Consider the following 564,693-nt stretch of genomic DNA (forward strand, 5'->3'; position numbering starts at 1 on the left):
TGGTGCACCTCCAAGCTTGGGTGACCTGTCCTGAGTTGATTGGTCAGCTGAACCTGCAGCAATGGTTGCTATGCTCAGAGCCCCTCCCAGGACTGTTGCTATGCTCTACATTCCACTGTTACCATAAAGCACATCCAGAGCCCGCCAGCTAACTTCTGATTGGTTCCTTGCCAAGTAGAGGATATCTGGCTTCCCAGTGACTGGGACAAGGTCGAGCAAGGTCAGAAGCTCAGCACAGGTCTCTGAGTCAGAGGCCTACATCTTGCTGGGTCTTTTCTGCAGCCTGTCATGGCTGCCAAAGCAGGGGGCTGGGTGAGGGTCTGGTCCCTTCAACAAAAGGAAGCAGTTAATTGGGACTTGCTTACACTTTCAGAGGTAAAGCCTGTGATCATCATGGCAGGGAACATAGGCAAGATGAAGAGAGACAGACAGACAGACAGAGAGGAAGAGAGAGAGGTTGAAACCTGAAAGCCCACCCCCCAGTGACACACTTCCTCCAGCAAGTCACACCTCCCAGTCCTTCCCAAAACAATCCCATCAACTGGGGACCAGTCTATGGAGGAGGCCGTTTTCATTCAAACCTACCTCTCTCTTGCTTTCATTTTTCAAGATGGGGTTTCTCTGTGTGCTGTCCTGGACCTCGCTCTATAGACCAGGCTGGCCTCAACTCACAGAGATCTGATTCCTGAGTGCTGGGATCAAAGGTGTGCACCACCCAGCTAGGAATGCCATTCTCATATTTTCTGAGACCAAAAAAAAAAAAAGAAAAAAGAAAGAAAGAAAGAAAAAAAAAAAGAAAAGAAAGAAAGAAAGGAAAGAAAAAGAAGCAAGCCCCAAATCATGAGGTTTAGTACTTTAAACCACAATTACACCTGAAGAATGCATGGGGTTGGCTTTGAGCTACAGTGCCCCCTGCTGCAAATAATTACTTTAAGTTATTACCCTAGTTCTCATAAGATGTGAGTTAGAGATGAGCAGCATGGTTAATGCAGGTCGCTAAAGGTGGAGACAGGCTAGGGCATTAGGAGACAGGAGGATAAATCAAATGACTGCTTATTGTTTTTTCCTGTTTTGCCCGATTCATCTCAAGCGCCTGTTTCAGAATCTTCTAGTTCTGTCATCAGAAACAGTGACTTGACTCAGTGCAAAAGACCCAGCCTGGGCTGTTCCCTTGTCTCGAGCCATTTCCTGAGCTAAGAGGTCAGGGGAAGTTGGGAGGGGGCTGGGAGCAAAAAATGAGAACAGAGAGCAAACTCCTGGAAGGTGTCCTCTGACCTGAGAATGTACATGCATGTATAAACAAATAAATGAGCCCACTTACTTACCCACACATGCCACAGCACATGTGTGCAGGGCAGAGGACTTTTGGAAGTCTATTGCCTCTTTCCACTGTAGGATCCAGACATTGGCCTCAGGCTGTCAAGCTTGCACACAAGTGCTTTTACCCACTAAGCTTTCTCACATAGACCTTTCTCCCTGTTACTTTAGCAACCTGGAAGCTTTTACCTTCCCTTGGCCAGATCCCAGCCACCTGCCCCCCAAAGTTAATCTGCTCCTCCTGTTCTGCTTTCTGGAGACTCCTACTAGGGATATGCTCTACTGATGATAGACAAGAGACAATGTTTCTTTGCTTGTCTGTTTGCAAGACAAGGTCTCACTGTGTAGCCCTGACTGTATGTAGAGGAGGCTGGTCTCAAACTCCCAGAGATCTGTCTCTGCCTCCTGAGTGCTGGATTTAAAGGTGTACGCTACCTCGCCCATCATGACTAAAGACTTTTGTACCATTTGGTAGTTATGAAGGCATTGTTTAATAATTGTTCTTTAGTCTCAGCACACACACACACAATTTTTTGGGGGAGTTTGAGACAGGGTTTCTTTGTACATCCCTAGCTGTCCTGGAACTGGCTTTGTAGCCCAGGCTGGCCTGTAACTCACAGAGATCTGCCTCTCTATGCCTCCTAAGTACTGGTATTAAAGGCATGCACCACCACTGCCACACTGGCTTGTATCTGGCTTATTTTTTTTTTTTTTTTTTTGCATGGCTTTCTACCATATAGATAGATGATCTATGGATGGAGTAATAATGAGCAAACATGAATATCTTTTAAATTTTTTCATTTTGAAACAAAGTCTCACTATGTAGTTTAGGCTTGCTTCCAATTGACTTTATTTCCCACAGTGGCCTTCAACTCTCAATTTTCCTGTTTTGCCTTCTGAGCACTGAGATTTCATGCATGAGCTACCACTCACAGCAAAGGCCGTCCACACTGGACAGAACACTGGACTAACAGCCAGAAAGTTCTACAGCCACATTCTACACTCAACCTTCATAATACTTAGCCAGGCATCCTCCAACTCTGCCTCAGCTGAGTGAGGGGCAGGAGATGCTCAATAGCCTGGCTGGAACCTTCCCCATCCAGGCTGTCCTTTCTGTCTTTCATCTCTCTTTCTTCTTTCTTTTATTTATTTATTTTTTTTTTTAAGATTTACTTATTTTAGCCAGGCGGTGGTGGCACACGCCTTTAATCCCAGCACTCGGGAGGCAGAAGCAGGTGGATCTCTGTGAGTTCAAGTCCAGCCTGTTCTACAAGAACTAGTCAGGACAGCCTCCAAAGCCACAGAGAAACCTCATCTTGAAAAACCAAAACAAAAAAAAGAAAAGAAAAGAAAGAAAGAAAGAAAAATGACTTGTTTTATGTAAACGAGTGTTCTGTCTGCATATACACCTGCACACCAGAAGAGGGCAATGATATAGGTGCTGGGAATTGAACTCAGGACCTCTGGAAGAGCAGCCAGTGCTCAACCTCTGGGCCATTTCTCTAGCTTGCTTTCTTTCTTTCTTTCTTTCTTTCTTTCTTTCTTTCTTTCGTTCTTTTGGTCTTTCGTTCTTTCGTTCTTTCTTCCTTCCTTCCTTCCTTTCTCTTTTTCTTTAAGATAGGATCTCACTATGTAGTTCTGGCTGGCCTGGAACTTGCTACACAAAGGCCAAGCTAGCCTCAAACTTACTAACATCAGTTTACCTTTGCTTCCCAAATGCTGGGATTAGAGGAATGTGCTACCCGCTTGCAGCTTCATTCTTTCTTCATATTTTAAAAGACAGGGCCTCATTCTTAGCCCAAACTAGCACAAAACTCACCGTGCAGCCCAGCTTAGCCTGGCCGCAACTCAGGGCCATACTCCTGCCTCAGCTTCTCGAGGGTCTGTGGCACTAAGTCTGGTTCCAAGGTTCTAGAATTCTGCTCACCCTTCTCTTTCTTCTCAATTCAGAGCTGTCTCCGTGTACCTTCCATGAACAGATCAGCCCCAGAGGAGTCCCTCGTAGGTGAAGACCCAGCGCCCCAAGGCCACACTCAATGCTGTCTGTCTGCAGTTGAATCCAGAGAGCAGCTGGAGGAAGAGGAGGATGAAGAGGAGGAAGGGAAGAAAGGAAAACAGGAAGACAATGATGGCTTCTACACCTCACCCCTTAGAAGATCTGGGGCTTTCAGAGCCCATAGCAACACCAGTGATTCCTTCAAAAGGCACAGTTGGGGGCCTGGGAAGGAGTTTCAGGACCCAGTGAGCAGGTGAGTCCCCAGGGGACCTCCTGAGCCTCCCTTCAGCATTTCCAAACCTTGGAGAAAGCATTTAGAAAAGCACATTTGGTGTCTTCACACACACACACACACACACACACACACACACCCTGCCCCCACAGCCCGTGATCTCTCTGAAGAGACAACTATCTCTAAGGAGTTCAAAGCTCTCCTGGAGAATCACGGCCTGGCTTGTGATGAGCCCTGGGTAGCACAGACACTGCTTTCTAGAACAGGACTCTTCACGTGGTCCTTATCCTTCCCACCCATAACACAGGCAGGTGGAGTGGTAGTGGGAGGGAGTACTGAGTGGGTTGGTCCCCTTTGAGTTTCATAGTCCCATACAATGGTGTCAAAAAACTTGGAGATCATATTACCCAGCCTCTTTTTTTTTTTATAGACAGGAAATAGGTCCAGAGAACGTCAGGGGATTTCTTGAGGGACATTGGTAGTGTTTCCCCAGGCTTCTGCCACCTGCTGGTTCCAGGCTGAGGCTGACCCATGTCCTGGATGCAGCTGTAGCCAAAAACAGCTGTAGTTTTATGTTCGTTAGATTGTCCGTTGTTTTTTGTTTTATTTTTGAGACAGGGTTTCTGGTAGTTCAGTCTGGCCTCAAATTCCTGATTCTCCCAACCCCCTCTCAAGTGTTGAGATGACAGGCTTAGGCCACCATGCCTGGCTGGGAACAGCTGCCTATGCTCAGAGATCTGCACATGCTTAGCAGGCTTGGGGAGAGGGACCCTTGTCTTCCCTATCTCCTGAAAAATCCCTAACCACTTCCCCAAAATAGAGGAAGTAAAAAAAGAGAAGATGGGGGAGGGGGTTAGCCATGTGAGTCCAGTGTGAGCGGTCATCTCCAGGGCCAGCTACCACCAAGGCACAGTCTCTTGACTTGGGTATGGTCTCCTTAGACAAGCCCTTAGCTCTAGTGAGCGGTTCAGCATTCTTCAGCTCTTGGGTATGGACACAGGGGGCTTTGTTGATTGAGGGAGATGCTCCCTGCAACTTTGTCCCAGCACTGATTTTGTGAGAACTCGGTGAACAGCAATGCCTTCCCACAGGCCTGGCTGAAGGCAGAGTGCCTTGAGTACCTTTTGTGATGCCTGCCTCCGTGGTTTCTCTGGATGTCTAAAGTGTCACCCATCCTTCATGAACACAGGTTAATTCTGTGCCTCAGGTGCAGAGCGAAGGAGTGTTGGCTTTACCATAGCTGAGTAAGAGGAGAGGTTGGCACCAGAAACCAAACAAGAATTTAGCTTTCCTTTCTGGAGGGCACTTTGCACCAGCAGGGGCCGCTCTTGTCTGAAGTCAACTGTGCCAGCACCAAGCTTAGTTTGAGTTTGAGCTGTGCCTGTGCTAACAGGAAGGGCTGGGCTGGGGGCAAACAACAGGGCTGGGCTGAGGAACTGTTCGTTCCTGGTGCCCATCACTGACTACTGGCTACAAGGGCAGTGGTGGCAATGTGTGTTTCAGGAGGAGACTGCACTCATCGGGATGCCCAGATTCCCAGGAAGACCCTTTTCTGCAGAGCCACGAGGAACTGGACACCTTTCTGGGAGCACAGCCGCAGCCGCAGCACCAGCCGCAGGGTGGCCAATCTTCCCACCCGGTATGACTGATAGACCTCAGCCAGGCCACTGCCTGGCACCCCCCACTGTCCCCACCCCCCACCCCCACCCCGCTCCCCTGCCAGCAACCACTCTGTGCTTTTTCTGTTCCATCAGCTGCTGAGTCTCCCTTGCCCGGACCTGGCTCTGGCTCCATCTGGGCCCATCTGAATCTATCTTCTGTGACCCTCTGTCTGCTTCCCTGAGCCTGTGTGCGATGAACCCCGAAGCTCTTTCTGTAACACTGTTTCTTCTTTTCCGTGGCCGTCTCTCTGTATTGATATGGGTATCTGTCCCCTCCTCTTACTCGTAAGACCTCTGTCCCTTTGGTGGCTATGACTACTTCTTTCTGTGTGCCCCATATTTCCCAGAGTTGGAACTGAACTTATTATTTGTGGGAAAAAACTCAGCATCTGGTACCCTGAAAGACACAGCAGCTCTCAAATGAGATTTTAACAGGGGTAGCGATTGAGAAAGGATACAGAGCCTAGCACAGGTGATGCTGGGGCCACTGGGTTTAATCCCAGCAACAGAGGAAGGGTGGAAAGGAAGGAGAGAGGAAGGGAGGGAGGATGAGGGAAGGAGAGAGGATGCAGCAATTGCTCAGCTTTCTGGATGAGGGAATACATCTGGGGAGTGGTGTTCCAGGACTTAAGGATATAGGCTTGGGAGGAACCCCTGGCTGTGGTATCCTGCACGCCAGAGAGTCTCAATTGGCTGAAGATCCCTCCTGTGCTCCTTCCCCCGCTGCCCAGGAGCTCTAACCTGACCCTCACTGTTAGAATGTGTACTGGTGAAAGAAAGGGCTGGCTGGAGGAAGACCATGGCCAGCCTTTCAGGCCAGTAGCAGACCCCATCTTATTCAGCTCCTGTTTTTGCTCACCCACACCTCTGAAAGTTTCCTCCCGACTCCCCCATTTTAAGAGAGAGAGATTATAAAGAGCAGGCTCTCACTCCCAGACCTTCCTCACTGAGCAGCTGATGCACTTACCTCATCTTCCCTCAAATCAGAAATAAAACTGCCTTATAGTTGCAGTTATTAGAAGAATGGCATTAGGCTTCCTGACCCAGAGGCTGGCACAGGAAGTGAGTTCAGTAAGAAAGGCATTAAGCTTCCTGACTCACAGACTGGAACAGGAGATGAGTTCTCCTCTTGAGTCTCTGTTTTTTGTTCAGTCCTTCTTTCCTCTCTTCTCATCATACTCACTCCCCTCTTGGTATTGTGATTTCTCCTCTCTGGCTCTCTCCTGGTGTTTCCCGTATGTGTTACATTCCTCTTCTCCTCTTCACCTAATCTTTAAGGCCTCCCCTTAATAGTCTCCTTGCCTCAGGGTTTGAGGTTCTTGGTTTTCTTTCTTGTGGCATTACTCCAAAGCCTGTGGACTAAAAATCTGATTCTCAGGGGCTAGGTAGGGGCTGCAGACACACATTTCATTCCAAAATCTCATTCCAAAATTGATTTTTTCACACTGTAAAGAGATTTATGGTGTGTGTGTGTGTGTTCATGTGCATACATGTGTGCAGGTGCACATGCCTGTACATGCAGTACCTGGTTGGTTACTGGGATGCTGGAGTCTCAGTTCTGGGCCACTCACTGTCATGACTGTTCAGCCACCTCTGTTGCTCTAAACTTCTAGGCTGTAGCTTTGTCCTCTGCTCTTCAGCTGGCTACAGTCACTAATATGCTCTTGTATTTTCCTTTGCTTTTGGTTTTATCTCATTCTTTTATGTGAACTAGATCTACTTATATAGCCCAGGCTAGCCCCCTTAGTCCTCCTGCCTCTGCCCTTCCTAGCTCTGGGATCACGGACACACACCACACCCAGCTTTTCTGTTTTGTTTTTGTGTTTTGAGATTATGTAGCCTTAGCTGGTTTGGAACTTGGCAAGTAGATCAGGCTCACCTCCAACTTGTGACGATTTTCCTGACTCTTAAGTGCAAGGATTACAGGCATGAACCACTACCCCCAACTCTGGCTTTGTTTTTTAAAAATAAAATATTTACAAGATTTATAAGTACAAAAACCAAAACAAACCAAATACTTCCCATCCCAGGACATCATCAATACCTTCATCCCTATTGATTGTTGACATGTACTTCCTTTCCTCCTTTCCTTTCTTTTTTCCTTTTTCCTTTTTTTTTTTTTAAACAGGGTCTCTCTGTGTAGCTTTAAAGCCTGTCCTGGAACTCCTGGAACTCACTCTGTAGTACAGGCTGTTCTCAAACTCACAGAGATCTGCCTGCTTCTGCCTCTTGAGTGCTGGGATTTAAGGCATGTGCCACCACCTTCCAGGTCTTTTGTCTTGTTCTTTTTTTTTTTTTTTTAATGTATTTATTGAGACCAGACTAGTCTATAAAGGCCTTCCAGAATTCCTAGGATATCTCTGCCTTCCAGGTGCTGGGAGCTCCCTGTGTGCCACCAGGATCAGACTAACTTTTTTCTTTCTTTCTTTCTTTTTAAACATTCATTTGCTTTATGTGCCTGGACAAGCACACACATGCCACTGTATCTATGTGGAAGTCAGAGGACAGCTTTTAGGTGCTGGCTCTCTCCATCCATTACACAGGCTTAAAAAAGAAAGAAAGAAAAAAGATAATTGTTTCCTTCATTGTACTGAAGCTTTTTAAACTTCATAGAATTACATTTATCAATTCTCGTTTAATTTTCTGTCCTTTGAAGTCCTTTACAGAAAGAAAATCCTCTGCCCAGGGCTGAGGGTGTGGCTTAGCTGTTGTCTTGGATTGATCCCTTGACTTTATAAATTAGATTTGTGGCTAGAAAGATGGCTCAGAGGTTAACAGTACTTACTATTCTTGCAGAGGACCAGTATCATCTGGTTTACACCATTTCTAATCCAGCCCCAGGTGATGTAATGCCCTCTTGTGGTCTCTTTGGGAACATGCACACATGTGGAACACATTATATACACTCAGGCATACACACGTACACATAAAACAAAAAACAACAACTGAAAACAAACAAACTAGATGTTTGAGATTCCTGGCTAGGATGGAGGCAGGGTTATCAGAAGATCAAGGTAGTCCTTGGCTACATTGCAGAAGACCCTGTTTATAAACAAAAAGAAAACAGAAAAAGGTTTTTCCTGTGCCTGTGTCTTGAAATGTATCCCTGTGTTTTCTTGCATCAGTTTCAAAGTTCCAGGTTTTACTTTAAAGTCTTTCACACATTTGAATTAATCTTAGTGTAGGGTGGGAGGAACTGTTATGTGGCCCTTTACACAGAGGCCCTCCAAAGATTTCAGTGTTGGTATTTCTGAGGGAGGCCATGCTCTCGTCTTACACTGTATCGACTGTGTTCTTTGGACACTCTGACACGGACCCTTTTTTGGTTATTTTGTGTTGGATGCTTTATATCAATTTGGACTCTTTTTGCTTTTTAAAAAAACAGAACTTTACTTTTTAAAAATTATTTATAGTTGGTTGTGGTGGCACAAACCTTTGATCTCAGCACTTGGGAGATAAAGGCAGACAGATTTCTGTGTTTGAGGTTAGACTGGTCTAAATGGTGAGTTCTAGGTCAGCCAGAGCTACACAATGAAATCCTATATCAAAACAGAAACCAACCTCAGTGTCAGAAATGGCACTATAAGTCTGTAATTTCACACTGGAGGGGTTGAGGCGACAGAATTGTAAATTATTATTATTTTTATTATTATTACATTTTTTTTTTTTTTTTTTTGGAGACAGGGTTTCTCTGTATAGTCCTGGTTCCTGGCTGTCCTGGAACTCACTCTGTAGACCAGGCTGGCCTTGAACTCACAGAGATCCACCTGCCTCCGCCTCCCTAGTGCTGGGATTTAAGGTGTGAATCACCACCTTCTGGCTCCAGAGTCATGAATTTAAGGCCATTCTGAACTACATAGTAAAACCCAGTCTCAAACCAAACAAGAAAGCACACACACACACACACACACACAAAGAAAAAAGGGCAGGAGGTGACTTAGTAAGTAGACTCCTTATGACCTGAGCTTAATATCTAAGACACATTGTGAAAGGAAAGAACTGACTCCTGCAAGTTGTCAGTTGCCTTCTGTCCTCTACAAGTGCTCTCTCTCTCTCTCTCTCTCTCCCTCTCTCTCTCACTCACACACACACACAAATCTAATTTAAAATTTGAAAAAAGAGCCAGGTGTTGGTGGCACATGCATATAGTCCCAACACTTGGGAGGCAGAGGCAGGCAGAACTCTGTGAGTTCCAGACCAGCCTGGTCTACAGAGTGAGTTCCAGTACAGGCTCCAAAGCAATACAGAGAAACCCTGTCTTGAAAAACAAACAAAACAAAATTTGAAAAAAGAGATGTTTATATATATATATATATATATATATATATATATATATATATATATCTCACATTGTGTCCCATAAATATGTTCCACAATTCTGCATTGATTTAAAAAACCAAAAAACTACACCCCAATTTTAGAATGAGATATAGTAGCAAGGCCAACTGTAATCGCAACACTCAGAAGGTAGAGGATTGGCACAGCCTTTAATTCCAGATCTCAGGAGTCAAGAGGCAGGTGGATCTCTATGAATTTGAGGTCAACTTGGTCTACATAGCAAGTTCCAGAACAACCAGGACTCCACAGAGAAGCCCTGTCTCGAAAAGACAAGTTTGAGCTCATCCTCAGCTACATAGTGATCTCAGCAGGCTGAGCTACCTAAGACAATTTCTCAATAGTAAGTTTAAAAGAAAGAGGCTCAGCAGATAGAAACTCTCACTGTGCAAAACTCAACCTAAGTTTTACCCTTAGATCTAATGATGGAAGGAGAAAACCAAGCCCTGAAAGTTGTCAGCTGACCTCCACACCTCCTGCTGTTACACACACACACACACACACACACACACACACACACACACCAGAAACACAAAATAACAATGAGAAAATATACAGGCTTGTGTTATCTGTTCAGGTTAATGGGCTAGCCTCAGCAATAATATCCCAACTATTTCCAGTGAAGTAGCCCAGATGTGGGTCATGTAGAATGTTGGGAGGCTGGGTGGAAGGGCTTAACTGTGGGGAAGGGAGACACATTCCAGGAGGGTGGACGGAGCATGGCCTGAAGCGTGGCCGTTGTGTAAGGACTATGCACAATTTCTCAGGGTCAGAGTTCCCGCCATCTCTCTGCTGCCTCTTTCATTCACTCTACTGGCATGCTGTCCAAAGCTGTGTCCATGAGTGGCATCAATTTCCTCTTGGACTGCTCAGATCCAGAAGGTAAGTGAAAATGGAGCTCAAAGAAATGATGGCCCTTTCTCTCACCAGTGTCAACAGCAGTCCCAGAGTTAGCTGTCTTGAATCTCAATGACCCAAATGATATGCAGGTCATACACTCTTGGGGTTCTGAAAATCCCTTCAAGTGAGGGGTCTTTCTTACTCAGGACATCAGTGTCTCTGAGGCTGTCCTGCCAGTGAATGGGAACACAAGATAGAAGGGGTCTTTCAGGCTCCCCTATCCCTAGAGACGGAGGCCAGTTACTTCAAGTGCATCTTTGTCCTGAAGATGGCACATGTGGGGGGCTAGCAAGATGGCTCACTGGGTAAAGGTGCTTGCCACTAAGTCTAACAACTTGGGTTCGATCCCTGGGACCCACATGGTGGAAGGAGAAACTCTCCTGATCTCCACACGCCTGCCCCTCCCCCCACATGCACACACATAACTGAACCAAGATGGAGTATGGGGAGCTCAATGCAGAACTTCAGCCCTCTCTGTTTACCAGAGCAGGAATGAACCATCAGTTCCAGCTAGTTCTTCACTTTAGCTGGTTCTCAAGTCATTCAGCTGTGCTCTCCTCAGACCCCGCCCTCTGTCCCTGCTCCCCAGGGCCGCCCTCAGGAATGGCGTCACATGCACCTGCAGCCTGGGAACCTGATCCAGGTGGAGGGGGTTGGGAAGGCAGCCTTAGGTGCCTTTGTCTGGCTTTTACTGGACACTTCTCTCTTTTCCTTGTGTTTTAGCAGGTAACTCATTCCGGTCCTCTGCCACAGACCTCAGGAAATGGTGAGTTTGGGAGATTCTGAGCCCATCAAAGGCCTACTGTAGGAGTGATGGGTGTGGCCCATGGATTTTGTAGCCCCAAAATTCCCAGCTTCTTCAAACACCGTCCTCCAGAGTGCTTCCGAGGAGAGGCCTGCAAACAGCCATCTCCCCTAGCTGCATAGAACCTGCTTTCTTCCTGTTGTGTCCTAGCCCTAAGGGATGGAAGAAGAACGAGGGAGAGAAAAGGAGTAGAAGCCAAACCCTACGGAAGCTGCTGAGTAGTAGAGAGAGAGAGATTTGCTTGTTGTTGTGAGTAACAAAAAGGAGAGTAGGCCATTCTGCTGCTGCGGGATGGACAGTGATCGTTTGTATGAGGTTTGGATGGCAGATAACTGCCCATGAAAAGCGTCTCAGGGGCATCTAGCTGAAGGCTGTGGAATTCCCAGCAAAGGGACAGGGCCTGAAATGGAACTTAGAAACGGAGACCGATGCTGGACATTTCAATAACTATGCAAATAAGCATGCAAAATCAGCACCTGTTTATCTGGCTTGTGTGTCTGTGAGAGCTGCACATGGGCCCTTTAAGAGTCGGGGCTCTGATTTGTGATCCTGAAATTCTCTAGCTGACACAACCTCCTGGCTCCAGTAGGGATTAGCTCATGGGATGGGCTGATGAAATCCCAGGAAATTCGGTTCTTATTGGCTTTAGGCCCAGGGGCTTTTTCCAAACAGCAGAGGGTCTACACAGGGCTCTTGTTTGGAGAGGGGAAAATGCCCCCTGGAGGGCCGTCTCTCCAACCACATCTGATGGAGAACAGTTTGAGAGGGACTAGACCCTCCCATCTCCAGCTGGAGAGGAAAGGGGTGGCTGCCTTTATCTGGGAGGAGTCTGGAGTTTCCTCATAAATAGAGGGGTAAGGAAAACTTGAACACCCAGACCCAGAAGAGCAAGGAGGTGGGGATTGGGGATGTTTCCAGTCTCCTATCTCAATGGCATGGTCACCTGCCATCCCTGTGTTCTATTTTCCCCCCCAGCTCCCTCTCCTCACCTCTTCCCTGTCTTTTTACAGTGGTAGTCAGCTGGAAGGGGACTCAGGGACCTGGGCAGGCTCCTCCCTGCGACGGACCTTCAGTTTCTTCTTGGGCATGACCGGCAAGGCCAAGGTAGGCATCAGCCCTGGGGGTGGGGGTGGGGAAGCAGGCGGTACAGATCTGCTATCCTCCCTACTTCTCTTTCTCTGTGTCTTAGCAGGCCACCCCTTCCCAACTCTCCTGATGGAGACTCAGGGCCAGGGTTCTCTCTCTCTCTTTTTTTTTTCTTCTTTTTTGATTTTTCCAGACAGGGTTTCTCTGTGGTTTTAGAGGCTGTCCTGGAACTAGCTCTTGTAGACCAGGCTGGTCTCGAACTCACAGAGATGCACCTGCCTCTGCCTCCTGAGTGCTGGGACTAAAGGCATATGTCACCACCACCCGGCTCAGGGTTCTCATTTTAAGAGAACACATGCTGTACTTTCAAATCTCTGAGTGTCCCAGTAAATCAGCTTTTCTCTGTTTCTGTCCTCTTCTGCTTAGCAGACAGCTGCTGCAGACAACTGGAAGAGAAAAAGGGCCAGGAGCTGAGGAATGGCCTGGGCTCCCTGACTTTGGGCCACCCATGGCTAGGAGGTGGGCAGCAGAGATTTTACCCATTGGACATAAGAATGATAATTACAGCAACGCCTTTCACTTATTCATAGAGGGTTAGAGTTTCCAAAGTGTGTTTATACTCATAATTTTATGGGTGGATACAGCAACTGAAGGGGTTGAAGTAAGACCACAGGCAGAGTGGGAGCTAGGGAGGTATGTGATTATGTAGCACGTTTGTGGCCACGTGCCTTGGGATGCCAGGAAGTGGAGGTGTCCTGCTCTTTCCTTTGTCATTGTCATTATCCCTAGACTCTGGTGAAGCAGGGAGCTTTGGCTGCAACCTGAATTTTCCATTTGTTTCTTTTTAAACTTCTTGTTTTGAAACAAGGTCTTACTCTGTAGCTCAGACTCCCCTGGAATTCACTGTGTAGCCCAGGTAGCCTCAATTGTGGCTTCTGTCCTGTCTCGGCCTCCAGAGTGCTGAGATTTTAGATTCCAGGCATGAGACAGCACACACGTGGCCTTTTGTTTGCATTCTGGCCTTACATTCTGTAGTTGATGATGACCTTGAACTCTAGATCCTCCCATGTCTGTCTCAAGTGCTGGGACTTTAGGTGTGTACCACCACACCTAGCTGTGATGCTTGCTTTCTTCCTCCCTTTCTCCCTCCCTTCTCTCCCTCTCCACCTTTTTCTTCTCTGGCAATTACTCCCCAACTCTACAGCCTGGTTGGCCTTCATTATCTTGTCTGAAGCCTTCTGGGTGCTGGCTTCACAGGCTTCACTTACTGGGGCACAACAAATCACTCCCCTTTTACACTAGCATGCTTGTGTTTTCCAACCTGAGGTTGCCTGTGATCACTAAGACACCTGGAGGAGACATCCTATTCAGCTGGCAGGACCATGGGTTACCCAAGTCAGGTTGTTGCCACAGCAGTCAAGTGCAAAGCAGGGTTCTTTTGGGGGACAGACTCTGAGGGCAGAATTTCTTGATTTCATCCTGTGGGCAGGGAAGGTAGGGATGGAAACAGGCCCATTGCTGGGACCTTTCCAGAGAGGGAGTTGAGGGTGATGTAGACATGATATGGCATATCACAATCTTTTAAAATATAATTTATTTACTTTTATTTTATGAGCATTCATGTTTTGCCTGCATGTGTGTCTGTGTGAAGTTGTCAGATCTTGGAGTTACAGAAAGTTGTTAGCTGTCATGTGAGTGCTGGGAATTGAACCCAGGTCCTCTGGAAGAGCAGTCAGTGCCTTTAACCACTGAGCCATCTCTCCAGTTCTTGACATATCACAATTAAAAAACCCCTGGACATGGGGAAGGCAGGCAGAGTCAAGAATCAGATTGTAGAGAACAAAGGAAGTCCTTAGGATCTGAATCCCACCCCCTACCCCCCCAGGACACAGGCTCTGGTCAGGCTGTCTCACAGCATTTGCTCACCCTTGGCCTAGCAGCCTGTTAGGAGACAGAGTAACCTGAAGAAGGGGAACCTGGGTCTGGACTCTGCAGCATGGACAGGGAACAAGAAGAGACAGCATAGGTCAGTATGCTGCTCTGCTTGTTGGCCCATCTTTATCAGTCTTCTCTGCATCTTCCTCTTTGAAACTCCATCCACCTTCTCTACACCCTCATTGAATGTGCTACCTACATCATGCTAGCCCTTGCTCCCTCGTTTCCAGTTTGGGTACCACTGCTGTATACTGCTAGGGATGGAGAGGAGGAGGTAGCCTATTCCTCCCCACTTGACTGGCATCTCATGGGTGGCCAAACACTTTTCTAGAGCTTATTTTCTAGAGCTTCTTAGAACACTCTGGCAGAGATTAGTGATTGTGATACATTAATCACCATTTCACAGACAAAGATAGCCCAGAGGCTGGGTTACTTAGGATCCCTCAGCTTGCTTGAGGCATAGCACTGGTTAAGAGGCCTCTGCCTCTCTCACTAAACCCAAGAACCTTCCCCCACCAGCTCTTGCTGGGAAGCCACTGTGGCCATGTATATCTTATTCCTCCCTAAATCTAAGACCCAAAGTAATCAGAAGAAAGGCTGATTTTTGGACTGCATGCACTTGGGTCTAGGCAGCCAGAGGCACTGTTGGCCTCTCTCTCTAATGGCCCTTTGGAAATCAGACCCTTCCTTCCTAGCTGTCAATGGGAATGGTACCTTTTTTTTTCCCCCCCTCTCTCTCTCCAAGTTAAACGAGCCAATGAGAGCATTGGTTACTTTTGGATTCTGGCAGAGGTTTTTGGTTTTATATACATACAAATAACTTCTGAAAGATGTCACTGGATAGGATTACATGGGGGCTGGGATGAAAGGGTTTGGGAAAGGGGGGGCATCCAGAAGGAAGGAAATCATTCATTGTTCCAGAGGATACAGCAAACAGAAACTGAATCAGGCCAAAGACACAAGCTCATTAAGTACGGATGGCTTTAGAGGCTTGGTTTTCAGAGTGTAGAGCTGAGAAGCAGTGACAGCAGGTGGGGTGGAGAGCAGGCTGAAGCTGGAGAAAAACACAGGCCTTGGGGGAAAATGAGGTCCTAGTCCAACAGAGGACTCTGAGCCCCCAGAGGTAAAGCCAGGCAGCTAGGAATCTGACCTCTAGCTAGCTGTTTTTAAAGTTAGTACATTTATCAGCTATGGCTGGTCACTTAAGGGAGTAGTCTGGTACGCAGGAGCTCCTCAGGCCTTCCTAGGTTTCTTTTAGAGGAACCAGAATTGGCCTGGGGAAGTCCTTCCTGCTTCATGTAGCTAGCCTGTTCTGTGCATAGTTTCCCCCCCCCCCCCAGCCTTTACTATATAAGGATTCCAAGCAGGAGAATGGGTGCAGAAGACGAGGGAGTTGCTAGGCAGGGGATAGGTCAGAGTCAGAGTTGTGCAGGGGTGAGGAGCCCAACCAGCGAGGCCAGCGGTTGAGGCTGTGGAGCCCAAAATAGAGACAGAGGCTAAAACTGGCACCGCAGAGTAATGAGTTGGGCTGGAAACCTGCAGCCCAGCATCATCCTATCGGGCTACTGAGAAGCCCAGGAAGCTAGCTAGTGGCCTTGAGCAGGGTTTCACCCCATCCCCCATTCCCATCCCACCACACCACACTCCACCCTGTCCTTCATTCCCATGCCATCACACACTTTTTGGGACTAGATTAGGCAGGACCCTGACATTTTTACAACATTTTGTCCCAGGAGGCTCTGGGTTTTACAGAGCAGTGTCAGGACCTTGAATGGTGGACATGGAACAGACTGGAGAAAGAATTTCCCCTGTGGCAGGAAACTCAGGTTGACTCAAAGGGTCCAGAGAGATGAAAACCCACCCACACTCTTCAGCATGCTCCAAATACTTCCTGAGAAGGGCAGGTTGTGTCTAGTCTTCTGGGTCTAGTTGAATTTGCAGTCTAGAGAGCCGGTGTCAGGGCACAAGCAAGGATTTCCTTAGCTAGCCTCAGGAAAGGTGGAGACTTCTCACTTCACAGTCAAAGTAGTTAGTTGGCAGAGGTGGCATTGGGATGGATGGCCAGAGTGTGGTCCACAAGGTCCAGAGATGTGAGAAGCTTGTTGGGGTGGGCGTGGGGGGGAGACCCTCTGCTGTGGATTCCTTGGTAATGAGTCCTCTTCACTCTTGAGGGAGTGAAATCTACTGATCAAGCTTCTACTTCCCTTTTGATTTCCCCCCTCCCTCTTGCCATACCAGTCCTAACTGTAAAAGAGGTCTGCGTAGTTAAGTCTATTTGATGGGCCTTTATGGTTAGTTCCTCAGCGGCCAAAGACATAGATGGTAGAATCCTCCAACCTGAGGGTCTTTAGAGTGAAGTCATCCAGAATGGGTGCCAGTGGGGGTTTTTTGTTTGTTTGTTTGATTTGGGAAAGGCGAGCTAAGAGGCAGTCGCTGAGGTCAGAGCGTGTCTAAACACTAAAGGGAAAAGGCAAGAGGGCGCCTGTAACCTGTTCATGGACTCCTGTCCTCTAGGCTGAAGCAACGCTAACCCCTGCGTCCCGTCCGGTGCGCGGGTACCCCGCCCTGCCTCTGCTCCGCCTCCCCCCTTCCTGAGCCTGGGCGAGGGAGGAGACTAGGGTTTGAGGAACTGGCGCTGGGTGCCGGGGCTAGGGGACTCAGACTTCCTGTCCCCAAGGCCGACGCGTGCGGCCGGACCCCTCCCCCGCTGGAGCTGGACGCTCGGGTCCGCCGCGTCCGACCGCGGCTCACTCTGGATTATGTCTCGGATCGAATCCCTCACGCGCGCGCGGATCGACCGGAGCAAGGAGCTGGCGACCAAGGTGGGCTGGCTCCGCGACCGAGCGCCCTGCCGACCTCCCGGCCTCCGCCGCCGCTCCCCAGGTCCCCCCGCCCGCTCTGGGGAGCCGGAGTCCGCGCGCTGCGGCCGGACGGGGTGGGTGGGGCTGCGAGCGCATGGGGAGGGGGCTGGAGGACCTCGACGTGACCCGCGTCTCCAGTACCCGCGCAGCTTCTGTGCGGGGATCTAGGAGAGCGGAGCTGGGTCACCAGTGGTTCGGAGGGACCGAGTGTTTTGCGTTGCTTGGAAGAAAGTTGCTCTGGTAAGGGACCGAGCGGGAAAGGGGGCCGTGCGTGTCGGGCTCTTAGGGGCGACGTTTTTGGGTACCCTTTTCCGCGCCCCAGTTCCGCCTGGTTGTTCGCGGCGGTGCCCCCCCCCCCAGCGCTGGCTCGGTCGTTTCCCCCTTTGTCCCCACCATCGGGGTGGAGGGGGCGGGAGGGGGGTGGTTTCCCAGCTCCCTCCCCCACCTTCCCGCCCCTCCAAGACAAAAGTCAGCTCCTCCTCTTCTTGCCGATGGACTTTCCAGCTGTGATTCAGTTCTTGCCTGGGGTGGGCGAGTGGCTGGGGTCAGGACAGCAAACGACAGTCTGTTTCCCTCCCGCCAGGCCAGGCCGACTCTCAGGTGAAGGCAGTTTGTCTTTGTGTAGCTGGGATGCCTTCCCCTTCCTGAGCGTCGAGGTGCCTGGAACCCAGAGTAGTTCCCACCCTGGTTCTCCAGGCACCTTGGCTGACCCACTCCCCAGTCCCCTCAGCCGTATTTTGATTATCGCCTCGGATCGGGGGTCCTTCACCTGTCATGTGGAATCTGGGTGTGTTTAATTTTCACCACACATTGCATCACGACCTCTCCGCCACGCTTTTACAAGTGCCCTTTATTCCTGTCTTTGTATTCAGATCCACTCCCAAATGCCATGACTTTCCATACCTCAGTCTCCAGGAGTGGTGAAATCGAGGACTTGTAGGCGAATGTGAAGCTGGGAGGGACCTGGTGCAGGCAGTTGGGGCCTCCCTGTTCCTCAGGGCACCCACATTAGGTTTCAGAAGGGAAGGTCAGGAAGGGCTTAATCTTAATCCCTGTCCTCACTAGGAGCGCAGTGGCCCTCCTAGCCAGCCAAGCCTATCATTTTGAGGCCAGGGAGCTATTTTGGGGATGGAAACCCCTCTCCTTCCTGGTTGCAGGTTTTAGTGACTTGTCTTAGTGCTGAACTGGGAGGCGGTTTGTGGGTTGGAGAACCCAGGGGAAGCGTAGTTTGAGGGTTCTTTCAGGGTTCTGGGATGGGTCTGCTAACCGGAAGGGCAGCTATCAGGTCTCTGAGTTGCTCCAGGGTAAGATGACTGAAGTGTGAATGGTGGGGTGGCAGACAGGCTCTTAACAACCCCAGCCACCAGGCCAGGCCCCAGCTCCCAAAGTCTGTTTATTTTTTCAACCGTTTGAGCGAGACCCTGGAGTAGAGCCAAAGGTTGGGGGGGGGCGCTTTTTGAAAGCACGGAAATTTGGTTCCACCCTAAAAAGGAAAGCCATGGGGGAGCTTGGGGGGACAGACCTGTGAGGCTGTATGAAGACATTCTTCCGGGGCCTTTCCCTAGGCCAGACACCTGGTATCTCATTCCCTGTTTCTCTCTTTCTTCTTTCTTCCATAACACGGTAACTGGAAATCTAGAAGCCTGGTATTTTAATCCTATGACTAGCCATGGAGGGATTGGGGAATCTGACTGGGATAGGGACAGTGAGTGGTTCTGAGAGGGCAGGGAGACCATGAGGAGGAGGGAGGTTGTCAGTTTAAGCTGGTCGGAAGGGGAGGGACACCTCCGGAAAGCTGTGGTTACTGAAGTGGAGGAGTTGGCTCTCAGCCAACAAACCCTGGATCTCCCCCCTCCCCCTCCCCAAGCGCACCAGCTGTCTCCTTTCTTTTTATACTTCGGTGGGAAGTAGAGGGGCCCACTGGAAATGAGATTATTTGAGGAACATGGTCTTCCCTGCTACCTATGAAGGGGATGGATCAGGGCAGAGATCTGCCCTCCCCCGTCTGTCTTTTCTTAACTCTTAGGACATCTTCACAGAAGGAAGAATTTAAGCGCAGCCTGCCCCCTTTTTCTCCCGTAGGCATAGGATTTATCCATATACCATCCACACTTCCTTTTTCTCTTCATTGTTTCTGTTCTTCCAGGCTGTCTCCTCTTCTCCACCCCCTCAGTTCCCTCTGCCCTACTTCCTACCTCTTCAAGCCTTAAAGCTGCTCTTTCCGTCTTTAGACCCAAGACCCATCATCTCCCCTCCCGATTTTTTTGAGTCCTAACCCCTAATGGTCTTGGCCCTCAGAACAAAGCAGGGGCCAGAGATCAGAGCTCCAGGGATGGCTTTGGAGGCGGGAGCATCATGGGTTTTCCTGAACCCTGCGTATGATGGGGAGAAAGGACTGTCTTTGTTCTGGATGCCATAGAGGTGGCTGGCTTTGTGTGCAGGACCAGGGGGGCAGGGCTGGGGGAACTCAGGAGGAAAACTACGATAGTTTGGGGGACGTGAGGAGTTGGGGCTCCTCTGGGAAGCTGGGGTTGGGGGCCATTCAAAAAGATTCTAGGACTAGTGGGTGTCCAGGAAGGCACTAGGGCAGAAAAAGAAGCTAAGCCGGGCATAAGGAGGTGAATCCTTGGACAGGTCACCTGGGGACTGCAGGATGGTTGAAAAGTACCTAGGGAAACACCCAGGGACACCAGAGAAGGTGCAGGAAGGGTCTGTTTCTGTCCCACTGGCACTGGAACTATGACCTTGAATCGGAGAGGGGACGGATCAGATTGTGATTCCCATGTTTGTGTTACCTGTGTTTGGGGGTGTGTCTCTCTGTCAGAGATGCTCAGGGGTGCTCTTTGAAAATTAGTGCTTACTGTGCTCTGTGGACATAAGGAAGCAGTTCCCATTTTAAAGTCCAGCCTCTGTTTTGATGTAAGATGTGGGCACTGAGTGGATTGGTCATGGTTTCTGGAACTGGTTGAGGAATGGCTGAGAAGCACTGGCTAGACCCTTCTGGGTTTGTTTGTGTCTCCTTGGGGAGGTGGGGGTAGGGCTGCAGGCAGTAGCTACCCCCTTCCAACTCAGCTGGCCTGCCCTGTGCCAGGAGGGCAGGGAGTCTGGCAAAGCTATTGTTCGCCTGTACAAATGCCCGTCTGTCTGCGTCTGGCCTGACAGGTGTGACTGTGTGGAGCAGGCTGGGGTCTAGGGTACCTGCGCCTTGGGGTCTCTAGCTGGGTTTTATTACCTATGGCTTTTGTGCCCCTTGTCTGCTTCCCCGGTATGCTGCCCAGTTCCCCGTCCAGCGCTTTACCACCCCTCATTAAGCAGGGTGTTTTAAGTGCCTTTGTGTGCTCCCAGTGATATCTCTCTCCTTTGTTTCTGGCTTCAGCTTTAGTGTCTGCATTTGGCCACCTCCTCTCAGCTCCAGTCTTCCATTTCCTTCCCTGGAGCGTCTGAAGGAGCAGGGCCTCGTGCAGACCATCCAGAGTCCTCCTCCTGGGCTCAACTAGGAATCTTCTCTCTGCACTCCCCAGTCTCACAGATTTTTCCCTTGTGGAATTGAAATCAAGTTTGCAAGTACAGCACTGCTGAATAACAGCCTTTCCCTTCAGAACCAGTGACCCTGCGTCTCCACTGACCAGGGCAGAGCCACAGGCTATTAGTCCTGTTGGACTCCTCCAAGGGCCCTCTGGCTGTGGAGTCTTGAGGAAGAGGCAGCTGCTGGAGTTGCTGGACTGAGGGGATTGTGAATGTTACGCAATTGTCGCAGAGGCCTTGGAATGGAGAGGAGACCTGTGAGAACACACGTTAGGTACCTGCTGTACTTGAGGCTCTGTGCTAGGTGTGGGCCTTAAGGATGAAGGTTGGCCTTGAACTCCTGATCTTTCTGCCTCAACCTCCCACGTGCTGGAATTATAGGAGTATGCCACAACACCCATCTCTGTTAGCTTCTATGTTCAGTTAATCCAACATGTAGCATGTGCCTGGATCCTGTTAGTGAGCAGGGAAGACCTTCCAGATCTATGGAGAAGAGCAGATCAGGCAGAGCTGGGCAGCGGAGGGTTGGGTCCAGCAGAAAGGGCTCTGAGCACTGAGGTGTGTGTTTGGACTGGGGGAATGGCAGGTCTTTCTTGCCCCCGTGGTGCTGGGATTGAACCCAATTTTCATGTCTACTAGACCTTTAAACCTGGAGCAACATCCCCTGTCTATCCGCCTACCTCAGCGTTCCAAGTAGCTGGTCTTCCAGATGTGTGTACCACCCCTAGTTGTGATAGGCCCTTTCCTGGTGGACAGGCAGGCATGAAGGAGATGAAGGGCTGTTCTGCTTGCTGTGTGTTAAATGGAAGAGAGTGACTCAAGCTAGCCAATTTTTTCTCCCCTGGTAAGCAGTTCCCATGTCATTCCATTCTCCACAGCTTGTGCCTCAGGGCGGGCTCACTACAGCCATCCCTTGGACAATAGTGCTAGGCGGTGCCAGGGCAGCTTGCTGCTGGGCAGTGCCCGTGCTGGGATGTGCTGTTGCTGCTGCTGCCCGCTGCTTGCCCACCTAGAACAGGGACCACTTGGAGAGAGGGTGAGTGTTGGCAGGTGGAAGGCGGGGACCAGAGCTACTGGGGTTTGTATGGGCAGTGATGCCAAGGAGGAAAAGGGCTATTAGAGTTCTGGTCCCTTCTCCCTTGGCCACTCCCAGCAGAATTGTCCAAGCAGGTAGTACAGAGAACCATGTGGAAAGAACCTATCATAGCTTTAGAACGTATCTCTAAGCACACACTTCTGTTTGGGAGTGGCCCTTGCCTTGTTCTGTGTACTGCTATTCTCATGTTTGCTTGCATGTTTGTTTTTAATTGAATTTTCGTACATGGTCATACTTTAGATCAGTGTCCTAGAGTAGGCTGGGAGGGCAGAGAGGTGGGGAGAGAGTATATGGCAGTGGGAAGAGATGTTTAGACTTGATCTTTGAAGTTCCACAAGGTGAATTTGAGGTGACTTTGATCTAAAAACAATCCAATTAAAGAGCTACACTTTGCCACAAGTCAGCTGAAGAGGAGACCAATGAGACACTTTCCTAGTGTCAGGCAGGTAGAGAAAGCTTAAGTGTCTGAGACCAGAGTCTCAGGGATGGGTGCCCCTTAGGAGAGGAGGAGTCAGCTGCAGGGAAGCATTTCAGGTGGTGCATTAGGGGAGAAGTAGTTGTGAGACAGATAGAAAGAAGGCTGAGGTGGAGGTATGGAGGAAGAGTGGCTGAGCCAAAGATGGAGGACAAGGAGGGAAGTCACAGGCAGGGTAAGGAGAGAAGCCCTGGCCTGGTGGGTCCAGTACTTCCATGGCTGGAGGGTGGCCTTCAGTTCAAGGCCAGCCAGGGCTATATAGTGAGACCCTAACTCAAAAAACTATGGAGTGGGGGGGGGGAGGAAAAATGAATGGTGTAGGTGGGGAGGAAGATGAGGAGGAACAATAAGGGAATGACCTCCAAACCACTGGGCTGTGTCACCCTCGGGTCACCCTCATTGAGGGCCAAGACAGAAGGATCTTGGTCCAGGACACCTCAAGACCTAGGGCACCATGGTCCATTGCTCTCTGGCCTCTGCACTGTTGACCCAGCATCTTCACACTTCCCCTTTCCCCCATCCTCCCCCACTCTGACTGCCAGTGTGGTCAGCGGGGTAGGCAGGACTGGCCCTCCTGCCCAGGCTGAATGTTTTTTTCACCGAATTGATTCTCTGTCCTAGGGTTCCAGCCAGTGTCCTCAGTGCTCAGTGTCAGCCACCTGCACGGTGTCCTTACCGCTAACATCTTTAGTTAAATTAATCAACTCATTAATTTAGGCACCAGGTCTCACTATAAAGCCCGGACTGGCTTGGAATTTGCTATGTTTGCCTCAAACTCAGAGATACACCTGCCTCTGCTCCTGAGTGCCGGGCTTAAAGCCACGCCCCACTGTGCCAGCTGGCCTGCCCTTTCTCATTTATTGGGTATGTGCCATGATTTGAATGTGGGTGTCAGTTCAGTTCTTCCACTGTGTGGGGCCTGGCCGGGGTGGGGGGGGGGTTGACCTGGGTCATCAAGTCCGGCAGCAGGTGCCTTTGCTTTTGTGTGCCCTCTCCTAACCTGTTTGTTTGTTTGTTTGTTTTGCTGGTGGTGTTTTGAGATTGGGCCTCATCATCCATATCACTATATAGCAAAAGATGCCCTTGAACTCCCAAACTTCCGGCCTCCATATTCTAAGTGCTGTGTGTGTGTGTGTGTGTGTGTGTGTGTGTGTGTGTGTGTGTGTGTGTTTGAGACAGTTATTCTATAGCCCAGACTTGCTGCAATCTTCCTGTGTCCTGAATGCAGGAATTCATGGGCATGAGCTACCACAGCCAGGGTTGTCTTTTCACCTTTGTGTGGGTCTTGGAAAAGTCAGGAGCTTGGGGAGGAACAGAAGGAAGTCAGGGACTCTTGCAGAAGCTGGAGGAAGTGGGAGAAAGCTTAAAGGCAAAGGCATGCCTCGGGGACAAGAAGTGACACAACGGTGCTGGTGCTGTAATCCCAGCCTTGAGCAGTGGAGGCCAGAATATCCGGAGTTCAAGGGTATTCTTGGTTACTTGAGCCCCCCAAACGCCCCCCCCCCACTGCCAGAGAAGGATCTTTTGGGCTTTAGACTGAGTATAAGTAGAGGTTTGGGGTCCTGACCTCTGAGTTGGGGGTGGCTGAAGACGCATTCTGTCCCCCCAGCCAATCTAATAAGGGGATCTCCTGCTTCCCCATCCCTGCTCCCCCATGACTGCTTTGAAGACAGCAGCTCCAACACCCGTTGTCATGGTTATGAGAGGAGCTAACTCCCATAGATTGGAAAGCGCTGGTGAGCTGGCACCCTCTGCTTCGCCGGTCCTCCCCTCCTCTCTGCGCATCTTCCCCCAGCACAGAGAAAGCTGTACAGCAGCCGGGGGCGAGCAGAGCTAAGCCGGGGAGGTGGAGTAAGGACGCAGAGATCTAGAACTAGCGAGATGAGTGGCAACAGGAGGCAGCCCAGTCGCCGGGGTCAGGTAGGTCAGAGGCCTAGGAACCTCAGGGACTGACTGCCCCAGGGCCTGGTCATGCCCGGACAGCCATCTCTGACACCCGCGCTTGACGGGTTATGCTCTAGCAATTGGTGTCATTCCACCAGGCATTTCGGCTTTTTTCTCTGGAAGCCAGATACTTAGGCATTTTCTAGCCTCACTTCTATCTCTCAACCTTTCCACAGGCCCGAGAAAAAGAGAAGATGAAGGAAGCCAAGGATGCTCGCTATACCAACGGCCACCTCTTTACCACCATCTCAGTCTCGGGCATGACTATGTGCTATGCCTGCAATAAGAGCATCACAGCCAAGGAGGCCCTCATCTGCCCAAGTAAGTCGTTTGGCCCCAAAGGTCATTCAGACTCGGTCACCATCATCGCTAGTCCTTCCATCAGTCCTTTCCATTATGAATCCTTAAAAGGGACTCTACTTTGGGCTCCAGCTGGGCTCAACTCCCATGCCCAGGTGATTTGTTCCTTGCTGTCTTTCCTCACACTGGGTGGTGGCTACTGGAACATGGCATAAGCCGGTCTCTTGGGTATGGGTTGACAGAGGCTGGGATTGCTGTTTCCAGCTGTCGCTTGCTGGGTATCCCCCTTGCCCTCTGAACAGCTGTTAACAGCTAAGGGAACTGCCGGGAGAAGGAGCAGGAGCGTGTTTGAACCGGGGTGGGAGGGAGCTGCCAGCTTTGCAGCTGCCTCTATCCATCGCACTGGACATTTTAGACTTCGGGATCCCTTTGCCCCTGCCTTTCTGTTGCATGTGGGTGGAATCTGAAATCTGTGCTGATTCAAGGACAAGATGGAATTAGGCCTTATCTCTTTCTTTATCCTTGATAAAGAAATGCAGCAGAGACCTGTGTGATGGAGGGAAGGACTCAAAATTCCTAATTTTTCCCATATCCAGCCTTTTTCCTGTCCCATGGTCCTATAATGAAGAAACATAAAGGAGGAATTGCTGCCTCCTTAGGGTACCAGTGCAGAGGGCTGCAGCTCTGTCCCCCCCCCCCCAACTCCCATGCCTCCCTCTGAGTAGAATGGGAATGTTGTAGCCTGACACTGACCAGAACAACCAGGCTCTAGCCTCCACATCCCTTTATGACTTTGGGAAGGATCCTCAGAAAGATCTAATGGGGGGCCCTACCTCCCTACTTCTTTTCCACTTGATCTAGAGCTAAAAGGACAAGGAGGTAACCCTGATCTAGATCCCTCTAGAGACCTGACAAAATACTCAATCCGGAAGCTGTTGCCAGGGGAACTGGGGAGGTGGGTAGCACTATTTTGAGAGCAGGTGGAAAGCGGAGGTTTGATCCAGAGACACTAGGTGTTGGGAGTAGCAGAAGGGAGCTCCAGGGGGTGGGCACTGCACAGCCCTGCGTCTGTCGTCCCTTTCTGCCCCACCCTGTGCCTTGTATTTGTGGAAGTGAGTGTGGTGCTGGGCATTGTCTGCAGTGCTAGCTGAGTTTCCTGTGGTGTTTGGGGTGTGTGTGTGGGGGGGGGGGAAGCTGAGGAGCTGAAGGCATGTCAGGAAGGGGACAGCCATGGTCCTGAGCCTAGGCTCTGCTATGCCTTTTTCCTTTCCTACTTCATGGAGAGGTGGGGTGGGGGATGGGCAGAGGCAGATGGAGTGTGGGAGCTGTAGTTTGTTTGCCTTAGTGGGGGACAGAACTTCCCAAGCCGAGAAGGTAGAGAGCAGCCTGGATGGAGTTGATGCAGAAGACTGCTACACTAGGAAAGGGAAGGGGCACTGGGTCCAGACTTTGAAGCTACGAACAGAAGCTGCTGGCATATATGTGAAAGAGTATGGCGTGTGTGTGTGTGTGTGTGTGTGTGTGTGTTGTTTTGTTTGTTTTTTGAGACAGGGTTTCTCTGTATAGCCCTGACTGTCTTGGAGCTTGATTTATAGATCAGGCTGGTCTCAAACTCACTAAGATCCGCCTGCCCCTGCCTGCCCCCTGCCTCCTGAGTTCTGGGATTAAAGGTGTTCGCTGCCACCACCTGGCAAGAGCATTGTTTTGGATTCGGGCACATCTAAGTTTAATTTCTGGCTGTCCACCAGCTGGGTGACCTGGGCTAGCAAATCATATCCAGACCAAGCTCCCCCCCTGTGAAGTGTGAGGGGTTGATGAAATGAGTGGGGAGCTTTCCACGGGGCTTAAGGGGCGTTCTGGCTGTCTCTGCCACTGTCTGGTCTTGGGAGCCCCCATGCCCATCTGCTAGTGTCATCTCCTTCGGCTCTTCTCGAGCAGCAGACACCCTCCTTCCCTTCCCCGGGTCCCCTCAGGCCGTAGGATTGTCCAGCCTTCTGGGCTGTCCACCTCAGACCCCCTCACTCGCATTCCTGCTCGAAGGATGAGGGTGGCAGGGAGGGATTGGCATGTGATAATGACCAACAATTCTGGGAAGCTGGGAGAGTGTGCAGAATGTATGGCCTAGGAAGTTGGGTGTTGACATGTGGGTGTGTCCCCTCCTGTGCCACCCAGCCCTCCCTTCACCCTCTCTACCCCACCCTCCCAGCCTGCAATGTGACTATCCACAACCGCTGTAAAGACACCCTGGCCAACTGTACCAAGGTCAAGCAGAAGGTGAGAGGGCAGGGTGGGCAGAGGGCTGGGGGAGAGGGCAGTGAGTGCGGTGCCTGTCTGCCTGTCCAGTCATTCCTACCCTATGTCCCTCTCCTTGCCACGGGGCGGCCCAGACCTGCCACCTTAGGCCACAGGCCTACTGTAAACATAGCTCTGCCATGCTAGTTCACCTGCCTGGATGCCCTTAACCAGTGTTAGCTTTCCCCCAAGAGGGCAGCTGCTAGGCCCTGGCTTGTCCTGGGTGTGTGTGTGGGTCGTCTTTGGGTGACAGCTGTTCTTGGTGTCTCTTTTGCTCTGTGTCTCACAGCAACAGAAAGCTGCTCTACTGAAGAACAATACTGCCTTGCAGTCTGTTTCTCTTCGAAGTAAGAGTGAGTAATGGGAAGTCCCCATGAGCCACAGGACCACTACGCTCCTGAGCTTATGGGCTCTGCTGCCCCCATGAGGTCATACCCAGACACAGACGGCTCCTTTTAAATAGCCGTGTCTTAGGGGAGTGGCACAGGGATGGATGGTCCTTATGGGCTTATCAAGACAGACAAATCCAAGTAGGGATGAGGGACAAGGATGACTGGTTACTTGAGCCTTGCAGCATCCTGTTATGATTGCCACTTATCTACACTTCATTTGGGAATTATTTGTGGCAAATGTCAAGTGTAAGTTCAGAAGACGCATGGTGTCCAAGTTCCTTCTCACCAGCTTGGGTCACCCCAGGCCGGCCTTACCTTTCTGGCCTTCAGTTTGCTCATAAGCTTGTCTAGGGTTGAAGAACATATAAGAAAAGGCTCTTAATTCATGCTGATGGGTTGCACAGTGGACGGTGGTATTCTCTTGATTGGTTTTGCCAACTTTCTCTGACTCTAAAGAGTGGAGGACAGACCAGACAGTTCACCTTAGTTCCACTTGAGGGGCCTGGGAGACCAAAGGGCTGAGAATTCAGTTTTTTCCTGCTTGGCCTCCTTTCTTATAGCAACTACCAGAGAGCGGCCGACCTCTGCCATCTACCCTTCTGATAGCTTCCGGCAGTCCCTCCTAGGTTCTCGGCGTGGCCGCTCCTCTTTGTCTTTGGCCAAGAGTGTTTCCACCACCAACATTGCTGGGTGAGCTTCTGTTTGGGGAAGAGGGGGCGTGGCAGGAGAGAATACAAAGCCCACGAGAGCAGTACTCCTGTTCCTGAATTCAGAACTGGAGCCAGATATGTGAAAGATAAGTTTAAACACAGAGTAGCTCTCCTTAGGGGCTCAACCTCGGGTACTGACCTGGGAAGGGCCCTCCTGCCCGAGTGGGGGTGATGCAGATGGCCTCCGCTTCCTTCAGACATTTCAATGATGAGTCTCCCCTGGGGCTGCGTCGGATCCTCTCCCAGTCCACAGACTCCCTCAACATGCGGAACCGAACCCTGTCCGTGGAGTCCCTTATTGATGAAGGTGAGCAGACCCAGCATGGAGGAAAGGAGTGTTGGCATGTGTGGTGTGGGAAGCCTGTGAACGGGAGTGGGGGAGGACCCAGGGCCTGGAGAGGAGAGCTGCCTTCTGATGCCACCTGCACTGATGCCCAGGTGCAGAGGTGATCTTCAATGAGCTGATGAGCGACTTTGAGATGGATGAGAAGGACTTTGCAGCAGACTCGTGGAGCCTCGCCGTGGACAGCAGCTTCCTGCAGCAGCATAGGAAGGAGGTGATGAAGCAGCAAGATGTCATCTACGGTAAGCCAGGGGCACTCTGGTCTTCCCTTGTTTTACCAGACCCAGCTTACCTGCATCTTCCTTCTGCCACCCGGCTGTCTGGATGCCTTCTTCCTCTCCTTGGCCTCCATGTCCCTGGCTGGCATCAGGTTGGCCCTGTGCATCTACTTGGTGCTGTTGGGCTTTTTTAAATCTTACGTTTCTTAGAGAACAGTCTCACTATGTTGGCCAGCCTGGCCTCAAACTCTGAGTCCTGCCCCAGCCTCCTGAGTTCTGGGATTGCAGGAACACACCACTACACCCAGCTCCCAAGGCCCCATCTAGATCTCTTCCTCACTCGGTCCTCTGCCCCTCCAGTGCCCAGCACTGTGCTCAGAACTGGAAAACCTACACACCTAACACACATGACTCTTGCCCTCAAATAGTCTACAGCTTGAAATGGCAAGGCATAGAGATAAATACGAACTCAAAAATGGTCTTAAGATGACAGTAATGCAAGTATTAACTTGGAAGAGACTCCAGGACATCATGAATCGTGTCTGAGGTAGAGTACAGGGAATGTCCCTTTGTCTCATAGAGCTGATCCAGACAGAGCTGCACCATGTGAGAACACTGAAGATCATGACCCGCCTCTTTCGTACTGGGATGCTGGAAGAGTTGCAGCTGGAGCCTGGAGTAGTCCAGGGCCTGTTCCCCTGTGTGGATGAGCTTAGTGACATTCATACACGCTTCCTCAGTCAGCTGTTGGAGAGACGGCGCCAGGCCTTATGTCCAGGCAGCACCCGGAACTTTGTCATCCATCGTTTGGGTGACTTGCTCATCAGCCAGGTAGGAAAAGCCAGGACTCCTGGATGATTTGTAGAAGGAGTTAGGACACGAATGAGCATTTCTTGTTTTGAGACAGGGTCTTACGTACCTCTGGCTGTCTGGGAACTCACTATGTAGACCAGGCTGGCCTCTAACTCACAGACACCACCTGCCTTTACTTTCTAAGTGCTGGGATTAAAGATGCACACTACCATACATGGCTTTTTCATTAAGAAAAATTGTGTGGTTTGTGTGTATGTGTGTGAGAGAGAGAGCATGCATGCACACGTCATGTATGTGTGTGCCTGAACAGGATCACACGTGAACATATGGGGGTCAGAGAACAATTCTGGGAGTGGGTTCTTTCCCACCATCTTGTTGGCTAAAGAGTGATCAATTCACCAGATGTCACTAGCGCACGCCTTTAGTCCCAGCACTCGAGAGGCAGAGGCAGGCAGATGGCTGTGAGTTCAAGGCCAGCCTGGTCTACAGAGCAAGTTCCAGGACAACCTCCAAAGTTACACAGAAACCCTGTCTCAAAAAAAAAAAAAAAAACCCAAGAGTGATCAATTCTAACTTTCAACCAAACTGTGGTATCAAGAAGGGAAGCTGGGGAGAACTGAAGAGGACGAAGCTGTCCAGCAGGAAGCCAGAGGTGTGCTGAGGGGTGAGGTGTGGCTCTGCAGGAAGTGCTGACCTGGACTTGCTGTCCTAACTTCTAGTTCTCAGGTTCCAATGCAGAGCAGATGCGCAAGACCTACTCAGAGTTCTGCAGCCGCCACACCAAGGCCTTAAAGCTCTATAAGGAGCTGTATGCTCGAGACAAACGCTTCCAGCAGTTCATCCGGGTAAGCAAGCATCTCCAGCCTCCTCATGGCCCTGTCTCAAGGTAGCATATGCCCTCTGTACATGCATAGAGGGCAGGCACTCTGAACGCACTTGTGTACCCTGTGTGCTCTTAGATCTCTTTGGTTTTTTTTCGAGACGAGGTCTCATTATATAGCCCTTACTGTTGTGGAACTATGTAAGCCACACTGGCCTCAAACTGCCTCTGCCTTCTATGCACAGTACCCAACTCACTCTTAGATCTTGTCAACAGCCACCTCTTACTGTTCAAGATGATATTGGTCACGTTTTCATGTCCTTACTGATTTTGTCATCACAGACCTGTGACATTCTCTTTCCTGTTTCCCAGAAGCTGCCTACCCAGGCCAACATGGGGCCGATGCCAGGGTGAGCCAGCTTCGGAGCTTGGGCTTCCCAGTCTTTCTGTCCCCTTAGTCTTTCATCTTCCCTTATAGAAAGTGACGCGCTCAGCTGTGTTGAAGCGACATGGGGTTCAGGAATGCATTCTGCTGGTGACTCAGCGCATCACCAAATATCCAGTCCTCATCAACCGGATCCTGCAACATTCCCATGGTGAGGAAGAAAGCACGGAGGGCAGGGAAGCAGCAGGGCTGGGGGGTTGGATGGCACCAGTTAAGCCTTCTCTTATGCTGGTGTCGCCAGGGATTGAGGAAGAGTGCCAAGACCTGACGACAGCGCTAGGGCTAGTGAAGGAGTTGCTGTCCAATGTGGACCAGGATGTGCACGAACTGGAGAAAGGGGCCCGCCTGCAGGAGATCTACAACCGAATGGACCCGCGGGCTCAGACCCCCGTGCCTGGCAAGGGCCCCTTCGGCCGAGAGGAGCTTCTGCGACGAAAACTTATCCACGATGGCTGCCTGCTCTGGAAGACAGCCGCAGGTCGCTTTAAAGGTCAGTGGCCCCCTTGGCAGACTTGATAAGTAGTTAGATAATCTGAATGGAATTTGCAGCCACCGTTTGGAACTATTTTTATAGCCTTCCAGCAAGGGTGAGATTCAGAAGGAGAGAGGTGAGCTATTGCTGCATTTGATAGCATGGGCCAGCAGGGACTTCATTGGAATGCGTTCATTTCTGTGGTCTGTGAATGGCCAGAGAACCACCTGTCTTAACCAAAGGGACATAGAGACACAGATCAAAAGGAGGTTCCTCCAGCCACAGTCCCAACTCCTTGGACATTAGAAATACATCTGGGAGACCCAGAGTGGTGGGAACTGAACCCTGTGAAGGACTGGGAGGTTGGGAAAGTGAGAGCAAACCTCAGGACCACACGTGTTGAGGGATTGGGGTGCTCTTCCACAGACTTGCTTATTAGCAATTATCTGCACTGGTAAAGTCCTTGCACCTAAATCAGGACATGAAAATAGCACCTCTAAAATTTGGTTTAGAGGTGAAGGATGGGGGTTACCCAAAGCCAGAGCCATATGAAATTCCACCTGTGCTGTGAGATGTCTGCTCCTAGGGCCTGGATACTGTCAGTCTTTTACCAGGCTTTTTCCTCCATCCATTTCTCTCCTTCCCATCCCTCCCACACAGCAGCTAAGAATATAAAGCATTGAGGGTTAAAAATAGCAAGGCTGGAGAGCTCTATTTCTGAGCGATTAGCAAAAGCGCTCCCCTTCTGTGTCCACAGTTTAGTGAAATCCCCACAGGCAAAGGGTGACTGTGTGTTCTTGACTATGGCATTCAGGTCTTTATAAAATTGTTCTTTGGTTCCTTCCTTCCCCCGAGTGCAGGGCCCATCGGATCTGAGGGCCTGGGGGTGGGGCAGGAAGAAGAAAATGAAGCAGGGCTTGCTGGGGTTAGAGGTGAGATTAGTCAAAGGTGATGGAATGGACTTTTCTCCTGCTTTACTGGAAGGAAACTAACTTTGTCCCTCCCCTGTGCAAAAGTAAGAAGTGGGACTATGTCAGTTCATTAGAATACCTAAAAAAAAAAAAAAAAAAAAAAAAAAAAAAAGCCTAGGGAGATGGTTCAGTGGTTAAGAGCAGTAGCTGCTCTTCCAGAGGACCTGGGTTCAATTCCCTGCTCCCACACGGTAGCTGGCAACTGTTCATAACTTGAGTTCCAGGAGATCTGACAACTTTATACAGACATACATGCAGGCTAAATAAATAAATAAGTTTAGCCAGGTGGTGGTTGTGGTGCTTGCCTTTAATTAATCTACAGAGCAAGTTCCAGAAAAGCCAGGACTACAAAGAGAAACTGTCTCGAAAAGAAAAAAAAAAAAAAGAAAAAAAAAATTGAATAAGCGCCTGGAGAGATGGCATAGGGGTTAGAAGCACTGGCTGGGCTGGACAGATGGCTCAGTGGTTAGCACTTGCTGTTTTGCAGAGAATCTTGGTTGCGTTCTCTGCACTAGTGTGACAGCTCCCAAGTTGCAACTATGCAACTCCAGTTCCTGGTGTGTGTGTTGGGGGAGATTTAATGTCTTCTTCTGACATTTAACGGCATTGCATGCACGTGGTGCACATACACATAATGCAGGCAAAATATTTACACATATAAAATAAATGTAAAGAATCAGATCTGGGTGGTATAGATTTTTGTTGGTGATGGTTTTATTTTATTTTTTTTTTCTTGTTTTCTATTTATTTTTTTAGACAGCATCTTTGCTTTGTAGACACTGGTGGGCCTAGAATGCCCTATGAAAGCCAGGCTGACCTCAAACTTTTAGAGATTTACCTGCCTCTGCCTTTTGAGTGCTGGGATCACCACATCTGGCCAAAACTGGCTAATTAAAAAAACAAAACAGCAACAACTCGGAACCAATTGAGGCAAAAGTTTCTTTGTGTCCCCTGCTAGTTCAAGAGGCTATTTTGTCTGGTAGCACACATATCTCTGTCTTCTCCATTGCCATGTTGTAAGAATGAGGAGGTCAGCTGGACACCTTTAGACCCAGCACTTTGGAGGCAGAGGCAGGCAGATCTCTGAGTTTGAGGCCAGCCTGGTCTACAGAGTGAGTTCCAGGGCAGTCAGGGCTACCTTGTCTTAAACAAACAAACAGAAGAATGAGGTCAGAGATCAGGAAAGGTGAAGGAAACCAGGTGGATGAGGCTGGGAAACACCTTCTAATAAGGTGGACCTGGTTCTTAGGGAGAAGGCAAACAGTTGCTTTGAGCCTTTAGTGCTGACCATTTTCTAACTTTGTATCTTGGCCAGATGTGTTGATGTTGCTGATGACAGATGTGCTAGTGTTTCTCCAGGAAAAGGACCAGAAGTACATCTTTCCTGCCCTGGTGAGCCTTTCTTCTGTTCACTTATCCATTGCTCTTATTACCAGGCCCCAGAAAGACTTATGCCAAATACTTGTTGTAGCAGTTAATTCCATATAATAAACGTTAAGATTAGCTACCAAGTGTTACTGCTATGCACAGGCATGCTTATCCTGTGAGGAAAGCCCATCGTTAGAATTATTTTATAGATGATGAAGATAAAGCTTGAAGCCAGGTACAGTGGTACAGGCCTTTAATGGCAGCACTTGGGAGTTAGAGGCAGGAGGATCGGGAATTCGAAGTCACCCTCAGATATATGGTGAGTTCAGGTCTAGCCTAGACTATATGAGACCCTGTCTCAAATAAACAAACAAACAAATAAATAAATAAATGGACTATCATGGAATGAATGGTAGAGGAAACCTTTAATCCCAGTGCTTGGTAGGCAGAGGCAGAGGCCTAACATGGTCTGTATAGCAAGTTCTGAGCTAGTGACAGGTCATAAAATGAGACCCTGTCTCAAAAAACAACAACAACTACAATAAAAGCAAAGCAGGCAGAAGTCAATAATCCCAGTACTGGAAAAGCAGAGGCATGAGGATTGCGATTTTGAGGCTATCCTGAGCTACATAGTGAGTTCAACAAAAGTTTAGGTTACATACTGAGCCCAGGAGATAGATAGATAGAGAGAGAGAGAGAGAGAGAGAGAGAGAGAGAGAGAGAGAGAGAGAGAAACTTTCAAGGGCACTTCTACGTCTTGGCTGGTAGTGATGCCTGAGTTCTTGTGTATACAGCATCATCTTCAATCCTTTTGGTATTCTAGGACTGGAAACCAAGATGTTAAGGGTTAGGATTCCTAGTCTTAATTCTTCCTTTTCCCTGATAGGACAAGCCTTCAGTGGTATCCTTACAAAATCTGATCGTGAGGGACATTGCCAACCAGGCGAAAGGGATGTTTTTGATCAGTGCTGGCCCGCCTGAGATGTATGAGGTGCACACAGCGTCCCGAGATGACCGTAGTACCTGGATCCGTGTCATTCAGCAGAGCGTGCGCGTGTGAGTGTGTGCCTGCTGCCTGTGTGTACATATGGCCTCGGGGTCCCATGGCCTTGGTCCTAGGCAGAAGCCATCCTGAGAGGCAGGGGCATAGATAGAGAAAAACAAGGTGGGCCAAGACAGAAAGATACAGAAACTTACAGTTTATGCTCAGACAACCCTGCTACCCCTCCAAAGTATACTGAACTGATGGGTTACGCAGAGCTCTTGCATGGTGGCACGCCTGTGTTGCACTAACAGCGCAATAGAAAGACGACTCTTACCTGGTACATTTTTCCTTTATCTCCTAAAAATGAAAGCATAGCATAATTAAAGCATTGATACTAATGAGTTGAGTACGGTTCATCCATAAACAGTAGATGCAAGAAGTAAATCAGTTGTGCTAAAGCAGTAACTCCTTAGGACAGCCATTCGATTTGAAGTCGTCAGACAAGGGTCTAGATGCTAAGGGGGAAAAATAGATGCTCAGGCAAAAAAGTGTTGAAAATAGTCTGATATGGCATGGACACCTATGACACCTATAACCCCAATACATGGGAAGTGGAGGAGAAGAACTCAGAGTTAGAAGCCAACCTTTGGTGCATAAGGAGTTCAGGACCAGCTTGGGCTGAGGTCTTAAAAAACTCCAATTAGTGATGTGGCTCAACTGGAGTGTTGCCTAGCATTCTGGAAGCCCTGAGTTCTGTCCCCAGCACCACATAAATCAGGTGTGGGGACCCAGCGGAGTATCAGAGGCTGAAAACACTAACGACAACAAAGGAACGGACTGAAGGGGTTCTTAGAGACTGTACTGTACCGACAGTCTCAGAGTTGGAGGCTGAATGCAGGATCTTGTGTGTGTTAGACCCCGAGCAGCATCCTCAGCAGGCTTTTTATAACCCTCACAAGCCTAGAGGTCGTGTGTAGTGAGAGGTGGGGAAAATTGGTGTAAAGAGTGGACAAAGCCACGGTTTGAGAGGAGTCATCTCTCTAGAAGGGGGTCCGGTAGAATGTGTGCAAAGGAGGGGACACTGGTTGCTAGTGTCTCCCACAAACTCAACCTACCTGTTACCCTGCAGATGCCCATCTAGGGAGGACTTCCCTCTGATTGAGACGGAGGATGAGGCCTACCTTCGGAGGATCAAAAGTAAGTTCCCTCCAGGGAGTGCATTGATTTACGGTGTATCCATACAAAATACTATGCAATTCTGGAAAAAATGAAAGAGGTGGATGAGGCATCTCAGAGGTTAAAAGCATTGGCGTCTCTTTTGGAGGATCCAGGTTTGGTTCTCAGTGCCTTGGTGACTTACAATTGTCTGTTACTCATGTTCCGAGGACCTAATGGCTTTTGGCCACCTTGGTCACGTGTGTGGTGCATATATATATGTATATGTATACACCCACGCACAAAGGCAAAACTCTTGTATATATAAAGTAAAAGTAAATAAATCGGGGGAAAAAAGAAAGCTTCATGTGGATTGATAGACGCCTATGTAAGGTTTAGAGCCTACTCAAGGTTACAAAAAATTGTATAAGATTAGTGCAAATAGATATTTGTGTGTCTTTATATATGTATATTATGTTCTAAGGGCATATAATGCCCCCTTCTGGCCTCTGAGGGCACTGCATGTACATGGTGCAGGCAAGACACTTATATGCATAAAAATAAAGGTTAATACCAGGTTTAGTGGTACAAACCTTTAATGCCAGCACTTGGGTGGCAAAGTCGGGTGGACCTCTGAGTTCGAAGCTGGACTGGTCTACAAATCCAGTTCCAAGGTAGCCACAGCTGTTACAGAGAAACCCTGTCTCAAAAAAAAAAAAAAAAAAAAAAAAAAAAAAATAGTTAAATTTTTGTTTTTGTTTTAATGGGAGCAGGGCATGGTTGTATGCATTTGTGATCCCAGCATTTGGAAGGTAGTCCTCGGGTCTTTAGTTACATTTATATTGCTGTGAGTGGCCAAGGCAACTCAAAGAAGCATTTCTTTTGGGATCACAGTTCCAGAAGGTTAGGATTCATAGCAGTGGGAACAGCAGGTGGCAGACAGGACAGCTGGAGCAGCTGAGGGTTTGAGTCTTTTGAAACTCCAGCAAGGTTCTTCCTCCAGCAAGGTTCCACCCCGTAGATCTCCTCAAACAGCCACCGACTGGGGACTAAGTCCAAATTCCTGAGCCTATGGGGAACATCTCATTCAAACCATCACATTAGTCATCAACTGTATGGAGTTGGAGGCCAGCTGTAGCTCCACGAGGCCTTCCTTGTCTCATACTTTTAGCTGTGAGCCTAGCCTTTAACGGCTGAGCCATCTCTCCAGCCCCTTCCTTGTCTCAAAAAAAAAAAAAAAAAAAAAAAAGACTCTAAAGACCAGGAGTCTAACAACAGTTGGCGTGTCTAACTGCTAGTCACTCTGGGCAGCACACTGGCTGAATGAGCAGGGAGCCAGGTGCCCAAATGAACATGGAGAGCATGGGATGGGCAGCCTGAACCCCAGGCTGGCCTTGATGAGTTCACAGAGATCCACCTGCCTCTGCCTCCCGAATGCCGGGGTTAAAGGTGTGCGCCACCACTGCCCCACTATTCAGACTTTTATAAGCAAAAGTAAGAATGATTTACACCACACACAAGGCTGTTTGTTTTGGGGGATCCTCCAAGCCCAAGATTAAGTGCCTCTGTGCCTATGCTGACGCTGTCCCCTGGGCGGGCCCTCCTTCGGCTCTTTGGGTCCTCGGGCCTTCCCTCCCACACTGACCTGTTCCTGTCCTGACAGTGGAGTTGCAGCAGAAGGACCGGGCGCTAGTGGAGCTGCTGCAGGAGAAGGTTGGGCTGTTTGCTGAGATGACGCACTTCCAGGCAGAAGAAGATGGCGTCAGTGGGATGCCCCTGCCTGCCCTGCCCAGGGGCCTTTTCCGTTCTGAGTCCCTTGAGTCCCCTCGAGGCGAGCGGCTCTTGCGAGATGCCATCCGTGAAGGTGAGGGCTTTTCTACTGAAGGCTCAAGACTGTTGACTCAGCCTCACATAATGAGGCCCCAGACCAGGGCCATGTCAACGCCACAACTCACAAAGGCCCACGAGGGTTCGTCCTGGTCCCATTCCTGGGACGAGATCTGACTTTGCTGTGGACGTGTCTCCCTCTGGCAGGCTCTGCTGCCCCTTGGACATCTTTGATGTCCCTTGGATGCCACATGGCTGACTGAAACCCCACTCCCCAAGTGTGGACCCTAAATACTTGAGTGGTGAGTGTGTGTCTGGTGATTCCCACTCAGTTTTGTCTCCTGTCCATACCTCCTTCTTTCCCTTCAGTGGAAGGACTGAAAGACTTGCTGGTGGGGCCTGGTGCCGACCTGCTTTTGACACCCCGAGAACCAGCTTTACCTTTGGAATCTGACAGCGGTAACACCAGTCCTGGGGTCACTGCCAGTGAGTGCGGGGCATGAAAGCCATGTGGGAGTGGCTAAAGAAGGGTGAGGGGTTACAGGTCCCTGAGGAAGTAAGTATACACTGCTCCTCCTCCTCCCTTCTGCAACAGATGGAGAGGCCAGAACCTTCAATGGCTCCATCGAGCTCTGTAGAGCAGACTCAGATTCCAGCCAAAAGGTGGGTTCTTGGGAGAGGCAGGGGGTGGGTAGAGGAAGGGCACAGTGGAAAGCTGCCAGGGGCAGCCCCCAGGTCTGTCTGTGCCTACTGACTCCCCATCCTTGTCCATTTCTGCAGGATCGGAATGGAAATCAGTTGCGGTCACCCCAGGAGGTGAGATGGGAATTCTGTGGTAGATAAAGGAAAGTTCTCTCTAGCTGAGAAAGCCTAGTCCAGTTTGGGTGATTTAGGGGAGCATCTGTACTCAAAGTATGTCTCTAGACATTATTGTTTCCACACCCTCTTGACAACGTCTGGGCACTTTACCCTGAGCTTGGGCACTGCTGCATCCATCCCTTTCTCTGTCCTCAGGAGGCGTTGCAGCGATTGGTCAATCTCTATGGACTTTTACATGGCCTGCAGGTCAGTGAGCAAGGACTGGAATGGGGGAGACTGGGGGGGGGCAAACAGCCAGAGGTGTCCACATATGTGACAGTCATCCTCACAGGCCTAAATACTCCCTCAAGCCAAGCTCTCTGGGTCCTGGGATTGAGAGGGAGGTAGGTGGAAATTGCTTCTGAAACACCTTTTGGCCTCATCCCATCCTCAGGCTGCTGTGGCCCAGCAGGACACTTTGATGGAAGCCAGATTCCCTGAGGGTCCTGAGAGGTGGGAAAAGCTATCCCGAGCCAACTCTCGGGATGGTGAAGCTGGCCGGGCCGCAGTTGCTCCTGTGGCGCCTGAGAAGCAAGCCACAGAGCTGGCATTGCTGCAGCGGCAACACACGCTGCTTCAGGAAGAGCTGCGGCGCTGTCGTCGGCTGGGTGAAGAGCGGGCCACCGAAGCTGGCAGCCTGGAGGCCCGGCTCCGAGAGAGTGAGCAAGCCCGGGCACTGCTGGAGCGGGAGGCTGAAGAGGCCCGCCGGCAGCTGGCAGCCTTGGGCCAAAATGAGCCACTTCCTGCGGAGGCTCCCTGGGCTCGCAGGCCTCTGGACCCTCGGCGCCGCAGCCTTCCGGCGGGCGATGCTCTATACTTGAGCTTCAATCCCCCTCAGGTAAGGCTGCCTGGAGTTAGTTCTGGAGTGAAGATAAGAACCTGCAGAACCTGAAGGACACTTGGTTGTGGGGCATTTAACCGCAAGTGACAGCAGACAGCAGATTTGAGTGACAATACTAGTTGGGCTGTGGGTAAAATGTGTCAGTTGGTAAAATGCTTGCCATGTAAACATGAGAACCTGAGTTCGATCCCTCCATCAAAGCCTGATGGTACATGCTCACAATCCTAGTGACTAGGAGGCAGAGACAGGTTCTTCCTCTCACTTTCTGTCTAACAAGCCTAGCCTATTTGATGAGTTAGTTCCAAGCCAATAGTAGACCTGTCCCATAAAACAAGGTGAATGACTCTTTTGTTTCTTTGTCAAGACAGAGTTTCTCTGTATTGTTTGGAGCCTGTCCTGGAACTAGCTCTGTAGACCAGGCTAGCCTTGAACTCAGAGAGATCCACCTGCCTCTGCCTCCCGAGTACTGGAACTAAAGGCATGTGCCACCAATGCTCGGCTAGGTGGATGACTTTTAAGGTAGACTTCTGGCTTCCTTATACACGAGTGCACATACATACAGACAAAAACATACTAGTTACTGAAAAGAAATTTAAGGCAAGTTTAGTGGCAGAGTCCTCTGCCAATCTCCAGCACTTCCAACAAATACACTCTATCCTCCCAAGATCTCTGCTAGTAGACTCTGTGGGGCACTGTAGGCATTATTATACCTGGAGTCTGTGCATATGAAGGCTGAGGCTAGAGAACCAACTTGACCCAGTGGATATAGAAATGAGTGTTGAAGGTAAACAATATGGTCATATCACCGAGAGGATTACCAGTTGGTAGTACATCTACTGTCGGGGTCGGGGTGGGGGCGGGGGTCATTGGTGGCCCTCAGGGGTGAGGTAGGTGTGTTGGGGCCAGAGGCCCAGTGCCCTCGCCCGCCAGAGTCTGCAGTCTTCACGCTGCTCATCTGATTTGTGCTTTTGCTTTCCATAGCCCAGTCGAGGCCATGACCGCCTGGATTTGCCTGTGACTGTTCGTTCCCTTCACCGACCCTTTGAAGATCGAGAGCGGCAGGAGCTTGGTAGCCCTGAGGATCGGCAGCAGGACAGCAGTGACCCTGACACGGGCAGTGAGGAGGAAGGCAGTAGCCGATTGTCTCCACCCCACAGTCCACGAGGTAAGACCCTTGTGGGGTTGTGGGGTCTGGGTCCAAGCCCTTTTACATGACTTCTGAGGTTCAGTTGTTCTGGGCCAGCCTGGGAAAGCTTCCCGCTCTGTGTGATGACAAGTGGGTAGTAGAAGTTTCTTGTTGTTGTTTGGTTGTTGGGTTTGGGTATTTTTGTTTTGTTTTTTTTTTTTTTTGATATGCATTGGTGTTTTGCCTGCATGTATATCTGTTTGAGGGTGTCAGATCCCCTGGAACTGGAGTTACTGGTTGTGAGCTATCATGTAGGTGCTGGGAATTGAACCCAGATCATCTGGAAGAGCAGCCAGTGCTTTCAACCCCTGAGCCATCTCTCCAGCCCTTGTTTTTTGTTTTTAGAGAATGGGTCTCTTTGTGTAGCTCTGGATGTTCTGGAGCTCCCTCTGTAGACCAACCAGGCTGGCCTCAGATTCAGAGACCCACCTGCCTCTGCCTCCCAAGTGCTGATTGATCAAAGGCATGGGCCACCACTGCCCAGGGTAGTAGAACTCCTGAGTTGGTTGGTGACTTCCAGACTTTACAAGTAGAAATGCATTTTAAAGTAAAGAAATCCATTTAAAGACCACCACATCCTAATGGTAAGGAAACACAAAGCAATCAAATGTCTCTTAGAGTTTCATGTTATAATGGTGACTTTTCTACCTGAGGGGTCATCCTGCCATGGTGTTCAGAGACCCCCCCCCACTCCACCCCATGTCTGCAGGGGCATTTGTATGAGTGTGTGCTACTCCTCTTGGGAGATCCTGCTCACTCATCGCCTCTCCCCTGTCTGTCACCCTCCAGACTTCACCCGAATGCAGGACATCCCGGAAGAGACAGAAAGCCGAGATGGGGAGCCTACGGCTTCAGAGAGCTAAGGGGACCCCACCCCCTGCCTGCTGCCCCACTGAGGAACATAAGTTAAAGGGGGCAAACCTTGGGGACTGCATTCTGCCAATAATGAGGGAATATTTGAAAGAGCTGCTGATTGTCCTTGCCAGCTCCTGAGATCCTTGGATACCTGGGGCCATATGGGACTGGGGATTTAGAGGCCACAGCGCCCCTGGTGGCATCCAAGAGCTACACCACAGATGCCAATTTTTCATGCCTTCTTCCCTCTACTTAGGAAAAAATTATTTATTTATTGTTTATTGGTTATGGGGCGGGGGGCTGAGATTTAAAGGACCAGGGACATGGGAACCAAGCCATAGGGACCAGAGGGCCTTTCCTTAGCACCACTGGGATTATGTTCAGGCTTAGCCACATAGCTGCTGGCTCTAGCCTAACACCCACTCTAGTGACACCCATTTGTGGCCATAGAACCTACTGGCCCTTTAAGGAGGGCTGTGGGTAGGACCGTGTCCCTTCCCCCACTCTCCTTAACTGCCTCCTGCTGTTCCTTCTTCTCTTCATCCTCTATGGAAACCTGGCTCCTTGGAGTTGATGGAGTAGGAGCTAGGGTGGCCATGATGTATTGGGATGGGGGAGGAAAAATTCCACAGGGACCAGAATGTTTTGTTTTTGTTTTCTTTTCTTTTTTGTACCAAAGCCAACTGCACGTGTTTTATATTTTTAAAAGAAGATTGTAGGCACTTCTAGCTCCATGTCTTTGAACTTGAGGAATTGGGGAGACAGTGACTTCTTTCCCCTACAGTCAGGGGGCTCCTATTTGGAATCCTTCCTCAGCCATTTGAAAGAAACTCCAAGGTGGGTTGGGAAACCTCTGCGAACACTCACCTCATCTCCCACCATGGCAACTATGGTTGAAATGTAAGCAAGAATGTTGGGAGGGGAGTTCAATGCAACCCTAATACCCACCAGCAATAGCCATTTGTCTGCCAGTTTAATTGTTTAAAAAAAAAAAAAAAAAAAGACAGAGACAGTAATAGCAAAGAAAGAAAGAAAAAGCTCTGGCAGGGAGAAATTAAAAAACCTGAAGCTCATGAGGTGCTGTCTCCATGGCCCGTTCTGGGAATGGCGGTGCCTGCAGCCAGGCGGTGAGCATGGTTCCTATAAAGGGGCTGTCACTACCTCACTGAAGAGGGCACTAAAAAACGAAGCTGCCCAAACCCTTGTGGAAAATCTCAAAATTACAAAGATGAAAATGAAGCAGGGCTCTGGCTCCAGTGGCTGTTAGCAACTCCGGTATTAGAAACTCATTTGCATCTGATTTGTATGCTATGCTTGGGTTTCACATCTGGCTCTTGCCACCCATCTAGTCCCTTCCCCCTTCCTGCCCCCCCCCCCCCCATTCCTGCATTGTCGGAGCTGGGCTGTGTTCTCTGAGGAGCAGCCTGTTCCCTGTTCACGCTGCCTCGCAGAAAGGCACTAACTGGTTTCAGTTCAGTTTTGGTTCATCGAACTTCCTGCTTCTTGGCCCGACACATAGGCCCTGAGGCAGGGTGAGGAGAAGGGTCTCAGGACCCTAACTGAAAAAGAGAATTGAAATTGGATGGGCACAGGCTCTGACGAGCTGCCAGCACCTGCCCCCTGTCAGCCTCTGACCCTTCTGAGGCACTTTCTATCCAATCACAGGATTCTTGGGCTCTAGGATTGTTTTATATGTTTATTTATTCACTTTATTATTGTTTTTGAGACAAGGTCTTGCAATGAAGCCCAGGCTGGCCTTGGACACTGGTCATTGCCTCAGCCTCCCAATGTTGGAATTATAGGCATGAGCCAGTATGCCTAGCCTCTGTTGTGGGTACAGAAAAGTTTCCAGGCCAAGAAGCCAGCCCTCACGCCCTCTACTTGGTCCTCTACCTTACAAACAGCAGCATATAGTTTCAAATATCCTGATGGATCAGTAACCCCGTTTCAGATAGAGGAGACTGTGGTAGAGTTTGGAGAAAAGAAATACAGCCTCCAAATATTCCCCAGAGGAGCCAGGATAAAAACCTCGGATCTGGACACTGATTTCCAGAGTATGAGTTTGGAGAAAGATGGGTTGCTTCTGCTGCCTTATTACTATAATTCCACCCCATCATCAGCCCAGAGCCAGTCCCGCTTTCCTGCCATCACCCCTCCCCTCCCCTGACCTTTCCCTCCCTATAACCCCCGTTGCCGAACCTGAAGTCATAAGTGTTGCTGCCCTTTCAAACCTCTGTGGCAGTGTGCTCTGGGAGCCAAGGTTCAGCTCCTTGCCTAAACCATACTGCTTCCTCAGAGGAGGCTCCAGGCCTGGGTGCTCAGCTCTCCATCGCCACACCCTTCTTTCCTCCACCCTGCTCCATCAAAAGTAGGGCTACTCACAGTCACTTGAGTTGGCTTTGTCAATATTTGCCCCTGGGGTTCTGTAAAGCAGATGCCCCCAGAGAAGACAATATCCGGCCCCAGCCTGGCCATTAGAGGCGCTGCTGGAGCAGGCGGAAGAATGCACAGGTAGGGAGGATATCCCACCTTCCTGGATGGCTAGGAATAGGCCTGGCGTTTTGGAGCCAGTTTAAACATCATCAAAAAGAGGAAATTAAACATCAAGAGGCTAATCAAATCTTGTTCCCATCCTTTAATATGTTGTGAGTTGGGCTCCTGGGCAACTGGGTGGAACAGTCGGTGGCACCTGGAGGTATTGTGGCTTCCCCTCCGCAGGGCACTGCCATTCAGGGATTTTGAGTGGCTAATCATATCCTGGTTACAAAGCATCCCCAGAGCCTGATCCTGGAAGGAGGGGATAGAATAGGAGCTCTATCCATCTGCTGCCTCCCCTTCATTCCGGAAGCAGGCCCCAGCAATCTCCTTCCTGACAGACATCTTAGTTCATTATGGATTTAAGATGGAAGATAGAAACCAAAGGGGACCCTCTGTTCAGGACTTGCAAAGGGGGCGTTGAAGGACTGACCCTTTGGTTAGTGCCCATCTCTTTCCAGAGCTTAATGTTGGTTTCATCCTTGGTTGCATTTCACCTGGGTTTTTGAGACCAAGTATGTCACTGAAGCTAAAGCTTGCTGATTTGGCTAGAGTGGCCAGTGAGTCTCAGGGATCCTCCCGTCTTCCTGCCCGGCACCACTGTATCCAGGGCTTTTGTTTTGTTTTGCTTTTCAAGGGTTTCTCTGTAACAGTCCTGGCTGTCTTAGAAATCGCTCTGTAAACCAGGCTGGCCTTGAACTCTCTGATATCTGCCTGCCTCTGCCTCCTGAATGCTGGGATTAAAGGTGTGCACCACCAGCACCTGACCTTCCAGGGTTTTTAATATGGGGTGCTAGAGCTTGATCTCAAGTCAGGAACTTGGCACATTTCCTCCACATACTGTACCCACAGCTATCTCCCTGTATTTGTTTTTGTTATTGTTTCTAATTTTAGGAAGAAGTAGTGTGTGTGCTGACATGCATGTCAGTACATGTGTGGAGATTAGAGAACAACTTGTCATACTTAGGTCTCTCCGTCCACCTTAATGTGCATTTGGCAGTCCAACCCAGGTTGCCTGGCTTGTGTATCATGTGTTTTCCCTGTTGTGCCATCTTGCTGGTCCTTTAAAAATTATTTTATCATGTCTGTCTGTCTATGATGTGCTTTGTGTATGTATGCATGACCAGATTTTTTTTTTTTTTTTTTTTTTTTTTTTTTTTGAGACAGGGTTTCTGTGTAACAGCTCCATCTGTCTTGGAACTCGCTCTGTAGACTAGGCTGGCCTCAGACTCATAGAGATCTGCCAGCCTCTGCCTCCCGAGTGCTGGGATTTTAAAGGCGTGTGCCACCACCTCGCAACCAGATCTTTTTTCTGTGAGATTTTCATTATACTCCATATACCAGGACATGTAAAATAATAGACAATACCTCTAGGGCTCCCTTGTACCTGTCTGTCAGCTGTCCTTATTACCTCCTTTCCAAGGTGTAAATAATAGTAACCCTGCCTCTGGCATTGTTGAATCCTCAATGGCCTTAAATTTTTTAGACAGTGTCTAACCCAAGCTGGTCCTGGACTCTTTATGTAGTTTAGAAAGTTCTTGTATTTAAGAGATTCCATCAACTGAGATACATTCCAGGCTCTAGAAAACTGAGCATAGCAGCACCCATCTATAATCAAGGCCAGCCTTGGCTACATATTGAGTTGGAGGCCAATCTGAGCGTGCTTTCTCTCTCTCTCTCTCTCTCTCTCTCTCTCTCTCTCTCTCTCTCACACACACACACACACACACACACACACACACATATACACACACACAGTTAAATTGAATAGATGGCTCAATACAGTACTTGGTATGTAGCCATGAGGACCTGAGTATGGTTCCACTTATCAGCCAGGTACAGAAGCACCTGAACGTCACAGGTCAGCTAATCAAGCCATTAAGTCAGCTCCAAGGTCGGGGGGGGGGGGCGGGGGGAGAGAGACCCTTTCTCAGAAGTAAGATGGAGCTAGCCTGGAGAGCTAGCTTGGCAGTCGAGAGAGCTTGCTAATCGATTATTCTACAGGACCTGCATCTGGTGTCCAGTATGCTGTGCTGAACAGTTTACAGCCATCCTTCAGAGGAGCTAGTGTCTGGCTACTCACCCCACACACATATACATAACTTTTTCAAATAAAAGTATTTTGACAGCTGGGTTGGGTGGCACATGCCTTTCATCTCAACCCTTGGGAGACAGTTGAATCGGCCTGGTCTACAGAGTTGAGTTGTAAAACGAAAGCTTGTGGAGGGTTGAGAAAATGTTTCAGCTGAGGCTGGAGAGAGCTGAGGTTAAGAGCACTGGCTGATCTTTCACGTGATCCAGGTTCAATTCCCAGCACTCACATGACCTCCCCCCACGCCTGTCTGAAACTCCAGTTCCAGGGGATTTGACACCCTCACATAGACATATATGAAGGCAAAACACCAATACACATAAGCTAAAAATAAATTATATATTAAACAAAACTAAAAGCAACAAACTAATATTCACCAATATACATAAACACTAATACAGACTGAATACACACATACACAAAACCATAAAGAAAAGTGCTGAACAGGTAGAGGTCCTTGCTACCAATCTTGATAATCTAAATTCAATCCTTGAATCTCAGATGGTGGAAGGAGAGAACAAACTCTAAGCTGTCCTCTGTCTCCACATGCAGGTAGCATGTCTCCTAGCACAAACTAGTATACTTTTTATAAGAGCAAGATGTGGTGGCACCTGCCCATAATCCCAGTTCTTGGGAGCCAGAAATAGGTGATTCTCTGATCTACACAATGAGTTCCAGGTCAGCCAGGGCTATGTAGTACAACCCTATCTCAAAACAAAACAAAAAAGCAGATAAATTGAAGAAGAGACCTTGTCTGCCTCTGGTATTCACGTATGCAAGTGTGAATACACACAAGAGTGAAGAAAAAGTAAAGAAGGCAAGAATAAGCTACAAAGCTAAATGTGTTTGCACATGCCTATAATTCCAGCATTTGGATCAAGATTAAAGAGTTCAAAGCTACCCTCAGCTACATAGTTTGAGGCTAGCCTGAGTCACATGAGACCCTGTCTTCAATTTAAAAAGAAGAAAACCTATGCATAGGTAATTTGTCTGGCACTCTGCTAACCCTCTGCTAAACCTCAGATGTGTGTGGTGAATAACTAGCCTTTGGTTTCTGATTCTTGGGCCTTTTACCTCTGTCATCCCCACCCATTTCCTTCGATTGTAATTGTGTCCTTCAATGCTTGATTGAATTCGCTATTCTCGCCAGGCTGAACATCCAGTACCTCCTGACAGGCACTGGAGATCCCAGCAAGCCCTACCCTGGCATCTGCCTGCATCATTTCTATGGATACCCTGAGATGATAAACAGCCAAGTGGCCAGAGAAGGCATTCTTGGTTTTGGTACCAAAGAGGCATAATGGATGCCTTTTTTGAAGTCAGTGGGCAGGAAGAACGGATTTCTGACCTGTTAGTCTAGACCCCATAAGGGACATTATCCTGTGCTACTGGATGAAAGGTCAAGATAGTCTGTGGATGAACCAGAGGTTTATTCTCAGTTTCTTTTTACTATCTCTAGAGACAAGCTTTGCCATTCCCACCTTCTGCTTGGGTCCCAGCTTCTAGGTCCTGCCACACCCAGAGTTGATGGCTAAAGATCAGACTTTTCCTGGGGACCCTGCAGCCTGGCAGAGAGAACACCGTCTCCCCAGAATCTGTGGGTTCTGCCCGCGGTAGGTCTCAGGAAAGGGGGTGTCCAGGTTGCATCCTTCATCCAGGTGTCCCTTTGTGTTTGTGCATGTCTTAGAAGGACCACTCTGCTGGGTGCTGGCTGCCCATCTTCCGTCTCCCTCCTCGAGGGCCACTTGTTCCACACAGGCCTTGCTCTGGGGCCACAGCCTTGACCAAAGGTCCCTGAGGGAGCTGACCAGAACCTGCCGAGGCTTGCGCTGGAGGAGACAGTAGAGCACAGGGTTGAGGCAGCTGTTGCTGTGTGCCAAGCAGGTGGTGATGGGAAAGACGTAAGTGTGGATGGTATAGAAAGTGTTGTCCCAGGGCACCAGGTCAAACTTTACCAGAATACCCCAGAGAGTGACTACATGGTTGGGAAACCAGCAGAGGACGAAGGAAGCCACCAGGATACGGATAGAGCGGGCTACCGCTCTGCTGCCCTGCCACTGTCGAGGCCTACATCGCTGCTGACGCTGTAGAAAGGCCAGCAACAGCAGGTAGCTGGTGGTGATGATGCCCAAGGGCACAACGAAGGCCAGGATTACCCTCTGTAGCTGGTATGCCCCCAGCCAGTATCTGCTGGGAAAACGCAGAAGGCAGAGGTGCACACCCCACAACTCACCCTCAGCCCCAAAGATTGCTGTGGGTACAGTCATCAGGGCAGCTGCTGCCCACACTGCCAAGGTGACCACACGGGCCCAGAAGACAGAAAGGTGACTGCCTGGTCCCACAGCCATTGCCACCACCCAGTATCTGGCAACACTCAGTGCTGTGATTAGGAAGATGCTAGCATAGATGCTGAGGACAGTGGTCGTCAGGACTATCTTGCAGAGGGCACTTCCAAAAGGCCAGTGGAAGTCCAGTGCTGACTCGGTTGCCCAGAAAGGGAGAGTGAGGGCCAGTCCCAGGTCTGCCAGAGCCAGGCTGAAGACAAAGGTGTCAGAAGGTGGGCCAGGTGCACGCTGAGCACAGTTACCTAGCACCCACAGCACAGCTAAATTTCCCAGCAGGCCGGTGATACCTACAAGTCCGTAGGCCAGTGCAACCATGATCCTCAGAGCAAGGAACTGGGCAGGCATTGCAGCACCGTCAGTACTCAGCACGCTGTCTCCAGAGCCATTGACCCCGAAGAGGGTGGGCAGAGAGGCAGAAGAATTGGATGTGGCCATCACAAGGCATTGGAAGTTGCTGGAGCAGAGCAGAAGGGCCAGCAAGTGCCTGCCTGTCTGCTGGACTGGCAGGCGCCACAGCAGTCTTAGCAGGAGAGCGGAGAGGACCTGGAATCTGGGTGTTGGTCTGGAGCTTTAAGTTGCAGGAGCCCCTGCCTGTGCTCACACCTAAGAGGGAGGGGTGTGGGTAGAACAGCCTACCTCTTCCCTGTTGGACAACGGTCCTGGGTGGCGCAGTACAAGGGAGGGATGTGTCCATACTGCAAACATGTGCATAACAGAGAGGAAAGGAGAGAAACCGGAGATGTCTGGAACGACAGAACCAAACCAGAAGTCCCTGTGAGCAGAGTGCAGAGAGCCCTCTGCTAAAAGGAGAGCTCTTGGAACAGGCTCGGGAAGGAATGTGAAGTTAAATCACAATGGAAGTCAGAGAATGACAGGAACAGACGTGTCTGATGTCCCACAGCTGCTGTGTCCTTTTGAGCGGCTTGCATTAACTTCAGGCTGAAAGTATCAAAGCTCAGTCCAGAGAGATAGTTCTCCATAGGTAAAGGGGCCTTCTGCCAAGCCTGATGACTTCCGTCTCCAGCATCCACACAGGGGAAGGCTAGAACTGACACAAACTTCCCACTGATCTCCAGTCATGCTGTAGTATCTCTCTCTTTCTCTCTTCTCCCCCCTCCCTCTCCTCTCCTTTCCTCTGTCTGTCTCTCTCTCTCTCAATCTCTCTCTCTCTGTACCCCTACCCAGAATGTTAAAAAGAAAATATACAAAAAAAAAAAAAAAAAAAAAAAAAAAAATCAGTGGGGTTGCCAAATGCCTGTGGTCACTGCTATCTGCAAGGCAACTGGATCACTGGAGCCCAACACTTGAAGGCCAACCTTGGCAATAACAAGACATAGTCTCAAAACACTAAATAAATAGGGCCATGGAGAGGGTTCAGTGGGTAAAGACCCTTGTAGTGCAAGGCTGCTGAGCTGAGTTTAGTCCCTGAAACCTACATAAAGGTAGAAGGAGAGAGCAGGCACCAGAGTTCTCTCTTGACCTTTATAGATGCACAGTGGTATGCATTCTTAACACCACCAAATTTAAAACACAAGATTAAATGATTTAAAGACCGGGTTTGATGGTGCTGACTCCCTCAGCTTGGCCTACATAACAAGTTCCAGACCTGCCAAGGTCACATGTTGAGACCCTGTCTCAAAAAACAAAACAAACAAAAACAAACAGGTTTTGGGCTTGATAAAGGAGCCTGCTTGCCAAGTCTGACATCTTGAATTGGGTCCCCAGGATCCACATGGTAGAAGGAGAGAATAGACTCTGGAAGTTGTCCTCTGACTTTTGGGAGCATTCAGTAGCACATTGCACATCCATGTCTATGTATGCAAGTAAATACCATTTATACATTTTTTAAACTGGGGCTAGAGATGCTTCAATTATTACAAGTATTTATTGCTCTTGAAGATGACCGGAGTTTGGTTCCCAGAACCCATATAGCAGCTCACAACTATCTGTAACTTCCAGTTCCACAGAATATGACTCCTCTTTTAGTCTTTTGGGCACTAGGCTTGTATGTGGGGCATATACATACAAACATACATACATACATACAAGTACTCATACATATAAAGTAAAAGCAAATCCTTACAAAAGTTAAATTAGAGGAAAATATCCCATTGCTCTGGTGTGATGAGCTAAGGTGAGTCAGTACCTTGTATGCCTTTGCGTGGACTATCAAAGGTGAAGTTCAGAGTGTTTGTAGTAGAAGGAAGGACAATGAGCAGCTATTGTCATCACACCCAGGGAACACAGCCAACTAAAATTAAGAATTCATTGCAGTGCCATGTGACCTTGGTGCAAACAAGGGGAGGGAAAGGAAAAGGAGGAAGTCACAGCTTCCTGTGTACCGTTTCTGGGTACACCAGCACTGTGTGGCTGGAGGTGGATGGATCTGTGCATGCTTTCAGCTCTCCTACTGTATCATTCCGCAGTCCTGGCGACCTGTACCACCCCCACTACCCCTTCATCTTTTTCCGTGGAGTCAGAGCGTAGTCCTAAACACATTCCTTGTCCCAAGCCCCACTGTGGAGCTCTGGACCCCAAGACAAGCGTTTACCACACCTCATCCTGTCTTCTCCCCATGAGCTCAGTCCCAAATGCAAAAATGCCTCAGTAGGTCACCCCTTCCCCTGCCCACATCTCTATTCATTGCAGCAGCTGTGATGGAGAGAGCAGGGAATGGGGAGGTATGAGTGAAATGTTTTTTCAAGAATTCTGACAACAACTCAGCACCTTTCTGCTGGCCCAGATAGTAGTAGCATCTGATACTCCATTCTCTTGGTGTGCTGGGGGAGGCGAGGGGCCTTCCTGAGAGTCCTGAACCCACATGAGAACCCCAGAGGTGAGCAAGAAGAAGGTGAGACAAGAATGGCAGAAAGGTAGTGCTCAGCCCCAAGCCAGGAGAACCCAAGGGCTACCTGCTGACATCATAGACTGAGTCTGCCTCAGGCCAATTACTCATCTCTGGAGGCCATGCTTTTCTGTCAGAATTATGTTGTCAGTCTAGCAGTTCAGGTGGCCTAGATGCTGGTATAGCAACTCAGCAACAGAGTGCTCCCTTGCTTGGTGGATTCCTCCAATCCAATCCCATCACTTGCACCCAGGACCAAAACCAAAACTGTGGAGCTTAGGCTGGGGAGGGACTTCACTGAAGAGATACCACGCAAGCATGAGCGTCTCTGTTCAGTTCCCAGGAGCCTATGCGGCGTTGGGCTCAGGAGAGAGCACCTATCACCCCAGGATTTCCCAGGCAAGATGGGAGGCTACATTGACCACTTTTCTGTAGCTGTGGTTAAATGTCATGGCCAAGGCGTTCTTTTAAGGGTAGTTTCTTTTGGTTTATGTTTCCAGAGGGTTAGAGTCTGTCATGGGTGGGAAGCATGGTGGCAGGCATGGCGCCAGGAATGTGAAACAGAACAGTGGTGGGACGAGACTATAAACACTGAGCCTGTCCCCCAGTGACATTTTTCTGACAAGGCTTCACCTCCCAAAGGTTCCACAACCTCCCCAAACAGTTCCATTAACTGAGGTCCCGGTGCTTAAATATCGGAGCCTGTAGACATTCAAACCTCTACAGAGGTGGTCCTGGGAAATTCATGAGCCAGCAGCTATGGATAAACAACAAAAAGACCATGTCAAGGCAGAGAGTCAAGACCAACACCTGGCATTCTCAGGTGAACTCTGAGATGGTAAGTATAAATGCACACACACATCACACATCATACACACATTTTAAAAATAGATTTAAATGTAATTTTGGTATATTGAATTTATTTTCTCTTGATTACAGAGGAGATTAATGAATGGGGTGTGGCTGTAAAGATGGCTCAACAGTTAAAAGTGCTTGCTGTGTCAGGCATTGGTGGCACACACCTTCAGTCCCAGCACTCAAGAGGCAGAGGCAGGCTGAGAGGTCCTATTTCTAAGAGGTCCTGTTTCTTTCTAGTCTAAAGTCTTTTTCTTTGATCAACACCATCAATACCCCCTTGTGGTTATGGTTATGTTTTTCTTTTTATTTTGTTCTCTCATCCATTTATTCACTATCTCAGCATTCCCTTAATACATACTACTATGCTAGATGTTGTGGAGATGCAAAATATGACCTTACTGGAAATTATAAACATCTTGAGATGGAAGAAAACTACCAAAGTGGCTGACTCCATTTCTCATTTCATAGAAAAGGCTACTGGGGAGTGATGGTGGACTCTTGAATCAAGATAAATGCTTTTTGACTCCTAGAATGTCCTCTTTCTGGGCCAACCAGATGGCTCATTGTATAAAAGGATTTGCCTTACAAACCGAAAACTTTAGTTTGATCCCTAGAACCCAAGCTAAAAACAAACAAGAACTCCTAGATGCAGTGGTAAACATCTGTAATGCCGGACTGCTACAGCAGAAACGAGAGAGTGGAAGCAAGACGGCTCAGCCATGAGTGCTTGGTGTTCTTGCACAAGACTGTGACCCCAGGTCCAGGGCACCCAGGGCTGCCTTGTGACCTCCACAGGCACCCGAATCCGTGTGCTCAGACCCACAAACCCACATACACATCAATTTTGGTTTTTCAAGGCAGATTTCTCTGTGTAACAGCCCTGGCTGTTCTGTCAATTTGTGGACCAGGCTGGCCTCAAATCCCGAGATACACGTGCCTCTGCCTCTGAGTGCTGAGATTAAAATCCTGTGCTACTAATTATATTTATTTTTTGTTTGTTCTACTGGCTGTCTCACTATGGAACTCACTATGTAGGCCAGGCTGACAGACCTGCCTGCCTCTGCCTCCCAAGTACTGGGATACTGGGGTTAAGGGTGTGTCCTCCAATGCCCAGCCCAGCATATAGCTTTTTTTCTATTTTCTCTTTCTTTCTTTCTTTCTTTCTTTCTTTCTTTCTTTCTTTTTCTTTCTTTCTTTCTTTTTGGTTTTGGTTGTTGTTGCTGCTGCTGTTTTTGGGACAGGGTTTCTCTTATATTTTTTGGTTGTGAGCCTAGCCTTTAATGGCTGAGCTATCTTTCCAGCCGGACAGGATTTCTCTGTAGTCCTGGCTGTCCTGGAACTCACTCCGTAGACCAGACTGGCCTTGGACTCAGAGATCCACCTGACTCTGCCCCCCCCCAATGCTGGGATTAAAGGTGTAAGCCACCACCTTCCAGCTCCAGCACATAATTTTTTTGTTGTTGTTTTTTTGTTTGTTTGTTTTTCCGAGACAGGGTTTCTCTGTGGCTTTGGAGTCTGTCCTCAAACTAGCTCTTGTAGACCAGGCTTGTCTCGAACTCACAGAGAACTGCCTGCTTCTGCCTCCTGAGTGCTGGGATTAAAGGTGTGTGCCACCACTGCCCAGCTCCAGCACATAATTTTTAAAAAGAAAGAAAAAAAGCCCCTTTCTCAAGAAGCTGGAAGTAAAGAAGTAGCTCCTGGAAGTTGTACCTGCTCGCGACATGCACACTCATGGGCACACAGCAAACACACAAATAATAATAATATAAAGAGCTGAGGGTTGGAGAGATGGCTTCTCACTTAAGAGCACCTGCTGTTCTTACAGAACACCCAGGTTAGGCATCCACATCTTGCCTCACAACCTTTTCCAATTCCATTTTTAGGTAATCTACTATCCTCTTCTGGCCTCTGAAAGCACTAGGCACATATGTAGTGCACATCCATATGTGCACACAAAATATCCATACACCTAAGATAAATGAATCTTTTAGATAAAATAACAGCTGGGCATGATGGCACACATCTTTAATGTCAGCACTCTGGAGGCAAAGGCAGGCCAATCTCTGTGAGTGTGAGGTCAACATGGTCTACATAGTGAATTCTGGGCCAGCCAGGATTGCCTAGTGAGATCCTGCCTCAAAACACCCCAAAATGTAAAAAAAATCTCTTTAATTTTTTTTGTTTATGTGTATGGGTATTTTACCTGCATGTATGGCTGTGTACCGAATGCATGCCTGGTGCTTACAGAGCCCAGAAGAGGATGTCATATTTCCTGGGACTGGGATTACAAGTGGTTGTAACCTTTATGTGGTTATTGGAAATTGAACCTAGGCCCTCTGGAAGCACAGCCAATGCTCTTAAACACTGAGTCATCTCTCCAGGACAAGAAGATAGTCTTCTCCCATTGCATCATGAAAGACCTTAAGTATCACTCATCCCTTCCTCCTTTCTAAGAGCCAGAAGCACCAGTCCTTGCCCTTGGAAATCCCCAGAGTTACAAATGTCCCAGAGTTACCAGGACAGCCAGAGAGACATTGATAACTTCTCTAAAAATGGGTTCTTCATTTACAGTTGCTGAAGAATGAGAAACCAGAGTCAATAAAAATGCTTTTGTTAGCCCTGTCTTCATATCACCTTATGGCACAATAATTTACCAGCATAATTAACTCTCTTGGTTATAGTTAGTGAGCTGGTTCCAGTAGTCTATGTTCCCAGCCTTATATGAGAAGCTCTCCCCACAAGTCCATCTGAATATGCACCCTGTCCCTTCAGTCACGCCTCTCCTGTTGTCCTTCAAAGACGGAATTCCTAGAGATCTGCCAAGAACACTGGAAGGACTGAGCTAGCCTCTTCAAGAACCAAGACAAGGGAACCATACCTGCATTTGTCATTGAAGGCAAAGATTAGACCCTTGGGGAACAATAAATGGTAGGAGTAGGAATCCTAGGCTACCTCAGTTCCATAATTTCACATCGACCCAGTCAACCACGTCTCAGGGTTTCTGTTGCTGTGATGAAGCATCGTGCATTGGTAACTTGGGAAGTTTGCCTATACTTCCACATCCCAGTCTGTCACTGAAGGATGTCAGGGAAGGAATCAAGGCAGAGCCTGAAGCAGAGACTGTAAAGAACACTTTATTGGATCTCTCCTCCTGACATGCCTTGCTCAGCTTGGACTGCTTCCTTTTCGTTTCCTTCCTTCCTTTTTTTTTTTTTTTTTTTAAAGACAGAATTTCTCTATGTAGCTTTGGTTGTCCTGGAACTCACAGCAATCCTCCTGCCACTGCCTCATGAGTGCTGGGATTGAAGTTGTGGACCACCACCCAACTCAACCTGCTTTCTTATAGATCACCTGCTTAGATATGGCACTACCTACAGTGAGCTGGCTCCTCCCACATCTGTCATCAATCAAGAAAATGCCCTTTAAAAAAGAGAAAAAGAAAGAAGGGAAGATGCCCTATACATTTGCGTACAGGGCAATTCTATGGAGACTTTTTCTCAAGGTTCCTTCTTTCCATGCGAGAGAGATGGCTCAGTGGTTAAGAGCACTGACTGCTCTTCAAGAGGACCTGGGCTCAATTCCCAGCATTCCCATGGCAGCTCACAACTGTCTGTAACTCCAGTTCTGGGGCATCGGACACCTTCACACCAATGCATATAAAATAAAGTTAAATAAGTTATCTAATGCTGGGCATTGGTGGCGCATGCGTTTAGTCTCAGTACTCGGGAGGCAAAGGCAGGTGGATCTCTGTGAGTTCGAGGCCAGCCTGGTCTACAGAGCTAGTTCAAGGAGGATAGGCTCCAAAGCAATACAGAGAAACCCTGCCTCAATAAACAAAAATAAATTATCTAAAAAAAAATTCTTCTTCCCAATTGACTATAGCCTGTGTCAAGTTGACATAAAAAGTAGCTAGTAAAAGCCACTATTGTTAAGGTTTTCTGGAAAAGATTCAGGTTACCTATACTCATGGCATGGTAGCTCTAATGCAAAGAGACACGTGTGTTCTCTCCCTCACTCTCCTCTCTTCTGCTTACTAAATTTTGGAATGCTTTCAGATTTATAGAAAAATTGTAAAGGTATGTTCAATACACTTAAAAACTACAAAGCTCAGAGATTGGAGAGATGGCTCCTACAGAGGACCTGGGTTTGATTCCTAGCACCCACCTCAGGTGACTCACAACCACCTGCATACTGGCTGGTTTGGTGTGTCAACTCAGCACAGTTAGTGTCATCAAAGGAAGGGGCCTCAGTTGAGAGAATGCCTCCTTGAGATCCAGCTGTAAGGTGTTTTCTCATTTAGTGATCATTGAGAGAAGGCCCAACCTATGGTGGGTGGTGCCATCCCTGGGCGGGTGGTTCTGGTTGTAGAAGGTGGGCTGAGAGAGTCAGGAAAGCAAGCTAGTAAACAGTGGGTCCCCTCCATGGCCAAAGCATCAGCTCTTCCTTCTGGGATCCTGCCCTGTTTGAGTTCCTGTCCTGACTTCCTTCATTGAACAGCAATGCTGAAGTGTAAGCCTAACAAACCCTTTCCTCTAACTTGCTCTTTGGTCATGGTGTTTCATCAAAACAATAGAAACCCAAACTAAGACAGCCTGTATCTTCAGTTCCAGGCGATCTGATGCCCTCTGGCCTCTGAAGGCACTTGCATATAAGTAGTGTACAAAAACTCACTCGGGCATGCATATATAGAGAGCAAACAACAAAAATCCTGCTGGAAAGCAGGGCTGAGTGTGCTGAAAGCTGAGGATCAGGAAATGGAAAGAAAGAGGATCTGAGTTCAAGTTTTTGGTTTTCTTTTGTTGTTTTTGTTTTTGTCAGTGTGGGTTAAAAAAATATTGATTCAGGTGTTATGGCACATGTCTTTTTTCTTTTTTTTTTTTTTTCATGTTTGTTGTCCTGAGTCAGGGTCAAGTCACAGGGTACAGCTCTGACTGGCCAGGAACTCCCTATGTTGATCAGGTAGGTCTACAATTGATAGAGTTTTATGTAAAAGTTCACCAAGAAGAAGAAAGACAGGAAGCACTGGCAAGAAAATATAGTATAACAAGCCTTTTCTTCATAAGAAGTACCATATTCCAGCTCCTTGAGCTAGAAATGTGTTATACAGATCGTGTCCCTCTGTCCTTACTGTGCCAGGGTTAGAGTGGGCTTAGATCTAGAATGTGTTTATTTCTCAGAGGAGGATGTTGGCAACCGTAGTAGGTGTGGACCTAATCCCAATGCTTAGGAAGTGGAGGCAGGAGGATCAGAAGTTTGAGAACAGCTTGGTTACATAAGATCTAGTTACAAAGCAACCACAGCAGCACCAACAAACCACTGAATTACTAGAAACTGGGCATGGTGGTACATGACTTGACTCTTAGATCTTGGAGAGACGTGGCAGGAGGATCACAAGTTCAAAGTCAATTTAAGACAGGTACCTGACATGTGAAGTTGGTGTTCTTGTTTAGCTGTTGGTGAGAATTTATGGGTGTAGTTCCTGACATTCTTAGGGTATACTAACTCACAGCAAACTTCCTGATCCTCCTGCTTTTAGGACCTTTCTGTCCTCTCTTTGGCAATGTTACCACTGTCTTAGATGTGTCCAGTCTGGGCTTCACAAGTCTTCATTTTGATTGATTGTGGTTATTCTGTTATGGGCTTTATCTATTCCTTTCTTTTTTTCTTTCAAGACAGGGTTTTTCTGTGTAGCCTTGGCTGTTCTGGAACTTACTTTGTAGACCAGGCTGGCCTCAAACTCAGAGATCCTCTGGCCTCTGCCTCCATAGTGTTGGATTTAAAGGCATGTGCCACCATGCCCAGCCAACTTTGTCTATTGCAAAGATATTTCCTTGATGTGGAGTGAGGATAACACTTAATTCTGGGTACAATGATAAACGTTTAATTGTTAGGAATTATGCTGTATTTTTAAAAAAGATTTATTTATTATGTATATGCTGTTGTGTCTGTATGGATGCCTGGATGCCAGAAGAGGGCATCAGATCTCATTATAGATGGTTGCAAACTGTCACTGCTAGGAATTGAACTCAATACCTCTGGAAGAACAGCCAGTGCTCTTAACCTTGGAGTCATTTCTCCTGCCTAAACTGTGCTATTTTAACAAAGTAGTTGTAGGTTCATGTATAATTGTTCTTTCTTATCAGGACTGCCAGCCCACAAATGACAACACAGAGATTTATTAATTATGAGTGAGTGGCTATTAGCTTAGGCTTGCCCCGTTAGCTCTTTTCGTTTCTTTGTTTTTCAAGACAGGGTTTCTCTGTGTAGCCCTGGCTGTCCTAGAACTTGCTCTGTAGACCAGGCTGGCCTTGAACTTAAAGAGATGCACCTTCTTCTGCCTCCCAAGCACTGGATCAAAGGTGTGTGCCACCACTGCCTGGTTGTCCCATCAGCTCTTATAACTTAAATTAACCAGTTTAAATTAGTCAATGTTCGTCTTTGTGGCTCTGTTACTTTTATACTATAGAGCCCATCCTGTTTCCTCTGTGTCTGGCTGGTTGCTCCACTTTTTTTGTCCCCAGAGTTCTCTGCACAGAAGTCCCACATATACTTCCTGCCTAGCGATTGGCCATTCAGCATTTTTTGTTTTTGTTTTTGTTTATTAGACAGTGTTTCTCTGTAGCTTTGAAGCCTGTTCTGGAACTTGATCTGTAGACCAGGCTGGCCTTGAACTCACAGAGATCCCCCGGCCTCTGCCTCTGCCTCCCTAGTGCTGGGATAAAAGGAGTATGCCACTACCGCCCAGCTTGGCCATTCAGCTTATTACAACAATCACAGCAATCCATCTTCACACAGTACACTAATATCCAACAATATTCAAGTCGTTTCATATAGTACCAGCAGGACCTGGTATAAAAAAAGAAGAAAAAGAAAAGAGAATTAAAAAAAGAAAAAGAGAGCAGAGGTGGCAGTGATGGTTCATGCTTTTGAGAGGCGGGCGGATCTCTGTGACTTTGAGGCCAGCCTGGTCTACAGAGGGAACTCCAGGACAGCCAGGGCTACACAGAGAAACCCTGTCGAAAGAAAAAGAAAAAGAGAAAAAGAAATGACTATAGAGTCAAAGCTGTCTTGATACATTTTAGACAAACACAACTATTTAAGTCTGATGTTCTCTGGCAACTTCATTTCCCTCAGGACTTCTTATTTACTTTTTTTGTGATGTTGGCAACTTTGGGGTAACTCTGCTTCACATTGTCTTGTCCTGCAATTCTTTCCTATATCAAAGACAGACACTGTTGTCTGGAGTCCTGGACCTAAAATTTTAAGGGACTGCCTCGCGTTACTCAGGCTACTATAGATGATACCACAGAGCTGTGCCTTCATCCTTACCACATTGGGTATTTTACTTATTATATGCCAAAAGAAAGAAAGAAAGAAAGAAAGGCTATTATTTAGATTTCACTATTATTAGTGAATTTTATTCTACTAATTATCTGAACGTAAGCGTAAGCAAGCATCTCTGTAAGGTAGCATGCCGGTTCCCCCTCCCCATCAGAAGTATACTTGCATAAATGTTGAGGATCCGCTGTTTTCCAGATTCAACTCAAACTTCTTAGCATTCAAAGCTTTTCACTATGTTGAAAAGCCAGCCAAGCACAAACACACAGCCCTCACAAAAGGGAATTTCATAACCTGTGATTATTAATCTGCGCCGTGGCAGTGACAGCTCTTTTAACTATTTTGTTTAGCGCCTCTTTCTATATTTACTTATGTGCTGGGAGTTTGTCCTCCACCTTCCACTTTGTGGGCTCCAGGGATCGTCAAGTTTGTCCGCTGGTGCCTTTACCCACAGTCTAGCCTTTGCCTCAGTTTTTTAAATGCCCCACCACGCCGAGCAGTTTTTCTTCCAGCTTTTGCTTGTTTCATAACTCCAAGCGCCCTCGTTTTTGTCAAGATCAATGTTATGCTCATGGCCACTAACACCACCACAACAGAAGGTCCTGCAGCGGGTTGGAGTTTCATAACCCCAAGATAAAGAAAAGAGAAAGAAAAGGCAATTGTGCAAACGACCTTTGGAAAGAAACCTTTCCTTTTTAACAAACAGCTAACTGAATCGTGAGGTGGGCTGTGTCGCGGGACTCCACGTGAGCAAACTGAATTTGGAGAACATCGTTTTCATTTTCTCACATAAATGTCGTGCCCATAATAAAGATGGATTCTCCGAGCGCCGACCTCGCTTTTATCAAACGTAGCAGCCATTCTTCTTGAGGGCAAAGGAGCAAGGCGGAAAAGTCGCCGGCTCACTTGTCTCGGAAACTCCAGACGCTTTAAGCTCCCCGACAGTCCAATCGGAATCAAGATTTCTCACCGGAACCGCCCTACCGCACGGCCGGAAGAGACCGTGCGTCAGAGCGTTGGGGCGGAAGCGGCGGGAGGGCGGTGGTGGGTAGTTGGCGGGTGGTTGACTAGAGCCGGCCGCCATGTCCGCAGGGAGCGCGACACATCCTGCAGCTGGCGGGTAAGGGCTTCGCGGGCCAGGTGGGGTAGCGAGCACGGGCCGGGGAGAGGGAGGCCGGGGAGGCTGCGTGTGGGTGGGCTGGCCCCGAAGTAGGACGCGTCCGTACGCTCAGGCCGGGTTCTGGAGAGAATGTTGAGCAGGCCTCGGGCGCCTGGAAAAAGGCCGGCCAAGGTGCGAGGGAGACGGGAACTCGGTGTTTTAGAAGGGCGAGCCAAGGAGAAGGCAGACGCAAAGAGCCTGCCGGGGCGGCTTTGAGTGACTGGAAAAGAATTGTTTTGGAAAGGGGCTGAAAGGAGTAGGAATATGGGGGATTGTAACTGAATTTTTGATCGGGAATTCTGTAGTGAACATGGAACATGACAGGCAAAATGGAATAGTCTGTACTAAGAGAACAATACAAAGGAAGCCTTTAGGCCCCAGTATTTTCCTTTTCCTACCTGTAGGCGCCGCAGCAAATGGGACCAACCGGCTCCAGCCCCGCTACTTTTCTTGCCGCCAGCGGCCCCAGGTGGGGAAGTCAGCAGCAGCGGGGGAAGCCCTGGGAGTGCCACTACGGCTGCTCCTTCAGGAGCTTTGGATGCTGCTGCTGCAGTGGCCGCCAAGATCAATGCGATGCTCATGGCCAAAGGGAAGCTGAAACCATCTCAGAATGCCGCCGAGAAGGTATCCCGAGTGGAAGACGCTTTGCTGTTTGTAGTTTTGTCGCTTTTCAGTTTCATAATCATTCAGGCTAATGAAGGTGAAGACGGAGAGTGAAGACCACCTTTCAGATCAGCCGGATGATATCTTGTTAAACTGTTGTTGTAAGGGAGAGGGTTTTTGTTCTTTGTTTGAGACAGGGTTTCTGTATATGTAGACAAGGCTGGCCTGCTAGCAGAGATCCTCCTGTTTCTGTCTCTCAAGTGCTGGTGATGACAGGTGTGCTCACATGGTGAGGTCGGACAATTTTAGTTGGTGTTGATACATTTATGAAGGAACTAGTTTTGTGCTTATAAAATTGACTCAATTCTTCCTTCCTTCCTTCTTTTTTTCTTTCCCTTTTATATTTATTTATTTATTTTGGGTTTTTTGAGACAGGGTTTCTCCGTATTGCTTTGGAGACTGTCCTGGAACTAGCTCTGTAGAAAGGCTAGCCTCGGACTCCCGAGTGCTGTGACTAAAGGCGTGCACCCCAATGCCAGGCTTTGACTCAATTTTTATAGTAATTTAAAGCAATATGTTCCTGATACATGAAGTTCAGGTAAATCAAGTGAATGTTTTTAGAAGTATTTATTTTGTATATGTGTCTTGGTGTGGCATTTGGTTTTGTATGTGAGGGATCTTGGGATTGAACTAAAGTCATCAAGCTTGGGAGTGAGCACCTATACCCTCTGAGCATCTTGCTAGCCCCCAGGTGAATGTGTGTAGTGCATCATGTGACACACGTCAGGAGGACATGCAGGTGCACAGAGGTAACCTTGGTTCCAGCTTGTTGAGTCAGGGTCTCTATTCGCTGCTGAGTGTGTCAGGCTAGCTGTCACTTGAGCTCCAGGGATTCTTCTTTCTCTGCCTCCTGTCTTGCTGTAGGGGCACTGAGATGACTGACACAAGCTTCCATATCTGGCTTGGTTCATGTGTTCTGGGAATTAAAGAGTTTTCATGCCTGGTCCTCATGAGTGGTCATCACTCAAGAGCTAACATAACTTTTAGAAATGTTATATTTGAAGCAGGGCAGTGATGCATACATCTTTAATTGTAGCAGAGGCAGACAAATCTCAAGGCCAGCCTGATTTACAGTGATTTCCAGGACAGCCAGGGCTACACTAAGAAACTCTGTCTTGAAAAACAAACAACAAAAATTATCTTTAATTAGATCTAAAATATGTATTTTAATGACTAAATATGAGCTAAAAATGGAGAAATAATTTCTATTTCAACTGTTTTGTTCTTAAATTAAGAGCATTAGTTGGTTATTTTATATTTCCAGAGTAATTAAATCTTCAAAGTGAAGCTTTACTTTGCCATAAAGTACAAAATAACATATAAATCCTAAAAAAAAAAGAGTTGCAACATTATAGCTTCCTAGTGGTTGAAAGAGTTATATGTATTGTATGTTCTTTCTACTGTTTTACTCCATAAATAGCAGATTGACCTCTGACTTTTAATTCACCTTCTTGTTTGTCTAGTTTCTTTTTTTTCCCTCTTTTTTGATTTTTTTTTTTTCGAGACAGGGTTTCTCTGTAGCTTTGGAGCCTGTCCTGGAACTCATTCTGGCTGGCCTTGAACTCACAGAGATCTGCCTGCCTCTGACACCCAGTGCTGTGTGCCACAGATGCCCAGCCTGTCTAGTTTCTTAAATACCATAAAAATATATGAGGTGGCTGTAGTGTGCTTGGTAGAGTGCTTACATAGAACAGAAGAGGCCTTGGGTTTAGTCCCTTGGACACAGTGGTCCATCCATAGCTACATGTCACATTTCAGGTCATTTGGGTTTCATGTGATCCTGGGCTGTATAACAAGACCTTGTCTAAAAAACAAAGAGCCAAAAAATAAAACAAAACAAAAAGAACAAAAAAAAAAAAAAAAAAAAAAAAACAAAGGCCTAAATTACACAGTATTCTGATCATGATTTTTTAATTTTTGCTTTATTTCAAGACAGGGTTTCTCTTTATAGGAACTCTGTAGACCTGGCTAGCCTGCCTCAGCTTCTGGAGTGCTGGGACTAAAGGTGTGAGCCACCATGTTTGGCTGCAGTCAGTTCTCTTAACTGCCTGGCAACCCTATCTCTAGCCCTAGTATGCACTTGTGCCATAGTTATGAGGAGGTCACAGGAATGCTTTGTGGAGGGGAGTGTGTTCTCTACTTTATTCTTTTTTTTTCCCCCTGAACTTGGGCTGGTGGATCATGCATGACAAATGCCTTTATCTGCTGAGCTGTCTTGCCAGCTACGATGCCTTAAATGGCCTATGATGCCATTTAAGTGAGATTTTATTTTTATTTTTTGACATCATTTGTGAAAAATAATCAGATTAAAACATTTTTGTTAGGTAAAAGGAAAAACTAGAAAGTAGGTGGGACTTGAGATAACTAAATCAGACAACTAAATCATAAAAAGTTTTAATTCAACCAGGTGGTGGCACACATCGTTAATTAATACCAGTACTTGGGATGTAGATGCAGGCCTGGTCTACAGAGAAAGTTCCAGGATAGTCAGAGCTGTTACATAGGGAAACCCTGTCTCAAAAAACCAAAACAAAACCCCTCTTAATTCTTTTTTTTTTTTTTTTTTTTCTATTTTGTAGCTTCAGGCCCCTGGCAAAGGCCTAACTAGCAATAAAAGCAAAGATGACCTGGTGGTGGCTGAAGTAGAAATCAATGATGTACCCCTCACGTGTAGGAACTTGCTGACCCGAGGGCAGACTCAAGATGAGGTGTGTGGGGCGTAGAACTCTTTGAGAGGGTGGCAAGGGATTCAGAAAGATATTTCTGGACACAAGTATTCATGGGGAGGTTTGGAACATAATCAGCATTGGGTTGAACTGAAGAGGGTAATGATGAAACAGACATGCATGACTTCCCTGTGTGGGTTTGATGCAGTCACAATTTCAGATACAGGACAATTTGTATTTGGTGAGATGAATGGGAGAAATAGTCCTGCTGTCTTCGGTAGAAATACCTTAATACTATATTAGTTTTATTTTTAATTTCATAATTATATGTATTTGTGGTGTTTTAGCACTTGTCTATCATCATTTTTAATAATAAAATGCTTCTACTTTTAGATCAGTCGGCTTAGTGGGGCAGCTGTGTCAACTCGAGGAAGGTTCATGACGACTGAGGAGAAGGCCAAAGTGGGACCTGGGTGTGTATCTTGTGGTTTGAGGAAAGACGAGATGTCCATTTCATGATTTCTTTTCTTAGGGAGTCTGTTTTGCTAGTAGTTTGAAGAACGCTGCTGTTGGATTTCATTTCATACTTTTTTATGAGAGAAAACGTGAAAGAATATTATAACGATTAATGCTTAAACATTTTCTCTGGGCTGGGGAGTATCCTTTTTCCTTTTTTTTTTTTTTTTTTTTTTCTTGAGGCAGGGTTTCTCTGTGTAGCACTGACTATCCCAGAACTCATTCTGTAGTCCAGGCTGGTCTTGGAACTCAGAGAAATCCTCCTGTCTCTGCCCATTGAGCACTGGGATTAAAAGTGTGCACCATCACCACCTGGCTTTTACTTTTTTGGACAGGCTTATTTTTCAACTCTGAATCATTTCACTAGCTCCTCATTAGCTAGCTTCCTATTCTTTCCTCTTTTATGTGTGTAGGTGCACAAGTCCTTGTAAGGAACCAGGTTATCTTTCTCTATCTTATATTTTGAGGCAGCCTGGCACTGAAACTAAGGGTTAACATTTGACTAGGTTGGCTGGCCAGCAAGCTCCTATTATGTGCCTGTTTTCATCTTCCAACTCTACAGGCACAGGCACTAATGACGAGCATTTTTGTGGTTGCCAGGAATTTGAATTTAGGCATTCTTGCTTTTACATCAAGCACTCTTTACCTGCTGGGCTGCCCATTTTTCTAGCCTCTTAGAATTTTTTTTTTTTTTTAAATGGGAATCACTTTGTAGTCCATTTGGCCTCAAACTGATGGTGATCTTTTTACCTCAGCTTGAGTGCTAGGATTATAGTTACAAGCGACTGCACCTGGTTATTATTTTGTATTTCTAATTTATGTATGCGCCTACTTGTCTGTCTGTGCCATGTGCATGCAAGTCCCCATAGGGACCAGACAGGAGGGTCAGATTCTCTGGAACCAGACTTAATAGGGAGTTGTGAGCAGTCTGATAGTGCTGGGACTGAGTGTGGGTCCTCTGAAAGAGCAGCAGTGCTCTTAACTAGTGAATCATCTTTGTAGTGTCTTACTTTTTTTTTTTTTTTTTTTTGCATTGATTTTGTTTTTCAAGACAAGCTAGAACTTGATTTGTAGACCAGGCTAATCTTGATCTTTGGGATCTGCCTGCCTCTGCCTTCCACGTTCTGGGGCTAAAGTTGTGCATCATCATGTCTAGCTCAGTTTCTTTTTATTTTAAGACGTTTTGCTGAGTTGCTGAGGCCGATGTCAAACTTGTAGTCCTCCTGTCTCTTAGAGTACCTGGGGTTAGAGGTATGTATAACCAGACCCAGTACCAATTTGAGCAATGAGAATAGCTGTAGTCTGGTGCTTGAGAGGTGGAGACAGGAGGATTGCCATGAGTTTGAGGCCAGTCTGGGGTACATATGGAGATCCTGCCTCAAGAAACAAATAGCAATAAAATTCAAGAATAAATTTCTAAAACTGGGTTTTTTTTTTTGTTTTGTTTGGTGGGTTTGGTAAGGGTCACTGCTCAGTCTGGGTTTGATAATCATGAACTGTGTGCCCTGTTTTATTCAGTTCTGAGGGCTTCAAGTGTGCAAGGCCAGTGCTTTACTATCTGAGCTCTACTCCTAGTTTCTGAATGTTTGTAGAAATAACTTAACAGCAGGTCCTTTTAAGTGCCACAAATTAGAACTGATGACCCAGAACTGGAGAGATGGCTCAGAGGTTAAGAGCACTGACTGTTCTTCCAGAGGTTCTGAGTTCAATTCCCAGGAACCACATGGTGGCACACAACCATCTATAGTGAGATCTGGTGCCCTCTTCTGGTGTGCAGGCAAATATGCAAACAGAACACTGTATATGTAATAAAAATAAGTAAATAAAAAAAAAAAAAGTAACCCATTTAACTCCAGGTTTTGACCAGTTCAGGATCAGCCTTTATGTGTGGGGGCCCACGGACAACCTCGGTTATTGATCTTCTGAAGCTGTGTTTTTCTTTTGTGTATGTTTTATGTACAGTAGGAGCTGAGAATCAAACTCGGGTCCTCAAGAGCTGGAACTGGCCTGGGACCATCAAGCAGGCCAGGCTGGCTGACTAGTGAGCCCCAGGGTTTCTCCTTTCTTAGTTCCTCAGTACTAGAACTGCATGCCTGGCTTTTTAAAAAAGGGTTTTAAGGAATCAAACTCAGGTCTTTCCTCTTACTAAATGATCTGTCTCCTCAGCTCAGCTCAGCGATCAATCTTATATATTTCTTTTTATAGGGATCGTCCATTGTACCTTCATGTTCAGGGGCAGACACGGGAGTTAGTAGACAGTAAGTAATTTTTGGCTTATGTGTGACTTCTATATACAAAACTTGGAAATTTGAAACTATGACAAAAATCAATGTACAGTTCTTGATAACTGCTCTTTAACTGCTGTTTATGAATTTTATCAGTGGTATATGAGGCTTTATAGATGAGATTTGCAAATTTATGCAGTCTGAAAATGGAATTGAGTTTTATATAATTGAACAGTGGCCTGTGTTTATCTGCTAATCAGTTCATTCTTTGTTATGGTTAGCTTCTGAGCTGTATTTCTAGCCCCTTTGTGTAGTATCTTACTGTCTATTATTTTCCCTAGGAGCTGTAAACCGAATCAAAGAAATAATCACCAATGGAGTGGTGAAGGCTGCCACAGGGACAAGTCCAACTTTTAATGGTGCAACAGTCACTGTCTATCACCAACCAGCTCCCATTGCTCAGCTGTCTCCTGCTATTAACCAGAAGCCTGCCTTCCAGTCAGGAGTAGGTTTTGGCAAGGGGTGATTTGTTCTATAAAAATGTGTATACAAAGTAATACATAGTAAGAAAAACAATGTTGAAGTTCCAACCTGAGAATTACCTGCTTTTTTATGTTTGCTTATATGTATTTTTTGAGGCAGGGTCTTCTGGTTATCTGGGTTCTGCATGTAAGCTAGGATGCTGTTGGTATTTTATAATGTTTTGGACTATCTAATGCCATCTAAATAAATGTCTTCAGATTGATAAGGTTTAAAAGGAGGATTGGTGGTCAAAGGCTATACAGACCGCGTATTGTAAAGATAGTGTTTAAGTTTGCATTTGTAAACTGATGGAGGACCAAGAAGGCTGAGTCTGATGAAGCAAGACTTTGCTGATACACTCCTCCTAGACAAAAGGGTGGAGAGAGCAGCCCTTATCAGAGAAAACTGCAGGGCTCACTGTACTACCCAACATTTTCTAGCACTGTCTTGGCTACTTTTTGAAATTCAACATCTATTGAGAAGTGGGTATGCTTACTCAACACTGTATTCTGTGGTGTGTGTTTGTGTGTGTGTGTGTGTGTGTGTGTGTGTGTGTGTGTGTGTGTGTGTATGTGTGTGTATGTGACTCATATCTTGCTGACTAGAGTAATTTATTTTGTGGGTGAGGTTGTTAGTTAGATAGGTACATTAATATAAAGGAAAGTAGGTCTTTGTGGTGCTGGTTTGGTCAAGCAGGGCTTTGAATATGCTAGGTAATACTTTTCCCCTAAGCTATACAATAGTTCCAAAAGTTCTTCTCATGTACCCCAGAATAGCTCAGTGACTTTGACTTCAGATCTCCTGCTTCTTCCTGAGTGCTAGGATAGGTGCCACCATACTTTTTTTTTTTTTTTTTTTTTAATGCAGTACTGGGGGGGGTCGAGCTCAGGGCTTCATGCTTGCTGTGCTGCCATCCTGCTAGCTGATACAGTCCCAGCCCCATAAATTTTAAGTCTAAGAGCCGGGTGTGTTGGCACACATCTTTAATCCCAACTTGGGAGGCGGAGGCAGGCGGATCTACTGAGTTAATTCCAGGACTTCACAGAGAAAACCTGTATTGAAAAACAAAAACTAAACCAAAGATAGGGTTTAGGAGTCTCTACCTATACTTGAACTCACTTTGTAGCAAAGAATGACAAGAAACTTTTGATCCCTTGCTTCCACTTCTCACGTCACAAATTACCACCACATGCCACCACATCCTATTTATGTTGTGCTAGGCAGGCATTCTACCAAGTAAGCTACATTCTTAGACACCAGAGCCTCCTTGAAACCTGGGCATATGGCAAAGGCTCTTTCTAGTTAGTATCCTCTTGCTATGAGAAACAATGACCAAAAGCAACTTGAAAGAGTCAATCTCAGCTTTCAGGTTATATTTAGTCATGGATAGGCACCAAAAGAGAAAGTCAGGCAGGAACTTGAAGCAGAAACCCATGGAGGAATGCTGCTTACTGGCTGGCTTGCTTACCTTCCTCCATTCTTTCCCTCATTGCCTCCCTCCTTCCCTGCATCTTCCTTCCTTTCTTTTATAGCTAAAAAGTGTTTCTGGGATGGTTCCCACGCATTTTGATTTCAGTGCTGCTTCCTCCTAGAGGAGCACCTTCTGTCAGCTTCCTTCTCCTTCTGTGGGTTGACAGGAGAGTGAAGCAGCCAACACACAACGCTACTGTTCATGCATGGCGTCCTGGGCATTTCACATCATAAAGTAGGAATTGCAGCTCTGACTCAGGCATGCTTCTCCTGTTTCCTCTTCTGGAGAGGGATGAGGGAGAGAGACCCTTTGTGAGAGGCATGTTCTCAGTTCACCAGCTGAAAGCTCAGACCCACCCCTCCCCTACCCCCCCAGGGCCTTAGTACGTGGCTCTGGCTATCCTTGAACTCACTCTGTAGACCAAGCTGGTCTTGAATTTACAGAGATTACCTGACTCTGCCTCTCCCAGTGTTATGATTAAAAACATGTGTCATGATGCTGGACTCAGCTATTATTTAACACAGCCTAGGGTTGGGCTTTTCAGCATCAATTAACAATCAAACCTCACAGATGTGCCCATAAGCAGTCTGACAGAGGTAATTTTTTTGTTTGTTTCTTTTTCTTTTTTTTTTTTTTTTTTTTGAGACAGGGTTTCACTGTATAGCTTTGGAGTCTGTCCTGGAATTGGAACTTGCTCTGTAGACCAGGCTGGCCTCGGAACTCACAGAGATCCACCTGCCTCTGCCTCCTGAGTGCTGGATTAAAGGCGTGTGTCACCACTGCCAGCTATAGAGTAAATTCTTAAATTGAGGTTCCTTCTTCTGAAGTATGTCAAATTAACTGTAGCAGGCACAAGACTACCCTTGACCAACTTGGCATAAACAACATACCACTGGTAAACCTCTTTAGGACGCTGAGGCAAGAGGGATGAAATTATGAGGCCATCCTAGGCTACACAGGGCATTTCTGGGCAATTGAGCTGTAGCAACATGTCTCCAAAAGGAAATCTTGGAGATTATGATAAAAAATTTTAGAGGATCCGTGTGAAAGTGATCCTAAGTATATACAGGTATACTACTTTGTATAAAAGTTTTTCTCTACAAGCGTATTTCATTATTGTTTATGTATATTAATCAGAGTATTCTGTTCTCTTACAGATGCATTATGTTCAAGATAAATTATTTGTCGGATTAGAACATGCTGTGCCCACTTTTAATGTTAAGGAGAAAGTAGAAGGTCCAGGCTGTTCCTATTTGCAACACATTCAGATTGAAACAGGTGCCAAAGTCTTCCTACGAGGCAAAGGTTCAGGCTGCATTGAGCCAGCATCAGGCCGAGAAGCTTTTGAACCCATGTATATTTATATAAGGTATGGATAAGAGCTGAGGACATACAAATCTCTCTCAATATAGTCTGGAATAAGTAGTTCATAGGGAACAAGAGAAAGTAGACTTAATAATGTGAAATTCTGGTGTGGTGGTGAAAGTCTGTAATCATTGTGTTCTGATTTGGGAATAGGAGTTCCCAAGAGTTCCAAGGTCATCGTTGCAAATGTGATGTTTTTGAGGCTTACTAGGTCCCTTGATACTCCCTCAAAAAAGCAAAACAAAAAATTAAAACCTGAGGGACTGCAGTGGGGCACCCTGCTCCTCGCTCCTTCTGAGTGTAGTGCAAGCACACTCTGGGCCCATGCACACATGCAGGCACACATATGGGCTTACAGGCTCTGCACGCACACAAGGCATGCTTGCATGCATGCACATACGCCCTGAACCCCACGGGACATGGCGGGATCGGTGTGTGTGATCCAGCCCTGTGTGCATGAAGGGGTGTTCGCATGTGCCTGCGTGCGTGCCCAGACAGCTTGAGTGCTTGTGTGGGTGCCTTCGGTTCCAGTCCCTGTGAAAACGTTCATTTTAAAAAAAAAAAAAACCCTAAAACCCAAAACCAACATGAAGAATTAATAAGCTTAGAATGATAACCTTCTTGAATTCTTGAATTATTGGAGCTGGGAAGATGGTTCCCAGTTATGAGCACTTGCTGCTCTTCCAGAGGATATGGGATTTGTTTCAGCCTCTGGTCTCTATAGACATCTGTATATCAACATAGCTGCTGGTTTTTTGGGTTTTTTTCCCCCCTGTCTTTTTTTGAGAGTGGGCTTCTCTGAGTAACATGCCTGCCTCTCCTCAGTGCTAGGATTATAGGTATTGGCCACCACTGCCAACATACCTGCATATAATTAAAACTAAATATTTTAAGAATTTAGAAAAGCATTGGTTGATTTAGCAGTTAAGAACACTTGCTGTTCTAGAAGACATGGATTTGATTCCCAGCATCTAAATGGTGGCTCACAACAGTCTGACTCCAGTCCCAAGGGATCCAACACCCTCCCTCTTGGCTTCCATACATTTAATATAAAGATCTTTATAGAAAAAGCAATGATGTATAAATTTAAAAATAAAGAAAATTAAAGTTGTAAAAATTGAATTAGAAGAGTTGATGTGGGTCAGGTGGTAGTGGTATACACCTTTAATTCCATTACTGGGGAGGTAGAAGCAGGTACATTTTTGTGAGTTTGAGGCCAGCTTGGTCTACAGAGTGAGTTCCAGAACAGCTAGTACTACACAGAGAAACCCTGTCTCAAAAATAGAACAAAAAAAGGTTAGTTGTGGTTTTAACATTCAAGTCTTTAGGTTCTTGTATTCTGTGACTATAAAATAAAGTTTGGTGGTGGTCCAGGGCTTCTTAGGCAAGCACTCTGCTGCTGTACCTCTCAGACCAAACCTATAATTGTTTTATACCTTTATTGATGTTTCTATGCTATTTTTTGGGAATAGGGCTGGGTGGTAGTTTTGAGACAGGATCTCTCTTCATAGCCCTGGCTGACCTAGGTTGGTCTTGAATTCATGGAGCTCCACCTGCCTCTGCTTCCAGAGTTCTGGGATTACACGAGTGCATCACCATACCTAGCTTAAGCTATTTTATGTAGGATGAGGTTTTTTTCTCTTTTTGAGGGACTCAAATGACTCCCAGATGACTTACACATGGAGGCTTATTTGTTATGAATGTCCTATCTTAGCTTGACTTGTTGCTAACCAGCTTTTCTTTAATTATACTGTCTACCTTTTGCCTGTGGCCTTTTCCTGTTCTCTTCTGTAAATCTTACTATTTATTTATTTATTTTTGAGACAGTGTTTCTTTGTATTACTTTGGAGCATGTTCTGAAATTAGCTCTGTAGGTAGACCAGGCTGGCCTCAAACTCACAGAGATCCACCTGCCTCTGCCTCCTGAGTGCTGGGACTAAAGGTGTGCGCCACCAACACCTGGCCCCCTATTGTCTCTTTATGTCAAAAGGAACTATTATCTGAGACAGGACACTATAAAATACATGTAGCAATGTTTATTATTATTATTATTTTAGTTATAACTTAAAAGACTTATGTTGCTACCCGGGTGTGGTAGTGTATTCGTTTAATACTAGCACTTGGGATGCAGAGGCCAGCCTGATTTACTTGGTTCCAGGAGAGCCAGAGCTACATAGTGAGACCACCAACCACCACCAACAACAACAAAAAAACAAAACAAAACACAAAAAAGGCCTTATGTTTGTGGTCCTATTAAATGACTTCAGAGGCTAGATGTGAGCTAAAGGAATATACTAAAGTGTGTAACAACAGCATAAAAAGAGAAAATAAGACTTTTATTTTGCCCTTTTTATTTTGTCGTTTATTGTTTATTTGTAGTCATCCCAAACCTGAAGGCCTGGCTGCTGCCAAGAAGCTCTGTGAGAATCTCTTACAAACAGTAAGTTTGTGTGTACGGCTGGGAATTGAAATCAAGGTTCAATGTACTATGTATACAGTTATGGACTCTAGCACTAAACTATAACCATCCCCTCTTGGACATGGTCTTTAAAAAGTAAATTAAGATATGTTATAGTTGGGTTAGAGAGATGGCTCAGAGGTTAAGAGCACTGACTGCTCTTTCAGAGGTCCTGAGTTCAAATCCCAGTAACATGGTGGCTCACAACCATCTGTAATGAGATCTAGTATCCTTTTCTGGTATGGAGGCATACATGCTGGCAGAACACAGCATACACAATAAATTAATAAATTAATTAAAAAATATGTATTACAGTTGCATTAAATTGTAATTAAGTTAAAACTTACCTGTGAGCTGGATCGTGGTAGCACCTGCCTTTAACACCAGGACTCTGGAGGCAGAGGCAGGGGCAGAGGCAGGTGGGTCTCTGAGTTTGAGACCAGGGTTGTTACATAGAGAAAACTTGTCTTGGAAAAGAAACAAAAAAACCACCCTTAACTGTAATGAGTATTCTGGAGCACATGATGTGAGAGGAAATCTACATTACATTCAATGACGCTGACTGTAACTTGCTAATTTTATGTCAGCTTCATAATAGGTGGAGTCACCAAAGAGGACAAAACCTTAATTGAGGCTTGTCTCTATAAGATAGGGCTGTAGGACATTTTTTGTAATTATTGATTGATGGGGATGGCCCAGGCCATTGTGGGTGGAGCCATCCTGGGGCTGTTGGTCTTGGGTTCTATAAGAAATCAGGCTGAGCAAACCATGAGGAGAAAATCAGCACCCCTTCATGGCCTCTGTATCAGCTCCTGCCTCTAGGTTCCTGTTCTGTTTGAGTTACTGCCCTATATTCCTTTGGTGAACAATGATATGGAAATCTAAGCCAAATAAACTTTTCCTCCCCAAGTTGCTTTTTGGTCATGGTGTTTCATCACAACAATAGAAATCCATAACTAAGACACTGACCATGGCAGTAATTTAACATGGAATGTTAGACTAGTGTTTTTCATTATACTAACTATGTAGGTAATGAGCACACAGGTAAGTATAGTAACAATGATTTTACTAGTCTCTGACTGTTGAGGACATGTATTTAAGTTAGCCAGGTGTGTTGGTACAAGTTTCTCATCCTAGTACTCAGGAAGTACAGGCAGAAAGATTGGTGTACTCAAGGACAATCTGGTCTACATAGCAAGTTCCAAGCCATCCAGGGTTATATAGTGAGACCCTGTCTCAGACATAATAAAATAAAACACCAACAAAACAAAGTACTGGTAGATATCGTTGCTAAATCATATGACTAGGTTAGTTGTGTGTATACTTAAATTTCTTTCAACATCTCTTGCATTCCAAACAAACTCTTAGTGAAAACATGAAGGGGCTGGATAGATGGCTTTGAGGTTGAGTACATTTATGCTTTTGAAAAGGACACAGGTCCCATGCCCAGCAATCACATGGTGCCTCAAAAGCATCAGTAGTCGTGAACATGGTACACATATACGCAGGCAAAGCAACTTGTACACATAAAAGAAATCTTAAAAAAACAAAACAAAACAAAAAAACCATAACACAAAAACTGATGGTTGCTTCAAAAGACTATCAAACTTATGAAATGACTATGTTTGCAATAACTATACCCTATTACATCAGAATTTTATGTACACTGGTGTGCTCTAGATATTCATTCTAGATCTTTCACATTAGCTATTTACAACACTGAAGCACCAGATGTTTCAGTCTCTGCCTCTTTCTGAACCTGTTTACCAGCTTCCCTAGACTATCTTACCTGTCACTTGTTCCCTGCCAGTGCTCGGCTAATACATAGGTGAATGTGGCCATCCCTGATTTTTATTTTTATTTTTTAATCTGAGTACTGGGTCATCTAAACTCTGTCCCCAGTGTTTGCATAGCAAGCTTTCTCACCCATAGAGCTGTCTCTCCAGTGTCGAATTCTTTTTACTCTATAAACAAATAGCACACAACACACAGAGAGAGACAGACAGACAAACAGACAGATGACATTAGTTGTGCAAATTCAAAAAACCAGTTGGGGGAAAAAATACTTAATTCTTTTTCTTGTTTGTTTTTTGTTTTTCGAGACAGGGTTTCTCTGTGTATAGCCCTGGTTATCCTGGAACTCATTCTGTAGAATAGGCTGGCCTTGAACTCACAGAGATCCACCTGCCTCTGATTCCTGAGTGCTGGGATTAAAGGTGATTGCCACCACTGGCCATCCTTAATTCTTATTTATCTGGAAGTTGTATGAAGGCATATTTCCTGGTGAAAAAGTGATAAGTGAATATTTTATTTTTGAGATAGGGTCTCACTATCCCTGCCTGGCTTTAAGTCTATGTAGACCAGGCTAGACCTGAACTCAGAGATTCTACTCCCTCTGTCTGCAGAGTGCTGGATTAAAGGCATGCACTACCACACCTGGAAATAAATGAATTCCCATTTATGTTATTAACTGGGGATTTTTTTTAAATTTCTCTAATTCTGTGGCTTTCTGGATGACTTTCTGCCCCAGAATTGAGTAGTTTGGGTGTGTAGGATCGTGCTTCCTGCTGATATACAGAACTTATTATTCCCCTTAATTCACATTTAAATCAGAGCATGGGGAAATAGTTTAATTATTGATTGCTTGTGTTTTGTTATATAATCATTCCCTTATAAATGTGACATCACTTGACTGGCCTTCATTAACTTCTTTTTCCCCACTTTTACAGGTTCATGCTGAATATTCTAGATTTGTGAATCAAATTAATACTGCTGTACCTTTACCAGGTGTGTATGACTTAAGTGTTAAAATATTGTGGTAATGATATTTACGGTTGAGTGTGATTCTTGAGGCTAGACTAGTTGTGCCAGAGCACTTCAACTTAGGGTAATTTAGGAAGCCATTGATGCCGCAGTGTTTATCCTCCTAAGTGTTGTTTAATAATCAGGTAAAATGTTTCATTCTGCTACAGCTGATTAAACACTTTTTTTCTTCCCCCCTCAGGCTATACACAACCCTCTGCTATAAGTAGTATCCCTCCTCAACCACCATATTATCCATCCAATGGCTATCAGTCTGGTTACCCTGTTGTTCCCCCTCCTCAGCAGCCAGTTCAGCCTCCCTATGGAGTACCAAGCATAGTGCCACCACCTGTCTCATTGGCACCTGGAGTCTTGCCAGCACTACCTACTGGAGTCCCACCTGTGCCAACACAATATCCGATAACACAAGTGCAACCTCCAGCTAGCACTGGACAGGTAGGATGGCAGCATATGCAATGTGCTGTTGTTGAACTTAGGAAAAAACAGGAGGGGAGGTGCTTTCTAGAAACCAGTCCTAGTTTATATTTTGCCCTATTGTCTTTTGTGCCTCTGTACCAACTTACTGAGGACCTTGGGATGATACATGTGTGTGCCATCTTTCGTTTTCATGGTTTTTAATAAGCTTCACAAGTCTTGCCCCCAGATAGCTGTTTCAAGTGGGGATCATTGGCAGGTTTCTATAAACCTGGTAAATTTTAGATTGCGGGGACTGTATAAACTGTCACAGATATTCTTGTTGCTGTATAAAAGCTGTAGAAAAATACCTATTAATTAAATTCTTTAATTTTGTATTAGTGGCAGGTCAGAGTTAACTCCTTGTGGTTGGCTTATGATCTAAAATTCTCAAGATCAAGAGTACTTGGGAGGCAGAGGCAGGTGTATCTCTTGGAAATCCAGGACTGTTTGGAGAAACCCTGTACCAAAAAAAAAGGTTAAATCCAGGTTTTGTGGCATATGCCTATTATTTCAGTGTTGGTTGAAGCAGGTCAATCTCGGGGCCCTTTGGCCAACTTAGCTTACTTGAGGAGTTTCAGGTTAGCAAGAGACTGTATCAAAAAAAAAAACAAAACAAAACAAAACAAAACAAAACAGTCAGGTGGAGGCTTGAGAGCTTCCTCAGTGGTTAGGACCCACATTAGGCAACTCACCTATAATTCCAGTTCCAGGGGGTTTTCAGCTTCTGCTACCTTGTGTGTGTATGTGGCTTGAGAGATGAGTTTGTGTGTCAGTGCAGGTGCCTGTAGAGGCTATTTGAGGGTCTTACTGTGACTTGCTCTGTAGGCCAGGCTGGTCTTAGTCTCAGAGCTCCACCTGCTTCTGCCTCTGAGTGCTGGATTAAAGGTATGCACCAACATCCACAGCTGTAGAGTGTACAGTTTGTAGAGAAAGCACTCTGGAATTGTTAAACAAGGGAGAGGTGTGCATGTTGCCTGACTTACTCCATCCAGGAGGCTGTGAATGATACCTGGTTTCTTAATTCACCCCAAATCCTGGGCAATCTTCTGAGTCAGTAGAACCCATTGTATGCTTGTTACAAGTCCTTTTCCCTAGGCTCTTATCCTGAACATGGTTTCTCTGTCAATAGAACCCAAAGCTTTGTTGTCACCTAGAAACTTTTCATTGTGTTTAAATGTGTTACATGCAAGTTAATGGTCAGTGACCTACAAGTAATCACATTTTTCAGTGTGCACAGACCTCTCCTTATGTTCTTGCTAAGTAGAAATTAATTTGTTTAGTAGTGTGAGTAAGCTTTATTATAAAGCAAGTAACTAAAAATAGCTAGTTTATTAAAATCAGATATACTTAATAGATGGTTCTCAAAATCTTCAGAAAAATGCATCAATGACCTTTAAAGTGTTTAATGATTCATACAAAGCTTAATGTAGCTTTATCAGATTAACAGCAGCATTAGCAAAATAAATTCTATCTTTATTGCTAAAACTTCCTCTTTAAACTTTATATTCTTGTACAAAGTAAGAAATTTAATAATAAAAATGTAAATAAACTTAAGGTGAGTTTAAAAAATATGAGTAGATTAAAATTCATGATTTTTCAAAAAGTTTTTTTTTTGTTGTTTTTTGAGACAGAGTTTTTCTGTGTATCTCTGACTGTGCTGGCCCTCGCTAGATCAGGCTAGCCTGGAACTCACAGAGATCCTCCTGACTCTGCCTCCCAAGTGCCAGGATTAAAGGTGTGTGCCACCACGGTTCAGCTCAAAATATCTCTTATAAATAAATAATAACCTAAAAAATGCAAACATAATTACATGATTCTCTTGGAGTCCAAAAGGGGTTAAACCAAAAATGCATTCAATAGAAATTAGATTTGAAAGTTTCCTTCTAAAATCATATTTTTGGTATAGCCTAAAAATCTTGTACAATAGACTGTCTAATAAATATGTGTAAAAATTGAAGCCTTCCAACAAATTCCTCAGTGAAACTTTTAGGCTTCAATGTTATTGAAATTTTTATTTCATTTATAGTATTAGCTAGGTATGTACTTTAATACTTATAGTAAAACTCCATTGTTTTCTCCTTCAGGAATTTCTGATTATTTCTCAGATACTTTTTTTTTTCCTGAGACATGTTTTCTCTATGTAGTTTTAGAGCCTTTCCTGAGTCAACAGTACCCACCTTTATGAAAACGTATGTACTTGCAGAGTTTCCGTGAAAACATGTCTTAAGCTCTGTTGTATTTATGGGATTGAGTTAATTGTTATCAGGAAACTCTGAAACTGTGCTGTGCTTGAATATGGCTAAAATATATCTGCTAATTATGTCAACCTGGACCAAATTTCATTCTTTGTCAGCCAGACTTTTTCCCTCCTGACTGTAATGCTTGCAGGGATCCCCACAATACTCACATTTCACTTTAAAGAATAATGCTTTTTCTGCTGCACAAAAGCATTTCCCCTAAAGGAAGCATACCCTAACATATGTGTTAGATGGTAACATCTGGAGACTAATCAGTGGAAAGGCCCTGATGTTCTTTAACATCAGGGAGAGGTGGTATTTTTCCAGAAAATGAAGTCTAAGAGAACTCCCATTTAAGTCCATCCAACCAAGACAGTATCCCAGAGTTCCATAGACAATTGAAATGTCCTAAGATAGATGAAAACCACATCCAGAGGAATTGCCCTGAGAGAAAGAGGAAGCTGATGATTTGGGGAGATATCATGACTAACTTAGCAAGCTAAGATTTTGGGGAAATATCAAGGATACAATACTACTGACCCAAAAACGATGCTGTTATTTTTACTCACTGTATTGCATGATAACTCAGCTTGCCAATGCAGAATCCAAATGCCTTTTGTCAGGGATGTCAGAACACTGTCCAAGAGTGGAGGCATGTGAAGAGTCTTGTGACCTCAGTTTCTTCAAAAACAGAATTGTTATTAGATTATGCTTTCTTGACCCCTCCAGGTTTATTTGATAAGAATGAGTTTATCTCAGATTATTCTTTACAACTTGCTATTGTTATTTGTTTATATTCCTCTATGTGCAGCTTGCCCTTGTGATTGTACACTTTACTAATGTGACTCCTTCTAACCCTCAGCATTTGTATAATGCTCTAAATAGAGATAGCTATTGCATGAGATTTTAGTCCACCTCATTTCTAGGCTCCATTCTTTCAGATCCCATTGCTTTTAGAGCGGTAATCAAGTGGCACCCAGAAGAGGGCCCTGAAGTCAGCTATGAGATAAGAGAGTTGTACTCTAAGAAGTAGGTGAGAATAGTGAGGCAGAAACAGAGAAGGAAGCCTTTTCCTTATGTTAAGCTTGTGCATCATTTTTTAAAGAAAGGAGGAGCACAAGTATGAAAATCACAATTATTAGGTTGCTTGCAAATTGTTTATGATTATATTCTTGCTTTCCAGAAGAAGGAACATTAGATGAAGTATGGGACAGAGTCCAAAAGAACATTAAAAAAAAAGGGAAAAGTTCCTGTTTAATTCTGGGTCACTTGAACATTAATTCTGACTTACCAAAATGCTTACAAAAGATAAGGAGGTTGTTAATTAAGAGGAAAAAATGGCTAATTTCTTGAATTACTAAACTGGATGATCAAACCTTAAATTTTTGTTTTTGTTTTTGTTTTTGTTTTTAAAGGCAAAAAAGATTGATTTTTCCCTGTTCAGGCATAATCAAAAGTAAAAACAGCACCTCTGATAGCTATGCCCGTAACAACTCCTTGAGCTCCCTTTTTTCTTTGCTTTTTGAGGCAAGGTTTCTCTTTGTAGCCCTGGCTATCTTGGAACTCACTCTGTAGAGGAGGCTGGCCTCAGACTCACCGAGATAGGCCTGCACCTGCCTCCTAGGGGCTGGGATTAAAGGCTGCCCACAGTCTGGCTCCCTCAGCTCTCTTACTGAAGCCTCCTTTAGATAGGTATCCTCCATTGCCTGAATATGACCTTGAAGCATGTGGTGAGGTATTTGATAATCTAATTTTAAATTCACTCTACTTAATGAGTATTTGGGAGAACCTGTGAAACGCTAAATTTATAACCTCGCCAAGCTAGGGCACAGAAATCATTGTGTTGCACTTGGGATTTCCTATGCGCTAAACAATCTATTTAAAACTATAGAAGGAAAGTTGGCATTGCATAGTCCTCATGTATTATCCTGACAGACAAAAATTATTACATGGATTTGATCTTTACTGTATTATATTACCCTTAACTAACAATCAGTTTTTTAAGAGCGATACGGATTTTCAAGTTTGATTTGCAGATTACTAAGGAAGGATGGAAGAATAGGAAATCATTATCCAGCTGATAAGCTATGCAATTTTATTATGGGAACTGAATTTGTGATTACAAAAATTATCCAACCTTCCTCCCTTTCCACAGGCAGATATTTTTATTGATAGTTCATCTTAGGCTATAGGAGGGATTCATTGTCCAAATACTTATTGATCTATTAATACTTTTTGCTCAGCTCAACAGGAACTAGCTGTTTTGGTTCATGTATTATGGTTATTTCATAAACCCTAAAATATCTTTTCATGTATTGTTCATGTTGTAGTATTATTGCCAGCAGTAGACTTATACTTGTTGTATATTCTGTCCTTCTTGGTTTTATTGCAAAAAGAAATAAGCAAGCTGATACATTAACTTGCTCTATTTTTTCTTCTACAGAAGAAAATTGGGAAGGGGGTGTGCATGTGTCATTGCAGATGGTTCCACGGAAACATAGATTCCTCTTCTGCTCCTTTGGCCTTGGCCATTAAAGACAAAGTAGAGGACAAGGAGGCAATAGAAGTGACCAGAAAAATAGCAGGTCCCCAAGTAAAGGGCAAAAGGAGAGATCAACCATATCAGAAGTTACTGGGGCCACGTTAAGGCCTTATGCACCAAGGGAGAACTTGTTTTGTGAAATGCACAGAGCCCTTGGTCACCTGACAATCTTTTTCTGATGATGCTAGTATTTTGTATATCTGCTGTGAGTGCTTCTGAGCACCTGTGCTGATCTAATGTTTCTCATCCTCCTTTGCTTTGACTTGCAGATTAGATGAATTCAGGTCCTATTATTTTCACTAATGAATCTGTGTTTTGAGACTGTAATAGACTCATTCATCCATCTAAAGAAAGGACTGCCTTTAATTTTTACATGGTATTTGAATCACTTCCTATTTTCATAGAATATAATAACATATGTATTCCTATTAAAAGCAAAGATGGGCTTATTTTCTACAAATACCAGAACTACTAATCATATGGTCTGTTTTTTTTTTTTTTTTAAAGATATTCTCTAGATTTTTCTGGTCAGTATAATAATGTAAACAATAACTAAGCATAGGTTAGATTCCTTCATTTATCATAACAGTACTTCCACTGTTCTAATAATATTCAATATGCTTGCTTACAGTATACTCAGCATCAAATGTCAGATTTATCTACATTTGAAAACCACTCTGGATTTCATGCTACTAGAAAATAAAAAGTGTTGGGCATTGGTGGCATAAACCTTTAATCCCAGCACTTGGGAGCAGAGGCAGGTAGATCTAGGTGAGTTCTAGGCCAGCCTGATCTGTAGAGTGAGTTCTAGAACACCCAGAATTGTTAACACAGAGAAACCCTATCTTAAAAAGCAAAAATTAAAATCAAATGATTAGGGAGTACTTGGTAGGCAGTAGCAGATGGATCTTCAGGTTCAGAATCCATCCTCATCTACAGAGTGAGTTTGAGGACAGCTAAGGCAACACAGAAGAACCCTGTCTCAGGAAAAAAAAAAAAAAATAGAGTGGGAGGTGGTGGCACATGGCCTTTAATCCTAGAACTTGGGAGGCATAGACGGGCAGATCTCTGAGTTTGAGGCCAGCCTAAACTTCAAAGTGAGTTCCAGGACAGCCAGGGCTGTTATATAGAGAAACTCTGTTGCAAAAACAAAACAAAACAAAACAAAACAACAGCAGCCCCCCCCAAAGAATCCTAAATGGGGGGAGATGTTGGAAGACCTTTTTATGAATGAAGTTGTGTGAAGGATTTCTTAGTGCTTGTTAGAACACTCCGAAGGGACCAAGATGGGTCTTATAACCTTAGCTTCTTCAGAAACATGTAATTGTTCTGGATTGTGCTTTCATTCTCCTCCCAGGCATAATGGATAGGAGTGAGTTTACTCCAGACTGTTTATTTTGGGGGGTTTATTTATTTGTCATGTCCACAGTGCTCTATCTGCATGCATGCCTACGCGACAGAAGAGGGCACCAGATCTTGTTACAGATGGTTGTGAGCCACCATGTGGTGGTGGGAATTGAACTCAGGACCCCTGGAAGAGCAGTCATTGCTCTTAACCTCTGAGGCATCTCTCCAGCCCCAGATTATTTATTTCAACTGGCTATTATTTGTTTATGTGCCTCCATGGAAAAGCATTTTACCACATGAGGCTTGTCTGTCATGTGTAACTTGCCCAACATAGGCTACCTGCCCTTGTGATTGTACACTTTACTCACGTAATTCCTCTTAATTCTCAGTATAAATTGTCTAGGGCTCTGAATTAAGTTGACTATTCCATGAGATTTAGTCTGCTTCATCAGATTCATTCCCCCAAGTCCCACTGCCCCTAGAGCACTAAAGCAAGGGGTGGGTGACAGGATAAAGGAAAAACCTGTAATAGGAAACATGAAATATTGTTTTGTCATTCTAAGCATTTTCTTTATCCTTTAGGATAAAAGATATACCAATATTTGATCACTTAAATGGGCAATATTTTGTTGGACTATGTAATCAGTCCAAACAAAATAATAAAGATTTTTAGCACAATTAAGTACTCTTTTAAAAGTTCTGATAATGGGTTCGGTGGGGGTGGCACATACCTAATCTTAGCACTTGGGAGGCAGAAGCAGGTGAATCTCAGAGGCAGCCAGCTTTAAAGAGTGAGTTCTAGGACAGCCAGAGCTGTTACACAGAGAAACTGTCTTGTTCTGATAATAGGAACAATAGTTGCATAAAGATGATGTGTTGCTTATCACAATTGATAGTATTGTTCCTAGAATAATGCTATCTGTTTTTAGTGGTTTAGAAAATTACCTCTGTACAGGGAAGGATTCGCAAAGAAATCCTGTCTCCAAAAAAACAAAGAAAAACCAGAAAGGAAAAAAATAATAACCTTTGACTTCATTGGATGCATGGAAATCAAGAAAATCTTTGTCCCATCTATTCCTGTATTCTTAAAAAGATAAAAAGAAATTTATATGATATGGGAGTCATTCCTAAGCACTGTGCACAAGTAACAGGGGAAGAATAGAATCCTCCAGCTCTGTAGTTTGATTCTCACACAGATGGTTTCCATGCTCAGTGTGATACTTGTACTCAGTTACCTTTTATTATGTCTTGATGAGTTTGCCCCATCTCATTAAATGTTACTCCAGGAGATAGACCATATTGTTACTGTTCTGTTTTTCATGTGATAGATGGACAAACGGTGGTTATGAAAAGTTAAGTAATGATTTTGGGGATATGACAATGAGGTAAAATCTTACACACAGACCTATGATAACATTAGAGTGCAATTTATCAGCTATAAGTAGTTCAGTCATAGAGTAAGTATTTGGCCTTGGTTCTAATCCCCTGCACTGTCAATAACATAGAGTTTTAGGAAAAGATTAGATGTCTAATTTATCTGTATGTGTTAACTACAATCCTCAGTGGTAAGGGAAAGACTAAATTGGATCATGGGATTAATGGTGGATCCTTCCATGTGGGCTCCTCATAGTGGACCCTTGCCAAAAGAAACTGCAGTCTTAAACTGCAGTAGATAGATACCTGTGGGCTATGAGGACTGAAGAAGAGCTTTAGTGATGGTTAGGTAGCTGACCCAGCAGTTACAATTTTTACTGGGCAGTTATAAGGGCATCAGTTTTGATTCTAGCATTTGGGCATTTCTGCACATACCTCTAACCCCAGGAGTCAGGAAGATCCTTTGACTTCTATCTAGGCCAGAAAGTCATTTTCAGGTTCAAAGAGAGACCCTGCTTCAAAGTTGGATAGCAAGAGCAACTGGATGCCCCCTCTGGCCTCCATTTGTGTACACATGTGCATATAGGCCACACAAACACAAAATTTAAGGAGACTATAAACTAAATTCTGATTATAATCACTAATCAATACTATTTTACAATTTTGATAGGGTATTTATATAGCCTTGATAGCCTTGGCTGTCTTGGAACTGGTCTGCTCTATAGATCAGATTCAAATATACCTGCCTGAAATAGATCTGCCTGAAATTGAAGTGCATGGTCAAGCCCAGCAGCGATTTTCCTTTTTTCTTTTTTTTCACTCTTTTGTGATTATTTTATGTGTATGAGTGCTTGCATGTTATGTTTGTGTATATATATGTGCATTTTGTGTGCGTGGTGCCTGGAGATGTTAGAACAGGGCTTTGGATCACCTGGAACTGGAGTTACAGACAGTTGTGAGTTACCATGTGGGTGATGGGAACTGAACCAAGGTCCTCAACAATAGCAGCAACTGTACTTAACTGCTAATCCATTTTTCTAGCTCCAGGCTGTTTTTATTTTTTATGTCCAAGGCATCCAAAGTTCCTCAGCTTTGCGTTAAAGCTTTTTATACTTGAGATGTAAAATGGCATAGTGGATAAAGCTGTGTGATCTTGGAGTATAATTTACTGCACAAAGACTCTGGATTTGCCTATATAAAGGGGCACGTAGAATCTCAAAAGGATGTCAAGAGTAGGTGAATGTATGTGTTTCTAAGTAATGGAAGTTTTCTTTGAGGAGGCATGCTTGTTTTTCTTGCTTTGGAACTGTTAGCAAGTAGTGTACTGTACATTCTCCCAGTATACCAAATACATGAAAGGTTCAGCCTGAGAATCAGCATTCATTCACATGGGTAGTCAGTTCTGATTCCTGAAGATTTCTGCCTGTTCAGATCTATTCTCAACATTATTTACTCAGCCAGCATCTCATACTTTATTCCTCCTTGGTTTCTTTGTTCCTAGAGTCCAATAAGTGCTCCTTTTATTCCTGCTGCTCCTGTCAAAACTGCCTTACCTGCTGGCCCCCAGCCCCAGCCCCCACTCCCAGCTCAACCCCAATCACAGAAGAGGCGATTCACAGAGGAGCTGCCGGATGAACGGGAATCTGGACTGCTTGGATACCAGGTTAAATAAATACCCAGTCTCCCTGTCTTTTATCTTACCTCCTGTATTCTCCCTTTAAGTAAGAATTTGCATCCATATCAACTGTCTTATGGGATAGGAGTTTTGCTTCTGGAATCAAATTAGGTTAGGATTTTATTCTTGAGGGATTAATTTAAAGCAAGAGTGATTCTCCTTTGTCAGTTTTTTGTTTTTGAGGAACTCTTGTGTGACCTTCAGTCAGGAGTTGTGTTAAAATTTCATGCTTTTTCTTTTTTAAGACAACATTCTTGAAAGCCACTCAACCAAAAGTCTTCAAATTTATGATTTTTATTTTTTTCTCCTTGAGACAGGGTGTCTCTGTGTAACAGCTCTGGCTGTCCTGGAACTTGCTTTGTAGACCAGGCTGGCCTTGAATTCACAGAGATAACGGCTTCCTCTGCCTCCTGAGTGTTGAGGTTTAAGGCATGTGCCACCAGTGCCCTAGCATGTTTGCAACTTTGTATGGAGGTCAGGGGACTACTTGGGAGAAGTCAGTTTTCAATGGCTTTCCTGTGGCTTTCAATGTGCTGTTCTCTTTGCCCCCTTTTTAAAAAGAGGGGGGGAGGAGGCTAGAGAGATGGCCCAGTGGTTAAGAGCACTGGCTGTTATTCCTGAGGTCCTGAGTTCAGTTCCCAGAAACTACATATTGGCTCATAACTATCTGTAATGAGTTCTGGCCTTCAAGGATACATAATAAATAAATAAGATGTTTAAAAAGGGGAGCAATTTCTCTCAGCTCTACCCTGTTCCCCCACACTAGGAAAAAACTGTCAAAAATGGAGTGATAACACATTATGAACATAGTCATTGACAAGATGATTTAGATGAGGTATAGTTCAATGGTAGTGTGTGTGTAGTGCATGCACAAGTCCCTGGGTTTAATCCCCAGCACGAGGAAAGTTGAGAATAGTTTTGTTGCTATTTCATAAGAAGAGGAACCTTTTATGTTTTTATCACAGTCCTCAGGGCATCTTTGGACCAAATCTCTTTCAGTTAATGTCACAAGGTGCTCAGAAGCCATTTGGATTTAGAGCAGTTGGTTAAACAATGAATTACACCTTCACTGTGAGACTAAATTCTACAGAAGCAAGAACCCCTACTTTAGTAGTTACTCTCCCAGATCCCAAAGAACATGCAATGCCATGTAATTAATGGCAGTTATCAGAAAGTCGAGGCACTTGACAGTTACATTAAGGAGCTAAAGACAATGCAGCAGTTGTAGATTTGCTAATGCTACTGTATTTTTCTGCTCATAGCATGGACCCATTCATATGACTAATTTAGGTACAGGCTTCTCCAGTCAGAATGAGATAGAAGGCGCAGGATCGAAGCCGGCAAGTTCCTCAGGCAAAGAGCGAGAGAGGGACAGGTAAGTTCATTGGAATTAATTGAAAACTGGATAATGTGATAACCCGTTTCATTTCCCTAACATTAGGTAGTAACAGAAATGTTAATACAATCAAGCCATTTTTACTACTTTAGAATGATAGTCTGGTACAATGGTGCATGCCTGTAATCTCACCATTTAGTGGGTAAAGGCAAGAGAAATTTGAGACATCCTGAGTTACATGAGACGCTGTCTAAAAAATAAAAATAAAAAAGGGTGGGAGATGTAGAGATGGCTCAGGGGTTAAGAGCACAGGTGACTCACTGAGATGATCTGGGTTTGGTTCCCTCCTGTTAGCTTATAACCATTTGTAACTTTAGTCACAGGTGATCCACCACCCTTTCGGGCCTCTGTAGGAACTGTAGGAACATGTAGGCTACATAGCCATTCACAGAAAAATAAAGTACAATTTAAAGAGAAAAGAGTACCATATTAATGGAGATATTTAGATCAATGTGTAATTTAGGCTTTAATGCTTCTAATCTCCTTTCCTATTTGTGATATAGCTTTCATAAAGGGTACTGAGGAGACATATAGATCAGTGGGACAGCCTTTGACTGCTTAGGAGGGAACTGAATTTTTCCAAGAATTTTGCTTTGGTGCACACCTTTAATTCCAGCGTTCAGGAGGCACAGGCAGGCAGATAGATCTCTGTGAGTTGAAGGTCAGCCTGATCCACACAGCTAGGTCCAGGACAGCTAGGGCTACACAGAGAAACCCTGTCTCATAAAACAAAAAAGGAAAAAAAAAAAAAAAAAAAAAGAATTGTAACTATTTATGACATGGTCTCCTTTTGTAGCTAGGCTTGATGATAGTTTGAAAAGGGTGAGGGTAACGGCAAATGGTTATGGTAGAGTTACAGGGTTATCAACTGTCTTTGGTCATTCATATCAACATTGTTATTTTAACTAGGTGATTTAAAAAATTGAATCTCTCTAAAAGAAATGTCATGCTTTTAACAGGCAGTTGATGCCTCCACCAGCCTTTCCAGTGACTGGAATAAAAACAGAGTCTGATGAAAGGAATGGGTCTGGGGCCTTGACCGGAAGCCATGGTAAGTAAAATGTAGCTGGGGGAATGGGAGTGACTAAGTAGGGTGATCATAAGCTTTTAGTTTTCTAACATGATGGTAATTCAGATTTAATTTTATATCTATAATCTACTGGCTAATAATACTTTAATTTATAAGGACAGTATATAGAGTTGATTGCTTTTTATTTCATACATATCATGAATGGCATTAAAATCCTATGAAATACAATGATTGTTGCTCATGTTGTCTGTTGAGGTCATCTGATACAGATGTAGGAAAAGTTAATTTGCCTTTGGCCGGGAGCTGAGCCCATCATCTAGCGGCATCCCGGAACTCTTCATCCTGTGCATGGGATCATTTTTGTTCCTTGCCTCTAGTTGATACAAATGAGCAGAATAAAAAAATAGTTTTTTTTTTTTTCTTTTCTTCTTTTCTTTTAGCTCTTTAAGAGGTGAAATGTTAGTCCTTAGAGACTCACTTGCTAACTTTCCTTTTTTTTCTTTCTTTTTTTTTTTCTTTTTCTTTTTTCTTTCTCTGTTTTCTTACATGGTTCTGATGGATTCTCATTTGCTGATGCTGGCTGTTTTTCGTGTGATCATCAACGTTTTGGGGTGACCATTGACCCTGTGACTACAAAATGGTGTCCAACTAACCACTTACAATTAACATCTTTTTTTTTAATTAACGAATTTATGGTATTTTTTTCTTGGTGGGGAATGGGGTTGGGTTATTCTCTCTTCTAGATTATCCAGCCAAGAAGATGAAAACGGCCGAGAAGGGACTTGGCTTAGTAGCTTACGCGGCAGACTCCTCTGATGAAGAGGAGGAACATGGAGGCCATAAAAATGCAAGTAGCTTTCCACAGGGCTGGAGTTTGGGGTATCAGTACCCTTCATCACAGCCAAGAGCCAAGCAGCAGATGCCGTTCTGGATGGCCCCATAAGAAATAGTGGGCAGACCTTTGATGCTCGGTGACTCTTCTTAGCAATAATGCATGCACTTGATTAAACAAGACTCTGGGACCTATTCTGGGGGCCATCTTGGACCTTGGAGACGTTAGGGACGCAGTGTCCTCTGTCATAAAGGGATGCCATTTTTAAAACCCTGTTTCTGCAGTGGCATAACATCCGTTAAAATTCACTTAGAATCACAAATTTGCGTCAAGCTTTTAACAGTTGGTGAAATGTCTTTGTCCAGAGACACATCAGGACTATGTCATTGCCACTTACGTTTGACCTGGTCTAGCCTTTTCCAAATGAATAGCTTCAACTCTGTTGTAAAGAAAGTTTTATTTGTATTTTACTACTATTGGGTCAATTTTGATAATAACTAGTTACAAACAAAGCCTTACTATTTATTAGTGGGAAATGGTTTTAAGACCCTTCCTTCAAGTACTTACATTTAATTCTAAGAGCTCCTTATCCCTCTTTCCATTTGGATTCTTTCTGTTTGGAAAATGCTGTTGTAGTAATTTAAAATGGTCAGATACAACTGGATCCTGAGTGGGAAAATGAAGTTATTTTTGCATTGTTTCTTAATTGGGATGATCCAAAGCTGGCACTCGTCGGCACACACTTGTTTCAGGTAGCCGTTGCTATTGTTACTGCCCTCCTAAGCTCCTTGTTTTCAGCTGGGTCAAAGAAAACGTGATTAAAAGCTGGTCAGAGCTGGTCATCACAGAAATGAAAGTTTCTGTCTCTCTGAACTGGTTGCAGCAAAAACAGAGACTTGATGACACTGACGGGGTGGTGGACTCTGATTGGGATTGCAACTAGTCCTTTTTTCTTGGCATTGCAGGTTTGCCAAAAGAACTTTTTTGTATTAAATATTGATGTGTGGAAGTGAAGGAACTGTCGGCTGAGCCAGAAGTGGGTTAAATTGGTGGCAAAGGGATTGGCTGATGGCTGAGCCAGGAGTGTTTGAGACACTGTCATTTTTGCACATTTTGGATACTTTGGAGGCTGGCTTTGTACAAACTTACTCTCTGGTTTCCTCTATGTTGTAAATAATTAGACCATGATTTCATTATAAATAAATGTATAAATATTATGCTTGTCATTTCTTTTTCTTCTGCAGCTCATTCATACACTAATATCAATAAATTTTTAAGTTATTTATTTTATGTGCATTGTTTTGCCTGCAAGTATGTTTGTGTGGGGGTATTAGATCCTCTGGAGCTAGTTATAGATAATTGTAAGCTGCCATCTGGTTGCTGGGAATTGAACTCCGGATCCTCTGGAAGGGCAGCTAATGCTCTTAAACTTTGAGCCATCTCTCAACTCCTCAATAAACTTTATTCATAGCATAATGCAATTACGTCTCTACCCAACAAAAAGTTAACGTTCCAATATTTGCATATGCTCCTTGGGTTTATATCTCTGCAGAGTATATCCTTAAAGTCAAAATGAAAGATTAAAAGATTATTATGTGTCATGTTTTATTTTTCCTTCAATGATTCATTTTTATTACTTATTTTTCAGACAGGGTCTCACTTGCCTCTTCTGGCCAAGGATAGCCGCATCTTTGTGGTACATCTAAACTCACAAATACGTCTATATAGAAATAAACATCTTAAAACAAAAATTAATGAATACATTTTAAGGGCATGATGTATGTAGCTGTCAGAGGCCAGCTTTCAGGAATTAGTTCTGTCTTTCCACTATATTTCCAGTGATCAAACTTGGCTGTTTAGGCTTTCATGGCAAGTACTTACAGCTGTATCTGAGGTGCCCTGCTGGCCTTGTGTTTTGGAGGCTGGGTCTGTAACATAGGTCTCACTATGCAGCCTCACCCTTTTTTTCAGAGTGCTGGGATTAAAGATGGCCACACACTTGGCCTTCCACTAGGTTTTTGATGTATTGTGATACTGTGTAGCTCAGCATAATTACAGCTACTGCCCAGTCAAGACATTTGAATTTTTTTGGGTGGGGGTGGGGGGACAGGGTTTCTGTGTAGCCCTGGTCTGTCCTGGAACTTACGCTGTAGAACAAGCTGGCCTTGAACTCAAGAGATCCACTTGCTTCTCCTGAGTGCTGGGATTAAAAGTATTTTCCACCACCTTTAACTTGTTTTGTTTGTTTGTTTTATTTATCTATTTTATGTGCTTTGGTGTTTTGCATGCACGAATATCTGTGGGAAGGTGTCAGATCACTTGGAGATGGTTTATAGGCAGTTGTGAGCTGCTGTGTGGGTGCTGGGAATTGAACTGTCTCTAGGACAGACAGTGCCCTTTCTTAAATCACTGAGCCATCTCTCCAGCCCATTTTATTTTCTGTTTTGTGCTTTTGGCAATAGAATCCATGCTAGGTAAAGTTCTGCCACTGAGATACATCCCAGCCCCTCCCCATCTTTGGAGACTGGGTCTCATTGTTTAGCACTAGCTGCTCTGGAACTCCAGTGTGTAGACCAGATAGACCTTGAGATAGCCTTCTGCCTCTGTCTCTTCAGAGTTTTGGTTTTCTAGACATATGCCTCCATATCTTGGTAGCTAGCTCTTTTTTTCTTTAAGTTATTTTTTTTTTTTTTTTTTTTAGATTTATTTTTATTATGTATATAGAGACTGCAGGCCAGAAGAGGGCACCAGAACGCATTGCAGATGGCTGTGAGCCACCATGTGGTTGCTGGGAATTGAACTCAGGACCTCTGGAAGAGCAGTCACTGCTCTTAACCCCTAAGCCATCTCTCCAGCCCTCTTTAAGTTATTTTTAAGCCTGCACGTGGTGGTAAAAATCCCTGAGTTCAAGTCTAGTCTGGTCTACCTACATAATTCCAAGACAGCCAGAGCTATGTAGAGAAACCCTATCTTAAACAAACTTTTTTGTTTTGTTTGGTTTTTGGTTTTTTTTTTTGTTTGTTTGTTTGTTTGTTTTTGTTTTTTGAGACAGGATTTCTCTGTGTAGCTTTGGAAGCTGTCCTGGAACTCACAGAGATCCTCCTGCCTCTGCCTGCCTAGTGCTGGGACTAAAGGCATGTACCACTGATGCTGGGCTGAGACAGTATTTCTGTTACTATTCTATTGCTGTGAAGAGACACCATGACCAAGGCAAGTCTTTTTTAAGGCATTCAACTGGTGCTTGCTTCCAGTGTTAGTCCCTGATCATCATGGCTGGAAGCAGACAGTCATGGTCCTGGAGCAGTAGCTGAAAGTTACTCATCCTTCCCAAATGATCCCACTAACAGGGGACCAAGCATTCAAACATGAGCCTAGGGGGGGCATTCTCATTTAAACTACCAGCACAGGGTCTCAACGAATTTCTGAGACTGACCATGAACCTTCCTCTGGTTTTCTAGTTGCTTGGAGGATAGCTGTTTGATATCACATCCAGTTCTTGAAAAGTTGCAGCAGAGTGTGAGGGTGCATATTCCATAACTGAGATGCTGGAGGCTGGGGGATTTTGAATTTGAGGCCAACATGTGTTGTAATTTTTAAAAAGCAGCTTTTTAAAAAAATTGCTTTAAAAGTTGCTTTTAAAAAGCAACAATTCAAGTGGAGGGTTTTTTGTTTTTAATTAGGGGGAAAGGATCTGAATAAGGGGAGGGGGGAGACTGGCCTCTGGGGGCAGGAGCAGAGGGAAAGAGGATAAAGGAATAGAGAGGGAGAGAGAGAAAGAGGGTGATGGGCAGGGCCCTTTTAAAAGGGAACGTGGTAAATAGGCACAGGTGATTCTCTTAGTGGCAGCAACTGAGGTGTATACTGTCAGAACTCCAGAGGCAGGCCATTACAGATGCCTAAATACTACTAATGGCCTGGGATACATGAGACTGAGTGAGATTCCCCAAAACAAGATATAGTAGTTGCACTTGGAGCAGGATTGCTGCTATGGTTTTGAGGTCTGCCTGGGCTGTAAAGTAGGACCCTTCCTTAATGGCCCCTTCTGCTCCCTCCTGATTGCCCCTGGTATACCAAGAAACTGGTGAGGAACTGGAGGCTGGCTTAATCAGCACACCTACACCCTGTTTCAGCAGAAAAGGGAAGTGGAGATCGCAAACAATGCAGGAAAAGTTTCACTATATGTGATGTGCAGAGTGAATGAAAATAATGCCCATTTATTGCTGGTTTTTTATTTATGAGGCTGGTTCTCACTATGTAGCCTTTACTGACCTAGAACTCTTAATTAAGAGACTTGCTATTATTCATTTTCATTTTTCGAGGCAGGGTTTCTCTGTGTAGCACTCTGGGTTTTGGAGTTCAATTTGTAACCCAGATTGACCTTGAACTCAGAGATTCACCTGCTTCTGCCTACTGAGTGCTGGGATTAAGAGTGTAATCCACCACATCTGATTGACCTGCTTTTTTTTTTTTAATGTGTATATTTTGCCTGCATGTGCACCGCCTGGTGCCTTCAAGAGGACAGAAGAGGTTGATGGATCTCTGAAACATGTTATGGATGGTTGTGAGCCATCCTGTGAGTGCTAGAAACTGAGTCCAGATCCTATATAAAAGCAACGAGTGCTTTAACTACTGATAATCTCTCCAAAGATGTTTTTAAACAGCCCAGGTAATGTGGAACTTAGTATGTATCCAAGAATGACCTTTGAACTGCTTGCTGCCAACAACTCTCATTCTGGATTTATAGACATGTGCCATCATATCTGGCTGTATCTGTCTTAAACATTTTTCAAACACAGAACTCCCAACTATTTTAACTGGGTGCTAAGAACATCTGGTCTTGGTTCCAGGAGCCTTAGATGTGACAGCGTTTTTTGGGGGGGACCAAAAAAAAAAAAAAAAAAAAGCACCGCTAGTAGCAATTACTTATACTTACTCTAAATGAAATCCTGTATTTTGGTAAGATTGAGGGGATGTGTGTTTCGATGTATACCTGGTAACAGATTTTTTTTCCCCCATTAGTAGCAAATAGCCCTAAGTTATTCACTTTAAAGATTTCAGTTTCGGTTAGTGGAACACCCATTTATGTACGTGGAAGCCTAGAGAACAGTACGTGACCAGAGGGCTTTGCGAGTCAGAACTAGGCGTGGGGCGGAGCAAAATGTCTGTCGCCTGTGGGGGCGGGGCTCCAAGGTCCCGCCCCTACCACCGGCGCCATCTTCCTGGACCCGGGCGGGGCACTGGGCTGTGCGAAGCCGCTCGGGAAGGAACGCCGGCTGTAACCTGGATTTGACTGCTTCAGAGGTACAGGCACAGGTGGGCAGGGACCGGGAAGGGGGGACGGCGGGGTGCAAGTGGAGGTGGCAGCCGGGAGAAGACCTGGAGGTGCCAAGCAGCCCACAGCATTCATCCGGCTCCTTTCTAGTGGAACGCTGCCTCAATCTGAAGAGAAATCCAAGTTCTCTTTATTTTTCTGGAGAAAGTAAGTTTGGAAATCTATGATGTGTTTTAGGACTGAGACTAACGGGAGAGGGAGAAGATGTGGGTTTCTTGGTGTTCCGCAATGAGTAGGGTAGGCCGCAGTGTTTGGGGAGGCGCGGACTCTTAGTCTGTGGCCCACGTCTCCATCCTGGATTGAATGTTTTGTGCCTTCTCTAGGAGGCCTTTCCCAGGGGCCCAGGACCACTCAAGAGGACGATGGATTCTGGAGCTCGCCCAGTTGGTAGCAGCTGTAGCAGCCCTGCAGCGCTATCACGAGAATACAAACTAGTGATGCTGGGTGCTGGTGGCGTTGGGAAGAGTGGTAGGTAACATTTTCCATTTGACAGAAAAGTTGGAAAAGCACCTAAGAGACCAATACCCAGACCAGATGGGTTACTGGCTCTTGTGCAAAGTTGCAAGATAAAATAGTTACTGGTCACTGTCATGAGTTCTATTTCTTGTTTTGAAGCCATGACAATGCAGTTCATCAGTCACCGATTCCCAGAAGATCATGACCCCACCATTGGTAAGTCAGATCCTCACTTATATTTCCAGGTACATCCTGTGAAAGTGTCTTAATAGATTTAAAGTTTAAAAAAACAGTATGTATCTTGAAATTTTTTTTGTATATGTAATTCATACTTCTTCGTATGTACATATGCGATCTCTTTGGCCTTTGGGTTAAGTTGAGCATTAATTGACAAATGGCCTTTTTTTTTTTATGGACATATTCTATGTTGTTATATTAAAGGAAAGCTTAAAGACTATTCGACGAAACCTTTCGTCTGACATGAGACTAACCCTATTAGTATGAGTCAGCTGGTTTGAACTTCCACAAAAGGAAGCAGAAAAACAAGTAGAGCCAGCCTGCTGAACTCTTAGAACCGAACTTCCACTCAAAGCTCTTCATTTATTTCCTTATCCCTGCAGCTCATTCTATAGCAACATCTCCAGTGCTCCGTAATCTTTGGCTGTCAGATGTTGGTAGAGTGCCAATAGAGTAAATCACTCTTTCTTTCCTTTTTTCTCTTTTTCGTTTTACACTGGGGATTGACCTGAGATTTCAAGCCAAGCGAGCCAGGCAAGGCTTTACCAAGCTGAATCCCTAGATTTGTTTTTTCTTTTGCCTTAGTCTGGGGCTGCAAGCATGAGCTACCAGTTCTATAGTGTATGGGCTGTATTGTTGTTGTTGATGTTGTTAGTTGCTATCTTCTGTTGACTAAAAAAGTTCCTCACTCCCAAATCATAAGGAAGCAGTTTTTGGTCTTGGCTTTTTGTTTTCACTTTTCTGAAATGGAGTTTCTCTGTCTTGGTTGTCCTGGAACTAGCTCTGTAGACCAGGCTGACCTTGAACTCAGAGATTAGCCTAGCTCTGCTGAAATTAAAAGTGTGTGCCACCACCCAGCAGCAGTTTTGATCCTGAATGATTATATAAAAGGAAAGTAGGGGTGAGGAGGGAACAAAAACTCTCCATTAGCTGGGAGTGATGGCACACATCTGTAATCCCAGCACTTGAGAAGCAGAAGCAAGAGGAATGTGAATTTATTACCAGTCTGGGTTACATAAAGAGTTATAGGCTGGCCAAGAATACTACTGAGATCCTCTGTCAAAATAAAAACAAGACTGCCATTCTGTGGCTGTGGTCATTTTATTTATCTTATGCTTTTGTAGGTTTGGGGGAAATGGGAACACGTCTTTTTCGTGAGCTGTTTGGGAGTTATTTTTTTTTTCTGTGCTAGGGATCAACCCTAGAGCTTCACACAGGCTAAGTACGTGCTGTGCCACTGAGTTCCATCTGAGCTCTGCTATATCAGCTTGAGAACATTGTTTCAGAGATTCAAGCTGTGGTGTGGGAACTCTGAATAAAGTCAGTTCAGTGGTTAGGATCATTTACTTAGTTCCAAGCAGTAGCTCTAGGCCACCCATTGGTGGCCCCCAGTGCAGAGCCCAAATTCAGAGTTGTCTCAGCTCTAGTAATGCTTCAGTAGAAGGACATTGCTTGTGCTAGGTTGCCGGGTGGGGTCAGTGTCTGCCCTCTGCCCTGCAAGAGGAGTGTTTGCCACCCCTGCCCTCCTGCACTGCAGGTTCCCCAGTGTGGGAAGACTGGTTGACAGTCTACCACACCCACCTAGTTATTGTGCCCTTGTTTATAGTGAGAACTAGCCACACCTAGAGATTGGCTGGGAAATATCACATGGTCACCTAAGTTGGGCTGGGACCAGATTCTGAACTGGGCTTCAAGGGTGTAGTGGCCGTGTCCTAACTTCACTCCTTGGCAGGAGTAAAAATGTTCCTACACCTTCTTTATTCTATTCTCCTATACAGGTTTTTAGAGCTATCAAAATAGGCAGAATTTTCTTTGGTCATAACCATGGTGCTGTCTGTTTTCTTGTGCTGTGTTAACAATCCTGACCAATTGCTCAGAGCTCATCTCCTTTTGTTCACAGGTACCACTGACAGTCTTTTATTTTAACATGGTGCAGTATAGTGAAATTCACCATCTGGCATATGGTTTGAGATGTGAGCTGCACAAACTAGTAACAAACGGGGTTGGATCCATGGATTTGCTACTGAAGAGGGCCATGTGACTCTGGGACTTAATGTAGTGGAAGAGAGTTAGGGCTGTGAGGCTGAGGAGCATGTACCTTCTGATAACTCTTGAAGAAAAAGGGAATCTGACACCCCAGGTCTCCTTCATTGAAAACAAAAATGTACTTCTACCACCGCCTTAGCATCAGTGGGAAGGTACTTGCCCCCGAAGCCTGGTGACCTGAATTTCTGCACAACCCATGTAAAGGTGGAGAGACCTGACTCCACAAAGACAAAGACAGTCTTTTAGATCTCTACACATACACACACAGAGTCATGTACATACAGAATAATATAAGTCATCTTTAAATAAGATAAAAACCAAAAGAATTCCAGAAGCAATTCCTTATTTCTGTTTGTATTTAATTTTTGTGACATGGGATACTCTTTTTATTTGTTGTGCTTTAGGATCGAATCCAGAACCTTGAGCATACTAGACAAGCATATCACTATCATGCTGCATCCCCAGCTCTCTTGTTTTTAATGTAAATCTCATACTTTTTCTCCTCCAAGAAGTATTGTGGGTTGAATTCAAGGCTTTATATATATTCTGAAAATACTCTACTGCAGATCTGTACCCACTGCCTTATGAACGGCTTTTTAAAATAAATTTATTTTTATTTTATGATTATGGGTGTTTGCCTGTATGTATGTCTGTGCATCACAGTGTGCCTGGTGCCAGCAGAACTGCATTGGATCCCATGGAATGGAATAAATAGAAAGTTGTGAGTTCTTATGTGGGTGCTGTGAGCTAAACCCAGGTCATCTGCAGGAGCCATAAGTCAGTACATTTTTTACCCTATTCTGCTGCACTCTGTCAGTATTGTATGATCCAGCACCTGTGCCTTGAGCACTGTGAGTATATGTGTATACTTATATATAAGCACACACATATATATGACTGAAGTTAAAATCTGATGGTGGGGACAGTAAAGGCACCAGTAACCAAATGTGACCTGAGTTTGATCCCAGTAACTCACATGGTTCCTGTAAGTCCTCTCACCTGCCTCGCCGTGCTGTTTCATGGGATGGTGAGTTTGCTGAGCAGGTGCTTACTGCCAAGCCTGATAACTTAAGTTCCATGTTTGAGCATCACATGGTGGAAAGAGAGAACCAACTCTTGAAAGTTGTCCTCTGAACTCCACATGTACTATGCGGCATGTGTGTGCCCATATATACACAGAACCAATTAAATAATGTAATTTCAAAATGTTACGAGGAAATATCTGGGAATGTATGTGGCTGTTTTGTTGTTGATGTTGGTTTTGCTTTGTTTTTGAGACAGGGTTTCTCTGTGTAGCCCTGGCTGTCCTGGACCTCACTCTGTAGACCAGGCTGTCTTCTTTCTCCCAGATATTGGGATCAAAGCTCTGTACCACTATGTGTGGCAGTTGATTCCAAGTAATGAAAATATTGAATGAGCTTTTTTTCTCTTTCCCTTTTCTGTATATTCCAAGATTAGTATAGAAATCTACATAAAAGAAGGTAAGTGTGATGGTGTGCATTTGTAGTTCCAGTGTGTGAAAGTCTGAGGCAGTAGTATCTTTTGGAACAGGAGTTTAAGGTCAGCTGGACAAGATGGAGACCTCATTTCTTTATGTTTTGGTAGTGGGCACTATTTAGGGTAGGAGGTGAGTCAGGATCTCATGTAGGTCAGGCTGGCTTTGATTCACTATGTACTTGAGGATGACTTTGAACTCTTGATTCTGCGCCTTCACTTTCTAAGTCCTAGGATCATAGGCATATACAACTCTACCTAACTTCCAACTCTGGTGTGGAACATGCCTGAAATCTTACCTGCTGAGGAAGTACAAGGACTAGATTGCACAGTTTATTTAAGGTCCTGTCTCAAAAATAAAATTTATCTGGGCTGGTGGCTGCAGGCCTAGAATGTTTCCTGGGCTGCTGAGGCAGGAGGGTCTACCTGTTCTACAGACTGAGTTTAAGACTAGCCTAATCAACTTAATGAGATCTCTCAAAACTAAAAAGAGCTGCCATAATGGTTCATACCACATGTAATCTCAGCACTAGGAGGCTAAGGCAAGAGGATTACCACAAGTTAAAGACTAGACAAAGAGCTGTGTAGTGAGATCCATACTCCTTACAGAGCTGCCTATGTCTCTCAATGGTAGAGCACTTGTCTGTCAGAGGCCTTAGGCTCTTCCCTCAGTGCTTTAAAACAGAAACAGTATTAGAAGGCAGAGGCAGGCAGACTTCTCTGAAGTCCAGGCCAGCCTGGGCTATGTATCAAGGTGGCCAGCCAGGGCTGTATAATGAGACCTTATCTCAAAAACAAACAAATAATAAAAAGAAGTAATAAAATAAAATTAAAATTTATTTAAAGGGCTAAGGATAGCTCACGCTTGTATTGAATGCTGCTGACCTTAAGTTTAATCCCCAGTATTACAACACTAATATGCAGAAAAGATCTTGGTTTTGTAATTAAGGGATTGTGACATAGTTGTGAAGGATGCTTTACTGAATATAGTACACTGGCTGTTCTTGCAGGGTCCCAGATTTGATTTCCAACATCAATATAGCAGCTTATAACTATAACTCCAGTTTCAGGGGATCTGATGCCATCTTCTGACTTCTGTGGACATCAGACACACACATAGTACACTTCCAGTCAAAACACTCATATGCATAAAATAAAAATAAGTCTTTAAGCAAAAAAATATCCAAGAATAGGGATTCCAACCTTTAAAACCCGCACTCTGGGCGGAGGTATAAAATGCTGTGTACATTGGGCCAAATTTGAGTCCCTAGCACTGGGGTTTAATCTAGCTCATCACCAATTAACTGCAGTTTTAAAAAGACATTCAGTATTTTAGGATTATCCTTTTTATGTTTTTTAAGTTATTTTTTTCTAAGACAATCTTACCTGTTCTAGTTGGCCTCAAACTCACAGAGATTTGCCTACTCTGCACCTTGCCTGACCTGCCAGTGGTGGGATTAAGCATGTGTGCTACTATACCTGGTTTCCCTTCTTTTGCTGTAAAATGAGAAGAATAATCCTTCCTGTGTTGATTATTATGACTATTAAGCGATTCAGTGTATACAATTTACTTAGCCTAGTGTCTTGAATGTACTTTAATAAGTGATAGTTGGGACTAAAAGCACACACCACTATGCCTGGCAGTTAAAGTATTTCTTTAATGTGTGTGTGAGATATGTTCACAGACACATATGCCATAGCACATGTGTGAAACCTGGGTTAGAACCCTAGAACCCACATAAAAATAGGAAAGGACAAAACCCACAAAATTTCCCATTGACTTTCACACGTGCCGTGTGTGGCGTATATGTCCACGTACATACCGTGTACACACTAAAGAAATATTTTTACCCAATTAAATGTGTTATTTCATAAGACCTTTGGTTGTGCTATCTCTTCACAGCAACAGTGCAGTGACTAAGGCAAACCTTTTCTTTCTTTTGCTTTCATTTCTTTTTTTAATATTTATTTAATATGTATGAGTGTTTTGCCTGCATGTATGTCTGTATACCATGCATGTACCTGGTGCCTACATTGGTTCCCTACAGAGGAGGACATTGGTTCCTCTGGAACTGAAGTTACAGATAGTTGTAAGCAACCATCTAGGGGCTAGGAATTGAGCCCAGGTCTCCTGCAGGAGCAGCCAGTGCTGTTAACTTTAGAGCCATCTCTCCAGCCCCTCATTGCTTTCTGAATTTTGTTTTGTTTTTTTACAGTCCAGGTTCTTTATTTCTTTTTGTACATTGGGCCATGAATTCATATGGGAAGGGCTCTAGCGGCTCAGGCTCCCTCCCGTTTGTCCTCACAAAGTGTGCTTCTCTGGGTGGCGCAGGCTGGCGCTTGAGCTGAACCCAGGTGCCCTTCTCCTTGGCTTCCTTTTTCTTCTGGTCGTTCTCCTTCACCTGCTTCAGGAAGCTGTCCCTGCTCTTAGAGTGCTTGATGTGCTCAATCTGCCCATTGAGAATCTTACCCTTAACTTGCTTGTTTACAATGATGCCCACGGCATGCTGGGTGACATTTTGACTCTTCCTGTCTTGCCATGGTAACACTTGTGCGGCATTCCTTTTTGAACAGTGCCCATTCCCTTGATGTCTACAATGTCACCCTCCTTGTAGATTCGCATGTACGTGGCCAAAGGAGCAACCCCATGCTTCCTGAAGGCCTAGGGAACATGTAGGAGTGCCCCTCCTCTTCCCCTTGGTGTTTGTCATTTTGGCGAGTTACTGCGAGATGGCTGCCTCGGCCCTTGTTTTTGTTTTTTAAAGACAGCATCTCCCTATGTAGCCCCAGATAACCTAGAACTCATTATGTAGACAAAGTCAGCTTTGAACTCAAGGAGATCCTACTGCCTCTGCTTCTCAAATGCTCAGAATTAACTTTTAGGTTTTGATTTATACCTGTGAATAAGATAGCTGACCATGCCAGGTAGTGGTGGTTCATGGTTTTAATCCCAGCACTTGGGAGGCAGAGTTGAACAGGTCTCTGTGAGTTCAAGGCCAGTCTGGTTTATAGTGCTAATTCTAGGATAGTGAAAGCTACACAAAGAAATTCTATCTTAATAAACAAAACAAAAAGATGTATGAGCACTCATGAACCAAAAAAATAAAGGAAAAAAAGTAATATTATTGGATACCCTAGTCTATATATTTTGATGAATTTATAGCATTCTTAGAAAATTGAGCACATAGAAACAACTTAGGGAACTAATGAGATGGCTCAGCAGGTAAAAGCACTTGCTCTACTAGCTACCTGATTTCCATTCCTAGAATGCATATAAAAGGTACAAGCAAAAGCTGACTTCATGAAGTTGACTCTTGACCTCCATATGTGCATGCATGCACAGTGCACACATATACACATCACTAATAGTAACATTTTCGAAAGAACTTAGTGAGCTGGGGAGATGGCTCAGAGGTTAGAGTACTTGCTGCGTAAGCTAGAAGCAGAGTTCATTTCAGATCCCCAGAACCCAGGTAACTGGCTTACATGTAATTCCAGCCTCCAGAGTCAAAGATAGAGTCTTCAAGGAGCAAGCTGCTTAGTGAGACCCAATCCTAACTCTGGGTCCCCACACATGTGTGCACCCCACACAAACAAGCATTCATACATATTTATATGTGCATTCTACACACACACACACACACACACACACACACACACACACGAAAACAAATGTAAAAAGAAATTAGATGAAACTTGGGAATATAGCTTTATGGTAGAACACTCACCCAATATTTGAACCCCTAAATTCGAGGTCTGGCTCTACCAAAATAAATCAGCATATAGATAAAATTGGATGGGACCACCTCTTTTAGAGGTCAAGTTTTCAATTCTTCTTCCCACATGTGTGTTCTTCCCTTCTGTAGAAGATGCTTATAAGATCCGGATCCGCATTGATGATGAGCCTGCCAATCTGGACATTCTGGATACAGCTGGACAGGTACTAGATCCCAGAACTGTGTGAGTAAAGAGTGTGTCCTCTAGGAAGGGAGCAGGCTTCTGCGGACAGTATCACTAGTTTGTCTTTCTTAATTTTCCACGCTCTGCCTCAGGATAGCAGGTAATTGACATGCTGTTTCTTTGTAAAGTAGCCAGTGTGTGCATAGCTCTAAGTGCAGCAGTGTGTTATAGACCCTTCATTTCCCTCTAGGCAGAGTTCACAGCCATGCGGGATCAGTATATGAGGGCAGGAGAAGGATTTATTATCTGTTACTCGATCACGGATCGTCGAAGTTTCCATGAAGTTCGAGAGTTTAAACAACTTATTTACCGCGTGCGACGCACTGATGACACACCAGTGGTTCTTGTGGGAAACAAGTCTGACTTGAAGCAGCTGAGACAGGTAAGAAGAAAGACCTGTAAGATTGTGGGTAGTCATTTGTTTCTTGAAGACTGCTTTCTCTCAAAGTAGAAAATGAAAATTAGCCTCTCTCTAACTTTGGAAATGTCACTCTAGCTATTAATTTCCTGTTATTATAATCTGGATCTTTTAGGAATTAATGCACAGGATTTTAGACACATAATAAGCTACCTGTGTCATTTACCTGTGACCTAAGCATTTAATAGGCTAGGCAGGAGGCCAGCCTAGGCTATATAGACCCAGGCTCAGTCAGTCAACTAACAAACATATGGCAATAGAATACTCATTAAGCAAAGAATCATGAGCTGTTAATTTCCTAAATCTCCAAAATGATGTTTGGATGTGGTTAGTGGTAGTGCCTAACATACAAGGGACCTGGGTTCAATCTCCAGTACCAGAAAATAAAAAATCTAAAAATCAATAAAAGCTAAGACCAACAAGAAAGAGGTCTCAGGTAGTAAAGGTGCTCGCCTGCCCAGTGGCCTAAATTCAATCCCTAAAATGCACATAAAGGTCAAAAAAAGAGAACCAATTCCACAGAGTTGTCTGTTGATTTTCACACATGTGCTGGGGCATTCAGGCCTCACACACACATTGTACACACACACACAATAAATAAGTACTTTAAAAATAATGAAACTAGTTAAAACTTCAGGGTTGGAGAGTTAACTGAACAGTTAAGAAGAATACAGCTGTTGTTGCAGAGAATTCATGTTCCATTCCCAGCACCCACATGGTTTTCCCAGTTCCAGGGATCTGATGCCTCTGGCCTCCAAGGGCACCTGGCATGTACATGGAACACAGACATACATGTAGGCAAACACCCATACACATAAAATAATCCAAAATATAAATAAGGCCGGGTGGTGGTGGCAGTGCATGCCTTTAATACCAGCACTTGGGAGGCAGAATCAGGAGTTCTACACAGTGAGTTGCCAGACACAGAAAAAAACAAAAGCAAACAGACAAAAAAGCAAAAATATAAAGAAAACTCATTATCAATAGCTGCATTTACTTGTTATTTGTTCAAAAAAATTACTTTGTAAGGGCTGGGGACTCAGTTCAATCTGATATGCTTGTAAGGCCAGACCTTACAAGGCGTAAGTTCAGTTTGTGTTTTGTTGTTCTTTAGGTTTTTTTGAGACAGGGTTTCTATCCCTAACAGTGCATGGAGCCAGGCATAGTGGCACATAGCTATAATTCAAGTACTCCAGAGGTAGATAGACGACTTAGAAGTTCTAAGGATGCTTGACTGGCCTGGAATACAAGATGCTGTCTTTTTAGAAAAAAAAAAAAATCTGGAAAATGCTCTGGAGATAGAATCATGTAATTTGGAGTCATGTGCCCTCCTCGCCACTTTGTGGCAGAGGCTGCGTTCTCCGCTGGCACCTCTGCAGCGGGGAAGCTCTGTCCTTCCCAGGAAGCCGTTTTCTCTTGACAGTTGTCACTGCCGCCTGCTGTACACTGTCTATTCTCATGTTTGTGCCTTTGAAGGTCTCCAAGGAAGAGGGATTGTCTCTGGCACGAGAATTCAGCTGTCCCTTTTTTGAGACTTCTGCTGCATACCGTTACTACATTGATGATGTTTTCCATGCTCTTGTACGGGAGATACGTAAGAAAGAAAAGGAGCTAGTGTTGGCCATGGAGAAAAAGTCTAAACCCAAAAGCAGTGTGTGGAAGAGGCTGAAGTCACCATTCAGGAAGAAGAAGGACTCTGTAACTTGAGGGAAGTGTGAAGGGTCTGCTGTGAACTGTGGTGCTGCTCGAGGCGGTCCAGTAATCTGCAATGATGAGCATGCTGTTTGCTCTCTCTCCCGCTATTCTAAATGTCACTGGTGAGGGGGACATGTCCACTAGGAGTTTTCAATGATTCACTATTTAAAGCCCTGTCTTAGTTGCCTCTGATTTATTAATCCATCAGAGCACTGTCTACTCCTTAATTGTCACATTAGAATTTGGTCTGCCATTGTTTTGGTTATGTTGATGTAATTAATTTGTGTAAAGTGTTTATACCCAGGAGAATATGTATTCCGTGTGCACTTGACTAAGTTTACAAAGGAACTTTGTGCTGTGTACTCCCCACCACCCTTCAACTTGAGCTTCCTGGTACTGTCTCACAGAGGGTCTCTGCCTTGTTTTCCACACTGTACATCTTGGAGACAGAATGAAAATTGAATAGGGAAACTAATGCTAAAGGGATTGGTGCTAAAGGTGGGTAGGTGACTGTGGAATGGACTCCAGTTGTAGATTGTGGAGTGATGAGGTTTTGAGAGATACTGCTGTATGTCCACACAAGAAGACATGGCTGGAAACATACAGGGTCAGAGCACTGTTGCCTTGATGAGTCTGACAAATGCACATTTGACCCAAAGGCACTGAGGTGGTGAAAGGGACAGCAGTGGGGACAGAGTGGCGGTGTCTGTGCCGCCCTTCCCTCCCCTTTCAGTGGCTTGTCTTTCTACCTTTGAAGGCTGGCACTTGGAGAACTGCTTTTGGGTCTGGGACCATCACAAGATCACTTGATTCTTATTTAAATCCTTTGTTTGGGCTAGCCACGGTTGTTCACTGCTGTAATCCTAGTATCTTAAAGCTAAAGCAGGGGGACTGCTGGGAGGCTAGCCTGTGCCACAGAAGGAAAGCCTGTCTCAGAAAAACAAAACCAAAGCTAATTAAATAAATTCTTTCTTAGGACAGCTACACCACAAGCCTTGTCCAGGTTTCTTTCCCCTTTAAAGAACTGGGCCTGCCCAGATGGTTTTTAGGCCCTTCTTTAGACTGATGGTATTGTCCAAACGGAAGAGGCATCAAGAGTCTGGGTAAAATTGTTAGGGTTTGCCTTGACCTTATCAGTCATTAGACTCGGGGCTTGAAGGTCTGTGGTGTTTCTGTTTGATGAGCCATCTTGGAGCTTTAATATTCACGTATGTACAGTGGCTTCATCATCTGAAGATTTTCTCAGAATCGTCAAAGCTCAGCCTTGAGAATAACCACTTTGCCTCCCATATGTATATGGTTGAGCTACTACTAGTCTTGGAAGGAGCAGTTTTAACAGTTAGTGGTGAGCTCTCTGTCTGGGGGGTCAGGATTATTGTGCTGTCCAGGTGTGCTGTGTGGGGTCCATTCAGAAGAGTCATCATCCCTGTATGGAGTGTTCACTCTAGGCTCAGGTGACACCTCTTCATCTGCCACTGAGCTCCCTGCTTCCCACTGTCAAAAGAATGGCAGATGATCCAGATTGCATGAGGTGTCATTGCTAGGACTTCTAAAATTTTGGGTAGTTGTCATTTGAAAATCTTGGTAACTTTTGCTACAATTCAAAATGTGTTTTTAATATTCAAGGCATCAAAAAAATGAAAGACCCAAATCCAAGTCTATTCAAGTCATAGCATTTCAGAGAAACAACAGAATAAGAGATGAAATACAACACCAATTTCTTTTAACAGTATCTCACCTGGATAAGGACTTTCAGCTTCAGTACCTTCTCCACTTATTACTGATGATCTGTGGGATTGTCATCAGTGTCAAGCAAGGAACTGACAGCTACAACGATTCAAGATTGTCAAGGCAATAGGAAACACTGCCAGAAAGGAAGGCCTGCAAGACAGAGAGGTTATGTTCTGTACAAAGAAAGCAGCAGCGAGTGTTTTTAAGGCTGTCCCTGTCAGACATTGGATCCTGAACTGGTCCCTTGATTCCCATTGAGCATGTAATTATGGTGCTAGATAGCTGCAAGAGCACAGTGGTGTGAGCTCCTCACCTCCTCAGCTAACTCACAAGCTTTGGGTCATCAGTATTGTCCAGCCTGAAGGCATGAAAATCAAGTATTCTCTGGAACTTTGGAGAGAAGATTCAGGGGTAAGTTGAAAGGCAATGAAACTGTATTGAAACAAAGTTAGTAATTACAAGCCTCAGAAACTAGTGTCTAGAATTAGCTGTTTATGATCAGTAGGGAGACATGTTTTAACTTTGATATATTAGAAAAGTGTTGCATGTTACCTGGGACATTCTTCACTGGTGCACTTGTATATGAAGGCAGTTTATGCAGCACAATATAAGATTTTTAAACATGTGTTGGGTTTTTGTTTCTCTCTCTCTCTCTTTTTTTTTTTTTTTTTTTTTGCCTATAAGTGAGTAGAAATGTTTGGAATCTTTAAAAGAAAAAAGTACTTTTTTAAAAAAGCTTATTACTAACATGGTGAGTGCATTCCAATTTTTTTATAATTTATTTGTGTGTGTGAGCACATGTGACATGGTATATGTGTGAATGTCAGAGAACGCCTCATAGAAGTCGCTTTTCCCCTTTCATCCTTTTGTGGGTCCCAGAGATTAAATTCAGGTTTGCAGCAAGCACCTTTCCCACTGAACCATCTTGATGACCCCTTTCTGCTTTTTAAAGTGTCACCTTGGCAGGTAAGGATCTGAGTGCTTGAACTCTATCTCAGTGCTCAGCTACAGGGAGCCAGACCTTCTAGCTGGTGTGACAGGGTCTTCCACTGAGACGTGAGAGATGCCATCCAGGCAATAGCCAGGTTATAGGGTTATAGGGGTCTGTTTGCCACCCTTTGTTCTGAGCAGTCAGTTTTCTAGTGCTTGGAGAGGGTCTTCCAAATCTTTTTCAGCAGCTGGGGCAGCTAGAATCGTACAGGGCAGTTCGTCCTACAGACTCCGTTGGACACCTCTGAAAAACAACAGCATCATGGGAAGTTACTAACAAGCTCACATTAATGGAGGATGATAAGCTACTTTTTACCCCCAAGATCCTGAGCTGGAACAGCTAGTTCAGGCCACCATTGACAAATCCTATGAGGCCCTCACGAGGGCCCTTCCAGGCCAGAGAATTCAGATCCTATTTACTTGTTCCTTACTTGCTCTAACCAAGAACCTGGCTCCAGCCAAAACATCTTCCACCTTTCCCCTATAACAGTGCCACAGTCTGGTGAGATGGTTCAGTGGGTAAGAACGGGTGAAGGTAAGCCAAGCCCTCTAACCTGAGTGTGATTCCATGGTTCACCAGGAAGTTGTCCTCCTGTGTCATGTGCCCCTCTTCCACAAAGTAAAAAAAATAATGTCAAAACAACAAAACCACCAGCCATTTTGGTCTGGGAAGATTCTCAGTAGGCCAAGACCCTTGCCAGCAGGCCTGAGGGTGAAAGTTTTATCCCTGGGACCACACGATTGAAAGAACCTATTACCACAAGTTGTCCTCTGACTTCCACATGTGCACTATGTCCGTGATGCGCACACACATGCAAATTTAAAATTTTAATTTAAAAAATTAAAGTATCTTAGGGAGAAATTCAATGATAGGGCTCAGGTGTAGCTCAGTGGTAGAGGGAGTTACCTAGCACATACCTGTTCAACCAGCATGTCTTCCCTCCTCCCAAAAAACATCACATTTCATGTTCCCAAAAATATTGATTCAAAAAACTGAAAATCCCTACCAGGTACAGAACATTCAAGTGCTAACAAGTCTCCAGAGATGGACCCCCTTTATTCAAATGATTACATCTCTAAGGAGAAAGGGAAAATGGGTACACACAACCTGTAATCCTAGCATTCCAGAGGCTGAGACAGAAAGATTGTAGATTCAGGGTCAGCCTAAGGAGCATAATGACACCCTGTGTTAAAAAAGGAAACCGTGAGCTGTAGTAGTGCACATCTTTAATCCTAGTACTCTGGAGGCAGAGGTAGTGGATCTCTGAGTTGGAGGCAGGCCTGGTCTACATAGTGAGACCTGGTCTCAAACAAAAGAAAAAAGTTAAGGATGGAGAAAGCCAGGTGTGATAATGCACAGGTGCCATCCCAGCATTTGGGAGGTAGAGGCAGGAGGATCAGAAGTTCAAGGTGTCTACCCTACATAGAGTTCCAGAAAGACAGCATTCAAATTGAATTTTTATTTAAGTTTGGTAAATACCCTACTCACAATTTGTACTGTTAAAACTTTTTCAATCTCAGCCAGGTGATGGTGGTGCACACCTTTAATCCCAGCACTTGGGAGGCAGAAGCAGGCAGATCGATGTGAGTTTGAAGCCAGACTGGTCTATAAAGAGAGTTCCAGGACAGCTAGGGCTGTTCTGATACACAGAGAAACCCTACCTTGAAAAACAAAAAATACAAAAACCTTTCCCAATTTCAATCTTTTTAAGTTTTATTTTTATTGTATGTGTATATTTGTGTGCTTGTTAGTTTATGTGCACCACACTTATGCCTGGTGTCTAAGGAGGCCAAAGGGCATCAGCTTCTTGGAACTGGGAGTGCAGGCAATTATGAGTCACCTTGGTGTAGATGCTGGGAACTGAACCTGGGTCCTCTGGAAGAGCAGGGCAGTAAACACTCTTCACCAGTGAACTATCTGTCTCTCTAGCCCCTCCAATCTCAATCTTACAAAGAATGACACATGTGCTGGAGAGATGGCTCAGTGGTGAGGAGTACTTACCACTGTTCCAGAGGACCTGAGTTAGTTCCCAGCATCCAAATCAGACAGTATACAACTACCTGTCACACCAGCTCCAACAATGCCTCAGGCCCGTGGGCACTGCTGTGCTGGACCTCGAGCCCTAGTCCTGCACTTGAAGGCATATGCCCTACATGCAGACACACCCCACACACGAAATTAAAATTAGTAAAATCTTTAAAAAGAACGATACATGGGAATCTTACTTATTTTGGGACAGGGTCTTACCGTGGCCCTAGCTCAGCTGGTACTTGTGATGTTTCCCAGGTTGGCTTCTGACTCACAGCAGTCCCCTTGTCCTCACAGGTGGGCACCACTACTCCCAGCCATATGTGATTTTTAACTTTCAGGAGTCCTTGTCAACTTTTGCAATCACTGTGCTTTAAAAGGTTCAAGACTGACAACGTTGGATTTGTATTAATGTTAGAGATGCTCACCTTGAAGTTAGGAATTTCATCAGCTTAGCTGGAGCTAAAATTTAGGTGGCATAACCATAGGAGAATCATTCAAATGTTTGCTCTTTGAGGAAAGATTATTAATCCTGTCCTCCAGATCCCTGAATGCTCTCACTGTACAAACTAATTTTCTTTTCTCCCTACTAAGAATTATTAAATAGGGGGCTGGAGAGATGATTCAGAAGTTAAGAGCACTGGCTGCTTGCTCTTCCAGAGGACCTGAGTTCAATTCCCAGCACTGACATGGTGGCTCACAACCATCTGTAATGAGATCTGATGCCCTCTTCTGGCAGTCAGGCATACAGCCGGGCAGAACATTACATATATACTTAATAAATAAGCCTATAAAAAAAAAGAAAAAAGAGTTATGAAACAGGTGTCATTTGAATCAGCATCCCAAATTATCGAGCATGCCTGTATACTCAGCACTTCAAAGAACATTTCCACTGTGAAATGTGAGTGACGGCTGCTCCTCTTGGTGAACTGTCTGCCATGTGACTCCTTGGGGTCAGATGGTACCATCTATGTGAAGAAAACAATTGCTGCTAGAGCACTTCTCAGCAGAAGGGACATTTTCTTTCCCCTTGGGACAGCTGACTTGAGTTGACTTGCTTCTTGCTCTACTAGGAACATGGGGGTCAGGTTAAGGCCTGGAGGAGGAACTGGCAAAGCCTTTGTAGCTCTTAGCAACAGTGTAATGAATGACTTAAATCAGTCTCTCAAGCTTTACAGTCCTCTGTTTCCTTCACCTTCTTATCTGAAGCTGCTGATGAGTTGGGGAGGTGTGCTCAGTTGATAGAGCAGCTGCCTGCTGAGCCATTCTGAGCAAGGCAGTGAGTGCTGGTGACCTGCTGAGTGGGGTTAGGGACAGAAAATCAGAAGCTCAAGATCATTGGCTATTTAGTGATGTTGAGGCCGGCCTGAGCAGTATTAGACTGTCAATTAATTAAGGCATGGCAATACACAAGTCTGTAATCTGAATACCTAGAATCACAAGTTCAAGGCCAGCCTGGACAACTTAGTTAAAGAGTAGGGGCCTAGCTAAATAGAAAACACTTGCCTAGCATACACAGTACTGAAGCCCCAGCACTGCAAAATAAAGAAGTGAATAACAACTTAAGAATGATGGATGCCCTGACAGCTCAAGCAGGGAAGCAGGAGGGCTGGGAGCAAGCCAGGAAAAGTGTTTGTTGTAGTTTCCTTTTTTCAAGACAGGGTTTTTCTGTGTATGCTTGGCTGTCCTGGAACTATCTCTCTCTCTCTCTCTCTCTCTCTCTCTCTCTCTCTCCCTCCCTCCCTCCCTCCCTCCCTCCCTCCCTCCCTCCCTCCCTTCCAGGCTGGGCTTGAACTTTGCCTCTGTCTTCTGAGCAGTGGGTTTAAAGACATGTATGACTGCTACCACCACCACCACCCAGCAAAACAAACAAATCAAACCTTTTTTTTGGAACTAGCTTTATTCATTCATTCATTCGTTTGTTTGTTTGTATTTTATGTGCATTGGTGTTTTGCCTTAGGTTTCAGGTTCCCTGGAACTGGAAATACAGACAGTTAAACTGCTATGTGGTTGCTGGGAATTGAACTTGGGTTCATCTGGAAGAGAAGTCAGTGCTCTTAACCACTGAGCCATCTCTCAAACCCTGAAAAAAGAAATCTTAATATGAGGGAAACCGCCAAATAGAGTGAGACAGAAAGGTCTTAAATGTTTGGGACATTCTGAAATTGCTGATCAAGTTTTCAAGGAGCTGGCTTGGAGACAATTTCTGGGAGTTTAGTTTTGTCTAGAAATTGCTCTTTAAAAAGATCAGTGTGTGCATTCCTCCACACACATGATCGGATCATGAAGTCACCCAGTCTTCTGAACAAAAGCTGCTGGGGTGGGGACACAATTCATTTCCTGCCCTTACTGCTAGAGATCAGTACAGCACGCACTGAGCCAGAATCCGTTTAGTTAGCTCCCTCACACCTCCCACCAGATCTGTTCCCTCTGCCCTCGCTGGGGTGGTGTGTATAGAGGAGGGGACAGAGGCAAGGACACAGTAAGCAAGTGCTCCAGCCCAGTGTCCTCTTACCTGCATCTTTGCTGACTGGAAGACGTCACACCTACCTACTCCAGAGTGTCAAGGGCCTGGGAAGATAGCTCCGCGGGTAGCATATTTTCTGCACAAACATGAAGAGCTGCATTTGTTTTCTAAAACCCACATTTACAAAGGCCTGGGTGTGGTAACTCACAATTGATGCTGGTGTTAATGAACTCTAGGACATCACTGGCTAACTGTCCAGAGCTGACTTGGTGAGCCCTGGGCCAGTAAGAGACCCTGCCTGAAAACACAAGGTGGGTGGGTAGATGAGTCGGATGATATGAAGGCTGACTCCTTGCACACACAATTGTGTACACACAGGAAGAAGCACCTTGGGGTCTCGGCCAGACTTTCTGGCTATTTTTACTTTCACTTTGCTAGAGAGTATGTGGGGGGCTGAAGAGATGGCTCAGCCGTTAAAGGCTAGGCTCACAACCAAAAACATAAGAGTATGTGGGTCACTGCAGCTGATATATTTCCTGCCCACCAATCACCATTACCACAAAACCCCAAACAACTCTAGACCCGGTTTTGCATGGTTGTGGTGCTAAGATTCAGATCTGAATACTTCATACAAAATTCTTGCCACTGTGTCACACTCTCAGCTCACAGTGTTCCCTCCTTCAGTATTGGGAATCAAAGCCAGGGCCTCACAAATGCTGGGCTTGCCGTCTACTGCTGAGTCGCACACCTGGCCCTGGAGCAAACTTCTTTTAAAACAGAATGAGGAGAAAACAGGAAGGCTTTTTTGTGTTTGATTTGAACCAGCTTCCAGGACTATCTGTGTCTGTGTCTTCCTGCCTGTGTTTAGCTCCTGCTGGGCAGGGGGGCAGGAGGATGCTGGAGAGATGGCTCAGTGGCTAAGAGCAATGGCTGCTCTCCCAGAGGACCCTGGGTTCAATTCCCAGCACCCACATAGCACTCAACTGTGTGTAACTCCAGTTCCAGGGGACCCGACACTCTCACACAGACACACATGCAAGCAAAATACCAATGTACATAAAATACAAATTATAAAAAAATAACCAAGCACATGGCTCTTGGAGCTTTGCTTCTGTGCTGTGGGGAACACTAATTCAGAAGTGCAAAATCTGACAAGAGATTTGGTCCATTGAGAGAGAAGCGGGGGGGGGGGGGGAGAAAGGGTGAGAGAGAGGGAGACTGGTGTCAGGCACTCAGTGGTCACTAAATGCCAGGCTGTAAAAATGTCCAAGAGGACACTTGGATGGGAGTGAATATAAGTCATGAAAATACTCAATGTCTGCTACTTGCGGTTGCCTGGGGAAATTCTTGAGAACACTAGCATGAAAATTCTGAGTGTAATCTGATTTGCATTAGTTCCCATTATATTTTTAAAGTTACACTTATTTATTCATTTATTTTGGGTGTGTGTATGTCATGACATACATGTAGAGACCAGGAGACAACATGTGGGAGTCAGCTTTCTCCTTCCACCACGTAGGCTCTAGGTATTGAGCTCAGTCTTCAGCTTGGTGGCAGGGACCTCTACCCACTGAGCCCTCTCTCTGGTCTCTCTAATGTTTGTATCTTACCCTTAAATCTTCACCAAAAGTGATGGTTGAAAAAAAAAAAAAAGAACTGGCTGGGCAGTGGTAGCACACACCTTTAATCCCACACTCAGGATGTAGAGGCAGGCGGCCAGCCTGGTCTACAGAGTTTCTGGACATCCAGAGCTGTTACAGAGAAACCCTGTCTGGAAAAAAAGAAGATGAGGAGGAGGAAGAGGAGAAATAATAAAATAATAATAATACAGGAACTGAGTCTTCCAGATAGCTCGGTGGTAAAAAGGTACTTTTTGCTACCCCTGACAACTTGAGTGGGTTTCTACCACATGGTGGGAGGAAGCAGCTCCCTGGGGCTGAAGAGATTCATTGTCAGTTAAGAGCACTGACTGCTCTTCCAGAGAACCCAAACTCAATTTCTAGGGCTCAAATTAAGTTTCCAGCATCCACATCCTGCTTCACAACCCTCTGTAAGTTCAGTTCCAGGGGATCCAGTGCCCTCTTCTGGCCTCCTCAGGCACTGCACATACACAGTATTCAATGCATGCAGACAAAATACCTATATGCATAATAGAAGAACCAACTTTCAAAACTTGTCCATTGACTTCCTCATGTGCACACTGGCATGTATGTATGTGTGCATATATACACACATAATGGTAACTGGAATTGGGTGAGGTTTCTGCAGGCTCTGCTGCAGATGTGAGCTTGGATCAGTATGTTAACCTTGTGGACTAGTTTTCTCATCTGGTGCACACAGACATTTTACCTGTGTATGTACTCAAAATAGTATCTATTAATATTCAGTCCATGTTAGCCAATTATGGTTTTTCTGTTTGTTTGTTTTGAGGCAGGGTTTCTCTGTGGCTGTGGAGGCTGTCCTGTAACTCTGTAAATCAGGCTGGTCTCAAACTCACAGAGATCCACCTGCCTCTGCCTCCCAAGTGCTGGGACTAAAAGCATGTGCCACTATTACCCGGCTATTTTCTGTCATTATTAAAAAGAGATGCCAGCCATTGGGCAGAAACCAGTAACCTGGAACTCAGTGAGGACAGAAGATCAAAGCTGAGGCTGAGGCCGGCTTGGCTGCATGAGACTCTATCTCCAAAAGAAAGAAGCAAGTGGGGGGATGTGCACATGAATGACGCTGCTGCTAGGGAAGCATTCGAAGAGGACTCTAAGCAGTAGCTGTTTGCCTCTGTAAATCACAAGCTCCAGAAAGTCAATGAGACCAATTGTGAGGAACTGACAAGAAGAACGCCTTAGAGGAGGAAATAGAGGCCCGGGAGGAAACAGTTGTCTCCCATGATCACACATGACCACTCACATACATTGTTCCTTTCCAGCACTTCTGTGTCCTTCTCCAAGGACCCAACTTCTTTCCCAAGAATCCATACTTGGACATCCAATTCCAAAGTAGTCCTTGGGCCACAGTGACCCACACTGTCTTGTCAGTGATTCAGAAATCTGTATGACAGATGTTGGACCAGCTCAAGACTATAGAGGAAAGTTGATAGATACCTGGAAGAGACTGCTGTGACCTTGGTTTCTTCCTGGGAGAAATCATGATGCAGTCTTGCATCATGATGCAGTTGGTTGTTGGTTTCTGTGAGATGGGTCTCATTCTCATTCTGTAGCCCAGGCTGAGAGCTCACAGCATCCCCTGCCTTTGTCTCCCAAGTGTATGTTTGTGCATCATGAGCATACCTGATGCCCATAGAGGACAGAATAGGATGTTGGATGCCATGAAACTAGGTTCTGGATGGTTAAGAACCACCATGTGGAAGCTGGGAGTTGAACCCAGGTCCTGTGCAAGAGCAACACGTGCTCTAAATCACTGGGCCACCTCTTTAACTCAACACCCAGTCCTTAAAAAACAACAAAACTCACCTGGGCATGGTGACACACACCTTCAATTCCAGCAGTGGCAGGAGGATTTCTTCGAGTTCAACGCCACCGTGTTCTACACAGTTAGTTTCAGAACAGCCAGAGCTACATAGAAGACTCTATCTCAAAAGAAAAAAATCAAAACAAACGGGGGTGGATTTTGTTCAGCTGCAGGATTCATGAAGCTAAGATGGGAGGATTGCTGTGAGTTATACACCAGCCTGGAACGCGGAGTAAGACCTGTCTTAAAAGGAGAGAGACAGGCAGAGACAGAGACATTATTTGAGTGACTTTGAAAGGACAGGTGCTTCTGCTGATCTGCTTTCTCTTTCTTCATGGAGACAATGTTCATGCAGTATGTTAGGACAGTGAATCATTCTGATGAAAACCCCATAGTCAGGAAGTGGAGGCTGGAAGATCGAGTGTGAAGCCAGCCTGGTGTAAAATTCAAACAAAGCAAGGAAAGAGAGTCGTTTCAAGCTACAGACTTGGGAAGGCAGAAGGAAGGCAGAAGAGCCCACAGCCCATCACAGTATTATAGTAATAGAGTATTACATGGGTTTTCTCCTGTTTCTATAGAGAACCTCGGACTTTGTAAGCATGCATTTATTAGTGTGATCTTTCGTTAATCCTTAACTTCTGCCTACCATCTCCAAATAGGTCTCTTGCTATCAATGGCTCATATACCCAGTGACTGTAATTTAGTAGGTAATGGTTGGGGCCAGAGACAGGAGTAGTCAGGAGTTCCCAGCATTGTCAAAGAAAGGAAAAATCAACGAGAGAACAGAACTGACCATCAACAGTGCCCATAATGTCTTTTGTTTTTCTAGTTGTTTTTGTTTGAAGCTAGGGGACAATTTCTTTAACAGTTTAAGAGAAGCTGGGCACACACCTTTAATTCCAGAACTTGGAGACAGGGTTTGAGGCCAGCCTGGTATACAGATTTCCACAACAAAACAAAAAAAGAGTTTAAGAGGAAATCAACAGGGCAAGAAAACTGCAAGCCATGCAGCTGGGAGGAGGCAGGCTCCGCTCTGAGCAGCCAAGCGAGGGAGAGAAGTGGAGCTCGGAGAATGCGAAAGCTCCGGACACCAGGGAAGGCAGGCCTAGGCTTTGGAAAAGAGAAGTTGAAAAGTTAGTGTTCTGAAGTAGTATTTCATGTTGGAATAAATATCTCCAATTAAAGGCGCACACTAATTATCGTTGCTAAAACCTACCATCTCCGAGGCTGGAGAGATGGCTCAGAAGTTAAGGGTGCTTGTTGCTACTGCAGGGGACCCAGGTGGACATCTGTAACTCCAGTTCTAGGAGGAACTGAGAGCCTTCCTCTCCTGACCTCTGTGAGAACTGCAATACATACATGTGGGCAAACACTTCTACACATAAAACAAATAAATCCAAAACAAAACAAACAAAAAAACTGTGCCCTGGTAGTTGAGGCTTTATAAGTCATGCCTATTTTATATGCCTGTGCACCTAGAGTTGCCTAACAGTTTCTCAGAGGAAAGCAGTCATGAGGGGAAGATGCATCATGCTGGCCTAGAACACCCTTGGGTGCCCGAGTGCCGTCAACAGTCGCAGCCACCCAGCTTTAAGAAAACCAGACTACCGCCACTGTGCCTATTTAATGTGAATCAGTCTTTATTCTGCACGTGTGTGTCGCATTAACAAGTTCAACATACAAGATAGCATGACATATTGCAGGTCAGCGTCACAGCACTATGCAATTTCACACAGTTCATGTTAGCTTTTTCCGTTTTTGTTTTTCTTTTTAATTTGACACTTTTATTTTGAGTTTTATTTTTACAAGAGAAGACACAAGGTAAAGAAAGACGACCTGTTTGTGGAGAGGGATTGTGGTGAGGGCAATGTCACTGTCATGACCAATATTGAAAGTCTTCCGTATCCCTCTCCTACATAGATCACCCTGGTCCCACACAGCAGTACTCTGCTCGATAGCACAGCATGGACCACAAACGCTGTGTCTCGGCTGTACTCTGCTGAGACTGTGATGGAAGAGCTCGCAAGGGAACTTCTGACATTGTGAATAGCTCTCCTAGTCCTAGAGGAGTCAAGAAATCTACATAGGACTGGCTGCTGAGAAATCGGGAGTGACCTTTCCCTAACCTATTCCTAACCACAAGTGCCTTGTGCAAAAGCTAGGATGTGACTCTCTTGTCTTCCAACTGATAGGAAGAGGCCTTCAGCCTTTGTCCCCATCAGTGAGCTCTGCAAAGAGCAGGTGTGAAAGCCAAAGTCAGCTAAGCAGCTTCAGGACACGCTGGATCAGGCCTGAGGTAGGAGGAGGAATCCTGCACTGTCTTTTTTTCTGGCAAAAACACCAAAACAGCCTGGAGACTGTGAAAGTACCAGCTCCCTCCCCGCTCCACCTCCCCCTCCCTCCAGTAGATCCAGAGGATGCAAGGGATTGAGCTGCAGGGGGATGGGGAAGGGAGCAGTGGGGTGAGGCTGTTTCCCCCACCTCTCAGGAGGAGCTGCAGAGGCACACACAGCAGGACAGAGACCAGACTCCACCTGTCACTCAGCACGGCTTTCAGGCAAGGAGTCAGAGCTGCTGAGTGACTTCTGATCTTTACACATTAAGGCGACGAAGAGGAACCATTTCGATTTTTTCCCTACCGGGGCTTGGAATGCTCCTGCCAGGTTTTCATTAACTATGTCAAAATGCCTTTTTAGAAAACAAAAAGTATTTTCTTCTACGTATGATACAATATTTACATTCCATGGGTTAAAGGACAGAGACTAGTGGTGTGATCCCAGCTGATGGGGAGACAGCAAATCAGACCATGGGATGTAAAGGTTGATAAGGGCAAGAACAGAGTGGGTTTCCCTGCCAAACAGGACTGCAGGGAAAAAAATAGAACAAAACACACACACCACACACACACACACACACACACACAGGAAAAAAAAAAAAGAGAAAAGAAAGGATGGGTGGGCAGGGGGGGCAGAGTGGATTTGAATCTTAAGCACTAAGGGAACACCAAAGGCAGTGTCACCACCCTCTCCATGGAAACTCAGCTTGTCCACTCCTTCTCAGAAGCAAGCTAGGAAGCGATGGTCCTGTAGGGAAGTGGGCACTTCATTACAGATAATCTTTCAGGCCCTGATCAAGCTATTTCTTATTTGACTGAGGTCCTCTTCAGGCTGTCAAAAATAGGCACTGCCCAGGCAAGCTCACCTCTCATTGGTCTCCATGCCGGGCCCTGGATCTGCATTGTCCTGCCTGGGGCAGAAAGATGATGGAAGTTTGGTTTCCCAACCTTCACCCTGCGAGACCCACTTCTCCAGCCTTGCATTTGCTGCTGAGGAGAGTGGGGCTCTGAAGGCATCCATACCTGTTACTTCATACTCAGCCCTACTCAGCTTTCTTAAGAGCCATTACTGTAAACCTCAGGGAGAAAGAGTCATTTCTGAGGCCTGTTTCCCTATGAAACAGAAAGCAACTTCCATCAGCATCTACATCCTGAGGAGATGCCAGAGCTTCTGTGTGGGTATTTTATCTCCTTCCCTTGTCCCCTGACCTGCAAGTACCATTTGGGATCAGCTGGTGTTCAACGGTACTTCCCTCTGGCTAAAGCTGGTCTCCAAAGCTTCCAGAGAAGTCAGCGAGTCCTAAGTCGGGTTCCACCTTCCAAGCCTGCCATGCTCATTACAGCTATCACTAGTCACTAACTGCCTATTGCCCCTTTATGGCAGGTGGTTAACAGCAGACACCCTATTCTCAATTACTCTTTCTCCTGCAAACCCCACTTGTTTCTTTGCTCACTAGAGACCTCTGGATGTGGAACTCAGCCAAAGTGCAGAGACCTGAGAGGTGATAGAAAAAAGGATGGAATGATGGGAACACGGGGTTTTACAAGAGTAGACTTTTCTTCTGCAATGATGGGGAACTGGGTTACCAGAGAAGCCCAATAAAAAGAGGCCAATTTCAGGGGATCAGCAAATACAGTTCGGCACAAAACACAATTTTCATGGATTAAAATCTGCAACTTGGTATCGATTAGGCTAATTTCTTGTTTGTATTAGACATGCAAGTATAAGGTTACATTGTTATATATAGACTGTGGGGTCCTTCCTTCTCCCCCCCCCTCATTTTAAAAACAAAAGATCGTCTAGTGCCTTGCAAAGAAGAAAACAATCCTCCTGCTAAGAACCGATCCGCAGCTGTGTGGAATATGATGTTCTTTGTGTGGTTTGTTTTGTAAGAAATTTTCTTCTACAACTAAAATGAGGTTTTGAGTCAGCTTCTCTGTCATCTCTCCCCGCCATGTGCCTCCCCAGCCTGGCCCCAGGGTCGGAGGCGAGAAAGTATTAGTACTCGCTCAGACTGTGCCACTTGGCTATGGGCTTGCGGGGACTCTCACAGACCTCTCTCCAGTGTTCCGCACCACTGGCCGTGACACTGTGTGCCCCCAGGATCAGCCTCCCCACCACCTCATTCTTAGTAGTGCGATCGAAGTCAATGACAAGGAACTCAATGCTAATATCAGGCAGGAGGTCAGTGGGGATGTCATAGATGAAGGACTCATTGAAGACTGGGTTCAAAGTGCACTTCTTTACGTGGGTTTTCTTCTTGGCGATACGTTTCCTGCCGTAGTAGACGTTCACCTTGACATAAGGATCTGGAGCCCCCAAAGAAAGAAAAAGAGAGACAGGCCCATGACACAGTCCTCTGATATGTGTGGTAGGTTTGTGTTTAGAACCTAAGTAGTGGTTCTCAACCTGTGGGTCTCAACCCCTTTCGTGTCCTCTATAAGGTATTTACTTAACAATTCATGACAGTAGCAAAGCTACAGTTATGAAGTAGCAACAGAAGAGTTTTATGGCTGGAGAATCACCATAACAAGAGGAGCTGTACTGAGGGGTCACAGCATTAGGAAGGTTGAGAAACACTGGTTTAGATGGAAGAGACTCTTGTCCTCCCTCATCTTTGCTGACCATCAGGCCTTCAGTGGTTACACCATAAATGCACACAGACCACCCATGAGTCTGGCTGCCTAGATGGGGTCTGGGGAAACCGATCCGGGTTTGGAGCAGACCAAGTACAGGTCTGAAGAAATCAGGAAGTGTTGTCGAGGGCATGGGGACGAATAGATATCAGCAGTCCCTTGCACATGTTTCATCTCGCACATGAGCTCCGGTACGACTTAGAATGTCCCTATTGGCTCACCCAAAGCGCCACAGTGACTGGGTAATGTACTGGCCTAGTCATGGTGAGCACAAGTAGACACAAGACTAGGTGGGCTGTGAAAGAGAGCGGGGTCGGGACATGGTGGAGTCAGGGGAGGGTGATAGTGGGGTGGTTCAGACAGAGACAGATTGAAGTAAATAGCTGCTACCTGAGAGACCGGTGATGTCCATCTTCGGCAAGTGTCTGGCTTTGAGGACCACCACTGTCATTCTCTGTGCCACAGGCTGGTATGACAGAGATACCTGGAGCTCCCCTCGGCTAATGCACTTCTGTAAGGGAAAGACCTGAGGTGAGACTGCTGGCCAGGGAGTGGGGGCTACTGGACCCACAGAGGAGCGGGGCGGGGCGGGGAGAAGGGCCTGCAGCTGGGCTTGCTCAGGGGCAAGGAAAGGGTGTGTGTTCAGGTCAGGTACAGAAACAGGAAAGTCAGCCCGAGCTCTTAAAGCTACACTGGCTGGTCTAAATGCTGACTCCTGTGTCCTTCTCTTCCTTTTGGTCGTTCTGGGAATTGCATGTAGGGCCTCCTGCATACTAGGCTAGTATTCTACCACTAGCTGGGCCTTAGTCTCAGCATTGCAGAGGCCAATAATGCATGAGTTCGAGGCCAGCCTTGTCAGCCAGGGCTGCATAGCGAAATTCTGTCTCAAAAAAAAAAAAAAAAAGAAAGAAAGGTATTGGCTAGGTGATAACGTCACACAACTTAATCTCCTAGCATTTGGGAAGGTTGAGAACTACTGTTCTAAGTAGGATACTGTTCTAAGTAGTGTACACTTAGCAATCCCCAGAACTCTGGGGAGGCCTTTGCCTTCTTGGCAAGCTACAGCCCCCACTGAGCCTTTAGCTTTTGGATGGACGCATAGGAGGAAGTATACTCGTGTTTCCACGGTTTTTCTCTGCTTGGCTGAAGCTCCACTTTGTTCTTGTTTTACTATAAGGATCAGCGTTTGACTGCATTTATAAGTACCCATGCCTAATCAAGACCAGCTGTTTTCCTTGCCCACCAGCGTGGTTCTGGGTTATTTCCTTTTGTGAATATTCAGAAAGTGATGAGAAAATCTAATTTCTCTTCCTCTATTAGCCTAACCACACAGAAAGCAATGCCTCTGGGAAATACCTTCCAAAACACCAAAAAAAAAAAAAAAAAAAAAAAAAAAAAGAGAGCACTTGTTGTTGCAGATGAAGGAGTTTGACTCCCAGCACTCACATGATGGCTCACAGCCGTCCATAACCCCAGTTCCAGGGAACCTGACATCCTCTTCCACTTCTGACTTCCACGGGCCCCAGGCACACACATGATGCCCGCACAGGCAAAACACTCAAACACAAATGTTTTTAAAATGATTATTAAAAATCATTAAACAAGGAACTAGAGAGTTGACTGGGAGGTCAATGGTCAATTCTCAGTACCCACGAGGAGATTTGTTGTGGAATATTACTTTAACTATGTAAAGTTAAGTTACATTTGTTTCTGCTGCATTTGTTTAACTATGTAAACATGTGTTGCTGTTTCACCTTGCCTGCCTAAGGCACCGGACTGATCTAACAGAAAGCTGACCTTCCAACAGCAAGGGAAGAGAGGCACGGGTGGGGCTGGCGGGCAGAAAGAGTGAATAGAAGAGAACAAAGGAGAAGAGGGACATGCCCAGGGCCAGAAGCCAGGGAGCTGCCAGACAGACAGACACAGAGTAGGACATACAGGATGAAAGAAAAGTAAAAAACTCCGAGGAAGTAGAAACGTAGATGAAGAGAAGCAGGTTAAATTATAAGAGCTCTTGGGACAAGCATAAGACCAAGCATTCATAACTAATAGTAAGTCTCTATGTCATGACTTGGGAACTGGTTGGTGGCCCCAAAGAAATCCTGCTATATTTGTTATTCCAAAGTGGGGTTCAAATTTCTACATAGGGCCTGAGAAAGCTGGAAAAAAAAGATACAGCTCCTTTAAGAGGCTTTGCTTGAGTAGCCAGCACATGAAGTAGAAACAGCATGCGAAGTAAAAAGGCCTGCTACAGGGCAGGCACCAGCTTCCTAGAGCTGGGGTAGCCAGGTGGTGGCGGTGCACACCTTTAATCCCAGCACTCAGGAGGCAGACGCAGGCCGAGCTCTGTGAGTTGGAGGCCAGCCTAGTCTACAAAGTTAGTTCCAAGAGAGCCAGGGCTGTTACACAGAAAAAGCCTGTCTCAAAAAAAAAAAAAAAAAAAAAAAAAAAAAAAAAAAAAGGACCAGTCCAGATTTTTTGGGAAAACAAACAAACAAAAAAACAGGTTACAGTGTATTTAAAAAATGTGCATAGGCTTAAGAAAGACAAGAAAATGGGTATAGACAGTCATAGGAAAAATAATTTAAAAGCAAAGTCTTTTTTTGAAAAAAAGATTTATTTATTTATCTATTTTATGTGTGTGGGTGCTTTGTCTACATGCATGCCTACACACCAGAAAAGGTGATCGGATCCCATTACAGACAGCTATGAGCCACCATGTGGGTGCTGGGAATTGAACTCAGGACCTCTGGAAGAACAGCCAGCACTCTTAACCTGCAAGCCATCTCTCCTGCCCCAGCAAAGTCTTTAAAGAGAGAGTAAAGTGATATAAAGGAAAAAATCCATGTAAAGATGGGAAATACACAGGGATTCTGTATAGTGTTGTGTTGACTGAATTGTTTGATAGCTGATGAGCAAACTGACAGCCGCTGAGACACAGTGGATTGTAAAAGGGACTGCTGAATTACACCAGCCTAGAAATGTTAGGGATGTCTTAATCTTAAAATGGAATTCAGAAAATGTATTGTTTCCACAAGAAACAAAAGACTATGCCTTCAAGGTTAATAGAGATACATTTTGAAAATCTTGGCAATAGACATAATAAACCAAGAAGGGCTGGAGAGATGGCTCAGAGGTTAAAAGCACTGGCTGTTCCTCCAGAGGTCCTGAGTTCAATTCCTGGTAACTACATGGTGACTCACAACCATCTATAATGAGATCTCACTCATACCCTCTTCTGGCATACAGGCAGACATGGAGACAGAGCATTCATACATTAGAAACAAAACAAAACAAACAAAAATTTAAAAAAAGAAAAAGGAACCAAGAATATCTACAAAACAGGTGGCATATATGCTGATCATGGGAACAGTTCTGAGCCTGGACAAATGTTTCAACTAGTCTTCCCAGAACTTGACCATTATCTCAATTTTCTCAGGGTTCCCTAAAGAGCAATGCTGTGGAATAAGATGTGTTACATTCATTTATGCTGTGGAACATTTGTTTAATGACGCAAAGATGTGTTGCATTCTCTTATTTTGCATTTGTTAACACTGTGAAGCTGTGTTACTTTGCTTGCCTAAAACATCTGATTGGTCTAATAAAGAGCTGAATGGCCAATAGCAAGACAGGAGAAAGGATAGGCAGGGTTGGCAGGCAGAGAGAGTAAATAGGAGGAGAAATCTGGGAAGAGAAGATTGAAGAGCAAGAAAATGAGGAGAACATCAGGGGCCAGCCACCCAGCTACACAGCAAGCCATGCAGTAAGAAAAAAGAAAAGATATACAGAAATAGAAAAAGCTAAAAGTCCAGAGGCAAAAGGTAGATGGGCTAATTTAAGGAAAGCTGACCAGCTGGGTGGTGGTGGAGCACACTTTTAATCCTAGACATGGGAGGCAGAGGCAGAGGCAGGTAGATCTCTGTGAGTTCAAGGCCAGCCTGGTCTACACATCAAGTTCCAGGATGGGCTCCAAACTAGAGAAACCCTGTCTTGGAAAAACAAACAAATAACCCCACCCCTCAAAAAAAAAGGAAGAAGAAAGAAAAAGAAAAGGTGGCTAGAAACAAGCCAAGATAAGGCTAGGCATTTATAAGAAAGAATAAGACTCCATATATGTATTTATTTGAGAGCTGGATGTGGGCCCCCAAAGAACAAAGAGGCAAAGAATAAAAGAGTTAACAAAAACAACAACAACAACAAATCCCAACATTTTGCCCTTACAATGTGGGTCCATATTTCTATGTAGAGCCTTACGAAGCTTAAAAAACAAAAACAAAAAACAAAACAAAACAAACAAACAAACAAAAAAAAACAGCTCCTTTAAAACACTCTACAGACGCTGGGTGTGGGTGGTCTACAAAGCGAGTTCCAGGGCAGCCATGTTGGTTACACAGAGAAACCTGTGTCACAAGACAAAAAAAAAAATAATAATAATAATAATAAAATACAAAAAGAAAGAACAGAAACTGCTGACAGCAGAGCACGTAAACAACCCTTTTCAAGTTAAACAGAAAAAAAAAAAAAAAAGCTAAGTAAATAAAAACATGGGCCACAGTGCAAGGCACTGGCATTCCATATCTGGGGAGCTGAATAGAGGTCCTGGTCAAATGCACTTTGGACTGGGCCCAGAACTTTAGGTTTGGCTCTCACAAACCAAGAAGTAGGCAGAGTTAGCCCATATAGCCACACAGAGGACCCAGCTGCAGCTTAGCAGTTTAAAGTTTGCTCACAGGGTCAAAAAAAGGATAAAAGACGTGGTAAAAGAGGTCCAGATGGAAAAAACCTCTTAACAATCCAGTGTGTTTTACAATGTGTGTAGGCTTAAGAAAGAAAGAAAAGGGTTTGGACAGTCATAGAAAGAAAGAGTTTAAAAATAATAAATTTGTTTTGTTTTGTTTTGAGACAAGGTCTCTCTGTGGGTTTGGAGGCTGCCCTGGAACTAGCTCTTGTAGGCCAGGCTGCTCTTGAACTCACAGAGATCCACCTGCTTCTGCCTCCCAAGTGCTGGGATTAAAGGCATGTGCCACCAATGCCCAGATAAAAATAATAAAGTTTTAAAAGAGGAGTAAATTGATTTTTTAAAAAAAGAAGGAAGAAGCCAGGTAAGGATGGAAAATATATAAGGAGTCTGGATTCTATATAGTATTGTTGATTTTGAATTTTTTGAATGCTGATAAGCAAACAACAGCTGCTAAGGATTGAAAAAGGGGCTGAGGAAATAAACCAGCCTATATATTTAAGAATGATTCAACTTTAAAATGGAAGTAATAGAAGTCAAAAATGCTTTAGAGAAGAGGTTTTGCTTTTGTTTCCATAGAAAACAAGAGCTGTGGGTTCCTTCCAGGTTGATATGGAACAGGTTTAATAAAGGGAGACCTCCTGAAACTTGACAGGTGATATATATCAACAGACGTTACCACTGGTCTTCCTAGGACTTGGCCATTATCTTATTTTTTCTCAGGGACCCCTAAAGATGCCTTTTTCCACAGACAACAAACAGAAAACAGTCCAGAAAACACAACACCCACATTCTCAAGAGGTGGGCAGGTGGTCTTTGGTAATTTGATGGGTTATGAATGTTTATTGTCATTTAGGGGAATATATATATTAATACAAATTTAAAGTTATTTTTGATACACTGTATATATGTTTCTATTCTTGTTTAAGGTATTGTACCTATGCAGTTCATTTAAAAACGTAAGGTAAAGCTGGGCAGTGGTTTCAAACACCTTTAATCCCAGCACTCAGGGAGGCAAAGGCAAGAGTATCTCTGTGAATTCGAGGCCACCCTGGTTTACAGAGTGAATTCCAGGACAACCCTGTCAAAAAAAAAAAAACAAGGTAAAATTATAGATTTTAAAGCTGCTATTGTTATAAACTATTGAGGGTAATCAAGAAACACAGGTTAGTAGTTAGTCATTTATAACAAATTTGTAAATATGTTAGGCATGCTTTCAAGATCATACAGAAAAATATTTTAGAAAGATAAATGGTTTTCAAACACTTCAAGGACCTATAGAATATGGCATTTTAAAATGTTTTGGTAACACAGAGTTTTTCATGACAATGAAATACATCTGCTCCTGGCAGCAACAATCTACTCCAAAGAAGATAACGGGCATCTTTATGAAAGTGAATTTGCTTTCATTGTGGCAAAGCTAGCCATTTGGGCAAGAAACTGCTCTTGCCTGGACTGCCTGGCAATATGCTGTACAAACTAGATATTCAGGACACACAGGAAAAGACTGTTGAACTTTGCCAAGACAAACAGGGCAAGTCCTTCAAAATTCCTGCTTCACTGAAAAGTCTGCCAGATATTCTTGGCAGAAGATGGATGCCCCCAAATTGCAGACAAACTTTGGGTGACTGTCCAGGCAGCCAGATGTCTTTGTCATTTCTAGAGTTTTGGAAGTTGCTTGAAATGCACTTCCTGTTTACTCAGGTAACATTATATCCTTCTGGGGATCTTTGATGGAGTTAAAGAATAGATAGTTATAATGATAGAAAGTAAATTAGGCATAAAGCTTTGGAATCACTAAGGTAAGATAGGTTATGGAACATTTTCTCTCAATTTGATAAATACAAGTGGACTGGATATTGTAAATGTAATTCTTTTTTTTTTTAAAGATTTATTTATTTATTACATATACAATGTTCTGCCTACAGGCCAGGAGAGGACATCAGATCTCATTATGGATGGATGTGAGCCATTGCTCAGCTGTAAATGTAATTCTGACTTGATAACTGTTCTTATTGTTAAGACCCTTCCTTTTTATGTAGACCAGAAGGGGAGGGGAGGGAAAGGCTCACAAATGTCTGTAGCTCCAGTTCCAGGGGATCTGATGTCATCTTCTGGCCTCCGAGAACACTGCATAATGTGGCACATAAATGTAGGCAAACATTTACATCCAAAGGAAAAATGAATAACTTTTTTTGCTTTTGTTTTTCTAGACATGGTTTCTCTGTGGTTTTGGAGCCTGTCCTGGAACTAGCCCTTGTAGACCAGGCTGGCCTCAAACTCACAGACATCTGCCTGCCTCTGCTGGGATTAAAGGTGTACGCCACTACTGTAATAAGTAACTCTTAAATGAGGGTAGGATGAGTTTTTGGTCACACTATGTAGTTCATGGTTCATTAGGTCGTACTTAGTACTACGTAGTTCATGGTTCATTAGGTCATACTTAGTATGGAGGAAAAAACCTCAATGCTTCACTCCTGGATGGACAGATCCAAAAGGAATTTTGGCTGTGAGTGGTAGCCCACACCTCTAATTTCAGCCCTTGGGAAGCAGAAGCAGAAAAACTGGAGTTTGAGTTCAGCCTGGGCTACACAGGAAGGTTCTGTCTCAAAAGCAAACACACACACACACCCCCCAAAACAAAATTGGAGGCTGTGTGGTGGTGATTCCCCATAACCCCTGTACTTGGGATAAAGTAGGAGAACTGACAGTTGCATAAAATCATCCTCCAATGGGCTGGAGAGATGGTGTGGTAGTTAAGTGCATGCACTGTTCTTCTAGAGGACCTGAGTTTGGGTCCCAGGATCCATGTCAGGTGGCTCATGGTCACCTGTAACTCCGATTCCGGGGGAACTGATGCCCTCTTCTGGTCGCCTTAGGCACTCACAAAGTGTCATACATACATAGATAAATGTATAAAAACAACATTGCTGGACAGTGGTGGCAAACACCTTTAATCCCAGCAGTTGGGAGGCAGAGGCGGGGGGGATCTCTGTGAGTTTGAGGCCAGCCTGGTCTGCAGAGAGTTCTAGGACAGTAAAGACTATACAGAGAAACCTTGTCCTGAAAACCAAATTAGCCCTTTTCCCCTGCCACTGCTGAATTGTGCAGAGGCTGAGGTTCGGGTGTGTACAAGATTCGCCCTCACCCGTAATCCACCGTCATGGCCAAGGAAGGCTTTGCTGCTGGAGATATAATGGACATCAATACAGCACTTTCAAGAGGTGCTGAAGACCGCCCTCATCCACGATGGCCTAGCACGTGGCATACGCAAAGCTCCAAAGCCCTAGACCAGTGCCAAGCCCATCTCTGAGTGCTTGCATCCAAATGTATGTCAAGTTGGTGGAGGCACCGTGTGCTAACACCCGATCAACCTCATTAAGGTTGATGACAACAAGAAACTAGGGGAATGGGTGGGTCTCTGTAAAATTGATCGAGAGGGGAAGCCACGGAAAGTGGTTGGCTGCAGCTGTGTAGTGGTTAAGGACTATGGCAAAGAATCTTAGGCCAAGGATGTCATCATAGAGTACTTCAAATGCTGGAAATGAATAAATAAAAATTTTGGTTCATTAAAAAAAAAAAAAAAAGAAAGAAAAGAAAACCAAATCAATCAACCAAACAAAACATTTTCCTCACACGACTAAGCACAATCCCAGCACTCAGGAGGCAGAGGCAGGAGGATCTCTGTGAGTTCCAGGACAGCCAGGACTATGTAGAGAGACACTGTCAAAAAAAGAAAAAAAATCAAAGGAAGTAAAACTTTTTTGGGGATGGAGAGATGGCTCCGCATTCAAAGTCACTTGCTGTTCTTGCAGAGGATCTAGTTTCTATTCCTGACATTCACATGGCAGCTCACAACTGCTTATAACTTCATTTCCAGGGGATCCAGTGCCCGCTTTTATTTCCCACATCCATCCATCCAGGCACACACACTCATACACATAAAATAAATACTTAAAAAAGAGTAGATATTGCTTTTGTAGAGCTGAGTTTGATATTGTGCACCTGTGTCAGGTGGATCACAACCATACATACTTGCATACCCACACACAGGTACACACACATACACGTAATTAAAAATGCTTTCCTTGTGTGTACAAGCCTTTTGATCTTGCCCTTGGTGGGCTAATGACAATCAACATGGTTGAGGAATGGTTGTTTCTGCTGGAGTCACCATCTTGATTAATCATCCTTGCCATATGATGGAACTAAAGGACTTTTAGGGCTTGAATTGTGGAGAAAGTGTAGGGTGGGGTAATAGGATCACATACCAAGGCTGGGCATGTAGCTCATTTGGTAGAGTGCTTGCTTAGCATTCATGAAGCCCTGCATTTGATCTCTGGCATTATATAAAAGTGAACATGGAGCTGGGCTTTGGTGGCGTATGCCTTTAATCCCAGCACTTGTGAGTTCAAGACCAGCCTGGTATACAAGAGCTAGTTCCAGGACAGCATCCAAAGCCACAGAGAAACCCTGCCTAGAAAAAAACAAAAACAAAAAAACCAAACCAAACCAAACAAAAACCCCTGGACATGGTAGAGCACACCTGTAATCCCAGCACTCGAGAGGAAGAAACAGGAGGATACAAACTTCAAGGTCAAAGTTGATCCTTCCCTAGGATCTAGCAGTATCATAGTTCTTATGATGCATCAAGGAAACTTTGCAACAGACAGAGACCACCACAGACAATTATAAGTAATGAAAATGAGGAGGTCTGGAGTCCAGTCCCAACTGATAAAGGTTCAACACAACTCCTAAGGCTTTCTTCTGGAAGAAAGGACAGAAAAACTGTCAGGGCCAGAGGCTATGGAAGTCAGCTGTGAGGTCCCATCTCCTAGAACTGCCAGAGAAGCTACTCCTGCAAAGTCTTACCAACATAACTGCCCAAACGTGGGCTGAACAAGTCTCACACCTACAATCCCACTGCTTAACAGGAGTTGTTACGTCAGGAGTTCGTGGTCTTCCTGTGTTACATAAGAGCCTATCTCAAAACTCCAAACACTGGACTGAAGAGACAGACAACTCAGTGGAAAAAAAAAAAAAAAAGACCACTTGCTAGTTTGGTTTCCAGCACCCCCATGTTGGCTCACAACCTCTATGTTTCCAGTTCCAGGGAATCCAAGGCTCTCTTTGGCCTCCCAGGGCACCAGACACATGTGCGGTATGCATAAACACATGCAGGCAAAACACCAGTACACATTAACAGAAACAATCTAAAAAGGATACTTACTAACACACACACACACACACACACACACACACACACACACACACCAAAACAAAACACCAAAAACAAACAAAAAACCAAATAGGATTATGTCTTAGAGCCAGGTGTAGCTGCACATGCCTGTAACTCAGCCATTACAAAGTCTAAAGAGGAAGATGGCAAATTTGAACCTAGATCTGGTAGCTTGGGGGAGACCCTCTCAAACCAAAACCAAAACCAAAAGCCCTGAAATGTATAGCATATGTTTTCTAGGTACTTGTTTAAAGCTGTTCCCCAGGTACTAAGTTCTTTTGGAGTCACCTGAAATCAAAATCCCTGTGCCCCATCCCTAGTTCTTGGGAAAATAGACTTCTAGTTTTCTCCCCTAAATCATTCCTCAGACACTCCCTCTTCTCCTGACCTCCTCCATCACCTCTGGCTCTTTTCCTCTGGCAGAATGCCCACCCCATTCAGCAGCCTGCAGTGACAAGGCTACCTAATGCCATTCCACTCTGCAGGGATGGCCAGATTCGTGCTGCCCCCTAGGTCCCCTCCTCCTTTCTTTCTATCCAATTCTCAATTCAAGCATCCCTGTCAATGGCTCTTTTGAGCCACTGAGGGCTGGGAGCAAGGCTGTTTCCCAGTCTCTGGACCTAGTGAGGCAAAGACCCCGTTGTGGAATGAGTAAACATAAGCTGTGGAGGAAAGGTTTTAGCCGTGTCTGATGGAGGGTCTCTGCAGTGGCACAGGGGACCAGAACCAAGGACCCAAAAGCATACATTCAGATGGAGAAAACCTGGATGAAGACAGGGCCCTTGCTAATACCTGAACACCTCCTTCAGAGTAATCTCTACCCAGAGTGTTGTGCATCCACACTGGGTGGGCTTTGTGTCCACAATAACCTTTCGTGGGACCAAAAGTCTGCAGGGCCAATACCACTCTAAATCACAGCCATGAGAAAGTGCAAGAAACAAAACCTGCACATTCCACTGCCCTGCCTTCCCACAGGAAAGAGCGCTCTTTGTGTCCCTGGGGTATTGACATGCTCTTTCTTTCTCCCTTCAGTCCCAAGCTAGACTGAGCGACTTGGAGGTCTCATGTAAATCTGGGATTTTAACAACCCTCTCATTCCCATGACATTGTTGCAGGTAAGCAACACGAACCAAGGAACATTAGAGACTTTCGCATGACTCTTGCTGACCCTGCCAGTCACCCTTTCCCACCCTCCTCAGCTCACTCCGTACTATTTGATCCCTTCTTTCCTGTTCCATGCTTACAAGAATGTGAGTTCACTTATGAATATTAAGTAAAATATAAGAAACAAAAAATTATTTTCAAGTGCTGGAGAGACAACTCAACATTTAAGAGCACTTGGCTGCTCTTCTGGATAACCTGATTCCCAGAACCCACATGGCAGCTGAGGTGGTCTGTAACTCCATTTCCAGGAGATCCAATGCCCTTTGCTGGCATCTGTGGGTGTGAGGCACATAAGTTGTACAAAAACATACATGTAGGCAAAACAGCCATATACATAAGATAAAAATAAATTTTAAAAATTAATTCCATAGGCCAGGTATGGAGGCACATAGCTTTAATCTCACCACTTGGCAGAGATAGGATCTCTGTGAGTTCAAAGCTAGCCTGATCTACATAGCTCTTTTTTTTTTTTTTTTTTTAAAGACACACCCAGACTCCACCCCAGAACTGAATTAAGCACATATAACAACCACACTTTTGTGTGGCTTTGTTCATGTTACACAAGCACTCTACCAATGAGGTCATATTCCCAGCCCTCCTACCAAGGAATCTTTGAAGGAAGATAATTTGGTTACGAGCTGTAAGAGGATGTTCTGGGCTAGGGATAGCTCAGTGTCTCTCAGACCCTGCATTAGATCCCTAACACATCCCCCAAGGCCTCCCAAAAATAAATGATGCCTTTTGAAGATGAACTGGAAAATGAAATGACTAGAGTAGTTCGAGCTGAAGCCTACCAGGGACACACATGAAGGGGCAGGTGTTTGTCATAGGTGGATTAGGGGTAAGCATTTGGGGGCTGTTCTACTGGGGATCTTGGGGATGAGTGAAGGAGTGTTGGGTAAGGCACAGATGAAGTCAGGATTGCAGGTACTGATCAGAGGTATGGACTCAGAAGTGTGGGAGTCTGGCAAGCTCCAGGACCTCTCTGGGCCTCTCCTCCTCCTATTGCGCAGGGTCCCAGCCCTGGCTGCATCCTCAGGAAGGAGTTAATAAAGTAGGAAGAAACTTGGCTCTCCCCAAGAACTCTTGGCAGTTTAGCAAATGCCATTGTCTGTGCTCTCTGCCCAGTGCCCCGGATTTGGGGCTGTTTTGTTTCCAGCCTGAATCAGTTCCTTTTCTTGCCAGTCTCTTCCCAGCTGTAGCTCGGCACAGAGCCAGCTCTTTCACAGTGTTGGACTGTGAGCACATGAGTGGACTGAAGAGCGGTGGGGAGTGCTGGAAAAGATCCTCCTTCCAGGACAAACATGGCAGGGATGGAGACGGGAGTCAGGAAACAGAGTCAGGGAGCCGAGACCTAAAGAAACTATGTGGTGAGAAGACAGAAAGGAACAAATCATTTCCCTCCTGTCTTCTTCACGGTCCTTTCCCTTCCTGCTGCTTCCTTTTTTCTTTTCGAGACAGGATATCATGTATTTTAGCTGTTCTTGAACTTGTAGGGAAGGCTGACTTTGAATCCCTGATCCTCTTGCTTCTGTCTCCTAAATGCTGGGGGCTATAGGTATGTAACTCCACATTTCATTTTATAGCGTAGTAGGGATCCAACCTAAGGCTTTGTGCCTAAAAGACAAACTCTCTAACAACTCAGCCACATACATAGTCCTGTGTGTGTGTGTGTGTGTGTGTGTGTGTGTGTGTGTGTGTGTGTGTGTGACCACACCCCCACCCCAGACAGGTTCCATGTAGCAGATGCTGAGACTTAACTTTCTATAGTTTAGGATGACCTTGAACTCCTAATCCTCCTGCCCTCACTTACCAAACACTGGGTTTACAGGCCTCTGCCATGATGCCTGTTCTAAAAGTCAAAACTGGCTGGTACAGGAACCCAGCACTTGGTCAGCAAAAGCAGGGGGATCATTGTAAATTCAAAGGCAGCCTGGGATACATAGTGAGTTCTAGGCCAGTCCAATCTACATAGTGAGCCCCAGGTCACAGAGGGTGCATAGTAAGATCCTGTGTCATAAAACAAAACAATACAAAGGAGGGCTGGAGCCAGCTCAGCTGGTAGAGTGCTTGCCCAGCATGCACAAAGTCCTGGGTTCTACCGAGTAGGACAGAAGCTGGGTGGTGGTGCACACCTGTAATCCCAGCACTTGAGAGAAAGAGGGAGTTCAAGTTCATCCTCAGCTCCATCAGATTCTGGGTAAAAATGAAAAAACCAAAGCCCCCTCCATTTTTTTTTCTCATTTGTACTGGGGAGTGAATCCAGGGCCTCTCACATGCTAGACAAATACACTCTCACTGAGCTCTGTGTTTCTCTGTCTCCCAAACTCCATCTAGTCTCAGAGGATGCAAACAAACAGTGCCAAAGATGTCTTTTCTTCCAACAAGGTGAAAACTCCTAAGGGTAATAATACACCAGGCATTATACCTGGTGCCATCATCATCACCTGGTAAGGAAGGCGATGTTGTCAGCTGAGGAAAAGAGCCTGAGAGAAGTCCAGCTGTCACACAACTGGAAAGGTTCGGTGCCAGGCAGTCAGTTCCAGAGCCCCGGAGCATACCATCGGCTCTGTTCCCCAGCTGTGGAAGAAGTGAATGAGCCACCAGGAAGCGTGGTTGAATGCACTCTGCGCTTCTGAAATTAATTCCAGAGCAATGTTGCTGCGTGAGGAAAGAGGGAGAAAAAGCAGGGCAGAGGGCCTAATCCTCCTCCTAATGCAAACAAGGGAAAGGAGTAAAGAAGGAAAGGTCTCTGGTAAAGGCATTGAACTGTTTTAAACTGCATTTGTAATACATTTATAAAAATTCATATACAGAGGTGGCTCAATGGTTAAGAGCTCTTATTGTTCTTGTAGAGGACTGAGTTTAGTTCCTGATACCCACATTAATCAGCACACACCTCGATAGAACTCCAGCTGCAAGGAATTCAATACTCTCTTGCATGAGCATGCACATACATGCACACACACACACACACACACACACACAAATAATAAAAATTTTTTGAAAGAAATACTCAAGAACCACTGAGATGGTGCAGTGGGTAACTGTGCTCCCCACCAAACCTGATTTGAGCAAATCTGGAAAGTTGTTTTCTGAGTCCCATACACTTGCTGCAACATGTATGTACCCACTCATGTGCCCCTATAGACACACAAATAAATAATAAAAAATGTAATAAAAGAAATGTAAAAACAAACAAACAATACACCCATGCACATAGAACATAGCTGAACTTGAACATGCACACCTATAATCTCAGCACTTGGGGAGTAGAGACAGGAAGAGCAAGAGCTGAAGATCATCCTTGTTCAAGGCCAGTGTAGTCTACATGAGACCCTATCTCAAAAAAAAAAAAAAAAAAAAAAAAAAAAACCCACCACACAGTGGTGGCACACACCTTTAATTCCAGTACATGGGAGGCAGAGGCAGGTGGATCTCTGAGTTCAAGACCAGCCTATTCTACAGAGTGAGTTCCAGGACAGCCAAATCTATTACACAGACAAACCCTGTCTCAAAAAAACAAACAAATAAATAAAATTAAATAAGATACAATTTTGGGTATTGTGGCACATGCCTTTAATTCCAGTATTGGGGGACAGAGGCAAGTGGATCTCTGTGATGCCGAGGCCAGCTTATTAGTGAGTTTTGACACAGCCAGGGCTATATAGAGAGACCCCTTTTTAAGGAAAAAGAAAATAGACAAATTCATGAAAATATTTATATGCACTTAGGAAAAGAAGCTGAGGATAAAACGCCTGAACTGATTTTTCCACATTTTCAGCAGTGGAAATGCATGCTCCCTCAAGGAAGATTACAGGGTTTAGAGCATGGAGTTAGCCCCTTCATCCAACATACGGTCAAGGGTCTAGGGCTGGTGGACCAGCATGTTCCAAGAAAGAAAGATGCAGCTAAGTGAAAACTTAGAAGTCACTTGCCTCATTTCCTAGAGTTTGATTCTGTGGTGAAAACACCTGTGCGGTCCCCTGTTTTACTTTGACTACTGCTTACCTTTGATAGCTGAGAACTCAGTAACTTCTCTGTCACCTGTCTTTGCTACCATTTCTTACCCGACCCCTCTGCCTCTTCATTAAGATCTGTTATGCCCCATCCCTCCCTGAACACTCTTCCTCCTCACCTGGATGTTCCTTTTGATGATGTCCCTGATCAGCTGAACCTTGCCCGTGCTGGGATCCACTCCAGCCAGTGGCACCATGACTTCCCCGATGACATCATCCCGAGAGAAGCGATCAAAGCTGAGCACAAGAAAATGTAGCACCAGGTCCTGTAGCTGGCTGTATGGGATGCCATAGAAGGTGAAGGTCTCATCAAATACAGGGTCCAGGGTCTTGCGAAGCACGCGGGTCTTCACTCGATGCCTCTTGTCAGGAAGGATCGTCATCTTGATGTAGGGGTCAGAGCCCTGGGTTTGGTCATCCATCACTGGCAGCCCGTGGGCCTCTTGGATTGTCACCACCAGAGCTTTTTGGGAAAGTTATAGTCCACCGAGAAGGTAAGGGATCCTAGCATCACATCTTCCTCTGGTGATGATGGGGAGGGGGGTTTGCTCTCACCAGGGGTCAGGCTTGTCATGGGACTCCTCAGCTCTTCCCCGTAGTCTCTTTTGATGGGTAACTGGTCTATACAAGATGCAGAGCTAGGCCCTCTGGGGTCCTTTTCTTGGCTCAGCAGGCCAGACTCTGCCGCATTTACTAACAGGTTCCCTCGTGCACTTTCCCTCCAGGGACCATCTTTGTCTCTCCGAACTTTGATGATTTTCTTCTTGTTGCTGAGGGTCTCTGGGTAGATGCTAATGCCTTTCAGCATGTGAATAAACTTGTATGGCGGGGTCTTGTGCTTCTTCTCTGCCTGCTGGTGGCAGCATGTCCACACAAAGACAGTCACAGAAACACACACCACCAGCACAGAGGCACCGATGAGGCCAGCAGCCACTGGTGACACATCTGAAGGCAGAGACCAGAGTTGTGTCAAAACAGGACTTCTGCTCCTGGCAAGGGAGTGCCCCTTGTGGAGCCCAACTAACCCTCAATCCAGCCTCCACAGAGTGAGCCCATCTGGGCTTTGGAGCTTTTTCTGCTCACTGACCAGTTCCCTTGCCTTCATGCTAAAGCCAGGGAACACGTTTGCTTAGCTGCTGTTGTTTGAGACAGGGTTTCACTGTCTAAGCCTGGCTGTGCTGCAACTTGCCGTGTAGACCAGGCTGGCTTTGATCTCACAGAGATCTGTCTGCCTCAGCCTCCCAAATGCTGGGATTAAAGGCATGGCTCACTTAGCTTCTCTATCTACCTGTGTAGTGCCTCATCTGAGTTCTTAAAAATGTACTATTATTGTACATATATGGGTGTTTTGTCTGCATATGCGTGTGCAGCATATCAGAGCCTGATGTCCATGGAGGGCAGGTGTCTCAGGGAACTGGAGTTACAGATGGTTGTGAGCCACCATGTGGATACTGGGAATTGAACCCAGGACCTCTGGAAGAGCAGCCAGTGCTTTTAACTACGGATCCGTCTTGACAGTCCCTGCCTGATTCTTCTTTTTTAAAACCTCTTTAGCACTTGCAGATTTGATTGTTCAGTTTGATTTGTGCTTCCCAGAAAGCCATGCCCTGAGTGTTGAAGTCTGCCTTTTGTGTAGGAATCTGTTTACCTCATCCATCACATAGAGCATGAGCTGTGTGTTTGGGCTGTGTTGCTGACTGATTGAGAGCCATGTGGAAAAGGGTATAGTACTGAGTTTAATTGATCTTTGGAGGGTGACTGGGAGTGGTCAGAGTGGGTATGAAGCTAGATGTATACTGAGCATCATCACAGAACCTTCATCCAGTAGCTGAGGGAAGCAGAGGCAGAGACTCACAGCTAAGCACTGAGCCAAACTGCTGGAATCCAGTTGTAGAGAGAAAGAGTGATGAGCAAAGGGGTCAAGACCATGCTGGGGAAACCCACAGAAACAGCTGACCTCTGCAAGTGGGAGCTCATGGACTCCAGACTGACCGCTGGGGAGCCTGCATAAGATTGAGCCAGGCCCCTAAACATGGGTGTCAGTTGTGGGGGGAGGGGGACTTAAGCAGTCTGTGGGGCTATAGACTGTGGAACCAGTATTTATCCCTAGTGCATGAACTAGCTTTTTGGAGCCCATTCCCCATGGAGGGATACTCTCTCAGCCTAGATACAGGGGTGGAGGGCCTTGGTCCTGTCCAAAATGATGTGATGGTCCCCCAATGGAGGCCTCACCTTCTCTGAGGAGTGGGTGGGGGGTGGGGTGGGGAAAATGATGGGGGGGGATTGCAGGACTGGAGGGAGAGGGAACTGGGATTGGCATGTAAAATAAGAGTGTTTTTTAATTTAAATTTTAAAAATTAATTAATAAAAAGAATAGAGTAATGATGGGTGAGTGCCTCATGCCCACAAACACTTCCGAGTCTGAGGCAAGGAGGCTGTTGCAAGTTGAGCACTAGCCTGACTCTAATGTCATCTAGTGTCATCATGTCAGTCTAGATTACCATGAAAGTATCTTAGAAAATGAAGTGTTGGTGGGACAGCTCAGTAGGTAAGGTGCTTGCCACCAGAGGCCTACGCCCGAATTCATCCCCAGAAACACACGGTGGGAAAAGATGACTCCTCCTGCAAGCCCTCTGCCCTGTATATGTTTAGCATGTGTGTGTCTCACCCAACAGCATGAATAAAATAAATATCAAAAATAGAAAAGAAAGAAGGAAAGAAGAGTTCCAGGCCTCTAGACCATGCACTTCTTAACTCACAAGCGTGAGTTACAGTTTATTTTCTTAGTACTTTTAATAGGAAGAAAATATCAAATGCATGTTCTTCTTTCTTTTCTTTTCTCTTTTTTCTTTCTTTCTTTCTTTCTTTCTTTCTTTTTTTTTTTTCCCCCTGTGGTAGGGTGTCTCTGTGGAGCCCTGACTGTCCCAGAACTTGCTTTGTAGTTCAGGCCTTGAATTCACAGAAATGTGGCTGCCTCTGACTTTTGAGAGCTGGGATTGAAGTAATTTGATACTATACCAAGCTCAAATATAATTTTCTTCTAAAACCTCCTTTGAGTACCTTAATTGATTGGCTAGTTGATTGCAGTGCCTTGTTCAGAGCAGCCAGCAGATGGGGCAGTCTACTGCTGAGTGCATCCCTAGTGCTTATAGCTGAATTTAAAAGCACAACCTTAGCTAGGCAGTAGTAACATTTGCCTTTAATCCCAGCACCCCCAGGTAGGGACTGGTGGATCTCTGTGAGTTCAAGGTTAGCCTGGTCTTCAGAGCAAGTTCTATGATAGACTCCAAAGCAACAGTGAGGCCTTGTCTTGGAAAAAACAAACAAACAAACAAAAAAAAGTACAAACAAACAACCAAAATCAACCTCTCCAAAATACAACAAAAACCAAAACCAAAAATCGAACTCAATAAAAGAAAGCACAACCTTTTCCCCTCCCAATACTTACTCTCCTTTATCCAGACTACCTTCATGGACCATTATCATTCTCTCTCCTTTCACACCCAGCTGCTTGTGTAAAATTACTATATGTAACACAGGCTTCATGGCACACAAGTTTAATTCCAGCACGCAGGAGGCAGAAACAGGATCTGTGTGAGTTTGAAGCCAACCTGGTCTAAACAATGAGTTAGGACAGCCAGGGCTCCATAGAAAGAACTGGTCTCAACTCTGCAACCCCACCACCCCAAGAGAGAAAGAACTATATAATATACACATTTCTAAGAATGAACTGTTGGATGTGGTGACACACCGGAATCCTAGCACTAGGGGGGCCAGGTCAGGAGGTCAGGGCTTGGATTAACTACACGGTGAGTTTGAGGTCCTACTGGATTACATGAGACTCTGCCTCAGAAGAAGAGGAAGAAAGCTACAAGTGGATGTGGGGTGAATACCTTTAATCCCAGTACTAGGGAAATAAGGGCAGCAGGATAAACTCAGCATCATCCTCTACTACTCGGCAACTCTGAGGTCAGCCTGGGCTATGTGGGATCCTGTCTCTACAAAAAGAGAGGGTTGGAGAGATGGCTCAGTGGCTAGAAGTGCTTGCTGTAAAGTCCTGAGGACCTGTGTTTGGATCCCAGAACCAAAACCCAAGCTGGGCTTAGTCTCACACCTTCCTGTCATAGCAGAGCCATGGGGAGGAAGGGACAGGACTACTGCTGGGGCTTGCTGCCTGCCAGCCTGCGGAAAAGCCCGAGTTCAGGTTTGGAGAAAATCCTGCTTCAAAGGCATGAGGAGGAGAAGGGTAGAGGGTGCTCAGTACTCAGCCGAGGCTCTATGCACAGGTGCATGGATACACCCCAGCCCCACACCAATTACAAAACAAGTGTAAACATTGAGAAACCAAGAGTGAGCAAGGGGTGCGTGTGTAACTGGTACACTGCTTCTCTAACACGCAGGAAGCCTGGGCTAGAGCTCAGGCCCCATAAAAGCAGGCATGGGGGTATATGCCTGCAGTCCCAGCACCAGGGAAGTGGTGGCAGGAGGATGGAGAGTTCAAGGTCATCCTTAGCCAGGTCTCAAGTCCAAGTCCAATCTGGGCTACCTGAGATCCTATCTGTAAGTAAGTAAGTACATTATAGCCCTAGCTGGTCTTAAACTCACCATCCTCCTGCCCTAGCTTCCTGTGAGTGGGGTTTAACCACCGTGCCTGGTTTCATACTTTTGCCATTTATTATCCTCCCTGAAATGTAACCCTTGTGAGGACAGGCCATCCTGATGGTTGGTGTAAGGAAATGCTTGAACACATAGCAGGCATGTAACCGCATTGTCTGCTAAATTAGCAAATAACTAAAGAGACAGATCAGTGATCTGTCTTCCTTTCCTTTGCTCTCCCTTCCATTAGCTTTGTTTTTCCTGTAACAGCTGGGCCTGTGTTACTTAAGTTCATCGAAGCCACATTGCTTTTAGTTCCTAAGGCCTCTAGTTTTCACCTTATATTTTAGTTGGATAACTGGAGGACAGGAAGAACTAAGGAAATAAATACAATTCTAATATGTTCCAGATTGTTCCTGAATACCCTGATATTCTTTCTCAGGCATCCCATGGTTCACTGTCTCAATTACTTTGGGCCTTGGCCAGCCTCTTGAGAGAAGCATCTGCCTCCCTGCCCCAAAGAAACAAAAGTCATCACCTTATTTGCTTTCTTTCATTGTGCTTATTGCCCTGACACCTCCCTCTCTCTCTCTCTCTCTCTCTCTGTCTGTCTCTCTCTCTCTCTGTGTGTGTGTGTTTATGTGCATTAGATATGTTTACTAACAACAGAGCTGTCTTCTGTCTCTGCCTCAGCTTCACAGCTGCTGTGAAGCCAACAGTTTGGGTCCAGTTAATACTCTGTTATGCTGACCTGCTCCAACATGGGCCACAGACACCGGCAAGCCAGCAACTGATTGTGTTCTCTGAAACCACCAGCCAAAATAAACCTTTTATCAAAACCAGAAGAGACACCTGGTCTACTTTGTTCACTTCAGTAACCTCCTACACTTTAGAAAAAGAAGATATAAAAGCAATATGATTGCAGGCATCACAGATAAATATAGAACCTTCTGGAGACTTCAAAGTCTACCTACAGGCAATACCTTTACTTGCTAAGTTAGGTGACCACAACCTGGTCAACATTAGGTTAATGCTGGTTGACATTGTAAACACAAAGTCTGCCTCTCAGGAGATGGTGTAATCAGGTGTGCACTGGTCACAACCACATGCTGTGCAGCATTGACACAATGAGATGTTTTTGTCCTGAGATACACATTTTAACGTGTATTTATTAGACCCTGCAAGACATTACGGTACAGACGTTTTAGTATTTGAACCAAAGAACTCAGTGAATAAGTGAATAGGTCCAGCAATGCCCCTCGTTTATATCCATGTCTCCTCTTCCTAGGACTCCATATTGGGAAAGGCCATGGACAGGACTTAACTTCTGACCTGTGTCCCACCAGATCCAGACTCTACATTATTCATAACTGGGATAACTGAAAAAAGAATACAAAAGCAGGATGAAGGTGCTTTGGGCCAAGACTGTTGAATGTTGAAGTCTTCTGACTTCCTCATGTACTTTTTAAAAACATATGTAAGCCCATGCACACATGAATAAAGAAATAAGATAGAAGAATTTGAAATTTGCTGGTAACAATAGAAAATCAGGGTGCTGAAAACCATGTCAAGTGAAAAAGGTACTGGAGTGAGGGCATGTAGGGTAATATTTCTTTAACTTATTCATAATTACTTTAGGCATTTTCCTGGAAGAGGGTTTGGTTTGATGCTAACTTTGTGTTACAGCCCAACACCAAGGTGCATGGATTGCAGGAAGACAGTTTTGGCTCAATGAAAAGAATCAAGCTAGGAACAGTACAAGAGGATCACAAGGCTAGCTTGAAGGCTGTAGAGATGACTGAACAGTCAAGAGAACTAGGTGATCTTCCTGAGGCCTGGGTTTCCATTCCCAGTACCTACATAAATAACAACAACCTCTGTGACTGGAGTTGCCAAGGATCTGGCTCACTTTCCTGGTCTCTATGGGCACATATGGGCTACACAGACATACTTGTAGGTAAAAACACCCATATACATAAACATGAATAAACTCTAAAGCTTTTTTTTTTTTTTTTTTTTTTGGCAGAGTCTCATTACATTGCTATGGCTGTCCTGGAACTTCCCTACCTCTGCCTCCAAATGGTGGGATTAACGGGTTTGGAAACCTAGCTAAAATAATAAAATCTAAAAATAAGTGATGTAAAATGTCACCCTGAGTTCCATAGTTGGAGCCTGTTACCTAAGTTGTAAATAAATAAATAAATAAATAAATAATAAAACGGAATTTCTCAATGAAAATTGGACATGTCATTGAAACTTGTTTTTAGTGATTTATTTTTCATTTATGTGCATTGGTATGTAGCACGAATAACAAAACCCAGACATAGACATTGGGGTTCAAGCTGAAGATCAGAAAAGCAAAGCAAGCCAGATGGTGGTGGTGCACTCCTTTATTCCCAGGACACAGGTGGCAGAGACAGGTGGATTTCTGTGAGTGTGAGGACAGAGTAAGTTCTGAGACAGCTGGGGGTGTTACACAGAGAACCCTGTCTTGAAAAACAAAAGAAAAAAGAAAAGCAGGCAACCACTAAAGAGTTCTTACCACTCTCAAGGCTTAGAATCAAAAATAGCAATCCTGTCCTCAGCATATCTGTAGACTGAATCCTTTCCACCAAAAACTTCAGACCACTCTCTCAGACTGCCCTGAGTTCCTGCTTTATATTCTTTTTAGAGCTGGGATTAAAGGTGTGAGCTCTATTTCCTCTTTCAGGTATCTCAAAGTGGCCTGCACTCACAGACATCCATCTGCCTCTGTCTCCCCAGTACTGGGATTAAAACTAGCCACCACTGCCTGTCCTCTGTGGCTGTTAACTAGGTGTGTATTAACCAGTGGCTTAGTTCTGTTCTCTGATCTTTAGGCAAGCTTTATTAGATAATAAAACTAAATATCACCATTGGTATTTTGATTCATGTTAGGGTGCCAGATCCTTTGGAGCTGGAGTTGTGAGCTGCCTTGTGGATGCTGGGAATTGAACTCAGGTCCTCTGGAGGAACAGCCATTGCTCCTAACTGCTGAGCCATCTCTCTAGCTCCCTCCATCCTTTCTTTTCTTCCTTTCTTTTTTCTTAACAAGAAATAGAAACACAACAACAACAAGAAAAACAGGGTCTCACCCTATAGCTCTGACAAGCCTAGAAGTTGCTATGTGGAATAGGCTGGCCTTGAATTCAAAAGGATGTGCCCGCCTCTCGCTCTCCAGGATGTCATTATGCCTGATCTCTGAAATTCTTTGTAATTCAACATTTCATGACTCAATGCAAGTTGGGAAACAATGAGAAATAATACAGGCAAGGAGAAAGGTCATTATTAATATAACAAATCATGATGACTATGTCCAGGTCCACACTGCATCTTCACCAGCTTCTAGCTTTATGTCACTCAGTAAGGGAAGTGCTCTCAGGGAGAAGTTTCAGAGAATGGAGGCAAGGGCCCCATCCTGTCATTCTCAAATCTGAGTTTCAGGCATCTAATAAAAGCTAAGTAAACACTGTGCAAACAACTGACTAGATTGTCGATCAGAATGGCTCCAATCTGAAGCCGTGGTTCTACCTTGTCAGTCAGATGCTGTGTTGAGCATCTCTTGCTGCTATCCGAATGGCTCCAATCTGAAGCCGTGGTTCTACCTTGTCAGTCAGATGCTGTGTTGAGCATCTCTTGCTGCTATCTATTGAAGCTGATCACTGATTGTGAGAAGAGGATGGTGGGGAGTCTCCCCAGTGCTGGGATTCCAGGTGTGAGCCACTACCTCTTGCATAGGAAGGTGTGTGTACAATGAATGTGACAGCATGGACATGGGGGGTTAGGTTAACTTCCAGGAGTCTGTCTTGCCCCTTCTCCACATGTGGGTCTTGCAGATGAGCTCAGGTCATCAGGCTTGGCAGGAAGTGCTTTCCACCTGCTAAGCTATCCAGCTGGCTGAGGCAGGTTATTTCTGAGAGTAATTGAAAAGGAAGGCTAAAAACCAAGACTAGGAGACATCTGCACAGGTCTTTGGCTCTACTCTGTGATATCGTTGAGGGAAACTACTACTACTTAGAAGGCATCAGTTTTTATTGAGAAATGAAGTTAGGTGGAAAAGAGAAAAGACAGGGAATGTTATCATTCGGGAGGAGGACTGAGGAGAGAAGTAAGGCAGGTAACCTGTCTGGCTTATTCAGGTGCACCCTCCTCATTTCACACCTCTGCCCTACATCCACTTTCATTTCAGGATCTTCCCTGCTGTCCTGAACACCTGAGACAGTGAACTAGAAACAGCAGATGCTAAAATTCAAGGTCCCCTCCCTTGCTCTAATGAAAAGCTTTGGGAAAAGGGAGTTGGAACCAAGGTGAAGTGAGTGCTTTGAAGCAGCTGTGGGGCCAGTGACAGAGCTCATTGATAGAATGCTTGCCTACATTGCTGGACTTTGCTGGTGGTATCTGTGTTTCTAGGAGTCCTATGGGAAGACAGCTATCTCCAGATGCTCATGGGACAGCGAGCCTGCCTACACAGCAGAAAAATAAAAAGGAGTGCAGGTGGTGAACTCCTCTGATCCCAGCACTCTGGAGGCAGAGGCAGGAGAATATCTGTGAGTTTGAGGCCAGGCTAGTATACAGATGAGTTCCAGGTCAGCCATAATCACATAAAGAGATAATATCTCAAAAAACAAAACAAAACAAAAATAAAAGCAAAAAAGAAGAAAGAGAGAAAGAAAAAAGGTATGACGTTGAACACCTTTGATCTGAACATTCAAGAGGCAAAGGCAGATGGCTGCCTGTGAAGTTGAGGCCAGCCTGGTCTACTAATCTATTCAAGGACAGCTGGAGCTACATGTTGGGGACTTGTCTCAAAAAGCAAAAAATACAACAATAAAACACGTTGAAAGGTAAGGACTGACAGCTGAGGTAGTCCCTGCCCCCTAACCCACAGATGATTCAGCCAATAAAGCTGCTGTAAATTATAGTGATCCCAATTGGTTACATTTTGTATTTCAATATCATGGATAATTCAATGTTGGTCTGGTAAGCCCTCTGTCAAGTGGCAGTTTAAAGTACTCTGTTAACAATTGAAAAAGAGTATTCTTTGGAGGAGGGGATGTACAAGGGTCTAGGAACCTGGAGACACATATAATAGAGTCCCAACGCCTTTACCTTTGCTCAGGAGAGAATTTTTAAAAAATTTTAGATTATTTGATTTCTTTAAGAATATTACAAATTTAATTTCATTTAATATCTATTTATGCATGAGTGATTTCCTTACATTAATGCATGTGTACAATGTGTGAGCCTGGTGCCTGGAAACTCAGAAGGGGACATTGGATTACTTGGGACTGCATGTATAATGGTTGTGAACTTGCCTGTTGATGTTGGGAATTAAACTTGAGTTCCCTGAAAGAACAAAAATACTCTTACCTGCTGAGCTAACTTTTTAGCCCCCTGACCATTTTTGTTTTGTTGTTTGACTTCTTTTGAGACAGAGTTTCATGTAGCCTGGGATATCCTCAAATTGGCCTTGAATGCTTGTTTTTAAAATAGAAAAAATTACTATATGTGCACACGGTATGTGTGTACATGACAACAGTGTTGTGTGGCAGTAAAAGACAACTTTGTGGCGTCCTTTCTCTCCTTACACCTTTATGTAGGATCTAAAGCTAGATAGGGATTCTCTGTAGCTTTTTAGGTTGTCTTGGAACTCCCTCAGCAGACCAGACTGACCTCAAACTCACAGAGATCTTCCTGTCTCTGCTTCTTCAGTATTGTGATTAAAGGGGTGCACCAAGACCGCCCAACTAGGTTTATATTTTTTAAGTTAAAGATTCCCTCTCTAGCCCAGGCTTACTTTGAACTCATGACAATTCTACCCCAGTCTCCCAAGTGCTGGAAAAAAGTGCCTTGAGCCACCATTCCTGGCTGCTTTGTTTCTAGAGACCAGTCTCATTCATTATGTTGCCCTGTTATGCTTGGAACTGAGGAAGTGGTACTAAGTTGGCTTTGAACTGGGGCTCCTAGGGTGGGCATGCATGCACCACCAAGCCAGTGTTGCATTTGATTTTACTTTTCAGGGCTGGTGGTGGACCTTTGCACCATGTAAGGTGTGCATTCTTCCTCTGGGATACTCCTTCAGTCTCAAACCTCATTACTGTCTCTTTGCTAAAACACAGCCTTTCACTGTAACTAAGGCCAATGTCCCACAGCAGAATCAGAATGAAATATGTTTAAACCCTAGTGCTACCATGACTAGTTCATCTGGACTTCATTGTATTCCAAGGTTCATTCTTCTGGTGTAATACCTACAGTGGAAGTTATGCTAAGACTAAAGGTAATCAGTATATCAAAGTTGGAATACACTCCCAGCCCCCAATTTCCAATAGTGTGTCCTCTAAAGGGAAGCACAAGGCTGGGCTAGGTTTCATTTACTTGCAAGGGGCTCTGGAATTGCACTTAGAGAAAGGACTCTGCTGGAAAGAGGGTGTGAGAAGAAAAAGAGTGTGAAGAAAATCTTGGGTTTCTCCCGTGATCACAAAGCACATTTCAGTTTGGGGAACTCAAGACTCAAAGGATAGAGACAGAGGGCAAAGCAGAAGAAAAACAATGAGATTCAGCCTTGGGGTCAAATGGGAACATGCACTGAGGGGTGTGAGGAGCCATTGTCTGCATGCTTTCTCTGATCTGATGACTTACTATGTTGAGAGAATACAGAACATTGGGTTCTGTTCTATTCTTTATACGTCTTCCATTGGAGTGAGAAAAGACATTTCTTATTGGTGGCTGTGTCTCTACCCTAAATTCTGGAACCTAGTGCTCACAACCTGACTGTCTAAGGGAAACACTCTCAGAAGGATTAGCAAGGTTCTAGGCTTGCAGCAACTCTCACTTGATTACCCAATCACAGGGCAATTTTATTTTACTTATTTATGTGGTCAGGAAGCCCTGCATGAGAAGTTCACTATGGAGGAGTTCCCCAAGAGGAAACGACATGGCCAAGGCTCTCTTGCCTTTTTTCCACTGCACTTTCTGCCCTAGGGAGTGTAAAATTGCTGTTGGAGCCCAGAGGGTTAGGTCTTGGACCAGCCGCTCCGAGATGACGTAATGCTTTCTGTGGTACACAAAGCGGCCTAGCGGCCTCCCCCAAGCTGGGCCTCTCTCGCCCCTCCCCCAAGCCAGGAATGCCGCCCCCGCCGGCAGCAGCACGGGTGAGTCCCCCCTTTAGAATAGCCGGACCAGAGAAACAGGGAACAAAGGCCTCGGAAGGAGCGCCTAGGCACTGCCAGGAGTCTCAGAAATAGACATCACGTCATCTCTCCGCCCGGCAGCGCCAAGCGCCATTTGGTAACACAGGCAAGGACCTAACCATTACGGTGCAGAACGAAGCTTGCAGGGCCAACATTTTATCCCAGCCCTAGCAACCCTCTGACCGGCATAAGGAGTGGCTTCCCTTTTGCTCCCCACCCCCGCACCCTTCTTTCCCTGGAGGCCTCCGCCTCCCTTGGCTGCCAGCCACACAGCCCATAGTCTCCTCGCTGCCATCTTGTGGCCCCATCCCCCTTGCTGCTTCCCTCTCCTGCAGCCCTCAGAAGTAGGAGGGGGAGGAAGGGGCACCGCCCTGCGTGCCCCAAGGGGGAGGGCTCGGCCTACCCCACCTCTGTTCCTCCAGAAGGAGGGGTTCACATCCTCTGCATGCTTGCCATTTCTCACCTCCAGCCCTGCTGACAGTGCACCATGAAGGGTTTACGGTCAAGGATTTAGCATCCCGGGCCAGTCTACCCTCGGTGACAGGCTGGCCTTGCCACCCCTGCAGCCCAAAGCTGAGACCCAGGCGCTATCCACTGTCTGCCTTCTAGTCACTCACCACCTCAGGCTCTATTCTAGCAGAGCTGGCATTTAGAGGCTCCCATCTGGACTTCACTCTCCGCCCATTCCTCAGCTACCTGGCTTTGCGCCGCACTGATGGCCTGGAAATGAGTTTGTCAGACTCTACTTACCAAAGCTGGGGCGTATATTTGTGATCTCGGCCATGTTGTAATCAGAAGCTGTTGATAGCAACACTCTAGCAGAGGTCAGACAACTTTGGGAATCTCGGTCGGTACCGAGGCCGCGGCTGTAGACCTCCAGATCAGGGGAGGGGAAGGTGCCTGGCAGACTGCCCCTGCGACAGTCGGCCCCTGGTTGCTAGCTGCGCTTTCCTCTTAGATGCTCCTGAGATGCTGTGAGCTAAGGATGCAGGTGCAGTCAGACTGGTCCTGATGCGAGATAGGCTCCGCCTCTTTCCGAAGGGCCCTCGGCAGAAGACTCCGCCTCTGCCCGAAACGAAATGTTCCGGAAGCTGTTCGAGAGGAGATTCCTCCCACCGCCGAGTTTTCCCGAGGATGAGGCTCCGCCCACTCACAGGCTGTGGGCGCTGGGGCTAGAATTTCAAAGCCCAGTGAGAAGTGGAGGTGTTTTGCTTCTTCAGTGTCATATTCCTGTGACTGTGGCGCTCGAGTGGGTGAGGCAGGAGAGTCAAGGACAGCCTTGGCTACATTTCCAAACACAGAAGGGCAGGAAGACAATTGCTTTAGCGTCTTCTGCAGCTGTGACTCTAGAGTTGCCTGGGTTTATACACGTGGAAGAGGAACATACTGGGTTCCAGAAGCTGTGAAAAACAAAATTCTATTGTTCCACTACTGATTGCTATTGTTAAATGCATTCCTGAAACATTAAAGGCAATTATGTAAACTTAAACTTCAGAGACCGGTTAAAGATCAAACCTGGGCAGAAGCAGGTCGACACTGAGTTTCAGGCCAGTCTGGGGCTTATAGCGAGCTGTACCCTGTCTCAAAGAAGCACACCACCACCAAAAGATCTAACATTGGGCGGTGTGATTTCAATCCCAGCACCGGGCAAAAACAAAACCAAAACCAAATCAAAACCAAACCAAAGAAAACCAATAAAACAAACAAAGCAAAATACGAAAACCACAAAAATCCCCCCAAGCTTGGTGCACTTTACTGAGCACTGGGTCAATGCTGAGAAACTGGGATTGGAATACCTGACTCTTATTCATGACTGGGTACTTTTGTGAGCTCATCTACCCAGCAGGCCAGAGTCTGCCAACTGAAAAAATGTGATAAAAACATCCAATGGTCCACAGGATTTTTCGTGGAGACCAAATCACCTAGAGACAATGTGAGAACATTTTGCACAGTGAAAGTATTATGTAGATATGAACGATTGCCCTACCTTGAGCTCAAGACTACCTTTGCTTTTTGTATCGAAGAGCATCTTTCTGAATTTTAGGGATTCTCCTCTTCTTCCTTTGTTCCAGGTATTTTGTGGGTAGGGTGATCATATGTCAACTTAAAGTATGGATTCCCACCCCAGGTTTGAGTTGGATGTTTAGCTATACTTAGAGAAAGCTAGGAAGTGCCTTTCCTTCATTTTTTTTTTCCTTCCTTCCCCTCCCCCCTCTTCTTTTAAAATTTGGAGACAGGGTTTATCTGTGTATCCCTGGCAGTCCTCCAACTTTCCCTGTAGACCAGGCTGGCCTCGAACTCTGGAGTTGTGCTTGCATGTTCCTCCTGAGTGCTGGGATTAAAGGCGTGGGCCACTACACAGGGCAGGGAAGTGCATTTCGTGTATTTATTTATAGACAAGACAGAGACAGCGGGATTTGTGCTGAGAATAGCTTCGAACGCTTGATCTTTCTGTCCCCACGCCCGAAGTGCTGCCATTACAGGCGTGCCCCACCAAACTGGGTTTATTTAGCTTTGGGATTTGAACTCAAAGAGTTTCCAGCATTCGAGGTAAGCACTTTACCAAATTACAGCTTTTGTTACCTACCTGCTTGCCTGCCTGCCTGCCTGCGTGCCCCTGTGCCTGCCTGCCTAGTTATCAGCACCTGCTTACCAGCCTTGTAGCTGTCAGACACAGTTAACTTTTCCCCTTAACTGACGTCTTAGCCCTGTGGCTTCAGGAAGCCCAAAAGGAAGATGGCGTCTTCCTCTTCGCGCATGCTCCTTGACGTCCAGTGTACGCGCCTCGGGGGCGCGCACGTCAGACAGTGCCGTTGCCGTACTTCCGCTGGTGCAGAAGCGGGGTTTCCGCGGGATCAGGCCGGCGTCCGAGGGTACTTGGTAGTGTTGTGTGGGGCGGGAAGAGGCACGTTAGACGTGGGGCTCCGGGGCGGAGGCTGCCCAGGATGAGGGGCGTCCGCTCCGAGGCTGGGTGCGCGGTGCGTGAAGGGGATTGGGTAGCCGGGCTGTGAGTGGTGGTGCGGACTTGGGCCGGTGTCGAGCGCAGCTAGGACTCCCTCTGAAAGGTTTTCCGGACGCCGACACCCCCACCCCCAAGGGGTGCAGTACGGCTGGATTGGCGTTCATTCACGTCGTTGATGAACCTACTGGTCTCCAAGGAGCCGACTCTCGAGCTACTGTTGTTTGAAGCCCTTGGAGCGATCCCCGCACAGTTCTGACAGCACAGCGCCTGGCTGCTGCCCTCTCCCCGCGCTCTTTCTCCTCCCCCCTCCCTGAACCTCATGAAGTCATCTGTGAACTAAAGGAATCGCCTAGGTGATTCCCGCTCCTCCTCTTGGTCATTTACCAGCCTCCCTGGCAGGATCAACTTATCTTCTCTGGGCTGTTAATGGTGAGGGCCTCCCTTACTGCCCCTGAGAACGTGAATTGTGGAGGCTTAAGGTTGGCTTTATAGATCTACTTCTGATCTGAGTCGGAGCGAACACTATTTTTAAGCCTGCCAGGAGTAAGTTTCCTCTAGTACTGTCGAGTGGTCTTCAGACTTGAAGGTTGGCAGTGACTTATTCTGTTCTTGGACCTCCTTCTTATCACAGATTAGATAGCAAGTTAGAAGCCACCGTCCAGGACCGATGTAAACGCTCCTTGCTGGGTCCCAGTGCGGCACAGCGGTGTGCAAGTCCTTCATTCGGTCACCTGTCAGGGAATGGTCAGTGAGTGTCTACGATACCCACATAGTGTTGGACCCTGGAGACACCTGTTAAGGGTTCCTTTTTCTCAACTGAGTACATATCCTTGCCTTTGAGGATGAAGAACAAGATGTTACAAAAGTGACAACGTGACATTGTAAGATTTACTTTTTACTTTTTGGATGACATGTCTGTCTGTGGGCATTTGACTGAGTGCAAGTGGTCAGGTCCAGGCTGGCGTAGAACTTACTTTGTAGACCAGGTTGGCTTTGAAGTCACAGAGATACAACGGCATGTCTTCCTAGGCTGGAAAGAGAGGCCTGTACCATCCCAGCAAGCCTGAGGTACAGTAGTTTCAGAGATTAAGGTAACTCTTAGTGGAGGTAGCATATTGAATTTGAATTGAGCTAGTTTCTCATCCTCTCCTAAAATCCTAGGCATTTGGTGTCAAATACTATGTTCATGAGTGAGCTTGAGGATCATGAGATGAAAACTCATCAAATGGTATTACTGTTATTCCCTCCCACCCCACCTCAGGGTTTCTCTGTAGCTCTGAAGCCTGTCCTCAAGTCACAGATCTGCCTGCCTCCTCCTTGTGAGTGCTGGCATTAATGGAGTGCACCACCACCACCACCACCGGCCCCACCATCGGCACCAGCACCCAGCTATTCCTGTTACTACTACTGAGGTGATAAGCACTTGTCTTGTACCCTTTCAGGATGGACCAGAAGTGGGACTTGTACGATGTTGCCCTGTAAAAAGAGAAGAGCTGCAGTGACGGAGTCTGCGCACCAGCAGGATGACCAGGAGGGAGATGACTTAGACTTAGAGCCAGCTGTGAAGCCGGAATCCGTGCAGCTGAAAGACTTGGGGTCAGAGCCGCTGTCCTGGGGTCAGCATCGTGAGAGTACAGTGTGTCCTGAGGTGGACTCCTCTCATGATATCGCAGATCAGCTCAGCTTGGAGGGTCCGTCTCTACGTCCTCAGGTGCTCACCCAGCATGGAAACTTACCAGTTTTGGAGGCTGTCGATGTAGCCATCTCTCAGGAAAGTGACCTTCCTTCCTCCGAGTCTTCTCATTCCCTGGCTATACAAGTCGATAAAGAGAGACACCAGGCCGCGGCCTCAAGGAAAGGGAAGGAAATTGTCTTCCCGCCTTTGCTGGTTACCAGAGAAGACCTAGGGGATCATCCTGTTGTAGAGGAACCTCCTTCAGGAGAGCTGGATGAAGAAGCCAAGGCAGAAGGAGGTAAGGGGGAAAGGTCTCGGTTGCTCTTTCCTCTCCTGTGTAGGTTGAGCATCTCTGAATTGAAGCTCTGCACTCTAAAATGCTGTACACTTAACTTTTGGAGTACTACCATGATGCTCTAAGTGAACAATCCCACACCTGACCTGAGGTGAGGGGCTGTGTCTGAATGCAGGCCTTCAAACCTTGCATGAGATTGTCTTCAGATGACAAAAGGGCTATCTATGAGAAGCAAATGAGTTGCCTGTTTAAGTGTGGGTCCCATCTCAAGATATCTAATGAATGTACATCTTTCTATTGGTCCCAAGCTTTTCAGATAAGTAAGGGACAGGTAGGTAACCTGTGCCACTTTGTTTCTTTTTCTCTTTGTGAGACAGGTTCTCTCTACATAGCTCTGGCTGTCCTGGAACTCACTACAGAGCAGGCTGGTCCTGAACTAACATAGATCCACCTGCCTCAGGTGTGGGCTGCCACTCCTGGTTTGTCTTTGCTCTATGTGGTGCCTTTACAGAGAAGGCAAATTTCTCTGGGGTGGACTTGCTCCTGGAACTGTTCTTTTCATTAAATACGGTGAATCTTATGAGTGGGTCCAGATTTTCCTTTTCTCTCCATCTCTCTCCATTCTCTTCTATTACCCTTCCCCCAATTAAAACATTGGTGTGTATGTGTTTTTGGATGCATGTGTGTGTATGTATGTGTGTGAGGCTCCAAGGAGAGTGTCAGAGCCTTTGGAACTAATATTGTATTAGGGATGGTTTTGAGCCCCCATGTGGGTGCCACCTATCAAACCTGGGTTCTCTTGAAGAGCTACTATTGCTCTTAATTTCTGAGTCATGTCTGTATCTTTTCCCTCACCTTTTCCCTTTGAAGCTTTATTCTGCTTATCTGGAGAGAGGAACTATGAATGCTCTGTTGATTCTTTATAAAGCTGGCTATGTGGATGAGGGTAGCAGCTTAACGGAAGACTATTGTTTGGACATTGAGACAGGCTTTCCAGAGGTGAAGTATTCTTTGGACTAAAGACTCTGAAGGCTTCAGTTTGACAGAGTTGTGCTATATACCCCTTGGCTAGGAACAGTTTATGTAGAGATGTAGAGACAGAGGAGGATGGCGACATGGTATCTCAGAAGAATTAGGAAAAGGTCATTCAAGTGGCAGATCAGGTTTCATTTGTAAAGAGCATTAATTTCTATACTTAGGTATTGTAAATTTTCTAGTAGGTAACTCTATTAATAGGTAAACAAAGCTAACCTGTCTCTTACTTTGTTTGCAGTGTCAGAGATTGATCTAAGGGGCTTGCACATACTAGGCATGCCGTTTGCATCACAGCCCTGGCCTCCTGTTGATTTTTCTCTCTCTTTTTAAAAAAGTTGCTTTTGGAGGTCTTCCACTGAAGCTCAGGGTGGTCTGGAATTTGTTTCTCAGGCCTGTTGGGCCTTCAGCAAATGGCTCCTGTCTCTGACTTCTGAGGGCTAAAGTTATGGTCATTACACTCCCAGGATATTTATAAAGCAAAGGACATTTGGAATTTTTTTTTAAATTTTTTTTTTTAAGATTTATTTATTTTTATCACATATAGTGTTCTGCCTGCAGGCCAGAAGTGGGCACCAAATGTCATTACAGATGGTTGTGAACCACCATGTGGTTGCTGGGAATTGAACTCAGGACCTTTAGAAGAGCAACCAGTGCTCTTAACCTTTGAGCCACCTCAGCAGCCTCTGATTGTAAGCTGGGCATTTGTGGTGTTTGCCTGTAATCCAGGCACTCAGGAGACTGATATAGGAAGATTGCTGTAAGTTAGAGGTCAGTCAGGAGTACATTGCAAGACTCAAGACAAGGGAAAGTGTGGGTGAGGTGACCCATGCCTGGAAGCTCTCCACATGGGGGTGGAGTTCTTTGGTTATATAGTGACTTTGAGGTTAGTCTGGGTTACATGAGACCTGGCTTTGGAGAAAAAAAATACAGAGCTTGGCATGCATGGTGTGGCAGTCCTTTATTCCTAGCACTCAGGCGGCAGAGTTAAGATCCCTGTGAGTCTGAGGCCAGCCTGGTGTACATAGTACCTTCCACCATTGCCTGACTGATAATAGTTTTCAATGATCTCTTTTCTCTTCACTTCTCTTCTTTTTTCTCTATCATTTAAAATTTTTTTGCTACATTTTTATTTATGAGGTCATTAGGCTTTGCAACAAATGCCTTCATTTACTGATCCATCTTGCTCTTTCCTCCCTTCCCTCTTCCCCTCTTGTTTGAAAAATAGTATTTGTGGGGTGTGTGTGTGTGTGTGTGTGTGTGTGTGTGTGTGTATGTGTGTGTGTGTGTACACTCAGGTTGTCAGGCTTGGCTGAAAGTGAGTTTACTTACTGTTTATTAAAAACAGATACAGTCTCATTCGGCATTTCAGGGTAGGAAGTATGTCAACTTGCTCTGCTTTTGATAGTCTTTTTTCTCCTTTCACCATCTCTGTTTGTATTTTGAGAATGATTACATGGAACTTGGGCTGGACTGGTGCTTAGTTTGTAACTGAGGATAATATTTATGATTCCCTGCTTCTACCTCCTGTGTTGATCTTATAGATGTGTGATGGGAGATGTCATTCTGTATATATGTTTCTCATACTGGGTAATAATAAAGCACTGTTGGCCAATAGGAAAGGAAGATAGGAGGGACTAGGAGACAAGGAGAAAATAGGAAGTAGAGAGAAGAGCCAAGATGGAGAGTCGGGAGAAAGCAGTATGCCGGCCGGCTCCCCGGTAAGAGAAATACATAGATCAACAGAAATGGGTTAATACTTAAGACAGAGCTAGCCGATAAACTAGTACCTGGCCAACAAAATTGTATCTAATACAGAGTCTCAGTGTGTTAATTGGGGCTGGCGTGGCGGCAGGACAAGACCAGGCGGCGGGAGGAAAAAAACCGTACTCGTTACAGATGTGTGTCACCATCCCTTGCTTTATGTGGTTCTGGCAAACTAAGCCAATGCTTCCTGCATTCTAGGGAAACTCTACCATCTGAGCCATACCCACAGCTCAGTCTAGCTCTTCTTGCATGATGCTTGACTGTTGATGTCTCTCAAGATGTTTCTATTTCAGTTAATTTACTTAAGTTGATTGACACAAAATTATTCATAATAGTCTTTTCTTTTCCCAGTGTTAGGATTGAACCCAGAACATCAAGCATTCAAGCATTCTGGCAGGAGCTCTATTCCCTAGCTGCACCTCGGGCTGTCTTTGATACCTTTTTAAATATCTGTGAAACCTGTATTGAAGACTATTCTTTCATTCCCGATTCTGATTATTTGCCTTCTTTCTCCTTTAAGTGTTAATAGAAGGTCGGATTTCTGTGTCCCTCTGCCTCCAAAGTGCTGAGATTAAAACTGCTGAAACTTGGGCTGGAGAGATGGCTCAGCTGTTAACGGCTAGGCTCACAGCTAAAAATATGAGTTTGTTTTTCAGCATCCATAACTATCTCTCCAGCCATAAGAATCAAACAAAACAAAAACCAACCAACAAAAAAAACTGCTGAAACTTTCACACTTTTCTTTCTTTTCTTCTTCCTTCCTTTGTTCTGTTCTGTTCTGTTCTGTTCTGTTCTGTTCTGTTCTGTTCTGTTCTGTTCTGTTCTGTATGTGTGTGAGACTGGGTTTCTTTGTGTGGCCCTAGTTATCCTGTAACTCATGATGTAGACTAGGCTGGCTTTGATCTCAGAGATCCACCTGTCTGTCCCCCTAGCACTGCCATTGAAGGTGTTCGCTACCACACCCAGCTGAGTGTTATGTATTATGACCAGATCTGTAGTACAATTACCACCTCCATAGTAAACCACCATAGTCACATGATGGTGTGTGGTTTTCAAATAAGACAACAGGCATGTTGGTTTCCTTTCACTGTTGGTTTGGGTTCCTAGAGAAGTTCCTAGAGTTCCTAGAGTTTCTAGAGAAGGAGTTCTGGAAGAGTCTGGTGACTTTCTTCTTGGTTCATTTGCATAAAGACAAGAGAATGAAGAAAGTGATAAAAGGAAAAAACCTGAAACAAAAAGGGTATTCCTCTCTTTGTTAGGGTTTCTATTGCTGTAAAGAGACAGCATGACCATAGCACTCTTATAAAGGAAAACATTTGATGGATGACTTATATTTTCAGAGGTTTAGTGTTGTTTTTAACTAAGTCTCTATCATTCTGTATTACCAATAAAGACTTGGGAGCCAGATTCTTGGGTGAAAACCTGCAAGCTCAGAGAGGCAGAGAAAGCAGCCAGCTGCTTCCTGCTCCTCCATTTTCCCAGAAAGAGCTTTCTTTTATGCCATCTCAAATATAACTCCTTTGACCAGATGTTCTTCCCTTCTACTTCCTATGCAGCTCTTTTTCCTCCTGACTTCCTCTTACTTTTTGTGGTTATTTTCCTTTTCTTTCCTTCCTTCCTTCCTTCCTTCCTTCCTTCCTTCCTTCCTTCCTTCTTTCCTTCCTTTATTTTGTTTTCCCAAGACAGGGTTTCTCTGTATTGCCTTGTTGTCTGTCCTGGAACTTGCTCTGTAGATAAGGCTGGCCTTGAAATCACAGAGATCCACCTGCCTCTGCCTCCCGAGTGCTGGGACTAAAGGCGTGCGCAACCAACGCCCGGCTTGTGGTTATTTTCTATGAACTGGTTGGTTGATTTGACTTTTGACCTAAGGTTGATTTTGTTTAACTGTTTTTACAGTGTTAAAGCAGAAAGCTCTTGGATTAAAGGTGTATTCTAGGGGTGAGGCAAACTACCAATAGAAGCAGGTTTTCCTAGGAAATAATGCAATCTTGGGGTTCACAATGTGGTATCTTGAGCGTATATGAGACCTCAAAGCCCACCTCCACAGTGACACACTTCCTCTAACAAGACCACACCTTCTTGAGCAAGGCTGCACCTCCTAATACTGACACTCCCTTTGTGGGGCATTTTCCTTCAATCCACCACAGGTACCAAGAGGAAACGAGATGGAAAGGGTCAAGAACAAGGGACAATGGCCCATGACCTAAAACTGGATGACGTGCTGCATTGTACCTTGGAGGATGGTGCTAAGGAGCACAGTCTGACAGCAGTCAATGTACAGAACATCCTGCACGTGAGTGTGTGTGACTTGTGCTTTCCTTCCCTTCCTTGCCCTGCTCCCTCCTCTCCCTTCTCCCTCCTTCTTCTTCTTCCCTCCTTCTCTCTCCCATCTGTCCTTTGCTTCAACCAGAACCTAGAACCTTATGAATGGTGAGCATGTATCTGTCTCTGAGCTTTCTATTCTCCAGCCCTGTTCCATTTCTTTAAAAAAAAAAAAAAATGTGTGTGTGTGTGTATGTGTGTGTGTGTGTGTGTATGTGTGTATGTATGATGTATGCAGTTTTCTGTCTGCATGTATCCCTGCAGGCCAGGAGAGGGCACCAGATCTCATTATAGATGGTTGAGAGCCATCATGTGGGTGCTGGGAATTGAACTCAGGACCTCTGGAAGAGCAGCCAGGGCTCTCAACAACTGAGCCGCTCCCCCCCCCCCCATTCCACTTCTTTCTCTTTGTTATTTATTTATTTACTTATTTTGTGTGTTGAGGGGTGGGAGCACCTGCCATAGCATGTATTGGTTCTTTCCTTCTACCATACTGGTCCTGAGATTGAACTTGGTCATTGGGCTTGTGCCTCTATCTGCTGAGCAATCTTCCTCCTACCCCGGTGTTTTGTATTTCCATTAAAGCAGCCTCCACAGTTTGTGGATATTCACCTAGAAGAAGATGACTCCTCAGATGAAGAGTACCGGCCAGATGAAGAAGAGGAAGATGAGACTGCTGAAGAGGTTAGTGAGTGTTCATTGTTAATGAAGGAAAGAACTGGGCTTGGTAAGGATGGTCTTATTTGGTGACTCGGTATTGTCACCCATTCTATAGAGATGGTTCTCTTTTCTACTAATGTCTTTGCTGTGAGTTGTTTCTCTCCTCTTCAAACTCCCTAAATAATTAGGCTTATGTTTTGTGGAACACATATAATACAAAGATACAGCATAATTTTAGCACTTGTGAAATGGAGTTAGGAGGGTCAGGAGTTCAGGCTTATCCATAGTATGTTCTAGACTCTGTATTAGACACCAACAGAGTGTAACCTCCCCGCCTTGATGCCTTGGTAGTTATTTACTGTTTTTTTCACTTAAACATGCATGTCTACATACTGTGGTATACTTTGTCTTGTTTTTGAGCTGTATCATTATTTTCCTATTTTGTTTTAGTTTTTGAGAAAAGATCTCAGTGTGTGGCCCTGCTTGACCTGGAATTCCCTGGGTAGATCAGGCTAGCCTCAGACTCAAAGAGATCCTCCTGCCTCTGCTACCTGAATGCTGGGGATGAAGCTATTTGCCTTCACGTTTGGTTAATAACACTTTTTTCAGAAGAGGTCTTCTTTTTCTCCTTCTGTTGTTTTTGTTTTTGTTTTTTGTTAATCCCTCTGATAGTTTATAATGAAGATGAGGCTATAGAAATGATCCCTGCCATCTTTCCCTCCTTAGGCTATTAAGTCATTGAAAATTCATTGTCTTTCTAAAATGTGTGTTATGATTATATTCTTTCTATGGCATAATTATTATGTAAACTATATATTGATGTGTGTATATATACGCATACATCTGTGTGTGGGGTGTGTTGTTTGTGTGTGTGTGCCACCATTTGCGTGTATAGATCAGAGGACACCCTGGTAAGATTTGATCCTTACCTTCCACCATGAGGATCTTGGGAATGAAAGTCAGGTTGTCAGGCTTGGTCACATACACCTAGTCAAGTGCTGTGCTGTCCTGGCAACCCAAATCCCAAATGACTGCTATTTTGTGACTTATTCTGTTGTGACATTTCGTGCTCCGGACTGAGGTTGGGGCACACACGTGAGCGTGCACTGGGTTTGTTTTAGAGCTTATTGGAAAGTGATGTTGAAAGCACTGCTTCGTCTCCACGCGGAGTGAAGAGATCCAGACTGCGAGCGTCTTCTGAAGTGGCTGAGACAGATGAGGAGAGTGGCATGTTGTCAGAGGTAACCCAGCGTCAGACAAGGGAGACTTTAGACATTTATATGCGCAGTGGCTTCTTTTATAAATGGTGGATTTGCCAATGTTAATGGTGGGTTGTCACCTTTTCAAAGTTCTTGGACTGGAGAGAATGAAGAGCTAAAGTCATGGTCAGAGAAGTTTCCTGAGTTCCGTTAAGGGTCAAATGTGTGCAACCCATGTTTTAAGTACTGTCTTTAAAGCCAAGTAGTGTTCTGTTTGTCTCGCTGAAGTAGGATGAGACCTAGTTAGATCCGTGTGTTGAAATGGCCATTTACCTGTCTCCATCTAGAAAAGAGGAAAACGGCCACATTGACTGCATGCGAAGACCGACTTTCCCTCTCTTGCTTTCTTCCTAACACAGTGTCCTTTTTAACCAGGTTGAGAAAGTCACCACACCTGCTGTTAGGCACATCAGTGCTGAGGTAGTGCCCATGGGGCCCCCACCTCCTCCAAAGCCAAAGCAGACCAGGGATAGCGCTTTCATGGAGAAGTTAAATGCAGTAGATGAGGAGCTGGCTTCTAGTCCTGTCTGCATGGGTTCTTTCCAGGTAAGCACCATGACTCTGAATTGCTGAGATGTTCTGAGTGATGGGTATTTAATTTCTCATTCTCAGATATGGTGATGGAGCTGACAGAACAATTACATTTAAATTTTCCTGTATTTGTTGTGGTATCTTTTGTCTTTGATTCTCTTGCTTAGTTTGTGCTGTTTTTCTCAAGTAAAAAAGGCAGTGTTTCTGTTTCTATTTTTCATTATTATAGCTATTTTGTTAGTTATTAGTTTAATGATGATGATTAATATTAGTTATACTTATAATTAAATTTGTCTTTTGGTGACAGTGTCTCTCCATGTAGTGTTGCCTATAGTGGAACTATCTCTGTCGACCAGCCTGGCCTCAAACTGAGAGATCCTCCTGTCTCTGCCTCCTGAATGTTGAGATTATAGGCGTTCATCACCCAGCCTGGTGTCTTTTTTTTTTGTGTGTGTGTTTTAGAGACCTTGAAGGCCTGGAACTTGATATGTAGGCCTGGCTGGCCATACACATGAGTCTGTCCTCATGCCTTAGCTTCCTAGAATGCTGGAATTATGGGTATGCACCAGCATGCCTGATGGAGAATGGCACTTTCTGAGAAAGGAATAAATTGTGGGACAGTATGTAAAACTGGGAAGATAAGATGGCTATAGTGGCACATGCCTTTAGTCTCAGCTCTAAAACCAAAATTAAAAAAAGGTAATGTGAAGGAAACCTAAAATATTTCAAAATATTTGGAAGGTACTTTTTGATAAGTGACTTTCCACTATAATAAATTTTAAAAAAATCTTAGAATTCTGATGTTGGACAGATGGTTCAGTGATTAGAAACAGTGATTCCAGGGGTGGTAGTAGTGGTGGTGGTGATGGGTAGTGGTGCACAGCTTTAAACCTAGCACTCAGGAGGCAGAGGCAGGAGGACCTCTGAGTTCCAGGCCATCCTGGTCTACAGAGTGAATTCCAGGACAGCCAAGAGTACACAGGGATACCCTGTCTTGAGAAAAAAAACAAGACAACAACAAATACTGGGAACCTCAGGTTCAATGCTCAGCAGTCCTGCAGCCACAACTGCCTCAAACTCCCCACACCTTCTTTTGGCCTTTGTTGGCAATGCTTGTAAATGGTAAATGTCACACCTGTAAAATTACCCATGCATGTAAAAATAAAAGTCTCTAAACTGAGGACTCACAAAAGGGTTCAGCAAGTAAAAATACTTGGCAGCCAAACCTGATTATTGATTACATTTCCCAGAATCTACCGGGTGGAAGGTGACTCCCATAAGTTTTGTGACTGTCATATGCTCATCAGTACATGAACAAATGTTCACAATACATAAATGCTTTATAAATTTCCTTGCTGGGCATGCTGGCACATGCTTTAGTCCCACAACTAGGGGACTTAATGATGAATTCCAGTCAAGCAAGGCTATGTGGTAAGACTCTGTCTCAAAACACTAAAAAAACAAAAATAATCCCCCCAGAAAACCTCACCCCTGAAGTTGCAATACCTGTCATCCACTTAGAAGGTGGAGGATAGGAAACAATGTAAGACCAGCCTGAGTTCGTGAGACTTACACACAAAACTGAGGATAGAACACAGAAAATGGTGATTGACACCCATATAGTCTGCCATGTTAGGGGAATGTACTAGGGAATGCCCAAAATGGAAATTCTGTTGAGACAGGCTAGTGGCAGGTGGATCTCTTTGGGTTAAGGGCCAGCCAAGTATGGATAGAGATTTCTAGACCAATTATGGCAAAATATTATGACTTTGTCTAAAATAATAATGTTAGCATGATCGTGTTTGATACATTTTAATGCTGCAGGGATGATTCAACATATACAAATCAATAAATATAAGCTGTGCAGTGGTGTCTCATCCCTTTAATCCCAGCACTGGGGAGGCAGGGGAGACAGATCTCTGTGAGTTCAAGGCCAGCCTTTTCTACCAAGTAAGTTCCAGGATAGCCTGGGGTGTTACACACCAGGGTTACACAGAGTAACCTTGTCTTGAAAAACCAACAACAACAACAACAAAAAAGGGAAATTAGTAAACATAATGTGTGATGTAAATGTACCTAAAGATTGAAAGCACAGTCAGATCCGTGGATGTGGAAAGGCTTTTGAGAAAATGTTTTATCTCTTCCTGAGAGCCACATGAAGGAACACATATCAGTATCATATACCTATCCCCATCCTAACAGAGAAAAATCAAACATTGCCACTAAGATCCGGAGGGAGGCAAAGGGGTGTTCACTTCTCCATCCTTGCTCAATATAGTGCAAGTTTAGCTAGGGTAGTAATGTAAGATAAAGAAAGTATAGGGATTTGCAGTGTGGTACACGCCTTTAATCCTAGCACTCAGGAGATCAAGGCAGACAGATCTCTGTGATTTTTGAGACCAGCCTACAGAGTGAGTTCCAGGACAGCCTCCAAAGCTACACAAACAAATCCTGTCTTGAAAAACCAAAAAAAAGAAAGAAATTATAGGGATTTGAAAGAATAATTTACATTTGATATACTGTATTGATTTATACCCTTTATAAGTGTGAGTGTTATGTCATATAAAATGTATATGTATTTCAAAGCTTTTATAAATGTTTTTGAAATGTTTATTTTAAAACTGTTGACTGTGTTGGGGAGATGGCTCAGCAGTTAAAGAGTGCTGGCTGCTCAAGTAGAGGACTTGCATTTGGTTCCCAACACCGCACATCTGTAATCTCAGTTCCAGGGTATCCAGCTCCCTCTTCTGTGGGCATTTCACATGTGTGATCCACATGCATACGTGCAGGTAACAGAGACACACTCATAAAAATTAATATTTTGTTAAGATTTTTATTTATGAGTGTTCTATCTGCATGTATACTTTTATGCCAGAAGGCATCAATCAGATCCCACTGTAGATGGTTGTGAGCCACCATGTGGTTGCTAGGAATTCAACACAGGACCTATTATGGAAGAGTAGCCAGTGCTTTTATTTTAACCTCAGTGCTATCTCTCCTGCCCCTAAAAATAAGTTTTTTAAAAAAAATTATCATACTTAGCTGGCAGATCATGAGCCATGATCACAAAGGTGGCTTATGCATTGCACACCAGATGTACTGACCCCTGAGATTTCTCCAAAGCTGGGAAATTTGAGTGCATAATTTGTGATAGTGGGGAACTGTGTTGACACTCTCCCCTGTAGAGAAACTTTTGTATTTAATGAAAAAATAAAAAAATTAATCAACAACCATAACTGACAACAATTGAAAGTTAGATTCAGAACAAAGTAAATTGTTTCACTGTAGTTTTGTTTGTTTTTGTTTATTAAGACAGGGTCTCACTGTACAGGCCTGGCTGTTTTGGAATTCTGTATGTAGACCAGCCTGGGTGTGAATTCACAGAGATCTGCCTGCATCTGCCTCCCAAACGCTGTAATTAAGGGCTTGGGCTACCACACCCAGTTAGAAAGACAGGAAACTACACTGTCTGGAGAAGAGAACTAGGTTTTTAAGTAGGGTGTGTTGCAGAGGGTGGAGTTTGGAGTTTGGAGAATTTGAAAGCATTATTTTCACCTACTGGATGCTTTTTCTTTCTCCTTTGACCAGCCCATGGATGGTAGTCTCATTGCATCCCGAACTCGGTCTAAGATGCCCCTGAAAGCTGTTTCTCTACGGCGACTAGAAGCTGAGCTTCAGGCTCCAGATATCACCCCGGATATGTATGACCCAAATACAGCTGATGATGAGGACTGGAAGGTGTGGCTGGGGGGCCTCTTAAATGATGACGTGGAGAACGAGGGTGAGTGATTTTGTTTGAGGTTATTAACTGCTTGGTTCTACTCTATCTTTTGGTTGGGAAATATTGTTACAATTTGGAAACTTTAATAGGGGGTTCCTGACTAGGCATGTTAGCTCAGACTTGTTTCAGCTATGTGGGAAGTTGAGACAGGAAGGTGCTGCATGAGGCTATCCTGGAGAACATAGCGACACTGGTCTCAAACAAAAGGAAGAGATAGTAGAGGCTGAGGTTATAGAGGGAGAACATGTACTTAGCACTTAGGAGGCAGCTGGGTTTCATTTCTAGCCTCCAAAATCAAGGGAACAAAGAATAAACACCAAAAAAAAAAAAAAAAAAAAAAAATCATGACAGAAAAAAGTTTTTGATTTTTCTTTGTTTGCATATCAGAATCGACATAGAGGATTTCTATGACATCAAATGGTAGATTCAGCAGGCTAAGGAATCTGCCACCACGCTGATGACCTGAGTGCAATCTCCAGAACCCACATGGGGCAGGGGACAACGGAATCTATTAAATTACCCTGTGTGTGTGTGTGTGTGTGGGTGTGTGTGTGTGTGTGTGTGTGTGGGTGTGTGCGTGTCTCAGTGTGTGTGTGTGTGTGTGTGTGTGTGTGTGCGCGCGTGCGTGCGTGTGTCTCAGTTCTCACATCTTCTTCTGCTTTAGGTGCCAGTCTCAAGCCTCAGGCTGCCCCACCTATACATTTGACCCTTCCTTGCATTTGAGTAATTAATTTAATTTGAACTAGAACTCAGAGGATCTTGTCTGTGGTTTAGTATGAAGGGATTTACAGACATGTAGATAGAGAGATACAAAGGAGATACAGGGGAAGGTGTCCATGTTCTCAATGAGCACATACCTTCCAGGGATCTCAAGTGTTCAGCTGTCTGGAAACACTCAGCCATACCTTTTGGTTTTATGGAAACTGTTGTTTAGCATGATTGGAAAAGACTGGTATAGACGACCAACCAGGGTTATCTTTAGACGTTGTCTGTTGAGGTTGGTGACTCTTCTGTACAACATAACTTTCCTAGTTTATGACCCAAGACCTCAAGCAGGTTCTTATGACTAAGATAGGTTGGAGAATTTCTTATGGGCATCCAATGGCTAGAGAAGAATGGAGGTTGTGATCTGGGCTTGGTGAGAGAGGAGTAGAACTGTTGTAGGACACCAAGTATTTGTCATAATTTTAAACATATTTCAGGATTCATTTAATTCATATTTAGATGGAACTATTTTTTATGGTAAGGATCACGGCATAAAAGTGCACAATTTGTGTGTGTCCATGGGTTTGTGGTCTGGTTTTTGCCTATGGGGCTCTAGGATTACATCTGTACCTCCATGCCAGCCTTTTTACTTGCATTTCAGGGTTCAGATTCACTTCTCCATCTTGTACAGAAAACACATTACTGATTGTACATGTAAGACTGTATATACAATTTTGTTGCTTATTGGAAGAATACTGAAGGAGTGGAAACTCTTGCTGAGGTCAGCTGTCACAGATCTGGGGCAGCAGGAATTCTACAGAGGAGCCGAGGCAGTGTCAGACCTTTCTTTGCTATTAGTGTTAGGTCTCTCCATTCCTTCTCTACTTTATTTCCTTTGTCATTTACCTTCATTCTTAAATTTTTTGGCATGACTAGAAAGCCTTAATTTCATCTTGCTTTGTCAGTATATCAGAAGAACTTTCCCCTGTTTGAAAAATCCAGCCAGATGTTAGTGGTGCATGCCTTTAATCACAGCACTTAGGAGGCAGAGGCAGGTGGCTCTCTATGAGTTTGAGGCCAGTCTGGTCTACAGAGCTAGTTCCAGGACAGGCTCCAAAGCTACACAGAGAAACCCTGTCTCAAAAAACTAAAAAAAAGAAAAGAAAAGAAAACTCCAGAGGAACCACTAAGATTGGATTGATCTATGTGCCTATCCCTTTGGTGGGTGGCATGGATGTAGAGTCCCTTTCAGCATATTGTCCTGGGGTTGTAGCACCTTACAATGTGGGCGAAGTATGCATATACCCATATGATATTTTACACTAAGTGGAATAAGAGTATTGATCAGATAAATGTTTTGATAAAGTAGAATCAATAAATGAGTGAGTTAGGCTAGGGATAGAAGGAACTAAACAAAAGAAATAGACAAGTCCTTAAACATACCTCACTGGAACGCTGTTACTCATATTGTACATTATTTTACATTTTTGATTTTGTACTTTCCTGGTTTGGGCATTGAATAAAGTCTATATAAGTGAAAAGATAGGTACCTGGAACTGGGCGGTGATGGTTCATACCTTTAATTCCTGCACTTGGGAGGCAGAAACAGACACATCTCTATGAATTTGAGGCCAGGCTTGTCTGCAGAAAAATTCCAGGATAGCAAAGTCTACACTGAGAAACCCTATCTTATAAAACTAAAAAAAGAAAACCCCAAAACTCCCCCAAAATGACCCCCCCCAAAACCAGAATCTTACTTATATCATAAATATATATATTGATGTGTTATGAGTATGTGTGCAGTTGAAATCAAACCCCAGGACTTTGTACTTGTTGAGAAAATGCTAGAACACTGAACTGCATCCTCAGCCCCAGATGTCACAGTTACAGGGATCAGTAGGCTCAGCAAGAAACCACCAAATACAGCCACTCTATGGAGAGAAACAACAGTTTTCATGGATAAAACCTGCCGGGCCTCCTCTGAGGAGAGTAGAGGGCAGTGCAAAAGCTTGTGTTTAGAGGAGCATATGATGAGGGAGGAGGGCACAGCTCAGCCACTAGAACAGCCCTGGGCTCAGTCAGACAGAGGAAGGAGGTGCTCAAGACATGCTCAGACCTTCAGTGCTGATTAAGGGCTACTGAGAAGTGCTTTAGCATTCTGTTTCCTAGCAACACCAAACACAGGTGGGACCTGGACCATCACCCTAAAATATTGCTAATCAGCAGTGCAATTTGGGAGCCTGCCTTGGGGACCTAACAGAGTCCTTTCCTAATTGTTGGGAATTTGTCTCCTTCCTTTTTCCACTATAATATCATGGTACAAATAGCCTTTACATGACATGTCTGTTTGGGGCCATTGAGATGACTCTGGGTAAAGATACTTGTTGCAGTCCTGGCTACCTGTGTTCCATCTCCAGAACACACATGGTGGAAGGAGAGAACCATCTTCTGCAGATTATCCACAGATCTTGACATGTGTGTGCCATGCTGTGTTAGCACCCCTCACATACATATTTGTAGCATGAATTCTAATTGGTCTTAATGATAAAAAATTGCAGACAGCTATCAGGAGGTGAAAGCTGAAGGAATGACAGAAGCAGAGCTGCCAGCCACGGGAGTTCTTACCTCTCCCAAAGGGGTGACCCTGTTCTCAGACTACCTCCTTAGACTGCATCTGTCTCTACAAATCCTCAGACTGCTCTGAGCTCCTGTCTCCTCTTGACTTATATTCCTCTCTCTGCCCAGCCATAGAACTCCTATCTCTACCTTCCTAGTGCTGGGATTAAAGGCTTGTGATCCCAAGTGCTGGGATTACTTTTGTGTGAGCTCTGTTTCTCTTTTAGACAGATTCAACAATGAATGTTGTTTGGAGGAGAGAAGGAGCCTGGCTCAGAGGAGAAAGTAGGTATGGCAACAAGTCAGCTATGGAAAGTGATATATACAAAGTATTGGGGGAAAATGTTTCCAAAAAATCAGGGGCATTCCTGACACTTGCCTGCAATCTTAACACTTGGAAGGCTATGTAGGAGGATCCTAACCTTGAGGCTGACCAGGGCTACATAGTAACTTCTAGGCTGGCTTGGGTAAATTAATATGACCCTGCCTCAACAGAAAGAATAAAGCCAAGGTCAATGAGATGAGATGGTTCTGTGTAAAGATGATTGCTGCCCAGCGCAATAACCCCAGTTGTGTCCTAGGACTCACATGGTGGTAGAAGAGAATCATCTTCTACAAGATGTTCTCTGAGCCCCACATGAAAGCTGTCTTAATAACTGTTCTATTGCTCTGAAGAGACATCTTAACAAAGGCAACTTATGAAAGAAAGTGCTCAATTGGGATCTTGTTTACAGTTGTAGATGGGGAATCCATGAGCATCATAGTAGAGAACGGTAGTCATCAGGCAGTCATTGCACAGGATTAGTAGCTGAGAAATTATATCTTATCTGAAAATTGGAGGTAGAGAGAGTGGGCCTGGGGTGAGCTTTTGAAACCTTAAAGTTGAACCCCAGTGACATACTGGCTCCAGTGAGGCCACAGCTCCTATCATTGTCCAAAACAGTTGCATCAGCCGGGAAGCAAACATTGAAAACTATGAGCCCATGAGTGCCACTCTCATTCAAACTACCACACATGCCAAGGCTTCGGCACACACGTGTACACAAATAAGTTCAGTACAATAAAAATGAATATCTATTCTCATTGGAAGATTCTTTAATTTCTTTGTTTCTACAGATAAAGGTTCAAAGTTGAGGTCTGGGCATGGTAATACCATGGTGCAATCCCATAATCTTCTAATTTAGGAAACAGAAGCAGGCAGATCTGTGGGTTTGAGGGCAGGCTGGTCTATTTAGTGAGTCCTAGGTCAACTAGAGATACACAGTGAGACTGTCTCAAAAAGCCAAAGGAAGAGAGAGAGAAACACACACAAACACACACCCACACACACACACACCCACCCACCCTGCCTGGGGGAAAAAAAGAGGTAGAGATTGAAAAACTATCTAAAATATTTCCCCCTAGATGAAGCAGATGATGATGATGATCCAGAATATAACTTCCAGGAAGATCTTGATGAACCAGACACAGAGGATTTCCGCACTGACCCAGCAGTGAGAATCAGTAGTAAGTTAGTTGGTTCAGTATTTTCTTTTCCATATTTATTTACTCTATAGATGTATTAGAGCTGATGGATAATTCAGATTTAGACAATTAATTTCTTTTGTTTATTTATGTAATTGTTTAAATATAGTGTATATTCAGAAAACTGTTATTTACTTGTATAACTTATAGTCCTATTTTGGCTTTTAATATTTGGCAAGGGTTGTATTATACTTAGTTCTTTTTTTTTTTTTCCCCAAGACATGGTTTCTCTGGTTAAGATTCCTGGCTGTCCAGGAACTCATGTTGTAGACCAGGCTGTCCTCAAACTCAAGACATCCTCCTGTCTCTGTCTCCCAAGTGCTGGGATTAAAGATGTGAACCACCACTGCTCGGCTTGTATTATACTTTGAATGCAAAAATTAATGTGAACATGACACCCGCCTATCAGGCAATGAGTCTAATAAGTGCTGTGTAGGTTGTTTGAGGAATGCAGTCTGTTGAAAGAGGTTGTCCTTCCTTAGAGGTCTTAGGATGAGAAACTGAGAAGCTTCTGTAATGCAAAAGACAGTTAATAAAGACAAAACGGCATCCAACAGAATGGAAGAGGTCTTCACCAACCCCACATCTGAAAGAAGGCTGATTTCCAAAATATACAAAGAACTCAAGAAGCTAGTCAATAAAACACCAAAAAATCCAATTAAAAAGTGGGGCCAGAACTAAACAGATAATTTTCAATAGAGGATTCTAAAATGGCTGAAAGACATACATAGCCATCAGGGAAATGCAAATCAAAACAACTCTGAGATTCCATCTTCCTCCTGTCAGAATGGCTAAGACAAAAAACAACAATGACAGTTTATGCTGGAGAGGATGTGGAGAAACGTGAACACTCCTTTATTGCTGGTGGGAGTACAAACTTGTACAGCCACTTTGGAAATCAGTGTGGCAGATTTTCAGGAAAAAATGGGAAACTTTTAATTTATTTCTTTTATTGACTAGCTCTCCAAGTTCATCTTGTTTTGCTTTAGAGGCAGAATCTCATTGTGTAGCCATAGTTTGCTGCTGACTTAAGTAGCTGGTGTGGTATTGACTTTCAACAGCTATGCTACATCACCTTCCTGAAAATTGCTTTTATTATAAGATCACTGGACATTTTCTGTATATCTTTCCATTAGAATTTAAACTTGATGAAAATAAACTTGTGTCTTTTGTTGTTTTGTGAATCCTAAGCATCTTGAATAGGAATTGAAGCATAGTCGGTGTTTCATAACTGTCTGAGTTACTGCTTGAAGAATGGATATGAGCATTTGTTCAGATGCCTTGGGAGAAATAGCATACATTCCCTCCCTAGATGTCTTCCTTACTGCAGAATGAAACTAAGTTCTACTAACATCCTTCTTTGCCTTTTCTCAGAAAAAGAAGTGAACGGGCTGATGGAGGAGCTATTTGAAACTGTGAGTAATGATTTTTGAGTGAGTAGCTTGGTGAAATTCTTTAGTAAGCTCTATCCTCTGCTGTTAGGGATTTTCACTCCAGCAGAATGGTCTGGCTGTGTCAGAGCCACCGAGAGTACAATGGCCAGGGAATTCTGACTCTTGATTATCCACATGTAGTTAAGCCTTTATTATCCATGGCTATTTCTAGGGGCCTATGGTTGCAGACTCTCATTTGGACAGTGACCATAGAGACATGGTTTTCACAAAATGGTCTCTTGATTTTAGGTTATGTTTGCGATGAAGGGGAAGTTTGTTTAGCCCAGCAAAGTTTGCCCTTCATAGAGAGTGGAGTGGGTGGTTCCAAAGGGGAGTAGCAGGTAAATGTGTCTGTTTAAAGGTATTTGGGTGTGTGAGGAAACTGGAGAGATGGCTCAGCGTTTAAGAGGACTGCTGTTTTTGCAGAGGATCCAGTGTGCAGTGGTTTACAGCTACCTGTGATTCTAGCTTCAGAGCATCAGACACCCCATCTGCATCTGGCCTTCATGGATACCCCCTTTTCTCTCTGTCTCTCTGTCTCTGTCTCTCTGTCTTCCCAGCTCTGGTGTGCACAGAGAAGCTGGTCCCTGGATCTCATGACAGCAGATTTAAAAAGCGATTTAGGAGTGGCTGGGTGGTAGGGTGGGTAGCGGGGTGCTGTGAAGGTGGAAGGACCCATCCTGGGCTGCAGAGCCAGCTCAATGATCCATGAGACTGGTCCCTGGCAGGCAGAGCAGGCTACTAAGCAGCAGGGTGCCACGTGGCTCCGCCCACAGCTTCAGCAGTGCTTGTGATGGCCTTGGCCCCAATCAAGGAGAAGTTGTTTGAAGGGGCGACCAGGAAGAAGATAAAGGACAAGAAGGGTGTGTGGTTTGAAGTTCCTGGTACGTTTACCCGTACATGTTCTAAGACCCACCTGCCTGTGTTTGTGGAGCAAGGTGGGGCTCCAAAGGGGTGTATGTGGTAGCATGTCTGAGTGCCAGAGATGTCTTTGTGATGGAAGAGTGGGGTCGAGCCCACAGGGCAAGGTTTGGCTCTTGGCTGACCACACTGGGGCCTTTGGGAAGCAGACAGATTTGTTACTGAGTGATCCTTTGATGTCCCTTGTTGGGAATCATGGCTTTAGAAGTTCTCCATGGTGATAGGCAATGGCATAGTAAAGGCCCTGAATGTGGAGCCAGGGCCTCAGCTACAGCCTGGCTTCCAGAACCTTTCACATCTTTGAGGCCCTGCCAGATGAAAGCCCTCAGTTCCTCCCGTCTCCCCCACCTAGCTCTGGGCTGAGTGGCCCAGCACCTCCTTACCTGGGCTATTTAACTATTGACCATACTTCTGCAATAAACAGTGTGGTTTGTGTCAGAAAAGGAAAGAAAGGAGGCAGTGATTGAGGAAGATAGCCTGCCTCACACTCTGATCTCTCCATTCCCATTAATACCCATATACACACATATACCACAAACCAAGATATTTCTGTGGGAGAGAATGGTGTTTTGGGTTATCTCTTCTCTCTCAGTTCATGTTACAAGTCTACCATTTGAAAGAGTTCTTTTTGAGTATATTAGCCATTGCTAATATGGGGCCTTGAGTCTCCTGAAGTGAGATTAGCTCCATTATAGCTCTGGTTTTTACAGAAGTGGTTTATTTTAATTATTTTTAATTTCTTGAGATTATAATAAAATTACTTCATATCACCCTTCCTGTTCCTCTCTTTAAACCTTCCTGCAGAACCCTCTTTGTTCTCCTGCAAATTCATGTCCTCTGTTTTCATGTCCTAATAGTTTTTATGTGTGTGTATATACACACACAAACATATATATATGTATATATACACATATATATACATATATACATGTCCGTAAATACCTAAGTACAACCTGTTCAGTGTCTGTAATATTAGTTGTGTATGTTTTTAGGGCTGACCATCTGGTATTGGATAACCAGTGGCTGTGCTCTTCTCTGGAGAAGACTATTTCTCCCAGTCCCAGCACTCCTTAGTAATCTGTAGTTCTTTGTGTAAGGTTGAGGCCTCATGGCCTTTCACCTGCTCATGCTAGCATGCCTGTGCTGTCCTTGTTCCTCTGGCTCTCTCAGTCTCTCCTGTCTCTCTTCCACAGTGTTCCCTGAGGCTTAGGTGCAGGAGTGTTTGTAGGTGAACCCTTTGTGATTGGGCTCCACAACTCTGCATTTTGAGAACAGTGGAAATATTATTTCCTATGTGAATGAGTGTTTTCCCTGTATGTCTGTCTGTATACCTCATGCCTGGTGCCTGTGAAGGTCAGAAGAGGGCATTGGATTCCCTGGACTGGAGTTACAGGTGGTTTGTGCTACCATGTCAGTACTGGGACTTGAATCTGGGTCCTAAGTAAGAACAAGTGTTCTTAACCCCTGAACCAACTCCCCCAAAGGGTCTCTTTTGTATCCCAACATTATTAAAGTTCCTAAGTTCTATAGTTTTATTAATACTTAGTATCCCTAGAGTGGCTCATGTAAGGACCATTTTCTCAAAAAACAAAACAAAACAAAACAAACAAACGAACAAACAAAAAAAAAGCCTCCTGTTCTTTTGCCCACAGTTCCAAGATGAAATGGGATTCTCCAATATGGAAGAAGATGGCCCAGAGGAAGAGGAGCGTGTATCAGAGTCTCGACCTAACTTCAACACCCCTCAAACCCTGAGGTATGTTGGCTGAGATGTAGCGGGAAGGGATAATGTGTTTCTGAAGAGGCTTGATATTTTTTTTTTGTTTCGTTTTGTTTTGTTTTATAAATTATTTTTCATCTTCCCTCAGCCTCTTGTTTAGGGTGAGGAGTCCTGGATGTGAGTTAGTTAACAGCAAACAAATAAGGCGGTCTCCCTGTTATGGGGCAGTACAGCTGTAGACAAAGCTGTGTCTGTTTGGGAAGGGAGAAAAATCAAAGCTGGCCCCAAGGGCATCCTTTCCATGCGAGTGGTGCTGGAGAGGTGTGTCACGCTTCACAAGGCCAGCCACAGAAACACCCCACTGTGGTGTTTAGATGTCACGTGTGTTCATTGTTTGTCTATAACATGTGACTTGTCACTTGGGCATTGTTGAGCAAGCCATGAGTGCCTGCTCTGATGTGGCAGGAGCCAGAAACATGCCTTTTTCTGAAAAGTTACTAATGATTGATAAAGTGTGATGTACTTATCTACGACTACTTCCTGCTTAAATTGGGGCATTGTTGTTGGGGACCCAAGAATGTTGGCATGCTGTCTAGGTTGTACGGTATCTTCTGGAGTTAGGGAGGTACAGCCTTAGTTGTAGCATTAAGTGAGCCTGGACTGCCTGGGACAAGATGCTTAGGAACTGCCTTGGATGCAGATTCTGGTCAGGTCCTTGTGCATCAGTAGTTTATTTGAAATCTGGTGGTACAGATAGACTCGGGAGAGAAGGTTAAGGAAAAATTTTTGTTCAGGATGTACATTTGAAACTTTCAAGCCCACAAGTTAGTTGTTGGGGGAGGGGAGGCCTAAGACCTGGGGAGAAAGTTCCTAATCTCAAGAATAGGCAGAGGTGGAGGTGGATTCAAGTAATGTTCCTGAACTGTACAAGAACTGTTTAAGTTTGCATAAAGAGATGAAAGTTTCAGATATGTTAGCATTACCACTGCTGGTAACATGTAGTGAAATCCACATTACAGAAAAGGCAGGAGACTCATGCCTTTGAGTCACAGTAGAAGCTTGGTACTCAAAGTGTTTCTGGGTTAAAAGCATCAACACTCTTCCCAGAGGGTTGCATATATAGAGTGGACAGAGATGTTTTTAGCACGGTGGAAAGCACTTTTATGTCTGTACTTAGAAGCAGAGGGAATTAAAAATATTTTTAAATAATTTATTTTTTCTTATTTTATGTACATTGGTGTTTTGCCTGCATGTATGTCTGTGTGAGGGTGTCAGACAGCTGTGAGCTGCCATGTAGGTGCTGGGAATCGAACCCGGATCCTCTGGAAGAGCAGTCAGTGCTTGCTCTTAACTGTTGATTACTCTCTCCAGCTTCATGGGTTTTTTAAAATTTGAACTGGTGACTTGGATAATAAGTAGCAGTGCTTTAAAAGGCCCAGACTAAGAACACATCAGAACTCCATTGATTAATGTTAAATATCTCATCTTTTGAAGTCTTAATGTAAGCACAGAGGGAAAGATCTCTGGAACAGTTTTCATTTTGTTTAATGTGCTTTAAATCACTTTCTTAGATCTTTCCAGCTTATGTTTACACACCTTAAAATACTTCTTTAGATTTTAGAATTGACAGAGACCAAATAGCTGTAAGAGAATGAAGCTTGAGACTGGCTGTTTACACAGGACTAGGACTGAGAAGGTAGTAGAAGCCTTGGAGGAGGAGCTGGTATGCTTGCTGCTGTTAACCTGACAAAACTATCGTTATCCTAATTGTCAATGCAATCAGAGATCTGAGCAGGGTAAATTTCACTGGAGTAAAAACAGGCAGTATAGACCTGGTAGCTCCTGAATCTAATTAAAGAATGACAGAGACTTACAGACTTCCTGAATAATCAGCCTGAGTTCCTCCATGGTAATCTTGATTTCACTGGGGCAGAGGTCCCAGGGCAGTGTCAGTCTTAGGCCTTCAGGCCCAGAAGGTCTAACAGACTCCAGGTCACATTGGCACAGCCACAGCAGCATGACTGGTTATTGTTGCTGTCTTATCATCTACTGTCCTGAAGAAGCAAGCAGAAGTATGTGTTGGAGGGGGGGGGGGGTAGTGGTGGAATTCCCTCCAGACCCAAGACTGATAGGAGATATCTTCTTAGGTAGTTGCTTGCATGTCTTCACAAATAAGCTTGCCTCTTTGCTGAATTGTATCTAAAAAGGAAAAGACAGAACACATGAATTTTCCTTTTCTAGCATTTAAAAAATTCAATATAATTATTTTGAGTGGGTTTCTGTGAGCGTATGGCTGAGGATCACATGCATGCAGTGACATGGAGGTCGGCAGGAGGCTTTGGGTCCCTGGAACTGGATTGTACATGGTGTGAGCCACTGTGTAGGTGCTGGGAATTGACCTGAATCTTGTATGAGCAGCAAGTGCTCTTTACCACTGTGCCATCTTTCCAGACCCCTCCTTTTATTCATTTTTGATTTTTCAAGACAGCCCTGGCTGTCCTGGAACTAGCTCTTGTAGACCAGGCAGTCCTGGAACTCACAGAGATCCCCTCCTCTGTCTCAGTAGTGCTGGGATCAAAGGTGTGTGCCAACACCGCCTGGCCTCCCCTCCTTTTCTTGTTTTCTATCTCTTGAGTCTAGCCCAAGCCTAAGTATGGCTTTGCTGACGCCCTCAACCTTTTCCCTTTCTCCCCCCACTTACCCACACCCATTCAACTCCATGTTAACATTAACAAGCCTTTTTACAGAGAGTAGGGGTTGTCTCTGAAGGCTACCTCTGTCCAATCATCGGTTCAGTAGCTAAGGGAATACTGAAGCAAACTTTTAGTGAAGTGCTTGCATGTGTCAGTCTATTAGGGACTAATACTGCTCTTGTTGCCTTAGATCATGATAAATTCCTTAGAGATGATAAATTAAATTGCTCAGTTTCTGTGCTGGCGCCCACTCAAGCCTGATCCTTTTTTCTGTCCCTATGTCTCACAATTTCAAGAGACAGACTGAGACACTTTTTTACTAAGTCTTTGATAGGGCTGGAGAGGTGGCTCAGTGGTTGGGAGCACTGGCTGTTCTTCCAGAGACCCATGTCCAATTGCCAGGACTCACTTGATGCCTCATAACTCGAGTTCCAGGCATCTGGTGCCCTCCTCTGGCCTTCTCAAGCATGACACCCTTGTGTCCTCTGACAGACAGCACATGGGAAGATGCAGAACTCAATACATAGCTCTAATTCCCCACGCCCTTAGGGAGGCCAGGCCAGACCAAGTAGAGATACCACCAGGAACGTCCATCTTGGTGAACCAGTGGGTTTTATTGGGGTTAATTACAGAAGCAGAAAGTATTCAAAGACAGCTCCATGCAAAACTCACCCCAGTGAATGTGGCAGCTCCCCTAATCTGCACACCTGGAGCACACTGCATGCAGCTCAGCAGTTTGGAGCATCCTTTCCAGGAGGCTCAGTTTGGTCTAACCTTCTTCTAGGATGCTCTCTTCCAGGTTTCTGCTGCTCTTGGATGCTATGCTTCTTGTTGGGAGCTTGACCTGTGTGAGAGTGGTGCTCAGCAGTCCTTATTGGTCACTCTTAGGAAGGAGCGGCCTGGTGAATCTGGTCAGTTCAGGGACTTCTGAAGTCATTTTGTTGAGTTATTTACTTCTGTCCTACTGTAGGGGTTCCTTGCAAAGATGGGATGTTTCAATCTTGGAGAAAATGGGTATACAACAATGTGGTACACAGACATGTGCCGGCAAAATTCATACACATGAAATAAAAATAAATAAACGTGATCTTGGTGAGACTGAGGCCAGGCTGGTCCAGGTGTGAGTTGCAGGACATCTCAGTTTAGGTCAGGCAACACTGAAAGGAGTTACAATGGGTAAAAGAAGATAATTTACATTTGGGTCATATAGTACTGTTTGAACTAACAGCTCCTTCTCTTCATGGAGCCTGCCTTGGATTTTAGTGTATTTCTTTTGTGTTACATTGTAGAAAGGCTTTGTTCCTCTTTCCTGTTTTTGTGTTTGGTGCTAGGAAACAAACTCAGAAGTCATATTAAAAGAGAAGTATTCACTATAGTAACTTAGGTATCTTCTCACCCTGGGGTTTGAAGAAATAAATGAAGGGCAGCTGTAAAGGAAAGGGCTGGAGTAGCAGGTAAATGAGAGACTAACTGGTGTACTTGTAGAAGATTCTCTGTCACTATTTGTAAGATATCTCCATTGGCTTTGCTAGAGTTTAAACCCAGAGCATCAAGCATTCTAGATATGAATTACTTCATTTGAATATATTCCTGACAGTCTGAGGAAATTATTTGGTTAAGGAGAATGCATGCTGCTTATAGTGAGATTTAAAGAACTAAAAATAAAAGTAAGTAGACATGGGCTGGAGTGATGGCTCAGTGCCTCTGAGTACTGAGTGCTCTTCCAGAGGACCCAGGTTCAGTTCCCAGTACTCACATGGCAGCTGACAACTGTCTGTCACTTGTGTTCCAGAGGACCTAACAACCTTCACCCTGACACACACGCAGGCAAAACAGTAATGCACACAAAACTTAGAAAAATCTTAAAAATAATACTATATTTTTTTTAATAAAAAGTAAATGGACATCGTTCAGGCTTGGTTAATATGTGTTTTCAAGGAATATGATGTAATGTGGACCCAGGAAAATATACGGATTTGCTTTTTCTTATTGGAAATAGGTTTGAGGAACCATTGGCCAACTTGCTGAATGAACGACATCGGACAGTAAAAGAGCTGCTTGAACAGCTGAAAATGAAAAAATCTTCATGCAAGCCACAGCCTGAAGTGGAGAGGCTTAAACCTCAGAAGGAGATAGTCCACCAGACTCTGATTCTGGACCCAGCACAGAGGAGCAGGCTTCAGCAGCAGATGCAGCAGGCAAGAGTCTTCTCATTGTCTTGTAATTGCATCGTCTCCGGCCTAACACCGAAGCCAAAAGGGAGTGTTGCAAAGTCATAGATGGCTGTCCTGGTTTCCATTGAAACCGTGGGGCATAGGACCTTGGGTCCACTAAGACCTTGAGAGAACAGCTTGTTCATGTCCTGTGGCTCTGTCAGGAAAGCAGATAAAGACCTGATAAAGCGCAGGATCAGGGAATTCAGAGTTCTAGGCAATGCATTCAAACTTGGGGAACTAACTGTCTGTATTAGCTTTTCTTCTTTCAGTCTTAGTCTCTCTAGTTTGAGGTTCAAGTTTGCCTGAGTTTGTGGTCACGTTCAGAGGAACGTAACCCTGAAATTCATGCCAAGATCCTGGGTTGCTCTAATCCCTCTGAGAAGCAAGATATGTGTGATACGTTTGCAGACTTCTTAGTAAGATCTGTGTTTCTGAAATGGCAACATTTAACACATCAGTTTTCTTTCCTCCTCAGCATGTTCAGCTCTTGACACAAATCTACCTTCTCACCACCTCCAACCCCAACCTCAGCTCCGAGGCCAGCACCACCAGAGTATTTCTGGTAAGGTTCCATGCTTCCATAACTCTGAAGACTAAAGTTTGACGTTAGCTTGACAAGTGATTTTTTTCAGTGTTAATGTTATTCGCTGATTATACTCTGTACTTCTTCTTCTCTACTGGATGTGTTAGGTCACTGTACCTACTTTCTGGTGGCTTCCTCTGTGTGCTTGGCCGAACCCTGAGTCTCAGGAAGTGTTTGCCATGTCATCTCGATTGCATCCCCCTCATCTTGGGGTCCTTTTTGCTTTTCCTTCTTGAGAGAGGGTCTCATGTTGTGCTTGCTGGCCTCAGAGTCACTGTGTAGCTGACTTTGTCCTTGTGATCGTCCTTCCTCTACTTCACAATTGCCCCAGTTACGGATGTACACGAAAGTGTCCGGTTTATGGGGTGCTGCGGATATAACCCAGGGCTTCTGCATATTAGGCAAGCGCTCTACTAACTGAGCTCCCCAGCCCACTCACCCTTTGTTTTTAAGGATGTTGACTTTGACCTGTTTATTGTGCTCAGCTTTAATGTTTAGTGTAGAATTAGTCCTGCTTGTGACATTTTAAGTGTTTTGAAAGATTTAGGGATCCTCCCTAATGGAGGTCCTCCCTCATTCCCATTCTCCCTTTCACCCCTCCTCCCTTTTCTTTCTTGTAGAGTTAATAGTAGATCTGTGAATGGAGGTAAGAGAAACTGTCACTGGGAGGGGCCCAGGAGTCGGTGCACCCTGGAGAAAGTGCTTTTGTGGTTCTGTGATGTGTTTGCTAATAAGCCCAAGTGCTTTGTGGAAAAGAGTCTCTTTACTTGGTACTGTATTCAGATGACGATGAGAAAGATTTCATTTGATGCATTATTCAGAAAACTTTTCAGAATTAGATTTATATGTGTGTGTTTTGCTTGCCTGTATGTATGTGTGCAGGGTTGTGCTTGCTTGCTGGTGTGGGCAGAGAAGGGTGTCACATCCCCTGGAAGTAGAGTAATGGGTGGATGTAAGGCACCATGTGGATGCTGGGAACTGAGCCTGGTTCCTCTACAAGAGCAACAAGTTTGTTTTTTTTTTTTTTTTTTAAACCTGCTGACCACCTCTCCAGACCTTTTTGTTTGTTTCTTTCTTTGTTTTTCAAAACAGATTTCTCTGTGTAGATTTTGAGCCTGTCTCGTGTCTTCCTTCCAGTGTAGGGATTAAAGGCGTGTGCCACCACTACCTAGCTTCAGAAAATATTTCTCTAAGAACAGGAGACAGTGGTGTTAGTCCCCTTTATTTCTAGTAATTTGGTGAATGAGAGAGGAGGATCATGAGTTCAAGGCTGTCCTGGGCTACAGAGTTAGACTCAAAAACAAAAAAAAAAAACAAAAAACAAAAAAAAACCAAACCAAAACAAACAAACAAACAAACAAACAAAGAAAAAAACGGGTGTGTATGTGTGCTTGTAATCTTCCCCTCACCCTTCTCCCCTCCCCCAGTGCTGAGGTTCAAATCCGGGTCTTTGAGCATTCTTCTCAATAGCTCTGTTGCTGAGTCCTGCTTCTAAGTTGGGGATATAGCATGCATCAGTAAGACTGGGTAATGTTCACTGTGAGACTTAAAACAAAAGTGTGACAAATGAATGTAGGTCCATTCCCTGAATGGCTGAGGGCAAAGACAGAGAAGTCACAATGGAACAGTATCAGTTAAGAGAGATCTTTGCCCGCTTCTATTCCTATAGCAGCAAGGGCCCTTGCCCCTTCAGAGGTTGAGGGCTGTGGTATTAGTTTTCTGGAGTCCTCTGAGATCTCCTTTGTGTCCTTTCTTGTCAGAAAGAGCTGGGAACTTTTGCAGAGAACTCTGTCGCCCTGCACCAACAGTTCAACCCCAAGTTTCAGACCTTGTTCCAACCCTGTAACTGGATGGGAGCTATGCAGCTCATTGAAGACTTCACACAAGTCAGTGTTGACTGCAGTCCTCAGAAAACCACCAAGAAGACTGGTAAGAGATGCATGTGTCAACTTCGGGTTTTGGTTTGCATTGGGAGATGACAGTCTTTAATAATTTTTATGTACAATTCTTAGGGATGGAGTGTGTAGAATATACTCTATGTTTTCTGCATTTTATCCTTTATATTCTAGGCTTTAGCATTGCATGTTAAAATCTATGCTAGTGTAAGTCTTGGAAGACAAGAGGCAAAATAGGGATTCAGGAATCCTTGTTAAATAGTGGAGTTGAGTGAATCAATGCCAGAATCAACATTTCATTTAAAGTGGGAATGTCACTTATACTCTCTGTGTATTTTAAAGTCATATTTACATATTTACACATACACACACAGGTTTGAGGGGTAGACATCGTGAGATATAGTACCATAATGTCCAGGACAGCTGTGGGTCCCAGGAATTGAATTCAGGTCGTCAGCCCAGTTGCAATTTTCTGGACTGACCCATCCCCTGTCATCTAGAATACCAGATGTGTAAAAAAGAATAAACAAAGTATAATTTTTATCTTGGTAGAACAAAAATCTTGCTGAAGTTCTTTGTGTTGTAAAGCATTTTTACAGAGAAGGGTGAAAAGATGTGTGGGGATAACAGTATGTGTGGGCACTGCTAGGTGCTAATTTATGTTCCTGTCTCAGGGGATGAAGTGACCCACACAGGAAAGGACAAGGGAATCAGCTTGATTTCGCTCCTATTAAGAGTATGTTAGGTTGAAACAAGTGGAAACAAGTGGGGGTCAAGTCACAGAAGGAGATAGAGCTCTGCTTGATGCTAAAAAGGATTTATACACTTTTGTGAAGCTCTTTGGTCATAAATTTTCTCTTACAGCCAGTGAATTTCCCTGTTTGCCAAAGCAAGTGGCTTGGATCCTGGCCACAAACAAGGTCTTCATGTATCCAGAACTCCTTCCAGTATGTTCACTGAAGGCAAATAATCCTCGGGATAAGATCGTCTTTACCAAGGCTGAGGACAAGTAAGTTTACTGTGTGGATCAAAGAATACATTAGCGAAAGACAGAGACAGTCTTTTCACATGGGCGATAGAAGATGTGTATGACAAAAAACACAGACCAAAGGAAAGCCATGGAGAGGCACAGAGTTTCAGCCGTGTCTTTTGCAGAAGATGCCTCATTTGTTGTGGTTAAAACTTTTTTTAAAAACTTATTTCAAGTTTTCTGTAGATGGGTATTTTACCTGCTTGTATGTCTGTGCAGCAAGTATGTAACAGTGCCCACAGAGACCAGCAAAGGGTACTGGATCCCCTGGAACTGGAGCTGTGCACTGCTGTGAGTCACCATGTGGGTGCTGGTATCTGACCCTGGGTCCTCTGGAAGAGGAGGCTGTGCTCCTAAGCACTGAGCCCTCTGTCTAGCCCTGCCACACACATTTTTGAAGCATATAATAGCATTGCTTAATCTTGTTTCTTGGAGAGCCAATCTTGTAGTAGTACTGAAAGTAAAATGTTTCTAACCTATTGTTCTCCTGCCCAAAGACAATGGTTCTCGTTTGCTTTACCCTTTATAGTCTTTTAGTTTGTGATCCTCCTCCTACCTTCTAAGAGGTGGAAATGCAGGTGTGAGCCATCAGCCTGGATTATAGTGTGCCTGATGTTAAATAACTTCGGGCTTCCTGTATGCTAGGCGCTGTGACTTACTGCCTCAGCTCTCTTGGGATTCTGATGGCGTTTTAGTAATTTAAGGAGTTTTGTAATTAGCTTTTTCAAAGGCATAAAGACTTTCCAGTGGGCGCTGGCCCAGGCCTTTCATCCTAGCACTTGGGAGGCAGAGGCAGGTGGATCTATGAGTTGGAGGCCAGCCTGGTCTACAATTGAGTTTCAAGTTACCCAGGCTTACACAGAGAAACCCTGTCTGGAAAAACAAACCGACAACAAAAAGCAAAGACAAGGTCTTCAAATTGTCATTTTAATATTTGAGTTATCTATTATTTATTGTTCTATGAGGCAGGCCCTCATGTGTCTAATACTGTACTTGAAAAGACTATGTTCCTGAGGATGACCTTGAACTTTGAACCCTCTTGCAGGTTTCAGTTTTGGAGATGTTTGTTTTATTTATTGTTTTTTTGAGGGGGTGGTCCTGGGGTTTTGCTTTTTATTTTTTGGGGCTGACACCACGTGTTATTGTATAGTTTGGGCAAGCCTCCAGCTTAGAGCAGTGCTCCTGCCTCAGCCTCTGAACAGGGTTGTGATTGCAGGAGTGTGCCACCATGTCTGGAACATCCACTCAGTGGCATATTTTTGTTGCTACTTTTGAAATGGGACCAGTCTCATTTGTGCTGGACCAGTGCAGTATCACTAGCCTTGATTATGTTATCTTTGACACCAAAGTGAGGGCCTCTGGAGTTCAGTCCTTTGTCTTTCCATATAGTAGGCGAGCACTGTACCCAGTGAGTTACATCACAGCCCTTGTTTGGTCCATACAGGGTTGCCATGCACCCAGGCTGGTCTTGAACATGGCATCTCCTGCCTCAGCCTCCTGGGCGTTGAGAGTGTGCCACTGGCTGTCTGTGTTCTTCTGTGTTTTTATCACAAGGCTTCACCAAGGATGTTTGTGCAAAGAGCGTTAGAGAGATTTTGCGTTAACAGTGCTGTGGGATTAACCCAGGGCCTTCCCCATGGCACTGACCCCTTCATGTTTGTTAAAATACTGAGCTCACGGTAAGTATCCGAAGGTGTGGAAAGTGTTTGTGAAGCAAGAGCAGTTTGGAGAGCTCTTTTGAAGAAAGGCCTGTGAAGTTAGGTTGAATCATTGCTTCTCTCTCAGTCTGTTAGCTTTAGGACTGAAGCACTTCGAAGGCACTGAGTTTCCTAAACCTCTAATCAGCAAGTACCTTGTAACTTGTAAGACCGCTCACCAGCTGACGGTGAGAATCAAGAACCTCAACCAGAACAGAGCTCCTAACAACGTGATTAAAGTGAGTGTTTGCTCAAGCTCCCTGTGCCTCCTGCAGAGGAGCACCTAGCCCTTTCTCCTCCTCCTCTCAGCCCTCAGTGAGACAGGGAAGTCCCTCCAAAAGAAGACTAATTTAAAGGATAATTCCTCCCGGTGTGTTAGATTGATTGTCTTTCCCTTGTAAGGCAGTGATCCATTAATTTGCTGGGGAATATCTTCATCATAGCCTCTCTTATGAAGTCACTCAGGTGAGAGGGTTCCACTAGCCCTCCATCCTTCCAGCCAGATTGCTTCTGCCTTACCCTAACGTTCTCCAGGTAGACAGTATTGGATTTGCAAACTGTCTCCAGTGTGCCGCTTTCTTTTGTTTCTAAAGATTTGTTTTACTTTTTAATTAAGCATGTGTCTGTGTGTGGGTGTGTGCAAGTGTGTGCAGTGGCCCAGATCCCATAAAGCCGTAGTCACGTGTAGTTGTGAGCCACCTGACGTGGGTGCATGTGTGCTGGGATCTGCACCGGGGTCCTCGATAAGATCAGGACCTGCCCTTAACCACTGAGCCACCTCTCCAGCTTCCAGTGCTGCTTTTCATTTAGACATTTCTGTCAAGGTCATGCAGAACATGCTTCAGGAGTCAAGGAAGCTAGGTGTGCTGTTTCGGCACCGGTCTCTGCACCCAGGTGACGGAGACTCTAGAATTGATGTGAGTTTGGGAATACCCAGAGCTCCATAACAATATCCTAGTTCAAAAGTGAGAGAGAGAGAGAGAGAGAGAGAGAGAGAGAGAGAGAGAGAGAGAGAGGAGGTTAAGCAGTTTAAAGAGTGACATTTTCTTGAGGCTTCTGTTATGAATGTGTTTCATCCCCTTCCGTTGTAACTCATGTTTTTGGGAGGTGGTGTACTTAACCACCTCAAGATATAGCAGGTTCACAACTGACTTCTTGGTGCTTTGGGATTAAACCTGATTTATTAACCTCAGTCATGGATCCTTGCCTTCTTGTCTCCCTCCCTTCCTCTGTCCCTCCTTCCTTCCTCCTCTCCCTGCTTCCCTGCCTGTCTCCCACTTTCCCTCCCTCCGTCTCTCATTCTCTCCCTCCCTTCATCTCTTACTTCCTTCTTCAGTGCTAGGAGTTGAGTAATCACTAAACCACATCCCCAGCTCACCTTATTTGCTTTAAATGTCTTTGTTTGTGTGTGTTTTTAAGATGTCATTTAGTATGGGTAGTTGTGTGTGCCTGAGCATATGTGTACCGTGTGTGTGCAGGTGCCTGTGGAGATCAGAACGGGACATTGTATATCTGTAGGTACAGGTGGCTATGAGCTGCCCATTGTGGGTTTTGGAACTGAACCCGAGGTTTTGGTAGAACAGCAAACACTTAAGTGTTGGCCTCTGTATGCAGCCCCATCATTGATATTCTGGTTGACTGACTGATTGATATGCTTTTTCAAAATCACACTTATTTACCTTGAAGTGGGCATGTCCATGCCACAGTGCACACATGAGGTCAGTGCACAACATGAGAAATGATGTTCTGCTTTTCCCCCTATGAACTCAGTTTCTTATGCTCAAGCCAACTGCCTGTCCCATTCATTCTTTTCACTATTTATTGGTTTGTTCATTTGTTTTTTGAGATGGAATGCTATGTATAGGCTTGACTGTCCTGAATCTCACCATGTAGACCAGGCTGTTGTTGGCTCAGTGAGATTCCTCTGCCTCTGCTTCCCACATGCTGGGATACTATGTGTGTCCCACAACCTCCAGCCTATTTACTTTGAAAGGATGTCTTTTTCTTCCTCTTCTTCCTCTGCCTCTCCCCCTGGGAGTACAGCTCCTCACTATCCTGTTCAGTTTACTGTATCTTTTTCACTTAGCCCAGTTACTTGCTTACAAGTAGCTTCTGTGTGTGAGATGAGGGTTGAGTTATGTGTGCAGGATGAACTGTTTAGTAAGATTATTTCCTTCATTGGCTTCTGATATAAACTACTAAGTTTCCCTCCAAAGGGTCACTGGAGAAGATAGTTTTGAGTGTATTTGTTTGTTTATTCAGACAGGTTTTTTTTTGTTTGATTTTGGGTGTGGGTGTAATAGCTTTGGCTGTCTAGGAACTCACTTTGTAGACTAGGCTGGCCTAGAATTCACAGAGATCCACCTGCCTCTGCTCCCAAGTTCTGGTATAGTTTAGTCTTAGTGGTTATCAGAATGGATATTTGCATTTATATATTGGATATTTGTGAAATTTTCATTAATTAGAGATACTTTGTTTAAAGGCAGACATATTCAGCATTTACAACTGATACATTTGTGTGTATGTGTGAAATCATCAGCCACCCCATTTTCCAGTGTGAACAAATAATACTTTGATTTGTGTGTTCATGCCTAGTTTTATAAGAAGACCAAACAGCTGCCAGTTCTGGTGAGGTGCTGTGAGGAGATCCAGCCACATCAGTGGAAGCCGCCCATAGAGAAGGAGGAACACCGGCTCCCATTCTGGTTGAAGGTCTGGCCCTCCTTCAATGTCTGTGTGAGGCAGGAGTCCCTAAAAGTTCCTGTATCAGTTAAATGATAATTCCCAATGTAAATTCAGGAAGAATTTATGCACTTGGATGTGCTTTTCCTAGAACACTGAGGCATGGAAATCCCTTCTTGGGACCATATCTTGAAACTGTCCTCTACTAATCTTCTACTGATCCTTATTCTCCAGAAAGCTAATTTTTCTTTCCCCCAAATTCTGCCACATGCTAGAGCACATTGTTCTTGTTTCCTGTAGGCCAGTCTGCAGTCCATTCGGGATGAACTTCGGAACCTAGCGGAAGGTACTGCGGAAGGAGAAAATGTGACCCCAGCCTCAGAGACCAGTACAGATCAGCATTTGGAGAAAGCCAGCCCTGAGTTAGGGAGTGAGACTCAATACCCACTGCTGATGCCCAATGGTGTAGTACTCAAATTGAAGCCAGGTTATAAGCCTTCCTCTAGAAGGGCTTGGCGACAGAAGCGGCTGTTGGTTCAGAAGCCCGTCCTTATCCAACCTAGCCCCTGTGTTCAAGCTTCGTTCAACCCAGGGAAAATAGCAACCTGGTCAACTCAGTCAGAAGTCCCTCCAGGCAACAGGGTAGTTCAGATTCCTCATCTGATCCAGCCAGCCACTGTCTTACAGACACTTCCAGGGTTCCCTCCAGTGGGGGTCAGCCGAGAAGATTGTATTGAGTCTCCTGCAGCACTGCCAGCTATGCCTTCTGGCCCTGAAGCCAGGGCCAGCCTCCCCCTCCCTCTGTCTGAGTCTCAGTCACTATTGCCTTCTTCCTCTGCACTCAAGATCATGCTACCCTCGCTTGCTCCTTCAAAATTTCGAAAGCCTTTCTCAAGGCGGAAGCCCACGAGAAGAGGAGGAACCAAGGTTTCTCCCTGTGTGAAACCTCCCCCCATCATCCACCCCACACCTGTCATCTTCACTGTCCCTGCCACCACAGTGAAGGTTGTAAGCCTTGCCAGTGGGTGCAATGTGATCCAGCCTGTTAATGCAGCCGTGGCCCCAAATCCCCAGACCATTCCTATCACCACTCTCCTGGTTAATCCTACACCGTTCCCCTGTCAGTTAAACCAACCCCTCGTGGCCTCCTCCATTTCACCCTTAATTGTTTCTGGCAATCCTCTGACACTTCCTGTGCCCTCTGTTGCTGAGGATAAGGCCCACATGAACATGGATGTTACTGAAGAGAAAAATGCTCCTCAAAACCCTGACTCCACATTAAAACCCCTGGAACTGACTCCTTTCTGTGCTACTGTCTTCTCCAAGGAGGAGCCTAGGCCATGGCACCCTTCCTCAGGTATGGAAAGCCAAGAAATGTCAGAAGCAAATGCCTGTGGATGGCCCATTGTGAAAACAGAAAGCCAGGAGGGATCTTCTAAATCGAGCACCTGTGGCTGGACAGTTGTGAAAATAGAAAGCCAGGAGGTATCTTCAGAATCTAGTACCTGTTGCTGGACAGTTGTGAAAACAGAAAGCCAGGAAGTGTCTTCAGAATCGAGTACCTGTGGCTGGACTGTTCTGAAGACAGAAAGACAAGAGGCACCTTTGGAATCTAGTGCTTGTGGCTGGACAGTTGTGAGAACAGAGAACCAGCAGGCATCTTCAAAATCAAGTGCCTGTAGCTGGACAGTTGTGAAAACAGAAAGCCAGGAGGGATGTTCTGAATCGACCACCTGTGGCTGGACAGGTGTGAAAACAGAAGAGGATGGGCTTGCTTTTGTGCCATTTCCTCAGCATCTCCCGGAATCTCTGAACTCCACATCAAAAGATTTAGAAGAAATGGTCAAGATGGAAGCTGAGGATTGTGTGGGAGAAATCCCCAGCAGATTTCCTGAGCAGGGCTTTGCTAAGAAAGTGAAAGAAGAATGCTCTATGGAATTGGACAGTGGCTCCCATCAGGGGAAGCAGAGTAGTTCCAGAGAGATGAGAAAACAAGCAGTCGTGCAGAGGGAGGAGCCTCAACCAGCTAAATCCCTTTCTGTGTCTCAAGACTCTGCTGATGAAGGGGCTTCAAGTGGAGATGCCAGGAAAGGATTGCCAAAAAGCACTCCATCCTGCATGGAGCAGGAGAGGGTACTTCGCAGTCCTCCAGGGAAGCCTGAGGACTCAGCCAATGTTGACAGTCAGTCTGTGGGGACCCCAGCAGGACCAGACCCTGGAGGAGAGAGAGAAGGGCCTGAGGATGAAGAGGAGGAAGAGTTTGATGACTTCACCCAAGATGAAGAAGATGAACTGTCATCAGCCTCTGAGGAGTCTGTGCTTTCTGTCCCAGAGCTCCAGGTAAGAACCTGAGTAGTTTCGAGTATATAGTGTCACTAGAAAGTTGTGTTATCTGACTTTTGAATGCATTATGCCACATAATTTACAGTCTTGTGTCAAGTGCCATAGAATGGGAACATTCTCTTTGGGTTAAGCTCATTTAATTATTAATTTGATTCATTTGAGCATACTTTATCATTTTTATAGTTATTTTAATTGTGTGGGTGTGTACATGAGGTTTTATATGTGTAGAGGTCAGAGGAACAGGTTATCTCCTTCCAGTATGTATGTCCCAGGAATTGAGCTAGGTGTCAGGCTTGACCACAGTTGTCTGTACCTGTTGCCCCATGTAACTGTCCGTTGAGCATACTTTAAATGACAAACAAACAAGCAGGCTGCAGGTAATATGATACTGTTTGCCATCCTTAATGGGTTGTGTGCATTTCCTGGGATCACATAGTATAAGGAGAGAACTGATTGAGTTTATCTCCTGATCCCCTCCCATGGGTGCCTCTGTATGTATGTATCCTAGTGCATGCACACAGACATAAATAGGCTTAAAAAAAACAATAACCTGTGAAGGGGGAAAGATGGATCTACAGTTAAGAACAGTTTTTGCTCCTGGCAGTGGTAGAACAGGTCTTTAATCCCAGGTCTCAGGTGTTCAGCCTGGTCTACAGAGTGAGTTGCAGTACAGCCAGAAATACACAAGACAAACAAAACAAAACAAAAAAAAACAAACAACTATGTTAGGAGTAAGATTCCCCCCTCTCCCCGCCACTCTGTGGTCAGGTCCCATAGCCGCACCACCCCATATAACACACACAGACTCTGTATTTGATATTATGCTGTTAGCCAGTTGCTAGTTTCTTGTCACCTAGCTCTGTCTTAAATATTAACCCATTTCTGTTAATCTAAGGGCTTTCACATGGTCTCCTCTTACTGGAGAGTGGGGCCTGCGTCTGCTCTCTCCAGTCTCACCATGCTGACTCCTCCTTACTACTTCCTCTAACCTTCTTTCTCCTAGTCCCTCCTATCTTCCTTTCCTATTGCCTAAAGCCAACAGTGCTTTATTCATCAACCAGTAAGAGAAACATATTTACAGAATGACATCTCCCATCACAACTACAACAAACAAGTCCTTAGCGGTCCTAAGTTTGAGTCCCAGCATCCACATATCTGCTGGCACTCAACATTAACTCCAGTGTTAGAGGATCTGGTGTTCTCTTTAGGCGTTTATAGCCATGTAGTACACAGAACTACATGCACATAAAACACTTATACTCAAAATATAATGATATAATGATTAAAAAAAATTAGCTAGACCATTCTGATCACACCTTTAATCCCAGCACATGGGAGGCAGAGTTGGCAGGATATCTGTGAATTTCAGGCCTGACTGGTCTACAGAGCTATTTCTAAGATATTCCATGCTACAGAAAGAAACCCATCTCAAAATTCAAAACAAAATTAAAAATGCTCTTAAGAAATAGAGGAATAAATATGTAATAGCACATGTACTTGACATGTGGAAGGCCTTATTTCAATCCCCAATTCTGCAGATAAGAAGCAAAGAACAATGACAATCAAAAAAATAACAACAAAAGAGGAGGAGGAGGAAGAGGAAGAAGAAGGAAGAAAGAAGAGTTTAACGAGCTCCTAAGTGTGGGTCATGGCAGAGGAAAGCTGTCCAGGATTTGGCCAGCTATTCATAGGCATGTGCTGTTGCCCGGGCCTGTCCTCAGTACCTTCAGGCTTCACGCATTCAAGGTGGTGTCCCCGCTTTACCTTGGATCCTCCTAACACTGCTCCTGTACTTGGGCCTTGTGTGAGCTGCTAAGAGTCCTTGTAAACATCCTATGGGGTGCTTTTAGGAAACAATGGAGAAACTGACTTGGCTGGCTTCTGAAAGGAGCATGAGTCAGGAGGGTGAGTCTGAGGAAGAGAACTCCCAGGAGGAGAACTCCGAGCCAGAAGAAGAAGAGGAAGAGGAGGCAGAAGGGATGGAAGCCTTGCAGAAAGAGGATGAAGTGAATGATGAAGCAGTTGGAGATGCTGCTGAGAAGCCCCTTCTACCTTAGCCTCACCCAAGACTGTTCCAGAAGTAGAGACCAGCATCACCCCACCAGGTGAGTGTAGCTGACCCCTCGGCGGAGAAGTTTCCCTTAACTGCATTGTCCAGAGGACGGCATGCACAGTGTGCAGCGTACAGAGCAGCCGGAGCCTCCAGGGAGGAGGCTTCCCTCACACGCATTAGGGCAGTGTCTTTGAAAAACAAAAGTCAAAGTCAGAGTCTCATCAACCTTCATTTACAGGATGTTGCTGTGTTTTATTTGTGGTTCTTGCCTCTTGTGTGCTTGAGGCTATGAGCTGTTTGGCTTTTGTCTGACCTTCCCATTCATCTCTTCACTAAGATCTGTTATGCCCCATCCTATCATCCTCCCCTGTGCAATCTTCCTCCTTACCTGGATGTTTCTTTTGATAATGTCCTTGATCAGCTGAACCTTGCCCATGCTGGGATCCACTCCAGCCAGTGGCACCATGACTTCCCCGATGACATCATCCCGAGAGAAGCGATCAAAGCTGAGCACAAGAAAATGTAGCACCAGGTCCTGTAGCTGGCTGTATGGGATGCCATAGAAGGTGAAGGTCTCATCAAATACAGGGTCCAGGGTCTTGCGAAGCACGCGGGTCTTCACTCGATGCCTCTTGTCAGGAAGGATCGTCATCTTGATGTAGGGGTCAGAGCCCTGGGTTTGGTCATCCATCACTGGCAGCCCGTGGGCCTCTTGGATTGTCACCACCAGAGCTTTTTTGGGAAAGTTATAGTCCACCGAGAAGGTAAGGGATCCTAGCATCACATCTTCCTCTGGTGATGATGGGGAGGGGGGTTTGCTCTCACCAGGGGTCAGGCTTGTCATGGGACTCCTCAGCTCTTCCCCGTAGTCTCTTTTGATGGGTAACTGGTCTATACAAGATGCAGAGCTAGGCCCTCTGGGGTCCTTTTCTTGGCTCAGCAGGCCAGACTCTGCCGCATTTACTAACAGGTTCCCTCGTGCACTTTCCCTCCAGGGACCATCTTTGTCTCTCCGAACTTTGATGATTTTCTTCTTGTTGCTGAGGGTCTCTGGGTAGATGCTAATGCCTTTCAGCATGTGAATAAACTTGTATGGCGGGGTCTTGTGCTTCTTCTCTGCCTGCTGGTGGCAGCATGTCCACACAAAGACAGTCACAGAAACACACACCACCAGCACAGAGGCACCGATGAGGCCAGCAGCCACTGGTGACACATCTGAAGGCAGAGACCAGAGTTGTGTCAAAACAGGACTTCTGCTCCTGGCAAGGGAGTGCCCCTTGTGGAGCCCAACTAACCCTCAATCCAGCCTCCACAGAGTGAGCCCATCTGGGCTTTGGAGCTTTTTCTGCTCACTGACCAGTTCCCTTGCCTTCATGCTAAAGCCAGGGAACACGTTTGCTTAGCTGCTGTTGTTTGAGACAGGGTTTCACTGTCTAAGCCTGGCTGTGCTGCAACTTGCCGTGTAGACCAGGCTGGCTTTGATCTCACAGAGATCTGTCTGCCTCAGCCTCCCAAATGCTGGGATTAAAGGCATGGCTCACTTAGCTTCTCTATCTACCTGTGTAGTGCCTCATCTGAGTTCTTAAAAATGTACTATTATTGTACATGTATGGGTGTTTTGTCTGCATATGCGTGTGCAGCATATCAGAGCCTGATGTCCATGGAGGGCAGGTGTCTCAGGGAACTGGAGTTACAGATGGTTGTGAGCCACCATGTGGATACTGGGAATTGAACCCAGGACCTCTGGAAGAGCAGCCAGTGCTTTTAACTACGGATCCGTCTTGACAGTCCCTGCCTGATTCTTCTTTTTTAAAACCTCTTTAGCACTTGCAGATTTGATTGTTCAGTTTGATTTGTGCTTCCCAGAAAGCCATGCCCTGAGTGTTGAAGTCTGCCTTTTGTGTAGGAATCTGTTTACCTCATCCATCACATAGAGCATGAGCTGTGTGTTTGGGCTGTGTTGCTGACTGATTGAGAACCATGTGGAAAAGGGTATAGTACTGAGTTTAATTGATCTTTGGAGGGTGACTGGGAGTGGTCAGAGTGGGTATGAAGCTAGATGTATACTGAGCATCATCACAGAACCTTCATCCAGTAGCTGAGGGAAGCAGAGGCAGAGACTCACAGCTAAGCACTGAGCCAAACTGCTGGAATCCAGTTGTAGAGAGAAAGAGTGATGAGCAAAGGGGTCAAGACCATGCTGGGGAAACCCACAGAAACAGCTGACCTCTGCAAGTGGGAGCTCATGGACTCCAGACTGACCGCTGGGGAGCCTGCATAAGATTGATCCAGGCCCCTAAACATGGGTGTCAGTTGTGGGGGGAGGGGGACTTAAGCAGTCTGTGGGGCTATAGACTGTGGAACCAGTATTTATCCCTAGTGCATGAACTAGCTTTTTGGAGCCCATTCCCCATGGAGGGATACTCTCTCAGCCTAGATACAGGGGTGGAGGGCCTTGGTCCTGTCCCAAATGATGTGATGATCCCCCAATGGAGGCCTCACCTTCTCTGAGGCGTGGGTGGGGGGTGGGGTGGGGAAAATGATGGGGGGGGGATTGCAGGACTGGAGGGAGAGGGAACTGGGATTGGTATGTAAAATAAGAGTGTTTTTTAATTTAAATTTTAAAAATTAATTAATAAAAAGAATAGAGTAATGATGGGTGAGTGCCTCATGCCCACAAACACTTCCGAGTCTGAGGCAAGGAGGCTGTTGCAAGTTGAGCACTAGCCTGACTCTAATGTCATCTAGTGTCATCATGTCAGTCTAGATTACCATGAAAGTATCTTAGAAAATGAAGTGTTGGTGGAACAGCTCAGTAGGTAAGGTGCTTGCCACCAGAGGCCTACGCCCGAATTCATCCCCAGAAACACACGGTGGGAAAAGATGACTCCTCCTGCAAGCCCTCTGCCCTGTATATGTTTAGCATGTGTGTGTCTCACCCAACAGCATGAATAAAATAAATATCAAAAATAGAAAAGAAAGAAGGAAAGAAGAGTTCCAGGTCTCTAGACCATGCACTTCTTAACTCACAAGCGTGAGTTACAGTTTATTTTCTTAGTACTTTTAATAGGAAGAAAATATCAAATGCTTGTTCTTCTTTCTTTTCTTTTCTCTTTTTTCTTTCTTTCTTTCTTTCTTTCTTTTTTTTTTTTCCCCCTGTGGTAGGGTGTCTCTGTGGAGCCCTGACTGTCCCAGAACTTGCTTTGTAGTTCAGGCCTTGAATTCACAGAAATGTGGCTGCCTCTGACTTTTGAGAGCTGGGATTGAAGTAATTTGATACTATACCAAGCTCAAATATAATTTTCTTCTAAAACCTTCTTTGAGTACCTTAATTGATTGGCTAGTTGATTGCAGTGCCTTGTTCAGAGCAGCCAGCAGATGGGGCAGTCTACTGCTGAGTGCATTCTTAGTGTTGACAGCTGTATTTTAAAGAGGTGTTTCTCCACCTGTGTGTTGAGACCCCTTTGGTGTCAAACAACCCTTCACAGGTGTTGCCTAAGCCCATCAGAAAATACATTTCTGATGATTAGTGAGACACTTGTCCTCTATTTTTCTCTAGATGGGACTATTCATATGTAGATATACCCACTATGAGTACCTGGTGTGATGATATTATCATGCCATCACCATCACATATACACTGACACAATACAGGTGTATGTGACACGGTTTGTGCCAAATTGTATTTGTGTGGATCTGTCACATGTATAGAGAGCAGCAACTATTGTGTTGAAAGTAGCTGTGTTGGATGTAAAAGTATACTTCATGAAGCATAATTACTTGGCAAACATAAAATCATGTATTATACAATCATCAAGTACTAAAAAAAAGTATATGGCATAGAAACCTAATCTGGATGTTGATTGGTCTTTTCATATTTATCTTTGGTTTATTGAATTATGCACCTTGTGACAGTAATAGGTATCCAAAACAAACAAACAAAAAACCCAGAATGATAAATCATAGAAAAGTTAATGACCTATATTGACTCAAATATGCAATGTATCATCTTTTGTATTATTAAGGCTATTGTTATATATCATTTTCATTAGAAAACCATCCCATGACCATGGATCATGTTGAGAAGAATGGTAAGAAAAGAAAATGTTGTGAGGATTTTTTACAGTATAGTTTTACCTTAATAAGTACAACAGGAATTGAGAAACTGCAATGTGTTATTTGTTGTGAAGTTCCTTCAGGGAAATCTGTGAAGCGGAATAATCTAAACTGTCATTTTGATAGCAAGCATCTGAGCTTTGCTGCCAAGGAGACTAACTATTTTAGAAGCAAAATTGATGGATTCAAGAAGGCCGGACATGACACTTGTGACTAGTACCACAAACAGAATGCAGCAGCCATTGTCGCTTCATATTTGGTCTCGCTCAGAATTGCCAGAGGACACTATTGCTGAGGATTTAAGATATGTTTTGATTTATGATTGGAGAAAGTTTATTACTCAGTTGAAAGAAATTCCCTTAGCTAATGACACTATCTCCAGACAAATAGATGACATGTCTGCTGACATTATGATTAGGTAACCTAGGAAATGAAATCTGATCCATTTCTAATATTTAGTATCTAGCTTTAGTAATCTACATATGTTACAACTGTTCAGTTACTGGTTTACGTGAGAATGGTAGTGATTTTAATGATGTGTTTCTTTTTTTTTTTTACACCTCTTGAACCAACTACTGTAATTGATATATTTCTTAGTTGGTTCATTTCTGAGAGAACATAAAATGTCTTGGGAAAGGTTTGTGGTGTTTGCACAGATGGTGCTCCAGCTATCCTGTGATATCTATCTGCATTTCAACGTTTGATACTGAAAAAGTCACTGAAAGTCATCAAAAGTTATCATATGATTCAGCAGCCAATATTACCAGTGAAAGAAATGCGAGGTGGGGGTAGTGCATGCTTTTAATCCCAGTTTTCAGGAGGCATAGGCAGGCAGATCTCTGTGAGTTCTAGGACAGTCTGTTCCACAAGGTGAGTTCTGGGACAGTCATGGCTGTTATACAGAGAAATCCTGTCTTGAACCTCTACAACCCCAAAAAAAAATTACAAGAAGTAATGAAAAGTGTTATAAGTTCTGTTAATATCATTGTATTTCCCATATCTTCCTGACATTCTGTTTACACTTGCCAGAAAACCCACTCACAGCCAAAGTTGAAAAAGTTCCTGCCACAGCACAAGAGGAATTCATTAAATGTAGAAACAGTGATGCAGAGAGAACTGAGTTTTATACATTCCAGCTGCAAAATTCTGGATCAAGGATTTGCAGTCATATCGTGTTGTGTCTGAGATTGTTGGGACTCTCTTCCAACTTGTTGGTTATCAAGTATAAATATAGAGGTAGACTGGCCATGGAAGATGATCTTCTTTGGGCTCCTGCAAAGACTCCCCTGAGAATTTTAGAAGGAAGCAATCTCAACATTTCCACTGAAGTTGGCTTTGTATTCATACTGTTGAAAAAAATACCAATGTAGTTTACTGTTGTTATTATAAGACTTGTTATAGAAAATAACACATTTATTTGTAATCAGCAACAAATATTTCACAATAATTATACATTATTTTGTGACTAATCACTATCCATTAATTATGCTGAATTATTTGCATGAATATATATCCTACATGTCATATATTTACATTACCATTCAGAATGAGTACCAGAATTATAGTTATAAAGTAGCATCAAACAATGTTGTGGTTGGGGGTCATCACAACATGAGGAACTGCATTCAGGGTCACAGCATTAGAAAGGTAGATAACTACTAATGTAAGAGCACAGCTGGGCAATGATAGCACACACCATTAATCCCAGCACTCTGCAAGCAAAGGGAGTTGGTTCTCTTAGTTCAAAGGTAGCCTGGTCTAGAGAGGATTGTAAGACAGTCATGGCTATATATAGAGAGAACCTGTCTGAAAAATGAAGTAAAAGCACAATTCACAACCTTTCTCTTCCTCCATATCCACACTCTTATTAACCCAGTCTAGCTTCATGGATGGTATCATTCTCTCATACCCATGTGGTTGTGTAAAAGAACTAACTGTATGTAAGGCAGTGTGTATGTGGTGTGTGTATGGTGGAACACAAATTTAATTCCAGCACGCAGGAGGCAGAAACAGGATCTGTGTGAGTTTGAAGCCAACCTGGTCTAAACAATGAGTTAGGACAGCCAGGGCTCCATAGAAAGAACTGGTCTCAACTCTGCAACCCCACCACCCCAAGAGAGAAAGAACTATATAATATACACATTTCTAAGAATGAACTGTTGGATGTGGTGACACACCGGAATCCTAGCACTAGGGGGGCCAGGTCAGGAGGTCAGGGCTTGGATTAACTACACGGTGAGTTTGAGGTCCTACTGGATTACATGAGACTCTGCCTCAGAAGAAGAGGAAGAAAGCTACAAGTGGATGTGGGGTGAATACCTTTAATCCCAGTACTAGGGAAATAAGGGCAGCAGGATAAACTCAGCATCATCCTCTACTACTCGGCAACTCTGAGGTCAGCCTGGGCTATGTGGGATCCTGTCTCTACAAAAAGAGAGGGTTGGAGAGATGGCTCAGTGGCTAGAAGTGCTTGCTGTAAAGTCCTGAGGACCTGTGTTTGGATCCCAGAACCAAAACCCAAGCTGGGCTTAGTCTCACACCTTCCTGTCATAGCAGAGCCATGGGGAGGAAGGGACAGGACTACTGCTGGGGCTTGCTGCCTGCCAGCCTGCGGAAAAGCCCGAGTTCAGGTTTGGAGAAAATCCTGCTTCAAAGGCATGAGGAGGAGAAGGGTAGAGGGTGCTCAGTACTCAGCCGAGGCTCTATGCACAGGTGCATGGATACACCCCAGCCCCACACCAATTACAAAACAAGTGTAAACATTGAGAAACCAAGAGTGAGCAAGGGGTGCGTGTGTAACTGGTACACTGCTTCTCTAACACGCAGGAAGCCTGGGCTAGAGCTCAGGCCCCATAAAAGCAGGCATGGGGGTATATGCCTGCAGTCCCAGCACCAGGGAAGTGGTGGCAGGAGGATGGAGAGTTCAAGGTCATCCTTAGCCAGGTCTCAAGTCCAAGTCCAATCTGGGCTACCTGAGATCCTATCTGTAAGTAAGTAAGTACATTATAGCCCTAGCTGGTCTTAAACTCACCATCCTCCTGCCCTAGCTTCCTGTGAGTGGGGTTTAACCACCGTGCCTGGTTTCATACTTTTGCCATTTATTATCCTCCCTGAAATGTAACCCTTGTGAGGACAGGCCATCCTGATGGTTGGTGTAAGGAAATGCTTGAACACATAGCAGGCATGTAACCGCATTGTCTGCTAAATTAGCAAATAACTAAAGAGACAGATCAGTGATCTGTCTTCCTTTCCTTTGCTCTCCCTTCCATTAGCTTTGTTTTTCCTGTAACAGCTGGGCCTGTGTTACTTAAGTTCATCGAAGCCACATTGCTTTTAGTTCCTAAGGCCTCTAGTTTTCACCTTATATTTTAGTTGGATAACTGGAGGACAGGAAGAACTAAGGAAATAAATACAATTCTAATATGTTCCAGATTGTTCCTGAATACCCTGATATTCTTTCTCAGGCATCCCATGGTTCACTGTCTCAATTACTTTGGGCCTTGGCCAGCCTCTTGAGAGAAGCATCTGCCTCCCTGCCCCAAAGAAACAAAAGTCATCACCTTATTTGCTTTCTTTCATTGTGCTTATTGCCCTGACACCTCCCTCTCTCTCTCTCTCTGTGTGTGTGTGTGTGTGTTTATGTGCATTAGATATGTTTACTAACAACAGAGCTGTCTTCTGTCTCTGCCTCAGCTTCACAGCTGCTGTGAAGCCAACAGTTTGGGTCCAGTTAATACTCTGTTATGCTGACCTGCTCCAACATGGGCCACAGACACCGGCAAGCCAGCAACTGATTGTGTTCTCTGAAACCACCAGCCAAAATAAACCTTTTATCAAAACCAGAAGAGACACCTGGTCTACTATGTTCACTTCAGTAACCTACACTTTAGAAAAAGAAGATATAAAAGCAATATGATTGCAGGCATCACAGATAAATATAGAACCTTCTGGAGACTTCAAAGTCTACCTACAGGCAATACCTTTACTTGCTAAGTTAGGTGACCACAACCTGGTCAACATTAGGTTAATGCTGGTTGACATTGTAAACACAAAGTCTGCCTCTCAGGAGATGGTGTAATCAGGTGTGCACTGGTCACAACCACATGCTGTGCAGCATTGACAACAATGAGATGTTTTTGTCCCGAGATACACATTTTAACGTGTATTTATTAGACCCTGCAAGACATTACGGTACAGACGTTTTAGTATTTGAAAAAAGAACTCAGTGAATAAGTGAATAGGTTCAGCAATGCCCCTCGTTTATATCCATGTCTCCTCTTCCTAGGACTCCATATTGGGAAAGGCCATGGACAGGACTTAACTTCTGACCTGTGTCCCACCAGATCCAGACTCTACATTATTCATAACTGGGATAACTGAAAAAAATACAAAAGCAGGATGAAGGTGCTTTGGGCCAAGATGTTGAATGTTGAAGTCTTCTGACTTCCTCATGTACTTTTTAAAAACATATGTAAGCCCATGCACACATGAATAAAAAATAAGATAGGAGAATTTGAAATTCACTGATCACAATAGAAAATCAGAGTGTTGAAAACATTGCAAGATAATGTCTCAAAAGAAAAAAACAAACCAGAAAGAAAGGAAGAGAGGAAGATACAATAGAAGGAAGAACGAATTAATAGCCAGTTATGAGGGTTAACACCTTTAATCTCAACACTCAAGAGGCAAAAGCAGATGGCTTCCTTTGAGCTTGAGACCAGTCTGGTCTACTAATCTATTCAAGGACAGCTGGAGGTACATGTTGAGGACTTGTCTCAAAAAGCAAAACTACAACCGTAAGACTGTCAAACAAGTTGAAGGTAAGGACTGACACCTGAAGTAGTCCCTGCACCTTAACCCATGGAGTGAATGATTCAGCCAATAAAGCTGCTGTAAATTATAGTGATCCCAATTGGTTACTTTTTGTATTTCAAGGTTATGGCTAATTCATTGTTTGCCTGGTATGCCCTCTGTCAAGTGGCAGTTTAAAGTACTCTGTTAACAATTGAAAGAGTATTCTTTGAAGGAGGGTATGTACAAGGGTCTAGGAACCTGGAGACACATATAATATAGTCCGAACTCCTTTACCTTTGCTCAGGAGAGAACTAAAAAAAGAAAATTAGATTATTTGATTTCTTTAAGAATGTTATAAATTTAATTTCATTTAATATCTATTTATGCATGAGTGATTTCCTTACATTAATGCATGTGTACAATGTGTGATCCTGGTGCCTGGAAACTCAGAAGGGGATATTGGATTACTTGGAATGCATGTACAATGGTTGTGAACTTGCCTGTTGATGTTGGGAACTAAACTTGAGTTCCCTGAAAGAACAAAAGTACTCTTATCTGCTCAGCTAACTCTTTAGTCCCCTGACCATTTTTGTTTTGTTGTTTGACTTTTTTTGAGACAGAGTTTCGTGTAGCCTGGGATATCCTCAAATTGGCCTTGAATGCTTGTTTTTAAAATAGAAAAAATTACTATATGTGCACATGGTATGTGTGTACATGACAACAGTGTTGTGTGGCAGTAAAAGACAACTTTGTGGAGTCCTTTCTCTCCTTACACCTTTATGTTGGATCTAAAGCTAGATAGGGATTCTCTGTAGCTTTTTAGGTTGTCTGGGAACTCCCTCAGCAGACCAGGCTGACCTCAAACTCACAGAGATCTGCCTGTCTCTGCTTCTTGAGTATTGTGATTAAAGGGGTGCACCAAGACCGCCCAACTAGGTTTATATTTTTAAGTTAAAGATTCCCTCTCTAGCCCAGGCTTACTTTGAACTCATGACAATTCTACCCGTCTCCCAAGTGCTGGGAAAAAGTGCCTTGAGCCAACCATTCCTGGCTGCTTTTTTTCCTAGAGACCAGTCTCCTCTAAAGGAAAGCACAAGGCTTGGCTAGGTTTCATCTACTTGCAAGGGGCTCTGGAATTGTACTTAGAGAAAGGACTCTGCTGGGAAGAGGGTGTGAGAAGAAAAAGAGTGTGAAGAAAATCTTGGGTTTCTCCCGTGATCACAAAGCACATTTCAGTTTGGAGAACTCAAAGGATAGAGACAGAGGGCAAAGCAGAAGAAAAAAAAAATGAGATTCAGCCTTGGGGTCAAATGGGAACATGCATTGAGGGGTGTGAGGAGCCATTGTCTGCATGCTTTCTCTGATCTGATGACTTACTATGTTGAGAGAATACAGAACATTGGGTTCTGTTCTATTCTTTATACCTCTTCCATTGGAGTGAGAAAAGACATTTCTTATTGGTGGCTGTGTCTCTACCCTAAATTCTGGAACCTAGTGCTCACAACCTGACTGTCTAAGAGAAACACTCTCAGAAGGAATAGCAAGGTTCTAGGCTTGCAGCAACTCTCACTTCTCAGGGCAATTTCATTTTACTTATTTATGTGGTCAGGAAGCCCTGCATGAGAAGTTCACTATGGGGGAGTTCCCCAAGAGGAAACGACATGGCCAAGGCTCTCTTGCCTTTTTTCCACTGCACTTTCTGCCCTAGGGAGTGTAAAATTGCTGTTGGAGCTCCCAGATGACTTAATACTTTATGTGATACACAAAGAAGAGGCCTTTCCCAAGCTGGGCCTCTCTCGCCCCTCCCCCGAACCAGGAATGCCTGCAGCAACATGAGTGAGTCCCCCCCTTTAGAACAGCCTGACCAGGGAAACAGGGAACAAAGGCCTCGGAAGGAGCGCCTAGGCACTGCCAGGAGTCTCAGAAATAGACATCACGTCATCTCTCCGCCCGGCAGCGCCAAGCGCCATTTGGTAACACAGGCAAGGACCTAACCATTACGGTGCAGAACGAAGCTTGCAGGGCCAACATTTTATCCCAGCCCTAGCAACCCTCTGACCGGCATAAGGAGTGGCTTCCCTTTTGCTCCCCACCCCCGCACCCTTCTTTCCCTGGAGGCCTCCGCCTCCCTTGGCTGCCAGCCACACAGCCCATAGTCTCCTCGCTGCCATCTTGTGGCCCCATCCCCCTTGCTGCTTCCCTCTCCTGCAGCCCTCAGAAGTAGGAGGGGGAGGAAGGGGCACCGCCCTGCGTGCCCCAAGGGGGAGGGCTCGGCCTACCCCACCTCTGTTCCTCCAGAAGGAGGGGTTCACATCCTCCGCATGCTTGCCATTTCTCACCTCCAGCCCTGCTGACAGTGCACCATGAAGGGTTTACGGTCAAGGATTTAGCATCCCGGGCCAGTCTACCCTCGGTGACAGGCTGGCCTTGCCACCCCTGCAGCCCAAAGCTGAGACCCAGGCGCTATCCACTGTCTGCCTTCTAGTCACTCACCACCTCAGGCTCTATTCTAGCAGAGCTGGCATTTAGAGGCTCCCATCTGGACTTCACTCTCCGCCCATTCCTCAGCTACCTGGCTTTGCGCCGCACTGATGGCCTGGAAATGAGTTTGTCAGACTCTACTTACCAAAGCTGGGGCGTATATTTGTGATCTCGGCCATGTTGTAATCAGAAGCTGTTGATAGCAACACTCTAGCAGAGGTCAGACAACTTTGGGAATCTCGGTCGGTACCGAGGCCGCGGCTGTAGACCTCCAGATCAGGGGAGGGGAAGGTGCCTGGCAGACTGCCCCTGCGACAGTCGGCCCCTGGTTGCTAGCTGCGCTTTCCTCTTAGATGCTCCTGAGATGCTGTGAGCTAAGGATGCAGGTGCAGTCAGACTGGTCCTGATGCGAGATAGGCTCCGCCTCTTTCCGAAGGGCCCTCGGCAGAAGACTCCGCCTCTGCCCGAAACGAAATGTTCCGGAAGCTGTTCGAGAGGAGATTCCTCCCACCGCCGAGTTTTCCCGAGGATGAGGCTCCGCCCACTCACAGGCTGTGGGCGCTGGGGCTAGAATTTCAAAGCCCAGTGAGAAGTGGAGGTGTTTTGCTTCTTCAGTGTCATATTCCTGTGACTGTGGCGCTCGAGTGGGTGAGGCAGGAGAGTCAAGGACAGCCTTGGCTACATTTCCAAACACAGAAGGGCAGGAAGACAATTGCTTTAGCGTCTTCTGCAGCTGTGACTCTAGAGTTGCCTGGGTTTATACACGTGGAAGAGGAACATACTGGGTTCCAGAAGCTGTGAAAAACAAAATTCTATTGTTCCACTACTGATTGCTATTGTTAAGTGCATTCCTGAAACATTAAAGGCAATTATGTAAACTTAAACTTCAGAGACCGGTTAAAGATCAAACCTGGGCAGAAGCAGGTCGACACTGAGTTTCAGGCCAGTCTGGGGCTTATAGCGAGCTGTACCCTGTCTCAAAGAAGCACACCACCACCAAAAGATCTAACATTGGGCGGTGTGATTTCAATCCCAGCACCGGGCAAAAACAAAACCAAAACCAAACCAAAGAAAACCAATAAAACAAACAAAGCAAAATACGAAAACCACAAAAATCCCCCCAAGCTTGGTGCACTTTACTGAGCACTGGGTCAATGCTGAGAAACTGGGATTGGAATACCTGACTCTTATTCATGACTGGGTACTTTTGTGAGCTCATCTACCCAGCAGGCCAGAGTCTGCCAACTGAAAAATGTGATAAAAACATCCAATGGTCCACAGGATTTTTCGTGGAGACCAAATCACCTAGAGACAATGTGAGAACATTTTGCACAGTGAAAGTATTATGTAGATATGAACGATTGCCCTACCTTGAGCTCAAGACTACCTTTGCTTTTTGTATCGAAGAGCATCTTTCTGAATTTTAGGGATTCTCCTCTTCTTCCTTTGTTCCAGGTATTTTGTGGGTAGGGTGATCATATGTCAACTTAAAGTATGGATTCCCACCCCAGGTTTGAGTTGGATGTTTAGCTATACTTAGAGAAAGCTAGGAAGTGCCTTTCCTTCATTTTTTTTTCCTTCCTTCCCCTCCCCCCTCTTCTTTTAAAATTTGGAGACAGGGTTTATCTGTGTATCCCTGGCAGTCCTCCAACTTTCCCTGTAGACCAGGCTGGCCTCGAACTCTGGAGTTGTGCTTGCATGTTCCTCCTGAGTGCTGGGATTAAAGGCGTGGGCCACTACACAGGGCAGGGAAGTGCATTTCGTGTATTTATTTATAGACAAGACAGAGACAGCGGGATTTGTGCTGAGAATAGCTTCGAACGCTTGATCTTTCTGTCCCCACGCCCGAAGTGCTGCCATTACAGGCGTGCCCCACCAAACTGGGTTTATTTAGCTTTGGGATTTGAACTCAAAGAGTTTCCAGCATTCGAGGTAAGCACTTTACCAAATTACAGCTTTTGTTACCTACCTGCTTGCCTGCCTGCCTGCCTGCGTGCCCCTGTGCCTGCCTGCCTAGTTATCAGCACCTGCTTACCAGCCTTGTAGCTGTCAGACACTGTTAACTTTTCCCCTTAACTGACGTCTTAGCCCTGTGGCTTCAGGAAGCCCAAAAGGAAGATGGCGTCTTCCTCTTCGCGCATGCTCCTTGACGTCCAGTGTACGCGCCTCGGGGGCGCGCACGTCAGACAGTGCCGTTGCCGTACTTCCGCTGGTGCAGAAGCGGGGTTTCCGCGGGATCAGGCCGGCGTCCGAGGGTACTTGGTAGTGTTGTGTGGGGCGGGAAGAGGCACGTTAGACGTGGGGCTCCGGGGCGGAGGCTGCCCAGGATGAGGGGCGTCCGCTCCGAGGCTGGGTGCGCGGTGCGTGAAGGGGATTGGGTAGCCGGGCTGTGAGTGGTGGTGCGGACTTGGGCCGGTGTCGAGCGCAGCTAGGACTCCCTCTGAAAGGTTTTCCGGACGCCGACACCCCCACCCCCAAGGGGTGCAGTACGGCTGGATTGGCGTTCATTCACGTCGTTGATGAACCTACTGGTCTCCAAGGAGCCGACTCTCGAGCTACTGTTGTTTGAAGCCCTTGGAGCGATCCCCGCACAGTTCTGACAGCACAGCGCCTGGCTGCTGCCCTCTCCCCGCGCTCTTTCTCCTCCCCCCTCCCTGAACCTCATGAAGTCATCTGTGAACTAAAGGAATCGCCTAGGTGATTCCCGCTCCTCCTCTTGGTCATTTACCAGCCTCCCTGGCAGGATCAACTTATCTTCTCTGGGCTGTTAATGGTGAGGGCCTCCCTTACTGCCCCTGAGAACGTGAATTGTGGAGGCTTAAGGTTGGCTTTATAGATCTACTTCTGATCTGAGTCGGAGCGAACACTATTTTTAAGCCTGCCAGGAGTAAGTTTCCTCTAGTACTGTCGAGTGGTCTTCAGACTTGAAGGTTGGCAGTGACTTATTCTGTTCTTGGACCTCCTTCTTATCACAGATTAGATAGCAAGTTAGAAGCCACCGTCCAGGACCGATGTAAACGCTCCTTGCTGGGTCCCAGTGCGGCACAGCGGTGTGCAAGTCCTTCATTCGGTCACCTGTCAGGGAATGGTCAGTGAGTGTCTACGATACCCACATAGTGTTGGACCCTGGAGACACCTGTTAAGGGTTCCTTTTTCTCAACTGAGTACATATCCTTGCCTTTGAGGATGAAGAACAAGATGTTACAAAAGTGACAACGTGACATTGTAAGATTTACTTTTTACTTTTTGGATGACATGTCTTGTCTGTGGGCATTTGACTGAGTGCAAGTGGTCAGGTCCAGGCTGGCGTAGAACTTACTTTGTAGACCAGGTTGGCTTTGAAGTCACAGAGATACAACGGCATGTCTTCCTAGGCTGGAAAGAGAGGCCTGTACCATCCCAGCAAGCCTGAGGTACAGTAGTTTCAGAGATTAAGGTAACTCTTAGTGGAGGTAGCATATTGAATTTGAATTGAGCTAGTTTCTCATCCTCTCCTAAAATCCTAGGCATTTGGTGTCAAATACTATGTTCATGAGTGAGCTTGAGGATCATGAGATGAAAACTCATCAAATGGTATTACTGTTATTCCCTCCCACCCCACCTCAGGGTTTCTCTGTAGCTCTGAAGCCTGTCCTCAAGTCACAGATCTGCCTGCCTCCTCCTTGTGAGTGCTGGCATTAATGGAGTGCACCACCACCACCACCACCGGCCCCACCATCGGCACCAGCACCCAGCTATTCCTGTTACTACTACTGAGGTGATAAGCACTTGTCTTGTACCCTTTCAGGATGGACCAGAAGTGGGACTTGTACGATGTTGCCCTGTAAAAAGAGAAGAGCTGCAGTGACGGAGTCTGCGCACCAGCAGGATGACCAGGAGGGAGATGACTTAGACTTAGAGCCAGCTGTGAAGCCGGAATCCGTGCAGCTGAAAGACTTGGGGTCAGAGCCGCTGTCCTGGGGTCAGCATCGTGAGAGTACAGTGTGTCCTGAGGTGGACTCCTCTCATGATATCGCAGATCAGCTCAGCTTGGAGGGTCCGTCTCTACGTCCTCAGGTGCTCACCCAGCATGGAAACTTACCGGTTTTGGAGGCTGTCGATGTAGCCATCTCTCAGGAAAGTGACCTTCCTTCCTCCGAGTCTTCTCATTCCCTGGCTATACAAGTCGATAAAGAGAGACACCAGGCCGCGGCCTCAAGGAAAGGGAAGGAAATTGTCTTCCCGCCTTTGCTGGTTACCAGAGAAGACCTAGGGGATCATCCTGTTGTAGAGGAACCTCCTTCAGGAGAGCTGGATGAAGAAGCCAAGGCAGAAGGAGGTAAGGGGGAAAGGTCTCGGTTGCTCTTTCCTCTCCTGTGTAGGTTGAGCATCTCTGAATTGAAGCTCTGCACTCTAAAATGCTGTACACTTAACTTTTGGAGTAATACCATGATGCTCTAAGTGAACAATCCCACACCTGACCTGAGGTGAGGGGCTGTGTCTGAATGCAGGCCTTCAAACCTTGCATGAGATTGTCTTCAGATGACAAAAGGGCTATCTATGAGAAGCAAATGAGTTGCCTGTCTCTTACTATATGTGAATTTGAAGCTATGTTATAGAGCAATACACTTTATCAAAAGCCAAGGGATGGGGTATCTGGTCAGTAGTTGGGGTCTCCTGGTTTACATATTCAAACACTGGGATTTGACTCTTGTTTGGGCGCGTGTGCGCGCACACGCGTGTGTGTTTGTGAGATCATTATAATTTCAACTATTACAAATAGTGTCTACCATTTTTGTTTGTTGTCTCGTTTACATTTCATTCATATTTATTTTGACATATGCTAACCAGTTATAAGATCTGATCTCTTTTAATTAGTATCAGGAGGCAAAGAGAACAATTGAAAATAGAAGTTAGGGTTTTGACTGCAGGTGAGGCTCAGCAACAGAATGCTTTTGTATCTGCCAAGCCTGTGCTCAGTCTCCAACAGTCTGTTTATTTGTATTGATGAGGATGTAGCTTAGGGCCTCTTGTATTCCGGGAATACCCTAATCCTAACCCTAATTCTAACCTTAACCCTAACCCTAAAACCTCAGCTCTGCCTTGTTTATCCCTCTGAGCTCTTCAGCAACTAGATTTGTTGGTCTTGGTTTACTTCAAAAATAATTACTTTGTAAAAAAAAAATTTATTTTCTGTTGATGAGTTTTTTGTTCACATGTATGTTTTTGTGCACCCATTCATGTTCATGCCTGGTGGCTAAGAGAGCTCAGAAGAAGGCATCAGATAGCCTGGAGCTTGATTTACTGATGGTTGTGAACTGCCATGTGGGTGCTAGGAACGGAACTTAGGTCCTTTGGAAGAACAGAAGTGTTCTCGTCTTTTATTTTTTTTAAAAAAAGATTCATTTAAGTATCATATATACAGTGTTCTGCCTGCATGTATCCCTGCAGGCCAGAAGAGGTCTCCAGACTTCATTACAGCAAAGCATAAAACATAGTGTGATGGATCTGTAACTCTCAGCATTTAGGAGATAGAGGCAGGGGGAACCAAGATTTCTAGTACTTGGCTATGAATGTGTGGTTTTGAAGCCAGCCTGAAGAGGAACCCCTGCTGCATAAAACCAGTCCAAAATTGTAGGCTAATTTGGAGCAGTTCCAGATGTTTCTGGTGACACAAGTCCCAGTGGAGAAAGCTCTGCTGTCAAGCTGGATATGTGTCCTTTGAAGGGCAATTTTATATGGATTTAAAGGTTCTGGCATGTATTTCAAAAGATTGTAAGCTGGGCATTTGTGGTGTTTGCCTGTAATCCAGGCACTCAGGAGACTGACATAGGAGGACTGCTGTAAGTTAGAGGTCAGTCAGGAGTACATTGCAAGACTCAAGACAAGGGAAGGTGTGGGTGAGGTGACCCATGCCTGGATGCTCTCCACATGGGGGTGGAGTTCTTTGGTTATATAGTGACTTTGAGGTTAGTCTGGGTTACATGATACCTGGCTTTGGAGAAAAAAATGCAGAGCTTGGCATGCATGGTGTGGCAGTCCTTTATTCCTAGCACTCAGGCGGCAGAATTAAGATCCCTGTGAGTCTGAGGCCAGCCTGGTGTACATAGTACCTTCCAGGACAGTCAAGGAGTATGTTAGAGGGACCCTGTGTCCAAAAGAATCAACAGGAAAAAGAAAGCAGGACAAATGAGTAGCACATACCTGAAATTTCAGTACTTACAAGATTTACTGTTTTCATCCTGAACTGGCCTTGAATTTACTGTGTATTCCAGACTGGACATAACCTGAGAGCACTTCTCTCCTTCCACTATGTAGTTCTGGGGATCAAACATGGTTACAATCAACTTTGACCTGCTGAGCCATTTTGCCTTCCCTGATGGATTAGAGAGCAGTTACTACTGTCCTTGTTAAGCAAAGTCTGTTGCATGTTGCCACTGGAGGTGACTTTGGACTCCATAAACAAAGGGAGGTAGGGACAAGAGTGTTTAGGATTGAGTGTTTATTTAAAAATAAAGGATATTTTTATTTTTGTTGGGGTCCTCCTCCAGTAGGATCATGTTTGTTTCAGGTCGAACTAAAGGTATCCATGTAATAATTCAGAAAATTACAAAAGGTATGTTTTTGTTTTCTCCTTTGAGCTAAGGACTGAGAATATTGTTAGTTAAAACAGCCAGCCCTTGGTAGGTGGTGAAGCACGCCATTAATCCCAGCACTTGGGAGGCAGAGGCAAGTGAATCTCTGTGAGTTCCTGGGCAGCCTGGTCTACAGAGTGAGTTCCAGGTCAGCCAGAGATACACAGAGAAATCCGGTCTCAAATAATCAAAAGAAACCACTACCACCAGCACCAGCAATAACAACAACAAAAAACCCCTAAACCTGCTAGCCACCCTCCTTAGCTTTTGAGTCCTGGAATTAATAGGTGTACATCACTGTGTCTACTTAATTTCTTTTTCTGGTTGTTGGTTGTTTTTTAAATGTATGAGTGTGTGTTGCCTGCTTGTGTGTAAAAGCATCACATTCACATACTGCTGCTTGAGACCTTAGAGGGTGGGATCTGGATCCCCTGCAATGGGAGTTAAGGACACTTACGAGCTTTCATATGGATGCTGGGAGCCTAAGTTGATCTTTAGGGTAGGCTGCATGAGTCCTCAACTTCCAGAGCCGTCTAGTTGGCCATAGGGTGACAATCAGTGACAAATGATTTGCTTTTTTTTTTGAGACTGTGTCTTTTTTTTTTTTTTTTTTTTTTTTTTTTTTGGTTTGTTTGTTTGTTTTTTGAGCCTTGGCTGTCCGGGAAGTTACTTTACAGACCATGCTGGCCTTGAACTCGCAGAGATCCAAGTGTCTTATGAGCTCAGGCTGGCCTTGAACTTTGTGTATACCCTAGGCTGGCTTTGAATTTGTGTTGCTCCTGCCTTTACTTCCCTGTTGCTGGAATGTACCATTCCCAGTTCATCTGGTCCAGGACCTCATGCTTGTTACTCAAGATCTCTACCCACGTAGCTACATCCCCACTGATACTTGGTTCCCTTTTGAAATAAAAGTGTTTAATTGGAAACACATCAAAAAACATTTCAGAAATGTAGAAAGTAGCCACATGTGGTGGCATATACCTGTAATGTTGCCTGTGGGAAGCTGAGGCAGGACACTATGTCTCTTGGCCAGCTTCAGCAATGTAGGGAGACCTTGTCTCAAAATAAAAGCAAGGGCTGAGAGCCAGTTCAGCCATTAAAAGCTGTAACTCCCAACCCATACATCAAAATAAAACCAAACCACTCTCCCCAGGGAAAACCGAAACAAATGAATACAGAGTGATGTGATGAGCATTTCTCCAGCTCCTGCTCTGCCTCCTGCCCCCCAGTCTTTCCCTCTGATCCCCTGTAGTCACTGCTTGGGTGTATCTCAGAGATTTGTGTATATGCAAGGGCTAATGTATTCTTTCCATTGATTTCTTTTTATGTTTATCTATTTTCACTTTCAGAATGTCTTCTTTGGGCTGGTCTGAGGGTAGTGAATTGTCTCAGTTGATGTGCACAGTCTGTTACAGGATGAACTCCTGTTCTACACTTTCTGTCTTCTCAGTGCTGCACTTGACTAGTCTTAAAACAAAAGACACACACACATACAAAAAGAAATTAGTTTTAAAGACAGTGTCTCACCATATAGCTTTGCTGCCTGGAACTCGCTCTGTAGACCAGCCTGACCTCAAACCCAGAGGTCCCACTGCCTCTGCCTGCCCAGGGTTGGGCTAATGGTAGGCCAAACTCTACTGTTTGTTTATTTGTGTGCTTGTGTATGTTAGTGCATACGAGGGTTTGGAAATCAAAGGACAGCTCCCAGGAGTAGTTTTTTTCTCTCCTCTTTCCCCCTCTTTCCCTCTCTTTCCCTCGGTTTCCCTCTTGTGAGACAGTCTCACTTTGTAGTCCGCACTGGCCTGCAACTCCCAGAGATCTTCCTTCTTCTGTGTTCCCAGTGCTGACATGTGCCACGTATCATATTAGTCTTGTTTCTATGACAACTCGACTTCGTTTTTTCTTTCTTCTGAGACTCCATGTGTAGATCACCGTCCTTCAGTTTACAGTGATCCTGTTAATTTGGCTTCCCAAGCAATGAGATCGCAGGCGTGCAACAGAATGCCCGTTTTGACTAGTTGATTTTCATGTTTCTTCTTGATAGTATGTGTTCAGTGATTCATGGTACATGAATGTATTTGTTCTGTAAAATTAATTATAGAGTCAGGAATGTCTGCTTTTATTTATTTTTATCTATCTATCTATCTATCTATCTATCTATCTATCTATCTATCTATCTATTTTGAGACCTAGCCTTGCTATGGAAACCAAGGCTTAAACTCAATATCCTTCTGCTTCAACCTCCCCAGTGCTAGGGTCATAGTTGTGTGCAATATGCCTTAGACATTTTTTCATTTTTACAAATTTTTAAATTTTTATGTCTTATTGTTGGTGTTTCTGTTGCTGTGAAGAGACACTATGGCCACGTTAGCTCTTATAAATGAAAGTATTAATTCGGGGCTTGGCTTATTGTTTCAGTGGGTTAGTTCCTTATCACCTTGCTGGGGCGTATGGCAAGTATGGTGCAGTAGCTGGGACATTTACATTTCTGATCCACAGACAAAAGAACCACTGGGCCTGGTGTGGGCTTTTGTGGAACCTCAAAGTTCACCTCCAGTACCAATGTGCCTCCATAGGCTGTGCCTCCTAGTCATTTGAATCCTTCTCAAACAGTTCACCAACTGAGGAGTAAGCATGCAAATATATTAGCCTCTGAGGGTCATTCTCAATCAAACCATTACTGATGTATGGGTGTTTTGTCTATCTGTATACAGGTGCATGCCTTATGCCTGTAGAGGGCAGAAGAGGGCATTAGATCACCTGGAATTGCAGTTACAGGTAGATGTGAGCTGCAATATGGGTGCTGGGAATTGTAAGAACAGCCAGTGCTCTTAACCTCTGATCCAGCTCCTACTTTGGACATTTTTATATCTTTTCTGGTGTTAATGTAGTGTTAATGATCAAGTCTAAATGACTGTCTCTATAAAGATCTGATTGTCAGTGTTGTGAATTGAACCTAGAGCAGCCACTAGGCTGCTCTCTACTACTGAACTAAATCCCTGAAAAGGTTTTATTTTTCTTAGGAAAGCACAGAGTTCAAAGCATATTTGAATTCAAAATGTTATTGCAGTTATCTAATTCGTTCTGTAATTTATAGGTGAATAATTTGGATCTGAGTTTTCATTTTGTTGTGTTGGGAGCCTATCTTGAAGAGAAGGGAAAACCTATGTGTATAGTATGCTTAATGAAGGTGTCTAACATAAAGATCTTAGGAAAAGATGCTAATTCTGTGGTAGCATGTGATTAAGAATGAGCAGAGTGTGGAACAGTGTTTGCGATTCTTCTAGGAAAACTTCAGATGCATTCTGGAGGGGAGTTACCTTTTCTGTCATCAGTTAGCCCATCTTCAAAACCAGGATCCCAGCCTAGGAAACCATTCCAGCTAGATGGTTCTGCCTTTCCTTAAGAAAAGCTACTCAGAACTCTAATTCACCACACTGAGGAAGAGAAGGAGGATGGTGGACTCTTTATTCCAGTGGGTAGGCTTTTTTTTTCTTTTTAATTAAAAAAGAACAAAAACAATTGTAGCAGCATCAAAGAGAGTATTGAAGCACATAATATGTATATAGTGACTTGCACACATCAGCTAGCGAGGGTTTTCTGTTAGGGTAATGGCAGCATCTGGAACTCTATACTTCGTGATCAACCTTGTCTTCTCTTCCAGTTACTAGTTGTACATCTTGGTAGTAATAAACCCTGACTTCTACTAGCATGTGTCTATTCAGCCTCTTTGTCTTTATAAAACGATGTAGGGTTTCTTGTGGATAGCCAAGATGTCCTCAGATTTAAGTTTCTCTTGTACTATGGCTTATTTTTTTTTTAATTCATTTATTTATTTCAACCAGGGTCCCTCTGTTATGTAGTTCTGGCTGTCCTGGACCTCACCATGTAGACCAGGCTGGCCTCAAGTTCTAGAAATCCTCATGCCTCTGCCTTGTGAGTATTGGAATTAAACACACAGCTGGAATTTAATTTTTTTTTTTTTTTTTATAAAGAGAGATTTGTTTGTTTGTTTATAATAAGGGTAACACTATGTAGTCCTAGAAGGGGGACATTGAATACCTTGGAGCTGGAATTAGGGTCGTTGTGGACTGCCAGATGTCTGTGCTAGGACTGAACTTGTGTCCTTTGGATGAACAAGTGCTCTTAACATTTGAGTCATCTCAGCTGGGTCTTGGTGGCACATGCCTTTAGTCCCAGCACTTGGGAGGCAGGTGGATCTCTGAGTTCAGTCCAACCTCCTTGACTACAGAGCCAGTTCCAGGACAGGCTCCAAAGCAATACAGAGAAACCCTGTCTGGAAAAACAAACAAAAACAATATAAAAGCATTTGAGCCATCTCTCTAGCCCTTAGTTTATTTTAATTTTTAAATTAAGGAATATAAGATTTTTAAATTTTTTAAATTAATTATTTACTTATTTTTGTATGCATGACATACATGTGAAGTCAGAAGACAATGCTTCAGAAGTGACCTTCCTCTATCTGTAGGTCTGGGAGGGTTGAACTCAAATTGTCAGACTTGGCTGCAAGTGCCATTATCTGCTGAGTCACCTTAATGGACAATGGAACTTTTTTTTTTTTTTTTTTAAGTGAAGGTGAGTTTATATATTTTTCTTTTATTTATTAAGTTTTTTTTATGTCCTCTCTCTAGAAATCTTTACCTACTTTAAGATCACAAAATATTTTCTCTTGTCTCCTAGAAATTTTACAATTTGAATTTTTACCATGTGTGTTTGTTTTGCGGGAAGAATTAAGATTGTTGTTTTCAGATGGGTGGGATGGGGCAAGCCTTTAATCCCAATACTCATAGGCAAATTTCTGTGAATTCAATGCCATCTGGTCTTTTTAGAAAATAAATTGTTTTAGGGGCAGGATGATGAATATGGGTTTTGTCCTAGTACCACTTATTAAAGATAAAGAATTTTTTTTTTTAAAGAATTGTTTTTAAGGTACCTGAACCTTTACTTTTTTCATAAAGTTTGTGTGATTTGTTGTAGCAGTATGATTATTAGACTGAGTGTGTGTGTGTGTATATATATATATATATATATATACATACATACATACATACATATAAAACATTTTTTGGGGGAGAGGATTACTATGTAGTTCAAACTGGACTTAAACTTGTGACAGTTATGCCTCATGAAAGGTGGAATTATAAACAAGTGTGCTATCATGCTTGGCTGTTGTGATGATCAGAACCTAGACTCCTTTGGATTTCTCTAGTTTCTACTTGCTATCTTTTGTTTCAGTTCAGTCCTGGACCCAACATTTCACTTTCTTATTTATGGTCCTTAGTCCTTTTTACTTAGATCTTCTCCTTGTCTTTAGTTACTTTCTACTTTTTTCCTCTCTGTCTCTCTCTCTCCCTCTCCCCCCCCCCCCCCCCCTCTCTCTCTCTCTCTCTCTCTCTCTCTCTCTCTCTCTCTCTCTCTCTCGGCACTGTTTCTTTATGTAGCATTGGCTGTCCGGTAGATCAGGCTCTAACTCAGATACACCTGCCTCTGATTCCCCAGTGCTGGGACTAAAGGTGTGCGCCACAACTGCCTAGCTCCATTGTGGTTTTAAATGACGTTTATTAGTGTTAGTATGTGTGTATTTGTGTGTGTGTGTGTGTGTGTGTGTGTGTTTGTGGTCCATACCATGAACATGGTAGTCAGAGACACGCCTGCAGGAGTTGGTTCTCTGCTTCCACCATGTGAGTGTTAGGGATGAAACTCAGGTGTTTGGCTTTGGCAGAAAATACCTTTACTAGCTGAGCCATTTGAACTACTCCAATTAATACCTTTTAGTCTTTATTGTTTAATCTGTTTAGTGTGCTTGTGTTCAGGCATACACATGTGTCTGTGCTCCATGGCGGTGATGTAGAGGTCAGGTCATTAGGCTATCGAGACCCACTTGAGGTGGGGGGTTCAGGTCCCAAAGAGAATGTGTGGAGACTGGGGTGGGAGGGTGGGGTGTGGCAACAACAGACATGATCTGAAGGTGAATCAGGATGACGGCCAGTAGCATTTTTTGGGGAAAAAAAATAGCTGCACATAAACTTAAGTGGGAGAAAAAGGGCATGTAATCTGAGGTGTAGCTGGAGATCAGGGATTGAGGCATCTAGCTTTGACCTTGATGAGTTAATAGGCACCAATCATATTTAACTGGAAGGGCCACAAGCACAAGGTCTTGCCAGTGCCGAGAAGAATGACTGCTTTAGCAAGCAGGGACTTTCTTCAAGCTCGCGGAGGTAATGGAGACCCTTATCCAAGTGCCCGACCTTGGTAAGAAGGACCTCTTCTGGAGACCAGACACTACACTACAAGTTAAGAGCAGTTTTTATTCCTCAAGGGGGTAAGCACTGAGCTGTTTCCCTAATTCTTTTCCTTTGTGTCTTATTTTTACTGTATGGGTCTGTTCCCATCATATCCTCTCAAAAGGGACGGTCCTGATGTCTTACTCTTTTTCCACTTTACTGTATGGTTCTGATTTCTCTATGCTCATTAACTGGACTCTTGACCTTAATGGCCTCAGGCTCTGGGTCTGTATTGTAGGCATTTCATCCTTGGGATCAGGTGCATTTAGTAAATTTCTAACTTTCCTGTTCTTTGTGTAATTGAAGGTACAATGGGATTTCTGGTTCCCTGGTGGCAGAATTATTTTGTTTAAAGAGGCTGTCATTGTACATATTTTTCATTTGTATTGTTTATCATTGTATCTTATTTTCCCACCTCTTCATGGGTCCACTGCCCTGACCCCATAGGTAGTTGGCTGTTTTTTGTTTGTTTGTTTTTCCTTGGGACATGGTTTCCCTTGTTTTGGCTGGACCAGAGCCTCAGTAAATTGATGGTGATTTTTGTGTTTGTGTGTGTGCATACATGCACTATACTGAGATCAGAGAACAACTTTTGGGAGATTTGATGACTGATTTCCTTGTTTTTTTTCTCCCAAGTGGTGGGGATTACAAGTTTATGTCATGCTGGGGATTGAACCAAGGGCATGTGCCATTGTGCCTACTTTTTATGTGGGTGTGTGAGATTGAACTCAGGTCCTCAGGCTTATTTGGTAACTACTTAACTCACTGATTATCTCCACAGCTTTCATAGTTGGTTCTATTTAAGATTTCTTTACTTCTATTTTATGGATATGTGTGTGCCTGATGCCCTGAGAGGCCAAGAGTATGTCTGGTTTTTGTGAGCTACCACATGCTGCTGAGAACTGAACTTGGCTTCTAGTGCTCTGAACCACTGAGCCATCCCTGAAGCCCCCAGGTTTTTTTTTTTTTAACTTTTCGATGTAATCTTAATCTTTGATAATTCAAAAAAATCTTTGATAACTACTTGTTTTCAAATTGTAGCAAACTAGAGATACCAGAGAAGGGTTTGCCTTCTTTATATGCTTGTGATAATCTCTCCTAATTTATTAGAATTTTACAGTCAAACTTTCTCTTTTATCTGATGGTATATGTTGTTTTTCTGCTGAGTAAGGATACTTCTCCTGTCCTTTTTTGTCTAAATTCAGAGTAGATGTTTAAATTGACTTGTTCCTTTTTCCTTTCTTGTAGAGCAGATGGTATGATAATGGTACATTATGGTTTTTTGTTTGTTCAAGACAGGGTTTCTTTGTGCAGCCCTGGTTGTCCTGGAACTCACTATGTAGGTCAGGCTGGCCTCCTAGTCAGACATCTGCCTGCCTCTCCCTCTTGATTACTGTATCAAAGGTGTGTGCCACCACTGTCTGGCTGATTCATTATGTTTGTATAGTATTTCACTGGCTATAAAGCACTTGGATAAGTTGTGCTTTGTTTAGTTTGCATAAATTTATAGTGCATGGATGGCCATATTTTACAAAAGAAAACGTTGGAGGCTCCATTAACATGGTAACCTCATTAATTTGTGCAATTGGGACACAAACTTAGGATTCCTGACATATTATCTGGTCTATACAGAGTAACAATTTCACTAGAGTCTAGAATTTAAATGTTTGGCTTTAGTATGTGATTGATAAATGGTGTAGGTTCATTTCCCTGTAATCTAGCTCTTTGAATATTCAGGCTGGAAGATAAGAATCTGAAAGCCATTCTGGGCTAATATCAAGGGCCCTCTGTCAGAAACAAAACAAAAATGTTATTGCTTCTCTGTAGCCCTGTTTGTGTATATGGTTTTTAGTTTGCCTGCCTGCCTCCCTTCTTCCCTGCCTCCCTCCCTCCCTTCTTCCCTGCCTCCCTCCCTCCCTTCTTCCCTGCCTCCTTCCCTCCCTTCTTCCCTGCCTCCCTCCCTCCCTCCCTCTCTCTCTCTCTCTCTCTCTCTCTCTCTCTCTCTCTCTCTCTCTCTCTTTCTTTCTTTCGAGACAGGATTTCTTTATGTAGACCAGGCTGGCCTCAGAACTCACAGAGATCCACCTGCCTCTGCCTCTGAAGTGCTGCCATCAAAGACTTGCCCCACCACCGCCTGGCTTGTATATGTTTTTTTTTTTTTTTTTTTTTTTTTTTTGAGACAGGTTTTCTCTCCTGGAACTAGCTCTTGTAGACCAGGCTGGCCTGGAACTCACAGATATCCACTTGCCTCTGCCTTCTGAGTGCGGGACTAAAGGCTTGTGCCACTACTTCCTGGCTTGTATGTGGTTTTTAAATAGATTTATTTTTACTATTTCTAGTTAATATGTGTAAATGTGTGTTTGTGTGGATTTATGCATGTGAGTGCAAGTGTTCTTGGAGACCCAAGGTGTCACCTTAGTACGGGCAGCTATGAGCCACCTGACATGACATGGGTGGTGAGAATTAAGCCTTAGTCCACTGAAAGAACAGGATGTTCTCTTAACAACTAAGCCATCTCTCTAGCTCTTTTATTTTTTATTTGTTTGGGCTGTATTTTTTTTTACCCTTGTATTTCAAATAGTTCTCTTGTCTGCAGTGAGATTATTGGTATAATCTACCAGTAAGTGTGTCTCTTGTTTGATTTTTAGAAAAAGTCTCATGTAGCTCAGGCTGACCTCGAGCTCCTGATCTTCCTGCCTGTACTTAACAGGTGTTGGGATAATTGGTGTGTAGCATCTTATTCATTGTATTCCTTTTTTTTGGTTAAAGTTTATATATTTTAGAAGTGCTAGTATAGGTCAGTGATCCAGATGTTTGACAAATAGCAAAGCTACACATTCTAATTCTAGACGCTAGTGAAATTGTTACTCCATACAGACCATACATCTCAGAAATCCTATGTTTGTGTCCCAGTTTCACAAATTAACTGTTACCATGGTTATGAAGACTCCAGTGTTTTCTCTTATAATGATGCATATATTCCCACCAGGTGCTGTATGCAAATGGGATGAGATAGAATCTATGTGTGCATGTGCATGTATGCATTTAATGTCTCTTGTGTAGGGAGTAGGGTGAGAGTGCAATGGTGCACTCTGGAGGTGAGAGGGCACTTGGGAGGGATGGCTTCTCCCCTGCCATTGTGTAGGTCCAGGGTCTCTTGTCAAGCACTTTTCCTTGCTGGGCCATCTTACTGGTTGCCCTTATTTTTTATTTTTTATAAATATTTTCCTAAGTCTAACTTACTAATATATTTATCTATGGATTTTTTTTTTAAATTGTACATGATAAACTTTCTTCTTGCATGTGTATCTATGCACCATATGCCTGTAGAGGCCAGATGATGGCATTGGATCCTCCGGATCTGGAGTTACAGGTAGTTGTGAGCCACTATGTGGGTGCTTCTAATTGAATCTTCCTCTAGAAGAGAAGTCAGTGCTTTTAATCACTGTGCCATCTCCCCCCCACCCCCCCCCCACTCTATACAGTGAGATAGGGTCTCACTATATAGGTAGCCCTGGCTAGACTGAAACCTGCTATATAGATGAGGTTGGCCTTTAGCTAGCAGATCTATGTGCCTATTTCTGAGATTAAAGGTACATGGTCAGCATGCCCAGCATGGCAGGGTTTCTTTATGCAGCTCATGCCATTCTCTATGGACTCTATTGGCCTGGAACTTGTAACACTCTGCTTTCTCATCCCAAAGTGTTACAGATTTGCCATCAGATCTAGCAGGGACATTTCTTCTTCATCTGTACAATAGGAAAATGAGTAGTTCCCCACCATCATCACTATTTATTGAGCATTTACAGTGTACTAAGCACAATAGAACATACAGAAAACATTGTCTCTGCTCTTGAGCAGCTTACATTCTAAAAAAAAAAAATACTCCTCTTTAAAAATGCCATTTTTGTTTGGTGTTTTCTGTAAGGTACTGAGGAAATACTTGGTAGGGTGTGAGCTTTGGGTATGACTGAGCCCCATCTTTACTTGAGAGGAAGAAGAAGGATTTTAAAGGGAGACGGTGACAGACCATTTGGAGCAGGATTTCCAGGGAGATAAACACAGGCTCAACCAAGGAGAGCTGGGCTGTAGGAAAGAGGATGAGGGGAGGCTGTGGGATGCAAGCAGAGGAAGTGGGTATCGCAGACACTGAGTGGAGCCAGAAAGGTCATGCGGCCTTTCCCAGATACTGGCCAACGAGTCGGAATGGCTGGTGACAAGACAGTAAAAGGAGAGTGGTCCTGTGCACCCGACAAGTAGAGATAAAGGGCTGGAAATTAAAGGCAGGCCAGAAGAGCATCAAGAAATTCTTAAAAACCAACAGTGATATGGAAGCACAAAACTTAACAGTTAATGTTGCCCAGTGTCACAGTGGGCCAAGAACACTGTGGCTTTCTAAGTTAGAAAATGCCATAGACGCAAAATTTTAAAGGGAACACATTACCTATTGCCAAACAATCTCCCACACACCCCAAGAAAATGAAAGGTCCACACCAAGTTTGGAGTGAGGTGAGAAAGGAGAGCCTAGGTATAGGACATGGTTGAAAATGGTAGTTACATTAGCGTTTTTTGTTGCTGATAAATTTTGCACTGCATTCAAAATTGGTAAAAGCCCATTAGCTGCCAAGAGGGAATAAGGGCACAGTTTCCTTTAGAGAAGTCTCAAAACCAAGACTAATTTACATGAAAAGCTGTAGAGAAAAGTAGTTGAAAAATCCATTCATAAAACTTTTATTCCACCTACATGAACTTTAATACATGTGTTCTTAACAATTATGCTTGGATTGTTCATGAAAATTTCATAAGATATTAAACAAAGCTAGCCATCATCTCAAGTCATTTCCCTGTTAACTATTTTTACAGCACATGCATGTTAGGCAAGTATTAAAAAGAAAAAAAAATCACAAAAGCAAAATACAAAACAAAAATTAAAAAAAAAAAAAATTAAATCCATGGGGTTTTGTTTACCGCTGTGCTTGATACACATGGAGCAGTGAACACCAAGCAATTCCTTTTTACTGCATCTTTAACTTTTACATTTGTTCTTAGATTGCTTAAAACATTTAAATACAAATAAAATGTGTAGCAAAAATAATGAAAGCAAACAGCAGGTAACTTTACAAATAAAAAAAAATTTCTGCCCTTATCAGATTAAATTGGGTCACAACTCTGTCTAAGGACCACTTCCAGAGCTGTGGTCAGAGTGTGCATGCAGAGACACATGATCCGCAAGTGTATCCAAGGGACACATCTGTTTGTACCACAGCATCACAAGTGCTCCAAACCTTAAAGTACCCACAAAACTACACTCTTGACTGGAACTGATTACCCCTTTCATTCCCCACCAGTACAAGCCAGTATGTAGGTAATTTTCTTTGCTTAGACATGGAAGCAGTGTTAACACTGGCCCTTCTAAAAAGCTACAGTGTACCAAGAGTAGAAGTATAACTCGTGTAAAAATTCCACTTCCCCATATTGGTCAGCTCAAGATGAAAACAAGTAACTCCCCAAAGTTAACTGGCTCTACTCCCCTAATATTAAAACATAAAAACTACATGGGAAATATAGAAATTCAAATAGAAGTAACATAAACTTGTCATAAATCATAAACAACAACAAAAAAAACAAAAAACTGTGGGACAGCATGGATGACAAATGGTCTACTGTGTAAATTTTAGAATGAGGCAAAGGTTGGAAGGCTGTTAATTTTTCCCTCCTTCTCCTGCTTCTGCTTGTCTCCTTGGGTATCTGATGTCCACAATGTCAAGTTTTCTCTCAGTAACTGCATTATTAGTGTGCTGTCTTTGTACGACTCTTCACTTACTGTATCAAGTTCAGCAATGGCTTCATCAAAAGCTGTTTTTGCAAGAGAGCAGGCTTTCTCTGGGGAATTCAGAATCTCATAATAGAAGGCAGAGAAGTTAAGGGCCAGACCCACTCTGATAGGATGTGTTGGTTGCATTTCCTTTTTGCTGATTTCAAATGCTTCTTGGTATGCTTGCTGTGACAATTCCTTTCTTGTCAACACCAGCAGCAACCTCAGCCAGGTAATTGTAGTAGTTGTCTTTCAAATAGGATCAAGAATTTTTCCAAAAGAGACAGCACATCATTGCAGATGTCTCTTAATTCAGCCTCAATTTTCTCTCTGTACTCCTGAGCCATCTGCTGCTGCTTCTCGGCACCTTCCGTCTTCTGCTTGATGCTTGAGGCAATCCTCCAGGATGACCGACGGGCTCCTACTTCATTTTTATAAGCAACAGAGAGGAGATTCCTCTCCTTGTTAGATACTCTGCTCCTTGCTGGGTTACACACTTCATGCAGACTGCCATGTCATTGATGTCATTGTACCACTCAGCCTGCTCAGCCAGTTTGGCCTTCTGCACCAGCTCATTTTTATCCATAACTGGGTACTCTGTGTGCGGAGTGGGTGGCAGCACATGGACCCGGCTTGGCAGTGTCCCTGGGCAGTGGTGGTGGTGGCGGCGGCAGTGAGGCTGAGACCAAATAGCTTCTTTCAAATATCAAATAGTTTGTCAATATGTTTTGTGAGTTTTAGGGATTTTTTTTTTTTTCATTTTGTTTTATGTCTTTGGGTTTTGTTTGTTTGAGACAGGGTTACTCCATGTAGCCCTGGTTGTCCTGGAACTCAGTCTGTAGATAAGGCTGGCCTAGAACTCAGAGATCTACCTGCCTCTGCCTCCTGAGTGCTAAGATTAAAGGTGTGTCTCACCATTGCTTGGCTATTGTTAGCTTTTTTTTTTTTCTTTCAAGACAGGATCTCAATATTTAGTTCTGCTTGTTTAGGAACTCACTAATAGACTAGGCTGGCTTTGATCTCAGAGATCCACCTGTCTGTCCCCCTAGCACTGCCATTGAAGGTGTTCGCTACCACACCCAGCTGAGTTTTATGTATTATGACCAGATCTGTAGTACAATTACCACCTCCATAGTAAACCACCATAGCCACATGATGGTGTGTGGTTTTCAAGTCAGACAGCAGGCATGTTGGTTTCCTTCCACTATTAATTTGGGGCAGAGTTCCTAAAGAAGTTGTTTTGGAGATTCTGGTGACTTCCTTCTTGGTTCATTTGCAGAAAGACAAGAGAATGGAGAAAGCGATAGAAGGAAAAAAACTAAAAAGGGTACCAAGAGAAAACGAGATGGAAAGGGTCAAGAACAAGGGACAATGGCCCATGACCTAAAACTGGATGACATGCTGGATCGTACCTTGGAGGATGGTGCTAAGCAGCACAATCTGACAGCAGTCAATGTACGGAACATCCTGCACGTGAGTAATGGGCAGCTACATAGTCAACCTAGAAACTTTGCATCGAGAACAAATAAGTAGACCTGTAACTCCCCTGACTCTGGGTATATGAATTAGCAGTTTTGTTGGTTGAGTGTGACAAAATGTGTTACATCTAAGGATAGCTTTCTCTTTGCACTCAGCACAAGTGAGAAGTCTGAACAGGAGTTGAGATGAACTGCCTGTACCTCCTTCCACTGATTTGATTAATAAGATTCCTAGTCAGAAAAACATCCACAGTAGTTAGTAGTGCTTTGTACATGTGTGAAGAATGCCTTTGAGAGCTAGAAGAAGAGTATTAGCTTATCATGCACAACAGGCAAGATCAAAAATATAATGCCTTTGATACATAATTCTCTTCCACCTCTGTCCTGGATCTGTTATTTCTGTCCCAGTAGTAGCAGGTAATGGATGGGACTATTTGCTGCAACATTGTTTCAAGGTTTGCCTTTCCCTTTTTTATCTTCAGTTGTTTTTCTTGAGTTCAGTTTAAGGATCTAGCTTCTGTTTATTCTCTGCAGAGATCTATGTCTAGTGGCAGTTACATAGAAATGAATATTGTTCAGATGACAGACTCTTGGCATAAAGTGGGATTTCATCTCTCTCCTCTAGGAAGTAATTACAAATGAACATGTTGTAGCGATGATGAAAGCTGCCATCAGTGAGACAGAAGACATGCCACTCTTTGTGAGTAGCCTCTTGTCTCTTTCCATGTCATGGAAACTTTTCAATGTGGGTGGTCATGTAGGAGTTTGTAAATAACTTGACATATCTCAGATTGGAAAAAGCACATTTGGAAGTTTTATTGATTACTTTCTTCATTTATCTCTCTTCTTAGGAGCCAAAGATGACACGCTCTAAACTGAAGGAAGTGGTGGAGAAAGGAGTGGTATGTGTTGTGAGTTTCTCGAGGGAAATAAAATCTTATTCTTGGTTATTCATAGAGAAGAAATACGTCAACAGTTTGGTCTGGGATTGACTTTTGAAGGAATTATGTGTGGGCTGAGGCTCTCAGCTCAATATGAGAAATATATATGGGACTGCAGTGTGAACCACCCTGCCCAGGTTTTCATGCTGTGCCCTGGCATGCGTCAAGGGCAACCCACTTACATCCTGGGTTAGTGCTTTCTTCATTTTCTTCTGTGTAGCTGTTGCAGTTGGTGGTGGTGGGTTGTTTGAGACAGGGTCTCACTCTATGACCCAGGCTGACCTGGAACTTGCAGCACACCTCAGGCTGCTCTTTATCATGTTCTACTCTACCTCTCTCAACCCTGCAAGTGCTGGGTTATAAACCCCACAAATATTTGAGAATGTGATGCTCAGTGACCATTGTTGCTACTTACTAAGTAGTTAGGTCTTTGTGATTAGATTATCAGTAAAAGGAAAAGCAGATACATGTTATAACTGACATTCTTTTTGGTAGGTAATTCCAACTTGGAATATTTCGCCAATTAAGAAAGCCAATGAAATTAAGGTAAACTTGGAAGTCTTGTTACCCTTTTCCCAAAATACTTCATCAGTTTTGAAACCTAACTACTTTGTCTGTATTCACTACTTTGTAGACATGCTTTTTTTTTTTTTTTTTTTTCCTTTTTCTTATTTTATTAGAAGTTTGGGTTTTTCCATTATTACACTAGCCTTTTACCTAATGGAATCATAAAAACCTTGCTGTGACGTTTGATGTGGCTGCACATTAGACTTATAGAATTCTTCCCCCCCAATATATTCACTTCCTTTTCCAAATGTGTGTGACTTATACTTTCCCTCCATCCCTCCCTTTGCTCCTTCCCTCCCTACACCTCTCCCTTTCTTCCTTTCTGCCTTCCTCCCTCCCTTCTTTCCCTCCCTTCTTCCCTCTCCCCTCCTCCCTCCCATCTTTTATCTGCTGCAACCAGAACCTAGAGCCTTATGCATGGAAGCATGTATCTGTCTCTGAGCTTTTTATTCTCCAGCCCTGTTCCATTTCTTTAAAATTATATATATATATATATATATATATATATATATATATATATATTTTATATATATTATATATATACTTTATATATAAAATTTTATATATATTTATATTTGTGATGTATGCAGTGTTCTGCCTGCATGCATCCCTGCAGGCCAGAAGATCTCATTATAGATGTCTGAGAGCTACCATGTTGGCGCTGGGAATTGAATTCAGGACCTCTGAGAGAGCAGCTAGGGCTCTCAACAACTGAGCCCCCCCCCATTCCACTTCTTTCTCTTTGTTATTTATTTATTTACTTATTTTGTGTGTTGAGGGGTGGGAGCACCTGCCATAGCATGTATTGGTTCTTTCCTTCTACCATACTGGTCCTGAGATTGAACTTGGTCATTGGGCTTGTGCCTCTATCTGCTGAGCAATCTTCCTCCTACCCCGGTGTTTTGTATTTCCATTAAAGCAGCCTCCACAGTTTGTGGATATTCACCTAGAAGAAGATGACTCCTCAGATGAAGAGTACCGGCCAGATGAAGAAGAGGAAGATGAGACTGCTGAAGAGGTTAGTGAGTGTTCATTGTTAATGAAGGAAAGAACTGGGCTTGGTAAGGATGGTCTTATTTGGTGACTCGGTATTGTCACCCATTCTATAGAGATGGTTCTCTTTTCTACTAATGTCTTTGCTGTGAGTTGTTTCTCTCCTCTTCAAACTCCCTAAATAATTAGGCTTATGTTGTGGAACACATATAATACAAAGATACAGCATAATTTTAGCACTTGTGAAATGGAGTTAGGAGGGTCAGGAGTTCAGGCTTATCCATAGTATGTTCTAGACTCTGTATTAGACACCAACAGAGTGTAACCTCCCCGCCTTGATGCCTTGGTAGTTATTTACTGTTTTTTTCACTTAAACATGCATGTCTACATACTGTGGTATACTTTGTCTTGTTTTTGAGCTGTATCATTATTTTCCTATTTTGTTTTAGTTTTTGAGAAAAGATCTCAGTGTGTGGCCCTGCTTGACCTGGAATTCCCTGGGTAGATCAGGCTAGCCTCAGACTCAAAGAGATCCTCCTGCCTCTGCTACCTGAATGCTGGGGATGAAGCTATTTGCCTTCACGTTTGGTTAATAACACTTTTTTCAGAAGAGGTCTTCTTTTTCTCCTTCTGTTGTTTTTGTTTTTGTTTTTTGTTAATCCCTCTGATAGTTTATAATGAAGATGAGGCTATAGAAATGATCCCTGCCATCTTTCCCTCCTTAGGCTATTAAGTCATTGAAAATTCATTGTCTTTCTAAAATGTGTGTTATGATTATATTCTTTCTATGGCATAATTATTATGTAAACTATATATTGATGTGTGTATATATACGCATACATCTGTGTGTGGGGTGTGTTGTTTGTGTGTGTGTGCCACCGTTTGCGTGTATAGATCAGAGGACACCCTGGTAAGATTTGATCCTTACCTTCCACCATGAGGATCTTGGGAATGAAAGTCAGGTCGTCAGGCTTGGTCACATACACCTAGTCAAGTGCTGTGCTGTCCTGGCAACCCAAATCCCAAATGACTGCTATTTTGTGACTTATTCTGTTGTGACATTTCGTGCTCCGGACTGAGGTTGGGGCACACACGTGAGCGTGCACTGGGTTTGTTTTAGAGCTTATTGGAAAGTGATGTTGAAAGCACTGCTTCGTCTCCACGCGGAGTGAAGAGATCCAGACTGCGAGCGTCTTCTGAAGTGGCTGAGACAGATGAGGAGAGTGGCATGTTGTCAGAGGTAACCCAGCGTCAGACAAGGGAGACTTTAGACATTTATATGCGCAGTGGCTTCTTTTATAAATGGTGGATTTGCCAATGTTAATGGTGGGTTGTCACCTTTTCAAAGTTCTTGGACTGGAGAGAATGAAGAGCTAAAGTCATGGTCAGAGAAGTTTCCTGAGTTCCGTTAAGGGTCAAATGTGTGCAACCCATGTTTTAAGTACTGTCTTTAAAGCCAAGTAGTGTTCTGTTTGTCTCGCTGAAGTAGGATGAGACCTAGTTAGATCCGTGTGTTGAAATGGCCATTTACCTGTCTCCATCTAGAAAAGAGGAAAACGGCCACATTGACTGCATGCGAAGACCAACTTTCCCTCTCTTGCTTTCTTCCTAACACAGTGTCCTTTTTAACCAGGTTGAGAAAGTCACCACACCTGCTGTTAGGCACATCAGTGCTGAGGTAGTGCCCATGGGGCCCCCACCTCCTCCAAAGCCAAAGCAGACCAGGGATAGCGCTTTCATGGAGAAGTTAAATGCAGTAGATGAGGAGCTGGCTTCTAGTCCTGTCTGCATGGGTTCTTTCCAGGTAAGCACCATGACTCTGAATTGCTGAGATGTTCTGAGTGATGGGTATTTAATTTCTCATTCTCAGATATGGTGATGGAGCTGACAGAACAATTACATTTAAATTTTCCTGTATTTGTTGTGGTATCTTTTGTCTTTGATTCTCTTGCTTAGTTTGTGCTGTTTTTCTCAAGTAAAAAAGGCAGTGTTTCTGTTTCTATTTTTCATTATTATAGCTATTTTGTTAGTTATTAGTTTAATGATGATGATTAATATTAGTTATACTTATAATTAAATTTGTCTTTTGGTGACAGTGTCTCTCCATGTAGTGTTGCCTATAGTGGAACTATCTCTGTCGACCAGCCTGGCCTCAATCTGAGAGATCCTCCTGTCTCTGCCTCCTGAATGTTGAGATTATAGGCGTTCATCACCCAGCCTGGTGTCTTTTTTTTTTTTGTATGTGTGTGTTTTAGAGACCTTGAAGGCCTGGAACTTGATATGTAGGCCTGGCTGGCCATACACATGAGTCTGTCCTCATGCCTTAGCTTCCTAGAATGCTGGAATTATGGGTATGCACCAGCATGCCTGATGGAGAATGGCACTTTCTGAGAAAGGAATAAATTGTGGGACAGTATGTAAAACTGGGAAGATAAGATGGCTATAGTGGCACATGCCTTTAGTCTCAGCTCTAAAACCAAAATTTAAAAAAAGGTAATGTGAAGGAAACCTAAAACATTTCAAAATATTTGGAAGGTACTTTTTGATAAGTGACTTTCCACTATAATAAATTTAAAAAAAATCTTAGAATTCTGATGTTGGACAGATGGTTCAGTGATTAGAAACAGTGATTCCAGGGGTGGTAGTAGTGGTGGTGGTGATGGGTAGTGGTGCACAGCTTTAAACCTAGCACTCAGGAGGCAGAGGCAGGAGGACCTCTGAGTTCCAGGCCATCCTGGTCTACAGAGTGAGTTCCAGGACAGCCAAGAGTACACAGGGATACCCTGTCTTGAGAAAAAAAACAAGACAACAACAAATACTGGGAACCTCAGGTTCAATGCTCAGCAGTCCTGCAGCCACAACTGCCTCAAACTCCCCACACCTTCTTTTGGCCTTTGTTGGCAATGCTTGTAAATGGTAAATGTCACACCTGTAAAATTACCCATGCATGTAAAAATAAAAGTCTCTAAACCGAGGGCTAACAAAAGGGTTCAGCAAGTAAAAATACTTGGCAGCCAAACCTGATTATTGATTACATTTCCCAGAATCTACCGGGTGGAAGATGACTCCCATAAGTTTTGTGACTGTCACATGTTCATCAGTACATGAACAAATGTTCACAATACATAAATGCTCTATAAATTTCCTTGCTGGGCATGCTGATACATGCTTTAGTCCCACAACTGGGGGACTTCATGATGAATTCCAGGTCAAGTAAGGCTATGTGGTAAGACTCTGTCTCAAAAACAAAAATAATCCCCCCAGAAAACCTCACCCCCAAAGTAGAGGACCCAGGTATGGTTCCCAATACCCACATTGTGGTTTACACACATGTAACTTCTGTTCTGGGGTATATACCGCCCTCTTCTGTGGGCTTTGCATACATGTGGTGCACATACATTCGTGCAGGTAACACACACTCACACTAAATCTTTAACAAATTATTTATTTATTCATTTTAAGTGTATGAGTGCTCTGTCTGCATATGTCTTTATGCCAGAAGTGGTTATCAGATCCCACCTTAGATGGTTGTGAGCCACCATGTTGTTGCTAGGAATTCAACTCAGGATCTATGGAAGAGCAGCCAGTGCTCCTAACCTCTGTGCCTTCTCTCCTGCCCCTAAAAAATAAATCTTTTACAAAATGTTATCATACTTAACATGCAGGGGATAAGTCATGATCACAAAGGTGGTTAACTTAAAGCAAGGCTTATCCATTGCACACCGGATGTACTGACCCCTGAGATTTCCCCAAAGCTGGGAAACTTGAGTACATAATTTGTGGTAGTGGGGAACTGTGTTGACACTCTACTCTATAGGTAAACTTAAATATTTATTAAAAAAGAAAAAATTATGCAGATATAAAACTAGATTCAGATGATAGTAAATCCCCATCATTGTAGTTTTGTTTGTTTTTGTTTATTGAAACAGGGTCTCACTGTACAGGCCTGGCTGTTTTGGAATTCTGTATGTAGACCAGCCTGGGTGTGAATTCACAAGAGATCTGCCTGCATCTGCCTCCCAAACGCTGTAATTAAGGGCTTGGGCCACCACACCCAGTTAGAAAGACAGGAAACTACACTGTCTGGAGAAGAGAACTAGGTTTTTAAGTAGGGTGTGTTGCAGAGGGTGGAGTTTGGAGTTTGGAGAATTTGGAAGCTTATTTTCACCTACTGGATGCTTTTTCTTTCTCCTTTGACCAGCCCATGGAGGATAGTCTCATTGCATTCCGAACTCGGTCTAAGATGCCCCTGAAAGATGTTCCTCTGGGCCAACTAGAAGCTGAGCTTCAGGCTCCAGATATCACCCCGGATATGTATGATCCAAATACAGCTGATGATGAGGACTGGAAGGTGTGGCTGGGGGGCCTCTTAAATGATGACGTGGAGAACGAGGGTGAGTGATTTTGTTTGTGTTTATCAACTTCTCAGTTCTACTTTATCTTTAGAGTGGGAAATTTTGTTACAGTTTGGAAGCCTTAATAGTGGGTTCTTGTCTAGGCATGTTAGCTTCGACTTGTCCTTTCAGCTATTTGGGAAGTTGAGGCAGGAAGGTGCTCTAAGACATGAGGCTATCCTGGAGAACATAGCAGCACTTGTCTTAAACAGAAGGATGAGATTGTGGAAGAAAAGTTTGGTTTAGGAGAAGAAAGAGCATGTGACATGATTAATTAGGGAAATGAGCTGTAGGTTTCAGGAAGTAGATAGATGATAATTTCTTTCTTTAAAGCTGCATCATTTGTATGTGTCCATTAGGACACTTACTACATATATGAAGAAAACCAGTGATTAGAGAGGGATGGTCTCCAGATAAGCTCTGCTAACTGAACTTTCTCATACCTAGCAAATAAATGATGTTAGATATGGGACTTTATCAAATTTTTACCATGTATGGATCTGGAGAGATTGCTCAGCAGTTAAAAGTACTGCCTGATTTTTGAGAGGATCTAAGTTAAGATTCCCAGCACCCACATTAAGTGATCACAACCATCCATAGTGCTAGTTCCAGAGGAGCCGTTGACTTTCTTAATCTCCTGGGGCACCAGGCACCTGGTGCACACATTCACATGCAGGCAAAACACTCACACATCAAATAATAATAACTCTTAAAAGTTACTCTGTTTTTAAAACATATGACCTTTTTTTTTCCCTCACAAATTCTTTGTTCCATCTGACCTGCCTATTCTTAAAAGCCAGAATCTTAAAGCTGGGCAGTGTGGGTGCACTTGTTTAATCTCTGCACTTGGGAGGCAGAGGAAGGCAGATCTCTCTGAGTTTCACTCTAGTCTGGTGTACCAAGCAAGTTCCAATACCTCCAGAACTACATAGAGAAGTCATCTCAGAAAACAAAAGAAAAGAAAACAAAATGAACCTTGTTTTATGTGTGTGTGTATGTATGTATTCCATGTGTGCCTTGTGCACAGGGAGGCCAACAGAAGGTTTCCGCCTTATCTGGTGCCCAACATGGGGTGACATGTAACTGACTTCCTATCCCGACCACCTGTTTCCAAATACCTGGCAGTTGCTTCCCAAATAATTGACTCAGAGGCTTAATATAAATTAGAAATGCTCAGCTGCTCAGACTTGTTACTATCTAATTTTTTACACTGAAATTAACTCTAATTTCTATGTATGCTTTGCCACGTGGCTCATGGCTTGTTACTTCATTTTTTACATGTCCTGCTTGCTCTGTGACTGGCTGGCTGGTGTCTGTCCTCAGACTCCACAAATTGCTTGCCATCCTCCTTAGTTTGTTCACACTGCTTATACTTCCTGCCTGGCTACTGGCCAGTCAGTGTTTCATTAAACCAATTGTGACTAATCTTTAAAGTGTACATGAGGATTATTTTACACATTTCTCTTTTTAACATTTTTTAAGATTTTTAAAATTTTATTTTATGTCTATAATTGTTATACCTGTATGTATATATGTATATATGCATGTATATATGTGCACCATATGTATTGCGTGCCATGGGCCCCAAGGACCCAACTGCCCAGAGTCCAAAAGATGGTGTCATGTCATATCCCTTGGAACTGGACTAGGAAATGGTTGTGAGCCACCATGTGGGTACTGGAAGCAGGCCCTCTGCAGTCAGTGCTCTTAACCACTGAGCCATCTCTTCAGTCTCTCTGTCTTTTTTTGTTCAAGTCACCCTCCTTCCTTCAGCAGGGTGTTAACAGTGTTCAGGAGGAGCTAATTTATAGCAGGGTTGAGATGTTGATGTCCTGTTTGGCTGGTAATTGGACACAGCTTCTATCCTGGTTGTCTGTTGGCTACATTATGGTGCCTTTAGCTGCTTGGTCTAGGCACTATGATCAAATTTGAACTGGCAGTGTGGACTAGTCTTGGACCTCGTGGCAATTAAGGCCACAGTCTGACCACTGGCAGTGCTTTGGTGGTGTGGTGTCCTTTGGTGGGAGTGGACTGGATCTGCTGTGTTGGAAAGGGAAGAAGAAGGTCTGGGAGGCAGTGGTAATCCCTGCCAAGCAGCTTCAGAGCTTGGGCAACTTGAGTGAAGGAAGGTCAGAGAAGGGAGCAAAAGTAGCCTAATTGGGTCTCCATGCCTCACAGGTAGGATACCAGGAAATTGGCATTTAAGTCTAAGAGTTCAAGACCAATGTGAGTTATATAATGGGTCCAAACAAAAGGTGTGCATTCCGTGCAGTGGTGGTACATGCCTATGATCCCAGCCATCTACAAGCAGAGGCAGGTGGATCTTTGTGAGTTTGAGGCCAGCCTGGTCTATATAGCCAGTTCCAGGCAGGCTCCAACGCTACATATTGAAACCCCATCTTGTAAAACAAAACAAAAAAAAGTGCATATATTTTTAACAAAAAGGGTACAGTTATTATGAAAATATTAGTGGAGGCTATAAAGCAGATTTCCATTGTTTGTTAAAGGTTTTTAAATTTTTTTATATGTATGTATGTGTGTGTGCATATTGCATGTGGTTATTCATGTACAACATATAAGTGAAGACCACAAGACAAGCAGGGGGTAGTATCGATTGCCTTATATCCCAACACTGGGGAGGCAGATGCAGGCAGATCACTCAGAATTCCTAGCACTCAGGAGGGAGCTGCACACATATATCTGAATTTGAGGCCGTTCTGGTCTACAGAGATAGAGTTCCAGGGCAGCCAGGGCTACACAGAGAAACCCTACCCTGAAAAACCAAAATAAATAAAGTTTTTCGCAGAACAGTTTTCTTTTTTTCCTATTTCTTTTTTTATTTATTTAATTTATTATTTTACATGTCGACCCCAGTTCCCTCTTCCTTCCTCCTTCCCTGCGTCCCTCCCTCTCTTTTACCCTCTCTGCCCTCTCACATGCACCCTGACCACCTCCCCTCCCATCCCCCCCACCCCAATTCCTCATGTAGGGCAATGCCATCCAGGTGTGGTCATGTAGATCTGTCAGGTCATTTGAAGTAGGGACTAGGACTTCTCTCCTGTCTCTAGGTTGAGGGAGTATCCCTCCATGGGGGATGTGTTCGCAAGGTCCTTTTGTGCACCAGGGATACATCCTGGTTCCACTGTCTGAGGTCCCTTAGACTGCCCAGTCCTTCTGGCTGAGACCCATTTTCAAGTGGTCTGAGTCAGTCCCATCCTGGATTCCCAGCTATCAGTCTGGGGGCCCATTAGCTCCTCCTTGTGCAGAACAGTTTTCTTATACACACCAACACCTATATTCCACTAGATATTTTTCCATTGCACATGGCCCATACAGTATATTTTTCTTCCTTCAGTCTTTTTGAGACAGGATTTCACTGTGTAGCTCTGGTCCCCTAGAACTCCATATGTGGCCAGGCTGGCCTCTGTCTCTACCTCCCATGTGCTGGGGTTAGAAGGATGACTTAACATTTTCGGCTATCTTTCTGTTCTTTTGTTTATATATGTATGCATGTTTACTTATTATGTGTATATGATATTCTGTCTGCAGGCTAGAATAGGGCACCAGATTTCATTACAGATAATAGTGAACTACCGTGTGGTTGCTGGGAATTAAAGTCAGGACCTCTAAAACACCAGCTTGCTTTTTTTATTTTCTCCACATTTTTTAAGACAATTTTTCTTTTATTTTTAAGGCTTTTTAATTTTTATTTATTTATTTATTTATTTATTTATTTATTTTTATATGCATTGGTATTTTGCCTGCATGTACATCTGTGTGAGGGTATAAGACCTTGGAGTTAGACAGTTGTGATCTACCATGCAGGTAATAGGAATTGAACACTAGTCCTTTGGAAGATAAGCTAGTGCCCTTAACCACTGAGCCATTTCTGCAGCTCCTATTTTTTATTTTTAAACTAGTTTTTGTTGTTGTTGTTGTTTGTTTGTTTGTTTGTTTTTGTTTTTTAGCCATCTTTCCAGCCCCCCTCTTTTCGTTTTTAATGGATACAATATAGTAAAGAGTATGTTGTTGCCTACCAGGTGGTGGTGGCCCACATCTTTAATCCTAGCACTTGGGAGGCAGAGGCAGGTGGATCACTATGAGTTTGAGGGTAAACTGATCTATAGAGTGAGTTCCAGGATAGCCAGAGCTACACAGAGAATATTTGTCTCAAAAAGCAAAAATGAAAAAAATTATTAAATAATTAAATATATAGACTTTTTCTTTTCTTTCTTTTTTTGAGACAGGGTTTCTCTGTGTGATAATCCTAGCTGTCCTGGAACTCACTTTGTAAACCAGGCCTCTACCTCTTGATTGCTAGGATTGATGGTAATCTTTGTTTTTCTTCTAGGTTTCAACCACACTTTAGGTTCTCAATAGTAGCATGTAAGTGATGAGCACACTCTTTTGTACTTAGATACTACCTTTCTCATGCATATACTGAGTATTGGAGTAATGCTTATATATTCACATTTTTCTGTATATATTTTTGTCGTGCTATGACATCATAAATATCTATATTGATGTCTTAAGAGTATATGTGTAGTTGAAATCAAACCCCAAAACTTTGTACTTGTTAAGAAAATGTTACAACATTGAACTGCATCCTCAGCCCCAGATGTCACAGTTACAGGGATCAGTAGGCTCAGCAAGAAACCACCAAATACAGCCACTCTGTGGAGAGAAACAACAGTTTTCATGGATAAAACCTGCCGGGCCTCCTCTGAGGAGAGTAGAGGGCAGTGCAAAAGCTTGTGTTTAGAGGAGCATATGATGAGGGAGGAGGGCACAGCTCAGCCACTAGAACAGCCCTGGGCTCAGTCAGACAGAGGAAGGAGGTGCTCCAGACATGTCAGACCTTCAGTGCTGATTAAGGGCTACTGAGAAGTGCTTTAGCATTCTGTTTCCTAGCAACACCAAACACAGGTGGGACCTGGACCATCACCCTAAAATATTGCTAATCAGCAGTGCAATTTGGGAGCCTGCCTTGGGGACCTAACACAGAGTCCTTTCCTAATTGTTGGGAATTTGTCTCCTTCCTTTTTCCACTACAATATCAAGGTACAAATAGCCTTTACATGAATGTCTGTTTGGGGCCATTGAGATGACTCTGGGTAAAGGTACTTGTTGCAGTCCTGGCTACCTGTGTTCCATCTCCAGAACACACATGGTAGAAGGAGAGAACCATCTTCTGCAGATTATCCACAGATCTTGACATGTGTGTGCCATGCTATATTGACACCTCACACATAATAAAATTTGAAAAGCAGAAGAAAAAAGTGTTGTTGTTATGAGACAAACTAGTCAGAGTGTTTCAAGTTGAGGAGCCTGGCTCAGAGGAGAAAATAGTTACGACAACAAGTAAGCATGTTAAGTAATATATACACAACATTGGAGGGAGAAATATTACCTAAAAATCAGGGAAGGTGGGCATTCCTGAAACATGGCTGCAATCTGTTTTTCTGTTTTGTTTTGTGTTTTGAAGACAGAGTTTTTCTGTGTAGCTTTGGAGCCTAAGCTCTGTAGACCAGGCTGGGCTCGAACTCAAAGACATTCATCTGCTTCTGCCTCTCAAGTAATGGCATTAAAGGCATGTGTCAACACTGCCTGCAATCTTAACACTTGGAAGGCTATGTAGGAGGATCCTAACCTTGAGGCTGACCAGGGCTACATAATGACTTCTAGGCTGGCTTGGGTAAATTAATATGACCCTGCCTCAAAGAACAGAAAGAATAAAGCCAAGATCAATGAGATGAGATGGTTCTGTGTAAAGATGATTGCTGCCCAGCGCAATAACCCCAGTTGTGTCCTAGGACTCACATGGTGGTAGAAGAGAATCATCTTCTATAAGATGTTCTCTGAGCCCCACATGAAAGCTGTCTTAATAACTGTTCTATTGCTCTGAAGAGACATCTTAACAAAGGCAACTTATGAAAAAAAGTGCTCAATTGGGATCTTGTTTACAGTTGTAGATGGGGAATCCATGAGCATCATAGTAGAGAACGGTAGTCATCAGGCAGTCATTGCACAGGATTAGTAGCTGAGAAATTATATCTTATCTGAAAATTGGAGGTAGAGAGAGTGGGCCTGGGGTGAGCTTTTGAAACCTTAAAGTTGAACCCCAGTGACATACTGGCTCCAGTGAGGCCACAGCTCCTAATCATTGTCCAAAACAGTTGCATCAGCCGGGAAGCAAACATTGAAAACTATGAGCCCATGAGTGCCACTCTCATTCAAACTACCACACATGCCAAGGCTTCGGCACACACGTGTACACAAATAAGTTCAGTACAATAAAAGTGAATATCTATTCTCATTGGAAGATTTTTTAATTTCAAAGGTTCAAAGTTGAGGTCTGGGCATGGTAATACCATGGTGCAATCCCATAATCTTCTAATTTAGGAAACAGAAGCAGGCAGATCTGTGGGTTTGAGGGCAGGCTGGTTTACTTAGTGAGTCCTAGGTCAACTAGAGATACACAGTGAGACTCTGTCTCAAAAAGCCAAAGGAAGAGAGAGAGAAACACACACACACACACACACACACACACACACACACACACACACACCTACCTACCTACCTACCTACCTACCTACCTACCTACCTACCTACCTTGCCTGGGGGGAATAAAAGAGGTAGAGATTGAAAAACTATCTACTATCTAAAATATTTCCCCCTAGATGAAGCAGATGATGATGATGATCCAGAATATAACTTCCTGGAAGATCTTGATGAACCAGACACAGAGGATTTCCGCACTGACCGGGCAGTAAGAATCACTAGTAAGTTAGTTTGTTCACAGTTGTCTTTTCCCTATGTCTTTGTTTACTCTGTAGATGTTTTGGAAGCTGATGGTTAATTCAGATTTAGACAATTGAGTTTCATTTGTTTATTTTCACAATTATTTAAATATATAGCTGCTATTTACTTGTATAACTTATAATCCTATTTGGCATTTACTATTTAGCAAAGGTTGTATTATAGTTAGTTCTTTCTTTTTTTTCCCCCAAGACATGGTTTCTCTGGGTAAGATCCCTGGCTGTCCTGGAACTTACTTTGTAGACCAGGCTGTCCTTAAACTCAGAGATCTGCTTTCTGTCTCCCAACTGCTGGGATTAAAGAAGTGTACCACCACTGCCAAAATGAATGTGGACCTGGCCTCTGCCTGGCAGACAATGGGTCTAATAAGTGATAGGTGCTGTGTAGGTTGTTTAGGAATGCCACACTGTTGAAAGAGGTTATCCTTCTTTGAAAGTCTTAAGAAAGGATTCAGAAGATGAGATATTTTAGCTACTGAGGTAGGATTAAGAGATTTGTAGTGAAAAGGGACGGAACAGAAAAGGCCTAATGCAAACAGAAGAGATCCACTAGCTGGAGAGACTAGCTCTATCTATCTTGTTGGTCCCAGGGATCAAACTCAGATCCTTAAACTTGGTGGCTGTTACCTTTACACACTTAAAAAGGGCAACATTTATTTTACTGTTTAATCACCTAGCTCTCCAAGTCCATGTCTGTTCATCTTCTTGTTTTGCTTTTGAAGCAGAATCTCATTGTTTAGCCATAGTTTGCTGCTGACTTAAGTAGCTGGTGTGGTATTGACTTTCAACAGCTATGTTACATCACCTTCCTGAAAATTGCTTTTATTATAAGATCACTGGACATTTTCTGTATATCTTTCCATTAGAATTTAAACTTGATGAAAATAAACTTCTGTCTTTTATCGTTTTGTGAATCCTAAGCATCTTGAATAGGAATTGAAGCATAGTCGGTGTTTCATAACTGTCTGAGTTACTGCTTGAAGAATGGATATGAGCATTTGTTCAGATGCCTTGGGAGAAATAGCATACATTCTCTCCCTAGATGTCTTCCTTACTGCAGAATGAAACTAAGTTCTACTAACATCCTTCTTTGCCTTTTCTCAGAAAAAGAAGTGAACGGGCTGATGGAGGAGCTATTTGAAACTGTGAGTAATGCTTTTTGAGTGAGTAGCTTGGTGAAATTCTTTAGTAAGCTCTATCCTCTGCTGTTAGGGATTTTCACTCCAGCAGAATGGTCTGGCTGTGTCAGAGCCACCGAGAGTACAATGGCCAGGGAATTCTGACTCTTGATTATCCACATGTAGTTAAGCCTTTATTATCCATGGCTATTTCTAGGGGCCTATGGTTGCAGACTCTCATTTGGACAGTGACCATAGAGACATGGTTTTCACAAAATGGTCTCTTGATTTTAGGTTATGTTTGCGATGAAGGGGAAGTTTGTTTAGCTCAGCAAAGTTTGCCCTCATAGAGAGTGGAGTGGGTACTCCCAAAGGGGAGTAGCAGGTAAATGTGTCTGTTTAAAGGTATTTGGGTGTGTGAGGAAACTGGAGAGATGGCTCAGCGTTTAAGAGGACTGCTGTTTTTGCAGAGGATCCAGTGTGCAGTGGTTTACAGCTACCTGTGATTCTAGCTTCAGAGCATCAGACACCCCATCTGCATCTGGCCTTCATGGATACCCCCTTTACTCTCTGTCTCTCTGTCTCTGTCTCTCTGTCTTCCCAGCTCTGGTGTGCACAGAGAAGCTGGTCCCTGGATCTCATGACAGCAGATTTAAAAAGCGATTTAGGAGTGGCTGGGTGGTAGGGTGGGTAGCTGGGTGCTGTGAAGGTGGAAGGACCCATCCTGGGCTGCAGAGCCAGCTCAATGATCCATGAGACTGGTCCCTGGCAGGCAGAGCAGGCTACTAAGCAGCAGGGTGCCACGTGGCTCCGCCCACAGCTTCAGCAGTGCTTGTGATGGCCTTGGCCCCAATCAAGGAGAAGTTGTTTGAAGGGGCGACCAGGAAAAAGGTAAAGGACAAGAAGGGTGTGTGGTTTGAAGTTCCTGGTACGTTTACCCGTACATGTTCTAAGACCCACCTGCCTGTGTTTGTGGAGCAAGGTGGGGCTCCAAAGGGGTGTATGTGGTATCATGTCTGAGTGCCAGAGATGTCTTTGTGATGGAAGAGTGGGGTCGAGCCCACAGGGCAAGGTTTGGCTCTTGGCTGACCACACTGGGGCCTTTGGGAAGCAGACAGATTTGTTACTGGATGATCCTTTGATGTCCCTTGTTGGGAATCATGGCTGTAGAAGTTCTCCATGGTGATAGGCAATGGCATAGTAAAGGCCCTGAATGTGGAGCCAGGGCCTCAGCTACAGCCTGGCTTCCAGAACCTTTCACATCTTTGAGGCCCTGCCAGATGAAAGCCCTCAGTTCCTCCCATCTCCCCCACCTAGCTCTGGGCTGAGTGGCCCAGCACCTCCTTACCTGGGCTATTTAACTATTGACCATACTTCTGCAATAAACAGTGTGGTTTGTGTCAGAAAAGGAAAGAAAGGAGGCAGTGATTGAGGAAGATAGCCTGCCTCACACTCTGATCTCTCCATTCCCATTAATACCCATATACACACATATACCACAAACCAAGATATTTCTGTGGGAGAGAATGGTGTTTTGGGTTATCTCTTCTCTCTCAGTTCATGTTACAAGTCTACCATTTGAAAGAGTTCTTTTTGAGTATATTAGCCATTGCTAATATGGGGCCTTGAGTCTCCTGAAGTGAGATTAGCTCCATTATAGCTCTGGTTTTTACAGAAGTGGTTTATTTTAATTATTTTTAATTTCTTGAGATTATAATAAAATTACTTCATATCACCCTTCCTGTTCCTCTCTTTAAACCTTCCTGCAGAACCCTCTTTGTTCTCCTGCAAATTCATGTCCTCTGTTTTCATGTCCTAATAGTTTTTATGTGTGTGTATATACACACACAAACATATATATATGTGTACATATATATATATGTTCGTAAATACCTAAGTACAACCTGTTCAGTGTCTGTAATATTAGTTGTGTATGTTTTTAGGGTTGACCATCTGGTATTGGATAGCCAGTGGCTGTGCTCTTCTCTGGAGAAGACTATTTCTCCCAGTCCCAGCACTCCTTAGCAATCTGTAGTTCTTTGTGTAAGGTTGAGGCCTCTTGGCCTTTCACCTGCTCATGCTAGCATGCCTGTGCTGTCCTTGTTCCTCTGGCTCTCTCAGTCTCTCCTGTCTCTCTTCCACAGTGTTCCCTGAGGCTTAGGTGCAGGAGTGTTTGTAGGTGAACCCTTTGTGATTGGGCTCCACAACTCTGCATTTTGAGAACAGTGGAAATATTATTTCCTATGTGAATGAGTGTTTTCCCTGTATGTCTGTCTGTATACCTCATGCCTGGTGCCTGTGAAGGTCAGAAGAGGGCATTGGATTCCCTGGACTGGAGTTACAGGTGGTTTGTGCTACCATGTCAGTACTGGGACTTGAATCTGGGTCCTAAGTAAGAACAAGTGTTCTTAACCCCTGAACCAACTCCCCCAAAGGGTCTCTTTTGTATCCCAACATTATTAAAGTTCCTAAGTTCTATAGTTTATTAATACTTAGTATCCCTAGAGTGGCTCATGTAAGGACCATTTTCTCAAAAAACAAACAAACAAACAAACAAACAAAAAAGCCTCCTGTTCTTTTGCCCACAGTTCCAAGATGAAATGGGATTCTCCAATATGGAAGAAGATGGCCCAGAGGAAGAGGAGCGTGTATCAGAGTCTCGACCTAACTTCAACACCCCTCAAACCCTGAGGTATGTTGGCTGAGATGTAGCGGGAAGGGATAATGTGTTTCTGAAGAGGCTTGATATTTTTTTTTGTTTCGTTTTGTTTTGTTTTATAAATTATTTTTCATCTTCCCTCAGCCTCTTGTTTAGGGTGAGGAGTCCTGGATGTGAGTTAGTTAACAGCAAACAAATAAGGCGGTCTCCCTGTTATGGGGCAGTACAGCTGTAGACAAAGCTGTGTCTGTTTGGGAAGGGAGAAAAATCAAAGCTGGCCCCAAGGGCATCCTTTCCATGCGAGTGGTGCTGGAGAGGTGTGTCACGCTTCACAAGGCCAGCCACAGAAACACCCCACTGTGGTGTTTAGATGTCACGTGTGTTCATTGTTTGTCTATAACATGTGACTTGTCACTTGGGCATTGTTGAGCAAGCCATGAGTGCCTGCTCTGATGTGGCAGGAGCCAGAAACATGCCTTTTTCTGAAAAGTTACTAATGATTGATAAAGTGTGATGTACTTATCTACGACTACTTCCTGCTTAAATTGGGGCATTGTTGTTGGGGACCCAAGAATGTTGGCATGCTGTCTAGGTTGTACGGTATCTTCTGGAGTTAGGGAGGTACAGCCTTAGTTGTAGCATTAAGTGAGCCTGGACTGCCTGGGACAAGATGCTTAGGAACTGCCTTGGATGCAGATTCTGGTCAGGTCCTTGTGCATCAGTAGTTTATTTGAAATCTGGTGGTACAGATAGACTCGGGAGAGAAGGTTAAGGAAAAATTTTTGTTCAGGATGTACATTTGAAACTTTCAAGCCCACAAGTTAGTTGTTGGGGGAGGGGAGGCCTAAGACCTGGGGAGAAAGTTCCTAATCTCAAGAATAGGCAGAGGTGGAGGTGGATTCAAGTAATGTTCCTGAACTGTACAAGAACTGTTTAAGTTTGCATAAAGAGATGAAAGTTTCAGATATGTTAGCATTACCACTGCTGGTAACATGTAGTGAAATCCACATTACAGAAAAGGCAAGAGACTCATGCCTTTGAGTCACAGTAGAAGCTTGGTACTCAAAGTGTTTCTGGGTTAAAAGCATCAACACTCTTCCCAGAGGGTTGCATATATAGAGTGGACAGTGATGTTTTTAGCACGGTGGAAAGCACTTTTATGTCTGTACTTAGAAGCAGAGGGAATTAAAAATATTTTTAAATAATTTATCTTTTCTTATTTTATGTACATTGGTGTTTTGCCTGCATGTATGTCTGTGTGAGGGTGTCAGACAGCTGTGAGCTGCCATGTAGGTGCTGGGAATCGAACCCGGATCCTCTGGAAGAGCAGTCAGTGCTTGCTCTTAACTGTTGATTACTCTCTCCAGCTTCATGGGTTTTTTAAAATTTGAACTGGTGACTTGGATAATAAGTAGCAGTGCTTTAAAAGGCCCAGACTAAGAACACATCAGAACTCCATTGATTAATGTTAAATATCTCATCTTTTGAAGTCTTAATGTAAGCACAGAGGGAAAGATCTCTGGAACAGTTTTCATTTTGTTTAATGTGCTTTAAATCACTTTCTTAGATCTTTCCAGCTTATGTTTACACACCTTAAAATACTTCTTTAGATTTTAGAATTGACAGAGACCAAATAGCTGTAAGAGAATGAAGCTTGAGACTGGCTGTTTACACAGGACTAGGACTGAGAAGGTAGTAGAAGCCTTGGAGGAGGAGCTGGTATGCTTGCTGCTGTTAACCTGACAAAACTATCGTTATCCTAATTGTCAATGCAATCAGAGATCTGAGCAGGGTAAATTTCACTGGAGTAAAAACAGGCAGTATAGACCTGGTAGCTCCTGAATCTAATTAAAGAATGACAGAGACTTACAGACTTCCTGAATAATCAGCCTGAGTTCCTCCATGGTAATCTTGATTTCACTGGGGCAGAGGTCCCAGGGCAGTGTCAGTCTTAGGCCTTCAGGCCCAGAAGGTCTAACAGACTCCAGGTCACATTGGCACAGCCACAGCAGCATGACTGGTTATTGTTGCTGTCTTATCATCTACTGTCCTGAAGAAGCAAGCAGAAGTATGTGTTGGAGGGGGGGGGATAGTGGTGGAATTCCCTCCAGACCCAAGACTGATAGGAGATATCTTCTTAGGTAGTTGCTTGCATGTCTTCACAAATAAGCTTGCCTCTTTGCTGAATTGTATCTAAAAAGGAAAAAACAGAACACATGAATTTTCCTTTTCTAGCATTTAAAAAATTCAATATAATTATTTTGAGTGGGTTTCTGTGAGCGTATGGCTGAGGATCACATGCATGCAGTGACATGGAGGTCGGCAGGAGGCTTTGGGTCCCTGGAACTGGATTGTACATGGTGTGAGCCACTGTGTAGGTGCTGGGAATTGACCTGAGTCTTGTATGAGCAGCAAGTGCTCTTTACCACTGTGCCATCTTTCCAGACCCCTCCTTTTATTCATTTTTGATTTTTCAAGACAGCCCTGGCTGTCCTGGAACTAGCTCTTGTAGACCAGGCAGTCCTGGAACTCACAGAGATCCCCTCCTCTGTCTCAGTAGTGCTGGGATCAAAGGCGTGTGCCAACACCGCCTGGCCTCCCCTCCTTTTCTTGTTTTCTATCTCTTGAGTCTAGCCCAAGCCTAAGTATGGCTTTGCTGACGCCCTCAACCTTTTCCCTTTCTCCCCCCACTTACCCACACCCATTCAACTCCATGTTAACATTAACAAGCCTTTTTACAGAGAGTAGGGGTTGTCTCTGAAGGCTACCTCTGTCCAATCATCGGTTCAGTAGCTAAGGGAATACTGAAGCAAACTTTTAGTGAAGTGCTTGCATTAGGGACTAATACTGCTCTTGTTGCCTTAGATCATGATAAATTCCTTAGAGATGATAAATTAAATTGCTCAGTTTCTGTGCTGGCGCCCACTCAAGCCTGATCCTTTTTTCTGTCCCTATGTCTCACAATTTCAAGAGACAGACTGAGACACTTTTTTACTAAGTCTTTGATAGGGCTGGAGAGGTGGCTCAGTGGTTGGGAGCACTGGCTGTTCTTCCAGAGACCCATGTCCAATTGCCAGGACTCACTTGATGCCTCATAACTCGAGTTCCAGGCATCTGGTGCCCTCCTCTGGCCTTCTCAAGCATGACACCCTTGTGTCCTCTGACAGACAGCACGTGGGAAGATGCAGAACTCAATACATAGCTCTAATTCCCCACGCCCTTAGGGAGGCCAGGCCAGACCAAGTAGAGATACCACCAGGAACGTCCATCTTGGTGAACCAGTGGGTTTTATTGGGGTTAATTACAGAAGCAGAAAGTATTCAAAGACAGCTCCATCATGCAAAACTCACCCCAGTGAATGTGGCAGCTCCCCTAATCTGCACACCTGGAGCACACTGCATGCAGCTCAGCAGTTTGGAGCATCCTTTCCAGGAGGCTCAGTTTGGTCTAACCTTCTTCTAGGATGCTCTCTTCCAGGTTTCTGCTGCTCTTGGATGCTATGCTTCTTGTTGGGAGCTTGACCTGTGTGAGAGTGGTGCTCAGCAGTCCTTATTGGTCACTCTTAGGATGGAGCGGCCTGGTGAATCTGGTCAGTTCAGGGACTTCTGAAGTCATTTGGTTGAGTTATTTACTTCTGTCCTACTGTAGGGGTTCCTTGCAAAGATGGGATGTTTCAATCTTGGAGAAAATGGGTATACAACAATGTGGTACACAGACATGTGCCGGCCAAATTCGTACACATGAAATAAAAATAAATAAACGTGATCTCGGTGAGACTGAGGCCAGGCTGGTCCAGGTGTGAGTTGCAGGACATCTCAGTTTAGGTCAGGCAACACCGAAAGGAGTTACAATGGGTAAAAGAAGATAATTTACGTTTGGGTCATATAGTACTGTTTGAACTAACAGCTCCTTCTCTTCATGGAGCCTGCCTTGGATTTTAGTGTATTTCTTTTGTGTTACATTGTAGAAAGGCTTTGTTCCTCTTTCCTGTTTTTGTGTTTGGTGCTAGGAAACAAAGTCAGAAGTCATATTACAAGAGAAGTATTCACTATACTAACTTAGGTATCTCCTCACCCTGGGGATTGAAGAAATAAATGAAGGGCAGCTGTAAAGGAAAGGGCTGGAGTAGCAGGTAAATGAGAGACTAACTGGTGTATTTGTAGAAGATTCTCTGTCACTATTTGTAAGATATCTCCATTGGCGTTGCTAGAGTTTAAACCTAGAGCATCAAGCATTCTAGGTGTGAATTACTTCATTTGAATATATTCCTGACAGTCTGAGGAAATTATTTGGTTAAGGAGAATGCATGCTGCTTATAGTGAGATTTAAAGAACTAAAAATAAAAGTAAGTAGACATGGGCTGGAGTGATGGCTCAGTGCCTCTGAGTACTGAGTGCTCTTCCAGAGGACCCAGGTTCAGTTCCCAGTGCTCACATGGCAGATGACAACTGTCTGTCACTTGTGTTCCAGAGGACCTAACAACCTTCACCCTGACACACACGCAGGCAAAACAGTAATGCACACAATACTTAGAAAAATCTTAAAAATAATACTATATTTTTTTTAATAAAAAGTAAATGGACATCGTTCAGGCTTGGTTAATATGTGTTTTCAAGGAATATGATGTAATGTGGTCCCAGGAAAATATACGGATTTGCTTTTTCTTATTGGAAATAGGTTTGAGGAACCATTGGCCAACTTGCTGAATGAACGACATCGGACAGTAAAAGAGCTACTTGAACAGCTGAAAATGAAAAAATCTTCATGCAAGCCACAGCCTGAAGTGGAGAGGCTTAAACCTCAGAAGGAGATAGTCCACCAGACTCTGATTCTGGACCCAGCACAGAGGAGCAGGCTTCAGCAGCAGATGCAGCAGGCAAGAGTCTTCTCATTGTCTTGTAATTGCATCGTCTCCCGGCCTAACACCGAAGCCAAAAGGGAGTGTTGCAAAGTTATAGATGGCTGTCCTGGTTTCCATTGAAACCGTGGGGGGCATAGGACCTTGGGTCCACTAAGACCTTGAGAGAACAGCTTGTTCATGTCCTGTGGCTCTGTCAGGAAAGCAGATAAAGACCTGATAAAGCGCAGGATCAGGGAATTCAGAATTCTAGGCAATGCATTCAAACTTGGGGAACTAACTGTCTGTATTAGCTTTTCTTCTTTCAGTCTTGGTCTCTCTAGTTTGAGGTTCAATTTTGCCTGAGTTTGTGGTCACGTTCAGAGGAACGTAACCCTGAAATTCATGCCAAGATCCTGGGTTGCTCTAATCCCTCTGAGAAGCAAGATATGTGTGATACGTTTGCAGACTTCTTGGTAAGATCTGTGTTTCTGAAATGGCAACATTTAACACATCAGTTTTCTTTCCTCCTCAGCATGTTCAGCTCTTGACACAAATCTACCTTCTCACCACCTCCAACCCCAACCTCAGCTCCGAGGCCAGCACCACCAGAGTATTTCTGGTAAGGTTCCATGCTTCCATAACTCTGAAGACTAAAGTTTGACGTTAGCTTGACAAGTGATTTTTTTCAGTGTTAAAGTTATTCGCTGATTATACTCTGTACTTCTTCTTCTCTACTGGATGTGTTAGGTCACTGTACCTACTTTCTGGTGGCTTCCTCTGTGTGCTTGGCCGAACCCTGAGTCTCAGGAAGTGTTTGCCATGTCATCTCGATTGCATCCCCCCTCATCTTGGGGTCCTTTTTGCTTTTCCTTCTTGAGAGAGGGTCTCATGTTGTGCTTGCTGGCCTCAGAGTCACTGTGTAGCTGACTTTGTCCTTGTGATCGTCCTTCCTCTACTTCACAATTGCCCCAGTTACGGATGTACACGAAAGTGTCCGGTTTATGGGGTGCTGCGGATATAACCCAGGGCTTCTGCATATTAGGCAAGCGCTCTACTAACTGAGCTCCCCAGCCCACTCACCCTTTGTTTTTAAGGATGTTGACTTTGACCTGTTTATTGTGCTCAGCTTTAATGTTCAGTGTAGAATTAGTCCTGCTTGTGACATTTTAAGTGTTTTGAAAGATTTAGGGGTCCTCCCTAATGGAGGTCCTCCCTCATTCCCATTCTCCCTTTCACCCCTCCTCCCTTTCCTTTCTTGTAGAGTTAATAGTAGATCTGTAAATGGAGGTAAGAGAAACTGTCACTGGGAGGGGCCCAGGAGTCGGTGCACCCTGGAGAAAGTGCTTTTGTGGTTCTGTGATGTGTTTGCTAATAAGCCCAAGTGCTTTGTGGAAAAGAGTCTCTTTACTTGGTACTGTATTCAGATGACGATGAGAAAGATTTCATTTGATGCATTATTCAGAAAACTTTTCAGAATTAGATTTATATGTGTGTGTTTTGCTTGCCTGTATGTATGTGTGCAGGGTTGTGCTTGCTTGCTGGTGTGGGCAGAGAAGGGTGTCACATCCCCTGGAAGTAGAGTTATGGGTGGATGTAAGGCACCATGTGGATGCTGGGAACTGAGCCTGGTTCCTCTACAACAGCAACAAGTTTTTTTTTAAACCTGCTGACCACCTCTCCAGACCTTTTTGTTTGTTTCTGTCTTTGTTTTTCAAAACAGATTTCTCTGTGTAGATTTTGAGCCTGTCTCGTGTCTTCCTTCCAGTGTAGGGATTAAAGGCGTGTGCCACCACTACCTAGCTTCAGAAAATATTTCTCTAAGAACAGGAGACAGTGGTGTTAGTCCCCTTTATTTCTAGTAATTTGGTGAATGAGAGAGGAGGATCATGAGTTCAAGGCTGTCCTGGGCTACAGAGTTAGACTCAAAAACAAAAAAAAAACAAAAAACAAAAAAAACAAAACAAAAAAACAAAACAAACAAACAAAGAAAGAAACGGGTGTGTATGTGTGCCTGTAATCTTCCCCACACCCCTCTCCCCTCCCCCAGTGCTGAGGTTCAAATCCGGGTCTTTGAGCATTCTTCTCAATAGCTCTGTTGCTGAGTCCTGCTTCTAAGTTGGGGATATAGCATGCATCAGTAAGACTGGGTAATGTTCACTGTGAGACTTAAAACAAAAGTGTGACAAATGAATGTAGGTCCATTCCCTGAATGGCTGAGGGCAAAGACAGAGAAGTCACAATGGAACAGTATCAGTTAAGAGAGATCTTTGCCCGCTTCTATTCCTATAGCAGCAAGGGCCCTTGCCCCTTCAGAGGTTGAGGGCTGTGGTATTAGTTTTCTGGAGTCCTCTGAGATCTCCTTTGTGTCCTTTCTTGTCAGAAAGAGCTGGGAACTTTTGCAGAGAACTCTGTCGCCCTGCACCAACAGTTCAACCCCAAGTTTCAGACCTTGTTCCAACCCTGTAACTGGATGGGAGCTATGCAGCTCATTGAAGACTTCACACAAGTCAGTGTTGACTGCAGTCCTCAGAAAACCACCAAGAAGACTGGTAAGAGATGCATGTGTCAACTTCGGGTTTTGGTTTGCATTGGGAGATGACAGTCTTTAATAATTTTTATGTACAATTCTTAGGGATGGAGTGTGTAGAATATACTCTATGTTTTCTGCATTTTATCCTTTATATTCTAGGCTTTAGCATTGCATGTTAAAATCTATGCTAGTGTAAGTCTTGGAAGACAAGAGGCAAAATAGGGATTCAGGAATCCTTGTTAAATAGTGGAGTTGAGTGAATCAATGCCAGAATCAACATTTCATTTAAAGTGGGAATGTCACTTATACTCTCTGTGTATTTTAAAGTCATATTTACATATTTACACATACACACACAGGTTTGAGGGGTAGACATCGTGAGATATAGTACCATAATGTCCAGGACAGCTGTGGGTCCCAGGAATTGAATTCAGGTCGTCAGCCCAGTTGCAATTTTCTGGACTGACCCATCCCCTGTCATCTAGAATACCAGATGTGTAGAAAAGAATAAACAAAGTATAATTTTTATCTTGGTAGAACAAAAATCTTGCTGAAGTTCTTTGTGTTGTAAAGCATTTTTACAGAGAAGGGTGAAAAGATGTGTGGGGATAACAGTATGTGTGGGCACTGCTAGGTGCTAATTTATGTTCCTGTCTCAGGGGATGAAGTGACCCACACAGGAAAGGACAAGGGAATCAGCTTGATTTCGCTCCTATTAAGAGTATGTTAGGTTGAAACAAGTGGAAACAAGTGGGGGTCAAGTCACAGAAGGAGATAGGTCTCTGCTTGATGCTAAAAAGGATTTATACACTTTTGTGAAGCTCTTTGGTCATAGATTTTCTCTTACAGCCAGTGAATTTCCCTGTTTGCCAAAGCAAGTGGCTTGGATCCTGGCCACAAACAAGGTCTTCATGTATCCAGAACTCCTTCCAGTATGTTCACTGAAGGCAAATAATCCTCGGGATAAGATCGTCTTTACCAAGGCTGAGGACAAGTAAGTTTACTGTGTGGATCAAAGAATACATTAGCGAAAGACAGAGACAGTCTTTTCACATGGGCGATAGAAGATGTGTATGACAAAAAACACAGACCAAAGGAAAGCCATGGAGAGGCACAGAGTTTCAGCCGTGTCTTTTGCAGAAGATGCCTCATTTGTTGTGGTTAAAACTTTTTTTAAAAACTTATTTCAAGTTTTCTGTAGATGGGTATTTTACCTGCTTGTATGTCTGTGCAGCAAGTATGTAACAGTGCCCACAGAGACCAGCAAAGGGTACTGGATCCCCTGGAACTGGAGCTGTGCACTGCTGTGAGTCACCATGTGGGTGCTGGTATCTGACCCTGGGTCCTCTGGAAGAGGAGGCTGTGCTCCTAAGCACTGAGCCCTCTGTCTAGCCCTGCCACACACATTTTTGAAGCATATAATAGCATTGCTTAATCTTGTTTCTTGGAGAGCCAATCTTGTAGTAGTACTGAAAGTAAAATGTTTCTAACCTATTGTTCTCCTGCCCAAAGACAATGGTTCTCGTTTGCTTTACCCTTTATAGTCTTTTAGTTTGTGATCCTCCTCCTACCTCCTAAGAGGTGGAAATGCAGGTGTGAGCCATCAGCCTGGATTATAGTGTGCCTGATGTTAAATAACTCCGGGCTTCCTGTATGCTAGGTGCTGTGACTTACTGCCTCAGCTCTCGTGGGATTCTGATGGCGTTTTAGTAATTTAAGGAGTTTTGTAATTTGCTTTTTCAAAGGCATAAAGACTTTCCAGTGGGCGCTGGCCCAGGCCTTTCATCCTAGCACTTGGGAGGCAGAGGCAGGTGGATCTATGAGTTGGAGGCCAGCCTGGTCTACAATTGAGTTTCAAGTTACCCAGGCTTACACAGAGAAACCCTGTCTGGAAAAACAAACCGACAACAAAAAGAAAAGACAAGGTCTTCAAATTGTCATTTTAATATTTGAGTTATCCATTATTTATTGTTCTATGAGGCAGGCCCTCATGTGTCTAATACTGTACTTGAAAAGACTATGTTCCTGAGGATGACCTTGACCTTTGAACCCTCTTGCAGGTTTCAGTTTTGGAGATGTTTGCTTTATTTATTGTTTTTTTGAGGGGGTGGTCCTGGGGTTTTGCTTTTTATTTTTTGGGGCTGACACCACGTGTTATTGTATAGTTTGGGCAAGCCTCCAGCTTAGAGCAGTGCTCCTGCCTCAGCCTCTGAACAGGGTTGTGATTGCAGGAGTGTGCCACCATGTCTGGAACATCCACTCAGTGGCATATTTTTGTTGCTACTTTTGAAATGGGACCAGTCTCATTTGTGCTGGACCAGTGCAGTATCACTAGCCTTGATTATGTTATCTTTGACACCAAAGTGGGGGCCTCTGGAGTTCAGTCCTTTGTCTTTCCATATAGTAGGCGAGCACTGTACCCAGTGAGTTACATCACAGCCCTTGTTTGGTCCATACAGGGTTGCCATGCACCCAGGCTGGTCTTGAACATGGCATCTCCTGCCTCAGCCTCCTGGGCGTTGAGAGTGTGCCACTGGCTGTCTGTGTTCTTCTGTGTTTTTATCACAAGGCTTCACCAAGGATGTTTGTGCAAAGAGCGTTAGAGAGATTTTGCGTTAACAGTGCTGTGGGATTAACCCAGGGCCTTCCCCATGGCACTGACCCCTTCATGTTTGTTAAAATACTGAGCTCACGGTAAGTATCCGAAGGTGTGGAAAGTGTTTGTGAAGCAAGAGCAGTTTGGAGAGCTCTTTTGAAGAAAGGCCTGTGAAGTTAGGTTGTATCATTGCTTCTCTCTCAGTCTGTTAGCTTTAGGACTGAAGCACTTCGAAGGCACTGAGTTTCCTAAACCTCTAATCAGCAAGTACCTTGTAACTTGTAAGACCGCTCACCAGCTGACGGTGAGAATCAAGAACCTCAACCAGAACAGAGCTCCTAACAACGTGATTAAAGTGAGTGTTTGCTCAAGCTCCCTGTGCCTCCTGCAGAGGAGCACCTAGCCCTTTCTCCTCCTCCTCTCAGCCCTCAGTGAGACAGGGAAGTCCCTCCAAAAGAAGACTAATTTAAAGGATAATTCCTCCCGGTGTGTTAGATTGATTGTCTTTCCCTTGTAAGGCAGTGATCCATTAATTTGCTGGGGAATATCTTCATCATAGCCTCTCTTATGAAGTCACTCAGGTGAGAGGGTTCCACTAGCCCTCCATCCTTCCAGCCAGATTGCTTCTGCCTTACCCTAACGTTCTCCAGGTAGACAGTATTGGATTTGCAAACTGTCTCCAGTGTGCCGCTTTCTTTTGTTTCTAAAGATTTGTTTTACTTTTTAATTAAGCATGTGTCTGTGTGTGGGTGTGTGCAAGTGTGTGCAGTGGCCCAGATCCCATAAAGCTGTAGTCACGTGTAGTTGTGAGCCACCTGACGTGGGTGCATGTGTGCTGGGATCTGCACCGGGGTCCTCGATAAGATCAGGACCTGCCCTTAACCACTGAGCCACCTCTCCAGCTTCCAGTGCTGCTTTTCATTTAGACATTTCTGTCAAGGTCATGCAGAACATGCTTCAGGAGTCAAGGAAGCTAGCTGTGCTGTTTCGGCACCGGTCTCTGCACCCAGGTGACGGAGACTCTAGAATTGATGTGAGTTTGGGAATACCCAGAGCTCCATAACAATATCCTAGTTCAAAAGTGAGAGAGAGAGAGAGAGAGAGAGAGAGAGAGAGAGAGAGAGAGAGAGAGAGAGAGAGAAAGAAGGTTAAGCAGTTTAAAGAGTGACATTTTCTTGAGGCTTCTGTTATGAATGTGTTTCATCCCCTTCCGTTGTAACTCATGTTTTTGGGAGGTGGTGTACTTAACCACCTCAAGATATAGCAGGTTCACAACTGACTTCTTGGTGCTTTGGGATTAAACCTGATTTATTAACCTCAGTCATGGATCCTTGCCTTCTTGTCTCCCTCCCTTCCTCTGTCCCTCCTTCCTTCCTCCTCTCCCTGCTTCCCTGCCTGTCTCCCACTTTCCCTCCCTCCGTCTCTCATTCTCTCCCTCCCTTCATCTCTTACTTCCTTCTTCAGTGCTAGGAGTTGAGTAATCACTAAACCACATCCCCAGCTCACCTTATTTGCTTTAAATGTCTTTGTTTGTGTGTGTTTTTAAGATGTCATTTAGTATGGGTAGTTGTGTGTGCCTGAGCATATGTGTACCGTGTGTGTGCAGGTGCCTGTGGAGATCAGAACGGGACATTGTATATCTGTAGGTACAGGTGGCTATGAGCTGCCCATTGTGGGTTTTGGAACTGAACCCGAGGTTTTGGTAGAACAGCAAACACTTAAGTGTTGGCCTCTGTATGCAGCCCCATCATTGATATTCTGGTTGACTGACTGATTGATATGCTTTTTCAAAATCACACTTATTTACCTTGAAGTGGGCATGTCCATGCCACAGTGCACACATGAGGTCAGTGCACAACATGAGAAATGATGTTCTGCTTTTCCCCCTATGAACTCAGTTTCTTATGCTCAAGCCAACTGCCTGTCCCATTCATTCTTTTCACTATTTATTGGTTTGTTCATTTGTTTTTTGAGATGGAATGCTATGTATAGGCTTGACTATCCTGAATCTCACCATGTAGACCAGGCTGTTGTTGGCTCAGTGAGATTCCTCTGCCTCTGCTTCCCACATGCTGGGATACTATGTGTGTCCCACAACCTCCAGCCTATTTACTTTGAAAGGATGTCTTTTTCTTCCTCTTCTTCCTCTGCCTCTCCCCCTGGGAGTACAGCTCCTCACTATCCTGTTCAGTTTACTGTATCTTTTTCACTTAGCCCAGTTACTTGCTTACAAGTAGCTTCTGTGTGTGAGATGAGGGTTGAGTTATGTATGTAGGATGAACTGTTTAGTAAGATTATTTCCTTCATTGGCTTCTGATATAAACTACTAAGTTTCCCTCCAAAGGGTCACTGGAGAAGATAGTTTTGAGTGTATTTGTATGTTTATCCAGACAGGGTTTTTTTTTGTTTGTTTGTTTGTGTTTGGTGTGTGTATGTGTGTGTGTGTGTGTGTGTGTGTGTGTGTGTGTGTGTGTGTGTGTGTGTGTGTGTGTGCGTGCGTGCGTGCGTGCGTGCGCGCGCGTGCGTGCGTGTGTGTGTGTGTGTGCGTGTGTGTGTGTGTGTGTGTGTGTGTGTGTGTGTGTATGGTGTAGTAGTAGTAGTAGTAGTAGCAGCAGCAGTAGCAGCTTTGGCTGTCTAGGAACTCACTTTGTAGACTAGTCTGGCCTGGTATTCACAGAGATTCACCTGCCTCTGCTCCTAAGTTCTGGGATAGTTTAGAGTTGTAGTGGTAATCAGAATGGAAATTTGCATTTATAAACTGAATATTTGTGAAATTTTCAATAATTAGAGATACTTTGTTTAAAGGCAGACATACTCAGCATTTACAACTGATACATTTGTGTGTATGTGTGAAATCATCAGCCACCCCTTTTTCCAGTGTGAACAAATATGACTTTGATTTGTGTGTTCATGCCTAGTTTTATAAGAAGACCAAACAGCTGCCAGTTCTGGTGAGGTGCTGTGAGGAGATCCAGCCACATCAGTGGAAGCCGCCCATAGAGAAGGAGGAACACCGGCTCCCATTCTGGTTGAAGGTCTGGCCCTCCTTCAATGTCTGTGTGAGGCAGGAGTCCCTAAAAGTTCCTGTATCAGTTAAATGATAATTCCCAATGTAAATTCAGGAAGAATTTATGCACTTGGATGTGCTTTTCCTAGAACACTGAGGCATGGAAATCCCTTCTTGGGACCATATCTTGAAACTGTCTTCTACTAATCTTCTACTGATCCTTATTCTCCAGAAAGCTAATTTTTCTTTCCCCCAAATTCTGCCACATGCTAGAGCACATTGTTCTTGTTTCCTGTAGGCCAGTCTGCAGTCCATTCGGGATGAACTTCGGAACCTAGCGGAAGGTACTGCGGAAGGAGAAAATGTGACCCCAGCCTCAGAGACCAGTACAGATCAGCATTTGGAGAAAGCCAGCCCTGAGTTAGGGAGTGAGACTCAATACCCACTGCTGATGCCCAATGGTGTAGTACTCAAATTGAAGCCAGGTTCCAAGCGTTTCTCTAGAAGGGCTTGGCGACAGAAGCGGCCGTTGGTTCAGAAGCCCCTCCTTATCCAACCTAGCCCCTGTGTTCAAGCTTCGTTCAACCCAGGGAAAATAGCAACCTGGTCAACTCAGTCAGAAGTCCCTCCAGGCAACAGGGTAGTTCAGATTCCTCATCTGATCCAGCCAACCACTGTCTTACAGACACTTCCAGGGTTCCCTCCAGTGGGGGTCAGCCGAGAAGATTGTATTGAGTCTCCTGCAGCACTGCCAGCTATGCCTTCTGGCCCTGAAGCCAGGGCCAGCCTCCCCCTCCCCCTGTCTGAGTCTCAGTCACTATTGCCTTCTTCCTCTGCACCCAAGATCATGCTACCCTCGCTTGCTCCTTCAAAATTTCGAAAGCCTTTCTCAAGGCGGAAGCCCACGAGAAGAAGAGGAACCAAGGTTTCTCCCTGTGTGAAACCTCCCCCCATCATCCACCCCACACCTGTCATCTTCACTGTCCCTGCCACCACAGTGAAGGTTGTAAGCCTTGCCAGTGGGTGCAACGTGATCCAGCCTGTTAATGCAGCCGTGGCCCCAAATCCCCAGACCATTCCTATCACCACTCTCCTGGTTAATCCTACACCGTTCCCCTGTCAGTTAAACCAACCCCTCGTGGCCTCCTCCATTTCACCCTTAATTGTTTCTGGCAATCCTCTGACACTTCCTGTGCCCTCTGTTGCTGAGGATAAGGCCCACATGAACGTGGATGTTACTGAAGAGAAAAATGCTCCTCAAAACCCTGACTCCACATTAAAACCCCTGGAACTGACTCCTTTCTGTGCTACTGTCTTCTCCAAGGAGGAGCCTAGGCCATGGCACCCTTCCTCAGGTATGGAAAGCCAAGAAATGTCAGAAGCAAATGCCTGTGGATGGCCCATTGTGAAAACAGAAAGCCAGGAGGGATCATCTGAATCGACCACCTGTGGCTGGACAGGTGTGAAAACAGAAGAGGATGGGCTTGCTTTTGGGCCATTTCCTCAGCATCTCCCGGAATCTCTGAACTCCACATCAAAAGATTTAGAAGAAATGGTCAAGATGGAAGCTGAGGATTGTGTGGGAGAAATCTCCAGCAGATTTCCTGAGCAGGGCTTTGCTAAGAAAGTGAAAGAAGAATGCTCTATGGAATTGGACAGTGGCTCCCATCAGGGGAAGCAGAGTAGTTCCAGAGAGATGAGAAAACAAGCAGTCGTGCAGAGGGAGGAGCCTCAACCAGCTAAATCCCTTTCTGTGTCTCAAGACTCTGCTGATGAAGGGGCTTCAAGTGGAGATGCCAAGAAAGGATTGCCAAAAAGCACTCCATCCTGCATGGAGCAGGAGAGGGTACTTCGCAGTCCTCCAGGGAAGCCTGAGGACTCAGCCAATGTTGACGGTCAGTCTGTGGGGACCCCAGCAGGACCAGACCCTGGAGGAGAGAGAGAAGGGCCTGAGGATGAAGAGGAGGAAGAGTTTGATGACTTCACCCAAGATGAAGAAGATGAACTGTCATCAGCCTCTGAGGAGTCTGTGCTTTCTGTCCCAGAGCTCCAGGTAAGAACCCGAGTAGTTTCGAGTATATAGTGTCACTAGAAAGTTGTGTTATCTGACTTTTGAATGCATTATGCCTCATAATTTACAGTCTTGTGTCAAGTGCCATAGAATGGGAACATTGTCTTTGGGTTAAGCTCATTTAATTGTTAATTTGATTCATTTGAGCATACTTTATCATTTTTATAGTTATTTTATTTGTCTGGATGTGTGCATGAGGTTTTATACGTGTAGAGGTCAGAGGAACATGGGGAGGTGGTTTTCTCCTTCCAGCACGTGCGTCCCAGGAATTGAGCTGTATGTCAGGCTTGAACACAGTTGTCTGTACCTGTTGATCCATGCCACTGACTCTTGAGTATACTTTAAATAACAAACAAACAAATGAGGATGCTGCAGGTAATATGATACTGTTTGCCATCCTGAATGGGTTGTGTGCATTTCCTGGAATCACATAGTATAAGGAGAGAACTGATTGAGTTTATCTCCTGATCCCCTCCCATGGGTGCCTCTGTATGTATGTATCCTAGTGCATGCACACAGACATAAATAGGCTTAAAAAATAATATCCTGTGAAGGGGGAAAGATGGCTCCACAGTCTCCACAGTTAAGAACAGTTATTGTGCCTGCCTGAGGTAGGGCAGGTTTTTAATCACAACACTAACGTGTTCTATGCCAGCCTGGTCTACAGAGTGAGTTCTAATATAGCCGACAATACACAAGAGAAACCCGTCTCAAGAATGAAAGAAAGGTAGAAAGGTTCCCAAACAAAATAAGCTTAGAAACAAACAACTACAACAAAAAGAACACTTAGTGCTCCTCTAGAGGACCCAGTTTTGAGACCCAACGTCCACATGGCTTCTCACAATTCACATTAACCCAGTCCAGAGGATCTGTTGACCCCCTCAGGCCTTTGTAGTCATGTAGTACATAGATCTACATGCAGACAAAACTCTGTTACTCATAATAAAAGAATGTTTAGTTTTTTTAAAATCTTGGCCATTCTGGAGCATGCCTTTAATCTCAGCACTTGGGAGGCATAGTTTGGTGGATATGTGAATTTTAGGCCAGCCTTGTCTATACAGCTAATTCTAGGACATTCAATGCTTCACAAAGAAACCCCATCTCAAAAAACAAAACAAAGTTTAAAATACCCTTAATAATAGATGAATAGGCATGTAATAGCCCATGTACTTGACATGCGCAAGGCCTTGTTTCAATCTTCAACCCAGTAGAAAAGAAGCAATGAACTATGACACTCTCCCCCCACCCCCAAAAAAAAAAACAAAAAAAAAAAAAAAAAAAAAAAAGGATTAAGAAGAAAGAGAACAAGTTTTAAAAGGTCCTAAGTGTGGATCATGGCAGAGGAAAGCTGTCCAGGATTTGGCCAGCTTTTCATAGGCATGTGCTGCTGCCCGGGCCTGTCCTCAGTACGTTCAGGCTTCACGCATTCAAGGTGGTGTCCCCGCTTTACCTTGGATCCTCCTAACACTGCTCCTGTACTTGGGCCTTGTGTGAGCTGCTAAGAGTCCTTGTAAACATCCTATGGGGTGCTTTTAGGAAACAATGGAGAAACTGACTTGGCTGGCTTCTGAAAGGAGCATGAGTCAGGAGGGTGAGTCTGAGGAAGAGAACTCCCAGGAGGAGAACTCCGAGCCAGAAGAAGAAGAGGAAGAGGAGGCAGAAGGGATGGAAGCCTTGCAGAAAGAGGATGAAGTGAATGATGAAGCAGTTGGAGATGCTGCTGAGAAGCCCCCTTCTACCTTAGCCTCACCCAAGACTGTTCCAGAAGTAGAGACCAGCATCACCCCACCAGGTGAGTGTAGCTGACCCCTCGGCGGAGAAGTTTCCCTTAACTGCATTGTCCAGAGGACGGCATGCACAGTGTGCAGCGTACAGAGCAGCCGGAGCCTCCAGGGAGGAGGCTTCCCTCACACGCATTAGGGCAGTGTCTTTGAAAAACAAAAGTCAAAGTCAGAGTCTCATCAACCTTCATTTACAGGATGTTGCTGTGTTTTATTTGTGGTTCTTGCCTCTTGTGTGCTTGAGGCTATGAGCTGTTTGGCAAACATATTCACTCCTTCAACTTCTTGTCTGTCTTTTCAGGCAGGGTCTTAACTGTATAGCTCAGGCAATGTTCTTTTGCTATGCTACCTCTCTCCCAGTGTAAGTGTGGACACTCAACATTAGCATTGGGCTTCTTTTTCAAGCTGCAAGTGCTCAGTGTCTTCTGGGCTTCCAGTGGGTTTTCAAGTTCTGTTGCCCACTGGTTATGCATATGCAATGGAGGCTGTATTGTTTAGTCTACCACTTTCCTAGCTACTCTCTTCCCTGGTTGTGCTGAGATATTAGTTGCATTGGATGGGTGGCACTTGTGGTGGACTGCATGTTACCAGGGTTGAGAAAGAATCTTTTCATATGTACTCCAAGGAGAGAGCATCAAAGCTGCTGGCAGAGGCCGAAGTAATCATCGAGCTCGAAACAAACGGGGAAGTCGGGCTCGTGCCAGCAAGGACACCTCCAAGTTGTTGTTGCTGTATGATGAGGACATCCTGGATCGGGACCCTCTCAGGGAACAGAAGGACCTGGCCTTTGCACAGGCCTACCTCACCAGGGTAGGCAACACAGCTTCTATTACTGCCTGTCTGTGTGCATGTGGCTGCTGCTGCTTTGGAGGAAGATGTTTAAATATGGAAGTGTCTGTCTAAGGAGGTCGCTTAACAGTGAAGTACTATTCTAGCATGGACAAGGTTGGCCCAGCACAACCAAAACCAAGTTTTTTTCCATGGGCTCCATAGTTTTTGTATCTGCCTTACTTCCTGGCAATTGCCACAGAATTCTCTGAAGAGACCAGCAAGGAGACCTAGAGTTCAGACATATTTGATATGGTTGTCAGTTCTCCCATTTTCATCCTATCTGTCTTCCATAGAGGAATCAGGAGAACGGTGATACTACTATCCCTAGTGCCAAGTCGTGATTTCACAGATTGGGCTGATACAGGACCTTTAATGAGCATTGAGTGAAAAGAGTGGCAGTTGTATGCAGCCAGGGGAATGTACTTTGTTCTCTTGGTACCCTGTATAGCTTCCTTCTTAGTTAATGACCCAGCAAGTGAGGTGCTTGGAGAGATTGGCATGCTATTACTCCTACTATTATCTGCTATTATTTTATTAACGTTCTAAGTTTAGGTATTATGTACCTTGGTATGACATGTATTAGAATCCATGTACAAAACTCCTCTTATCTGGTCAAGTTTGGGGCTCAAGTCAGGAAAGCAAGCTTAACACTCCCTAGTGTTGTGCCTCCAGTCTCAAAAAAAAATAAAAATTGTCAGGTTGTCCTTCAGAGAAAAGGAATTCTGCTTGGGTGATTATTTCTGTGTCCTTTGTTAACCCCACATCATGGTAGGGCCTCTGAAGGATAATCTTAGAACTGTGACCATGACTCCTTCTTCTGGGACCTTGCTTGTTCTGGAGGCCCAAAGAATGAATAGTGACTATTGGAAGTTTTGTATGTAGGTACGAGAAGCTCTCCAGCATGTCCCTGGCAAGTATGAAGATTTCCTTCAGGTCATCTATGAATTTGAGTCAAGTACCCAGAGGCATACTGCTGTGGACCTCTACAAAAGCTTGCAAACTGTGCTCCAAGACTGGCCTCAGCTCCTGAAGGACTTCGCTGCCTTCCTACTCCCTGAACAGGCCTTGTCCTGTGGACTAGTAAGTGGACTGCCGGAGACGGCACAGTAGACTCTGGGCCGGAGGCAGGTGGGGCACAAATACAGTCAAGCAAGACCGTCTCGTCTCCCTCATCCATTTCAGTCTTCTCTGGCCTTTCTCTTTTCAGTTCTATCCTCCCATTTGTTTACAAGGTTGTATCTGTAGTACCATAGAAAGGTCCGTAAGTCACATTCTGCCCTCCCTCCTTACTGGTGAAAAGTACCTTTTTGATATTTTTTTTTCCCCTCTTTTTTGAGTCAGAGTCTTTCTTTGTAGCCTTGGCTGGCCTGGAACTCAGTATGTAGACCAGGCTAGTCTTGAATTCAGAGATCCTCCTGCCTCTGCCTATTAAGTGCTAGGATTAAAGTCATGTACCACTTTGTCCCAGCTCTTTACTATATATTTGTTGAATGTCAGGAAAAGACATAGATTCCCCATGTATGTAGTACATGAGCCTTTATGATGATAATACTTCACAGAACAATAGCATAGAAAAGACAGACAGCACTCAGGAAGCTGAGGCAGAAGGATTGTTGTTGGTTCATGGCTGGCCTAGAGTTCATAATTTTTCAAGATCCCTGAGTGAAAATAATAAAAATAAAAAAGTTGAAGACTTAAGAGTTGGAATGGAAGAATGGCATGTTGTGCATGGTGACTCACTATTCTTGTGCTTGGAAAGCAGAGGCAGGGAGAGACAGGGAGTTCACCTTCCTTCTGACATGAAATGAACATGTATGTAAAAATAATGTGTAAACTGTGAAGTTATATTTGAGTTTGAGTATCTGATTTCATAATCTATAAAATAAAAGAAGTAAGAACTTGGGATGTAAGTATCTTTTTTATATGTTTGTTTGAGAAAATTCTCCCTGTATACCCCAGGCTGAACTTCAGCTTGGAATATTGTGTCTCGGTCTCCTACTGTGCCAGAGATCCATATCTACTGAGTCACTCAATCACATGTTCATTTCTTGGGTTGGAGATTCCCAGGATCCCACAGTGGGGTGCTAGGGTTTAAATAGAGTCCTATCTTAACAAGTGCCTCTAGGCCATTGTTCTTAGTTCTCAAAGCCTTCAGGTTCCAATCCTGCTGAGAACTGACTTCTTTCTCTTCTTTCCTTTCTTCTGGCAGTTTGAGGAACAACAGGCTTTTGAGAAGAGTCGCAAATTCCTTCGGCAGCTGGAGATATGCTTTGCAGAGAACCCCACACACCACCAGAAGATTATCAAGGTCCTCCAAGGCTGTGCAGACTGCCTACCTCAGGACATCACGGAGGTACTCTGTCTGCTTCCTGCATTTGGCTTTTCCCCTTTAGATTTGTTTATGTTTGTGGGTGTTTTATGCGCATGTATGCCTGGTGCCTGCAGAAGTTAGAAGAGGGCATTGGAGTTACAGACAATTGTCAACTATCATGTGGTGCTGGGAACCTAACTCAGGTCCTGTGCAAGAGCAGCAGGTGCTTTTATCTACAGAGCTGTCTCCAGCCCTCTTGTCCTACTTCCTTTTTTAATTTTTTTTAAGATTTATGTATTTTTAATGTACATTGGTGTTTTGCCTGTATGTATGTCTGCCTGTATGAGGGTGTCTGAGTTATTGACAGTTGTGAACTGCTATGTGGGTGCTGGGAATTGAACCTGGGTTTTTTGGAATAGCAGCCAATGTCCTTAGCCACTGAGCCATCTCTCCAGTACCGATGGTTCCTTTTTTATTGTCATTTCCAGAGAGAGGTTTGAGTTCAGTTCCCAGCAACCACATGGTGGCTCACAACTATCTGAAATGAGATCTGGTGCCTTCTTCTGGCCTACAGGGGTACATGTTGGCAGAATATTGTATACATAATAAATAAATAAATCTTTAAAGAAAAAAATTCCTGGGAGTCAGATATCAGATTAAGAACCTGAATGACTAGAGAAGTGGCAGAGAAATGTCCAGTGACCTCCTATCTCTTCCCTTCCTCCATCCAAAAAGGATGAGATCTTCTTTAAGCCCTGACCTCCTACTTCCTGTCTATCTGTCCTTAGTACTCTAAAACCTCTATGGTTAGTTTTGGTCAGCTAGTAGCTAGCTCTGTCCTGTGATTCAAAACAAACTTTGTCAATCTTGGAGCCTCAGAATGCAATCAAAATGTCACACAACATGTGAGGACCTAAATTGAATCCCTGGGACTAATATGAGAATTGACTCTAACTTTCATAGATAAGTACTGGCTGTGTGCACTTACTGCCAAGCCTAAGTTTGATCCCACAGGGGATGCACATGGTAGAAGAAAAGAGCTGATTCCTGGAATTTATCCTTTGACTCCCACAGGTGTGGTGTGGCATGTGCACATCCACATACAGACACAGACAGACATACACATACACATGCAAACACAGCAAATAAACAAACAAATACATGTAATCTAAAAATAAGGTACATTAAAAAAAGGCTGCATGTAGAAGGCAGACTGTGGGCTACATGTGGGACTGGTTTGAGTGTAGTCTAGGAAGATTCTTCAGCTGTCTTCTTAGTCGTCACAACTTTCCTCAGCTCAAGACACAGATGTGGCAGCTCCTCAAAGGCCACGACCACCTACAGGATGAATTCTCCATCTTTTTTGATCATCTGCGCCCAGCAGCTAGCCGGCTGGGTGACTTTGAAGAGATCAATTGGACTGAAGAGAAAGAGTATGAGGTACAGGCCCCGAGGTTATCAAGGGGAAGGCTGCCTGCGGGAAGGGTTGGCCCAGTCTGCTTAGTGCCACCAAACCTTGTTTAGTTTGACGGCTTTGAAGAAGTGATACTCCCGGATGTGGAAGAGGAAGAGGAGCCTGCCAAGGTGTCCACAGCCTCAAAGAGCAAGAGGAGAAAAGAGATTGGGGTCCAGAATCATGATAAGGTATATGTACTTTTGGGCAATACTTGCTATTCGTGAATCATGCCTTGGATTAAACATTGCATATATCTGTGGTATATATAGGATAGCTCATAGTGTTTTTAGGATTGGAGATGCTCTTGGGGAACAAACTGTAGGTGAGGCTGCTGTGGAGAACCTGTGAGACTTCATTAGAAGGAATCCTATCCAGACATGGTAATTCCAACACTTAGAGGCTGAGGCAAGGGTATTGCTGCAGGTTTAAAGCTGGCCTAGGCTACATGGTGAAAACCTATCTCCAAAAAGAAAGGGAACAAAACAAAAGGAAACAGATAGTAATTTATGCTGTTCTCCCTAGCTTAGAGCTGTCCTTTTTCTTACATTTGGGTTTTAATGTTTCAATTTTTGCTCATGGAAGGAAGATGGAATCCTTGAATGATAAACATAGCAGTTGTGTTACTGTGTGGCAGCATTTAGATTACTAATTAGCTCCTGCAATTTTCACAGTAACCCTGAGGAAATTTTTACTTATATGACTGAAGGGCAGAAAGAAGCTAATGCTAGAGTGACCTCTTCAAGTGTCAGTGCTGGGACTCACAGTGAGTACCAGAAAGAGCCTTGGGCTAAGATAGTCAGTGAGTAAAGGTTCTCGGTCCCAAGTTTGGTCAGGCTATTCTCTGACCTCCATACACATGGTGTGACAAGCATGTGTACACATCTAAGCATATAGTAAAAAATATAGGTATAGTAGTCTTGATGAAAAATGTGTATATAGTAATATGTCCCTGTGAGTGCAGGTGCCCACAGAGACCTGAAGAAGGTATAGGATCTCCTGGAGCTGGAGTAAAGGGTGGTTTATGCACCTTCTCATCTGGAGACTCCTAAACTCAAGTCCTATGCAAGAGCGGTACAGAACTGTTCTTACTGCTCAACCACCCTCAGCCCCAAATTAGTCTATTTTTAAAATTATTATTACTATTGTTATTAGAAATTGAGTCTGTATGTAACCCTTGCCTTGGAACTATATATACCAGATTGGCCTCAAAGCGAGAGATTTATAGGCCTCTATTCTGAGTGCTGGCATTAAGGCATGGGCCACTATACCCAGCCTTTTTTTAAAAAAAAAAAAAAAAAATTATTTAAAAAACTTACATGAACATACTTTGTGTGTGTGAGATGAGGACTACACACATGCCATGGAACATTTGTGAAAGTCAGAGGACAACTTGTGGGTATTGATTTTCTCCTTCTACTATTTGGGTACCAGGGATTAAGCTCAGGTCCTCAGGCCTCGCTACAGGTTCTTTTATCCACTGAGCCATTTCACTAGCCCACGTGGTAATCTGTTTGTTGTTTTGATGGTTTTTTGTTTTGTTTTGTTTTGATGACAGGGTTTCTCTCTGTAGCCCAGGCTATCCTGGAACTCTATAGACCAGGCTGGCCTTGAACTCAAGAGATGCACCTGCCTGCGCCTCCCAAGTGCTGGAATTAAAGTGTTTTGGCTTTATTGAGTGAAGTCACTATATAAAGCCATTTAGAGAGCGTATAGGGAGACAGCTAGCCAGTAAACTCCGTTTCACTTTGGAGCTCTCCAGTACATTTCCTCAAAACTCTGTCCCAGGCCTCTGGGCTGCTGGGCTACTGCTTTCTTTGGATGTTTGTGGAGTCTTTCAGATTCATAACAGGCTGAGGTCAAGATTGGGTCAGTGACCCCCAGGGTGATGAGATGACACCTTTATAAAAGAGGAGTGGGAGGGCCATCCTTATATCTCAGGCCTCTCAACTCAGCTCTGTTTCTTGGTTCTAAGAATACTTGAGGGCTAATCAAGCTGGGGTATCTTGTAGGAGACTGAATGGCCTGAAGTGACCAAAGACTGTTCCTGTTTTTGCCATGAGGGAGGTCCTGATTCTAAGCTGAAGAAAAGCAAGAGGAGAAATTGTCACTGCAGCAGCAAGGTGAGGAGGGTGACTGGTTTACTTGGACTGCCTAGGCCATACTGTTCAGATGCTGGTCAGGTGTGTTATTTGTGTGGGGTCTTTGTTTGTTTTGTTTTTTTGTTTTGCTTTTGAGATAGGGTCTCTACATAGCCTAGGCTGTCTTGGAACTCACTATGTAGATGAGGCTGGCCTCAAACTCAAGGACATCCTTCTTCTGCCTCTAAAGGTGTGTGCCAACATGACTGGCTAGGTGCTATTTTGCTACTACAGATCTGTGTACTTTTGAACTTGGAAAGTGCTCACATGCATCAGATTATATGCAGTACATACACATATGCACATATGCAAAACATGGACCCTTCTGCAAATTCAAATGGATCCGGGTACCTGGCCTGTGAGCCTAGCACTGAGGAGGTAGAAGCAGGAAGAATAGAAGTTCAAGGTTATCCTCAATCACATAACAAGTATGAAACCTGCATGAGATATGTAACACCCCTCTCAAAACTAACAGAACTGTCAGATGGATTTTGCTTTTGTTGTTGTTTGCTTTGTCTTCAGATGGTGGCTTGTTATATAGCTCAGGTTCACTCACACCCACCATCCTCCAGTGTTGGGACTACTGGCATGCATTGCAGTAATCAATTTTATGTGGTTCTCTGATCACATCCAGGGCACCTTGAATGGTGGGCAAGCACATTAGCAATTGAACAACATCTCCAGCTTTAGATTTTTTTGTTTGTTTTTTGAGACAGGGTTTCTCTGTAGATTTAGAGGCTGTCATGGAACTCTCTCAGTAGACCAGGCTGGCTTTGAAGTTACAGAGATCTGCCTGTCTCTGCCTCCCAAGTGCTAGAATTAAAGGCATGCATCACCACTGCCTGGCCTAGATTTTTCTTTTTTTTCTCGGGTGGTGGTAGTTGGTTTTGTATTTTGAGATAAGGGCTCTTGTAGCCTTTCCTGGCCTCAACTTCACCATGAATCTTGAAGGGTTACTTTGAACTCCTGCCTACACTACATAAGTGCTAGCATTACAGTTGCATTTGCTTTTATTTATTTATTTTTATGTGCATTGGTGTTTGCCTGCATGTAATGGTGTCGGATTCCCCAGAACTGGAGCTACAGAGAATTGTGAGCTCCCATGTGGGTGCTGAGAATTGAATCTCTGGAAAAGCAGCCAGGCCTCTTAGCCACTGAGCCATGTCTCTAGCCCCCTAAAGTTACATTTTGTCTTTTAAAGAGAATCTTTTATTTGATTCCACACCTGAAATCTTAGCACTTTATAGGCAGATACAGGAAGCTGTAAAATGTGACCCTATATAGCAAGCATGTTCTAAGCAGCCAGGGCTAGATGGAGATCCTTTCTTAAAAATAGTAGTGGTTGGAGAGATGGCTCAGCAGTTAAGAACCTGGGCTGATCTTCCAGGGGACCTGGGTTTTTATTCCCTGCACCTACTTGGCAGCCCACAACTGTCTTATTATTCCAGTTCCAGGGGATCATTGCCTTGTAGCTTGTGTCAGCACTGTAGGCACATGGTGCCAATAACCAGTCATATGATATGCATAAAATAAAAACAAAAAATCTTCAGAAAAACCTAGATAAATAAAATAGAATCCCTTGAGTAATGCTTCTGGAAAAAGGGAAGTAAAACCACACTGGAAGTGTTTCCTCATAAGCTTGTTGCTGTCTGTGGACAGTTCTCTAGTTTATGCAGAGCTCAGGCTCTTCTCGATTTAAGCTTTGGGGTGGTATCATTGTATGCATACCACACAATTGAGTACTTAGGGGTTGTTTTCTTTATGTCAAATAAACCTGTGAGCAAAACAAGACTAAAGATAACTTGTTTTCCAGAGTGAGTTGGTTGGCTGTACAAATGCAGTCCTTAGAAATGGAGGAATCCTAGGTAGCTTGAAGCCGTCTTGCTGACTAGCAACACAGGTCAGGACAGTTTTAACCTAGAGAGTCACCCTTGCAGGTCTGTGACAGCAAATCTTACAAGAGCAAGGAGTCCCTTGAGTTGGTGGGGAGTAGCCCCCTCCAAGAGGCCAATTCTATGCCTGGAAATAAGGAGGCAGGACAAGGCAAGGACATACTGGAAGAGGACGCCCTGGAGGAGCAGGAGAACACTGAAGCAACCCAGAGTAGGACCGGCAGGACCACCAGGAAGGGAGAGACACCCATGCCAGGTGAGTAACCTGACTGCCACGCTGTGACCTTCCCTGTTTGTTTCTGAGGAGTTCTTACACTGCAGGAAACTTCCCGTTCATTTCTCTCACATAGTTAGAACTGTGTTACAAAGTGTTGGTGGTGCACACCTTTAATCCCAGCACTGTGGCAGCAGAGGCAAGCAGATCTCCGTGAGTTCAAGGCCAGCCTGATCTACAGAGCTAGCTAGTTCCAGGACAGGCTCCAAAGTAATACAGAGAAACCCTGTCTCAAAAAGCAAACAAACAAACACAACAGTAAAACAGAGGCTGGATGGGCTGCTCTTCCACAGGTCCAGTGTTCAGTTCTTAACAACCATATTGTGGCTCACGTCTGTCTATAGTGGAATCTGCTGCCCTCCTCTGGCATAAAGGTATACATGCAGATAGAGCACTCATGCATAAAAAAAAAAAAAAAAATAAAAATAAACAGATTCCCAAAATCTCCTAGGTGTGTGCCCTCCCTACTAACATTCTAACATAACAGCCATGCCCTCCTTTGCTGAGTGGGTCCCCCATTATCTCCAGCAGTCTTTCCAATGGAACGGTGTTCCAGTAGCTCGCCAGTGACTTGTGGTTGTCAGTGTACCCTGACCCCCATATTCCTCCTAAGCAGGGTCAACAGTAGGGAGTGCTTTGCCGTGCTCTGCAGAAATGACTCCCATGGAACAGCCCTCGGAGGGCCAGACACTCTGCTCACCAGAGACCCCCCGACTTCCCCCTCAGACTGGAGCTGTACTCTCCTCTGTCAGAAGAGACCAGGCTGGGCCTGAAGTCTCCTGTCTTGGTACATCCACCATACTTGCTGTAAAAGGGGAGGATCAAAAGGCTAATTCAGAGACTACTGTGCCACTCCCAGATGCATCAGAAACTGAAAAGCTGCAAGGCTTTGTGGAGATCCCTGCTGTTCTGCGGAGTCCTGTTTCCTCAAGGACCAGTGACACAGGAAGAAGACACATACATGGGAAAGCAGGTACTCAGAGCTGGCTACTCGAGAACAGAGTGGAGGCAAAGACAACCCATATGATGGCACCTATCTGTGGAACGCCATCAGGAGTTGATACCTCAGAGGTCACGCCCAAAGCTGCCAGAGGGGTCGTGGCTGAAGACAGAGAAACACAAGGCAAGGGGCCAGAGGGGCCTCTGCCAAAAGTCTCAGAAGCTACAGTCTGTGCCAACAACAGCAAGGTCAGCTCCACTGGGGAGAAGGTGGTACTGTGGACAAGGTAGGTAAAGCAAGCTGTGTTTGCAGAGGGTAACGCAGATCCAATAAGGTCCTGGGGGGCTAACCATGCTGCCTGGATTACAGGGAAGCCGACCGAGTGATTCTCACCATGTGCCAGGAGCAGGGGGCACAGCCTCACACCTTCAGCATTATCTCTCAGCAGCTGGGAAATAAGACTCCTCTTGAGGTGAGGTGGGAAGGGAAATATGGGAACTAAGGCAAGAGGATGGGACCAATGGCATTTACAGTTGTAAGAATTTTTTTTTTTTTTTTTTTTTTTTTTTGCGGGGGAGGGGGGAGGGGAGGAGGGAACAAGGATTCTCTGTGTAACAGCTCTAGTTGTCCTGGAATTCACTCTGTAGACCAGGCTAGACTTAAAATCAGAGATCCACCTGCCCCTGCCTCCCAAGTGATGGGGTTAAAAGGCATGCCACCACTGCCTGGCTCATAAGAACTTTCATGGCAGTAGATGTTTATTACAAAGGTTGGCCTGAAAAAAGGCTTGACCTGTCAGGGTGGGTGTTCTTTTTCTTTTTTAAGACAGGATTTTCACTACCTGTCCTTAAACTCAGGAACCCATCTTGTCTCTGTCTCTAGATTGCTAGAATTAAAGGTATGTATCACCAAGTCTGGAGGAAAAGAAAAAGGCTCTAGTTGTGTTCCCTGAAGAACACAACTTTGTCTGTGGTTTTCTCCTGTCTATACAGAAGATGCAACCTTTGATCTCACTCTTGTGTACAAGGGGGTACCCAGTTCATCATAAGCAGACTAGAACAGTGAGCACAACCCTTTCCCTTCGCTAGGTTTCCCACCGTTTCCGAGAGCTCATGCAACTCTTCCACACAGCCTGTGAGGCCAGCTCTGAGGATGAGGATGATGCCACCAGCACTAGTAATACAGACCAGCTCTCTGACCATGGGGACCTGCTGTCTGAAGAAGAGCTGGATGAGTGAGACCGGGGGAGGTATGGTGTCATCTGCCAGGACCAACCCAACTGTTGTGGAGACCTTGATCTCCTTCTGTGGAGCTAAGGACAGAGTCGGTCTGGAGATGGCTGTGCGGCCTGTGTCTCTCAGGGACTTCAATGAAGACCTTACATACCCAATCTGTAAATAGCATTGAAGGAAAATGGGCCTTGGCTCTTTGGTGATCTCAGTGGTTTTAAATGTACAAATGCCTATGTCAAGTAGCAGGACCCACCACACGGGGTTCCTGCACCTGGCAGCTTTTATTATAAATTATCTCCCCAATACCCTTCCCTGGAACTTCAGTTTGAAAGGCTGTCACCCTCCTGGTAACACTGGGCCAGGCTGTGTAAGTCCTGTAGCAACTCCTCCATGTCATCCTGCTCCACCCCAGCGTCCATGAAGCTAGCCCAGCGCCGCAGATCAAGTCTGTTGAGCTCTTCAGCCAAGTCTCCCAGGGTCTGGTGCAAGGATGAAGAGGAGCGCAAGGCCCCAAACACAGGGATGCTTTGCACTGCTGCAGAGGGAGAGAAAAGGGAGTGGACTAGAGTCTGCTCTGGGACTCTTGTACTGATGAGCACATCTGGGACTTGGTAGAATGATTGTGAAGTACAGCAGTAAAGTGTGTTTGCTGTCCCTAGTGTGTCAGTACCCCAGGAGCTTGTAGTCAAGTAGAGGAATGCTCAACTGTGAACTTTTTTCTTTAGCACTTTTAATCGAGAAAGAGTAAAACCACTCCTATGTAGCTGTCCTGTCTTCATGTCCTACCTGCACACTTGGGGGGACCGTCCAGCGCTATCCCCTTGTGACTACAGCTTGAGAAGAGGTGTGGGTAAGGAGGAGCCACTTTACAGGGGGTCCGCAGCAAATGTGATGAACTGTAGGCAGAGAATGGTGGCTCAGAGCAGGGAGGCGCAAAGGCTGCTGGCAGTCCGAGGAAAGGGCAAGTGCTGTACTGACCTTAAGACTCTAGGATGCTGATGTTGTAAGTACTGGGCCAAGACTTCTTCTCCAGAGGCACATGCATGGAGAGCAGAAGGCAAGGGTGTCCCTGCGTTGAGCTTACTGACAGAACAAACCAAACCCATATTTACTCTTTGGTTGTATGAATAGAAGCTAAGAATTCTTACATTCTTGAACCATCAATTCAATCAATCTAAAGCTGCCTTTTTTTTGGGGGGGGGGGTAATGTTAGGCAGTGATAGTAGGAAGTATACCATTAGAACACCTAGACATTAGGGAGACAAAGTCATATGAGCAAGTCCTACAAGGGCCTCTAAGAAGCCAGTGCTTACCTGGTATGGCTTGCTCTGTCTATACCCCTCAGCACCACTGACTGGGCAAAGCATCGACTTCCAGCAGAATCCCCACAAGCAGACAGTGGGGTCCATGGAGTAGCTCCTCCAAGCTGCGCAAGGGTATCAGGAAGGGACTGGCCTGGAACCAGTGGAAAGGGGATGATTGCCTCTGCTGTCACCACCTAGAGACCAGGAGGTAGGAGGTTATGGAGCCTTTCCTCAGCTCTGGCCCTGCCTTTCGAAAGCTTCTTGGTTTTGTTTGTTTTTCAAGACAGGTTTTCAGTGTAGCCCTAGCTGTCCTGGAATTCGCTCTATAGACCAGGCTGGCTTCAAACTCACAGACACCTGCCTGCCTCTGCCTCCCAAGTGCTGGGATAACCACCACTGCCTGGCCCTCTAAAGCTTCTTACCTTTTTCCCAGAGAAACTTAGCAGATCAGCCAAATGAGACATGGGGACCATGGAGGAACGCAGGCGATAGGGAGCAGTGACTGTGTCCAGAGCTGTAGCCAGGATGGCGCTACAGTGGAAGGGCAGAGTGGCCTGTCAAGTGGGACAGGAGGGGAACGCTGGGTTTGAGGGTGCGGAGAACCGTGTGGAGGCACAACAGTAAGGGAGAGGTCCAGGGAATGAAATAAGGTTCTTTGTCCTGAGGCTGGACAAATAGGGAGTGCTAAGAGGTAAAGTTCAAGCTGGGAACCCAACGTGGTGTTAGAAGTACTTCCCAAGTATGTGCTGAGTCCTAGGTTCAATCCCTAGCAACACATACACACCTGACACATGGCAGGGAGGGAGGGGGATGACAAACAGCCACAGTAAATAGAGGCTGACATAGAGTGAGCTTCGAGACTTACATCATATTGTAGGTAAGGGAAGCTGACAGGTGGCTTGGGGCGCAGGCCCAGGTTGCCTCCCAGGGATAAGGGACAGACAAAAGAGCTGTACCCAGTCAGGTGCACCAGACCAAATGCTGTGTTTAGGACACGAAAGATGTTTTTCTGGGGCTCCTGGTAAAAGAAGTGAGAATGGCTTACTCCACACAACTTCCTCCGTGGGGTCCTCTCCTTCCCACCAATTCTGCTGCTTTTCTTCCAGCTTCTACTCACCCCAAGATTGTAGGGACCAGGGAGCAGACCCCATGTTATTACTCCCCGGCCTGAATACTCATCTTGTAGTAATTCTGCAGTTTTAGCACCTACTCCAGAGAAGCCATCATGTAGGTCACATAGGATCTGGAAGCCCTGAAGAGATGAAGGCCAACAGAAAGTAGGCTGTAGGATGGGGAGAGCGTCTGCCCCAGCATCCACCTTGTCACACAGCTACCTGCAAGAAGTCACATTCCTCCACAAAGAAATGCAGTCTGTCCTCCAGCTCTTCCAGGTATCTGGGTTCCTTCAGGACACTCTCCCCTTGGCCAAAGGCCTCCAGCCGACCTGTTTCACTACCAAAAATCACCATGATAAAAGACTCAGCCTGTCCTCAACTCCCCAGTCTGCTGTTTGGTGGAGGGCAGGCGAGGCTGGCTCCATCCTTATCCAGTGTGTTGGTGGGACCTAAGCTTTGTCTCACAGCCTCTGGAGTCCCATACCCATCATGGTTGTACTTCTGAATCACACAGATGCTCCGAGGGTGGAGATGCACTCTGAGGAAGTCTGACCAGACTCTGATGTTGTTCTCTGTGGGGATAAATGGTTTTGGATTTGTACCGGGGATGACTAGCGGGCAGCTGAAGAAAGAACAGATGAGTTGCATCATCCCTGCTCTGTTGAGTCTCCAGTGTCAAGGGTCACCTCACCTTTGCCATTTTGGAGAGGTTTGGCCCTCCAGATACCATCAGTACTCAGCACTCCCTGGGAGGGGTGAGAAAAGTGACATTTGGTTCTCGTTAGTTCTCTGCTGTGGGTTCATCTCTATGTATGTATGTGTATATGTGTGTGCCATGAGAGTTTATGTGCACCACATGCATGAGGTGTTCAAAGCTAGAAGAGGGCATTATATCCCCAGGAACTGGTTACAGGCTGTTTTGAGCTGCCAAATGGGGGCATTGGGAACTCTGGAAAAACAGCTAGGACCCAAACGTGTGTTTTCCAAAAACGAGTGTTGCTAAGGCCTTTACAGTGACTAGCATCCCAGTTTTCTGCTCAATGCAGCTACTTTGCCTGTAGTAGGTTTGAAAGTTTGGGGCAGAGCCCATCACCTCTGCACTCAGAAGGTCCTGGAGGTTAGGGTTCTTTGGGTAAGCTTCTTCTCTGTGTGTGGTGAGCTTTCCTTGCCTGAAAAAGAGTGGAGATTAAGCAAAGAGAGTGACCCTCTGATGATCTCTCGAGCCTTCTGTGCACATACACTGGATCCCTTACCCCCTTTCACACATCAGATACACACCATGCTACTGCAGCGTCTAGCTGTCGGTCCTTGTAGAGGCCACCTTCTTCCTTTAGTGAATTCAGACTGCCTGAACAGAAATGAAAGACAAGCTCAAAGCCTGGAGCATAATCTCCCTCCCTCAGACTAATCTGATCCATGTGTTGCGGCAGTGTCTCTCGTACTGGGCAAAACTTTTTGTTTTGCTTTTGAGATGATGTCTCCTATGTATCCCTCAGTGGTTGAGATGATGCCTCCTATGTATCCCTGTGTAGACCAGGTTGGTCTTGAACGCAGAGACCTACCTGCCTCTGCTGGGTTTAAAGTCGTCATGCCCAACCGCGCCGAGCAATGCTCTTGGCTTTTAGAACCATACTTGGTTATACGTTAGAAGGCATGGGCAATCTGGACTCTTATCTTTCTATCAATATCTGTGATTCTGTGTGAATGCAGCAGCTTAACAGTATGCTGCCCATTCTCCCCCATTCCAGAGTCAGCTCTTGAGTTGAATAGTCTGGCCTTTCCGTGTCCTCGGGGGTTTGTCTCCAGTGTGGGTTCTGAAGTGAACTAATGATAGGGCCTCACACGCAAAACGGGAAAACTCGGTTGAGCTCCGCCACAGCCTCACCTTTGAGATCCATGAGGATGAGTCGCGGCGTATAGGTTTCCTGGCCATGCAGCGTCCGGCCCGTTCGGTACAGGACGTCGGGGCACAGCTCCCCAAGCGACTCTTCGCCCTCGGTAGTACGTCCCAGCGCAGCATCCTGTAGGGTGCAGAGGACAAAGCGGAATGAGAAGGAGGGGCAGGGCCAAGTACCTTCCGCAGGGAGCGCGGGGCCGCCACTAGGGGCCTGACCTGCTGGTTCCACCAGTGTGCCCCGACGAAACCCGCGAAATGTCCCAACTGCAGCGTGAGCACCTCGCGGGCCCCGCCCGCCATACCAGCGCCGCTCCCCAGCACTCTACAGCCTCCGCGGAGCGCCTGGCCCCAGGGGGCGGGGCCTTGCCCTATTGGCTCTTGAGCACGTGCTTTCCCGTTGGCTACACGATTCGTTAGTCTCCGCTTCTCACGGCCCCGCCTCTTCCTCTCCTGGGTTGCCGGAAGCTGCTGCTTCCCCGCTGGCGTCATGCAGTTCCCTCTGCGCTTCCCTTGGCGCATGTTGTGGTCAATGTCATGGAAGATTCTCTCACCTGTTTCTATCACTCTTTATGCAGATGCCTCTCAGCGCCTAGCTAGTAATTCACATGAGGGGAAAAAAAAAAAAAAAACCTGATGAGGGACTGCACGCTCCTCTGAGTCCTCCCACTCTATTCCTTTCTCCACCCTGGCTAACCTAATGGGCTGGGTCCTCCATGAGCTTCTGTTACGTTGTAGAAAAGATTGTAGTCCCCTTCTTTCATGTACATGTAGCTCATCTGCACTTACTTTTTTATTGTTTTAGAAAGGTTCACTGTAGCCTCAGGCTGGCCTCAAACTCAGGTCCTCAGGCCTCTGCCACAAATAAGGCTGGGGACATTCTTTTATTTGTTTATAAGGTTTTTGGATATCCAGTTTACAAAGGATCTCAAAGCCTCATTTGTTAGCACAAACGTGTGGTCCCTGTTCTCGGAAGTGGAGGAGACCAGTTCAATTCTTAGTTCCATATCGAGTTGAAGGCCAACTTGTGCTACATGAGATCAAGTCTAACACACAAAACAAATACCCCCCCCCCCCCATACAGGGTTTATATGTGTAATGGCCCTGATTATGCTGGAACTCACTCTGTAGACTAGACTGACCTCGAAATCACAGAGATCCACCTGCCTCTGCCTCCCCAGTGCTGGGATTAAAGGCGTGCATCACCACCAACCGGTTAAATAAAATTATTATCCCGGAACCTCTTGCTGAATTTTTCCCGGCTGTCTCTGTGGAACTCCTAATCGTTGGAGCAGTGGCTCTTTTGACTGCTTTTGGAACCCTTTTCCTCCTATTGGGTTTTCTAGTCTAGCCTGAATAGGAGGGGAGGTGCCTAGACTCATTGCAACTTGATATGCCAAGTTTGGTTGATAACTCTGGGAGGCCTGCTTTTTTTCTGAAGGGAGATGGAGCAGAAGTGATTAGGGGCCAGAACGAAGGTGGGAAAAGGGACTAGGAAGAGAAGAAGCGACAAAAACTGTGGTCAGGATGTAATAGATAAGAGAAGAATAGGTGGTGGTAGTAGTAGTAATAAACAGATCACCTGCTGTATCTCTCATAGCCCCTGACAAAGAAGATAACAAATCCACCCAGATTCTGTCTGTCTCTCTCTCTGTGTGTGAATACATGTGTGCAGGTACACTTACCTATACATGACAGAGGAGAACAGAGGTCAGTGTTGGGTATGTCCTTCTTATCACTTGCCACGTTAGTCTTTGAGTCTCTTAATGGACAGGAAGGTGAGCAGTCAGCTACACTGGGTGCCCATTGAGCACCTGACCTCCTTGGTGATGGAATTTCAGATGTAGACCTCTGAGTCCAGATTTTTATGTAGGTTCTGGGAACCCAAACTCAGGTCTTTGCATGACAAACTATTTACTAAGCCATCTTTTAGCCCACAAATAACAGGTTTTTTAAAAGAAAGGTTGGTATTTAAGGCAGTATATTTCTCAGTGTAAATCCATTGCTAGTAAAATGTATACAAAATACCTGTTGAGGCTGGAGATGTGGCTCGGCCAGTTAAGAGCACTGGCTGCTCTTCCAGAGGACCCAGATTTAGTTCCCAGCACCCTCATGGCAGCTCACAACTGTCTGTAACTCCAAGTTCCAGGGGATCTGACACTGTCACACCAATGCACATAAAATTAAATAAATTATGAAAAAAATACCTATTGAACAGAATTTTGCTTTTTTCATTACTAAGCCATTTATGTCTATTATTTGGGGTGAAAAGTTTTTAATATTTGTGTGTGGGATGCATGCTACAGCTTTTTTAAGCTAGAAAAACAAGTTGAGGGAGTTGGTTCTGTACAACCATACGGGTCTTCAGGTTCAAACTCTGGGCTTCATATTTACATTTTTTATTCATATTTACATTTTTATTTGGGGGTTGTGTTCCTTTTCTGGGAACATCTACCATTCCATTCTTGTACATGTTAGAAATGCTGAATAACCAACCACCTTTTCTTTCAAACTCCATAAATTTTGTGCTTGAGTGGTCCTCTGCTTCTTTGTGACCCTGAGACTATTTCCAGCACATAGTAGGACTCTGCCAGAAATAGATGGCAATGGAGAACTTAAAGTTCATCACAAATAAGGAGGATGCACCGGGCCCCTCTGTCCCCTAGCTGGTGGTGGGTGCCTGCCTATTATCTTGAAACTAACCTGCTATATGACTCAGCCCCCAGGACCTGAGAATGAATGCTCCCTTACATAAGTCTTTGCCTCCTAAGCTGTGAGTTGGAGAGTTTGTGAAGACGGCCACTCGCAGCATATGGAGGAAGAAGATAGGAATTTCTTCCAATGAAGGACTTTTAACTTTTCGGGTAGGAGTTGGAGCTGGCAGGGCTGAAACAGGTAACCCCCAACTGTCCTGAAATCTATGTAGACCAGGTTGACCTCCAACTCACAGATAATGTCCTTCTTTTAATGGAGGACTTAGAAAAGTCCATTGACTGTTGGAGCTGGAGATGGCTCAATCGTTAAGCACACTTGTTGCTCTTATAGAGGACCCAGATTTGGTCCAAGCACTCACATGGATCCATAATTCCAGTGTTAGGGGATTCAACACCCTCTTCTGATATCCTTGTATGTAGTGTGCATAATACTCCTATACATAAAGCACATACATCAATGAAAAAGCTAGAGAGATGGATCAGTGGTTAAAAGATGTAACTCTTTCCAGAGGACTGGAGTTTAATCCCCAGCACCTGCACCAGGCAGCTCAGCATTCTTGCAACTCTTTCTAGCCCAAGGGCAACTGACACCACAGGGCACATACAACATATACATGATACACACTAACATTCATGCAGGCCTATGAAGGCACACCTCATTTAGCATACACATGACACACTAATGTAGTCACACAGAAAATTTTAAAAAGTCCAGTTTTGTTTGTTTGATTTTTTTGGTTTTCGAGACAGGGTTTCTCTGTGGCTTTTGAGTCTGTCCTGGAACTAGCTCTTTTAGACCAGGCTGGTCTCGAACTCACAAAAATCTGCCTGCCTCTGCCTCCCCAGTGCTGGGACTAAACGTGTGCACCCCCCCCCCCCCCGTGGAAACCATTGTTTAACTATTATCTCTCTCCCCCTTCTTTTCCTTCCCCTTCTTGTTTTGTTTTTTTTGAGACGGTTTCTATGTATTGCTATGGCGCCTCGAACTCAAGAGATCTGCCTGCCTCTGCCTCCTGAGTGCTGAGACAAAAGGCATGTGCCTCCAACACCTGGCTTAACTAGTCTCTTGAATTTGTCTTAGTTCCAACTATTCTAAGTTCAACCTGGTGACCCCATTGAGTATATTGAGCCTACTTACAGAACTAAAGGATGGGACATGGGTGACCTCAAAGACTCACCCAACCTGGGGTCATCCTGTCCCGATTGGAGATTATATCCAGATCTAAAGGATAAATGCAATTATGACAGAATCACATACACATAGCTATTGGAACTTCAGATGAGGCTCTGAGGATATCAGTAGTGGACTTACTGGGGACTAGCAATAGGCCCAGTAAGATGATCTCTTGTAAGGCACAGGTGATTTTATGAGTACAGGAAACAAAACAAAACAAAAACAAAAAAAAAAAAAATTGCTGATTTGAGTCTGGGAATGACTCATGTTTCCTGATCCTTCTTGTCCTTCATGTCAATTAGCTAATAGCATCAGATTGTTAAATCTAGTTCTCACTAATGGGATCAGAGTGTGGGTAGCAAAAGTTCTGTGAACTTGTGTTGTTGACTTGAGCACAGCCTTGTCAAGGACTCTGATGCCTCAGACCTCCTCTGGTCTGGGGATGTTGTGTGTGTGTAGCAGATTAACTGCAGCTTGCTCATCCAGAATTATGTGGCCTGGTTGGTCCCTGGAGCTTAGCAATTTCTCCTCTCCACTGCTGTCCAGGCTGCTGTGGGCACCTGTCAGACCAATCTTTAAATAGTGCAGGTCAGGCTGAGACCCAGTTAGCACTTAGGTCAGGGGTAAAAGGAGACAGCCATTTTGATCAGTGCTTCTTAGCCTGCTTTGGGTCTTGGCACACCCTTTTTGCAAAATGAGTTACTTTGGTTCTACTTTTGTTCTGCTTATGTGCTCCTTTATGAAGCACTGAGGTTACTCTGTTTCTAACACTGGGAAACATGTTCTATAACAGAAGTGGTACAGATTACTGGGGAACACTGTCACCGAGCTACACACAACTCAACCCTGATCTTTTAGCACATCAATACTTTGTTACATGGATTTTGTCTATTCCAATTTCAGGCTTTAAATGTCAAGCTTTTGAAGGTGTCTTAGGCTGAAGAGACTGGTGAGCAATGAAGAGCATTAACTAAGTGCTCTGTAGTTGGTCAGTTCCCAGCACCTCTGCCTGGCAGCACACAATGGCCTGTTAACTTCAGCTTCAGGAGACCCAATGCCTCTGGCCATCACAGGTACCTGTTTTTATGCCCACACATATACAAACACATAAGGAAAACTAATAAAAATGAAAGTTGAAAATGTGTTTTTGGTCCTCATATGTATTCACAGTAACACCAAGCAAGCACGGGGAGGGAAATTGAGTGTTACTGATAACAAGAAAGTAGCAGCTAAAAAATGGAGAAATAATGGGTTTAGACCTAGGAAAATGGCTAATTGGGTTAAGTGTTTGCACTGAAGATAACAGGAGGCTTTTGAAACTTCAAGCCCAGTCCCAGTGAGAAACCTTCTCCAACAAGGCCGCACCTAATCCTTTGCACAGCTCCACCAGCTGGAACTGTTCAATTATTCAAATGATTGAGACCATCACACCAGCTGACAGATGATGTGTAGTAGCTAATCATAGAGTTCTAGAAACCGGGCTATTGCAGGTGGCTCAGTGGGTCAATGCTTGCTGCCCATTTGATTTCCAGGATCTATAAATGAGGAGAGAACAGAGCCTAAAAGTTGTCCTCTGATCTTTAAATGGGTGCTGCGGCCACCACAAGTCCAGAGGCACAATAAATAACCATAAAAAATCTCCCAAGATGTCGATTTAGGGGCCTAGTGGTGGTGCATGCTTTTAACCCCAGCACTCATGAGGCAGAAGGCAGGTGGATGCCTGTGAGTCTGAGGCCAGGGATACACAAAGAAACCCTGTCTCAAGAAAAACAAACAAACAAAAGGATGATGACTTATGAACATCAGGATTGTGGGATGGCCTTATTAAAGTCTTGATAAATTATGGTATTTGGGAGGATTCTGTATTGAAACCAGACATAGTGTCTCTTGCCTGTAATTTTTTTTTTTTTTTTTTGAGACAAGGTTTCTCTTGGCTTTGGAGGCTATGCTGGTACCAGCTCTTGTAGACCAGGTTGGTCTCAAACTTAGAGATCCACCTGCCTCTGCCTCCCGAGTGCTGGAACTAAAGGCATGTGCCACCACTACCCGGCTCATGCTTGTAATCTTAGCACTTGAGAGGTAGAGAAAGGAGGATTAGGGTTTAAGGTTAGCTTGGGATACTTGAGACCTTTTCTCAAAAATCCAAAACAGCCTTTCCCTTGGGAGGTTGAGTGGAGTTGCTGCAAAAGATGGCAACCAACTTTAGAACTCTGGCAGTCTCCCCAAAGTCTGGGAAGCTCAAAGGCCCTGAATGGGTGGACAGTCAGGCTGGCTAAGCAGAGCTGGCCCTCTCCTACATGTGACACCTGCACCTGGTTCAGGGCAGACCTGTTGTTGGTACCATGACCAAGACCTGTGGAGGATGGCAGAGAAAGAGCAACAGGCCCAGCCACTTCTGTAGACCCAGTAGTGTGGCCTGCCCATCTCCTAGCCCTGGAGGCGGTGAAAAGTGGGAAAGGACCAAGGTGGGTGAGCTAGCAACTCAGGTCGGAAAGTTGTGGACAGCGATGCTGGGTAGATGGTAGCTGCCACAAGCAGGGTCAGAACAAAGGGAGCAGGGCTTATAATCACCACCTTCATTAAAAACAAAACAAAGGCTGGGCAGTGATGGCACACTCCATTAACACCAGCGCTTAGAAGCAGAGGCTGACAGATCTCTGTGAGTTCAGGGCCAGCCTGATATACAGAGCAAGTTCCAGGACAGCCAGGACTGTTAAACAGAGAAACCCTGTCCTTGAAAAATTTAAAAAAAAAAAAGCTTAATGATTGATGCCAGAGGTCTGCCAATCAGGGCTCAAAGTGGAAGCAGAAGCACCAGGAGATACAGATACATAAGAGATTTTGTAGTGTGAGTGAGGTTGTAGCTCAGCGAGAGTGCCGACCTAGCAGGTGCAGGTCCTAGCAGCACCGTGGGCACATCACACACAAAGAAATAGTTTTTCTATCTACTTATCCATGTCCAGTTGTGACAGCTGGTATCTATGTGATATTAGTGGACTGGTTCCATTAAATTGACCCCAAGACACAGGACTGCATCATGGTGGGGTGCAGGATCTCACAAAACAATCCTTCAAATAAAGCATCAAACCATCCAAGATAGGAGAGCTTCCTAGCAGTTGAGCAGCTGCCTGCTGTGTGAGAGGTACTCACAAGTACCCTGAGGGTTTAGCATTACTGTCACAACTAGACAAGGTGAAATGAACAGCAAACAGCCCAATAAGTGGGAAATCAGGAAATCATATACAGGCATGGTATAGGTACTTGTAATCCTAGCATTCAGGTGGAGGCAGGAGGATCCTGAGTTCAAGACAACTGTTGCCTACATAGAACGTTCTGGTCAGTCCCTTACAGAAGACTTGGTTTCAAAAAAGAAAATAAACAAGCCTTCTGGGGGTAGTGAGATGGCAAAGTGGGTACTGGCATTTACCATGTGACGTGCAAGCCTGTCAATGTCCCCAAACTCACACAAACACAAGAGAGGACTAACTTCACACAGTTGTCCATAATGTGCTTTGGCATGTGTACATAAAATAATAATAAAGAAAAGCAAACTCTATGAGTCCCTTATTTCTTTAGTTCTTTGAAGGTGTGTACACAGATATAATTCTATCTGTATGAGTGTTAATTCATTATATAGCATGTATACTGTAGCAGGGGCTTAATTTTCTCAGGAGTATGTGGGAAGGAGCTGGCCACACCAACCTGCCAGAACTCAGCTGGGGTTTCGGCGACATTCTGCAGAAGCAAGAAAGGTACCAACAGGGAAGTGAGAAGTTACTAGAACAGGAACGGAATTAGGCTGGGAATCTTGGTCTCCTGAATTGACTTGTGTTCACAAGACAGAACAACTAATACTTTCTGTAGTATTGAGTTTCTGCAGTCAACAAACAGAATTCCAGAGAAATTCAATTTTGCCAGTGTGAACACTTTCCTTATTACAGATCCAACACAACACTCAGAAACAGACCCATCTTTACTGTGAAAACCGGTATTAGTTGTAGAACAAAGGACATCCTATTGCCATATGCCCCATCACTGCAGATCAGGCTGTTTCACTGTGCCTAGGGACTTCCTCACGTGGCATCGTGGGAAGGAGGTGCATCTTCCAGGGGTGCTGCGCCGCGCTGCTGCCGCCATTACAGGGAGGCACAGAGCCGCTCCAGCTGTCCGGGGTTGCAATTACTCAGGAACTTCAGCTCCTTCCTCCCTTCTTCTGTTGTAGCTGAAATGCAGCCAAATACACAAAAATGGCAGCCTCTTCCTGCTACAAACTGTGATCAAGGTTTGTCTGTTCAGCTCTCACTCCTCTACGTCCTGCTCACCACACTGCCGCTGCTCTTATTTCCTTTCTCTAGTCTCACGGTCTCTTTACGATTAGCTTACACCGTTTTTTGGTGGGGCAAGAGATCAAATTCAAGGCTTGGCACATGCTAGGCACCAATTATTCCTTGAGCCAGGGTCTCATGTAGCCCACAGTGAACTGAGACCACAGCAGTCATTACTGCCTGTCCATTACTCAGGACACAGACTGTGTTTACATGATGTGAAGCAGATACACTAAGAGTTAAAAGCTTCTGAAGCCAGGTCGGTGGTGGTGCATGCCTTTAATCCCAGTACTTTGGAGGCCAAGACAGGTGGACCTCTGTGAGTTCAAGGCCAGCCTGGTCTACTGAGTGAGTTCCAGGATAACCAGGGCTACACAGAGAAACCATGTCCCAAAAAACAAAAACCTCTCCCCCACCCAAAAACCTGAAAAGATTTAAGGGCTTCTGAAGCCAGGGTGTGGCATACGTGCTGAGACGTTAGTTCAGGAGGCTCAGACAGGAGACCCCGAGTGCGAGGTAAGCAAGCATAGGTACACAGTAAAACACTGCTTAAAAAAAAGCAAAATTGTTCTGGATGAGGTGAGATTTTAAGTAGAAATACCTTCCTGTCTGCACTGACACAAGCACCCTCTGCTCCTGCAAGTACAAGATCATAGACCCAAGTGGTCACTGCTGATCCTTCTGAACCTGTGACTCCAAATAAGCTAAGGTACTTGGTCACAGATGACTCAGCCGATTGTGCTATGAACAGCCTGGCAGGGCAGGGTAGGGTAGGGTGATAACATAACTGACCTTTCTCATGCTGAAGCCAATTATTCTCTAAATAGTACTGAAAAGAACTTTCAAATTCCTTTGGATTATAGTTGGAAGTGAGGATGGGAACAAAAGGATCTAAGGCATCAAATCCTTCCTGTAGAAGAAAAGGATAAAAGATACTGTGTTAATCGAGCACCAAATGAAGAGAGAGCCTGAGTGACTTTGAGGACAGGGTCTTTCCTCTGTTCTACACTACTCCCACTCTTGGCTTCCTGCCTCATAAAGATGTGAACTACCCCAAATAAATATTAAATAAGAAAGAGAGTCTCTAAACCAGTGGTTCTCAACCTTCCTAATGCTTCAACCCTTTAATATAGTTCTTCATGTTGTAGTAATCCTCAACCATAAAATTATCTTGTTGCTACTTCATAACTGTAATTTTGCTACTGGTATGAATTGTAATGTAAATGTCTGATATGAACCCCCAAAGGGGTCACGATCCACAGGTTGAGAAACCCTGCTCTAGATAGAATGGTTACTCTCAGGGAAACAGGTTTCTCCAGGACATGACCTTTCCCAGAAGCTCGTGCGGCAAATACGCTGTTCGGGATTTAAAGAGAGATCCGGTTTGGCTCAAACTCAACACAATTGCACCTCCATGCTAAAAAAAAAAAAAAAAAAAAAGGAGTTGAGTTTTAAAAAGATGGAAATGACAGACATGCTACACAGTCAGTTGTAGATTTTTTCACAATAGTGTTATGACAGTGTGGTTTAGCATAATTAATTGTCAACAAAACAGTTACTACTTCTTTAAAAAAAAATATTATGTATACAATGTTCTGTCTGTCAGTATCCCTGCAGGCCAGAAGAGGGCATCAGATCTCATTATAGATGGTTATGAGCTACCATGTGGTTGCTGGGAGTTGAACTCAGGACCTCTGGACCATCTATCTCTGCAGCTCCAGTTATTGCTTGTAGATTTAGTTCTGACAATAAATTCTACAAGATCTTACGTTTATCACAATATACTTTTGGTTGTCAATTTCTTCTGCAATGCCTACAATCCTAGCACTGAAGCAACTGAATGAAGCAGAAGAGTGGAGGCAGAGTGAGTTCTAATGCGGTCTGAGCTACAAAATGAGCTCATATCTAGCTGCCTTAAGAAGCTTGATGGTTCATGTCTTAATTTCCAGCACCCACGAGGTGGCGCTCTGTGAGTCTAGGCCAGCCAGGACCAAACTGTGAGAACCTGCCTCAAATAAAAATTACAGTATCTTAAACAAACAACAAAAAAGTAAAGACAGACAGACAGACAGACAGACACTGGGAGAGAAGGCTCAGCCAGGAAAGGGACTTTCTACAGATCCATTCTGTACAACTACAAATAGAAAGTAAGTTAGATAAAAGGTAGTAAAGGCAGGCATTGGGGCGTACGCCTTTAGTCCCAGCACTCGGGAGGCAGAGGCAGGTGGATCTCTGTGAGTTGGAGACCAGCCTGGTCAACAAGAGCTAGTTCCAGGACAGCCTCCAAAGCCACAGAGAAACCCTATCTTGAAAAAACCAAAACCAAAACCAAAACCAGTAAAGATGCAAACATGTTTTCCTCTACAAATCTTGAGCATTGAGGGCACTTACCCAATCATTTTTCACCATCTTCCTTAGGCTATGGACAAGGGATAGTTCCTCAGGGGCAATCTACATGTTGTCAACAAGAGAGTGTTGTAGAGATTAGGACTTTACTTTTCTGGCTGTTTCCCTGAGAAAACTGAATTGACAATTAGCTATAAGGAAAAGCTTTTAACCACTGTAATCATAGCACCTGAACACACTTCCTCTGGGATAAGAGAGGTGAGGAAAAAGGAGAGGAAGAGGCAGGCAGGCAAGAGGAGAGAGGATCATTGTCCCAAGTGCACCTTCCTCCCTTGATAGCTCTGATCTCTACATAGACCACAGCCTCTCTTTGAAAACAGCAGTTAGAAACAAGGAAGAAAGCAAAGCTGCTGGAGCTCCGGCTGCCCTGCTCTTTCCAGCATGTACGATGGAGCATGTAACATCACGTGCTGGGTAGTTTCTGTCAGCTTCACACAAGCCAGGGTTATCTGGGAAAAATGAACTTGGATTGGGAAATACTGCCATCAGACTGGACCATAGACAAGCCGTAGGACATTTTCTTGATTAGTGATTGATGGGTGATGGGGGAAGCAGCCATCCGTGGACAGGTGGTCCTGGGCTGTATAAGAAAACAAACTGAACAAGCAAGGGGGAGCAAGCCAGTAAGCATCACTCCTCCATGTCCTCTCGTTAGTTCCTGTCCTACTTCTGTCAGTGGGCAACTGATAGGGCTCTGTCCCTTTCCTCTGCTTTGGGTCCTGGTGTTTTATCACAGCAATACAAAGCCATAACATACAACTTTTTCTTTTTTAAAGCTAATTCACTGTACATCTTTCCCCCTTTTTTACAGTGCTGGAGATGTAGCCTTCTACATACTAGTCACTCATGTGCTCACCACAGTGCTACACTGCTGGCTTATTACTATTCACTATCTTTTGTTGTTGTTTTTAAAGATTTACTATTTTTTGTGTTATGAATGCTTTTCCTGAATGTATGTATGTTCACTGCATGAGTGCTCGTTGCCCGTGCTGGATTCCCTGGAACTGGAGTTACAGATGGCTGCCATCTGCCATCTGAGTGCTGGGAATCAAAGCTGTGTCCTCAGCAGGAGCAGTCAGTGCTCTTAACCATTCAGCTATTGTCCCGGCTCCACACTTCATCTAAAATATTCCATGTGGCCCACCCAGGAAGGCATCAGGCTCTTTACGGGATAGAGCCAGAGAAAACAAATATTCTTACCAGGGTCCGGTCTTCTCTTTTCAGCGTGCTCCTTCCCCAGAGGGCATTGACCCCGTCCACTGCTACCAGGACATGGAACAGCCCTTTGGAACTCTGGCTCCTCAGCTCCTTCAGCACGATCCCGACAGCGTCTGTGGCACTCCTTACTCGTGTTATGCCCTGTTCAACAACCTCTCCCAGAGGACTGCCCCTCTCGGTGCTTTCTCTCCTATTCCAAACATATTTCTCTTGAACTTTTATCTAAAAATAAGCAAACAATGAAAGAAAATGTGAGGAAACTGGGATCGACATGTAAAATAAAAATAAATAAAGGAAGAAAGAAAGAAAGAAAGGAAGGAAGGAAGGAAGGAAGGAAAAAAGAAGGAAAATCCAATAGGCTGCCTGTTTAGGCTGAAGCCTTTCCAAGTCAGGATGGCAGCCCACAGGAATGATCTAAACCACAAGGAGATGCAATGTAGAAATCAAAGACTTCTAACCTTCCTTCCTACAGAGGAGATGTCAAAACTGGGTCTCATACTTTATTTAGGTCAGGTCAGCCTCCAACTTAAGACAATTACCCTGTTTCAGATTTCTTTTCTTTCTTTTTTTATTAAATTTATTTATTTATTATGTAAGTATTCTGCCTTCGTCTACATCTGCAGACCAGAAGAGAACACCAGATCTCATTATAGATGGTTGTGAGCCACCATATGGTTGCTGGGAATTGAACTCAGGTCCTCTGGAAGAGCAGCCAGGGCTCTTAACCACTGAGCCATCTCTCCAGCTCCCATTTCAGATTTCTAAGTGCTGGGATTAAAGATGTAAACTACCGTGCCTGGCCCTCCTGACTAAAACGGTGAAAAAGGACATTGGCATGGTCCCACCCATCCCATAGTACTCATCAAATACCAAGCCCCAAGCATGCTGGGAGCTCCACTGAACTCCACCAAGCCTGGACACTCCCATTTCTTTCTGGTCCTTTTTTTGTTTTTTTGTTAGACAAGATTTCTCTGTGTTGCCCTGGCTTTCCTGGAACTTACTCTGTAGACTAAGCTGGCCTCAAACTCACAAGTGCTGGGATTGAAGGGGTGTGCCACCATCACTTGTGTATGTGTACAGTGTACATGCATGTATACATACGAGGGTGCATGTGAGTCACCTTGCTGATTAGTCACAGAACAACTTGTAGGAGTTAAGTTTTCTTTTCCCATCATATAGGTTCCTAGTTTATAACTCAGGTTATGAGGTACAGTGGCAAGCACTTCATCTCGCCAGCTAACACTCATTGTTAATACACTTATGTGAGTCTTTCTATTATGGTGGTAAAGCTTCACTTTAGAGCTCAATCTAAGATGCTAGGGATTGTGCCTTCTAGGTCAATGCAGGAGCACTGTAAGTTCAAGGCCAGTTTGAGGTACAAATTAGACTCACAGCCTAATTTGTGAAGCAAACAAAACTGGTATGAATAATCTTACTCTTAGGTGTCTGTTTTATATGGAGGAAAGTCTTACTGTTGGCCATATGCTTGAGGATTCATGTCTCTCTCAGAAACAGTAAATCAATTTAGACTTTTATTTTACTAGCCACTAAATGAACAGCTGATAGCTGTTACCTCTTTAACAACAAAAAATGAACTTTTAAGTTGTGAGACCACTGTGAGCAAAACATATTAAAGGGATACAAAATGACTTATTTATTACTGATTACTATGCCAATTCTCTACAGTATCCAACTACGAAAGCTGCAGAGAAGATGGAATCTGGGCAAAGGTCACCCTGCACTGAATTCCTGGCGTGCAGTCACCTGGCTCAGGAAGTGCTTATTTGTAGTTTTGAAGTTCTTCAGCCAGGTAGAGGCCTCCAGGGGCTGATCAAAGCGCTGTTTGTTGTAGGTGGACTGCAGAAGCTCCCGGCAGTTTTTCACCCAAAGATGAGCTAAAAATGCATAAGAAAATCAATTAGGAAAAGACTGTAGTTAACTTGAAATACTGTATACTTTTTTTGTAAAAACAAACAAAAATTCGCTTTCTTTCACTTTGTATTATGGATGTTTTGAATGCAGAGACCAGAGTCCCTAGAGCCAGAGTTAAAGACACCAGGAGCTGCTGTGTGGGTGCTCTTAACTGTTGAGTCACCTCTCCAGCCCCATGAATTATTCTTTAAAGTATGAGAAATATATTGAAAAATAAATGAACATATTTTCTTGTGTGTGGTGGTACTGGGAACTGAGCATTCATGTTCATGATCTTAAACTGAATTGTAATCAGTACATAAGACATCAAGTGGACTGTCATTTCTGCTCACTGCTAATTTTTATTTATTTTTAACTTTATTTTTTTCCAGGCAGTCTTAGAACTCACTCTGTGGACCAGGCTGGCCTTGAACTCACACAGATCTGCCTGCCTCTGCTGGGATTAAAGGTGGGCACCACCACCCAGTTTACTGCCAGTTTTCAAAAGGCAAATTAGAAAAGGTGGATATACACAACTCTGAACAAAAGAAGATATAAGCAAAGTGTGAGGACGCAAACCCACACTGAAGAACTAACTCAGCCCTGAAGTGCCAAGGAAGGAGCTCAGAGACTCTGGACACTCAAAACAGTCACGACGGACGGCAAAACAAAAAGAAGTCTGTAGTCACCCCCTTTGAATCTGAGGCAGGAGGGAGTTTGCTCCGCTCAAGAACTCAAGAGTTAGCGTGCACACTATAGCATGGTCTAAGTCACAGTGCTGCCGGACACAGGAGACATACAGGAAGGTCTTACCATCTGGGATATGCAGAACCAGCCAGTCATGTTTTGCACAGAAATGAACAGCATGGCAAAGACTGAGAGTTTTTCCTGTTCCCTTCTCCCCATCTAAAGTGTGTGTTAAAGAAAACATCATCATAAGCAACATGTTTCCCATTAACAGCATTTCACAGCTGGGTGTGGTGGTGCAAGTCTTGAATCACAGCACTCAGCACAGAGAGGCAGGCAGATTAGTGTGACAGTGAGGCCAGCCACTGCTACAGAGCAAGACCTGTCTCAACAAACCAAAAACCCAAACAACCAGCATTTCCTTTTCTCAGATGAGGGGAGAATGCATGGGCTGATTAAGACCCGGCATGTTGGAAAGGATACAGAGAAGATAGCGCACAGCTGGGTGAGTAAATTTGGTATTTTTCAGGTAGCCCAGAAGCTCCAGGGCTGGCTTCCTTATCATCAGACAGGCTTCGCCAAAGGTCTTCACCTAAGCAAAAAGGAGGAGGAAGAAGATGGACATGGGACTTCTAGCCATTCTAACCATGAGCACACTAAGGCTGACACAGCAGACCAGAGCTCCAAACTCATCCATATTCAGCTGGGTTGGTGTTGAATATGAAAAATCATCTATTTCAGCTAAAATATGATGTACATTGTTTTATATCAAGTAACATAAATAGACAGCTTTTGGTGTTTCTTTTTTTAAAAAAGATTGTTTAATTTATGTACTTTATGCTCTATATTTGCACGAATGACAGAAGACAGCACCAGATCTCATTACAGATGGTTGTGAGCCACCATGTGGGTGCTGAGAATTGAACTCAGGACTTCTGGAAGAGCAGCAACCAGTGCTCCTAATCGCTAAGCCATCTCTCCAGCCCAGTGCTTCTTCTTTGTATGTATTTAATGTTGTGATGTGGATGAATCCAGAGCTATGTGCAACCAGACAAAATTAATGCAAGTACTCTACTGCTAAGCTAGACCCTAAGTCCAATGCTATTGCTTTTATAAAGACCTCCCCTCCCCAAACAAACCAAATGATGGTGTAGAACCTATTAAGCCCAAATTTGACAGTACAAATGAAATAAAGATAAATGGAGCAGAAATGTCTTAGTAGGAAACACGACAGACAAAAAGTAAAGAACAGTGGAAGGAGGCTTTTGTGTCAATGGGATTATGGAAAAGAACTGCATGAATGTTATGGCCTGGGTATGAACTGTCTCCCCCAAACTCATGTGTCTGAAGACAGCTCCCATTCGACATCCCGAGGTGGGACTGTGAGAACTGCTAGCTCTTGAGGGATTTGACTTTCATCAAAGGACCAACAATAGATTCATAACCTGATGGCATTAGGAAAGTAGGTGCACTGAGGGCACGTCATAAAAAGGGTATATTTTGCCCCTAGCCTCCTCCTCTTGGCCTTTCTCTTTTTGCTGCCTCACTACCAAGAGGTGGGCAATTATGCCTGCCATGATGCCACATGTCACTATAGTTCAGAGAAATGGTGCCAACTAATCATGCACTAAAAACTTTGAAATCACAAACATAGAAATTGCTTTCCTCTGGGAATCTTTATTTATTTATTTATTTATTTTTGGTCACAGGGATGCAAAGATGATTAACACTAAGTCTCTTCACAACAGGAGCGGCAAGGCGCTTGAGTTGGTTAAATATAGTCTCTCAAAACCTTGAAGGTAAGGACTGAACTTTGAACACATTACAGCAGTTTAAGGGCTACTTTAAAGAATTTCTGGGTCCTATTTCTAATCCTAATAAAAATGTTGATGACAATGCTGGTATGGTGTAGAATTTGTTTCTTTTCTTTTTTGTTTTTTGAGACAAGGTTTCTCTGTAGTTTTGGAAGCTGTCCTGGAACTCGCTCTATAGACCAGAGTGGCCTCGAACTCACAGAGATCCGCCTGCCTCTGCCTCCCAAGTGTTGGAACTAAAGGTGTGCGCCACCACCACCCGGCTTGCTTCTGTTTTAATATTACCCCCTCACCATTCAGTCAATGCACTTGCTGCTAAGCCTGATGTTGAGTATTATTCATGAACTCTCAAGGTAGGAGAAAGCTGACTCTCACAAGTTGTTCTCTGATATACACATAAGAGGTATGACCATAAAAAAATAAATTCATTTAAAAAAAACGTATTATTTCTGCTGGGTGGTGGTGATGCACACTTTTTGTCCCAGGACTCGGAGGCAGAGGCAGGTGGATCTCTGTGAGTTCGAGATCAGCCTGGTCTACAAAAGCTAGTTCTGGAGCTCTGTCAGCAGCTAGTGGCCTAATAGGAGCCCCAGGTCCCAGTCAGACCTTGTCTGAGGAAACAAAAAAGGTGGGATGGGTACAGACACGCTAGGGTCAGCAGCACTGGCTGCTCTTCAGAGGACATAGACTCGGTCCCAGCCCCAAAATAGCTGCTTACAACGGTCCGTAACTCCAGGTAGGGGATCCCAGTTTCTCTGGCACTGCATGTGGCACACAGACATACATGCAGGTGAAACACACATGCACAATTAAAAAAAAAAAAAAAAGCAGCAAATAGCCAATACAACAACATGGATGTGTCCTGAGGAAGGACACTTCAATCTGACCTCTGGCTTCTACACACATGGACATATGTACACCTGTGTATACCACACTCATACATTTTCTTTCTTTCTCTTTTAATATAACACAAGATTTCATGTAGACAATGATGGCCATGAAGATCTTGCTTCTCCTACGGTACTTGATTACAGGTGTGTGCCACCACAGATGAGGTTTTGGACTCAAACATTACACTGTAGCCAGGCTGGCCTATTACTTACCATGCAGTAGCAGCCCTTCTACTGCTGACTCTCAAGTGCTGGGATTACTGTTGTGCACCAACACTTACCTCAAGTTCACTTAATTATCCAAATGCCAAGATTTCTAGAAACTTGCTTGATAATTCAAGGAAAAGGGTATTATTCATAAAAGAATACTTTCTCAGTGGCAAAGTGTATTTAAGTGGCTAACTACAGATAAACACTAGTAACTGTAGTGCTCACCAGTCCATAGCTGAATTTCTATTTTTTTTTTTTTTTTTTTTTTTTTTTAGAAATGTCAAAGTTTTATTTATGCCTCTCATTTAACCTTTTCCCTGCGCTGTTCTGGTTGAGCACCCACCTGCATCATGTATCGGGGAGGCAGGCCATGAGGGAATACTGTCTTCAGATCCTGGAGGGGGATGCTATAGTGCTTGCCCTCATGTTGCTCCCCATGCTGCGCCTGGAAGCACAAACAGGGACAAGAGGTCATGAAGTGAGGTGCAGGCTTTGAAAACAATCTGGGCTGGGTACAATTTGCTACCTATTATTTCAGCACTCAAGACAGAAGCAGAGTTATCTTCAATTCCAGGCCAGCCTAGGCTACAGACACCCTACCTCAGTCAAACAAACAAACAAACAAACAAACAAAACCACCCAAAATCCATCCACACACACACACACACACACACACACACACACACACACACACACACACACTCACTCACTCCAACAAAAAAACAAACAAGTCAAAAAACTAAACTCAAGCCTAAAACTCAGCTAACCACCAGCACATAGAGCAGATGGTTCCTGCCAGGCCATAGCTGGGCAAACAACATCTCAGAGCAGGGAAAGTATTTCTTTTTGAGACAGTCTTGCTATGTAGCACAGCTGGCCTGGAACTTTTGTCTATCTTCCTGCTGGAACTTCCTGATTGCTGAGATTAATATGTGTGTCTTTTCATTTAAAATACTGGTTGTTGAGATAGCAAGATGGTTCAGTGGGTAAACATGCTTGATGCCAAGCTTGACAACCTGAGTTCAGAACACAGGACTCACAAGCTGGAAGGGATCAATTCCCAAACTTGTTCTTTGATTCCACATAAAATCCACCCCCTAACAAACAGGTCAAATAAAGTGTTGTCACCAACAAATCCAGTTGGTGGCCCGAGTAATAAATCTTCACTGCTCAGCAATAAAATGTTGATGGGGACAGACATAATTTTTGCCACCTGGATTCTTTTATGCCGTGAAGAGATGCTCCAGGCATGTGGCAAGATCATCTTCATGATGCTGTTTCCATAGAAACCCTAGAGGACTTGAAAAATTGCTCTGAAAGACACTTTAGTGACTTCATTAATTTATTCTATTTCATTTTGTGTTTGTGAGGATAGGTGAATGCTAACTACTAATTTTAAGCATACCCCGATGAAATTATGTTTTGGTAGAGAGGTATCTTTTTAAATTTCAACAAAGCCATATTAGGATGGGAAGAATCAGATTAGGACAAGTTCTCCTCCCACGGCCCCCCCCCCCCAAGAAAAGTTGATGGCTTCCATTATAAAAAAAAAAAAAAAAAAAAGCTCAGCCCACACAAATGATTTCATTTATAAGACATGGCACCAATACTGGGCACGGAGGAGAAGGGTCAGTTCCCAGTCTGCCAGTGTTTGAACCACAGTGAGGAACACTATTGCTGATAGACACCAGGAAAAGGGAAAATGTGTCATTCCATTGGCAAATGGAAAAACAGTGCTGGGATTAAAGGCAAGCACCTTCATGCATGGCGAATCCTGGGTCTTCAGCACATTAGCCAAGGGCTATCCTACTGGGCTTATCTTTCCTCAAGCCTGGGTACCCTGTGTGTTAGGGAACCTGCTTGATCCCTGCAGGGCTGAAGAAACTGTGAAGAGTACTCTCCACCCACATGCCTAAAGTATGGACCAACTGGTCACTGAAGACCAAGACAAGAATAACTAGTACATAATTATTTCAGAGGGCTTTTTTTTTTTTTTTTTTTTTTTTTTTTTTTTGTTTTGAGGCTCTCTCTACATAGCTCTGGCTGTCCTGGAACCCACTATGTAGACCAGTCTGTTTCTGCTAGAATTAAAGTCACGTACTACCATGCCAAGCCTAATTCAGCCAAACTGTAATCCAGCAAGATTCATGGCACTAAATGAATTCATTATTAAGATCACATTAGAAGGAATTTGGACCAACTCTGTAATTTTTTTGTTTATTTGTTTTGAGACAGGGTTTCTCTGTGTAACCCTGGCTATCCTGGAACTCACTCTGTAGACCAGGCTGTCTTCAAACTCACAGAGATCCACCTGCCTCTGCCTCTTGAGATCTGGGACTAAAGGCGTGCGCCACCACTATCCATCCAGCCTAACTGTACTTTTTATTTTGACAGCACCACAGGGCAAAGAGAAGACCCCTATTTGCAGCCCAGGCGTCTTATCTATCTGAGCATAAGGGGACCATTTCCCTGATTTGGAAAAGGGATATATGGCAACACAAGTTATAACCTCCGAAAGCCCACCCACACAACAACTTACCGGGTCACTGTCACTGGTGCGGGAAATAACTCTTGGATGCTCAGCTGGAACCAGATTGCTCTGAGCTGCCTGGGCACTCCCATGCAAAAAACACCTTGGGTCCAACTGCAGAAGGAAACCTTTTTAGTGTTCTCGAGTCATCAGGTTTTTAAATGCTTGCTGTAACACTGAAGATTCAAGCCATGTCTCTAAATATGACACTAAAATATATTTTAATTCTATATAAAATGGATCCTAATAATTCACTAAATCCAGCCATATTATTTATCTTCTGAATCTGTTTCAGCACATATATGGTTATGCTAGCACTCTGTCCTAGTGGAAACAAGTAACTCTGTGCTGCTGTTCAGTACAATGTAACCACTGATAAACTAATGTAACTTTTTTTTGAAGATGGAGTCTTCAAAATAAGAGTATGATAAGCTAGAGGCCACTAGCTTATCATACTCTTGTCTCAGCTTCTCAAGTACTGAGATTACTAGCTGAGCCATCTCTCCCAGCCATACCTTTGTTTTTTTCAGCTGGGGTCTTGCTTAATTGCCCTGGCTGTCCTTGAATTCTGGGCTCAGCTCCTCCAATCTCTGCATTCTGTGCAGCTGGGAACACAGGGTAGGTGTACGCATGTGCTCAGCTCAGGAAACGGGTTTAATCCACTGCCACTGTGAGCACACTTCCCATTATCACATCTTGCTGCACCATAGGAAAGCAGCCTCCTTCCACAAGGGTCATAAACTGTCCTTTAACATGGTTTTTTCTTGTTTGCAGGATGTGTCTCCTTCTGCCTCTTGAATGCTGGGATTCTATATAATTAATTAATCCTCTATAATTAATCCTCCCCCTTTCCTTTCTGACAGGATCTGACTATGTCTGGCCTTCAACTATAAAGATCTGGTTGCTTCTGCCTCAAGTTCTAAGACAGCTAGGACTGCTGCACAAAGAAACTCTGTCACAAAAAAAAAAAAAAAAAAAAAAAAAAATCCCACAATTGAGCTTAATGACAGAAAGCCAGAAAGCCTTACATAGATATGAAATGATTCCAGTTATAAGATTAGGATATGAATTCTAGAGGAAGAGATGAGGGATTTTGAGTGCAGCGTGGGAGCTAGCTGGCAAGTGAACAGATGTGACCTGAGAGCTGTGAGCGGAAAGCACTGGGAGAACTGATTGTCCTGATTTCCACAAGTGCATCCCTTCACACACATCATACACAGTAATAATAGTACATTATTAAAAAAGTAGCAAACTGCCAGGTGGTGGTGTCCCTTCAATCCCAGAAAGCAGGAAGCAGAGCAGGTGGATCAATGTGAGTTCCAAGAGAGCCAGGACATAGAGAAACCCTGTCTTGAAAAAACTAAAACCCAACAACAGCAGACTAGGGAGCTGGGGACATGGCTCAGTGGTTGAGAGCACTGGCTGCTCTTCCAGAAGACCCTGGTTTATTCCCAGCCCCCACATGGTCGCTCACAACAATCTGTAGCTCTAGTTCCAGGAGACCAACAACCTCTTCTGGCCTCCATAGGCACCAGGAATGCACATGGTGCACAGAGATACACGTGCAGACAAACATGCAGACACAGAAATAAAATAGCTAAAAATATTCCAGTGCCACAAGGTGGTGCTATTTCTACAGTACTCTGACTTTTTAGCTACATTTTTTTTTCTTCAGTAAATAAAAAGCTAACAAAATGGATTCCTTATGTCTTAAAGTGTTATAAAAGTCTCACTTCCAGGAAAGCAACCCTTACGTATAATTCCGTCTGCTTAGTTCCAGAATGAACATCATGCAGTTCCCCAACCACCAGTGATCCAAAGTAGGTCATCCTGAGCCAAACTAAAAACATACACATTAAAACTTTTTTATTTTTATGCATATGGGTATTTTGCCTGCATACATGTCCGTACACTGTGTGCCTAATGTGCTCTCAGAGGCCAGTGTGAAGAGGGATCACCTGAAATTGGAGTTACAGATGGTTGTGATCAGCTAACCATCTTCAGCCAATGCTCTTACCAGTGAGCCAACTCTCCAATTACCCCCCCCCCCTCTTTTTTTTGAGACAGGGTCTCTCTATGTAACTCTGGCTGACCTGGAAGGAACTAGGTAAGCCATACTGACTTTGAATTCAGAGATTTGCTGCCTCTGCCCCCTGCCTGCTGAGATGAAACACATGGACCACCACACCTGGCCCTTTTCTTTCCTGTGTATCAGTATTTTGCCTGTCTTAACTACCAAGCCAACGTTCTTGCCAAAATTTGCTTTAATTTCTTTGCTAATTTTTTTGTTTTGTTTATTTCTCTAAAACGGACAGAGGCTTTTTATAAATCAAAGGGTAGGAGTTGGTAAAAGAAAAAGAACAGAAAAACAACAAACACCTCCTCCCAACCCAAAACTGTACCAGGGGCCTTTCTGAGAAGTCTTGCAAATACATGCTTTGTTGCAAGTGACCCTTTCTTCATTTCTCATTCTCAAGACTTTCTTCAATTCTCATCCTTAATTCTGTGAGGATTTCTGGTTTTCAACTAACTCAGGCTGAGTGATCCCCATAGGTGCTGCTAAAGTACCAGATGGTCATTTATTCATGACTACTGAACTGTGTACTTCTGGAGAACATGGATTATTTGTTTACACTGCCTGAGTTGCCTGATTGGTTTAATAAAGAGCTAAATGGCCAGTAGTAGCTAAGCAGGAGAGAATAGGCAGGACTTCCTGGCAAAGAGAGAAACAGGGAAGAGGAATCTAGGCACCTGATTTCACCATCAGTGCAAGTCAGGTGTGTCATACTAAGAAGAGATAGCTGAGCCACGTGGTAGACTGTAGATTAATATAAATGGGTTAATTAAGTTATAAGAGCTAGTTGGGAAAAGGCTAAGCTAAGGCCAATCTTTCATAACTAATAATAAGTCTCGGTCATTATTGCAGGCTGGCAGTCCAAAAATAGTTTGACAAGAAAGCTTGCTACAGTTAGGCCACAGGCTCTGAAGTCCACCAACTAGCACCTATATAATGCTTTACAACTTCATAGCCTATTTTCTTAATAGGTTACTTAGCCTTTCTAATCCATACTTTCTGCAACTATAAAACAAGGATATTACATTGTCATGAAGGCAGAGTCTTACTTGGCCAGCCAGGCTGGCCTTGAACTCCCAATCTTCTTGTCTTAGCTTTCCATTACTGGATTATAGACATACATACCTTCAAACCAGCCATGCCACTGAGAATTTTACCAGAAAGTGAAGCATATGAACAGTCTGTTGGAACCCACCTTCTGGAGCCTGGAGGAAAGCCTTGTTACTCCCTTCAGCATTGTCTTTGTTCTCTTTATTAAAAAAAAAAAATAAAAGACAGAAAAAAGGTAGTGAGTCACTATAAAAAATTACAATATAAAAATCAGATAATATCTGATGGGAGATGTCATTCTGTATATGTTTCTCATACTGGTTAATGAATAAAGCACTGTTGGCCAATAGGAAAGGAAGATAGGAGGGACTAGGAGACAAGGAGGAAATAAGAAGTAGTAAGGAGGAGCCAAGATGGAGAGTCGGAGGAAAGCAGAATGCCGGCCGGCTCCCCGGTAAGAGAAATACATAGATCAGCAGAAATGGGTTAATAATTAAGATTGAGCTAGCCGATAAGAAACAAGTAACCGGGCCAACAGAATTATATCTAATACAGAGTCTCAGTGTATTAATTGGGGCTGGCGCAGCGGCGGGACAAGACCAGCGGCAGCAGGCGGAAAAAACTGTACACCTTACAAATATCTAGATATATGAAAATCATCTATAAATTAACAAGCTAGGCAAAAGACAAGATAAAGCATTTCATTCAGGAAACACTATGGCTTGTAAGTTTAACTTCACTGCAAGTCATGAGAATGAAATTAAAACCTCGATGATGAGATGCCAATCATAAATATCATCTTAAGGAAACTGAAAAAGTCCTACACCAGTTGTTAAATCCAAATGTACAGGAAAATCAATTTTTATAAAGCTGAAGATTGTAGTACCCAGCTAGACTATTCCTTCACATTTATTCTAGAAAACTACTTATGAATATACACTGGAAGGGATATAATAGTGTTTATAGCAGAGGAGTCTGAATTATTTGAAAACTGAAAAAAAACAAAACAAAACAAAACAAAAACCTAAACTAAAATGTCCTCTGATATAAGAGTGAAAACAGTCAGAGAACAGTCATAGAAATAGTAAGAAAGGAACTACAATACATGGATAAACTTAAAAAAGAAATACTGGCCAGGCACGGTGGTGCACATCTTTAATACTAGTATTAGAGAAGCAGAGACAGTTTATCTCTCTGAGTTCAAGACCAGTCAGGTCTACAAAGTCTGAGTTCCACGCCAATCAGTGCTCTACAAAGAGAGACCCTGTCTCAAACAAACAAACAAACAAAAAACACACACATTAATACCAAGTGAAAAAAAAATCACTATATCTAGCATTAAATAAATTAAACATCAAAAGCATGCAGTAGGCGGAGGCGGGAAAATTACAGTGTCAAGCTCAGATTCAAGCTACGGAGTTTAAGGCCAGACAGGGATAGATTACACCCTGCCTGAAAACAGAACAAAACACACAAGCAATCCTTTAAGTTTGCAGGACACACACTCAATAAAACTGAACTAGAAAGGTAAATGGATGCCAAGAATAATATCCCAGGTAGTGACACTAAGGGAGAAAGGAAAGGGGGTAGACACACTGGAAACTGGTAATCACTAATTCCTAATACTAGATAATGGATATGTGAGTATATATTTGATTTTTTTTTTTGTGAGACAGGGTCCTAGCTGACACAGAACTCACTATGTAGACCACGCTGATCTTGAACTTGTACAGATCTTTCAAACTCTGTCTCCTAAGTTTTGGGATTACTGCTGAGAGCCATCACACCCACAGACCCACAGGGTCTTACCCTTTGGTTGGTGTGATAAAATGCCCTGACACAAGCATCTAGAGGAGACAGGGTTTATTCTGGTTTACAGTTCCAGAGACATAGGACCCATGGGAGGGGGGGGGGTGGTATTGAGTAGGGTAGACAGAACAACAGCCAGAAGGCACAGTGGCAGAGGCAGGATGCCTGGCTACACTGCACCTAAACCCAGGGCCCATCCTTCAACAATCTACTTCCCCAATTGATGCTCCACACCCTTCCCAAACAACTAAGGATCAGGCTTCAGACAAGTGAGCTTGTGTGGGACATTGACACTCTGACTACTCGACATTATTTGATACCATGAGTTTTTTTTTAAAAAAATGTATATCATGTGCTAAGTTTATCCTTTTGGATGTTGGAAAATTTTTAATTAGAAATTTTAATTAAAAATATTTAATTAGAAAATTGTACTGTTTTGTGGCAAAAATAAATTCAAAATATACTATTTCCTCAAGACCCTATCAGAGCAGAGTATAGTGACTCATGCTTGTAATTTTAGCTCTTGGGATGCTGAGGCTAAATTCCTTAGACTCGAGCAAGCCTGGACTAAACAGTGATTCCTAGGAGGGCTTGAACTACAAAATAAGACTGTACCCAGTCAACCCGAGCAAACAAACATGGTTATTAGTCTGAAAATATGAAGATACCAAACCAAATACACACTATTTTTTTCAGTATACATATTCTCACCACAACGTTCAATGAATAAATGAAGGCATTTTATTAAATGCCCTATTTACATAAACAAAAATATAAAGAATAAGTTACATAAATGTAGTTCCTTCCTTCTTCCTCCTCTTCACCCTCCCCTCTCTTTCCAGATGGGGTGATGCTGGTATTTAATCCATGGTTCTCCTGCCTCTGAGCACTGGCATTCAGGCTGGTGTCTTTCAAAGTATCTTAGTTTACCTTTCTCTTTTATTTAAATGAAGCACTTTATACCATCTCTTTGAAATATCTTAATTCCCAGCAGCATTACTCTTTCTTTTCAAATTATTTATTTATTTATTTATTTATTTATTTTTGGATACAGGGTCTCTCTATGTAGATCTGGTTGTCCTCAAACACACAGAGCTCCACCTGCCTCTGCCTCCCAGTGCTAGGATTAAAAGCATGTATTACCATGCCAGGCTCCAGCATCATTACTCTTAAGCTTTGGATCCTTAATAAATTAAGGGCTATTTGACATACTGTAGTGCTGCTACAGTTCATCTGATACCATAAATGACTCCTAGCTGGTAGCATGGTAGTGTGACGATGCTAGAGATGGTTCCAGTCCAGGTGTGATGGAGTGGCACAACACACAATTTCATCAAGTTGATCAGAACAACATTCAAATTTGCGGACTGTTCATTTCTGCAATTTTGGACCATGGTTGACTTTGAATTTATTTTAAAATATATTTTCTTTTTTCTGTCTATGACTGCTTTGCCTGTATATATGCATGTGTACTATATTATACCTGCAACTAACAGATCAGAAAAGAGCACTGGATCTCTTAAAATTGGAGTTACAGATGGTTGTGAGCCACTGGAAACTGAACCAGCTCCTCTACAAGAGCAACAAGTGCTCTTACCTGCTGAGTCATCTCCATAGCCCCCATTGTTGACCATGGGTGACTGAATTTATGGAAAGCAAATTCTTCCACAGGTAGAGAGAGATTTCTGTACTTCAATGTAACCACCACTACCTAGCACTGACAGAGTAACTAAATGAAATCTCTGGGTAATTAATTACTTTCCAACTGTGTTACAACACAAACTATTAAAGCAACAACAATAACAAGAGAGTTGTACCAATTTCACTTGTCACTATGTGACCATAACTGATTACAATGAACAAACAAAGTTCCCTGACCAGATAAAGTTTCTAGTACATTCAAGAGAGTCACAAACCATCCTGGAGAGATGGCTCAGCAGTTAAGAGCACTTGCTGTACTGCAAAGGTTTGATGCTCAGCACCATACTGCGGCTTACGACAGTCTGTAATTCCCGTTCCATTGGTCAGGTACCCCTTTCTGGTCTCCATAGGTTCAGGGCATACATGCAAAACACATAAATTCTTTTTAAATAAAAGATTTATTTTCAGTTTATGCCTATGAGTGTTTTACCTGCATGTCTGCGTTCAGGGCCCTGCATGTATGCCTGGTTCCCACATCCCAATCATGGACAGTTGTGAGTTGTCACATAGGTGCTGGTAACTGAACCCAGGTCTTCTAGAAAAGTAGCAAGTGCTCTTAAGCACTGAGCCTTCTTTCCAGCCCCAAATAAACACACTGTAAAAATATATTTACAAACTCCTTTGAATCACATCCCTTTTTAGTTACCATTTACTTTTTAATAAAGAAACCAATTAATTCCTTAATTTAGTCACTCAAGAAACACATGAAGTACTTCTATATGCTCCCTTATGCAGTGTACAGAGGTGAACAAATCTCTATTGGCCTGGCACCCCATGCCCCCCCACCCCCAGGGTCTTATTACATAACCTTAGCTGTTTTGAATTCACAACATGGACCACCAGACTAGCCTGGAACTCACATATCTTTCTGCCTCTGCCACCTGAGTGCTGGAGTTAAAGGTGAGCTCCACTAGCTCCTGCTTTCCTGTCACCTGGGGGCTCCAGGGCTCTTTTTGCTAAACATAAAAACCACAACCTAAAACATTACTTCCCAAGGTGTTTGGTGAATACTAACTAGTCCTATAAAATGAACCAAAGGTATATTATATGGCCAAAGAAATTTGAGAAATAATGCAGTCATTAACTTTTGATTAATTTAAAATGCAAATCAAAATTCTTAGGGAAAACTAGAATAAAGACCTTTCATTTTATTTCCTTCCTTCCTAATTATTTTGAGGCAGAGTCTCATATAGCTCAGGCTGGTCTCAAACTTGCTATGTAGCCAAGGATGGCCTCCACCTTCCATGTACCAGACTGGCAGCTTTGTGCCCATATGCCTTTTAAGAGACTTCACTTTAAATTGCAATCCAAAAGTATTTAGTGTTGGAATCCCTTTACTGCAAAGCAGCGGTGATGCCAGTGCTATAGATTATAGTGGTGGCAGCTGCTATGGGGCAAGGCTACAGCTGAGAGTGGGTTCAAGCCTATGGAAAGCTCTTAGTCACAGGCTGGAGCAAAGTTCTACCCACTCCGATTGTTATCTGCTCTACTTAACTCTCTTGGTCTTAATAGTCTTCACTAAGCTGGGCCATAGTGGCACACACCTTTAATGCTAGCATTGGGAGACAGAGGCAGGTGGAGCTCTGTGAGTTCCTGGGCAGCCTGGTCTATGGAGTGAGTTCCTAGACAGCCAAGGCCACAGAAGTACTTCTGTGAGATCAGCACTAGCCTGGGCTACAATGTGAGTTCCATGTCAGCCTGGGGTACTATATGTACTCTATCTCAAAATGAAACCAACCAACCAACCAACCAACCAACCAAACAAGCCAAACCAGGGCTGGGGAGTAGGTCAGCTTGTACAGTGCTTCCCTTGCAAGCACAAAGCCGTGGATTTGATTCCCTCTCCAGCATTTCATAAATCAGGTATAATGATAATCACAGCACCCAAGAGGTGGAAGCAAGGGTTCAGAAGTCATCCTCTGCTATACACAGCAAGTTCAAGGGCAACCTACACTACTGGATACCCGTCTCAAAACAAAATCAAACCAACTTTAGAGACTAAACTACATTTTGCTTTGGCTTTTATCTTAGTAGTGTTAGAGATAAATGCTCTAGTACTGAAAGACACCCCAGCTTGCCTGCTTGATTTACTTATGTATTTATAAGCAGGTTCTCATATTGGGTCTAGCCTGTCCTTAACTCTCAGCAATCCTCCAGTCTCAGTCTCTCAAGTGCTGGGATGCTGGGATTATAAATCTGAGCCACTACACCTGGCTGTGGTAGTATTTTCAGGTGTGTGACTTTTGTTTATGCTTTGTTACTGTGCCTATCTAAAACACCTGGTGGTCCTAACAAAGAGCTGAACGGCCAATAGCAAGGCAGGAGCAAGGATGGGCGGGGCTGGCAGGCAGAGAGGATAAACAAAAGGAGAAAGGAGGGGCAAAGGGAGAACAAGGAGAGGAGCAAGCATATCAGGGGCCAGCCACTCAGTGATGCCCTAGCCAGCCATGGAGAAAGATAAGAGACCAGAGGGAAAGGCAGACAGGGTAATTTAAAGATAAGAAAAGCTGGCAAGAATCAAGCCAAGCTAAGGCTAGGCATTCGTAACTAAGAATAAGCTTCCGTGAGTGTTTAACTTGGGAGCTGGGTGGTAGGCCCCTCAAAAAGGCTAAAGAGCCAAAACAGAAAGAGCAAAAACATCATTCAATACCTGGCTCCAAACTACATTTTCAATTATTTAAAATACCTATAAGGACAGCCAGGTTGGTGATGCATGGCTTTAAGCCCAGTACTCTGTGAATTCAAGGCTAGCCTGTTCTACACAGCCAGTTCCAAGTTATCTAGTGCTTCACAGTGAGATCTCATCTCAAAACAACAACACATAAGGAGAAAATAAAACCACACTGATAAACCAAATAATTCCAGAGAGGACTATTTGTCTTTTTGGGGTGGTGGTGGTACTGAGGATCACATCCTGGGCCTTGTGTATATTAACTCAGCACTCAATTTTGTGGGCTGAGAAAGACTGTATGGACATTAGTGAAGGCTAACCTAATTGTTTTCACAATTTCAGTTAGGAAAAGAATAGCTTTCAGGCTGGGAAATGACTGGGTCAGCAAAGTCCTTGCCATGCAAGTTTAATCCCCAGACATCTACCTGAGTTCCAGGCAGAAGACTGCTTCAAAACAAAAACAGAGACAAAACAAAAAACAAAACAAAACAAGCAAACAAAAGGCCTGGCATACCGACACACCCCTTTAATCCCAGTACTGGAAGCAGAGACAGGAGAATCTCAGAGTTCAGTCTGGTCTACAGGGTTCCAGGAGTGTCAGGGCTTTACAGAGAAACCAAAAACAAACAAAACTAGAAGAAAAACTAGTTGGATGACATTTAAAGTTGACCCCTGACTTCCCCAAGCATGTGCACACATATGCATGTACACACACAAACACACACACCACAACCAAACATATTTTATGTTGCACTTCGCACTATTTCCTCAGATTTGGGCCCCAAGAGATACTGGTAATACAGAATGAAAAGTAATTCTCAGGGATGAGGAGATGGCTCAGCGGGAGGTAAAATGCTCCTTGTTCAAGCATGAGAACTTGGATTTGGATGTCAGCACACACATAAAAAGCCAGCTGTGGTGGTGCACACCTGTAACTCAGTGCTGTGAGAGGGTGGATGGAGGAGGATCATTGGGGCTAGTTGGCTGCCAGCCTCGCTCCAGGTTGAGGGAGAGACTGTATCTCAGGAGAAAGGAGGAGAGCAAGACACTCAACATCCTGCACACAGACAGACACAAAAAACACATGGGGAGCAATACAAGAGGACACCTGACATTAATTTCTGGCCTCCACATGCAAGGACACATGCCCCTACAAACATACACACTTCCCATCATACAGCAAAGAAAGAAAATTCTGAAATACAACAACTATGACATTTGAACAGTACAAACTTTAAGTTCTCAGTACTTTTCTTGTAGGCATTTCACCAGAAAAAAATACATTATTTGCAACTTGGATAAGAGTGCAAGTGATGACATAATAGACGCTGTATTGTCAAATAGGTAAAAGATAGTAAATGCTTAGAGGCAAGAGGATATCTAGTTTATTCAGCTAACAATCTGCTATTGACCTTTAGGGTCTATCTTTTAGGTGCTTAAAGGCTTCACCCTTAAGTAAGGTGTGTGGAATGGCTCAGTGGATAAAGGCACTTGCCAACAAGTCTGACGACATGAGTTTGATTTCTGGAATCTCTATGATGGAAGGACAGAGCTGATGCCTACAAGTTGTCCTTATACATGCACTCTTGTCCTTCTGCAATCTGCAACAGTACCTAAAATTTTAAAAGCACAGTTTGTCTACATTTTATCAAATGAGACCTGTGTTGTTGATTTCTAATCCAGTATGTTCTGCATACAGGAAATATACAGCCAAATCCATCAAATCAAAACATTTTATCTGGAGTCTGGTAGAGGTTTTAATTCTCAAATATATATATATATATGTTTATTATATATATATAAACTTCCAAAAATGGGGCATAGTTTAAAACCTTTTGAAAATATAAAAAGATGTGAAATGTATACACAGTTAAGATCCTAAAGTTGTAGGGCTCAATGATATGTCTACACTGTTGATCTCAACCTAATTGTACATTATAGTGATGGGAGGATGTCCTTTTGTATGCTGTGAATATGTTTCTCTTATTGGTTGATGAATAAAGCTGTTTCAGGCAATGGACAGGCAGGATGTAGCCAGGCAGGATGTAGCCAGGCAGGATGTAGCCAGGCAGGAAGTACAGGCAGGGCTATCAGATGAGGAGAATTCTGGGAAGACAGAGAGGAATCTCCAGGGAGACGCCATGTAGTTGCTGAGGAGGAAAGAAGCCCAGGCAATAGTGGTAAGCCAAATGGTAATGGTAAGTAGAAATGGGTTAATAATTAAGAGAGAGCTAGCCAATAAAAAACCTGAGCATCCACCAAACTGCTTATAATTAATATAAGCCTCTGTGTGTTTATTTGGAACTAAACGGCAACAGGACCAGGAGGAACAGAAACTTCCATCTACATTATAGTTTTCATTTAGCATGAGTGCTTTTGTATGTGTGTATGACTGTGCTGCCATGGCATTTTCATGGAATTGCTGTTTTTCTTCCATGATTTAAGTCCTAGGGGCTGAACTTAGGTCATCGGATTAAACAGTTAAGTGATGGTTCCATGTTACAGTTTGAAATGGTGCTTACATAGAGACTACTAAAGAAAGTATACCAAAAATGATGTGGCATATAAGCGCTAATGGTGCATTACTCCCCTATCCTTAGCAGCTGAACCTAAGACTCATGTATACCTAGCATATATTCTACAACTAATCTATACACCCATCCCTACAAATTATACATCTTAAATTTTATTTTTACATACCATCTTAGCCAAAAGGCCAAGTGATACTGATTTCCATTTCTAATGTTATTAACATTTAGAAATGCTGATAATATTGTGTAAAAAAAAAAAAAAAAAAAGCTGTTCAAATGAGTTTACCTTGGTGGTGTGCATGTGTAATCACAACAGGAGGGTCATGATTGGGAAGGCAACACAGACAAACACAGACAACACATATCAAAACTGAATTAAACCAAACCATCCAATTGCAACACTTTGATTCTAAAGGGCTAGGAAGAACCTGTCCACAAGAGAGAGGGTGGGGGAGGGGGCTGGAGAGATGGCTCAGAGGTTAAAAGCACTGGCTGCTCTTCCAGAGGGTCCTGAGTTCAATTCCAAGCAACCACATGGTGGCTCACAACCATCTATGAGATCTGGTGCCTTCTTCTGATGTGTATATACATAATAAATAAATCTTTGAAAAGAAAAAGAAGGAATTAAATAAATGAAAAATAATAACAGATTTGTAAAGTTTCTATAGAATTGATTTCTAGTTTTCAGGGCCTGAGTCTAAAAGCTTGATACTTTAAAAAAAAAAAAAATCTTGGTACTTCTTACCAAAGGCATGGTTAATCTTTGCAGTACCAATTCTTTCAGAATTTGAAACCTTATTTTAAAAGTTAGTATCAGAGATGGAGATGGCTCAGGGGTTAAGAGCACACTCAGGTTTTAACTCCAGTTTCAGGGATCTGATGCCCTCTTCTGGCTTTTCAGGTACTGCTCACAGTGCACAGACACAGCAGACAAAACAAAACACCCCACATATGGGCCGTTTCTTCTACTGTGAAAAGCAAGTATAAGGTCTGCTCAAAAACATGGCTATAGTGTAGCAGTTCAGACTCCCAGCTGTCTTCAGCTTGAGGGCTAATGCTAGCAGAAGAATAAGGAAACATAGGCAATCTGGAGACACACACACAATACAGACATACATACATACAGGCAAAACACCCATACATACAAAATAGTAAATAAAAGAAATTGTACTATGAAGGCAGTGTGGTATAGGGAAAAGTTAGGTTTTTAAGAGATAGGCAATTTCTGCCTAAAGATCAAGTTATGGCTTTCTCTGAGCTTCAAGCTTTTTCCTTGAAAAATGAAGATAAGATTATCTCAAAGTGCTGTTGTAAGGGTTAAACATGTTCTTTCAGTATATTATTCTATCTACGCTTCTCAGTGTGACATTTCCTTCCATTCCTTCCTGTCATCCTTTGCTGTTGTTTGAGACAGGGTCTCATGTAACCCAGGCTGGCCAAGGCCTCGCTGTATAGCTGTGGATGACCTTTAAGTTCTGATTCTCCTGTCTCCACCTCCGAGTGTTGAGATTACAACCTTTCACTTGGTAAGTTCTAGTATTTAAATATGTGACACTTTTTTAATATTTCCATTTACTCTAAAACAGACTACGAAAACTTATAAAGAAGTCAAGACAGTCTGCATGCAAGAACACACAGGCCCACGCTTACAAACTTGTACACGTGAAGCTATTAAGGAAGAATGAGTATAAACCTAGTTGGGCTCCATTAATCAGCTAGAGCTTGGTTAACAAAAGTAATTACACAGTAAGATAAGTAAGGCTGATTTTTTTTTCTGTAACTCGAAGGAAACATAAGACAAATCCTGACCCATACAGGTAATAGGTGAATGTTTGATCACCTGAAAGGCAGGTGTGAGGGCTCATGCCTGTAATCCAATTACCAGGGAGCCTAAGAAGATGGCTATCAGAGTGCCAGGCAAGCCTGGGATAAAGAGACTATCTCAAAAGACACTCTATTGCTCACTTTCCCCCAAAAGACTTTTGGGGTCTTGTAGATAAATGGAATGGAATATTTAAAACTTCCCCAAATCACAAATGCAAGAATTCCCAGATAAGAAGGGAAACTCAAGTAGATCATTTCTCTAAAATTTTGCTTTGCTTTTTGTGAGATACTAAAAATAGGTAGATCAAACACTGGGGTTTTAACATTCCATAGTTGTGAATTCAGCCATCAAATATCAATGCAGTTTTGAGAAACAAATATTAGCAGCCAAGGAATGCCATAGGTCTTGTTTAACCAACAGGTTGAATGAACAGAATGCAAACTACCAATTACACCTACAAGTCTTATCAACATCAACAGCGTGGTAAATGATAACAATATTCTGCATTTTCCCCGTGCCTTGGGGCGAATTCTACTTTACATACATTATCTTATTATTTCATACTCCAACCCTGGAGGCATATTTTGGGGTTAGTTAATTTTTACGCCCACTGTCCCATAAGTAACTTAGAAGAGTAACTCGAAGGCCACAGAAAATCAAGTCCAGAAACAAATTCGGAGTGCATGGTTTCTTTAGACTCTACACAGTTTCTCAACCAGGGGGTCGCAACCATTTTGGGAATGGAACGACCCGTAAGGGTCGCCTATGAGATATTCTGCATATCATATAATAGTTATATCTCTATTCATAACAGTAACAAAATTAAAGTTATGAAGTACCAACGAAAAGAATTTTTTGTTTGGGTCACCACAACAGGAGAACTGCATTCAAGGGTCGCAGCATTAGGAAGGTTGAGAACCACTGCTGTCACATCAGGTTGCCAGTTGAAAACTGAGTGTGCACAATCTTTGAGAAGTGCGCGAGGAGCACACAAACACCGTAGCGGATAGGTACCCGTTTGAACTCAACTAAGTTAAATTGCGTTAACATAAAAACAGACCTTCTGTGCCAGTTTTTCCTCCGGTCCCAGGTCCGCAGCCCTGGGTCTGGAGGAAGCCCTCTCTCTGCTGGCCTCACTCCCTACCTCGGGGCGGCTCGGATACACGCTCCTTTCCCTCCATCATCGCATCCCCAGTGCGGCTCAGTCCCCTCACCGTGAGTCCACCTCCAGTACTCCCGCCGCGGCCACCAGCACACGCCGTCAGCAGCTGGATCCGAGGCAGCCGTCCTGCGACCGCGAAGCAAACTCGGGCCGTGTGGCAGGAAGCTACCAAACGCGCAGTCTCCGCGGCTCCAACCACAGCCCAGCGGAGGGGCACCGCGCCGCCGGCCCTGCGGCCGGAAGCGGGCAGCGAGTCTCGGCGCCGCGGCGGCCGGTTCCAGGAGGTCGGTGCCCAAGTCTCTCCGCTCGCTACGCCAGCGACTCCTGTCGCCGTGGCAAGCCGCAGCCGCCGTGGCCGGTCCTCTTCTCCCCTGCCCCGGCAGCCGCCGCGCGCAATGGAACGTCCCGCGGGGGGGATTGTGGGAGGCGCACGCTCGAGGGGTGGGGGCGAAGGCGGCGGCGGCCGTGGCTGCCGTTGGTAGCCGTGGGGGCGGGGAAGGGAGGGAGGCGAGCCGAGGAGGAGGAGGAGGAGGAGGCTGGGGCTCGCGCCGCCGAAGGTACGCGTGAGGGCCTAGAGGGAGTCGGGAGCGCGCGAGCGGGCGCCCCGGAGGGAGCGCGCCGGTCTTGCCGGCTCGGGGCGGCGGGAGGCGGTGGTCGGAGGGCGCAGCTCGCGACCAGTCCAGACACTCGGAAGCGTGCCGGCGGGCGTGCGCGCTGCGCGTCCGGAGTCGGGTGAGGGGGGACGGCGGGGAGAGCGCGCCGAGCGGAGGGAGGAGTGGGAGGCGCGCGCGGGGGGGGGGTACAAGGCGCCCTTCGCTCGCTCGCTCCCTCCCTCCCCAGAGCTGCTGCCGCCGCCACCGCCGCCACCGCCGCCGCCGCCGCTGCCGCTCCCGCCGCCATTTTGGGTTCGCTTTGCGGAGGGGGAGACGTTCCCGGTCTCGGGTATCGGACCCGCCTTCCCTCGGTTTCCCCTTTCCGATCTACGCCTTTGGCTTCTCCTCTCGCGTTTCCGCCGGTCCGCTTACCCGCTGGCCGCCCCCTGACAAGCGGGAGGGTTGCGGTGTGGACCCGGAGAAGCCGAGGCGACAGGCTGCCACCCCCTCTCCCCACTTGCCTGCACTCGGCCTCTCACGGTGAGTAGTGCGGTGTGAGCAGGCCTTTGAAGGCCCAAGTACTCTCTCCTTGGCTTCCCGTGATCCACTGTCACCTCCCGGACCTGGACCTCCGGGAGAGCGGGGTGAGGATGGGGGAGGGGAGAGGAGGGAAAGGGATCCTGAGCTTACCGGGAAGTCCCTCTAGGCGGGGTAACGGGGTGTCCCTGACCGGCGGGCTCCTGGTTTGGGGGAGGGGGACGGGAAAGTAAGCGAGTGGAGGCGGAGTCGGCTGTGCCCCTGACAGGTTAGTTTGTGTAGTAGGCCTGATTGGAGCATTCTTCCAAGATCCAGTTTGTGTCAGTGTAAGGGACAGAAGAGGCAAGGGAGAAGATGATCTTCAGACGATACTTTACCTGTATAACAAACTCTGTGTGTTCTCTAAAGGCGGAACTATATGCAGACATGACATAGTGATCCGAGTGTTAATAAGTTTAGTAAGTGTCACTGGTTAGTTTGTACTTGGAAAGAAATGTTTTGGGTCTTGAAGACCAGATGGTCTGTTGTTTTATAGCTGCTGTATTTATGTGTGTATATGCAAAGATGAAAAGTACTCAGGAGTTTGACTGCGGTTGTGGGAGTGTAATCGAGTTCTCTTTATAAGTTAGATTGTTTTAAAACAAATGTTGGGACGTGTCCTCCAGGTCGATAGTGTACATGTATTTTAGCATACTAGATAAAACAACATGCAGGCTAGGGTCAGGAAGGGAAGAAACTTAACATAGTTTGTGCCTTTGAATAGAGTCAGTTGTATACATATGAAAGCACAGAACATCATCCTCAGAGCAATTAGGCTGAGAATAAGGCCGTGTCGATTTATAGTGGTGCTTATGTTAGCATAAGGTTTGTATATTCAGAATGCTTTCAGTTTCCTTCTAATCCTAAAACCCTGAAAATGATAGGAAATTGAGGCATGGAGAGGTACTTTTCCAAGGTCACATATTAAATTAGTGGCAAAGTTGGGACTACAAGATATTTTGATTTCTAACTTAGTAATGTATTGTCCATATCATAGTGTCTCAGGAGATTGTTATTGGCAAATACAAGTGTATTTGGAAAGGAGGCATATGGTTGGATTATGCTTGTGAGAGCCTAAAGTGTCAAACATGTATAGAGTATACACTTTTCTTGCCGTTTGACATATACGAGATAGGTATTTTAACTGTTTTATGTTTACAGAGCTAGCAGAGCATTTCTGATAGTGTAGTGTGTATGTCTGATAACTGAAACACTTCCACAGCCTAATTTGTATCAGGGTAGCTGTTGTTTGTTGCTGATTCAGTTTTTTTTTGGGGGGGGGGTGTATCTGGGTGATTAAACCCAAGGCATTAAAGCTGCCAGCAAGCATTCTACCACTGAGCCACACTCCCATCTGGGCAGTTTAGCTTTATGTTTACAAGAGAAAAGATCTACTTTGACTCATTTAACAACAACAACAAAAATGATTGGGTACTTACTAATTGATCCCTGTCTTGGGGTAAAATAATTGAAATTTGTTGATTAACTGTTGTTGAGAGAGCAAATAACTCTGTTTAATTGAAACCACGAATATTTCTTTAAAAGCCTATTCAGCCTGAGTGTGGTGGCTCACACTTGTAATTCCAGCATTCTGGAAGCTGAGGCAGGAGGATCCTGAGTTCAAGCCTAGCCTATGCTTCACAAGTTTAAAGTCAGCTTGGGATACAGGTGACTTTATCTTAGAAAGCAAAATAAGGGGCTGGAGATAAGGCTCAGTGGTTAAGATCATGCACTGTTCTTTCAGAGGACCCAAGTTCAGTTCCCAGCACCCTCTTCTGGCCTTGCTGATCCATGATGTACACACACACACACACCTTTTTAAACATTTAAAAGCCTATTTAATTTCACACACTTCTTTTAAAAGATTAAAAAAACCTATTTAATTTAGAAAGAATTTAGGTTGCCCACTTTAATGTAGAAGGGCACAGGCATAAGATCATCCAGCAGGATGATGTGTTGTACTAGAGTTTACTTTCTTTAACATTTTCCTTTTGTTGTATTTTTGGAATAGGTCTCAGTCTAAAAGCTCAAACTGGCCCAGAACTCATTATGTGGCCATGCTTTCCTTAAATTTGAGGATTGTAATCTTCCTGCCACAGCCTTCTGGGATTACAGGCATGAGCCAACTTGCCTGGCTTCTTTGGCAGTTTCTTTTGGCATTTATGAGTAAATTATTTTTGGGATCAGAGTTATTGATATGTGCCTTTGGATATTGGAACTTCTTGGCTGGACTGTAGGAATTCTTCGAAAGGCTACTTTGTATTAATATTCCTCTATGAATTTGAGGAGTCTTTGAATTAACTCAACTCTTATTAGTCTAGATTAGTGGTGTTTGTGTATATAAATATATATAAAATGTATACTCATATATATATGTATGTGTGTGTGTGTGTATGTGTATGTGTATGTATGAGTACATATACATCCTGAGAATCTGAAGAAATAGAGACCCTACATTAAAAAATGAGCATCAGTACAATCACATGAATTATGTATATACTTTGGTTTTTCTGAATTAGAATCTTACTATGTAGCCTTGGCTGTCCTGGAATTTGATGTATAGACCAGGCTGGCCTCAGACTCACAGAAATCCACCTGTCTCTGCCTCCTGAGTGCTAGGATTAAAAGCATGTGCCATCACACTCTGCTAGTATGTATATACTTTCAGGAATTTAATTTGTAATGAGATAGAACCAATTTTTATTCAGGTCTTGTTTGAGACACCCACTTTCCCCTTAAATTTTGTTTTGGAGTAGAGATGTCAGTATAAGTTTGAAGGCGAAGGCTGTGAGAGTACTTGAATGTCTCACCAGGAGAACTTTAGGATCATGGTTTTAAATTTGCCAGGCATGGTCAATTTAAAATTGTCAGGCATGGTGATTCATTAGAACATTTAGAAAAGCAGAAAGATTATTACAAATTCAAGGCCATCCTGAACTACATAGTGAGTTCTAGGCCAGCATGGCTGTAGAGTGAGTTGTTCTCAAAAAACCAAAATAGAAAAATAGAATCTTTTTTCTCCAAATGTATGGTAAATAATTGTGAATTATATTTGATAAGTGTATGTAATGTAGCAGAAGCATCTTTGGGTTTCTTTTGCAACATCCTTATATCCCCATTCTTGAATCTTTTTTTCCAGTTGTATGTTTGAAGCTCTCCCCCCCCCCCATTCTGGTTTTTTTTTTTTTTTTTTTTTTTTTTTTGAGTTTCATTACTTTTGTTGTTTAGTTTACATGTTTCATTACTACTATGTGGGAAACACTTAAGATGAATGATATGTGTAGTCTCTGTTCTAGAAATTTTAATCCAATTGAATTTATGACTTGTATAATGTTTAGGACCCTCCAGACTAGGAGGAGGAATTGAGATTTTGCAACTTGATTGCAAAGGGTCTTTGCTAGTATTTATTATTTTAATTAAAACTTAGTTTTTATGTGTTGGGAGGTTGTTCTTGCCATAGTGTACAAATGGAAGTCCGAGAACAACTTTGTGGAGTTGGTCTCCCTCCATCTTTGCATAGTTTGGATTCTGAGTCAGGTCTGCAGGCTTTTGAAACAAGTGAGTTATATTTCTGCCCTGTTTATTTTTACAAAGCTATAAAATGCAATATTGCATGTAAGGCTATATTTTAAAAAATGTTTTCAGGGCCTGAATAAATAGCTCAGTTAAGGGCACTGGTCTTGCAAAAGACCAGGGTTGGTTCTTAGTACTAGAATGGGGGTTCACAACTGCCCTTAAGTATAGTTCCAGGGGTTCCAACACTTTCTTCTGGCCTCTCCAAGCTCTTAGATGAACGTGGTGCACATAAACTCATCTAGGCATACATATGTGAATATAAAAGTAATAAATGTTCTTTTGTTTTTTAAGTGCCTTTTTGCTGGCTGTGCTCGAGCATGCCTACCACTATTTGGGAAGCAGAGGCAGGTGAATCTCTGTGGGGTCAAAGCCAGCTTTGTCTACAAAGTGTAATGAGAACATGTCTTTAAAAACAAAACATGTGCATCTGATGTAAGGAAGCAAACACGGATTGAATTTCTTGCTTTGGTCTGGAGTGTGTCTCTGTGGCACATTTGTCACCAGGCCTACCTTGATTCATTGTTTGATCCCAGGATGGCACTTCTATGTTTACCTGTTGGAAACTTCTGTAAAAAGATCTTGCTACCATTTTTTGGGGTGTATGTAAATGCAAAAACCCTTTTGGATATAAAAATAATTTGACAACTACCAGTGAATCTACTATTAGAAATTAAAAATGAGTAGTGTCTTTTTTTTTTTAAAGAGCAGAGTATTAAGAAAGGCACTTAACTTATTTTGGAGAAGGTATTTTAACAGGATAGAATGGAGGATCTTAGTAAAAATGTTTTGTCTTTTCCTTAGATTTATTCTGTTTTATGTATACGAATGCCTGTATATATGCATGTATAACTTGTGTGTTCCTGGTGTCCATAGAGGTGAGAAAAGGGCCTTGGATCTGGAGAACACAGGTTGGTAGTTACTGTGTGGCTGCTGAGAATGGAAGGAACCAGAGCCCTCTGGAAGAGCAACAAGTGCTCTTACAAGTGCTGAGCTATCTTTCCATTCCCTTCCTGTCTCTTATTTTGTATTAGAATGTAATTCACTGTAAAGTAAAAAGTTTATATTTTCTCCAATGTTTAATGAGTATGTCCATGATGTTACTTCATTCATTGTGTATGTGCACACACACACACACACACACACAAACGCATGTGTGCATACGTGCTTTGTCCCTTGTGTATTTCAGATACTTAATAATTAATAATAATTTGGGGGGTGGTCAGTATCCTGGAATTCACAGTGTAGTTCAGATTAGTCTCAAATTTATTTATACAAGTCATCTTGCCTCTGCATCCCAGGTCCTGGAATTAAAGAGGTCTGAGCTATCTTGAGCTACATAGGCGGATTACTTAAGTTTACCATGAGTTTGAAGTCAACCTAGGCAGCATATCAAGATCTTGTCTCAAAAACAAAACAAATACTTTAAGTCACAAAAAAGTGGTTCTAGTTTTTAAGGTGCAGTAATGGGAAAGGACCCAGACAATCTAGTAAAAGGCCTGCTGGAGCAAGACCCTGTTTGAAGCAAAGCAAAACAAAACAGGAGTGGAAAGGGATCATGTTCAGTTTTTTCATTGTGTCCTAAAATACATGGCAGAACTTCCAAATATCTTGCAGGGTATTGGCTTTACAGTATTAGCAGTTCCATTAGCTTTACTCTGAGGTTTCTTCTATACTTTACTAATAAAGAATTGGTCATCTCCATTTCTGCCCATGTGTTTGGGCATAGTGGAGAAGTCCGACTGTTTGTATAGTTGGAAGTCTAAAAAAAAAAATAACTTCATATTGCTGTTTGTTGGTCTGAGTATTTTAAGGAATTATTATTTCATATGTATGTATGTATTTGGTCTGTGTGTGTGTGAGAGAGAGGGGGGGTTGCTATTCAGAGGCCAGAAGAAAATGAAGAGGTATCAGATCCCCCTGGAGTTGGAGTTATAGTTATAGATGTATGTAAACAACCCAATGTGGTGCTGGTCCACTGTAAGAGCAACACGTTTTCTTAACTGCTGAGCTCTTCCCAGCCCCAGTTTGAGTATTTTAAAGGCACTATATATAGAGCCTTAATGTAATCTTCTGTATGGTCTCCTGTCAGTCTTCCAGAAGAATGAGATACTTTAAACCTTGTTGCCACAGAAAAAGGAGATTTTCTTCATAGTAGTCTATTATTTTGTTTTGACTTGTGCTGTTAGATCTTATAATTTTTCTCAAAGTTCTTTGTGTGCACATATGCATATGCACATATGTATCTGTATGTGGAAGTGCAAGGACAACTTCAAGAATCATTCCTTCTCAGTTGCTATCTTATCTTTCAAAGAGGCTCTCTTACTGGCCTGGCACTCAACTGGTAGGCTAGGCTGTCTGGCTAGCTGATAGCTCCAGAGATCTACCTAACTGTTGCCATATCCCTAGCACTGAGGTCACAAGCAGACACCACACCTGGCAGTTAGTTTTACATTGGCACTGGGGATCAAACACAGGGTTTCATGCTTGCAGTGTAAGCACTTCATCAGTTGAGCTACTTTTCCACTCTTGCTTCTGTCTCTTTGTGTGAAGGTACTAACCGCTATACTTATTGTCACCTTAATAGTTCCATGGTTTAGATTTTCTTATTTTGTATAGAGTCTCATGTAACTGGGGTTGGCCTGAAACCTAGATTATGGTCTTACTGATTATACCTTTCAAGTGCTGAGATTATAGGCATGTACTACCATGCCTGCCTCAGAAATCTTTTTTCCTTTTTCTCCCTCCCTTCCTCTTTGTTGTTTTTTTTTGTTTGTTTGTTTGTTTGTTTTTTGTTTTTTTCTTGTTTTGGTTTTTCGAGACAGGATTTCTCTGTGTATTCCTGGCTGTCTTGGAACTCATTCTCTAGACCAGGCTTGCCTTGAACTCACTGAGATCCACCTGCCTCTGCCTCCGAGTGTACCACCACACCCAGTCTATTTTTTAAAGACAATTTTTATGTGTATAAATGTTTTTCCTGCATGTGTGTCTTTATCACTTGTACATTGGGTGCCTATGTAAGTCAGAAGTGGGTGTCTGATCTGGAGTTGAGTTAGATGATTACGAGCTCCCTCATGGGTACTGGGAACTGAACTCAGGTTCTCAGGAAGAGCAGCCAGTGCTCTTAACCACAGCCATCTCTTTTGCCACTACTCTTTCATTGGTTTTGTTTTGTTTTTTTTTGTTTTTTGTTTTTTGTTTTGTTTTTGTTTGTTTGTCTTTTTTGTTTTGTTTTGGTTTTGTTTTGGTTTGGTTTTTGTTTTGTTTTGTTCGTTTGTTTCTCTGTGTAGCCCTGGCTGTCCTGAAACTTGCTCTATAGACCAGGCTGGCCTCGAACTCACTGAAATCCACCTGCCTTTGCCTCCCAAGTGCTGGGATTAAAAGCATGAGCCACCAACACCCAGCTACTCTTTCATTCTTACACTGAAAATTATTCTCCATAGATAGGTTCATATAACTCTTAAAATATTCTATCTGATGGTCATTGGAATTAAATTACCTAGACCAGTACTTCTGACCTATTTTGCCAGTAGGGAATTCTCTCCCAACTAAGAAAAAAACTGAGGTAAATAGAAATTCACATGATGTTTTTAGATGTTTGCATATTAGTTAGAAAAGCTTGTCAGCTTTTATCAAATTGTCATGACAAATAATATGTTGATGCTTTTTTATTGTTTTAGTCATACTGACAAGACTTTAAAAACATTTTCTAGTGGAATCCAATTACACAGAGAGATGAGTTGGCATTGGAGACATTGAATGAGAGCTGAATTGTTCAGTCTCAAGGCAATTTGCTATGTACAAAAATGAAATACATGTTGTTTTGATTTTGAAATTCTGATGGTGAGCACTATGTATGGGTAGTTGGGGAATTGTACTTTTGGGTTTTGTTACCTACCTTACAACCCATGGTGAGCAAAAAGCAAGAAAATGAAAACAGACATTTTTAGTGGTTAACTCTTAGAGTAGAATTAGTCATTTGCCTAAATTCATTTTTATACGGATCTCATTCTTTGTTGAGGCTCACCTGAAACTCACTATTTAACCAAGTTTTGTCTTAAACTTGATCCTTCTGCCTCAGTCTCTTCAATGCTGGGATTAAAGATATTCTTTGCATAGTTTTTGTTTTTTGAGATGGGATCTTGCTCAGGTGGGTTTGGGATTCTTGACCTCAAGAGATTGTTAAATATATTTCCCAATAAAATGGCTGACAGTTATACTTTAGCTAAGATGAATACCAGTTCTAACAACAATTAATATTTCATTATTTTCTTTTTTACAGTTGTATATATTTACTTATTTAGTGTGTATGTTTGTACAACATGCTGAAATACACATGTGGAAGTCAGGATAATTTTCAGAAGTTGTTCTCTTAAAGTGTTATTAGGATTAGTTAGCTCCAAGGACCTTTACCCTCTGAGCTATCTTCATTCATGACTATGGTCCCTATCTTTTGTTATACTGTATATTTTAGTCCCATAGTAAATAAGGCATGAGTTGTTGACATAATCTTTGGCTCTGCATTTTATTCTTTTTTCTGTACTTCAGACCTAGTCACTCTTGCTCAGTTTTGCTTCAAGGACAGTGTATCAATTATAAATTAGTTTTGTTTTGGCTTCTTAGTGTAATTGGTAAACTTCCTAATTCACCTCTGCTGAAAATGAAAACTCCAGAGTTTAAATATTTCCTGATTAAGCCCAACAGGGCAAAATGAAAAAAATTTAAAAGATTGTCTTTGAAAAGAAGAAATGAATAATGTTTGAAAACTTGGGCTCAAGCCAGACAGTGGTGGTACACGCCATGACTTGGGAGGTAGAGGCAGGCATATATCTCTGAGCTCAAGGACAGCCTGATCTACATAGTAGTTTTATGACAGCCAGGGCTACACAGAAATCCGGGAAAAAAAAAAAAAAAAAAATGGGGCTGAATGCTCTTGAGTCAGTCTTGTAGAATAACCACTGGGTGAACATCATGTACATGCTTTCAGAGACAATCCGAAGACAAGCAAAGATTTCATATCCAACTAAGTGATAATAGAATGGGAGGTTAGTGTTCAGATGCAGAAAGAGATAATAATGAGCAATTACTTTTTTATTGAAGAAGCTTATTATGTGTATGTATGTTTAATTTTGAGGAAGAAAAAGTCAAGTAATTATAGAACAAAGTAAGGATTTTGTTCACATTAACAAGTATTTTTTTCCTTCTGTTAGTTAAAAATAACACACACTTTAAAAAGGTAATTTTTAAAGTCAGTTAATTGGTCTGGGTGTAGACACAACCACCTTTAATCCCAGCACTTGGAAGGCAGAGGTAGACATATTTTCTGAGTTTGAGGCCAGTCTGAACTACTGAGTTCCAGGACAGCCAGAGTAAGTGAAACCCTGCCTCAAAAAAAGAAGAAGAAGAAGAAGAAAAAAAAAAAAAAAAAAAAGCCACTTACTTGTAGGTAATAGCATATAATACAATTCTAAAGTTTGCATTGCTAATCTGTTACTGTAAAAAAACAAAAAACCATAAGGGGGAATTGGACAGGTGGCTTAGTGATTAAGAGTACTTTTTGCTCTTGCAGAGAACCCAGGTTCTGTTTCTAATGTAGTGGCTCACAACTCTCTGTAACTCCTGTTCCAGGGACTCTGACTCCCTTAATTTTCTTTCCCCCCACAGATAACCTTTTCTGTTTGTTTTTGAGATAAGGTACCCCTGACTAGCCTGGAAACTGGCTATAAACCAGGCTAGCTTTTAATTTGTACCAATCCTCCTGCTTCTGTCATCAGAACATGGGATTAGAGGTGTGTGTTGCCATGTCTGAGACACCCAAGGTATTTAATACCTTTCTCCTCTCTCCACTTTGGACATGTGTATTACACTGTCTTGTGATATGTTAGTTAACATGTTTCTCTTAATAGACAACTCTGAAAAAATATGTTAACTAATATATCACAAGATAGAATCACTTCTAAGAAGCTAAGAACTATGTTCATTTTACTTGTTTATCTTTGAAAAAAGGCTTCATTCAGCAACTGAGGCTGGCCTTGAATTTGCTGTACTCATTTGTGCACAGGGATATAATTCATCATCCTCTGCTAAGTTATTAATTTTCCAGTGTTAGAGGTGAAGCCCCCAGGTCTTTGTTTATCCTTAGCAAGTACTTTAAAATTACTAACTTTTTATTTTATATGTATGTGTGCTTGGCTTGCATGTGTGTCTGTGTATCACATGAGTATTTGGTGACTGTGGAGGCCAAAAGTGTTGGATGATAGCCTGGAATGGAGTTCAAATGGTTGTGAGTGGCCAGGTGGGTACTTGGAAACATTGATCCACTAGAAGAGCAGCCAGTGCTTTAACTGATGAGCCATCTCTCCAGTCTATTATTTTAAGGACATAAAGAATGCATCTGACTTTTTTCTCCCAAGTGAATAACCACTTATGTCAACATGCAGTATCATATCAAATAAATTATCTCTTTGCACTATCGAATCTACTAATTGAAAAGGACTTTTACAGGAGTAAAAGGGTGTCATGGTTGTAAACCACCATGTCAGTGCAAGACCAGCACTGACATGAGATGATGAGAAATCTCCTAGTCTCTCTCAACCCTTTAATTGAGTTTATTTATATTTACTTTGAGACAAGGTCTCCCTTTGTAGCCCTTGCTGGCCTGGATCTCTGTGAGATCTGCCTTCCTTTGCCTCCTGCATCCTGGGATTAAATGTATACACTACCATACAGGCCTTCCATATTCTGCTTCTGTGTAAAGTAGGAAAAACTTCTTTCTGTGAAGTACTTGAATTTGACTCATCAGATATCTTTTTTTTCATTTAATAACATTGAGCTTAGGGGTAAGGAAAAAGATTTTTTTTTTTCCTTCAAGAGTTTTTCAGTGTAAGAGACCTGTTAATGAATGTATTACAGTACAGCACGGTGCATTTGTCCAAGGTAAAGAGAGGAAAGGTATTAAATCTGTGGCAAGTGCCAGGCATGATGATACACAACTCTAATCCCAACACCTGAGGGCAGAGTTAGGTGGATCAATGGAATTAACTGAAATGTACAAATGAATGGCTTTTTAATACAGTTACATAGTTATAACTAGACTTCATAATCACTATATAAAATATTTTAACATACTTCATCACAGTATCTATTAGCAGTCCCTCCTTATCTCACATGTTCTCTATTTGCCCTAGCAGCAACTACAAATTTGTTTTCTATATATCTGCATGGACTTTTGTTTTTTGGGTGTCTCCCCCCCCCCAAAAAAAAAAAAAAAAAAAAAAAAAACAGGGTTTCTCTGTATAGCTCTGACTGTCCTGGAACTCACTCTGTGAACCAAGCTAGCCTGGAACTCAGAGATGCACCTGCCTCCTCCTCCTGCATTCTGGGAATTAAAGACATGGGCTACCATGCTTGGCATATCAGTCTGTTTTTGTTTTGCTGATACAAGGTGCCATGAACCTCAGGATGACCCTGAACTCCTAATCTTACCTACTTCTGCCTCCCAAGTGTTGGTATTGAATTTGCTGTCATACACAGATATGTCTTAAATTTTTTATTACCTGTGTATGTTGGGGGTGGGGTGGGAGGAGTACATGGTTAGAGGACAACTTTCTTTTCTTTCACCCTATGGGTCCAGAGGGTAGATAGAACTCAGGTGATCAAGCTTGGTAGCAAAGAGACCTTTAAGCACTGAACATCTTTTTAAAATATTTCCTATAGGTAGAATTGTACACTATTGTCTTATGGAACTGACTAATTTATCATGTTCTGAAGGTTCATCCATGTTTTAATATTATCAGTACTAAGTTCTTTGTTTTAAATTACTTTTAAAATACGTTTATTTTTGTGTATGAATGTTTGCTTCCGTGTGTGTTTATACCTCATGCACATGGACATTGGAAGAGGGCATTAGATCCCCTGGAATTGAAATTATAAATGGCTGTGAACCACCATGTGGGTGCTAGGAACTGAACCTGGATCCTCTGCAAGAGCAACAAGCGCTTTTAACCACTGAGCCATCTCTCCAGTTCTCACTTTTTAAATATATTTGTTTATTTATTGGGCTACCTTACCATGTAGCCCTGGCTGATCTGGAACTTAGAACTTGCATAATGGTAGACTGCATCATTCTGGAACTCAGAGTGACCCTCCTGCCTTTACTCTATAGATGCTGCTGTTATAGGCAGACTCTTATCCATCTAGTTGGCATTCTTTTTTATGCTAACATTCCTTGGTTTAGATATATGTTTGTGCACATATATTTTCATTTGTCTTGGGCATGTATCTAAGAGTGAAATTGCCAGGGCCATATGGCAATTGCTTAACCTTTGAAGAACTGCCAAACTCTTTTCCAACATTATCAGACCATTTTATATTTCTGTCAATAAGCAAGGGTTTTAGTTCCTCCACAGAAAACTTTCATAGAGGACAGTAAGATTGCTGGGTGGGCAAGGATACTTTTACCAAACCTGATGCCCTGCATTTGATTCCTAGCACTTTTAATTGATTTGGAGCAGATCTGGGCAGAGATGAAAAGAAAGTGCCATACAGAGAGAAGTAACTATATGTTCTAATGGATGGGAAAAATACGTAGAGCACAAACACCATAAGTATTATCAGTATTGGGGTTTCTTTTTTTTTTTTTTTTTTTTTTTTTTTTTTTTTTTTTTTTTTTTTTGTTTTGTTTTGTTTCTTGTTCTGTTTTGTAGCATAGTGAATCTCCCTATAGGTAATAGCAGTTACAACCAAAAGTAAGCTTTGATGATCTGTAAAGTACCATCTCATATACTTTTCAAAGAGCTCTAAAAACAATTCCTGTTTGCACATGATAGTTCAAAGGTGCTCTGGGTCTAACTTGAACTTGTAGATGCCCAGTTTACACAGTGTTAAATTACTGTGCTGCTGAGCATGTTACTAGTTACATTTGGGATTGAAGTGTTTTATATCTGAAAGAAGATTTTAAAAAGTATAGTTTTAAGTATACAAATGGCATTTTCCAAAACATCTTTTTGGCTATAATTTGAACCCAGAGGGAAAACAAGGTAGACAGATTAAGAAATTAGAAACCTTTTTTTGTATTTTTAAAAATACTGTTTGTTTAAAAATACAGTATGTTAAAAAAAAGTTTTAAACATCAGTTGCAATGGAATTGAAGAGGATGGGCTATAATCCCATTGGTTAAGTTTTGGTTTAGGTTGAAAGTTGGGGATAGCTAGAAAATTCAGGATGACTGTCAGGTTTCTGACTTGAGCAACTGGTGGTAATACAGTTACAGAGATTGGAGGAAAGGGCTTTTTAAAAAATATTGAACAGGCTCTGATAAAGTCTGGAGTTTAAACGTCATATACAGGTGTAATTTAATACTCAGAATTTAGAGTAGGAAAAGACTGGCCCGAAGGGATACCAACATTTAGAGTGCTGGTAGACACAAATCAAACCACCAAGTGAGACTTAAAAATAGGAAAGTGTAGTGTCATAGAAATTTATAGAAGTTTGTAGCTTGTCATTGCCATCTTCCTTTCACAATCTTTGTTTTCTGTAGACATGATAATTGTATATATTATAATATTATTTCAGTATATGCATATATTGTATAATGATCAAAACAGGGTGTTGACTCTGTCATCTCAAATACATTACTGGCTTCATTTTGGGCATATATTTTGATGAGCTAGTGAACTACGCTTAGTGGAGCACACCTTTAATTCCAGCATTATGGAGGCAGAGACAGAGGCAGGTAGATTTCTGTGAGTCCAGGTCAGCATATATAGCAAGTTCCAGGCAGCCAAGGATATACAGTGAGATCCTGTTTTTTGTTTTTGTTTCTTTTTATGTGGGCTTGTGAGATGGCTCAGCAAGTAAAGGGGCTTGCTGTGAATCTGAGTAATTGACCTAAAGCCAATTTCTAGGACCCACAGAGCTGATTCCCTAAAAAGTTGTCCTCCACCGTACACAAATAAACAGACACAGAAACTCTCAAAGGAATAAGACAGAGAAAGTGGAATAGAAGGACACCCACACACCTATGTGTATACCTTACACACATACAACAAGATAATAAATAAAGTTAAAACTTCTAATCCTATTGACTACCAGATTATATTGCAGTATGTATTTCAGGGAGTTGTAACTTCTTTGGATTTGTTTGATAAAGTGTAATAAGCACAGCCATTGCCATTTGATAACTGATTTTTTTTTTAAGTTTTTTTTTTCCCCTCCGATTTAGGGTTTCTCTGTGTGGATTTTTAGAACAGGCTGGCCTCGAACTCACAGAGATCCTCCTGCCTCTGCCTCCCGAGTGCTGGGACTAAAGGTGCGCACCCCCACCCGTCTGATTTTAGTTTTTTTTTTATTACTGTGTGTGTAGATGAGAGGGTGAGAGTTCAGGTGTCACAGCTTTCATGGGTTCATAGCGTGAATTTTCTGTTCTTTCAGAGACTACTGTTAGAGAGATCAAGCTCAGGTCATCTGGCTTGAGTAGCAGCTGCCTTTTTTACCTGCTGAGCCATCTTGATTGGCCCAAATTTGAAACTTCTTTAAGCACAGTTCTGCAGTATATCAAATCATTAAAAACACTGCTACTATTGACAGAGCAAAGTCATTCTTAAATAGTAGTTATTGAAGTAGTGAGAAATGACTATGTTTTGAAAATAAAACTGACATTTGCTGACAGACTGCATATAGAGGGAGATTGAGATAGAAAGGAGTCAGGAATGATTGCAAGTTACTAGATAAGGTTGGTTGTTTGGTTTGTTTGAGACAGGATTTCTCTGGTTTTGGAGCCTGTCCTGGAACTCACAGAGATCCACCTGCCTCTGCCTCCCAAGTGCTGGGATTAAAGGCTTGAGCCACCACCACCCTTGAGTCCCTCAGAAAATATTTGTTAAATTAATAAAGGAGTATATTAAGAAAAATGAATTGGAGATGGAGAGTTGGTTGAGTGTTTGGTGTGCAAGCATGAGGACTTGAGGTCATATCCCTAGCACTGACAGAAGTTGAGCTGTAATTTCTGGGGTGGGGGAGGGGCAGAGACAGGTGGATCCTTGCAGTTCATTGGCCAGTCATCCTAGCTAGATCAGTGAGTTTGAGGTTCTGTGAGATTCTCTAACTCAAAATTAGGGGGTGATAGTGAGGTGGCTCAGCAAATAAAGGCTCCTGCTGCTGAGTGTAACAACTTTTTTTGATTCCTGGGATCAGACATGGTGAAAGGAAGAGAACTGACTCCTAAAAGTTGTCCTCTGACCTCAAAACTTATGCTATAGAATGCATATACTCTTGTGCATACACTCACCCACTCTCGAACACACACAGAGAATGAATGAATGAATGCCTGGGTGGGGGGAGGGAGGGAGGGAGGGAGGGAGAAATAGCTATTGAGGAAACTACCAAATGTTGGCCTCAGGCCTTCACATGCTTGGGCATACCTGTTCATCCATACACTCAGATGCAGCACCCGGGTCTGCCTCCCTCCTCCAGTGCATGCATACATTTAATGAATCTATGAAGGAAAATGGTTGAATGATTAGAGAAGTAACAGGAAAGCCAGTGGAACTGTAAAAATCAGGTCTGAAAATGATTTTTTAGCGGTATTATGACACACTTAAGAAAAACCAGACCAACCTGTCGGAGCTGTTATGAGTAGATTTGACTCTTTCTTTTATTGGCCATTAGCCTGTCTTTTCATCTATAAAAAAAATGATAGTAACTACCCCAAGGTGTTAGTGAGATTTAAGTTAGATATATGAAGCATTATGTTAAAATAGCACATCTTTAATCCCAGTACTCAGGCAGAGGCAGGAGGATCTCTGTGAGTTCCAGGCTTCAAAGTGAGTTCCAGGCCAGCCAGAGCTAAACAGGGAAACCCTGTATCAAAAAGAAAAACAAAAATCAAAACTAACAAAAATCCTCAGTAAGCATTATGGATTTTAATTTTAAATTATATATGTTAAACTTATTGGCAGGACTTATTTGTAGAAAAGTTTATAATTAATTTTATATTGCTTTCCTAAATTGTGTTCTATCACAGTATGCTTATTTCTTTCTCATTCCTGATGGTAGACAGGGTAGGTACCACACAATACATGGTCTTTCACATACAGTTAAATTGTCATAGTGTCAAACACCAAAGCTTGTTTGTGTCCCCTCCTCTCACTCTCTCCTTCCCTCCCTCCTTGTGCATGTTAGGCAAGTGCTGTACTAAGCAATACCCTCAGCCTCATAACACTGTTAGCGTGTATTTGTTGATGTGTATGTTTGTGAGAGAGTGCATTTTTTAAAAAGCAGTTAAACCTACTGAGCTATATATGTCCTTGGCATTTTTTTTGTATTTTATCAAATCTATTGTTTGTTACTTGTATGTGGGACAATAGGTAGAGTTATTCACTTGAGAGAAGAATTAGGGAATAGATAAGAAAAACAAGTTTGTGTTTTTTTTCTGTTCAAACATTTTACATATATGTGGTAGAGGTGGTTTCTTTCTCTTTCATATAACCCAAGTTGGCTCAGAATTTGCTATGTATGACCTTTGAACTCCTGCTTTTCTTTTTCTTTTTTTTTTTTTTCCCAAGGCAGGGTTTCTCTGTGTAACAATCCAGGCTGTCCTGGAAATCACTTTGTAGACCAGGCTGGCCTTGAACTCACTGAGATTTGCCTGACTCTGCCTCCTAACTGCTGGAACTAAAGGTGTGCGCCGCCGCCGCCACCACCAACTGGCTTGCTTTTCTAAGTGCTAGAATTGGAGAAGTATATCACCGTATCCAGTTGTTATTTTATGTTTTTGGTGTTGGGAATTATGTCCAGGTCTTCATGATATGCTAGATGCCTAGTAGAAATTGTAAATTTATGTTGCTTTCCTGGGTATTTAGTGGCCCAATACATTTACATTGCCATATAAACAGCAAGTAACATTCATAAATTATTATTGTGATTTATAAAGTGTTCATAAGTAATTCTACCACATTGTTAGAGTATCATATTTCATAGTGATACAAATGTGTGCATCCTACTAGTGTAATTTTAAGGTTGTTCATAGCAATGATGATATATGTTAAAGGATTCTATGCTATGAAACTAGTGTTGACTTTCTTTTCTGTTTTCTTTTTGAGGGGAAGGATATATACTTTGAACTTCCTATTCCGTCAAGGATGACCTTGGACTTCTGATTGCTCTGTCCCTGCCTTCTGGGATAGAACCCAGAATTTGATGTATACTAGGCAAGCACTGTATCAGTTAACCTGTATCCCTTTACTTTCTTTTCAGTTTCACTAGTTTTGGATTATTCAAACTTGACAATGTAAACCACAAAACTGCATTTAAGATGAATATTGAATTTGCTTCTTTGACCAGAAAGACAACAGTTCTTAATTCTGTATTTTTCCTTGCAACTACATTTTACATTAAATATACTATAGAAGGAAACAGAATAAGTTATATGACAACATGGCGTCCTTAATTCTGGATGGAAACATATCCCCATAATGGAAAGAGTACCATTCACAAACAATATTTATTATTTCAAATACTCAAAACAGCACTCCTGTTCTAGTTATAGTACACTCCCGTAATCTCAAGTTCTTGGGAGGTTGAAGCAGAAAGATAACAAGTTTAAGTCCTGTAATGAGACTGTCAATACAGTAACAGCAAAAATTCTGAGTCTGTAATGTAGGACTTTTTGCTTTTCTGAGACAGGGTTTCTCTATGTAGTTCTGGCTGTCCTGGAACTCACCCTTTAGACCAGGCTGGCTTTGAACTCATAGAGATCTACCTAATTCTGCTTCCCTAGCACTGAGATTATTGGTGAGCATCACCATCCAACCATAATCAGAACACTTGATGCCAGAAGTTTTGCTTGGGGGTTGTTGGTTTGTTTTGTTTTTGTTTTTGTTTTTGTTTTTTTTTTTAACTTTTAAATAGTATAGTATTGATTGAATGAACTGACACTGATTTGCTGAACGTATTTCACAGAAATTCTGGTAATTAAAACTAAAATCAGTTCAGTTCACATTTTGTCACCAATGAGGGGAAAAGCTTGGTTTTTAGCTTTAGGGATTTTAGTATTCTGAATCTATCATGAAAACCTGTAGAATTTTGTTTTTTTATTGTGACTTAACCACAAATGCACATAAAGTATAAAAAAAATTACTTCCAAAATAAAAAATTTTTTTCAAGGTTGTAGGCATGGATCAGACATGTGTTTGTTGTTTTCTTCCTGTTCTTCCTTTGTTCTTAAGACAAGGTCTCACTAACTTGCCCCTCTGGCCATGAACTTGGGAGTTCTTCAAACCTCTCAAGTTTTGACATTATATGCATACACCATTTCATTTGGCTATATTTTTTTGTTTAAAAAAATTTTGGTTTTTGCCACTGCAAACGATTAAGCCTAGGATCTTGCACATGTAGGATGAATGCTATACAAATAAAATGTAATCCCAGACAGATATATGAAATGAAAACATTTGAATTATTAGAGGCTGGAAAGATAACTTAGAGGTTAACAGCTTTTTGCTCTTGTAGAGGACTCAAGTTGGATTCCCAGCACCAACATAGCAACTCACAACCGTTAGTAACCCCAGTTCCCGGGCATCTGATGCCCTCTTCTGGCTTCCCTGGGCACCAGGCTCACACATGGTGTACAGAAATATATTCACCTATACATAGAAAATTAAAATGTAGAAAAAGTGTAGTGAATTATAAGCCTGCTATGTAGACTCAGTGGTTAATAGCACTTGCCACTCAATCCTGATCACCTGAGTTCAACCCCAGAGCCTGTGGTAGGAGAACTTGCTCTTGTAATTTGTCCCCTGACTCCACATATGTGCCATGGTGCCAACACATTACACTTTCAAACATGCACCCCAACACTAGTAATAATACACTCTTAAGATTATTTTAAATTATGTGTATGAGTATTTTGCCTGAATGTATGTACATATACCACTTGTATGTCTGGTGCTTACATAGGTCAGAGAGGGAATTGGATTCCCTGGAGCTTGAGTAAAAATGGTAGTGACTTATCTGGGTGCTGGGAACCAAACCCAGGATCTCTGAAAGAGTCCTTAGCTCACAATAATTTTTGAAGAGAATACCTAGTTACTTTGTTTTGCTTTTTATTTACTAATCAGCCTTCTGATTTTATGATAACCGGGTTGGTTTCCTGAGGATCTTTATGTAATAAAAAGGAAGGTCCAAGCATGCCTTTAGTTCCAGCACTCAGGAGACAGATCTCTGTGAATTCAAGGCCAGCCTGTTCTACAGAGCAGGCTCCAAAGCTTCACAGAGAAAAACCTAAAAAACAAAACAAAAACAAACAAACAAAAAATTCCAAGGACTGGAGAGATTGCTCAGCAGTTAAGAGCACTAGCTGAGTTCAATTCTCAGCACCCATATGGTGACTGACACCCATCTATAATGGGATCTATGCCCTCTTCTGTCATGCAGGCATACATGTTAATAGAACACTCATATGCATAAATAAATAATTTTTTTTAAAAAAAGAGATTCCATGTGCAGATTCTTAGATTAGACAGGCTACTTACCTTTTTTTTTTTTTTTTTTTTTTTTTAAGTTGGCATGTTGGTTTGAAAACATATATTTGGGAAATTGAAATGTTTCAACTATTTGCTATTAGGAAACCTTAATGAAAATAAATTTGTCAGTTATTATTAATGCTTTCTATAATTATTTAATGTTTCATGTTTTAACTAGATTATAGGCCTCATTTTTTTATTATTTATATTTTATATTCCAACCCAAGTTCCCCCTCCCTGCTCTCCTCTCACACCCTCCACCCATCTGCTCTTTGGAGAGGGTAAGGCCTCCCCTAGAAAGTCTACTAATTCAGTCCCATCATCTTGTTGATGCAGAACCAAGGAACCTCTCCACGTCCCACACCCCTGTGTCTAGGCTGGGGAAGGTATCTCTCCATACAGAATGGGCTCCACTAAGTCAGTCTGTGCATTAGGTTTAGATCTTGTACCCACTGCCAGTGGCCTCATACATTGTCCCAGTCACACCATTGTCACCTATATTAAGGGAGTCTAGTTTGGTCTTATACAGGTTCCCTGTCATCAGACCTGAGTTAGTGATCTTTCACTAGCTCTGGTCCACTGATTCTGTGGGTTCCCCCATCATGGTCTTGACTCCTTTGTTCATATTTTTGCTCCTCCATCACTTTGTACTCCAGGAGGTTAGCCCAATGGTTATTTGTGGATTTCTGTCTCTGCTTCCATCTGTTTCTCTGGGAGGGTTCAAGCTTCTCTGGGAATAGGCCTCAGTTTTAGAAAGTGGGTCTGTTGAATACATGTTTTATTTTTAGGGCACAGTATAATACCTGGCATTTAGTAAATGCCCAGGAATATTTTTCACTGAATTAGTGAATGAACTCAGAGTTAGTGTGTGGTAGCAACGGAGATTATTTCTGCCTGAGAATCCTAACCTATAGCCTTGTGTAGCCTTGGTTGTCCTAGAACTTGCCCTACAGACCAGACTATTCTTAAATTCAGAGATCTGCCTTTGCCTCCTGCATGTTAGTACCACTTTTTTTTTTTTTTTTTTAAAGGGCTACAATCTCAAGCCAGTTGTGGTGCACACCTGTAATTCTAACACCTGGGAGCTGGATGCAGTAGGATCAGATTAAGATCACCTTCGACTAACAGTTTAAGGCCAGCCTGGGTTACATGAGATCCTTTCCTTTGTCAGGAAAAAAAAAAAAAAAATACACACATACACACACACACACACACACCCCACCACCACCACCACCACACCAGAGCAGAGAAAGGAAAGAGACAGATCTCCCTGTGGTTTGCTTCAAACTTGTGGTCCTCTTGTCTTGGCCCCTGAAGTGCTGTGATCTAGGAAATGAGTCTCTATGCTCTGGTATAATGGTAATTCTTAAATTTTGAAATCTGCCACAATATTGTAGCTTATTCATATCTACAGAACAATGAAAAAAAACCTGAAGTTTTTAAGTGGATTCACAAGTAAATGATTTGTATATATTATTTGCTATATTTTGATTTACTGATTTTTTTTTTTAATTTTGGCATTTGTCCTGCTGTCCTTAATGCTCCTTTCTTATTTGTTTATTTTCTGATAAAATTTTGTTATGATCTATCCTGCAGGGAAAGAGATGCTGGTCGCAAGTTTTGGAAAACCGTATTTTTTATGGAACAGTGTTCTGTAAAAGTCTTGTAAGATTCCTTGGCAATAACACACTTGTGATGGACTCTAGGAATACTGCTATGTTAGGATTGGGTTCTGATTCCGAAGGATTTTCAAGAAAGAGTCCTTCTACCATCAATACTGGCACTCTGGCCAGCAAGAGAGAAATAGAAATAGAGAGTAACACGAAAGAAGAAGAGGATCCGCGCAAGCGGAATCGAGAAAGGAACAGTGAAGTAGGGAAAGATGATGGTTTGACTGATGCACAGCAACAGTTTTCAGTGAAAGAAACAAATTTCTCAGAGGGAAACTTAAAATTGAAAATTGGCCTTCAGGCTAAGAGAACTAAAAAGCCTCCAAAGAGCTTGGAGAACTATGTGTGTCGACCTGCCATAAAAACAACCATCAAGCACTCAAGGAAAGCACTTAAAAGTGGGAAGATGACAGACGAGAAGAATGCACACTGCCCTTCAAAGTGGGTGAGTAACCCTTGCAATGATACGTGGTCATTGTCAGTGTTTGGTTTTCTCTTTTAGTCTTCATTTACACTAATCTTTAGTTATTTCTAAACAGGCTATACAGATGTTAAAAGTACAACATAATTGTATATTTTTCAATTTTTTTTTATTTGTGTGAATGTGTATAGGGAATGCCACTTCATGCATGTAGAGGTCAGAGTACAACTTTGGTGTCAATTCTTTCCACCTCCACATGATTTCTAAGGAGTGAACTCAGGGCAGGCTTTCAAGACAAATGTCCTTACCAACTGAGCCATCTTACAGGTGCTATGTTTGTACCTGTATTATTATTTGTAAAATTATGACATGTTAAATGGAGCTGATTTGTGCTAAGCAAATTAGATTGTTGCTCCTAATTTAACAGTGGGGGAAAAGTGTCAACTATATTTAGGAAATGTAGATTTGAATTTTTTCTATTTTCAATAATAAAGGGATGAGCATATTAACAAAAATTGAGGCTCAGATAAAAAATTATCGTACCACCTCTCTTTTAACATGGTTGAAAGGATGTGATTCATCAATGTAGTAAGAGCTTTTGTTACATGAATTGTTCTATAAGACATTCATGTTGCTATTTTTCATAGGCACACTGGCAGATCAATAATCCTGGCTTTTCTGGAAACCAGTGCAGGATATCCTGACTGATAGCAACAAACAAACAAAAAACCAAGTTGCCTGCTTCCTGTCACTACTCAAATATAATGACTAATTTTTGTTTTTTTTTTAAAAAAAAATTGATTTTACATGGGCGTGGTGGTGCATGCCTTGGACTCAAGTATTTGGGAGACAGAAGCAGGCAGGTCCCTGATCTGAGCCCAGCTTGGCCTGGGGAATTCCAGGCCAACCAGAGCTTCATAATGAGACATTCTCTCAAAATAAGTAAGTAAGTAAATAAATAAATAATTTGAGGTTCATGGGTGTTTTGCTTGCTTGTCTTGTCTCTTCTCCATGTGCTCATACCTGGCTCCCACAAAGGTATAAGATTCCCTGCAATTGATGTTTTAGACAGTTGTGAGCCTCCATGTGGTTACTGGGAACTGAACTCTGGTTTAGTGGAAGAACAGCCCGTGCTCTTAACCACTGAGCCATCTTTCCAACCCCATGACTAATTTTTCTTAACTTCACTCTGTCTAGTGACAGTAGCAATTTGTGTGACAGCCTTTTATGTTATTTAGTATCAGTCTATGAATATGTGTCCTCTACAGGATGAAGAGTGCATTAGTAATAAGGGGGGAATGAGACAGAATTGGTTTTAAATTTAATAGTAATCTTCATTGCATCAAATAACTTGACTTTTATTCTTTGTTTTTCTCTGTGGTCCTTATTATTTTATGTGAATGGTGATTTTCCTGTATGTGTGTCTGTGCACCATGCATGTGGTACTCACGGAAGCCAGAAGAGGGCATAAGAACCCTCTTGGACTGGGGTTACATACAGTTGTGACCATCAGCTTTGTGGATGCTAAGAATCCAGTTTGGTTCTTCTGTACCAGCAGCTGAGCCATCTCTCTAACTCCCCCTTCCCCTCCTTTTTTTTTTTTTTTAAGAGAGACTTTGCTGTAACTCAGGCTGTCCTGAAACTTGTGCCTTTCCTACCTCAGCCAGCTGGGAGTACAGACATGGCACTATCCCCATTATTTTAAAAATATTATTTAAAAATCTGTGAGTGTATATGTTGTATGTAGAGATCAAAGAAAGTCATCAAGTGTACTACTACACTTCACATCATTCCTTTGAAACAGGGTTGTTAACTGACTCTGGAGCTAAGCTGGCATCTAGCAAGTCCTGCAGTCTTCCTCTCTCCATCCATGATGCTGCTAGTGTTAGATGTGCATGACTATGTCCCAGCTGTGTAGGTAGTTGCCTGGAATTAGAACTCAAATCTTCGTGTTTGCAAACAAAGCACTCTTATCCTCTGAGCCATCTCCCTAGCTCCTAATTCTCTTCTTGTGTTAGAGTCTTCTATCTTCTTTAAGTCTCAAGCTGACCTAGAATTCATTTTTCTCCTCCCCAAGCCTCAAAGATTATGGGATGTGCAATGCACATCTATCTTATTAGCATTAATTTTTTTTTTAAGTTAGTATCCTGCAGTGTGTATTCAAGAACAACTTTGTGAATTGTTTCTCTTTCCACCATGGGTCCTGGAATCGAATTCAGATCATCAGGCTTGCTTGGCAAAACACCTTTATTCATTTAGCTATCTTATTAGCCCTTATTACCCACAGATCTTTGCTCCCAAATTTATGTTTTTTACGTGTTTTCAGAATCTATGCTGAAGGTTCTTTGTTTACAGGGTTGCTATGGCACCCAGAAATGTGATGTGTGTTAAGACAGGGTTTCTGTAGCTTGGGCTAGCCTCTTAATTTGCTATGTAGCCAAGTTTTAACTTGAACTCTTGTTGGGTTAGGTTTAATGGAGTAGGCCAGAATTTTTTTTTTCAGCTGGAAATCTATCTGTGTCTGGCTGATCTGGCACTCACTGTATAGATCTTGCTGGCCCCAAACTCACAGAGATATACCTGCCTCTGCCTCCACAGAGTGTCAGGATTAAAAGCATGGTCATTTAATAAATAAATTATTTATTAGTACTGGGGGACTTTTCCACTAAGTTGTGTTCTCTAGCCTTCTGTTCACAGTTGTGCTGTGGACTGTTGACATCTCCTCAGGAAGAGTTGGTGTTGTAAGCAATTCTGCCTTGATAGCACATGGCCTTAGTTTTAGGGATAGGTTAAAATATGCAGGCTGGAAAAGACTAGAAGAGTACTCTATCTGTACATCATCCGTGCTAGGTACAGACTTTTCAGTGTTGCTGCTTTGGAGTCACCCTTGTCCTGTAAATAAACTTGTTAAATTAATTGGTTTCTTGGGCCATGGGAGGGGGTGGTGGCAACTTTGATTTACATTGAGACCTTAGCAGGAGGGGAGTAGACATTCTTGGCAACAAATATTATTCCCGCATTATTCCTACATGTATTCTCATTGTTCAAAACTGTCCGTTTTAGATTCCCCATTTAGGAAGTTGGCTTGATAATACCATGGTAATGTAATGATGTTATCTGATTAGTAGAAAGTTTCTGAAGCAAAGTGAATAGTTTTCTATTTAATGTCTTTAGGGTTACCTTTGCTAGGATGGTTATAATACGTTAAGATCATGCTGTGTTTAAGGATAGAGAGATGGTTCCGCCCTTCTAGAGGATCTGTCTTCCATTCCTTTATCCATATGACAACTCAAAACCATCTGTAACTCTAGGTCCAGAGTATCAGAAACCTTCTGGCTTCCACAGGTACCTGCATGAATATGGTACACCCACATATTTATATAAGCAAAGCACCCATACACATAAAATAACAAAAGTAAAAAAGATGTTGTTTAGAACCAAAATTGATGCAAAGAACTTCCAGAAAAGCAAATGATGCATTGTTTTTATCCAGAAACATGTAATACAAGCACATGCGCATTTCTTACATACATATTCTTCTCTATTTAAAAAATATAAATATCATAGTGTTAACATTGTTCTATATATTGTTTTTCTCTATGTCACCCCCCAGCTGCCTGTATCTCACTAGGTAGACCAGCATGCCTCTGCTTACCAAGTACTTTTTAAACTAATCTAATTCTGGAGATTTTTCCTAAATAACAGGACTGATGTAGCTCCTTAAAATGTGGATTTAAATTTTTTCAGTGTGTATTTTTAAAAATATATATTAATTGTGTGTATGCATGTCTAAATGCATATGGATGCCACAGTACGCTTGTGGATGTCAGAGTGTAAGTTGTGGATGTGGGTTCTGGGGATCAGGTTTTCAGGCTTGCTGGCAAGCACCCTTAACCTAAGAGCCATCTTACCAACTTTCAGATGGTAGTTTCCCTTAGATACTACTTTGTCAGTTTGCCATGCATAAGTGTGTGGTTTTCAATTCATAAATCATTTGCAGAGCTTGGATGTAGTTCAGGGGGTAAAGTGCTTGGGTATTATATATGAGGCCTATATGTAATCCCCAGCATTGGGTTAAAATTTTTTATTCATAACTAATCTCACTACTTGACTTACCTCAGAGTTGCTATATATACCAGGCTGGCCTCAAACTCAAGATCCTCCTACCTTAGTCTTCTTGGTGTTAGGATTTGTAGATATTGTAAGCATATGCCACTATGCCAAGCATAAACCTTTACTTGTGATATGTGGATTTTGATACATCATTTGAAAAACTGCCTTTTTTTTAAAGTTTTACTTATACTTTATCGTGTGTGTGTGTGTGTGTGTGTGTGTGTGTGTGTGTGTGTGTGTGTGTGTTAAATATATTATCACTTTGGTAAAACCCAAGATGCCAAAGGGTCTGGCTTTCATCACTCACCCCAAGCTTGGGAAGAAGATTAGAAACGACATGGCCAAGGGTCATAGGCTCTGCCAACCAAAGCGCAAGGTTCAAACCAAGGCAGAGGCCTCAGCTCCATCTAAGGCTCAGGCTGCAGCTCCAGCTCAGGCTCCCAAAGGTACCAAGGCCCCATAGAAAAGGTTTCTGCCACTGTTAAGACAGATGGACTGGTGTGACACATCTACATCCTATCTGCAGATGACTGTGCCCTATGCTGTTTTTACAAATAAACTTGAGGCAAGATCTGTTGTTTAAAAAAAAAAAAACATATATATATCACCTCCATCCCCAACTCTACATTCTACTTCAATACATGTTACATCTACTTTTATTCCTCCTCCTTCTACTTTAAGTGTGTATGTGCCTGAGTGTTGATGTCTATGCAGGCCAGAGGTGTAGAATCTCCCTGGAACTGGAGTTAAAGGTGATTGTGTCCAATCTACCCCATGTGAGTTCTAGAAACTGAATTTGGATCTTCTGCAAGAGGCTGTATGTGTTTTTAACTGGTGAGACATTTTCCTGGGTCCTCCAACCCCTGTTTTAGTAGATTTGTGATTGGTAAAATATGAAGGAAGGCTGTTGGTTTTTGGGTGTTTTTAAAAAGTATCCTGCTGTTTTGCTTAAAGTGTTTATCAGTTCTCTTGAATTTTCTGACTAAGGCTTTAGAGTCAGGTATAGAGTCCTGTCATCCACAGACAGGTACTTTGACTTTTTCCTTTCCTCTTTGTGACCTTTTATTTGCTTGTCTTGTCTTACTGCTCTAAGACCTCTTTAGTAGTGGAGAAAGTGCACATCCTTATTTTATCCTAATTTTAGTAGAAATAATTTTGAGGGCCCCCTTATGTAATGTTGGCTATAGTTTGTCTTTTGTTTGTTGGTTGATTGATTGATTGATTGATTGATTGATTGATTGATTGATTGATTGATTGAGGTCTCTGTGTAGCCTTGGCTGTCCTGGAACTCGCTCTGTAGACCAGGCTGGTCTCAAACTCAGGAGATCCACCTGTCTCTGCCTCCTGGGTGCTGGGATGAAAGGCAAGCACCAGAATTTTATAATTCATGTTCTTATCTCACTGTTACAGATATGTTTACTTTTCTAAATCTCATCTTTGGGTAGATCATAATGCATCTAGAATTTGATTTCTTTCAGATTTCCCAGTTAAATGTTTTTAAGGTAAGACCCAATGATATTCTGAATTTTATTGGTATCCATTGTAATGGTTCCCTTTTCAGGTCTGATTTTATTTTGGCCTTCTCAACTTTTGGTTATTTTGGTTAAGGGTTTTTCTATCTTGTTAAGTAACCAGTTTTTCTGTCATTTTAAAGAACTGATTTTTTTCCTATCTTTTTAAAGAACCAGGTTTGATTTTCTTTTATTTTAATTGTTTTTTTGGTTTTGGGGTTTGTTTTGTTTTGTTTGTTTGTTTGTTTGCTCTATAGATTGCTTTTGTTTATTTGATTCCTTTTCATTAATTTCGTCCCTAATCTTAATGATGTACTCTTGTTTCACTTGTTTTTCTTTTTTCTAGGCCCTAAGATATATCATTAAGTTGTTTCAGATTTTTCTGTGGTGTTTGTTTTTTGATGTGAACATTTAAAGCTAAAAACTTTCACTTTAGGACTGTTTTCCTTGTAGCCTAGAGGAGCTGGAGTATTGTGTTTTCATTTCACTCTAGAAAATGTTTTTAATTATTTATTTTTATTTTATGGTGTTTTGCCATGAGTGTCAGGTCCCCTGGAACTGGAGTTACAGACAGTTGTGAGTTGCCATATGGTTGCTGAAAATTGAACCCAGGTCCTCTGGAAGAGCAGTGAGTGCTCTTAACAACTGAAATCTCTCCAGCTCCTGATTCTAGAAATTTTTAGTAACATTTTCTTCTTGAATTCTTCAAAGACCTAGTCATTATTCAGTAATGTGCTACTTAATCTTCATGAGCTTGTGTCTGCTATAGGGTTTCTCTTACTCTGTTGTACTTTGTATCCTGATTTATGATCTCTTTTAGAGATCATTCTGAGACGAATGAGTATTATGCATGGGATGGATGTTCTATAGTTAGATGTATGTTAGGACTCTTATTTAGGATATCATTTAATTCAGATATTTTTCTGTTTGCTTTTTGTTGGAAACACCTGTCAGTTGGTCGGAGTTTGGTATTAAAGTTACCGACTGCCATTGTGCTAGATGAATCTGTGACTTTACATAAGTAAAATTTATTTTATGAAATTGGATGCACCTGTGTTTAGGGTATATGTGTAGAATCTTAATGTCTTTTTTAATGGAGTGTTCTCTTAATCAGTGTAAGGTGACTACCTTTTCTTGCTTGTTTTTGTTTGAAGTCTGTATCATCAGAGATCATTGACACTGGCTTCATTTCCAGATCTACTTGCTTGGAACACTCTTCACACTAGATAGTGTCTGTCTTTTGTGGAAATGTGCATTTCTTAGAGGTAGTTTACAGATGGTTTCTGTTTTGGGGTTCAATCTCCTAGTCTGTGTCTTTTGATTTGAGGATTGCAACCATTATTCTTCAGTTATTCAAAGGTGTGTATTGGTACCTATCATTTGTTGATTTTGTATTTTTTTTCTCCTCTTCCTTTCTTGATGAACTATTATACTAGCCTGATTTATTCTTTTCTGTGACTTCATGGTGGAACTTTTCTTTCTAGTTTAAAGGATTCCTTCAAGGATTTTCTATAGAATTTCCTTTAGCCTGGTTTTTTATTTTTTTCCCCCTTTTTATGAAATGTTAGTTTTCCTTCAGTTATGACAGTTTTGCTGAGTATAGTAGTAGTTTTGTTGGTAGTTATCTTTTAGAACTTCAGAACATCTGTCTACACAGCCTAGCATTTAAAGTTTCAGCTGAATAATCCGCTCTTAGTCTAATGGGCCTGCTGTGTATTCCTTTGCATTTCTACCTTTATTCTGTGTACTTAGTGCTTTAGTTAGAACATGGCGAGGGAGGTAACTTTTCTGGTCTGTTTAGTGTTCTGAATGCCTTCTGTATCTGGATCGGCATCTTTTTTCCTAACTCTTGAAAATTATCTGTTCCCATTCTTTTAAGAATGCTTCCCATGCCTTTATAGACTTTTCCCCTTCTGTACCTACTGTCCATAGATGTGGTTTTTCCCAGTGTCAATGTTTTGGAATTTCAACTTTAAATGCTGCATCATAGATTTACTTGGCAAAGACTACATTTAAAAGTTTAGAGCTTTGCATATATTAAATAACCATGCTGGGTGGTGGTGGCACATGCCTTTGATCCCAGTGCTCAGGAAGCAGAGGCAGGAGGATCTGTGAATTCAAGGCTAGCCTGGTCTACAGAGTGAGTTCCAAGATTGCCAGGGCTAAACAGGGAAACCCTGTCTCAAAATGCCCTCCCCTCTATGAGTTATAGAAACTGTAAAAACCAAAAAGTTTTCTATTGTTTATAAATACCATTTTGAATGTAAAAGTATAAAATGCATAGAGCTTCAAAGAATTGGCTGTACAAGAATACTCCCTTTTGTGGCATCCCTTTTTTTTTTAATTTATTTTTTTAAGATTTATTTTTATTTTATGTGCATCTCCTCTGTGTGAGGTTGTTGGAGCCCTTGGAACTAGAATTACAGACAGTTGCGAGCTGCTGGAAATTGAACTTGAGTCCTGGAAGAGCAGCCAGTGCTCTTGACCACTGAGCCATTTCTCCAGCTCCCACGGCATCCCTTTTTACTTCATATGCAAGTATTGGCTATGCTATAGGGCTTAATTGCTAAAGCATTAAAAGGCAACTATATAGAGAAGTGTGAACTCTGCAGCCTCTTTTTTGTGTGTTTCCAGTATGTGGGAAAGGGAAGGGACCCTTGCATTCTCTCTTCTTCCTTCTAGTCCAGAATGTATAGAAAATTTTTTCTTCATTCCAACTTTGTAAAAAATTTCCTACTCTGTTTTTTGTTTGTTTGTTTGTTTGTTTTCATATTTGTGTGTGTGTGTGTGTGTGTGTGTGTGTTGGGCAGTGGCATTCACATTAAAACATCTCATTTTCAACAAAAATTGCTGAATTTCATCTCATTCTTTATCCACTTCTTTTTTTTTTTTAGACTCTTTTTTTTTATGAATATAGAGTATTTTTTATTTAATTTTATATAACAAAGTCCAATTAAATGAAAACAAACATTTATACACACTATTTGGGAATTTGGGCGTCGTTCTTTCCAAACTACTTCCTGCTGGTAAGGGGCGCTGTCTTGGGGGATTCAAAGAAGATTCAGATATCCTAGCTGTAGTCTGTAGGGCTGTTTTGTCCAGCTGTTTGGAATGTAGGATCAGCTTGTACTCTGTTTCAGGCGGTCTGGTGTGATCAAACCACATTAGTCTGGAAGGACTCCACATCTTTTCATTTTCTGTGGAAACAAAAATAGAAATACTTTTCCCCAGTAACTTGTTCTTCAACTTAAATTTTGGAGTCAAAGCATTTTTTTTTTTTTAATTTATTATTTTACATGTCGATCCCAGTTCCCTCTCCCTCCCTCCCTTCCTCCCTTCCAGCCCTCCCTCCCTCCTTCCCTCCCTTTTGCCCTCTCTACCCTCTCCCATGCACTCTAAATACCCTCCCCTCCCAACCCCCCACCACAATACCATATGTAGGGGAATGCCATCCAGTTGGGGTCATGTAGATCTGACAGGTCCTGTGAAGTAGGGACTAGGGCTTCTCTCCTATCTCTAGAATAAGGCAGTTATCCCTCCATGGGGGATATGTTTGCAAAGTCTTTTTGTGCACCAGGGATACATCCTGGCTCCACTGTCTGAGGTCTCTTAGACTGCTCAGACCTTCTGGCTGAGACCCATATTCAAGGGGGGTCCGAGTCAGTCCCCTGTTGGCTTCCTAGCTATCAGTCTAGTGGCCCTTAGCTCCTCCTTGTTCAGGTAAGCTGTCTCTATGTACTTCTACCACATGGTCTTGTCCTCTCCATCTGCTTCTGGGTTCTAGTTCGACTCAGTGTTTATGTATGGGTGTTTGCTCCTGTTTTCAACAGGCATTAGTTGAGGACTCCATGGTCTTTATCCACTTCTTATATGAGTGGGTCTGCAGAATACTACTGAAGAAATTACAAGCAGATTGATAAAAGCCAAAATAGAGGAGCATAAAAGTTTTTCATTTTAAACTCTTGATGATTATGACTGAGCATTTATGACAGGAATTATCAAACAAGTAGAAACTTTTCTAAGTATACTTAATAGTAACTTTAGGGTTTTGTTTGTTTGTCCAGATCTCAAGAATTAAACTACCCAAATTTAAGAAGTAAAATTTAAGTTTACTAAATTGAGGGGAAGGAAAATAGCTCATTGGTTAAGAGCATTTTCTGCTATTATAAGGACCCAGGTTTGGTTCTCAGTACCTACATGGCAGCTCACAACTATCTGCACTCCAGCACCATCTTTGGACTTTATGGGTATCAGATACACACATGGTGCAAATCAAGATTGAGAATCCCTCCTTTTGGGTTTCAAAAGAGAGAGGTTCCATGCATTGTGCTTGGCTGATGAGTAGATTATAATATGTGCTTGTATGGAGATGGAGAGATTGCTCAGTGGTTAAAAGCATTTGCTGTGCTTTGAGAGAACCTAAGTTTGGTTCCCAGCATTCATGTTTGATGCCTTAATCTGTGGGATCTGACACTCTCTTCTGCCCTCCACAGGCCCTGTACTTACAGGTACGAACCAACATACACATAATACATAAATAAAAGTAAAATATTTTTTTAAAGAATGAGGTGTGCTTGTAATCAGGTTGACTGATTCTTGGTCAGCAGGGCAAAGGAAGAAGGCCTGCATTTTGAGGAAGGAATGTGTGAGCTCACAGTGTAGGAAAGTAGGGAGTCGAGGCCAGGTTAATTAATGCATGTTTATCATATGGGATGTGAAAGCAGTCGCTCCTGAGAATTTGAAGTCTTCCGGTCTGATGCTAGTAGACAAAATCAGCTGTGGGGATGGAAAGAAAAAGAAGCTCCCGCAGATGAACATGGCCCAAGTGGCCCTGGGCCCAAACCTAATGGTCAGATAGGGTGTCTTAGTCACTGTTCTGTTGCTGGGTAGAAACACCATGACCAAGACAACTCTGATAAAATAAAGCACTTAAGTGGGGGCTTGCTTACAGTTTTAGAGGCTTATTAGTCTATCATCATCATGACAGGGAGCCTGGCAGCAGGCAAGCAAGTGTGTTGCTGGAGAAGTAGCCAAGAGCTACATCCTGATCCACAGGTAGAGACACAGAGAAAGATACTGAACCTGGAATGGGTTTTTGAATCCTCAAAGCCCACCCTCAGTGACACACATACTTCTAATCTTTCTAATCCCTCTCAATCACCACGCCCTGATGAAATATATGAGCCAAATGGGGCCATTCTTACTCAAACCACCACATAGGGATTCCTAGAGTAATACGCCAAAAAACCAGATTAAACAAGAAATGGGCTCTTGTGGTCATTTTTCATGTTGGGAATAAGTTATAGAAAGCAGTCTAAGGCTAGAGTGATGGCTGTGCAGTTGACATAATTTACTGCTCTACCAGAGAACCAGAATTCAGATCCCAGAACCCACATTGGGCTCCAAGGCATCTGAAACTCATTTCTGGCCTCTCTGGGCATCTACACATAAAATTAAACAAACAAAGCCAGGTGTGTTGGCAAACCTATTATCCCAGAAGGACCTGGATTACATATGCATATAATACCATGTCTCAGCACTCCCTCCACCCAAAGCCTTTTTTGTATGTGGGAGGGGTGGGAGGCCTTTTCTTTGTTAAATTACATAGCAAGAAAAACTTGCTATTGAAGTTACATATAATAATTTACCCCACAAAATTGTCCTCTGCCCTCCACAAATGTATAAGTTCCCGTGAGCTTGAACATCCTATGCATGTGTTCTTCAGAGTTACGTTTCCAGCTCCTTTTTCTTAACTTGTCAGATTTATTTGGTTAGTTATACTACACAGAGAAACCCTGTCTTGAGCCTCCTAAAATCAACAAATAAATAATAAATTAGATACATAATACAAAATGACAATGTTCTCAACCACACTTTAGTGTGTGTGTGTGTGTGTGTGTGTGTGTATAATTTTTTTGTCATTTTTTTTGGTGCTGATGAAGGCACTTGGTGCCAAGCATGTCAACCTGAGTTTAAACATTGGAAACCATATTTCCTTCATATTATCATAACCTCCACAAACATATACACGGTAAATAAATAAAAAAGTAAAAAAACAGCCCACATTCATATGTTGTTAGTTAGAAGATGATAATAGAAAATATCAATTTACTGGTCAAATCATGAAGATGTATTCAAAATAAATATGTAGGTTTATATGATTGACAGTCAACAAAGAAAGTATCTTAAGCCAAAAATGGTCGCAAATGCCTATAATCCCATGGGAGACTGATACAGGCACATCACTGAGGATTTGAGGCCCACCTAGCTATAGAGTTTAGGCCTTGTCTCAAAAAAATGAAAAGAAACAGACCAATACTAATAGCATTTGTTATAGTTGTAGATGAACTAACAAAAAGTACCATTGATATACTTTTGTTTTACATTTACAGTGACAGGTGTGGGGTGGGGGGCTGGCATCTGTATGTAGTTACTTACCTACTCCACTATGAGGGTGGGGGTCTAGGGACAAGTAATGGAGTTGATTCTCCTTTTCTACTTTGTGAGTTCTCTAGGGATTAAACTCAGGTTGCCAAGCTTGGTGTCAAGTACATTTACTTACCAATGACCCATCTTGCCAGGTAGATTTTTGTTGTTGTTGTTGTTGTTGTATTGATTTGGTTTTTAGAGACATTCTTGCTATATAGTGCAATCTGGCCTTGAACTCACTTTATAGTCTGGGCTCAAACTCAGCTGTACTCCTGCCTCAGCCTCCCAAGTGTTAAGGATATAGGCATATACCATTATGCCCCTCTTAACCTTTTCTTAAAAATGTTTTTCTGAGGCTAGAGAAACAACTTAGTGTTGCAAGTGCTTGCTGCTCTTTCAGAGTACCTTACTTTCTTTCCCAGTACCCATATTCGGAGCCTTAAAACAGCTTGAAACTCATGCTCCAGAAAATTGGCTAGCTTCTTTGAGCAGCTATACGATTGCCATGCATGTGTACAAACACATACACACAATCCTAAAAATAAATTGTGTTTTGCTGGGTGGAGGTGACACACACCTTTAGTTCTAGCACTTAGGAAGCAGAGGCAAGTGGATCTCTGTGAGTTCCAGGTTAGCCTGGTCTACAGAGCGAGTTCCAGGACAAATTCCAAAGCTACACAAAGAAACCCTGTTGTAGGAAACAAAACAAAGCAAATCAAACCAAAAAATTGTATTTTGCTCTCTCTTTCTCTCCCTCTCCCTCTCTCTGTGTGTGTGTGAAAGAGAGATGTAGTCAATTTGTTGGATTATAATGTGAAATTAAAGTGTTAAGAGATTTGGAGATTTGTTCTCTCTAAAACATTTTTCTTGTTCAAATTTTAGGACCCTTCAAAACTGTTTAAGAAAGCAGGTGATGCTACAGCCATGGAATGCCAATCTGAAGAAAGCATTCATCTTCATTCACAGGGAGAAAATAATCCTTTGTCTAAGAAGCTTTCTCCAATACATTCACAAATGGCAGATTACATTAATGCAGCACCATCTCTTGTTGGCAGTCGAGACCCTGATATAAAGGACAGAGCATTACTTAATGGAGGAACTAGTGTAACAGAAAAGTTGGCACAGCTCATTGCTACCTGTCCTCCTTCCAAGTCTTCCAAGACAAAACCGAAGAAGTTAGGAACTGGCACTACAGTCGGATTGGTTAGCAAGGACTTAATCAGGAAACCAGGTGTTGGCTCTATAGCTGGAATAATTCATAAGGACTTAATTAAAAAGCCAGCTCTTAGCACAGCAGTTGGGTTGGTAACTAAAGATCCAGGGAAAAAGCCTATGTTCAATGCAGCAGTAGGACTGATTAGTAAGGACTCTATGAAAAAATTGGGAACTGGCACTACAACGGTATTCATTAATAAAGATTTAGGCAAAAAGCCAGGGACTATCACTACAGTAGGACTGCTGAGCAAAGATTCAGGAAAGAAGCTAGGAATTGGTATTGTTCCAGGTTTAGTGAATAAAGAGTCTGGCAAGAAATTAGGACTTGGCACCGTAGTTGGACTGGTTAATAAAGAGTTGGGCAAGAAATTGAGTTCTACAGTTGGCCTAGTGGCCAAGGATGTTACGAAGAAGATTGTAACAAGTTCAGCAATGGGACTGGTTAATAAGGACGCTGGAAAGAAATTAGTGAGTTGTCCTATAGCAGGACTGGGCAGTAAAGATGCCTTAAACCTTAAATCTGAAGCACTGCTCCCCACTCAGGAACAACTTAAGGCTTCTTGTAGCACAAACATCAATAACCATGAAAGTCAAGAACTTACTGAGTCCCTGAAAGACAGTGCTACCAGCAAAGCTTTTGAGAAGAATGCTCTGCGGCATAGTAAAGAAGGCATGCTGGAGAAGTTTTCAGTCCGAAAAGAAATTACTAATTTGGAGAAGGAAATGTATAATGAAGGAACATGCATTCAGCAAGACAATTTCTCATCCAATGATAGGGGAGCCTTTGAGACCTCAAAGCATGAAAAACAACCTCCTGTATATTGCACTTCTCCAGACTTTCAAATGGGAGGTGCCTCTGATGCGTCCATAGCTAAGTCTCCCTTCGGTGCAGTAGGAGAAAGCAATCTTCCTTCCCCATCACCGACTGTATCTATTAATCCTTTAAGCAGAAGTCCCCCCGAAACTTCTTCACAGTTGGCTCCAAACCCATTACTTTTAAATTCTACAGTAGAACAAATGGAAGACATTTCTGAATCTATTGGAAAGAACCAATTTTCAGCAGAAAGTACTCACTTGAATGTTGGTCATAGGTCATTAAGTCATAGCATAAGTATTGAATGTAAAGGAATTGATAAAGAAATCAATGAATCAAAAAATGCACATCTAGATATTGCTAGAATAAGTTCTTCCTTGGGAAAAAAGCCAAGTTTGGCTTCTGACTCTGCTATTCATACGATTACTCCTTCAGTTGTTAATTTTACTAGTTTATTTAGTAACAAACCTTTTTTAAAACTTGGTGCAGTAACTGCATCAGACAAACACTGCCAGGTTGCTGACAGCCTAAGCACTAGTTTCCAGTCAAAGCCATTAAAAAAAAGAAAAGGAAGAAAACCTCGGTGGACTAAAGTGGTGGCAAGAAGCACATGCCGGTCTCCAAAAGGACTAGAATTAGAAAGATCTGAGCTTTTTAAAAACGTCTCATGTAGCTCACTATCAAATAGTTCTGAGCCAGCTAAGTTTATGAGAAATATCGGAGCATCATCTTTTGTCGATCATGACTTCCTTAAACGCCGGTTGCCAAAGTTGAGTAAGTCTACAGCTCCATCTCTCGCTCTCCTAACTGACAGTGAAAAACCATCTCATAAATCCTTTATTGCCCACAAACTATCCTCCAGTATGTGTGTCACTAGTGATCTTTTGTCTGATATTTATAAGCCCAAAAGAGGAAGACCTAAATCCAAGGAAATGCCTCAGCTAGAAGGTCCACCTAAAAGGACTTTAAAAATACCTGCCTCTAAAGTTTTTTCTTTACAATCTAAAGAAGAACAAGAACCCCCAATTTTACAGCCAGAAATTGAAATTCCTTCTTTCAAACAAAGTTTGTCTGTATCTCCTTTTCCAAAAAAGAGAGGCAGGCCTAAGAGGCAGATGCGATCTCCAGTGACGACGAAGCCACCTGTGCTGTCAGTGGCTCCGTTTGTTGCCACTGAAAGTCCAAGTAAGCTAGAGTCTGAAAGTGAGAACCATAGAAGTAGCAGCGATTTCTTTGAGAGTGAGGATCAGCTTCAGGATACAGATGACTTAGATGATAGTCATAGGCAAAGTGTCTGTAGTATGAGTGACCTTGAGATGGAACCAGAAAAAAAAATTAGCAAGCGAAACAATGGACAATTAATGAAAACCATTATCCGAAAAATAAATAAAATGAAGACTTTAAAGAGAAAAAAACTGTTGAATCAGATTCTTTCAAGTTCTGTAGAATCAAGTAATAAAGGAAAAGTACAATCTAAACTTCATAATACAGTATCAAGTCTTGCTGCCACATTTGGCTCTAAATTGGGCCAACAAATAAATGTGAGCAAGAAAGGAACCATTTATATAGGGAAGAGAAGGGGCCGAAAACCAAAAACTGTCTTAAATGGCCTTCTTTCTGGTAGTCCTGCCAGCCTTGCTGTGCTTGAACAAACAGCTCAGCAGGCAGCTGGGTCAGCATTAGGACAGATCCTTCCCCCTTTACTGCCTTCACCTGCTAGTAGCTCTGAGATCCTTCCATCACCTATTTGCTCTCAGTCTTCTGGGACAAGTGGAGGTCAGAGCCCTGTTAGTAGTGATGCAGGCTTTGTTGAACCTAGTTCAGTGCCATATTTGCATATGCACTCCAGGCAGGGCAGTATGATTCAGACTCTTGCAATGAAGAAAGCTTCCAAGGGGAGGAGGCGATTATCTCCTCCTACTTTATTGCCAAATTCTCCTTCTCATTTGAGTGAACTCACATCCTTGAAAGAAGCTACTCCTTCCCCAATTAGTGAGTCTCATAGTGATGAGACCATTCCCAGTGATAGTGGCATTGGGACAGATAATAACAGCACATCAGACAGGGCAGAGAAGTTTTGTGGACAGAAAAAGAGGAGACATTCTTTTGAACACATTTCTCTGATTCCCCCTGAAACCTCTACTGTCCTAAACAGTCTTAAAGAAAAACATAAACACAAATGTAAGCGCAGGAGTCACGATTACCTCAGCTATGACAAGATGAAAAGACAGAAACGAAAACGGAAAAAGAAATATCCCCAGCTCCGAAATAGGCAGGATCCAGACTTCATCGCAGAGCTAGAGGAGCTAATAAGTCGTCTAAGTGAAATTCGGATCACCCATCGAAGTCATCATTTTATTCCCCGAGACCTCCTGCCAACTATTTTTCGAATCAACTTTAATAGTTTCTATACACATCCTTCTTTTCCCTTAGACCCTTTGCACTACATTCGGAAGCCTGATTTAAAAAAGAAAAGAGGGAGGCCACCTAAAATGAGGGAGGCAATGGCGGAAATGCCTTTTATGCACAGCCTTAGTTTTCCTTTATCTAGTACTGGATTTTATCCTTCTTATGGCATGCCTTATTCTCCTTCACCCCTTACAGCTGCTCCAATAGGGTTAGGTTATTATGGAAGGTATCCCCCCACTATTTATCCACCACCTCCATCTCCTTCATTCACCACTCCACTGCCACCTCCCTCCTATATGCATGCTGGTCATTTATTGCTCAATCCTACCAAATATCATAAGAAAAAGCATAAGCTCCTTAGACAGGAGGCTTTTCTTACAACCAGCAGGACTCCTCTCCTTTCCATGAGCACCTACCCCAGCGTACCTCCCGAGATGGCTTATGGTTGGATGGTGGAGCACAAACACAGACACCGTCACAAACACAGAGAACACCGTTCTGAACAACCCCAGGTCTCCATGGACACTGGCTCTTCAAGATCAGTCTTGGAATCTTTGAAACGTTACCGATTTGGAAAGGATACTGTTGGAGATCGATATAAGCATAAAGAAAAGCACAGGTGTCACATGTCCTGCCCGCATCTGTCTCCTTCAAAGAGCTTAATAAACAGAGAAGAACAATGGGTTTCTCGAGAGCCTTCGGAATCAAGTTCTTTAGCCTTGGGATTGCAAACACCTTTACAAATTGACTGCTCGGAAAGTTCCCCAAGTTTGTCCCTTGGAGGATTTACTCCCAATTCTGAGCCAGCCAGCAGTGATGAACACATGAACCTTTTTACAAGTGCAATAGGCAGCTGCAGAGTTTCAAACCCTAACTCCAGTTGCCGGAAGAAATTAACTGACAGCCCTGGACTCTTTCCTGTACAAGATACTGTACTAAATCGGCCTCATAGAAAGGAACCCCTGCCTTCCAGTGAAAGGGCAATACAGACATTGGCAGGTAAGAGGATTATTATTTTGTTGTCTATTATTTGTGTTTCAGTAATAAATTATTTTCCCACTGGTTTCTGGATTCGTGTACTTGACCTTTTTTTTATTATTAAATTTGTAATTTATTTTTGTTTCTATATTTCAAAATCTCCAAAATTTTTATTTTTCATAGATATAAGGAGCAAACAATATCTTTGTACTATGTTTTATTTTTTTGAGAAACATTTTGAAAAGAAAAAAAACAACTTTGGAAACCAGGAAAAATGCTCTAACTTTTGCAAAAAAGCTTATGCTTTGTTCCTTAATCTAGAAATGGCTCAGGCATTTGTTAGCAGTAGGTAGCACTTATTGTATGCTAGTTGAATAATTACAAATACTATGGTACACACAAAATACCCGTGTTTCAATAAAAATTTAACCTTTGAAAATTTTCAGAACTAAGATTTGACTCAATTTTCAGAGAGGCTTTATGTTCTAGATTACTTTTAGGTATCTTCATCAAAGTTATTTCAATCAGATATAAAAAGGCATGGAACATACCTAAACATTCATTTGTAGCCCCTAGAGAAATGTTTTTTGAGACTAGAAAAAGTGGAAATGAAACTGAAATCATTGCTTATGCAAATAAAGGTTATTCCTAGCTTAGCAATTACTATGATCTTTTTAAAAAAGATTTATTTGTTCATATATTTTATGAATATGAGTGCTCTATTTGCATGGATGCCTGCATGACAGAAGAGGGCACCAGATCTCATTACAGATGGTTGTGAGCCACCATGTGGGTGCTAGGAATTGAACTCAGGACTTCTGGAAGAGCAGCCAGTGCTCTTAATTGCTGAATCATCTCTTCAGCCCCCTACTACAGTCTTTAAAGGGTTTGTAAATTAACTGTAAAGTCTGATGCTGTGAGTAAATTTTATATGTGTGTATTTGTGTCTGATTTTCTAGAGATAACTTGGGCAGGAATGTTAGAGCTGAGTGCCACTGAGTGCTCACCACAGTGAGCAAAGGGTCCTTCATTTCTATCCTTATTCCTTTAAAGGGATAAAAAATTGTATATTTAAGGAAAAAAAAAAAAAAAAAACCTCAGAAACAAGTAGGTGGGTTTTTTTTTTTTTTTTTTTTTTTTCTAATTTTCTTTATTCACAGACTTTGAAAAATCAATCTGTCTTAGTGGAAAAGACAGATTTACTTCTTCAAAATGTAGAAGAAATGGAAGCCGGAGAGTGGCTCAGCACTAAAGACTGTTATAGCTAGCTGTTCTTCTAGAGGGCCCAGGTTTGATTAAAGCCCCTACATAGCAACTCTGTAGTTCTGGGGTATCTTACACCCTCTTCTCTACTCCATAGGCACCAGGCATTCAAGTGGTACACAGACCCACCCAAATACATAAAAATAAAATTTTGTTTTTGTTTTTGTTCTGAGGCAGGATTTCTCTATGTAGCTCTGGCTGTCCTTGAAACAGTATATGTAGACCAGGCTGACCTTAAACTTAGAGAATACCAACTTTCCTGTGCCTCCCTAGTGCTGGGGTCAAAGTTGTGTACCATCACCATACCCCAGCTAAAATATTTCTTTGTTTGTTTGTTTATATTTTTGACACTAGGTCTCACTATGTAGCTCTAGCTGTCCTAGAACTCACAGAGAACCCAACTTCCTCTAATGAGTGCTGGGACTGAAGGTATTCACCACTTCACCTGACTTCCTTTATTTTTTTAACCTCCAGGAAGATTTTCATTTCTTTGTTTTTAATTTCTTGTTAGGTTACTTTATTGTACATTTATACATCACCCAGTATTTCTGTTTTAATGTGGAAGAAAATACTTATGTAACCAGTTTTGACAGATTACTTTTTTTTTTTTTACTATATTTAGCCAATGCTAGTTTTTTTGTTTGGGGGGGTTGGTTGTATGTTTTTGTTTTTTCTAGAGTAGTACTGGCTATTCCAGAACTATCTCTGTAGACCAGGCTGGCCCAGAACTTAAAGATTCACCTGTCGCTACCTCCCAAGTGTTGGGATTAAAGGCATGTGCCACCACTGCCTAGCCACCGATGCTAGTTTTTGGATAGCAAATATTTGCTAGATGTTATACTTTTGGAGCCCTTGTTTATAATAGGAATTGGAATACACATTTCGTTTTTCTGTGCAAGAGAAGGATAATAACAAACATTGTATTATATTTCCTTATTGTGACGTTGGGTCTAATGGTGCATGTCTGTAATTCTAGTATTTGGGAAACTGAAGCAGGGAGATTACAAATTGAAGGCTAGCCTGGTCTATGTAACAAATTCCAGGCCAGGCAAGGCTTTATGGTATGAGCTTATCTCCAAAGTACAAGAAAATAGAATGTTTCATTTTTTATGATAAAATGTGTTAAAAGAGGGACTATAGTATGGATTCTATAAAATGGGAGGCTTAATTCAGAGAATGACTTCCTGAGAAAAAGACCTAAAATAAAATAGGGCACTTAGCATGAACAACAGTTAGCTGAAGAAGCAGAATCCTGTACATTCATTTATTCATTAATTTTCTCATTCATTTATTGAATCCCAAAACATCAGCACTGTTCTAGTTTTTGACATGTAATGGTGAACAAAGATCTGATGTCTGACTGCTTATCTTTTTCAGTGTAGTGAAGGAAGTCAGATGGTAGAAGGGTAAGCAAATACATAATGACATAATTGAGAGAAGTGCTGTGTTGTTTGTATTATAGACTAACTAGACGGGGACTAAGGGGTAGGAGAGAGTTACCTACCTACACAATTAGCACAGCCTAAAGATAAAAAAGTTGGGATGAGAAAAGGTGAAAAGTATATATTGAACACCCTGAACTGGAAAGGAACTTCTTACTGCTGAGCCATCTCTCCAGTCCTAAGAGTAAGACTTAGTATTCCGGAGGAGAAAAAAGGAGGCGGCAGCATTTTTAGAGTGGTTCCCAGATACCTCTTTGGGGCATGTAGTTGAATGGTAATGAGATTAAGTTACACAATGAGATTAGTTGTTACACAAAGGAGGCAGAGATAGAAAGAAGATTTAAGGAAGTTGGAGAGATGGCTCAGTGATTAGCAGCACTGTCAGCTTTTGTGGAGGAGACTCGGGTTTAGTTCCCAGTACCCACTTGTTAGCACACAACTGTCTGTGACTCTAGTTCTGGAAGATCTGATGATGTTCTTACTGACTTTTTTGGCATCATACATGTAGGCAAAACATGTATACACATAAAATAAAAATAATTATATTTTTTAAAAATAAAAATGGTAAACAGATGTATCCTTCTTGCTATCTTATGAGACAACAGATTTATATTGCAAAAGATAAGTGAAGATAAGATGTATGGCATGTACCTGTAGTCCCAAACACAGGAGTCTGTGGTTTAAGGCCAGCCTGGTGTGTGTGTGTGTGTGTGTGTGTGTGTGTGTGTGTGTGTGTGTGTGTGTGTAGTCTTTATGAAACCTTTTAAAGGCCTGTTTTATTATTTGTTAATGTATTTAAAGACATTTCCATCGGCCTTACCACCCCCCCATGAGATTTATATAGGTGGGTGACTGTAGAGGTGTCTTGGATGAGGGGGGGTCCAATCCAATAAGGTAAAACCTTATGTAGGTTACAAGGATTTGACAAAGTGGCTAAGACATATCTTTTATTATAAGTGGAATTTCTTGTGAGATTTCTAAAAATTGTAGGCTTATAAGCTGAGAAAAGAAGGCTTAGGCCTTCCACGTGATTCATTATTGTTTTGACACTTATTAAATATCTATATATAAAAGAAATATGGTCTCCATTGCAAATCTGTTAAGTGGAAGGGCTCCTTTCCCTTTCCCCATTATAAGGATTCAGGCATTATGCTGGCCTGCCCCTATCATCTGGTAGAATGCACTCAGGCAGTACTCTGGTCAGCCCAGGGTCCTATGACTACTAGTCTGCATGCAGATGCAAATGGTCCCTGCCCCTGGGGCAGACAGAACTTTTCCTATCTCCCTCTTGTATTCTGTCCTTGCTGTGTCTCCTTACCTCTTTTCTCTTTCCTTCCCCTGCCCCCACTTTCCCTTTCTAATAAAACTTCTCACTTAAGCTCTGTCTGCCTGGCATGTTTGTCCCCCACCTCGGTCACCCTTACCTCCCATGGAATCCACCAAGGTTCCCCTCGAGCTTTATCCTAATATCTGCACCCTTAATTATCTGTCTTTCTATCTTGTCTCAAATTATTGTGTGTGTGTGTGTGTGTGAGAGAGAGAGAGAGAGAGACAGAGACAGGGACAGGGACAGGGACAGGGGGGTTAGGAATGTTAGAAAGACATAGGGACTGAAGAGATGGCTCAGTGGTTAAGAGCACTTGTTATTACAGAGAACCTAAGTTCTATGCTCAGCACCCATATGGTAGCTCACAAACATCTGTGGCTCCTGTTCCAGGGGCTCCAGTGACCCCTTTTGAAGGCAAAGTCAGGAGAATTTGAAATCATGCTTGGCTATATAAGAAATAGCAAGACTGTACAACACATCCTTGTCTCAAAGACGGGCTTGGGGTTGGGCAGTGTCAAAACTTTAGGGGAAGGGTATAGAGAGATAGCTCAATTAGTAATGGATCTCCAATACCCTTGTAAAAGCCAAGTGTGGTGCCATATGCCTCTAAAAGGATTGGAGGACACCTTAGCCAGTCCCTGGCATTTATTGTCCAGGCAATCTAGCCAATCTGTGACCTCCAAGTTCAGTGAGAGACCTTGTCTGAAGAAACAAAGTGGAAAGGGGCTGACTGTAAGGTACTTGCTGCCAAGTCTAATGACCTTGGTTCAATTCCTGAACCCCACATAGTGGAAGAAGAGAAGTGAAATTGTCTTATAGACTTTACATACATATGCTGTGGCATGCTTGACTTTCTGAGGGGAATAGAAAGGCCTTAATGTGTGTATGGGTCAGAGGACAACTTGTGAGAGTAAGTTCTTTCCTTCTACCATGTGGGCTCCAGGGACTGAACTCTCAACAGACTTGGCATTGAGCACTGTAACCTGCTAGGCCACCTTACCAGCCTTCTAGGTTTCTAAGTTTATTATCAGGATTGCCAAGTACTAATCATTTACAGTGGCACAGCCCTATAACCCAAGCACCCAAGAGGCCAAGAGAGAAGGACCTACAGTTTAAGTTCAGCCTGGGCTGCATAATAGCACTACCCTGATTGAGAAACAATGTGGAAAAGATCATCATAGCCTGGGAGAAGGACTGGAAAAAGACAGGTAGTATACACCTGTCTTTAACAATTACATTGTCAGTCTGAGGGCTGTTTGTTTATTAGCAGGTGTTGAGCTTCTGGACACTGAAGAATAAATGAAAAGTAAAAAATATATAAATAAGAAAAGTTTTATACCAGTTAGCCTAGAAGTATAGGCAGGCAGATCTCTTGAGTTTGAGATCAAGCTGGTCTACAGAACAAGCTCCAGGTCATCTAGGTCAGTCAGGGTTATATAATGAAACCCTGTCTCAAAAAATAATCTATGGGCCTGATGGCACACACCTTTAATCCTAGCAGAAGCAGGAGGATCTCTGTGACACAGTTTGATGTCAGCTTGGTCTACAGAGCTAGTTCCAGGACAGGCTCAAAAATAATACAGAGAAACCCTGTCTCAAAAAAAAAAAGAAAAGAAAAGAAAAGAAAAAGGAAAAACTGAATTGTGCTTTCTCACTATTTTCAACCAGTTCTGATTAGTTTATGTACTGTGTCTTTGTGAATTTTTCTCAACTTGTGTTGCTTTTGTGATGGTCTTTATTCTTGAAGTATAAAGTTTTTTAAACTCTTAAAAGTGATCTCTAATGAAATGTCCCACCCCAGACTTAAACACACACACACACACACACAGAGAGAGAGAGAGAGAGAGAGAGAGAGAGAGAGAGAGAGAGAGAGAGGAGAGAGAGTTTTTTAAAAAAAAGTCGATTACCTGGAAAATTATAATTCTGAAATAGCTTTTAGTAATGAGACCTGGAACAATTCAAGTGACTAATGATAATATTGGGTTATAACCTTAAAATAAATATCCAGGAGTTTATGTTGATAGAACTAAAAGATTGTCTAAATACATAGAAAAGGACACAGATTCTGTACAGAGCAAATAGAAGTGATACATGTAGATCTTTCCCTTTCAAGGGGTGGAACTTCTTTTAATTTTATTTATTATTATTAGTTTATGTGGATGTGGTATCTGAACCACATGCTATGCCCTTATCCTCCAAGGCCAGATGATGACCCTCAGGAACTGGACTTACAAATGATTGTTAACTGACCTAGGTCCTCTGCAAAAACAGCCAGTACATTTAACCACTTAGCTATCTCTCCAGCCCTGGAACTTCTCCTTGAATATTCATTACACCTGCTGACTTACATTCAAAGAATAGAATAGGGTGATGGACACACAGTGATGAAGGGTAAGGTTAACGTGTGATGAAACAAAGTGATTGTATATTCCCTGACATCCAGCAAGTAGGGAATTTCATCCCTGTGTATATTTGCCAAAACCCATAATCCCACTGTTATCAGAAAACAGCAAAGGTACATGACATTCTACAAAACACCTTCCCAGTATTACAGAAAAGTATTAAGGACCTTAAAAAAGCAAGGAAAGGTTAAGAAATCATCACGGATCAGAGGAAACGAAAAGAGACATGACAGCTGAATACAACATGATATCCAAGATCAGACCTTGAAGTAGGAAACTACATGCTCAAAATTTGCTAAACTCCCAGTAGTTTGCAGTTGCATTAATATATTATGCCAGTGTTAATTTCTTAATTTTGAAAAATGTGTGTTAGCTATGTAAGATGTTAACATTAGAGGAATTTGGCTAAAGGATGTATTAAAAGCTGTTCAAACAAAAGATTTGATTTTTTTTTAAAGCACACTAAATTATTAAGCAAAATATCTTTAATATCTTTCTGATAACTGATTAAGGGGGGGAGAATCAAGGTTGTTTGCTGTTTATATTGATTGAATTTACTGTGTTTGTTATAATGATATGTTTGATGAATTATAATTTTGTAAATTTCAGCAAAAATAAATAAAATCAGATTAGAGCTTCAGACACGTAGGTTGGTTGAGGACTCAAAACATGAGAACAGGGCTGGGAAAATTGCTTAGAGATTAAGAATCCTACTTTTCCAGAGGACTCAGGTTTGATTCCCAGCACCCACATGGCAGCTCACAGTCATCTGTAACTCTAATCCCAGATTCTGATGCCCTCTTATGGAGTCTATGGGCATCAAGCACACAAAGACTGGCAAAACACCTGTATACATAAAATAAAAACGAAAAACTGAACATCACTCTAGATGTGGAGTCACATGCCTTAAATTTGAGCACTCAGAGGCAAGCAGATCTCTGAGTTTGAAGCCAGCCTGGCCTACATAGTGAGTTCTAGAGCACCCAAGACTCCACAGAGAAACCATCCTCAAAAACACAAAACAAAGCAAACAACCCAGGAGAATCAAGCTGACTTATTTCTTGACTTAAATCATCCAATGAAGAAGAAATTTAGAGCTAGGCAAATGGCCCAGTGAGCATAGTGCTTGCTTTGAGAATATGAGGACCCAAGTTCAGGTCATGAATATCCATATAAAAAGACAAAAGGCCAAACCTGGTATCTACAGCCTCAATGCCCTAGCCAGTAGCAAGCTCCTAGTTGAGTTTGAAACCTTGTCTCAAAACTTGCTAGAGAGGGAAGATGGTAGATTTTGCCTTCAACCCCAGCACAGGCAGGTGGATCTCTGAGTTTGAAGCTAGCCCCATCTGCAGAGTTAGTTCCAGGACAGTCAGGGCCACATAGAGAAACCCTGTCACAGAAAAGAAGAGAAAGAAAAACCAAAAAACCTTTGTGGGGCTGGAGGGGAAGGATGGGTCAGTGGTTAAGAGCAGTGGCTGCTCCTCCAGAGGTCCTGAGTTCAATTCCCAGCACCTTCATGGTGGCTCACAAACATAATCTGATCCCCTCTTCTGGTGTGCAAATGTATATGCAGACAAAACACCCATATACACAAAAGTACACAAATAGGTAGAGAAGCAATTGCAGGATGACATCTCTGCAGGCCACACTCACACATACAGGCACCCAGTTTTCTAATTCACGTGTTGTTCTGAACTAATCATGAAAGACCTATTAGTCTTAACATTATATACTTAGTTACTCAGACTAGGCTCCCTGGTTTCATCTAATCCTGGTACTTGATTCTATTATCTATTTTAGGTAGATATGAAGTAGTGAGAACAGGTATCTGACATGGAATATCCAAACATTCCTTTCTTGATGTTTTAACACTTTTTAAAATTTACTTATTATCTAGGTGCATTTTTTTTTTTTTTTAATGTTTGGTTGGCTGTTTTTTTGTTTTGAGATTGTCTCAATCAATCCAGGCTGTGTACCCAAGGATGACATAATCACCTCCTCATTCTTGTGGGATTACATGGGTATGCAGAGCCAGTGTTTGCTGTATGCTAGGCAAGCACTCTAATGATTAGGATATATTCATACCTATACTAACTCTTAAGTTTTGTGAGTTTTTCCTTTTAATTGTGTGTTTGTACATCTGTGTTTGTACAGATATGTGCATGGGAGTATCTGAGGCCAGAGGTATCAAATCTCCTGGAATAGGAGTTAGAGGTATTTGTGAGTAACCTGACCATGAGTGCTGGAAAACAATAAAGGCTCTTAACCTCTTAGCCATCCCTCCACCCCCTAATTTAGTATTTTGGGTTTTTTTGTTTGTTTGTTTTTTTTTTTTTTTTGGTTTTGGTTTTGGAGACAGGGTTTCTCAGTATAGATTTGGAGCTTATCTCTGTGTAGCCAGTCTGCCTCTGCCTCCTGAGTGCTGGAATTAAAGGCATACACCACCACTTCCCTGCTTAGTGTTTTGTTCTTTTTAACATTTTTTTTATTTATGTGTATGGGTGTGTTGCCTGCATATATGTCTGCATCACATGCATGCAGTGCCGGTAGAGGGTATCAAATCCACTAAGACGAAGAGTTTCAGATGGTTGTGAACTACCATGTTTAAATGTAGGGAATTGAACCTGGATCCTCCGAAGGGTGCTCTTGAATCCCTGAAGTGTCTCTTCAGACCTAATTTAGGGTTAGTTGATTTGTTTGCTTTGCTTGTTTTTTTTCTGGTGTGTGTGTGTGTGTGTGTGTGTGTGTGTGTGTGTGTGTGTGTATACGTACGTATGTATGTATGTATGTATGTATGTGTCTACAGGGCCTTGATTGTCCTGGAACTCATGAGCACAGATTCTGAATCATTTCCTCCTATAGTGTATTTAACTGGTGTAGTAAATTAAATATATTGTTTTCTGTAAATGTATTTCTTATAATCAGAATCAATTGTCTTTATTGAAGATTCTGTTTTTATCCCTCCTTCAACTTGTTGATAAGAAACGTGTAGCACTGTTGTGTTCAAGAGATTCAGGAATAGATTCAGAACTTACATCCAGGACCATGAATACTTCATCAAAGTCTCCAAGCAGTAGGGCTGGGGAAATACTTCATCAATTAAAATGTCAGAACCCACATAAATTTGAGGTGGACTTAGCAGCCAGCCTGTAACTCCACCCTTAGCAGGTAGAGATGGGGGTTCTCCAGAGCAAGCTGGCAAACAAAGTTATCAGTATCAGCAAGCTCTGAATTTGACTGAGAGACCTGGCTTCAATTACTAAGGTGGATGAGCAGTTGAGCAGTCCCAACATCAGCCTCAGTCAGACCACATATACACATGTGCCCACACAAACATGTGCCTTCACACATGCAGATCAAGTACACACATAGGTACACCACACACGTAAAACTAAAATTTTGTGCCATGCTTTAATTTTGTTGGGAAGAAGTGATTTGTGACTATTTCGAAATAAGTCTTATCTTTGAACTCACTAGTAAGCATCATTTTAAATCTAGCACAAGTTTGTCTGTTCTTCTGTGGTTAATCCAAAGATATTTGTAACATTATAAACATCAGCATTCCAAAAAATGTACATGAAAAACCTGTAGTATGTTAATTCATAAAAAGCCTTTATATGAATTTAGACTGAAGAAATAAATATATTATGACCAGATTACTAGTTTCAGGGTTTTGGAGGGTTTTTTTTTGTTGTTGTTGTTGTTTGTTTGTTTGTTTGTTTTGAGACAAGTCTCACTATATAGTTCTGGTGGAATTTACTGTATAAGCCATGCTAACCTGCCTCTACCTCCTGAGTGCTGGAATCATGCCATGCCTAGTCAGTATGTTTTTTTCTAATTCATATTTAGCACCATGAAAATTCATTTTCTAATTTGGAATTGTTAAGGCCTCAGTGAAGTAGTTAGGTTGAATCTTTGTTTTCATGGTAGGTGTATGGGTGTTAGGTTTTTTTGGGAGGGTGGGGATTGGTTTTATGAGACAGGGTTTCTCTTTGTAGTCTTGACTGTCCTGGTTCTTACTTTGTAGACCAGACTGGCCTCAAAATTATAGAGGTCTGCCTGCCTCTGCCTCCAGAGAGTGCTGGGGTTAAAGGAATGCCAGCCACCACCTGACAGGTTTTGGTTTTTGAGACAGGAGAATCCCACTCTATATCCCTGCTGGTCTGGAGCTCCTGTGTAGACCAGATTGGCCTCAACTCACCTATCTACCTATCTCTGACTACCACATGCTGAAATTAAAGCTGTGTGCCACCATGCCCAGCGGTTTTTTTTTTTTTTCTTTTTTTCTTTTTTCTTTTTTGTTTTAAAATTTTTATTCAAGTTAGTGTGAAAGTGTATGTCTCTGTGTGTTGTGTTCACATACTTATGCACACGTGTTTGCCACCATAAAAGAGTGTGCATGCTCTAGTATGTATATGAAGATTAATCAACAACTTTTGAGAGTCATTTCTCTCTCTGCAGTGACTTCCAGGAATCCAACTCAGGTTGTCAAGCTTGTTCAGCAAGCACTTTTGTTTAGAGCCATCTCACTGGATTGTGACCTTTCTACATAAAGAAACACCTATTACCAGTGCCAGTTTTCTCCACTGATTCTGCTAACTTTACCCATTTGACTCTTTGCTTTCAACCAAGTATCTGTGAAAATAGTATTCATTTTTTATGGTAGCTTTAGTCAGGATTTTTTTTGGGGGGGGGACAACAAACCAATCTCAAGTTTCTTGGTCTTCACTTATTTCTGTGGATATTGAAATAATTAGGTTATTTTCTCTAATCCATTTATGTTCTTTTTTTTTTACTCTTTTCAATTTTCTGACATTTGTACCCCCCTCTTTTTGCTATGTATATATATCTATTCCATCTTTCCATTTTTGCCTACATTGATACAAATATTTTCTCAAAGTCTTGTCCAGTTTATCAAATAATGGGCCAATGAAACTCAGAAATTGTATAATTAAAATGACTGTCAAGGCTTCTTCACATATCCACGTTTATTTTTAGTTCCTATATCCCTTTATGTGTAAGTTTATGATACCTTGTGTTTCCTCCTTAGTAGCACTCTGTCGCCATCTTTACATGAATGTCTTTATTACCAGCAGACATTAAGAATTGACTCCTAAGAATCACCATACCTTTAATGTTAAAAACTCCAGTTTTTTTTAATTAATTCATTTCTTACATTTCAATCCCAGTTCCTCTTCCCTCTTTCCCTTCTACTCCCTCTACTCCCCGCTCCTCCCATCTGCTCCACGGAGACTGTAAGTCCTCCCATTGGAAGTCTCCTAAGTCTGTCCCATCTTCTCATTGAGGCAGGACCAAAGCACCTCTCCACCCCCACTCCCTCCCACACACACACACCCCTGTGCCTAAGCTGAGCAAGTTATCTCTCCATATAGAATGGGTTTCACTAAGTCTGTGCATTAGTGTTAGATCTTGGACCCACTGCCAGTGTCCTTATATATTGTCCCATTCACACCGTTGTCAACGTATATTAAGGAAGTGCTATGCAGGTTCTCCAAAAAGTCCAGTTCTATTTAAGCATATCTTCTCTGCTTTGTGTGTAATTACTGCTTTAAATATGTATGTGTAATTTCTAAACTACCATGAGTACCGAAACCACAGCAGTGTTTCTAATTGAAAGTTCTATGAAGAATTTCATCTATATTTCTTGGTTATTTCATTCTATCTTCATTCTAAATTGAAATGAGAAATGATGGAAACGTACTGATTTCTACTTGTGTGTATCCATTGTTTTTGAGACAGTATCAGATTTTCTTGAACTTAAATCCATATAAACACTTGTTCTGTGAGGAATGAAGTCTTTGCATATCTTTGTTGGCAAATCTTACTTCACCACAAGTGAAACTGGGTAATGTTTCTCCCATGCTAGATACAATAATAAGGTTGTAACTCCACTTAGAAAATGACAATGAGTTGGAAGAACAAAAAAAGGGGGGGGGTAGATACAGAAAATGTCTGTTCATTTGTTAAAGAACTGAAAATGAAGCTGGACACCTGTTTCCACTTATTCTGTTGGTACATCTGATATTATTGGTGTGGTTTAGATCATCACCCCGTTCCTTGAAAGAGTCAGTACATTAAAAAGATCCATTTCAGATGTCTTTCATCCTATCTTGGAAGTACATTCCTGACCTGACTGAGTATACTTGTTTTTGAAGGACATCTTAATTGTATTCACTTTACATTTAAGGTAAATAATAACTATAGACAGTTATAGCTCTCTAATTGGGTATAAGTGTCTTTTCTGCTTAAATTTCTATTTAAAATTGAATCACCACTTAAATGTGTTAGTTATATATTTAACATCTAAAATATGTTTCACAGTAATGTTTAATTTGTACCTCAGTGAACCACAAAACCATGGTTTCAATCAGTGACATTCTCTCACCAAGAAAAAAATATTACCGATATTAGCTACTAACATTTATTAGCCACACTGAATTCTGTAAGTGACATTACAGATCTTACTATCCCATTTTGGTAATTAACACAATGCTATGATATAGGGTGCTTTAATAAGCCAGAGTTAGGCATGTTTCTTTGCTTTGGTCCTGATCCTTAATTTATTTGCTAAAGACTGAAGGGTCAAACCCAAGTTGCTTTTGTCCATGATCCACATACTTAACACCACACTGCACTCCACTCTGCATTTCATTTGTCTTGTGTTTAGAAATATACATGTGTTGGGGTCTCTCCTGGAATAGACATGTTAGTTCTCTCTTCTTGCTCAAAATTTAAAACATTGCTTTCTAGTCTTACATCTGTTTACTTTACATCACTGAGCAGTATTTTTCAGGTATTCTCATCCTTACTGTAGCACTGTTTTTGAACCTATCTTAGGGATACAACTTTATTCTCTAAATATGCAATATTGATAAGAACAGCTCTTCTTGGGCTAGAGAGATGCCTCGGGTTAAGAGCACTGACTGCTCTTCCAGAGGACCCAGGTTCAACTCCTAGCACCCACATGACACCTCACAACCGTCTATAATAATGAGACCTGGTGTCCTCTTCTGGCATGCAGACAGAACACTGTATACATAATAAATAATAAATCTTAGAAGAAGAATGAGAAGGGAAGGAAAGAAAGAAAGAAAAGAAAGAAGAAATCAACTCTACTCTTTATGAACAGGGGATTTAAACACACTTTGAAAAATGAAATTTTTACTGCAATCTTCTATTAAATTCTAAGAATAGGCTGCTGGCCTCCATTACTTTCAGAACATGAAAAATGGCTCAGAAGCTAAGTGAGCTAAGCCATCTCTTTCTCAATTGTTTCAGTTTCTCAGGAATTGCTGTAAGGTGCTGCCAATAATGATCTCCGGGGATCTGACCCCCATTCCACCTCCCACTGCCTCCTCAGCAGCTCCAGATGCCACCAAAAGAAGGAGCTTTGAAGAAAGTGCCTGTACACTCTTTTACCCTGAGGTGGGTGAGGCCAGGCAGGGTGATTCTCAGGATATTCTGATGATCAAAGGTATAGTGGAAGCCTTCATGAAGATTTTCTTGAAGATTACCAGGACATTTTGGGGAAAGTTACCAAATAGCCTAGAAACTGAAGATGGCGCTCAAGAACAGACAGCACAAATGTCATCTGAAATGTAGCACATGATGACATGTGTCACCTTAACTAATTCCCAGAGGATTGGCCCATGTGCTCTTCATTGTGCCTTTTCTCCCACCTCTGCAGGCTCACCAAATAGCAGTCATGTAAAATATACCCTGTGATGTCAGTTTATGACTGACAGAAAACTAGTGAAAGTGCTCTTCAACTCCCTTTATTTCCTGCCACTTGATCTACTGTTTGCCCATTCATAAGGAATGACAGTGGAGCTCAGTGATATCTCAAGCTTTTTCTCCACTATTGTCTTCTGTCTTGCTACATGTCTGTATATGAAGTTTTCTGTATTAATACTTAATCGTCATTGATCCCTTGCTTTTTAATTCTTTTTTATCATACTGTTTAGCTCTGTAGTAGAATATCCGAGCCACACACCATGGGGATTTACCATACTGTTATTTTTCAAAATCCTTTTTTATACCTCTTTGGAATTCAAGACTAAACTGTCTTTGTTCTTGAGTAGATCTAACATCAGTCAGCAATGTGTTTTAGAAGTAGGGTGTTACAACATGAATTTTCCCAGTATCTGACTTCTCATTCTTGAATAGTGAGTCATACACATCTTACCTGCTCAGTATTGTCAATAGCCTACGAAAAAATAATTGCAGTGGTATGACTTAAGAAACTATGTAAGACAAGTTCCTACTTTTTCTCCCAGAGAAAGGGAAATCATAGAAACTTAGCTCCATTCATTTCTTCTGTTCCTGTCCTTCAGAGATTAACTCCTGTCAACATTAGAGAAGTAAATCCTAAAGGTAGTTCCAGATAGTCTCCTCTTCAAGCCTCTGGATTCTTTTGTGCCTCCAATTTTATTTATATATATATATATATATGTATATATATATATATATATACATATACATACATATATATATATGTATGTATATGTATATGTGAGTCATTTAGAGTGCTTCTAATTCTTTTGGCAAATACAAAATTGATGTTTAGTATGTATTTTCAACAGTTGGTGTTTTAGATTATTATGAAAGTATTAGAAACAGGAATATTTTTTGTAGGAAGATAATTTTTCCTGAACATCATTGTTTTCTCCTGAGCAAGAGATGTACTAAATTATGCTGCTTTGCTTTGGGGCTTTGCTAAAATTAGAAGACTTTTTTTTTTTTTTTTTTTTGTTCCTATAAACTAAGTAACCTTATGTGCATATACCATTAAAGATATATTTCACAAATAAATTTATAACCAGTTCTTTCATAATGTGAAAATTACTTTGCGAATTGGATAAGGTGATGGACTTCACCTGGTATTATGGCACACACCTTTAGTCCCATTACACAGAAGGCAGGGGCTGGTGGATCTCTGTTGAGTTCAAAACCAACCTGGTCTACAGAGCAAGTTCCAGGACAAGCAAGACTACACAGAGAAACCCTGTCTCAAAAAACAAAAGCAAAAAACAAACCAAAAAAAGATGATGTATTTGAGGTCTATTAAATGAGATACCTAAGTCTGATATGCCTTACCCAAGTCAATTATTTCTCAGTTATAAGTTTTGTTTGTTTGTGTGGGCATTGGTGGCACACACCTTTAATCCCAGCACTTTGGAGGCAGCGACAGGTGGGTCTCTGTGAGTTTGAGGTCAGCCTGGTCTACAGAGCTAACTAGTTCCAGGACAGCTAGGACTGTTACACAGAGAAATCCTGTCTAAAAAAACCAAAAAAAAGAAAAGAAAAGCTTCGTTTGTTGGTTTAAATGATGAGTTTTAATAAAAAAAAATAAGAGACAGTTTAGACTATCAATTTTTATCAGTAAATATTTGATAGTGATGGGTTATAAAACTAAATCAGGATTTATTTTTTTTCCTACCATTAGTTTTTTTTCCTCTCTCTCTCTCTGCTAATATACAAATTCCATGAGACCTGGGAAAATTCTATCAGCAACATCTGGCATGTTTTTTCCTGTGCTTATTTTCTTCTTATTTGAGCTACTTGTCATATTATTACAGGGAATGGCAGTGACAGCAGCTAAAATTCACTGTTCTATCATAGCATGATCTAGCAAACACTTCATGTAGTCTTGAATTGTCCTATGATTTCTTTCTTCCCAGGTTCCCAGTCAACTTCAGATAAACCTCAGCGCTCATCAGAAAGCACAAATTGTAGCCCTACCCATAAAAGGTCTTCATCTGAGAGTACTTCAACAGGTAAGTGCTATTGTTTTACTAGATATTCAGTTTCCAATCTGTTAGTTGAGATTAATGAATTTATGTAAAGCAAACAAAAGTGGTCTTGTCATCTCAGTATCACTGATAATGTATCTTGGAAAAACTCAGTAGTTTTTCTTTCAAGAAATTGGAATGTGAGAATACTGGAACAATAGCTCAGCAGTTATGAATATGCACTATTGTTGCAGAGGACCCATGCTTCAGTCCTAGCATGAGAGGGATTTAGATTTAAATAGATGATGAGAAATATGCATTAAAAGGTAGTTCTGAGTCTGGGCAAATGGCTCAGTGATTAAGAGCACTTGTTCTTGCAGAGAACCTGAGTGTGATTCCCAGCACCCCTGTGGCACTTCACCATAACTACAACTGGCCAGAAGGCCCAAGATAGAGATAAACATACAAGTAAAGACAGACATAAAATGAATAAACCTTAAAAATTATTTTTAAGCCAGGCAATGGTGGTGCATACCTTTAATCCCAGCATTTGGGAGGCAGAGGCAGAAAGATCTCTGTGACTTTGAGGCCAGCCTAGTCTACAGAGTGAGTGCCAGGACAACCAGGGCCACACAGAGAAACCCTGTCTCAAAAAAGAAAAAAAGAAGGCAGTCCTCTAGGCTCCAGGGTTCCGTCTGTGTCAGTATTGGTGAAGACAAGTTCCTCCTCTCACTGACCCAAGGGCCCTCACCATTTCATTCTTCCTACATGAGATCTGTGAGGGAAATTGTCTGATGGCCAAGATAGCCAATTGGACGAGCATAAGTTTCTCACCCTTTTAGATAGTTTAAATGAGAACGTCCCCTGGAGGCTATCTACTTGAATGTTTGGTTCCTGGCTGTTGGAACTATTTTGTCAGGGTTAGGAGGTATGGGCTTGTTGTAGGACATATGTCACTGGGGATAGGCTTTTAGGTTTCAAAACCTCACAACAGGGAGACAGAAGCAGCCAGATCTACGTAGTGAAACTCTGTCTCTAAGAAAAGAGTATTCATTCCTGTCAGGATTATAAACATATAGTATGGTTTAGTGAAACAGAAAGTCTGTAAATAGGGCTTTTGAGTTTGTCTTGTGAGTAAAGGTATATGTCTCCAAGCATGATGATCTAAATCACAACTTTAAAAGACCAGAAATTGTTACTCTGTATATACTTTAAAAATATTTTTATTATACTTATTTTATGTGTTTGTGTGGCAAGAGCACAGGATGGAGGTCAAAGGGCAGTTATGTCTTTCCACTTTGTGGGTGCCAGAGATAGAACTCAAATCATCAGGCCTGGCAGCAAGTGCTTTTACCCACTGAGCCATCTGGATGACCCTATACATTGACTTTTCATTCATTAGGGGTTGGGGTGTTGTTTGTTTTTAGGAATGGATTGGTTAATTGTTTTTCTAGGCTGGCCTAGAATCATTGTATAAAGCAGCCTAAACTAGAAATCAAAGAAATCTTGTCTTAGAAGTACTGGGGTTGCAGCGTGAGCCACCGCTCCTGTCCTTTCAGTTCATCCTTTGCAGAAATGATTCTGACATTATGACTGTCTTTTTAACAAAAATGCAAAACACCTACATGGCTTTATGAACAGAGAGGACCATTGACTGTAGATCTTGGAAATTTTAACTTGAAATAGGTTTCGGTGAACTTTCAAAAACCATAATAAAACTTGACTACATAGGCAAAAATCTCCATTACCTTCAGATAGACAAAGATTTCTGAGCCAGGCTTGTGATCCTAGCACTCTGGAGACTGAGGTAGGAGGTTCACTGTGAGTTTAAGACCACCCTAGAGTACAAGGAGTTCCAGTTCTTTGCATAGCATTATGATATATGCCTATAATCCCAGTAGTTGAGATAGGAGAGTCAGAAATTCAAGGCAGACTCAGCTATATAATATTTTAATTTAAAGCCATCCTTTACTACATGAGTCCCTATCTCAATTAAAAGAAGAAGGAGGAAGAGGAGAAGAAAAACATTATTTTAGTGGGTCATGGATATGATTCATGCCAAAATTTCAGTTCTTGGGTGGCTGAGCTTTTACTCTCTGATACTCCAGAGGCTGACACATGCCTTACCTACACAAGACCTTAGGCTTAAACCTGATTAATTGGGGAAAAATAATGAAAGAAATAACATTCTGGCTCAGGGGTTAAGAGCATTAGCTGCTCTTATAGAGGTTCTGAGTTCAATTCCCAACAGCCATATGGTGGGCTCACAATCATGTAATGAAATATGGTGCCCTCTTTTGGCCTACAGGCAGAACACAACATACATAGTAAATAAATCTTTAAAAAAAAAAAAAAAAAAAAAGGCAAAATTTTGTTGTTGGGTAAGGTTGGTATTACTACCACTAGAGAGATTGAGGCCCACAGTTCTATCAGTTGGGAGGTAGATGCAGGAGATCAAGGCCAGCCTGAGCTACATAAGACCTTCAAACAAGTAACTGAGTCTTAGGAAGCTGAGAGTGTGTTGGCAAAAAAAAAAGTAGTACAAGCTAGCCAAAGCAAGAGGGAGAGAACAAAGCAAAGCAGAAGTCAAGCTGGTTGGCAGATTAGAGCAAAGTGAGCTGGCCTTTGACCCAAAACTCGGAAGAGGCAGGTGAGTCTCTGTCAGTTAAGGGACAGCCTGGGATATTACAGAGTCAGTCTCAATTTATAAAAAAGAAAAAGGGAAAGGTTTGCATATAAACAAGGAAAGTAAGGAAGAACAAGATAGTTCACTGGATAAAAGCACATGCCACCAAGCTTAACAACTTAAAGTGTGATCTCAGATTCCACATAATAAAAAGAAAACCAGCTCCTGTAAATTGTCCTCTGACATCTTCATACGTGAACTATGGTACAAATGCCCCCCCCCCCACACACAGTAAATTTTATGTCCCAATCAATTTGTTTGTTTTTGATTTTTGAGACATAGTTTCTTTGTGTGGCCCTAGCTGTCCTGAAACTCACTCTGTAAACCAGGCTGGCCTCAAACTCAGAGATCTTCCTGCCTCTGCCTCTGAGTGCTGGCATTAAAGGTGTGTGCCACCACTGCCTGACTAATCAGTTTTTTAAAAAGAAGCTAGAAAAGGGGACTAGAGAACTGGCTCAGCAGTAAGAGTACTTGCAGTCTTAAAGAGGACCTTGATTCTGTTGCCAGCATCCACATAGTTTACAGCCATCTGTACCCCCCCCCAGTTACTGGGGATCCAGCCCCCATCTTTTGGCCTCCAAAGGAATGGCACGTATTTGGTACACTTAAATATATGCAGGCAAAAAATCTTGTATGCAGGAGAGATGGTTTGGTGGTTAAGAGCACTTGTTCTTATAGAGACCCCAATACTTCTTTCTCTTGAAGAGAACCCAGGTGCACAGAACACACATGAATCCAGTTCCAGGCCTTCTTCTGAACTACATATGCATCAAGCACAGACACACAGACACAGACACAGACACACACACACACACACACACACACACACACACACACACACACACCCCACATACAAAAATGGATAAATCTAAAAAAGATAAATAAGGACAAAAAACAACTGGAACAGCTGAGAGGGAGAAAACTCATGTAAAAATCAGATAAAGTTAAAAATTGCCAATTAAAAACAAACTGTTTGCTAATTTATCATGTGAATACACATGTGAGTGAGGGTCAAGAGGACAGCTCACAGAAGACTCAGGTCCTCAGACTCAACCACAAGTACCTCCATGCACTGAGCTGTCTTGCAAACCCCAAATTGTAGAGGCCATTTCTGGGAACAGAGAAGGTACAGAAGTTTGACAAAACATGGAACTTATAAGATGAGATAGTAATTTGGTAGGAGGAACATATATGTAATTACAGCTATAATATAAAGGGCTAACTAGCCCTCTGACTGAAGTCTGTCTTACAGTTCCACTGCAGAGGACAACCAGTAGCATCCTTGTACTAAGATAAGGTCATAATCATTGAGTTTAGTTGTGTACCCCCTGTATTAGTCAGACTTCTCTAGAGGAACAGAACTGATAGAATGAGAGAGAGAGAAAGGGGGAGAGAGAGAGAGGGAGAGAGAGAGAACATGCGCATGTGAGTGTGCGTGCACACTACATGTGTGACTACATGAAAGCCATGGCCAGAGCACAACTTTGAGAAACTAGTTTTCACAGTGTGCATTCTGGAGTGAGGGTCAGGGGCTGCTCTAATAACCTAAAAAGCTAATCCCCCCATCAGCCCTCAATAAGCCAATTAAAGGCACAATAGTAGAAAGTAGAAAAGGGAAGTTTATTCAATGTGGCCACATTGGATAGAAAAACAGAGATCCAGTTTTATACCTCATCCCTCCCCCCAACCTTGTTCATTTTGAGGATTTTAACATGAAGTTACTGGGAATGGCATTTTCTGATGAGATAGATGTTTCTCTAATTCCTAGTACTTAAAAGGGAAATATCTGGAATTGGGCTAGAGAGATGGCTCAGTGGTTAAAAGCACTTGTTGCCTTTCCAAAGGACCTGGATTTTCTTTCTAGCATTCCATATCTTCCTCTGCCCTCAGAGAGCATCTGTTTCTCTGTAATGTAGACACATAAGTAAAAGTAAAATAAATCTTAAAAAAACAAAACTGGAATAACATTTTTTTTCCTGTGTTTGTTTTTCAAAAGGGACTCATGTAGTCCAGATTTGACTCAAACTTAGTATGTGGCCAAAGTCACCTTACACCTCTGATCCTCCAAATGTTCCTCTCCCAAGTGCTAGGTTTGGCCCAAAGTTTGATACATGCTATTGTTACATACTAGGCAAACATTCTACAGAGTGGACTCTAGTTCTAATACCATTTTCTTAATTTTAAAAGTGTGTGTGTGTGTGTGTGTGTGTGTGTGTGTGTGTGTGTGTGTGTAGGTATGTAGGTAGGTAGATGTGTAGGCTACTATCAGAGGACAACTTTGAGACGTTAGTTCTCTCCTTCCACTGTGGGCCCTAGGGTTGGAACTCAGTTATCAGCAACTGCTTTTATCCCAAGCCATCTTGCCAGTGCTAATTTCAATGTTTTTGGATAGAGTTTTGCTATGCCTGATGGTCTTAGTCCCCATTATGTAGCTCTGTCTTGCTTTAAATTTCTGGTAATCTTCCTGGCTTAGCATCCTATATGCTGAAGTTATATATTTATAAACCACCATGTATGTCAGTTAGTATCACATTTTAAAAACATGTAGATAAATCCATTGGTTAAAAAACTATGACCTATAGCAAAGAAGTGGTGGCACCCTCCTTTAATCCCAGCACTTGGGAGGCAGAGGCAAGTGGATCTCTGTGAGTTCTAGGCCAGTCAGTCTACAAAGCTACACAAAGCAACCCTGTCTTGACAAGCAAACAAACAAAAAACTATCACCTGAGCTAGGTGTGGTAGTGCATGCCTTTAATCCTAGCACTTGATAGGCAGAGGCAGGCAGATCTCTGAGTTCAAGGCTAGCCTGGAGTACAAAGCAAGTTGCAAGACAGCTAGGGCTGTTAAACAGAGAAACCCTGTCACCAAATAAATAAACAAACAAACAAACAAAATGCCAACAACTAACTGTGGATATTAGTAGCAAATTATGAGTTTAAGGGACTGTGTTAATCCTGTGATTAAAAAGGCCTTAGAAGAAGAACCTTAAGAGATACATGATTTATTCTAGCTCACAGTTGAAAGTACAGTCCATCTTGGTCAAGGCAACAGGAGCTTGAAACAGCTTGTCACATCATACCCACAATCAAGAAATAATCAGGGAGAAATGTAAGCTGCTTCTCAGTTCTCTGTCTCAAGGTATACAGTTCAGGGTCCCATTTAGAAGAAGGATGTCACTTACCTCGGTGTTTCTTCCCAACTTAATTAGCTTAATGAAGATTGGGCTGAAGAGATGGTTCAGCAGGTGGATCCAAACACAAGCTGTACAGGCCTGACAGCCTAGAGTTCAACCCCTCCAAATTCATGTCAGAGAGGAATGAGCACTGAAGACAGAGCATTGTCCCCTGACCTCCATACATGCACAATTCCATGTATCCACCCACACACATGTACACACAAGGTAAAAGCAATAATTCTTTTAGAAAAATAATCTCTTACAGGCTTGTTCAGAACCCCATCTCCCAGGTAATTCTGTATTTTGTCAGGTTAATAATTAACACTCACCTAACCCCATCACACCACCATCCCTTGTCAACTTGACATTCAGACACATTACTTATAAGCTATAACTTTCCATCCTTTGTCCCCACACTTTCAAGATATAAAATGCATTCAGTCCAGCTTTTAAATTTTCCAACACTTTAAAAGTCCTTAGTCATGGAGATAGAAAATGGCTCAGGTGTTCACAACACTTAACTCTTCTTGTAAAGAATATGTATTTGATTCCAATTAAAAATAATTAGATAGCCCATGAGAAACAGCACACAAGAGTAATACCCTCCCCCCCCACACACATACACAAATAAAAATTTGAATCTACATGAGCACATATACAAAAATAACACAAGCATGGTATATAAATCCCAGGACTTAAGAGGCTAATGGAAGAGGTTAACCATACCTAGTGAGTTCAAGGCCAGCCTGGGTTACAGTTTAACACCCTGCTTGAAAAAGCAGGTAGAAAGAAGGAAAGGAATCCATCTTGCTTAGGATTTAGCTGAATGGTAAACAGCTTGCCTAATACGGCAAATCTCTGTATTTGATCCCCAGTATTCAAAAAGAAAGACAAGTTTAGCTTTTTATCCAGTCTTTAATTGTATATCCTTTACACTTTTTTTTATCTTTTGTCAGTATAGGAAGTTATTTAGCCAGGCATGGTGGTATACACCTATACTTGCAGCACTTGGGAGAGGATTAGGAATTCAAGATAATCCTCTAATAACCAATGATAACAACAACAACAACAACCCTTTAATAATCTCAGAAGTAGTCGATTCAAGGCCATCCTGAGCTACAAAAGACCCATCTTAAAATAAAAGAAGGGGCTGGGAGATAACTTAGTTAAACGCTTTTACCAATCTCCAGAATACCTAGGTTAATTTCCTAGCACCCATATCCAGGAACTCACCAATTTCAGGGGATCTGATTCCCTCTTCCTGCCTCTGTTGGCACCTGTGTGCATATGCCATACATACACATATACATAAATTGAAAAATAATGATTTAATTAATGAAATTAAAAGCTAATTGGTTACCTATAATCAATCCTACCACTCAGAAGCCAGAGGCAGGGAGGATCAATCATCACAACCTCAAGTCCAGCCTGATTTGCCTATTGATTTCTAAGCCAGTAAAGATTTCATAGCATAACCATTTTTCCAAAGGCTAAGAAACAAACAAAGAGATAAGGCAGTTTAAGTAACTGAGTGGTCTTTTTTTTTTTTTGGTCTGTGTGTGATGTGATGTGTTGTCTCTTTTAGTGAATGGAATTCCCTCCAGAAGTCCCAGATTGGTTGCTTCTATTGCTTCTATGGATGATTCTGTAGACAGTCTGTTGCATCGGATAGTACAACATGATGAGCAAGAGTCCGTGGAGAAAAATACCGATGCCTCAATTACAACTGTGTCTGTACCACCTTCCTCCAGTCCAGGTCATAACTACAGCAAAGAGCGAGCCCTAGGTAAATCAGACAGTCTTCTAGTGCCTGCCGTCCCAAGTGACTCTGGTAATAACAATATCCCACTCCTTTCTGAAAAGTTAGCAAGTAGATGTTCCCCCCATCACATCAAGAGAAGTGTAGTTGAAGCTATGCAGCGCCAAGCTCGGAAAATGTGCAATTATGACAAAATCTTGGCCACCAAGAAAAATCTGGACCATGTCAATAAAATTTTAAAAGCCAAAAAACTTCAAAGGCAAGCCAGGACAGGGAACAATTTTGTGAAACGTAGACCGGGTCGACCTCGGAAATGTCCCCTACAAGCTGTGGTATCAATGCAAGCATTCCAGGCTGCCCAGCTTGTCAACCCAGAACTGAAGGAAGGCGAAGGGGTGGCGCTGCACCTAAGTCCAGACACAGTCACTGATGTGATTGAGGCTGTGGTTCAGAGTGTGAGCCTTACTTCAGAGCACAAGAAGGGGTTGAAGAGGAAAAGTTGGCTGTTAGAAGAACAGACTAGGAAAAAACAGAAGACAGTACCAGAGGAAGAAGAACAAGAAAACAATAAAAGGTAATTTCTTTCTGTCTTTTGTTTGTTTTTGGTAATTCCTTAAGGTATTATGGTCTATAGCAAGCCTGAAAGGTATTATAATCATTTTTTACAGAGTGAGAAATTAGAGAGATTGTATATGAGAGCCTAAATAGTTATTTTACCCATTATCTTTGATTAAGGCCTTCAAATATTATTTAGTAAATACTACTTCCAGTTAATTGCCTGTGGCCCTACTGAATTTTAAGGGAAGGGGAAACAACTTTTACAGCTTACTGTTTAAACAGTTAAGTGTCTGCTTGGGAATGTTCTAAAGTTGGATGCACCAAATAAATAAATGATATTATGGTCTGACCGGCCATCTAATTAATTAATTAATTAATCCCTCCCTTCTTCCTTCCAAGATTTATGTATTTATCATGTGTACAGTGTTCTGTCTGCATGTATGCCTGCAGGCCAGAAGAGGGCACCAAATCTCATTACACATGGTTGTAAGCCACCATGTGGTTGCTGGGAATTGAAATCAGGACCTCTAGAAGAACAGTCAGTGCTCTTAACCTCTGAGCCATCACTCCAGCCCCCCCCCCCAGTCTAATTTCTTGTTTATTTATCTTATGTGTATGCACATGCATATTATGCCAAGGGTAGGGCAACCCCAAGAACAATCTGTGAGGAGGTCTTGCAGGGAGCATCTTTTCTATTCCCCAACTCCAGCCAGCCTAAGTGTCTCCAAGCTATTATTATATCTGTATAACTTAATTTTGAGGCCTGCTTTTTACTCTATAAGAATGGTTTGGTGAAATACTCATGCATGCCAAGGATTCCAGGCTAAAGAACAATCTGGAGTTTTAATGTTAATCTGAGCTATACTAATAGTGAATTGTAGGCCACCCTAGGTTACATAATATAGCTAGCCAGCTAGAGCCTTAAAACACTAGGTGGCCAAAAAACTTTTACATAGTACAAAGTAAAAGGGATTGAGATTCAAAACAAAATGAACCTTTAGAAAATGAATTTAAGAGTCTGTTGTGATATTCAACCAAAAGAAATTTTTTTATTTTTTGAGATATTGTCTCACTTGTAGCCTTGGCTGGCCTGGAACTTAATGTATAGACCAGACTAGCTTTGACCTTGTAGAAAGGTTAGCCTGGTTCTCTCAAGTATGAGTATGTGCCACCATACCCAGCTTCAATCAATCAATCAGTCGATCAGTGTGACGCTATGTGTGTCTCTGTATGTTGTTGTTTTTGTTTCGTTTTGTTTTCTGCTCTACAGTTTTGATTTTGCTCAGACAGACTCTCATAGTAACTCCCTGTCCTTCCCTCACCCTAATCCCCTAAAAACTAACATCCTGCTTTTTTGTTTTGTGATTTTTGGCTACTCTAAGTACTGCCTATAAATGAAATCACTTAGTATTTGTTTTTTTTTTTTTTTTTTTTTTTTTTTTTTTTTTTTTTTTTGTGACTGGTTTATTTCACTGAATATAGTGTCCTCAAAGGGAATTGTATCAGAGCCTCCACAATACTCTCTTAGGTCTGTTAGCGTCTCAGCATGATCCAAAAAGCACTTATGTAGAGATCTTCCTGGACTAATTATCAAGAACCACCAAGCTTACTCAAAATATTTATCAAAGACCTCTCAGTGAATTTAATGACATCCTCGATTATAGGCATTTGCCTTCAGTTTTTGTAGTTGTTTTTTCTTTCTTTCTTTCTTTCTTTCTTTTTTTTTTTTTTTTTTTTTTTTTTTTCCTTCAAGATAGGGTTTCTCTGTAGCTTTGGCAGGTTTCAAACGCACAGAAATCTGCCTGACTGTGCCTCCTGAAGTTTTGGTGTTTTTGTTTGCTTGTTTTGTATTGTTCAGGTTGACTTTGACCTTGCTCTTATAGTCTAGACAGGCCTTGAATTCACCATCCTTTTTGTCTTAGCTTCCAGCATGAGTTTGCCTTTCTTTTTGTTTTTGGATGGTGGGTATTCACATATGCTAAGCACCTACTCTTCTTCTGAATAACAACCCCAACCCTGACATGTTGATTTCTTTTTTTTTTTTTTTTTATTGTGATAATAATTTGTATTCTCTTTTTTTTTATGCATATAGAGTATTTTTTATTTAATTTTATATAACAAAGTCCAATTAAATGAAAACAAACATTTATACACAATATTTGGGAATTTGGGCGTCGTTCTTTCCAAACTACTTCCTGCTGGTAAGGGGCGCTGTCTTGGGGGATTCGAAGAAGATTCAGATATCCTAGCTGTAGTCTGTAGGGCTGTTTTGTCCAGCTGTTTGGAATGTAGGATCAGCTTGTACTCTGTTTCAGGCGGTCTGGTGTGATCAAACCACATTAGTCTGGAAGGACTCCACATCTTTTCATTTTCTGTGGAAACAAAAATAGAAATACTTTTCCCCAGTAACTTGTTCTTCAACTTAAATTTTGGAGTCAAAGCGTTTTTTTTTTTTTATTATTATTATTATTTTACATGTCGATCCCAGTTCCCTCTCCCTCCCTCCCTCCCTCCCCCCAAGCCCTCCCTCCCTCCTTCCCTCCCTTTTGCCCTCTCTACCCTCTCCCATGCACTCTAAACACCCTCCCCTCCCAACCCCCCACCACAATACAATATGTAGGGGAATGCCATCCAGTTGGGGTCATGTAGATCTGACAGGTCCTGTGAAGTAGGGACTAGGGCTTCTCTCCTATCTCTAGAATAAGGCAGTTATCCCTCCATGGGGGATATGTTTGCAAAGTCTTTTTGTGCACCAGGGATACATCCTGGCTCCACTGTCTGAGGTCTCTTAGACTGCTCAGACCTTCTGGCTGAGACCCATATTCAGGGGGGTCCGAGTCAGACCCCTGTTGGCTTCCCAGCTATCAGTCTAGTGGCCCTTAGCTCCTCCTTGTTCAGGTAAGCTGTCTCTATGTACTTCTACCGCATGGTCTTGTCCTCTCCATCTGCTTCTGGGTTCTAGTTTGACTCAGTGTTTATGTATGGGTGTTTGCTCCTGTTTTCAACAGGCATTAGTTGAGGACTCCATGGAGAAGTTAGTTGTTGATCTCACTCTCCGGGAAGGGCATTTATGATAGCCTTTCCACGGAAGCTGAGATTGTTAGTTGGGAGCAGTCTTGTAGTTCCCTCGACCTTTCTTTGTGTTCAGCTTTATCTTCAAACCAATATTGGCTCCCTCTTTTATGTTCTCTCTCTCTGTCTCTGTCTCTCTCTCTCTTTCCTATTTTCCATTCCTAACCAGGCTCAATCCTCCTGGTCGCACATGCCTTCCTCTCCTCCCTCTCATTTTCTCCTACTTCTCTCTCCATTAGCTGTCCTCCCCCACTATACCTGAGGTCTGGGGGACTTGTCCCTTCCCAGTTCTGTGAGGGACTTTATATGAATCTCTTAGAATACAACTTGTATCCTAGTTCCTCTGGTGATGTGAATTATAGGCTGGTGATCATTTGATCTAGGTCTAAAATCCATATATGAGTGAGTACATACTGTGTTCCTCTTTTTGTGACTGGGTTACCTCATTCAGGATGGTTTCTTCAAGTGCCATCCACTTGCCTGCGAATTTCAAGATACCATTATTTTTTTCTGCAGAGTAGTATTCCATTGTGTAGATGTGCCACATCTTCATTAACCATTCTTCGATTGAAGGGCATCTAGGTTGCTTCCAGGTTCTTGCTATTACAAATAGTGCTGCTATGAACATAGTTGAACAGATGTCTTTGTTGCATTGATGTGAATCCTTTGGGTATATGCCTAAGAGGGGGGATTGCCGGGTCCTGTGGTAAACTAATTCCCATTTTCCTGAGGAACCGCCATACTGATCTCCAAAGTGGCTGTATGAGTGTGCACTCCCACCAGCAGTGGAGGAGTGTTCCACTTTCTCCACATCCTCTCCAACATAAGTCATCACTGGTGTTTCTAATTTTAGCCATTCTGGCAGGGGTAAGATGGTATCTCAAAGTTGTTTTGATTTGCATTTCCCTGATAGCTAAGGATGTGGAGCATTTTCTTAAGTGTCTTTCAGCCTTTTTGATTTCCTCCATTGAGAATTCTTTCTTCAGTTCTGTACCCCATTTTTTAATAGGGTTATTTGGTGTTTTGTTGACTAGTTTCTTGAGTTCTTTGTATATTTTGGAGATCAGCCCTTTGTCAGATATAGGATTAGTGAAAATCTTTTCCCAGTCAGTGGGCTGCCGTTTGGTCTTGTCAACTGTGTCCTTTGCCTTACAGAAGCTTCTAAGTTTGAAGAGGTCCCATTTATTAATTGTTTCTTTCAGTGTCTGTGCCCCTGGAGTTATGTTCAAGAAGCGGTCTCCTATACCAATTTGTTCAAGGGTACCTCCTACTTTCTCTTCTAAGAGGTTCAATGTGGCTGGATTGATGTTGAGGTCTTTGATCCATTTGGACTTGAGTTTTGTGCATGGCGACAGACATGGGTCTATCTGCAGTCTTCTACACACCCTCATCCAATTGTGCCAGCACCATTTGTTGAAGATGCTGTCTTTGCCCCATTGTATAATTTTAGCTGTTTTGTCGAAAATCAGGTGTTCATAGGTGCGTGGATTAATATCAGGATTTTCAATTCGATTCCATTGGTCTACCTGTCTATTTTTATGCCAATACCAGGCTGTTTTCAGAACTATAGCTCTGTAGTAGAGCTTAAAGTCAGGAATGGTGATGCCTCCTGATGTTCTTTTATTGTATAGGGTTGTTTTGGCTATCCTGGGTCTTTTGTTTTTCCATATAAAGTTGATTATTATCCTTTCAAGGTCGGTGAAGAATTGTGGTGGGATTTTAATGGGGATTGCATTGAATCTGTAGATTGCTTTTGGTAAGATTGCCATTTTTACTATGTTTATCCTACCTATCCAAGAGCATGGGAGGTCTTTCCATTTTCTGGTATCTTCTTTAATTTCTTTCTTTAGAGTCACAAAGTTCTTATTATATAGATCTTTTACTTGTTTGGTAAGCGTTACACCAAGATACTTTATGTTGCTTGTGGCTATTGTAAAGGGTGATGTTTCTCTGATTTCTTTCTCTGCCTCTTTGTCGTCTGAAAAAAATAGGGCTACTGATTTTTTTGAGTTTATCTTGTATCCTGCTAGTTTGCTGAAGGTGTTTATCAGCTGTAGGAGTTCCCTGGTAGAGTTTATTGGGTCGCTTATGTAAACTATCATATCATCTGCAAATAGAGACAGTTTGACTTCTTCCTTTCCAATTTGGATGCCCTTGATCTCCTTTTGTTGTCTTATAGCATTAGCTAGAACTTCTAGTACGATATTGAAGAGATATGGAGAGAGAGGACAGCCTTGTCTTGTTCCTGATTTTAGAGGAATTGGCTTAAGTTTCTCTCCATTCAGTTTGATGTTGGCAGTTGGTTTGCTGTATATTGCTCTTATTATGTTTAGGTATGTTCCTGTTATCCCTGACCTCTCTAATACCTTTATCATGAAAGGGTGTTGAATTTTATCGAAGGCTTTTTCTGCATCTAGGGAGATAATCATATAGTTTTTCTTTTTCAGTTTGTTTATATGGTGGATCACGTTGATAGATTTTCGTATGTTAAACCATCCCTGCAATCCAGGTATGAAGCCTACTTGATCATGGTGGATGATTTCTCTGATGTATTTTTGAATTCGGTTTGCCATTATTTTATTGAATATTTTTGCATCGATGTTCATCAGGGATATTGTTCTGTAGTTTTCTTTCTTAGTTGTGTCTTTGTGAGGTTTGGGTACCAAAGTTATTGTGGCCTCATAAAAAGAGATTGGCAATAAACCTTCTGTTTCTATCTTGTGGAACAGTTTGAGGAGTAGTGGTATTAGTTCTTCCTTGAATGTCTGGTAGAATTCTGCACTGAATCCATCTGGCCCTGGACTTTTTTTTGTTGGAAGGCTTTCGATGACTGCTTCTATTTCATTTCGGGTTATAGGTCTATTTAAGTTGTTTGTCTGTTCTTGATTTAATTTTGGTAAGTGATAGTTATCCAGAAACTTGTCCATTTCCTTTGAATTTTCAATTTTTGTGGAATACAGATTTTCGAAGTATGACCTGAAAATTGTCTGGATTTCCTCTGTGTCTGTTGTTATGTTCCCCATTTCGTTTCTGATTTTGTTAATTTGCATGTTCTGTCTCTGCTTTTTCGTTAATTTGGATAAAGGTTTATCAATCTTGTTGATTTTCTCAAAAAACCAACTCTTTGTTGCATTGATTTTTTTGTATTGTTTTCCTGGTTTCTATTTTGTTGATTTCAGCCCTCAAGTTGATTATTTCCTGGCGTCTGCTCCTGCGGGTGAATTCGCTTCTCTCTGTTCTAAGGTTTTCAGTTGCGCTGTTAATTCATTTATGTGACTATCCTCTGTTTTCTTCATATGGGCACTTAGTGCAATGAACTTCCCTCGTAGCACTGCTTTCAAGGTGTCCCATAAGTTCGGGTATGTTGTATCCTCATTCTCGTTGAATATTAGAAAGTCTTTAATTTCTTTCTTTATTTCTTCTTTGACCCAGGAGTGGTGCAATTGCACATTGTTAAGTTTCCATGAGTTTGCAGGTTTTCTGCTATTTGTATTGTTGTTGAATTCGACATGTTGATTTCTAACAAAGCTCCAAACATGATTTTGATGCATATGTTCCATGAGCAGTATTTGAAACATTACTGTTCTGAAGAATTGAGATATGTGACAGGATAATAGTAAACATTTGTTTTTTGGCAGGAGAATGAAATAATAATCTCAGAAACAGGAGTGGAAACATTTGATTGATAAGAATAGCTTCCTAAAAAAGTCTCCTTACAGTAAGATATAGACCGTATATGCACAGCTTATTTAACATTTGAAATAAATGTATCGGCTAAAGAAAAAATGTATTGTCGTATTAATAGATAAAGAAAAATAAGGAGAGTTGTTGATGAAGGAGCATATGCTGCTTTTGCTGAAGATTCCAGATTCAGTTCCCAGCAACCAAGCCAGCTAACTGCCTGTTACTCAAGCTCTGGAGGATCCAATGCTTATCATACGCACTCACATTAATTAAAGATAAATTATTTTTTAATTAAAAATACAACAAAATTTTAAAATTATTTAATAAAATCACAGCAAAGCTGGAAATAGTGAGCTAACCATGTAATCCCAGCACTGAGACATAAAACTTTCTTAGTTCCATGACAGCCTGGGCAATAGAACAAATATAGCCTGGTGGTAGTAGCAAACGCTTTTAATCTCATACTTGGGAGGCAGAGGCAGGTGGATATCCGTGAATTCATGTGAGTACTGAGTAGACATGGCAGCCCACCTGTAATTCCAGTCTGAGGACAAGGGATCCTCAGAGCAAGCTGGGTAGGTATACTCTTCATTTCATAATCGAGACGGTTAGGTTGAGAGACCCTGCTTTATTGAAAAAGGTAAAAAAGCTATTGAAGATGATTTCCCATATCAACTTCAGGACACTATACATTTGCACACACACACACACACACTCATATTCACAAAAAATAACATACATATATACAACATACACCATACACAAACAATCCTGAAAAATGGAAGAGGAGTTAGAAAAGTGGCCCAGCAGTTAAGAACCCTGGCTGTTCATGCACAGGACCCAAATTTGATTCCCATCCCCCATATGATGATCACAGCTACCTGCAACTCTGGTGTGGAACAGTGAGTCAAGTGAATCTTGAGTTCAAGACGAGCCTCAGTTACATAGTCTTGAAACCCTGTCTTATCTAAACAAGGTCCTAGGTTTAGTTACTCACACTTGAGGGGAGAGGGAGGAATGACAACACCATTCATTAGAAAAGTGATTGCTTTGCTAATGAGGAAACTGAATAATCCACATGTAAAATAAAAGTAGATGGACAATTTTACCCACCTACTATTTTTTAAAGCTCAAAATTGACTGACAACTTAGTCATGGGGTTAAAATTATAATATGTTTAGACAAAAAACAAAGGGGAAAGTCTTAATGACATTGAATTTTGCAATGATTTTGACAACCAAAAATACAGATACCACTTTTGTCAAAATCCATGTGCTTTAATATACAAAATGTTTTGTGCATTAAAGGGTATGATCATGGCAGTGAACATACATTCCAGAAATTTGAGATAAACTATTTGATCAGTGAGTAAAGCTTAGAATGACTGAAGGATTTCTGAAACTCAAAATGAAAAATAAAACACAGGGATTGACAAAGGGATTACATAGACATTTTCCCAGAGAGAATGTACAAAATAGATGCTCAGCATGATAATAAAATCACAGAGAAGTATCAATACCCCATGGCCATTATACTACATATTAATTAAATGCTTTGATTAGGGATAAAAGACTGAAAAGTATTGGAGAACTTTTGAAGAGATTCAAAGGTTTTCACACTATGATGAAAATGTAAAATGTTACATAGCTGTGGGAAATACCATGACAGTTGATCAATATACTATAGTATATGACTAAGCAGTTCTGACCCTAGGTGTCTACTCAAAGAAGTAGGGTGTACTTGTACACCAGTGTTTATAATTCATCTTTACATTAGACAAAAAATAAAAACACACCAAAGTTTTATCTATAGATAAGTGTCTGTATAAAATGGCAGTTTTATGTGCCTTAAATAGTAATATTTTTAAAAACAATACTGTTGTATGTTAAACATGTGGGCTTGTGTTGTAACACCTTGCATGTGGAGGTTGGAGGGCAACTTTGTGGAGCCAGTCCTCTTCCTGTAAATCAAACTCAGGCTATCAGGCTTACATAGCTAGTGTTTACCTGCTGAACCATTCAGCTAGTCCAAGATACTCCCTCTGCCTCTATAGTTCTGGGGGTAAAGGTGTATGCCACCATGTCCCCACCTTTAGATAAACATTTTAATTTATTAATTTATTTTTTACATTCCAATCCCAGTTCCACCCCCTTCCACTCCCCCTACTGCTCCCCACCCCTCTCTTGTCTGCTTCTCTATACAGGTTCCCCAGTTGTCAGACCGGAGTCAGTGATCTCTCACTTGCTCAAGTCAGCTGATTCTGTGGGCTTTCCTGTGAATGGAAGTTTCTGTCCTACCTGGTCCTACTGCCAGTTAGTCCCAAATAAACACACAGAGGTTTATATTAATTATAATCTGTTTGGCCTATAGTTCAGGCTCCTTATTGGCTAGTTCTCTCTTAATTATTAACCGGTTTCTATTGATCTGTATATCTTCTTACCAGTTAAGCCTGAGTCTCTTGCTTCCTTGGCAGCTACATGGTGTCTCCCTGACTCTGTCTACTACCTTTCTCTTTCCCTGTTTGGATTTCCTGCTTGGCTAAATCCTGCCTGTCCATTGGCTGAAACAGCTTTGTTCATCAACCAATAAGAGAAACATACATTTACAACATACAGAAGGATATCCCTCATCATTTCCCCATTATGACCTTAACTCCTTTGTTCATATTATCACTCCTCCCTCACTTCGATTGTAATCCAGGACCTTGGCCCAATGTTAGGTGTGGATTTCTGCATCTGATTCCATCTGTTTCTGGAAGAGGGTTCTAGCTTCTCTGGGGTTGTGAATTGTAGGCTGGGTATCTTTTGGGTTATGTCTGGTATCCACTTATGAGTGAGAGTTCATACTATATTTGTCTTTTGGAGTCTGGGTTACCTCACTCAGGATGGCTTTTTCTAGTTCTGTTCATTTGCCTGTGAATTTTAGGATGTCATTGTTCATTACTGCTGAGTAAGATGACATCTCAGAGTTGTTTGGATTTGCACTTCCCTGGTGACTGAAGATATTGAGCATTTTCTTAAGTATCGTTCCACCATATGAGATTGTTCTGTTAAGAATTCTCTGTTTAGATCTGTACCCTTGATAAACTTTTAAAAACATGTAATACAAATGAAAATACATCAGATGATCCCTGAAATTAGCTATAGGGACCTCTGTTGTAGATGTATCTTTTGTGATGGTGCTCTACAACTCTTATTTTGATCAGTTGTGGTTTTCTGTAATGGTCTCTGTCTGTTGCAAAGAGAAGTTTCCTTGGTCATTGGGGAGAGCTACACTTATGTGAAAATAGGGTAGATATTTAAAATGTAGCTACAGATTATGCTGTTTTAGTAAAGTAGCATTTGTATGATTTCCTGTAAGATCCATAATTCATTAACCTTGCATAATTGAATAGGTATCCAGTACCAGACATGATTTCCCTTACAAATCCCATTAGAAAGCTGTTGGTTACCACCAAGAAATATGTGCCACTATTGCATCCTTATGATTATCATGCTAGACTGTTGGTCATCACAGATGAATAAGACTGTTCGTTGCTTCCTTTCTCTGGAGGTTTTTCATGGGTGTCTGGTACCCACGTGTACACACTCACATAAAAAGAAGAAAAGGAAAGTAGGGGAAGTAGATAGATACCATGAATACTGAGTACAAAATTGCTTTATTTTTAAAGGGTTTTTTGGGTTATTTTGGTTTTTGGTTTTCTTTTTGGTAGCAGGAGGTTTGGTTTTTTTGAGACAGGTTTTCTCTGTGTAGTCCTGGCTGACCTACAACTCACTCTGTAGAACAGGCTGGCTTTGAACAGAGGTTCACTTGCCTCTGCCTCCAGAGTGCTGGGATTAACAGTGTGGGCCCCCACCACACATTTGAAAGAGTTTTGTTTGTGTGTTTGTTTGTTTGTTTGTTTAAAGTTACTGAAACTTTATTTTAAAGAACTTAAAAATAAAAAACATCATGCATCAAAATTAACCATATCCGAAATCTGTATGCTTTAGTAAACTTTTGTGTAGTTAGAGTAGCTGTGGAGCTTTACATTGGGTTATTCACTTTCTTGGGTATTTTGTTTGTTTGTTTGTTTTGTCTATTTTGGGGGGAGGTGCAGGACAGGATTTAGAAAAAAAGGTTTTTCTGTGCAATCCTGTCTGTTCTAGGACTCAGAGATCTGCTTGCCTCTGCCTCCCAAGTGCTGGGATTAAAGACATGGGCCACCACCACTGGTGGGTTTTACACTTTCACTATCAAGTATATTTTATACCCATCTCCCCCCCCCAAAAAAAAAATCAAAACAGTAAAATCATGCCAGAGCTATAACTAGAAAAATAGTTAACTTTGTATCTCTTTCATAGCTCAGGTGTCTTCCTACCTTCAGTCCTTCCTTATCACCTAATATTTATCTTTTTTCCTCCCTACATTTTATACTTTACCTCATGTACGTGTGTGTGTGTGTGTGTGTGTGTGTGTGTGTGTGTGTGTGTGTGTGTTGTGGGATATTTTTATACTGTGTGAAAATACGTTGCTTTGATTGGGTTAACAAAGAGCTGAAGAATCCATAGCTAGGCAGGAGGTATAGGTGGGAGATTAATAGAAATGAGTTAATTTAAGTTATAAGAGCTTGTTAGGAATAAGCCTAAACTGTAGGCTGAGCTTTCATAATTAATAATAAGACTCCATGTCATCATTTGGTGCCGGGAGCGATCATATCATAACCCTTAGAGATTGCCAGTCTTTTTTAGAATAGCCCATTGAGTTATGCTACCTTCAGTCCCAATCAACCTTCTCCCCCTCCCCAACTTCCTGACCAGTAGAATTTAGGGCTTACAGGAATGCAGTTAGGTTACTTGGTAACTCCTCCTTATGTGGTTAGGGTATTTAGCAACTCCTTCGACTTCTTCCCCTGTTAACAACCTGCTTATCTCTACCTGCATTTCCTTTTAGCCAATATCCTGCTCATTCACCTTCAGTGACCTATAACTAAGAACATCCTGCTGTCCCATTACCAGGCAACAGCCTCCCACTTCTGAATTCCCACCTTACCTAGCTTCCCTCCCACAACCTCTATATAACATACTTAAGAAAAATTAAAATTGCAGCTTGCTCTTGTCCCCCATTCCAGGTCCTTTGATGTTCTGGCCCTTGTTGCTGCCCTGCTGGATGGGGCAATTTGGGAGCTTGCTGGTGGGACAGAGAAAGACTTGTTACATATATTAATAGCTAAGATTCATATATGAAGGTGAACATGACCTTATTATTGTATATTCTGAGTCCATCTAGTTTTCTACACATTTTGTGGTTACATTTTTCAACACTTAATAGTATCCCATTTTATATGTGTACCTGATTTTCATTATCCACTCATCTATTGGCAACTAGGTTCTATTTCCTTGCTCCGTTGAATAGAGAGCAGTAATAAACATGGAAATGCTAATATCTCTGTGATAGGGTTTGGAGCTTTATGTGTATGTTCTCAGTAGTATAATAGCTGGATCATATTGTAGTTCTATTTTTTATTTTTATTTTTTTTTTGGATTTTTCAAGACAGGGTTTCTCTGTGTAACAGTCCTGGTTGTCTTGGAAATCTTTTTGTAGACCAGGCTGCCTTCAAACTCACAGAGATCCACCTGTCACTGCCTCCTGAGTGCTGGGATTAAAAGCGTGCCATTGTGTGATTTCCTTTTTCAGTGTCTTAAAGCTTTCATTTTAGAAGTCCTAGTTAGAGTTACTATTGCTGTGATGAAACACCACAAACAAAGCATCTTAAAGAGAAAAGGTTTTATTTGACACACTTCCATATTGTAGTCCATCATTGAAGAAAGTCAGGACAGGAATTAAAACAGGGCAGGAACCTGGAGGAACTCTGTCTCAAATATTCAAAAGTTAGATGGAGTAATTTCTAATCCTCCTTAATAAGAGTACTTACCTCATATATGCTAAAAAGAACCTACATTCACAGTCCCATATAACAGTTGATCATTGGTGTCTAGAGATCATTGGTGGTTCAATGGTTAAGAGCACTGGCTGCTCTTCTTGGGGTCCTGAGTTCAATTCCTAGAAACCTCACAACCATCTGTAATGAGATCTGATCCCCTCTTCTGGTGCAGGCAGAACACTGTATACATAATAAATAAATAAATCTTTAAAAAACAAACAAACATAAAAAAGAAACAGTTCATCATCAAAAGCAGTGAGGGCAGGAACTCAATGCAGGGCAAGGACCTGGAAGCATGAGCTGATGCAGACACCAGCCCAGGGATGGAACTACTCATGTGCTGGGCCCTCACCTACCAATCTTGTGGAGGGATTTTCTCAATTGAAAAGTCCCTTCCCCTCAGATGACTTAGCTTGTGTCAGTCAAGTTGACATAAAACTATCTAGCACAAGGTCATTCTTTGGTTAAATATATTACTAAATATTTAATTTCTTTCAAGGTTTTTGTTCATTTATTTGTAGACAAAGACTCTTTACATAGTTCTTGCTGTCCTGGAACTCATTATGTAGACCAGGCTAGCATAGAACTCACAGAGACCCATCTGTCTTGGCCTCCAACAGTTGTGATTAAGGACACATGTCATCACTCCTGGTTTGGAGTTCTTTGAATGAGATACTTTTCCTAATTCTTTTCCCTGAAAGTCCATTAGTGGTGTGTATGAAATCTATTGTTATGGTTTGTTTTGTTTATTTTGTTTTTAATAATTGATTTTGGATCCTGTAATCGTATTCTGTTTATTATGACCAAGAGTTTTCTAGTATACTCCACAGGGTCTTTTAAGTAAAGAATCATGTCATCTATAAATAACAGGTATAATTTGACTTCTTTCTTTTCTGTTTCATCTCTTTTTTTAGGGTGTGGGATTTGAGACAGGGTTTGTCTGTGGGACCAGGCTGTCCTCAAACTCAAAAAGATCCATCTAGCTCTGCCTCCCGAGTACTGGGATTAAAGGCGTCTACACCACTGCTTGACCTATTTTTTTTTTTATATAATTTTATATAACAAAGTCCAATTAAATGAAAACAAACATTTATACACAATATTTGGGAATTTGGGCGTCGTTCTTTCCAAACTACTTCCTGCTGGTAATGCTTGACCTATTTTTATCCTTTTTATGTCATTCTCTTATTATAGTTAAGACCTCAAATATTGTGTTAAAAGAGGGGGGAGTTCACATCCTTGTTCAGTTCCTTATTTTAGAAGAAATGCTCTGCCTCCGTCCACTATGTTGACAATGTTGTATATAAAGTTAGATATATTTCATCTGTTCCTAAAGTCACCAGAACTTTTATCATGAAGTCATGTTATACTTGTCAAATGCCTTTTCAACATCAATTGAAATTATTATGTGGGTGGTTCTGTTCTTGTTTATTTATATGGTGGAGCATATTTATTGATTTGTGTATGTTGACCCAACCTGGTGTGAAGCCCATTTCTGTATAATGTATAATTTTAATGTGTTCCTGGTTTTGTTTGAATTTATTTTGTTGAGTTTTGTGTGGTTTGGTTTGGTTTTTCAAGACAGGGTTTCTCTGTGTGGCCATAACTGTCCTGGAACTCCCTCTGTAGACCAGACTGACCTCAAACTCACAAAGATTCACCTTCCTCTGCCTCTGAGTACCAAGATTAAAGGCTTGTGCCACTACACCCAGCTACATTATAAATTTTCATAGTAATCTCAATAATGTTATTTCATTGGAGTCTTTTAGTGATATTCTTTTGTTAATTTATATCTTCTCCTTCTCTTTGTCAGATTAGTAAATTGGTTAGTTTTACATTTTCAGTGATATTTAATCACTGAATTGAAAATTAACTAATTTCATTAATTTCTTCCCTTTAGTATTTCTTGCTGTTTGCTGTGTTTAGGATTGGCTGCTTATTTTCCAAGACATTTGAAGTGCACTGTCAAGTTGTTTATTTGTATTCTCAAAAAAATTTTAATTTTATTATTTCATAAAGGTATTTCATGTAGGTCATGTGTCAGATCCCTGTAGTTACAGGTGGTTGTCAGCCATCATGTGGATGCTGACACTTGAATCTGCATCATCTGTAAGGTTAGTCAGTACTCTTAGCTACTGAGCCATGTCTTCAGCCCACTCTTATATTTGTTAAATATGAGCACTTATTACTATATACTTTCTTTTTAGAACTACCCTGTCCACATGTTAGAAGTTCTGATAAGTTGCGTTTTACTATCATTTGTCTCTAGATATTTTTTAACTTCTTCTGATTTCTGACTCATTGTTCTCGTATAAATGTTTTGTTTAGTCTCCAAACATTTTTGTACTTTTTGTAGTTCTTACTGTTAATTCCTCGTTTTATTATATTGTGGTCTGGTAGGACACAAGGAATTACTACCTCTAATATTTTTGTATTTGAATTTTGACTTATGTCCTATGACGTGGTTTATTTTGGAGAAGGTCCCTTATACTGCTGAGTAAATTGTATATTCCACATCTGTTGGGTGGAATATTCTGTGTATGTATGTATATATGTATGTATGTAATTCTAGTTCATCTACAATAGTAGTTCTCAACTTGTGGTCACAGCCCCTTTGGGGTTGCAGATCAGATATTTACATTACAATCCATAACGATAGAAAAATTATAGTCATGAAGTAGCAATGAAATAATTTTATGGTTGGGGTCTCCACAACATTAGGAACTGTATTCTAGAGTTGATGCATTAGAAAGGTTGGGAACCACTGATCTGCAGTATGTTCCTTTACTAGTTCCTCTTATGTTCCTTTACTAGTGTTTAGTTTGCAAAACCTATCTAAATATGAGAAAGAAGTATTGAGGACCCATACTTTTATTGTGTCAGGACCTATGTGGTCTTTTATGTCTTTAGTGTTTGTTTTACGAAATTAGAGGCTCAAGTATTTGTTATATAAATGTTTTTGATTAATTTTTCCTTATATTTGTTATGTCCCTTTTACTCTCTCCTAATAGTTTTGGTTTGAATATACTTTGTCTGAAAAATGAAGAGCTACCCCATTTAATGTTTTCTGTTTGCTTGGCAGTTTTTCATCCTTTGATATTAACCTTTTTCATGCATTTACTGGCTAACTGTATCTCTTGGAAACAAGTTTTAATGGTTGTTGGTTCTTTTTTCTTGTTTGATATTTTTGGATTTTGGATTTTGTATTTCAAGGCAGGGTTTCTTGGTGTTGCTTTGGAGCCTGTCCTGGCATTCACTCTGTAGACCAGGCTGCACCTGCCTCTGCCTCCTGAGTGCTGGGATTAAACACATGCGCCACCAACTCCTGGTTCTCGGTTCTTAAGCCATTTAACTGGCCCATTAGTCTTGCCTTTTTAGTAGTGAGTTGAGGCCATTTACATTTAAAGTTTTGGGGGTGCGAGCATGGGTGCATGTGTGTATGCATCTATGAGTGTCTGCAGAGGCCAGAAAGAGGGTATTGGTTCTCCTAGAGCTAGAATTAGAGGCAGCAATTGACATAGGTTCTGAGAGCCAAACTCTGGTTCCCTCCTAGAACACCAATCGTTCTTAACCATTTAGTCATTGCTCAGGCCCAAGATGTGTCATTTTAAAAATTAAAAAAGAACCGGGTGTTGGTGGCGCATATGTTTAATCCCAGCACTGGGGAGGCAGAGGCAGGTAGATCTTTGTGAGTTTGAGGCCATCCTGGTCTACAGAGCAAGTTCAAGGATAGGCTCCAAAGCAATACAGAGAAACCCTGCCCCTCCTCCCCCCCCAAAAAAAAAGGTTAAAAAAGAATCGGTTCTATGTTCCGGTCTGTTTCTATACTCTTCTGTTCCTTTAACTACATTTCTTTCCTTTACACAGAAACATATTGTCTGGATCAATGTTTTTTATTCTGACTTTGTTTTGTACGTGTTTGTATGTAGGTCCATTTGTAGGGGTACATTATTAAGCACCCATGTGCAGAAAGTGATCAGTGTCAGGTATCTTAGTTACAAGAATCTCTTACTGAACCTTGAGTTTGCCGATTCAGCTAGAAGCTTTGACTGGCAAACCCCAAGATTCCGCTCCTCTCCTCGGTGCCGTAAGTAAACAGTTTTTTTTTATTGTTGTGGTTTGGATTGGATTGGATTGGTTTGGTTTGGTTTGGTTTGTTTTTTCCAGACAGGGTTTCTCTGTGCCTTAAGCTCAGTGAGATCCATCTTCCTCTGCCATCCAAGTGCTGGGATCAAAGGCCTGTGCCACCACTTCCCAACTTAGTGAATAGGTTTTTGTTGTTGTTGTGTTACAATAGGTGCTGAGAATTAAACTTAGGAACTCATGAATACATGGAACGAACTTTACCAACTGAGCAATCTTTCTAGCCACACTTACTTTTATTATGTATTTGTTTGAACAAATGTATGCCGCGTATGTTCTTGCCTATGTAGGACAGAAGAGTGTGTTGGATCTCCTGGAGCTGGAGTTGCATGTAGTTGTGAACTACCTCTTTAGCCCTCATTCTTGAGTCAGTCCTTTTTTATTTTTTACTTTTTGTAAGGGCTAGGGACCATTACAGTAATTTAAATATTTATGAGACAGTCATTTATCTTGGGTCTTACATTAATGAAATTTTCTAAGTCTTCAAGTTTTTTGTGAGAAGCAAATAGATCACTAGGAAACTTCTGTATGGGTGGTTTCGTAGGTGCCATTGTAGTAGCTATGTTTTGCTCCTTTTTTATTTATAACTTCTCCAGATTTTAATGATGCTAATGTGAATAGATAGAATCCTATCCCATCTTTGTTGGTACTAAAACTCTAAAACTGCCTTTATTTTTTGTTGTGATGGGTTTTGTTTTGTTTTGTTTGATTTTTGCTTGTTGTTTGTTTTTCAGACAGGTCTTAAACTCTGATTCAGGTTAGGCTTAAACTTACAGCAAACGTTGTACCTCAAGTCTTAGATTCTGAGGGTACAGATAGCATGGCCACTATTGGTACCCCTCACCTTATTTTTCTTCCTGTCTTACTCTGTAGCCCTGTCTAGTCTTGAACTCATAAAGATCCTCCTGCATCTAGAGTACTGGGTTTATAGGTATTTGCTATGATACTGTCACCTCACCTTATTTAGATTTCTTTTATGGTAGGAGTGGCAATGACTTGTTTTCATGTGTTGGGGTGCTCATGTATGCACATGAATATGGAAGCCAGAGATCAGGTTTCATTCATTGGGAACCATCACCTTGTTTGTTGAGACAAATTTTCTCAGTAGTAACCAGGGCTTGCCACTTCAATGAGGATGGCTGGCCAGTAAACCCCAGGAATTTACCTGTTTTCTGCCTCTCTAGTGTTGTAAGTACAAGCATGTATTGCCATACTCAGGTTTTTACATAAATTCTTGGAGTTGAACACAGTTTCTCATGCATACATAGCAAGCACGTATTATATCTGAGTCATCTCCCTAGCCCTAGATTACTTAAATGTCGCTCATGATAGCATCATTTTGTTTAAGAAAGTTTCTCATGTAGCCTATGATGCTTTGAACTCAAAATGCTTTGAATTTACAGGATTCCTTCTGATTCTGCCTTTGCTGAGGCAGAGTTTGGTGGGTTACAGTTTTGGCTTGGTTGGTCAGTTGGTTGATTGGTCAGTCGGTCGGTCAGTTGGTTGGTTGGGTTGAGACAGGGTCCTATGTAGCCCAGGCTGGTCTTTAACTTGCTGTGTATTCTGGATAACCTTGAAATTCTTATACCTCTGCTTCCTCTAACTTTTGTTTTCTTCATTGATGACTTTCAGTACATTTATTATGATTTGCTTTATTTTGAGTTGATCTTCCTCATGGTGTCTTAGATTCTTTTAACTTCAAGTTTATATTTTATCAAATTTGAAGCGTTTTTAGCCATAGCTATTTGAATGTTGAAACAGGCTTTGAACTTAACTTCACTCTGCCTCAACCTAGGTAGTAATTTTATTTATAGACATGTACCACCACCAAGTTTACTATTGTTGTTGTTGTTATTGGTTAGACACAGTCATACTATCTGTGCTAGGCTAGCTTCACACAAGTCTTCCTGTATTAATCTTTAGAAAGTTGGATTATAGGTGTGAGCCATCATGCCTGACTGCTGATTTTATTTTTCTGAGACAAGGTGGCCTTGAATTTGCTGTTCAGCCAGCCAAGAATGACTTTGAATTACTTATCCTTCTCTATCAATTCCTATTTTTTTTAATGAATTTATTTATTTATTTAATGTTCCCTGGTGGTTTGCCTGCTTGTGTATCTGTGTAAAAGTGTCAGATCCCCTGGAGCTGGAGTTACAGACAGTTATGAGCTGACATGTGGGTCCTGAAACTTGAACCCAGGTCCTCTGGAATAGCAGCCAGTGCTCTAAAACAGTGAACAATCTATACAGCCTTCTGCCTTTTTTCTTTCTTTCTTTCTTTTTTTTTTTTTTCAAGACAGGATTTCTCTGTGGTTTTGGAGCCTGTCTTGGAACTAGCTCTCGTAGACCAGGCTGGCCTCTAACTTACAGAGATGTGCCTCCCAAGTGCTGGGATTAAAGGTGTGAGCCATCACCACCCAGCTTCTTTTTTTCTTTTTTAAGACAAGGTCTTACTCTATAGCTCTGGCTAGTTTAGCTCTGTAGTGTAGACCAGGCTGACCTCCGGTTCATAGAATGGTGATTTCTTCTGGCTTTAGAGGTGAGAGTCAACACACCTGGAACATAGCTGAAAGGTCAGTGCATGGGAATAGTGTTGTGTCCAAGTCGTGAGGATCCCCAAAGACCACCAGGGAGACAGACCCACCTAACTGAAAAGCAATGTTCTATTATTTCATCCAACCATGACAGTGACTTCGTCTAGCTGGCTGACACAGAAGCCACTGGAGGAAGCGAAGTCCCTTGTCTATTGCCAGAATTTAAAGGAAAAAAAAAAAAATCACAGGATTACATCAGTTGGTATGGATTGGTTTCTAATTGGTTGAAATTTGGGAACTGTTGGGGGGATTTCTTAAGGTCATATTTTGGCATGAAATACCTGTGTACCAATTATTCTTATTGGTCAGTACTGAGAGGGAACACTGTGGTTTCTATGGCTTTGTCTTGTTACTTGTAGGTGGCCTGTTGTTCATAGATAGCAGTAGTTTTCAGAAGTGTATCCTGGAGACTACAGGGGAGTTTTTGGTCTCCCCTGGAGTTTCTTTTGTTGCCAAACAGTTCCCAGGAACCAAATGTCTAGGAGGCTGGGAGAGGGATTAGGGGTTGTCTAGAGTTTTTTTGTGTTCAGTTTGGCCCTAGGCACTGGGAGGCTAGGAGATCTGGAGTTCCTTTGTGTCCTATGCTGAGTCAGAGGCCTATATGTCTTTTTCTGTACCCTGTCATGGCTGAGTGACGGTCTGGTCCCTTTATTTCTCTCTAGTATGAATAATAAGATTTGAATTGGAACTTAAGGCTTTGTCACATTTATAAAATTTCTCCCCAGTGTGAGTTATTAGAAGTGAAGCCTTTGAGTTTATTTTACCCCTTTCAAATAGGAGGCACAAAAATCAGGAATTTGAGGCCATTATTGGCTATACAGCAAGTTCAAGGCCAAGACACTACCTCAAAAACAATAAATACATGTAGATAGATTTTCTGTCCAGCCTGGTCCTGCTGCCCTTCAGCCTCAAATACATATACTGAGACTTATATTAATTATAATATAATTGATGGCTCAGACTTCTTACTGACTAGCGCTCTCTCTTAATTATTAACCCATACCTATTAATCTATGTATTCCTACATGGCTTTATCTTAACCAGAGAACACCTGGAGTGTCCTATCTTCCCCATAGCTACATGGAATATATCTCGAGACCTCTCTCTGCCTCCTCTCCCCAGAATTCCCCTTGTCTTGTAACACCGCCTATACTTTCTTCCTGGCTACTGGCCAATCAGTGTTATATTCATCAACCAGTAAGAGAAACATATGCAGAAGGACATCCCCCATCAAATATGTGTGTGTAATTATTTTTCACAACATCTTCAAACTATTTTTTTTCCTAGCTTTGTAGAAGCACCAGTTGATATCCCCAGTCCTCTTGAAACCCCCGCTGAACCTTCTGAACCTAAAACTACCTTGCAACCTGTGCTGGCTCTCATCCCACGGGAAAAGAAAGCCCCACGTCCTCCAAAGAAGAAGTACCAGAGAGCTGGGTTATATTCTGATGTTTACAAAACTACGGAGTAAGTAATGGTGACTGAAAATGTATACCTATTAGCCACCATAGTTTTAAATTTTCTCTTTTCTCTTAGCACCATGTCAGTCCTCACAGGCTAGGTTGCAAGCAAATTTAACCACTGAGTCTGAACAAAATAATTTTCACTATCAAAAACCAGTATAACATTATATATGTGCAATATGTATTATATGTATAACATTATGTATGTTTATTATGTATTGTATGTATAACATTATGTATAATATGTATTGTATGTTTAACAGTCTCAAGTGCCTAAGTGTTCACTGGACTGTTGATGTTGCACTATGTTATAGACTTACAATGTTTAGCCTCTCTCTTCTGAGTTCCATTCTATAGGTTAGATTTGAATTATACCTTTTGTTGTTTACAAATCAGAAAGAAAGCCAAGTGTGATGATGAAATCCTAGCACTCTGGAAGCAGAGGCAGGAAGGTTGCCATTTGTTCAAGGACATCATTCTTTACCTAGTTAATTTCAAGCCTGCCAGGGCTACATCATGAGACATCTCTCAAAAATAAGTAAATAAATGATGAATATATGGACAGATAAATAAATAAATAAATAAAGTGCAAAAGAAAGTTAAATAGCACTGTCTTCTAGGTAAGTAAATGTATTTGGAATTTCATTGATTAAATTGTCAAATGAATAAACTGTCCTTCATAGTTTAAGAATTTTATAGTTTCTTATTACAGCCTGATATGTACTCCTTTGTTACTTTGTTGAAACACAGTCTGAAACTGTGTGGAACAGACTAGCCTTCCAATGCCATCCTGAGATCATGGGTATATATTGTAATTAGAAAGCTTTGGGCTAGATATGTAGCTCATTTGGTAGATGGTTTATGCTGAAAATTCCAGGGGCGATTTCCAGTGGACATGGTTGGACTTGTCAGTAACCCAGAATTTCAGGAGGCTGAGGAGGGAGGAGGAGATGCTGAAAGCCACCCTCACTACATAGAGAATTTTAGATCAACCTGGACTAAATGGAGACCCTGCCTTTTGTGTATGTGTGTAGGGGATTTTTAAACACCAAGGAGGTATTCATGGTATAAAGTTAAAAAACTAGCCTTATGTTAAAGTGTTAGGATTAAAGGCATGAGCTGTCACATCTGGCCTGAATTCAATCTTTTTTTTTTTTTTTTTTCAAAAAGAAAACAAACCAAAAAACCTGAAACAATATTTAGCCAGCCAAGTGGTTCAGGGTTTATTTTAAGTTTCTTTACTCCTATTACTTGAGAGGCATATAGGTAGAGTCTAGCCTACATAGAAAATTTCAGGCCAGCTAGAGCTGCATGCACAGTAAGAGCCTGTCTCAAAAAATAAAAATGGTCATGAGGCTCTGAACATAGCAAAAAAGTGTAAAACTATAAGAAAGTTAGCTTTAAGAGTCCCAGAGCTTGGGATACTGTGTATAGCATCCTACCCAGTCCTGGTCTTTGTACTCATGGCCTTATTTTATTTACCCAAGAAAAATTTATATGGCCCTAGGTATGTATACATATAAAACAGACATATGTCAGAGAGGGCACGGTGAAACCACCAAACTGGACTACTCTGTGGGTATAGATAGTTTTTTGGGGATCAAAATGCTAAGGCTATCTTGGGGCAGAAAACAGCAACTTGATGGGAAAGTACTCAGATTTTCTGTGATATTCAGCAAGGTGCAGGCTATTTGGATTAGCTAGAGCTAGATGCCCTTGCCTAACATAGTTGACCATTGTGGGTCTGGTGAGATAGGGGAAGTAGTGCTCTTCCTGGTAAACAGAGACCTGCCTTTTGAGAATCCTGAGGGGTGGGGAAGTTGGAGCTTCTGTTAACAATATTGTTACCAGCACTGCCACTTTGGAGGTCCACTTTGGACCAAACCTTATATAAACCCAACATATACTGATAATAAATCATAAATTCTTTTAAAATTATCTTGAGTGACTGGAGAGATGGCCCAGTGGTTAAGAACACTTGCTGATCTTCCAGAGGACCTCAGTTCAATTCCCTGCACCCCAGCTTTAGCCATCTATAACTCCAGTTTCAAGGAATCCATTGCCCTCTTCTGGCCTCTGCAAGCACGAGGCATTTGTGTGACACCCTTATTCATGCAAACAAAACATACATAAAATTAATTATTCTTTTTGTTTTGTTAAGTTTTCCTATGATGTGTCTGCATGAGTACAAGTGACGCTGTGTTTTTCGTGTGAATTCCCTCCTCTTACCATAAGCTCCAGGGATTGCTCCAGGGTGCTCAGGGCTGCAGACATATTGCCTGCACAGGCAGGGCTGTTGTTAAATGAATAAAAGAATATTAGATTGAAAGTTAAAGTTCTTATTGTAAAATTATTAAAGAATATCAAAGAACCTCTTTTTAAAGGGAATTTCCAGAATTTTAAGATTTATTTATTTTTATTTATGTAAATTTACAGGTTCTCAGAGAGCCCAGATAGCTCAGTCGGTAAATTTAAAGGTGCTCAAAGGTTCATGAGAGTAACTGCAGAGGATAGAAGAGGTTACCAGATCCTTACCAGTTGCAGACATAGGTGGCAGGAATCAAACTCAGGTCCTTAAACATTAGGGACTGCTGTTAACTGCTGAGCCATCTCTAGCCCCAGGGGTTTTAAAAGTGCATTTTTAGATTACTTTTTTTTCTTTTTTATTTATTGTAAAGGGGCTGTCACACATGCATGTTGAGAACAAAGAACAGTGTTCAGAGAAGTACAATTCCCAGGAAGAAATTTAATTGCCTTTGTTTCTTATTCTTTTTTGCATCACAGCCCAAAGAGCCGATTAATCCAATTAAAGAAAGAGAAGTTGGAATATACTCCAGGAGAGCATGAATATGGATTATTCCCAGCACCAATTCATGTTGGTGAGTACTGAATCCACATAATTTATTGACAAGAATAAATTATATATGTTGAATATAAGGGAAGCTCCTGTGTTCATTATTCTCATGGGTTCACATTCTTTACCATTTATTTACAAAAAAATTCCAAGAATTCTCAGCAAGGATGTGGGGCTGTAGCTCAGTAGAGTGTATGCCTAACAAAAATAAAGGTGAATTGGATCCCCAGTAAGTACCACATGAACTAGGCAAAGAATATGCATGTAATTTTGGCTTTCAAGGTGAAGGCAGGAAGATCAGAGGCTTAAGGACATCCTCAGTTACACAGGCATTTACCTGGCCCCTTTGGCCAATCTCTGTCAGCTTTTATGTGCCTTAGGCACCTGCTTTTGTTGTTGTTAATAGTTATTGTTGTTATTTAATCTATCTGGGTGTTTTGTCTATACTTCTATCTTTGCACCAAGTGCATGTCTGTTGCATATAGAGACCAGACGAAGAAATCCAATTTCTCTAGTACTGGAGTTACAGTTGATTGTGAGCTATGTGGGGTGTGGGGATGGGGTAACAGGAGCATGCATGTTTATATTAGTTTATATTAGTTCAAGGGATCAAACTCTGATCATCAGGTTTTCACAGCACTCTTTTACCCATTCAGCCTCTAATAAGCAAATTTGTTTTTTATTTAAAATTCAACTTTCTAAGATGCCTAAATCAGACAGAATTAAGACAAATTCTTGACCCAAACATCACATGAATGGTCTTTATCCCAGTTTCTTTTGGATCCCTTGTTCCACTCTGAAACCTTATGACCATGGCCTCTGATATTCACATTTCTCTTATCTCTAAAGCTCCTATATGACTAAGGAAGATCTGCTTCCATCATGCCAAGCTCTTCTACAGTCCAGCCCGAAAACAGTTTTGGGTTTTTCTGTGTTTTGGGGTTTTGTTGCGTGTGTGCGTGCGTGCGTGCGTGCGTGTGCGCGTGTAGGTCTGGGTCTGGGGTTTTTGTTTGGGTTTTTTTTTTTTTTTTTTTTTTTTTTTTTTTTGAGACAGGGTCTCTGGCTGTCCTGGAACTAGCTTTGTAGACCAGCTGGCCTCAAACACAACAGAGATGTGCCTGCCTCTGCCTCTGCTTCTTGAGTGCTGGGATTAAAGAAGTGCACCACTACTGCCTGGCTCAGAAAGCAGTTATAATATCTAAAACCACATGGCAAAGGTTACCATAGCAGCTGCACCACTTGTGTTAGGGTTTTGTTTGTTTGTTTGTTTGTTTGTTTGTTTTACTTGTGTTTCAAAAGTGATTGCTTGTCTATTTCCCTGGCTTTCCTTTTCCCTCTAGAGCAGCAATTCTCAATCTATGGGTCTCTGGATATCCTGCTTATCAGATGTTTATGTTACAATTCACAACAGTACCAAAATTTCAGTTATGAAGTAACAATGACATAATTTTATGGTTGGGGGGGTCACTACAACATGAGGAACTATATGAAAGTAAAATAGTATCTATTCAGCCCTTTTTTTTTTTTTAAGATTTATTTATTTATTTATTATGTATATAGTATTCTATCTGCATGTGTCCTTGCAGGCTAAAAGAGGGGAGCAGATCTCATTACAGATGATTGTGAGCCACCATGTGGTTGCTGGGAATTGAACTCAAGACTTCTGGAATAGCAGTCAATGCTCTTAACCTCTGAGCCATCTCTTCAGCCCCCAGCCCTATTTCTTTGTTGCAACCTAGTCCTTTCAAAGGAACCATATTCTCATTTTCCACAGTGAAGATTTGACCTTTAGACTCTTCAAGAGGCAACCACATATTTGTTTGTTTGTTTGTTTGTTTGGGGGGGTGTGTGTGCGTGCCTGCCTGCCTGCCTATGTGGGTTTATATGTGCCACTTGTATAAGGTGTCAGTGGAAGCCAAAGAGCATCAGATCTTCTAGAAATAGAGTTACAGAAGGTTGTGTAGCTTCTAAAATTGGTGCTTGGAACCAAACCTGGGCCCTCTAAGAGAACGACATGCTCTTAACTGCTGAGGTATCCCCCAAAGATAGCTTGTGACCATTGTTTTGTTTTGTTTTTTGTCTTATTCTTTGTTTTGAGATAGGGTCTCATTATGTAGTCATGGCTGGCCTAGAAATCTATAGGAATCTGCCTGCCTCTGCCTCCCAAGAGCTGAGATAAAGGCATGTGCCACAACCACTGCTAATTTAATATACTTTCACATACCTCTAAGGCTTTCAGTATATTCTGCTGACTCCCATTTTGATTGAGCCATCACTACTTTGCGTTTCATCTCTATCTGGGAGAAATTGTATTCCATTCTGACTATTGTAGATTTTGCTGAGAAAAAGTTGAACACATGTTGAGTAGTTCAAGACCAAGAATGCAATCCATAAGCTTGAATGAGGTAAACATCATCCACTTCATCTCCTAATATTTAACAGCTCAATTCTTACTCATGTTGTAATGGAACATCTTCCATGTAGGTAATTTTATACTCCTAACAGTCACATGGACACATCTTTTCTCTCCAGTTGTCATCATTGCATACATTAGACTGAGAGCAATGTAAGTACTTCTAAGGAAGCCTTGCATCAGCTCTAGAGACTTGATCCTATGAAAATGTGAGGTTGGGACTGAGCAGAATTCTGCTTTTCAGATCAGTTTGAGTAGATGTAAATGATTCCTTACCTGTAAAGAAAATCATTTTTTAAAGAACTTCAGAACCTTTCTGTCTGTCTCTCTACGTTTTCTAGAGAAAACATGTATTACTGGCAAATAATAGAATTGAATGTTCTCATAAAAAGTTAGTTGTCTCTATCTCAAAAAACAGACAAAAGAGTAAATCCAGGCATGGTGGTTCATGCCTTTAATTTCACACTCATGAAGCAGAGGTGGGCAAATTTCTGTGAGTTCAAGGCCAACTTGGTCTACATGGTAAGTTCTAGGACTACATAGTGAGACCCTGTTCAAACAAACAGGGTCCCTCTTCTTAGGACCACTCTAGACTTAAAAATTTTGTAGTTACTCTCAGTATTGAAAGTCAGCAGGAGCCAAGCAGTGGTGGCGCAGCCTTTAATCTCAGAACTCCAGAGGCAGAAGCAGGAGGATCTCTCTGAGTTCGAGACCAGCCTGGTCTATATGACTTGTTCCAGGACAGCCAGGGCTACACAGAGAAACCCTGTCTGGGTGTTCGGGGGGAGCAGAATCTAGGGAGATGGCTTAGCTACTAAAAGCACTTGCGCCCAAATCTGATGGATGACTTTAGTTCAATATGCAGGACCTACCTACATGGTTAAAGTAGAGAACTGATTCTGTGAGTAGAACTCTGACCTCCACACATGCACTATGGGGTGTGTTCACAAACATCACACACTAGGTAGGTGTAGTGGGAGGCTCTTAATGAAAATAAAAGTTTTAAGTATAAGTAGTTAGTGGCTGGAGAGATGGCTCAGAGTTTAAGAATGCTTCCTGAGGATAGGAGTTCAGTTCCCTGCACCTGTGTCAGATGGGTCACAGCTCTCTGTAATGCCAGCTCCAGGAGATTCGACACCCTCTTTTGGCTCTTCAGGTATTGGTACACACATGACACACACTCAGACTCACAAAAGCATATAGTCAGACATGGGAGCACATGCCTTTAATACCAATACTTGAGAGACAGAAACAGGCAGATCTCTTGAGTTTGAGGATAGCTTTGTCTACATATCAAGTTCCAGAACAGCCAGGCTACATTAAGAGACCCTGTCTCAAAAACAATACATATACAGAGGCAAATAAAATAATCTTTTTAATTTAAAAAAAATGTTAAGTATTAGCAATTGAGCTGCTAAAATCCAGTTATGTGGTCCATTCAGGAAGGTCAGAGGTTCAAATTCATCTTCAGCTACATAGCTAGTTGCCTTCCAACTTGAGCTAAAGAGAGACTTTATCTTGAATGAAAGAAAAAAGCAAGGTGATGAAAATAACCAGTAGCTGGACCTTGGCTGCATCTACATGAAATCCCAGCACTTAAGGGGCAAAGGAGGGAGGAGCCAGAGATCATTATGGGATATAGTGTAATCAGTTTTACTCAATATTGCTTTTACATAATTGGTGTCAGTATCAGTGTAATGAAAAAGTGTGTAACAACTCCATAATATTATTGAAGTAGTTTTGACCTTTCACATCCACTGGAGTCAACAGAGCACTATTCAAGTCAGAACTGCTGGTCTAGGAACAAATAAAAGCACAAATAGCCTAATACAAAACAGGAAAATATAGATCATCAAACAAAAAAAGTTAAGTCTTGGTCAAGGAGGTTGAAAGGACAGTAGATCATATAGAGTAAAGAAGTTGGAAAAGACACCTTAAGGTAAAGAGGAACTTTGAAAGTGGTCTTTCCAAATGGGTGGTGGTAGTGGTGGCCCACTCCTTTAATCCCAGCACTTGAGAGGCAGGGCCAGGTAGATCTCTGAGTTCAAGACCAGCCTGGTGAGCTTCAGGACAGCCACCACAAAAACCCAAAAAAAGCCAACAGGTTCCACTCCAATGAACACACATTTGGTGGAGAAATGGGAGAGAAGGGAAGCAGAATGGTGTGTGCTGTGGAGAGAAATGGATCTGAAGATGTGACTGCTATGAGGAATAGGATGCCACCTGGAGCTATATGGTATCTGGGCCTGCTACCAGGACTATACTAACCTCATGAGGCCATGGTGCATCACATCCAGCATGAACTGCAGCTGAGGATCATGTCTGGGTCCATGACCCTGCTTGCAGCCTGGTTCTGTGCTGGCCTCTTTGTTATCATAGGGGCCATAGGAGAGCTGGCCCTTGTGGCCTCGGCAGCAGAGATCTGGCCTTGACCCTTCCTGAGAGAGGCAGTACCAGTATAGTCCCAGATTAACTAACCCAGCCACCACTAGGGTTTTGAGCTGACCAACCCCAACTGTGACATACTGGAGCTGTGAAGTGACCAGTGCTGCAGGACCGTAATCACAGGCTCTCCATGACTCCTGGCAGCAATAGGGTGTCCTAGTTCTGGTGAGGTTCCAGTATTGGTGGTGTACCAGAACCACACCAACAACGCATTGCAAGGAACATTTACAAGTAAAGCTGTTTGAGCAGAAGGGTATCTTTCATGACACACCACAGCTCTCAAGGCCACTACAAGTGAATATGTGATGGAGAGGCAGAAAATATGGAGGAGTGAACGGGTGTTTTTGTTTTGTTTGGATGGGGGGGTTGTTTGGCAGTCTACAAGGGTAGAACTGGTAAATAAATGGGATTGGGGTGCCTGATGTGAAATCCCAAAGAATTGATAAAGAAATTAATATATTTAAAAGGGGGGGATTAGTAGTTCCATATGTGAATAAAAAGTTAATAGGATCTTCAATTCTCATGTACTTCCCTCCCTCCCCCCTCCCTTTGTATGGCCCTGGCTGTCCTGGAATTCATTTTGTAGACCAGGCTGGCCTCAAACTCAAAGATCTGTCTGCCTCTGCTTCCCAAATTCGGGGATTAAAGTCATGTGCTGCCACCACCCATAAAGACTTGCTATTTTTTTTTTTTTTTTTTTTGTTATCATATACGTGTTTGTGTCTGTGTGAATATATTTCATGTTCAGCAGCCAGGAAAAGCTGTCAGATCTTGTGAACCTGGAGTCACAGGCAATTGTGACCCACCCACCCTGGGTACTCAGAACCAAATTCAGGTCATCTAGGGAGGGCAGTCTTAACCACTGACTGCGCCATCTCCCCAGCTGCCTGTGTGTTCTCTTCCTCCCCTTCCCCCTCCCCTTTTAAACTGTTTTGTATGTCTGTGTGGTGTGTTTGTATATGTGAAGTGTGTTCCTGAGTCCGGTGCACATGCCCCAGTGAGCATCTAAAAGTCAGAGGAACCAGACATGGTGGCCTTAATCCTAAGGAGGTAGAGGCAGTGGATCTCTGAATTTCAGAACAGCCAGGGCTATGAAGAAAGATCCTGTCTCTAAAAACAAAACAAAATTTTAAAATCAGAGGCAGTCTTTGAGGAGCTGGTTCTTCTTCCTCCATGGATTCTGGAAACCATCACACCAGATAACATGTGTTCTTCAGTTATGTAAATTCAAGGATGTCCCCTTTCATTATCTTTCTATTGTGTTGTTTAATTTTGTGTGCTCCCTTGTAAGGAGTAAGGTTTTTCTGCCCGCTACTGGTCTTGTCCCGCTGCCGCGCCAGCCCCAATTAACACACTGAGACTCTGTATTAGATATAATTCTGTTGTCCAGGTACTAGTTTCTTATTGGCTAGCTCTGTATTAAGTATTAACCCATTTCTGCTAATCTATGTATTTCCACGTGGTCTCCTTACTGGGCAGTGGGGCCAGCGTCTGGTCTTCCCAGTCTCTCCATGCTGACTCCTGCTTACTACCCCTTCTTTCCTCCTTGTCTCCTAGTCCCTCCTATCTTCCTTTCCTATTGACCAACATTTCATTTATTGATACAAATTTAAGGTCAATTTTGTGATGTGTATATTCTCCTTTTGTTTAGGTATTGTGTTTATATAACTCACTTAAAATGTAATGTATAATTTAGTACAGATTTTAGATAGTTACCTATAATAGTCAAAACTTACAGCTAAATGAGTTAGGTTTTCTAGATATACAGAGATGTATTTGAGATAAATAGGCATTCTTCAAACCTTTCAAAGACCTACAGAATATGGCATTTAAAATGGTTTAGGGTTTTTCTTGACAGTGAGACATAAATGCTCCTGGCAACACCACCTGGGTCAGAAAGGAAGATGGACTCGTTGTGCAGTTTACTTCCAATATGGCAAGACTAGCCATTTGGACAAGATACTGCTCTGGTCTGGACTGTTTGACTTTATGCTGTATAAACTGAACATGCAGCACCCACAGAAAAGTGACTGCTGATTCAAGATGGACATTGCTACAGCGTTCCTGCTTCATGGAAGAGTCTGCCAGACAGTCTACAGGACACAGAAAAAAATTACTGACAAACTGCCAATACAAAAAGACAGTTTAAACTTTCCTATTTTACTAAAGAGTCTGCTAGACATACTATGGCCTATGGGCTAAAGATGGAAGATTACAAAACTTTCGATGACTTACCAGGCAATGAGTTGTCTCTGTCATTTCTAAAATTTATATATTAACCTTCTGGGTCTTTAAAAGAATTGAAGACAGACAGTTATAGTTTTCCTTAGGATTAAAGATAAGTTACATATAGGAATTTAGACTCACAGGATAAATGATGGAATATTTTCTTCAAATCTTGCTAAATGTTAATGGACTAAATATTGTTAACTGTGATTCTTATTTGATAACTGTTATGTGATATATTTTGCTATGTTAAGGTTAAAAACCTTTTTATTTAGACAGAAAAGAGGAGATAATGGGAGATGCCATTATGTATATATGTTTCTCATACTGGTTAATGAATTAAGCACTGTTGGCCAATAGGAAAGAAAGATAGGAGGGACTAGGAGGCAAGGAGGAAAGGGGAAGTAGTAAGGAAGGATCAAGATGGAGAGTCTGGAGAAAGCAAAATTGCCAGCCCCCACTCTCCGGTAAGACAACGTGGAAATACATAGAAATGGGTTAATACTTAAGACAGAGTTAAGAAACAAGTAACTGGCCAACAGCGTTATATCAAATACATAGTCTCTGTGTGTTATTTGGGGCTGGCGCAACGGCAGGACAAGACCAGCGGCAGGCGGAAAAACCGTACTCCTTACACTGCCTAGAAGCCAAAGGACAGTTTGTAGGAGTCCGTTCTCTCTTTGTAGCATGTGAGTTCCAGGGATTGGATTCAGGTAGTCAGTCTAGTCTTGATAGCAGGTAAACCGTCTAGGAGCCAGTCTGGATTTCCGCCCTTCCCTGAGATTTTGTTGTTGATGTTGTTAATGGGTATGACTGTTTTACCTGCATGTATGTTCATCACATGTGTACCTGGTGTCTGTAGAAGTCAGAAGAGGGCATCAGCTCCATGAAACTTGAGTGACAAATGGTTGTGATCTCTGTCCTCTGCAAGAACAAAAAGAACTTCTTACTGTTTTACTTTCATACAACTTTCAGTTGTAATTTTGCTTTATTTGTTTTCTAGAGATGACTATACATTTAAAATATATTTTGCATAGCCAGGCAGTGGTGGCACATGCCTTTAGTCCCAGTACTTGGGAGGCAGAGGCAAATAAATCTGAGTTCCAGGCCACCCTGCTCTACAGATCGAGTTCCTGGACAACCAGGGCTGTACAGAGAAACCCTCTGTACACCTCCCTCCCACACATAAAATTGTGTGTGTGTGTATTCATATATATATTGCATGTAACTATTTGCTGTCTTTGTGTGTTCTGCATATCAGAATAGTTGTTGAAATTGACTGGTTTTTATTTCAGGAAAATACCTAAGACAGAAGAGAATTGATTTCCAGCTTCCCTATGACATCCTCTGGCAGTGGAAACACAACCAGGTACAAAGGCCTCTTTTACTAGGTTTTCTTTTTAAGTGGTAAGGATTGGAGAACAGGGAGTGTAAGCTTGTCATATCTTAAAATATACTGAGACCTGTCCTTGTGTTAGAGACTAAGAAAAATGAATTTGCGTTCATAGTTAATGTGCCTTACTTGCCTTTATTCGTACTTTGTAATACAGTAAGTTTCTGTTTCAATGGGCAACCTTCTGTTCTTATTCTGAGCTTTTGTTTTTTTTGTAGCAAAGATTTTGTGCTATAAGATTTCTATTTCATTCAGGTCTCAGGAAAATGAAGATGTACTGCCAAGAACACTTAAAATATCAGGCCTTAATTCCTGGCCCTATCTTGAGAACAGCCACTAGAAGACAGAAGTAGTCATATAAATGAAATAACTTACAGCATGTTTTTCTGAGTTTAGCTAAAATGTTGTCAACAGTTAACTTTGGCAGGTGTGGTAACACACATCTTTAATCCCAGTAGTGAGGAGTCGAAAGCAAGTAGGTTTTGGTGAGTTCTAGGCTACTACACTATAACTGCATAGTAAGACATGGTTTCTAAACAAGAGTAAACTTTGAAAAACCAAAAGCAGTTCAGTCTCCTCTGCCTCCTGTTCTCTGGTGGTCTCTGTTGAATTCTTTCTTTATTTGTAGACAGGGTTTCTAAATAGCCCTGGCTGTCCTGGAACTCGCTGTGTAGACTGGGCTGTCCTCCAATTTCGTGTTCTGCCTGCCTCTGCCTCTGGTGTGCTGGGGATAAAGGTGTGCACCATCATCTGGACTCTGTTGAATTCTTAAGAGTTTGAATATGTTGGGTATTTGTGTTTGTTTTTATTAAGTTTGGTTGAAGGGGTTGCTTTTGTTTTATTTTGCTTTTGAGACAAAGTTTTTTTTGTCACCTTTTTAATTATAGAGATGGGGCTTTCCACATGGACTGAAAAAAATATTATAAAATACATCCTGACATGTTAATAAATGATGGAGTTTAGTTCAAATTGTTGTTACTTTTGCAGCACACTTTAGTTCAAACATGAGAGCTCTTTCCTCAATGTTTCAGATTACCCAGGCTGACATGTTAATAAATGATGGAGTTTAGTTCAAATTGTTGTTACTTTTGCAGCACACTTTAGTTCAAACATGAGAGCTCTTTCCTCAATGTTTCAGATTACCCAGGCTGACATGTTAATAAATGATGGAGTTTAGTTCAAATTGTTGTTACTTTTGCAGCACACTTTAGTTCAAACATGAGAGCTCTTTCCTCAATGTTTCAGATTACCCAGGCTGGCCTTGAACCTGGCCTACTACCTCCAGTCCTGCTTTCATCTCCATAGTGCTAGAATTCCAGATCAACACCAATAGCACAGTCTGTTTATTGGTTAACCACCTTAATGAAAATCTTAATATTGCTTTCCTTAGATTCCCAACCAATGAGTGTGACGGCTGAGAGGCCAGCTAATCTTTCCATTTTCATATAAGTACATAGGGTTTTGTGGTTTTAAGGCAAGTTTGAACATGCATTATACCACAGACCTTTACTCCTACTCCCTTTCCTTTCTTTTGATAGAAACAAATAGAATCTTAAGTTATTCAAGTAAATAACTTTGAGTCTTTTCAATAGTTATCCATCAGCACACTTTAAAAAAACAAAACAAACAAACCAAAAAAAAAAAACTCTCAGCAGGCATTGGTGGTGAACTTCTCAAATCCCAGCACTCAGAAGACAGAGGCAGATGAATCTCTGTGAGTTCCAGGACAGCCAGGAATGTTTCACAGAGAAACCCTGTCTCAAAACAAACAAATAAAAAACAAAGTATGTTGTTGTAACTCAGATGCTATACAAGCCTATAATCCTAGCACTCAGAAAAGGATATAGGAGGAGAACCAAAAGTTTTACATAGAAAATTTCAGTCCATCCCAGCCTGCATAGATGCTGTCTTAAAAAGAAATATGGTAATTTTTATAATCTATTTAATGCTTATTAATTGTAATCCTCTGTCACCCTTTTTTCTGTGGGGTTAAAATCACTCTGAGATTAGTTACCATATAGCTTGTGCTCACAGTGACCCCCTGCCTCACCTTCCCAAGTGTTATGAGTATAGAGGTGACCTACTATGCCAAGTTCCCACAAATATTTCTGTATGACCACAGCACATGGATACCTTCCTGTATTAGAGATTGATGCCACACTGTCATTTGAAGCAAAATGCTATATCAATTTTTTTTTTCTTCTAGCTATACAAAAAGCCAGATGTCCCCCTGTATAAAAAAATTCGTTCAAGTGAGTAATTTAGAAGCTGGTTGTTTTGGTTTGGTTTTGGTTTTTGGTGTTTTTTTTTTTTTTTTTTTGCCTTCAAAGCATCAGTGTTCCTCCTGTCTTGACACTTGATAAATAATTCTATATGTTCAAAAACTTTTATTTGCTGTCTTCTCAAGATGTCTACGTTGATGTCAAACCACTTTCTGGTTATGAGGCTACCACCTGTAATTGTAAGAAGCCAGATGATGACACCAGGAAGGGCTGTGGGGATGACTGCCTCAATAGGTACTGTAGCTGTTTCTCTAAAGCCTAAGTTCTGAGAGAGAGAGAGAGAGAGAGAGAGAGAGAGAGAGAGAGAGAGAGAGAGAGAGAGAGAGAGAGAGAATGTGTATAACAACTCCTTTTTCCTCTAAACTAATGGACTGAATATAGTGTCAGAAAGAGTCTTGCATACCAAAATTTAAGTTCTTTTACTATTTATGAGACAAGGCATTAATTTCTTAACCACTGAGCCATCTCTCCAGCTCAAACATGGTTAATTTCTTTTCTCACCTGGCATTGGTGGCGCACACCTTTAATCTCAACCCTTGGGAAGCAGAGGCAGCCTGGTCTACAGAGCTAGTTCCAGGACAGCCTCCAAAACAATACAGAGAAACCCTGTCTCAACAAACAAACAAACAAACAAAAAAACAAATGTCACCTTCTCTGGAGGAAGTTCTCCGAATAATATGAGATGATGATATAATCTATCAATAAGCAAAGTCTTAGCCAGGTGGTGGCGGCACATACCTTTAATGCCAGCACTCAGGAGGCAGAGACAGGCAGATCTCTGTGAGTTCAAGGCCAGCCTGGTCTGCAGAGCTAGTTCTAGAACAGGCTCCAAAACTATAGAGAAACCTGTCTTGGAAAAAAAAGAAAGAAAATATTAAGCAAAGTCTTAAGTGCCTTCTTACTTTTCAACATATGGTGGGCCATAATGAGGAAAACTATGCTAATAAACTATTAACATATATGAGTATACACATGATCAGTGACCACTAATGCTAACGAAATGGTAAAAATCAGTGGTAGAAATTGGGGGGTTAACTCATTTGGAGATTCTCATTTTTAGTGGCAATTGTTTCTTCAGTTTTATCAGAACTCTGCTCCTCCTACCTAGTTTCACACGTGCTGAAATTACAAAAATTTACCACCAGCCTCAATTAGGCATAAAATGGCAATGCCTAATAGAGGAAAATGCATAAAGATAGAATTAGTTGGTTTTAGTAATGCAGATAAATTTACAGAAAATTAAGAACTTAATCTTCTGAATATCAACACTGTGGAGGCTAAGACAGAACCACACAAATTATAATCCATGCTTCTCTACAAGGTAAGTTCTGGATCAGCTGGGCTACATAGCTAGATACTGTCTCGAAAAACCAGAACCACCAATAATTTTTATCCCAGTTATCCCTAGCCAAGGTACCTGCTTCCGAAGTCTCCGGGTCAGCTGCCCTGTCAGCTGGAGGCATTGGTTTTAACATGCCAGTTGGGAATCTTTCCTGGCTTATGTTACTATACATGCACATAATATATTGTATATATAAATATAGTTTTATGTATTGATAATACCGAAGGTGCAAACCATGGGTTTTTAGAAAAGATAATTATTTACTTATTTTTCTGTCTATGTGTATATGCTGTGTGAGTTTATGAGTACCACATGCATGCAGGAACTGACAAAGATCAGAAGACAACATTTCAATCCTTGGAGTTGAGTTACAGGTGCTTATCAGCCTTCCTGTGGGTACTGGGAATTGAACTTCATCCTTGACAAGAGCAGCAAGCAAGTGCTTTTAAATTTACACTTTTATATATCAGTATAGTCTACAAGCTATCACTTTCAGGAACTTTCTGTCATCCATTAAGTTGATAGACCACAGAATTGGCCTCATTTCTTTTGGACATTGAATTTATTTTCAATTTATTTTATTTAAAATGTCACAGAGAAACCCTGTCTCAAAAAAAAAAAAAAAAAAGAAAAGAAAAGAAAAGAAAGAAAGGAAGGAAGAAAGAAAAGGAAAGAAAACAGATAAGTAATCTCTACAGCCATAAATGAACCCGGGCAGTGGTGGTGTATGCTTTTTTTTTTAACAAAGAGTTATTTATTATATATACAGCATTCTGCTTTTTAAAGATTTATTTATTTATTCTGTGTACAACATTCTGCCTACATGTATCCTCTGGAGGCCAGAATAGGGCACCAGATCCGATTGTAGATGGTTGTGAGCCACCATGTGGTTGCTGGGAATTGAACCCAGGTCCTCAGGAAGAACATTCAAAGCTCTTAACCTCTGAGCCATCTCTCCAGCCCCTTGGGGCATGCTTTTAATCCAAGCAACCAAGAGGTGGAATCAGCCTGGTCTGCACAGTGAGTTCCAGGACAGCCAGTGCTACACAGAGAAACTGTTCAGAAAACCAAACGAAACCAAAGTCACTGCTGGGGCTGTAGAGATGGTTCAGAGGTTAAGAATCTATTAACTCCAGTTCTAATCGTTTCTGGTTTCTTGGACACCAGACATGCAGTGTTCACATATGTACACGAAGGCAAAATACATATAAGATAAATAAAAATAAAACATGTTTTTGTTTTTTGAGATAGTATTTCTCAGTAGCTTTGGAGCCTGTCCTGGGACTCACTCTGTAGACTAGGCTGGCCTCGAACTCATGGAGATACTCCTGTCTCTGCCCCCTAAGTGCTGTGATTAAAGGTGTATGCCACCACCACCTGGCTTGGTAATTTTTTTTTTTAATTATGTATTTTATATCCCTGCTACAGCCTTCCCTCCATTCTCCACTCCCAGTCCTCTCCCCCTCCCACCCCCCAATCTCCTCCTTTACTGACTCCATCCAGAAAAGGGCAGGTCTCCTATGAGTATAATTAAAACATAGCATATCAAGTTGCAGTTAGATTAATCACCTCCCCGTATATTAAGACTGGGCAAGGCAACCCAGGATGAGAGGTAAGGTTCCAAAAGCCAGTAAAAGAATCAGAGACCCACTGTTCCCACTGTTAGGAGTCCCACAAGAGGATCGAGCAACACAAGTGTGACATATGTGCAAAGTACCTAAGTTTTATCTATATGCGTAGGTATTTTATCTGCATGTATGTATGTATGTATGTATGTATGCATACCAAATGCATGCCTGGTGCACTGTAGGACAGAACAGGGTGTTAATGTCCTGGAACTAGAGGCCAGGTTTTCTGCAAGTGCAGCCAGTGCTCAAAACCACTGAGCCATCTTTCCAGCCCCATAATTGTAGCTTCTTATAATCGGATTTGGTTTTTCTGTCTTACTTCCTGTTCTAAAATTTTGAGAATTTGGTTTGGTTAATTTGTTTTTCTCTACTATTCATGTTTTATTTATGTATTTGTTTGTTTGTTTATTGGCTTTTGCAGTTTTCTTTCTTTTTTTTTACGTACCATCCACAGTTCCCCCTCCCTCTGCTGGTCCTCTCTCCTTGCCTCTCCCATCCCTCATCCACTAAGAAAGGGTAAGGCCTGCTGTGGGGAGTCAACACAGTCTGGCACATCAAATTGAGACAGGACCAAGCCCCTCTCCTTTGCATCAAGGCATCTCACCATAGGGAATGGGCTACAAAAAGCCAGCTCATACACCAGGGATAGATCCTGCTCCCACTGGCAGGAGCCCCACAAACAGACCAAGCTATTCAACTGTCCCACATACAGAGGGCCTAGTTTAGTCCCATGTAGGCTCCCCAGTTGTTGGTCCAGAGTCCATGAGCTCCCATGAGCTTGGGTCAACTGTCTCTGTGGGTTTCCCATCATGATCTTGATTTCTTGCTCATGTGATCCCTCCTCCCTCTCTTCAGCTGGACTCCCAGGAGTTGAGCCAGTGCTTGGTTATGAATCTCTGCATCTGCTTCCATCAGTTACTGAATTACGGTTCTATGATGACAATTAGGGTAGTCACCAATCCGATTACAGAGGGCCAGTAAATTCACCCTCTCCTGTAGGGAGTACGGGTTTTTTCTGCCTGCCGCTTGGTCTTGTCCTGCTGCTGCGCCGGCCCCAAATAACACACAGAGACTCTGTATTTGATATAATTCTGTTGGCCAGGTTTACTAGTTTCTTATCGGCTAGCTCTGCCTTAATTATTAACCCATTTCTACGTATATCCACGTGGTCTTACCAGGGAGAGGCGGCTGGTGGTTATACCTTCTCCAGACTCTGCATCTTGATTCTCCTTACTACTATTTCCTCCTTGTCTCCTAGTCCCTCCTATGTTCCTTTACTATTGGCCAACAGTGCTTTATTCATTAACCAGTATGAGAAACATATACAGAATGACATCTCCCATCACTCTCCCATATTTCTAGGAGTCTTAGCTAGGAAAATTCTTGTGATTCCTGGGAATTTCCCTAGCATCAGGTTTCTCCCTAACCCCATAATAGCTCCTTCTTTCAAGATATCCCTTTCATTGCTCTCTCTCTCTCTCTCTCTGATCCTCCCCCTAGTTTACCATCCTGTTCCCTCATGTTCTCATCCCCCATCACCTCCTCTTTACTATCCACCCCTTTCCATACACACACATTCCTCGAGCACCACCGTCCCCAGTTTACCTAGAAGATCTCATCTATTTCCCCTTCCTAGGGCAATCCATGCATCCTTCTGAGGGTTCTCCTTGTTGCCTAGCTGCTTTGGGTCTGTGGATGGTAGCCTAGTTGTCCTTTGATTTAATCTAATATCCACTTTTGAGTGAGTACATACTGTATTTATATTTCTGGGTTACCTCACTCACCTCTAAGGACATGGAAAAGAGGGACCTAAGCCAGGAGTGGTCCTCCCTGACAAGACCTGCACTGTCCTAGCAACAAAATACAATGGGACCTAGTTGCCTTAAAATGTAACCACGAAACTGACATTTGAACATCCACCATGTTAAATACATTGGTTGCTTTGTATCATTTTTGTTGGCATAAGTATTTTATTTTTCACATTATGCTGGCTTATATTCAGAAAATAACCCTAAGATACAATGTTCTCAAATGAATGTCATGGGAGGCTGTTCACTGCAAAGAAATCCATATGATAAATGGCAAGATGAAGAATGTGATAAATACATAAAGATGTAAGAAAAGAAATCAAAGGTATTACTTAATAAATCCCTACTTAGATTTTTCAAATGGCCCATTATAAAGTCTCCATTAAAAATGGAGCTAACATATGTGACTTTGTCTTAGATTTTCATATTATTTAAAGTTGTGTAAGTATTTAGTGTATAGTAGGAATCTTTGGTCGGTGGTTTTTTGAGACAGGGTTTCTCTGTAGGCCTGGCTGTCCTGGAACTCACTTTGTAGACCAGGTGGCCTCTAACTCAGAAAATCGCCTGCCTCTGCCACCACGCCTGGGCTATAGCAGCAATCTTAAAATGTGTACAAAATTAATCCTTTTTTGTTGTTGTTATTTTAGACTGTGTTGCCCAGGCTGACATAGAACTTGGGTATCTGCCAACCTCTGCCTCCTGAGTGTTGACGTTAAGAAGATATGTGCCACTGCACCCTGCCAACAAGATCAGTGTCAGTCATCACATTGCTCAATTGTATTCATTTGCAATTGGTCCTGTAAAAGGTGTGATGCCAGACTATTCTTTATGTAAATAATGGACTTATGAGGCTGATGAGATGGCTAAGAGGGTAAAGACACTTACTGAAAATCCTGTCCACCTAAATTCCATTTCTAGACTTATATGGTGAATGAAGAAACACTAACTCCTGAAAGTGATATGGACGACCATGACTCTGTGTGTGTGTGTGTGTGTGTGTGTGTGTGTGTGTGTGTGTGTGTGTGTGCGCTCATAGGTATGTAAATAAATGTTATTATATTGGGGTTTGGGGTGGATTTCCTTTTGTTTTATTTTGTTTGATATTTTGAGACAAGGTCTCACTTTGTAAGCCCTGGCTATCATTGAACTCATTATGGAGATCAGACTGTGCTAAAACTCAGAGATTCATCTACTCCTGCCTCTGAGTGCTGTGATTAAGGGTATTCGTAACCACACCTGTCCTTAAGTGGCCTTTTTTGTTGTTGGTTTTTTTTGTTTGTTGTTTGTTTGTTTCTGTTTTTTAAGACAGGGTTTCTCAGTGTAACAGCTCTGGCTGTCCTGGAACTCACTCTGTGGACCAGGCTGGCCTTGAACTCAGAGGAATCCTTCTGCCTCTGCCTCCAAGTGCTGGGACTGAGGGTGTCCCAGCTGCCTCCTCCACCACTACCACTACTGCTTGCCTTAAGTGGACTTTTATAATTACTTCCCATCAGTGTTTTATTTTTCTTCAATTTCAAAAGTTAAGGTCTTAATATCATTTTTAAAATTTATTTTTCCTTTTCAGTTTAAAATCAGCCTTTAATCCCCACACTCGGGAGGCAGAGGCAGAGGCAGGTGGATCTCAGTGAGTTCAAGGCCAACCTGGTTTACAGAGCAAGTCCCAGGACAGGCTCCAAAGCGATACAGAGAAACCCTGTCTTGGGAGGTAGGGGGGTTTACAGACATAAAACTATGAGCTCACTTGTCTTTGAGTAGGTATTACCTAAAATATGTTTACAAATTAGTCTGTATGCTACAACAAAAGGGGCAAGGTATTATCAAAAGTGACAAGTAATTAAACAAAAAATGTAGCTTCTTCCTCCAGCAGTTACCTGTTTAAGAATTTTTATTCCTCCAATCAGGAGAAAATTTTATCCCATTTAGCACATTTCTGCTTAGAGCTGAGTATCAGGGATGATTGTATATTATATATGAAGAAAATACTCTGAAAATCCCCCTTTCTTTTTATGATCCAGTAAGTTATATTGTGGGCTGGTGAGCTAATTCACTGGGTTAATGGGCTTCCCAGAAACCACATGTTAGAAGGAGAGGACCAAATACTGCAAGCTGTCTTTTCAAACACATTCTGACGCATGTGCTCCATGTATAACAAATAAATAAGTAAATGCAGTTAAAAATGGTGATACAATGCAGTGGTAGAGGTTTTTTTGTTTCATTTTCTTTTGTGACATGATTTCATTGTGAATTCTAGACCACATAGGGAAATCATGTCTCAAAAAAAAATTAATACAAATAAGAATGAATACGCTATTTTTTAAAAACCATTAGTTTTTAAAACCTTTTCTGGAAAAAAAAGTGTATGACGAAGGCTTTCTGTTCAGTTTTTCCTTTTTAAAACTTTTTCTAGTTACTTTTATTATTTGTGTGCATGTGTGCACCAAAGAGGCCAGAAAAGGCTTTATGTCACCTAGAGCTGGAGTTACAGGTGATTGAGCAAGTTGATGGACATCATGGAATCCAAACTTAGGTTTTTAAGAAGAGCACTAAGTACTCTTAACCACAGAGTATCTCCCCAGCTTCTCCTAAGTGGGTTTCTGAGCCACACATAAAAATGTCTTATCAATGTGGTAGTTGAAAGATGGCTCAGTTAGTGAAGTATATGTTGTACAAACATGAGAACTTGCATTCAAATCCCAGTATGCACATAAATGCCAGTGTCTTGTGTTTGGAACCCTAGTGTTTAGGGGTGGGAGAGCCAGATTCCTGGAGCTTATTGACTAGCCAAATCTAGCCATTATGTCTCTCTGGTTTCAATAAGAGATCTTGTCTCAGAATATAAATTGAAGAGCAATAAAGGAAGATAGCCAATGTTAACCTCTAGTGTCCACACAGTGACATAGACTGTATAAACACATACATACAATCTTAAAAGATAAAAACATCCAGGAATTTTGAAAAGGTATGTGTTGTTGTATATCTCTAATTCCAATCTAGGAAGGTAGAGACAAGAGGATATCAAATTCATGGCTAGTCTGAATTTGAGGGCCACATACTATAAACCTCCAGCCAGCCTACACTATCTTATGAGTACTGTTGCTCTTTCAGGAGAACAGAGTTCAATTCATAGCACCTATATGGTGGTTCACAAGCATCCATAAATCCAGTTCCAAAGAATCCAGTGCCCTCTTCTGATTTCTAAATGCACAGAGCCCTCACATGGTGTGCATCCAAACATGCAGACAAAACACAAGTAACATAAAATAAAATATATACTCAAAGTCTGGGTATGTTGGTGCACACCTTTAATCCCAGCACTAAGGCAGAGGTAGGTGGAGCTCTGTGAATTCAAGGCCAGCCTGGTCTGCATAGCAACTACAAAAAGAGGTTTTTTTTTTTTTTTTTTTTTTTTTTTTTTTTTTTTTTGGTGTGTGTGTGTGTGTGTGTGTGTGTATGTAATAGTGTAATATATACATAAATATATATTTTTTTAAAGAGGATAAAAGATCAAAGTTTTTATGTCAGACTATGCTATGCAATGCTATGCTATGAAGAAAGTGCCGGTACTGTCTGGACTGCACAGTAAGACTTTGCTCAAAGCAAACACATAAAGTCAAAGGAATGGTCTGTAAATGGCCATGAACTGCTACAAAAGAAGAAGATTTCAGTATAAAGATGGAAATTAGTAACAGGGCCAGCATGATTGTTAGGTGATAAACATACTTGCTGCAAGCTAAAGACATCAGTGCAATCTTCAGGACCCACATGGTGGAAGGCAACACACACTCCCATAAGATGTCCTTTGACATTTATGCATGTGCTATGACACACCCCAATATACACAATCAATCAAATAATAAATGTTAGTTAACAATGATATTCTTCCCTTTCCTACTTTTCTTTCTGGTTTTTTTTTTTTTTTTTTTTTTTTTTTTTTTTTCCTACTCTCAGCAGTTCTTTCTCAAGGTTGTTGGGGTTTTTTTGTTTTTGTTTTTCCCAATCTATTTTCCTAGCCAGGCATGGTAGCACATGACTTTGATCTCAGCACTCAGAGTCAAAAGCAGGATCTTTGAGTTTGAGGCCAGCTTAGTCTACAGAATTTCAGAGCAGCCAGGAATACAAAGAAGAAAAACCCTGTCTTGAAAAACCCAAAAAAAGAAGAGAACAGCAACAGAAAGACTAGAGTGTCTGCAGCCATACCACCCTAAAGGCACCCAATCACTTCAAAACAAAACACTAGAGGGTTGTGAGTTTCATATAGCAGTAAAGCATTGTCTGTGACCTAACTCTAAAATTATAAAAGTCAACTTTTGAATTATATCATTGCTGTTTTGGATATTTAGCTACTTTGTTAAAATTGTTTCATGAATTAAATTTAAAGATGTAAAATGTGTACAGAAAATTTGTATTGTGTGGCTTAACTGCAGTTCTTACTTTGTAGAATGATCTTTGCCGAGTGCTCACCTAACACTTGCCCCTGCGGTGAGCAGTGCTGTAACCAGAGGATACAGAGGCATGAGTGGGTGCAGTGTCTGGAACGGTTTCGAGCAGAGGAAAAAGGTTGGGGAATTAGAACCAAAGAACCCCTGAAAGCTGGCCAGTTCATCATAGAATACCTCGGGGAAGTTGTCAGCGAACAAGAATTCAGGTAAATAATGAAATATCAATAAAAAGATGAATGTGCAAGGTGAGGATAGTGAGCTAAAGATTGAACTTCAGTGTTAATCATTAATTAGAGAGTTAGCATTGACAGCATAGTGGGGAGAATAGCTGTCTTCCAATTTAATCAGTAATTGGCTTTTGGTTATTTCTCTCTTCAGGAACAGGATGATTGAACAGTATCATAATCATAGTGACCACTACTGTTTAAACCTGGATAGTGGGATGGTGATTGACAGTTATCGAATGGGAAATGAGGCCAGATTCATCAACCACAGCTGTGACCCAAATTGTGAAATGCAGAAATGGTAAGAAAGCATGAAAAGGTGAATCAAAGAAGTGTCTAGAACGGAAGGTATTGAGGGCACCAGAGATTATCTGCCTGCTGTCATCTAGTTTACACAAAGCATGTTGGGAAGTTCCATTATACCAAGTCCTTCAGACAGAGTAAGCTTTTGCTGCTTCTTAAAATAGTACAATTGTGGTAATACTGATCCTAGTACTTACTGATGTTTAATAAGGATCAGGAGGAACAAATAGGCCAAATAGATGTTTATTCAGGGAGAAATAACTCACAACATAAACAGATGAACACCAGCAGGTTCCTGGTCCCAAGGATGCCTCCAGAAGTGATCCTGTCCCTGTGCTGCAAGCAAGAGAGCTCTCTGAGCCCCTCCTCAGCCTTAGTTCCCCCAGGTCACTTCAGGCCCTGTCTCCACCCCCAATGGGCGTGGTCTATGCCACAGGTGCTGACAATGTGAATCTCTCACTACAATTCCCCTTTTAGTCTAAAGAGAAGATTTGGGCTAGATACAAAAACTATATACAAAACAGTGAATAACTGAATGCTACATTATATGTATGTTATTTTATTCAGCCAGGTTATATTTCAAACTTATACCAGTAGATTTATCATAAGACTGAAGTATGAGATTCTTCCTCATGAATAGTCAAATCTAATTGAGAAGGAAAATAATTTTTTTTTTTTTTCTGTTCTACCTTATTTGTTGGGGCAGGTGTCTCAATCAAACTCAGAGTTTATAATACAGCTAGGGATAGTATCTGTTTTGTTGTATGTTTTCCTCCAGGGACACCTTGTCTCCACCTTCTGAGGCTAGAATTACATGTGGGCTGCCTTGCCCATTTGTTATTTATATGGGTTCTAGGGATACCCTTGCTACATGAAAGAGCTGTAACTCTTGAACCATTTCTTTAACTTTAGCCTTTCTCCTTTCAAATTAATTTGGAGTTTTCACAAGATGGAGCTTTCGACATCATATAGAGCAAAGGTTTTTCTTCAAAGTGCTAAACGCTTCACAGGCATCTCTGCTTGAGTGAGTGTGTGTGTGTGTGTGTGTGTGTGTGTGTGTGTGTGTGTGTGTGTGTAATTTTTTCATTTAAATTGAAACAAATTTGTTTTACATATCAATCCCAGTTCCTGCACCCTCCTGTTCTCCCCTGTCCCCCCCCCCACCAATCCCCATCCCATCCCCTTTCTGCTCCCCAGGGAGGGTGAGGTCTTCCATGCAGAGTCTTCAAAGTCTGTCATATCATTTGGAGCATGCCCAGCCCCTCTCCAATGTGTCTAGGCTGGGGGAATATCCCTCTTTGTGGAATGGGCTCCCAAAGGCCATTGGTATACTAGGGATAAATACTGATCCCCATAGACTGACTGCCCAGGCCTCCTAACTAACACTACATTCAGGGAATTTAGGTCGGTCCTATGCTGGTTTCCCAGATATCAGACTGGAGTCCAATGAGCTCCCCCTTGTTCAGGTCAGCAGTTTCTATGGGTTTCTCCAGCCTGGTCTTGACCCCTTTGTTCATCACACCTCCCTGTCTGTAACCAGATTCCAAGAGTTCAACTTAGTGTTTAGCTGTGGGTGTCTCCGAGAAGGAAAAGAATTTTATCAAAGAAGCTTTGAAGGGCTGGAGAGATGGTCAAGAGTGCATACTGAGTTTGATTCCTAGCACTTAAAATTCCAGCTCTGGGGAGATGCAACAACTCTGGTCTCTGCTAGCACCTGCCCTCACATGCACATACCCACACACAGACACACACATACACATAATTTTTAAAATAATAAAAAGAACCGTAGGACGAGTCTACATTCTCATCCACCAGAGAGCCAAGGCAGGGTGATCAGTGGTCTAGAGTACATACTGCTCTTGCAGAAGACCTGAGTTTACTTTTCAGCATCCATATGGGTGGTTCACAACTTCCTATAACTCCAGTTCTGGAGGATATGATTCCTCTCACCTCTCCTAACAACCCACATGGTAGCCCTCTGACCTACACACATATATATACACTATGGCATGTCCACATATCGCGGTTAAATAAGGATCAGGATAAACAAATAGGCCAAATAGATGTTTATTCAGGGAGAAATAACTTACAACCTAGACAGATGAACACCAGGAAATTCAACCCGATCCTCTCCTGTCCGAGTCATGCCAGCAAGAGAGCTTTTCCTGGCTATCTCTCCGACCTCCTTCCACAGGTCACATCCGCCCATGGCTCCACCCCCAAGTGGGCGTGGTCAGTGCCACAGAAGGACTATCTCACTACATGTCCATATGAACACACAATTAGAAGTGATATGAGGATAATATAAACAGCTTCATTTTTTTCATGAATTTTATTAAATTAAGGTGTAATTCTCATAAACAAAAATACAGGTTTTAAATGTATATTTTTACCAATATATTCATCCACAAAGTCCTCACCCCTATGAAAACAAAACGTAACAAACATTTCAGGAAGTTGGGAGACTGAGATGGAGCTCTATGATAGAGCACTTGCCTAACAAGCACAGAAGCTGAATTTTATCCCTAGCTCTGCAAAGTGACAATAAGTTGTGGCAGTGCATGCCTTCCCCAAGCAAAAGCCAGTCTGGTGTACAGTGTGCATTCCAGGCCAGCCAAGGCTACATAGCAGGACCTTATCTCAAAGAAACAAAAACAGGAAATTACCAGGCAGGATCTTATTATGTAGTCCTGGGTGGCTTAGAACGCACATATAGATAGACCAGGCTGGTCTCAGACTTAAAGCAATTCTCCTGCTCTGTATGCCAAGTGTTAGGATTACAAGTATGAGTCACAGCACCTAGCTTGCCCTTTTCTTCCCATATTCAATCTCCCCATCTTCTAAAACAAATCTTGATCTAGTTTCTGTTATAATCTGTTGTAAGGGATTTCTGGCCTCCACAAAGAATATACACAAACCCACAAAATACATACATATACTCCACATGTGCACATGCCTATAATCCCAACACTTGAGAAACTAAAGTAGGGGAGTATTGAGATTGAGGCTACCTGGGCTACATAGTGAAATTCTATTTAAAAAAAAAAAAAATACTGGGCCAGGCATTGGCGTCGCATGTCTTTAGTCCCAGCACTTGGGGGGCAGAGGCAGGTGGATCTCTGAGTTGGAGGCCAGCCTGGTCTACAGAGGGAGTTCCAGGACAGGCTCCAAAGCTACATAGAGAACCCCTGTCTCGAAAAACAAAACAAAAGAATGGCTGAAGAGATGATTCAGCTAATAGCGCTTGCAGAGGACCTGTGTTCAATTCTCAGAAACCACATATGATCACATATGGCTCTTCCTCTTCTGGCCTCCGAAGCACCAGGTATACACACAGTGCATAAACATACATACATACATACATACATACATACATACATACATACATACAAAAAGAAATAAATGGGGAGGAGGACATGGGTGTGGTGATGCATACCCTTAATCCCAGCATTCCAGAGGCAGTGGCTGTTGGAAATATTGAGAGGTCCAGGCCAACCAAAGCTGTGTAGTTAAAAAAAAAGCAGAAAAATCAAGAGGACAGTGAGGCTGGTCAGCTAGTACAGATGATTTCCACTGAACCTGATTATTGTACCAGGTCACAAAGGTCCCCAAAGAGACCAGGGAGACAGACCCACCGTTGCAGATGCACAAGGATTTTTGATTGCTCTATCCTTCGGGAGGGACCCCATCTAGCAAGCTGACACAGCAGCCTCCAGAGGGAGTGGCCTCTTGGTCTATTGCTATGTTTTTTTTAAAGGAAAAACATTGGGAGGGGAAAGAAGTGGGTGGGCTCCTGATTGGTTGACATTTGGGGAACAATCAAATTTTTTAGTCATGTTTTTGGCATGTAAAATCTGTGTACCCATTATTTTCATAGGTCGGTGATGGGAAGGAACTTTCTGTGGTTTCTATAGCTTGCAAGTGGTCTGTTGTACCAATATTTTTCAGAATTGAATTTCCTGGCGAGTACAGGGGAGTTTCTTTTGTGGTCAAACAGTCCCCAGGATCCAAGTATCTAGGAGGCTAGGGGGTTCTGGAATTCCTTTGTGTTCAGTTTTGGCCCTAGGCCCTGTTGCATACAACATAGTCTTTAGGCGCTAAGGCTAGGGAGAGGGTTCATCTGAGTTTTCAGCTCTTCACTGATCCCCTGAGATTTAATCCATGTTCCAGTGGCTCTTCCCACATAGTAGCAAAAAAGATCCACTCTCAGTAGTTGTCCCCTACCTCCACATGCATGTCATTACACACACATGCACACACATGCACACACGTGTACATATGCCCAATACAAAATAAATGTTTAAAAAATAATAAAATGAACTGACTGTGAGGGTGGACATCTTTGTTTTACGTATGGTCTCTCAATGTAGAACAGGCTGTCCTAGAATTGCAGAGATTCCCCTGCCTCTTCCTCATGAGTACTGGGGTTAAGGTGTGTGGCATCATGCCCATCATGAATTAACAGATTCTTCTTAAATTCAATTTTTTGGTTTGTTTTTCAAGACAGGGTTTTTCTGTATAACCCTAGCCATCCTGGAACTTGTTCTCCAGGCTGTCCTGGAACTCAGATTTCAGCTACCTCTGTCTCCTGAGTGCTTGGATTAAAGTCATGCACCACTGTCAGGCCTCTGACCACTACTTGCAGCACTAAATAAATGTATGTAGGAAAGAGAGGAAAAGGGAAAAACACATTTTCCCAAAAAAAAAAAAAAATGACATAACTAGACCTTCTGTATTTACACTCTTAAGAAATTGAGTCTAGAATTAAAAATCATGTCCCAAAAGAAACTTGAGGCCATGTGTAAGGAGTACAGGTTTTTCCTGCCGGCAGCCTAGTCTTGTCCCGCCGCCACTCCAGCCCCAAATAACACACTGAGACTCTGTATTAGATATAATTCTGTTGGCCAGTTACTTGTTTCTTATAGGCTAGCTCTGTCTTAAGTATTAACCCATTTCTATGTATTTCCACGTGGTCTTACCAGCGAGAGGCGACTGGCGGTTCTATTCTCTCCAGACTCTCCATGTTGACCCCTCCTTCCTTTTTCCTCTTTCCTCCTTGTCTCCTAGTCCCTCCTATCTTGCTTTCCTATTGACCAACAGTGCTTTAATCATTAACCAGTATGAGAAACATATATACATAATGGCATCTCCCATCAGCCATGTCTTCATTAATAACACTAAAATATACTTTTTTGTTTGTTTTGAGATTACTGTAGTTTAGGCTGGCCTTGAGCTTTCAATTTAGATGATGATGACAATGAGCTTTTTTATACATTTATGTGTGTGTTCATTTGTTACTCGTTTGTATATGTATGTACACTGATGACACAGCACATGTGGGCATCGGGGAACTGATTTGTAAACATCAGGGTTTTTTTTTTTCTTTTTTCCAAGATCATAATTTATTGTACAAATTGAGTATTACATGATGAATTGACATGAGCTTCTTCAGGCATGGAACTTAGCAGATGAGGTTAGACATTTCAAAACTCCATTTATGATGCTTTCACAGCTGAAGTTCTTTAGGCCTTAATTTCAAGTATAAACCCAACAAAATAGTGCTTCCATATGTGACCACTACACAATTTATTCTACCTGTGAGAGTGTACGAGTTGAAGGACTTTTTAATACCAATGAACTGGAATTGGAATTACGCATCACTTTCTGCACCAGCCATGACTTCAATCCTAGCCCAAATCACAAATTCCACAGCCAATGTCCTTCAACAGGCCCAGCTATCAGCTCGGCCCCAACATCAGTTCTTTCTACCCTGTGGGTCCTAGGGACTGGACTCGAGTTAACCAGGCTTGGTAGTAATTGTCTGTACCCACTGAGCCATCTTGCCCATCTGATCCTAAATTGCTGATCTTCCTGTGTATAATTCAAAGACCAGACTGCGTACAGGAGACCTTTTCTCAAAAGGGGGGTGGTGGGGACTGTTCTTAAAATCTAGGGCCATAGTCATGGTGAGATGGTTTATTGGGTAAGCCTAGCCTGAAGATCTGCATTCAATCCCTAGGAGAGTGAAATTAGAGTGTTAACGTTCTGAAGTTGTCATCTGATATCTTCATGTGCCACACACACTCAATAAATACAAAAAACTGAAATTTTTTAACAATTTTTTCAACAATTTTTACTCTTATCAACAGCTTTAATTCCCCTTTGTACTGAAGGCCCTAACTAGATGATGGAATGAGGAAAGGAGAAACTAAAATGGGATTAAGAGACTCGAGAGTTCAGCAGTTTACATGGGAAGCACACCTGTGATTCTTAGGAAGGCACTGTTGCAGAGAGCCCACACCAACAAAGTAGATTGGAATAAGCCAGGGATGAAATACAGCTCAGTCAGTATAGTGCTTGCCTAGGATGCCCAAAGCCTTGGGTTTGATTCCCAGCAGCTTATAGACCACACATTGTGGTACAGCCTCTAACCCCAGCCCTCAGAATGTGAACATAAGAGATCTGAAGTTCAGAGTCATCCTCCACTTCTGAGGCCACATGGGACCCTGTCTCAAAACAAGTTTTCTATCCTAGGTCTCTTGAGCCATCCAGTCTCTGGGTCCTGGCACTCTAGGCACTATCAAGGGTGGGCTCACTCTTGTGGCATGGACCAGGCATTGATTGGCCATTACTACAATCTCTGTGCCACAAAGGCAGACTGATCTCTGTAAGTTCTAGGCCAACTTAGTCTACAAGGATTTTCCAGGATATTTAGAGCTGTTACACGGAAAAACCCTGTCTCCAAAAACAAACAAACAAACCAAAACTGCTAGGCATGGGGGCATGCACATTTAAGCATGCAGAGGCATGTGGTTCTCTGTTTGAGGCAAGCCATAACTACACAGTGAGGTCCTCCTGTCTCACCAAATAAGCAAGGGCTCACCTGGGCAGTGGTGGCGCACACCTTTAATCCCAGCACTTTGGAGGCATAGGCAGGTGGATCTGAGTTTGAGGCCAGCATGGTCTACACAGGACAGCCAAGACTGCACAGGCATCCTGTCTTGAAGTGGGAGGGGAGTAAGAACTGAGGAGGTGGCTCAACAATTGAGACTACTTGCTGCTCTTGAAGGGAATTGAGTTTAGTTTCTAGCACCCATGTAGGGCAACTTAGAACTAGCTCTAACACTAGCTCTTATGAATCTTAACACTGTGTTCTGGCTTCTGCGTGTACACCCCTCCCACAGAGATATACACATACACATAGATTTAAATTTTTTGAGGACTGGAGAGCTAGCCCAGTAGTTAAGAGCACTTACTGCTCTTGCAGAGTTCAGTTCCCAACACCCACATGGTGACTCACAACCAAATCCATTTCAGGGGATCCAGTGTCTATTCTGACCTCGACAGGCACCAAGCATGTATATGTTGCACAGTCATACAGATACAACATTCATACACATAAAATAATTTTTAAAATGTTCTTTTTAAATGTATAGATTATATTGTGATTCCATTTATTTGAAACGCAAAATAAACAAAACTAATACATGGTGGTAAAGATGAGAATAATATGGATTGTTTGTGGTATGGGTACTGACTTAGCTTTCTGAGAAATTATATAGATACATAAATCAGTAAGAACTCAGCAAGGTATGTACTCAAGATTTCTGGCACAGGGAAATATTTGCTTGTTAAGATATTTTGTTTTAGTTTTATAAGTGTGGATTTGTTTTGTTTCATAGGGCCTCAACTGTACTAGGCAGTTCCCCTTTGTTTTTTGAGCCAGGGTCTCATTTAGCCCACGCTACCCTCAAACTTTCTATGTAACCAAGGCTGACCTTGTACTCCTGAGTGTCATACTTTGGCACAGAATGAAAAAATTGTAAGCAAGTGCTACCACTCTTTGCTCTTGGAGCAGCATTTGGTTGAGATTGATTGAATTGATTGATTGATTGATTGATTGATTGATTGATTGATTGATTGATTGATTGATTGATATGGTGTCTCACTGTATAGTCCTTACCTGACCTGAACTCTTCTGTGTTCATGGTGGCACTCACCTTTTATTCTAGAACTCAAGAGGCAAAGACAGGAGGATATTTGTGAGGTGAGGCCAGCCTTGTCTACCTAATGAGTTTAGGGAAACTAGAGCTACACAAAAAATCCTACTGGGGGCTCAGGGTATGTGGGAAAAAAGAAATGCTCTCTCTAAGGCCAAACACAGTGATGCATGATGCATGTCTGTAATCCCACCTTTACATTCTTTTCCTCAGCCTTGTCTACAGAGTGAGTTCCAGAACAGACTCCAAAGCAATACAGAGAAACTCTGTCTCTTGGGGGGGGGGGGATGACAAACAAAACTCAACTTTTAATGTTGCTATTTTCTAAACAGGTCTGTTAATGGAGTGTACCGTATTGGACTGTATGCGCTTAAGGATGTGCTAGCTGGGACCGAGCTCACCTATGATTATAACTTTCATTCCTTCAATGTAGAAAAACAGGTAAGAATTTAAAATGAAGAGGGAGCCATTGATACTCACACTGAAGAAGAGTGCTCTTCACTCTCGAAGATGTGGATCTCACTGTCTCAGAACTCTGAAGACCACAGTGCCTTGTTATTGTTCTTCAGTCATGTCTGGTTTTGGTTTCAGTTTTTGTGACGGGGTCTTGCTATATATATAGCCCTGGCAAGCCTAGAACTTGCTATGTAGACCAGGCTGCTTTTGAACTTGAAGCAATCCTCCCTTCCAAGTGCTAGGATTACAGCATGTGCCACTATGCCCAGGTTGGGTATTCTGATTTACCTTTAGAGTAATTAGAGAAATTATAGGTGTGCATCATTACTTCAGTAGTTATAATCCATCCCTTCCCTCTCCTTCCTCTTACTCTCCCCTTCCTTGCTTTTGGTTCATTTGAATCAGACTTCCCTCAGATATGCTATGTTGTATGGTAAACTCCATATATTCCTGCCTCCATCTATCAAATGCTAAGATTATAGGGATGGGCCACCAGTATATACTTCAATTGATTATTAGCATATTTGCACTTAAAATCCTTGCTTCATCCTTAAAACTTTAGGGACCCAATGCTCAGGCACCCTCTTTGAACTTATAAAAGAAGCATGTACAGATATATATATATATATATATATTCTTTCATTACAGCAACTTTGTAAATGTGGTTTTGAGAAGTGTCGAGGAATCATCGGAGGCAAAAGCCAAAGGATGAATGGACTCACTAGCCATAAAAACAGCCAACCTATGAGCACACATAAGAAGTCTGGCCGGTCGAAAGAGAAGAGGAAGTCTAAGCACAAGCTGAAGAAAAGGGTGAGTCATGATCTTATAGGTTTCCCTAAAGGCTGCTTTGAGTTCCCTTCAGACACTTTCTAGAATAAGGGTCTAGAATCAGGTTGAGGGTTGCATCTTAATATTGGTTTTACAATTTTAGAGGTGATATCTGATTGAATTTTTTTCTCCTTATGCTCTCACCCACTTGAATTTTTAGAGAGGCCATCCCTCTGAAGAGCCCAGTGAAAACATCAATACCCCAACAAGATTGACTCCACAATTACAGATGAAACCAATGTCCAATAGAGAAAGGTAAAAAGGGTTTTTAATATTGAGTGCTTTTTAAATAACCTTAAGAAGTTTTTATATGACTTGCTTGTCAATGTAAAATATTGCTGAACTTCAGGAAGTTGGTCTAAGACATCAGGTCTTAATTCAACTAAAGACAAAGGTGTACGTGTGTGTTTGTTTTTGTTTTGTCCAAATTCCTCCAAAAAAAAGAAAAGAAAAACCATTGTCAGACCTGTCACAGCAATACCCCAGCCCCTGGTCCCAATTTCTGTCTTAGTTACGGTTTCTGTTGCTGTGAAGATACACCATGACCATGGCAAAGGAAAACATTTAATTGGGGTGGTGGTTTATAGTTTTAGAGGTTCAGTCCATTATCATCGTGGTGGGAAATGGTGGTACACAGGCAGACATGATACTGGAAAAGCATCTAAAAGTGCTGCACCTTGCAGGCAACAGGAATGGTCTGTCTCACTGGGAATAGCTGGAGTATAGGTGACCTCAAAACCCACTTGCTCAGTGACACACTTCCTCCAGCAAGGCCACACCTTCTAATAATGCCACTCCCTTTGGGGGCCATTTCCTTTCAGACCGCCATATCTTGTCTTAATTAAAAAAAAAAAAAAAAAAAAAAAAAAAAGAAGAAGAAGAAGAATATAGGGGACTGGAGAGATGGCTTAGTGGTTAAGTGTACTTACTGCTCTTCCAGAGGACCCAGGTTCAATTCCCAACACCCATATGGTGGCTCACAGCTGTCTGTAACTCCAGTTTCAAGGGATCTAACACCCTCTTCTGGCCTTCACAGTCATGGGGCATGTATGTGGTGCACAGACATACATATCAGCAAAACACCCACATACATAAAAATAAATTAATAAAAAGAAAAATTAATGTAGAACCTGGGCATAATAGTAGATGCCTTTAATGCCAACACTCAGGCATTAAAAGTAGAGGTAGAAGCAGGTGGATTTCTGAGTTTGAGACCAGCCTGCTCTACAAGCCACAAGCCAGATAAAATGACATTATGAGAACTTAAAAATAAATAAACACTAATAATAAGTAGAATAAGTAAGTGGTCAATAGTCAGATACACTGCTAGCATGTAGAAGTTCCATCATTTTGACCTCCCAGTACACATAGAGGAAAAACATTGACTTATATGTCTGTATTATTTTGATGTTTTAAACCGGAACCCTTGAAACCTTTATTTATTTATCTGCCGTTTTGAGGGAGTGGAAGCAATTTTTTATTTTGTAACTTCTTTCTGTGTCTCTCAAGTACTGGCCTTACTATATAGTCAAAGATGACTTTGGACTTCTGGTCATCCTGCCTTTACCTCCCTAAGTGCTCCCTTCCTCCCTTCCTTCTTTCTTTCTAAAACCAGGTCTAGCATAGAACTGCCTATATAAATCAGGTTGTTCTCTAACTCAAGATGCTCCTCTCACCTCTGCTTCCCAAGTGCTAAAATTACAGGAACAAAAATAAATTGTTCTACTCATCTGATTTCCTTTTAATCAAACATATTCATAGTTACGTAGGGGAGCTAGTGAGATAGCAGGTAAAAGCGCTTACCAGCAATCCTTACAACCTGAGTTCAACCCCTGGAATCCATGTAATAGAAGAAAACCAACTTCCACAGGTTGTCCTATGACCTCCACACACTGTAGTATGCACATCCCCACACATATACAGGTACACAGATATAAACAAAACAAGTAAACAAATATAAAGGAGGGGAGCATGTAGGACCAGAGAGATGATTCAGTAGATGAAGCTCTACCTGTACAAATGTGACAACTTGAATTCCATCCTTGAACCCCATTAAAAGCAGGGTATGGTGGTGCACATCTGTCCTAGTTTTTTGTCTGTTGCTATGATAAATGCCATGACAAAAAGTGTTCTTGCAGAGCAGAGGGTTTTTTTCACCTTACAGGAACTAAAGCAGAGACCATAGAGGAATACTGCTCATTTGCTTATACAGCCCAGGCCTACCAACCTAGGGATGGTATTACCTGCAGTGTACTACAATCTTTCACATCAATTAGCAATTGAGAAAATGCCCCACAGATATGCCCAGAGTTCAATGTAATGAAGGCAGTTCCTCAACTGAGTTTCCCCTCTTTCCAAGTGACTCTAATTTGTCTCAAAAACTAATGAGCAGAGCATCTCAAGTCCCGGCATTTATACAGTGAGATGGAAGGTGGAAACGGACAAGTTGCTAGAAATCTCATGGACCAGATAGAGGATAGCACACCAGTAGAAAGATCAAGAAAGACCCTGTTTCAATAAGGTAGAGAGCACTAGGATTAACTCTCAAAAGTTATCTTCTCACCTTCACATAAATACGTATGTGTGCATACATCATACTTAACTTTTAAGTTACATAAAGCTTAAATTAATTTTAAAATTGTTTTATTTATTTGTATGTGTGTATGTGGTATATATGTGTGAATACAGGATCACACAGACATGGCAAGCATGGGGATGTCCATTCTCTTTCCACTGTGGGACCTGGAATCAAATTCAGGTCATCAGGATTGCTCCACAAGCATTTTTACACTATACTACTTTGATGGCCTGTGAAGTAACTGCTCACAGAAAGCTTCTATACATTTCATGAGACTACCAGAGGAATCAATGACAAAAAAAATCCTGTTTTATTGAGCAATAAAAAATATATTTACGGCTGTGGAGATGGATCAATAAATAGCAGTGCTTGCTATGCAGCACAAGGACCTGAATTCTGACTCCTAGACCTTAGATTTGGGACTAGAGAGGCTTAGTGGGTGAAGTACACTGGGTACTCTTCCAGAGGACCCAGGTTCAGTTCCCAGCACCCCCACTACAGCTCACAGCCATCCATAGCTCCAGTCCTAGGCATCTGACACCTTCTGGCTTCAGCTTGCACCAGGCATGCATATGCTATATATACAAAACACCCATACACATAAAGTAAAATAAAAATAAAAAAAAATTGTAACTCCAGCTCCACAGAACCTGACAGCATCTTCTAGTTGTCACAGTCACCTGCACATACATGGCACAAAAAACACACAAATAGAAATTTAAAAGTAAACAAATAAAAGGCTTTTACTAGACATGGCTACACATCTTCAGTTCCAGCACTCTGAAGGCAGGGGCAGGCAGATTTCAGCAAGTTCAAGGCCAGTCAGAACTACATATAAAGAAAGGTAATCTTGAGGCTAGAGAGATTGCTCAGCAATTAAGCACACTTGCTTATTCTGATAAGAACTGCCCATATCAGAAGGAAAGAAAAGAGCTAGTCAGATGGCTCAGTTGGTTAGAATACTTTCATGGTGACCTGATTTACAGACCCATCAGGTCTACAGAGCTAGTTCTAAGTTGGTCAGGGCTGTTACACAGAGAAACCCTGTCTGGGGGTTTCCTATAGCCAGATGTTCTCTGTGCCTCCAGTTCTCAAATAATGACATGGACACATTAATAATTATGAATGCTTGGCCTTAGCTTAGGCTTGTTCTCTTATAACTTAAATTAAACTGTTTATATTAATTTACATTCTACCACTTGGCTCATTACCTCTCCTCCAACTTTTCTGGGTCTCACTGGCCAATCCTGCCCCTCCCCAGAGTTCTTCTCTCTCCCCAGAAGTCCCTCCTATCCTCTTCTGCCTGGCTATTGGCCATTCAACTCCTTATTAAAACAATCAGAAAGTGCCTTGGCAGAGACACATCAGCTGTAGGCCAGCCTAGTCTACAAAGCAAGTTCTAGCACAGCCAAAGCTGTTACACAGAGGGACCCTGTCTGGAGGTGGTGGGGGAGTTCAAAGTCAAGGCTTTTGAAATGGCATAGGAGATAGACACTGGTGACTTAAGTTATATTCCTCAGAACCCTTACAAAAGTAGGAGATAACTGACTGCACAAAGTTGTCCTATGATCTTCAGATGTTTGCTGTGGCCCTTGCACATAGCATGTGGGCAAACAAAACACACACAATAATAATAATAAATATTTTAAAGGACTGGAGCTAAGGTTAGTGGTTAAGAACACATAATTGCTTTTAGTTCGCAGCATCCATGTTGGGCAACTCATTGCCTGGGTGACTCACAGCTGTCTATAACTCAAGCTCTAGGGTTTTGTGCCCTCTTCTGATCTCCTTGGCGCCTGTTAATTAAATAAATGTTTTTTCTTTCTTTCTTTTTTTTAATATATGAATAGCCAGGTAGTGGTAGAATATGCATTTAATCCTAGCACTCAGAGCCAGAGGCAGGCATTTCTCTGTGAGTTCAAGTATGGCCTGGTCTACAGAGTGAGTTCCAGGATAGCTAAGGCTACACAGAGAATCCCAGTCTGAAAAGAGAATCCCAGTCTGAAACAAACAATAAATAAATAAATAAATAAAAGTTAAATGAGCTGCAAAGCTGTCTTGGCAATTAAAAGTGAGTGTAACTGTTGCACAATATTCAAGTTTGATTCTGGGACATTCAATAACTTGAGCCTTTTCCAACAACTGCAAGCTGTTACACGTGTGCACACACTTCATTAAAAATAAATTAAAACATTAAAAGTAGGGGCCAGAAGAGATATCTCAGTGGTTAAGATCTTTTTTCAGAGAACCTGGTCCAGTTCCCAGTAACCACATGACAATTCATAACCATCTATAACTATAGTTCCAGGGGATCTGATGTGCTCCTCTGTCTCCAAGATCACCAGGCACACACACTATACACATACATAAATACAGACAAAGCACATACACATAAATTAAAAGTAAGTAAATATTAGCCAGGCGTTGGTGGTGCACACTTTTAATCCCAGCACTTGGGAGGCAGAGGCAGGCAGATCTCTGTGATTTCCAAGCCAGTCTAGTCTACAGAGCAAGTTCCAGGATAGGCTCCAAAGCAATACAGAGAAATCCTATCTTGAAAAACCAAAAAAAAAAACCAACAACAACAAAAGGAAGTAAATATTATTAAATAAAATTTTTGCCTCCTGTGACATAGTCTCACCATGTAACTTTGACCTAGCCTAGAACTCTCTGTGGAGACCTGGCTGACCTCAAACTCAGAAATCCACCTGCCTGTGCCTCCTGGGGAGGGCTTGTTTGTTTAAGAAAAGGATGAAGGTGTTCCTCAGCCACCTGAGTTTGAGGCCAGTCTGGGCTACCGGAGGCCCTCTCTAGAAGGGAAAAGACAAAACAGGTGCTAGCGAGGCGGCTCTGCAGGAAAAAGAGCTGGTTGCAAGCCCAGTGGCCTCAGTCTGATCGCTGAGTCCACTTAGTTGAAAGAGAAAACCAGCTCCTGCAAGTGTCGTTTGACCTCCATGCACACCCACACACATACCTAAGTGCACGTGCACAAACAGTAAATAAATGTAATTTTTGTTTTTTGAGATAGGGTTTCTCTGTTGTAGCCTTGGCCGTCCTGGAAGATTTGAGTCCAGCTTAGACTGTAATAGTGAGTTCAAGTCCCTAAACAAAACAAGATTTGTACAAACATTTCATAAACCTCTGCTTTCTAGTCTGGTTACTTTCCTTGCCAGATGTCTGGAGATAATATAGGAAAATGGTGTTTGGTGTTTTACAAGTCTCACTCTGTAGCCCAAGCAGGCTTTCAAATCTGAGCCTCCTGAGTGCTCAGATGACCAATGTGAACTGCCAGTGCCCAGTTGTATAATTGTTTTTAAAAGCTACTGTTCAGTTATCTATGTCACTTAGCAGCAATGGAGAGTGAACATGTAATAAAGTCTTACTGGATTAATAAGGAACACCCTTCTCTTTTCTTGCAGAAACTTTGTATTAAAGCATCATGTGTTCTTGGTCCGAAACTGGGAAAAGATTCATCAGAAACAGGAGGAAGTAAAGCACACTCGTGATATTCACTCAGCTTCGCTGTACACCCGTTGGAATGGCATCTGCAGAGATGATGGGAATATTAAGTCTGGTAAGGCACAGGAAGACTTACTTTTTTATTGTTATTATTTATGTATATGAATGATCTAATTGTGTGTATGTCTGCATGACAGAAGAGGGCATTGGTTTCTAGTACAAATGGTTGTGAACAACCATGTGGTTTCTGGGAATTGAACTCAGGACCTCTGAAAGAGCAGCCAGTACTATTTTATTCGCTGAACCATCTCTCCAACCCAAGATTTACTCTTTTGTTATTGTTTTTTGTTGTTGTTATTTTATTTTTCGTGGCAGGTTCTCTGTGTAGCCATGGCTGTCTTGGGAACTCTCTATAGACTAAGCTGGCCTCAAGCTGACAGATCACCTGCTCTGCCTCCCAAGTGCTACCACCATCTAGCTGTGATGACTAACCCTTAATTCTATGAAATTATTCAAAAATGATCATTTTAATTACTTTTAAAAAATAAATCATGTTTGGAAAGATGGCTTTTCTGCTGGGAGCACTGGCTGTTCTTCCAGAGGACCCAGGTTCACTTCCTAACACTGCCATCTGTAACTCCAGTTCTAGGAGATCCAGTGCTCTCTTTGGTCTCCATGGGCACTTCAGGCACAGGGTATGCATACCTGCAGGCAAAATACAAATAAAAGAAAAAATTAATTAGAACTGGGCATGATGGTACACACCTGTGACCCTGTCACTTAGACGATGGGAACAAGGAGTTTGAGACCAGCCTGATCCACATAGTGAGCTCCACACCAGCCAAGGCCACATTATGATGTCCTGTTTGGGGTAGGAGAGTTCCCCAATTTTTTTATTGAGGGTGTGTGTGTGTGTGAGTATGTGTATGACTACAAGACTCTTTCATGAATTAGTTTTTCTCTTTCTAACTTTACATGGCTTCCAGTGATTGACATCAGATCACCAGGCTTGCACGGGCCAGGCATCTTTACCTTCCCCTGTTTTACTTTTACACTGCTTATTCTAAGATGCTTTTTTAGTGTGAACCAAAACAATGATGCCAAAAAAACATTATGGGGAGAAAAAAGTCATAACTATAAACTCAGAGGCCTTTCTCATATATTTAAGTAAATACTATGCATGCAAAGCATCCAGTTTCCTTCTTGAGTGACTATTAGAAACTGCACTCATAATTTGAGCTAGTATGCACTCCATTACAGATGAGATACTGGCTTGTTTGTGCATCCTATTTTGTTTTGTTTTTAGTTTTGGTTTTGAAACTTCATTTCACTGTGTAACTCTGGCTGTCCTGCTCTGTAGACCTGGCTTGCCTCTGATTCACAAACATCTAGCTGCTTCTGCCTTCCAATTGCTGGGATTAAAATCTTTCACCACAACACCTGGCCCATGAATCCTTTCTAAATGGAATGTCCAGTATAGGATATGGTGGTGCATACCTTTAATAACAGCAGGAAGATCTGGAGGGCAAAGCCAGTCTCAAGCTACAGAGTGGCTACACAAGATCCTTTTTTTAAAAGAAGGGAAAGTATTTCAAAAAAAACATTAGAACCAGCAAAATGGCTCAGCAGGTAAGACAACTACTGCTAAATCCAGCAAACTGAGTTTTGAGACTTCTGAATGTTGTACTCTGACCTCACAAGTGTCCTGTGGCATATTCATATATGCACAAGTAGGTAAATAATTCCTAAAAAGAGGTGACAGACATGGTGGCAATACCTGTAACCCCATCATTTATGAATTAAAAGCAAAAGGACCAAGTATTTAAAGTCACTATTGGCTGCACAATGCATTACAGCCAGCCTGTGCTAGCTACATGAGACACTATGCTGTCTCAAAAAGAAAAAAAAGGAAAAAAAGTCAGACAGGTGACGTATGAACACCTTTAATCAGCACTGAGAGACTGAAGGTTGCCATCGGTTTGAAGTCAGCCTGATCTAGAGTGAGGCCTTGTTTCAAATAAATAAATTATTAAATAGCTTCTTTAGAGAGCCTTTGTTTCTTGTTTTGTACTTAGAAGATGGGTCTTGTGCAGCTCAAGCTAGCCTTGGACTTGCCGTATAGCTGAGGATGACGTTGGACACCCATTTCTCCTTTCTGTGCCTCTATAGTGCTGGGGTTATAGCTTTTGGTAATCCCATTGTTATTTAGAGAAAGAGGGGCAGGCCAAGTGGAACACATGGCATAACATGGATGTGGACGACAGAGGACAACTTGTGGGAGTCCATTCTCTTTTCAATTGTAGGTCCTGGAGCTCAAACTCAGGTTATTAGGCTTTGCACAAAGCATCTCCACCCACTGAACAGTCTCCCCAACCCAGAGAAAAATTAATTTCTCAGAATTTTAAATCCTTTCAGCAGTTTGGTTGTTAGAATCTTTGAATTTTCAAGCCAAACAGTTCAAATAGTAGAGTTATTTACTGATTATACACATCACTCAATGGACTGGTAACAGATCCAAGTCTGGACTGGGTATGGCCAAATTCTTGGCTTCTTACATGGATTTTCAAAAGTAGCAAATGACAGGTCAGATTACTGTCAAGGGTCACCTCAGGCAACATGGGTGAAAAGGGCTCACATGCTTGACTATGTACTTTCTTTCTGGGTTCCAGAGATAGAGGAGTTTGGTTATTAGCATCATGTTTGAAGACAGTCTCTATTTTAATTGACAGATCAAATTATATAATCACTTTTATATTACACTTGTCCCTTCCTATAATGCATCTTATTTTGATCCTGTGTACTTCCAATTTTGCATAGATGTAACATGGTAAATAGGAGATTCTTCCAAAAGTTCATTTTAAATATATGTTTTGTCTTACTATGCATGCATTCAAAACCAGTTTTGGCTAAATCAACCCACTTAACTTGATAAGTGGAGTACAATTGAAAAGAATTTAAATTTGATGCTTTATTTTTTTGGTTTGGTTTTGGTTTTTCAAGACAAGGTTTCTTTGTGTAGCCTTGCATGTCCTGAAACTCCTTCTGTAGAATATGCTAACCTAAAACTCAAAGAAATCCACCTGCCTCTGCCTCCCAAATGCTAGGATTAAAGTCGTGAGCCACCACTGCCCAGCCAAGTTTGATGTTTTTAAGGGAAGGGAAAATTTCCATTATTCAAAGTAGGATGTGTATGCCCCTCCATACAAGTAGAGGTCTTTCTTAGTTTGGTTTTTTATTGCTATGAAGAGACACCATGATCATGGCAACATCTATAAGGAAAAACATTTGAGGGGGCTTGCTTAACTTTTAAGAGGTTCAGTCCATCATCATTTCAGGGAGCATGGTGGCAAACAGGCAGATATGATGTTGGAGAAAGTAGCCAAGAGTTGTCTTGTAGGCAGCAGGAAGTTGACTGACTCACTGGGCAGTATCCAGAGCATAAAAACCTCAAAGCCTGCCCCCACAGGAGTACACTTCCTCTAGCAAAGCCATCCCTCCTAATAGTACCATTCCCTTTGGGGTCCAGTTTCTTTCAAACCACCACAGGGTCGGTCCTATCTTACAAGTTGACAGGTAAGTTTTTCAGAGAGAGGTGTGTGACTATGATCAGTTAAGTATCTCATGCTGCCACTTATTAAAAGAGGGGTATGGCCAAACAAAAAAGGAGTCCCAAATTGCTAACCACTTCCCTATGATTTCCTGCTTCCAAGCTAAATACATGAAAATAATGTGCCTGGTATGGTGGCACATTCTGTAATCCCAATATTTAGGAAGCAGAAGAACTTTGTGTTCAAGGCCAGCCTGATCTACATGGTGCCAGACACATTGCCTGTTGCTAAATTTGCACATTTGTGCGCGCGCGCACACACACACACACACAGAGAGAGAGAGAGACACCCTTCCTTCAGCATGCCGTTGTTACGAGCTGTTTTCCCACCATCTGGTCCCAGAGCCACACCAGCCCCAAATAACACAGAGAGACGCTGTATTAGATGTAATGTTGTTGGCCAGTTACTGGTTTCTTATTGGCTGGCTCTGTCTTAAATATTAATGCAGACAAAACCAATAAAAGAAACTTATTTACAGAATGACATCTCCCATCAGACAAGACTTTATTTCCATGTGGTCTTAGCAGAGAGAGAATCAGGACCTCTGTTCTCTTGGTCTTACATGTTGACTCTCCTCCTACCTCTTCCCGAAACCACCTTGTCTCCTAGCCCTGCCTATCTTGCTTTCCTATTGGCCAACAGTGCTTTATTCATTAGCCAAGAAGAGAAACATATTTACAGAATGACATCTCCCATCAGACAAGGCTTTATTTAGCAGCACTGCAAGGGCAGGATCTGGAAATAGAAAGCTTACTGTACTGCCTGTAGCCTGGACTCAGCTCACATGGTCACACATCCATTTAAAGGTTTGTCACGTTTAAGTGTATAAGTCTAGAGGAAAACATCACATACCATGAAGCTGGAGTTAGAGGAAGTTGTGAGCTACCGGAGGTTTTTAACTACCTGAGGTTGTGCGCTACCTGGTAAGGACCTAAACTCAAGTTCCCAGAAAGAGCAATACACACACTCTTAACTGCTAAGAGACTTAAAGGGAAAAAAGGAAACAGTATGTTGATACAGAGAGGAAAGAAGAAAATAAGGAAGATGGAGGCTGTCAGACTCTTTTTGAAGTACACACAGCTACTACACTATGTAGCATTTACTACTATATGTAAACACTAGTGTTCTCTAGTTTTTCTCTATGGAAAGAGAAACAACTACCTGCCCACTAATTCTACTTAATATCCTAAAGGAAAATAGAAAGGAAAAAAAAAAAAAAGGTCAGGAGTCAAGCTGGGCATTGGTGGCACATGCCTTTAATACCAGTACTCTGGAGGCAGAGACAGGTAGATAGATCTCTGTGAGTTAATTCCAGCCTGGTCTACAGAGCGAGTTCCAGGACAGGCTCCAAATCAATGCAGAGAAACCCTTGTCTCAAAAAAACAAAACAAACAAAAAACAAAAAACACAGGAATCAACTGGCAAAGAAAAAGATACATCTCATTCTTCATTTCCTGAAACTGCCTTTCACCTTCTCTTTGCAGATGTCTTCATGACCCAGTTCTCTGCCCTGCAGACAGCTAGATCTGTAAGAACAAGACGCTTGGCAGCTGCGGAGGAAAACCTGGAAGTGGCTCGGGCAGCTCGCCTAGCACAGATCTTCAAAGAGATCTGTGATGGTATCATCTCTTACAAAGGTATGAGTCTCACCCTCTCCTGAAGAAGCCCCACACTTCAAGAACACTGTAGGATTGTGAATTTAGGAGATAAATTTGTTCTTCTGGTAGTTGTTAATAGATAAAGGATTTTAGATTTTTTTTTTTTTCCCCGTTTTTATGTGAATGGGAGGTTTTACCTGTTTTTATCTGTGTGCCTCATGTATTCCTGTTGCCAGCAGAGGACAGAAAAGGACATTGGATCCCCTGGAAAGGGATTTACAGGCAGTTCTGGGAATCCTTGGCAAAAGCAGCCAGGGCTCTTAACTCTGCATCCTCTTTTTTTTTTTTTTTTTTTTTGGTTGGTTGGTTTGTTTGTTTGTTTTTCAAGACAGGTTTTCTCTGTGTAATAGTCATAACTATCCTGGAACTGTTCTGTAGACCAGACTGACCTCAAACTCATTGAGATCTGCCTTCCTGCCTCTGACTTCCTGTTTTTTTAGAAAAAATATTTATGTGTTGGGTGGTGAGGCTGTTTGTCCCTGTACATGCAGTGCTCATGGAGGTCAGAAGAGGGCGCCAGACAACATGGAGCCAGGGTTACAGGCAGTGTTGTAAGCTTACTGACCTGGGAGTTATACTCAGGTCTTCTCTTACTTCAGGCCAGTTTTCTTAATTGCTGACCCATCTCTCCAGCCCCTTGTTCTACCTTTTGTCAGAGATAGAGAATTATAGAATAAATTACTTGTTCAGTTATTTGAACCCAGAGCCTTGTACATATCAATGTGTGCTTATTATTTATGGTTAACTACTATATTTTTTTTTTAACTAGAGGATAGGTAATCTAATTTCCATGGATGAGATTACATTGAAATTTTAAATTATCAGGGCTGGAGAGAAAGTTCAGTGCTCTTCCAGAGAACTCTAGTTCAATTCCCATCATCCATATGGCACCTGTCAACTCTCTGTAACTCCAGTTCCAGGGGATCCTAAACATTCACACAGACATGAATGCCGACAAATGTACATAAAATGAAATCAAATGAATTTTTAAAAATTATAAGTATAGTATCTTATGTCTTAAACCCAGCCCTAGAGAGGATTGCTATGAGTGTGGGGCCATCATGGTCCACATACAGCCAGGTGATTGTAGCATATGCCTTTTATCCCCCAAATCTGGGAAGTAGAGGCAGGTGGATCTTTGAGTTCAAAGTCAGCCAGGGTACAGGGAAAGCAGTCTCCAAAAAAAAAAAAAAAAAAAAAAAAAAAACTGTAGAGTGTTTGTTTTTTGCTTTTGCCTAGCATGGTAGTGTACTTCTTTAATCCCAGCATTTAGGAGGCAGAGGCCATCTCTGTACATGACCCAGGCCAGCCAGTAGTGCATAATAAGATCCCGTCTCAACAAGAATATAAAAAGATGTAAGGTTTTGTGGCACCTGTGCCATGTGTGTCTTCTTAGAAAGCCCTTTTGACTAACATGGAACTGCTCTAATATTACCTACTTAGTATATATATCTGCACTCTAAGCAACATTTCTCTTTCTCCAATGAAACTACCAGAAGATACCAAATGAGACAGAATCCCTCACTAAGAATGCTGTGTGTCACACTGTTTGAGAAAAATAAATAATAGGGAAAGGCTACTAAATTCTTTTCTATCTGGAATTCAGTCAAATCCATACCAACAAGAATATTAATTATGGACATTTAAGAGAGACTGGAAAACATATTTTAGATCTGATGATCTTTTTTGTTGTAAAAAGATTTTTTGCCAGGCAGTGGTGCCACCCGCCATAAATCTCAGTACTGGGGAGGCAGTTAGGTGGTCTCTGTTAGTTTGAGGTCAGTATGGTCTACAGAGCAAGTTCAGGACAGGCTCCAAAGCTACAAAGAGAAACCCTGTCTTGAAAAACCAAAAAAAAAAAAAAAAAAAGAAAGAAAGAAAGAAAGGGAGGGAGGGAGGGAGCAAGGAAGGGAGAAAGAAACTTGAGGTCTTTCCTGCTTACATAGTGGTTTGAAACCAGCAGGCTTACGAGCAGGAGCAAGAATTTGCCCTAAAGTTATAGCTCACATTCTTTATAGAAAATTATTATCATGATCTAGCTATCATTATTTAACATTTTATATCTATGAACTATATCCTTCATAATATTGCTTGATTTTTAAAGTATTGTTTGATCTCTTTGGTGGGTAAAGAGAAGGAAGAGAGAGGAGAAGGTAAAAAAGGAGAGAGAGGGCCCAGTGGTGGTACTGCATGCCTTTAATACCAGCATTTTGGAGGCAGAGGCAGGCGGATCTCTGTGAGTCTACAAGAGCTAGTTCCAGGACAGGTTCCAAAGCCACACAGAGAAACCATGTCTCGAAAAATCAAAAAAAGAAAGGAAGGAGGGAGGGAGGCAGAGAGAGAGAGAGATGGGAGGTGGACAAGGCCCTTTTTAAAAAGGAACATAGTGAATGTGCACAGGTGATACTCTTAGTAGCTGCAACTGAGTATGTATTCGAGGATGTATCCTGTCAGAACTCCAAGAACATAGACCATCACATCTGACCAAGGAAAAATAAATTTTAATAAAATAAGTTAAGTGAACTGATAGGTGGTTGTAATTCAGGCTGCTCTTTTAAGCCATGAGTTCTAGACCGTTTAAACAACAAAACAAGACCTTCATCTCAAGTAGAAGAAAGGAAGGCAGGCAGGCGAGTTGGCTAATGTCCTTCCTTTTAGCATGTGTGTGCTAAACCTTGTATTCTTTTGCAGATTCTTCCCAACAAGCCCTTGCAGCTCCACTTTTGAATCTCCCCCCAAAGAAAAAGTAAGTCATGTTTGTGATAGCCTTGCAGAGCTCAGTAGAGAGGTTAGTGCACCAGATTGACAGCCTGATTTGTGTTCCAGGAACGCTGACTATTATGAGAAGATCTCTGACCCCCTGGATCTCAATACCATAGAAAAACGGATCCTCATTGGGTATTACAAAACAGTGGAAGCATTTGATGCTGACATGCTCAAGGTCTTTCGAAACGCTGAGGTATTTGTTAACATCAAACACAAATTTAAGAAGTTTGGTCTAAAGATAACTATTTTAAAATTTTAAATTTCATGTTGGGAAGTATAATAAATTTCTTTTAATTGCTACATCTGTTTATTTGTTTTGTGGGAGCATATACATGACACAGCATGCATGTAGAGGCATCAGTTTCCTCCTCCTATAGCATGTGGGTCCCAAGGATCAAACTCGGGTTGTCAGGCTTAGCAGTAAGTACCTGCTAAGCCATCTTATCAACTTGACCAGGAATTTTTTTTTTTTTTTTTTTTTTTTTTTTTGTATCGTGTTTTACCTGCGTGTATGTTTATGCACCGTGTGTGCAGTGTGCACTGAGGACAGAAGAGGGCATCAGATAGTTGTGAGCCATGATGTAGGTCCTGGGAACTGAACCTTCTATGTAAGAGCAGCCAGTACTCTTAATTACTGAGCCAGTTCTCCAAACCCAAAACAAGTCATTTTCCTTAGACACTCTTTGCATTATGTTGTGCAAAATAGTGTAAAATTCCATTTATTAAAAGTATTCTGGCCAGACTGAAAAGATGGCTCAGCAGTTAAGAACAGTGGCTGCTCTTCCAGAGTAACCCAGGTTCAATTTCCAGCACTCACATGGCAGTAACTCCAGTTCTAGGGAATCTGGCACCCTCACACAGATAGATAGCCATGCAGGAAAAACATTAATGTATATAAAAATAGATATCTTTACATTTTTTGGTTAAGAATAGTGATGTATAACTTCACTCCCAGCACTTGGGATGCAGATGCAGGTAGATCTCTGTAAGTTCAAAGGCTGCCTGATCCACAGAGAATTCTTACAGTAAGTTTCTGTCTCTTGACAGAGGTGGTGGGGTGGGTGCCCAGTTAACAAGATGGCTGGCTGTTCAGGTATAAGTACTTACTATGCAATCTAATAACCTGACTTTGTTCCCAGAACCCACAGTATAGTGTTGGAAGAAAAGAACTCACTTGCTAAGTCATTACCTGACCTATATGCATGCCATGGCATATATGTGCAACATAGCAATAACAACTTTTTAACTAAAAAAATTAACTCAGTCAGTACACATACTTACACTGTAAAAGTATTGATCCCCAAAACATAAGTGAAAATGCTGGATGTGGCCAGATATAATGTCACACACCTTTAACCCCAGCATGAGTGTGGCAGAGGCAAATGGATCTCTGTAGTCTATATGTAGCATGAGTTTTAAGCCAGCCAGAGCTACATAATGAGACCCTGACTAAAAAGAAAAGCCAGGTGTGGTGTTGTGCCCTTGCAGTCCCAGAGTTGAGGAGGCAGAAACAAGAGGATCCTGGAGCTCACTGGCCATCCATTCCATTCTAACTGGTTAACTCCAAGCCAAAAGAAGTTGTGGGGGTGGGTGCTGGAGAGATGACTCAGTGGGTAAGAGCACTGACTGCTCTCCCAGAAGACCTGGGTTCAATTCCCAGCACCCACAGGGCAGCTCATAAGTGTCTATAACTCCAGTTCCAGGGGACCTGACACCCATGGAAAAACACCAGTGCACATTTAAAAAAAAAGTGGACAGGGTTCCTCAGGATACCCAAGCTCTTCCTGTGGCCTACAAAGACAGACAGGCAGGCACACGTGTACGCACACGCACACGCACACACGCATGCACGCACGCACAGAAAATTCTGGAATGGAAGATTGAGTCATTTGTCAAAAACAATATAATCTTTATAAAATCCTAATTTTATAGTGAACTTTTATATTATACATTTTTACCAATTTATTTTGCATCTGTCATATCTTTGTTCATGAAAATAAGTACATATGAGACCAAGCTTAGTGGCTCACTCCTGTAATCCTAGCATTTGAAAGGCTGAGGCAAGAAGGTCAGCTCAAGTTTGAGCTCAGACCAGGCTATAAGTAAGACCCACCTCCAAAAGCAAGCCTAGAGTATAAATGAAATACTATATAATAGCTTAAAAAAGGCAATTCTCCAGTGACTTTGAAATACTCTGGGGAAAACAGAAAAGGTTATTAGGGTAGGAAAATAATTAGAGCAGTCTTCAATTAGGACATAGTTTCTATTAAAACCCAGATTCCACAGACATTTACTATGTGCTCCAAGCATTTGCTAAACAAAGGAAAATGGGAAATTTCTGCAATACATTATGCTTGCAACATTAATTAAAATTTAATGACCTTGACAGGAACGCAATAGCAAAACATACTATCTAAATTCTAATTTTTATTCATTATAGTTCAGTTTGTTAGCCAAAAGGGGAGAATAAAGAAAATCATGCTGCCTCTGCAGGTATATTTGTAAACCATAATGAGAAGAACAAAAATGATCTCTTTTTCTTTTGCTTTCTTCAGAAGTACTATGGGCGTAAATCCCCAATTGGGAGGGATGTTTGCCGCTTACGGAAGGCCTATTACAATGCCCGGCATGAGGCATCAGCTCAAATTGATGAGATTGTAGGAGAAACAGCAAGTGAGGCAGACAGCAGTGAGACCTCAGTCTCTGAAAAAGATAATGGGCATGAAAAGGATGATGATGTCATCCGATGTATCTGTGGCCTCTATAAGGATGAAGGCCTCATGATCCAGTGTGACAAGTGCATGGTGAGTGTTGAAGGCGATGCAGACGCCTGGTCCTGATGGGCATGGTGACCATATTCAGAAAAGCAACCTGTTCTTCCTTGGATTTGATGTGGCAGGCTTTTTATGAACTGTAACTTAGCACAACATTTGTTTATCCTCATACAGTCTTTCTTCCTTTTTTCTCTTTCATTTCCATCTTCCTTTCTGCTGCTTTCTGCCAATTTTAACTGTACATTTCTCATAAAATCTGCACTTAGGAGGGTAATGTTTGGTATAGTGCTTTATCTTGAAAAATATGAATCGCATACAATATAGAACATGAATACAGGTAGATTCTATTGTATCTAAGTTTCATCCATAGATGGCTCCTACTAGAAGAGCCATGTCCTGGACTCAATTTGTAGTGTTCTGCATACTTGTATACTTGTTAGTTTATTTGCTCATTGGGCTATGAATAATACATAAGATTATTGGGAGCATAAAGTCAAGTAAGCGTCTTTAGTGCCATTCTTTATGAGAATAAAGCCTTTCATAGTAACTGCAGCATTAGTACCGTTACATACCAAGTGATAGTTGAGTAGTACAATTATCTTTATTTTCTCTCTTCATCTTCCATTTTATTTGTCCAGATCTATATATTAGAATTGATGTATATACTTTTATTCAAACATTGTTTTACCTCTTAACTTTATCAGTTATTTCTACTTCTCACTCATCCACTTAGGGCTTTATTTCTCTTTTACTTTGCTCTGTCCTGTTGCTTTTTTTTTTTTTTTTTTTTTTTTTTTTTTATCACTATCATTATTTCTCAGGGATTCTCTCACTAAATCCCCTTATCAAGTGTGCCTATGTTCACAGGTATGGCAGCACTGTGACTGTATGGGTGTGAACACAGACGTGGAGCACTACCTGTGTGAGCAGTGTGACCCTCGACCTGTGGACAGGGTAAGCTGATCCACAGTTAGAAGTAGTGTGTGATCCTCCTATTCAGAATTGCTCAGCCTCTCCATGCCTCGTCTTTACGCTGAGGGTGGCAATTCTTGCCCGTCCTTTTCTCAGGAGTGTGACCAAAGGAAAATAAAATACATAGGATCTATGAAAGAAATGATACTATATATAAAGCTGAGCATTGGTGGTGTACCCATCTTTATCCCAGCAATGGGAAGGCATACGGAGGTGGATCTCTGATTTTGAGGCCAGTCTTCAAGGGAAAAAAAGAGGAGAGAAGAGAAATGGTACTATATAAAAAACTAAGATTTGTTTCTGAGTTAGGAGCTCACTGTATAGCCCAAGCTAGTTCCAAATTCACCCTTATCTCGCCTTAGTCTCTCAGTAGTAGAGACAGAATTCTAAGTGCCATTTGTATCAGGTAGTGTTTTGTTGAAAGCGGCCTCTGACTCAGAGTTATTTACTGAAGTAAGAGTCAATGACTTGACTGGGTTGGATGGGTTCTTATCTTGGTACTACTCTATTTGTATGTGTGGTCTTGGGCTGTCAGGTCATCTCAATGGATAAAAGCTCCTGCTGCTAAACTTCGAAAGCTGAGTTTCATCCCAGGAATCCACATGGTTGAAAAGAGAGCTGATTCCTGCAAATGGTCCTCTGACCTCCACACATGTGCTAGGGCAAGCACATACACATACATATATTCACACACAGTAAATCAATAAATGTGTATTATGATCTTAAGTCATCTCCATAAAAAGGAGGATTTAGGCAGCATTTCTTTTTCTTTTTGTTTTTTGAGACAGGGTTTCCCTGTGTAGCCCTGGCTGTCCTGGAACTAGTTCTGTAGAGCAGGCTGGCCTTGAACACAGAGATCCACCTACCTCGGCCTCTGGAGTCCTGGGACTAAACAGGTGCACCATATCCACCTGGCTTAAACGGAAATGTTAAGTTTTAGTTCTTTTCCTCTCTTAATTGAGATCATTAGCAAATGTAATAATTCTAGCCTTTCTCCATTGATTCTCTGCAATTCAGGAGGTACCCATGATCCCTCGGCCCCACTATGCCCAACCTGGCTGTGTCTACTTCATCTGTTTACTCCGAGATGATTTGCTGCTTCGTCAGGGTAAGTACTAAGGCCCAAATCCCACTGACCTTGACTAGTGGGAAGTCTATGCTTTGTGTGTGGTGATTATCAGCCTGCATGGCCTTGAATAGATACCCTTAAACTCAACATTACTCCACTTTTAACATATACCAATTTGTACAAACAGCTTTTTCTTTTTATTTGAAGGGGATTTTTTTCCCCCTTTACCATTATCCTTTCTTAACCTCCTTCCCTCTCCCACCAAACCCCTTCTCATAAGTCCCTACTGTGTGTTCCACTGCATTTTATTAGGACTGTCTGCATGAGCATGGGTAGAAGGGTATATCATTTACTTCAGCAAGGGAAGCTTACCATAGGCTATATCCCTGAGGACTATGACTCGCCACCCCACTTCCCTAGCCAACCATTAACTGTCTATAGCTCTTCAGGGATAGTGAGGCATTATCATTCCCTCCTCTTGGTTTAGTTGCTTTTGTTTGGTTGCTTTATTGTGTTGTTGTTGTTTGTTTGTTTGTTTGTTTCAGACTACAGCTCAGGCCGGGCTTCAAACTCTCAGCTATGCCCCTGCCTCTGCCTCCCAGGTCTGGGATAATAGGCATTCGCTTACCCTGCCTGGTGTTTTTTTACTTTTTTGGTCTTAGCTCTTTGGTCTTTGCAGGGGGTGGGGGGTGCCACCCAGCTTCCTAATAGATCACACACATGGAGACATAACTATTCCTTTTAACCACCTAGCCTTGGCTTGGCTTGTTTCTAGCCAGCTTTTCTTAACTAAAATTAACCCATCTACCCTTCACCTCTGGCCTTTTTCCTTTCTCTTACTCCTGTTTATCTTGCTTTCACTCTTACTCCTTGACTGGCTGGGTGACTGGCCTCTGTTGTCTTCCTCTCCTTGTCCTATCTTGCTCCTTCCTTGTTTCTTGTATTTATACTCCCTGTCTGCCAGCACTGCCTATCCTTTCTCCTGCCTCTTTTGAGCTCTTTACTAGACCATCAAGTGTTTTAGACAGGCAGAGAATCACAGCTACACAGAGTTAAACAAATGCAGCATAAACAAAAGTGCATCTTTACACCGTTAAACAAATGTTCCAGAGCATAAACAAATGTAACATACCTTAAAATAATATTGTAGCTGGGCAGTGGTGGCGTACGACTTTAATCCCAGACGGAGGCAGGTGGATTTGTATGAGTCAAGGCCAGCCTGTACTACGGAGCTAGTTTTAGGGACAATTACGGCTGTTAATACAGAGAAACCTTGTCTCAAAAAACCAAACTAATAATAATAAGAAGAAGAATTTTCTACAATAGCCTGACTTACACTTACATTTTGACTATTTGCTTGTTTGTTTGCTATGCTGGTATTTGAGCCAAAGCTTCAAACATGGCAGTCGAGCAACCTACAACCAAGCTGTATCCAAGGTCCTTATAGTAATTTTAAACCTAGATCAGGTGTGATGGTGCTGTCTTTAATCCCATCTGGAAACAGAGGGATAGATCTCTTTATTTGAGGTCAGCCTGGTCTACTTAGTGAATTCTAGGCCAGGCAACACTATGTAGTAAGACCTGTCTTCAAAACAAAACAAAATAAACCTGATAAACCTAATAAAGAGAAAATACAAAAAGTAAGAGCCTTCTGTCATTAGAATTGATAGTAATTGTCATAAGAATGCTACTTTTATTTTCTCTTAATCTCTTTTGTCGTACTTTGGATTGAACCTAGGTCCTGGCTCATTTACTTTCTCGGCTATCTGCCTGCCCCCACCTATTTTTTAGACCCTGGATCAGATAAAATGATGCCTGAAGGAATACAATGAGGGTCAATGCTAATGTTCTCCTTTGTTCTGTACCTAGGTGATTGTGTGTACCTGATGAGGGACAGTCGGCGCACACCTGATGGCCATCCAGTCCGACAGTCCTACAGACTGTTATCACACATTAACCGAGATAAACTTGACATCTTTAGAATCGAAAAGCTTTGGAAGAATGAAAAGTATGTGCTGGGTCCTCTCTTCTTCCAGCTGTATCCTCCCCGCAGCGTGGAGTGTGCACTGGAGTCTTACTAGTAGACTTAACCTCTCCTTTCTCATTCTTTTTTTTTTTTTTTTTTTTTTTTTTTTTATTTTTTTTTTTTTTTTTTTAAAGAGAGGAACGGTTTGCCTTTGGTCACCATTATTTCCGCCCCCATGAAACCCACCACTCTCCATCCCGTCGGTTCTATCACAATGAGCTATTTCGGGTGCCACTCTATGAGATCATTCCCTTGGAGGCTGTAGTTGGGACCTGCTGTGTGTTGGACCTTTATACATATTGTAAAGGTAAATGATGAAGGCTTGTTGAGAGGTGGTCTTTGGGACTAGAGAGAGAGAGCTCAGCGGTTAAGAGCACTGGCTGTTCTTACAGAGAACCCGAGTTCAGTCCCCAGCACCCACATAGCAGCTCAGAACCATCTCTAACTCCAGTTCTAGGGGACCCAGCACTTTCTTCTGGCTTCTATGGGCACCAGCCATACACATGGTACATGTACATATATGCAGACAAAATACATTTACGTATTTATTTATTCATTCACTCTGCAACAGGATCTTACTATGCTACCCTGGCCTGGAATCCATTATGTGTGTACTAGGCTGGCTTCAATTCCAAAGTCAGATCCAGCTGCCTGAGATTACAAGTGTATGTGTACCACCATACCCTGCTAATGAAGGTATTCTAATGAATAAACACAAGAATTAAGGGAGAGAGATACCCAGAAAGAGCTGGTGTGAGCTTCCTTCAGATAGTCAGTCCCTTTCCTTTTACTTAAAATCACCTTTTTTTTTTTTTGTTTGTTTGTTTGGTTTTTTTTTTTTTGTTTTTTGTTTTTTGTTTTGTTTTGTTTTGTTTTGTTTTTTGAGACAGGGTTTCTCTGTATTGCTTTGGAGCCTGTCCTGGAACTAGCTCTGTAGCCCAGGCTGGCCTTGAACTCAGAGAGATCCGCCTGCCTCTGCCTCCCAAGGACTGGGACTGAAGGTGTGTGCCACCAACACCCAGCAACCTTTTTCTTCTTCTTCTTCTTTTTTTTTTTTTTTTTTTTTTTTTTCAAGTGAGTTTGGAAGATTGAACTCAGGTCATCAGGCTTGTTGGCAAGCTCTTGATCCCAACTTTTTTTTTTTTTTTTTTTTTTTTTTTATGTCTTTTCAGACAGGGCTTCTCTATATCCCTGGCTGTCGTGAGACTCATTATGTAGACCAGGCTGGCCTCAAACTCAAAAATCCACCTGGCTCTGCCTTCTGAGGGCTGGGATTAAAGGTGTGTGCCCACTACCACCACCCTGCTCCAACATTTTAAAATGTTGAGCCAATTCCAGAATCCAGGTGCATCACATTTTATTACTTATATACTTAACCAAGCCTAAGTTTCCTTAATTGGAAACCAGATTTTTTTGAGTTTTACAAAGACGAAATAATATACAAAGCTCTAGTTTATGGCTAGCTTGATGTGTATTTGTTGTCGTGATTGGTAAGAATTTAGTTACCTATATTTTTATTTCATTATACTAGCAAAATCTTGACAATAGTAAGTATTCTATTCCATACTGACAAACTGCTTATAGCTCTGTGACCCTAACATTTCCAATTAAAAAGGGTTATCTTTCCGGTGTGTTTCCTCATATTTGTGACTCTTCCTTTCTCATAACTTCCCCATAAACCATTCCTTTCCTCAGAGTATTTGTTCAAAAATCCCTGCAACATTCACTCAACATTTTGGGTTTTTTACATTCTGTTATTCCATTCCACTGTTATGTTCCATCTTCTTTTGGATGTGAGTGCTTAAAAACTCTATTTCTACAACCACCAAATGCTTGATTTTCCAACCTTTTGTAATGACGATAGTATCTCCTCTTTATGGGTTGTCTTCTCTCTCAGAGATAGTTGTCCACTGGGCTGCTTTTGGGGACAAAGGAAAATCAGATTTACTGATGTTTGTTTCAGATCTTTCTTTTTGTTGTTTTTGAGACTGGGTTTCTCTTTGTAGACCAGACTTCTGTGGACTTGAACTTAGAGATCCCCCTGCCTCGCTGAAATTAAAGGTGTGCACCACCACTCTTTAGATCTATTTTATTTTTAATAATGTGTCGATGTGTAGGTATCTTTATCTGAGTACTGGTGCCTTCAGAGGCCAAAGGGAGGGTGTAAAATCCCCTGGAGCTGCAGTTACAGACAATCATGAGCCATCTCACCTGGGTACTGGGAACCAAACTCTGGTTCTTTGTAAAAGCAGCATATACTCTTAGCAGCTGAGCCATCTCTCTGGCCTAAGAAGTCAGATTCTGTAACTGTGTTTGAATTTACAGGAAGACCCAAAGGAGTAAAGGAACAAGATGTATACATCTGTGATTATCGGCTTGACAAGTCAGCACACCTATTTTACAAGATCCATCGGAATCGATATCCTGTCTGCACCAAACCCTATGCCTTTGATCATTTCCCCAAGAAGCTCACTCCCAAAAGAGATTTCTCAGTAAGTCACCTTTATTGATTTTGTTTTGAGGCATGATCTCACCACTTAGCTCAACTGACCTTGAAATTTTAATTCCCTTGCCTCTCCTGAGTGCTGGGATTACATGTGTGTGACACTGTGAGGTCTCACTATTCTTCCCCCTTTTTTTTTTAATAATATGTGCAGTGAGCGTACACATGTGCAAGTACAGGTGAGAAGGCCAGAGGAGACTGGCTTCCCTGTTCTATTGCTCTCCACATTAATCCCTTGAAACAGGTTCTCACTGTACCTGGAACTAATAACCAGCAAACTCCAGTAATCCTACTGTCTTTGCCCCAACACCCAGCACTGGACCACAACCTGCTTCTTTATGTGAGTACTGAGGATTTGAACTCAGCTCCTCATGCTTGTATGGTGAGTGCTCCTACCTGCTGAGTATTCTTCCCATCCCTCTACACCTTCCTTTATTCATATTCATAATTTGTAAAAGTCAGGTGTGGTGGTGCACTTGGGACTGCAGAGGCAGGTGGATTTCTGTGAGTTCAAGGCCAAACTGATCTACATAGCAAGTTCTAGACCAGCTAGACCCTGTCTGCATGCATGCATACATACATACATACAAAAAAAATGATAGTATCCCTGAAAAAATAATCTTATTTTTATCTTACAGGGTCTTACTGTAATCCAGGTTTGTCTCAAAGCCACTATGTAGCCTAGGCTTATGTTAAGCTCCAAACAATCCTAGCAATTAAAATATCCTTTGATGCTTATTCCCTTTTAGTTTGACTCAAAAATGTAAGGTATATCTGAGTGTGAAAACACAGGCCATTAGTGGCAGCCCTTCAGATGCAGAGGCAGGTTGAGCACTGTAATTTGAGGCCAACCTGGCCTATGTAGCAAGTTCCAGGGTAGCCAGGGCTACATAGTGAGACATTGTATTAAAAAAAAAAAGGGTGGAGCATAAGACATGGGAGTGGATAAGGGCACTTGCCTCAGACCTTGAATACCTGAGTTTGATCCCATAACCCACATAGTAGGAGAAAACCCTTCGCACATGAGCTGTGGTGCTCAACATCCAAACATAACACACTAAATAAATAAATAATTTTAAATAGAAGACAAGAAATGTAATCTGAAAAATAGCTTGATGATGGGATACTTGCTCATGTTCGCATTCTCACTCTCATTTCCTTCCTGGGTATTCTTTCTAGTTGTTGAAAACACAGACCAATGATTTTCATTCATTACTACATAGGATTTTGGCCATTATCATCTCTTTGTTATGATGAAATCCCGGCTGACAGGCTCCTCATCCTGTGCCTTCTTTACAAGTGAGAGTGGTAGTCAGCTTTCTGTTATTATTGCAGGTGTCCTGGGGTGATCTGCTTAAAAGAAGGGAAGCTTTATTCTGGTTTACAGAGGTTTTATCCCATGGTTCCTCAGAGTAACTGCTGTGCTCCTCTAACAGCACAGTATATGATAGCAGGAGCATGTGGCAGAGAAAGCCATTTGCCTCGTGGCAGTTAAAAAGAGAGAGAGGGAAATGTCAGCATCCTAATAACCTAACCATAAAGAAAAAGATAAAAATAAATATGTCATCCAAATTGCCTTCCTTACCTTAGTGTCCCCAGATCAGATCCAGCATTAATGTGCTCCCCCCTTTTTTTTTTCTGCAGCCTCATTATGTCCCTGACAACTACAAGAGGAACGGAGGGCGGTGAGTCCTAGAAGAATGTGAGGTTTCATAAGGGGTTAGCCAAGAGCTAATGTAGAGCAAGAAAGCAAATAGCTCCTCATTGGTCTCCACTACTGGGATTGGCTATTCTCTTAGGGTAGCCCTGAGTAACACCATCACTAAAATGGGAGATGTGCAGTCCCATTACACATCCTTAGCCAGAACAGGATAATATCAAGAGAAAAAGAAAGATTAGAACTGGAACTGCAGATGGACTCATGATCCCTCGTTCTCTCTATACCACGATGGTCTGTCACCTTTTGATGCCTCTGTTAGAGAGCTAGAGTCAGTATTGCACAGTTTGCACTTAGCAGTTTAAACGTAACAGTTTATATTTTTACTTGTTTTGTAAATGAGAAGGATGTTCATCATGAAAGCTTTTCTATTGTCTGTCAGGAAAAAGCATAAATAGCCACTACTGGGGCTGTAGAAATGACTCAGTGGTTAAGAGCCCATGCTGTTCTTGTCGAGGACATGAGTTCTGTTCCCTGTACCCATGTCAGATTGTTCATGACCACCTGTAAATCCTGCTCCAAAGGATCCAGCACCTTCTCCTGGCCTCCATGGGCACCTATACTCATGTACATACACATACTCATGCACACACATATAATTTAAAAGGTGTTAAATACCCACTACATTCTCCATAATGGTAGCCTGTAAAAAGTGAAGAAATACTAGGTAACATAGAAAAGTGAAAATCCACTTAAATCCTATTATGGTTGGACGTGGGTATCACAGGCTGTTCTTGCTTTGCATGAGGTAATCAGCCAACACCTCAGCAGCTTGCCCAGGACTGGTATGTTTTATGGGATTGTATCTCATTTTGCTTAGGATTTCTGAGAACAAGAAGAAAGATTTAATTTTGCAAATGGATATTAGGTTCATTTCTAAGTAGTAGAACACTAACCTAGTTTACACAAGTACTGCCATAAAGGGAAAATTAAATTTCAGAAAAAAGTGATGGTTTGAACTAATGCTGACGCTTGGATTTCTTAACTCCATCATAAGCAGACTCCAGGATCTCAAGCCATCCTTAGGCCTCTAGCTTTCATTTCCTGCCCCTGTCTAAGTATCTTGTTCAGCCTTGTCCTGAATTCACATATCTTTTTGGCAGATCATCCTGGAAGTCTGAACGCTCAAAGCCACCCCTGAAAGACCTAGGGCAAGAGGATGATGCTTTGCCCTTGATTGAAGAGGTACTGGCCAGTCAGGAGCAAGCAGCCAGTGGGGTGCCCAGCCCTGAGGAGCCGGAACAGGAAAGAGTCACTGCCGACACCAGTGACAGTGGAAAGAAACCAGAGGAAAGTACTCCAGAGCCCCAGTTAGCCAGCACACCTGAGGAGCGGAAGCACAGCCAGCGGGAACGGCTCAACCAGATCTTGCTCAATCTCCTTGAGAAAATCCCTGGGAAAAATGGTAAGACTTGGGGCTGGAGAACTCACCACTGTCTAACTCCAGTTCCAGGGTATCCGACACACTCACACATACATGCATGCATGTGAAACACAAATGCAGGTAAACTAGAAGTAAATCATTAAAAAAAAAAAAAAAATTGGTAAGGCTCCGGCTTATAATTAGGATTGAAGATGAGTGAGAAGTAAATGGAAAAGTAGTAAGGAAACTATGTGAGTGTGTATGTTTGCAGGTGTATGTGTGTTGTATTGGAAAATAAACCTCCAGTACCTCACATATGCTAGGCAACTCATTCTACCACTAAGTTTTGTTGTGTCTGGATCCAGAACAACTTGAGATTATTACACCAGCATGGAACATGTTCTTAAAAAATGACTTTGTTCTTAAACATGCCTTGGTTGTGTCTTCAGCATGGGGCTGAGCTGAGGTGGTATCTTTCTTTTTGGTGGGGGTGGGAGGTTATAGCAGCATCAAAACAAAAAATGTAGACCTGGAGAAAGACCTAATTGCTTTAGGCCAGAAAAAGAAAAATAATTGCACCCTTGAGTTCTCTGTAGCATGCAAATCCAGATGGAGGTGTGGAAGAGTGGCATTTGATGAACCATCTTGATTCTGTTTTCAGCCATCGATGTGACCTACCTTCTGGAGGAAGGGTCCGGCAGGAAACTGCGAAGGCGCACTTTGTTTATACCAGAAAACAGCTTTCGGAAATGACTCTCAAAGGAATGAGAACTTGGAGCATCTGGGATCCAATGAAGCCAACAAGTCCCGTCTCTTGCTCTCTAAGTGTGAACAGGGGCGGCAAAATTCCGTCCAGGCAAGGGGAGAGCAATCATGTCTTTGACATTAGGTACTTACAAACCTTCGAGCTAGTGGAGAGGGAGAGGAAGTAGGCTTGTCTGAGGCAATTGAGTTTACTTCTCCTCTTGATGGCTTTACCTCACGGTTACTGTAGAGAGGAGTCCCACACTGGGAGTAGCCAGAAGCTGATGGGACTTTACAGCACTTGATACTCCTCGGTTTGGGTTTTTCCAGGCTGCCCTCTGACCCTGCAGGCACTAAGAATGCTGCTTCCTCTGACCAGGTATAAATTCAGACTCAAAAGGGAGGGCCTGGATCCCAGCCCTACCCCATTTATTCTCTTAGCTCTAAGAGCTGTATCAGAGACCTGAAACAGATACTGTAGTGGGCCTCTCCTATGTTCCTTGATCAGGAAAGTTCTCTCTTCCTTCTTACCCAGCCAGGTCAAAGTAGTAGAACATGAATTGATTGCTCGAAGCACTTAGAACTAACTGCTGCCACTCTCCATACCTCTACTCCCCAAAATAGAGTCAATAGAACCCTGGGGTAGCAGAGGCCCCATGGGGTCAGAAGGGCAGGGTTTGTAATTATTTTTGTTTTACCCCTCATAACCTGCCCAAAGTATTTTTTTCTGAGAAAGCCAAGCCCCCGCCAGCACACATGCTGCTTCTCTTCCTGTGTGTCTGCTGTGCAAAAAGATTTACTTCAAAAAACAAAACAAACAAAGAACATGTAAAACTACATAAAAACTCTAAAACTTCTCCTCTAATGAAACTCACTACAAAACTGTTGAGCAGTGTTCACTGTCAGAGTGTTGGTTCTAGATTACCAATTGATGAAAACACTACTCTTATTTTCTTATTGTATAGTTTCCAGTGTCTGTCTCCTCACCACGGGTTCCATCTCCTTCCACCTTTTTGAATGACATCATCAGGAGGTATATCCAGGGTCTCCTTCCCTCCCAGTCTCTTGACCAGAAGTTCATAAACCATACTGTCTTCTTCACAAGTAAAATTCAAAAAGCTTTGCTTTGTCTTCTTAGACATACATATGCATATACATTTTAGATGTTCTTATAAGAGAAAACATGGTTTTTAAATGTGCCAAGTTTGTGTGTGTGTGTGTGTGTGTGTGTGTGTGTGTGTGTGTGTGTGTACTGTGAGATTGGTAAGCAATACATTAGTAAACACATCCTCATTACTCTTTTCTGATGCTGGACCAATGATGTCCTAACTGTACATTTCCTTCCCCTTATGATGACGACGCTCTGACTCATTTAGGTAGAAACATTCTTTCATTCCATTGATTTTCTTTTTCTCCTTTCTGTGTTATTCTTAAGGGAAAAAAAAGAGAGGAGGGGGATGCCATAAATCCCCTTGAGCAGAGAAAAAGCAAAATATTTTATTAAAGAAATAAGAGAAATTAAGAAAATAGTTTGGAGTATTTTCTTACTGTAGAGAAGCATTGTACATTACCACGAGACCTGGGTATAAGATACTCATGTGTGGAGCTGGGGATCGCATGTCCAAGCCCATCTGAGTGGTTTCTTTTGTTTCTCGTTGCAGGGAGCGGGTGGGAGGGAGGTAGGACTAAGGGCACTTTGAGGGTCTCCTTTTAGTCAAAAGCAAGAAAATGACAAGAAAGAGCTTAAATTCATTGTTTTCCTTTAATAGTGTTAAACACTAAAATTTTAAAAAAGAAAAAACTTTGTAAAATGTAAGAACAGAAGCAAAAGACACTACGCTGTCATTTTATCTTTCTTTTGTTGAAAGATTAAAAACCGAAATGTTTTTAGACAATCAAATGTTAGGTAAGTGCAAAAACTTGTTTTTCTTACTGGTGTAGAAATTAATGCCTTTTTTATTTTTCAGTTATTTTATAATAACAAAATAAAAACAACCCCCCCCAGCTGCCAGGTGGGTTTGGTGTTTGAAATGCGGGGCAAAGCACTACATCACTGCAAATAGATACAGAGTTAGTCTGCATGTCTGTAGGCTGTGTGATTGCGGAAAATATAAATGCTGCTAATATATTTCCTTTTTACAGAAAAGCATATCTAAATAGATGATTGTTTTGATGTTAATCTTTGTAAATTATGTATTACCAATTTTAACATTGGATGTAATTGCATAAAGGCTTGCATCTCAATCCTTGAAAGTCTAGCATTAAATGGAAACGACTTTTCCTAACTATGGAGTGGTTACCTTGCTATTTTTTTGTGCCTCTTGCTGCCTTTCAGTATTTCCCAACATGATCTCAGTCCTGTTTCTAAGACAATGTCTTTGAAACTCTGTCATCAGTATTCTGGGCCCCACATGAGACATTACTTCAATTCTAGGGTCTGTCTTACTGGACTCAGCCTAACCAGTAAGCAGCCAGCAGTTGTCATACCAGACACCAGCTGTTTGTCAAACACACTGTGCTATTCTGCATAGCTATCCTTTGGGATACATGAGTAGCCTCAGAAGCTTGCTTCAACCTACAGTCACTCTTTTATTTTGAAACAGTGTCTCACTATTTAGCTCTGGCTGGCCTAGAACTCTCAAAATGTACACCAAGTTGGCCAAGAACTCAAAGGAGTGTTGAGATTGAAGATCTATGTCAGCATGCCCGATCCCCACTTTTTTTAAATTTAGGTACACTGAGAGCCCAACCCAGGTTCTGCGCATAGCAGGCAAACACTGAGCTACTTCCTAACTGGGCTGTGTGTTGGTGGTGCACACAAAGCTTTAATCCCAGCACTTGGGAGGCAGAGGCAGGAGGATCTCTGTGAGTTTGAGGCCAGCAGCCTGGTCTACAGAGTGAGTTCTTGAACAGCCAGAGCTGTTACACAGACAAACCCCATCTAAAAAAATAAAGACAAGGTCTGGCCTCCAAAGTTCAAGGAGTATATCCATGTGCCACTACATGTGACTGACCATAAGGTCAGCGTCCACCATAAATAGCTTCCATGTATTAATCTCCATAGCAGTGTTTTTGGATTTTTGTTTTTGTTTTTTTTTTTTTTTTTTTTTTTTTTTAGACAGGGTTCCTCTATTGTTTTGGAGCCTGTCCTGGAACTAGCTCTGTAGACCAGGCTGGCCTTGAACTCACAGAGATCTACCTGCTTCTGTCTCCCGAGTGCTGGGACTAAAGGCATGCGCCACCAACACCTGGCTCATAGCAGTGCTTTTTAGTAGAGTTTGTAGATAGCAGACCGAAGTACCAGCAGAGATAACTTGTCCAAGGTCAGTCATATTGGCCATTATGTTATTTCCATTTAAAGAAGCAGAAACTGAGGTGTGGGTTGGTTAAATAACCTGTCATAGATATCACTAGTATTGGAGGTGGGATCCCAGTCACTGTGCTCAAATAATACATTTGTAGAAATAGCTGGAGTGAGCACAAGAAGAGACAAGAGTAAGAAGCAGAAGAGAATTCACAGGGAAACATTCTGAGTTGGAAACCCTCTCCTTAACCTCTCTGACCCACCCCAACCTCTTCAAGGCCAATTTGAAGGTTAAAACAAAGTGGAATGGTGTTGTGGTTCTGTATTAAAAGCTGCGCAAAAGGTGTAGGTGATGAGAAGACATGTAAAAGGTACACTGCAATCTGAATTTCACAAAAAGTTCATGGAGAAAAATAATTAAGTAGTTTGGTTTTACATGCTTAATTAAAGACTAAAATTGAAATGTTACGGATAAAGAGTAAATAAAAAAGCCAAAGTGAGGCTAGCAATGTCTGAATAACTAAGTACTTGCTGTGAAGCATCATGGCAGAACTTCATTCCCAGCACCCAGCAGGCATTGCGCCCACCTGTACGTAATCCATTGTTTAAGGGCCAGGACAAAGGTGCACTGAAGCAGGCTGGCTGACGAGACAGGCTGAATCCTTGAGCTCTGGTCTCAAGCAATCAGGTAGGACTTCTGGCCTCTAAATGCACACACCATATGTGTACACCTAAAAAGAAAAAGCCAAAGTACCTCTGTGGTGACCACTTCGACCAGCAAGGAAGACACAACGTTTGGACGTTTTAAGCAGTTTATTCAGGAACCTTGAACAATCTTCTGCTCCTCCCAGCCCCAGAAAGCCCTTAAATATGGGCTCACTGCCCAATCAGCTCATGCCACCTGGCGATCCTGGATAGGCCACAGAAGGAGGAAGCACACCAGATCCATCAAGCACTTCCAAATAAGGCTTGTTTACAGCTAAGAGCTCGGACTACCTGGCATCCGGCTAGGCACCACCTTGGGACTGTGGCTTCCCACAAACCCCTACTTAATTAGACAAAATCCCTCCCAACTTAATTTTGTTACAGACTTATTCTGTTGCAGTGAAACTCAGATACAATGCAATTGCTCAGAAATATCAAGGCAGCTGGCCATGGGGGGCACACACCTTTCATTTTCAGCCCTGCTGGGAGGCTGAAGCAGGCCAATCTGTAGTTTCCAGACCAGCAGAGGCCACACAATGAGACCCTGTCTTTTTATTTTCTACCCCTGCACCTCTAAGCTGAGGACTGAACTCAGGGCCTTGAACTAGGTAGGCAAATGTTCTACCACTGAGCTAAAATCCCCAACCTGGAGGCCCTGTCTTAGAAGGGAAGAAAAGAAACTCCAAGGCAGTTAACCATAATTTTAAGTGCCTTCTACAGTTGAAACTGCTACTATTACACTAGTCTCTTCAAGGCTGCAAAATAATGCTTTAAATGTTTCTATTTATCTTTTATTGTAGTGTTTGAGTGTTTGGCCTGCATGTTACATTTGGTCTGGGCACCACATGTGTGCCTGATACTGGTGGAGGCCAGGAGAGCTCTGCATCCCCCAGATGGTTGTGTGCTGTGTGGGTACAAGAACTAAATAATCTGCAAAGAGCAACCAGTGCTCTTAACTGTTTTCCTTTTGGTTTTAGCTTTTCAAGATAGGGTTTCTCTGTGTAGCCCTAGCTGTCCTGGAATTCTGCTCTGTAGACCCAGGCTGAACTTGAACTCAAGAAATCTGCCTGCCTTTGCCTCCCTAGTGCTGGAATTAAAAGTGTGCACCAGCTTTTTTTTTTTTTTTTTTTTTTTTAACCTTTGGTATTTACTAAACTCCTGCTCTAGATGTAGCAATGTTATAAAACTAAATTGTATGGGGCCTGAGAGATGGCTCTCTGTGGGTTCAATTCCCTGCACCCATGTGGCACTAACAACTGTCTATAACTCCAAGACCTGACAGCCTCACACAGATATACATTCAAGCAAAACAACAACACAAGTAAAAGTAGTAAGTTACTTTTTAAAAACTAAATTTCACATTGTTGGTCTATTTCAAGTTCTGCAAGGAGACCCCACTGTTCTGCTCACCCCTACACAAAGCTGAACCATTAGGCTGAGACTACAAATGTAGCAAACTAGATGTCTCTTAATACTCTAACATGCTCTGAAGCCATGTCTGAGAGAACAGGTCAGACAGAGGCAAACAAGTCTGCATTGTGGGAAATGAAAGCTGTTGCCAGGGTTTCTGGACCATGCTCAAAGACCATGTCTTTGAGACTTCTGATCCCAGTCTCACAGTAATAGCAGTCTTCTGTATTCACCATCACAAAACTTTAAACATATAAACTTACTGGTGTGTGTGGGGGGTGTTTGTGTGTATGTGTATGTTAATAGGCATGGTGATCCACTTATAACTCTAGTCCTTCTGAGGGTGAACAAACAGAGAGTAATTTACAATGAAAAGAGCTTCAAAAACTCCAGCTCTGGCTCTTTTAAGGATAGAATAAGCACCTGAAAGCGATAACTCAGTGTAGATAGCTTGGCTTGTATCCATAACATCCACATAATAGGAAGACATCCCAAAACTGAGAGGTAGAAACAGTATTCTCAGAGCAAACTGTCCAGGTAGCCTCAGCAAAACACTCTGCCTCCATAAATAAAGTGGAAGGCAGCCAAGGAAGACAGCTGATGCCCATCTCTGGCCTTCACAGGCACCATAAGGCACATGCACTCACACATGTCCAAACATACATGAACTATATGTAAAGAGCTGTGTGGCAGACACCTATATAACTGGTCCTTAGGAAGCTTAAACAGGAGGAGGAGGCGGGAGCAAAAATAGAATTTAGGCCTAGGAATGTAGCTCAGTGAAGAGCACTTGTGTAGCCCACATGAGATCTACCTTCAATTCTCACTTCAAAGGGGGAGGAGGAGTCAAGCAATGGCAGAGCATTCCTTTAGCACTCAGGAGGGAGGCAGAGGCATTTACATTATGGTTCATAACAAAATTATAGTCAAGTAGCAAAAAAGCAATAATTTTATGGTTGGGATTACCACACCGTGAGGAAATGTTTTTTGTTTTTTATTTCCTGGTTTCTCTGTATTGCTTTGGAACCTGTCCTGGAACTTGATCTGTAGACCAGACTAGCCTCAAACTCAAGAGATCCTCTGCCTCTGCCTCCTGAGTGATGGAATTGAAGGAGTGTGCCACCACCATGCATTTTTCTTTCTTTCTTTCTTTCTTTTTTTTTTTTTTTTTTTTTTTTTTTTTTTGAGAAACTATTAAAGGTCAAAGCATTAATGAAGGTTGAGAACCACTGTAACAGAGAAATAAAACACTCCCACAAAGTGATCCTTTACCCTGCATATGTGCCATGGCAGGAGTACTCCCTTCATTACACATGTTAAATGTATTTAAAAAAAAAAAAAAAACAAAAAACAGAACACTGCATCTGAGCCAGATGCACACGCCCTTAGTCCCAGCACTCAAGAGGCAGAGACAGGCAGATATCTCTGAGCTTGAGGCCAGCCAGGCCTATGTGGTAAGGTCCTGCCTCCCTAGCCCAAAAAATAAAAAATAAAATCCTGATATGCCAGGGAAGAAGTATCTATCTGTCTTGGTCCAATAAAAGGTATAACCTCTCTCACAGCTGTATCTATACTCTGAAACCCACAGGAACACATCTGTTCAACTCCCACATTTTATTGGGACAAGGAAGGAAGGAGGCAGACCAATGCCAGAGGCTCACCCACCAGGGGTGTCCAGGCTTCCCTCCAGCACTTAACACAGCAGGAGTAATCTTAAATACAGACAACAAGGGCTAAGGACAGACAGTCCTGTGGGCTTAGGGGCAGAGGCATGTACTATATCAGCACAGTCCACTTGGGTGAAGATAGAGGAGGGGCAGATGTTAATTTGCGGATGAGAAGGGCAATGTTCTCTTGTGCAGATGGAGGAGGATAAGGGAAGCCCTGTGGACAGAAAATCCTTTCTACATGTTTGCAAGAGCAGCTTCCACCTTCCAGTGCTGAGGGAAGAAGGAAAGTTTATTTTAAATGTCCACAGAAATGGATTTGGGGAGGAAGGTGTGTTTGCAGAAGGAACAATGCTTCTGTTCACATGAACAGCATTCATGAGCTATTCCATTCCCAGAAAAAGGAATCAGGCCCAGAGCTAGAGAACAAGGGAGGTGTAGCCCACTGGCACCAGTCCTTCCACGCCATCACGGCCACAGCGAAGCCAGTCTTCATCCACTGTGGCAATGACCTGAAGCACTTCCCCACGCTGAAAGCTCAACTGGTCAGGTCCTGCAGCAGTGTGGTCACAGAGAGCCCGGACTGCCCTGGGGGAAGTCAAAGAAAGGAAGGATGAAGGGACAAAGTACCCAGCCCTTCCCAGGCCACACTGTCCTGGGGCAGATGGCCCCTGCTGGTTCATCTAACACTCACTGATTTCAGAAGAGACTTGGGGCCACCCCCTGACATGTTGACTCCCTGGGGCCCAGGACTCCCTAAACACCAAACCTACTCTTGAAATGCTTTCCTGAAACTGCACTTCCCTCTGGTGTTTCAAATTACACATACGCAGATGCGGCCCTCCTAACACACCAGGCCCTCCGGATAGTGGGAAAGAACATGACACCACTTGGCTGTTCTTGGCAGTCTAGCATCTCACACATTCCATGCACTACCAAAGTTCATCTGGTTCATCTCCATACAGTTTCCCTTCAGCTGCACAACCATCACCCTGATTTGGACCTCTATCCTTTCTGGGGTGCTACATGTAATCATTTATCTCCAACAGTTTCTCTTGGTTTCCCCTCCCCTGTCTACATGCAGTCACAGGTCGTCCTGAAGCACAGCCAAGTCTATACCATTCCCAGGCTTTGGCCCCTTTGAAGGTTCCCAATACCTCAGAATGACCTCCTGGTCCATCCATCATGTCCACAGTTCTTCATTTCCTATACTTGAGCCTCCCTACCTTTGTGTCCCATTTCTCCTACCAGACACATGCCAGAACCATTACTGAAACATCTTTGAGCTCTAAGCCAGAGGACAGTATCCCAAAGGGTTCCAGCTCCCTTTTCTATTCCTAGCCACAGCTACCACCCAAACGTGCCTGATCTCATCTAATCTACTACGAGCCACACATCTCTATTGCACTATATGCTCCTTGAAAATGAGATAGAAACAAAATGCAGTATTTTTTGTTCTCTCCCTGGTTAATGCATGTCACAAAGAAGCACCTAGAGTACACTGAACAGATAAAAAATCAAAAGAGCTTAATTCAGACCACCCATGGTGGCACATGCCTCTAAGGCCAGCATTCAGGTCTCTCTGCATTCCAGCAACCAAAGCTCCATAGTAATACCCTGCCTTCAAAATCAGTGGGCTGAAAATATCTGGGCAGTGGTGGCAAACGTCTTTAATCCCAGCACTCTGGAGGTAGAGACAGGTGGATCTCTGTGAGTTTGAGGCCAGCCTGGTCTACAAAGCTACACAGAGAAACCCTGTCTCAAAAAACCAAAAGGAAAGAAATAGGGCCTCAAAGTAGATGTCTGAGCAAGGTGTGGTTCAGGACATGGTGGTGTACTCCATCAATCCTAGCACTTGAGAGGCTGAGACTTACTGAGTTCAAGGTCAGTTTAGGCTCCATAAACACACCTTGTATTAAAAAAAAAAAAAAAAAAAAAAAAAAAGCTGCCAGGTTTGTGACACACACACCTTTAACCTTTAATCCCAACCCGTAGAAGGCAGAGGCAGGCAGATAAGTAAGCCTGAGGCCAGACTGCTCTACAGAGCAAGTTCCAAGACAGTCAAGGCTACAACAGAGAACGTCTCAGGGAGGGGAAAAAAAAAAAAAAAGCCAACTATTGACTGCTAACTGCATATCTTTCTTTTTCCTTTTCTGGCTTTTTGAGATAGGATTTCTCTGTGCCGCAGACTAGGCTGGCTGCAAACTCACAGAGATCCTCCTGCCTCTGTCTCCCGAGTGTGCGCCAACACCACCCGGCTGTATATCTTTCTTTAATAATGCAAATGGATCTCTATGAGTTCAAGGCCAGCCTGGCCTACATAATGAGACTTTTTTTTCCATTTTGTTACTTTTTATGTGTTTTGCCTGTGTACATGTTCTGTTCAACACATTGGTGCAGTCCCACTACTGGCCTGGAACTCACCATTCTGCTGTGTCAAGCTCCCAGGTGCAGCCACCATGCCCAGCATCTTCTTTTCCCAGATAAAGAAGCTAAAGGCTCAAAGAAATTAGTGCCCTAGCAGTAAGGAGAGGGGAAGAAGCTATGCAAACTGCCTTTTACACGACCTGCCCATTGTGGAGACACAGAACACCAGGAAGTGCCCTCCCAGCCCTTACCTGTCACCCTGCACCCTGCTGGCTGGTGAGTCCACAAGCTCCTCAGGAGGAGTCTCAGGAGATGTCCCCCTCTTCACCAGAGCCCGCACACTCACTGTTGGGGGCAACCAACTGGATGGTCTCCTAGAGGGAAGGATTTGGTCACTGAAGCCAGTAACTCCAGAAAAAGAATCAAGAATTCCCCCCAACCGGCAGTGTGGGAACTGGTCAGAGCTGAAGGCAGAGTGGGCAGCTCTAACACCCATGGACCCCTCGGGGTCTACACAGGATTAGAGTCACTAGCTAAAGTCCCTAGGAGGCACTGAAGAACCACCTGCTGGATCAAGCTCTAGAAGGGGTCAGGGATTTCCGAAAGGAAATATTTTCAGCTCCAAGGGCCAAGAGGTGAAACCAGGAACTTTATGTAGCCACTAAATGTAACCATTTATGAATGTGACCATTAGAGCCCACAGCTATGAAAACCAACCGCCTATCTATTATCTCAAGGATCGTGACTAGCCAGTGAGCCCTGAAGGGACCAGAAGGTCAGAGAAGGGACAGTGTGCATGTGCTTCCCTACCTGGACTTGAAGGCTCCAGTCTCAGTTTCTGAGGAGCCCCCAGGCACCCCAAACAGCCGCCCCAACCACACGCTTCTTCCTGGTGTGGTTTGTTCTGTGGGTGGAGGTGTCTCCTGTGCACCCTCCGCTGTACTTCCATGTCGCCTGGGTCCCCAGCGGAGAAGAGGGAAGCCCTCAGTGCCGCCAGAGGTGTAGACTCGAGACGCTTGGGTCAGCTGATCCCACCAGCTGCCTGGTGGAGGGCGGGTTGCTGCCGCGGAGGCGGCAGAGTCTGTAGCAGCCTCTCCTGAAGTCCCTCGGAGACTCTGAGCTAAGCGGCCCCCCCACTGCAGCATGGCTTGCACAGTCTGCTGGAGGGCAGGAGGCGGGCCCGCCGGAGCAGGGGCCTGCTGCAGGCCTAGGGGCAGGTGATGGTGGTGCTCGAAAAGCAGGTCCAGGTGGAAGGTGAGCACCGACAGCGGTTGCAACAGAAGCAGCAGCTCTGTGGACAGGGATGGACAGCTACCACATGCCAGGGAGAAGAATCCAGTGGGCAGATATAGGAGGGACAGTAGGCCTGGAAAAGAGCAGCCAGCATCAGCCCCAGAGGACATCCTACACCAATCCCAGGGTCAACAAACATCTCCCAGACCTCACTCTGTGTGGGTCACAGGGACAGGCATGGGAAGGGAGGAACAGTTGGGCTATAGGTCTGATTGATAGTCCTCTACTAGAGTCCAGTTAGTGTGGTTAATGGAGAGACACCATAGGTTAAAAAGGGAAAAGACCAAGGGCCTGGGAGCACACGCAAAGATAGGAACCTCCCTTTCAGGACAGAGATGGAACCTCCCAGAGGGTGGGACCCAGAGAAGAAACGAAAGCTATTGAGGAAGCAAGAAGGGCAAGGGGTCTATTCCAGGTGCAGGGACAACAAACCGCCCTGGGCAAGGAAGCCAGGAGGACCTCAAGTAAAAAAAAAAAAAAAAAAAAAAAAAACAAAGGCCTGGGTCACCTGGGCCCTGATTCTCCTCCCCTCTTCCTCTGGTTGTATTTTCTGACATCAGAAAGAACCAGCAGGAAAGAGCCCATCCTCTTGCAACCTAATGACACCTCCCATGCCCTCCCACCTGGGCTTCTGACCTGCATCCTCCTGGAGGCTGGAAAACCACAGCTCCAACTGTTTGGTGCTGGAGGAAAACGGAAAGGAGGTAAATTCGGGGAAGAGGTGAGGATGAAGGATGATATTGGAGAAGGGAGGCCTCTGGAAACATGGGGTACCCACTACTACGTCCTATCCATGAGGTACTGGTGGTTCCAAGGCCAAAGAGCAATGGGAAATGTCCACTCACTTGAGGAGGCCCAAGATGAAAGCGTGGAAGCGGCTGCGGCTGCTACTGAGCGGGGCCAATCGGCTGACCTGGCTATACAGGGATCCCATCGAATGCGTGCAGGAACCTGAGGATAAGGTCCAGGGTCAGTCAGGTCCAGGCCCTGCTCCCATTGGATGCCACTCCCTCACAGCTCACCTGGCTTCACAGATGCCTCCACCACGCTCCAAGGGCTGCTCCTGCGCTGCCCAGTGATGAGGTCCTTCCGGAATGGCTTCAGTCCATCAGCCACCAGAGCATGGAGGGCCGGGCAGAGGGTGGTCAGCACCAGATGCCCCACATCCGGGCTCAGCCGGCTATCCCCCAACTGGGCCTGGGGTCAGCACAAAGCGAGCGGTCCAGAAGCATGGCTAGCCACAGCTTGCCAAGCGTTCGGGCGCCCTTTCACCTTCCTCAAAATAAACTCACCTTCTGAACCAAGTTCCGAGCAGCCCCAAAATGCGAGATAATTTTGTCCACTGAAGCACTGACAGCTATCAGGAGACCTGGGTGCAGATGGAAGGCACATCAAAGCCCCTGGTCAAGGGGTGGGGATGGTGGGGGAGCGGGAGGGGAGGGGCGGGGGCACAGATAGCTGAAGACCAGGCAGGAAGGGTGGAATACCTTTCTTTTGCTCCTGCAGCTGGCCAGTCCCACTCTGGGATTCTGCCATCCACAGCCGCGGGGCCCCGGGAGCACCGGCAAACGACCAGGAACTGCGCACTACGTAAGGGAATAAGGACGCAATGACGCTTTCTTACCAAGAGTTACAAGGAGGACTCGGTGGTTTGGGAGTCGGACGGGGGGGGGGGGGAGGGGAGGTAGAACACAACCTTGGGACGCAGAGCGGAGTGCACAGTCTTAGGCAAACCCCAGCCCTCGCCACCCCCACCTCGGTTCCCATTGCCCTTCCTCTCCGGGAAGTCGGGGAGGCACACCAACCAGCTGGGCCTTTAAGTAGGGAGATGACTGGGTGAGGAAATCGAGGGCTGCACCCACTCTGAGCACGTGGGAGCCTCGACCAATGGAAAGAGAGACAGACAGCCGGGAAAGGGTGGAGTGTCTTGGAGAACCCATGTAGTCACCTTGCACCTTGTCTGTGCAAGATTCCAGCTTCACCCTACTTGGGGGCGGGATTCGTGGGGGAGGTGTGGCTAGAACCTCCTGGGAGGGGACAGTGGGTCAGAACCACCGCAGCCCGAGAACTTCCCTAGTGGAGGAATTCCACAGAAGGTGTGACCCCAGGTCCCTAACAATGGACCCCTTAAGGTTAGCGGGAGACCGGGTAGAGCCGGCTGTTCAGAGAGGAGAGCAGTCATGCTCCTCACCCCCAGAACAAGGAGCAAGGCCAGCCTCCCCGGAACTAACGAGTCCGCTGGGAATCTGCCCAACTCCAAGGGCGAGATCTAGCCAGATACCCTAGAAAAAGGCTAAAACGCAGGCTGGCCCAGGACAGGAGGGGTGGCGGGCCGAGGCGCGGCCCGCGGGACTGGCCCAGGTCCGTCTTACGTTGCCTGGGTGGAGGCGGTGGCCTTCTGGTCCAGCGAGGGGCGGTCGGAGGACGTGGTGGTGTTGGCAGCGGGGGGGCGGGAACCTGGCGGGGTGGGGGCGCCGCGGCGGGGAAGGTGCTACTTCTGGGGAAGAGCGGAGATAGCAGCAGGGCCAGCTCGGGGCTGGCCAGGCAAGGCAAGGCCCCCCGCGTGGGAGGAGAATAGGCTCCCACTGGGGATAGGCGCACAGGCAGCAGATGCTCCTCTGGGGGACTCGCTGCCCCCAGCAGCTGCAATCGGGAATTGGGCCACCCGGTTAGAGGCGTCAAGAGCAGGGACCCGGGTGCACCCGCGCCCCCACCCTCCAACAGGGGGCGCCCGTCGGCCGAAAACCGGAAAACCGGGGGCCGAGGGAATAGCGGGGGACCGGCTGCAGGCGGGATTGGCGGGGCCAGGTGCAGAGGGGGAGGGCAGCAGGGCCAACAGCCAGGCAAGGAGGGGCGGGAGAAAGAGGAGCAAAGAGTTAGTCCCTTCACTCCAAGACCCACCCAGTTTCCCTTTCCCCGAGAGCGCCCTGGCCTTGGAGCAGGGAGGACACCGCAGAAGGAAGGGACGAGGGGCGGGCTCAGGACCCGCCCTCCTGCGGGTCTGTGCTTCTTACCCACGGCGTGTGCGCGCGGCTCCTCGGGTTCCCGCGCTGCGGGGGCCTCCTCGCCCACTGCGGGGCTGCCAGCCCTGCCCTCCTCCGGCAGCCCCTCGGCGATGGGCTGCAGCCCAAGTCGATTCTTCTTCCTCCGCGGAGGGACGGGAGGGGGAGGCGGTCGAGGCGGGACCAGAGCCCACCCAGCCGGAGGGTCCCTGGGCGGGACTGGCGGCGGCTGGGCTCGGCTTCGCGACCGGAGTTCCTTGAAGGTGGTGACTTCTCGGGGAGGTGCCAAAGAACCTCCCAGGGACCCAGTCGGCGGGAGCTCCGTGTCAGGCGAGAAGACTATGAGCCAGTCGCTGCGATCTTTCTTGGCCTGCGGCACAAGGGGCAGCCCCGGACCCCTCTTTCGCTTCTGGGCCAGCTCATGGAAGGACGTGATTGTCCGATGGGGCACCGGCTCCTGGCTGACGTCACCTCTCCATCCCCCATCAATTTTCCCTGCATCTATTTTCGAACCAGAATTGGTGTTCAAACAAGAAGCCAATTTCCCAGATTCCGTTTTCAAGCTCGAGCTTGTATTTTCATCGATTTTCCAACCAGAGTCACTGTTCTCGATGGTTTTCCATCCAGCCTCGGTTTTCTCCGTGTCAATTTTCCAAATGGGGTTAATTTTCCATCTGGGCTCTGCTTTCCCTGCGTCGATTTTCCCATCTTCGATCTCTGAGAGCTCAGAGGTAGCAAGATCCTGTTCCCCACTGTCTTCCTCTTCCTCCAAGCCTGGGGAAGGTAGATCCTGGCAGGTGGTCAGGGCGTTGCAGTTGGAGTCCAGGCCAGGTCCAGGTGGGGAAGATATTCCGGAGCAAGAATCAGGAGAGCAGCAGAAGCTGTCCGGAGAGCAGGTGCCAGGGCCCGCTGAAGCCAGAGGAGAGCCCAGCTCCAAGGGGAAGATGCTGGACTGAGGGTGGGCATCCTCATTACCAGGCAGGTCACGAGAGTAGACGGACACTGGGGACTCGTCAGGGCTAAGATCTGAGCAGGAGCTGAGAGAGGAGGAGCAACCCGGATCTGAAGGAGAGGCGGCCTCTTCCTCCTCCTGGGAAGGGTCCTGCTGATTTTCTATGCTGGGCCCGTGGTCCTGACAGCATCTGCAGGGCACAGCTGGACTGTTGGAGTTGGCATCCACCAGGGTTCCGCTGCAAGCCCCCCTGCTTTCCTTGCCCCCTGTGTCTCCAGGGGGAGGGGGTGTGCTCAGAGGCCCCTCTCGTAGTTCAGGACGGCGGGACAAGTGCAGGCCTAGGGAGACATGCTGAAGGTGGATGTGATTGAGGTTGCAGAGTAAAGCCCGCTGAGGGGACAGCATGGTGTTGAGGACGAAGGATGGCTTCCAGAGAACCAAGCAGATCCAGCCTCTCACATCCACCTACCTGGCAATTCAGATGCAGACCTAGAAGGCAAGGGTGGTTGAAACCCAGATACTGAGATTGCAGGCAAAGGCACTGGAGGTGACTGAGGACTAGAGCTGACCTGGGAAGGATCTGGATGCCTTGGGAGATATTTAAATGAGATTCAAATCACCACGAACAGGCCATTAGTTTCCACTGCAGTATTTGCTGGTGGAGTGGAACATAACCTCCAGGGAACGGAGAAAGGAGGGTCATCAGAGAATGCGGTTGAGCTATGATCTTCTTAGGGGTTTGGAGCTTGAAAAAGAGCAGGGCCTAGAGTATACCCCAATCCTTTCAAATCAGCACTGCCCTCCAGCCTACCCTCCTTCCCCACCCCCATCCCCCCACACTCCCACCCCGCGAGGAAGGAGACCCCGCCCGAAAGCTCTAGGCAGGTGAATGGTGGGGAACAAGGCGAAGGATTGGTTTGCTAACGAAGAAGAGAGGTCTGGGCTGGAGGAGGAGAAAGCATTCGGCTTGTCAGCTCTGCATCCGCCCCAGTCCCAGTCTAGCTCTAGCCTGCAGCCTGTGTGCCCTTACCCGCTCTCCATCTTCCAGCCACCACCCACCCCTTCCCCATTCAGTTTTACAGCTTCATTCCTGTACCTCCATCCACCCGTCCATCCATCAATCCACCCCCACAGACCGAGCCCTCCTCACCTGCGATCCTCCTGGAATCAACCCAGCCTTAGACTTGTCTGTCTGCATCCCCGCCCAGCGGGGAACAGGGCGAGGGACGCCAGCAAAACCCACTGTGGCTGCGCAGCCGCACCCCTTCACGCATGGGCGTGGCATAGCTCAGGCCCGCCCCCAACCCCCACGCAGCACTTGATGCTGTGTCTACGTCATCCATATAGAATGCTTCAGCTTAGGGTAAAGGCAAATGCTGATGCTAACCTGGCTTGCAAGTTGCTACCTCCCACCCCTCCATTCTAGACAACGCCAGATTCCTGATTGGCGAAAGCATAAAACACCACAGGATGTTGTACAATAATTTATTAAGATCCCTCCCCTCCAAGCCTTTGCAATCTCGAGATCACTTTTTCCGCTTGTAGATCTTTTTTGCTAATTCCAAGAATATGGCTGGGGGCAAGGGCGCAGAGTACTGTTCTATGAGGCTCTTGAGGCGGTTGTAACTGTCTTCCTCGTACTTCAAGAACACAGCCGGCAGATCCTGCGCTTCATACAGTGCTTTTACCTGGGCCACCTTGTCTGGATCCTTCTGCCCATAATTGTCCTGGAGACAGGAAAACGGCTTTACTTGGCTAGGTACAAAGGCCCTCACAATTCATTCACACATCCCAGAACACTGGAAAATCCATTTAGTCAACGTCTTTGTTTTAGACAGGACCTCAGAATGTAGGCCGCCTCAGATTTGAGTGCCACTTGCAGTTCTGCCTCCAACCTGTCTCTGGGGATCCAAGATATGAAGCATCTCCCCCACCCCCATCCCCGCCCCCGCCCCCACCCCCGCCCCACAACATACACACTCTAATGTTCAGGTATTGGTTCAGGATTCAGGGTTATATTTTCTCTGCTCTGTGGTTTCTCAGCCTTGGCACTGCAGTTATTGGGCAGTGTGTGTTGTCTGGCAAGACCTTCCAGAATCTTCCCTGGCTCTGCCTGCTAGCAGCACATGCACCAAACCGCAGAAGCTGTCAAATGTCTCCTGGACAGCAAAATCACATCTGACTCCCCTTAACAAAGGGACACAGCACTCCCAGCCCCCTCTTGGGCACCTCTAGGATCTGGCGCTGTTGAGGAGTGGCTCGCTGCAGACACTGAACCACCAGCCAGCTGCATTTGTTGTCCTGGATGTCAGTGCCAACCTTCCCGGTCACACTGGGGTCACCAAAGAGATCAAGGTAGTCGTCCTAGGCAGCAGCAGAAAAGGAGGGGTGAAGAGGCCCCCAGGCGGTGGGGAAAGGAAGCGCGTGCTCTGCTGCTGGCAGACCATCCTACCTGGATCTGAAAGAACTCGCCCATCTCCAGCAGGATCTTCATAGCATTGGCGTGTTCCTTCTCCCCATCAATGCCTGCCTGCAAGGAAACAGTGAGCAGCAGGACCCACAGGGCACCGTGCGCTTCCTAATACTTCCGGTGGGATTTGCTTACTACAGTCCGACCTCTAGTCCCTTTTCCTCCGTTAGGGCTCCCTGGGAGGCCAAACAAATGAGCCCACTCTAAAGGCCCTCGCCCCACCGTCCCCTGAGAGATGCAGCCATTACAGTTCCACTTCCAATTTTTTTTGGCCACCTCCAACTTCTTGCAAGATGAAAAGAAAACTTGGAGGAGGTCAGGATGGTCTGTGAACCCAGCTACTTCTGAGCCTAGCCTCTTGCCTCAGCTTCAATTTTCCTCTGCTCCTCCATTAGATACAGTACCTATATATAGGCCTCACCTCTGCTCATGCTCCAGTCTTATCTGAGCCCCCATCAGAGGGAATGAGTGGCTTGCTTGAGGCCACACAGCCATACTATGAATGTATAGGATTGTGCAAGTTATCTACTGTGCCTTCCTGTCCCAAAGCACACAAGAGAAAAAGGTGAAGGTGACACTGACTCACCATGTACATGGCAGCTGCGACAGGCAAGTAGAAAGAATAGAAAGCTGTCTTGTACTTGACAATAGATTTGTACCTGAGGGGGTCGGGGAAGATGCATTCATAAGGGCCAGGCCAATCCTGAGCCCCTCACCATGGAGACATGGTTACCACTGGCCCTCACCTCTTTTCAGTGTATCTATCAAGATCCACATGGCCCTGGGGTGCTGTGATGAGGTCGAGAGTCTGCCCGATCTCCGTTTGATAAGAACTCTATAGAGGAAGGTAACAGATGTCTTTAAACCAGGCTTTTTTGCAGGAATGGGACATGCTGGCATTCTGAGCCTCATGTCCTGAGCAGCTAACCACCAGGCAGTGAGGGAGCAGGAGAAAAAAACTCCTGCTCAAATCACGCAACAGCTTTGTTCACTGACTCTTCCTGCCATTCCACCCTTCCCAGGCAACCCTAGCAGAGCAGATGAGCATGGGCCACGGGGACAACAGCCTCTGGAGCCGCAGCCACAGCCCCAGCTGCAGCACACCTGTAGAAAGAGCTCCAGAAGGTTCAGGTAGTAGGGCTGCTCCCTGCAGTAGAACTTCAGTAGGCGGTAGATGCAGGCTTCCAGAAGCACGGCGTCATTGATGGCATCCAAGCCTATGCCTGGCTGTTAGGAACAGAGTGAAACAGGTTACCTCTGGCCAGGTCCAACCACCAGGACAGACACTCCAACCAGCTCCCTGCAGCCTGTCCACCATGCCATTCTACCTTCCAGTCTACATTACCTTCTGATACCAGCAGATCTGTCCGCGGCGAGTGAGGGAGGAGTCCATGATGTCATCCGACACAAGAAAGAACGCCTGGAGCTAGGAGGGAGAGTGAAGTAAGACTCCCAGAGCCCTGGAGGGGCCTTCTCACCCCGACAGCTGCTGCTCCAGGCATGGACTAGGAAGGATGGTGTGGGGACTCTGACGCGTTACAGGGCCTCCTCTGAGAAGCCACATGCTAATGGACTAAAACAGAACTCTTCCATATCTAATTTCCTCTAGGACATCCCCGGCAGCAGAAAGTAAGTAGGGCAAAACTTTTTGTTCTAGTAAGTGATTGCGTTGGCTAGTTTTAGGCCAATTTGAGATAAGCTATAGTCATTTGGGAAGAGTGAACGTCAACTGAAAGATGTCGTCAAAGTGCCCCGTGGGGGAAGACAGGCATTTTCACTGTGGGTGGTGCCACCCCTGGGCAGGTGGTGGCCCTGGGATGTATGAGCAGGCTAAGCCAGGCATGGTGGAACACACCTTTAATCCTGACACTCAGGAGACAGAGACCAGTTCAAGGCCAACCTGGTCTACAAAGCAACTTCCAGGACAGCCAGGGCTACACAGAGAAAGACTGTCTCAAAAAACAAAACAAGACGGAGAGAGAGAAAGCTCGAGACAGACAGACAGACAGACAGAAAACGGGCCAGTAAGCCATGAAGAACAAGCAGCATTCCTCCATGGCATCTGAATCACTTCCCACTCTGATGTCTCTCAGTGACAGACTGTTATCTGGAGGTGTAAAATAAAGCCTTTCCCCCTCCCTGAGTGGCTTCTGATCATGGTGGTTTATGACTTGAACAGAAATCGAAGACTGTGATTTTTATTTTTTTGGTTTTTGATTTTTTTGTTTGTTTGTTTGTTTGGTTTTGGTTTTTCAAGACAGAGTTTCTCGGTAGCTTTGGAGCCTGTCCTGGAACTAGAACTAGCTATGTAGACCAGGCTGGCCTCGAACTCACAGAGATCCACCTGCCTCCTGAGTGCTGGGCTTAAACGCCCAGGTGATTTTTATTTAAAAAAAAAAAAAATGGCTAGAGAGATGGCTCAGTGGCTGCTCTTGCAAGGACCCAGTTTTGGTTCCCAGCACCTACATGACTGCTCACAACCATCTGTACTCTGGTTCCTGGGGATCCACTGCCCTCTTCTGGCATCGGTAGGCACTGCACACACCTGGTACACATACACACAGGAAAAACACTCAAACATATAAAATGTTTTAATTATAAAAAATAAAATGCAGGGATGCAGCTGGGTGGTGGTGGCACATGCCTTTAATCCCAGCACTTGGAAGGCAGAGGCAGGTGGATCTCTGTGAGTCTGATCCCAGCTTGGTCTACAGAGTGAGTTCCAGGACAGCCAGGGCTACATGGAGAAACCTTGTCTGGAAGGGGGAGGAAATGAAATATTAGTTGAAAAGTTTTGTTTTTGTTTTTTAATCTATTGGGAAGCCACCTCTAAAACCCAGGGCAGATCATGCCAATCTTCCAACAGCTCCAGAGTTCCCACCCCTACCCTCTAGAGAGGAGAGGAAGGGATGGAGTGTCGGCAGGGTCTGAAGGGTCCCTCCTTTCCTCCTAAGCCCCTGAGAGTGAGTGACACTTCCAGTAACATACCAACAGCACCACCTTGGTGGTGTACTGCAGGCTAAACAGTAACATTTTTCTTTAGCGTCAAACCCCTTACGTGGCTGAGAAAGACCTTGAACTTCTTCCTCTACCCCCACGTCCCTGGTGCTAAGACCACATGTGCCTGCCATCAAGCCCGCTTTTCTGCTCCGCTGGGGACTGAACGAACGCAGGACTTCGTGCACACGAGGCAGCGAGCGCTCTGCCAACCCGGCCACCCCCGGCCTTTAAATACTCTTTACTCTTAGCCAAGGGCTCACTTAAAGTACAGGGTGTACTGTCCCTCTAGATGTCCCCAGAGCCCAGCACTGACCTCAGAGTGGTGCCTCCCAAGAGCTCTCTGTTAAGGATATGGAAGAGACTACTCAATGCCCATGATGCTTTTGGTTTTTGATTCCTTGAGACAGAGCTTCACTATGCAAGCCAGGGTGGTCTCTATCTCAGAGCTCAACTAACCTCAATACTGAACTCACAGGAGTGTATGCTAACACCAACTTTCTGATGGTGGAGGAGGAGGCTCTGTCCAGAGGAGTCTCCAGCAACAATGCCACCGTCAACTCCTAAAAGCCACCACCTTTTGAACTTCCTTATGAAAGTGTTCCCAAGTGTGTGTCTGCCAACCTTGTACAGGTCAGGCACATTTGGTGACCATTCTGCGCACAGAAGCTTCTGCACCTCTTAATAAATAAATGCTTGTTCACACACACACACACACACAAAAAAAAAAAAAAAAAAAAAAAAAAAAACACCAACTTCATTCTGTCAGAATACATGGCAATTTTGGTTATTGGGTTATTTGGTTTTGTTGTATTGTGAAGTGCTGAGGATGGAACCCAGGGCTTCACATGCGGTAGGATAGTGTTTACCACTATTTTTAACCTGCCCTCCCCACCCCAAAGTGATACACTTTTTTGTTACTATTTTTAACACACTTTTCCCTGTGATTATCATGTGTGGGGCACATGTATGCTGCAGCACACATGTAACTATCAGAAGAGGACATCAAAGGGTTGGTCTTCTCTTTCCATCTATACATGGGGTTTGGGATGGAACGCACTACACTGGGCTTATTCAGTAAGTGCCATTACACACTGAACTGTGTTACCAGCCCTCCCCTGTTAGCGGCAGGGGTATATCTGAGTGTGGGCACATCATGCAGCAGGGCTCAGAAGACACTTTTGGGAGTTGCTTACTTTCTTCTTTTATGGGTCTTAGGGGTCTTCAGCCACCCTTAATGAGCCACCCTGATATCCCCATCATTTTCAGTAGAAGTCTGGTAGTGGCTGAGAGGTAGTGGTGGCGCATGCCTTTAGTCCCAGCACTTGCAAGGCAGAAGCAGGCAGATCTCTGCGTTTGAGGTCACCTGGTCTACAGAGTGAGTTCTAGGACAATCATGGCTACAGAGAAACCCTGTCTCAAACAAACAAACAAAAAACCAACCAGAAGTCTATTACTACATTATTGAAACACCACCAAATTGGCCTACTTACTAGACCATAATTCAATACACGAGCCAGGCATGGTGGCATGCACCTATAATCCCAGCTCCTGGAAAGAAAGCTGAAGCAGTATGAAGCTAGCTTGAGCTACACAGTGAAACCCTGCCTCAAAAAACTGAAAGCAAAGGGCTGGGGATGGAGTTGAGAGATGAGTGTGTGCTTAGCACAGACAAGGCCCTGGACTTCATCAACAACTCTGAATCTCTTACCCACCTGGGAAAAAGGAAACAGAAACAAGCCATAGATATTCATGAGCAAGAAAGCTAACCACATAAAACAAAGGACGTGGGGATTGAGGCAGATCAGAGCTATCCATGGGGTTAAGTACCCTACCTCAGGGATGCAGCCTTCACTCGGCTCCAGTAAATCATTTCTACAAGTGAATATATCAAAATCTGGGTTGTTGTATGCATGCAGTGTGTACGTTTGCAAGTATGCACGTGTTGTGGTATGTACATCTTATGTATATTTGTGAACATATTACACGTGTATTTGTATAAGTTTGTGCATATGTGTTTATGTACGGTGTGGATATGCTTATACAAATGTGGAGGTCAGAAGTCAACATTGGGTATCTTCCTCACTTTTTAAATTTATATATATACATATATACATAAACACATTTTGTTTTTGTAATTATCTTTATGTGTTTTTTCACACATTTGATAAAAATATTAAAGTGAGGAAAATAAATTTGTTGAACATACTTGCAGTGGCCATGCTAATATTCTCTGTATTGTACCAAATTTAGTATATGATATGTGCTGCCAATGCAAGGCCTATTTTATTCATATGAGTGTTTTGTCTGCATGTATGTCTAAGTATCACATCCATGTCTGGTGCCCACAAAAGCCATAAGAGTGTCAGATCCCTAGGTCTGGATCCCTAGACAGTTGTGAGGCACCACATCAGTACTTCTCTAAGAGCAGTCAGTGCTCCTAACCCTGACCCATCTCTCCAGCCCCTCTACTACACTCTTTAAGACAGGGTCTATCACTGAAAATGTGCTAGACTAGCCAGCCAACTCCCTCCAGGGATCTGCATAGCTCTGTGCACCCCTGCAACAGTATTGCAACTGTACACAGCTATAGATGGGTAGTGAGGAACTGAACTCAGGTGGTCATGCTTGCCCAGCAGGCCCTTTAATGACAAACCCACTGCTCCGACTCCCAGAAATCTGGTTTGTATATGTGTGTGTCTGTGTTGCATATGTCTGTACTGTGCACATACATGGAGGCAACCAGGTATCTATCTCCATATTCTCCACCTTATTATCATTATCATTTGAGGTGAACCCTCCATCACGGAGACTGAAACTCACTGACTTGCTAGACTAGCGTGCTTCTAGTTCTGGGGACCTGCCTGACTCTGCACCCCAGCACTAACATTGCAGAGTGTGCCATCACATCTGACTTGTGTGTGCATCTAATATATGGTGTGGGCATGAGCATGTGGAAGATATCAGGTGTCCTGCCCATCACTTCAACCTTTTTCTTTGAAACAGCCTAGAAAGCCCAGCCAGCCTCCTGTCTCTGCCTGCCATGGCACCGGGATTATGTGTTCACAGCCACAGTTGGTCTTTTCCTGTGGGTGCTGGGATGCAACAAAATGAGTCTTCTGCTTGTACAGCAAACTCTCTTACCAGCCAAGCCATGTCACCAGCCTTAACTGCCCCCTCACCCCAGGACAGGGTTTTTCAGTGTAGCCTTGGCTGTTCTGGAACTCCCTCTGTAGATCAGGCTGGCCTGGAACTCAGAGATCTGCATGCCCCTGTCTCTGGAGTGCTGGGATTTAAAGTGTGTACTAGCACACCCAGGGTGGTTCAATTTAAACATTTCTGAAACTTCTCAGTGCCCATCCATCAGTGCCTGAAGTGATTCACATTGCCTAAATTTGACTGTAGCACATAAGAGACACAGAAACATAAATATAAGCAAGAAACCCCCAACTCTGGGAAGCCTCTGCCTCTCTCCACCTTCTTACCAGTTCTACACACCAGCCCACAGTCAGGGCCCGCTGAAGATTCTCAGCATCCTGTTTCCTCGGCTCCACCAGCTCCCGGAATGCTTGCAGCACAGTCAAACCCCGATTGTACTTGCCTCCCACAACATTGTACTCTAGGACCTGAGGGAGGTAGGAGGAGAGTACATCATGGCCACACATAAGAGATTTTTCCTTCCCTTCTCCCTTTCTTATTCCCAACACTCCCTTGGAGACCCCTCAATTACTCCCCTCTTCATTTCTTCTCCAAGGTCCAATGGGGCACAAGACACCATTCCCAAGTACTTGCTCCAATGCATGCTCAAGTCTCCACCCAAGCCCAGATTCAGAGCACCTACACACACACCTGGGTTGAAAACAAGGCCCCTGGTAGGGAGGGGTGGCTAATTCCTACAATCTCAATACTCAGAAGGTGGATGCAGGCAGGCTGTATGTGTTTCAGGCTGGCCTCAAGATACATGAGTTCCAGCCAGCCTTGGTTATGGAAACACAAATACACAACAACCAAAATGGCATCTATATTAGGCTAAAGTTGTCCAGAGGAGAGCACAGAGGAGAGAGCAAGGTTCAGAGTTGTTTCTGATCCTCCAATGGCAAGTCCTCTACTGGGGCCTTTCACCGTACCTTCTGCCAAGCAGCAGAGCTAACTAAAGAGACATCTCTTTAATCCCTACACAGTACAAAGAAAACACCCCTCCTTAGTTTTACCCTCAGAGATGGGACAGAATCCCAGATCCTCTGGCAATAAATACAACACCCAGGAGGCTGAGGTAAGGTGTGAGTCTGTGAGTCTGAGGGCCAGCAGGCTCAAAATGAAACCGCCTTAAGAAAATAAACAAACAGGAAAGAATAAAGAAGGCAAACAGACAACTCAAGGACAACAGCAATCGCTCCTTCCCTAAACACCGATGATAGTAACTTTCCTCAGGCCTCAGGACAACAGCCTCTTAAGTACTGTATAAACTAAGACTCTATCTAATTTCAGGGCATAAAGTAAAAACTTCACTAGGTCCAAGGTTCTACTCCTTTGCAAAGCTGTTTGGATGGTCCACCTTCTGCAGAGCCAAAAGTCGGGGAGGTAGATTGAAGTATACCAGGGATCCATTTACTCTTTGAGAGACTCAGGCAAAACCTGTAACTTCCACTCTGACCAAACGCCATGCAAGATCCACACCTCTACTGTCTTCTTCAATCCTGAATCCCTCACCTCCTTGAGCCGGGTAATGGCATCGCCAGTCTCTGGGTGGTCTAGCCCGTCCTCAGTCAACACCTTCATGATCTGGGAGAAGTGCTGGATGAAATCCTGCTTTTCTTGGTTACAAGCTTCCAATTTCTGGTTCCCATTCATTCTGAGAGACGAGCAAAATACTCTAAGGGAAAAATACACAAATGAGAGGTCTACTCTGGCACTTCCCTCCCCAAAGCCCCAAACCCCATCCACACTCACCGAGGCTGCTCTGTCCACACTTTGCACCACCAGCGGGCACTGTGCCAGGCCCCCAGGACTGGACACCCATATGCCAGGGAGGGTCGTTGTAGGGAACCAAGCCACCTCTCCCGGGGTGCCCAGCAGGGGGCCGGCAACAGGAAGACCCCTGCAGATCTCAGCAAGCGGGACAGGGACATCCTGAGTGGGCATGGGGGCAGGGGCACCAAGCACTCCCTGCAGGAGCAAGCACCGAAGGCAGATGCTTGGTAGCAGTTACCTGATACCCCCAAACCAAGCTTTTTACCTCCTGCATCAAAATGCCCTACCCTGTTGCAGCTTGAATTCAAGAATTACAGAAAGGAAATAAAAATGTGTTGGGGTGACTGAGATCCAACGAATCTTCACTTAAGCCGAAATGACTAAAAACTGAACGTTTTCTACTTCCAAGGCTCCATTCACAAGGCTGGGGAGACGGTACCGAGAATTAGGGGATCAGAATCATACTATAAATGGAGAAGCCAAACTGAAGTTCTGGGGGTAGTTAGATAGTTAGAGGTCCGCGTGCAGGGGAAGGAGGTGGAGGCTCAAGGTCTGAGCTACGCCAAAGGATAGGACTGCAACCGATGGTGCTGAGGGCGTGTGATCTGGAACACCGGCCCTGGTACTAAAAGCTGCCGGCCTCGGAACAACAGGTGGGCGTGTGAGGGCTCTGCAGGAGTAAACCCGCGCAAATCCAGGACTTAAGGAGCATACCAGCGCAGAGTTTAGAAACTGTGCTGCTCAGTCGAGTCCTCGGACCCCGAGGCCGGGAACTCCTACAATAGGCTGGCCCTTCGGCGCCTCAAAGCTTCACCAGATCTGAGGCACAAGCACGCCTCAGATCCAGCCCCAACAAAAGCTCTCACCTGTTTTCAACGCGAATTCTCCTGGTGTCCAAGATCTTTGCGGCTTACACCTATCTAAAAGCGGAGCGCGCTACACGCTCAGCACTCTGGGGCTTGTAGTTCCCAGTGTCTGGGCTCAATAGATTGAAACTATGTATAACACTATGACTCCCAGCATGCCGAGGACCAGACCACGGAAAACGCAGGCGTGTGCAGCTGGGTAGACGCAGCCGAGTTCGTTGATTGGCTGGATGACCTCGTGTGAGCATGGGCCTTGTGACGACTGACCAATGAAAGGGCGGCGCGCGGACCATCAGCCCACTGAGATGTGGGCGGTGTTAGGCGACAATACACCCAGATCTGGGAACCAGGCCAAGTGGTACCTGGTCCTCCCTCTTTCCAGTCCGTCTGGTTCACATTAAGACCCCGGAATAACTAGTCTTACAGCTTCCTATTTCCAACGCAGGCAAATAATTTCTTATATCTTACATCTTAGATTCTAACTGGGTGTGGCAGCTCATTTTTCCAGCTCTTAGGAGGGTGAAAATTCGAACAGTTTTGGATTATACAGTGAGTTTTACACTACTCTGAAGACTATATGACTGTGTGTGAAAAAAACAGAAACGCTTCATCCTAGGGCTGGAGGTGGCTCAGCGGTTAAAAGCACCAACTGCTCTTTCACAGAACCCGGGTTCAACTCCCAGTACTTACATGGCGGCTCAGAACTGTCTGTAACCTCAGTTCCAGCAGATCAGAGGCCCACACACAGGCAAGAACACCGATGAACATGACATATAAATGAACTAAAAAGACAAGCAAAAACAACCCGGTTCCCTTGAGGCAAAAAAAAGATAGTAAGACCTTAAAACAGAAGTTTGAACTGTGGCCCGGGGTTCTTTGTACTCCCTCCCAAACCATTCCAACCAGGAAAGTCAGAGACCTAACACTAAAGAATTAATGGATTTGTCATTGTAGTGTTAGAAATAAGACAGGGTCCCTAAGAAAGAGGACACTACCACTCCCAAATGAAGGGCAGTTGGTTGAAGTGTCTGGACAAGACAAACTTTATTCTAGTATGATAGTGGCCCCCACCCCCATGCCCGGGAGAGGTGTTTGGATCTCACAGTCTTAATTCAGTTGGCTAGTCTTTAAAGAACTGATGCACCGGAAATGAAGGATGAAGGGGAAAGAGGTCACTGTTCCTGGCCATCAAATTCCTGAATCACATGTTCCTACATAAACAAAGGACAATTATTTTGTTTCTTTCTTTTTTTTTTTTTTTGGAGGAGGTTAAAAAGATTTTAAATCCTTGTCCTACAAGCACATTTTATAGGATTTGATAGAAAAGGCATGTTTAAAATTTCTAACTAAGAAAACTAATAGGTTTTCTGTACCCCACTAATAAGTTTCTCTGCCAATGCAGTAAGTCAAATCAACACAGGTTTATTCTGAACAAAGCAACTCCCAAGTGAATCCTCCAGCCCCAAGAGATCAAGGCTGGAGAAGGCACAGGAGAAATCACATGTCTGAACTGTAGCAATGAGTTTAAATACCCTGCAGGTGAGGGGTGATGACATGCCCTCCATAAGCTGGGCTTGTGCCCAAGTATGGTATGCTTTAGGTGCAGTCTTGAGGTGCTTGCAACTTCAGAAGAGGAGCCCAGCAGCCACCAAGAATGTGGAACTGGGCTTTTTGGCCGCTCTTTGTTAGAGATTCTCTGAGGGAGAGAGAAAAATGGAGCTTTCCAATCGAGCTAGAAGTTCCAGAAAAACAAATTCAAGTCACCATACAGAGTTATCTATTTTTTCTGCTACTATACCACATCGAACTGGAAGGTAGAATAGGAGGAATTCTACAAGAAACAAACAAACAAAAACAAAACAAAAAACAGAAAAATATGAGATGAAAACAGCTGTTCCAGGCATGCTTAAAAAGAGACAATCCACAAGAAAGCTGGTGAACCGGGTTGGTGGTGCATGTCTTTAATCCCAGCACTTGGGAGGCAGAAGCAGGTGGATCTCTGTGAGTTCGAGGCCAGCCGGTTCTACAGAGCAAGTCAGGACAAGTTCCAAAGAGAAACCCTGTCTCGAAAAGAAAGTTAGTGAAAAGTTTTTGCACCTCCTTAAGCTTCTCTGATGACTCAGCAATCCAAATCAGACCAAATAACCAAATTAGAAAAAGCCTACATTTATAACACTCAGGGATGATTTTCCAGCCCCACCCCCACCCTCGCCAAGAGAGGAGATGGAAAAGGGAATAATGTAAATACCCTGTGGGAGTAGTCTTGAGCATCTCTGGGGGAGGGGTCAGCATTTGGTGGGTTTTCTGAGATGAGGCTGGGTTTGGAGAGACGGAGATGGGGGAGAGACCTTCCATAATACGTCATAATTATATATAAGTGGAGGGAAAGAGAAGCGGGGGGACTCAATCAAATTAGAAACCTGGCCACAAGAGGCTCTGATGCTAGGAAAGGGCATGAACCTGAGTTCACACAAAAAGCAATCTTTGATTCTAGTTTTCCCCTCCTCTTCCACATGGGCTTTCTACCCCAATATCACAGCGCCATGGAGCTGTCCAGGGCCATTCACATCATGGCACCTCTGCTGACAATTCTTCTGTCTTAGTCTTCTGAGAGTACCAGCGTGAACCACCACCAGGCCAGCTCAGGGCTGTATTTATGGCAGATGGGGATCTTAGAAGTGGCTTTGGGGAGGAGGGTACAAGGAGACAGAGCCCCATGCATGCATGACAGCTCCAGGTGAACAGCCCACAGAGCACTGTCTTTTTCATTCTCTCTAGAGCCTCCAACCACAGAGCAGCTGTAGAGTCCTTCTGCATTCAATCTATTCTCACTTACAGGAGCCTACCAGAATTCCTGTTATGGGCAGTTTTCCCACCTGGTCCCACAGCCTCATCAGCCCCAAATAACACACAGAGACACTGTATTAGTTATAAAGCTGTTGACCTGTTACTAGTGTTTCTTATTGGCTGTGTCTTAAATATTAATCCATTTCTATCCATCTATGTGCTTCCATGTGGTCTTACCGCAGAGACAGTCCGGAACCTTCTTCTCTCAAGTCCTTACATCTTGACTCTACTACATCTCCCAAAATCCTCCTTGTCTCCTAGTCCCTCCTATCTTGCTTTCCTATTGGCCAACAGGGCTTTAGTCATTAACCAATAAGAGAAACATATTTTCAGAATGACATCTCCCATCATCTCCTCTTTTCTGACTAAATAAAAAGGGTTTTAACTTTAAAATAGTAAAATATATAACAAAATAGTTATCAAATAAGAACTATAGTTAACAATATTTAGTCCATTAACATTTAGCAAGATTTAAAGAAAATATTTCATCATCTATCCTATATTTGTGAGTCTAAAGTCTTATATGTAACTTATCTTTAATCCTAAGGAAAACTATAACCATAGCTATCTGTTTTCAACTCCATCAAAGACCACAGAAGGATAATATATAAACTCTAGAAATAACAGAGACAACTCACCTGGTCACACAAAGTTCTGCAATGTTGCATCTTCAGCCTATAGGCCATAGTGTGTCTGGCAGACTCCTCAGCAAAACAGGAAATTTCAAACTGTCCCACCTGTGTTGGCAATTTGTCAGTCACTTTTCTTTGTGTCCTGCAGACTGTCTGGCAGACTCTTCCATGAAGCAGGAACCCTACAGCAATGTCCATCTTGTTTCAGCAGTCACTTTTCTGTGAGTCCTGCATGTCCAGTTTATACAGCATAAAGTCTAACAGTCCAGACAAGAGCAGTATCTTGCCCAAATGGATAGGCTTCCATATTGGAAGTAAACTCCATAATGAGTTTCTTCGATGTCCATCTTCATTTGTGACACAGGTGGTGTTGCTAGGAGCAGTTATGTCTCACTGTTAAGGAAAACATTAAGCCATTTTAAATGCCATGTACTGTAGGTCTTTGAAAGGTTTGAAGAATGCCTATTCATTTGAAATATATCTCTGTATATCTAGAAAACCTAACTGACTTACCTATAAGTTTTGACTATTATAGGTAACTATATAAAATCTGTACTAAATTATAGATTTTTAAATGAGCTATATAAACACAATACCTAAACAAGAGGAAAAATATACATATCACAAAATTGACCTTAAATTGTATCAATAAATGAAAATCCATTTCTATACCATAGACTCCTACTGAGCTTGAGTGACTTTTTGCAACCGATACTTTTTGACAACATTCTTGCCTGGCACGCTTGAGCTTGATCTCCAAGACCAGAAGGACCATATCTGGCATGCTCACCCCTCAGAGCCTTGAGATGCCCTTTTTTCCTCTGAGTAGATGTACACTATACTCCAAATTCATCTCCAAACGCATCTCTCCATTGTCTGTTGGGAGTCAGGTTCACTGTGTCCAACTGCACCAGGGCTCCCATGAGATCTATTGAGGAAAATTTCATTCCCTCTAGAGAGGGAATGTCAACTAACAGAAAGCTGTTTTCCCCACCAGATGTACTGGATCCCCCCTCCAATTTACCAAGTGTGTGTACACTTCCCACAACTCAATTCCACAGGTTGTTGATGATGCCACTTGGGTGTCTTACATTTTCCCCTTTCCTCTTATTAAAGTGTGTGTGTGTGTGTGTGTGTGTGTGTGTGTGTGTGTGTGTGTGTGTATGTGTGTGTGTAGGTAGGTAGTGCACATGAGTATGAGTTGCCCTCAGAAGCCAGAGCAGTCTGATCCCCTGGAGCTGGAGTTACAGCTCTGTGAGCATCTGATATGGATATTGGGAATTGAACCTGTCTTCTGGAAGTTGAGCCTCTTCTACAACTCCTGGGGGTCTACAGTCTGGCCCTGCCATGGTTTACCTGGAATTTGAAAAGGCCTTCTAGGTTAAGGACACAACACTACAAGACATTCCCTTCCTTGCTTCCAGCATCAACAGCAAGTCAAGGTTGTTACCTGTGTTTCTAAATAACAAGCTAGTGTTCTTATACTGTCCTCTACCCATCTCTTCCATCTTTTCTTCCAGTAGGTGCAGGTGGATATCCTGACAGAGGGAGCTATTATGGGCTTAACAAGAAACCTGGCACTAGGGAAATCTCCAGGGATCCACAAGGATGACCCCAACTAAGAATCTAAGCAATAGTGGAGAGGCTACCTTAAATGTCCTTCCCCAATAATGAGATTGATGACTACCTTAAATGCCATCATAGAGCCTTCATCCAGTAGCTGAGGGAAGCAGAAGCAGAGATTCAGGGCTAAGCCCTGAGCCCAACTCCTGGAATTCAGCTGTAGAGAGGGAGGAATGGTCTACGGCCATACCACCCTGAATGTGCTCGAGCTCATCTGATCTTGGAAGCTAAGCAGGGTCAGGCCTGGTTAGTACTTGGATGGGAGAGAGGGAGGAGTGATGAGCAAAGGGGTCAAGACTATCCTGGGGAAACCCACAGAAACAGCTGACCTGTGCAAGTAGGAGTTCATAGACCCCAGACTGACAGCTGGAGAACCTGAACATGGGTGTCAGTTGGGGAGCTTGAGCAGTCTATGGGGCCACTGGTAGTGGAACCAGTTTTTATCCCCAATGTATGAATGGTCTTTAGGAGTTCATTCCCTAGGAGGGTTACTCTCTCAGCAGGGAGGGCCTTGATCCTGCCCCAAATGATGTGACAGACTTTGATGATCTCCCATTGGAGGTCTCACCCTCTCTAAGGAGTGGATGGGGGGATGGATGGGGAGAGGTTGGGGGAATGGGAGGATGAGAGGGAGAGGGAACTGAGATTGGTATGTAAAATATTATTTTAATTTAAATAAAAAATTAATAAAGAAAGAAAAACAAGCTATACATTGGAGGATCTTGAGACTCCCTCATCTGATTAAATGGCTCTCTAGAATCACTCACAGTATGGAAAGAGATGCATAATAATAAATATACTATCTATATTATCAGATAACAGGAGGAGTACACATTGCTTTTTATAAGATTTGTAATTTATTATGTATATAGGGTTCTGTCTGCATGAACAATGGAAGAGGGCATCAGATCTCATTACAGATGGTTGTGAGCCACCAAGTAGGTGCTGGGAATTGAACTCAAGACCTCTGGAAGAGCAGCCAGTGCTCTTAACCTCTGAGCCATCTCTCCAGCCAGAGTGTACGTTTAATGCTCTTGGCAATTAATGGTTACAGACACACACTCCCTTTCTTTTCATTTATTCCACCCAGAATGTTTTTGTGTCTTGCTACATTCATTTTTATATATTTTTATTTATTTTGAAGTGATGACGGTAACATCACCTTGTCCTGACTCCATGTTATGTTTTCATAGACAGTTCTCAGGCCTCTACCCCAGCCTCTAATAGTCACACCTGACTTAGCAACACATTTGAGATTGCCATGAACTTGTCCAGATATGTTAAATACAATTAATGTTTATGCAAACTCAACATAAACTAACTGAAAAAGGGTATAAGTCAAAAATAATTGTCCATGTTATATATTTAAAATAATTATGGTATGTCAGAAACAAATGTTTCCAAAATTACCCTCACCCTCCTCTAACTTGGATGTAAATTATGATCTTCATGGCTTTTACCTTTAAAGGGCTCTCCCCTGAGCTTTGGCACCAGGAGACTTTAAGGCATGGTGTTGCTCATGGATGCCAGATAATAAAGGACTCATACACTTTTTTGTTTGGTTGTTCATTGTGTAGCCATAGCTGTCCTGGAACTCATTTTGCAGACCAGGCTGCCTCCCTTTGCCTCTGGCTTATACTTTTAAAAATGATTTGCATTGGTGTTTTGCCTCCACGAATGTCTGTGTGAAGGTAACTCCTAGAGCTAGAGTTAGTACCCCTGGAGTTGCTATCATAGACAGCTGTGAGCTACCATGTGCGTGCAGGGAATTGAACCTAGATCCTCTGAAAGAACAGCCAGAGCTCTTAACCTCTGAGCCATGTCTCCAGCCCCTGTATAGCGACTGCACTACAATCTGTTCCACTAATCAGGTGAAGGCCTAGAGATCTAAATAAAAGACAAAACAGCGGTCATTCATGCAACAGGAATGCTGGATGCCAAATACCATTTATTGAGGGAAAGGAGTGGGCTTATATACTGACTCACAGAGCAGTGGAAAACAAGGGTCAAGTGTGCAAGTTCTCGGGCTTAGTTCCTCCCCAGCAGATGTGTGTTAGCAAGTGGGCAGAGCACCAGTAACAACTCTGGGGCAAGATATTCCAGCCAACAGCTTGAGGCTTGCTCAAGGTACCTCAGGGGTCCATGCAGGGCCCTACATATCCCCTGTAAGGAGTAGGTTTTTCCTCCCGCCACCGGTCTTGTTCCACTGCCGCGCCAGCCCCAATTAACACACTGAGACTCTGTATTTGATATAATTCTGTTGGCCTGTTGCTAGTTTCTTATCAGCTGGCTCTGTCTTAATTATTAACCCATTTCTATGTATTTCCACGTGGTTTCCTTACCGGGGAGTGGGGCAGGCATCTGGTTCCCCAGTCTCTCCATGCTGACTCCTTCTTACTACTTCCTCTTCCTCCTTGTCTCCTAGTCCCTCCTATCTTCCTTTCCTATTGGCCAACAGTGCTTTATTCATTAACCAGTATGAGAAACATATACAGAATGACATCTCCCATCAATCCCCTTTTTAATACAAACTAACTCCTGTCTTAGGCGGCAGAGGATGTCAGCATAACTCCTCACCCATCATTGGAGAGGTCACTAAGGCCCATAAGCTTCATGTCTTAGGTTGGAAATTAGCCCCCTTCTGCCTTACCTGTCTCTAGTGATTAGTTTGTCTGTAAGTTCAGCCTGACTTGGGCTTTATAATACAGGGTTCCTGCCCAACTCCTGTTGTAGAAATTAACTGTGTAAAGATGTGTTACATTTGTTATGCTGCATTTGTTTAATGATGTAAAGATATCTATTTAATTATGAAGAGATGTGTGGCATTTGGTTCACCTTGCTGCCTAAGGCACCTGATTGGTCTAACAAACAGCTGAATGACCAATGGCCAAGTAGGAAAAAGGATAAATAGGAGGAGAAAAGTAGGCTGGGGGGAGAAGAAGAGAATGAAGGAATGGCAATGAGAAGCTGCCAGCCAGACAGACATGAGAAGCAATGAAAGTAAGATACATAGAAGGGAACAAAAGCAGACAGGCCGGAGGCGAAAGGTAGGTAAAGAAAAACAGGTTAAGTTAAAACAGCTAGCCAGAAATGAGCCTATGTTAGGCCAAGCATTTATAACTAATAAGTCTCTGTGTCTTGATTTGGATGCTGGTTGGTAATCCAAAAGACAAACTCCTTCTACAGGTGACTCCAAGTCTCCAACAAATAGACAAAGTAGGAGAGTCTTATCCCTCTTAAGCACGAACCATGCCCTTCAGCAGCATGGGGAAAGTTATAGAAGAGTGATCTTCACCCTTCACACCCTCCCCCAGATTACTGGGGGTTTGTAAGGAGTACGGTTTTTCCGCCTGCCGCTGGTCTTGTTCCACCGCCGTGCCAGCCCCAAATAATACACTGAGACTCTGTATTTGATACAATGCTGTTGGCCAGGTACTAATTTCTTAAGGGCTAGCTCTGTCTTAAGTATTAACCGATTTCTATTAATCTAGTATTTCCACGTGGTCTTTTCTTACTGGGGAGCCGGCTGGCATTCTGCTTTCTCCAGACTCTCCATCTTGACTCCTCCCTACTACTTCCTCTTTCCTCCTTGTCTCCTAGTCCCTCCTATCTTCCTTTCCTATTAGCCAACAGTGCTTTATTCATTAACCAGTATGAGAAACATATATACAGAATGACATCTCCCATCAGGGGTTCTCATAGGAGAGTAGGGTCATGAGAAGCTTCAAGATTTCCATCTGGAAAAGGGTTGGTTGGTAGAAAAATGCTGGAAACCCTCCTCACCAGGCCTGCAAATGGGACATGTGCAGGAAAAGCCAAGGACATCAAACCTGAGAGAGGTCTCACCCTATGTAAATAATCCATCAAAGGCTTAGAACTGATGTAGTAATGGGGCTTCCTAACCCTCATTATCAGTTCATTGGCCTCCTCACCCCAGGGAGTACCATTTTTCCTTCTTTCTTTATTTTTTTTTCTATTTTGATTCTTGAGACAGGGTCCTGGTTGACCTAGAAACCACTGTGTAGACCCAGCTGTCCTTGAACTCAGAGATTCATCTGTTTCTGCTCCTTAAATTCTGGGATTAAAGAGGTGCCCCACCACCTCAAGACTTCTTCCTTTTTAATAAACCATCTCTATTTCTTCTTCTCCTTCCTTCCTTCTTTTTTTTTTAAAGTATATTCAGGAACACTAAGATAAAGAGATGCAGAGAACAATGTTTTAAAATGTCCTGAGTACAAGTAGTTCTCTGGGAAGGTCACATTCCTGACCTGTGGGCCATCCTGGAAGCTCTCCAAAGCTTGTAGTTCAGGGATCTTTATAACCATTTCATCATGGATGCGTGATAAATTATTAACTGGTTTCCAGCTCCTCTTTCCAGGAATTGGGCATGCAACTGAAAGTTTCATACTTTGATTTTGTGACCAGCTGTCATCAGCTGTCATCACCAACAATTGCCTAATTAGAAGTGTCAATTAGGCTAGGTCGTGGGAGTTCTACAAAGTGAGTTCTAGGACTCGGGCTGGAGCCGACTCAGAGGTTAAGAGCACTAGATATCCTTGGAGAGGGCCCAGCACCCACATGGTGGCTCATGGTCATCTGTAAAGTAACTCCAGGGAATCTAATGCCTTCTTCTGACCATATGGTTTAGTTTGGGTTTCTATTGCTGTGAAAAGACACGATGACCACAGCACCTCAGCGCGCGCGCGCGTGTGTGTGTGTGTGTGTGTGTGTGTGTGTGTGTGTGTGTGTGTGGTTTTTCGAGACAGGGTGACTTTTGGAAGCTGTCCTGGAACTAGTTCTGTAGACCAGGCTGGTCCCAAACTCACAGAGATCCGCCTGGCTCCAGTGCTGGCCTGAGTGCTGGGAGTAAAGGCATGCATCACTACTCCTCAACTCCACCATCCCTTCCCCCACCTCCCCCCACCACCACAGCAGCTCTTACAGTTTCAGAGATTCAGTCCGTTGTCCTCATGGCAGGGAGCATGGCAATGTGCAGACAAATTGGTGCTGGACCTGAGAGCGTTACATCTTGCAGGCAACAGGAAATCAACTGACAGACTGGGCCGTATCCAGAGTATATGAAACCTCAAAGCCAGCCCCCATGGTAAAACACTTCCTTCGACAAAGCCACACCCCCTAATAGCGTCACTCCCTATGAGATTATGGGGGCCAATTACATTCAAATACCACACCATCTCAGGCAGCAGGCACCAGGCACACACGTGGCATATAGACACACACATGCAGGCAAAAACAAACAAAACAAAAAACAAACATAAACATGACACCGAAAAGAATCTGTTTTTAACCGTCAATAGCTGTGAAGAGTTTGGAATGTGCAGGTAGGTCCTGAGCAAATACAGCGTTGATGGGGCTGTTAGCTCCCCCAAAAGCTTCCTTACCCACCCCTCTGTCAGACCTAAATTCAGATAGACAGACAAAACTGTTGGAATGTGTTAACTTAGCAAAACCTAAATCCCACCAATGGAAAGACTGAGAATATTATCAGATAACATCTGAAGCCTATAGTTGAGTACATGCTCTTAATTGCTGAGCCATCTCTCCAGACAGACCCCACACTGAACCCCTGTATTTTATTTTATCTTTATTTTATTTTTCTGAGACAGGGTTTCTCTGTGTAGCTTTGTAGACCCTGCTAACCTCAAACTCAGAGATCCCCCTGCCTCTGCCTCCTGAGAGCTGGGATTAAAGGCGTGTGCCAGCATCGCCGGTATTTGAATGTAATTGGCCCCCATAATCTCATAGGGAGTGACGCTATTAGGGGGTGTGGCTTTGTCGAAGGAAGTGTTTTACCATGGGGGCTGGCTTTGAGGTTTCATATACTCTGGATACGGCCCAGTCTGTCAGTTGATTTCCTGTTCCCTGCATTTTCTTTTTGTAATTTAAATTAGAAACAATCTAATTTTACATATCAATCCCAGTTCCCTCTCCGTTCCATCCTCCCATGGCTCCCACTGACCCCCATCCCATTCCTCTTCTGCTCCATAGAAAGGATGAGGCCTTCCATGAGAGATCATCAAAGTCTGTCACATCATTTGGGGCAGGGCCTAGGTCCTCCCCCATGTACACTCCTGTATTTTATATAAAAGATAAACACATTAGGGGCTAGAGAGATGACTCAGAGGGTAAGAACACTGGCTGCTCTTCCAGAGATCCTGAGTTCAATTCCCAGCACCACATGGTGGCTCACAACCATCTATAATGAGATCTGGTGCCCTCTTCTGGCAAGCAGGCATTCATGCAGACAGAACACAGTATGCATAATAAATAAATCTTGAACAAAAAAAGATAAACACATCTGCATGTAACTAATTCTAGAGCATAGGTAAGAATCTGAAGGAGAAGACTGGAATGATATCTCAGTGAATTAAGTACTTGCTCTGCAAGCTGGAGGACCAAAGTTCAGATCACCACAACCCATACAAAATCATCTAGGTAGTAACAGTCACCTTTAAACTCATGCTCTTGTGATGAGGTGGGAAGCAGAAACAGGAAAATCCCCAGCAGCTGGCCTGGCATAGGCACAGTAAGCGAGACCATGAAGCAATGGGAAAGGATCCCCAGTACCTGAGGTGGTCCACTGACACCTGTACCATCGTAGACACATTCCCTGTGAGCACTCAATGTAAAGGACAGAATCACCTGTAGGTGGATACTTGCCTTCATCTCCTTTCTTAAGGTTAATCCACTGTGGCATCTCAGGGACCCGGCTGGAGGACACCCCACCACCACCACCACCACCACCACTTTCCCATACCCCCCCGCCCCCCAGCAAGCAGAGTCACCTTAAAATAATGCATTTCCCCTTTCCAAGATCCTGCCCCCTAGTGTAGTCTAAAAGAGGTTCGGCTGTGTTGCCCACCTTTTGGGGCCTGACTCAGAAAAGTGGAGCTATTTTTTTTTTCCTTCTTTTTTTCTTTCAGATGCTGGCCAGAGCTCAGATGCTGGCCAGAGCTGGGCCTCCTCTTCTGAAGCTCCTTCCTACCTTGTGTCTGGCTTCCTGCCTGAGGGCCACTAACCTCCAAGCTGTTGACTAATCCTATCTCAAGGAAGGCTTTTTGTCCTTCCCTTTCCATGGTTTTTCCCTTTCCTGCAGCAGAAATTTACAGGTTGCCTGTCCTGGGGGTGTCCTTTTAAACTCTAACAAATTGTCCTTGAGCTTCCATTTGTATCTGTTCTCAAATTCTTTTATTAAGACTAAGAACTCTAAAGGGGGGGACCCCTATTTCCCAGGAATCATAAGATGGCTTTGCTGGGCCTCCCCAGTATTCCCAGTGGCTCTTTCCTGGTTTTTAATTCTTCAGTTGGCAGGATAAAAAAAAAAAAAAAAAAAAAAAAAAACCTAACCCTTCATCCCTAGGTGGCATCAGCATGAACACACACACACACACAGACCCAGAAACAAAAATAATAAGTAAATGAACCAGAAGGAGAGGGCCAGGCGTGTGAAGGCATGCCTGAAATGCCAACCCAAGAAATGCTGAGACAGGCTTTCCAGCCTTGACCTCAGGTCCTGCAGTCCATCTGATGTTGCTGTCCAGGAAGACCCAGATAACTTTCTGTGAACTCCATTGTTTAGAGATGTATTTATTTTCTATGTACACAGTGTTCTGCCTGCACATATGCCTGCACACCAGAAGAGGGAATCAGATCTTGTGATAGATGGTTGTGAGCCACCATTTAGTTGTTGGGAATTGAACTCAGGACCTCTGGAACAGTAGCCAGTGCTCTTACCCTCTGAGCCACGTCTTCAGCCCTGTGAACTCCATTTTAAGGAGGGAGTGATGGCAGCCAAGAAGAGTGTCCGAAAGTCCAAACTGTTAGAGGCTGACTCCCCCGTTTCTGCCTTCACTATTGATTTCAGTATGAGTTAAATACTTCCATCTGCAAAAACAAAACAAAAAAATAGAAACCAAACAGAACCCCCATTCCTCTTATTCAACTCCAAAGCCTGTGTCCAGAATCTTGATTGAAATGTCCAGGAATATAGAAATATATATATATATATTATATACTATATATATCTGACAGCCACTGTTAATCTTTCTGCCTTAAGAGCATGGGCTGGAGAGGTTAGAGCACTGCCCACTCTTCCACTGGTTCTGAGTTCAATTCCCAGCAACCACATGGTGTCTTACAACCATTTGTAATGAGATCTGGTGCCCTCTTCTGGCCTACAGAGACACATGCAGATAGAATACTATATACATAATAAACAAATAAATCTTAAAAAAAAAAAAAAAAAAGAGCAGACTGTTATGGTGAAAGTCCCACTCAAGCACCCTCCCATATCTCTCGCTACTCCCACCGGTATTTAAACTATTTTCTGGTCTCTTTTTCCCGGCCCCCGGGGGTGGGGTGGGGGCAGAGGGCCATCTGGGAGTATTATATCCATTAAACATGGACTTTTTCTAATTTGTTTTGATATGGATTGCTTTGGCAGACAGGCTTATCAGGGTGTAGAAATTTTTCACAGACACCCTGGAGACCACTGTACAAAAAGGTTAACATTTAACAATTGTCTCCCAACTCTCATCTGGCTTTTAACTTTCAGTTATCAAATCACTAGCAGAATGTTGTAAAGATCCTATAAAATATAAGGATGTAGGGTGCCTGGACTCTGCTATTTGGATTGATATCTAAGGGGTATTTGGGCCAGATCTGAGTGCAAAGTGAGCACAGTTCCCATGAATGAAGTAGAGAAATAAATTCCAAGGGTCTCTGATTCCTAGCATCCCAGGAATTCAGAGAGAATCGGATTAAGTAGGCACAGGCTGTCCCTTGCATCATGCAGGACACAAAGAATGGGCGGGACAAGCTCTCCGAGCCCAAGAGAGCCATGGTTGCCTGGTACCAGGATTTGCAGGCTTACAGGCAGGGCTGAACGGTGAACTGTGGAAAACCATGCTCAAGAGGGTAGGCCTCGCATGTGGGAAGTGGCCAGCGGTGAGAGTTGACCACGGTTGGGGATTTCTCCATTCCAAGGACAACAGAGGGGTGCTAGACGCTCAACAGTCACTCCATGGATCCTGGGGAAAGTTTATGCCTGAAATGGGGAAAATTATTAAGTCTAAAAACTTAGACTCCAGAGTCCACACAGGAAAAAGAAAACTTTCAAGCTCCTCTGAGTTCCCAAAGGCAGCCGGACAGATACAGCTAAACCAAACAGAGGACTGGGTACTAAAGGCTGAGACCAGATAACACACCCCAGCTGTGCCAACATTTCTCTGTCCTAAAGACCAGACAGCCGTCAACTTGCTGTTGTAAAAATCCCTGGCCAGGAGATAATTAACAAATGTATTTCCCCTACAATATCTTGCTTAACTGTATCCTGCCCTATGTAACCGTGGAAACTTTCTACTCTCCAGACTTTGCCTTTAAACTTCCCCCCCTTAGCTGTAAGCAGTATTTTGCTTGCTCCCAAGGGGGCAGAATCCATGCTGCAGTGAGCACCAATAAAGAAATCTTTGTTCTTGCACTTGGCGAGTCATCTCCTTGGTGGTGGACTTTTTGGGGTTCCGAGAACTGGGCATAACAATGTTAACCGGGAGAAGGGAAATTTACCAATTCTGCCGGTGTGTGGGTGGCCCATCGATCTCTTAGTTGGAAAAGTGAGGCAGTCACATGTGGCCTGGGTTCCAGGGTCCTGGTGTGCTTCAGAGTGCTGGAAGGCAGGAGGAAGCTCCAGGATAGTCTTTCAAGATCACAGCGCCAATGTTATAATTTTAAAAAAAGGGCGGGAGAGACAGAGAGGCGCCATCATGTGATGGGACTCACATAGAGGGTATTTTATCAGGGGAAGGGAATGGCAAAGGGGGGAGAGGAGGGAGAGCCTGGCCTCTGGAGACAGGAAGAGAGCAGAGAGGCAGAGAGACCAAGAGAGTGAGGAGATGGGTGGAGCTTGTCTCTTAAATAGTGCTTGTGCACAGAGATCAAGAAGTAGTCAGGACCCTGAGCAGGCCAAAGTACTCAATACTGGCAAGCACATCATGCCAGGTCCCCAAGGGCAGGTCAGTGTAGGTGCCTGAATGCTAATAGCCTTAAGAAACAGACTTGGGGCTGCTCGCTTTAACCCAACTTAGGAGGCAGTCACTGGCCAGCACTCAGATGCACCCCAATAAAAAGCAAGTTTGCTTCAAAATTTGCTCAAAATTGTGGTAATGGTTTTAGTCTCAGCTGGTGGAATTAACATTTTCTGGAGGCCCCCATTGAGATCAGACCACCCACCCAAATTCTAAAAGCCAATCTTCACTATGGAACCCAGAGAGAGAGAGAGAGAGAGAGAGAGAGAGAGAGAGAGAGAGAGAGAGGGAGGGAGGGAGAGAGCAAAGAGAGAGGAGAAAGGAAGGAAGGAAGAAGAAAGTGGTAGTGGCATAATTCTTCAATCCCATCATTTGGAGGTGAATCTCTGAGTTCAAGGTCAGCCAGGGCTACCCAGAGAAACCTTACCTGGAAGAAACACACATAAAAAAGAAAAAGAAAGAAGAGAAAAGGAAAGGGCATGACTGCTCCTAAATATGCGGAAGGAGAAAGTTTATTGTAGATAAAAGAGAGAGCAGAGGCAGAGGCATCTGAGAGAGTCTAGAGAGGACAAATGGTCAGATAACCAAAATAGCTGGGAAGGGCAGCCCAGCCCCTGAGCTGAGGAGTTCAGGGAAGAGAGCTGGGTAACAGGTAGGGATTGAGGGGTGCTGGGAGAACCCGGAGGCCAGGTCCACTTCCATGTGTTAAATAGGCACCTGGCTGTTTGTGCCCGGTTTGGAACTGAAGTGATAGGAGTGAAGGGACTCTGGCTGGCAGCCCTTGCCCCTCCCCCATCCTCTCTGCCTTGCCAGACTGTTCTATCACCTTCCTAAAGCTAGCCTCCAAGGGTTATCCTGTTAGTTTTTCACTTCCTCCTCCTGATGCTGACCTCCAAGGGCCAGCTATCAAAGTATTGATGTCCAGCAATTAAAGTTCTTCCTCTACAGGAAAAATTCTTCAGACCTGAGTCTGACAGCCCAAAGGCCCCTCCTCTGTGTGACAACTAAAGACCAAATGCTTCCGCAGTGAGCCATGTAAGCCTCAAACGACTGTCTAAGTCTCTCTCATTTTTTGGGTTTTTTTTTTTGTTTGTTTTGTTTTGGTTTGGTTTGGTTTTGATTTTGGTTTTCAAGACAGGGTTTCTCTGTGTAGCCCTGGCTGTCCTAGAACTCACTCTGTAGACCAGGCTGGCCTAGAATTCAGAGATCTGCCTGCCTCTGCCTCCCGAGTGCTGGAATCAAAGGCATGCACTGCCACCACCTGGCAGTCTCTGTCACTGTAATCGATACAAAAACCATTCAACTTATTCTTCCTATTCAAATACATCCTTCACAGATCTCTGTTAGGCCCAGGTCACGGAACCCCAAAAAGACTGCTGCCAAGGAGACAACTCACTCACCGAATGCAAGAACAAAGGTTTCTTTGTTCATTCAAGGTGCAGCAAGGACATCACTTGTTCAGGTTTGGCTGAGGGAGTTTTTAAAGGTGAAAGTTCAAAAGATTAGATGTCTTGAGACTACAAAGTTTTTATGGTTACATAGGATAAAACAATAACTGTATGTTCAGCAGGATGTAATTAAGCAGGAAGCTGTAGAGAAAATATGTCTGTTAATTATCTCCTAGGCAGGGACTTCTACAACTACGAATTGACAATTATCTGATCTTCTTTAGGACAGAGAAATGTTCCCAGGCCTCTGTGCCCGGTTCTTTGTTTAGCCTTATCTGTTGGGCTGATGTTTTGGGAACTGAGAGAGGCTTAATAGTTTTTCTATTTGGGCTTTGGAGTCCGAGTTTTAGATTTTTATTAATTTTTCCCATTTTACTCCTTTCAGTGACATCAATGGCTAACTGGAGCTTTAATGAGAGCAAACCCCCAGCTGCCTGGTCAGCCCATTTCATATGTACAGTTTGCCTTGCTGACAGGGTTCACACTAGCAAAGATGTGTGTTTCTAGAGGTTATGAGAGATTGACAAGTTTTGTAGGTCAAGAGAAAATTAATGATGCAGGTCTAAGAAAGAATAGACACACACACACACACACACACACACACGATGACAGTCCAAGAAAATGTGTTAAGGTCTAAAGATTTGAAAGCTTAAGAAAGTCATGAAGGTTTGAGTAATTCATTTATAGGTCCTAAGAGGAAGTAATTTAAGGTCTATGAAAAGTTGTTTCAGATTTCTTTCCTCCTCTCTATGCTATGGTTTGGGTCCCATTCACCCCTCTCCCTCACCCAGTCAGAATATACAATCTGTCCTCCAGACCCCTGCAGACCCCTCCAGATTCTCCAGATCCCTCCAGATCCTTCCAGACCCCTCCAGATCCCTCAGACCCCTCCAGATCTCTCCAGATCCCTCAGACCCCACCAGATCTCTCCAGACCCCTCCAGATCCCTCAGAACCCTCCCACAACTTGTTGTTTCCAACATTTCGTTTCTCCTCATCCTATTCCCTTACTAAGAAAGGATGTTCTCTCCAAAACTGACATAAATTTTGCCTTTCTCTGACAGAAGTTCCCAGGACATTCCTGCATCCTTTGTTTGCCTTTCATCTTTCATTCTCCAAAAACCCAAAGCTCCTCTTTATCACATTCAAATATCCTTCTGTGATGGGAGATGCCATTATCTATATATGTTTCTCATACTGGTTAATGAATAAAGCACTGTTGGCCAATGGAAAATGAAGATAGGAGGGACTAGGAGACAAGGAGGAAAGAGGAAGCAGTAAGCAGGAGTCAAGATGGAGAGTCTGGAGAAGACAGAACTGCCAGCCGCCTCTCCCTGGTAAGACCACGTGGAAATACATAGAAATGGGCTAATAATTAAGACAGAGCTAGCAGATAAGAAACAAGTACCCGGGCCAACAGAATTGTGTCTAATTCAGAGTCTCTGTGTATTATTTGGGGCTGATGCAGCGGCGGGACAAGACTAGGCAGCGGGAGGAAAAACTGTACTCCTTACACTTCTACCTACATTTCCAAACCCCAGTACTCTTACCCTTAATCAGCCTCTGCCTAGGCCTCAAACCCATCCTTTCTATGCCCCACCTCCTCACCCCACAGTGCTCCCTGCACACTGCTCAGTCTGTTACCACCAGAGCATAAAGCTTACACTGTGTTGGACCTAAAGGATGCGTTCTTTTCCATCCTCCTGTCAAAATGAAGTCAGCCCATCTTTGCATTTGAGTGGACTGACCCTGAACTGGTAATATCAGAAGAACTAATCTAGACCAGATTGCCTCAAGGGTTCAAAAACTCTTCTACCATCTTTGATGAAGCACTCAACCAGAATTTGTCTCCTCCATAGTAAGTACCCTGAGGTAACTTAATTATTGCTTAATTATGTGGATGATATATTTTTGTCTGCTGAGTTGTGGTTGTTTCTAACTAGTGCTTATAACTTAAAATACCATGTTTCTATTCGTTTACTTTCTGCCTCGTGGCTCTATTTCCTTTACTCTGCACTGCCCATGCTGCTTTCCTGCGTCCTCCATCCTGGCTGGCTACTCTGCCCTTATTCTTCCTGGCATGCTCTGTGCCTGGAAATTCTCTCTGGCTATTGGCCATTCAACTCTTTATTAAACCAATCAGACTGACATATCTTTACACAGTGTGATCAAACATCTTGCAATATTTCCCCCTTTTGTCTAAATAAAAAGGACAGTGTTTCAACTCTGAAAATAGTAAAACAAAAAGAACAGTTATCAAGTGAGAACCCTGTTTACAATGCCTAGTCCATTTGTGTTTAGAAATTCCAAAGAAACTACTCCATTATTTATCCTAACTTGGTGAATCCAAAGTTTTGTACCTAATTTACCTTCTATTATAACTAAAGGAAAGTGTAACTATCTAACCTTCAACTCCATCAATGACCTCAGAAGGATATATTTCTTGAATAAACAAAGTACATTGCAAGCAACTTTCAAAAATATAGAAATAACAGACACTTGGCTGCCTGGACAGTCACCAAAAGTTCCTCTGCAATATTGGGGCAACCATCTTCAGTCTACAGGCCTAGAACATCTGACAGACCTTTCTGTGGAGCAGGAATCTGGCAGTCTTTTTTCTTTATGTCCTGCTTGTCCAGTTTGTACAGCATACTGTCAGCAGACAAGGTAAGGACACTTTCTTGCCCAGTGGCTAGCCTTGCCACAATGAAAGCAAACTCCATAAGGAGTTTCTTTGATCCCCATCACTTTCTCTGAAGTAAATTGGTGCTGCCAGGAACAGACATGTCTCATTTTCATGAAAAGCCCTATGTTAACAAAACATTTAAATGCCATATCTGTAGGTCTTTAAAATGTTTGAAGATCACCTATCTTTCTAAAATATATCTGTTCAACCTTGAAAACATATCTAATATGACTATAATGATTATAAGCTGTACGTCTTTATTATTCTAAACAGTTTAAAGACTAAAACTTTACATAACATTTTAAATGAGCTGTATAGATAACATACCTTAAACAAAAGTAAAACATACATACAGTATAACAAAAACAACCTTAAATTTGTATCAATACACAAAATTCCATATCAATTTAAATTATTTAAGACTAGTAGTTGTTTATTTAGTTTAAAAGTAGTTTCAGCAATCTATCCTTTTATCCTATCATTTCTATATCCTCTCTTTTCTTTTCAAAAAGAAATCCCTGAATCTGATCTCCATTGCTCATCTTTTTTTCCTGACCATTACCAATAACAACTTGTAACCAACCCCAGTAAATGATGGAGTGAGCAAAAGCTACCCACCCTATCTTTGAGGAAGTGGACTATGTGATCTCCACACTACTTTCTGTGATATGGGGACACTGGCATTTTTGGGAGACACTGGGAAAACTGCCATAATGGTCAAGTCCTGGGAGAGTTAGCTGTATTGTTTGTTGTCTAGTCTCTGTGCACGGCATGGGAAAGTGCACGGCATAGCTGAAGTCCTGGCTGGAGTAGTCTGTGAGGCTGGACCATCTCAGCTGTTCTGGATGCATAACTCTGAGGAAACTGCAACACAGGCATTCTGAAAACCTGAGAATCTGGCTCCCATGGGCTACCCATTTTCACTGGCATGTGGTCCATTGCTTTGAAAACACATCAACTTTCAAAGGTAACATACACATCTGTATTAACACAAGCATGGAGTGTGCTGTGTGTACAAGTCAGTTAAAAATGATTTTTTACCTTATGTTTGAGCAGGTAAAAGATACCTGTCAACTTTATAAATAGTCTCTTTGGACCGTGTAATCAAACTGTGATATAAATATCTATCCATGCCATATGAAAGGGTGGCATATAATAATAAGTCATGAGGACTCTCTAGCCAGCAAGACTTGTCATCTCTTTTCATCTCAGCTGTTCACATGTCAAGGGATTAGCTTACATGTCACCTGTCCTGTAGTCCTTTTTGGTTTCCTCCCCCCATGTCTGTGGCCAAGATACTCAGGAGGTCTCCCCTGGTCATATCTGATCTCTATTAATCTGGAAGGAACCCGCAGACTTTCATTTCCTGTGGAAACAAAACCTCTCTCCCAATATAACACATTGTCTGACTTCCATTTTGAAATTAAGACATTTAAAAAATATATAGGTTGGTTTAATTTAGCAGTTTCTATAATCCGATGTCTCTTAGCAGCTATCACTTTTTATACATTATCATTTAAAAAATTCAGAGTTAATAAGACACCATATACGATCCAGACTTCCTGTGTTTTTTCCATCTTTATGTGGCTTATATTTTTTAGTTTACTATCTCTTTAAAGACTTCACTGTCATTTTCAAATTTTAATTTTTATTATAATTTTATTTTTATTACTTTTTCTATGACTGTCTATATCCTTTATTAAAGAATTATTTATCTATAGTATTCTGCCTGCATGTATCCCCACAGGCCAGAAGAGGGCACCAGATCTCATTACAGATGGTTGTGAGACACCACGTGGTTGGTGGGAATTGAACTCAGGACCTCTGGAAGAGCAGCCAGTGCTCTTAACCCCTGAGCCAACACTCCGCCCCCCTCCCCTTTTTTTTCTTAAGCCTATGCACATTGTTAAACACACTGTAATCTGTTTCAATTTTTTTTTTCTGTCTGAACCTGTTTTACTGCATATCTATAATCTTTTCTGTCTGCATGAGCAAAACCTCAAACCCAGCACATGGCATACATAGTTAATGGCTCACTAGCAGCTCAAGCACTCAGGCAACTTCCAGATGATGTGTCTCTATTCTGAGGCTGAATGAGGGACAGGAGACTAGGAAGCTGTGCTTGGTTCCATGTGTGTGTGTGTTAGAACCTTCTTTCTAAGTTTTTATTTTTGCTTTTGTTGTTGTTTTAGTTCTGATGTGGACACATTTGGCCAGACATTGGGTATGATTTGTGTTGAACCTTTTTGCTGGGACTGCCAGCTCCCCAGTTATGACATAGAGACTTCTTATTAATTATAAAAGCTCAGCTGATAGTTTAGACTTGCTTCTGACTAGTTCTTATAACTTCATCCAATTCTATAAATTTACTTCCTGCCTTGTGGCTTTACCTTTATACTCTGCCCATGCTGCTTTCCTGCATCCTCCATCTCTGGCTGGCTACTCCATCCTTCTTCCCAGATTCCTCTGTGCCTGGAAATCCTACTTGGCTATATTAGTCATGCAGTTCTTTATTAAACCAATCAGACTGACATATCTTTACACAGTGTAATCAAAAATCTTACAACACCTTGGCCATGGTCTCTCCACAGCAATAGAACAGTGATTAAAACACCTTGTATTTATTATCTTGCTTTGCTGGAGATTGAACTTGTGGGCAGGTGCTGTATGACTGAGCCAGACTGAAATTGTATTCTGTAACTCCTCATTACAAAACTAAATTCATATCTTGAAAACAGTTACCTTCTCTGAGAAACCATCCCCCACTGAGGCAGACATCTCTATAGTAGAGATTTTCTTTATCGATGGCTCTCTAATAATGACACAGAGACTTTCTTTTTACAAGACAGGATTTCTCTGTGTAACAGACCTGGCTATCCTGGCCTTGAACTCACTGAGATCTACCTGCCTCTGCCTCCCAAGTGCAGAGACTTTTTATTAATTAATGAAAGCTTGGTCTTAGTTTAGGCTTGTTCCCAACTAGCTCTTATAACTTAAATGAACCTGTTTGTATTATTTACTTTCTGCCACGTGGCTTGTTAGCTTTTCTCAGTATCATATACTTCCTTCTTCCTTTGGGTCTGGCTGGTTAATCCCCGCTTCAAATTCTTTCCCAGAGCACCTATCTGTGCCTGCAGGTCCTGCCTGTCCTCTTCTGCCTAACTATTGGCCATTCAGCTCTTTATTAAACCAATCAGAAGGTGCCTTAGGCAGTCAGGTTAAATCAGAGACACATCTTCACGCCGTGTACAAAAAGATTATCCCAACACATCTCCTCTGTTACCCCTGAGCTCATCCCATCAGAAACCTGATCATAGCACATTAGTGAACTCATATCACCAAGTTAAGTCCTGCCCTGGATTTTTTAAATTAACTTTTGTTGTATGTTGTGGAAAGACAAAAATGCAAATAAACAAATCAGTAGATAATGAAAATCCCCCTACTTTCTAACAGTCAGACCCTGACTGCTTGGATCACAGACCCACAGACTTGATGTCTTATAGAAACATCAAAGCCTGACCCTTAATGACCTCTCACCCCAAATGGTGAGTCTCAGGAAGGAAAATTGGAGGTCATAAGATGTACTACTTAAAGAGATGTTGAGCTGTGTACCTCTTACCTACTCCAACTTCTCTCTCTCTCTCTCTCTCCTTAGACTTGTTTTATCTGTGTGAATGTTTTATCTGCACATATGGCTGTATACATGCATACCTGGTACCCTTGGATGTCAGAAGAGTGTCGAGTCCTTATACAGCTCCAGGGACAGACCTGACTGGGGAAGTGAGGGCACTAAGAAATGACAGAGATAGCCGGTATGGTGGCCCATGCCTTTGATCTCCCAACATTCAGAAGGGAGAAACAGGCAGATCTCTGAATTTGAGGCCAGCCTGGTCTTCAGAGTGGGTTCCAGGACAGCTAAGGTTACACAGAGAAACCCTGTCTCACAAAACAAAACAAAACAAACAACAAGGAAAAGAAGTGTCAGAGACACACAGAAAAGCTGGGATGGGGTGGAATGTGCTCTCAAATCAATAGCACCCCAGAAGCGCAGTGTGTTTATTACATACAATTGAACAGAGAGGCAGGGCCACTGCATAAAGATTAACAAGGAGGCTTAGGGTACACAGCTGGGTCAAGAAGGGACAATTACCTAATTCTGATAGGTGCAATCTCTGCAGGGAGCAGTCTTCAGGCAAAAAGAATTCAGGATGAGAAAGCTATGGTGGATGTTTGCTATACACACTGTCAACACTTGCACTTAGTCCCCCAAGGAAGGCTTTGCCATCATCCCTTTGAGCCTGAGGCCAAGGAATCATGGCATGGTTGCCCATGTCAACAAAATACATTCTCTTAGGACTTAATTCATTCAGGGCTCCCTCCGTTGCCTATAGAAGAGAGTGACAGGTACGCTGAAACTAGAGTTACAGCCACCACATGGGTGCTGTCAATCAAACCCAGGTTCTCTGCAAGAGCAGTCAGTGCTCTTAACCACTGAGCTTCTCTCCAGCCCCAATTCAACTTCCCTTAACTGCTATAAAAGGACTCCCATCCTCGGGAGTACATTCTCTTTCTGAGAATCTGCTCACTGCTTTCATCCAGTGTCTATTTTCACCTCAAATGTTGATTTCCTTTTGTGTGTGAATGTTACTTATGGAGGAGCATGAGAGAGCTTCAGGGAGTTGGTTCTCTCCTTTGAGCTCAGGTGTTCAGGTTTGGCAGGAATCACTTTAGCTACTGAAATAGCTTACTGGCCCCAATGTCTATTTGATTTATTACATTTTCTTTTAATGTGTATAGACGTTTTGCCTCCAAGTATGTTTATGCATGCAGTGCTTGAGGAGGCCAGAAGAGGATGTCTAATTCTGAGATTTGAATTACAAAGGTGTGAGCCACCATACAGTTTCTGGGAATCGAACCTGGGTTCTCAGAAGGAACAGCCTGTGCTCTCAACTGCTGGGCCATCAAGATGTTTGATGTTTTATTGTTGCTTCCAGATTTGTTTTGTTTTCTACATTTTATTGGCTACAGTAGTACAGACACTAGAGCCAATTCATTCCCTCCTGTCCTGACCATGGGGCCAGACCTTCCCAGGAGCCCCTGCCTCCACTGGAACATCCCCTGCCAAGCAAAGTTTCCTTCTGTTGCTCCAACTGCTCCTCCAGCTCCTGAAGCTGGGGCCATAGTCTTGAATTTCAGCTGTGACATAGTCTAGCTTCCTCCCCACTGTGGCCCGAACTTGCTGCAGCTCCTGTTTGAGAAGCAATAGACAGACAAGCTCAAAGACCTTGCTGGATCCACCCAGAAAGGCTTGATCCTGTTTCAGGGTCGGGTTTCCTCTTGGAAACCTCATGCTGCCTCACCTTGCGCGGTGGTGGCTGCTCCTCAATTCTCCCTAAAGCCAAGGTCTTTTAGATCTCATCCACGGTGTAGATAAAGCCTGCCAGGAAGGGCGCCGACTCCCCAGCTCTGGAGGGGACCCTCTTTCTGGCTCTCTGAATGGTTTCCCCCCTGTAGTAGCAAAACCACGTGGATGTTTTTACACCAGCTATAAAGGCAATCTACTGAACCTCCATGCACATGACACTTGACAACTGTCAACATTTTTTAACGATCTACTTTTATCAGTTCACCCCTCCCCCCGTTGTTTGCTCCACACTCATCCCACTTTTTTGTTCATTTAAAATCAGAATTCCTAACTGTTAGTGTTCAGGCATCTGTACTGGCCTGCCCTCGGGGTCCTGACAGGATATGTCCTCAGCTACAGCCACTAAGAGCAACTCCTGTGCACATTCACTACATTCCCTTTTAAAAAGTGGGCTTTGGCCAGGTGCTAGTGGCACACGCCTTTAATCCCAGCACTCTGGAGGCAGAGGCAGGCAGATCTCTATGTGTTTGAGGCCAGCCTGGTCTACAGAAAGAGTTCCAGGACAGGCTCCAAAGCCACAGAGAAACCCTGTCTCGAAAAACAAAAACAAACAAACAAAAAAGTGGGCTTTGCCCACCTCCTGTCTCTTCTCCCTCCCTCTGTCTTACCCCATCCCTCTCCCTTTCTGTCTCTCTCTCTCTCTCTCTCTCTCTCTCTCTCTCTCTCTCTCTCTCTCTCTGCCGCTCCTCCGAAGCTCCTGTCCTCAGAGGCCAGTCTCCCCCTCCTCCCTTTTCCTATCTTCTCCCCGGAAATAAACCCTCCATGTGAGCCCTGTCGCATGATGGCATGACTCCTTCCAGCAGTTTTTTAAAACATTGGTGCCATAGGACACAACAGTACCTCCCGGCATCATGAGGCACCCGCACCAGGACCCTGGAACCCAGTCCACACACTACAGCCTCTACATCCAACACCGGCATTGAGCCCCCTCTTCTCCTCCACCTGTGGCCATTTCCCATGAATGAGGACTCATCTCTTGATTGTAGTTTCTTGCCTTTTGGCCTCCTCAAGTCCTGGTGCCAGGCGACCACAGCTCTCTCAGGCTCGGAGCCTTCGGCCCCTGTTCTTGCAGGCAACATACTGAAAGAGCTTGTTCCCACTCAATCTGATCCGCCTTGGATCCTGGGACACCAGCCTATTCCGGTCTTTAATTTTCTTTGTCTACCTCACTCATTGTGCTCACTTAATCTTCCTCTGCCTCATCCTTGCACCTCCTCACTTCCTTGGGGAAGTCTTTTGGAGACCCAATGACCACTCCTTTCAAATCAAATCTGGCCTCAGTATTCCTTGGACCAGACAGTTGGGGAACTGAGAAAGAATTCTTCACTTTCTTTTTCAATTGCTCAAAACCTGCTTGTGTCCATCTGTCCCTCTCTAAATATCCTGCCTAGGCCTGCTGCAACGTGCGAGTCAGAGATGGAGACAGTCCCAGGAAAGACAGAAGGCACTAACTGCTCTTTTAAAAACAAAACAAACAAAACAAACCTTGGACCCTGCTCCCTTAAGCTTCAGAGGACAAGATCAACTGTTTTGTCCCCAATTCCAGAAGAATGAGGCTTCATCTTCACCCCAAAGCAGTGTGCAACTCTCCTGGATTGGGAACCATATATGAATGCTTTCCTTCCTAACTCTCTCCTCATCCCTCTCTTTAACAACCCCACTCTGCCTCATCAATTTCTTCTCTATGTATCTTCATTGGTACATTTAAAAAATCCCTGATCAAACAACTAATCAGCTATCATTACAGGACTACAACTGTTAGCCACAGAGCCGGGGAGAGACACAGAACCCCAGAGGTATCCACATGCCCCAGGACAGAGTTCAATTAACTCTTCACTCTTTATTTAAAAGGTACTAACTCTACAATGACTGCCCTCAGTAATCGACCACCTGTGTCTCCTGGTAAACTGGATAGAGAGAGGGTGTCCAGGTGATGCTGTGGTGGTGGGAAAGGACCAGGTTTGTTTATGTAAAGATAAGAGAGCTTAATTGGTGATAAGGAAAAGTGACTTTAGATGTCTAAAAGACAAGTTCATTTCTCTCTCACTGTGCTAATGATGGAATTCTGATAAGCTATTCATCTGGCTGGGTACTATGGCTATACTGCCTTTTCTGTAATGTGCATTTCAGTACAGATTACAGTGGGAATGCTAATGTGTCTAAAACTTATCTTTCCAATAACTCAAAAAGTTCTTGTAAGATCCAGGCAGTCAACTCAGATCCACCTCAAACAGCACCTTGCCAGGTCCAAGCGGCACCGAACCGACCCACAGGGCCTGGACAGCAAAGTGAAATAGCCAGCTAGCTATTCCAGGACTTGGCCAGTACCCCAGCTTTCTTAGGTCCCCCGAAGATTGTGACACCCCGTCTTGAGAACATGGCGTCCCTATCCCCATCTCACCTGCTACTTTCTTGATCCTCACCTTTTTTTTTTTTTTTTTTCCTCCTCACTTTTTATAATAAGCAAAGGGGAGGAATTTTGGTATTCAGGCATCTGTACTGGCCTGCCCTTGGGGTCCTGACAGGGTCCTTAGCTGCAGCCACTAATATCACTCCCTGTGCATGTTTGCTTCATTCTCTTTTAAAAGTGGGGCCTTGCCCACCTTTCCCTCTCTGGTCTTTCGCCCTCTCTCTGTCTCCCCTATCCTTCCCTCTCTCCCTCTCTCCTCCCTCTCTTTCCTGTCTTCTGCCCCTCCTTTCCTCAAAGGTCAGTCTCCTCCTTCCCCTCCTCCCTCTCCCATTGCATTCCCCCAATTAAAATCTCTTCTGGAGAGCTCTGTGGAATGATGGTGTCTCTCTCTCCTGCCGTTTTTAAACAACACCAGCATCAATATCATCTTAACAATAAGTACTTCATCCAAAACACCCATAAACAAAATTAACAGTAAAGCCTCAGTGTTATCTAATACACAGTTTTAGTCAGGGTTCTCTAGACAAACAGAAGCAACAGGGAAATAAATATATGAAGATATACATATACACATCAAATTTTATTTTATTTTGTTTGATTGGTTTTTCAAGACAGGGTTTCTCTGTGTAGCCTTGGCTGTCCTGGAACTCTCTATATATAGACCAGGCTGGCCTTGAACTCACAGTTATCTGTCTTCCTCTGCCTCCCAAGTGCTGGGATTAAAGATGTGTGTTGATGCCACCCTGCTCTGAAATGTCTTTTTTTTTTTTTTTTTTTTTTTTTTTTTTTTTTTGTTTTTTTTGTTTTTTTTTTTCTGGGCTGCTACCTGAAGATGTAGCCCACTGTTGGGTGAGTGTCCCAAGCCAAGCAAGGCAGACAAGCCAAATCTCTCCACAAGGGTCCCTATTCAGGTGATCCTAATGTATGGCACACTGACATTATAACTGACCACACTAGACCCAATCCATGTCCAAAATCCCAGGGTTTCTTTGCTCAAACCAGAAGTCAAATATGGTTCACACACTGCACTTCTTAGTTTATTGAGTCCCACCCTACCTCACCCCCACCCCAGATCAGGTCTCTCTATGTAGTCCTGACCATCCTGGTACTTGCTATGTAGTCCAGGCTGGCCCTGAACTCAGAGTTTCTTCTTCCTCTGTCTTCTTCGTGCTGGGATTAAAGATTTGCACCACCAAGCCTAGTTTTCCTTATTTTTAATTGTGTGTTTGTGTGTGGTGTGGGTTTGTGCATGTGAGTACAGATGCCCGTGGACACAGGACTCAGCTTCCCTGAAAACAGAATAGTAGCAAGCTGACAGATGTGAACACTGGGATTAGTCAGACCCCCCCCCCCCCACCCCCCACCCCCCCCACCCCCCCCCCGCCAAGAGCAGCTCGGCTCCTAGCTACTCAGCCATCTTTCTAGCCCCGTGTTTGTCAAGCATTGAATACTTTTTACACATGTGTGTGCATGTGTGGGGCTCATGCACGTGTGTTGAGATGCTTATGGAAGCCAGGGGATAATCTGCACTGTCATCCTTAGGAAGGCCATTCTCTTTCTTGGGAAGTCGGTTTTCACCGGCCTGGAGCTCATCAATTGGCTAGACGGGCTGGCCAGCAAGCCCTCGGGACCCCATCTCTGCCTCTGCACAGGGATTACAAGCATGCCCCACATTATCTGGTTTATTCATGTGGGCTTTAGGGATCAACTCAAGTGCTTATGCTTAGATCAAGCACTTGGCATGCAGAGCCGTCAGCCAGCCCCACTGTTGTTTTGCGCAGCCTCTCCTCCTTTTTCCCTTTGCTACTTCACTGCCGACAGTTGCTTGTCACATTGTCCACATTTTAGACCTGTCAATCACATCCTCAAGTTTTCACCTCCATTTACTTGCACTTCTTGTAAACAAGTAGCTAGTGCTGAGGCCTCATGGAGCCCAGACTTTTCTGAGGTTGCCTTCACGGGCACACTGGCTTCGTCTTACTGGTGCCAAACCTGCTGATTTTGTAGCTATTGACATGTTCTAGATCACCCTTTCCACGTGGTAGTAGGGACCAAATTTGGCCTCACACCCCAGTAAGCAAGGGCTCAACGACTGAATCACACACTTTGGATGATTTTTTTATCGACACAGGTTCCCCTCCCCCACCCCCACCCCCACCCCCAGTCCTGGCTGTCAGGGAACTCTCTCAGTAGACCAGGCTGACCTCCAACTCACAAAGATCCTCCTTGCCTTTGCCTCCCTAGTGCTGGAATTAAAGGCATGCACCACCAACACCTGGCTTCTAATTACATTTTAGGAATCTATTTGCGTGTATCTGGGTATGTGTGCAGGTGCACACCAGCCCAACTTTTCATTTGGAGAGAGAGATTTGCTAAATTGCTCAGGTTGGCCTTGAACTTGCTCTGCAGCCTTGGTGGGCCTTAGACATGTGATTTTCCTGTCCTAACCCTCTAAGTAGCTGAGATGACAGTCCTGCTCTAAAAGATATGGCTTACTGTGTTTTCTAATTTAACTGAATGAAAGAAGAAAATGAAGCCTGTTTAAGGATGCCAACAAAGCTACCAACCATCTGTAACTCCAGTTCCAGGAGATCCGATGCCCTTTTTTGGCTGGCACCAGGCACCCCATGGTGTACAGGCTTACATACAGACAAAACACCCACACACATAAATGAAATTTAAAAAGAATTTTTTTTTCTTGTGGTGGTGCAGACAGCAGAAAGCTGACCTGAGCACAGACAAGCTTCCGACACCACTCCAACAGATCCCTCACTTGTGGGGAGAACTGAGGGGTACCGTGGATGGATTTTAGGGAGTCCCCGACAAAAACTGAGTTGAATTCTCAGTGGCAATGAGTCCACCGTGGGTTGCTAGGTGGGGCCCGGGGAATGCGAGGGTGTGGGGGGCGGGTGTTTGCTGTTCTGTGCTGCTGTTGGTTCATCCTTGTCTTTCGTCTCTTCAGGGGCTATTTCTGGAGGGCTATACATGAAACTCGGGGACCCGGTCTAGCAGCGGAGTGGAACGTGCATTTCGTGCGCTGCACAAACGTCGTCCCGAACTTACAGAAGCCCTTTTCAAACACACCCGGCCTCGGAGGGAGGAGCGGTTGGGGTGCGTGCAGATCCACTGTGAACGGAGCGGCAGAGCACTCAGCTCAGACCTTATCACCCTGCACGCTTCTCCGGTGTGGTTATCTCAGTTCACAGAGGAACAAGCGGGCCTTGTGCTGTGTGTGCAGAGCAAAACCTCCTGCAGCAAAGGATCCTGCTGCACTTGGCTGCTGGTGTGTGTGTGTGTGTGTGTGTGTGTGTGTGTTTCTTTTGTACCGTGTGAACTGGGTGTGGAATGCGGAGATGGGGAGGATAGGAGCGTCCTGGTTCTCAGAAGCTGTGAGCTGCGCCCAAAACTGGGGCCCAGAACTCGTGACCTAGAGGTATCAATGATTCACACATGTGGCACCCCTAGAGAGAATGGAGAACCTATGAGGAATTGCCAGGCTTGCATCTGGGTGAGGAGAACCCCGGGAAAAGCAATGAAATTTCCTGCCTTACAGAAAGGATAGGAACTCAGAATTAGAGTTTAACTCAATTAAAGGAAATAAAATTGACAATTTCCTGATAGGTCTGGCATATCTGCCTGATTCTGCAAGCCAGAGGCTCATGTCCCCAGTCCTCGGTGTCTGCCGTCTCCCTTCTGGTGACAAGCCGTCTAAGCTCTTTGTTCTGTATTCTAAATGCTGACATCCAAGGCCTCTGTGCTCAGTTTCCCAACACCACCTCCCTGCCATCTAACTCTGGTTAGACACTCCTTTCCCCTCCACTGAGAAGAACCCAGAGGCAAGGAAAGCAGTCTAGGAGTGCCAGAGCGGGCTCCAGCACCACACTATCTCTCCAAATGATTTTCAGCCTGGGAGACAGTTCCTCCAAACCAAAATGGAGTACTCCTTCAATCTAGTTTGGGTTTAACAAAATTACCTGCAGAGGTATGGGCAGAATGGTTGGTAAACTGCAGGGCATCAGCCAGGATCAGCCTTTGTGAACCCATTACCCCAAAAGGCTGTTCCTAGACTCTGGGAAGAGAGGGTCCTCTGATAGGACTGTTTGCTCCTCGCCTACTCTCCCATGGGTGCCGTTTTTCACTGGCCAAACTCTGCAGAAGCCATGGGACACTCCTTGGCCTCTGGCCCCAAAGCAGAGCAGAAGGGGGTAGAGACAGGGTCTGGAGCAAGCCCAGATGTGCAACACACCCTCTTCAACTCCTCTGGTCCTCCTGTCGAGACAGGAAAGCAAGGGTATATCAGTGCTGAGGGCTCAGTGAGCAGAGCCTGCTCTCAGTCCTGGATTTTAATGATTAACCGGCATGTCAAACACAGCCAGTCTGAAACAGAAGTCTTGGATTCCCTCATTTGTTTTTTGAGTCAAGGTTTCTCTGTATAACCCTGGCTGTCCTGGAACTCACTCTGTAGACTAGGCTGGCCTTGAACTTAGAGGTCCACCTGCCTCAGTCTCTCGAGTGCTGGGATAAAGCTGTGTAGCACTGCTGCCCATTTGCAGCCTCTTCCCTCACTTGTCTCAATGGGCATAGACACTCCTCTCTACCCAGCTGCTTGGGCTATATCAGAGGCCCTTTGACATACCCTTTGCATGCTTTCACCCTTCAGCTCCTCCCTAACCCTTTGGCTCTAGAGAAGGTCCACCTAGACACGATGACCTTTGTGACTATGCAAGGGATCAGAATCCACTGGAGACCCCACACAGCCCAAAGCCTTATGCCTCACCTCCCCAGGAAAGCCTTTTGCTCCCCTATCCCAGAAAGGCAGGGTGTTACAGAATTAGCTCTCATATCTTCAATGCCAGCCTCGAAGAAAGATGGCTTCCTCCTGCCTATACTGCCTCAGTGCTGCTTCAGAAAGGGCAGATAAACAGGACATTCGACTCCAACACAAAGCCAGACTTCTCCACATTGCACTCCATGGAATGGATGCCTCTTTTTCCTGTCTATTTCACTTTGCTACTATTCTCTAAAACACATCTCACAGACTACCTCCTCTCCACAGTGCCAGCCAGGCTAGCCTGTCACACCAAACTCAGGGCTATTCCCACGGCCTACCAATTTCTCCTGCATCCATTACTGACTCCATCCATCAGCTAGAGCTACCCAAAACCTAATTTGTATTATTTTATGTCCCTGCTACCAATACTAGGCCCCGCTCAGGTGCCCAGTTTCACCATGGCCATATTCCCCAATCCAGCATCTTTACAGAACAAGCTTTTTCCTTCTCAGAATTATGACACACATTTCACCTACAGAAAATAGTTCCCTCTGTCCCTGCCGATTCCTTCTTATCCTTAACATTTTAGCTTAAACAGAATCAAAGCAGAGAAATCCCCATTTTATTTAAGAGGCATCTAAGATACATCACTGCTCTCCTGGCCTCTCTGCCCCAGTATTATGATCCATCCCTGACGGCCCTTACCCGGTTTATGGCATTCATTCATTCCTTTGCTATTAGCCCATCTCCCCACTGTGCTGTAATCCACAGATGGGAAATGTCCACTGTGTCCAGGGTCTGGCCCAGATCAGATGTGCAATAAATACTAGATGGCAATGGATGGACAGATACTGGTAGTGTCATAGTGACAAAGTCACCAAGGACTTCCCAGAGACTACCACTGTTTTATCAAGGCTGAACATGTAAAATCACCCAAGAATAGGGTCAGGAGAACCCCCAGAATGGGACCAGCTGGGGTTCCAAAGCGAGGTGGTCCATGGGGCATTATAGGGAAGTTTTACCAGTGGGACCGCAGCTTATCTTCATGGTGGTCAGTAAGGCAAGGTCATTCTCTCTAGTGCCATGATAAATAGTGAGTGGGGTGAGGCATCCCTGTGATAGCTGAAGAAGTTTGGCCGAGCGTTTATCAATATGGATGATCAACAACAATCCAGACACTTTTATTAATGCCTAGACATGTTCACAGAAAAACAGGGAGAGAACTAAGATAGCCTTTAACTCACACCAGCAGAAGCTTTCCTTCCCTCTTTTCCACACTCGAGGCCCCAATCTTTAAGCCCTTGCTTAGGAAAATACAAGGAGAAAGGGATTGTATCGTTGGAAATCAACCAATCTCTCTGCTGGAGTTGAAGACCAGTCAATGCGAACGGACTAAAAACTGATCAGGAAAACTGGATGACTTAGGGAAGGGAAGAGGTGGGGGGAGACAGCTGGCAGTCCTCGAGAAGGGACTCTGTGTGGGGATGGGGCTGCCTCCTGGGTGTGCCCCTTTTCTATTCTCTGGCTCCCCCAGATAAGGCCAGCAGTTGGGCATCCTCTCCTCCCAGTCTGTGGTGCCTGCAGCCCAGTCCCACACTTTGGAAGCATGTCTGTCCAAGAACACATTCTACGCCAGCAGCTCTGGCCATGGATCTCTAGGTCCCAGAAAGACTTAGCAAAGTCTGCCCTAAGTGGGGCTCCAGGAGGTAAGTAGAGGAAGGGTGTGGGGAGATTCAGAGTTGGGGGGTGGAGGCCTTGGGGGAAGGATGGCCATGGCAGCGTCACCTGAGTTAAATACAGACCTGATCTGAGCCTTTGATCCAGGCTCTGCAGACAGGCCAAAGGGGATCCGGCAGCATGGATGCCACGGGGCACTCCCGTGGTCCCTGGACTCTGGCCCTTGATATACAAGGCTTGCTTCCATTGGCAAGAGAGATGCTGGCTGGTTATACTTTAACCAGTGCTCAGGGCTGGCCTCATCTGAGCCAGGCCTCATACCACTGACCACAGCACAGCATAAAGCAGACCCACAGACACAGCAGGTATGCAGCAGCATGGCAGGTACTTCGGGACACGATGCTCTTCTGAGTTGGTCTGGGTCAAGCTACAGGATCTCTGGGACTTGAAGCAGCACTGAGTGGATGGAGGGAACTTGAAGGGGAGTCGGGAAGCCAGTGAATTGCCTGGAGTTGGAAGGAAGTAAACAGGAATCTTAGGGAAAAGAACTGAGTGATTCTGAGGCTCGGGAATGAGATGCATATTTGAAGGAGACATCTGCACGGCTGAGGCTGAGTGGCCTGAAGGAGTCTGGGGCGGGGAAGGTCTTTTTAGATGGGATATTAAGAATTTGAGCTTGGGGTTAGTTAGACCTAGATCTGAATATCTTACTTGCACAATGTATTTTATCATTTAAATGTCTTTTTCCTTATTTGTAAAACTGGGGTAGATCACACCCAACAGTCTATTCTATAGGACCCTCGAGACTAACTAAAGTAACGTGAGTATGATACTCACTGAAGGAAGGCCTCACACAAACTGGAAAGCCGAAGGGATGCAGCGTGCACTGACGGGAAGCACCAGGAGGACAGGCAGGTACCTGTGCAAGACCCTGAGTCCCCTTATACTGCAGGGCCTGCAGGATACCTTCGACGTGCTAGTGTGGCCCAACTGACCCAGGAGCTGGGCACTGCCTTCTTCCAGCAACAGCAACTGCCTGCAGCTATGGCGGATACCTTCCTAGAACACCTCTGTCTTCTGGACATCGACTCAGAGCCTGTGGCTGCTCGTAGCACCAGCATCATAGCCACCATTGGTAAGCCTGCATGGCTCAAGGTTTCTCCCTATTTTTGCAGTCTTTGACAGTGCCATTCATTCAGCAAATATTTGTGAGGGTTTTGTGAGGGAAGTTATTTTATTAATGTTTTTTGAGACAAAGTCTTTCTATTCTGTAGCTCTGAGTGTTGGGCAGGCTGGCCTTGAACTTAGAGATCCACCTGCCTCTGCCTTCTGAATGCTGGGCTGGGATTAAAGACATGCACCACCACACCTGTTTGAGGCTGGATTTTTGAGACAGGGTCTCAGGTAGCATTGGGTAGTTGTTATATAGTCCATATTATATAGTCTTAGCCTTGAATTTCTAGTCTTCTTTTAAGTTCTACTGCGGTGACACAGGTATGGAATGCCACCCCCAGCTTAACTAATACTTGTCAAGTACCTAGAAGACAAGGTTTGGAACAGGTAGTAGACCATTAAATAAATGGATAAGGGCAGTCTATCAGGTAGGACAACACATAATAAGCAATGACTTATTAAAACTTAACTAGTTAAGTCAGGTGCAGTGGCCTAAGCTTTTAATCCCAGCACTCAGGAGGCAGAGGCAGGTGGATCTCTGTGAGTTTGAGACAGGCCTGGTCTACAGAGAGAGTTCCGGACAGCCAGGGAAATCTTGTTTAAAAAAAAAAAAAAAAAAAGCAATAAAATGTAGCTAGTTCAGTGAGTTTGAAAGGTTTGAAAGTTTTAAGTAAAGAGGTGTGGCCAGGGATATCCAGCATCCCTCTTGAGGGCAGAAGGAAGACCCAGTCCCCAGTCCTAAACAGGAGCCAAGGCAGCTGAGGGAAAAAAAACCTCCTAGCAAAGATTGGAAAAGGAGATAGGAATGGCAGTGGATTCGTATCTCTGAACACTGAGTACCTAGGCAGGAGGATTGCTGAGAGGTGAAGACAGCTGAAGCTACAAAGTGAAATTTTGTAGCAAAATCAAAAATCAATAATGTGATTGGGAGTGTAGCCAGTTGATAGAGTGTTTTCCTCCCTTTCATGAAATCCCCAGCATCAGATAAAACCTCCTGTGCTGCCCGTAATCCCAGCCCTGGGCAGTAAGTAGATGCCGGAGGATCAGATGTTCAGGCTTATCTTCAGCTACATATCAAGTTTGAGCTTAGCCTGGGCTACATGACACTCTGAAAATAAAAGGGAAAAAAAGAAGATGGCAAGGGGAGAAATAGCTCTGCAGATCTTTGGGAGAAGAGATGTCCAGGCAAAGGGCACTCAATGCCCAGAAATCAAGGTGTGCTGGAGTTGGGACTGGAGAGATGGCTCAGCCACTAAGATTGAGTACAGCTCTTCCAGAAGACCTTTGTTCAGTTCCCCCAAAACCCCATTGGACAGTTTACAACTGCCTGTAATTCTAGTTCTAAGGGAAACATATCAACTTTTCCTTATTCATGCGCACATACTCACGCTCAGACACACACAGTTTTTGTTTTTGGTTTTGTTTTTGATCTGAAAACAGGAAGGAAGCCTAGGATAGCTTTAAGACACAGCAGACATGAAGAGACTGGGGGAGGTATTACCTGGTGGGGGTGTAGGGGACTAGAAATTGGGTTCGGGGCCCTGAGATTGGTTGACAAGGACCCTACCTGATTCATGACCTTAGCTTTCTTTTTACTTTGTATTTTGACGTAATCTCACTAGATTGCCCTGGCTGGCCTCGATTCCTCTATAGCTCAGACTGGCTGTCAAACTTGAGTTACAGGAGACCCTGTCACAGAACTGTGGAGGGATGGGAAACAAAGGAGGAAGGAAGAAAAACAGAGGACAAGGGCAGCTCAGGGGTAGAGCACGTAGGAGACCCTGGGCTCCATCTTCAGTGCGGCAAGAAGTGGCCTGGGAAGGGGAGGGACAGGAGGAATATGAGTCAAATGCTAATTTAGGATGAGGAGGGTGGAGAATGGGACAGAACTCAGCTCCATCAGTGAGACCTCTTGGCCTGAACACTACCTGCTCGGCCTGCCTCATGTTCTGACCCTTCATGCCCTAGAGTAACCTCCTCAGTGAGGCACTTAATGTCAAACCACTTGCTAACAAAGGTACATAAGGCCTGGCTTGAGATTAAACATCCCCACAAGCTGCCTTCCCGAGGGGTTTGTGCTTATTGGAGTGGAAAAAGGAGTAGTGGAACTTCCAAGAATGAAAGCCACCTGGGATTGGGCAGTCTCTAAGGGTGCTGATGGGAGGAACTTCATAGTGGAATCTCTGGTCCCAGGGCCAGCATCTCGCTCTGTGGAACGCCTCAAGGAGATGATCAAGGCTGGGATGAACATTGCACGACTGAACTTCTCCCATGGCTCCCATGAGGTGTGGGGACGTCCTCGAGGGCAGAGCTGAAGGATGGCCCAGGTCCTGCCTACTTTCCCTTGAAATCTTCGCTCTCGTGCCTAGTACCATGCGGAATCCATCGCCAACATCCGAGAGGCAGCTGAGAGCTTTGCAACCTCCCCACTCAGTTACAGGCCTGTGGCCATTGCCCTAGACACCAAGGGACCCGAGATACGCACCGGCATCCTGCAGGGGGTGAGAAGCCTGTGGGTTGGCGCTGTCTGAGGCCGAAGGAGTGTTACAAGCACTGGGGCGGGAAAGGAGGTCAGCGCTGGTCCTACCCTTCAGGGACCCACGTGTGAAACTCATTTCTCTCTGGCCCCGCTCCCAGGGCCCAGAGTCGGAGGTGGAGATTGTGAAGGGCTCACAAGTGCTGGTGACTGTGGACCCGGAGTTCCGGACACGGGGCGACGCAAACACAGTGTGGGTGGACTACCCCAATATAGCCCGGGTCCTTGCAGTGGGGAGCCGCATCTACATTGACGACGGGCTCATCTCTTTAGTGGTGCAGAAAATCGGTGCGGAAGTGCCTCCTACCCAGACTGACGCCCTAACACCGGGCCCTTCTCTTCTGTTTGGTCTGCTCTAGGACACTCACACCTTCCCCTGGCTGTGCCTACTTCCCCCACATATCCGAGTGGTCCCTGTGCTCATCACGGTTTGGGGCTGGGCATTTGATATCTCTTCTTGGTGTGTGTGGAGGGGGTGAAGGGCTCCAAGCTTAGCATTTCCTCTACCGTGCCTATAGTGCAGTGTCAGCCTTGACAGACGCTAACTCTGTCTATACCCGCAGGTCCAGAGGGGCTGGTGACTGAAGTGGAACACGGCGGTGTCCTGGGTAGCAGGAAGGGTGTGAACTTGCCAAACGCTGAGGTGGACCTGCCTGGGCTGTCTGAGCAAGATCTCTTGGATTTGCGCTTCGGGGTAGAGCATAATGTGGACATCATCTTTGCCTCCTTTGTACGGAAAGCCAGCGATGTGGCTGCAGTCCGGGATGCCCTGGGGCCCGAAGGAAGGGGCATCAAAATTATCAGCAAAATCGAGAACCATGAAGGCGTGAAAAAGTGAGGCTTGGTCTTTGTTCCCATCAGCCCTCTTATTTGCCATTGCTCCTCTTGTGTGCGCCACTTCCCGGCATCTCCTCCTGGCTCTGCCCTAGCATGGATTCCTATAACCTCCCAGGTTTGATGAAATTCTAGAGGTGAGCGATGGCATCATGGTAGCACGGGGTGACCTGGGCATTGAGATCCCAGCCGAGAAGGTTTTCTTGGCTCAGAAGATGATGATTGGGCGCTGCAACTTAGCCGGCAAGCCAGTCGTTTGTGCCACTCAGGTATGGAGTGAACCCTTCCTTGGGCTGTACTTCAAAGGTGCTGAGCAACCTTGGATCTACACTCTGCTGCCCAGTGTCTAGTCACAAGTGACGACGTTAGATAGAGATGACATGAACTTTCCAGGATCTCACTGTGATCCTGGCATTCTAAGAGGGCGGGTGTCATAGAAACAACGTGGGCAGGGTCCCCAATCAGAATGAGACTTCTACAGCTTCCCATCCATGGTGTCACCCAGATGCTGGAGAGCATGATCACTAAAGCTCGACCAACTCGGGCAGAGACAAGCGATGTGGCCAATGCTGTGCTGGATGGGGCCGACTGTATCATGTTGTCTGGAGAGACGGCCAAGGGCAGCTTTCCTGTGGAGGCTGTGAAGATGCAACATGCGGTAGGAACTCAGTCCTGAAAAAGTGAAGCCCCAGGGACTCAGACCCTCTGGGACCCCATTGTTTCTACTCAACCTGGCTTACTGGTGCCTGCAGATTGCCCGGGAGGCAGAGGCTGCTGTGTACCACCGCCAGTTGTTTGAAGAGCTACGACGGGCAGCGCCACTGAGCCGTGACCCCACTGAGGTCACAGCTATTGGAGCCGTGGAGGCCGCCTTCAAGTGCTGTGCTGCGGCCATCATTGTGCTAACCACAACTGGCCGGTGAGAGACAGTGGAAACAGGGTTTTGATCAGGGAGTGGTTGGCACAGTGTGGGATGAAAAGTATTGCTTTTGGGCAAAAAAAAAGAGATAGCCCCAAATGCTAGGGACCAGGAAAGGCAGCTCTTGGGTGTTCCAGGACCTGTGCCAGTGAGCTCTAGGGACTCAGCAGGAGATAATCTAAGCATGTAGGCTTCAGGGCTCCTAGGCTCCAGGGCTAAGGGGGTTTCACAGTGCCCAGGTGTTGCTGAAGAGCCTGGTAAACCTGAGGATTTTTCTCTCACACTTAGCAGTGACTCACTTGTTCCCCCATGGGGTGAGGATTAACAAGGGACATTAAGTGCCATGTGGAGGGTGGGTATTATATAAGTACACATCTTCTAGACAGTTTTACCCCTTTTTTGTTGTTTGTTTGGTGGGATTTTTCTGAAATAGGGTCTCATTAGTCCCGGCTAGTCTGAAAGTTACTTAGCTAAAGTAGCCCTGAATTTATCCTTCAGCCTCCATCTCCAAGAGCTGGGATTATGGGCATGTGCCACCATGTCTTGCTGTCTGGTTTTACATTTCTAAGTTTTTAAAAGTGTTTTTAATTATACATGTGCATGTTGGGGGTTGCCTGCATTTGTGTACAGTACACAAGGCCAGAAGCCTAGTTACAGGCATTTGTAAGTTACTTGGTGTGGATTCTGGAAAGTAGCTCAGGTCCTCTGGAAGAGGTGTAAGTGCTCTTACGGACTGAGCCATCTGTCTAGACCGGGCTTTACATTTGTTTTACTTTTTAAAAATATGGATGGACATTTTGCCTGTGTGTATGTCTGCACCATTTGCATGTCTGGCTCGAGTGAAGGCCAGAAGAGGGCATCAGAGCCCCTGGAAATGATCTTACAAACAACCGTGAGTTACCATATGGATGTTGCAATCTGAACCCAGGTCCTCTTCAAAAGCAGCAAATGCTCTTAAAAGCTGAGCCACCTCTCCAGCCATGGTAGGCACTCTTAATATTTAGTGAGAATGTCAAATGCTAGAGAAGTATCACTCACCCAGGGCAACATGGCCCATTATCAGTACCTGGGACCATAATTCACACTCTTGTTTCTCAAGTCAACACTCTGATGTTCTAACCATGTCCCCCTCACCCAGCTCAGCCCAGCTTCTATCTCGGTACCGACCTCGGGCAGCTGTCATTGCTGTGACTCGTTCTGCCCAGGCTGCCCGACAGGTCCACCTGTCCCGAGGAGTCTTCCCCTTACTCTACCGTGAGCCACCAGAGGCCGTCTGGGCAGATGATGTGGATCGAAGGGTTCAATTTGGCATTGAAAGTGGTGAGCCTTGGAGACCTTGCCCTTTGGCTCCCCAGCCTGGCTTCTCACCTGACTCAAAGGCTGTACCTGCCCTCACTGGTCCAAGATATTCCCTAGGAATCACTAAGATGGACAAGTGTCTTGGGCTCTAAGCAGGGAGGTTAAGCAGAGGGGGAGGGAGGGAGAGCAGAAGTGTCTCTAAAAAGTCTGCTGCTGTCTGCAACAACGTATGGGGACATAGGAGTAAGAGGTGGGACTAAATTTTAATTTATAGTCATCATGACCACATCTGCCCTTGTCCCATTACTGTAACCACACGGATACAAAGGCTTGATGCTTAGAATCAGTACTCTGCATCCCTCATAGCTCCAGTTCAGTTTCCTTCTCTTACGGGGTAGCCTTGAGGTGGGTGGATGGTATGGCTGACCTAGGTTCTTCATTGACTGTCACCTTTCCTCCCCCAGGTAAGCTCCGTGGCTTCCTCCGCACAGGTGACCTGGTGATTGTGGTGACGGGCTGGCGACCCGGTTCTGGCTATACCAACATTATGCGGGTGCTGAGCATACCCTGAAATGCCTCTCCCCATTCTGACCTAGTTGCAGCCCATCTCTTCCAACCCACACCCCTCCCGCAGCCCCACATCAGCCTTGTCCCCCTGCCTCACACGGGCCCTGAACGTCTGTCCAGACACACACTGGCCACCCAGAAGCATCAGTTGTATACCCGTCTCAATCCGCTCAGCTGGATTCTAAGATGCCCTGAGCCTTTAATCCTAGCCCAGCTGGTTAATTCTATTCCTCTAGGTTCCCTATCATTAGAATGGGGGAGGTGGAAACAGGGTGATCTCATCCAATTTCCATAGTACCATTATTTTAAAGCACTTCTGTCCTCTGATGCGACCCTCATGACTTTTTCCTGAACAAAGTGTCATCGCCTGATGGCCTCAAGTCAGGACGGAACACTCCTTCATGGAGCAGTGGAAGCCACTTTGGGGTAGACGGGTACTGGAGAAAACTGAGCCAGGCTGTGACACCCCCCCACCCACACACACACAAGGTCTCACTATGTAACTCAGCCGGGCTTCAAATTCATAGAAACCCCGTCTGAACCTCCCAAAGAGTAGGGATTACAGGCATGAACCACCACACTGGACTTCAGGCTCTTTAATCCCAGCACTCAGGAGACAGAGGCAGGCAGATCTCTGTGAGTTGGAGACCAGATCAGAGTTAGTTCCAGGGCAGCCTCTAAAACCACAGAGAAACCCTGTCTTGAAAAACCAAAAAAAAAAAAAAAAAAAAAAAAAGAAAACCACTAATCTGACTGATCTCATGTCCACTGCTCTGCTGGGCCAGATGATCTAGAAATCCTTTCACAGCCACTTTTTCCCCATAGATCAGAAGCAAAAATCAAAACAACAACAAAAAAAAAAAAAAAAAAAACCAACCAACTAAACAAACAAAAAACCACTTTTTTTTTAAACCCCTACTGTTTAGGTCCAATTATAAAAACAACTCCCACAGGCCAAAAATTCCAGAATCCCCCCACCCAGGAGAGAAGATGTGTTGTTTGTTGCTCTGCCTCCGCGATTCAATGCTACAGTGTAGGACAGAGGGCGCTCTTGTCCCTGAGGAATCAGGGGTGCTGCTGGTCTGCCCTCCCTAGGTTTGGAGACCCCAGGCACACCTCTTCTGAACCAACAGCAGCCCCTGATGAGAGGGGAAGAAACCAGGGTGCAGCCCTCCGTCAACCTGTCACCCTCTTCCCACTACCTCAGTACGGAGAGTACTGCCGCTGTGGGATTGTGCAAGGACCGCAAAGGTGTCCTCCTGTCCCTCAGCCTCCCTACCAGGAGGTGGGGAGGACAGACAGAAGAATGAGTAACAAAATGAACAAGTCAAATTAGCAAATGAATAAATAAAATTGATAAATGACTGAATAAATAAGACAAAGAGGGAAGATAAAAGGTCACATGAGGATTCAGCCCCTTGCCCCCCACCAGGGGGGAGCTAGGCTGGTATAGTTAGTAAGGAGGCGCCAAGTATCCCTTAGCTTTAAGGGCAGTACCACTGAAGCAGGGTGCACAGTGAAGAGCAGCTTCTAGCTTACAAAGGCAGTGCTACCACACAGGAGCTGTGGAGGGAGGGTACGCTACGGCGGGCAGACGGGTGTTCTCGCTAGACGAAGACGAGGAGGGCCCACAGGTGGTAGGAAGAGGGTATATGTTCACACTCAGGACCCTGGACATCTGTTGGCTGTAATAGATAATTGACGGTACCAGCTATGATGAAGGGGACAGGAAGATAAGACACACTGGGCAGAACCCGCTGGGTCACTGACAGGGAAACAGCCATCTAGTTGGCAGTGATGGTGGCTGCTAGTAAATCTGTGTTTCGTAAAGGCGGGGTTGTGGGCCCATGCCTGCACCTGGCAGGATGGTGGCCTGGGGACACCCTAGTAAGAGGGCTTTGAGTCACTTCTACTTGGCAGTGGAGACACACAGTACCTAGCACAATGCCTTGAGCATGGTAGGCACTGGGTACCTACGACAAATGGGTATATGATTAGGATTAACAGGCTGCAGCTGCTTGAGCTGAGGATACAGAACAGCTTCATGGCAGTAAAGGGTAGTATTTTAGATCCTGTCAGTCTTCCCCAAGGCATTTCTACCCTCAGGCACACATCATTGCACACCAATGTGTGCACCATTGCACACCAATAGCTAAGGCCAGTGTAACCTAGGATTTCACATGTTGGCAGAAATTTGGGGACCCCTGGGGGTAACTGGTTCAGGCACTGATGGCCTGGGTAGCTGGGCTGTCCCTGGAGGCTTAGCCAGGAGCCCCGAGGGGGGCAGGCGCTCACTTCCAGAGCCTTTGCGCCCAGGAGAGCCATCACCTGTTGCTCGCTGAGGCAGAGAAGGTTGAGAGGCAGAGAGTGGGCGGCCCCGAGGTCCTAGCCTCCTACCACCTCCTCCTGGGGGAGGGCCCAGCAGGGACACCTGAGAACGCCCTGCCCGGGATAGACTGGCATGGAGGGTTCTGGCAGGTGGAGCAGGCAGTCGGGAGGTGGACGCCCAGGGTCCTCGGGCCAGCAGAGGACCTGCTCGGACAGGCACCAGTGGGGAGGCTGGGGAGCCTGCTGAGCGTCTAGCAGATCTAGCAAGGAGGGCCACTGGGGAGTCAGGGGAGAGGGGCAGAGGGCCTCGCTGGTGAGTCAGGGCTATGGCCACGTTGGAGGTCACAGCAGCTGCCTGCAGAGGTGCATGCACCAGTGGCTCCCACAGCACTGGCTTTCCACTGAGCCGAGCTCCTGTGCCAGGAGCCAGGCCCCTAACACCACGAGCCATGTCTCTGTCGTGTTGTACCAAATGCTGCTCCATGACGCCGCCGCCGCTGCCTGGACTGGGCTCAGAGCGCTTCCGCTGCAATATCGAATTCTTTTTGCCTACAAGTTGTTCCAGGACCAAGAAGTTAGGAAAGGAAAAGGATCTAAGGTGGAAGTTGGAAAGCAGGGTGTGGGGGAGTATGACGGGTAGGGGATGGGTAGTCAGAAGTAGATATAGAATACTGGGCAACAGAAGCTGGAAGGTGGCATCAATCAAAAAGCTGAGGTTAAGGACAGGTATTAAGGAGGACTTGGGGAATGGAGGTCTGGGGAGATGTATCCATTGCTATGGCTTGCCAGAGGTAAGACTAGTAACAACACCGAAACCCTCTGGAGGCATGGACTGGGACTGGCGGGTTGGGACGCAATGCCAAAGCACTAGAGCTCGGCTCCTTGCTATGGAAATGAGGAGACACCCAGCCCAGACCCAGAGCAGACAGAGTAAACAGGCCTCACCAATGCGGCGAAGCCGGTCCATGGCCACAGTCTCAAAAGCCCTGCGCATCATTGGGAACTCCTCAAGCACCGCATTGAAGTGGTCCACGCTGAGTGAGTAGAGGCGACAATAGGTGTCGGCCCTTACACTGGCGGTTCGCCGGCCTCGGGTCAGTAGGCAGATCTCTGCAAAAGTTAGGGAGAGGCTCAGGCCCCTGTCCACAGAGCTCCCTCCCACTAGGCCTGCAGCAGCTAACCCAGCACTCTCAGATTTTCGCTAGACTTGGGAGATATTAATGATTACCTAACTGCTCCAACCACTGTCTCCAGACCTGCACATCTGGAAGGCTACTCCCCGACTTTTTCATTCTCTCCAAAAGCCAACAAACAGGTCTGCCAGCCCCAGATGCTCTCAGTTACTCTGTTCCACATTAACTCCAACCCCAGTCCTATTGCTCCATCCCAGGGTGTACCCTACTCTACCCCCTGCCCTGATTAAAGAGGAGAAGAAAAAGCAGGCTGAATGGACACAACGCACAACTGACAAGATGCTTGAAGGTGGTGGCTGGCTAGGTGGCTGGTAGGTCGTATGAGCCTCAAGACACTTTGGGTATCAGCTGGCAGTGCGTCGCCCACTGCCACAGGCTGTGTCTTTGGAAGCTCCACAAAGCCTAAGTCTGTGGGACAGCTCTGCTTCATCCCTAGCTTTCCCTCAACTCACAAGACTCTTGCATCGTGTCAGCTAATAATCCCACTGGGCTGTTGGCCCAGTAGCTTACAGCCTGGCCATGCACTGGATTCCCGTGAGAAGAAAATAAAAAAAGCAACTGCCAGGTGCGGTGGCTGCACACTTTTGACCCCAGCACTTGGGAGGCAGAGGCAGGTGGACCTCTGTAAGTATGAGGTCAGCCTGGTCTACAGAGCAAGTTCCAGGACAGCCAGAGCTACTAATAGAGACCTGGCTCAATCAATCAATCAAAATAAAATAGAGAGCCTCAGCCCAGCTCAGAGACTCACTGAGAAGGTCTGGGGAAGGGCTGTTCTGTGACTGATTCTGCAGCACAAACAGGTGGGACCCTGATCCTAGGGAGCAACTGCATGCTGTCCAATGCTCATGACCCCCCACCTTCCCCGAAGCCTGCTGACCCCCAAAGTAGGATCCGTCAGTGAGGCGAGTGTCCCGGGCGCCCCGTGCCAGCACACTGAGCAGCCCATGCTGGATGAAGTACATCTTCCTGCCCACGGAGCCCTCACGCACCACCAGGTCCCCTGGCTGGAAGACCTCAAAACGGAGCTTGGTGAGTACTGCGGTGACGAAGCTGGGGTCAGCATGAGCAAACAGCGGCATGTGGGCCACCAGGCCCCGGCAGGTGAAGTTAATAATCTCCTGGACATAGGAGGGGCCTATCAGACAGGCTTTGCCCCCTGCTGGAAGATGCCCCCATCAAGCTCATCTGTCTCCAGAAACCCCATCCAATGGATGGGGATGCTACAGTGGGTCTGGGGACCTCCCTGCCTTCAGAACCTTTCCACCGGGGCACCCTGCAGGCACTTTTCATACAGCCTTCACTACCATAAGACCTTCCACAGAAAGCCATCTCCCCTCAAATACTTGTCCTCCCACGGGGCCATCTTAGACCTCAGTCCCTACAGGAGCACATGATAAGCACTCCCGTGTAGCCCAGGCAGCACCTCCGGAAAGCCCAGATCCTTGAAGAGCCCTCCCGACAAGGTCCAGCCCGGCCCCACCTCCCGCAGTGGCTCGCTCAGCTCCCCCAGGATGCTCTCTTCATCGAACATCTTGCCCTGGTAGCGGTGCTCGTAGTACTCGTGGATACGCTGCCGTGTGTCAGCTGGCAGCTTGTGGAAGGACATGTACTGCTCCACCTGCTTGTACTGAAGAGGGCAACACCAGTTGCCAGGAGGAAGAGGACGTGGAGACACGGGGCCAAAACAATGGGGTGCTGGGGGGGGGTACAGAAAGCCACAGGCACGTTTGACCCACAGGTGATAATATGGTACACACAGGCAGGTGTTCTCAGAGCCAGGAAGGACATGTGGACAATGGTAGATACAGGGAAGGCAGCACTTACAGAAAAACCCAAATGCGAACAGAGCAGGGGTCCAAGGACAGAGGTGTAGGGACAGACCCGGAAGCACTTCACACAGGAGTATGGGGCAAATGAACACGAGGTAGGAGAGGACATAGAGGCCCACCAGGACACAATCCCTAGCACTTCTCCACGCCCCGCCCCTTCCCTCTCTTGTCCCTACTGACCTTTTCCTGGTACTGTCGCCGGGAAGAGTCCAGGGACTGGATGAGTGCAGTGGCGTGACCGATGAACATGGCATAGCACGTGGCACCCACAATCATGCTGAGCATGGTGAGCCAGACGTCAGGCATGCCTAATGGTGCCTGCTGCCCGTAGCCAATGCACAGCATGTGACTCATGGCCTTGAACAGGGCGTGAGAATACTGGCGGCCCCACGAGTGGTTCTGGGGGACAGAGTATATTGCAGAACAGGGCATAGGCCCCTTGGAGTTTCACTCTCCACCTGCCTATTTCTTTTACTTCAGCCCTTCCTCTCAGCAATCGCTTGATTAGTGTGTGGAGTTCCCAAAGCAAAGGGGCTTCTTCTGCGCGGGGACCTTTGCTTTTGTCTAGGTTTCCTCCTCCCGCCTACTCCTTCCAAACACAAGCGCTTCCTCTTTCTAGGTTTCTTGCCCTTGCCCTCCCCCAGTGCTATCTCCTCCTACCATCTTTCTGGATCATCTCCCACCTCCTCCTCCCTCGGGTTAGCCCTGTTGTTCAGGCAGAAGAGCCCTTAAGAGACCCAGGCGAAGCAGAGCTGGGGGCTTCTCACCACCATGTGGTTCATGGAGACCCAGCAGTCGGAAGGGAAGTCCTGCAGCATAGGGACCAGGAACTGCAGGCAGCCGTCCCAGTGACAGAGCAGCAGCATCATCCCAATGAGGTTGAAGATTCGAACCACCGCACTGGCCAGGTCATAGGTCATGTGGAAGATCTGAGGAGTCCAGGGAAGCGCCGCTGTGTTTAGGAACCCCTCTTTGCTTGGTTCCCCCAGTGCCAGCCCCGCAGAGCCCCCTTGAACCTTGTCTCCTGGTCAGTCTCTCTGAATTAAAGACAAAAACAAAGCTATTAACCTGGCCTGGTTTCAAGTGCCTGTAACCCTTGCTACTAGAGAAACTGAGGCAGGAGGATCAGAAGTTTAAAGCCAGCCTAGGCAACTTTGTCTTCTTTCAAATTTTAAGAAACTTTGCGTAAAGTACAGTGGTGTATACCTTTAATGCCAGCATTCAGGAAGCAGAGGCAGGTGGATTTCTGAGTTCAAGGCCAGCATGGTCTACTGAGGAGGGTTACACTGTCTCAAAACAAAAAATGTTTATGTATATGGGTGTTTTGTCTACTTATATGTCTGTGTATTATAGGCATGCCTGGTAACCTTCAAGGCCAGAGAGTGTGTGATCCCCTTGAACCAGAGTTACAGACAGTTGTGAGCCAGCATGTAAAAGGAAATTAAAAAGAAATTGAACCTGGATCCTCTGGAAGTACAGCCAGTGCTCTTAACTGCTGAGCCATCTCTCCAGCCCCCAGCCTGGGGAACTTAGTAAGATCCTATCTCAAAATAAAAAGTAAGGGCTGGAGGGATGACTCAGCAGTTAATAGCATTGGCTGCTCTTCCAGAGGATCTGGGTTTGATTTCTAGCACCCACGTGGTGGCTCACAATTCCAGTCTAATTCCACAGGCACCAGGTACATATACAGTACAGACACATATGTATAAATAACATAAAATAATCCTAAAACAAATAAATAAAAAGTAAAGGGTCTAGGGATATGACCCAGCGGCAAAGCACTTGCCTAGCATATGTGAGGCCCTAGGTCCAATCCCCAGTGAGGCGTGGAGGTATGAGGGACCATTATTTATTTGTATAGGACTTTATGACACGTGGCTGCTATGGCCATCTTTTCTGTAGAGAGACGGAAGCCATCTCTGTACCTAGAACTAAAAAGTGTTCAGACTGAGGTTCAGCGACTTGGATTGCACAAGCAGCCCAGGTGCAGCCTGGGAAAACAGGGAAGTGGCATTCACAGTATAATGTCTTTAGGACAAGGGTTAACACCAGCATTCCTCTTCCAATAGCATTAAAGATAATGGATCCTTTCTGGGCGTGGTGGTTCACACCTGTATTCCTAGCGCCTAGGAACTGAGGCAGGAGGACTGTCAGATGGCCAAGGCCAGCCAGGGCTCTAGTATGAGAGCCTGTCTCAAAAAGCTGAAACCAAAAAACCAGCTGCATCCTGGGAGCGCACTGTGTGCGGGTGCCGCCCTCAGTGCTTCACACGTATTAGTGCCAACCACACTGCAGGCAAATACACCAACCAAGGGTAGAGCGCCTGACACTGTCGCCTTATGCGAGAGACAATGAGATGGCACAGGACACGCTGAGCCACTGAACTCCGGGGTCCGAAGAGGCCCCTCCTTTCCATACCCAAATCCTCCACTCAAGAATCAACTCACCCCAAGAGTTTGCTCTGCGCTGGGTGTACTCAGATGCTCCACCTCTCTGAATCCCCATCCTCACCCAGACATCCTCCCTGAATCCTCCTCCTTCTTTACCAACTTTGCAAAGAATTCACCTTACCCATGTTCCGTATCCCATAGAGTCACCAGAACTCCACCCACAGTGCCTTCCCCTAAGAGTCTGATAACCTCCCCTGCCCACCTCCCCACCCCACCTCCTCCCATTGGTGTATGTAGCGGATGAGGCGGGAGAGGCGGAGCAGCCGCAGCAGGCTAAGGATCTTGGTGAATCTGACTATACGCAGGGCCCGAGCTGTTTTGTAGACCTCCGCATCTAGCCGTGGCTCCAACTCCACCACAAGGAAGATGTAATCCACAGGAATGGAGGAAATCAGGTCAACCAGGAACCAGGTGCGTAGGTAACGTGTGCGGATGGCCCTTGGAGCAAGCAGGATCTCAGCACCTTCCTCTACCACGATGCCAGTTCGGAAGTTGAGCACCAGATCCAGCAGGAAGAAAGTGTCAGAGAGGACATTGAAGACGATCCAGGGTGGGGAGTTCTCCTCCTTGAAGAAAGTGATGCCCACAGGCAGTACTATGAGGTTCCCCACCATCAGCAGCAGCATGATCAGGTCCCAGTAAAACCTAAAGCAGGTACAGGATGGAGAGCAAGATCCTGTCATACTCTGTCAGCAGCTGGATTAACAGATCTCTGATACAGCTAAGAGTGTTCAAGAGGGGCTGGGGGAGATGACTCAGAGGTTAGGAGCACTGGCTGTTCTCCCGGAGGTCCTGAGTTCAATTCCCACCAACCACTTGGTGGCTCACAAACATCTGTAATGAGATCTGGTGCCCTCTTCTGATCTGCAGGCATATGTGCAGGCAGAACACTGTACATAATAAATAAATAAATAAATCTTAAAAAAAAAAAAAAAAAAAGAGTGGTCAAAAATACAAAATCACAAAATGGTCACTTAAATCCACTAAGAGTGGAAACTGGAACCACCATTTGGGAAAAGAGTGTTAGCATTATTTAGAAGAGTTAGATATTTGTTCTCCCTGCAATTCTGTCCCCTTGTTTATAAACACCCAATAGGAACATGCTGTCTAGGAAATTTAACTAGTAATGGCTACAACAGGATTAAATTTGGCAACAACTCAAACATCTACCAGTAGAAAGTGGAGTGAGCTGGAGAGATAGTCCAGCTGTTAAGAGCACTGGCTGCTCTTGCTGAGGACCTGAGTTCAATTCCCAGCAAGCAACCACATGGCAGCTCACAACCATCTGTAACTCCAGTTCCAAGTGATCCGATGCCTTCTTGCAGCTCTAAGGGCACCAGGAAAACAGAGGGTACGCAGGCATCCATGCAGTGAAACAAATACACACAGAAAAATAAATGAAAATTTAAAAAATAAGACAAAGGTAAATATATCCACTGCCTGGACTGCTGTATAGCAGCATAGATAGGTCTCACATTTGAAAGAAAAGAAAAAGAGATTTATCTTTGTTTTGTGTGTGGGGTGTTTTGCCCTCACATATGTAAGTATACCATGAGTGTTCAGGACTCACAGAGACCAGAAAACAGCATCAGTTTCCCAGGAACTGGAGTTACACAAAGTTGTAAGCCACCATGTGGGGCTGGGGACTAAATTGAGAGCCTCTACAAGGGTAGCATTCTGATCGTTCTGAGGAAGGCTCCCCTTCCTCAACTCCTCCCAGGACGTCCTCTCCTCCTCACCCACCCAAATCCATACCTTTCCTTCTCTCTCTCATTAGAAAGCAACTTTAAAAAAAAATCAGAATAGGAAAAAACAAACAAGCAGAAAAAAATGCCAAAGAAAAAGCACATACACACATGTGAAATACATTTACACACCAAAATCCATAAAAAATAAAATTGGAAACCATAATATATAAGGAAAAGACATGTAAGGTTATAAAGAATGCCAGAGCAAAGCACTCTGAGACAAACCCCCTCCAAAAATACCACTGAGTTGTTTTTTGTGCTGGTCACCTGAGGCTGACATGTGTCCTGCTCCTGCTCTTAAGGGTTGTAAACCCAGTGAGACACCATTGGAGGACATGCTTCCTTTTTGAGAGGTTGTTAAGTGGAGATGGCTTCTGAGGTAGTGACGGGTGCTTGTGTCCACTTCCCCTATCAATTCTGGGACCCCATCTGGCTTAGACCTGAGCAGGCCTCATGCATGCTACCAGTCTTGGTGAGTTCACATGTAAGTAAGCCCTGCTGGATCTAGAAGGCCTTGCCCCGTGTCCCCCATCCCCACAGGCCCCTACACTCTTTCTACCTCCTCTTTTGCACAGTTCCGAGTCCTAAGGGAAGGGATTTGATGAAGACATCCCATTTAGGACTGAGTATTCTGAGGGCTCTCATTCTCTACACATTGTCCAGTTGTGGTCCTCTGTGCCTGGCCCATACACTACAGGAGAAAGCTTTTCTGATAATGGCTGATCAAGATAATGACCAATGAATGCAGTGGTTTGAATAAGAATGGCTCCCTTGGGTTCATATATTTGAATGGTCATTACTAGAGAGTAGAACTGCTTGAAAGAATTAGAAAGATTAGGAGGTGTGGCTTTTTTGCAGTAGGTGTGGCCTTGTTGGAGGAAGTGTGTCACTAGAGGTGGGCTTTGAGGTCTCAAAAGCCCATGCCAGGCACAGCTTCTTGTTTTGTGTCTCAACCTGTGAATCATGATGCAGCTCTCAGCTACTGTTCCAACATGGCACTCACTGCTGTGATGATAATGGTCTAAGCCTCTGAAACTGTAAGCAAGCCCCCAGTGAAATGTTTCTTTTATAAGAGTTTCCTTGGTCATAGTGTCTCTTCACAGCAATACAACAGTAACTAAGAGAATGAGTATAGTTGGGTGTTGTTAAGAATCATTTTATTACTTTGTTCCTTTAGAAAAACCATAGTATTTTGTTTTCCCATAGGTTCATAGCCTATGTAGTCTCAGGTTCTTAGCCATCCAAGCAGAGTCAGGCACAGGTTCCATCTTGATAGTGGTTGGTTAGTCTACAACTTTTGTGTTACTATTGCATCCAAGTATCATACAGGCAGGTCACCATGTAGAGCAAAGTGTTTGTAGCTAGGTTGGTGTTTACCTTTCTCATCTGGCAACATGCAAGAGTACATTTCAGTACCAGTACCATGAACACTAGTCAGAAGGCATGAGCAGCCAGAGCTCTTAACCACTGAGCCATCTCTCCAGCCCTTGAATCTCTCATTTTTGAAATTGAGCAAAAGAAGCAAGAGACATAGGGTACAAATTAGATGAGTCCTTGTATACAAAGTTCCAAAACAGACAAAATTAAACTAGTATGTATTGGTTTGGGAGTCAGAAAAAAGTGGTGAAACTATTTTTTTAAGCCTTTCTATTTTCCTTACATTGACGTTTTCAGTTTTTAGTGTATGTGTGTGAGTGATACAGGGTTCATGTGGAGGTCAGAGGTTTGTGAATTTCATTCTCATCTCTGGGGGTTGAATTCAGACTACCAGATCTGTGCAGCAAGCACCTTTACAGCTTTGTCTTACTGCCTTTCTATTTTATGATGAAATTATTTCTATTGCTTAATACTATTTTCTTTATTTACAAGTTAGAATCAAGAGACAAAAAAAAAAAAAAAAAAAAAAAATGGTCCAAAAGACCAAGTAGGCAGATTACAACAATCCCCAAAGCTCCCAAATAGAGAGAGGAAGAAGGGGGGGGGGGAGAAACACAACAAGAAAATCCAGGTCCCAGGACAACTTGTAGAAATTAACTCCCCCTTCCACCATGTGGGTCTCTGGAACTGAAATTAGGTTGTCAGTCCTGTTGGCATGTGCAGTACCACAAAAATTAGAATATAGGAATAAAGGTGTAATTGAGTGGTAAACTGTGTCCTTGGCATATTTCAGAATCTAGTTTTAATCCCCAGCACAGTTCATTCACCTATGAAAAGCGAGACTAGAGGATTTGAGATAAGAAGGTGAGATTACAAAGTGGGACTTATACTGTAATAGGGTTATGTACAACCTCTTAAGATGATACTTATGACATGAGCTTGCTTTATGGTACTCACATATATGAGTGTATTTACCCGTACTCTATAAAACTCTGTGAACTGCTAGGCCTGGTTGGACAGACCTGTAATCCCTAATGCCAGCTACTTAGAAGTCCAAGGCAGGGGATCACAAGTTCAAGGTTTATTTGGAATACAGAGAAAATTCAAGGCCAGCTTGGGCAACTTAATGAGACTCTGTCTCAAAATAAAAAGAAGCCAGCAAGATGGCTCAGAAGATAAAGGAACTTGTTGCCAAGTCTGATAACCTGAGTTTAGTCCTTCAAATCCACATAGAGAAAGGGAGAACCAATTCCCAGCAACTGTACTTTGACTACAAGCAGCATGGTGTGTGAGAATGCACACACGCGTACACATACACACTCATTCTAAATAAATAAATGTTTTTTAAAAGTTTAAAAGTGAGCTCAGATGAAGGTTGTCCTTAAACAAATTACCTATCATGTATGATGCTGTAGGTTAAATCCCATATACTCCTAACTAAAACAACAATAACAGAAAACTATGCCAGGGCTGGAGAGCTGGTTCAGTCGGCACACTGTCTACTGTGCAAACACAAGTAACTGAGTTCGATCCCTGGCAGGCACATAAAAAGAAGGTGCAGTGTTGCAATGTGCTACGCCTGTAACCCAGTCTTGAGGGGTGAGACAGGTGGGTCCCGAAACTCGCTGGCTGGCCAGACAACCTACTTGAGTCAATGAGCTCTGGGTTCTGTGAGAGATATTCTCAAGAAGAAAAATAAAATAGTGAAGAACAGTTGAGAGAGACCCAGTGTCCACCTGTCACCTACATACACACAAAAACACATGCACACAGGTTGGAGAGCTGGCTCAGTGCTTAAAGGCATTTGGTGCACTTACCAAAGTCCCAGGTTCAGTTCCCAGAACCCTCATGGTAGTTCACAACCACCTGTAATTCTATTTGCAGGAGATCTTCCCTCCTCCTCTGACTGCCTCAGTCACTGATTGCATGTAATACACAGGCATATATGCAGGCAAAACACTCATACATATATATAAAGTAAATCTAATTTTCTTTCAAAAAGTAAACATGGGCACAGCTGCACCCACCCACTTAAACAAATACACACACCATATACAATGCACTAATATTGTTTTATAAATTCTTAAAACTAAGCACCCTATATTGATCCCACGGGCTGTTGGGTAATTTTGCAGAGACAATGGGCATGACAATGCTGTATAAACAGTGGCTGTTGTTATGGCTCATGCACTCTTTATCTCCAGATTTCTAAAAAAAGTGGCTGCCTCTCCCATCTCCAGCTCCGTCTATTTCTAGTCTAGGCTGTTCTGCCCTTCTCAGTCTCCCCCACCCCATTCCTCTTCTCCAACACAGCTAGCACAGGGATTGTGTCTCTGTGGGTGGGGGGAACTGCCATCCATGGCCAGAGTGGGACTAGGCTATCCTGCATTCATCTCAACTGGGCTTTTCAGGGATGCCCATCCCCCTCCACAGCACTTCAGATGACTGTGCTGGAAGAGGACTCTCTAGGAGATCCCAAGGAAGCATGGCCTGAGCTGTGCACTCCTCCCCTCCTCCCTCCTCTAGGCTGCCTGGGCATGCTGAGACTCTGGCTGAGACAGGCAAGGGCAAGCTACATTGCTTCAGAGGAAGCTGTGTAGGTAGGAGGTCAGGAGGGAAACAGGGGGCACCTTCTCTCAGAGGAAAGCATCACTGGTACACACATGATGGTTTCAGGTCTCGGACACATCTAATCACAGCACAAGTCCCAAACACAGCCCCTTTTGATTCCGACTGCAAATCCTTTCAGTCCCTGAAGGAAGCTTGGTGGTTCCTAAGTCTAGACCCACCCCTGGAAGCCCCTCATACTTTGTGCTTTCACTCAGGAACAAACCCTTGATGCTTTCTTCCTCTCTTTCCACAGCTGCTGAGGAGAAATCTTGCACTGGGAGACAGAGAGGAGGAAAAGGTTTGCCTTGCCATCAGAGCATCTTCACAGCCTGACTCACAGGCAGTCACAAGCCCAGCGGGTGATGTGGTAGAGGATTGAGAAGCAACACAACTATGAGGGGGATATGGCTCCTGGGGATATGTCTGAGGGTGAACTGGGGGAGGGGAGGAAATCTGCTGGGGAATTAGGCGGCAGGTGTGAGTGAAATAATAAAGAAGAAAAGTGGAAAAGGCAATGAGAACTAGAGGAGTATTTACAGGGGGTGGATATCAGAGGATGGAAGACACTGTCTGGGGTCTCCGATTGTGTTCCCAGTCTCCAGAGACACACCTCAATTCTTCATCTAAAAGCTGTCCTTCAACGTCCCCAAGGACAGAGCGGCCTTTCTCCCCTAGCGACCTTGATGTAGACGTACAGCCTGAAGGGAACTGTGAAATGGCTACACCCCACTCTCTGTCCCTTTTTCTATGGGAAACACCTGGGCGGTGGCCGAGCCCAGGCTCTCCTCAATCGTTCTGAGTACCGGCCCCGCCCCGCTTCATCCCGCCTTCAGCACCACGGACAGCAAACAGAGCTGCGGACCGGACTGACCCTGGTCACTCTCCAGCGTTCCCAGCTTCCCTTATAGTTCAGTACCCCTAATCTGTTCCACAGAACTGGGCAAATGCTTGGTGTGGGTAAAGGGGGGAAGAGATCGGAGCTAGGCTTTTCCCTCAGGTCCCAGCTTTGGGGTATGATAAAATTCCCCACACCTCCAGAAAGCAGTACTGGAAGAGGCAAGGTTTCCAAACTCCTGCAGTCTCTGTGATCCAGGTGGGTTCCTGCATTGGGGAAACCAAAGTCCCTGGAGATTCTCTCTGGTGTCTCCCTGACCTGACTAAACATAGAGGACCTCGGGGTAACCCGCCTAGGAATTCCCAGGCTGAGTTGGAGGAGGTGACTCTGCAGCTCCACCCGGCCGGTAGCACTGGTGTCCCTCGCCCTCCCCGCTGAGCCCCCCGTACCGGAAGTCGCTGTAGGGGTGGATGATCCAGGCCCCGGCGGACTTCACCCTCTCCTGCTCGATTTCCACCGCTTTGTGGCTGCCGAAGACCCGGAGAGAGAACTTGTTGACGGTCGGCTGCAGTAGCGTCCCGAGCAGCCGCCTCTTCGGCTCGGGCGCGTTCTCCGGGACCCCACCTGAGGCCGTGCTGGCCTGGGCGGGAGCGGCGGGAGGCGTCTCGCGCGCAGGGGTCGCCGTTTCTCCGGGCCCCGCCGCCGGCCGCGCCTCCTCCTCCATGACCTCCCTCACTCGAAGGACCTCCCCAACGGGTCTAAGGCCATGGCGGGCGCGCTGGTCCCTGGGAGCCCAGCCAGGCAGTCGAGCTTCCGACCGGCGTGCGCCCCGGGCGCAGGGGGCGTGTGCAGGCGACAGACGTGCGGGCGCTGCGCCCCCTGGTGAGGGCTGCGCGAGACCGGGCAGGGCGGGCCGCTGGCTCAACTGCAGCCCGCACCCCCAGGGAGGGAGTGGCCTAGGGGTGCGGGATGGAGTGGGGAGCAGGCTGGCTTCTGGAGGCGCGAAACTCAGTGGGGCAAATGCAGTCCGTGAATCTCCCGAGGCCAGGGACGGAAGGGAAATTTGAGACTCTTCTTCCCCATCCTTGTTCTTTCTCATCACTCCTAGGAGTCTTTGTCATCCTGAGAGCCTGTAAACTACTTTCCGTAGTATAGGTTATTCCTAATTCATTAAGCCAACCTTTGTCGAATGCTGCTCACTAACTGTGTGCTAAGGATGCCAAAATTGGCACAGAAATCTTAGCTATTAAGCCAATGGTTCATCCGCATAAGCAGGTCAACAAACATGAAAATAACATACTACGGCCCTTAAGAGCCAAACATCTCCCCAGGCGTGGTGGCGCAAGCACTCTGGAGGCAGAGGCAGGGGGATCTCTATGAGTTCAAGGACAGCCTGGTCTACAGAGCTAGTTCCAAGACAGACTCCAAAGAAATATAGGGGATCCCTATCTCAAAAACAAAACAAAAAAGAGCCAAACATCTCTGCTTCTTCCCTTTGTTCCACTTCTTACTGCCACCGCCTTAGAAAAGCCCTCAGCGTCTCCAACTAAATTATTTCAGAAAGTTTTATGTTTTGTTTTTGACGTGGGTTGTAACTCAGGCTGGTCTTGAACTTCTGGTCTTCGTGCCTCTACCTTTGAAGAGTGTGTGCCACTAATCTGGTTTTAGAAGTTTTTAATAATCTTTAAATTTTGCTGGGCATAGTGGTGCATGCCTTTCATTCCAGCACAGGAAGGCAGAGGCAGGTGGATCTTTGTGAGTTTGAGGCCAGCCTGAGTTATATATCAAGTCCTAGTCCAGCCAGAGCTACATAGACAGTCTCCAAAACAAAACAAAGCAAAACAAAACACACACACCCTGGTGGTGGTAGCACATGCCTTTAATCCCTGCAGACCTGCAGAGACACTGTCTGATCTGTGTGAGTTCCAGTCCAGCCTGGTCTACAGAGCAAATGCCAGGACAGGCTCCACAGGGTTTGAAAACATGTCTTGAAAAACAAACAAACAAACAAAAGTCTTAAGCAAATTCTCCCAATCAATTCATTCTTTTCAATCTGCAAGTAAATTTTCTGTAATCCACATGGAACTGGGGAACTTGCTTAAAGTCATTAAAAGGTACCCATTTTAGAAATACATTTAAACTCCTTAGCAATACTAAATCACTAAAAATTTGGACTTCGTCTTAATAACACCTATTTTTAAAAAAATATTTATTATTATGTATGAATGTTTTGTCCTATGAATGTCTGTGCACCAAGTGTAAGCCTGGTGCCTGCAGAGTAATAAATGTCTATCAGATCCCTGGAACTGGAGGTAGAGACAGTTGTAAGCCTCCAGGTGGGTGCTGAGACTTGAACTAGGGTCATTTGGAAAAACAACCAGTGTTCTTAACCACTGAGCCATTCTCCAGCCCTTAGCAATTTTTCTTCTAGTTGTCTTCTTCTCTTTTCCAAGACAGGGTTTCTCTGTGTAACAGTCCTGTCCTGGAACTCTCTTTGTAGACCAGGCTGGCCCAGAAGTCACAGAGATCCACCTGCCTCTGCCTCCCAAGTGCTGGGATTAAAGGCATTTGCCACCATGACCTGGCAAGTAGCCCTTTCCTTAAAAGCCAGAGCAGCAGTTGATGGAGTGCCTTCTTCCCCTTTAGAAACAGTTTCCTGCTTGTTATTTTCTCCCAATTCTCTTTCCAACAACTGATCCGCATCACACCTCCTCTGGGAAACCTAAAAACACATGCCTAATTTTTCCCTCAGTCTAGGCTGGAGCTTTCTGAAAGCAGATAAGGAAGCACTCTATTTTTTAAAATAATGTATTTATTCTTATTTTACGTACATAGGTAGTTTGCCTGCTTGTGTCTGTGTAAGTGTCAGACCTTGGAACTACAGACAGTTGTTAGCTGTCTTGTGGGTCCTCTGAAAGAGCAGTCAGTGCTCTTAACGGCTGAGCCATGTCTCCAGCTCCTGGCAGCATTCTTTATACAAGCTCTTGTCACAGGTTTACCTTTGTTGCTATTATGACAGAGGTCTTACTATGCAGCCTTGGCTGTCATGGAGCACAGCATGTAGTCCATGCTGTCTGGAACTCATACGTCCATCTGCCTCTGCAGATGTTTGGACACCATTATTTGTTTACAGGTCTATGGCCTCTCCCATTCAATCCTCAGACTGATGTGCTGAGGAAAAAGAAATTTGTGCTGGGTACAATAATTAACTAAATTGCTTGCCCAATTCTTTCTCACACACAATACCTACCTTTTGAGACAGATCTTTCTATGTGGCCCTACCTACCTATCTTCCAAATCATTATGCAGATCAGGCTGGCCTTGAACTCTCTGCCTGGCTGTTTTTATTCTAGAGTGCTGAAATTAAATGTGTGAGCCACTAGGCTTGATTCTCTTTCTATGAAGGGAATTTCTAAACTACTTCTGGCTAATTAGTCTAATCTCTATTTGACTATTCTCCACTCAGTTCCACTCAGATTTTGCCCAACTTTGTTTCCCTTCCATTTCTCCTTTATATATTATTGTTTTCTCAATACATATTTATTTTTATTTTTACATGTATGGGTATTTTGGCTTGCACGTGCAAGCAATGCCTGAAGAAGCTGGAAAACTGTTGAATGCCCTGGAACTCTAGTTACAAAGCTGATATGAGCCACCATGTGTGTGTTGAGAAAGGAACCCAGGTCTTTTGGAAGAGCAGCCAGTGTTCCTATCTGCTGAGCTATCTCTCCAGCTCCTCAAATGAATAAATAAATTAAAAAAAAAAATAAAGCTTTGTTTTTGAGACAGAGTCTTAAGTAGTTGCCTGTTATCTATCAACTGGGCCACACCCTGAGCTAGTTTGTCTCTGAGATAATCTCACATTGTAGCCCATGTCTCAGCTTTTTGAGGATTGAGATTATGGGCATTCCCCACCATGCTTAACGTCTTGTTCTTTTTGAATATTTAGTAAACTGGGGCAGGAGAGATGGCTCAGTGGTTAGGCGTTCAAAATGCTCTCCCAGAGAACCTAGCACCAACTCTGGCAGTTCACAAATGCCTATAATTAGAGGTTCAGGGGAACCGACGCCCTCTTCTGACAATTGACATGCACATACCCTGCTACAGACAAATAATTTAAGATAAATCCAAAAACAAGGAGAGAAGATTCGGTAAATTTAATAAAAACTAGCTAAAACACCATGCTTCCCAGTTATGGCCCCTAGTTCTTCCCTGGCCATGTACCTTCCCCAAACATAAACTTTTGTGCAGGACAAAGAGGGACCGCTTCTTGCTGGCGTTGGGCAGCAGGAGGTTGTATTTTGAAGCTACGCTTGAAGAATCCGACTTCACAAAGCCTCACTCACTCCAGTCATTTGCCCAAAGTGATACAATGTAAATAACAATACTTTCCTTAAACCTCCGATAATTAAATAAGTCACAAATGTCTTCAGGTGAAGAGCAATACGGAGGCCTGCGTAGATAAGATGCCTAGAGGCCCAACAAACACGTGACAAGTTCCTAGAGCAGACCGAACAAACAGGCGCACGCAGAGACTTGCGGACTCCCGCGAGTGCCGGCTAAGCCGAGGAGCACATCACACCGAAAGGCCCCGGTGTGCGGAGGCGGAGCCCATCAGAGTCTGGGAAGTGACGCAGGACGTGCGTGCGTACGTGCGTGCGTGCGTGCTCGCTCACGGCAGCGGCGGCGGAGCGGAGAGTCCAGAGCCGGAGACCGAGCTGGGATCGGGCCCCGGGCGGGGGCGGTGCGAGAGGCGCCGAGCGGATCCAGGGGGCGGGGACGGAGCCCGGGCGGGCGGGACTGGAGCAGAGCCCGGGAACGGGGCGGGAGGTCCCAGGGCCCCGGGTTGGGGGGTGGAACCACACTTCGTCGCCGCGGGGGTGCCGGGACTCCGGCCGCAGTGCCGCCGCCATCACGGACTTCCTGTGGGACAAGCGCACGGGCCTCGCCGCCAGAACGGTGAGCGCGCGGGCTGACGGACCTTGGGGCCGCGGAAAGATGGCTACCACCAGACGGGCGGCGACGGGATGAGGCGAAATTAGGAAGGAGTGTTGGGCTCTGGAAGCAGCAGAGTAGCGCGATAAGAGGGAGGGAGGTGGATCTGCCGGTGTAGCGGCGAGACCTATAGTAAACTTGGAGGGAGTCATAGAAGTGATGAGATAGGGACAGGAGCGGTTCCATACGTGCAAAAATTGGACTAAGGGTGTAAGACGAACCGAGAAGTGTTACTCGAAGTGTACAGGAAGTTTGACTCTAAGGACTTATTCTGGGCTTTCTGTGTAAGAAAGGGGGATTTAGAAGTTGAGAAAAGTTAGACTGGATTTGCTTTGCTAAGAAAGACCTGAGTGACTTTGTTGGTACGGTATCCAAAGTGAAATGGCCTTTTGTTAATCAGTTTAATCTAGATTGAGTTACCTGGGAAAGTCTCGTGCTTCATCTTTATGGTTTTCTGCCAGTCACTTTAGGCAAATACACTGTAGGTCACCTTCCTTAATTTAAGAAGGTTGGGAGGAAGTGTCCCAGAATGGCAACCAGATGTTGGCGTTAAACCTGCAGACCTCATGTCCTCAGTCCTGGGCCAAGGCTGTCCCTGAGACTCCTTACTCATTTTGTCCTGTGCTTTTCCTGAATTATGACTGATTTTGCTCTGAGTTTTCCCTTTGACCGAAAATTACTCATAAACCTTAACCAGCCCAGTTTTATTTAATGAAGGCCCAGCTGTCAGCCAAGTAGTACTGATACTGGTTAAAAACTAGTTATTAGGCTGGGGTTGTGTAGCTCAGTTGATATGGTGGTGCTGACCTAGCATACATGAAGCCCTAGGTAAAGCCAGGCATGATGAGGCTGCTCTTAATTCCTCACTTGGAAGTGAAGGTGGGAGGATCAGACGTTCAAGGCCATCCTAGGTAACATATCAATATTGAGGAAAGGGCTGGAGAGATGGCTCAGTGGCTAAGAACACTGACTGCTCTTCTGGAGGACCTGGGTTCAGTTCCCAGCACCCACATACAGCTCACAACTGTCTGTAACTCTGGTTCCAGGTGATTCAACATTTTCACAGACATACATGCAAACAAACCATCAGTAAAGTAAATAATTTTTAAAAATTGAGAACAGCCTAGGATATGTTAAGTCATACATTCCTACAAAAAGAAAGCAAGTCAAGTGTAGTTGTGCAAGCCTTTCACTCCAGCACTCAGGAGGCAGAGGCTAGCAAGATCTCTGAGTTCAAGTTCAGCCAGGTTTATATAGCAAGTTTCGGGCCAGCCAGGGTTACATAAAAAGACCTTGTCTCAAAAAAGAAAAAAGAAAGCCAGGCTATGGTAGCACACTTAATCTTAGCACTTCGGAGGCAGAAGCAGGCAGATGTCTTGAGTTCAAGTCCAGCCTGGTCTACACAGAGTTTCAGGACAGCCAGAGCTGCAAAGAAACCCCATCTTGAAAAGCCAAAAAGAAAGGGCAAACTCCAGTTATTTCCTACTTAACAACTAATTTGTTGTACTGATTTACAACATCAGAGATTTGGCCCGATGGGTGGGAGACATTTATTTATAGGACCACACCCTGGTCTCTAGAACTTGATAGTATTTGGTACCAGCTATTTGTAAAATCCTGGGAAACTGAATTCCTGCCCTTGTGGTACTCCTAATCTAGTAATGGGTAGGGGGTGATAAGATTTGCTGTTAGTAACTAAAACAGCCATGTAAACTGAAGCTTTATTTTGTTTGCTTGTAAAGAACTGGGGTCTGCGGAGCTGCATAGCTTAGATTGCAGCAGAGATGAACTGTGGCAATATTTATCAGACACACTTGTCAGCTATCATGAACTGTGGCTCAGACCTGACAGTCTTCATGGAGCTATGTTTGAGGTAGAGAAATTGAATCTGACATTCTTGAGCTTTCAGCCAAAAAAAAAAAAAAAAAAAAAAAAAAAAAAAAAAATTGTAAACACAAAGACTGAGGAATCCGTGCTAAAAGGCATAGAAGATGGCTTTGCATCTTCATAAACATACAGTCCCAGAGAGAGCGTCTAAAAACTCAAAGAGTGTTCCTACCGTCTGCTTTTCCTTCCCTTCCAGATGCCTCATCCACGAAGGTACCATTCCTCAGAGCGTGGTAGCCGGGGGAGTTATCATGAACACTATCGGAGCCGAAAACATAAGCGAAGAAGAAGTCGCTCCTGGTCAAGTAGCAGTGACCGGACAAGGCGGCGGCGGAGGGAGGACAGCTATCATGTTCGGTCCCGGAGGTGAGGCCTTAGGAAGAGAGACTGACTGCAGGCCACTGGTTTATTCATTTAATCAATAAGTGTGTATTGGTTATATGCTGAAGCCAGTGGGCTAAGCAGCTGGCTGAAGGTAACATGGGGCTAAGTATGTACAGAGAACGTACTTAACATGCATTTGGTCCTGGGTTCACTTTCTGGCATTACAAAAAAAAAAAAAAAAAGTGTTGGTATACACCTATAACTCCCAGCACTTGGGATTAAGCAAGGAGGATTGTGAGTTCAAGGCTAGTTTGGCCAGCCTAATCTATACAGTGAGACTCTCAAAGGAAAAAAGTAGTTTTCTGGAAGGTGCTTTTGTAGAGGAAGTACTTAGGGGTGGAAGCTGTATCCCCCAGGCATTGTTGGAATGGGTCTGAACCTGTGTAGTTAAAGGGAAACTTGATTTTTTTTTTCCCCTTAAATTGTATGTGTATGAGTGTTTTACCTACATGTCTGTCTTGGATTACATGCATCCCTAATACCCTCAGCAGTCAGAAGAGGGTATGGGATCCCCTGGAACTGGAGGTACAGATGATTGTGAGCTGCCATGTGGGTGATGCATTGAACCCAGGTCCTCTGAAAGAGCAGCCAGTGTTCTTAACCATTGTGCTATCTCTCTAGCTCTTTTGCTTTTATTCCTGAGACAGGGTGTCACTGTGTAGCCTAGAACTTTTTGTGTAGACCAGTTGCACCTGCCTCCTGTGCTGGAGCCCTGAGATTAGTGGTGTCTCTTGGCTCTAGGACAGCTTTTTAAGAAAGGGATTGTTAGGAACTAGCAGCCAGCTGACCCCACCCCTGATGATGGGGGGACGCTCATGGCCATGTCATCGTTACATCAGCCTTACCTGGTGGTTCAAACTTTACCTGGCTGCCAGAAGACTCAGTTACGCATGCTCAAGCACCCCTTTTAAAGCAAGCGTGCCACTCTCTCTTGCACCCCCTCTTGCCCCCCCCTCCTGCTTTCGGTTGGCCACCAGCTGCCCCCTTTCTCTCCCCTCTCTCAATAAACTCCACGTGAGCGCTGAGTCTCGTGTTTGTGTTTCTTAGGCATTAGCTGCAGCAAAAGAACAACAGGGACACCTAAGCTTGCCTGGTGGGACAAATGGGAATCAGTGGCAGAAATGTCTTCAGGTGGCAGGGCAGTACATGCCATGGACTAATAGCTAAAGAGAGCGCATGAGCTTCATGAAAGTTAGGTCTGTGGAGTTTTAATAATTCAGTGGTATGGAGAGGAGGTTGGATTGGGGCAAGTCCGAATTTCATTTGGAAACATTAGAGAGCAAACTGGTTCTTGTTCCTTGTGTCATTGGAGAGAAGGAGGAGGAACCCCCCTTCCCAGGTCTGCGGGTATTGGAGAGGCCTTGGTGATAAGCAAGTGTGGGGAAGCATCCTGTGTGCTTCCTCTCGTTATTCCCATGGTTCTTTCCCCTAAGGTAGGACCGTGTTGCACGTTGTGACACGGAATGTGGCCTGGACTGACATTCGTCATGAATATTTATTATCCAACAGCAGCTATGATGATCATTCATCTGACCGGCGGGTGTATGATCGTCGGTACTGTGGCAGCTACAGACGCAATGACTATAGCCGGGACCGAGGAGAGGCCTACTGTGACACTGACTTTCGACATTCCTATGAGTACCATCGGGAGAACAGCAGTTACCGAAGCCAACGCAGCAGCAGGAGGAAACATAGACGGCGGAGGAGACGTAGCCGCACATTCAGCCGCTCATCTTCAGTGAGTGCCAGCCCAGGCCTTTACTCTCCCCGTTCTTCTCCAGTCCCTCAGGGACCCTGATAAATAAAAGTCCCCTTGTTCTCAGTCATGCTTTGGAGCATGACATTGAAGTGGGCACTGAGATTGCCTACCCTCTTGGAAGTTCTCTGACTCTTGAGGACCCCAGGTCTACCTTGGAGATAGAAGGGCATGGGACCGTTATGCCCTAAGTGATATGTTGGGTTGTGTTGGGAGCTATAGGCCTCTACTTTTTGATGAGGATCTTGGTTTTGAAAGGCCTGTGTCTGCAAAACCCTTGGCTCTGTGGCCCCTCAGCAGAAGAGTTTGGGTTGGGGGCAAGGGAAGACTGCATCTGCCTAAAAGGGTGCTTCTTATAGCATGGGGTTGTGGGTAACACTGGCAACATCATCACTTTTCTGCTCTGCCCGTGCCTCTCCCTGTCCTGATTTGGGTTTGGGGACTTGGGATTATGCGCCGCTCTCTCTTCTCACACCAATCCGCCTTACCGCATCTGACGTGTTCCCTTCCACTGTCCCCCATCATCGTCTGTCCCCCCTGGCTGGGCGCCTGTGACCGGTGACCCCTCCACCACCCACCCCGTCTCCCTCCGGCCCCCGATCCGACACCTGGCTTGCTCCGATCCCCCCCACCCCCCGACAGCAGCACAGCAGCCGGAGAGCCAAGAGTGTAGAGGACGACGCTGAGGGCCACCTCATCTACCACGTCGGGGACTGGCTACAAGAGCGATGTACAAGCCAAATCGTAACAATCCTATAGCCTATAATGGTCCCATAGCCATCCTAACGTCCCATGCCAACCCAAGTCACAACCTCTTCTGCCTTTTCTCAGTGGTGTTGCTCATCTGGGTGGTTTGAGTTGCTGTTGAGAATTGACCTGGTGTCCACTCCCAGCTCTCATGGCCCCTGGGTTAAAGGTGGTGGGAGTCACACAGGGGTTTTCTTCCCCTGCAGCCATCTATATCTGTTCCCCCTTCCTTCATCTCCTCACCCCAGGTTGCTGTGCCCTACTTTCTTCCAGTTCATCTCATTCCCCACTTTTCTCCCTCCCTCTCCCCGACCCTGCTTTCTTTCGTTTCAGATGAAATTGTAAGCACCTTAGGAGAAGGGACCTTCGGCCGTGTTGTGCAGTGTGTGGACCATCGGAGGTAACTGCTGGCCTGCTGCTCCTTCCACATCTGTTAGGCATGGAAGATTACGAGGGCATTAAATTTGTTTGCAGCTTAGACAGAATTTCTTAGTGCTTACACTGATCCATTTGGTCTGAGATGTTCTTGAACCCAACAAAAGCCTCCCCTGTTGACCTACAGGGGCGGAGCAAGAGTTGCCCTGAAGATCATTAAGAATGTGGAGAAATACAAGGAAGCAGCTCGACTAGAAATCAACGTGCTTGAGAAAATCAATGAGAAAGATCCTGACAACAAGAAGTAAGCAAGCAAAGGAGTGTGTGAGGAGGCTAAGGGGTTCTACCTCCAGAAGGAACACTCCAGACTGGGGCTAGGAGGCAGGCAGGAGAATACAGTTTCTCATCCACTCCTTCTTTCCTTTTAAAGACATAGTTTTCCTGTGTGGTTTTTCCTGGCCATGAAATTTTTTGCAGACCAGGCTGACCTTGAGCTCACAGAGATCCTCCTGCCTCTGCCTCCTGAGTGCTGAGATTAAAGTTCTGTGCCACCACACCCAATCCATTCTACTTTTGATCATATGAGAGTAGTAGACCATTAAGATAGGCCTCTGACATTCTTTAATCCACTCCACTTGTTTTTATGACATGTAGGTTGCTCTGCAATCTGGGAATGTGCCTGGCATTGATGAGCATCACTATTGATGATGCAAGCCTGTAATCCCAGCCACTTGAGAGAAGAGGAAAAGACAGATTGGAAGCACAAAGCCTGCCTGGGCTACAGAGCAAGCTCAAGGCGGCCTGAGCAATTTAGTAAGACCTTTTCTCACAAATGAAAAGGGTGCTGGAGATGTAACTCAGGGATGGAATGCCAGCCATCTGTTTATAGAGTGCTAAACTCAAACCCCAGTACAACATAGACATGCAATTTGTTCAGGAAGCTGAGGCAGGAGAATCAGAAGTTTTGAGACTAGGACTGGAGAAGTGGCTCAGCAGTTAAGAGTGCATACTACCATTAGGTAGGACCTGAGTTTAGTTTCTAGCACCCGCATAGAAGCTCACAGTAGCTTTACAGGAGCTAGGCAATGGTGGCATACATCACTTGGGAGGCAGATGCTAACAGATCTCTGAGTTCAAGGTCAGGATGGTGTAAATAGTGAGTTCCAGCACAGCCAAGGCCATGCAGAAAAACCATGTCTAAAAAAACAAATAGCCCTAGGCAAATCCAGCACCTCCAGCCTCCTCAGAAACCTGCAGTCATGTGCATATAAAGCGTACATATAATTAAAAGCAAAATCTTTAAATGAGCTGGGCAGTGGTGGCACATACCTTTAGCCCCATCACTTAGGAGGCAGAGGCAGGCAGATCTCCGAGTTCAAGGCCAGTCTGGTTACAAAGTGAGTTCCAGGACATCCAGGAAACCCTGTCTTGAAAAAACAAATCTTTAGATGAAAATGTGGGGTGGTAGTAGAACACTTGGTGGAATGTAATGATTTGATTTAAGCATTAATGAAGAAGAGTAGCAAGCTTTAGACTGTGTGGAGACTGTGGGTATCTATCTATACAGTTCACACACAATACATAGGCTAAAAATTGCATAAGATTGTTATGTAAAGGTTTGGTTGTTTTGCTTTTCAGGGTTTTTTTTTTGTTTTTTGGGTTTTTTTTTTTTTTTTTTTTTGGTGAAACAGTATCTCATTGTAGTCCAGGCTATCTTCTGCTCAGTCTTGTAACCAAAGTCAAAGATAACTTTGAACTCTAGGTCCTCTGCCTTCATCTAGGGTTATAAAGTATGGCACTGCACCTAGTTTAATGTGATGGTACCAGATATTAAACTTCTGTGCATGCGAGGCAAGTGCTTTACCAATTGAGCTCTATCCACAGCCAAAATAAGATTTAACAAAACAGTAAGTATAAACTTAGGTAGCACAGTGGCTGTTAGTAAATTTCAGGTGATGGGGCTAGATGTAGTGGCTTGTGAATTTGAGGCCAAGATGAGTTACATAGGAATTTCTAGGTCAGACTGGACTACAGTCAGACCCAGACTTAATAAAAAAGGTAACATTGGTAATTGAGAATCCATGTTGTTTGGATTTTGGTGCTAATAGCTCTTCAGCAAATATTTGGGGGTGGTGTTTATTTGAGATAGGATCATATTACATAGCCCAAGCTAGCCTCAAATTCATGGTGATCCTCCTGCCTCTAAGTTCCTGGGTGCTCTGATTGCAGGAGTCCACCACTACACCCTGCTTAACAGATTCTGTTTTCCTCATTTTGAGATTGGGGATTAAATATGACCTCTTGCATGCCAGGCAAGTGCTGTATTCCTGAGTTACAGCCCAGTCAAGCCAATGGGTTTTGAACTACTTAAACTGTTAAAAAATATGTTTTGACAGTTTGGTAGTGCTTTTTGGTACTTCCAAAGGCCATTCTCTAACTGAACTGAATTTTGTTTTTGTGGGTTTTTTTTGTTGTTGATTATTTTTTTTTTTTTTTTTGAGTGACAGTATCATGTAGCCCAGGCTAACCTCAAACTCACTATGTAGTTGAGAATGACCTTGATTTTTTGATTCTCCTGCCTTTACCTCCCAAGTGCTGAGATTAAAGGTTCATGCCATTGTAACTGTTACATGTGATGCTGCAGATTGAACCTAAGTAGACATTTTATCAAGTGCCCTACATGCTTAGCCTTGATTAGTGATATTAACTGGCATGTGTTTATACAACTGTGGAATCAACAAGTGTGCAGTCCTTCCTTTTGGTGGGGTGGTGGGCTGTTGGGAGCTTATTAGACATCCACCTTCCCTGTCTTTCCCCAGCCTCTGTGTCCAGATGTTTGACTGGTTTGACTACCATGGCCACATGTGTATCTCCTTTGAGCTTCTGGGCCTTAGCACCTTCGATTTCCTCAAAGACAACAACTACCTGCCCTACCCCATCCACCAAGTGCGCCACATGGCCTTCCAGCTCTGCCAGGCTGTCAAGTGTGAGTGGGGTGGGCTGAGGCGGACTCTGGGGCAGCCTTCCTTCATCGGACCTCTTCTGTGTACTTGTGTGCTGGGCAAGTCCCTAACCAGCAGTGTACCTGCACACCTGTGGCTGTCTTGCCATCTCTTCTGACTTCACTCCTTGACTGATGTCTTTACCATCAGTGAGCACAATTGCTCTTACTGCCCACCCACAGCATTTGGTGTCTTTTCCTCATCTCTTCTTTCTTGGAGACGTGCTGGACAGCAAGCACAAACGCACATGTTCTTGCTGGAGTCAGGTCTGTGTAGTGACGTGCTCTTCATTTGGGCAGAGCAGATGGGAGAACACTAGATCATTCCGTTTCAGTGGCAGCTTCAGAATTCAGAGCCCTTGTTCCTCTGCATTTTCACAGTGCTGCCATTTTAATGAATTGAGTTTGCAGAGTGTGTAGTAACTGTAGACCTGAGTGAAGACCAGACAAAACTCTCACTGTGACACACTGCTGCTTTTATATCCATGAACTATATGTGCGGTTTTTTTGGTTTTTTATTGCTCACGGTAGATCTTAGACCAGGCATTTCATTTAGTTGTAGAGCAGAGAGTGGTCCCAGTAGAGTCTATGTCTGCCTCCTCACCAGCTTTGTCCTTGGTACTCAGTCAGGGTTCAGCTGCTGCCAGTTAGCACTAGCCACCTGGGTCAAGCCTGATCTAGCCTTCTCCCCTGCAGTCCTCCATGATAACAAGTTGACACATACGGACCTCAAACCTGAAAATATTCTGTTTGTGAATTCAGACTACGAACTCACCTACAACCTAGAGAAGGTAAGATGGACAGGAGCCAGCCTCTCTCTAAAGGGGCAGGCAACTGGGCCACTTGGCTTTTGGTTAGCTCCTTGTGTTCTTTCTCTTACTAATTTTTCCCTGTCTGCCTCCAGCTGGGTAAAGCCAGTGTGCCACAATAAGTCAAAAGGGAACAATGTAAGAAGTCTTAAGTTGAAAGACAATTTGAAAAGTTTCTAACAGGGTGAAAAATCTCCACGTTACCTCTCTTAGATGTGCCTTTCTGTGTGTTAGGGAAACAGCTTGCTTGGCAGCTTGAGATCTCAGCACTAAAGGTCCTCTTTACCCTTTGCTACATATTACAGATTTTCAGGACAGTAACCAGACACTTGAGTCTAGTCTTCTGGTACTTAGAGACTTCCATATTATTCGATAATCATTTCTTAGTCTTCTTTCTTTCCTACTCTTAAAATACTACTGTAAGAGTATGGTGGCACATGCCTGTAATCCCAGCACTTGGGAGGCTCTGAAGCAGGAGGATTGTTATAGGTTTAAAGCCTGACTGGGGTACATAGTGAAATCCTAATTTAAACACACAACAAAATGCCAGGAGCCAGATTTTCCTGGGTATATGGGAATAGGCTATATTTTTTTTCAGACTCAAGCACCTTAGTCTCTGAATCTCAGTCTGGCAGAGATTCATTCCCATCTGCTTTGCTCCTAGAAACGAGATGAGCGCAGTGTGAAGAGCACAGCTGTGCGGGTGGTAGACTTCGGCAGTGCCACCTTTGACCATGAACACCATAGCACTATTGTCTCCACTCGCCATTACCGAGCCCCAGAGGTCATTCTCGGTAAGGGAGCTCAGGGCTGCCCATTGTGTAAGGTGATATTAGGGTAGCATATCCTAAGCATCATAATTACTCTCACTCCTCACTGTGCAGAGTTGGGCTGGTCACAGCCATGTGATGTGTGGAGCATAGGCTGTATCATCTTTGAGTACTACGTTGGCTTCACTCTCTTCCAGGTAAGTGGTGGGGATATTACTGAGCCATTTGTCATTCTTCTGCTTGGTTTCTTGGTCTGCTGAGGATATACCTCCACATTGCCCATCAGAAACTAGTCTCCAGCATTCTTTCCCAGGTGCAATGCTTAGATCTATCTTTGTTTCCCAGACCCATGACAACAGAGAACATCTAGCCATGATGGAAAGGATCCTGGGTCCTGTCCCTTCTCGGATGATCCGAAAGACAAGGTGAACCTTGAGCAGAAGGGGCTACCCTTTTCTCTTCATGGAATTGTCTATTGAACATCATTTTATTATTTTCATTGATAATCTCCCTGCACCACCACCCCCCTTTCACATGGGTAAACAAGGGAAAGCATTTCATAAAAGGGGAAACTTCTGATGCACCAACCTCCCCTTCCCCTCTAGAAAACAGAAATATTTTTATCGGGGTCACCTGGATTGGGATGACAACACATCAGCTGGGCGCTACGTTCGTGAAAACTGCAAACCACTGCGGGTGAGCCTAGCTAGGGATATATATTTCCACAATTTAAAGGTTGCTTCCTTCCTAGGGTGGTTTGCCCCTGGAATGCGTTTTATAAGAAAAAGGTTAGGACAGGAGGGGAGGAAAACTAAAAGACAATTTGATCTACAGTGGACAGAAAAGAGAGCAAGGAGGTTAGATAGCCTAACTTAAGACAACCAGAGATCAAAGCAATATCCTAGATTCCTGGTTTCTTTAGGTCAGATAGAATAAGCTACCTTTGAAGAGCTTACATTTTAATGTGGAGCTAAAGAAGATTCATGAAGTTGACAAGGATATACAAATAAAACTTTCAAAGAGTATGAAGGAGTAATTGTGCTAGTAGGTTGAGCTGTAATATCAGAAACGTTGGTCACAGTGTGGTTGTAGTAAGGTAGCATTCAGATTGCATGCCAACCAAGCCTTGGTGCTTTTTTCCAAAGGGAAAGGTAGGGCTTTACAGGAGGCAGAGAGCTTGGGATGGTGGCACAAGCTTGTGATCCCAGCACTTGAGGTGCTGAGGCAGGAGAATCAAAGTCAGCTGCAGTACATAGTACCAGAACAGCCTGAGCTACATAGAGACCCTGACTTAAAAGGAGAATGAAAAAGGAAAGACAGATAATAAAAGTTTGTAAGGCATCCTGCTTTACCTTATTCCTGCCCTCCACCAGCGGTATCTGACCTCAGAGGCAGAGGAACACCACCAGCTCTTCGATCTGATTGAAAGTATGCTAGAGTATGAACCTGCTAAGCGGCTGACCTTAGGTGAAGCCCTTCAGCATCCTTTCTTCGCCTGCCTTCGGACTGAGCCACCCAACACCAAGTTGTGGGACTCCAGTCGGGATATCAGTCGGTGACAATCAGGCCTTGGGCCCCCCTGCTTCTTGTGTAGCAGTGGGTGCCCAGTCCAGGACACTGGTGCTTTTTTATACAAGAGAACAGAGCCAGAACTCACCCCCTCTCCTGCCCCTGGCTCCTTTATACCTGTGAATATGTGAAATAGTGTATATATGACAGATCTTGTACCTATCACTACAACCCCTGCCTTGTATATACTGCTATTTACACTTTTCAAACCTCATCTGCCCCTCATGTGGAGTTGGATGGGGGGCAGAATGAGGTAACCAGGTGGTGTCTACTCCATGTTTTATAAAGGGATTTTGTACAGTCTTTGTGAAATAAAATGACATGCTTCATCTGACCCCCCATCCCTGGAATTTGAGGTTCAAGGGTACTGGGGTAAATGGGTAAAACTTTTGGATCTGAGTATAAAGGCAGAGCCTCTTTGCCCTGCCAAGTTAGAGCCAGACTATGAGTTTAAATGCACTTTGTGTTCAAAGATAGTGAAGATTAAAACATGCAATCAGGTCGAACTTGTGTGATCTGGAGTAGTTGGAAAATAGCTTTGACCCTTTAAATTACTGGATGTGTGATGGTAGCCATGAGGCTGCCCCCCACAACCACCCCCAATACAGACTGAAACCCCTTATATAGAAAACTCCCGCCACAAGCTAGTGCAAAAATTCCCTATCTGTGCTGCCTTACTTGAGTCTACCTGGGATAAGTAGCTCTTTCCTCCTAGGAGGTCACGTGGAGGAAGTGTGGCGGTAGACTGCAGAGACTGGTTCGTGTTTGTCACGTGAGGTACTTCCCGCTTTAGTGCTTTTTTTTTTTTTTAACCAAGGCGCAGGCGCAGTTTGCTGCTACTGCGGGAATCTTGGTGACTCTTCCGGTTGGTCCAGCCAATCGGAACACACAGAAGCTGGTGGACCGAGCCCACCGGAGGGAGTTCTCAGGGCCGCCGCCGCCTTACTGCCGCGGCAGGGCCGTGGAAGGCAGGGGCGGCCGGGTTCATTTGCAAACATGGCTCAGAGCAGAGACGGCGGGAACCCATTCCCCAACTCCGGCGAGCTTGACAATCCCTTCCAGGTGACTTGCGCCGATCTCTTTTGGGCAGTCTTTTCCCCAATTCTAAGGTATCGGGCTACTATTCCCATTCGTGACATTTGACTCAGGGAAGGAGTGTGTCACTACGTAGAAGTGACGGTATCTCCAGACCATTAAGCATTGGGGGACTAATGGGAAGCCGACTTTGCCCCTCTAATAAGTGGGTTCTAGCAATGTAGGGTGATGGACTATAAGGCAAATGTTGTGAGACAACGGCGTGGCACCGAGGTCTCAGGTACTTGGAGTCACGAGCAGTTTTGGGAAGTTCCTAGGAATTCCCGTGACCCCGAGTGCCCACTGAGCCAAGTCTCTGCTCTCAGGACCCAGCTGTGATCCAGCACCGACCCAGCCAGCAGTATGCCACGCTTGATGTCTACAACCCTTTTGAGAACCGAGAGGTGAGCAATTAAAAGCACAGAAGAGCAGGAAAGGGGGAGTGTGCCATAAACTCGGTCTGTGCGTACTGGGGGCTTTGTTTATTGTTTTGTTTATGCAGAGAAAAAAATGAAGGCTGTGGGTTTTTTAGCTCTCTGAGAGATGCCATACAGTCAGGACTAGTCTAACTCAGGACAACGGAGCCATCTAGTTTTGAGTTCGGAAAGTCAGTCTAGGGAGGATCTTCGGTCTATGGGAAGACTTACTTGAAGAGAACCAAGGTTGGGGCTAGTCAGGGTTGAGATACCAACCGGCTTAGGTGTGCGATCAGAGGGCAAACAATGAAGAGGCGTAGAAGAAATAGTGAGTAGGAGTTAAAGAGGGGAGTTCCACTGGCAAAGCGCTTGCTCTCAAGTGCACTACATAAGGAGGATGGTAGGTAACACAGGTGTGTAATCCTAGCACTTGAGAGGTGCAGGCAGGAGTATTATCCTTAGGAGGCCAGGGAACGATGTGTTCAGTCCCCCAAAAACAGTGTGATGTAAGAAGAAGAAAAGCTTCCACAGGTTGCCCTCTGACCACACCATGTTTCTAGAGTACATAACAGGAACTGGACGATGAGTAAATAAATGCAATTTAAAAATTTTTAAAAAGCTAAAGAGATGATACATGGATAGATGCTTTAAGTGTTGCTGAAGCACCCGCCATAACAGAACTGTTACAGGTCCTGAAAAAGTTATCCAACTTAAATTCATACAAGAAGTAGCTTTCTGTTGAGGCACATGACACAGGGTTGTCCGTGCTTAGACTGAGGCAGGAGAATTGCAATTTCTAGGCCAGCCCAAATGCCTATTGTCTCAAAAACAAAATAAACAACAAGAAGGCCCCTAACATGTAGGGAGGAGAGCTGCTGATGAGCTCTGGTTGCAGATGATGTCAAGCAGACTAGGGAATTAGCTGATCTCTAAGCTTGTTTCCAGCAGCCTCCGCCAGCCTATGAGCCTCCTGCCCCAGCTCCAGCCCCTGCCCCAGCCCAGTTGCCGCCTCCTGCAGCTCCCTCTGTACAGTCCTCAAGGAAGCTCAGCCCCACGGAGCCCAAGAACTATGGCTCCTACAGCACTCAGGTAAGCAGGGTGTGCAGACGGTAAGGACAGGAGCAGTGCTGGGCCTGGGACTCACATCTGCCTCTGCTCATGCTCTCTCTGTAGGCTTCTGCTGTTGCAGCCACTGCTGAGCTGCTCAAGAAGCAGGAGGAGCTCAACCGGAAGGCAGAGGAGTTGGACCGCCGGGAGCGAGAACTGCAGCATGTTGCCCTGGGTGGCACAGGTAGTAAGTGGTTCCTGATTAGGGTCAGAAAGTGCTTGACAGTTTGGAAGGAGCTACAAAAACACCTGAAGAACATGGCTCATCAGTCAGAGTGTTAAAATTGACTTATAAGTACAGCCGTGGGTTCTTAAGCAGTTCCATAATGGGTTTTTTCCTTAAAGATTTACTTATAATATTTTTATTTTACACATATGAGGGTTTTGCCTGCATGTATATAATGAATCCATATGTGTGCAGTGTCCATGGAGACCAGAAGAGGGCAGCTGACCCCAGACTGCCCCTCCCCTGTTGTAAACCCTAATGTGGGTGCTGGGAACCCAACTCTGCATCTTCGCCAGAGCAGTCTGTGCTCTTAACCACAGAGCCATCTCTCCAGCCCTTGGGTGCTAATCTTAGACATCCCACCACTGAGCTACACCCCAGCCATTTGGTACTTTACATTGAACACTTCAGCTTCCTGTTTGCTAAAACATTTTTCTCATTTTACAAAGTAGGAAATCTTGAGGGTTGAATAAAATCACCTATGTAGAGCTCTTGGCATGAGCCTCAGATACTTCAAATAATAACTGTTTGCTTACCGTTATTTTTGTTCTTATTTGTTTTGTTTTGGAAGGGTCTTACTCTGTAGACCAGGCTTAGCTGGGACTCTCTGTCCCTGTCAGCTTTCTCAGTGTGGAACTACAGGCATGTGCTACTATGCCTAATCTTTTCCACTTTTTGTTTCTTTGGACCCATAATTGAGAAGACTTAGGAATGGAGGGAGAGGGGAATGTGCCCCTTACTGATTTACACTCAGTTTTGAGACATTCCTCCTGTTTTTTGCCTTACAGCTCGACAGAACAACTGGCCTCCCTTACCGTCTTTTTGCCCAGTTCAGCCTTGCTTTTTCCAGGACATCTCCATGGAGATTCCTCAAGAATTTCAGAAGACAGTGTCCACCATGTACTACCTCTGGATGTGTGAGTATGAGAAGTCTTCTTGGGAGATGTTACGGATAAATCTGTTAAATGCCCTAGAACACACTTTGAGAACAAGACACCTAATGTTTCTTCAAGAACCTTTAGGGTTGCGTGTGTGTGTGTCTGTGTGTGTGAATCCATCTGTAAATGGATTCTGAATGCTTGCAAATCTTTTTCAAGAAGATCATACCTGATCTGTGGGGTTGATTCTCCAGGGCATGGGCCCCATCCTCTCATGCGGCTGCCACATTGGACAGGCATATGTGACAAGCTTCATTGCATTCCAGAAAGCTCCTTCATCTTGTCCCTCTGCTTCCCCCCCCCCCCCCCGCAGGCAGCACTTTGGCTCTTCTCCTGAACTTCCTCGCCTGCCTGGCCAAGTTCTGTGTGGAAGCCAGCAGCGGCTCGGGCTTTGGGCTGTCTATACTCTGGCTCCTCCTTTTCACCCCCTGCTCCTTTGTCTGCTGGTATCGCCCCATGTATAAGGCTTTCCGGTAAGCGTGGTGGGGGGGGGGGGGCTCTGCCTGAATCCCACAGCTGTCCTCCAACCCTGGTTTTCTAATTCCCCCACGCTTTTTTTTTTTCTCTTTGCAGGAGTGATAGTTCATTCAATTTCTTCGTTTTTTTCTTCATTTTCTTCGTCCAGGATGTGTTCTTTGTCCTCCAGGCCATTGGCATCCCAGGGTGGGGCTTCAGGTGTGTGAGTTGCCATTCACCCTCCCTCACCTCCCCCTCCCACTCTGGGCAATTCAGTTAGGAGATAGAGCTGTTCAGCAAAAGGGCATGTGTGCTCTCTCTGGAGAGGCGAATTTAACAAGAAGTCAGGATGCTTGGCCAGAGAGCCCAGAGCGCTCTAGGCAGGCAGCAGCTGAAAAGAAGGCCATGTCACCATGGTCGAAAGAAGGGAGTGAGAAGATTCAGTTCTGAGTGAGGGTGTTAGGAGAGTTCGGAGCCAATGCTTCAGAAATGAGTTACAAGTGTAAAGAGAATAGATCTAGGGGGATTGGTTCATGGAAAGCCACCATACTGGCAGAGGAGTGACCACTGCTGGGCATAGAGCATGTTCACTGCATGCCCAGTGAACACTGGGAAAACAGAGCCCCCGCCAAGAGCAGCCCCCACCCTCACCAACACCTCTTCCCCACAGTGGCTGGGTCTCTGCAATTGTGACGGTGAGCACCAACACAGCTGTGGCCGTGCTCATGCTACTGGTTGCCCTGCTCTTCACTGGTGTCGCTGTGCTGGGAATCGTGATGCTGAAGCGGGTGAGGACTGGGGGGAGTGGCAGGGAGTGGAGGCCCTGAGTCCCTGCGGGTGCAGAGTAGAACCCTCAAAAGGAGCTGGGGCAGGCCAAGCAGAGGGCTGGGTTCTCAGCTAATGGGCTTTCTGGGGTGGGTGAAGTGTGTGCTTGGAGGGAGTGCCGTCTCAGAAGGAAAAGCAAGAACAGCGTGCTGCTGAGTGGTGGTGTCAGCCTGGGGTGAGGTGGGAGGGACTGGCCTACGTTGTAATATCTCTGCCATCTTCTTGCAGATCCACTCCTTGTACCGCCGAACAGGTGCCAGCTTTCAGAAAGCCCAGCAAGAATTTGCTGCTGGTGTCTTCTCCAACCCTGCAGTTCGAACTGCTGCCGCCAATGCAGCCGCAGGGGCTGCTGAAAATGCCTTCAGGGCCCCATGACCCCTACTGGCATGTCCTGACCCTGCCACCCGTGGGCACTAAGATAGCCCCTATCCCTGAAGTCTCAGGGATTCAGGGAGACATCACTACTTACTGACTTCTATAGGGCTCTTCATCCCACAGCTGAGACTCTAAAGCTGACTTGGAGGTGTGGGGAGCCCACTGTGACTCAGTCATTACTTGCCTTTATGCCCGATCTGGCCACACTTGCTGCCACCTCTCACATATCCCAAACCCAGTTTCCCTCTGCTGTGCCAAGGATGTCTCTTCCGTTATTTAAATTAAAAAAGGAAAAAAAGTATAACCGAAACTCACCCACTTCCTTGATCTTTACTGTATATTAGGCTTTTTGAGAGTGTTGGGAGGGGCCTGGAGTGGATGCACATGCCTGCAGGAGAGGCTGCACTTGACACCCTGAGTGGGGGGGGGGGCGGTAGAAGGACCGAGACACGGGGAACTTCCGACCAGTCTGTTTGCCATCCCTTCCCATTAATGATGGGCAGTCAGCCTCCTCCGCTGAGAACTCTGCGTCCTGGGGACCTGAAGCCTTGGGTAGGGCGGAAAATGGGCACAGAAACGATACTTAACCAGCCAGGCTTCAGGGCGAGGCCAGTGTTGGAGAAGGGCCTCGCCCTATCTCCTCCCATCCCCAGGGTTGCTTTCGGACTACAGCTCCCAGGATGCACTGCACTAGCCACCACACCCCTCCGCACCACACACCATCCCCCATTCCCCGCCTCTAGAGCCTGACCTGCTGCGGCTGGAGGAGCTAAGGAAGCAGAGCGTGGTGGGGAGGGGAGCGGGGGTACTCCCCCGCGACCCTGGAGACAGTTTCCCGGCCTCTCCCCACCAGGCGGCCCTGGATCACCAAAGGCACCTCTCTCTAGTCCCTGCATGCAGCTCGTTCTCCTCTTCTGTAGACTTCTTTGCATCCCTCTCGCCTTTGCCCTACCCACCCTTCCCTGGGCTCCGGAACGGGAAAGCTACTCTTATCTTCAGTCTAGGATCAGCCCTTCTCGGCACCCCTCTTCGTTAAGGAAATGCAATGAGCCGGTGCCTTCGCGTCCTCATCGCTGCCGCGGGCACGGTACCCGTCTGGTGGTGGGGAGGGAGCCCCCCACTGTCCCTTCCGGTCGCCCCTCCTTTGGGCCTCCCTCCAGCTAGCGTCCCTGGGCGATGCCCCAGAGGACCTAGCCTGGAGGTGGGCTTCACAGTGGGGGCGCTGGAAAGGATAAAGAACGGGGCCTTGGGCACCTCTGAGATGCTCCCAAGTATCAAGGGGGACCGAGAGAGGTATGGGCAACCAGGCAGCAGGCATGATGCCCTCGCCTAGTGACTCCAGCCGCTCGCTGACCAGCCGGCCCAGTACTCGGGGCCTTACCCACCTCCGCCTCCACCGACCCTGGCTGCAGGCCCTGCTCACGTTGGGACTAGCCCAAGTGCTCTTGGGCATCCTGGTGGTAACCTTCAGCATGGTGGCCTCCTCTGTCACCACCACCGAGAGCATCAAGAGGTCCTGCCCCTCTTGGGCTGGGTTCTCGGTGAGTTGGATAAAGAGTGCATAGTAGTAGGGTGGGAGAAGCTTCTCAGGACCCACCCCTCCTCACCTGCAAGCCCACATGCTTGTCTTTCCTTCCTCTCCCAGTCCTCTCCCTCCTTGCAGGGCTGGGTGCATCCTGTGGCGAGGGGCTCACTCAGGTGCTTCCCCTGCCAGGCTGAGCCTGTGCCCACTCTGTCCCTAGCTGGCGTTCTCCGGGTTGGTTGGCATTGTGTCCTGGAAGCGTCCATTCACCCTAGTGGTAGGTGCCAAGGCCCAATACCCACTGGGAGGCAGGTGCCCAACACCAGAGGGGATATACCCTTTATACCCTCAGGAAGGGACTTGGCTTTCCAGTTGGTACCAGGTTGGCAGACAGTGTCTGTGGAAGAGGAGTACCGGTGACGGTCAGGCCCTGAGATGGCATCCTGTCTCCCCCAGATCTCCTTCTTCTCCTTGCTTTCGGTGCTCTGTGTCATGCTCAGCATGGCTGGCTCTGTTCTCTCCTGTAAGAATGCTCAGCTGGCTCAGGACTTCCGAGAATGCTCCATGGTGAGATTTGAGGGGGGAGGCCTAAAAGAACTGGTTAGGGGAGGTGTGAGGGACCCCTGAGTTTGCTCTAATCCAGGCTGCCCTTTCCACTCCCACACAGGAAGGGAAGGTCTGCGTGTGCTGCCCCCCTATCCCTCTACACAGACCCTGCCCAGAGTGGGGCCAGGAGCTGACAGTTGCCCTTAACTCCACCTGTGATGAAGCCCGAGGGGCCCTCAAGGTGAACATGCCTTCCCCAACCCCTTCCTCCTAGACTATCACCCTGGTTCTCCCCCTTGCCTCCTCTCCTGGGGTTCCCAAAGGCTCACATATGTGGGGTCTGCCCCTCCCGGGGTTATGTAACCCTCTCCTATACCTTTCCTTCCAGAACCTGCTCTTCAGTGTCTGTGGGCTTACCATTTGTGCTGCAATAATCTGTACCCTCTCTGCTATTGTCTGCTGTGTCCAGATCTTCTCCCTGGATCTGGTGCATATGGTGAGAAGGGAGGCAAGGCCCAAGCGGACAGGAGCATGAAGTGTGGGACTGGACTTGCAAAGAGTAGCTACAGGTCTGGGATTTGAGCTTGGGGTTCTGAGTCACCTGAGGATATTTATTAGAGAGACGTTGAGGGCCCAAGGGAGTGAGGAAGACTGGATGGGATGAAATCACGAGGGTCCTGGGTGGGAGTAGGGATAAAAGATGGGTAGTCCTGTGGTGACTGGGAACAGGTGTTAATTATGGACAGATATGAAACTAAAACGGAGATTTACGGATGGGCAAGGTCAGAGCTAGAGGTACCGAGTAGGTACAGGTTGATGAAGGAACTGGGTGTGGTTCAGAAGGGTTGGAACTGGCTCTTCTTGGAGGAGGCAGGACCATAAAAATAGCAGAAAGGAAAGAAATTTGAAACCAGGCTTGCTTTCTAGCAGCTGGCCCCTGAACGCTCAGTCTCCGGCCCCCTAGGGCCCCTGGCTTGTACATCATCACCTCCAGCTCCTCTCCTCCACACCATGCTGGACTTGGAGGAATTTGTCCCACCTGTGCCCCCACCTCCCTACTATCCTCCAGAGTACACCTGCAGCTCAGAGACAGATGCACAAAGGTCAGGCTGGGGCCTGAGGGAGAGGATGGGGCTGGGCCTGGATTGGTGGGGAGGCACAGCTGTAGGGGAGGAGCTGTCTTCCAGGTCCTGATCTTCTCCCTCATCCTGCCAGCATCACATACAATGGCTCCATGGATAGCCCAGTGCCCTTGTACCCTACTGATTGCCCTCCTTCTTACGAGGCCGTCATGGGGCTACGAAGAGACAGCCAGGTGAGGAGAAGGCTTGGTGCAGCTGGGAGCAGTGGGTAGAGCCTGGAAAGCTGCTTGATAGGGATACCAACCGTTCTCATGGTCTCTATAATACACCCACTGTCACCTTTGATCTGCCCTAGAGCTGCTGAGGTGGGTGGGAGGTGAAGATGAACTAGTATTTCTCTATTGAAGATGTGCTGCTGGGTGTAATGGTTCACTCCCATAATCCCAGCACTGGAAAGCAGAAGTAGCCAGTGCTACAAGATCGAGGTCCACCTGGTCTGCATAAAGAGTTCTAGGCCAACCAGGGCTTGTGACCTTGTCTCAAAAGATAAAGATACAGAAACCGGCACCCTCTTAAGTGACCTATACAAAGCCAACCGTAGTTGTCGTATGCCTATAAAACACAGCACTTGGGAAGTAAGGCAGCAGGATTAGGAATTCAAAGGCTAGCCTGTCTCAAACAAACAATAAAAAAACAGATAACTCATACAGAGTGACAAAGCTGCCCTGCAGTCTACTCCCAGTGAATAGGAATGGATGGATGATCATGCCAGTGTGTAGGGACGCCCTTTTGATCCTGTGTCTTCTGCAGGCCACTCTGTTTGATCCTCAGCTTCATGATGGCTCCTGTGTCTGTGAGCGGGTGGCCTCCATTGTAGATGGTGAGCACAGTGGGGTCAGGGCGGACCAGGGCAGGGCAGGGAAAAACAAGGCTGAACTCAGCTGATGGTTTGGAGTTGAGGACTGTGGAACCCTGGGCCTATCTGTCTTCTTGAGATAAAGCTGGAGTCAAGAGGGGCTCAGGAAGAGTGGCTGCCCTCCTGCAATTCTACCTAGCGTTTCCTTGCCACCCACAGTGTCCATGGACAGCGGGTCCCTCGTGTTGTCAGCTATTGGCGACCTCCCTGGGGGCTCTAGCCCATCAGAAGACTCTTGCCTGCTGGAACTCCAGGGCTCTGTGCGCTCTGTCGATTATGTGCTCTTCCGCTCCATCCAGCGCAGCCGAGCAGGCTACTGCCTTAGCCTGGACTGCGGCCTGCGGGGCCCCTTTGAAGACAGTCCCTTGCCACGGCGACCCCCGCGTGCTGCCCGCTCCTATTCCTGCTCAGCCCCTGAAGCCCCACCCCCACTGGGTGCCCCCACAGCTGCTCGCAGTTGCCATCGGTTGGAGGGCTGGCCGCCCTGGGTAGGACCTTGCTTCCCCGAGCTGAGGCGGCGGGTCCCCAGAGGAGGCAGCCGCTCAGCCGCACCCCCGCCTGCCCGAGCCCCAACTCGACGCTTCAGTGATAGCTCAGGGTCCCTCACCCCACCCGGGCACCGGCCTCCTCACCGGACCCCCCCTCCACCACTGCTGCTGCCAAGGTCTCACAGCGACCCAGGCATCACCACCTCCAGCGACACTGGTGAGCCACACCCTCCTCTGGTTCAGGGACGGGTAATCGCTGGCATTGGGCGAGGTTCCTGAGTGGGAAGAAGGTGAAGTTAGTTGCTCCTGAAGTGCCCTGTCTGAGTACTCCTCACCTCTGAGGGACAGAGGCTTCACGGCCAACCAGGAGGACTTGGTTCTAGATGCATGGGCTACATAACCAACCAGTTTTACAAACAGATTAACCAGAAGTCTGCGAGTTAGACACAGGAAGTGCCCGAAGTCCCATCTGGGGACAGAGCTGGGAGGCTACAGCAGTGGACAGCCCATCTTCCTACATTATACCATGTAGATGTGGGCAGAGGTGATGGCCCCGTGAATGGGGATGCAGTGTGAGAAGCAAGAAAGTCCACTGAGCTTGGGCTCTCGCAGGACGATAGACAGTGGGTGGGAGGACAGGCGTGCTCACATAGCACTCACACTGTCACTTTATTTCCTCAGCTGACTTCAGGGACCTTTATACCAAAGTGCTTGAGGAAGAAGCTGCCTCTATCTCCTCTGCAGACACAGGTGAGACGTGCGGTAGACAGCAGGAGGGTGTGGGGCCACTGTGTGGCCTACACACATTCCCCCACTTGCCCTTTCTCTGCAGGGCTCTGCTCTGAAGCCTGCCTTTTCCGCCTAGCCCGCTGCCCTTCGCCCAAGTTGCTGCGTGCCCGCTCAGCTGAGAAACGCCGCCCGGTGCCCACCTTCCAGAAGGTTCCCCTGCCTTCGGGTCCTGCACCTGCCCACTCTCTAGGGGACCTGAAAGGAAGCTGGCCAGGCCGAGGCCTGGTCACTCGTTTCCTCCAGCTGTCCAGGAAGTCCCCAGATCCCGCAGGGACTGCCGCCCATGGACATAATAAGCAGGTAAGCATTAGGAGCGCCAGGACGCGTCACTGGCAAAGGCTGGCGCTTTAGGTTGGCCCATACCAATGTCCTCTCCTGTGTCCCCTTCCAGGTGCGCAGGAGCCCATGGGGACGACCAGGTCGGGAGAGCCTCCACCTTCGCAGCTGTGGCGATTTGAGTTCTGGCTCCTCCCTAAGGCGACTCCTGTCTAGCCGCAGGTTGGAGCATGGTGTACGCCCACACAGCCTCAGCCTCAACGGAGGCAGCCGGGAGACTGGGCTCTGACTGGCCTTGTACCCATGAACAGATCCAGATGAACGCTGGAGCCACAGGCATCAGCTGGTTGGGACCGGCAGCCCTGTGTACCGGCTGCCTCAAAAGAAACCCGCTGTGTACCCTCCCAAGGCGTTCCTTTCCTGCCTGCCTTTTGGGGCTCCTGCTGCTTGCCTCTGTCCCTCTGGACAGCAGAGCTTCTGTCCTGTGCTGCATGGGTGTTCAAGCTGTGGGAGGAGACGCCCCTGCTTACAGCATTGATGGAGGAAAATTAGTAACCCCCCCCCCAGCATGAGAGTGCCTCTTCCTGATATTTAATAGCACTGTATGGGGGCAAAGGGCTGAGTATTTGAGAACAGGTTGATTTGTACCTTGCCATGTGGTGTTGAGGCAGACAAGAAGAGACACGAATCTAGGTGGCTTCTTCAGCTCTGCCACCTCTAGCTGCATGACCTCGGGCAAGTTATTTAACCTTAATTGCCTGACCTGTGAAACATTGTGAACACGAATGTTTGTAACACTGAGTAAGCCTTCAATAAATTTCAGTTTCTTCCTGCTCTTTTGGACTGTTTGTTCTGCTGGTATTTAAGCAGAGCTGGAGCTTATTAAAGACTTTTTTTTTTAACAGTTTCTTTGTTTGTTTATTGTTTGTTTTAGGCAAGGTTTCTCTATATAGCTCTGACTGTCCTGAATCTCCCTGCATAGGCCAGGCTTACCTCACTAAGATCGGCTCTCCTCTGCCTCCCAAGTACTGGGATTAAAGGCATGTGCCATCATGCCTAGCATTTGAACATAGATCTTAAGCACAGAAGTTAATACAGGGATGTTCAGGGGAGTGAGATAGGGGCTGAGAGACTGCTCAGTGCTTAAGAGCACTGGCTGCTTTTGTAACAGACTAGGATTCCTAGCACCTACAATTATCAGCTAATAAGCGTCTGTAGCTCTATTCTTAGGGGACTTTATGCCCTCTCTAGTTTCCTTGGATATCAAGCATGGTACAAATACATGAAAGCAAAATACTCGCAAACATAGTTTCTTTGAAGAGCCAGGCAGTAGTAGTGCATGCCTTTAATCACAGTGCTTGGGAAGGCAGGCAGAACTCAGTGAGTTCAAGGCCAGCATGTCTACAAAGGGAGTTCCAGGGCAAATACAACTGTTATACAGAGAAACCCTGTTGAAAAACCAAACCAAAACAACAACAAAAAGATATCCCTATGTGTGGTGTGGGTTTGTCAGGAGAATACTCTTGGGCTGTTTTGCTTTTCATGCCCAATGATATCTATACTACATTTAAGAACACTCGACATATTTGGAGACATCATATTATATCTCTGTTCCTTTGTGGGTTTTTGTTTTTTGAGGGGGGTGTTGGTTGTTTTGAGAAACAAGGTCTAGTGTCACCCCTAAAATTCTCAAAGTTACTGTGTGGCTAAGGATGACTTTGAAGTTTGTTTTTTTGTTTTGTAGAATCGTGTGTGTTTGTGTGCGCGTGCTCGAGTGTGCATGCATGAGGTATATGGGCATATACACCATAGCATATATGTGGAAGTCAGAGGACAACTTTGTGAAGTCTGTTGTTTCCTTCCACTTTTATGTGGGAGGGTTCTGGGAACCCTAGCTCAGGTCACCAAGCATGCACAGCAACCTGACTCACTGAGCCATCTTACCAGCACCGTGAACTTCCGATGTGTGTGTCCGGGTAAGTGTGAGACTCTAACTGTGTGGAAGTTAGAGGGTAATGTCAGGCCTTGCCTTCCACCTTGTTTGAGACAGGGTCTCTTGCTTCTCCACTGCATCTGCAAGGCTAGTTGGTCCTCAGCTTCTGGGATTCTCCTGTCTCCTATCTCCTCATTCTACCACGGAAGCAACCGGGATTATTGTCCTGGCTTCATGTGGATCGGAGGCAAGTGAACTTGGGTCCTCATGCTGAAGGCAAGCACTTTGCCCACCATTTTCCTAACCCCAACCTTAAACTATATAAAAATATTTATTTACTTAGTGTTTTGCCTGCATATATGTCTGTATACCAAGTGCATTCCTGGTGCCTGCAGAGGCCAGAAGAGGACTTTAGATTCCCCCAGGACTAGAATTACAGATGGGGGCTGAGAATTGAACCCTGATCCTCTGGAAGAGCACCCAGTGGTCCCTAACCTTGAACTCTTGACTCTCCTACCTCCACTTCCCAAGTGCCAAGATTACAACACAGAATTAACATGTCAACTTCACGAATGCCTGTATTTCATTTGACTTTAAGCTGCAATCAACTCAGGTATATCACCAGCATTTTTCTTTTGAGTTTTCCCTTTCTCATCTTTGAAGGCATCACAGTTAACTATTTTTCTTCTTACTTTACTCTCTGGGTATCCTTTACTGGCTTTTACATCTTTATGCACTCCTCAACACTGGAAGGCCCCAGGGCATCTCCACAACTTTCTTAATTTTTTAAAATTAATTTACATTTTAGGATCCAATCCCAGTTCTTCCTCCCTTCCTCCTTTCTTCCCACTCCTCCCAATTCCCCCACCCCACCTCCCATCTGCTTCTCAGAAAGGGTAAGGCCTCCCCTAGAAAGTCTACTAAGTCTGTCCCATCATCTCTTTGAGGCAAGGCATCCCACCCCATCCCCACGGTGTCTAGGCTGAGCACAGTATCTCTCCATATAGAATGGGCTCCACTAAGTCAGTTTGTGCATTAGAGCTAGATCTTGGACCCACTGCCAGTGGCCTCAAATACTGCCCCAGCTGCACCACTGTCACCTATATTAAGGGAGTCTAGTTCAGTCTTATGCAGGTTCCCCATTTGTCAGACCTGAGTCACTGATCTCTCACTAGCTTGGGTCAGCTGATTCTGTGGGTTTCCCCATCACAGTCTTGACTCCTTTGTTCATATTATTGCTCCTCCCTCACTTTGATTATACTTCAGGAGTTTGGCCCAATGGTTAGTTGTAGATTTCTGCATCTGCTTCCATCTGTTTCTGGAAGAGGGTTCTAGCTTCCCTGGGGTTGTGGATTGCAGGCTGGGTATATTTTGCTTTATGTCTGGTATCCACTTATGAGTGAGTATGTACTATATTTGTCTTTCTGGGTCTGGGTTTTCTCATTCAGGATGGTTTTTTCTAGTTCTGTTCATTTGCCTGCAAATTTTAGGATGTCATTGTTTCTTATGGCTGAGTAGTACTCCACTGTGCAAATGTATCACATTTTCTTTATTCATTCTTCTGTTGAGGGACATCTAGGTTGTTTGCAAGATCTGAATAATGTTGCTATGAACATAGTTGAACAAATGACCTTATGGTGTGAGTGTGCCTCCTTTGGGTATGTGCCCAAAAGTGGTATTGCAGGGTCTTGCGGTAGGTTGATTCCTAATTTTCTGAGAAATCTTCACATACAGATTTCCACAGCAGCTGTACAAGTTTGCACTGCCACCAGCAATGGAGGAGTGTTCCCCTTTCTCCACATCCTCTCCAGCATAAGCTGTCATTGTTGCTTTTTATCTTAGCCATTCTGATCAGTGTAAGATGGAATCTCAGAGTTGTTTTGATTTGCATTTCCCTGATGACTAAAGATGTTTAACATTTCCTTAAGTGTCTTTCCACCATGTAAGACTGTTCTGTTGAAACTTCTTAATTTTTAATTTTTTTTTTGAGACAGGTTTTCTCTGTGTTGTCCTGGCTGTCCTGGAACTCACTCGAACTCACAGAGATCTCTGCTCCAGAGTGCTGGGATCAAAGGTGTGCACCACCACTGCCTGACTGAGTAATAGCATTTTACCTTCTGTGTGTAGTAAGTACACTCCATTCATGCCTGGTGTCCACAGAGGCCAGAAGAGGGTGCTGAGCCCCCCAGAACTAGAGTTTCTATTGGTTGTAAGCTGCCAAGTGAGTGCTAAGAACCTAACCTAGGTTCTCTGCAAGTGCCTCATCTCTCCAGCACCAAAATGCATTTGTGCGTGTGGATGTGTGTATGTGTGTTTGTGTGCATGTGTATTGTGTAAGGGAACATTTTAACACAGTTTACATGAGGCCAGAAGACAGTTTGTGGGAGTTTGCTCTCATTTTTTACCATGTGGGTCCAGGATAGACAGGGCTGAGAAACCCTCTCTGGAAACAAAGAAAAAGAAACTATTCTTCCTTCTTTCCTTCTTTATTCCTTCTTCTTTCTTTCCTTCCTGCCTTTCTTTCTTTTTTAGGACTAATTTCCACTATGTAGCCCTACTTACTATGTAAACCCGGCTGGTCTTTAACTCAGACATCCTGCCTCCTTCTGCCTCTCAATTAAAGGTATATGTCACCAAGACAACTGTGTTTACATGTATAATTTTAAAAATATATGGGTACTTTGCCTGCAAGTGTGTCTGTGTGCCACTTGTGTGCCTAGTGCCCTTAGAGGCCAGAAGAGGGCATCAGACCCTTTGGAGTTTGGAGGATTATGAACTACCACGTGTTGCTGAGACTAGAACCTAGGTCTTCTACAAGGGTAGCCAGTGCTCCTAACCATGGGGCCATTTCTCTAGACCCCTGTGTTTTTTTTCCTTTTTATTATATTATGGTGATATATATCATTTAATGAAGATTGCCTGAAGTATCGGAATGCAAAGTTAGCCACACTCGTTAGCTATAGAGGCTGGGAGATGGTAGTGCACACCTTTAATTCCAGGAGACAGAGATAGGCCACCCCGAGCTACATAAAATTGGTGCAGGAGTGATATGGCTGGACTGAGAGAGGAATATAAGGTGGGAGGAGACAGGAACTCAGAGACTGCAGTCTGAGCAGTGCAGTCTGGATTGCACTCCAAGGGCTCATGGAGACAGGATCACCCATTTTGGTCTGAGGTAGAGCTACTGGCTTGGCTGCTTTATTTCTCTAATCTTCAGCTTGAACCCCAATATCTGTTTCTCACCCCTCCTCTGGTGTGCGTGTGCGTGTGCGTGTGCGTGTGTGTGTGTGTGTGTGTGTGTGTGACCACAGTGCATGTATAAATGAAGGTGTGTGAGGACACACTTTACAGTAGTCTGTCATCTCCTTCCCTAATTAAGGTCAGTAGGCTTTGCAGTCTTGACCCTCTGAACTATCTTCTCTGGATGTAACCCAGTGGTCATAGGTTTGAGAGATCTGGTGTTAGCCAGGCAGCAGTGTCACACACCTTTAATCCTGGGAGTTTGAAGCCAGCCTGGTCTACAGAGTGAATTCCAGGACAGCCAGAGCTACACAGAGAAATGGAGGCCTGTCCCTTTCTAACAGAGCTGGAGGAGGAAAGGAAAGGGAGGAGGGGAAATTGGGAGGGGAAATTGGGGGACCTGGAGGAGAGGAGGGAGGGGAAACTGTGGTTGGTACATAAAATAAATGGGAAACGATGTTACTTAAATAACATTTAAGAAAACCCCTCCTTGGAGAATCGGTTCAGTGGCTAAGAACACTAGTTGCTCACAACTGTCAGTAACTCCAGTTCCAGGGGAATCTGATGCTTTCCTCTGGCTTCAGAAGCACTGAATATACATGGTGTACAAACATACATGCATGCCAAACAGCCATACACACACACATTAAACCAAAAAAATTAAAATCGGAGGCTGTTGGGCCAGATGTGTTGGCACACTCCTTAATGCACTTGGAGTCAGAGGCAGACAGACAGAGTTACAAACCAGCCAGAGCTACAAAGACCTTGTCTCAAAAACAAATAAACAAACAAACGAACAAACAAAAATCAAGGAGCTGGAAACAGCTCAACGGTGGTACAGCTCTTTCAGAAGCTAGCTAGTTGGGCAGTGGTGGCACATACCTTTAATCCCAGCAGGCAGATCTCTTTGGGTTCAAGGCCAGTCTGGTCTACAGAGTTCCAGGCAGCCAGAGCTGTTACACAGAGAAATCCTGTCTCAAATAAATAAATAAAAATAAAATAAAACACTGTGTTTCCAGCATTCACCTGAGAGCCAACAAACACTTGTATTTCCAGCTCCAGGAGGTCTGATGCCTTCTGCTCTTTGCGGGCTCTAGTATGATCGTGGTGCACATAAATATATGCAGGCAAATATACACATAAAAATAAGCAAATCTTTTTTTTCCCTGTTAATTATTTAAGCCTATGGATGTAGGTCAGTGTTGGAGTGCTTGCCACACTTTGAGGCCCTGGGTTCAATCCCCTGTAGAGCAAATAAAACAAACAAAAAAAAAACCTCCCACATCCAACTTTTTTTTTCCCCCCTGGAGCTGAGGACCCAACCCAGGGCCTTGTGCTTGCTTCTACCACTGAGCTAAATCCCCAACCCCCCCACACAACCAACTTTTAAAAACATTTTTTTTTTTTAATTTTTATTGACAGAGTTTCTCTACATAGACCTAGCTGTCCTGGAACTCACTAAGTAGGCCAGACTGGCCTCAAACATACAGAGATCCGTCTATTTCTGCTGAGATTGAAAGTGTGAGCCACCA

At 43.9% G+C, this 564,693-nt stretch overlaps 16 protein-coding genes, 2 non-coding genes and 1 pseudogene across 79 annotated transcripts; 11 read left to right on the top strand and 8 right to left on the bottom strand.

Moving 5' to 3' along the window:
* The first annotated feature begins 3,267 nt into the window (after positions 1-3,267).
* Positions 3,268-41,747, top strand: Arhgef2 (Rho/Rac guanine nucleotide exchange factor 2). 9 transcript variants are annotated; one of them, XM_051199345.1, is made up of 26 exons: positions 3,268-3,566; positions 5,049-5,184; positions 10,309-10,423; positions 11,165-11,207; positions 12,257-12,350; positions 24,345-24,489; positions 26,675-26,742; positions 27,050-27,113; positions 27,713-27,842; positions 28,060-28,169; positions 28,301-28,447; positions 29,004-29,254; positions 29,956-30,081; positions 30,535-30,652; positions 30,743-30,991; positions 33,260-33,336; positions 34,199-34,368; positions 35,427-35,494; positions 37,116-37,316; positions 37,649-37,765; positions 37,875-37,942; positions 38,060-38,095; positions 38,294-38,344; positions 38,532-38,975; positions 39,960-40,143; positions 40,954-41,747. In XM_051199345.1, exons 1-26 carry the CDS (start codon positions 3,289-3,291, stop codon positions 41,025-41,027), a joined length of 3,564 nt encoding a protein of 1,187 aa, XP_051055302.1. In that variant the 5' UTR covers positions 3,268-3,288; the 3' UTR covers positions 41,028-41,747. The 9 variants fall into 9 exon arrangements, with proteins under 9 accessions (XP_051055302.1, XP_051055304.1, XP_051055303.1 ...); XM_051199347.1 differs by having other exon boundaries at positions 27,050-27,107; XM_051199346.1 differs by having other exon boundaries at positions 11,168-11,207.
* Positions 41,748-47,158: 5,411 nt separating this feature from the next.
* Positions 47,159-48,426, bottom strand: Rxfp4 (relaxin family peptide/INSL5 receptor 4). The gene has a single exon (XM_051199216.1). The coding sequence runs from the start codon at positions 48,424-48,426 to the stop codon at positions 47,185-47,187; it is 1,242 nt and encodes a 413-aa protein (XP_051055173.1). The 3' UTR covers positions 47,159-47,184.
* Positions 48,427-60,027: 11,601 nt separating this feature from the next.
* On the top strand, positions 60,028-89,006 carry Khdc4 (KH domain containing 4, pre-mRNA splicing factor). Its single transcript, XM_051199508.1, has 14 exons — positions 60,028-60,152; positions 60,596-60,815; positions 63,434-63,562; positions 63,914-63,993; positions 66,242-66,294; positions 66,603-66,766; positions 69,412-69,623; positions 71,999-72,059; positions 74,807-74,864; positions 75,082-75,335; positions 84,358-84,519; positions 85,794-85,906; positions 86,887-86,978; positions 87,701-89,006. Exons 1-14 carry the CDS (start codon positions 60,115-60,117, stop codon positions 87,898-87,900), a joined length of 1,836 nt encoding a protein of 611 aa, XP_051055465.1. The 5' UTR covers positions 60,028-60,114; the 3' UTR covers positions 87,901-89,006.
* LOC127233167 (small Cajal body-specific RNA 4) lies at positions 67,091-67,218 on the top strand. Its single transcript, XR_007835468.1, has one exon. It is a non-coding gene; the product is annotated as a small Cajal body-specific RNA 4 (non-coding RNA).
* Positions 89,007-93,067: 4,061 nt separating the features above from the next.
* Rit1 (Ras like without CAAX 1) lies at positions 93,068-105,783 on the top strand. Of its 4 annotated transcripts, none has more exons than XM_051198739.1 (6): positions 93,070-93,090; positions 93,445-93,589; positions 93,737-93,793; positions 101,221-101,294; positions 101,505-101,696; positions 103,209-105,783. In XM_051198739.1, the coding sequence occupies exons 2-6, from the start codon at positions 93,484-93,486 to the stop codon at positions 103,437-103,439; spliced, it is 660 nt and encodes a 219-aa protein (XP_051054696.1). In that variant the 5' UTR covers positions 93,070-93,090; positions 93,445-93,483; the 3' UTR covers positions 103,440-105,783. The 4 variants fall into 4 exon arrangements, with proteins under 4 accessions (XP_051054698.1, XP_051054696.1, XP_051054700.1 ...); XM_051198743.1 differs by having other exon boundaries at positions 93,082-93,102; XM_051198740.1 differs by lacking the exon at positions 93,070-93,090 and adding an exon at positions 93,149-93,268.
* Positions 105,784-115,867: 10,084 nt separating this feature from the next.
* Syt11 (synaptotagmin 11) lies at positions 115,868-200,279 on the bottom strand. Its single transcript, XM_051198724.1, is given in 5 exon segments — positions 115,868-118,757; positions 119,475-119,595; positions 134,364-134,707; positions 134,710-135,189; positions 199,980-200,279. Coding segments are annotated over 5 exon segments (1,290 nt in total). The 5' UTR covers positions 200,014-200,279; the 3' UTR covers positions 115,868-118,446.
* LOC127232582 (GON-4-like protein) lies at positions 148,810-266,188 on the top strand. 34 transcript variants are annotated; one of them, XM_051198686.1, is made up of 31 exons: positions 148,810-148,921; positions 150,453-150,983; positions 219,848-220,041; positions 220,672-220,746; positions 220,898-220,948; positions 221,483-221,533; positions 222,474-222,572; positions 223,668-223,787; positions 224,181-224,351; positions 226,749-226,941; positions 233,622-233,723; positions 234,864-234,904; positions 237,466-237,569; positions 242,214-242,412; positions 242,909-242,995; positions 244,757-244,925; positions 245,756-245,900; positions 247,707-247,857; positions 250,421-250,537; positions 250,808-252,562; positions 254,117-254,372; positions 254,987-255,171; positions 256,075-256,272; positions 257,402-257,545; positions 258,800-258,943; positions 259,028-259,147; positions 260,969-261,079; positions 263,035-263,245; positions 263,877-264,489; positions 264,573-264,675; positions 265,292-266,188. In XM_051198686.1, exons 2-31 carry the CDS (start codon positions 150,479-150,481, stop codon positions 265,439-265,441), a joined length of 6,564 nt encoding a protein of 2,187 aa, XP_051054643.1. In that variant the 5' UTR covers positions 148,810-148,921; positions 150,453-150,478; the 3' UTR covers positions 265,442-266,188. The 34 variants fall into 34 exon arrangements, with proteins under 34 accessions (XP_051054643.1, XP_051054645.1, XP_051054655.1 ...); XM_051198688.1 differs by lacking the exon at positions 150,453-150,983 and adding an exon at positions 203,622-204,152; XM_051198685.1 differs by having other exon boundaries at positions 148,861-149,026.
* On the top strand, positions 162,142-187,972 carry LOC127232586 (GON-4-like protein). The gene is made up of 13 exons (XM_051198722.1): positions 162,142-162,332; positions 165,885-165,938; positions 167,058-167,159; positions 168,552-168,592; positions 171,184-171,287; positions 175,944-176,142; positions 176,636-176,722; positions 178,504-178,672; positions 179,503-179,647; positions 181,454-181,604; positions 183,961-184,077; positions 184,348-186,387; positions 187,929-187,972. Exons 1-13 carry the CDS (start codon positions 162,143-162,145, stop codon positions 187,947-187,949), a joined length of 3,420 nt encoding a protein of 1,139 aa, XP_051054679.1. The 5' UTR covers position 162,142; the 3' UTR covers positions 187,950-187,972.
* LOC127232589 (14-3-3 protein zeta/delta-like) lies at positions 218,456-219,204 on the bottom strand (annotated as a pseudogene).
* Positions 226,198-226,361, top strand: LOC127233135 (U1 spliceosomal RNA). Its single transcript, XR_007835442.1, has one exon. It is a non-coding gene; the product is annotated as a U1 spliceosomal RNA (small nuclear RNA).
* On the bottom strand, positions 265,677-270,285 carry Msto1 (misato mitochondrial distribution and morphology regulator 1). The gene is made up of 14 exons (XM_051198723.1): positions 269,968-270,285; positions 269,740-269,875; positions 269,133-269,202; positions 268,948-269,023; positions 268,546-268,600; positions 268,339-268,426; positions 268,074-268,191; positions 267,857-267,991; positions 267,605-267,757; positions 267,162-267,293; positions 266,749-266,933; positions 266,414-266,518; positions 266,222-266,331; positions 265,677-265,970 (listed from the first exon to the last, which is right to left on the bottom strand). The coding sequence occupies exons 1-14, from the start codon at positions 270,268-270,270 to the stop codon at positions 265,756-265,758; spliced, it is 1,881 nt and encodes a 626-aa protein (XP_051054680.1). The 5' UTR covers positions 270,271-270,285; the 3' UTR covers positions 265,677-265,755.
* Positions 270,286-277,529: 7,244 nt separating this feature from the next.
* Dap3 (death associated protein 3) lies at positions 277,530-305,829 on the bottom strand. Of its 5 annotated transcripts, none has more exons than XM_051198837.1 (12): positions 305,734-305,829; positions 292,897-292,950; positions 289,637-289,741; positions 287,441-287,542; positions 284,667-284,775; positions 284,310-284,402; positions 283,350-283,480; positions 281,568-281,807; positions 280,353-280,412; positions 279,289-279,378; positions 278,754-278,871; positions 277,530-277,858 (listed from the first exon to the last, which is right to left on the bottom strand). In XM_051198837.1, exons 2-12 carry the CDS (start codon positions 292,936-292,938, stop codon positions 277,773-277,775), a joined length of 1,176 nt encoding a protein of 391 aa, XP_051054794.1. In that variant the 5' UTR covers positions 292,939-292,950; positions 305,734-305,829; the 3' UTR covers positions 277,530-277,772. The 5 variants fall into 5 exon arrangements, with proteins under 5 accessions (XP_051054794.1, XP_051054797.1, XP_051054796.1 ...); XM_051198840.1 differs by lacking the exon at positions 305,734-305,829 and adding an exon at positions 305,476-305,616; XM_051198839.1 differs by lacking the exon at positions 305,734-305,829 and adding an exon at positions 304,503-304,559.
* On the top strand, positions 304,971-451,681 carry Ash1l (ASH1 like histone lysine methyltransferase). Of its 9 annotated transcripts, none has more exons than XM_051198831.1 (29): positions 304,971-305,007; positions 326,310-326,828; positions 339,740-344,294; positions 360,409-360,504; positions 367,906-368,653; positions 389,340-389,519; positions 392,300-392,394; positions 400,749-400,822; positions 403,053-403,098; positions 403,254-403,362; positions 412,345-412,551; positions 412,724-412,870; positions 421,205-421,313; positions 421,977-422,141; positions 422,320-422,414; positions 428,157-428,311; positions 433,289-433,441; positions 436,154-436,208; positions 436,289-436,421; positions 438,784-439,032; positions 439,870-439,956; positions 440,992-441,082; positions 442,913-443,051; positions 443,204-443,376; positions 445,395-445,561; positions 445,817-445,954; positions 447,217-447,257; positions 448,393-448,694; positions 449,314-451,681. In XM_051198831.1, the coding sequence occupies exons 2-29, from the start codon at positions 326,409-326,411 to the stop codon at positions 449,403-449,405; spliced, it is 9,021 nt and encodes a 3,006-aa protein (XP_051054788.1). In that variant the 5' UTR covers positions 304,971-305,007; positions 326,310-326,408; the 3' UTR covers positions 449,406-451,681. The 9 variants fall into 9 exon arrangements, 6 of the variants coding, with proteins under 6 accessions (XP_051054788.1, XP_051054787.1, XP_051054786.1 ...); XM_051198830.1 differs by lacking the exon at positions 304,971-305,007 and adding an exon at positions 305,047-305,182; XM_051198829.1 differs by lacking the exon at positions 304,971-305,007 and adding an exon at positions 305,434-305,583.
* A 4,733-nt stretch (positions 451,682-456,414) lies between these two features.
* On the bottom strand, positions 456,415-464,880 carry Rusc1 (RUN and SH3 domain containing 1). 2 transcript variants are annotated; one of them, XM_051198744.1, is made up of 11 exons: positions 464,666-464,880; positions 463,157-464,585; positions 462,515-462,925; positions 461,630-461,728; positions 461,435-461,511; positions 461,165-461,339; positions 460,988-461,093; positions 460,779-460,825; positions 459,660-460,215; positions 459,101-459,223; positions 456,415-457,070 (listed from the first exon to the last, which is right to left on the bottom strand). In XM_051198744.1, the coding sequence occupies exons 2-11, from the start codon at positions 464,499-464,501 to the stop codon at positions 456,902-456,904; spliced, it is 3,108 nt and encodes a 1,035-aa protein (XP_051054701.1). In that variant the 5' UTR covers positions 464,502-464,585; positions 464,666-464,880; the 3' UTR covers positions 456,415-456,901. The 2 variants fall into 2 exon arrangements, with proteins under 2 accessions (XP_051054701.1, XP_051054702.1); XM_051198745.1 differs by lacking the exon at positions 462,515-462,925 and having other exon boundaries at positions 464,666-464,877.
* A 687-nt stretch (positions 464,881-465,567) lies between these two features.
* On the bottom strand, positions 465,568-475,481 carry Fdps (farnesyl diphosphate synthase). 4 transcript variants are annotated; one of them, XM_051198899.1, is made up of 10 exons: positions 475,401-475,481; positions 474,274-474,436; positions 473,049-473,189; positions 467,912-467,992; positions 467,671-467,793; positions 467,313-467,401; positions 467,153-467,225; positions 466,549-466,626; positions 466,326-466,460; positions 465,568-465,823 (listed from the first exon to the last, which is right to left on the bottom strand). In XM_051198899.1, exons 2-10 carry the CDS (start codon positions 474,412-474,414, stop codon positions 465,623-465,625), a joined length of 1,062 nt encoding a protein of 353 aa, XP_051054856.1. In that variant the 5' UTR covers positions 474,415-474,436; positions 475,401-475,481; the 3' UTR covers positions 465,568-465,622. The 4 variants fall into 4 exon arrangements, with proteins under 4 accessions (XP_051054856.1, XP_051054858.1, XP_051054855.1 ...); XM_051198901.1 differs by having other exon boundaries at positions 474,274-474,415; positions 475,401-475,456; XM_051198898.1 differs by lacking the exon at positions 475,401-475,481 and adding an exon at positions 474,514-474,707 and having other exon boundaries at positions 474,274-474,415.
* Positions 475,482-508,843: 33,362 nt separating this feature from the next.
* Pklr (pyruvate kinase L/R) lies at positions 508,844-516,363 on the top strand. Of its 2 annotated transcripts, none has more exons than XM_051199084.1 (11): positions 508,844-508,990; positions 509,914-510,096; positions 512,328-512,419; positions 512,504-512,635; positions 512,772-512,958; positions 513,234-513,504; positions 513,623-513,773; positions 514,010-514,162; positions 514,257-514,423; positions 515,562-515,743; positions 516,187-516,363. In XM_051199084.1, the coding sequence occupies exons 1-11, from the start codon at positions 508,891-508,893 to the stop codon at positions 516,291-516,293; spliced, it is 1,725 nt and encodes a 574-aa protein (XP_051055041.1). In that variant the 5' UTR covers positions 508,844-508,890; the 3' UTR covers positions 516,294-516,363. The 2 variants fall into 2 exon arrangements, with proteins under 2 accessions (XP_051055041.1, XP_051055042.1); XM_051199085.1 differs by lacking the exon at positions 508,844-508,990 and adding an exon at positions 509,227-509,326.
* A 2,064-nt stretch (positions 516,364-518,427) lies between these two features.
* Positions 518,428-531,581, bottom strand: Hcn3 (hyperpolarization activated cyclic nucleotide gated potassium channel 3). Its single transcript, XM_051199051.1, has 8 exons — positions 531,109-531,581; positions 524,305-524,734; positions 522,407-522,568; positions 521,820-522,038; positions 521,291-521,437; positions 520,688-520,928; positions 519,563-519,727; positions 518,428-519,166 (listed from the first exon to the last, which is right to left on the bottom strand). The coding sequence occupies exons 1-8, from the start codon at positions 531,381-531,383 to the stop codon at positions 518,466-518,468; spliced, it is 2,340 nt and encodes a 779-aa protein (XP_051055008.1). The 5' UTR covers positions 531,384-531,581; the 3' UTR covers positions 518,428-518,465.
* A 3,878-nt stretch (positions 531,582-535,459) lies between these two features.
* On the top strand, positions 535,460-552,679 carry Clk2 (CDC like kinase 2). Its single transcript, XM_051199344.1, has 20 exons — positions 535,460-535,618; positions 537,738-537,907; positions 539,435-539,663; positions 540,324-540,411; positions 540,762-540,828; positions 540,991-541,107; positions 543,623-543,789; positions 544,501-544,595; positions 545,278-545,407; positions 545,498-545,580; positions 545,729-545,808; positions 545,989-546,079; positions 548,353-548,430; positions 549,391-549,531; positions 549,616-549,736; positions 550,564-550,692; positions 551,027-551,186; positions 551,287-551,388; positions 551,840-551,957; positions 552,223-552,679. The coding sequence occupies exons 2-20, from the start codon at positions 537,738-537,740 to the stop codon at positions 552,367-552,369; spliced, it is 2,313 nt and encodes a 770-aa protein (XP_051055301.1). The 5' UTR covers positions 535,460-535,618; the 3' UTR covers positions 552,370-552,679.
* Positions 552,680-553,086: 407 nt separating this feature from the next.
* Positions 553,087-558,820, top strand: Entrep3 (endosomal transmembrane epsin interactor 3). The gene is made up of 12 exons (XM_051198895.1): positions 553,087-553,910; positions 554,112-554,168; positions 554,348-554,458; positions 554,559-554,678; positions 554,826-554,933; positions 555,365-555,540; positions 555,653-555,752; positions 556,330-556,399; positions 556,595-557,140; positions 557,605-557,673; positions 557,756-558,012; positions 558,104-558,820. Exons 1-12 carry the CDS (start codon positions 553,665-553,667, stop codon positions 558,275-558,277), a joined length of 2,034 nt encoding a protein of 677 aa, XP_051054852.1. The 5' UTR covers positions 553,087-553,664; the 3' UTR covers positions 558,278-558,820.
* Positions 558,821-564,693: the final 5,873 nt, after the last annotated feature.

This window comes from Phodopus roborovskii, unplaced genomic scaffold (assembly GCF_943737965.1).
Source record: "Phodopus roborovskii unplaced genomic scaffold, PHOROB, whole genome shotgun sequence".
In the NCBI taxonomy this organism is placed as follows: domain Eukaryota; kingdom Metazoa; phylum Chordata; class Mammalia; order Rodentia; family Cricetidae; genus Phodopus; species Phodopus roborovskii.

Bases quoted from the DNA above. Each gene is read 5' to 3' on its own strand.
- Msto1 (XM_051198723.1), bottom strand. From the start codon at position 270,270: ATGCGCCAAGGGAAGCGCAGAGGGAACTGCATGACGCCAGCGGGGAAG. The intron at 269,203-269,739 runs GTGAGGCTGTGG...ATTTCTGTTCAG, and splicing joins CATCCTCATGGATCTCAAAG to GCAGTCTGAATTCACTAAAG. The intron at 267,758-267,856 runs GTGAGTAGAAGC...TTCTTTTACCAG, and splicing joins CTGGTCCCTACAATCTTGGG to GAGCCCCAGAAAAACATCTT.
- Khdc4 (XM_051199508.1), top strand. From the start codon at position 60,115: ATGTCCGCAGGGAGCGCGACACATCCTGCAGCTGGCGG. The intron at 74,865-75,081 runs GTGTGTATGACT...TTCCCCCCTCAG, and splicing joins TACTGCTGTACCTTTACCAG to GCTATACACAACCCTCTGCT. The intron at 86,979-87,700 runs GTAAGTAAAATG...TCTCTCTTCTAG, and splicing joins GGCCTTGACCGGAAGCCATG to ATTATCCAGCCAAGAAGATG.
- Pklr (XM_051199084.1), top strand. From the start codon at position 508,891: ATGTCTGTCCAAGAACACATTCTACGCCAGCAGCTCTGGCCATGGATC. The intron at 510,097-512,327 runs GTAAGCCTGCAT...CTCTGGTCCCAG, and splicing joins CAGCATCATAGCCACCATTG to GGCCAGCATCTCGCTCTGTG. The intron at 513,774-514,009 runs GTATGGAGTGAA...GGTGTCACCCAG, and splicing joins CAGTCGTTTGTGCCACTCAG to ATGCTGGAGAGCATGATCAC.
- Rxfp4 (XM_051199216.1), bottom strand. From the start codon at position 48,426: ATGGCCACATCCAATTCTTCTGCCTCTCTGCCCACCCTCTTCGGGGTC.
- Rusc1 (XM_051198744.1), bottom strand. From the start codon at position 464,501: ATGCTGTCCCCTCAGCGGGCTTTACTCTGCAACCTCAATCACATCCAC. The intron at 461,729-462,514 runs GTAAGACGGACC...TCCCTTACGTAG, and splicing joins ACCGCCTCCACCCAGGCAAC to TGCGCAGTTCCTGGTCGTTT. The intron at 457,071-459,100 runs GTAAGGGCTGGG...GACTTCCCCCAG, and splicing joins AGCAGGGTGCAGGGTGACAG to GGCAGTCCGGGCTCTCTGTG.
- Entrep3 (XM_051198895.1), top strand. From the start codon at position 553,665: ATGGGCAACCAGGCAGCAGGCATGATGCCCTCGCCTAGTGACTCCAGC. The intron at 554,934-555,364 runs GTGAGAAGGGAG...CTTGCTTTCTAG, and splicing joins CCCTGGATCTGGTGCATATG to CAGCTGGCCCCTGAACGCTC. The intron at 557,674-557,755 runs GTGAGACGTGCG...CTTTCTCTGCAG, and splicing joins TATCTCCTCTGCAGACACAG to GGCTCTGCTCTGAAGCCTGC.
- LOC127232586 (XM_051198722.1), top strand. From the start codon at position 162,143: ATGGATGGTAGTCTCATTGCATCCCGAACTCGGTCTAAGATGCCCCTG. The intron at 168,593-171,183 runs GTGAGTAATGAT...TTTTGCCCACAG, and splicing joins TGGAGGAGCTATTTGAAACT to TTCCAAGATGAAATGGGATT. The intron at 181,605-183,960 runs GTGAGTGTTTGC...GTTCATGCCTAG, and splicing joins CTCCTAACAACGTGATTAAA to TTTTATAAGAAGACCAAACA.
- Dap3 (XM_051198837.1), bottom strand. From the start codon at position 292,938: ATGCTGAAGGGAGTAACAAGGCTTTCCTCCAGGCTCCAGAAG. The intron at 281,808-283,349 runs GTGACTGCACGC...GCTTATTTTTAG, and splicing joins ATAAGCACTTCCTGAGCCAG to ATAAAAGTTCAAGAGAAATA. The intron at 279,379-280,352 runs GTAAGTGCCCTC...TTTTTTTTTTAG, and splicing joins AGATGGTGAAAAATGATTGG to CATGGAGGTGCAATTGTGTT.
- Hcn3 (XM_051199051.1), bottom strand. From the start codon at position 531,383: ATGGAGGAGGAGGCGCGGCCGGCGGCGGGGCCCGGAGAAACGGCGACC. The intron at 521,438-521,819 runs GTCAGTAGGGAC...TGCCCTCTTCAG, and splicing joins GGCGACAGTACCAGGAAAAG to TACAAGCAGGTGGAGCAGTA. The intron at 519,167-519,562 runs GTGAGGCCTGTT...AACAACTTGTAG, and splicing joins GGACCGGCTTCGCCGCATTG to GCAAAAAGAATTCGATATTG.
- Rit1 (XM_051198739.1), top strand. From the start codon at position 93,484: ATGGATTCTGGAGCTCGCCCAGTTGGTAGCAGCTGTAGCAGCCCTGCA. The intron at 93,794-101,220 runs GTAAGTCAGATC...TCCCTTCTGTAG, and splicing joins AGATCATGACCCCACCATTG to AAGATGCTTATAAGATCCGG. The intron at 101,295-101,504 runs GTACTAGATCCC...ATTTCCCTCTAG, and splicing joins TTCTGGATACAGCTGGACAG to GCAGAGTTCACAGCCATGCG.
- Arhgef2 (XM_051199345.1), top strand. From the start codon at position 3,289: ATGAACAGATCAGCCCCAGAGGAGTCCCTCGTAGGTGAAGACCCAGCG. The intron at 3,567-5,048 runs GTGAGTCCCCAG...TGTGTGTTTCAG, and splicing joins TTTCAGGACCCAGTGAGCAG to GAGGAGACTGCACTCATCGG. The intron at 35,495-37,115 runs GTAAGTTCCCTC...CTGTCCTGACAG, and splicing joins CTACCTTCGGAGGATCAAAA to TGGAGTTGCAGCAGAAGGAC.
- Clk2 (XM_051199344.1), top strand. From the start codon at position 537,738: ATGCCTCATCCACGAAGGTACCATTCCTCAGAGCGTGGTAGCCGGGGG. The intron at 545,408-545,497 runs GTAAGGGAGCTC...CTCACTGTGCAG, and splicing joins AGCCCCAGAGGTCATTCTCG to AGTTGGGCTGGTCACAGCCA. The intron at 549,532-549,615 runs GTAAGCAGGGTG...CTCTCTCTGTAG, and splicing joins ATGGCTCCTACAGCACTCAG to GCTTCTGCTGTTGCAGCCAC.
- Ash1l (XM_051198831.1), top strand. From the start codon at position 326,409: ATGGACTCTAGGAATACTGCTATGTTAGGATTGGGTTCTGATTCCGAA. The intron at 436,422-438,783 runs GTATTTGTTAAC...TGCTTTCTTCAG, and splicing joins AGGTCTTTCGAAACGCTGAG to AAGTACTATGGGCGTAAATC. The intron at 441,083-442,912 runs GTAAGTACTAAG...TTCTGTACCTAG, and splicing joins TGATTTGCTGCTTCGTCAGG to GTGATTGTGTGTACCTGATG.
- Fdps (XM_051198897.1), bottom strand. From the start codon at position 474,692: ATGTCCCTGTCCCGCTTGCTGAGATCTGCAGGGGTCTTCCTGTTGCCG. The intron at 474,437-474,513 runs GTGAGTGTGGAT...TTTTTCCCTTAG, and splicing joins GTGTGGACAGAGCAGCCTCG to AGTATTTTGCTCGTCTCTCA. The intron at 466,461-466,548 runs GTAGGATGGTCT...GCTGCTGCCTAG, and splicing joins GCGAGTTCTTTCAGATCCAG to GACGACTACCTTGATCTCTT.
- LOC127232582 (XM_051198686.1), top strand. From the start codon at position 150,479: ATGTTGCCCTGTAAAAAGAGAAGAGCTGCAGTGACGGAGTCTGCGCAC. The intron at 255,172-256,074 runs GTAGGCAACACA...TTTTGTATGTAG, and splicing joins CACAGGCCTACCTCACCAGG to GTACGAGAAGCTCTCCAGCA. The intron at 261,080-263,034 runs GTGAGGAGGGTG...TCACCCTTGCAG, and splicing joins ATTGTCACTGCAGCAGCAAG to GTCTGTGACAGCAAATCTTA.